The sequence below is a fragment of the Scyliorhinus torazame genome, chromosome 9, assembly GCF_047496885.1.
Source record: "Scyliorhinus torazame isolate Kashiwa2021f chromosome 9, sScyTor2.1, whole genome shotgun sequence".
Lineage (NCBI taxonomy): Eukaryota > Metazoa > Chordata > Chondrichthyes > Carcharhiniformes > Scyliorhinidae > Scyliorhinus > Scyliorhinus torazame.
In genome coordinates this window covers 145,382,505-145,881,877 of record NC_092715.1, presented here as the reverse complement: position 1 = coordinate 145,881,877, position 499,373 = coordinate 145,382,505, and the positions used below count along the sequence as shown (strand labels likewise).

Below are 499,373 nucleotides of genomic sequence, written 5' to 3'. Positions count from 1 at the left end.
AGGGGTCAAGGACTGAATCTATTTGGCTGGAGCTAAGGAACAAAAAAGGTTCAGTTACATTGCTTGATGTAACCCATGGACCACCAATCAGTAGGAAAGATGTAGAGGAACAAATTTACAAGGAAAGTGAAGGCTTAGTTTGCATAGTTTGCATTGTAGTTATAATGCAAAAGTTTAATAATCCAAATCTATACTGGGAGTGTAAAGGGCAGAGAGGGAGAAGAGTTCCTAGAATGTATTCAAGAGAATTTTCTACAGCAGTTATTTCCACTCAAATGTGAAAGAAAACATTGCTGGACCTGATCAGTGATCATTGTACAGTAAGGTTTAGGTTGGCTATTGAAAAGGACAAAGAGCAATCCAGAAAAGAGTAATTAATTGGAAAAGTCAACTTCAGTGGGGTAAGAATGGGTCTGACCCAGGTTATTTGAAATCAAAGATTAGCAAGAAAATCTGTAACAATGGACTGCCTTTAAAAGGGAGATAGCTCAAGTATAGTCAAGGTATATTTCGACAAAGGGGAAAGGTGGAACAAATAAATCCAGCCCTCCCTTGATGACGAAAGAGACAGAGATTAAGATGAAGCAGAAAAACTGTGCTTATGACAGATGTCAAATGGAAAATATAGTTGAGAACCAGATTGAATATAGAAGATGCAGTGGAAAATTGAAAAAGCAAATAAGGCAATCAAAGAGGGAGTGTGAAAAGAGACTGGCATTTAACATAACATGGAGTAGGGCTGAGTATTAAATTAATACTTTGCATCTGACTTTACTAAGGAAGAAAATGCTATCCATGCCATGCTGAAAGAGGAGGTAATTTAGACAATTTAAAGGCTTAAAATCGATAAGGTGGAGGTATTGGACAGGCTACTTAAAGTTGATAAGGCTTCAGGACCAGATAGGATGCAGCGAAGGTGCTGTAGGTAATTGCACAGCACTGGCTATAATTTTCCAACCTCCCTCAGACTCAGGGATGCTGTCAGAGGGCTGGAGAATTTTAAATGTTCCAGCCTTGTTCAAAAAGGCTGTAAATATATGGCCAACAATTATACGCCAATCAGTTTAACCTCAATGGCAGGGAAGCTTTTAGAAATAATTTGGGACAAAATGAAGTTACTTGGGTAAATGTGGCTTAATTAAGGAAAACCTGCATGAATTTGTTAAAAGCAAATCATGGTCCATTAACTTGTTTGAAAGTTTTGATGAAGTTCCAGAGAGCCTTTCTGAGGGTAATGCTGTTGATGTGGTGTATATAGACTTCCAGAAGGCAATTGATCAAGTTCCACATAACAGACTTGTGAGCAAAGTTAGCATTCTTGGAATAAAAGGGACAGTGGCAACATGGTTGTGAAATCGGCTGATTGGCAAAAAATAAAATTATGGTGAACAGTTGTCTTTTGGGCTAGAGGAATGTTTGAAATGGAGTTCACTGGGGATCAGTGTTAGGAACCTTGGGCGTCATTCTCCGACCCCCCGCCGGGTCGGAGAATGGCCGTTGGCCGCCGTGAATCCCGCCCCCGCCGAAGTCTCCGGTACCGGAGATTGGGCGGGGGCGGGAATTGGGCCGCGCCAGTTGGCGGGACCCCCCGCTGGATTCTCCGGCCCGGATGGGCCGAAGTCCCCCCCAGGAATTGCCTGTCCCGCCGACGTAAATCAAACCTGGTATTTACCGGCGGGACCAGGCGGCGTGGGCGGGCTCCGGGGTCCTGGGGGGGGGCGCGGGGTGATCTGACCCCGGGGGGTGCCCCCACGGTGGCCTGGCCCGCGATCCGCGGGCAGGCCTGTGCCGTGGGGGCACTCTTTCCCTTCCGCCTCCGCTACGGCCTCCACCATGGCGGAGGCAGAAGAGACTCTCCCCACTGCACATGCGCGGGAAACTGACAGCGGCCGCTGACGCTCCCGCACATGCGCCGGGAAACTGACAGCGGCCGCTGACGCTCCCGCGCATGCGCCGCATTTCCGCGCCAGCTGGGGGGGCAACAAACGCCATTTCCGCCAGCTGGCGGGGCGGAAATCCTTCCGGCGTCGGCCTAGCCCCTCAATGTTGGGGCTAGGCCGCCAAAGATGCGGAGCATTCCGCACCTTTGGGCCGGCGCGATGCCCGTCTGATTGGCGCCGTCTTTGGCGCCAGTCGGCGGACATCCCGCCGTTGGGGGAGAATTTCGCCCCCTGTTCTTCCTTGTTAATGGCCTAGGGCTTGGTGTACAGAGCACAATTTCAAAATTTATGGATGATACTAAATGTGGAATTATTGTGAACCATGAGGATAGAATAGAACTTCAGCCGGAATTAGATAGACTAGTGGAGTGGGCAGACAAGTGACAGATGAAATTTAATGCAGAGAACTGGAATGATTGAATCAATGACCATGATTCTCCCGAATAAAAACAAAGTGCTGCCGTCAGTGGGAAAACCGGAGTGTTTCCCACTGGTGCTGGCAGTGCTGCTGAAGTGAGATTCAATTCCACGTTGAAAGATTTTGGAGAGGGGCGTGTTTTGCCCTGGCCTTGAAAGGAGTGGGGCCTAAACTTGCTGACAGGTCTCGCTCCTCAGATATCAGGGTGCCATGTTTAAAGATCTCAGAATAATATTGCAGCCCCTCCAATCGCTGGCAAGGCTCTCACCCCATAATCACTAATAAGGCCCCCCACCAAATAAGTGACACCCTGTTATGGGCTTGCCAAATGCCCACCCCTTCAGGTCCCACCCTCAGCCCTCCCATTCAGCCCTCCCTCATTCCCCCATTCAGGTCCCCTCTCAGTCCCCACACCTTGGCGGGCCAACCTGGCGCTGTGGACTCCAAGGGAGGGCAAGGAGGTGAGTACTCTCTTTATACTTACCTCCAGGGTGCAGAAGGGCATCCTTCATGGGAGGTGGGGGTCAGGGGGGAATCAGGCTGGGTTCATAGGGTTCATAGAATTTACACAGAAGGAGGCTATTCGGCCCATCGAGTCTGCACTGAAATTGATTGTGAAAAAAACACTTCAAAGGTCTCTAACACATCGAAGGGAGGACTTGTACCCTCATCTGACAGATCTTTGAACTTGACATGCTGAGAGAGACATCAAAGAAATTCAAAACATCAGAGGGAAGCCTTTTAACTACAACTTGACATGCTGAAAGACACCTTTGGCACCTTGGAGGTAAGCGCAGAGAGGATACTCAGCCCCTTTCCCCCTCCCCCTCGGAATCCATGGCACCAGGTCCCCCGCTTGTCAGGATCTGCACTAATTTATGCTTGCGGACTCCCAGCTGGGTGTGCGGATGTGGTAACAGTAGGGTGGGAGCATTCCAGGAGGTGGGTGAATCGAGTTTCCTGAGCGATAATTACATTCAAATGAATGTATATTAGGAGTTAGCATGTTCTCTCCGGCTCGGAGTGAGAACTTGATCGAGGCCGGTAGGACAGGGACGGCAGAGCAGGTCGAAAGACGTCCAAAAGACTAGGGGGGGCACGGTAGCACAGTGGTTAGCACAGTTGCTTCACAGCTCCAGGGTCCCAGGTTTGATTCCTGGCTTGGGTCACTGGCTGTGCGGAGTTTGCACATTCTCCCCGTGTCTGCGTGGGTTTCCTCCGGGTGCTCCGGTTTCCTCACACAGTCCAAAGATGTGCAGGTTAGGTGGATTGACCACGCTAAATTGCCCTTAGTGTCCAAAAAGGTTGGGTGGGGTTACTGGGTTAGGGGGGTAGGGTGGAGGTGTGGGCTTGGGTAGGGTGCTCTTTCAAGGGCCGGTGCAGACCCGATAGTCCGAATGGCCTCCTTCTGCACTGTAAATTCGATGACTTGCAATGGGTTTGACTCCCAGTGAGCTTCCTGTTTTGGCCCTCGCTCCTGATTCAGTGTACCATAGTGGTTCCCGCCTGGGGCTAGCAGCCTGGAGAATCACCCCAATATAAAATAAAGGATATAATTTTAAAGAGAGTGTGTGAGCAGAGGGACCCAGGTATATAAGTGCACAAACCAATGAAGATGGTTGGGCAGGTTTTGAAAGTGGCAGAATTAAAACAGAAAATAAAGGAAGTTACGTTGAACTTGTATAAAACAATGGTTTTACCTCAACTGAAGTATTCCGTCCAGTTCTGGTCACCACACTTTAGGAAGGATGTGAATGTATTAGAAAAGCTTCAGAAAAGACTCATGAGAATGGTTCCAGTAATGAGTAATTTCAGTTACAAAGATAGATTGGAGCAGTTTGGGACTTTTTCTTGGAGAAGATTGGATTTGGAGTGGATTTGTTTATTGTCACCTGTACCGAGGTACATTGAAAAGTATTTTTCTGCGAGCAGCTCAAACAGATCATTAAGTACATGAAAAGAAAATAAAGTAAAAAGAAAATACATAATAGGGCAACACAAGGTACACAATGTAAATACACGGACACCGGCATCTGGCGAAGCATACAGGAGTGTAGTATTAATCAAGTCAGTGCATAAGACAGTCATTTATTTGATGGAGATAGTCAAATCATTGAGGGGTTTGGATAGAGTAGATGGAGAAACAGTTCCCATGATGCTAAAAAGCCAGAGGACACCGAATTAAGGTAATTGGTATGAGAAGCAAGATTGGCGAGGAAAAGTCTTTCCATGCAGCTGGTGGTTAAGATCTGGAATGCACTGTTCGGGAGTATGCTGGAGGTTGGATCTAAGGGTGCCAACTAGCCCAATTTCTCAACCATGTAATCAAGGCAGGTGAATGGGAGTTAGGATAAAGATCAGCCATGATCTCATTGAATAGTGGAATAGCCTTAGGGTGCTGAATAGTATACTCCTATTCCTATGTTCTTGAATGACAGGCAGTCTGGATTGAATAAGTCAAATTGGGATGTTCGATGATACCAGCAGGTTTTGGTCGATTACCTCAGAGACATTGGGCGGGATTCTGCCGTAATCGGCGGGATGGGCAACTCCGGCGGGAAGGAGTGGCATGAACCACTCCGGCACCGGGCTGCTCGAAAGGTGCAGAATCCTCCGCACCTTCAAGGACTAGGCCGGCCCCAGAGTGGTTTGCGCCCCACCGGCCGGCGGGGAAGGGGCTTGGCGCCACGCCAACCGCCGCCGAAGGGCCTCCGCCGGCCGGTGAGAGTTGCCGAAGGCGCGGGAGCGCCAGCGTGTGCTGGCATCATCCCCGTGCAAGCGCAGAGGGCTTTGTTTCTGCACCGGCCATGGCGGACCACTACAGCCACTGGTGCGGAAGAATAGAGTGCCCCCACGGCACAGGCCCGCCCGTGGATCGCTGGGCCCCGATCGTGGGCCAGGCCACCATGGGGGCACCTCCCGGGGCCAGAACCCCCGCGTCCCCCCGAGAATCCCGGAGGCCGCACGTGCCGCCAGGTCCCACCGGTAAGGACCTATTCTAATTCACAGCGGTGGGACCGACAAAAAACGGGCGGCCACTCGGCCCATCGCGGGCTGGAGAATCGCCGGGGGGGCTGGTGCCAGCGGCCGCCGACCGGCTTGGCGTGATTCCCGCCCCCGCCAAATCTCCAGCTCCAGAGAATTCGGCAGCTGGCGGGGGCGGGATTCACGCCGACCCCCGGCGATTCTACAACCCGGCGGGTGTCGGAGAATCCCGCCCATTTTGTCGATCTGCTCTTCAAGTTACGAGGTGCCATCGAACCTACTAAATATCAGTTTTAATGCTGTGGAAAGCTGTGGTCTTTTTGTACTAAATCATCAATTTCCTCATATTCATAGAATCACAGAATTCCTACAGTGCAGAAGGAGGCCATTCAGCTGATTGAGTCTGCACCCCCCCTGAAAGAGCAGCTCACCTAAGCCCACTTCCCCCACCCTATCTCCGTAACCCCATCTGACCTCCATATCTTTGGACACTAAAGGGACAATATAGCATAGGCAATGCACCTAACCTTCCCATTTTTGGACTGAGAGGAAACCGGAGCACCCAGAAGAAACCCACGTAGATACAGACAGAAGGTGGAAACGCCACACAGTTACAATTCCCATTTTAAAAAAGACACTCAAACAGTTTTAGAATGATTTATTATACATTTTATTGTTTTACTCTCCATTCTTCATTAAAGGAACATAAACATAGATTGTCATTTACAGTAAACATTCAGAAATATTTAATGTGCATTAAAAAGACTTCTACTTTCGTTAAACTATTCTGTTTACAGAATTCAAAATGTCAATGTTTTCAAATACAAGGTAACTTAAAACTTTTAAGTATTCGCAGTTTACTTAACAGAACAAACAGAAGAATTTTGTTATATACAACAAAACAGAAGACTGAACTCTTACAGTGCCTTACCCGATGCATTAGGAATTCTCTGAAGCCTCTGTAACAAAGGCTTTGAATACAATCCCTTTAATTCTTGCCAACTCATTCTCAATAACCTTTAAGGGCTATGGCAAGGATAAGTTAAATGAACTTTCCTGATTTGGAGACAGTCATTGTTTTTATGGGTATTAAAATGTCAATATCCTTTTCTCTTTATTCTTTATTGAGAAACTTAGATGAAGTTCAAAGGCCCATAGTGCAAAGTCACTAGCATAGCTGAAAAGAGTAGGAAAATATAACATTACTTTTGTTAAACTAGCAAACATTTCAGATTGTCTCAATTTCCTTTAACAAATCCCACATCGAGATTCACATTGTTAAATATTAAAGTAGTTCAGTTACCATAAGAAACCCCAAGTATCTATTGATTGTAATATTGTAAATGATTTTAGAAGATTGACAATTTAGGTATTTCCAAAATGGAGTATAAATTCTGATCAACTTTACTAATATAATAATCTTTTTTCTAATCTTTATTAGTGTCACAAGTAGGCTTGCATTTATACTGCAATGAAATTACTGAGAAAATCCCCTAGTCGCCACAGTCTGGCGCCTGTTCGGGTACACTGAGGGAGAATTCAGAATGTCCAATTCATCTAATAAGCACATCTTTTCGGGACTCGTGGGAGGAAACCGGAGCGCCCGGAGGCAGACACGGGGAGAATGTGCAGACTCAGCACAGACAGTGACCCAAGTCCGAATCGAACCCGGGTCCGTGGCGCTGTGAAGCAACAGTGCTAACCATTGTGCTACCGTGCTGTCCATGTTTGTGTTCCTACCTATCCTGTAATAATTAGTGTAGAATTTTACTATTACAATCTGTGTCCTGTTTAGCTAAACACCACATTTATTAATAATTACAAATATTTTTGTTTAGATGGTTATTTTTCTGTTAGCAGTTACAATAATGGAAACAAGAAAAAAAATGCTAATAGTTGAATGGAAATAATAATTCAGGGAAATGGAAAATCTGCAGTCTGGTTTTAATCATGGAATAGTATTAATGTGCTATCATTGTCCTGTGGAAATTAATGTGTATTAAGCCAAAGCAAATAATCGTCATTGAAATCAGAGGAGATTCTAAAACATATGAAGGGAGAATTTTAATTAAACAGAACTTGAAATTTCTGCAACAATCTCATTTTATTTGTTTGGTCTAAGTGGAACCATCTCACAGCTATACTGAGCATACTCATTTAGCACAGTGCATCAATGAAATGCCTTCTCCAGTACAACAATGAACTGGACAGGTAAGTGAATTGCTGTGATTCACTGTTACTTTTTGGACATGCACAGTATAAACACAATGAAAGTTTCACTTTGTAAAGATAACAGCATCCTGAGACCGCCTGTCCCTTTTAGGTAGAACATATATACAGGCTGAACCTCAAAGGACTGAGAAACAACTGCCAGCTTACTCATAATTTTTTGTGATTTCCCAAATCCTTTGCATATTTATTAATAACATTCATTTTCAAACTCTTTGGGAGCTATAAGTTAAGATGGACAGTCCTGTCAGTGGATTCGTTTGTCATTTATTGAAATAAATCCCAACAATAGAAAAGCCCACAAGATTCTAATTACAATCAGTTCTCCGATACAAAAAAGTTGATCAGACTCAGTTGAGGCAATTGCATCAATATATCTTGCTCTGTCTCTTAATTATTCCGAAAAAGCGTTTCTTCTTTATAAGAAAATTACAAAGCAGAATGACAATCTGGATTACTGGCCTGTATTATTTACAGAGTCTATTAGCAGTATGGATAGAGAACAGCAGCAGCAACTTGATGCCACTGTCTTTTTTTATCAAATACAAGTTGAACAAATATACAGAAAACAAGGGCCAGAGTTTTAGTATATTGTAAAGGCGACAGCATGCAAAGCAAACCTCGTGTTTTCTGCAATTACACAGCAGATATTTTTTAAAAACAAATGCCTTGGATTATCGCTACTGTATCTAGTGTATGTTTAGAATTCTAAACCTCAAAAGGAGCCTTTTTGTCCGTGACACACAAAACAATGGAACATACAACAAACGATTTCCTAAATTTCAGTTTGCGCATAAGAAATCCTTCTTTGAGGCCACAAGAAGATTTGGGATTGGATTATTTCAGCTGGATCTTGCCAAAATCAATAAGGTTACTGAAAATAAGAACGGGTTTAATCCAGATTCTGATATGGGCATGAACAAAATACAATGAATTAATAATCTCAATCCCAGTTTTTTGTGACGTGTGTTGCACTGTGTGAAAAGATTGAGAATGCTGTGCGGTAGTGGAGTTTCCCCTTCATCGGATTTTGGTCTGCCCGTTTGATTGGATGGGCAAATCTAAACAGTTCACACAGATAACCAGATTTTCATGACACTTACTGCCAGGATAAATAGTTGTGGGGTATAAACATTTCCATTTACAGAGCACAGCACAGGTTTGAACGGAGTATCATTTTGGCAATTATCTCTTTTGTACTACACAGCATTAGGATTGAGAGGCTGAAGTTGTTTCTGAATTTCTCAATTTGGAAATTTTGGAAGACTCTTCATCAGGTCTATTCATATCTTGCAATAACACAGCAACCATTCTGCCACATCAGCCTGAAAAGTTGATTCTGTCCCTCTCTTCATCTGCCCTGCTGAGAATTTCCAGCATTATTTAAATTGTGTGAAATTAGTAAATTAGTAAACGTTTAATTTAGTGGCTGACATCAATTCCTGGAAGAGGCTGATGGGTTTCTGACTTGTAACATGGGATTTCTGAATATGAATACTGACCTCATCAAGCTGAAACCTAATTAATAGATAACTTTCGATTGCTAAACCTGTCATCGTAAGCCTTCTATTGTTTGTGACCGAGGTGACATCAATTCCTGGAAGATACTGATGGGTTTCTGACTTGTAACATGGGATTTCTGAATATGAATTCTATTGTTTGTGACCGAGGGTTAGCATTGAGCAAGTAACATCTTGTGTGTTTTCTGAATGTAATGAAACAAGTGTATGGACATCACTGGGACAAAAAGGTAAGGAAAATCAACCCTAATAACTCTTCTGTAACGTTCCATTATTTGAGGTCTCTAAAAGAAAGATAGATTGACTAAAGTCTGGTATTACATCATATACACCATAGGGCAGTGAGGATCTAAAAGGGAAGATCAATTGATACTGCTGAAGAATACGTCCACCTGAATCATTCGCCTATCTTTCACATTGTCTATTGTTTTCCTCTCTCTTATTTTGGGCTTCAAATAATCATTGATATCATGTATCTCTAAAATTACATTCAGATGTTTTGAAGGATTTCCATTGCGCAAAATACAACGTAACTGAAAATACATCAATATTCCTAATGTCTCACAGAACTGAAAGCCTTGTCCAGGGAATTTGTACTCCAAACCTTCCCTCTGACATTTCTATTGACCAAGATCCCTGAGTGGCAAACAGTGCAATAACTGCATACAGCAATGATTGTCATTAACAGGATGATTAACGTCAAGTCCAGAGCAGATGCATTATTTTATTTACATACTTAGAATCAAACCACAAAAACAATTTTTACCTTAACATCTTCAAAAGATTTTGTACACCTGCGATGATAGCTGGTCTGATTGTGTTGTCTGTTCTGTTTACTAGCATTTGCTCAGGTGAGATACTTTTGTGAGTACATTGCTTTGTTCACAATCTTATGGAGTCAATGATGTGTGTGATGGAGGAGTTACATTGCCGCCTCCTATGTCGCTTCTGCCCAGTGGCACATGAATGCTTTGCTCATCACTCTCTTAATGCTAATCAAATCTCTGATCTTAGAAGAGAACCAAAAGCAGGTGCCTCAGCACTAAATTGAAAAGATTTAAAATCTTACTTCTGAGATGGACCAAAACTTGGCTACGAAGCCAAGGTTGTGTCAGTGTTCATTCTGGAATGGCTCTCAAACCTCCTCCTACCTAATGCATTTCCCAGGTGGATCTGACTTCCAGGTAATACTGCCAGTTTTAATTACTCCTACTGATGCAAAACTGGCAAGTAATTCATCACACTTTTCAAGCACTGATCCAAGGCTGCATTTTTACAGTTGTGCTAAGTGACAATGTTATTTAGGGAACAGCAATAATTTGTTTTTTGCTTCTAACATTCAACACATTTTATATAAGTTTTTAAAAAAATGTAATGATCCTGGTGACACAAGAATATTGCAAGAAAAAAATAGCATTCTGTGCTGATTCACTCCCATTTCACTTTAAAGGAATTGGGGGCAACTTTCAAAAATAAAATGCCTGTGGCATTGCCGCCCTACCTTTGGTGCCAAGGAAGAATTCATTTAACAAGACCTTCAGTAGCAAGCAAAGTCTTAAACACTGTGCAATTTACAAATTCATCTCTGTTCTTTAAGTCATGAATTCCAATCCCATGTCTTCACTATAACTGTAAGCACAACAACTTTAGGAACTTCTCAGTATGAATTGACTGGTTTGAACGACTGGGACACATGGGGCGAAGTTCTCCGGTATCGGCGCGATGTCCGCCGACTGGCACCCAAAACGGCACAAATCAGTCGGGCATCGGGCCGCCCCAAAGGTGCGGAATGCTCCGCGTCTAGGGGTGCCGAGCCCCAACCTTAAGGGGCTAGGCCCGCGCCGGGAAAATTTCCGCCCCGCCAGCTGGCGGAATAGGCCTTTGGTGCCGGACAAATTTCCGCCCCGCCAGCTGGCGCGGAAATGACATTGCTGGGCGGCGCATGCGCGGGAGCGTCAGCGGCCGCTGATGGCATTCCCGCGCATGCGCAGTGGAGGGGGTCTCTTCCGCCTCCGCCATGGTGGAGACCGTGGCGAAGGCGGAAGGGAAAGAGTGCCCCCACGGCACAGACCCGCCCGCGGATCGGTGGGCCCCGATCGCGGGCCAGGCCACCGTGGGGGCACCCCCCGGGGCCAGATCACCCCGTGCCCCCCCCCAGGATCCCGGAGCCCGCCCGTGCCGCCTTGTCCCGCCGGTAAGGTAGGTGGTTTAATCTACGCCGGCGGGACAGGCAATTTAGCGGCGGGACTTCGGCCCATCCGGGCCGGAGAATCGCGGGGGGGGGGGGGGGGGGGTGCCAACCGGCACAACGCGATTCCCGCCCCCGCCGAATATCCAGTGCCGGAGAATTCGGCAACCGCCGGGGGCGGGATTCACGCCAGCCCCCAGCGATTCTCTGACCCGGCGGGGGGTTCGGAGTATCTCGCCCATGGTGTAAATTAAACATGAAAGATTGCGGCTTCTTGGATCAGTACCTTAAAACATGACATACAAAGCTCAATTCCAGAATAAAACTGCCACCAGGCTAAAATGTTCAAATTTTCAGTTGAACAAGCTTTTTTATGTGATAAATCCTGTGATCTGCAAGCTGTAGATTGCAATGTATAGGGAGGGCAGAATTGAATACCTACCCCTTCGGAAAATTTGGTGGCCAGGGGTGGGGCATTTAAACAGATAGGAGGATAGCAGGTAGGGACACTGTAGCGTTCCTGCCTCCACCCCGATTAAGTCCATAGCAGGAAGAGAATGAATGCCTACTTAAGGACTTCATCCCATTACTGCTGGCGGGACATACTGGGGTTGTTTATGGGTTTGGGAGAGGTTGGGGGAGGGTGGGGGGACCTACCTTTGTCAAAGGCACTCAGTGGCAGAGTGAGGGTCCAGCATTGGGAAGGGAGCACCTGCTGAGAACCACCCCACTGCCCTCGCTGCCAACCACTCTGAACCCCCTCCTGCCATCACTGAGCTGTGGCCTGGCATACAGCAATGATTCAGACCTTGGGTGCATGTCCTACCAGCAGCAGCCACTGCCTCACCCATGGCTCTGCTGTTCAGAAGAGCTGCTAGCCTCTGACTGGTTGGCAGCTCCAGGTGGGTGGGACTTCTGCCCCAGTAGTCCTAATCTCAGGGAAGGCCCACCACTGTCCAGTTCAGTGTCTGAGTGACACTTAATGTGGTGGGCCCTTCCTAAGAAAGCTGACAGAGATCTCACCAGCCAGCCCATGAGACCATCATCGCATCCTTTAACTACCACTCATCATCTCTATGGAATTCTGCATGTAATCGGCAGGTTGTCTTGTATGTAGATTTACCAAAGATAGGCAATATTTCAGATTGCTCACCTCTATCCAGTGTCGTCTTATAGCCCACTTCATTAGCAAAACTCACATGACTAAATCACAAAAAGAACAATTGAGGGCTTAAAAGTGCATCTATTTTTCAAGTGCTAATAATCATGTGTGCTAAACATAGGGTACACTTAAATAATTCAGTTTAAAACTATGCGTAGCTTAAACATCAACCACTCAGAATTTCTGGGTGGGAAAAAAAGCCAATCTTTATTTCCGTTTTAACTCAAAACTGTGGCAAAGTTATTAATGCTCTTCAAGTTCATATATAATTTTAATAATATATAATAAATAAAATTATTAATATTCTTGCACTACATGCTCTCCCAATGGTCAGATAGCAATTTTTGTCAGATACAAACTATATTCTGAAGTAAATGTGTACAATGGGTGTGATTTAACGGGGAAAAACAGGGTCCCATTTTGGATGCCTTTAGCGGGGTGTTTCTTGCCACCTGCAGTACCGCATATTACCTCGCTATCAAATGGGATACTTTTTTTCTAGCTTCAGTGAGGAACGCCCCGCACTTACCATCATTTCCTGCACTGATAAGCTCATCAGTACAGGAAGAGATTGAGGCGGCATTTCTAAATGCCACCACGATCTCTCAACATCCCTCCAGCAGCATCTGTACCCCCCAAAACTTCAACTTACTTGTTCGGGGATCCTCAAGCCTCATTCACAAGGGGAGGGCACCCCAGGGGCCCAATCACCGGCACGGGCAACCTGCTACCCGGGCACCTTGGCACTGCCAGCCTGGCAGTGCCAGCCAGGAACTCTGGCAGTGCCAGAGTGGCGCTGACAGGGTTACAGGGCCGGCTACCACCCTTCCCAGAGCCCGACCACCCGGGAACCGCTGATGACCTGGGAGATCCCCCCCCCCCAGGTGCCATTACGCCTGGTCCACGTTTGTGTGGACCAGTATTAAACGCCATCATGATGAGGTCTCCCAGGCGCAGGCATTCGATACTGGGCCTTGGGAGACTCTGACACGCACATATTTAAGTGAGGCTAACTGCTCGCTTAAATTTGCAAATCTAGAGGGTCCCGAGTGTTGCAAATTTAGCGAGCTCGTCGCATCACCAAATCGCACGATTGTGCTCAATGTGTAGATTAAGAAACAAAGCTACCTGGAATTTATTAATGTGGTGTTAATTATTTTTAAAAATAAATTTAGAATATCCAATTAATTTTTTTCCAATTAAGGGACAATTTAGCGTGGCCAAGCCACCTACCCTGCACATCTTTGGGTTGTGGGGGTGAGATCCATGCAGACATGGGGAGAATGTGCAAACACCACATGGACAGTGACCCAGAGCTGGTATTGAACCTGGGACCTCGGCGCCGTGAGGCCGCAGTGCTAGCCACTGTGCCACCGTGCTGCCCTTATGTGGTCTTCATTCTTGAGGCTAGGTTGAATAATAATGATAAAAAGAAATGAAATATTTCTTTAACTTTACCCAATGACAGCATCGAGCACTTCTCATGATTATGCCATCCAAAAGCAGACAGGGCGAGACTTGTACAAACTAAGCTTCAGTACAGCTACAGATGATGTCACCATAATAAGAGGTCAAATCAATTTAACCTTTTTACATTATTGTCCAAAGGCACAATTGCCCTCAGTGATGTACATCTCTTACCATTTTCAACTTCATCTTACTTCAATGAAACTGAAAGGTGGAGATATGTATAACAGTGGTTGAATCAATATTGCCCATTTTACACTGAAACCCAAAGTCACAATCACCCTCACTGCTTTTGTGCATCTGCCAAAAGACTTAGACAGTCACCGTGGGGGTGACTGTTCACTATGTCTAAAGAACTTGTAAACCAGTTCATTCTATACAGTTTCAAGATTTTCTTATACGTAGCACACCAAAATAACCCCCAACCCCACCCTCTTCCTCCTCTCCCCCACCAACATGGGACACACTGTCCGCACATGTCAACTGCCAATGTGTACCAGTAACCCGAATATTGCCAACATTAATTTGGAAAGGTTAATTTTAGAATCTGCCTTGAGTGTGAGACTGATTTATTTGCATCCTCTATGTACTCACAACCCAGATTTTCAAATAACAAACCAAAATTATTGCCATAAACTATTCCAAGAATAAAGAGGTTGATGCTCAAAATAAGTGCCAATAGAGATTCTTCACCCCCTCACATCTCAAATGCTTAAAAGATATACCTTGAGGTTTGCAAATCAAAGTTGATAAAAACACACACATCTGCTTGCCATTTCTATCACTCTTTATCAGTATCAAAAAGAATGGTGGTGATATTTGATGAAGTACTCACAATTGATATGAACCGGTTTTAGAGCACTGTGACTTATTCCATGTAAGCTCCTCACAGTCACCTGTGTGAAGAGATTTCCATCTCATTTGTTTGAAGTGAAGGAAAATGCACTGAGCCACCCAGCCCTTTGAAGTTTACAACTTGTACAAAAACAATTGGATCTGTATTCACAAAAATGGCTGCAAGTCTCTATAAAATTCAATATAAGATGTATTGAAAAGAGAGAACTTCAGGTTGTACAAAACAATAACCTATAAAATGTCGCCGTGCTTCCATGTAGTCATATACAAAACACTGAGAGCAAGAGAAAAATCACATTGCATGCACCTACCCCCGATAAATATATGTACAATTTTACCCCACAGTATCACAACTATACAATTGAGTGCTAAAAGCTTTGCAAGGGGAACAAAGAATACTACCTCACTTTTATGTTAAATGATCCGAAAACAAAATATATTTTCCCTTTAACATAGTTCAGCAATTTACAAATTTCCTACTGTCTCAGTAAGAAGTTAAACTATTTTTACAAAAATATTTTCCTCCCAAAAAGATGCCAAGTATTAACTTGTGTCAAATATATCAAAACGTTATCCAATGTGTTTCCAAAAATTGTAAAAATTTCAGCACAGGTTTTGACAAATTTATGTACAAATCATGTTTGAATGCTCTCTTTTTCATTACGACTTTGCATCACTACCTTGATTGGTGTATTTTGGTCCTGCAGATAAGAAAGGTAAAACAATCAGTTTTTTGCTGGTTAATTTTGTTGATAGAGATCTGCCACCCCCCGGTGGCCAAAATAGCAAGATCAATTTTTTAAAAAAGTTGTACTCTTGAGTTCGGGGGAGATTTCGTTAGAAGAACATTTACAGGTTTCAATGCTCTAAAACTTACTGATCATCAAAAATGGTCACTCTGTGGTAGATTCTTATGGTTGTTCTGACTTTGTGCATTAATGTAAAATTGTCAGCAGTGAACCAGCATTCCATTTTACGCCTCGATTTTTAATTCCATTGATGGGATGGAAAAATAATTGGCCTGCCACTTGCGATCGGCAGTTTCAATCTCTCGCTCAAAGTCAGAATCATATATCACTGTTTCTATTGCAGTAACTTTGTTGGTAAGAAACTGACTGAAGTTGACGGTCAGTGGTTGCATAGCTTAAAAGAAATGTATCAGAGAGAAATTTTCTGACCTCAAGCTTTCTGCAGGGAGCCTATGTGTGAGGCTCTTGGCTGGAATCTTATGTACTTTGAAAGTTTTTGAGCTTTGAAACCATTTTCAGGACCTGACCACTGCTCGTTGCAGCAGTATGCCAGCTTACAATATCTTATGGGAGGTAGAGGTGGCCTAGTAGCAGACTGCCTCTGAATTTGTTGTTTAATTAGAAACAACAGGCAGGTTCTCGAGGTGGGGATTTGTCACCTTATAGACCAGTGCTAGGGTGTGCCAGCAGCCTCCACTGTCTTACTGGTGAGCGCAATGCTGAGGCCCAAGCAGCAGGAGTGGCAGGAACTCAATAGAGTGCCAACTTTACCAGGGGAGTAGCTGTCACTGAAGCAGTCCCAGCACTGTCGGAAACATCAATCTTTATGAGATCCTGGTCAATGGCAAGCCTCTGATCCAGGAAGATAGGATCCTTGTCATTTTTAGCATGGCGCACTTTCAAATCCTTCAAATTAATTGAATGTCCAATATCCCGCTGTCTAGCCACCTTCCCACGAGTTGCCAAAGTTCTGACACCATGAAGTGGGGGTGGAAGAACTTATGAGACACTCGGAAGTTCGCACTACTGTTGTAAAAGTGACACTAACTGGCTCATTAAAATGCATTAATTGGACTACTGCCGTTGCTGGGCGGTTTGCTGATTCTGCTATGACCCTGCCTCTGGCGAAAGTGTGAAGAAGCAGGAACATGTCAGAGTGCTGGCCCAATGCATTTTTTCCTGAGCTGATTTTCTCTGTACCCCCTAACAACCCCCATACCAGCCTCCAAAGCAGTCTCTCAGGGGCAGGGAAAATTCTGCTTCACATTAGTTTCTCGTTGACAACCTTGGACAGGATTTTCTGGCCCGTGCTGCCGGCGAGATCTACCAGTCCTGCCGAAGTCGACCCCTGGCATTTGGTTCCCTGGTGGCAGGATGGGAAAGCCATGCAAATTGCACATTGACTTCGGTTGAATGAAAGATCCCGCTGGCAGCCAATGGTGAGCCATCTCAGCCACAGGAAAACTCCCTGCGGAATTCTGGCTCTTGTTTTATCTGCTCCCTCTATCCTCAGACATTCCTGAATGGCACTCTGCATTTCTACCCCATAGAAAGAAAAAAAAGACTTGCATTTTTATAGCACTTTTCAAAAAAACTGACCATCTCAAATTCCTTCACGGTTAATGAAATGCAATGAAATATGGTCACTGTTGTAATGTAGGAGAAGTGACACCCAACTGGTGCACAGCAAGCTCCCACAAACAGCAATGTGACAACAATGAGGTAATTTGTTTTTGTCTTGTTGATTGAGGCATAAATATTGGCCAGGGGATGAGGGATCACATCCCTGCTCTTCTTCAAAATAGTGCCTTGGGATCTTTTACATCTATCTAAACAGGCAGATGGGGTCTCAGTTTAACTGTCTCATTCAAAAGATGGCACCTCTGATCGTGCAGCATTTCCCCCAGTACTGGAGTGAAAGCCTTTGAAATTTCTGCTCGAGCCCTGGAGTGGGAATAAATGTGGAATATTATGACTCAGACTGTTGCACCTGATAGGGATCATTTTTAGATGCATCAATTTGTGTTTTGGGTTTTTGATTTGTCCAGTTTGCTTCCTTTCCTTGCTCCATGTTACAATCAAATATAGCCTTTGCAGATTTCTTCATTTATCCTGCCGGTTGTGATCTTGGTTACTTATTTAGATTTTTCTTTGTGGTTAAAAAAAAAAGAGATTTCAGGTTAAATGGATGTTGCTTCTGAGGCATAAAGTTGTTAACTACACCGATATAGTAAAGTAAAGATTCTGCATTAAACTGCTCCAACAATCAAACTTAGCTCCAGGACAACGCAACGGTTCCACTGAGTGAAGAATTGCTTCGAACGCTATGTGTAGCAGCACTGTAAATACATCCAGAAAGAATTCATTCATCATGTTGCTATCAGAAAAATTCTTCCCTCCTCCAAAATATCTCACAAGAAAATGTTTTACAGTAACCGAGCTGCACTAAAATGTTAGAAAATCAAATGTCCTAATGCTCAGTTCGTGGAATTCAGTAGAATTTATATTTAAAAGGCTCCTCGTTGTTTTTCTTATTCCTATTTAAGGAATCATAGCCACAGCGCTGATGGATTAGCGTCCAGTAGGGGAAGGTAGTGTGCGGGGGAATAGTCTGGAGGGGATGTGGGTAGTCTGGATGTCTAGAGGGTCAGGAAGGTAGTTGGTGGGGGTGGGGGGAGGCGGTCAGTCGCAGGAATTAGATGTGGTTTTAATCCTTTTGACTTTTCCTGGGTACCTATTCTGCCAAGAGAGTTGGAACCCCATTCAAAATCTCAGATTTAAATTGGAATTTTGGATGCTTCCCGGTGCATGGGAAATTTTGAACTTTCCAGGCAATTCCCATGCATTCTTTGCTTTGGAACTACTGCGGTGTCCCCAGAGCATCTTTTAGGGTGCCGCCAAGATATGACAATCCGGAAAATGGAAGTACTAGGCCATTTTGAAAGCAAGTCTGGAACTTTTGAAATCACTGGTTGTAACTTTCTCATCTTCCTACTTGTGAAAATTGGGATTTAAAAACACAGCCCTCAGAGCCAAGTTGTTATTCCTTGTCCGAGTCAAATTCTAATCAAATCTTTCTGAAATATTCTACAGCATTAACTTGGAATTGCAGAAGTCTCGTGAATTTTATGTAGAATTTCAAAAGTGACAAAGAATGGAAACAGAAACTGCTAGACAGGACTGATATAGAGATTTGTTGTAAAACAATGAAGGGAACAAATTCTTGATTGTATTAAATTGAATTACCCAGATACAATAGATAGAGGATGTCCGCATTACTGAAAAAGATTCCAACCTATTTTCTATCCATTTAAACAAATTCACAGAAAAGTGGGCAATTCCCTTCTGGACATTTTATTTATAGTGTGCTCAGATGCTGAGACAGGAAAGTCTGTCCAATCATGTTTTGTATTTTTAATTTCTCACAGGTTAGATGGTCTTTATGTTGGTCTTATTTATAGTATCCAGAATCAGCAATGAGAACTTCCATAGCTGACAGTGGATAGGAGGAGGAAAAATCTCCAATCTGCCAGAGTTGCGTGCTTAAACCCAACTTCAAAAGTGCACCCTATTCTATACTTGATATTCAAATCTTCCAATTGGCTTTCCCCATAGCTTGCATGAATGAGATTGTTAAATTACTGCTAATTCATGAACAATTGTTTGCCATTGAACACAGTCTACAAATCTTATCTGGGCTTTAGTCTCTCCCAGGAGTTACAGGTAAACAGAAGAATCCCCACTGAAAGTCACTTCCCTATCCCTATTAATCTCAAGACTTTAATTGCTACACTAGGTGCGATAAGAAGTCTAGAACATCCATCATCAGAGCTTTCCAAAACAGTACTTGTAATTCTAATTTCGAAATCAGACTGATTTCCTGTAATAAAAAGGTTGGTCTGACTACAAAATAGACATATGCAAATGACAGTAAAGTGGGTCAGTAGAATGGCTGACATCCAGCTGTAAGGAGATAGTTATACAATGAGCAAAAGACTGATGTTATAATTAAAACACAATAAAATAGCTTGGAAAGGTGCCTTGAAATTCAGGTAAAACTGCCAAGCTTGTCAATTCCATACAAACTGTGTAGCAATAAACATCTAATTTGCTCTTAACTCATTTTATGTGGGGAACATGTTAAATGAGTTGCATTTAGACAGTTCATCCCAGGAGAGAGGAACAAGCAAATAGAAAGGGCTATGTTGAGAAAACAAGGAACATCTGCAAATATGAATGGATTTTCTGGTCAGATTGAGAGGACACGATATTAAGAACAAGGGGCAGTCATCTTCAAATGCCATGGGACAACACTGGATGTGCGTGCACCTCTGCATCATGCAAATGGCATTATTCCAGCAATAGGAGACTATTTGATTCAAAATGTTTTAGTTCTTCAATTTTCTTGCCATCTCTCTTTGTGCTGAGGTTGCTTTCTGGCATTTTACCGAAGTGGCCATTCCCTATGTTCACTGCCGACATAATGAGCTATTGGCAGATTACATATAGGAAGGTGCTGCAATCAAGCTGGACCCTTTCCTCACTCAACAGCTGCACATGTGCTTTTCAGCTGGCTTATCCCTGGATAGGCATCAGGAATGTGAGGCAATTCAGAAGATTTTTAAAAATCAGTTTAGCCTAAGAATGCTGGAGCAAATGCAGCAACCCTACTGCTGCTCTAGCTGTGATCAACTAATACAGCACAGAGCCCTGGGATTGAATCAAAGACATTCACAGTCTGTCAGGCTCAATAGCGCACTGCATAGTGCATTTACAACACTGAACCACCAGGGCCGCTGGAGTAAAAGTTTTATTTACTAAACTGTAATCACTTTCACTCCGTCTCATTTTTAGTTTTGCTATCAATCTGATTATTTGTGTTTAACACTTAAAGCAATTTGATTTCAAGTCACCCTGCAGCTGCTCTGGAAAGTGTCATACAGACAGCTATTCTCCCTCCTGTATGTGTTTATTGAAAAAGGGTGCAATGTCTAGACATATTCCTTTTGCGTGAAGAAAAGTCCCTGTATTTCAATATATGTAGCTTTTAGCAAGTGTCGGTGCGCTACATTGTGAGCCCAATTGATAATTTAATGTTGGTTGTTAGTGTCATTCTTTAGCATTTCTGCAGGCAAAAGACATATGTCCAGACATTGCAGCTTTTTTGAATAAACAAAAGCATGGGGATAATGGCTCCCTGGCGCATTTGTCATAACAGCATCTCGACCAATCAGAGCTAATTTGCTGACCAATCTCATGCAGTATAAATTGTTAACTTTGAAATTTGACATTCTAGCATCTGTCCAGATGAGAGCAAAACAAAAATCTTCAACAGCATGGGTGGGATTTTCCAGTCCTGTCAGTGACTTTTGGCTGCTCTCAAATTTTCAGGTCCCACCCATGCCAATTCCTGCCATAGGCAGGACTGGAAAATCTCAGCCCTTTTTTTTAAGCAATGCTCAAATTCTGTACCACCAAGCAAAAATCCTTCAAAATATTTTTCTATATTTTATAGATATCATAAACATAAGGGACGGCAAATAAGTCATTATGTTATGCATAAGCCTTCTTACAGATGAATTACAAAGTTTAACATTAAAGTTCACAGCCATGAACGTAGCAGTATCACCTAAATAGTTTTGAACCTGTTAGTGTTTAAGGTTACTAGATTTTCCACCATTGGTAGAGCAAATATCAGAATTAAAATTGCACTCTCTTTTTCATGTTATGGATTTGGTAAAGGACAAAGAGCAGTACAATTTAGTGGGCCCATTTGCTATGGGCGCAAATTGTGTTATGGCAGCAAATACTGTGTGAGGACCATAACGGGATTTGTGCTGGCGGGATTTCAGAACGCGATCTTCCCCGTCCTTCCTCACCGATGACATGATGAGCCCTTTTGACTTTAAATACATTTTATTATAATTAAATAGCTTAATGCTGTAGCGCCCTGCCACGTTCAATGATGCCCTCCTCCACCCGCTGGCAATCATTCCCCCCCCCCCCCCGCCGGTGTGAGATCACATTGGTGCGTATCACTACTGGGGCGGAGGGGAGTGTAGCCCTTGGGTGGTGAGGGACATGGCCAGGTGATGCCCTGGCACTGACCCACTGTAATACCCTGGCACTGCCCTGTGGTACCCCAGCAGTGCCTACCCAGCAATTCCAGGGGCAGGCCTTCTTGAGAGCCCCATTGGGTGTTCCTCTTATGTGTCGTGGTGCCTGATGGTTGATGGGGGGAGTGTTTTGCATGCATTAGGGTGGGGGGAACCGGAGAATGTCAAGGGGGTGGGGATGGTGCCAGTGAAGAGAGGGGGGTGCCCGGTGTGGCAGAAGGCAGGGGGTTGTCGTGTCACCCTGATGCTGGCGTGGTGTTGGGGTGGGGGGGGGGGGTGCACCCAGATATTTGAGTGGTGATGGGGTTTGTCCTTCCATGTGTGAGGGTTGGGGGTGCTCTCTTTGACTGCCATTGGACAAGATGTCCACGGAGGTGTGTCCCGATGCCCGTGGAGAGGGCAGGGGAGCTTTAATTTAACTCTGAGATTGGAGACCCTTTAAAAAGGGCACCCCAATCTCACAATCCCAGCTTTGTTGGCGTGTTTTGCCCCCCCCCCTTTGTTGGCGTGTTTTGCCCCCCCCCCCCCCCCCCCCTCCCCCCCCACCGGCTGTGTGATCCTTGCCAGCACGTTGAAATTGCAAAGTGCTGTTTAGTCAGGCAAGATATGAAGCCAATGAGTTTCACACAGTTTTTCTCACCTAATCCAGCACTCCATGCAATTTTGGAACAAACCTGCCTTTATTCAGTAATGCCTATGACTATTTTTACAGGACAAGTAGATAGGCTTGTTTTTTGGTGGCTTCAGTGCATTTAAAAAGAGAAAGGGCTACTATTTGCTGAGCAATAAGAAAATCTCAATGCTGGAGTCACAATAATAAACACCCATTTCCAACAGAAACAATATTGTAATAAAGGACTATTTCTTCTTCTAAAACAAGAACCATTTAGTGATCAAAATTGGAATTGGGTTAAGAGCATTGGCACACCTATGAAGCAAGCTGAAAGAAATTGCAATATTTAGAAGAGAATATTAAAATGCAAGGTTCAGCCTAAGTCGGCCAACAAATCAATGCTTCTCGATATTTTAAAATAGCATAATGTTGAGGACAACAGGAGGGGCTTGTATGCAAAACAGTGAGCAAGAGGGAGCTGTAATACCAAAAAAATGAATGGGATGGTAATGTTCACTGCCCTGACTGACTGACAGCTCTATCCTGGAATGATAAAAATATGTGTTAAAAACCTTTCCTTGTAGAACAACATCACTTTAATACCAGCTTCTGTCTGAAACACACTGAGACACAAAACATTACTTTAAATAAAGATCATTGGATTTTCCAACAAAGGGTTTGGGAACAGAAATTACTTGGTAGCCGTCACTGCAGCTAAAAGGTCAATCTTTTTTGTTTTGCGTTTATGTCATTCTGTGCAACTTTGTACATAAAAATATAGAATAATGTGGAAAACTAGTGCTTTTTAAAATCTAGAATTTACATTTACAACCAACAAATCCCTAAACCTTCTTTAAATATAATATACCAGAATCCACACTCAATTTCTCAGCAATCCAGACAAGGCTTTTGTTTATATCCTTTCCGCCCACATCTTTTCCCAGTTTTATATTTTCATCCATATATATTGGAAACGTCAAATCCTCAAAAACATCAAAAATAAAATGACCAGACCCAACAAAAGAAATGGAAAAAAATACACATAGAAACAGTTAAGCCTAGTAGGCCAAATTCTCTTAAATTATATCCAAGCCACAAATAGAAAGAATAATACTGTGAAATCACGGTTCTAATTATAAAACAGCATTAACCAGCATCTGATTGTTAAAACTTACTCCCAAAACAGATAAAATTAGAATGACTTAACTTTATACATTTTCTGACCGGTTCCACAAAGCCCCAGGTCAGGTGCAATATTTACATTCTTTAATCGGTAGCAGTGAAAAAGAATCTATTTAAGTGCAGGACATTCCTAGTGTTGCAGTAGTGAATTTTTTTCATTTAGAAGTCTCAAATTTACACCTCTTTTGTCTTTGTCTGAAGGGAGCTTCGTTACAAGCGCGGTGGCACGTGCCAGCCACCACCGTCACTTGGGGATGGCTGAAGAGTCTGGGTTAAAGAGCTCCTTGTAGAGAGGCGGAAACAGGCTGTTGGCCGTCTCTGGGTGCAACAGCTTGAATGCCTGGAGCTTGTCAGTGTGCAGGTTGCAAAGTGCAGTTAAAGTTGGTAACCTGGAGATCAACTGAAAGGAGAAACAAAAAGAAAACACAGTTTTAAACTCTATCACAATTACCCCATTTACCCCATTCGAGGGCGATAGCATAAATCTTGACTGTAAACCTGGACGAGCAATCCTGGCCACTTTTATTAAATTGAGATTCCTATAAGGAAGGTGAAGGCCTGTAATGCAGGATGCTTTTTCTTCACTCTTCCAGATAGAATCCTCGATTACCTGAGGGTCACCGAATCATGGCTTTATGCTGTGATTTTGCTGTGGGGCAGAACAAGGAAGCAAGTATACCTCAGCCAGAATGGAGGTGAACTGTTGGTGTTATTCTGAGTCACACACTAGCCATCTTACCACCTGAACTAATCGGCTGCTTGGCGGATGTGACCGGAGGTGAAAAAAGCAGGACAGAATACAAAATAAATTTAGAAATGGGTAGATTCCAAATGCAATGCTCAGCTTGCTGCCATGAAGCCCATTTCCTGTTACACATGTCTGCTAACTTAATTGGTGAAATTATTGACAGGAGAAGTTTCACCCATACCGATTCATAATATTCCCAGTGTGCAGCAATACACACTGACAGACTCAACTCCCTGGCATGTCCATAAAACTCATCTAGTTTTCAACAATGAAGACAAATGTGTTTTGTACTCCTTTGGTGTTATTGAACAACTTCAAACATTATTTCTCATCCATAACGCTCATGCTCCCATTTGACCACTTAGTCAGCTCAAAGAATACCTTTGCTAATGTGTCGTCATCCAGGTGATTTTTATGAATCACATGCTGTAGTGCAAAATAAACCTTTTCCTGGAGTTTTTGAACTTTTCTTGGTTCCATTAACCATGGTCGATCTGGAGGAAGTAGAGAGAATATAGACATACAGTTACACAACAAATTTTCTTCTCTCTTACAAAGGAAGATCCTTTAAATAATGAAGGGCCATGGAATCAGAAATTGTCCTTTAATTCCAAAAACACCAATTTGAATAGTAACTGCACACGAAGACACTAACCTGGTGATATCAGGACAGCAGCTGAAAACAAAGCTATTTCTTCCTCAGTCAGCTGAAGGGAGCACAAACTCTTTGCAAAGTCAAATACAGCACTGACTAGATCATCACACCCTGCATCAGAAATAAATAGCAACTTTAAGATCAACAGCTCAGAGTTAGAAGACATTACCATATTAACTTAAATATATGAGATTGACATTTATTTCAATTATATCTCTATCCACTTGGAGAAATCAATCTTATTTCTGTATGGAAATATAACAGCATACTTCCAGAAATAATGGGGGAAGGTTTTTGCATATCAAAGTGGTTGAGGCATGCTTCATTTGCCCATAACTACTGTTGTTGCAATTAACTCAAGTGGAATCGGTTGGCAGCCAGCATTTGTTACACTTCCTATGGGATTTCTGATGGAAGGAATAGAATTCCAGTCGGTCAACAGCTACTTAAAGGCAGTCTTCAGACCTTGAAAGGGGTGATGCATTTTTCATAGGGGATAATAAGTATACCGGAGCAGGAAGCAGAGTGACTTCAACTGGGGCCCCAGATTCTCAGGTGCAGCAGTGAAGACGCTCACAGGCCGTCAACAACAAGAAGGAGATTGTCTTCCCTTCTTTCATTTAATCATTCTTTAACTTAATTTAACCAAACCTTCCATCTTATCATACTCTCCAAATGATTCAGCAGGAATGAGCAGTGGTGACAGAGCATGTGGATTTAAGAAAAATTGTCCCCAGGACCTGGCTGCAATGCAAGCAAAAATAATAAGGAATAGTAGGTGATGTGTGCCTAAGCTCGGGAGCAAGGTTGCCCCTTCAGCAGCAACATGGACTCATCAAATTAACTCTTGAATTACTCCCTGAAACATTTGTTTGCAATTCAGTGATTTGGCACAATTCCTGTGACCAAAGATTACGAAAACAATTGTAGTTAGTTCTTGTGATCAGCTCTCCACCTTCTAAGTTGCATTTCTGGTGGGACTGTTTTACGTTCATCCCATGAACCTTTCTTAACAGAGCCCTTTTGAATACTTAACTCATGTTGTTTGATGATATAGTGTGTCAGTGTAACTCACCAATTGGAATGGTTCAAAACCATTGAGTCAACTTTGCGCACGGTGAAGTCAAGACATCCTGGGCGGGATTCTCTGAGCCCAGGACCGGGTCGGAGAATCGCTGCGACCGGCACGAATCGTGCCACGCTGCCCCGACACTGGAACGAGATTCAATCGTCGCCATTGCCGCAGGCGCGGTCAGCGTAGGCACGGTCGGCGCCGGCCGGGGGCTGCCCTATGGGGCCCCCCCAGTGATTCTCCGCCTGGGATGGGCCGAGCATCCATAGCGAAAAACCTGAGTCCCGCCAGCGCCGTTCTAACCTGGTCTTACCCTGCGGCACCTCGGCGTGGTAGGATCCGGGGGATGCCTGTGGGGAGGGGGGGGGGGGGGAGGGAGGGCCCGACCCTGAGGGGGGCCTCCGGTGTAGCCTGGCCCGCGATTGGGGCCCACCAATCGGCGGGCCAGCCTCTCAGGATGGGGGCCTCCTTTGTTGCGCGCCGGCCCCTGTGGCCCTATGTCATGTTGTGTCAGGGCCGGCGCGGAGAAGGGAGACACCGCGCATGCACGGAAATCGCGCTGGTCCCACCGCGCATGCGCGGACCGGTGGCGCCTATCTGATGCCCGGATCGGCAGCTGGAGCAGCATGGGTCATTCCAGTGCCGTGCTGGCCCCCTGTAGGGGCCAGAATTGCTGATCTTGAGGCCATGTTGACGCCGTCGAGAAACGCAACGGCGCTTACGACGGCACCAACACTAAGCCTCAGGATCAGAGGATCCCCCCCCCCCCCCCCTGAGTGAGTGAGAGAATCAAAGTGGGACTTGGTAATTTGGGGCAATGTGGTAATTCGGTGCAGAGTGGAAAAAGGTGCTTCTTTCCTTTCGCCCTTTTTGTTTGTTTTCTTCTTCTGGCTTTGCGACTGTTAGTCTGCAGGGAGATATCCAGAGTGCACCCTGGGAAGCAGGGAGAAAACCAGGGAGCATTGTGGGAAGGTAGGTGATATAAAAGCCTGCCTTGGCATTTGTGGTGAAAGTGAAGGTAAGTGGTACGTGAAGGAAAGAATGTAAAGTTTAGAAATTAAAGTTTAAAAACCAAATCGGTATAATATGGAGCGATATAAAAACAAGTTTAAAAAAAAATAACAATAATACATGAGTGAATTTAAGGGTTAAGACATGTCAGGAGAACTCAGACCCGTGCCATGCTCCGCGTGTGCGATATGGGAGTTCAGGGACCCTTCCCGTGTCCCTGACTCCTTCACATGCAGGAAGTGTTAGATTGCTTGATGGCTCTGGAGCTGTAGGTGGACTCACTTTGGAGTATCTGCGATGCTGAGGACGTCGTGGATAGCACGTTTAGCGAGTTGGTCACACCGCAGGTGAAAATTACTGAGGGAGATAGAAAATGGGTGACCAAAAGACAGAGCAAACGCAGGAAGGCAGTGCAGGTGACCCCTGCGGTCATCACCTTACAAAACAGCTTTGGATACTGTTGAGGGAGATGGCTCACCAGGGGAAGACAGCAGCAGCCAGGTTCATGGCACCGTGGCTGGCTCTGCGGCGCAGCTGGGCAGGAAGAAGAATGGCAGGGCTATAATGATAGGGGACTCAATCATAACGGGAATAGACAGGCTGTTCTGCGGACGCAATCGAAACTCCAGGATGGTATGTTGCTTCCCTGATGCAAGGGTCAAGGATGTCTCGGAACGGCTGCAGGACATTCTGGGGGAGGGAGAGTGAACAGCCAGCTGTTGGGGGGTGGGGGGGGGGGGAGAAGGCACTAACGATATAGTAAAAAATGGGATGAGGTCCTACAGGGAGTTAGTAGTTAAACTAAAAAGTAGGACCTCAAAGGTAATAATCTCAGGATTGCTACCAGTGCCATGAGCTAGTCAGAGTAAGAATGTCAGGATAGAGAGAATGAATGCATAACTCGAGAGATGGTGCAAGAGGGAGGGATTCAAATTCCTGGGACAATGGAACCGGTTCTGGGGGAGGTGGGGCCAGTACAAACCAGACGTTCCGCACCTGGGCAGGACTGGAATCAATGTCCGAGGGGTGGGGGGGGGGGGGAGTTTGCTAGTGCTGTTGGGGAGGGTTTAAACTAATGTGGCAGGGGGATGGGAACCGATGCAGGAAGTCGGAGGGAAGTAAAACGGGGATAGAAACAAAAGGCAGTAAGGGAGAAAAATGTAAGGGAGAGAAGCCATAGTTAAAAATCAAAAAGGGCCACAGTACAGGGTACAGTGACTGAGGGGAGCTCAGTGAATAGGCCCAGTAATACTAAAAGGAATAAAACGGGAAGTAAAAACGTAAATGGAAAGCGAAGCAGCAGGTTATTACATGAAGATTTGGTTTCAACGATAAGGAAAATTAGGAGAAAGGTTAAAAGGAAAAATAACTTAGGAGAGGTTACTGATAGAGATGTTCAGATTCAAAACGGAGGTATAAAAGCCAACAGAAGGGCACTTTACCTGAATGCTCGTAGTATTCTGAATAAAGTAAATGAGTTGATGGTGCAAATCATCGTGAATGACTATGATTTAGTGGCCATTACTGAAACATGGTTAAAGGATGGTCAAGACTGGGAGTTAAATATCCAAGGGTATCAAACTATTCCGAAGGACAGAGTGGATGGCAAGGAAGGTGGTGTAGCTCTGTTATTTAAGGATGACATCCACAGTAGCGAGGGATGACATCGGTGCTCTGGAGGATAAGGTTGAATCCATTTGGGTGGAAATCAGGAATAGTAAGGCAAAAAGGCGATAGAAGTAGTCTATAGGCCACCAAATAGTAACATTATGGTGGGGCAGGCAATAAACAAAGAAATAACTGATGCATGTAGAAATGGTACAGCAGTTATCATGGGGGATTTTAATCTACATGTCGATTGGTTTCACCAGGTCAGTCAAGGCAGTCTTGAGGAGGCGTTTATAGAATGTATCCGCGATAGTTTCTTAGAATAGTATGTAATGGAACCTAGGAGGGATCAAGCGATCCTAGATCTGGTCCTGTGTGATGAGACAGGATTGATTAGTGATCTCATAATTAGGGATGCTCTCGGGAGGAGCGACCACAATAGGGTGGAATTTAAAATACAGATGGAGGGTGAGAAAGTAAAATCAAACACCAGTGTTTTGTGTTTAAACAAAGGAGATTACAATGGGATGAGAGAAGAGCTGGTTAAGGTAGACTGGGAGCAAAGACTTTATGGTGAAACAGTTGAGGAACACTGAGAACCTACCAAGTGATTTTTCACAGTGCTCAGCAAAGGTTTATACCAACAAAAAGGAAGGAATGTAGAAAGGGAAAATCGACCGTGGATAGCTAAGGAAATAAGGGAAGAGTATCAAATTGAAGGAAAAAACATACAAAGTGGCAAAGATTAGTGGAAGACTAGAGGATTAGGAAATCTTTAGGGGGCAACAGAAAGCTACTAAAAAAGCTAGAAAGATGAGTAAGATAAATTATGAGAGTAAACTTGCTCAGAATATAAAAACAGATAGTAAACGTTTCTACAAATATATAAAACAAAAAAGAGTTGCTAAGGTAAATATTAGTCCTTTAGAGGATGAGAAGGGAGATTTAATAATGGGGGGTGAGGAAATGGCTGTGGATCTGAACAGGCTTTTTGTGTCGGTCTTCACCGTGGAAGACACAAATAACATGCCAGTGACTGATGGAAATGAGGCTATGACAGGTGAGGACCTTGAGACGATTGTTATCACGAAGGAGGTAGTGATGGGCAAGCTAATGGGGCTAAAGGTAGACACGTCTCCTGGCCCTGATGGAATGCATCCCAGGATACTGAAAGAGATGGCTAGGGAAATTGCAAATACACTCGTGAAAATTTACCCAAATTCACTAGACTCTGGGGTGGTCCTGGCAATTTGAAAATTAGCAAATGTGACACCACTGTTTTAAAAAGGAGGTAAGCAAAAAGCGGGTAATTATAGACCAGTTAGCTTAACTTCAGTAGTAGGGAAGATGCTGGAATCTATCACCAAGTAAGAAATAACGAGGCATCTGGATGGAAATTGTCCCATTGGACAGACACAGCATGTGTTCATAAAGGGCAGAATTTACGGGGAGCCAAAGGGTGTGATATATCTGGATTTCCAGAAAGCTTTTGACAAGGTGCCACGCAAAAGGTTGCTGCATAAGATAATGATGCATGGCGTTAAGGGTAAAGTAGTAGCATGGATAGAGGATTGGTTCATTAATAGAAAGCAAAGATTGGGGATTAATGGGTGTTTCTCTGGTTGGCAATCAGTAGCTAGTGGTGTCCCTCAGGGATCACTGTTGGGCCCACAATTGTTCACAATTTATATAGATGATTTGGAGTTGGGGATCAAGTGCAATGTGTCCAGGTTTGTAGATGACACTCAGATGAGTGGCGAAGCACATATTGCAGAGGATACTGGAAGTCTGCAGAGGGATATGGATAGTTTAAGTGAATGGCTCGGGTCTGGCAGATGGAGTACAATGCTGACAAATGTGAGGTTATCCATTTTGGTAGGAATAACAGCAAAAAGGGATTATTTAAATGATAAAGTATTAAAACATGCTGCTGTGCAGAGGGACCTGGGTGTCTTAGTGCATGAGTCACAAAACTTTAGTTTATAGGTGCAACAGGTGATTAAGAATGCAAGTGGAGTTTTGTCCTTCATTGCTAGAGGGATGGAGTTTAAGACTAGGGAGGTTATGCTGCAACTGTATACGGTTGTAGTGAGGCCACACCTGCAGTATTGTGTTCAGTTTTGGTCTCCTTACCTGAGAAAGGACGTACTGGCACTGGAGGGTGTGCAGAGGAGATTCACTAAGTTTATCCCAGAGTTGAGGGGTTGGATTATGAGGAGAGGTTGAGTAGACTGGGACTGTACTCATTGGAGTTTAGAAGGATGCGGCGGGATCTTATAGAAATATATAAAATAATGAAGGGAAAGATAGGATAGATGCGGGCTGGTTGGGTGGGATTCTCCGACCCCCACCGGGTCGGAGAATCGCCGGAAGGCGGCGTGAATCCCGCCCCCGCCGGCTGCCGAATTCTCCAGCGCCGGAGATTTGGCAGAGGCGGGAATCGCGCCGCGCTGGTCGGTGGTTGCTGGCAGCGCCCCCCCCCACCCAGTGATTCTCCAGCCCGCGATAGGCCGAGTGGCCGCCTGTTTTTTGCCGGTCCTGCCGGCGTAAATTAGATTAGGTCCTTACCGGCGAGACCAGGCGGCGCAGGCGGCCTCCGGAGTTCTCGGGGGGGGGGGGGGGAGGCGCGGGGGGGATCTGGCCCCGGGAGTTGCCCGCACAATGGCCTGGCCCGCGATCGAGGCCCACCGATCCGAGGGCGAGCTTGTGCCGTTGGGGAACTCTATTCTTCCGCACCGGCGGCTGTAGCGGTCCGCCATGGCCGGTGCGGAAACAAAGCCCTCTGTGCATGCACGGGGATGACGGCAGCACACGCTGGCGTTCCCGCGCATGCGCCAACTCAGCCGGCCAGCGGAGGCCCTTCGGCGCGGCACCAAGCCCCTTCCCCGCCGGCCGGCGCGGCGCAAACCACTACGGGGCCGGCCTAGCCCCTGAAGGTGCGGAGGATTCCGCACCTTTGGGGCGGCCCGACGCCGGAGTGGTTCACGCCACTCCTTCCCGCCGGAGTTGCCCGCGTCGCTGATTACGGCAGAATCCCGCCCGTTGGTTCCACTGTCGGGTGAAAGCAGAACTCAGGGGCATGGCCTCAAAATAAGGGGAAGTAGATTTAGGACTGAGCTTAGAAGGAACTTCTTCACCCAAAGGGTTGTGAATCTATGGAATTCCCTGCACAGTGAAGCAGTTGAAGTTCCTTCATTAAATGTTTCCAAGATAAAGATAGACAGTTTTTTGAAGAATAAAGGGCTCTGGTGTTCGGGCGGGAAAGTGGAGCTGAGTCCACAAAAGATCATCAAGGATCTCATTGAATGGCGGAGCAGGCTCGAAGGGCCAGATGGCCTACTCCTGCTCCTAGTTCTTCTTATAAAACGGTCATCTTAGCACTTCGCTTTACCGCAAGCCCACAGATAACGTCACGATGCTCCACTTCTTCAGCTTCCACCCTAAACACATTAAAGAAGCCATCCCCTATAGACAAGCCCTCCGTACACACAGGATCTGCTCAGACGAGGAGGAGCATAACAGACATCTACAGATGCTGAAAGATGCCCTTGTACGAACGGGATAGGGAGCTCGACTCATCGATCAACAGTTCCAACACGCCACAGCAAAAAACTACCTCCCCAGATGACAAACACGGGACACAACCAATAGAGTACCCTTAGTCGTCCAGTACTTCCCCGGAGCGGAGAAACTATGACATCTTCTTCTCAGCCTTCAACACGTCATCGATGAAGACAAACATCTTGCCAAGGTCATCCCCACACCCCCACTACTTGCCTTCAAACAACCACGCAACCTCAAACAGACCACTGTTTGCAGCAAACTACCCAGCCTTCAGAACAGCGACCACGACACCACACAATCGTGCCATGGCAATCTCTGCAAGGCGTGCCAGATCATCGACATGGGTACCACCATTACACGTGAGAACACTACCCATCGGGTACGAGGTACATACTCGTGCAACTCGGCCAACGTTGTCTACCTCATACGCTGCAGGAAAGGATGTCCCGAAGCGTGGTACATTGGTGAGATCATGTAGACGCTGCGACAATGGATGAACGGACATCGTGTGACAATCACCATCAGGAATGTACCCTTCCAGTTGGGGAACACTTCAGCACTCAAGGGCATTCAGCCTCTGATCTTCGGGTAAGCGTTCTCCAAGGCGACCTTCAGGACGCGCGACAACACAGAATCACCGAGCAGAAACATATAGCCAAGTTCCGCACACGAGTACGGCCTCAACCCCGACCTTGGACTCATGTCGCATTACATTCACCGCTCACCATCTGGCCTGGGCTTGCGAAATCTCACCAACTGTCCCGGCTGAGACAATTCACACCTCTTAAAGTTGTGATTATCCCTCTCTCCGGTTGCTCTGTCTGGACCTGTAAAGACTTAATTACCTACGAATACTCACATCAAAGTATCATCTTGCATCTTTGTCTTTGTCTATATATAAGTTTCTGGAACCCACCTCTTCATTCACCTAAGGAAGGAGCTGTGCTCCGGAAGCTAGTGATTCAAAACAAACCTGTTGGACTTTAACCTGGCGTTGTAAGACTTCTTACTGAGCTCACCCCAGTCCAAAGCCGGCACCTCCACATCATTATTATAAAACATTATGGGCGGGACTCTCCGTTCCTGAGCATTGGCGCCGGGGCAGAATTTGTGGACTTTCACGACAGCAAAATTGGCACCGCACCTGGACTGATTCAATGACTGTTGGGTAGCTGGCACCAGCACCACATGGAACACAATCGATTCCAATGAAAAACAGTGCTGGATTCGCCGGGTCTGTGATTGACACTGGGAGGCTGACAGGCTGCCGCTGTATATACATTACAATCCCCACACACTCTCATCCCAGCTAACAAGATGGCAGTGATTGTGCTGGAGCACGCCCATACAGCTGATGGGTCAGCTGGGCCCAGTGGGCACCTGGTGGGGGTGGGGGGGGTGGCCTGTGGGGATACCTATAAAACCCGTGGCCCCACGTTCACCGTGGGCTGTCAGCAGCATGCAGGGCTGCATGGCTTCCCTGTCGGCTGTGACAATAGTGTTCCGTGTCCGTCTACCCCAACCCCACAGCACACCTTTCCTGGCCACCCCCTACTATTCCCCCTGTCCCTGGAAGAAGCCCCCGGCCAGCGGCACAACTGTCAGCAAACTATGGCACTGTTGGACACTTTCCGTAATCCCCTCTCTCCCTCACCAGCCACAATGCTGGTTTCATGATTTTTAAAGCACACGTGAACCACACCATCGGGAACCCGGCCCATCGGAGGCAGAGCATCACGGAGAATACCGGTTCAGGCCCGCTAATATATACAAACGTGTTTACTGTACGTGCGTTCTGGACTGCATTGTCGAGGTGATGGAGTATTGTGATTTGGCATCAAATCAGCATCAGCCGCGATTTTGGAGTCAGAACCTATTTCCCGCTCAATCGCATTTCGGGATTTCGGTATCAGCCAATGGAGAATCCCACCCAATTAGTACAAACGCCTTTTCTTACCAAGAGCTTTGAATGTTTGCATGCCTCCATATTTTCCTTCAAAAAGTACCGTGTTGTTCAGTGGATTAAAGGCACGGCACATTCTGACCAACACCACCTCCAAACAACCTAAAACACAGAGACAGACCAGTTTATCAAATGATTCAGTGATGTGACAGCACTATTGACCTGAAAGTAAAACAGGTATTAATCTGTTTAAATTACTGAGGACTAGAACTCAGGTTTAAATCTACTACATTCCTAACAATTTGCTAATTTTAGGTTAATTTCTAAATCGAAAACGAAACTACTTAATGCTCTGCGCTGTGAAAACCATTTCAAGTGGAACTGCCATATTGCAGTATTATAAAATGTGGATTGTTTAGGAAAGAGGTATTGCTTAAATTAGCATTGAAAATTGAAATAAGGACTGCTGCTCAAAGCTGAGAGGAGATATGCAGCAATAAGGCGATCTTTACCTATCTCGTGAGTAGATCTCACAGTTGGGTTCCTATGGAGAAGTATATAAATCTTTCAAGACCTGTCAAACTCTTGCTTAGCCTTGATGAATTCAATGCACAGTTTGTACAAAGAGACAAATAGCATGCTGGTAATTTCACAAGCCGTGGGTCACAAGTGGAGAGTTGTTACTTTTGAACATTATGAAAATATGATATGAAAGGTTTATCATTTTACTGAACATTGGATTAATAGGACATTTAGGCCGGGCTTCTCTGTTTTGGAACCTAAGTGCTCCCGCCAGAGGAGAATCACTACTGCACTCTCCTATCACTAGGAGTGGGGCCCAGTATGCGAGTCTCCCCCCTTTTCTATGCCATATGAGAAAGCGCCGGATTATGTTAAAATACAGGTATCGGGCTGCCATTTTGAGCGGGTAGCCCAATACCATGGTCCAGCGGCGGGCCCTCCTCCACCCCTGCCAACAAATAGCGTCATCCCCCCCCCCCCACCACCACCCCCCCCCCCCCCCACCACAGGAATAATGAGCCACCCCTCCAGAATGCACGCATGAGGGTAACCGGACCCCCTACTAGACCCTCCAGCCTCCTCCCCCAATTAGATCTCCCCATCACTCACCCTTGTCTGAAAGCTGAAGAGCAGTCTAAGAAGTAGAGTGAAACATCATTGCATTTTCACTTACACTGCCCTAAAATCTGCTGCCTCAGCCAGAAGTGTTTAAAGCAGCAGCTGTTACAAGTGTCAAAGGCATCTGCGAAAGCAAAGCACACTTCAAGGGGCTTCAAATCCCTTGAAAGCCTTTGAAATGCAAATCTTCCATTCAATTTCACAGAGCAATACATGTCACTAGGAGTTTTACTGATCCAGATACAACTGCTGGGGGGATTTGTTTATTTATCTTTGCCTTCACGCTGAAATGCATTTCAAGTACCTTCCATTGATGCTAACCACAATGTTTATAAACACTCTAGTTATGATTGAAAGCTATGTGCTTTCTCAGGAAAAAAAGAGGAAGTGAAAATGCGTACGAGTGATCTGATGGGGGGAATAGGTGGGGGGGTGGGGGAGGGGAGAGTCGGTTCACCCTCATGCATGCGTGCTGTGAGGGGGTGTGACCTGTTATTCTCATAGTGGGGTGGAGAATGCCCCTACTTGCCAGCGGGGGAGGGGGACATGATATGCATCATGGGGAGGAGGGGACCTTCTGATGGACTTCTGGGGGCACTTCAGTTTTCCTCTGACCCCTTTACCCACCTCAGGATCCACCATGCAAGCTTGCACCAATGTCCACCCACATAACAGGGGGATGGAAACTTGGGCTTTGAGTTTGTTAATGTCATTAACATTTACTGAAATGCTTGCTTTGCATCCTCCCTGTTCGTGGCGTGGGGCGTGTAGCACGATGAAGCCTGCGGCGGAGGATAGGATCATCGCAACGGCGCCAAACCCGTTTTTCCCTCATTCTCCATCTGATCGGGAATGCTGATTGGAGCGACATAGAATGGAGAATCCCACCTCAATTTCTAGTGTGAAGACTAAATTTTAAATGTTGTTCACTACCCTGTACATCTATATAATTTTAATAAATTTGTTGAATATTCTATGTGCATCTATATAATTTTAATAAATTTGTTGAATATTCTAGTTTCCAGGGTGATGGTGAGTTGGACCTTTTTTTCTTCGAACTTATTTCTCCTTTCTCTCTTGCTGTGACCCTATGCTAACTAATCCGATTCTTCAAATGTGAAGACGATGAAGGTGCCAACGTTGAGATAGATAGTTTCCTCACCGAGTGTACACACTTTAGACCAGGTAACGCACTCGAGACAGATTAGGAGCAGAAAGATTTGCCCTTTTTGTAGACGAGGTATCATAGTTCATTAGTACACAGTTCATTACAGAACAAAAGGAGGACATTTGACCAATCATGCCTGTGCCAGCTCTTTGAAAGAGCAATCCAAGTAGTTGCACTCCCTTGCTCTTTTCACACAGCACTACAATGGTCAGTTTTCTTCTAACAAGTTACTATTGAATGTGCTTTTATCAATCTTTAAGACAGTGCATTCCAGATCTTAACTGAAAATAACTGTTGTACCTCTATTGCTGACACTTTGGAGGTCAGCTAATACAGCACGGACTGGGCAAATAAACCTGGAATCTTCCACGATTATACAGCTCAAGGTCACACCAGTCAGCATATTTATTCGCTAAACAACCAGAAAAACCTGACTGAACCTTTTCTGGCACAATTTAGAATCACATGCAATTAAATACATAGCCTGAAAGAGTGCTGGAAGCAGATTGAATTGTACACTTCATCAAAGGGAATTGTACGTATACTTGAAAAGGAAAAGGCTGTAAGACTGCAGGGTGGTCAGAACTGGAAAAGACATCAGGTTATAAGAGCTGATTTCTCCTTTCCCGCCGGCAGTGCACCCCCGCCCGCGGGTGTGAGGTGGCTTCTATGGAAAATCTAATTGGCAAGCAAAGGCAAGAAAGAATCCCACCACCAGCGAATGACACACTGCCATTCTACAGTGGAAGAAAGGGAAGAAAAGCAGTTGGGGTTCTCCATTCCGGAACCTAGGTACGCCTGTCAGTGAAGAATTGGGACTATGCCCCGCTGGCACTGGAGCTTTGCCAGGGTGTGATTCTCATAACTTGATTATGCAAAAATATGCAGAGCGCTGAACACGCTGGTTTCCCTGCACTTATTGGATTTGGGCCGCCGTTTTGAATGGACGCCCCGATCCCAGCGCCCAGAGAGAAACCCCCTTACAACGCAAGTGTTGACCCCCCGCCCCCCACTGACAAGGGGAACACCCTCAACCCCCCATCAAGGAGGGACATCTTCCCCCTCCCCCCCCACCCCCGACCATGGGAATGGCAGGTTACACCACGCACCCATGTGGATGATCCGAACCCAAAGCCACTCAACCCCCTTCTCTCAGCCACACACCCTTCTGCCACACCCCCTTCTGCCACACCCCCTTATGCCACACCCCCTTCCGCCACACCCCCTTCCGCCACACCCCCTTCCCTCAGCCACACCCGCCACAGCCCCTTCCGCCACAGCCCCTTCCGCCACAGCCCCTTCCGCCACAGCCCCTTCCGCCACAGCCCCTTCCGCCACAGCCCCTTCAGCCACAGACCCCCAGACCCCTTCTGTTCGAACCCCGTGGCATTGCCAACGATGAACAGGGAATGTTGAGTGTAGGCTTCCTTGTGGCTGCTGAAGGGTGGAATATTTGTTGCACAGATTAAACAATCAGGGAGTAGTAACTGAATCATAGAATTTACAGTGCAGAAGGAGACCCATTCGGCCCATCGAGTCTGCACTGGCCCTTGGAACGACCACCCTACATAAGCCCACCTCCACCCTAACCCCATAACCCAGTAACTCCACCGAACCTTTTTTACACTAAGGGGCAATTTAGCATGGCCAATCCACCTTAGCTGCACATCTTTGGACTATGGGAGGAAACCGGGGCACCCGGAGGAAACCCACACAGACACGAGGAGAAAGTGCAAACTCCACACAGCACCGAGGCTGGAATTGAACCCGGGACCCTGGAGCTCTGAGGCAGCAGTGCTAACCACTGTGCCTCCGTGCCACCCTCAACGGTATGGTGGCACAGGTTTTAATGGGGGATTTCCAACAAGATTCTGATAAACAGCTCATCTCAGAAAGGTAGCAAATTTCTACAAATGTGTACTGAACTGAAGTTTCCTGGCACCGTGATGGCGAGCTTGCAGGCTGGGGTCCTGCAAAACAAGGGACAGCTGCATTGGGACGATGCAAGAATACATTCCCGAGTTCTGAGAAATCGATTGGCTGACTACTCCACTGAGCTGGGCAGCCTAATTGTACTGTTAAAGCCCTAATTAGGGCTGATATTGTGGCCCCTCCACCATTTTGCTTGCAACGCAGCAGCCTTTCGCCGAGCGTGGAGGTTGCCAGCTCAGTTGAAGTTGCCTCCCAGCAACAGGCCAGGGCGGGTGCCAGAGGCTTTATGGCTCAGTGACACAATGGTGCAGCTGCAAGTAGCTACAAGCAGCAAAGGCTACACTTGCAGCCCAAACAATTCCACTGGGGGTGTTTCCCCTCTGCACCAAGAGGCCACCCACTTCAGCCCTCAGACTTGTTTATTTGTTTTTTATTTGAAGTCTCACAGCCTCCGACTTGTCTCAGCACTGTCCATTCCTCCTGGTGGGGTTGCTGAGGTTCTAGAGCTGAAGGCCCTCTGATTGGCCTGCAGCAGCATTGAAAGTCTGCCTGCTGGCCTTAATAGGATGGTGAGCATGACGGGGGCCAATTAGGAGGCTACCTCCAGGAGGATTGCTGATCTGGAGTGAAATTCTCCCCAAACGGCGCGATGTCTGCTGACTGGCACCCAAAACGGTGCCAATCAGACGGGCATCGCACCGCCCCAAAGGGGCTAGGCTGGCGCCGGAGGGATTTCCGCCCCGCCAGCTGGCGGAAACGGCCTTTGTTGCCCCGCCAGCTGGCGCGGAAATGACATGTCGGGGCGGCGCATGCGCGGGAGCGTCAGCGGCCGCTGACAGTTTCCCGCGCATGCGCAGTGGGGAGAGTCTCTTCCGCCTCCGCCATGGTGGAGACCGTTGCGGAGGCAGAAGGGAAAGAGTGCCCCCATGGCACAGGCCCGCCCGCGGATCGGTGGGCCCCGATCGCGGGCCAGGCCACCGTGGGGGCACCCCCCGGGGTCAGATCGCCCCGCGCCCCCCCCAGGACCCCGGAGCCCGCCCACGCCGCCTTGTCCCGCCGGTAAATAGGTACTCTAATTTACGCCGGCGGGACAGGCAATTTATTGGCGGGACTTCGGCCCATCCGGGCCGGAGAATTGAGCGGGGGGGCCCGCCAACCGGCGCGGCCCGATTCCCGCCCCCGCCCAATCTCCGGTACCGGAGACTTCGGCAACCGGCAGGGGCAGGATTCATGCCGTCAAGTGAAATATCGGAATCCAGATATGGTCCCGATATCAGGCTCTTGAAGCCCGTGGTAAAATTCCACCCATTATATACTGGAACCAACAAAGAGACAGGCCATACTAGGCTTAATAATTAATAATGGGGTGCTCTCGTGGCAAAGTGGGTAGCTCCTTGCCTCTGAGCTAAAAGCTCAGGGTTTGAGCTCCATTCTTGCACAGAAGGCCTGTTCATGATCTGGCCAAACAGGTTCATTATCAACTTTAAATCCTTCTCATATGCCTATGGCAGCTGGTAAGAGCTTGAGACACTCCTGACCATCCATGCTTGCTGTGGAGTAACACCCTCAAGATATATTAGCCTCTGGCGACAGGTTAGCAAACTGTTCCAAGGAAAAAGTAGCTATGGCATCATGTGCTTCATCTGGCCCATGTATCACTGGGTGTGGGAAGAGAAGCAAGAAGGCAAAGAAAGAAAGAAAGAAAGAAAGAGTCGGATTTTGTTAACAGTCTAATGTTGCGTGAATATTTACCTAATAACAATCAAAATATGATTGTGTTCAAGGTTGGGTTTGGGAAGCAGAAGGGTAGAATTTATTGCCCTCCACCTTGATGTGCATGATGTCAGGGGGCCTATAATCAAACTGGAGGGTGACACATGGGGACCCTGCCACCTTCCCGTCTCTACCCTGATTAAGCCCATGACGAGAACAACTGTGAACAGCCATCCCATCCCATCGCCAACTGAGATGCTCAAGTGGAAAATGAATGCCAACTTAAGGGTCTCAAGCCCATTGCTGAGGTTATGAACAGCGCAGTGAGTGTGGTGGCCTGCCGTGAGGGGTTTCTTGAAGGCCCCGGGGGAGGGCTCCCTTGTTCAAAGGCACAGTGCCTGATCAAGAGATGAAGGGACGGCATCAAGGGCAGGGTTGCCTCTCAGCAGGACCCCTTTACCCTTGCTGCTGTTTTCTTCCCTCCCACCTTGCTACGACCTCCCATCCGCCATCACCCATCTGTGGTCCGTGATTCAATGACAATACTCAACCTCGGGTGTGTGCAGTAACCGCAGCAGCTGCCATGTCCCTAGTGGTGCTGTCACTCAATATAGCTGCCAGCCTGTGATTGGCCAGCAGTTATCGTGGAGGGGCTTCTACCCTGGGGTCCTTGATCCTGGGGAAGACCATCTGCCTGAGTGGCAGTTAATTCTACGAGCCTTCTCTAAAAGATGTGGCGCAGGGTCCTTGCCAGCCTTCCAGCCAGTGGGTGAGGTCCCGTCACCTCCATTAAATGCTGCCTAAGATTCTAGATTTAATTAAGGCTGACCTCAACAGGATGAAGCAGAGACTGTTCATTGTAAACTTGGGAAACCTTCTAATGGGTAAAATGACTGAAGTGGGAGACGCTCAATATAGAATTTATCATTCAGGTCCAGTTTATACCCTGAAAGAGCAAACGTTCTACTTGCCAATTTAAAAAAAAGCCTTGGACAACTGAAGCAATAACTGATAACAAAAAAGTAAAAGAAAAAAGCACAATAAAAATGCCAATACTGGGGTAGATCCTGGCAACTGGGAGAGGTACAAATGATAACAGAGGGTGATAAAAGAGACAACAAGAGCTACAAAGAAAAGTTGAAAATAAACTTGCAAAGGCTAAAGATCAATTCAATAGGTTTTACCCTGAGGAACTCCTGCAGTGATGTCCAGGAACTGAGATGATTGACCTCTGACTACCACAACCATCTTCCTTTGTGCCGGGTATGACTCCAACCAGTGGAGAGCGTTCCCCTGATTCCCACTGACTGCAGTTTAGCAAGGGCTCCTAGATGCCATACTCGCTCAAATGCTGCCTTGATGTCAGGGCAGTCAGTGTCACCTCACCTCTGGCATTCAGCTCTTTTGGCCATGTTTGAACCAAGGCTGCAATGAGGTCAGGAGCTGAGTGAACCTGGCGGAAACCAAATGGAGCAACCCAAACTGAGCACCGTGAGCAGGTCATTGCTGAGTTCTAGAGGCGATCGAGTTGACCGAGTTGGATCATCCACTTGACATTTCTGGCTCAGGATTGTTGCGAATGCCTCAGCCTTGTCCTTTGCACTGATGTGCTGGGCTCCGCCATTATTGATGATGGGGATATTTGTGGAGCCTCCTCCTCCAGTGAGTTGTTTAATTGTCCACCACCATTCACGGCTGGATGTGGCAGGACTGCAGTGCTTAGATCTGATTTGTTGGTTGTGGGATCGCTTAGCTCTGTCTATCACATGCTGCTTATGCTGTTTGGTACACAAATAGTCCTGTGTTGTAGCTTCATCAGGTTGACACCGAGGGCTGGATTCTCTGTCCCACTGCGCCAGATTTCTGGTTCAGCACGCTGTCAGGATTCTCCGTTTTGCCGGCTGGTCAATGGGATTTCCCATTGTGGGACAGCCCCTCGCCGTCGGGAAACTCCTGGGCTGCCGGCAAAACGGAGCATCCTGACGGCGGAGAATCACGCCCTCATTTTTGGTATGCCTGGTGTTGCTCCTGGCATGCCCTCCTGCACTCTACATTGAACCAGGGTTGATTCACTGGCTTGCTGGTAATGGTAGAGTGGGGGATATGCAAGGCCATGAGGTTAAAGATTGTGGTTGAGTACATTCTGCTGCAGGTGATGGTCCACAGCGCCTCATGGATATCCAGTCTTGAGATCTGTTCGAAGTCTATGTGATTGAGCAAGGTAGTATGATGGACTGTATCCTCAATATGGTGACGAGACTTTGTCTCCACAATGATTGTACGGTAATCACGCCTGCCAGTACCGTATGGACAGATGCATCTGTGGTAGACAAGTTGGTGAATATGATGTCAAGTATGTTTTCCCTCTTGTTGGTTACCTATATAATAGAAAGTGTTTTATTTTCTGCCTTATCTAAATTACTAAAATACAAATGATTAGGGGCAGGTTTCTCCGTTGTGAGTCCGCCTCGCACTGCTGCCAGGGAGGCGGGTGAATTTGGCGCTCAGCCAAATCTCTATTCACTGCAGGGGGAACGGAGAACCCCGCCGGTGTGAAGGAACGGAGAATTAAACTATTTAAGTTATGTTGCAGCTATATAAAGTCCCAGCTAGACTACACAAGTTGTGCTGTGACCAACTCTCGGCACCACATCTTAGTACAGTGTAGATTTGCTAGTTTTGATACCTGAACTTCAAGGGTTAAATTTTGAGGAGAGATTACACAACCTAGGGCTGTATTTCCCAGATTTTAGAAGATTAAGGGGTGATTTGATCAAAAGTTCCATGGTATTATAGCAAACTGATATGGCAGAGAAAAATAAATTATTTTTGCTTGTTGGGGAATCTGGAACTAGAGCATATTAGGCGTGATCTTCCCCGATCGAGCGTGTTTAGCCGCATGTTCCCGGGACTCGCAGTTTCGAGGAACACATAGCTATTCAACATGACTCACATTGAATAAGGGGCCTAAATGAGGAACGCATGGCCAAAGCCACGCACAGTCCCATTTTTTACAGCAGGGAGCTCTGCTCACTGGAACTCCCAATTGTAGCGAGAAATTGGGGCAGAATTTTTAAATGGCGTTCCAATCTCCGAAGACCACACAAAAAATTCCCGGCCTCCCCCCAGCCCGAACGGTGTTTGTGGGGACCAGTATCAAACAGCGCGCGCCCAAAGTTTCCAAGGTGAAGTGATTGAATTCCAAAGGCTCAGTTACATTGGGAATCTACACATTAGATGCAGATATGCAGATTTTCCAAAAGCTGGTTCCGCCCATTGTGGGCAGGATTCCCCTTGCAACGTCTCGCGAGATTACGTTGAATCTCACGTGGCGTCGCAACCCTGGTGGATCCCGGGAGCGGGGTCTCCCGGCTTTCACTGGCCACGCTGCACCGCGGTGAGCTGCTTTTCAGGTGCAGCGTGGCCGACGATCGTGCTCTTAGTCTAAAAATTACAGATAAACTAACAGTATTAAGGGATACAGGGCAAAGGCATTAGTTCACAGATCAGTGAAGATTGCCTTGAATGGTAGAACAGGCTTGAGGCACTAAATGGCCTACTCCTGCTCCTATGTTACGACTCGGTAAAAGAGTTGCTAGTTATTGCTCAATAGCTGGAGGAGTTTGCTCTAACATTTTCACTGCCGATGACAATATAGATCACAGGAGAAAATTCATACCAAAGCAGCCACCTGACCTTAACCAGCATGGATCTGTACAATTGGACTTCCAGTGACAGGGATGTGCTGAGCGGATGCGGGAAAGGTGGCTCTCCGCCAAGAAACATGAAATTGGGCACATTTAGCCCAAAAAGACCACTGAACACGGGAAAAAGCCCCATCCTCCTCCAACACCACCACGATAAACGAGACAAGCCAGACAACAATTTAAGGAGCCGAATCAGTAAAAGCCTGGAGAGGAAGATTGAGGCGACAATGAACGCGCGGGACAACGAGGAATTGGCCTTACCCGACCGTGATGGGCCATCTGAACATATGCCAGGCTACCCCCGATAAACAAATGGATGAACCTCCTAACCCAGGAGCTCCAATTGCACAGAGACGCCATTAAATTAGTAATGACGGTAACGGTGAAGGCGGCAGTAGCAGAGCCACTGGATCCCTTTCGAGTGGTGCTGGAAATGGCAGAGTGGCTACTGGAGACACAGGAGGCGACGATCAGAGACCTGGAGAAGGCGGCAACTGACCAGAGTGACCAGATCACCTCACTGGAGACAGTTGGCAAGGCTGGTGGTGAAACAAGAGACCCTGAAGGGGAAGATTGTGGACCAGGAGAACCGGTCGTGCTGTAAAAGCCTCTCCATTGTGGGCCTACTGGATGGTATCGAGGGCAGGAACCCCATGAAGTACATGGTCCAGATGCGGGGCAAGCTGGTTGGAGGGGAAAGCTTCCCCAAGCCCCCAGAAGTGGACAGAGTCCACACGTCACTCTGGCCAAAGCCCAAAGCCGGGGAGAAGCCACAGGCCATCATCGCAAAACTCTACTGGTACTAACACCGGGAAAAGATCCTGAATTGGACAAGGCATACTTGGTCCTGTAAGTGGGAGGGCCACTTGATCCATGTGTACCAGGACATTGGGACAGACCTTAGTCAAGGGCCAGGCAGAATTCTACGCAGCCAAGGCAACCCTTTACTAGAGCGACATGCGGTTTGAGATGCTGTACGCTGCCAAACTCTGAGCAACGTTCCAGGGTAAAGAGTTCTACTTCACCGCACCGACAGAAGCAGACAATTTCATGTGTAGACACCAGCAGTGAACCCAAACTCTTGTTTCCTCTGTTTAAAAATAAGAGACTAATTGTGCGGGAGAGATCTGCCTCATCTTCGGTCTGACTATGAATCTCAGGAAGGAGGGGTGAGAGCGGTACGGTACAAATGGGGTGAAGAGAGAGAAAGAGGGTGGAGAGAAATGCAATGGGTAGGGGATTGCCCCTGGGGTAGGGGCATCACACTAGCGGGTGAGCTAGCACACGGAAGCACAGGTGAGGGGGGGTGCGTGGCACAACTCCTGATGGGAAGAGAGTGTCTGGCATAACTGGGGGGGGGGGGGGGGGGGGGGGGATAAAACTCTAGATGGTGGAAAGTAGGGGAAAAACAAAGGGTGCGAGAGGCTGATGGGGGCGGGGGGTGAAGCCCGCAGGGGCATGGGGGTGGAGAAGGGTGGGGCCGGACAGAGCCAGGGGAGATATCAAGGGTGGGGGGGTGGATGCTGGTTACGTCAGATCACACATGGTGACAATGGAAACAATGGAACCGGAAACAGCCATTTTGGAGGGCCCCCAAACAAAGGGGAACCCCAGAGTGCAGGGCCGCTTCCACATGGTGTACACAACGATGGTGGCCATCTTGGTTGGCCCCTGGACAAAAAGGAAATCCCGGAGCGCAGGGGCACAGCCAGATGGTGGGTATGGCAACACCAGCCATCTTGGATGCCCCCCAAACAAAGGGAAGCCCCGGAGTGCAGGGTTGCATCCACAAGGTAAGTATGATTGACCCCGCAGGGGGGAGGGGACAGAAACCTCCCATAAGAATAGTCACATGGAACATCAGGGGTCTTAATGGCCAGGTGAAAAGATCATGGGCTGGATTCTCCATTTCAGCGACTTAGTGTTGATGCCAACGGAGCATGTGTGGTCTTTTACGACCAAAATCTCTAGGCGAAACCCTCACCGATTCAGGGACCAGTGAGGGGCTCGCAAAGGTGCCGGGCGAAACTCCCAGCTCCCTAACCGAAAACAGCTGGAGAATGACTGGGTCCATGGCCGCGTATGCGCACGGCTGCCGACCAGCAGTGGTGGCGCCATACAATATGGTGCCAGCCGTGCGTGGGGCCGACTCGCCATGGCGAAGGAATTGAACGCCTTCATGGAGCAGATGGGGGCAATGGACCCATGGAGGTTCACACACCCGGGGGAGAAGGAGTTCTCCTTCTTCTCCCAGGTACACATGGTATATACCAGGATCGACTTCTTCATAGTTGGGAAAGCAGTGCTTCCAGGGATAGTGGGAGTGGAGCACCCGCAATCGTAGTCTCTAAGCACGCTGCACATTACGTGAATGTGCGGTTGGATGGGCTGGGCAAGCACCCCCCATGGAGGCTGGACACGGCCCTCCTGGCCAATAAGGCATTCTGCAAACAGATATCACTAACCACACATGGGTGCGTTACCAACAACCAAAGTAGGGAGGTCTCACCCTCCCCGTTCTGGGAGGCACGGAAGGCGGTGGTAAGGATGGAAATTATTGCGTGCAAGGCATGCAAAGATAGGAAGGAGAGGGACTATGGACGGCGTGGATCGGCGTTAGTCCTCGACCCCGACTGTGGAATTACTGGCAGAGGAAAAAGCTACAGATGGACCTTGAGCGGCTCTCCACTGGGAAAACAGTGCAACAGCTCCGCCAGATGTAGGGGACCATCTACAAACACAGAGACGAGGCCAGCACCTGCAAGCTCAGCAGCTGAGAAAGCAGGCAGCCATGAGACAAATAGCTCAGGTTAAAGACAGAAGCGGCAGGCTAATCACTGCGCCAAAAAGATCAACAAAGCCTTCACAACTTTCTACCGAGAGTTGTATACCTCCAAATCCCCGGAGGGAAACTCAGAGATGAAGCAATTCTCGATGGACTGGACATGACAATTATGGGGAAGATAAGACACAGGGCTGGAAGCACCACTAGAACTGGGGAAGTAAAGGAGAGTATCAACTCCATGCAGGTGGGGAAGGCACCAGGGCCAGATGGATTTCCGGTGAACTTCTGCAAAGGAATTGTGCCAGAATTGGGCCCGTACTTGTGGGAGATGTTCGCAGACTTGCTAGTAAGAGGCACCTTGGATGAGATGACTCTGACGGTTAAGAACATGTATATGGATGATAGAGTAGCGACCCTGGGGGGACTCACGGAGAAGTTCCAGTTACCAAGAGGAAACAACCCGAGATATATTCAGGGCAAAATGTTGCTCTGCAAGGAAACAATGATGTACCCCCAGATACCAGGACACTCGTTAGTAGAAGAACTGCTGGATGCGGGCAACCGAAGGAAGGGAAACTGTGCGGAAATGTACGGGTGACGTTTGGAGGAGGCATGCTCCCTCCTGGATGTGACAAGGGAAAAATGGGAGGAGGAACTAGGCATAGAGATAGGGGGAGGACTCTGGATCAAAGCACTACACAGGGCGAACTGCATCTCCAAGTGCACAGGGCTGAGCCTAATGCAGCTAAAGGCGATGCACAGTTGGAATCAGTCAGAATCCCGACAGTGCAGAAGGAGACCATTCGGTCCATCATGTCTGCACTGACCCTCCAAAAGAGCACCCCACTTAGGCCCAATCCCCCACTCTATCCCCGTAGCTCCACCTAACCTTTGGACACATAGGGGCAAAACTTAGCATGGCCAATCCACCTAACCTGCATATCTTTGATTTTTGGAGCGCACCTAACCAGAACTCGGATAAATGGGTTCTTTCTGGAGGTGGAGGACAAATGCAAACGTTGCCACGGAAGGTCAGCCAACCACACCCACATGTTCTGGGTGTGCCCCAGAGTTGGGTTCTGGACGACCTTTTTTGAGACCATGTCCAGTGTTATGAGAGTGAGGGTGGAGCAATGCCCACAAGTGGCAGTCTTTAGGGTATCAGATCAGCCAGAACTGTTCATGAGGAGCAGTGCCGATGCCCTAGCCTTTGTCGCTCCGATTGCTTGCTGGAGAATCCCGCTCAGCTGGCAATCAGCAGCACCACCCAAGGCTGCAGACTAGCTGGCCAACCTGGCAGAATTTCTCCGGCTGGACCTGGAAGCCGTTCACCAACTTGTTTCAAGACATGTTCGTAGCCAGCAACCAGTAGAGTAAGGCGGGGGGGAGGGACACAGGCGAGCCACAGGACAGAGAGGAAAAGAAAAGGGGGGGGGGGCGGAGGCGAAGGCAGGCAAAAAGAACACGAGGGATAAGAAGAAAGGACAAAGCCGCACGGGACTGGTCTGAGGGCAAGCTAAAGCCCAAACCAAACTGTGAATAGACGCTTGTAGATATATGTGTTTTGCCCATATTGAGGAATATAAAATATGTATGCTACCTAAAGTGGGGGTCACGGCCACAGTTGTAGTCAAGACACTTGCCTGTAAATATATGATGTGTTGGTTTTTTTGGCATGGTTTTGTCATTTGTAATTTTGGAATTGTTGGGACATAAAATATGAAATCTCTATAAAAATATTTTAAAAATGAATGAATTCAGTCTTACACTTCTAGCTTAACATTTATTAAATTAAGTTAAAAGAAAATAATTTCTGACAGTGCAAGACATGTACATAGTTGAAATAATAGTATTGTGTCACTGAGTCCATAATCGTGCTTGGCTAATTGTGCTTGACTACGAATGTAAACATAGAAAATGTTCTTTCAGCAACTACTATCATGATAACATTGCCCCTCAAATAGCGGCCGAATTAATATTTATGCCATAACCCAGCAGTTAAATGACAGCCATCTTATTCATTACTGAAGTATATTTGTAACCCATACCTGATTTGAGAAGGAGAATTTGATCGTTCTGACACAAGTCCATGAACCCTGTAATGCGTTTGGCAAACTCGACTACATACTGAATTGCATGCGTGACCTGAATTGCACACTGCTGCCATATGACTTCCCTCACCTTTTAAAAAGAAAAAAAATACAGTAATGGGAAGAAAAGAGAAACAAACTGCACAGAATATTTTGGGCTTGTTAGAAACAAATGCCAGAAAGAAGAGCAAAAGCACTTTGAGGAGGATACCAAGGAGAAATATATGTGGTATTGTCCCTGGAGACCAATTGTGGGAATAGGAATGGGTGGAGGACTTGAACTGCATTTATCCTTCTCCTTGTATTCTTTACTGCTCTGATCTGAATACTGTCATTAGTAATTCTGAGCCTTAGCTGTCTCCTTAATTTTTCTCTTCATTTCACCCATCTACTTCACACTTCATCAATCTGAAGCTATTTATATCTTTTTATTTAAAAAATAAATAAATTTGTAACCTAGCCAAAATTACCTAAAAACTCTTTACTACTCGTTTCTTATCCAAACAATTGCTTCTCTGTGACATAAGCTACCATAAGTAAGTCTGTACCCTCCTTGGTTTCTTCATTTTCAATTCTATATTAACTGTGCTTTGTCCTCATGAACACAGCTTCTGTGTAGTTCAAGCATTTTCAGTTTTTATTTCCGATTCAAATATTTTATCTACACTTTTGCAGTGAATAATATATAAAATGCAATAATTTCTGTCCAGTTATTTTAATTTCAGTTAAAACTGTACTAGGCTTTTAACAGTCAATCACGGATCACCGAATCATTGCTTCCCAATTCATCTTTTCTCTGGCTCCTTTCAATAATGATGCAGTCCTGCGCAATAGGTATTGGCCCTTTGCCTCAGCTCCCTGAACACGAATGATTTAAACTAAATCTGGCTCATTGGTGGCACAAATCACCAGGAAACTTCTGAACTGTACTTGCATGATGTTTTTGTTTGCGGGTAAGGGCAGAATTGGTGATTCCATGATCTGGCACGAGCTTCACTGGCAGAAAACATGGGCTGGATTCTCCGCTCCCCGACGCCGAAATCGCGTTCGGCGACGGGGCGTAAAATCCGTTTTGGCGCTGAAATTGGGAGCGGCACCGGTTTTTCAATTCTCCACCCCCTGATGCTCCACTGCCGACTGGCCGAATTCCCGACGTCGTGGCTTCTTACGTGTGCTTACATGGGGGCTGGTTTTGCATAGTGGGCTAAATAGCTGGCTTGCAATGCAGATCAATGCCAGCAGCGCGGGTTCAATTGCCGTACCGGCCTCCCCGAACAGGCACCGGAATGTGGCGACTAGGGGCTTTTCACAGTAACTCCGTTGAAGCCTACTTGTGACAATAAGCATTTATTATTATTATTATTATTATTATTATAATAATACACTGTCTGGGATCTTCGGGTGGCGGCTATGGAATCAGTCCGGGGCTGCCACAGTCGGGGCAGGACCGATCTGCAGGCAGGGGCGGCTTCATTCGGGGCTGGGGGCAATGTGTGCGGGTAATCCGGGGCGCGCGAGTGGCCGATGCGGGGCACTACTTTGGCAGTCAGGTCCGTGGGCTGAGGTCGCAATGGAGCACGGTGAGGCCGTTGCAGGCTGCCACCGTGCGCACGCGTGGCCTCTGAACTGCAAGTGCTGTGGGCTCTACGCTGGCTCCCTGCTAGCCCCCAGCAAAACGGGGAATCGGTGGCCTTTTGACACCAGTTTTCCTGGTGTAAAAGACCACAGTTTTCCTGACGGCATGGGGACTTCTCCAAAACAGAGAATCCAGCCCCGTATCTCAGGGAATTTCAGGCACTCAAAGATTTTCTATCCATAGATAAAAATATCATGGTCTGTGCACTAAAATGTTCCCATGGTGCAATCCCTGTCTCCTCTCATGCCAAGCACAATTAGCCCAGCAATTAATATTGCCAAGGACGATTAGAAATTACATTGTGGTCGTGAGGCTTTCTTCAGAAGGAACTTTTTGAAAAAGGAAACAAAGGAACAGACTGTACATGGGGATACAGTGGTTAGCACAGTTGCTTCACAGCTCCAGAGTCCCAGGTTTGATTCCCAGCTTGGGTCACTGTCTGTGAGGCGTCTGCACGTTCTCCCCGTGTCTGCGTGGGTTTCCTCCGGGTGCTCCGGCTTCCTCCCATAGTCCAAAGATGTGCAGGTTAGGTGGACTGGCCATGCTAAATTGTCCTTAAGTGTCCAAAAAAGGTTGGGTAGAGTTATTGAGTTACGGGGATAGGGTGGAGGTGTGGGCTTGGATAGGTGCTCTTTCCAAGGGCTGGTGCAGATTCGATGGGCCGAATGACCTCCTTTTGCACTGTAAATTCTATCATTCTATGGTCTGTGGAAGGAAAGAACTGGAAAACCATTTTTTCCCCCTCATTCCACCCATTCTTATGCTCTTATAATTGACCTCACTTTTCTTCTTCTCTACTGATCGAAGTGTCACCACTAGAAAGCCTCTCCTTTCAGCACACTTTACCACCTCTGTTGTCATTGGCTGCCCTCACACAAAAGCAATCATTGTGTTCACCCCTCCATATCTTCTTATGATATTTTTTATTTGAACAGAAATGCAAATAACCTCTGGAGACCATGGTTACCTTGTTTTGGTAAACTTTTATTTCTTCATATGTGTGCGTCTGCCATGCCAACTGTTGAAGTTCCTCCATTGTATACTGACATGTCTCCAAGTGGGACTTTATAATATTTTGTGCGATGCGATCTGAGGATTACAATACATAAAATTAAGAAAAAAATTAATTGATAAGACTCATACATTTAAGTTCTAGTACCTTGATGGTTTGAAGATGTGTACTCTTGACACAGTAAAATCTTCTACTGACAATTTATGTATTTGCTTTTTAACACTAAGGAGATGACTGTACTGAAAAAGCTACACCCTATTACCAGATCCTGCAGTGCTTCTGTATTTGAGTCGAGGAGGTCTTCCACATAACATAAATTTACAAACAGGAATGGGCCTCAAGGCCAATCAACATGGTGAACATCAACAGATAGTGACCCCATCCATCTGCCAAACAAAATACTTCTCAAAATGTTTCTCCTCCAGTAGCACTTCTATTAGACTATATACATTATTGGTTCACCCTCAGAATTTATTTCATAAATTTTCTTTACCTTTTGTAAACAGGTTCTACCTGACCTCCCTCCTTCCCTCTACTTCCTAATTATTAAATTGTGCTCCCGCAGCTATTTGAAAAATTTATCTGGACACAGTTTTGGTAGCACTCCCATTACTGACTCAGGGTTCAAGCTTCACTTAAGAGATTGTACACAAAAAGGTGGCTGACCCTCCAGTGCTGCAGTAAGGGAGTGTTGCACTGTTGGAGGTGGCATCTTTCAAATGAGACATTAAACTGAAGTCCGTAAGACCATAAGTCATAGAAGCAGAATTAGGCCATTCTGCTCTGCTCTGCCATTCGATCATGGCTGATATGTTTCTCATCCCCATTCTCCCGCCTTCTCTCCATAACCCCCGATCCTCTTCTTATTCAAGGACCTACCCAACTCTGTGGGGTAATGCCCATGTGTGTGGGGTGGGGGGAGGCATTGTTCATGCGTGGGGGGCACAGGCCCACTTAAAGATCGGGCACACTTTCAAAAAGGTGACCTGATCTCGGAGGAGCCAGCCTGGCCAGCGAGTTCAGCTCCCCAGTGATGAAAGCTAGTTTTGGGCTTGACCGAGGAGGAACTCCCCAGTGAACAAAAAAGTGATTAAGTGTGGTTAGATAGTGTTGGGGAACTTGCCGACAGAACATGGGAGAATCTCCCAGAAAAATCCGCCACAAATGACACTTAGAGCATTGTCTACCTGTGTCTACCTGAATGGAGATAAAGTCCACTGGCGTGCGAGATTAGCCAGGTGTTTCCCAGCGCTCAGAGTGCCGATAAATAGCCCGGTATCTAACACTCACCTGGGTAGATTCGCGGCCTCAGCGTGGAACTCCCCGATGTGGCTGCATTTAACCCCATTTTCTGCACTGAGGAGCTCCATTCGTCGGAACTCAGTGCAGCGAGAGATCGGGACGCCATTTTAAAATGCCGTCTTGATCTCTCGAGCCCCGCGTGCAAACCCCAAACCTCTTCCCAAGCTCAACTCACTATAAGGAGGTCCCCTGGTTCCCCCTGCACCCCCCCCCCCCCCGCCCCGGCCACAGCCGTGCAGGGGGACATAGGGGACTTCCTTGCCCAATTATCGCTGCACATAAAATGCCAGCATGGCACCTTGGCAGTTCCAGCCTGGCACCATGGCAGTGCCACTACCAATTGACAGTGCCACCCGGGTACATTGAGGGCCCCCAGGTGGCACCAGCAGTGCCAGGGTGCCACTCTGCCCAGAATGCGTGCATCTGTGGGCGTCCAATCTCCTGTGAGACATCCACGAGTGCCGTTCTGTCTGGTCCCTGTTTGCGGAGACCAGCACTGAACGGTGCACACCTGAGGTCTCCAAGGCAAAGGGGTTGGATCCCACACCTTGGTTAGATCTCAGGACTGCATATTAGAGTGAGAATAGCTGTTTCACTCTAATATGCAGATTTGCAAGAAAGTGATCTCATTAGATCTCGCATGGCGTGGTGAACCCGGTAGATCCCGGCTGTGAGATCTACCGTTCGCGTTGCACACGCATGATACTTTTCGGGTGCAACGCGACCGGTAGATCCCGTCCATAGAAACATTTCAATTAGTTTGTGCCCAGTAAGTGTAGTTTTGGTCTTCTTAATTAAGGAAGGATACAAATGCATTGGAAACGGTTCAAAGGAACTTTATTAGATTGATACCTAGATTGAGCGGGTTGTCTTATGAGGATAAGTTGGAAAATCTAGGCTTGTTTCCGCAAGAATTTAGAAGAGGGGATGACTTGATTGAAGTATATAAGATCCTGAATGGTCTTGTGGGTGATTCCAGAACTAGGGGGCGCTGTTTTAAAACTGGGGGCCACACTTTTAGGGCAGACATGGGGCGAAAGTTTTTCTTTCTGAGGGTTGTGCGACTTTGGAACTCTCTGACTCAGAAACCGGTGGAAACGAGATCATTGAATATTTTTAAGGCAGAGGTAGATAGATGTTTGTTGGGCAAGGGAACCAAAGGTTATCGAGGTGAACGAGGAAAGTGGAACTCAACACAAACAGACCAGCCATGATATTATTGAACGGCAAATCAAGCTTGAGAGGCCGAATGGTCTACTTCCACTCTATTTTGTATGTTCTTAACAGGTGGATCATCTGCCAAGACAAAGGCTCCATAACCATCCTTTCAATTCCTAGGTACAGACATTTAAGTCTCGGGAAGACAGAAGATGGATACATGTCCTTTGTCAAAGATGGTGGAGAGGTGGGGGTCATGTGACATGGACCTTTGGCTTGTAGAACAAGTAATATTGCCCTTCCTGAACTGAAAAGCTTTGTCTGCTGTTTAACACATGGAAACCTGGCTCCATCTAACTAATTTCTGCTGGAAGTTCTGTATCATTGCCTACAAGGTTGATTCATCTCAGCATCCTTATCTCATTGTGTAAAGTCAACACCACTGAAAAAGTGAAATATACAACATCAGTTTTCAGACCACTGACTTCCGTGAAGGAATACCTCAGTGGGCTTTGATTATGGACTTTGGAAGTCACATGCACAAATATTTATTTTCCCAGTGGTCTCTGTACTGTCAATCCTTCTTTTCTCTACCCCCTTCTTTACTGCCTGCGTGTGGAGGCCAACGTTGTGAACTCTGTTCCCGCATTTTAAGTGTCCTCAAATAAACTAAAACTTTGAGTTCGTCCAATCTCGAGTTTGCTGTGAAGTTTTTAATTGAAAATTGGACCACACAAAACTGAGGGGTTGGGAAATATACCACTGCTTATAAAGACAGACACAAATCAAAACGTGCAGGTTCAGTCGGCAGTTAGGAAGGCAAATGTAATGTTAGCATTCATATCGAGAGGGCTAGAATAAAAGAGCAGGGTTGTACTTCTGAGGCTACAAAAGGCTCTGGTCAATGCTCATCCTGGAGGTGAGGGGGTGTATCATAAGGCGGGAAGATGAAGGGTGGATTCTCCGTCACCTTACTGACTCATTTCAATTAATTCTCAGCTGGGAAGCATCAGGGATGATCGTCCTGCCTGGTGGCCACTTAAGAGCCTCATCCCACCAGCGATGGCCATGCCATGTGAGAAACCTATGCCTGTGGCTTACATACATAGAAGCATACACAGAAAATAGAAGCAGCCCTTCGAGCCTGCTCCACCCTTCATTATGATCATCAAGTTCAATACCCCGATCCTGCCATCCCCCAATATCCCTTGATCCCTTTAGCCCCCAAAGTTATATCTAATTTCTTCTTGAAATTACACATTTTCACCTCAACTACTTTTGTGGTAGTGAATTCCACAGATTCATCACTCTCTGGGTGAAGACATTTCTCCTCACCTCAGTCCTAAAAGGTTTAAGCCTTATCCTCAAACTATGACCCCTAGTTCTGAACTCCCCCACCATCGGGAACATTCTTTCTGAATCTACCCTGTCTAATCTTGTTAGAATTTTGAAAGTTTCTATGAGATCCCCTCTCATTCTTCTAAACTGCAATGAATATAATCCTAACCAATTTAGTTTCTCCTCATATGACAATTCCGCAATCCCAGAAAACAGCCTGGTAAACCTTTGCTGCACTCCCTCCATAGCAAGAACATTCTTCCTCAGATAAGGACACCAAAACTGCACACGATACTCCAGGTGTGGCCTCACCAATGTCCCAAAAAATTGCAGTCAACCATCCCTATTTCGATATTCAAATCCTCTCATTATAATAATAATCCTCTTTATTAGTGTCACAAGTAGGCTTACATTAACACTGTAATGAAGTCACTGTGAAAATACCCTAGGAGCCACACTCCGGCACCTGTTTGGATACACTGAGGGAGAACTTTGTATGTCCAATTCACCTAACAGCATGGGCGAGATTCTCCGACCCCCCCGCCGGGTCGGAGAATGGCCGTTGGCCGCCGTGAATCCCGCCCCCGCCGAAGTCTCCGAAGGGAGAAAAGTCGGCGGGGCGTTAATGGCGCCGCTGCCGCGGAGAATGTCACGGGTCTGCGCAAGGCAGCCAATTTTCGGCCTGCCGATATTCTCCCTTCCGGATGGGCCGAAGTCCCGTCGACGTGATGACCGTTCACGTCGACGTCAATCAAACCTCCTTTTCATCGGCGTGACCCGGTGCTCCAGGCTCACGCCGACCAGCGAGGAGGTGAGTGACGGCCTGGGGGGTTGGCTCTGGGCAGGAAATGGCGTGGCCGCAGACTGATTGCGTGAGGAGAGGTGTGTCTCGGTTTGTGTGTGTGTGCGGCGGGGGGGGGGTGGTTAGAGTAGGCTGGGCTCCGGGGGAGTGCCGGGAGGGGGTCCGTGCCGGGGTGGAGGTTGGGGGTTGGGGGGGTCCGTGCTGGGGTGGAGGTTGGGGGTTGGGGGGTGTCCGTGCTGGGGTGGAGGTTGGGGGGGGGGGGTCCGTGCTGGGGTGGAGGTTGGGGGGGGGGTCCGTGCTGGGGTGGAGGTTGGGAGGGGGGGTCCGTGCTGGGGTGCAGGTTGGGGGTTGGGGGGGTCCGTGCTGGGGTGGAGGTTGGGGAGGGGGTCCGTGCCGGGGTGGAGTTTGGGGGGGGGGGTCCGTGCTGGGGTGGAGGTTGGGGCGGGGGTCCGTGCTGGGGTGGAGGTTGGGAGGGGGGGTCCGTGCTGGGGTGGAGGTTGGGGGTTGGGGGGGGGGGTCCGTGCTGGGGTGGAGGTTGGGGGGGGGGTCCGTGCCGGGGTGGAGTTTGGGGGGGGGTCCGTGCTGGGGTGGAGGTTGGGAGGGGGGGTCCGTGCTGGGGTGGAGTTTGGGGGGGGGTCCGTGCTGGGGTGGAGGTTGGGAGGGGGGGTCCGTGCTGGGGTGGAGGTGGGGGGGGGGTCCGTGCTGGGGTGGAGGTTGGGGGGGGGTCCGTGCTGGGATGGAGGTTGGGAGGGGGGGTCCGTGCTGGGGTGGAGGTTGGGGGTTGGGGGGGTCCGTGCTGGGGTGGAGGTTGGGGAGGGGGTCCGTGCCGGGGTGGAGTTTGGGGGGGGGGGTCCGTGCGGGGGTGGAGGTTGGGGGGGGGGATCCGTGCTGGGGTGGAGGTTGGGGGGGGGGGGGTCCGTGCTGGGGTGGAGGTTGGGAGGGGGGGTCCGTGCTGGGGTGGAGGTTGGGGGTTGGGGGGGTCCGTGCTGGGGTGGAGGTTGGGGAGGGGGTCCGTGCCGGGGTGGAGTTTGGGGGGGGGGGTCCGTGCCGGGATGGAGGTTGGGGGGGGGGGTCCGTGCTGGGGTGGAGGTTGGGGGGGGTCCGTGCTGGGGTGGAGGTTGGGGGGGGTCCGTGCTGGGGTGGAGGTTGGGGGTTTGGGAGGGGGTCCGTGCTGGGGTGGGTGATGGGAGGGCAAATGAGTTGGTCCACCTGGCCAGGTGCCAGCCTCCAACAAGTGGACCCATGCGGTCCATGCCACCTGGCTGGGGGGAGGAGGGGATATGGGCAATGATGACATGTCGTCGTTCCCCTCCCCCCCACCAGGCCGTCATGTTTTCAGACCATCCAGCGATGTTGGCCGCCGTGGTGGCAGCCGCTCATGTCTATGTTGCCCTGGATGAGGAGGAGGAGGAGGAGCGTGCCAGAGAGGCGGCGCAGGCTGCCGCAGAGGGGCAGGCGGCAGCCGCCCAGGCTGGAGGGAGACCTGACCGACAGGACGAGGAGGGGGAGGAGGACGTCGCGGCCCCACGGCAACGGAGGCACCCGAGGGCGCCCCGTGTATACCAGGACCTCACGGACCGGGAATGCAGGAGGAGACTCCGGATGAGCCGGGAAACCGTGGCACACATCTGCCACCTGCTGGCACACCTGTCACCGCGTGGCACTGGCGGGGGACACCCTCTCCCCGTGTCCGTCAAGGTTACGGTGGCCCTGAACTTTTATGCAACGGGGTCATTCCAGGCACCGAGTGGGGACCTGTCCGGCATATCGCAGACATCGGTGCATCCGGGCAGTGACAGATGCCCTTTATGCCATGACGCACCGCTACATCCGCTTCCCCGTGGACCGGGCCAGCCAAGATGCCCGGGCCGTGGGCTTCTCTGCCGTTGCCGGGTTCCCCATGGTCCAGGGCGCGATCGATGGGATGCACGTCGCCGTGCGGCCACCTGCAGATAACAGGGCCGTGTTCACTAATAGGAAGGGGACCTATTCAATGAACGTACAGGTGGTCTGCGACCACCGCATGATGATCCTGCACGTCTGCGCCCGTCACCCAGGCAGTGTACACGACTCATTCATGTTGTCGCGGTCATCCATCCCCGGCATGTACGAGGGACGCCATCCCCGGCTGAGGAGCTGGTTGCTGGGCGACAGGGGCTACCCATTGCGATCGTGGCTGATGACGCCTATACGGAGGCCACGCAATGAGGCGGAGAACCGCTACAATGATGCCCATGTAGCGACAAGGGGAGTGATCGAGAGGTGCTTTGGCGTGCTGAAGATGCGTTTCAGGTGCCTGGACCTCTCTGGGGGCGCCCTCCAGTATCGGTCAGATAGGGTCGGCCGCATCATTGTGGTGTGCTGCGTCCTGCACAACATAGCCCAGCAGAGGGGCGATGTGCCGCAGGCAGAGGAGGGCGGAGTGGAGGAGCAGCAGGAAGAGGCCCAGTCCTCCCCAGATGAGGAGGATGGGGGCAATGGTCAGGGCAGACGGGGTAGACACAGGCGGGTGGCTGTCCACCGTTACCGGCTGGCCCAGTGGGCACGGGACAGACTGATAGACGCCCGCTTCACTGACTAGATGGGCGTGGGAATCGGGTAGTATGGCCACAGACCGCACACCATGACAACAGCCGACCACCCACACCCCCCACCCATCCACCCACCCAGCACCCTCACCCCCCTCCCCAACCCCACACATCCCACCCGCATGCACACCACCCCCCCACCCCCAATTGCCGATCCATCGGCGGCACAACGGGCCGGGCTCACCCAGTTGCGGGTGGACGCGTGTCTATCGCAGGCCATGGAGGATGATGACAACCCGCCTCCGATGAGCTCCTGGCTCTACATCGTTGGACTATGTCTGACCCATGGCCACAGTACCACCATCCACCCGGACCATCCCTGCATGCGGCTGTGACACTGCAGCGCACGGTCCCGTCCTCTGCCCGGGGGATGTTGATGGCGGCCCAGGGGGAAGGGGGCAGACTCACCTGGGGCTGAGGTAAGACCACCCGTCACACACACACTTGCGCTCAATGTACATGACACGCCCGCACACTTTGGACAGAGCACAAAGGCAGCTTCGGTAGGTGTAACATTGACTTTAATAACCAAAGGAGTTCATGCACGTGCCCTAGCCCCTAAAACTCATCTGTGCCCTGCACCCGTGCCAACTTACTCAGTGTCTAATTGTTTGGCCTTACGGGCCCTTTGACTACGTCTACGTGGTTCCCCAGACGGTACAGCAGAACTGGAGGTGGACTCCTGTGATTCCTGCCCTCTGACACTGGATCCCTTTGGCGGCCGTTTCCTGGGGCGTCCTGGCCTAGATGGGCCAGGCTGCGGCCCGGGCGACTGGGATGGCGAGCTGCCAGCCTGTCCTGCCCGTTGCCCACCCGATGCACCTGGGACGGAAGGGGGGGGGAGTCCGAGGTGTCGCGGTGTACCGGGACCTCCCCTACAGAGGGAGCCGGGACGGACCACACCACCTCCTCCTCCCTCGGGGTGCCCGATGGCCCCCAGGCCTCTACATGGGTGGGGATGCGAACGGACTGGCCATCCGACGCGCCCCCGACATCTGGCGCTGCCAGTCCTGGAGGCCCGTGCTGGTATCGACAGGGGTCTGCAGGTTTGCAGCCATGGAGCCCAGGGTGTTGTCGAACCCTGTCTGTGACAGTGCGACGCCGGCTCGCACATGGCCACTGGCGCCGATGCCCTCAGCGATGGCCTGCTGAGACTGGGCCATGGCCTGCAGAGACTGGGCCATGGCCTGCAGAGACTGGGCTATGGCCTGCTGAGACTGGGCCATGGCCTGCTGAGACTGGGCTATGGTGTTGAGCGCCTCTGCCATCTGGCGCTGGCACTGGCTCATGGCCTCCTGTGAGAGGGCAGCCATTTCCTGGGCCACAGACGCCGCCTGCACGGAAGGCCCCAGGCCTCGCAAACCGTTCCCCATGTCTGACACCGTCGCACCCATTGCCTCCACCGCGGACGCCACCCGTGCGGTGTCAGCCTGGGTGGCACGCATGACCGGGACCACTCCCAGCTCCTGGACGCGGGTGGACTCCTCCACCTGCGACCGCAGCCGCCGCAAGCCACCCGTCACCCTATTCGCTCGTCTCCGTGTCGGTGGTTGCATCGGATCTATGTGTGGGTGTAGTAACTGCAGGAACCCGGGATCCATCTGGGCGGCAGATGTTCGCTTGGCCTGGGCTGCCCTCCGACCGCCCGGTCCCTCTACTGCTCCTACCTGCACCTGCTGTACCGGGACGGCTGTGTTGTGCGCACCAGTGAGTGTACCAGACGCCTCATCACTAAAGTGCCCAACCGTGGTGAGTGTTTCTGCGATGGTGGAGGGTGTTGGTGACAGCAGTGGCGTTGTGTCGTGCTCTTCGTCCCACTCTGAGTCCATGGCACTTTGGGGTGGGGGTTCGTCTCCACCCATCCACTCTGAGTCACTGTCCGGTATTTCGTCTTCCCGGGTAGGGGTGTCCTGGGTAGTGCTGTCCCGGGTAGTGCTGTCCCGGGTAGTGCTGTCCCGGGTAGTGCTGTCCCGGGTAGGGGTGTCCTGGGTAGTGGTGTCCTGGGTAGTGGTGTCCTGGCTCGGATGTGACGGGGGCCTGTGGCTGCCCCCCTCATCGCTGGGTGGTCGCTCCCGCACGTGACGGGGGTGTCGTCTCCCTGTTGCTCCAGGTCTCTCAGTCTCCCGTGGTGTGCGAGGGGCATCCTGCGGGCGTCGCATGCTGGAGGGTCCGGGTCTCTCCGTCTCCCGTGGTCTCCGAGGGGCATCCTGCGGGCGTCGGGGGGGATATTGGGGGATATGGGGGAGGGGGGGATATGTGGGAGGGGGGGATATGGGGGAGGGGGGGTATGGGGGATATGGGGGAGGGGGGGATATGGGGGATATGGGGGAGGGGGGTATATGGGGGAGGGGGGGATATGGGGGAGGGGGGATATGGGGGAGGGGGGATATGGGGGAGGGGGGATATGGGGGAGGGGGGATATGGGGGAGGGGGGATATGGGGGATATGGGGGAGGGGGGATATGGGGAGGGGGGGATATGGGGGAGGCTCACCATGCCTGCTCTGACGAGGTCGTTCACCTTCTTGTGGCACTGGGTGCCTGTCCGTGGTGTTAGGGCCACAGCGGTGACGGCCTCTGCCACTTCCCTCCACAGACGCCGGCTGTGGCGTGGGGCAACTCTGCGGCCGTGCCCGGGATACAGGGCGTCCCTCCTCTGCTCCACCGCGTCCAGGAGCGCCTCCACATCGCGTGACTCGAACCTCGGGGCTGAGCGACGGCTAGCCATCCAGCCGGGTGTTGCGGTCGGGTGTTCCAGTCGGGTGGTCCGGTCGGGTGGGGGGGAGCTGTGCGGCCTTATGAGCCGTCACGCCGTGCAGCGCGTATGACGCTGCACGGCGTGAACCATTGCGCAAGCGCGGATCCCGTCACGTTGCTGCTAGCCCATTTCGGGCCGGAGACTATCGGCCTATTTTTATGACGTGACGCAAGTGGGATTTGCGCCGTTTTTTGCGCCGATCGGCGGACTTTCCGCCGATAACGGAGAATTTCGCCCCATGTCTTTCAGGACTTGTGGGAGGAAACCGGAGCACCCAGAGGAAACCCACGCAGACACGGGGAGAACATGCAGATTCCGCACAGACAGTGATCCAGGCCGGTAATTGTACCCGGGGCCCTGGTGCTGTGAAGCAACTGTGCTAACCACTGTGCAGCCATGGCACGCTATATTATGAAGGCCAAATACCATTTGCCCTCTTTACTGCCTCCTGTACCTGCGCGCTTACTTTCAGTGATGGATGCACGAGGCCATCAAGGTCTCGCTGAGTATCCACCTTTCAACATGCACCCATTCAAATGATTAACAGCCTTCCTATTTTTGCCACAAAAGTGGATAACCTCACATTTACCCACAATATACTGCATCTGCCGTGCATATGTCCACTCACTCAGCCTGACAAATCCCGCTGAAGTAACTCTACATCCTCCTCACAGCTCACCCTCTCATCCAACTTTGCATCATCTGCAAGTCTGGAGGTAATGGGCTCGATGCAATCAAATGGGAATAAAGTCCCATAGTGACTGCGTTTAGCCACATGTTTCACAGTGCTGAGAAACACATGGCTATTCAACGCGACTCGTGTTGTATAAGGGGCCTCAATGGGAAATGCGTGCTGAGGCCGCACATTTGGGCACCTTGGCAGGGTCATGCCGGCACCCAGGTGGCACTGGCAGGATGCCCAGGTATACCAGCAGTGCCTGGGCATCACCGTGCCCAAAGAAGCTGAGGGCCTCCAATACCTTGGGAGACCCCCACAAGTCCGTCTGGTCCGCTTTAGTGGGGACCAGTGATGAATGACGCTCACCCAAGGTCTCCGAGGCGAAGAGGAAGAATTCCAAAGCCTCAGGTACCTCGGGAATCTTCACATTAGAGTGAGGCATACTGTCTCACTCTAATATACGTCACCTACTTCATCATCTTATTATAAAAAAGTCACAACCTAAAATGTCAACTCTGGCCAAATTTGTACCCGCCCCCTCAGGCACATTCCGAAGTTTGGGGAGTGTGTAAAATTGCATGGATGAAATTCCCTTTGGGATAATGCCCACGCGATCCATACACAATTTAATGGTGGGGCTGATAGGGCCTTGGACGGGAAGCCTGTCCCTGTCCCAATTTAGGCCCTTAAGTGGCCACTCAACCACCTGCCCTTCCTAAGTTATCGACCCATTCAGATTTGGGCACCTTCCCCTCAGGGACCTAGAAGCTCTGGCCCTCCCCTCCCCTGCTGCCGACCTACACCTGACACTGAGATTGCCCCCCATAATGACCCTCCTGTAATGCTCATAAACTATGATAATAAATAAATCAGTGTACGACAGAACATCCAGTTCAAGACTATTTATTTATTTTATTTTATTTTTTAAAAATAAATTTAGTGTACCCAATTAATTTTTTCCAATTAAGGGGCAATTTAACATGGCCAATCCACCTATCCTGCATTTCTTTTGGGTTGTGGGATTGTGGGGGCGAAACCCACGCAAACATGGGAAGAATGTGCAAACTCCACACAGACTGTGTCCCAGAGCTGGGATCAAGCCTGGGACCTCGACGCCGTGAGGCTGCAGGGCTAACCCACTATGCCACCATGCTGCCCCTCAAAACTATTTATTTAATGTTCAATAAACTGTGGGTAAATTAAATCATTGCTAACCAAACTGTGGATTTTTTAACCATGCTTCTAACAGCTTCTGTAACTCTGATCAAGACTGCTTCTGTCTGGTTCCAGTGTCCTGTTCCTCTTGCATGACACCTAGTGGTTGGAGGCTATATGCACTTGTTATGCACACTGATACAGCATATCATTACACCCCCGTAGACACCCTCTACCCTCACTCCCCGGGGACCCCTGATACTTACCTGTCGGGGGCTTAAGCTCAGGGAAAGCACTGCCGCACCTCTTATGGCCACTGCAGCACTGTATCTGGGGGGGCTCGAGAGCTGTCAGCTAATCTGATTGATGCATTCCCCGCTGGCTGTCAGGATGGCGGCGTTAAGCACTCATCATCCTGAACATTCACTCCCTTGTTTCTCTTAACATAGATGCTGCCAGACCTGCTGAGTATTTGAAGCATTCCTGTTTTTATTTCAGATTTCCAGCATCTTTAGTATTTTGCTTTTGTAAATATATGCTGTGGGATTCTCCGCTTCGCCAGCAGCGCACCCATGCCTGCGGGTTTCTCTATGGTGTGGGGTGGCCATAATGGGAAAACCCATTGGTTGGCTGAAGGATAGGGATGAACAGAGAGTGGTCTCTGTTATAAAGGCATTTCTCCCCTTCTCCCTTGAGCTGCTGCGCGGAATTTATCATCTGTTGAAGCCAGTGGTATATTCTGGTTCCACTGACGGCGCACGGGTTTCCTGGTGACGCGATATGCAGTCAATGGAAAATCCTGTTAACAACGGTGGGACCAGAAAATCCCACGCGGGCCAGCTCCACTGCTGAAAAATGCGTGGCGGATGGCTCGGTAAATCCCGCCTGGCGTGCTTTCCAAGCTGAGGAAACTCCGGCCTGGCATGTTTCAACCTATAAGGGAAGTTAAATGTGAGACTCAGCCTCATTATATTTAAATCGGATGAAATGTGTTTTTTAAAATTGGTTGCAAAGTTTTTGCTCCACTGATTCGCCTGTAAGTTTATTCTACCCATTGATAACTCTTTGTATGAAGAATATTCCAAAATGCATTCAAAAATTAACATTTGCTGGTTTGAACCTCTCTCTCATACTGCCACAGTCTAACTTAAAGTCGGACTTTGTATTCCCTTAACAATCTTGCATGTTTCTCTGACATCTCCTCCCAAAGAGGGAAGTCTTAGCCTATCCTTTCTATCCTCATAACGGAGGGTCAGCCTCGTGGTCCTTCTCTTCACGCCCTCCATCACTTGTGCACCTCTGTGACTTGCTGCCCAGAATTGGTCAGGCTGATGTCACCAGGCACCTATTCAGATCTTGCCGCCCATTGTGTACAGGAGAACTTCTTTCCATTATTTGTTTTCAGCTCATTTAACTTGGAACAAAAGACAGCACTGCAGAAATCAGTGAACATCAGCCATTTGAGATCAGAATGAAACTGGCAGCCTGAACCCAAGCGAAGGTGAACTATAGACGGTCGGGGTTATTCTCAGAGATTTGATTTTTCTAATTCAAATAAAAATTGTATGTTCAGGCTGTCAGATGAAATGTAAATCACATCCCAGCAGCATGCACGGAATGACATAAAAGAGCCCATTCGAAGAAGAACAGGAAATTCTCTGAAGGATGGATTCTTCTTTGCACCTGACAAGGAAGGCGCAAGAAAATCTGATATTTGATCCCAGGCCTAATTTAAATGGCATCTGAGAGCTGTGACACCTACTAGACATCTCCAGGCAACTTGTCAGCAAAGAGACTGCTCATTTTTAAAAAAATCAATAATGGGATGTGGCCAGATTTATTGCCCATCCCTGGTTGCACTTCAGAAGGAGGTGTACGTACATCCATGGTGCTGTTAGGGTGGGAGTTCCAGGATGTTGCCCCAGCGACAGTGAGAGAACGGTGATATATTTCAAAGTCAGGGTGGTGAGTGACTTGGAGCGGAACTTTCAGGTGATGGGGTTCCCATATCTGCTGCGCTTGTCCTTCTCAATGGTAGTGGTCGTGGGTTTGGAAGGTGCTGTTGAAGGAACGTTGGTGAGTTACTGCAGTGCGTCTTGTAGATGGTTCACATGGCGGTGTTTGTCGGTGGTGGAGAGTTTGAATGTTTGTGGAAGGGGTAGCAATCAAGCTTTGTCCTGGATGGTGTCGAGCTTCGAGTGCTGTTGGAGCTGCACACATCCAGGTAAGTGGAGAATGTTCCATTACACTCCTGGCTTGTGCCTTGTAGATTGTCGTCCTGCTTGAGGCTATGCCCTTGCTGAGCAGGAACTGGCGCAGCTCGTCACTCATGAAAGAGGACCCCCTGTCGCTGTGGACGTATGCGGGGTAACCGAACAGTGTGAAGATGCTGTTCAGGGCTTTAATGACTGTGGCCACGGTCATGTCAGAACAGGGAATGGCAAAAGGGAAGCGGGAGTACTCGTCCACTACATTAAGAAAATATGCGTTGCGGTTGGTGGAGGGGAGGGGCCCTTTGAAATCGAGACTGAGGCGTTCAAAGGGGCGGGAAGCCTTAATCAGGTGCGCTCCATCTGGCCTGAAAAAATGCGGCTTGCATTCCGCGCAGATGTGGCAGTCCCTTGTGACTGTACGGACCTCCTCTAAAGGGTATGGGAGATTGCGGGACTTGATGAAGTGGTAAAACCGAGTGACCCCCGGGTGGCAGAGGTCCTCGTGGAGGGTTTGGAGGCGGTTAATTTGTGCGTTGGCACGTGTGCCGCGGGATAGGGCATCGGACGGCTCGTTCAGCTTTCCGGGACGATACAAAATCTCATAGTTGAAGGTGGAGAGCTCGATCCTCCACCTTAAGATTTTGTCGTTTTTGATTTTGCCCCGCTGTGCACTATCGAACATGAAGGCTACCGACCGTTGGTCCGTGAGGAGAGTGAATCTCCTGCCGGCCAGGTAATGCCTCCAATGTCGCACAGCTTCCACTATGGCTTGGGCTTCCTTTTCTACTGAAGAGTGGCGGATTTCTGAGGCGTGGAGGGTCCGGGAGAAAAAGGCCACGGGTCTGCCCGCTTGGTTAATGGTGGCCGCTAGAGCTACGTCGGAGGCGTCGCTCTCGACCTGGAAGGGGAGGGACTCGTCGATGGCGCGCATCGTGGCCTTTGCGATATCCGCTTTGATGCGTCTGAAGGCCTGGCAAGCCTCTGTCGACAGAGGGAAGGCCGTGGTCTGTATTAGGGGGCGGGCCTTGTCTGCGTACTGGGGGACCCACTGGGCGTAGTATGAAAAGAACCCCAAGCAGCGTTTCAGGGCTTTTGGGCAGTGCGGGAGGGGAAATTCCATGAGTGCGCGCATACGTTCGGGGTCGGGGCCTATTATCCCATTGCGCACTACATAGCCCAGAATGGCTAGCCGGTCGATGCTAAAAACGCACTTGTCCTCGTTGTACATGAGGTTCAAGGCTTTGGCTGTCTGGAGGAATTTTTGGAGGATGGCGTTGTGGACCTGCTGATCGTGGCCGCAGATGGTTACATTGTCGAGATACGGGAACGTGGCCCGCAACCCATGTTGATCAACCATTCGGTCCATCTCCCGTTGGAAGACCGAGACCCCGTTTGTGACGCCAAAAGGGACCCGTAGGAAATGGTATAATCGCCCGTCTGCCTCGAAGGCTGTGTACTTGCGGTCACTTGGGTGGATGGGGAGCTGATGGTAGGCGGACTTGAGGTCCACGGTGGAGAAGACTTTATATTGGGCAATCCGATTGACCATGTCGGATATGCGGGGGAGAGGGTACGCGTCTAGTTGTGTGTACCTGTTGATGGTCTGGCTAAGGTCAATGACCATCCTTTGTTTCTCCCCTGTCTTCACTACTACCACCTGCGCTCTCCAGGGACTATTGCTGGCCTGGATTATGCCCTCCTTTAGTAGCCGCTGAACTTCGGACCGAATGAAGGTCCGGTCCTGGGCGCTGTACCGTCTGCTCCTAGTGGCGACAGGTTTGCAATCCGGGGTGAGGTTCGCAAACAAGGACGGGGGTTGCACCTTGAGGGTTGTGAGGCCGCAGATAGTGAGTGGGGGTATGGGGCCGCCGAATTTGAACGTAAGGCTCTGTAGATTGCATTGGAAATCTAATCCCAGCAAGGTGGGGGCACAGACTTGGGGAAGGACGTTTAGTTTGTAGTTTTTGAACTCCCTCCCCTGCACCGTTAGGGTAACTATGCAGAATCCCTGGATCTGTACGGAGTGGGATCCTGCAGCTAGGCAAATCTTTTGTGCGCTGGGATAGGTGGTCAAGGAACAGCGTCTTACCGTGTCGGGGTGTATAAAGCTTTCCGTGCTCCCGGAATGGCATGGCATCTCGTGGCCGTTTATTAGTACCGTTGTCGTCGTCGTCTGGAGTGTCCGGGGCCGAGCTTGATCGAGCGTAATCGAAGCGAGCCGTGGTTGTAGTAGTGGAGTGGGGTCCGTTGTTGCCGTCCAAGATGGCGTCGGGGATGAACAAAATGGCCGCCCCCATACATCGCACGTGGCTGGGGGGTCACAAGATGGAGGCGGGGGTGGACAAAATGGCCGCCCCCATGCATCGTACAGGTCTGGGGTGGTCCAAGATGGCGGCGCCCCTCCTCCCCTCGTGGTGGCCGGGACCCAAAATGGCGGCGTCTGCGGGTCGCACATCGGCGCCCCTCCTCCCCTCGTGGTGGCCGGGACCCAAAATGGCGGCGTCTGCGGGTCGCACATGGTGTGCTGGGGGGGCTGGGGAGCGCTAGGACCGCGAGCGCTAGGACCGCGAGCGCTAGGACCGCGCGGAGCTCCCTCACCGGGGACAGCGGTGGTCGGGGCCCAAGTCGGCGGCGCCGGCGGGTCAGGCGTGGGGCCGCGAGCGCTAGGACTGCGCGGAGCTCCCTCACCGGGGACAGCGGTGGTCGGGGCCCAAGTAGGTGGCGCCGGCGGGTCAGGCGTGGGGTGCGGGGTGGGGGTTAGGGTGGCGTTAGGGACGCGGAAAACTCCCTCCTCTCCGTGGAGAGTGTTGGCCGGGACCCAAAGCGGTAGCGCCGGCGGCGGGTCATACATGGGCTGCGGGGAGGGGGGTTGGGGAGCGTAGGCGGCGTGCAGGGCTCCCAGTTCTCCCGGGACCGCGGTGGTCGGGACCCAGAGCGGCTGCGCCTGCGGGTCGTACATGGCGTGCTGGGGGGGTTTGGGCGCGTAAACTGCTTGCAGGGCTCCATGTGCTCCCGGGACGGCGGCGACCTCGCGGGACCCGCACACAACCGCATAATGGCCCTTTTTCCCGCAGCTTTTGCAGATAGCTGCGCGGGCCGGGCAGCGCTGTCGGGGGTGTTTCGCCTGGCCGCAGAAATAACAGCGGGCGCCCCCGGTGCGACTCGGCGTTTGGACCGCGCTAGCCTGTGGGGTGTCCGGGGGGGGGGGGGGGGGCTTAGGGGGTTTGCCGCGACGGGTACGTACGGGGCCCAATGGGTTGCCGCGCGGTCGGGGCCGTAGGCGCGGGTATTACGCGCGGCCATGTCTAGGGAGGCTGCTAAAGCCCGTGCCTCTGAGAGTCCTAGCAACTCTTTTTCTGGAAGTCTTTGGCGGATTTGGGAGGATTGCATACCTGCCACAAAAGCATCGCGCATTAACATGTCCGTGTGTTCGTTTGCGTTCACCGACGGGCAGCTGCAGGCTCGTCCCAAAATCAGCAGCGCGGCGTAGAACTCGTCCATCGATTCTCCGGGAGCTTGCCGTCTCGTCGCGAGCTGGTAGCGAGCGTAGATTTGGTTAACTGGGCCAACGTAGAGACTTTTCAGTGCTGCGAACGCCGTCTGGAAATCGTCCGAGTCTTCGATGAGGGAGAAAATCTCCGTGCTCACCCTCGAGTGCAGGACCTGCAGTTTTTGGTCTTCTGAGACTCGGCCGGTGGTCGTTCTGAGGTAGGCCTCGGAGCAAGTCTGCCAGTGCTTGAAGGCTGCTGCCGCGTTCACTGCGTGGGGGCTGATCCTCAGGCATTCCGGAATGATCCTGAGCTCCATAGTCCTTTTTTTTTTTAGGCACGCTTAATAAATTGTAGCGCACAAAGACTCCGTGAGACGAATAGAGTGAAGTCGATGAGGCTTTATTAAGCGTGTCTGTTCCCCCGCAGCTCGATAGTAAACTGGCCTGCGGGGGAAGACTCCGGCTTCTTATACTCCGCCTTCAGGGCGGAGCTTGAGGTCAACGGCCAACCAGGACCCGGGATCTGTCAGCCAATGACATTAGGGCTTCCAGTCCCACATGACCCCCAATACATACTACCACACAAATGTAACTTGCAACTTGTCAGCCCAAGCCAGGATATTGTCCAGGACTTGCTACATTTGGACATGGACTGCTTCATTATCTGAGGAGTTGCGAATCGTGCTGAACATTGTGCAGCCATCCGCAAACATCCCCACTTCTGACCTTATGATAGAATGGAGGTCATTGATGAAGCAGCTGAAGATGGTTGGGCCTAGGACACTACCTTGAGGAACAAATAATGGGCCATAGTATTGTTGATAGCAGCCTTCAAATAATTCTGAAAGAGGCAGGGCAGCAGGGTTGTGCTCCATTCTACTGCATTGCAATGATTGAGTCAGTGCACCAGAGAAAGTCTAGGTCATGACAAGTTAAAAATTTATCAAATTACAATAACATGGGAAGGAAAACAATACTTCTTTTTAATAAACATTTTATTGAGGTATTTCTTGGTATTATAACAACAACACAATAAACAATGTACATGAAACTATAAACATAGTGCAAAAGCCGTCTCCGTCCCTTACAGATCCCACCTTTATTAACCCCCTACTCTAAGCTAAACTAACCCCATCCTCCCCCCCCCCCCTTCTGCTGACGATTAATTTTCCGCGAAGAAGTCGATGAACGGCTGCCATCTTCGGGCGAACCCCAACAGTGACCCTCTCAAGGCGAACTTCATTTTCTCCAAACAGAGAAAGCTTGCCATGTCCGATAGCCAGGTCTCCGACTTCGGGGGCTTTGAGTCCCTCCAAGCTAATAGTATCCGTCTCCGGGCTACCAGGGAAGCAAAAGCCAGAACGTCTGCCTCTTTCTCCTCCTGGATTCCCGGGTCTTCCGACACCCCAAAATTCGCCACATCTGGACTCAGCACCACCCTTGTTTTTAAACACTGTGGACATGACATCTGCAAACACCTGCCAAAATCCCCTAAGCTTCGGACATACTCAGAACATGTGGACATGGCTCGCTCGTCCTCCCGCACATTTTGCACACCTATCTTCCACCCCAAAGAATCTGCTCATCCGGGCCACTGTCATGTGAGCCCGGTGAACGACCTTAAATTGTATCAGGCTGAGCCTGGCACATGTTGCAGACGCGTTGACTCTGCTCAACGCGTCCGCCCAAAGGCTCTCCTCTAGCTCTCCTCCCAGCTCCTCCTCCCACTTGTGCTTCAGCTCCTCGGTCTGCGTCTCCTCTGACCCCATAAGTTCCTTGTAAATGTCCGAGACGCTCCCTTCTCCTACCCACCCTCTGGAAACTACCCTATCCTGAATCCCCCTTAGCGTTAGGAGCGGGAAGGTTGACACCTGTTTACGTAGGAAGTCCCGCACCTGCAGATACCTGAATTAGTTTCCCCTCGCCAATCCAAACTTCACCTGCAGCACCCTCAAACTCGGAAAGCTCCCCTCTGTAAACATATCCCCCATCCTCTCAATTCCCGCTCTCCGCCATAACCGGAACCCCCCATCCATACTTCCCGGGGCAAACCAGTGATTATTACAGATTGGGGACCAGACCGATGCTCCCTCTGCTCCCACATGTCTCCTCCATTGCTCCCAGCTCTCAGGGCCGCCACCATGGTGGAGTACCGTGCCGGCGGGAACGGCAGAGGCGCAGTTACCAACGCCCCCAAACTGGTGCCCTTGCATGAAGCCCCTGCATACGCTCCCATGCCGACCCCTCCCCCACCACCCACTTTCTGATCATGGCTATATTCGCTGCCCAGTAATAGTTACTAAAATTTGGCAGCGCCAGCCCGCCCTCTCCCCGACTCCGCTCAAGCATTACCTTCCTTACCCGCGGGGTCTTGCCCGCTCGAAACAAAGTCAGAGATCACTTTGTTGACTCGTTTATAAAAAGACCGCGGAATAAAGATGGGGAGACATTGAAACACAAACAGGAATCTCGGGAGGACCGTCACCTTCACCGTCTGCACCCTCCCAGCAAATGACAACGGGAGCGTGTCACATCTCCGAAAATCGTCCTTCATTTGGTCTACAAGCCGGGCCTGATTTAATTTATGCAGCCGGTCCCAATCCCGCGCCACTTGCATGCCTAGGTACCTAAAGCCTCCCCCTACTAATCTAAATGGCACCTCCCCCAATCGCCTCTCCTGTCCCCTCGCCTGGATCGCAAACATCTCACTTTTCCCCATGTTTAGCTTATACCCTGAAAATCGGCCAAATTCCCCTAGAATCGTCATGATTTCTTGCATCCCCTCTAATGGGTCCGATACATACAGAAGCAGGTCATCTGCAAATAGCGAGACTCTGTGCTCCAACTCGCCCCCCGGACCAGCCCCTCCCAGCCCCTTGAGGCTCTCAGAGCAATTGCCGACGGCTCTATAGCTAGCGTGAACAACAGTGGGGAGAGGGGGCATCCCTGTCTCGTCCTCCGGTGCAGTCTAAAATAGTCCAATGTTGTCCTATTCGTCCGTACACTTGCCACAGGAGCCTGATCCAGCAACCTGACCCAGTCAATATAGTCCCGCCCAAATCCAAACATCGCAGTACCTCCCACAGATAGTCCCATTCTACCCGATCAAAAGCCTTTTCTGCATCCATTGCAATCACCACCTCCACCTCCCTACCTTCCGGGGCATCATGATCACATTTAGCAGCCTTCTTACATTGGTCACCAACTGCCTACCCTTAACAAACCCCGTCTGGTCCTCCCCAATAACGTCCGGAACCCAATCCTCAATCCTGGAGGACAAAATTTTGGCCACCAGTTTGGCGTCCACATTCAACAGGGATATCGGCCTGTAGGACCCACACAGCTCCGGGTTCTTGTCCCGCTTCAGAATCAGCAAAATCATGGCCTGTGACATCGTCGGGGGCAACACCCCTCTTTCCCTTGCCTCATTGAACATCCTCATCAACACCGGCCCCAATATCTCAGATAACATTTTATAAAACTCCACTAGGTATCCGTCCGGCCCCGGGGCTTTACCCGCCTGAATGGTTTTCAGATCCTCCACTATCTCTTCCAACCCAATCGGGGCCTCCAGCCCTTTTACCAGCTCCCCGTCCACCTTTGGGAAAGTCAGCCCTCCCCCAAGCAGTGCCTCATCCCCTCCGGCCCCATAGGGGGTTCCGACTATACAACGTACTGTAGAAATCCCTAAATGCCTTATTCACCCCTGCTGAATCTCCAACTAGGCTCCCATCTCCATCATTTACTTTCCCTATCTCCCTGGCTGCCTCCATCTTTCTAAGCTGCTGTGCAAGCATTCTGCTGGCCTTCTCTCCATGTTCATAGATCGTCCCCCTCGCCTTTCTCAGCTGCTCCACCGCCCACCCTGTGGTTAACAAGTCGAACTCCGCCTGTAGCCTCCGCCATTCTCTTAAAAGCCCTGCCTCTGGGGTCTCCGCATACCTCCGATCGATCTGTAGCATCTCCTTTACCAGTCGGTCCATTTCTGCCCTGAGCACCTTCTCCCTATGGGCCCGTATTGAGATCAGCTCCCCTCTGACCACCGACTTCAGTGCTTCCCAGACCATCGCTGCTGAAATTTCCCCCGTGTCGTTGACCTGCAGGTAGTTCTGAATATATTTCCTCAGCCGCTCGCACACCCCTTCACCCACCAAAAGTCCCACATCTAACCTCCAGTGTGGGCGCTGGTTACTGTCTTTACTAACCTGCAGGTCAACCCAGTGCGGAGCATGGTCTGAGATTGTGATCACCGAGTACCCCGTGTCCACCACCCCTGCCAGTAAGGCCCTGCTCAAAATGAAGAAATCGATCCGGGAGTACACTTTATGCAGGTGTGAGTAGAAGGAGAACACCTTCAGCCTCGGCTGCCCAAATCTCCATGGATCCACCCCCCCCCCCCCCATCAGCTCCATGAACCTTCTTAGTTCCTTTGCCATTGCTGGCACCCTGCCCGTTTTCGAGCTTGACCGGTCCAAGCCAGGGTCAATAACTGTGTTGAAGTCCCCTCCCATGACCAACCTGCGCGAGTCCAAGTCCAGTATCTTCGCCTGCATCATAGAACATAGAGCATAGAACATTACAGAGCAGTACAGGCCCTTCGGCCCTCGATGTTGCGCCGACCTGTGAAACCACTCTAAAGCTCCTCTACACTATTCCCTGATCATCCATATGTCTATCCAAAGACCATTTAAATGCCCTTAGTGTGGGCGAGTCCATTACTGTTGCAGGCAGGGCATTCCACACCCTTACTACTCTCTGAGTAAAGAACCTACCTCTGACATCTGTCCTATATCTATCTCCCCTCAATTTAAAGCTATGTCTTCTCGTGCTAGACATCACCATCCGAGGAAAAAGACTCTCACTGTCCACCCTATCCAATCCTCTGATCATCTTGTATGCCTCAATTAAGTCACCTCTTAACCTTCTTCTCTTAACGAAAACAGCCTCAAGTCCCTCAGCCTTTCCTCATAAGATCTTCCCTCCATACCAGGCAACATTCTGGTAAATCTCCTCTGCACCCTTTCCAATGCTTCCACATCCTTCCTATAATGCGGCGACCAGAATTGCATGCAATACTCCAAATGCAGCTGCACCAGAGTTTTGTACAGCTGCAACATGACCTCATGGCTCCGAAACTCAATCCCTCTACCAATAAAAGCTAACACACCATACGCCTTCTTAACAACCCTCTCAACCTGGGTGGCAACTTTCAGGGATCTATGCACATGGACACCGAGGTCTCTCTGCTCATCCACACTGCCAAGAATCTTACCATTAGCCCAATACTCTGTCTTCCTGTTATTCCTTCCAAAATGAATCACCTCACACTTTTCTGCATTAAATTCCATTTGCCACCTCTCAGCCCAGCGCTGCAGCTTATCTATGTCCCTCTGTAACTTGTAACATCCTTTCGCACTGTCCACAACTCCACCGACTTTAGTGTCATCTGCAAATTTACTCACCCATCCTTCTACGCCCTCCTCCAGGTCATTTATAAAAATGACAAACAGCAGTGGCCCCAAAACAGATCCTTGTGGTACACCACTAGTAACTGGACTCCAGTCTGAACATTTCCCATCAACCACCACCCTTTGTCTTCTTCCAGCTAGCCAATTTCTGATCCAAACTGCTAAATCACCCTGAATCCCATGCCTCCGTATTTTCCGCAGTAGCCTACCGTGGGGAACCTTATCAAACGCTTTACTGAAATCCATATACACCACATCAACTGCTTTACCCTCATCCACCTGTTTGATCACCTTCTCAAAGAACTCTAAGGTTTGTGAGGCACGACCTACCCTTCACAAAATGGTGTTGACTATCTCTAATCAAATTATCCCTTTCCAGATGATTATACATCCTATCTCTCATGAACCTTTCCAAGATTTTGCCCACAACAGAAGTAAGGCTCACTGGTCTATAGTTACTGGGGTTGTCTCTACTTCCCTACTTGAACAAGGGGACAACATTTGCTATCCTCCAGTCTTCTGGCACTATTCCTGTAGACAAAGATGACTTAAATATCAAAGCCAAAGCTCCTCCCTAGCTTCCCAGAGAATCCTAGGATAAATCCCATCCGGCCCAGGGGACTTATCTATTTTCACACTTTCCAGAATTGCTAACACCTCCTCATGAACCTCAAGCCCTTCTAGTCTAGTAGTCTGAATCTCAGTATTCTCCTCGACAACACTACCTTTTTCCTGTGTGAATACTGACGAAAAATATTCATTTAGCACCTCTCCTATCTCCTCGGACTCCACGCACAACTTCCCGCTACTGTCCTTGACTGGCCCTACTCTTACCCTAGTCATTCTTTTATTCCTGACATATCTATAGAAACCTTTAGGGTTATCCTTGATCCTACCTGCCAAAGACTTCTCATGTCTCCTCCTGGCTCTTTTTAGCTCTCTCTTTAGGTCCTTCCTAGCTAACTTGTAGCCCTTCTAGTCTAGTAGTCTGAATCTCAGTATTCTCCTCGACAACACTACCTTTTTCCTGTGTGAATACTGACGAAAAATATTCATTTAGCACCTCTCCTATCTCCTCGGACTCCACGCACAACTTCCCGCTACTGTCCTTGACTGGCCCTACTCTTACCCTAGTCATTCTTTTATTCCTGACATATCTATAGAAAGCTTTAGGGTTATCCTTGATCCTACCTGCCAAAGACTTCTCATGTCTCCTCCTGGCTCTTTTTAGCTCTCTCTTTAGGTCCTTCCTAGCTAACTTGTAACTCTCGAGCGCCCTCACTGAACCTTCATGTCTCATCTTTACATAAGCCTCCTTCTTCCTCTTGACAAGTGTTTCGACAGCTTTAGTAAACCACAGTTCCCTTGCTCGACCACTTTCTCCCTGCCTGACAGGTACATACTTATCAAGGACACGCAGTAGCTGTTCCTTGAACAAGCTCCACATTTCCATTGTGCCCATCCCCTGCAGTTTTCCTCTCCATCCGATGCATCCTAAGTCTTGCCTCATCGCATCATAATTGCCTTTCCCCCAGCGGTATATACCTATCCCTTTCCATCACTAAAGTAAACGTAATCGAATTGTGGTCACTATCACCAAAGTGCTCACCTACCTCCAAATCTAACACCTGTCCTGATTCATTACCCAGTACCAAATCCAAAATGGCCCCGCCTCTCGTTGGCCTACCTACATACTGTGTCAGGAAACCCTCCTGCACACATTGGACAAAAACGGACCCATCTAAAGTACTTGAACTATAGCGTTTCCAGTCAACATTTGGAAAGTTAAAGTCCCCTATAACAACTACCCTGTTGCTTTCGCTCCTATCCAGAAGCATCTTTGCAATCCTTTCCTCTACATCTCTGGGACTTTCCGGAGGCCTATAGAAAACCTCTAACAGGGTGACCTTTCCTTTCCTATTTCTAATCTCAGCCCATACTACCTCAGTAGACGAGTCCCCATCAAACGTCCTTTCTGCCACCGTAATACTACCCTTGACTAACAATGCCACCCCTTCCCCTCTTTTACCACCTTCCCTGAGCTTACTGAAATATCTAAACCCCGGCACCAGCAACAACCATTCCTGTCCCTGCTCTATCCATGTCTCCGAAATGGCCACAACATCGAAGTCCCATGTATCAACCCATGCCGCAAGTTCACCCACCTTATTCCGGATGCTCCTGACATTGAAGAAGACACACTTTAAACCACCTTCCTGCCTGCCGGTACACTCCTGCAACTGTGAAACCTTACTCATGACCTCACTGCTCTCAACCTCCTGTATACTGGAGCTACAATTCAGGTTCCCAAGCCCCTGCTGAACTAGTTTAAACCCTCCCGAAGAGCATTAGCAAATTTCCCCCCCAGGATATTGGTACCCCTCTGGTCCAGGTGTAGACCATCCCGTTTGTAGAGATCCCACCGACCCCAGAATGAGCCCTAATTATCCAGAAATCTGAAACCCTCCCTCCTGCACCATCCCTGTAGCCACGTGTTCAACTCCTCTCTCTCCCTATTCCTTGTCTCGCTATCACGTGGCACGGGTAACAACCCAGAGATAATAACTCTGTCCTAGATCTAAGTTTCCACCCTAGCTCCCTGAATTCCTGCCTTACATCCCTATCCCTTTTCCTACCTATGTCGTTGGTACCTATGTGGACCACGACTTGGGGCTGCTCCCCCTCAAGGATCCCCAAAACACGATCCGAGAAATCACGGACCCTGGCACCTGGAAGGCAACACACCAACCGCGAGTCTCTCTCACTCCCACAGAATCTCCTATCTATCCCCCCAACTATGGAGTCTCCAATGACTAATGCTCTGCTCCTCTCCCTGCTGCCCTTCTGAGCAACAGGGACAGACTCTGTGTCACAGGTACACCTTCAAGTTAGAGTGACCGCACCGGACTTATGCAAATTTCCCCCACAACAACCAATCAGCAGCTCCGCTCTACTGCCCTCTGCTGGATCCTCTTGATAAACTTCACATCATCCCAATTTGGCGCATACACATTTACTAATATCACCTGCACCCCCTCCAGTTTCCCACTGACCATAATGTACCAACCTCCCACATCTAAAACTATTCTACCCGCCTCAAACACCACCCGCTCATTGATCAGATCGCGACCCCTCTGGTCTTTGAATCCAGTCCCGTGTGAGAGACTTGTCTGACCCAGCCTTTCCTCAAACGAATCTGGTCAGTTACCCTAAGGTGCGTCTACCTGCAACATTAAGATGCGCGAAAACACGTGCCCTCTTGACCGTCCCATTTAACCCTCGAACATTCCAGGTGATCAGCCTAGTTGGGGGGCTCATTGCGCCCCACCCCCCTTCGCCGATCAGCCATCCCTTTTTTGGGGCCCGCCTCCAACCTATGCTCCACGGCCTCACCGGCCCACCCCCAGGCAGCCTCCGCCCCCAACCTCCTCTCTATCGCTTGGCCCAAGTCCTTCCCTCGTCAGCAGAACATTTCCCCCCCTCCCCCCCCGTAACAACACTCTGTAACCCAACCCCTTTGATAAACCGAACATATGCACACACCCCACTACGCTTCCGTGAGCTAGCCCGCCCAGCTAGCTTGGTGGCCCCCATCCCTGGCACTGGATAGCCTCCCACCTATAATTCCCTCCCCACCCTCCCCCCCGCTCATACAAAGATACTCCAACATCAAACAATCCCCACACAATTGCCCGACAGAAAAACACCAACATCTAGACAAGCACACCTCCATCCCCTAACAGTGCAAATGAAAACTTTAACTCACTCAGCTCTGCCACTGGTCCCAAGTCAATACAGAAGGCATTACAAACAGTTTCCACAAAATGAAAAACGAGAAACTTTTTTTTAAAGAACAGAGAAACAAAAAGAAAAAAAAAACATGAGCGCTGCAGCAAAGTTCAAAAGTTCTCAGTCCACCACCAGTCCTTTCCTTTTCACGACGTCCAGCGCGCCCTCAGGCGACTCAAAATAAAAGTGCTGTTCCTCGTGCGTGACCCAGAGACGGACCGAATACAACAGTCCGAACTTCACCTTTTTCTTAAAAAGGGTCGACCTAATGTGGTTGAAGCCTGCTCTTCTCCTGGCCACCTCCACACTCAGGTCCTGGTAGACCCACAGGATACTATTGTCCCACTTACAGCTCCGTGTCTGCTTGGCCCACTGTAGAATGCGCTCCTTATCCAAGTATCTGTGGAATCTCACCACCATTGCCCTCGGGGGGGTCTCCCGTTCGCGGCTTCCTCGCGAGTGCTCTGTAAGCTTGTCCACCTCCAAGGGTCGGGAGAATTCCCCATCCCCCAGCAGCTTCTCAAACATATCTGCGATGTATGCCTCAGCGTCCGCTCCTTCGGACCCCTCCGGGAGCCCAACGATTCTTAAGTTCTGCCGGCGGGACCTACTCTCTAGGTCCTCCACCTTCTCCAGGAGCTTCGTCTGCTGGTCTCTCAGCATCCCCACCTCCAAATCCACCGCAGTTTGATGTTTCTCCTGCTCAGCAGCACCTCCTCCACCTTCTGGACCGCCTGATCTTGGGTGTCCAATCTAAGCTCCAGCCGCTCAATCAACTCTTTTATCGGGTCCAAGCAGTCCCGTTTCTGCTTAGCAAAGCTTTCCTGAATAACGTGCATCAGCTGCTCCGTTGACCGCTGGGTCGATAAACCAGAGTTCCGGTCCCCCGCCATGCTGTCTCCCGCTGCAGCTTCAGCACAAGCCTTCTTTCTGTTTCTGCCTTTACGAGCACTTCTAGTCCTCCTCTCCATGCACCGATGTGGGAATTCAGTACACAATTGCCTCTGTCTTCAGTTTTACAGTTCACGTCCGGTAGAAAATCGGGGGAAAAGGTCCAAAAGTCCGACCCGAGCGGGAGCCACCAAATGTGCGACTTACTCCTTCATAGCCACCACCGGACGTCAAGGAAAACAATACTAATACTACTAAACTATGAACTGTAAATAACTAGAATATGAGAGTTAACACTAAACACGACTATCCACGATGACTTCTACACCCAGACTGGCTGCAGTATCACGTGGTACATCTCTCCTGCTACCTGCTGGTTGGAGATCTGACATGTTAACAGTTAACAAATAGAATTGCTTATGCATATCATTACAGGGTGGGGGGGTTGGGAAGACATGTGCGAGTGTTTGACTATCAGAGGAGGGTAATCGGGGTAAAGTGAAAGCAGGAATTAATGAGGTGGGTGTGGAGGGCGATGGGGTGATAGTTGTGTTGATAGGTGGGAGAAGGGTAAAAACTGGCCATTGGCAGACAGTGATCTCAACAAGGAGCTAGGAGAGGCACACATGCAGCTCCTAGCTCAACATTCAGGTAAGTATATTTTAAAATCATACCTTTTTATGACAGACCCCAGGGGGTAGGTCACATGTAGTCCTAGTTTTCATGAATGCAGATGGGTCACTATCGTTTATGTTCAACTCAATCTTGAACACAGGAAATCCATCTGGGGTGTTAAGCCGCTTATCTACAAAGTGCTTAATGCCCGTTTCAGATGTGTACCCCTGACATCCTGTTTCCATACCTAAGCTGACAGGGCATTTGTGCATTTTCAATTTGCAATGAATATGCGCTTCCCGCAAATGTATTCTTCAACTAACAGTATTAAACACAATTCATCCACTAACAGAGACAGAGCAAAAAGCACAGGAGCTGTCAGGGTAGCACAGCCGTCTGTTCATATTTGACACTGAGTTTGGAATGGTGGCATGCAGAGTGAGGACGAATTGTACTTACCCAACTTCACTGGCTATTGTGGCATCCTCCTATGATACAGACATGAGCAGTAAGCGGCTGATGTAGATTCCTTTCTGTGACACTCTACCTCCCCGTTCTCCTCGTCAGATAAAGTTTCTGGATCCTCTTCTTTCTCCGTGTTAGTGTTGTCACTCCTCTGGATTGAAATGTTATGCAATACATAGCACACATTCTTTGACAATGTTGCTGGGTCAGATTGGAAGGAACTCCAGAAAGATCGAGCCTGTGGAAGGGCAGCTTCAGTTGACAAATGGTTTGCTCTATGATGTTCCTTGTTGTGTTGCGACTGGCATTGGATCTCTTTTCTTCCCCTCTGCAAGGTTTTTTGATGTCAGCAGCCATTTGTAAAGAGATAGCTCTAGTCTCGGAGGATCCATTTCTTGACAGGTGGTTTGGCACAAATTGGTGCAGCACCTGTGAGTGTTGAAGCATATAGGCACCGTGGCTGCTGCCAGGAGCACACCTGCATACTTTGCGTTTTGTGGGCACAGATTAACTGCAGGTTGAGGGAATAGAATCCCTTTACGTTAATGCCTTGATGGCAACATGGGGCACGATTTAACGCAAACATTTCTAAGGGCAAGATCTATCGACAGTGTTGCACCCAAAAAGCAGCACATTGAGGCCAGTAGGTGCCAAGACGTCCTTATTTCAGGATCTACCTGGCTCGCCACGCATCTAACACGACATCGCAAGACATTGTGCTGAGAATCTCGCTCATTGTGAGCTTGCGGGTCTCCCGCACCCCCACCCATGGGCAATGTCACCCTCCACACACATGGACATTACCCCACACTCCGCCAAGTGATGGTACCCCGCTATGGGGTCGCTGAGGGTCCCCCTTCCAGGCCTTCCCACCCCCCTTTTGGCTCTCCTCTTCAAGGATCCCCCAACTTCACACCCCCAACCTTCCAGAGGCAGCTTCAAATCCGCCCTGCATGGTTCCAACCTTCATACCTGCTTCCGCCCTCCTTTCATGGGCATGGCCCTCCTCAGGCCCTGACCCTTGCCAGTGCCACCCTGGCATCTGGGCACCCTGGCACTGCCACCCTGACACCTTGGCAGTGCTCCAGCTGGCTTTGCTATGCCTTACATACATAGATACATAGAACATAGTGTAGAAGGAGGCCATTCGGCCCATCGAGTCTGCACAAAATCTGCATGTGGGCACCTTGGCAGTGCCAGGGTAACGGTGCAAAGGTGCCTGCATTCCAGGGGCCGCCCTGCCCTTTCCCTGATCACACAGAGGGCTCTAATGGCCCGGGAAAGCTCCCGGGTGCCGTTGCACATGGTCCAGGTTTGCGTGGACAAGTACTAAATGGTGTCGGGCTGGGGACTCCCTGGGGTGGCCAGTAGATCCCGGGTGTATATGCCGAAATAGGTTTAAAATGTAGTTCGGCACTCGTGGCTTGGTCACGCCCATTTTGGTGGGATCCTGATCACGTCGCCTCACGAGATCTTAGGAGATCTCGCGAGGTATACTGGCTGCCGAGAAGCCCGCAGGGGACTTCTCCCGGCATCTATAGGCCGTGTTCGGGCGCGGCGTGTCCGGTAGACCACACCCCCAGTCATTTTTCTGAGCCTTGGGAGTTTTTCTCAGGTTTAGCCCACACTTGGATATTTTCTCAGCAGTGGGAGCTGAACTCACTCGCGAGACCAGCTCGGGCCGCCATTTTGAAATGGCGCCCCAATCTCTAAGCGAGCTTGAGGGTCCCCCACAATCCACACCCACGGGCAATTTCAGCCCCCACACACATGCGCATTAAATCCCTCCCCCCTCCCCCCCCCCCCCAAGTGAGGACACCTTCCTGTGGGGTCACTGAGGGTCCCCCCTTTTTAGGCCTCCCCAAGCCACTGTTTGGGCCCCCCCCCTTCATGGGGATAGCTCCCCTCAATCCTGGCCCTTGGCAGTGCCAACCTGGCACCTGGGCATCCTAGCACTGCCACTCTGGCACTTTGACAGTGCCAGTCTGGCAAAAGCACCTTGCAGTGCCAGCCTGGAAGTGCTACCTGGGCACCTGGTCAGTGTCACGGTGGCAGTGCAAAGATGCCAACCTGGTAGTACGGAGGGAGAGCCAGTGTGCCACCCTGCTCTCTCCCTGACCACCCAGCAGTCTCCAATGGCCTGGGAGACCCCTCGAGTGCCATTATGCACATGGTCCATGATTGTGGGGACCAGTGCTAGACGGTGCCTTGGCAGAGATCTCCCAGGTGCGAACGTTAGTTCCCGGGTGCTGGGATAATCCTAAACCCAGGTTTATCTGGGTCTCACCCACTCGGATGTGACAGGCTGTTCGATCGCGCTCATGGATGTAACTAATTGGACCTTGAACACACCGAAACCGGCAATGGCTGCCACTCCTATTGCCCTCTCTTCCTAACTAACCCCATCCATCCGGAATCTTATGATACTCCAACTCTCTTGTACAGTGCATTTGTCAGCTCCTTTATCAACGGTGAGTGGCTGCTTGGCAGATGTCATCTGTAGAGCCCCGGAAGGAATTGTCCACATAGAATAACTGCAGTAACCTTCAATGCCACTGGAATAGGGTGCCTACCCTATCCTCATGGACACAGATCATCCTGAATTAGGGTGCTGGTTCTTTTACGGTCTCCCTGAAGAGGTGTATTCTCTTCTGGTACCATCTCTCTGAAGTTTGTAGGAAGGTCATGCTGCTCCTGTAAACTCTCGGATGCACCGAGGACCTGTGTCTGCTTCTGCCTTGTTGCTTGGACTCCTGTTGTTGTGCTCTCTGCTGTTGCTACAACTGAGCTGCCTTCACTGGTGCCTGTGCAGTACTGATCCCCTCCAGGACTTGAGGAACAAGGAGTACAGAGTGAATGATTCCCATTGTACAATGCCCTCTCCATTTCAAGACAGCCTCTGAAATGTCCTCCCCTGAGGGACTCAGATATGTAATGCCACTTTATTGAGTCGGTCCCTAGACAATACACTGTTCCTTTAATATTTAGAACCAAAACTTCTTCCCTCAAACTCTGCATCTCAAGAGTGTCAGATTATCAAGTTTGAACAGGAAAAGAGGCGTAATTCTTCGGCCTCATTGAGCTCTCGCTTGAGCGAAATGAGGACGGCGAATAATGGGCGAGGTGGAATACAAGAACCGTGCCAAATGCCAAACAGTTTGTGATGCAACCGGCCCACTCCCGTCGGCGAAATCAGGATCTTGCCATAACGTGGCGATAAACTAATTATCACCACTTAAATCCTATTTCCTTAAAATTAACAGGAGCCACCCCTTATCCCAAAGGCCTCCCGTGATTCATTGGCCTCTCCAGCAAGTGATCACGCTGGTGCCGATTAGTACTCCTTTTTAAAAACGTGAACCTGTCAGAAGTACTTCTGTGCACAGCCAAGGAGAGGAGTAGTCATCTTTGCTCACAGGAAATGAGCGCGGGGGCGTTGGGTTTGCCATCCCAGTTCTCGGTGGGGGACCCTTGGCTGTCGAGGGGGAGCCCTCCGCAGGGATGGGCTGCCTTTGGAAGGTGGGGGATGAGGCGCTGGGCGGGGCAACTGGGGGGCAACCATATGCGGCACCACCATGCCAATCCCTGGATCGTGTGTATCTGCTCTGGGCACAACCCTTATCCCTGCCCATCTGCCCCACCGACCACTCATAATCCTCACCGGCTGCTAAGGCCTCTGGCCAGGCTGCTGAAGGCTATTCCTAATAGGGAATTGCCAGTCGTGATTATATGAGTACTTCACACAACCCAAGTGGATTCCTGTATGTGGATGGGCCATGTAGCATGGGGGGGGAGGGGGGGTCATTGCCTAGCATCCCAATCAGACCGTGATGCCTGGGCACTGTGCGAGGCAACACCACACACGCAGCAGCCAACATCCGAACACCTACGGGATGGACACAGTTCCGGGGACATGTCCATGGCTGGAGGGTGAGTGACTGCCATCGGGAGGGGACAGCGCTCGGTTCGGTGACGTCAGTTAAAAAAAATATATATTAATTAAGGCATTTATACATAAACATCAAACAAAACCACAACCAGGATGAAAAAGATAGCCAACAAATATACAAGAGAACACAGCATAACTTAATAAATAGCCATCAACAACTACGCCCAGCCCTCCCTACCATAATCCTCCCACCCTCTCTGCCTCCACTTTTTATAAATAAATTTAGAGTACCCAATTCATTTTTTCCAAGGGGCAATTTAGCATGGCCAATCCACCTAGCCTGCACATCTTTGGGTTGTGGGGGCAAAACCCACGCAAACACGGGGAGAATTTGCAAACTTCACACGTACAGTGACCCAGAGCCGGGATCAAACCTGGGACCTCGGCGCCGTGAGGCAACCGTGCTAACCACTGCGCCGCCCTGCCTTCACTTTTTCTAGGTACGCGTAATCCAACCCCCTCCCCCTGCTGTCTCAACTGTCCTGGAAGAAGTCAATGAACGGTTTCCATCTCCGGGCGAACCCTTCCATTGACCTCCTTAAGGCAAATTTAATTTTCTCCAATCCAAGGAAATCCGCGAGGTCGCTCACCCATACCCCTGGCTTCGGAGGCTCCGAGTCCCTCCACCCGAACAAGACACAGCAGAACTTGTCCTAGTGATGTTGCTGCTAGGCCGGGTAGCCATATGTCGGAGATGGCGGCAGCAGCTGTGTAAGCAGATGCTCGAGGCAGTGGACTATGTGCCGGGCCCTGCCCCACACCCTGAGGACCCGGCTGCCCAGCAGGCCAGGGAGGGACCCACAGGCATTGCTCATTTGAACAGATGACGGACAGCATGTGCCACAGGAGGCTTCGCCTCAACAAAGAGATGGTGCGGCATCTGTGCCATGTCATCGCGGACTTGGCACCACATGGAGGAGGACACTCATTTCCAGTGGCCGTCAAGGACATCACAGCCTTGATCTTTTATGTCTCAGAATTATTTCAGGGCTCGAGTGGGGACCTATGCGGCGTCTTGCAGGTCAGAGCCCACAGGTCCATACGACAGGTCATGGATGCCCTGTTTGCTGGGATGGGAAACTACATCAACTTTGGCATGGACCAAGCCCAACAGGATCTCTGGGAAGCAGGTGCCTCCACCATCACCAGGATCTCCCAGGTCCAGAGGGTAATAGATGCCAGGCATGTCACTCAGCGCTGACCAGGCCATCTGGGAGTACCCTATGTTAACAGAAAGGGGTTCCACTCCCTGAACATACAGCTCGAGTGCGATCACCACATGAAGATCACGCCCCTATGTTCATGCTTCCCGGGGAGTGTCCATATCTGCTACATCCTGGGGCAGTCGGTCAGCCCCGGTCTCTTCGACGCCCCTGGCGGGCGTCCTCTTGGAGCTCTGGGGCCAGAGGACCCGGCGCACTTGTCGGCAGCACATAAACACTAATATACAACCTGACAAGATTATAAATCTCTTCGTGAGGCCTACTGAACAGAGCAAGCCCTTACAACAGCCATCTCCTAATGTCAGTCCAGTCAATTGAAAAAGAAAATAGTGTGAGGGAGAAGATTAAACCACAAAGTTCTTTGGCATGTTTACTTCCTCAGCGGAGGAATGAATATGAGCATATTAATTTTCACAATTTGTGACAGTAATTGTTAAAATAGAGGTGTGAAACGAAATGAGTGGTGCGTTGGGTTGGTACACTGGCCTTTCACCACTGGCTCCTGGGTTCAATCCAGGTTGTCTGATCAAATAAATATTGTTTAAATCTACAGACTGGAAAGATCACATAGAAAAGGACAGTACGAAGTCTTACAACACCAGGTTAAAGTCCAACAGGTTTGTTTCGATGTCACTAGCTTTCGGAGCGCTGCTCCTTCCTCAGGTGAATGAAGAGGTCTGATCCAGAAACACATATATAGACAAATTCAAAGATGCCAAACAATGCTTGGAATGCGAGCATTAGCAGGTGATTAAATCTTTACAGATCCAGAGATGGGGTAACCCCAGGTTAAAGAGGTGTGAATTGTACCAAGCCAGGACAGTTGGTAGGATTTCGCAGGCCAGATGGTGGGGGATGAATGTAATGCGACATGAATCCCAGGTCCCGGTTGAGGCCGCACTCATGTGTGCGGAACTTGGCTATAAGTTTCTGCTCGCCGATTCTGCGTTGTCGCGGGTCCTGAAGGCCGCCTTGGAGAACGCTTACCCGGAGATCAGAGGCTGAATGCTCTTGACTGCTGAAGTGTTCCCCGACTGGAAGGAAACATTCCTGCCTGGTGATTGTTGCGCGATGTCCGTTCATTCGTTGTCGCAGCGTCTGCATGGTCTCGCCAATGTACCCCGCTTCGGGACATCCTTTCCTGCAGCGTATGAGGCGAAGAATCACTGAAACGACTACACAATGACATTAATAAGTTCCATCCAACCATCAGACTCACCATGGACTACTCTCCAAAATCAGTTGCATTCTTGGACACACTCGTCTCCATCAAGGACGGTCACCTCAGCACTTCGCTTTATCGCAAACCTACGGATAGCCTCATGATGCTCCACTTCTCCAGCTTCCACCCTAAACACATTAAAGAAGCCATCCCCTATGGACAAGCGGTCCGTATACACAGGATCTGCTCAGACGAGGAGGAGCGTAACAGACATCTACAGACGTTGAAAGATGCCCTCGTACGAACGGGATATGGCACTCGACTCATCGATCGACAGTTCCAACGCGCCACAGCGAAAAACCGGACCGACCTCCTCAGAAGACAAACATGGGACACAACCGACAGAATACCCTTCGTCGTCCAGTACTTCCCCGGAGCGGAGAAACTACGTCATCTTCTTCACAGCCTTCAACACGGCATTGATGACGATGAACATCTTGCCAAGGTCATCCCCACACCCCCACTACTTGCCTTCAAACAACCGCGCAACCTCAAACGAACCATTGTTTGCAGCAAACTACCCAGTCTTCAGAACAGTGACCACGACACCACACAACCCTGTCATGGCAATCTCTGCAAGACGTGCCAGATCATCGACATGGATACCACTATTACACGTGAGAACACCACCCACCAGGTACGCGGTACATACTCGTGCGACTCGGCCAACGTTGTCTACCTCATACGCTGCAGGAAAGGATGTCCCGAAGCGTGGTACATTGGCGAGACCATGCAGACGCTGCGACAACGAATGAACGGACATCGCGCAACAATCAACAGGCAGGAATGTTCCCTTCCAGTCAGGGAACACTTCAGCAGTCAAGGGCATTCAGCCTCTGATCTCCGGGTAAGCGTTCTCCAAGGCGGCCTTCAGGACCCGCGACAACGCAGAATCGGCGAGCAGAAACTTATAGCCAAGTTCCGCACACATGAGTGCGGCCTCAACCGGGACCTGGGATTCATGTCGCATTACATTCATCCCCCACCATCTGGCCTGCGAAATCCTACCAACTGTCCTGGCTTGGTACAATTCACACCTCTTTAACCTGGGGTTACCCCATCTCTGGATCTGTAAAGATTTAATCACCTGCTAATGCTCGCATTCCAAGCATTGTTTGGCATCTTTGAATTTGTCTATATATGTGTTTCTGGAACAGACCTCTTCATTCACCTGAGGAAGGAGCAGCGCTCCGAAAGCTAGTGATTTGAAACAAACCTGTTGGACTTTAACCTGGTGTTGTAAGACTTCGTACTGTGCTCACCCTAGTCCAACGACGGCATCTCCACATCATAGAAAAGGAGTTTGATGCGTTTCAACCAGATTCCTCGTGGTTATGATAATAATCTTTGTTAGTGTCACAAGTAGGCTTGCATTAACACTGCAATGAAGTTACTGTGAAAATCCCCTCATCACCACATTCCAGCACCTGTTCGGGTATACCGAGGGACAATTCGGAATGTCCAAATTACTTAACAGCACGTCTTTCTGGACTTGTGGGAGGAAACCGGAGCACCTTGAGGAAACCACGCAGACACTGGGAGAACTTGCAGACTCCGCACAGACAGTATAGACCAACAGCTCTTGCAGAAGGAATGATGCCAACTGATGCACAATCAATTACTCTTGAGACAAGGAGAGTCATACTAATCGGCTTTAATCAGCTAGAACTGTACCCAGCAGCTTCGATACAGAAAGTGAAGGCTGCTGGGACGGCATTGGTTCTTATACCCCGACTCTCAGGGCGGAGCTATGTACGTTAGCCAATGGTAGACTCCTAGGTCTAGCCAATTGGCATCCACCTCTCAGGTACTGCAATACCTGGTATTACCACATTCACCCCCTGTTAAAAAAGAACCCAGCGGGGTGATGGCCAGCGTTACTGTCGCCTTTTGCATGGTAGGACCAGGTATTGAGGTATCGTGATGTCGAAGGCAACAGAGAAAGGTTTTATTGTTTTATGGTGCAGCAATCAGACGATCGGGTGGCCTGGTCGTCCTTCTGGAGCGTCTGGGCTTCGGCGATGATCCTGGTGGGGGGCCCGGCGGTTGTGGCTCCAGGAACGTGGTGTCTTCCTCCCTGGCAGCTTTGTCACCCCGAGGCGGCGCTGTTGGGGCGAAAAACAGGGGAGGGACGCCTGTAGGTGGCATCAGTGCCTGTTCGGCGCTGGGTAGGGGTGGCGGCAGTACTGACCCTCCGGTCAGGTGCTGCGGGGAGGGTGGGGGTGGGGGCAATGGTTCGGGTGTGTGTGGGGCTCCGGCGGGCGCCAGATCCCGAAGGGAGACCGTGTCTTGGCGGCCGTCGGGGAACGCTACGTAGGCATACTGGGGGTTGGCATGCAGCAGGTGGACCCTCTCGACCAACAGGTCCGACTTGTGCGCCCTCACATGTTTCCGCATTAGGACGGGTCCGGGTGTCGCTAGCCAGGTTGGGAGCAAGGTCCCGGAGGAGGACTTCCTGGGGAAAACAAGGAGACGTTCGTGAGGTGTCTGGTTTGTGGTAGTACATAGCAGCGACCAAATGGAGTGAAGGGCCACTGGGAGGACTTCTTGCCAGCGGAAGACTGGGAGATTCCTGGACTGTAGGGCCAGCAGGACGGTCTTCCAGACCCTTCCGTTCTCCCTCTCTACCTGCCCGTTTCCCCGGGGGTTGTAACTGGTCGTCCTGCTGGAGGCAATGCCCTTGCTGAGCAGGTATTGACGCAGTTCGTCGCTCATAAAGGAGGACCCCCTATCACTGTGTATGCATGCGGGGAAACCGAACAGTGTAAAAATACCCTGGAGGGCCTTGATGACGGTGGTCGTGGTCATGTCTGGGCAGGGGATGGCGAATGGGAACCGGGAGTACTCGTCAATCACGTTCAGGAAATACGTGTTGCGGTCGGTGGAGGGGAGGGGGCCCTTGAAATCCATGCTGAGGCGTTCAAAGGGACAGGAAGCCTTGATCAGATGCGCTCTCTCTGGCCGGTAGAAGTGCGGTTTGCACTCCGCGCAGATTCGGCAGTCCCTGGTGACTGTCCTGACCTCTTCGATGGAGGAGGGCAGGTTGCGGGCCTTAATGAAATGAAAGAAATGAGTGACCCTTGGGTGGCAGAGGTCCTCGTGGAGGGCTTGGAGGCGGTCCACTTGTGCGGTGGCACAAGTGCCGCGGGACAGGGCATCAGGAGTCTCGTTCAGCTTCCCCGGGCGGTACAAGATCTCGTAATTGTAGGTGGAGAGTTCTATCCTCCACCGCAAGATCTTGTCGTTCTTAATCTTGCCCCGCTGCACATTATCGAACATGAAGGCAACCGACCGTTGGTCCGTGAGGAGAGTGAATCTCCTGCCGGCCTGGTAATGCCTCCAGTGTTGCACAGCTTCTACTATGGCCTGGGCCTTCCTTTCGACCGAGGAGTGGCGAATTTTGGAAGCATGGAGCGTGCGGGAGAAGAAAGCCACTGGCCTGCCCGCTTGGTTGAGGGTGGCCGCCAGAGCTACGTCGGACGCGTTGCTCTCGACCTGGAAGGGGAGGGACTCGTCGATGGTGCGCATCGTGGCTTTTGCGATGTCTGCTTTGATGCGGCAGAAGGCCTGGCGGGCCTCCGTCGACAGGGGGAAGGTTGTGGACTGGATCAGGGGTCGAGCCTGCGTAATTAGGGACCCATTGTGCATAATAGCTATAGAAGCCGAGGCAGCGCTTTAGGGCCTTGGGGCAGTGAGGGAGGGGGAACTCCATGAGGGGGCGCATGCGTTCAGGGTCGGGGCCTATGACTCCATTTCGCACTACGTAGCCTAGGATGGCTAGACGGTCGGTGCTAAACACGCATTTATCCTTATTGTAGGTCAGATTAAGGAGATTCGCGGTCTGGAGAAATTTTCAGAGGTTGGTGTCGAGGTCCTGCTGGTCATGGACGCAGATGGTGATGTTATCAAGATACGAGAACGTTGCGCGTAAGCCGTACCGGTCAACCATTCGGTCCATCTCACGCTGGAAGACCGAGATCCCGTTCGTGGCACCTTAAAAAGTGATAAGAGCCGCCCATCTGCTTCGAAGGCAGTGTACTGGCGGTCCCCATGACGGAGGGGCAGTTGGTGGTAGGCAGACTTGAGATCCACCGTGGAGAAAACCTTGTATTGCGCAATCCTGTTGACCAGGTCGGCTATACGGGGGAGAGGGTACCCGTCCAGCTGCGTAAACCAGTTGATGGTCTGGCTATAGTCGATGATCATCCTATGTTTCTCCCCGGTCTTTACCACCACGACTTGAGCCCTCCAGGGGCTGTTGCTTGCTTCAATGACCCCTTCCTTCAGCAGCCTTTGGACTTCGGACCTGATGAAGGTCCGGTCCTGGGCACTGTACCGTCTGCTCCTGGTGGCGACGGGTTTGCAATCCGGGGTGAGGTTCGCAAACAGGGAAGGCGGGTCGACCTTAAGGGTCGCGAGGCCGCAGACAGTAAGGGGGGGTATAGGGCCGCCAAATTTAAAGGTCAGGCTTTGTAGGTGGCACTGGAAATCCAGCCCAAGAAGGGTGGCTGCGCAGAGGTGCGGCAGAACGTACAGGTGGAAATTGTGGAATTCCCTGCCTTGGACAGTGAGGTTCGCTAGGCAGAACCCCTTTATCTCCACTGCGTGTGACCCGGAGGCCAGGGAGATCCGTTGGTTTACGGGATAGGTGACAAGAGAACAGCGCCTTACCGTGTCGGGGTGGACAAAGCTTTCCGTGCTCCCGGAGTCGATCAGGCACGACATCACGTGGCCGTTGATGGCGATCGTTGTGGTGGCTTTCGCTAGCGTCCGGGGCCGACTCTGGTCCAGGGTAAGGGAGGCCAGCTGCAGCAAGGGGGAGTTCTGGTCAGGCAGCGTGGAGTCGGCAGTGCTGGGGTCTTGAGGCCCCATCCAAGATGGCGTCAGCCATGGGTCGCACATGTAGTCCGGGGATGCAGAAGATGGCGTCGGCGAGGGACAAAATGGCGGCGCCCACCCATCCAGCGTGGTGACCGGGGGGCAAAATTGCCGTGCCCGTGGGTCGCACGTTGCCTGGGGATAGAAGTGCGGTGGTGGGCCTTGGACAGCCGGGACCTGAAACAAAGGCTGCTGATAGTCGCTGGCGACCGCTGCCACGGCAAGGCCCTGGCAGACCGCGACATAGTGGCCTTTCTTGCCGCACCCTTTGCAGGTGACGGTGCGGGCCGGGCAGCGCACGGGGACGATTTGCTTGGCCGCAGAAGAAGCAGCGTTGGCCGGCAGTGAAAACGGGCCATCTAGCGGCGCAGGCCTGCGGGGTTAGCAGGAAAGTCTGGGGGGCTGCCGTGACGGGGTGCCACGCATCCCAGGGGGGCGCCATGCGTCCGGGAACAAAAGCCAGTGCGTTTTTGTACGCAACGTCCATGGACCCTGCCAGGACCCCTGCCTCAGTGAGGCCCAATGTGTCCATTTCAAGGAGCCTTCTGTGGATGTCGGGGGAAGTCATACCTGCCACAAAAGCATTCCGAATTAAAAGTTGTGTGTGCTCGTTCCCCGTGACTGCTGGGCAGCCACAGTTCCGGCCCAGCACTAGTAGAGCCCAATTTTGTAGGTGGCACTGGAAATCCAGCCCAAGAAGGGTGGCTGCGCAGAGGTGCGGCAGAACGTACAGGTGGAAATTGTGGAATTCCCTGCCTTGGACAGTGAGGTTCGCTAGGCAGAACCCCTTTATCTCCACTGCGTGTGCCAAACAAATACGTCTTCCAGTGTTTCTTCAGGGCTCTGCCTTCTAGTTGCCAGTAGGTGACGGGCATAGACCTGATTCCGAGGATGGATGTAATGTCCTTCTAGCAGCTCGATAGCTGCAGCATAATTCTCCACCTCCTCAATCAGAGGGTAGATTGCAGGGCTGGTTCGGGAGCGGAGAAGGTGCATTTTCTGCCTTTCCGTGGGGGTGTCGGCAGCCGTGTGGACGAAGCTTTTAAAACACGCCAGCCAGTGCTTGAAGATAGCAGCTGAGTTGTCTGCATGGGGACTGAGCTGAAGGCACTCCGGCTTGATGCGGAGGTCCATCCTTTCAGAAGTAATAACTGATTAAATTGATGCACAATCAATTACTCTTGAGACAAGGAGCGTCAAACTAATCGGCTTTAATCAGCTAGAACTGTACCCAGCAGCTTCGATACAGAAAGTGAAGGCTGCTGGGATGGCATTGGTTCTTATACCCCGCCTCTCAGGGTGGAGCTATCTACGTTAGCCAATGGCAGACTCCTAGGTCTAGCCAATGGGCATCCACCTCTCAGGTACTGCAATACCTGGTATTACCACACCAACCAACAGCACATAATACACATTGGAGGATCAGATGGATTGAATTCACAGAGGGAATCATACCCAGAGTTATTGGAACTCAGAAATGTCTTCATTTCTCAGAGCTACAAAAGCATTAAAATAAATTTGGGGGGGGGGGGGTGGTATTTGTGTGTGTGTGATGATGAATTGCCGATTGAAAATCGTTGCACTGTGTAAGTCACAAATAATGTTCATTTGTTCTGATTGTCTGTTTACTATTGATGCTCATAGTGCTTGATTGGTTAAGCCTGGGTGTGGACTCAGAAAAAAAGTAAACACAACGGTGGATGTTGCCAGAAGCAAAGAACTGTAAGCATGCAGCAGACATTTAAAAGCACTGTAATAAGATGCCAACACAAAGAAACTTCTGTGTTAACACTGCAAAGCTCCAAGATATAAAATATACACTACTATGTGCACTTTATTCTGAGAGTTATAAAAACAAATATGACTTTTCTTATTTATTTTAAATTGATCTATAGCAGTAAAATCGTTTCCTTAGATTTTCCACATAGTTTCTTCCAATCTTCTGCCATTAATTTAGCCCATGATTATAACAAGCTTCCAATCTCACTTATTTTTCCATACGAATCACATGGTACAAATTGTGTACATATATTAGCTCTTACTAACCACATAGTAACACCATCTGATAGTTGAAAAATACTTCAGTCTATTTTTCCTACCATGGCAGTTCTGAATCCATCTGAATTTTCTCGAGGATTTTGTTTTAGAAACAATAATTGATGACCTCTCGCAACCCCCCCCTTCCCCAAACCACCGCACCCTTCCCAGCCACCCCCGCCCTGCACCGCACCCTTCCCAGCCACCCCCGCCCCGCACCCTTCCCAGCCACCCCCGCCCCGCACCCTTCCCAGCCACCCCCGCCCCGCACCCTTCCCAGCCACCCCCGCCCCGCACCCTTCCCAGCCACCCCCGCCCCGCACCCTTCCCAGCCACCCCCGCCCCGCACCCTTCCCAGCCACCCCCGCCCCGCACCCTTCCCAGCCACCCCCGCCCCGCACCCTTCCCAGCCACCCCCGCCCCGCACCCTTCCCAGCCACCCCCGCCCCGCACCCTTCCCAGCCACCCCCGCCCCGCACCCTTCCCAGCCACCCCCGCCCCGCACCCTTCCCAGCCACCCCCGCCCCGCACCCTTCCCAGCCACCCCCGCCCCGCACCCTTCCCAGCCACCCCCGCCCCGCACCCTTCCCAGCCACCCCCGCCCCGCACCCTTCCCAGCCACCCCCGCCCCGCACCCTTCCCAGCCACCCCCGCCCCGCACCCTTCCCAGCCACCCCCGCCCCGCACCCTTCCCAGCCACCCCCGCCCCGCACCCTTCCCAGCCACCCCTGCCCCGCACCCTTCCCAGCCACCCCCGCCCCGCACCCTTCCCAGCCACCCCCGCCCCGCACCGTTTCCAACCACACTGCACCTTCCCCCACCACCCCTGCCCTACATCCTTCCTAACCTCACTTGCCCCGCACCCTTCCCAACCACCCCCGCCCCGCACCCTTCCCAGCCACCCCCGCCCCGCACCCTTCCCAGCCACCCCCGCCCCGCACCCTTCCCAGCCACCCCCGCCCCGCACCGTTTCCAACCACACTGCACCTTCCCCCACCACCCCTGCCCTACATCCTTCCTAACCTCACTTGCCCCGCACCCTTCCCAACCACCCCCTCCCCACACCCTTCCCAACCAACCCCCGCCCCCTTCCCAGCTAACCCCCGCCCCCTTCCCAGCCACCCCTGCCCTGCATCCTTCTTAACCACCCCCGCCCCGCACCCTTCCCAGCCACCCCTGCCCTGCATCCTTCTTAACCACCCCCGCCCCGCACCCTTTCCAGCCACCCCTGCCCTGCATCCTTCTTAACCACCCCCGCCCCGCACCCTTTCCAGCCACCCCTGCCCTGCATCCTTCTTAACCACCCCTGCCCCGCACCCTTCCCAGCCACCCCTGCCCTGCATTCTTATCAACCACCCCAACCTTGCATCCTACCCAACCACCCCTGCCCCACACCCTTCCCAGCTACCCCTGCCCCGCACCCTTCCCAATCACCCCGCATCCTTCCCAACCACATGCCTCCCAGCAGAGATTGGAGATTACATTTTGATAAACCTCAGGCGCTTGATTTCCTATTCATTACAGATGGAAAATCACAGGCAGCATTCCTAGCATTTCCCAAATCCTGACAAGTGCAGCTTCCCGCTGGGAGTGCATGATCACAGAATTATCCTACATTTACAGTGATTAGCAATAACTTTGGCCAGGAAATTCTCTGAAGGCGGTCCTACTCTGGTGCTGTAAGTGTTGCAGAAACCCAATTCATATATATATATATATATATATATATATATAAGGGTTTTTACTCCATTGGTGCAGACGTTACAGCAAGTGGAGCAGAAGCAGCTCCAAGGGATTTCTGGGCATATTTTAAAATAAATACAAATGCTATCTCTTGCTAATAAACTTTCCATGGTTGAATCACTGAGACATCCCTTCCCTCTGTCACTCATACCTGTTCATATTGACTTAGCTCCTCCCTGCCATCCAGTGCACTTTCCTGCCATTCTTTATTCTCCTGCTCAGTCCCTCCAAAGCTCTTTTCTTTAAAGCAATTATTTTATTCTTGTACTTGCTATGGCTCCACTCGCAACGCCAGCACTTGTTGCTGACCCTTAATTGCCCTTTCAGAGTATAGTTAAAGAGTCAGCCACATTGCTGCAGGCCTGGAGTCACATGTAAGCCAGATCGGGAAAGGACGACAGATTTCCTTCTCTAAATGGACATTACTGAACAAGATAGGTTCTAACAACAATCGATGATAGCTGTCAGCTAAGACGTCACATTCCAGATTTTCTTTTATTAATTGAATTGAAATTCCACCAGCTGCCATGCTGGTATTTGAACATGTGTCCCCAGGGCAATGACATGGGCCTCTGGTTTACTGGTCCAGAAATATTACTATTACACCTCTGCCTTACCCGCTCTCCTGCTTATTCCCTTCAATGGATCTCCACAATGATGCAGCTCTGGCCACACTGGGATAAATCACTGAAGGAAAAGCGAGCAGATGGCAAAAATATTTGAATAACAAAGGAAGTACCAGGATAGAAAGCAAGAGATCAATGCAGAAAAAAACAGAACAATAAGAGATCCAGAGGAAGAAAGCAACAGAGAGAGAGAGAGAGAGAGAGAGAAAGTAACTGAAGAAGAGTACACAAGAGAGAAAACCACAGAGCGAAAAGGAAACATGAATACAATTACCAAATAGTAGTGATAGAGGAAGGAGTGTAAGTTGGACATGGAAAGTGTAAGAGACTAATTTTAATGGAATAAATCAAGACAATTATTTTCTTTGGTTAGGAAGTCTTTGACAGGGAGTTCATCAATTTCAAATTGTTAAGAAAGAAAAATGAGGAGAAATGTTACATAGGGTTTCTTGGATCTTGGAATGCTTTGATTATAGGAAGTCCATGAAAAAGACACTATAACATTTTTAAGAGAAAAATGAATACAGGTTTGAAGCAGAGAAAGATACATAACTATTGGGAGACAGCAGGACAGCATGATTAGTTTTATATTACTAACAGGAAGCAGAGATACGTCAGATTGAATGGTGTCCTCATGAAATGCCAATTTCTATGGTTCCTTGAAGCCTGGCAGAACCAAGCAGGCCACTTGGATGAGGTGGCTGAAGGCAGTAAGAAAAAGATAAATTGGAAGATAGCACTGGAGAACTAATAAATCAGATACTACTGTAATAAAATGTAGTTCAGCCATAATTTGAATAATAACAATACATATTTTTAAGATCGGTTTATGGGATATGGCTGGTCACTTTCATTTTTTATTATTATAAGCATATTTTCCGTTGGCTGCAGAACACTAGTCTAGTAGGCAAAAAGTCACTTTGAACGTATCATTCCTGTGCAAGAAAGTTGTGATCGCTAAACTAGTTGAAACCACTTAACACAGACTGCTTTGCTCTGATATGTGTATGTGGCTGATTCTCCTATATCTCAAGAAAGCTCAGGAAACTAACTTTTAAGTTAGGTGCTTTCCACGATGGAAAGTATCTTTTGTTCCTCCTATAATATTCCAGTTTTAAAATTAATTGTAGTTGGAAAGCATCATGTGTGTTTAAAAAATATGCATACCTGATAGCTTGAGATGAATATATATGTTTGGACCCGTTATTTAGTCTTTTTTTTCTTCAGTTCTCTACCGAAAGCTGGTCCTTGGTGATTTTTCACTGAATTGTGGCAAAGTGCCATGATATTTTTACTATGGGTAGGGCAACAAGGCAGGCTCAACCTCAGTTGGAGCAGGGATCAAAATCCCTTGTAATTGGCATTAATTTGATCCAGATGCTAACTATCGAGCCAGCTAAGTGGCCCCCAAGTCAGTAGAGCAGCAACTGTATTTTGGTTCTATAAGTATCAATCTATAATCATAGAAACCCTACAGTGCATGAGGTGGCCATTTGGCATATCGGGTCTGCACCGACCTCTGAATGAGCATCTATCTAGGCCCACTCCCCCGTCCCATTCCCATAACCCCGGAACCCCACCTATCCTTTTGGACACTAAGGGGCAATTTAGCATGGCCAATAATGGATTCTACAGAACCCCTATAGTGCAGAAAGAGGCCATTTAGTTCATTGAGTCTGCACAGACCCTCCAAAATAACACTCTGCCTAGACTCACTCCCCTGCCTTATTCCCCTAAACTCGCGCAATGATCAATCCACCTAACCTGCACACCTTTGGACTGTGGGAGCACCTGGAGAAAACCCACGCAGACATGGGGAGAATGTGAAAACTCCACACAAAGTCAGGCAGGAATCAAACGCAGATCATTGGCACTGTGAGGCAGCAGTGCAAACCACTGTGCCAGTTGTCCTCCATGTCCATACTTCTGCCATTTTTACAAAGGTGTTTGCCTGGGCACAGGGAGTGTGCAAGGAAGAACACAGAGTATGCAGATTGTGACATCAGTCGGTATGCAATGGGGATTTCAAAACTCATTCAAAGACACTCAGTACCTGATTGAGGGATCCAGCATTGGCCCTGTTAAAAGCCATCCCCTGCACTAACTGCTGGCTCCCCTCACCCCCTTTCCCACAGTCTCCACACTGCGATCCCCACTCCTACCATCACTTATCTCTGGCATAGGATCCAGCATCAATCTTAAACCTCGGATGGGTTATACTGACAGGAATGGCTGCCTCCCTGATGGTGCTGCAGGCATTGGAGCTGCAGGCGTTTAGTTGGCAGGCTGTGTTCGGTGGGCAGGACTTTAGCCCCTGGGAGACTTGATCCTGGGGAAGCCTCTCTGCTGACAAGTTAAGTGCCTGATTGACACTTAATGCAGTGGGCCTTTCCTAAGTGATGATGTGGGGCCCTTACTGGCTCACCAGCCAACCTGTGAGAAACACATCACCCCATTAAATACTGCCCATCATGCTAAATGTATCGGCAAGTCTTCAGTGAAACCAGGTGCAGCCAGGACTGCATCACAGAGCAGGGCATGGATGGGAGCTGGTTTAGCACAGCGGGCTAAAAGCTGGCTTGTAATGTAGAACAAGGCCAGCAGCTTGGGTTCAATTCCCGTACCGGCCTCCCCGAACAGGTGCCGGAATGTGCCGACTAGGGGCTTTTCACAGTAACTTCATTGAAGCCTACTTGTGACAATAAGCGATTGTTATTATTATTATTATTATTATGACCTCACCATTGGCTGTGGCCTTTTATGCATGGTACTCATTCCAGCCTGGAACAGACTATTTTCAACATATCCCAGTTTTCTGTCCACTGTTGCCAAAGGGAGGCTTTGTTTGCAAAGACAGCTGAATACATAACATTGTCCTTTTCCAGAGAGAAATAAGTGGAGTGAGTTCACAGCTTCAATGGGAGTTCACAAGCTTCCCAATGATGCTGGGTGCCATTGACTTTACACATGTCACTTTTTAGTGTTGCATGAAAACTCGGAAATGGTCTGCAAATGTAAGATTCAACTCCCTCAGAGTCTTGCTGGGGCGTGCCCATAATTAACACATCATACAGGTCAATGCTTGGAGTATCATGGCAGCAGTTATGTGCTGATCCTGTGGCAGTCTGCAGAGTCGTCTGTATTTAAGCCACCAGAGGGTAACAAAGGTTATCAGCTGAAAATGAACATAGTCTTGCCTGAGATGAGAGGAAAGCTTTCTGAGAATTGACTGACAGCAGTAAGCCTGGGAGATGATAGAAGATAGAGCCAATTTGGTCTGCATGACCCAAGGGACTCAGACTGATCGGAGAGCAGATGATTGTCCTGAAGAAAGAGTAGTTTGCTGCTCGTACTCATGCTACAGAACATTCCAGCTCAGCCTGTAACTCATTTACTGCTGCCCCACCCTCGTCTGCCCCACCAACTGCTCAAAGAATGACCATATTGACACGTCACAACTACCAACAGCAATTTAAAACTGAAAATATTATCACAGGGGCTGGTATAGCACAGGGCTAAATTGCTGGCTTTGAAAGCAGACCAAGGTAGGCCAGCAGCATGGTTCAATTCCCGTATCAGCTTCCCCGAACAGGCGCTGGAATGTGGCGACTAGGGGCTTTTCACAGTAACTTCATTTGAAGCCTACTTGTGACAATAAGCGATTTTCATTTCATTTCATTGAATTCAGGATCTCGTACATTAAATCCTTGAGAGATAAGAAGTACATATATATTTATATATGGACGGATTTTTATAGTTAGATCCATATTTATTTACTGTTGGACAAGCTGGCCTATGGATGGGTTGATATTTCGCATTGTGCTTTTCACACTCACAATATCGTCAGATGACCTATCTGCTTGCAGGATAAAATGACTAACAGAACAAAAATAAAGATGTACAATTACAATACAAAGTAGGGGAATGAACTCATCCAACTGTATTTGAACTTTGTTCAGTATTTGTTTCTAAATTTGTGAAAAATAAGGAGCATCAGATAGTGATGACCAATCACTTTTAAAAATTCATTAATGGGATGTGGCCATCGCTGGTTAGGCCAGCATTTAGGTGGTGGTGAGCTGCCTGCTTGAACCGCTGCAGTCCCTGAGGTATGATGTGAGCTGAGGAGATATGGAGCAGAGTACTGCTTTTGTGCAGCAGGAGGATTCCTTAAAATGACTTCCCAGGCAGTAAACTAAATGTATCTTCGACGATTGCCTGCTGGAGTCATCCTGATAGTACCGGCACTTGTACAGTAAGATCCTTAGTCAGTGTTTGCCTTGGTTCCAAATTGTCAAGACTTTCTGTATACTTATACAAGACCCTGAGAGAAAGGATGGGCTGTACTGTAAGACATCCCAATCTGTCCAGATATCAGAGGCACTACTTCAAAATGTCAGTAGCATTATTGTATGGAACACATTATGGTTGCACTTTACCTTTAACTATAGCTGTTGCAAAGCCTGACAGGCAACTTTGATCTTTGTGGAGTCACACTTTCAAACTCCCATTATCATCAATAGAACAGATTATTGCTGTATTTTAAAGCTGCCTGGGAAGTGGACAATGATTTTCATGACATTGTAATGATGGCCACCGACCAAATCCCCATTAATAGAGAACCCTTTTCATTTGTTGTAAACTGTAGCCAGATGACATCACATTTGTCATCCAGCACAATCGTTAGTGTCCAAGGCCCAGCCATCTTCAGCTGCTTCATCAATGACCTTCCCTCCATACCAAAGTCAGAACTGAGGATGTTTGCTGATGATTTCATTATTCTCACCATCATTTACGACTCCTCAGCTACTGAAGCAATCTGTGTCCATATGCAGCAAGATCTGGACAATATTCAGGCTTGGGTTGATAAGTGGCAAGTAACATACGTGCCACACAAAGGCCATGACATTCCAAAAAGAGAAAATTCAACCATCATTCCTTGACATGAAATGGCATTACTATCACTGAATCTCCCAGTATGAACATCTTGAGAGTTAACATTGATCAGAAACTGATTCGACACCATATAAATATTGTGGCTACAAGAGTAGGCCAGAGGCTGGGAATTATGTTGCATGTAACTCACCTCTTGACTCCTCAAAGCCTGTCCACCATCTGCAAGGCACAAGTCAGGATTGTGATGGAAGCGCCAACAACACTTAAGAAACTCAACTCCATCAAGGACAAAGCATTTTCTTAACTGACACCCTTGCACCAGCCTAAACGTTCACTCCCTCTACCACCTATGCACAATGGCAACAGGATGCACTGCCGGAACTCACCAGGGCTCCTTCAACAGCACCTTCCAAACCCACAACCTCTACCATGTAGAAGGACAAGGGCAGCATATGCATGGTAACCACTACCTGCAAGTTTCTCTCCATGTCATACACCACCCTGACTTGGAACTATATCATTGTTTTTTCACTGGGTCAAATTCTTGGAACTCCTGTCCTAACAGCAGTGTGGGTGTACCTTCACTACATGGTCATCAGTGATTGAAGAAGGTGACTCACCACCATCTTCTAAATGGCAATTAGGGATGGGCAATAAATGCTGGCCTAATCAGCGATGCCCACATCCTGTGAAAATTCATTTTAATTAAGGAGCGTCAGCAAGCTGGTAGAGTTGCTGCTCCTGTGCAGTGAGGAATATGTTTTCCTGCTAAATTCAGTCAACCAGTTGATATATCTATGGTCAGAGAACTGGCTGATATTGCTGGCCTGGATGGAGCTGGGGGAATACTCCTTATGGCTGCCATTACCAATGCCATCACTGTACTTAAAGTTCACTGTCCGTCTCCCTGAAACAAATGGCACAGCTCTGAACGCTGCCAAACTTGAACATCTGGAAGCTGTGTTTGTCAATCATTGGTGGGTAACTGTGCCCGAGGCTATAAGCAAGTGGCATATTGATGAAAGCATCTCTGGTGGTGTGGCATCTTTAACAGTCTCTCCACTCCTGCTCAGCTTCCTCCACTGAAAGCAATTCTTACAGCTGATTGACACTCATTTCCTTTAGTTCCTTATTCCCCACTTGCGACAACGTAGCCTGGTTCTAATGCCCCCTTCACGTGGATGAGATCAGCACAAAAGTTATAGTGCATGGTGCATGAAGGCAAAAATGTTGTGGTTTCCTTCTTCAGCAGCAATAATGACTGGGAGTGGTTGCCAACCAACCCCATCACCCACTGAAATTTATGTCAGGCCCTTAGCGATGCAAAACACACGGCCAATAAAATTGCTGCTTCCTTGTTATACAATTGTGACTGCAGTAATGCTTTGTGCCAACAGCAATTTTCAGGGCTACTGTCTTGCCCCTTGTCTCTTTCTTTGACGTCTGAAATACTGAGTATTCACAATGTTCAAACAACCTGTCTACAATACAGACAAAATAATTACTTATTTCAGGGACTGCTGTTCAATGGCAAGTCAATTATTCTGTTCAAAAAGAAAAAAAAAAATGAACATTACCATGATTACAGTATACTCTGCAATAGGTTAATCATTTGATCCCACTGTGATGGTAAATTACTATTTTTCTATCATCCATTATTTATTCCATTATTAGTAAGGACTGTGTCAGGAATGGACAAGGTTTAAAATAATGTAACAATGTAAAAAGAATGAAGCAGCTGCTGTATTATCTCTATTATCTAATTTACTAACCCACTGGCAGCTGCAAATTTCCTCCACTCCCACACAAAATCTTTTTCTATTTACTTCTCCTTCAGGTTTATTGCCTGCGTCTTTAGTCACAAGAAGTCTGATTGCGCATCATGGACCTCTCACACAGAAAACGCCGAGAAAATAGAAGAAGTTAGGTGCCAGAAAAAAAAAAATCAGCCATCACTTCTCGTACACCTCATTATTTTGAGTTGGATGCATCCAGATTAAATCCACTTCCCTTTGACTTTGTCATTGCGCACATATCTCCCTTTTCTCTATTGAGTCAGCAGTCTGTCTATTTTTCTTTTTAATATTTTTATTGAGTTGGCAGTGGAAGTCCTAGTGGTGGGCAATTTGACAAGTGTAAAGGCAAATTAGGCACTCCTTGTGTTATACTGAGTTTAAGATTTACCTAGTATTTTAATATTCCATCTGCTATCGCCTTCTTTGTCAACATGAAATATTTCTCCCAACTTAGCACACACACTTCGTTCCAGATTTTAATTTGAATCATTTTTGTGATTCTTTTTTCCAATGGGAAGGTATTTTGTACTCTTAGCTTCCATGTCTTTTTCCCTTTTTCTAATATTCTCTCCTTAATCCATCTTTCTTGAAGGCTCATGGGTCTACAGGCACCAACAGGTTCACCCAAGTAGGGGTTTAGACAGAATACTGGAAGCCTATTCAGCTACTAGGACCATCACAGCTCAGAATGACATCATCCAGACAGGTCCCACCAACTCCTGAGTTACCGGAGCTTTTCTAATCTGTGTAGGCAAGAACCCGACAGCACTCAGAGTTCAGCAATTGAGCTAACAGAAATGTTTGATTTAGCAACTATTAATGAATTTAAAGAACAGCAGATGCGAGTTATTGGTGGATCCCCTCTGAAAACAGTTTTTCTTTCCACCAGTCTAGAATTTAAACTCAAGTCTCTATAATGACTGCTCGCAGCCGGCGGGAACTCTGCGTGCAAGAGTCGGGTGGCGGCCTGTGGGGGGGGCGGCCTGGCCCGCAATCAGGGCCCACCGATCGGCGGGCCGGCCTCTCTGTCCCCCGGCCTCTTTTCCTACCCGCCGGCCCCTGTACTCCTGCGCCATGTTGCATCGGGGCCGGCGCGTTGAAGGAGGCCACCACGCATGCGCGTGTTGGTGCCGGCACCACTGCACATGCGTGTATCCCATGGCGCCCAGTTCACACCAGGATCGGCAGCTGGAGTGGCGCGAACCGCTCCAGCACTGTGCTGGCCCCCTGTAGGGGCCAGAATTACTCCTAGCAGTGGCCCGTTCACGCAGTCGAAAAACACGACGGCATTTACGACTGCGTGGACACTCTGCTGCGGGATGGGAGAATCCGGCCCGCGATTTGCACCATTTTGCCATTCATCCAGCCCACTCCCGAATGGCGAGAAGCTCATTAAACCTAATTTGTATATATTTAATTCTCGTTAGTGAGATCGAAATCAAATGCAGTGGCATTCCAGAGTCACCCGCACCCTGCAGCAAGAAGTCACATGGGCATCATTTAGTACTCCTCTACAAAACTGAGGACCCTGCCCAATGGTTACTGAGGGGAAGTGAGGAGCTGAGTCTCCTTCTCCATTTACCGGCTTGCATCTCAAGGGTGCCTCACGGGAGACTGCTGAGTAAAATAAGGGCCCGTGGTGTTTGAGGCAAGGTATTAACATGGATTGACGATTGGCTGTCAGGCAGAAGGCAGAGAGTTGGGATAAAAGGTTCTTTTTCGGATTGGCAACCGGTGACGAGTGGTGTCCCGCAGGGTTCAGTGTTGGGGCCACAGCTGTTCTCTTTATATATTAACGATCTAGATGACGGGACTGGGGGCATTCTGGCTAAGTTTGCCGATGATACAAAGATAGGTGGAGGGGCAGGTAGTATGGAGGAGGTGGGGAGGCTGCAGAAAGATTTAGACAGTTTAGGAGAGTAGTCCAAGAAATGGCTGATGAAATTCAACGTGGGCAAGTGCGAGGTCTTGCACTTTGGAAAAAAGAATAGAGGCATGGACTATTTTCTAAACGGTGACAAAATTCATAATGCTGAAGTGCAAAGGGACTTGGGAGTCCTAGTCCAGGATTCTTTCAAGGTAAACTTGCAGGTTGAGTCCGTAATTAAGCAAATGCAATGTTGTTATTTATCTCAAGAGGCTTGGAATATAAAAGCAGGGATGTACTTCTGAAGCTTTATAAAGCATTAGTTAGGCCCCATTTAGAATACTGTGAGCAATTTTGGGCCCCACACCTCAGGAAGGACATACTGGCACTGGAGCGGGTCCAGCGGAGATTCAAACGGATGATCCCTGGAATGGTAGGCCTAACATACGATGAACGTCTGAGGATCCTGGGATTATATTCATTGGAGTTTAGGAGGTTGAGGGGAGATCTAATAGAAACTTACAAGATAATGAATGGCTTAGATAGGGTGGACGTAGGGAAGTTGTTTCCATTAGCAAGGGAGACTAGGACCCGGGGGCACAGCCTTAGAATAAAAGGGAGTCACTTTAGAACAGAGATGAGGAGAAATTTCTTCAGCCAGAGAGTGGTGGGTCTGTGGAATTCATTGCCTCAGAGGGCGGTGGAGGCCGGGACGTTGAGTGTCTTTCAGACAGAAGTTGATAAATTCTTGATTTCTCGAGGAATTAAGGGCTATGGAGAGAGAGTGGGTACATGGGGCTGTTTAGCACAGGGCTAAATCGCTGGCTTTGAAAGCAGACCAAGGCAGGCCAGCAGCACGGTTCGATTCCCGTAACAGCCTCCCCGAACAGGTGCCGGAATGTGGTGACTAGGGGCTTTTCACAGTAACTTCATTTGAAGCCTACTTGTGACAATAAGCAATTTTCATTTCATTTCAAATGGAGTTGAATGGTGGAGTTGACTCGATGGGTCGAATGGCCTTACTTACGCTCCTAGGTTGAGGGGAGGTGTCCTTCAGAGGGATTGGGGTTGTTCAGGGGGCTGGAGGGGACCAGGTTGGGGTTGGTCCCTGGGCCAGTGATGGCATTTGCGTAAGTGAGGCCTTCAACCATCTTTAAATATTGTGGAACCCATAACAGGGGCAAACACTGTTTCAGCCTATCTGCCCTACAAACTTTCCCAGGACAAAGCCCTGCTGCAGCTTCTCTCATGAAAGTCAATTTCACTCCCTTTGACTGTGAGCAACTTCTAGCTTCACAGCTGAACGCTATCTCAAAGGGGGGAATTAGCCTTGTTAGGTGTCATAGCATTTTGCGCTCCTGAACTTTCAAGTGCCTCCTCAAAGTAACAGGTGCTCTGTCTGAGAGGATGATTAGTGAACAGGATGTCCTGCAACCATTGATGCCTTTACAGTGTTTCTGTACTCTAGAAAATACATCAATTTCTTCCAGATACTAAAATTAATGCTGGTGTTGATCCCTATGGAGGTTGTCCTTGTTCTGCTTGTCGCTGCTGAGGTGGGCAGACACCGAAGAAGACAGCAAGGTCAGTGCAGACTGGAGACGGCGCTACGTGGGCAGAGGGTGGCCGCAACCCTCAAAACCTCACCGCCCATCAGGCTGAGGAGGAGGCCAGAAGGCGAGGCCAATGACTTGCCAGGGTGCAATGGAGTCGATGGTCTTTCAATAAGCTAACGGACAGAAAATGTCTCAGAAGACAGCGTCTGAACAGAAAGACAGTGCAGCACCTGTGCCATGTCCTCATGGACATGGCGCCCTGTGGAAGACACTCACTCCCAATGGCTGTGAAGGTCACTGCAGCCCATAATTTCCAAGCCACAAGGTAATTCGAGGGCTCAAGTGTGGATTTGTGTCACAGTTCGCAGTCATCAACCCACAGGTGCTTCTGTGAGGTGACGGATGCTCAGAATGACCAGGGATTCGACAAAATCACCTTCAACCTGGACCAGGCCTGCCAAGAGGTCAGAGCTGCATGATTTGCTTCCATTTCCAGGATTCCCCAGGTCCAGGAGGCCACAGGGAGCATGCATGCCACCTTGTGAGCACTGGGTCGTCAGGGAGTGCCCTATATTAACAGGAAGGAGTTCCATTCCCTGAATGTCAGATCCTGCACGACCACCATCTCAGGGTCATGCACATGTGTGCCTGCTGTCCTGGGAGGGTGCATGGCAGCTACACCCTGGGGCACTCGAAGCATACCAAGCTGTGATACAACCAGAAAGAATGCTTTCTATGGTGCATCTGTAAAAGTTGGTGAGGGTCGTAGGTGACATGTCAAATTGCCTTAGTCTTCCGAGAAAGTAGAGTCGTTGGTAGGCTTTCTTAACTATAGGGGGTGATTCCCCCAAATGGAGCATGGGGACGACTGATTCTGGCCCCCACAGAGGGCCAGCATTGTGCTGGAGTGGTTCACGCCACTCCAGCCTCCCTTCCCAACGCCAAATGGGTGTCGCGCCAACCTGCGCATGCGTGGGGGACTTCTTTAGTGCATTGGCCCAGACTGAACATGGCGTCGGTTGTGCAGGAAAGTAGGCCGCGGGGGGGGGGGTGGGGGTGGGGGGGGGGGGGGGGTGGAAGAGGCCGGCCCGCCGATTGGTGGGCCCCGATCGCGGGCCAGACCCCATTGGAGGCTCCTCCCGGGGACGGAGCCCCCCTCCCCCCCCCCGACAAGCCGCCCCCCGACTGTTCACGCAGAGTTCCCGCTGGCAGCGACCAGGGGTGAATGCCGCACCTCGGAGAATCGCGCGCCGGCGTCGAGGCGTCGTGGCGCGGTTGCGGCGATTCTCCGGCCCGGTGCGGGGCTCGGAATATTACCCCACCAGGATGCATATCAGAAGTGGGGGAAGCCTTCCGTTGTCTTTGATGCCCTTGGTAGTCATCCTCTGGAGGGCTTGGAACCAGGGTGCCGTGGCTGACTCCCCAGTGTCACACCATTGCCGTGCCATCCTTTTCTGTCTGCTGCCCGTCAGATGTACCGGTGTTAGGAGGGGGATTCAGAAGAACTGACGATCACCTTAGTCTCCTTGGTGGAAGGCCTCGGAATGGGCTCCAGTACTCCCTCCTCCGAGGATACCCATAGAGCCATGGGTGACTCCATGGGATAGTGGGACAGATGGAGGGAGCTCATGAAGCCTCGGAGTCATCTGGCACTGCCAGTCCTCGAGACTCCCCATTGTCTGCACCATGGTGCTAACGCCCTCAGCAATGGTCCTCAGTGACAGGGCCACACACTTGAATGCCTCAGCAATGTCCACCTGTATCTGGGGCATTTTCCTCATCAACTGGGACATGACATCTAGGCCCTCAGCGTTGGCCATCACAGACAGAAAAACGCTTGGACATCACCTCAACGTTGTTCTCCAGGTTTTTCACTGCGGTCGCCATCCTGCACTGTTGGCCTCACTCTACATCCTGAACCAGCTGCCCAGCCAACTGAGCAAAACTGTCCCCAATAGTATTACCAACTGGACTATGACATGTGGTTCCTTGTTTATAGATTACATTTTAATACTTCACTAAACTCGAGCAGAAACATTGCAATGGCTATTTAAAATATGAGATGAGAAAGGAGACATTTTCATTTCTCTGGTCAATTGTGAATGAGTTTTTCTTCTCTTTCTGTGGGCAAGTACCTCCTCTAGGTTTCATACTTCTTGGTTAATATATTCAAGATGAATAATTACACAGACATTCAGTGAGGGAAGAAAATATATGTGCTGCTACAGCAAGTGTGTGTCAGAGGCAAAATAAGTGACAGAAAATGGTCTGCACAATTTTACTTATTGATATGCAAATTAAATTAATTATAGAATATACAGGAGATATGCAGACAGAAATACCAAATATTGTTACAAGCTGGAGTGTAATTGAAGGGTTCGGTTGGCATTATAAACTAAGAGAAAAGTGAGCGCTATTTATTAATGCCATCTGTGTTAAAGCTATTAACAATCTCTGGAATCCAATATTACAGAGCATTTTTTGAATCTTATAAATACTAAAAAGGAGAATCATTGGCCTCCCCAATGTTTGTGTTTGAAAGCATCATGTGGTACGGAGAGCAAGGTAGACTAGAGAGGTTTTAGGACCAACCTCTGGTCTCTAATGAAAGAACTGGGGCGGGATTTTTGGTTGGCCGATTCCGGAATCGGGAAGGCGATTGGTTGGAGAATCGGTCATGAAGCCAGAATTATAGACGGCGCCGGGCCCCTGCCCGAATGCCATGCTCCAGTGACAGTGGCGTCAATGTGTTCTACTCCACACACAGTAAATGCTGTCCACATATTAGTGGACCTGACCCGGTATTCTCCGGGGCATCTGCGATGCTCTACCTCCACCAGGAGGAATTACCAACGGCTTGTTTCACATGTTGTTTCGAAAATCAGAAAACAGGTGCTGTGGGTGGCGAAGGAGAGAGAGGAGGCAGGACATGCAGAGGCACGACTGTGGGCTGCCAGACCTTCCACTGGCTCTGCCAGTCCTGGGCGGTGCAGTGGGGAGTGACCAGGGGATGGGTTGTGGGACCAGGATGTCCAGGCACATACCATCAATTCTATAGTAAGAAGTCTTACAACACCAGGTTAAAGTCCAACAGGTTTGTTTCGATGTCACTAGCTTTCGGAGCGCTGCTCCTTCCTCAGGTGAATGAAGAGGTATGTTCCAGAAACATATGTAGACAGATTCAAAGATGCCAGACAATGCTTGGAATGCGAGCATTAGCAGGTGATTAAATCTTTACAGATCCAGAGATGGGGTAACCCCAGGTTAAAGAGGTGTGAATTGTGTCAAGCCAGGACAGTTGGTAGGATTTTGCAGGCCAGATGGTGGGGGATGAATGTAATGCGACATGAATCCCAGGTCCCGGTTGAGGCCGGCGACCTGGGATTCATGGGCCTCATCAGGCGAATGAGGCTCCGGGAATTCTTCCACAGACCCGAAGAGGCCAACAGCGAACCCAAGCAGACTACCAATGAACCGGAACAGCAGACCGAGAGATCTGTGGTGCGGCAACCGAAGAGGAAATAGTCGAATTGGACCCCTCCGGAAGGCCGCTGCCCTAGACTCGACATGTATGCTCAAGCCGTCAGGAGTCGCATCAATGCCAGATCCATCAGTCGCATTCACAAGACAGCCCCGAACGTCACCCAAGCACAACGCAATGCCATCCGCACTCTCAAGACCAACCGCAGCATCGTCATCAAACCAGCAGACAAAGGAGGGGCCACTGTCATACTGAACAGAACGGATTACTGCAAAGAAATATACCGACAACTGAACAACGAAGAACACTACAGACAGTTACCCGCAGATCCGACCAAGGAACACATCTGCCAACTTAACAGACTGATCAAGACCTTGGATCCAGATCTGCAGAGCACCCTACGTGCTCTCATCCCACGTACTCCCCGCATTGGAAATCTCTACTGCCTCCCGAAAATACATAAGGCCAACGCACCAGGCCGTCCTATCGTTTCAGGCAATGGGACCCTGTGTGAGAACCTCTCTGGCTACATCGAGGGCATCTTGAAACCCATCGTACAAGGTACGCCCAGCTTCTGTCGTGACACGACGGACTTCCTACAGAAACTCAGCACCCATGGACCAGTTGAACCAGGAACACTCCTCGTCACAATGGATGTCTCGGAACTCTATACCAGCATCCCCCATGACGACGGCATTGCTGCAACAGCCTCAGTACTCAACACCGACAACTGCCAATCTCCAGACGCAATTCTGCAACTCATCCGCTTCATTCTGGATCACAACGTCTTCACCTTCGACAACAAGTTCTTCATCCAGACGCACGGAACAGCCATGGGGACGAAATTCGCACCCTAATACGCCAACATCTTCATGCACAAGTTTGACCAAGACCAACTCACCGCACAGAACCTTCAACCAATGTTATACACCAGATACATCGCTGACATTTCTTTCCTTTGGACCCACGGCGAAGAATCATTGAAACAACTACACAATGACATCAATAAGTTCCATCCAACCATCAGAGTCACCATGGACTACTCGCCAAAATCAGTTGCATTCTTGGACACACTCGTCTCCATCAAGGACGGTCACCTCAGCATTTCGCTTTACCGCAAACCCACGCATAACCTCACGATGCTTCACTTCTCCAGCTTCCACCCTAAACACATTAAAGAAGCCATCCCCTATGGACAAGCTCTCCGTATACACAGGATCTGCTCAGACGAGGAGGAGCGAAACAGACATTGAAAGATGCCCTCGTACGGGATATGGCGCTCGACTCATCGATCGACAGTTCCAACGCGTCACAGTAAAAAACCGCACTGACCTCCTCAGAAGACAAACATGGGACACAACCGCCAGAATACCCTTCGTCGTCCAGTACTTTCCCGGAGCGGAGAAACTACAACATCATCTTCACAGCCTTCAACAAGTCATCGATGAAGATGAACATATAGCCAAGGTCATCTCCATACCCCCACTACTTGCCTTCAAACAACCGCGCAACCTCAAACAAATCATTGTTTGCAGCAAACTACCCAGCCTTCAGAACAGTGACCACGACACCACACAACCCTGCCACGGCAATCTCTGCAAGACGTGCCAGATCATCGACATGGATACCACCATTACACGTGAGAACACCACCCACCAGGTACGCGGTACATACTCGTGCGACTCGGCCAACGTTGTCTACCTCATACGCTGCAGGAAAGGATGTCCCGAAGCGTGGTACATTGGCGAGACCATGCAGACGCTGCGACAACGAATGAATGGACATCGCGCGACAATCACAAGGCAGGAATGTTCCCTTCCAGTCGGGGAACACTTCAGCAGTCAAGGGCATTCAGCCTCTGATCTCCGGGTAAGCGTTCTCCAAGGCGGCCTTCAGGACGCGCGACAACGCAGAATCGCCGAGCAGAAGCTTATAGCCAAGTTCCGCACACGAGTGCGGCCTCAACCGGGGGACCTGGGATTCATGTCGCATTACATTCATCCCCCACCATCTGGCCTGCAAAATCCTACCAACTGTCCTGGCTTGACACAATTCACACCTCTTTAACCTGGGGTTACCCCATCTCTGGATCTGTAAAGATTTAATCACCTGCTAATGCTCGCATTCCAAGCATTGTCTGGCATCTTTGAATCTGTCTTTATATATGTTTCTGGAACATACCTCTTCATTTACCTGGCAGCACGGTAGCATTGTGGATATCACAATTGCTTCACAGCTCCAGGGTCCAAGGTTCGATTCCGGCTTGGGTCACTGTCTGTGCGGAGTCTGCACATCCTCCCCGTGTGTGTGTGGGTTTCCTCCGGGTGCTCCGGTTTCCTCCCACAGTCCAAAGATGTGCGGGTTAGGTGGATTGGTCATGATAAATTGCCCTTAGTGTCCAAAATTGCCCTTAGTGTTGGGTGGAGTTACTGGGTTATGGGGATAGGGTGAATGTGTTGATCTTGGGTAGGGTGCTCTTTCCAAGAGCCGGTGCAGACTTGATGGGCTGAATGGCCTCCTTCTGCACTGTAAATTCTATGGTAAAAAGGAAGGAGCAGCGCTCCGAAAGCTAGTGACATCGAAACAAACCTGTTGGACTTTAACCTGGTGTTGTAAGACTTCGTACTGTGCTCAACCCAGTCCAACGCCGGCATCTCCACATCATCAATTCTATGGCATACAAGGAAGGAGTCGGACGTGGTCAAACGGTGCATTGCACCAGAGCTCATCGTAGAGCGGGTTATCATCATCCTCCATCCCATGGACGGGGCCTGCTGTTACCTGCCCGTACCCCTGGTGAGGCCTCCACCGTGGATGGAATCCGTACGTTGTTAGCCTGGATGGCACGCATGGTCGGCACTACATCTTGCCCCTGCAGGCGGCTGGGCTCCTCCATCTGCACCTGCAGGCGCTGGATGGTTGCTGACACCCCCTCATGCAGTCCCTGGCTCTGTGACAGCATCTCCACAATAAGTGGGTCCGCCCTTTCCAGAAGCCCGAAACACATCTGGACAGCATCTAGTCCCTGGGGTCTGGCCGCCCTCCGACCGTTCGCCCCATCGTGGGTTACTATCTACACCTGATGCACTGCAGAACATGTGTGGTGCGCACCAGATATTGCCCACAGAGCCTCGTCAGTAACACGTCCAACTGAGGTGCATGTCTCTGGGATGGCGTTGGAGACAGCTGTGTCGGGAAGTCAGTGTCGTACCTGGACTGGTGCTCTGGTGTATCATGGGTTGCTGTTCAAGGGCTTTCATTGCTGTCCTTGTCCTATTCCTCGCTGCTATCTGCTTGTGGTTGGGGTTGGCATTGGGGGTGAGGGACAACAGAAGGGCCTGCCTCATCGCCAGAGGATCCTGCAAGACACAAGCCCTGGTGCATAATTGGACTATGGGTTGGGGTGGTGGATGGTGATGGAGAGGGGGTGTGGGTGATGCAATGGGGAACTTCAACTCAGAGGGGTCTCACTTGCTCGCCCAATGCTGACCTCTGCCTCAGTGAGTTCCCTCTCTCCGGGCCCACCAACGTGTCTGCTGTTCTGCTGTGGTGAGGGGCCGCAGGTCCGACGAACCTCCTCCAGTCTTTTCCCTCTCCCGACGTTCGCTGGCCGCCTTCTCCTGGGGTTTGTGGACATAAAATACACAGACATTCAGATGCATGCAGCACAGGGGGTGGATAACTGTTGGCCTTCGTGGCCAGGGCACCGACCATGGCGGCTGGTAAGGGTTCTGGTGCAGTTCAGCCACCCTCCGGGTCGGAGGGAGGGGGGGTTACGGGTGTGTGGGACGGGGGTTAGCTGCCTACTCACCCTGGCTGCCCTGAGGAGGTTGTGCAGTTTTTCCTTCACTGTTGTCCAGTCCTGGTGCTAGAGCCCATGGCGCTCACGGCTTCTGCTACCTGCGCCCAGTCCCGGTGTACAGCGGCAGATGACAACCGGAGGGTACAGGGTAGCCTGCCTCTCCTCCACGGCGCCTAGAAGGGTCTCCAGCTCCGTGCCTGTAACCGAGGTGCCACTCTCCTTGCTGCCACGTTGTTGGCTAGGAGGAGTGTGTATAGGCAGTGGAATGCCAATATGTGGCTGCAGCATGTCAGCCCCTCGAGTGACAATCTCGACTCCGGCGTATCTGACATTGTTTCTCATTGGAATAGCTCTGGTTCCACTTGTCATTAGTGCTAGTCCAATACTGGTTGTGGAATTGCTCCAGGATCAGCGTCAATTTTGTTGTCTTAGAGTTCCACTGATTCTGTGCTGGCATCAGCACTTATTACCTGAAACAGAGAATCCTGCCCATGATCTTAACAGATGTGGCGGCACAGGAGTGACAATTTGTCTCAGTGCCCTGGAACTAGTGAAGGCAAAATCACCAAGGATTCCGATTATAATTCACTGCCTGTCAGTTATTCTTTTGATCAACTTTAATGCATTCTCAATCATGTCACCATGTAGAGACTCTATGCTTGGGGCCATTACAAGATGAAACTCAAGTCAAAAGGAACAGACAAGTTCATATATTGAGAGAGAAAAAATTAGCCAAGCATTCATAATGAATAACATCTGGAAAAACAGGGCTGGGACTTTCCGTCCCACCTGCTGGGTTTTCTGGCATGGCGCGCCCCCACCGGCAGCGGGATCCTCTGTTCCCGCAGCCGGCCAATGGGGTTTTCCATTGTGGCCATCCCACGCCTTCACACGTGGGTGCATTGCCGGTGAAGCGGAGGATCTCGCCGATGGAGAATCCCGCAGCAGATGTTTGGTATTTGTTTGGCCTATTTCTGTTTTGACACAATTGCCAGATGGCCTCCTTATAAATGCTTAGCTGAGCTCTATGAAAGGGTTATGGACTCTGTTCAATAGCGGTCTGTTTACTCCGTTGCAAAGGGAACTGCTAGGTTTGTATGATCAACATCTTTATTATCTTGTAATATCCTGATCTTTCTTTGAAGAGGTTTTCAATGTTTGTGTGTTTATTTGGACAAGATTAAGAGATGTGATGTGAATTGAAGGTTTCCTCAATGGAACATATGGAAGGTTTCCTCAATGGAACGTTCACTGCCTGAGTTTGAACGACAGGTAAGAGGGACAATTTTTTCAAAAGGAATGTTGAATGGCTGTTTGTTTTCTTATGAGCATTTCAAAGACTTGTCAGTGATTATATGACTCATTTATGGTGTACCTTGTGCAACTGGATGAGTGGATATGTGGGAGCTTGAGGCACATGAGGCTTGGGAGATATGAAGGGGTATGGGGGATATGAGGGCTATATAGTGCGGGCTAGAAGACTCAAAAATCATTGATAGAACTAGGCTGATGTCCCAGTAAACTGAGGTGGCCTTCCAACCTGTTGGCCTCATTATCCGCCTACATCAGCTACCACCCCATTCCTGCGTCCAAGTCTGCCTCCCCAAATTGAAAGTAGGGTGATCTGGCTCCTCCAGGATGGAGGTGGGATTACAGAATCAGAAAATTCTTGCCTCCTGATATCTGTTTCCTTGACGAGAAAAACAGCCCCTTAATTCCAGAAGATAAATGATTGAGCTAGTTTTTACTTTGAAATAAGGGATAATACTCAAAATTACTTAGTCAGAAGTAATGTCAGCCACAAAACAGTAGAGAGCTCCCCTTTCATAAAGCAATAATATTTCACAATTCTGATTGTACATTTAATGAGGTTTGAGCTCTGGAAGCTCGACATTACAAGTTCAGATGAAATTCCAACTCTCTTCCCAGACTTAATCTATTTCCATAGCTGATATTTCCTTGAGCAGGTTACTAGTCTGTTGCAGGGGATTATATCTTCAGGAGTGCGCACTCCACATCAGGCATGGCTGACCAGGGGCCTCCACCACTCTTACCTCCAACCATTGGTGTGTTTGGAAGGGTTTACAGGTTGACACTCAACCTGTTTGACCCCATTATGAATGTACCTTCCTTGGCCATCAGGTCCTGGGGTGGGGCTCGAACCTGCAGCTTCTGGCTCAGGAGGCAGGGAAGCTCCCACTGTGCCACAAGATCGCCTCAGGCAAAATAAAATGCTTTTAATACAAACCTCAAATCCAATTTTTAAAATAATCAGATTTTTCAACCTGAACCTTGATTTTGGATCAACTGAACTCAATTATATTTAAATGTTTAATTTTATACTGCACCACAGAGAGACAATCCTGATTTCAATGAACTTAGGGCTGGAGCTTGTCAAATTAGTATAAACTTAGTACTTTTAATTGTATTCATTACTCTCCCTCCATATCTTTCTTGATTCACCCAGAGCCAAAATTTCTTCCAGGAAGAGCAAGATGATGAGGAATCTGGAGCAAAATTCTCCATCCCGCCCCGCCACATTTCTGCCCCGACCCGCCGGCGGGATGCTCTGTTACACCGGCCGGTCAATGGGGTTTCCCATTGTGGGGCAGCCCCACGCCGTCGGGAAACCCCCGGGCGCCGGCAAAACAGAGACTCCCGCCGGCGGAGAATGACGCCCAAGGTTTGTGGGCGATCCCTTGATAAACTCACAATAGTTACCAGGATATGTGTGGCTCTATAGCTAGTTTGGTTCTATTAGTTCAACCAATATCATGCAACAAGGCTCAGAACCCTTTATTTAGTAGCCAGATATGATGGCATTCGCTCATCAAAGGAAGTTAAATTCAAATATCTGTCAATTCATAGATTTGGATGCTCTAAGATAAGATCATAAGGAACAGGAACAGGAGTACGCCATTCACCTCCTGGAATCTGCTTTACCATTCAGTAAGATCATGGCTGATCTGATTGTGGCCAAAAACATCACTTTCCTGTCTATATTCATGCTGGGCTGGTGGGGGCAGGCTGGAGGTAGTGCCTCTGCCTCCAGAAGCAGGTCCAAGCCATCAGCAGAGGTGACTGAATGCCAAGGCTGGCACGTTAGAAGACCTGCCTCAGTTAACTGAGACTTTCACCTAGTTCTATCAATGGTTGTTAGGCACCGCTCTCATCCTTCTCACCTCCCTCCAACCCTCATGCCTCTCAATGCTCACTCACACAGTATCTAGCATGAATAGAACTCATGAGTCTTTAAAAGTATTTAAGATGCGCATGAAACTATCAAAATAAATAACCGACCTTTTGAAAAGCTTTTTTAAAAACTTTAATCCTCTTAGGTGCTCATAAAACTGTCAGTCAAAGGCACTCAGTCCCCTTCACAGCTGTATCAACAACCCCTGACTGATCCAAATGCAATAGTGGGTTTGGAGCGCAGCCAAACGTCCATAGTAGGACTCCATTGTACTGATGTTTCAACAAAACTTCCAAAGCTGAATACACCAAAATCTTTCAAGTTTGTTAAGGATCTTAGCCTTCTACCTTTGAAGCAGGGGAACAGATGTCTGAGCTTATTACATGAAAGCTTTTTGTAGTAGTAAAATAGATGGTTATATGCTCCAATGCTTCAAAGAGAAAACAGATGATTGGACTATCAAGCAAAGAGAATATTAAATCGCAGGGAAATAATGCATTAAATGGTTAATCTTAATAGCATTGAATGCAGGGAAGAACTTTATTCACAGGAAAAAATACTCTAATGCATCTGAACTTTCACAATGTTGATCAATGTGGTGGTCACTTACTTTTTCTACACAAAGCCCTTTCATTAAACTCGGTGTTAAAAACGTATTTAGGTTGTCATACACCATTACATTATGACATGTGAAATTGTCAACTTACCTGTCAACAGATTCCTGACTCTAGCTCATGCTTCCGCCATGTTAATGATTCTCCTGAGGTGCCATGAACCACAGTTCCTACCAAAATGATTCCATGAAAATAGCAGGAAGTCTAAAATGCTAAACCCGCAATGCTAAACCAAAACTGAGATTGCTGCATGTGGGTTAGCTACCTGCGGCTTTAACCCAGCCATAAAAATCCCACACAATAGGAATGGGGGCAGGAATCATGGAATTGGGTCCGACCATTTTTAAAATCCCTCTGTTCCTACATGGAGAGAGGCATGGAAATCTGGTTGTAAGACGCTTTAACCAACGAAGAAGAAAGAATAAATTGATATAGCAGCAGGATTCTTATTTGGTCAACCCTTTTGTTGATGTTTAAAAAAAAAGCACTGAAAACTTTAATAAGCACATCATAAACCCAGGAAGAACTGGACCAATGGACTGATGGATAGGTTGTCTCTTTTGCACTCAAATCATTACTGGGTACACATGGGTGAAAGTTGGGTCAGGAGAATGGTCTGCCAGTAACAGAAAGTAACAGAATCTGTTCAAACGATTTTACACCCACATGCTCCAAATATTGGGAAAACAAACCTCCCTGCTCAGTATTCCTCTGTGACATCCACCCAGGAGATTATTTGTTGATAAAGAATCAAAGAGGATATTATCTACACCCAATTATTGTCGTCGTTTGCATTTCAGGAATTTAGAGACAGTGCACTCAAAAAACAGACCTGTTCCAAATCAAATCAGTTACTCACCGCAGTACCACCAGTTTTGAGACTGTGAACCAAAAGCTTCTGCCACATGCATTTTACATGTAAATTTCTAAAATAATCACCTCTTTTGATCACTAAATGAATATCAAGCTTCAGAGCATTAACAATTTCTACTAGTTCACCATCATTGACATACAACAGGTGCTAATAAGAAAACATATTCCAGAAGGGATTGCACCATCAACAATTGGGATTTTTAATAAATGGATATCTTATTCCTTGCCAGACCTACCTATTTCAGTCATTGTTACTCCAGGAGCCAGTTGACCATTTGTAAAAGAGCTATACGTAAACAAGTTTGGTACAGGTGTGAGTTCATAAATAGGCTCTTGTTTTATTTGCTTGATTCCAGCCATATCTATCCCAGACTGATCTGGTGACGGTTGAGCAGAATCTACACTGTAATATCCATTAGCTCCCTCAGATTGTACTTTTGGCAGATCAATTACATGTCCATTTGAGTAAGTGCCACCAATTTCGTTGTTCAGGTCTGTCAAGCCATTGCTGATGCTGTTTGTATAGACACGGGCAAGGGCTTCTGCCTCGCCACTTTGCTGCTGCCGTTGTTCTTGCAGCCTCTGTTGGTGCTTCTGGACCTCAGCATATAAACTGTCACGTTGCTTCTTGGACATTCTCCCAAATTTTACAGCTGTGAAGAGAAAGAGAGAGAGAGAAAAAAAGTTTTTAAAAAAAGTAAATTGAAAGAATCTTTCCAGCCAACATAATCTCATCAGAACTTTATATAAAATATTAAGATCACTGACCTTTAGCTCAAAGGGATGGGTAATGTGGCCCAGCGAAGTGTTACATCAAATTACTTACAATGTACAGCATAGAAACAGACCATTCAAACTAACTGGTTTGTGACTTTATTCAAATTTACAGCATGTGAAGAGTTAATGTTATGTTAAGCCTAGCCACTAGAGGGAGCTAAGGGACAGTACTATAAATTGGCTCTTAAGTGAAGGGGAGGAGATGAGACTGGAGCTGAAGAAGATAAGATTCACAGTGTATTGCAGAGTTAGTTAAGATATAATGGTGATAATTAGTAGATAGAGATAGTGTTAGTGAGTGTAGTTTAATTCTTACATGTATGTTTGCTATTCAGAATAAGTGTCAAACTCAAATTTAGTAGTGTTAATAAAATTAGTTTAGTTCTTCAAAAGAGCTTTGTGTATCTTTGTGATCACTATGCCTTCCATCCTGGAAACCCCCTCACAAAGATCACCACATGGTTCATGCCAGTGTTTATGCTCCACACCAGCCTCATCCCACTCTAATGTTTCTAACCTATCAGCCAAATCTTCTATTCCTTTCTCCGTCATGTACTCATCTAGCTTCATCCAAAATACATCTATGTCATTTGCCTCAATTACTTCATGTGGTAGCAAGTCCCACATTCTAGCCACTGGAGCTCTCTGGCACTACCTGATAATCCAAGGTTAATTCTACGTGCTTGGTGCTTATGTTGGCAGTGAAATCAGGGGAGGGCTGATTAGTAGATGTCATGTCATTATCGAAGTTCATTTTTTGGGTTACATCACTTTGGGCACAAAGATTCCTTTCAATCATTGGCCACTGGAGGCTGGAGAGATCAAGCTACCTAAACATTATTTTGCCCTTTACAAGGAGAGGGCTTTAAAGGAGAAAAGAGTTTAGTTATAAAATTGGGTCTCCTTCAGTGTTTTGTTCTTAGGATGTGGTCAATACTGGGCAAGGTCACATTTATCACTCATCTGTAGTTGAAGCAGTTGAACACATCAGAGAGCATTAATATTCAACCAGAGGAGTTTGTTTAGGCTGAACTGGAAGATATTCTTAACAAATTGACATTGGTAAACCAGTTGTGACTTTTATGACAATCAAACAGCATTTCTGGTCCTTTCTGTCCTGCTAGGTGTCAGTCCATAAATTACCAAATTTAAGAAATACAATTTGCTATTGTGGGGTGTAGATTGATGGCTCAATATCGTACCCACTAAATAATAATAATAATCTTTATTAGTGTCACAATGAAGTTACTGTGAAAATCCCCTCATCGCCTGTTCGGGTACACAGAGGGAGAATTCAGAATGTCCAATTCACCTAACAAGCATGTCTTTCGGGACATTGTGGGAGGAAACCGGAGCACCCGGAGGAAATCCACTCAGAGGGAGAACGTACAGACGCTGCACAGACAATGACCCAAGCAGGAATCAAACCTGGGACCCTGGTGCTATGAAGCAATAGTGCTAACCACTGTGCTACTATGCCGCCTGGATCTGATGTTGCCAACAGGCACTCAGCATATGAAGCATCATAATGACCTTCACATACAGTTGGTACACAATGTATTAATACACAGTGCTTCCTAGCCTCATTGCCCTCCATTATCACCGGATGTAATGAAGGCTTCAGACCTCCATGCTAGATACTGTAGGATCCTGGCACAAGAAGCATTGTGGCCACCTTTCATCGCATCATTTGCCCTTCAGATTGCGTTTAGGGCAACATCTGTCTCTTAGTGCACATCAATTTTCTTCATTTTCAGCTCAAGTTGAATACAGAAGTGCTGTTATGCTGAAGTAAACTCATCAGTTGTATCTGCATTCAAATGTCATCAAGAAGAGTAGACTTATTTTTATTTAGATGATGGAAAGTTAGAATAATCAATAACCATGTATTGTGTCTTCAAATACTAAAATAAATACTTTGGGAGTTTGGGTAAAGATTCTCATTGGATTGGTTCTTCCTTCCTTGTTCTATTTGTATTATTTAAATACACTGGAGGCAGTTCAGAGGAGGTTTACCAGATTGATCCCTGAAATGAGTGGGTTGTCTTATGAGGAAAGGCAAGGCACAGGTTCAGAAGAGTGAGGGGTGACTTGATTGAAGTATATACGATTCTGAATGGTCTTGGATAAGGTGGACATGGAAAGGATGTTTCCTCTTGTGGGTGAGCCCAGAATTGGAGGGCACAGTTTTAAAATTAGGTGCTGCCCTTTGAGGACAGAGATGAGGAGAATTTTTTTCTCTCAAGAGGGTTGTGCAACTTTGGAATTCTCTGCCTCAGAAGGTGGTGGAAGCAGGGTCATTGAATAATTTTAATGTGGATGTCGATCGATTTCCTTGCCTAAGTATCTACGGTTATTAGAGGTAAATGAGATTGTGGCGTTTGAAACAAACTGAACCGTGATCTTATTGAATGACGGATCAGGCCTGAGGGACAACATGACCCTATGTTGCTCTTATTTCATAGGTTCGTCTGTCAGGGCTTTATGTCAGCTCTGCAGTATGTTTCCTGATAACATATGGAGGAAGTGTATCAAAATCATGTTCATCAACACTTTCTCTCAATTCCTGAAAAAGCATGCTACAGGCATGTTTTGCTTGGGAAATATTTCCTTAATAGGATTACAGGTGACATGTGTAATGCTTAATGCTTGAATGCTGAAGAGATTACTGTACTGGAGACATAGTTTCTTTCCCTATTTTGACCTCATCATCATCAGTAAGCACCCTCAGGTTGGAAGACACAAAAGTGAAACTCAAAACAGTGTACCCTTTCCTTTCTGCATTGCACCAACAATGAAATTTAAATATTAGCCACAGAGAACCATTTTCCCATTGGTCTCGCACGTCTGTTCAATTCATTACACAATCATTTTAATCCTCTCCCAGATAGGCTGAGTCCAGTGCCATCTTGTGCATATAGAAACATAGGAAATGTATGGCAGAAAAGGAGGCCATGTATTCCAGCAAGGTTGTGACAATTCTAGCGAAACTCTGGAGAGAGGAATTTCTATGTTCTCTAACTAGTTTGAAATAGGATCTTACAATATTTTCTATTCTTACCATCTCGAGACATTCCAAGGGCAAGACACTTCTGCAGACGACAATGTTGACAACGATTCCGATTTGTTCGATCAATTAAACAGTTCCTCTGTCGAGGACAGGAGTAAGAGGCATTGTTCTGTTGACTCCTCCTAAAGAATCCCTAAAATAATAAGAGGGTTGAAGGTTATATTGCTTTTTTATGCCAATGTAACTTTTCTTCCTCGAGTGTCAGCTTTGTTGCATGAATGATTTGTTAAGGCAATCATGCAAACCTGCTTTGGGGTTGAATTTTCTTTGAGTTAAAGTAAATGCTTTAACTAGTAGGCATTCATTATAGCAAGTACTTAGAAATAACTTTTTGTTCCCCTGTTACTGATTTATACAAATATTGGGGTGAGATTGAGGCCTCCAGCCATTGGAACAGGATAACACTGATCCGCAGATGGTCCAGTCGGAGTTTTTCCCCGTTCCCAGTGAAAGAGTGGCTGAAGCTATGTTTACCTCTGGATAGAAGGAGAGTCTGCTTCATTCTGGCAGGTTTAATATACAAACTGGTATCCTACAATGTATATAGGATACCAACTACCATTCTCAGACAACCAGAGTTGAGAGCGCTATGCACCTTTAAGAGTTTCAGCTTCAAAGAGGAAGCAAGAAGGTAAGTTTTAAATTATTCTGGGGCAGACAGCAAGCTAGACAACCAAATAACGCAGTAACCTGGAGCTGGCAGTTTTCTCGGGTGCTCTCATCTGTCACTTGCAGCTTACCAGCAATATGTTAATGAAAGAAACCTTCTAATGGACTAATCCCCTGTTGGAAATATCAGGTGACTGGCTGGAACACTCTGCTTACCTGTTGCCCGAACACGACCCAATGGAAAATCTACCCCAGTGTATCATTTATAAGCACAGCATTCCCATTTACTTAATCCTATGAGGGAGTTCTATGGATTTCAGTGTATAAGTCAACTGGTGTATCAGACGACCCTATTATTTCAGCATCAAAAATCATGCTTTTGCACGTGCTTGTCATAAAAGCTGAACCCCTTTTACTCGTGTTAGTAGTTGTTGGAAATGTTGTGTTTCAGTCTCACAAAGAGGATCGGAGTCTTGTACAGTTTAACAGTTAAGTGTATTTTAAACACGGTACTCATAACTATGTACATATTTATATTATGAAGTCCAAACTGTCTCCATGCTTGTTTCTACTTATGTCTGTGTAGTCCAAGACTGCTCTCTTGCCTTTGATCACATGTTCCTTTCCATCACAGTGTGGGTGGTACTGTACCCAGTCCCACAGTACTGTACAAAAGGAGGATTTCTGCACCAAGGTTTTATACTACAATTGTTGGCCTCAATTTTGTACCCCAGAAATACACGTTTGAACTATAAATCGATGCATGTGGATCAAGCAAGCGATACGCGCTTTGTTGCAAAAGAAGCTGCATGATGTATGGGAGTGTAAGAACATACCCACAGAGCAGACCACACATGGTATGGAGTGATGGACAGAAATGGGTCCTCCAGCAAAATGACTAAAGTCCGAAAAATTGTCAAATAACTGCAACGAGGGAATTCTGTGTTAGTGAAAAACTGGTTTTAAAATGGAAGGAGGGAGGGCAGCACGGTGGCACAGTGGTTAGCATTGCTGCCTATGGCGCTGAGGACCCGGGTTCGAATCCCGGCCCTGGGTCACTGTCCGTGTGGAGTTTGCACATTCTCCCAGTGTCTGCGTGGGTTTCACCCCCACAACCCAAAGATGTGCAGGATAGGTGGATTGGCCACGATTTCCCCTCCTTCCATTCTTTTTTTTTTAAATTTAGAGTACCCAATTATTTTTTCCAATTAAGGGCCAATTTATGCCCTTAATTGGAAAAAATAATTGGGTACTCTAAATTTAAAAAAAAAAGAATGGAAGGAGGGGAAATCTGCTTTGAGGATGATGCCTAGGATTAAATGTTCCATGAGATGGGGACCAACGTCTGGCCTGATCTTTTGTTTTTATCATTCGTTCACGGGATATGGGTGTCGCTGGCTGGGCCAGCATTTATTGTCCATCCCTGAGGGCATTTAAGAGTCAACCACAGTGCTGTGGATCTGGAGTCACATGTAGGCCAGACCAGGTAAGGATGATAGATTTCTTTCCCGAAAGAACACCTGTGAACCAGATGGGTTTTTACGATAATCGACAATGGTTTCATGGCCATCATTAGACTTTTAATTCCAGATTTCTTCATTGAATTTAAATCTCACCATCTGCCATGGCGGGATTCGAACCTGCGAACCCAGAGCATGACTCTGGGTTATTAGACCAGCGATAATACCACTTCACTCCTTTTGAGGAGCATGTATCGAAATGAGTCCTCAAAAGTCACCAGAATGGTTACATCGTAACCAGAAATGCAACACGTATAGATGCAATTAAGTTTATTATTTATTCATTCTTGGGATGTGGGTGTCACTGGCTAGGCCAACATTTATTGCCCATCCCTAATTTCCCTTGTTCATAGGGCATTTAAGAGTCAACCACATTGCTGTGGGTTTGGGGTCGCATGTAGGCCTGACCAGGTACGGACAGCAGATTACATTCCCTGAAGGACATTAGTTGGCCTAGTCGGCCAAGTCAAACTCGGAGTCCAGTAAAGATTTTGAAACACAGCTAGTTTATGCGCAGTCTGTTTATGAAACAGCCTAATGTTGTGGCAGAAGACGAAGATTGCTCAGAGACTACCAAAAGACCGCAATAGTAGTTTCCAGTGATTCATTGTCAGATAGCAGCAAAAACACGAATGGCAACATGGATGAAAAGCCCATGAATTTCAATATGCCCAGCAGACAAACTGTGGAATGAAAAAGTTTTGAAAACAGTTCTAATGAAAACAACAGCATATGAGACGACACGATTCACAGTCTGATACTAGCCTGTATGGTCAATTGAACAAAGTTAAAGTCAATGGTAATTTTCAAACCGAAAACCAGACCAAACATGAGATTCCCTGTCTGGGTTTTTGTGTACATTCATGACATTGATTTGGTGAATAAGGATGGAGGAGAGTTATGCATCGATAACGTGCGGAATAGGTGTCCTGTGGGCTATGTAAATAATGCAGCTTATTGGTGTGGAACATGTTCAGATCCCATATAACATGCCCTTTTGCCCATTTTGGCGCTTTTGAGTGGGTCCGACTTCTGTCCAACTAACCAACTCATCCAAAACCTCGCCTTTTCCATTAATTATGGCCCAATTTTGCGCCATTTGTTCGGCCTGTCTAGTATATAAAACGGCTTGAGAGATAATTAGGTTGTCTTTTGTCTGTAAATAAATCTGACAGCTTTTCATCAGGGACTCTTAACAACAATGTCGTCACAAATAAGTTCATCTTTCAATGTGCCACATTTGCAACAACTGACTAGCCTAAACAAGTCTGTAACAAACTATTCACCAGATACAGTGGGCTTTTGGATCTCTGATTGAATTATGCTTGCTTGAATACAAGGTTTTGTTTTGATTGAAGTATGCGTCGCATGCATTCAAAGTCTGCAAAGATCTCATCTACCCCAACTCAGGAGGGCATGGTCAGAAACAAGTCCTATTGTGTAGAGGAATAACAAACCTGGTGCCTTTGCTCTTTTGCATGCAAACCCAATGCTGTTCGATACCTCAGGAATCTTTTTTACTACAAATCCCAATGCTGGCCCCTGAGGACCTTTGAGGTTTGCAAATGGCCATGGAATGTGTTGTGTTATGTACTCTGGGATAACACAGGCTGCAACTGGATGCAGCTTTAACCAAAAGATACTCCAGGCCTTGAAGTTAGTTCAATCTGATTTATTGAACCAGTAGCACAGTTAGCACAGTTCTCTCTGAGTTTGACTCTCTGCCAACCTAAGTGTGGTTACTCTGTCTGATTGAACCAGACTAGCTCTTAGCCACGTGATGGAGGTGTGAAACTGTACCTACACCCGGACTCCTCTGTAGCCCTGACTCACTCTGTAGATGTTCATCAGTGGAAATAGGCGGAGTGCCCCGTGCCTTTTATAGTGAGATACCACCCCTGAGTGTCCTGCCTGCTCATTGGTCATGCCCTGTTCTGTGTTCATTAGCTGTCTGTTTATATCATTATCTGCATATCATAACATCTCCTCTTTTTTTAAATGTTTTGTTGGCATATGGGAACGTACTTACATGTGGTGGCATAAATTCACCTATTTACAAGCGGTGGCATATGTGAACGTATTTACATGTGAAGACAGCTGTCTAATGTGAGAAAACAGAACATAGCAAACAAAACAAATGTTCATAAGTCCAGTCTCTGGGGCTTGCATCTGATCCTTGTCGACCGCCGGAGAGGTGGTGGTAGGGACAACGGCGCCTTGACAGGCGGGTGGAAGCCTGACTGGTGGCCTCATAGTTCGAAGTATCAGGAGGTGGCTAAACATCGGACGGAAACTGAGGAAAAAGCAGTTGCGGGCAGGCAACTTTGCGCAGTGCCGGCTGTTTCGTCGCACAACAGAACCATCAATCATACGTACAACATACGAGTGGGACGCAGCCTGTGGAACAATGACAGCTGGAGCAGACCAGCCACCATCCGGTATCTTGATCCTGACAGTGTCTGCCGGGGATAACATGGACAAATCGGTGGCAGGAGCATCATAGCCCTGCTTTTGCTGGTTTCAGAGCTGCTGCACCTTCTGCAGCACCGGGAGGTGATCCAGGTTGGGCAGGTGTATGGCTGGAAGTGTCGTCCGCAGGTCCCTGTTCATCAGGAGTTGAGCCGGCGACATGCCAGTGGACAGTGGGGTCGCCCTGTACGCAAGCAGCGCGAGGTAGATGTCAGAAGCAGATTCCGCGGCCTTGCAGATGAGCTGTTTCACAATGTGCACCCCTTTTTCAACCTTCCCATTGGACTGTGGATAGTGTGGGTTGGAAGTGACATGTTTGAAATGGTATGACTTGGCAAACATAGACCACTCGTGGCTGTTGAAGCACGGGCCATGGTCACTCATGACAGTGAGTGGGGTACCATGCCTGGAGAACGTCTCCTTACAGGCCTTGATGACGGTCCGAGATGGGAGGTCTGAGAGCTTCATGACTTCAGGGTAATTGGAGAAATAGTCAATAATCAACACGTAGTCACGACCATTCACATGAATGAGGTCAATGCCAACCTTGGACCACGGGGAGGTCTCGATTTCATGCTGATGGAGCATCTCCTTGCTCTGCGCTGGCTGGAAGCATTGACAGGTCGCACAGTTGAGGACCATGTTCGAGATGTCCTGGCTAATACCAGGCCAGTAGACAGCCTGCCTGGCTCTGCATCTGCACTTCTCGACGCCCAGGTGTCCCTCATGGATTTGGCTGAGCACCAGGCTCTGGAGACTGAGTAGAATAACAATCTGGTCCAACTTGAGGAGGATACCACCAATCACCGTCAGGTCATCCTTTACATTGTAAAATTGAGGGCACTGCCCTTTCTGCCAACCATTGGAGAGGTGACGCATGAAACGCTGCAAGAGGGGTCTTTGGCTCTCTCCTCGCGGATATGAACCACCTTCTCATCAGACGCCGGAGGGTGCTAGCACACAGCTGCACCTGTGATTCAATCTGCCGGATGATTTCCAGCGGTTCACTGGGCAATGTGATGGAGCGGGACAATGCATCAGCGATGATGAGCTCCTTGCCAGGCGTGTACACTAAGTCAAAGTCGTACCTTCTGAGTTTGAGGAGGATGCGCTGCAACCGAGGCATCATGTCGTTCAGGTCCTTGTGGATAATGTGGACCAGCGGCCTGTGATCCGTCTCGACAGTGAATGTCGGCAGACCGTAGACATAGTCGTGAACTTGAGAATGCCAATGAGAAGACCCAGGCATTGCTTCTCTATTTGCGCAAACCTTGTTTTGGTGGGCGTCATGGCACTCGATGCGTAGGCTGCCATTGCCCAGGATGAAGTGTCATCGTGTTGAAGCAGCACCGCACCGATGCCATCCTGGCTCACATCTGTTGAGATCTTCGTCTTCCTGTCTGGGTCGAAAAATGCCAAGACGGGTGTAGTGGTGAGCTTGGCTTTCAGCTCCAACCACTTTGCCTGATGTGCTGCCTTCCACTCAAAGGCAGTGGACTTTTTCACCAGGTTTCGTAGGGCCGTGGTGTGTGAGGCCAGGTTTGGGATGAACTTGCCCAGAAAATTGACCATGGCCAGGAAGCGCAACACCGCCTTCTTGTCTTCAGGGACCTTTATGGCTGCGATGGCCTTGACCTTGTCTGTGTCCGGGCGCACGCCCTGCTGAGAGATCCGGTCACCTAGGAACTGGAGTGTCGACATGCCAAAGCAATATTTGGACCTGTTCAGCTTCAGGCCATTGGCGTGGACACGGCGGAATACCTGCTGGAGATGGGAAACATGCTCTTCAGGGGTCGTGGACCATATGATGATGTCATCCACCTACACACAAACCCCTTCAATGCCCTCCATCATGTGCTCCATGATGCAATGGAAGATCTCCGATGCCGAGACAATGCCAAACGGCATGCGATTGTAGCAGTATCTGCCAAACGGTGTGTTGACGGTGCAGAGCCATCTGCTGGACTCATCCAGCTGGATTTGCCAAAATCCATGTGACGCATCCAACTTGGTGAAAAAACATGCATTGCCATCTCACTAATGAGTTCCTCCCACTTCGGGATGGGGTAGTGTTCACGCATTATATTCTTAATGAGATCCTTGGGATCAATGCAGATGCGCAGGTCTATCGAAGGCTTTCTAACACATACCATCGAGCTGACCCAGTCAGTCGGTTCGGTTACCTTGGAAATGATGCCTTGTTGCTGAGGTTCCTTGAGCTGTGCCTTCAGGCGCTCCCTCAGCGGAGCCGGGACCCGGCGTGGTGCGTGGACCACTGGCTTGGCATCAGGTTGTAGCAGAATCTTGTATCGATATGGCAGCGTGCCCATCCCGTCGAACACATCCGGATACTGAGCGAGGATGTCGTCAATGCCGGCCTGAAGAGCCACATTGGAGGATGTCGTTGTGTAAACCCGCTGCACGAGGTTTAGCTGCTTGCAGGCATGCGCGCCAAGTAGGGATGCCCTGTCTGGCTTGACAATTTCAAAACGTAACCGTGCATGGGTGCTCCGGTTGGAGAAGAGTAGATGGCAGGATCCCAGTGCCGTGATGGCATTTCTGTTGTAGTCCAGGAGCCTGCAGGCTGCTGGAAGGACCTTGGGGGGGCTTCTGGATGTGTTTGAAATCTGCCTGTGAGAGGAGGTTGGCAGAAGCACCTGTGTCCAGCTTAAATGGGATGCAGCAGTGGTTGACCTGCATCACCGCACGCCATTCGTCCGTAGATTCCACAGCGAGGATGGATTGAATTTGTGATGAGTTGGATGTGGCATATTCACATTTGGTAATGATGCCCACACAGTAGGCGGAGTCCAGGCATTCGTCCTCTGGATCCGTTGTGCTGCCAGGATCAGAATCCTGTAATCATTGTTGTGCACTCTGTACGCGCTGTCGTCAGAATTGGGAGCGCTGGCCCGACTGGTGGTGCAGACATGTACAAGGCTGCATAGTGTCCACGCTTCCCGCAGTTTAAACATCGCCTGCCTCTTGCAGGGCAGTGTTTCTTTAAGTGGGTGTTGCCACAGTTCGAGCACGACATGACATCGGCGTCCTGACGTTCCGCACGTCATCGCACATGCGCAGTGCGGGTGTCGGCCGCTTCGTTATCCCGTTCGCATCGCGCATGCGTGGTGCCCTGGGAAAAGCGTGCAAAATGGCCGCTTTCATCAATGCTGAGGCGCTGCATTCGGGAGATGGCCTGCACACACACTGCCTCGTGGGAGGCAAGTTCCTCATTTTCAGCCGATTTGTACTGGGCATAGTGATTTTTGGCGTGCTCGTGCCCTGTGCATGTTTCGATCATGACTGGCAGGGTCATATGCTTGATTTTCAGTAGCTGCTCTCTGAGGATCAAAGTGAACTCCAAAAACGATTTGGTCTCTGATCATGGAGTCAGCAATATCACCAAAGTTGCTGGACAGCGCTAGCAGGCGGAGGCTAGTTAAGAAGGAGTTGAAAGATTCATCTTTACCTTGTAGACGCTGTTTGAATATGTAGCGCTTGAAGATTTCATTGGTGTCCACTTCACAGTGACTGTCAAACTTGTCCAGGATGGTCTGTAACTTTGTCTTGTCCTGGCCTTCGGTGAAGTGAAAAGAGTTGAAGAGTTTGGTGGCTTGATCACCCACTGTTGAGAGGAGAAGCGCGATCTTCCTTGCATCAGACGCACCCACGAGGTCTGAAGCTTCGATGTACAGCAGAAACATTTGCTTGAATGTCCGCCAGTTGGCACTGAGATTGCCGGAGGTCCTGAGCTGGTGAGGAGCCTGAATCTTCTCCATGGTGCCGGGATACATTCGCTGGTCGTCACGGAACGGACTGAGGCAAACCACCTAGATGAAGCAGTCTCCTGGTAGCATGTTGTGTTCTGTACTCTGGGATAACACAGGCTGCAACTGGATGCAGCTTTAACCAAAAGATATTCCAGACCTTGAAGTTAGTTCAATCTGATTTATTGAACCAGTAGCACAGTTCTCTATGAGTTCGACTCTCTGCTAACCTAAGTGTGGTTACTCTGACTGAACCAGATTAGCTCTTAGCCAATGCTGGAGGTGTGATAATGTACATACACCCTGACTCACTCTGTAGATGTTCATCAGTGGAAATAGGAGGAATGCAAGTGCCTCGTGCCTTTTATAGTGAGTTACCACCCCGGAGTGTCCTGGCTGCTCATTGGTCATGTCCTGTTCTCTGTGTTCATTAGCTGCCTGTCTGTATATCATTATCTGCATGTCTGCATATCATGACAGAAGGGACACTGACTGCTCAACTGGTGCCGACATTGCTACAGATTCTCAGTGTATCTCTCAACAAGGTAGGTCTTCTGATTCTTCCTTTCAAAAAGTCTTCTTCCCATTTTTCTCCATCGATGATCAGTTGATGGCACCAAATCATCATTTGGGGCAGCATGGTAGCACAGTGGTTAACACAGTTGCTTCACAGCTCCAGGGTCCCAGGTTCGATTCCGGCTTGGGTCACTGTCTGTGCGGATCTGCACATTCTCCCGTGTGTGCGTGGGTTTCCTCCGGGTTCTCCGGTTTCCTCCCACAGTCCAAAGATGTGCAGGTTAGGTGGATTGGCCATGATAAATTGCCCTTAGTGTTCAAAAAGGTTAGGTGGGGTTACTGGGTAACAGGGATTGGTTCGAAGTGTTGGTTTAAGTGGGGTGCTCTTTCCAAGGGCCGGTGCAGATTTGATGGGCCAAATGGTCTCCTTCTGCAGTGTAACTTCTATGATTCTATGATCATTAGATGAGGGTCATCATCGCTGCTACCATGGTTTGTGGTTTGGTTCCCACTTGGAATAGTAATGGGATGTCTCTTTGGGTAATTTATGTGCTAATTTGTATTAGGAAGGTTTCCCTCTACACATGAATGACCAAGGTCTGATTCAGGTAAGTTTCTTCCAAAACTATTTTATTACTAAGATATACATAATTGACTTCTAGGTAAGTACATCTCTCTCTCGTGTGTACAGACTATTCCATCTTTCATAGTCGTCTGCAGATGACTGCTGATGTCACCATTATATCATGATACACATCATTATCTCATTACCATCAATACGAACCGATTATTCCACAGAATTCTTGCTTGGTGATAGCTTTTATTTTTGTATTGGGGCCAAACAGACACTGTGATGCCAGTGAAAAGGGGAAGGGAAAGTGTTTGACTGTTAGTGAACGGGGAAGTGGGTTGTGGTTACTGGTATCAAACCCAAATTAGTATTTCATGGCAGTTCGACTGTTAGGATGCCATGTCTCTTCCTTTTCCTCTCCTTGTGCTCCTCCTCAGCATCTCACCAGTTAGCTAGTGGCAAGTGCTGTGTACTTAAGACAGCAAGGTTCTGCAGCATGCAGCAGACCACCTTGAATCTTCACACTTGCTCTGTTGAGTATAGCAGGGCTCTTCCTACAGCAGTTCAGGCAGCAGAACCATTGGCTGAATTTTTGTTCTGCTTCCCCGACCATGCCATTTGCAGGAACTTCATAGAAAACAGAAGCAGGAGGAGGCCATTTGACCCTTCGAGCCTGCTCCGCCATTCATTATGATCATGATTGATCATCAAGTTCAATACCCTTATCCCGCCTTCCCTCATTCCCCTTGATCCCTTTAGCCCTAAGCGCTGTATCTAATTCCTCCTTGAAATTACACAACGTCTTGGCCTCAACTACTTTCTGTGGTAGTGAATTCCGCAGATTCGCCACTCCCTGGGTGAAGACCTTTCTCCTCACCTCAGTCCTAAAACGTTTACCACTTATCCTCAAACTATGACCCCTAGTTCTGGACTCCCGAACCATCTGGAACATTCTTTCTGAATCTACTCTGTCTAATCATGTTAGAATTTTGTAAGTTTCTGTGAGATCCCCTCGCACTCTTCTAAACTCCAATGAATATAATCCTAACCGATTTAGTCTCTCCTCATGTGACAGTCCTGCCAACCCAGGAATCAGCCTGGTAAACCTTCACTGCGCTCCCTCCATAGCAAGAACATCCTTACTCAGATAAGGACATCAAAACAGTACACAATACTCCAGGTGTGACCTCACCAATGCCCTATTCAATTCCGATACTCAAATCCTCTCACTGTTAAGGCCAACATACCATTTGTCTTCTTTACTGCCTGCTGTACCTGCGCGCTTACTTTCAGCGACTGATGTACACAGACATCAAGATCTTCATAGAATCATAGAATTTATAGTGCAGAAAGAGGCCATTCGGCCCTTTGAGTCTGCACCGGCCCTTGGAAAGAGCACCCGAGACAAGAACCTGGGACCCTGGAGCTGTGAAACAATTGTGCTAACCACTGTGCTATCATGCTGCCGTCTTGCTGAGTATCCACCTCTCTCAATTTACACCCATTCAAATAATAATCTGCCTTCCTATTTTTGCTACCGAAGTGGATAACCTCACATTTATCCACATTATTCTGTATCTGCCATGTATGTGTCTGTCCAGATCCCGCTGAAGCATCTCCGCATTCTCTTCATGGCTCACCCTCCCACACAACTTTGTATCATCTGCAGATTTGGAGATACTACAAGTTCCTGTCCAAATCATTAATATATAATGTGAACAGTTGGGATTCTAGCACAGATCCCTGGGGAACTCCACTAATATCTGCCTGTCAATCAGAAAAAGACCCATTTATTCCAACTTTTTGCTTCCCGTCTGCTAACTAGCTTTCTATCCATCTCAAGACACTACCCATAATCCCATGCTCTTTAATTTTACACATTAATCTGCTATGTGAGACCTTGTCGAAAGTTTCAGATCAGGGGCGGGATTCTCCAACCCCCCGCCGGGTCAGAGAATCGCCGGGGGGGGGGGGCGGCGTGAATCCCGCCCCGCCGCTCAGACGCCGGCTGCCGAATTCTCCGCCGCCGGTTTTTTGGCGGGGGCGGGGATCACGCCGTGCCAGTCGGGGGCCATTGGCAGTGGACCCCCGGCGATTCTCCGGTCCCCGATGGGCCGAGCGGCCGCCCATTTTCAGCCAGTCCCGCCGTCGTGGATTAGATCAGGTCCGTACCAGTGGGACCTGGCTCTGAAGGCGGCCTGCGGAGTCCTCGGGGGGGGCGGGGGTATCCTGCCCCGGGGTGGGGGGGGGGCGGGGGCGCCATGGGAGCACTCTTTCCCTCCACGCCGGCCTGTGTAAAGCTCTGCCATGGTTGACGCAGAGAAGAAACTCCTGCACATGAGCAGGAATCATGCCAGCGGTTCTGGGAACATGCTGGCGCTCCTGCGCATGTGCCAACTCACACTAGCCGGCAGAGGCCCTTCGGCCCCGGTTGGCACAGCGCCAATCACTCCAGCGCCGGCCTAGTCCCCGAAGGTGCGGAGGATTCCGTACCTTCCGGGCGACCCGACGCCGGAGTGGTTCACGCCACTCTTTGTCGCTGGTACGGCCCGCCCGCCGGACACCGGAGAATCCCGGCCCAGGAATCTATTGTTGTTTGGACTCGGTGATTTTATTGGAGTCCCATCCAAAAGGATTGAGGTAGACTCCTAAGGCTGGAGGGCCAATAGGAAGCCTTCCAGCACTGAAAATCCAAAGCCTCATCGTCATTGGTGAGCACTGCCGATGTAGGTAGGAGAAAGAGAGGGTGCCTCAGGATGGAAGCACCCATGAAGAGCCGTCAAGATGTTAAAATAAAAACGGACAGTCACAAGGGTGTTGGTGCATCATCGGCCGGCCCACCCGCGATGCTCTGCCCCCAATGGGTTGAGTTCCCGACGGCGCGGGCCTCGTGTGGTCAGAGCAGTCGTGATCCCTGCGTGCCGGCTGTGGACTGTGTCCAGCGGCGTTACACTCGCCCGGGATCCATGCTGCTGGCCGTAGGGCTTCTGCTAGGGCTGGGGGGGGTCGGGGTGGGTTAGGGTTCCACCAAGGCCGGCGCCATGATTTCTGGCGTGACCGGTGCAGGCCTTCAGCCCTGCACATGCGCAGCCCGGGACCTGGCGATTCTCTGCCCGTTTTCCACGCGATCCGGTGCTAGCCCCTCACCGGTACCAGAATGGGTGAGGGGTTCATGCTGATTTCCCCGTCGTGAACCACCCGCGGATTCTCCGTTGATGCCGGCACGTAGCCGCTAGAACGGAGCATTCCGCCCATGGTGTGTAAAGTTAGGCTCAAAGAAGAGCTAAGTGTTCATTTCCTTTCTTTTGTGCTTGGCTGAGTATCCGAGAACCTTTAAATAAATGTTCAGTTTTTGGTATTTGGACAAACGTGCGAGCTGTTGAACTGAGTGAAATCTATCCTGCCTATCACAATCCCCAGCCCCTGTGGCATCACACCTGTTTACCCAACAATTTAGGGAAAACTGAAATGTTGCAAAAACTCCAGCTCCAGCCTGGAGCCAGGCACACACAAGCTCATCTAAATAGTTATCATCACAGCTATTACTGATGTGATTCTCGCCATGTTCTGAAGTTGTATTAGTGGCTGCAACAGGTGGTAAAGTTCAGTTAGGAGAGCCTTACTGAAGCGCACACATATCAGTGTTCCTTAGAGGTTCATGTTGATTAATAGCTCCCTAAACGCTTTGGACAGACATGTTCTCCTCTTGAGAGCCCATCCTCTTCCCTCTTACACTAGTTTATCCAGTTCTGCAAGACCCCTGCTCATTGCCCAAGTCACTCCCGTACCAACCTCCCTGAACAGGCGCCGGAATGTGGCGACTAGGGGCTTTTCACAGTAACTTCATTTGAAGCCTACTTGTGACAATAAGCGATTTTCATTTCATTTCATTTCATTACTGCACCCATATCTTTGAGCAATTGATTTGTTCAGAAGACTTGAAGTCAGCAAAAAGTCCTTCATCCTTGCCCCACTTGTAGATTTTTGCATCTTGAAGAAAAACTGTGGAAAGCACTGAAACCCTTGAAGAATTGTTGCAACAGCAACATCATCTAGCAACTAACATGCATGCAGCTGATGATCCCTTGAATTGTGCTGGTAAACAGTCCTTCCTCCTGCTTGACATATTGACATATGCTGATCAATGTGAGGTTATGAGAGAGTATCGGCTGCAGTGCGGTTGTTGTTATGGAATTGCATCGTACTCCCAGTTACTCCTGTTCTATTGTAGAACCAGGAAGGGTATGATTAATTTATTATCATGGTCATTTAACAAAAAGCAAAAATATTCTCATACAGCAACCCTTATGCAACGAGGTAAATGGAGCTTGTGATTTGGTAATAATCCTTCCAAACCAGCTGCTCCAGGTTTGATTTGTGCTGTCTGCTGAGTTAGTTGGCCAAGTTTAGTTGCAAGAGGGTTGCCAAAAGTGGCATTAGCTCTGCTGGGCGAGGGAGGGGATACAATCAGTGAGGATTCTTCTTCTTGATCACAATATTTTTTTTATTGTTCATGGAATGTGGCTGAGGTACCCTCAATAATGATGCTTAGAGATTAAACTGTAAAGAAGGCTTTATTAGGCTAATAACTATGCTACAGATTTGGACGAGAGCTGACTGCTATACAGACCATGAGGCAGGTCTTTATGTATGGCTCCCAGATGGGCGGAGCCATAGGCGGAGTCCCCAGGGTTCCAAACCTGGTCTTAAAGGGGACATCACCTTACATGATGATAAGGCAGTAACCGTTCATCACATTCACCCCCTGTTTAAAAAGGAGTCCGGCGGGGGTGAAGTGCCATCATAGGTCCATCCGCCTCGGCGGCCGGATCGTCCTCCTCGATCTCCTCAGTTCGGCCGGTGGTGCGGCGGGCACTTGCGGGAGCACAGCGGTCGGAGCTTCGGTCCGGGTCGAGGCAGAGGAACTAGGCAGGGCCGGGGGTAGCGGAGCCGGCGCCGGCGGGGTGTGTAAAGGGGGGGCGCAAGGGGGGGCGCACGGTAGGAGCTCACCAACGGGTGGTAGGGCCGGAAGGGGGTGTGTTGTAGGGGGCGACGGGTCCTGCAGGGGAGCGGCGCGGGAAGGGGCGTCTGTGGTGGAGGATCCAGCGGGCGCCAGATCCCAGAGGGAAACCGTATCTTGCCTGCCGTTGGAGTACTCCACGTAGACGTAACTGGGGTTGGCGTGGAGCAGTCGGACCTTTTCAACTAGGGGGTCCGTTTTATGGCTCCTCGCGTGCCTCCAGAGAAGAACAGGTCCCGGAGCCGTCAGCCAAGGTGGAAGCGAGACCCCGGAGGTAGACTTCCTGGGGAAGAGAAACAATCGTTCATGAGGGGTCTCATTTGTGGCCGTGCAGAGGAGTGACCTAATGGAGTGTAGGGCATCGGGTAGGACCTTCTGCCAGCGGGTGGTTGGGAGATTTCTCGACCGCAGGGCCAGAAGGACAGCCTTCCACACGGTCGCGTTCTCCCTCTCCACCTGCCCGTTTCCCCGTGGGTTTTAGCTGGTCGTTCTGCTCGAGGCGATGCCTTTGCTGAGCAGATACTGACGCAGTTCATCGCTCATGAACGATGTACCCCGGTCGCTGTGGATATAAGCAGGGAAACCGAACAGGGTGAAGATGCTGTGCAGTGCCTTAATCACTGTAGCTGAGGTCATGTCGGTGCAGGGAATGGCGAATGGGAAACGGGAGAACTCATCGATCACGGTGAGGAAATAGGCATAACGGTTGGTGGACGGGAGGGGCCCCTTGAAGTCCACGCTCAGTCGCTCAAAGGGGCCCGAGGCCTTCACGAGCCGAACCTTGTCTGGCCGATAGAAGTGCGGTTTGCACTCCGCACAGACCTGGCAGGCCCTGACCATGGCCTTGACCTCCTTGGTTGAGTAAGGTAGGTTGCGGGACTTGATGAAATGGACGAGCCGGGTAACCCCCGGGTGGCAGAGGTCATTGTGGATGGCTTGCAGGCGGTCCTCCTGCACGTTGGCGCATGTGCCGCGGGACAGGGCATCTGGGGGCTCGTTGAGCTCCCCTGGACGATACTTGATATCGTACGAGTAGGTGGAGAGTTCGATCCTCCACCTCAAAATTTTATCGTTTTTTATTTTGCCCCGTTGCGGGTTATCGAACATATAGGCGACCGACCGTTGGTCGGTGACGAGGGTAAACCTCCTACCGGCGAGGTAGTGTCTCCAGCACCGCACAGCCTCCACAATGGCTTGTGCCTCCTTTTCGACTGCAGAGTGTCGAATCTCGGAGGCGGTGAGGGTTCGGGAGAAGAACGCTACTGGTCTGCCTCCTTGATTGAGGGGAGCAGCCAGGGCGATGTCTGATGCATCGCTCTCTACCTGGAAAGGGATGGTTTCGTCCACCGTGTGCATGGCGGCCTTGATGATGTCGGCCTTGATGAGGTTGAAGGCCAATTGAGCATCAGCCGAGAGGGGAAAAGTGGTGGTAGTTAGGAGTGGGCGGGCTTTGTCCGCATACTTGGGGACCCACTGGGCATAATAGGAGAAAAGCCCCAAGCACTGTTTGAGGGCCTTGAGGCTGCGGGGGAGAGGGAGTTCCTTAAGGGGGCGCATGCGGTCGGGGTCGGGACCTAGGACCCCGTCTTCCACGACATAGCCGAGGATGGCCAGCCGGGTGGTGTGGAAAACGCATTTGCCCTCGTTATAGGTCAGGTTAAGGGCTCGGGCGGTCTGGAGGAACTTTTTGAGGTTAGCGTCATGGTCCTGCTGATCATGGCCGCAGATGGTGACATTGTCCAAGTACGGGTTTGTAGCCCGCAAACCGTACTGGTCCACCATTTGGTCCATCGCCCTTTGAAAGAAGGAGACCCCGTTTGTGACACCAAAGGGGACCCTGAGGAAGTGGAAGAGCCGGCCGGCTGCTTCGAAGGCAGTATAGGGGCGGTCTTTTGGTCGGATGGGGAGCTGGTGGTAGGCAGATTTGAGGTCGACCGTGGAAAAGTCTCGGTATTGGGCGATCCGATTTACCATTTCCGCGATGCGAGGAAGGGGGTACGCATCAAGCTGCGTGAATCGGTTTATGGTCTGGCTATAATCCACGACCATCCGTTTCTTCTCCCCGGACCGGACTACCACCACTTGCGCTCTCCAAGGGCTGTTGCTAGCCTCGATGATCCCCTCTCCCAGTAAACGCTGGACCTCTGACTTGATAAAAGCCATATCTTGGGCACTGTAGCGCCGGCTCCTGGTGGCGACGGGCTTACAGTCGGGAGTGAGGTTAGCGAATAGTGAGGGGGGTGCGACTTTCAGTGTCGCAAGGCAGCACACCGTGAGGGGGGGCAAGGGTCCGCCGAACTTCAGTGTCAGGCTTCGGTGGCTGCACTGGAAATCCAGTCCGAGCAGCAGGGGGGCACAGAGGTGAGGGAGGATATAAAATTTGAAACGGGTGTATTTGGCACCCTGGATCGAGAGATCCGCCATACAGTACCCCGTGATTTGTACCGAGTGGGACCCAGATGCGAGGGCTATTGTTTGGGATGTGGGATGGGTGCGTAGGGAGCAGCGCCTTACCGTTTCAGGGTGGATAAAGCTCTCCGTGCTCCCGGAGTCGAAGAGGCATGCAGTGTCGTGCCCGTTGACCTGGACCTGCATCATGGAGCTCTGCAGGTGTTTTGGCCGAGTTTGATCGAGGGTGATCGCACCCAGTCGCGGGTAGTCGGAGTCGTCAGCCAAGTCGGACTCGTAAAATGGCCGCTGCAGTTGGTCGCACGTGTCGGGTCGAGAAGATGGCCGCCGACCAGATGGCCGCTCCCATGATTCGCAAGAGGCTGATGACGCGTCAGAAGAGGACGTGTCGGGTCGGTGCGCAGCAGCATTGCGAGGCCTGCGGGCCTGAGAGCCTGATTTTCGGGCCGGCTGTTCTTTGTTTTTCTGGCCTCAGGGTCTGGCCAGGCAGACCCTCGCAAAGTGTCCTTTCTTCCCGCAGTCGCTGCAGATCGCGGAGCGGGCTGGGCAGCGTGGGCGTGGGTGCTGGCCCTGCCCGCAGAAGTAGCAAGGTGTGCCCCCATGGTGGGCGGGTCGCCGCGTGGCGCAGGCCTGTAATACGGGCGAGTCTGAGGAAGTCCGGGGGGGGCTGGCAGAGTCCGCGGGGTAAGTACCCAAGTTATGTCGGGCCACCTCCAGCAAGGAGGCGAGCGTTAGCGTCTCCTGGAGGTCTTTTGCCCCGTTTTCGAGCAGTCGCTGCCGGATGTAGGTCGAGCGGATGCCGGACACGAAAGAATCTCTGATGTGCAGGTTCATATGGACTTCCCCTGTCACATCCTGATGGTCACAGTCCCTGGCCAGCGCGGTGAGTTTCTCAACAAACTCGTCGAGCGATTCCCCCGAGCGCTGCCGGCAGGTAGAGAGCAGATGCCGGGCGTGCACCTCATTGACGGGTTTGACAAACCGCTTGCGGAGCAACTCAATCGCTTCCTCATAAGTCGTCGCCTTTTCGAGCGTGGTGGAGATTCTGTGACTCACCCGGGCATGGAGTAGACGCAGCTTGCGTGGCCCCAGGATGGAAGTCTCTGCGGAGTCCAGGTAGGCCTCGAAGCACCGCAGCCAGTATTTAAAGATTTCCTTTGCCTCCGGCGTTCGTGCTTCCAGATTGAGCTTCTCTGGTTTTAGGCCTGCGTCCATCCTGAATCTAGTTTAGCCTAATAAATTGAGGTACCCTCAATAATGATGCTTAGAGATTAAACTGTAAAGAAGGCTTTATTAGGCTAATAACTATGCTACAGATTTAGACGAGAGCTGACTGCTATACAGACCAGGAGGCAGGCCTTTATGTATGGCTCCCAGATGGGCGGAGCCAGAGGCGGAGTCCCCAGGGTTTCAAACCTGGTCTTAAAGGGGACATCACCTTACATGATGATAAGGCAGTAACCGTTCATCACAGTGGCCTTTCGCAATTGTGGTTGTCATTGGAAAGTATGTGTATTTGAGAATGCCGGATGAAAAAAAAGTCAAACTTTTGGACCACAATTCATGATCAAGTACTGCAACCCACTGCTTTTAATTATGCTTTTAATTCAACCCACCTGATGGGAAGAGTACAGGCTCGGGTTGGATGTCGATCTTATACCCCGCCTGATAGTCTCCATTGGTGGTAATAGAGCACAGATTTGGACTAGATGTAAAACAGTTGCCTGATCCAGACCTGTCCCAATCCTACTCTGCGGGTTAGGCTAAAATCATGATTACAGAAGCTGAAGGAACATTACTGGCCAAAAGTCAACTCTGGCACTGTGTTACTTCGTTTCAATTTACATTTTCTCTTGTAGAAGCAAAAAAAACTGATCTGATTGAAATAATGACGCTCTCATTGTCATTGATCTCAGAAAATGTCACCTGCATTAAACAGGTAAAGTGCTGAAGCTATTCTGTTTTACCCCGTTCTAATGAAAAAACTAGTCTTAGTTTGTTGACATCAAGCGCAAGATTTGAAGGATAGAATAATACGATCTTCTATAAACGGATGATCTGACTGCATAATACATGAGCTATGGAGTAACAACTGTTTTATGTCTGGTCAGGGCATAGGTTGTAAAATAAATTGCATCAAGCAGTTCAAGACTAAAGCATAAATCCGGCTTTGAAATGCACATTTGACTGCCAGTATCCATCAGCAATTCCATTTAAACATGAATACACTGAGAAATGTCAGCACTTTCACTGAAACGAAAGAGAGCTTTTCTCTAAATCCAGTGTTGACATTCATAATATTACTACAGGTGGCAAAATGATCTGCAGTCTGCAGTATAGGATTGAATAGAGCTGCATAGGAATTAAAGGAGAAGTGATCTGAGGTAAAAAAGGACCAAGCTACTTGTTAAAGGTGTTGGAAGACAATAAAAAAATAATTGAATGTCTAAGCATATCAAATAGGGAGAAGTTAAGCTTCAATCCAACATATTTAATAACAATAATATTAATCTTTATTGTCACAAGTAGGCTTACATTAACACTGCAATAAAGTTACTGTGAAAAGCCCCTGATCGTCCCATTCCGGCGCCTGTTTGGGTACACAGAGGGAGAATTCAGAATATCCAATTCACTTGACAGCACATCTTTTGGGGCGTGTGGGAGGAAACCGGAGCACCCGGAGGAACCCCACGCAGACACAGGGAGAACATGCAGACTCCATACAAACAGTGACCCAAGCCGGGATTCGAATCTGGGACCCTGGAACTGTGAAGCAACAGTGCTACCTACCCACTGTGCTACCGTGCTGCCCCACACACTGTTAAGTTTGTAGGAAAACATGTTCCCTTTCATTAATGCTGTAATATTTATATTCTTTTTTTTTACGGATTTGCATTAAAGCCTGCATCAAAGTAAAAACATTGTATACCATCTGTGCTCCTGGAATGATTCCATAATATTTATTTTGAAAGATTCTTGCAGCTGTGATCATTTGACAACTAATGATTCTGCTTTCATTTTGTTACCTTTCTATACAAATACCATTGGTATCGTCAGATAGTCGGACAGAAGAAAATTGATGAGTAAAACACTGGAGTTAGGATTTGGACAATGCTGTCCAACAGACATTTCTGACCAGTCCCAGCTGTGGCTATGTGACACCTTTTCAGTCATGTGTGAATTTTAGTAATAAATTCCTTGCACACATTCTCACAATACAACAAAAAGTAATCCACCTGTAGATGTTTATTCAACAAACACCCATCATCATTGAGTGACCAAAGAAACACTCAAACAATCGAGAAAACCCTGGCACATGCTGATTCTTGCCTTCAGTATAAAAAGCTTAAAGTATGTATGCATACAGTGTGTGAACACGGGTGTTAAGAACACATCCAAGAACAGTGTCCCCTACTCATTGCTATTTACTATCATCAATGTAATTAGCCACATCCGAATTTCCAATTAACAGCTAGTGGCTAACACATTGCACGACAGCGGACTGAGGGATTGAATGCCAAACTACATTCAACAATAGCAACTTATATTTATATAGCACCTTTATTTTATAAAGTACTTGTGAAGTACAAATTGAACGCTTCCTTATGTTAAAGTATGACACTGAACCACATAAGGAGTTACGAGGTCAGATGACTAAAAGCTTGGTATGGCAGCCAAGCAAGGTAGAAGTTGTGAGGCGTGGGGAGGGAATTACTGAGCAAATGATGCTTAGCCGCTAATGATGGAGCAATTATAATTGGGAATGCCCATTCGGTCAGAATGAGAGGAGGGCAGGCATCCAAGGGTTGCGGGTCTGGAAGATTTACAGAGGTAGGGAGAGGCAAGGCCCCTGAAGGAATATGAAAACTAGGATGAGAACTTTAAAGTCAGGATGTGGCTTGACCAGGAGCCAATGTAGGTCAGGAATCACAGGGCTAATAGGGGGACATGACTTTGTGAATTAAGGCACTGGTAGTTGAGTTCAGAATGACCTCCAGTTTACAGAGGCTAGAATGTGAGAGACCAGCCAGGATTGCACTGGAATAGTCAAGTCCAGAGATAAAGGCTTGAATGAGGGCCAGATGGCAGGATATCCCACCCCATGACTGAAAGCGGGCAGGAAAATGCATTTCTGGTGATCATAGCAGCCCTGCCGCTGTTTAATATTCCATGGATCATTGGCTGCTGATAGGACCTCAACAACCTAATTCTGGAGGAGCTCCCGCCTCAGAATGCAGCTGGCCAATCTGATTGGCTGCAGCTCTGGAATTTCAGTGGTGCCACCAGGAGTAGCTACCACTGCTGGGATTACAATTACTTCCACCAGTCAATGTTCTGGAGCCCACAGGATCAGGTACATCCATGGTCTTGTGGCAGGGATGGGAGGGGAGGCCCGAGGGGAAGGAGTGTTGGGGTGGGGGATTGTGATTGCAAGATGAGGTGGGGAGTGTGGTGTTGGGTGCTCTGGTGCACAGATGAGCCAACACAGTTGTATGTGGTACAACTCTATTTTATTTTAACTCTTTTATACAGTTCGTTCTGGATACTCTGCACGTGCTGTCTCCCTGAGTGTGTCGTGTAACAGGTCTGTCCTTGTCCTTGTCTCCAGCTAATACTGTCCTCCAGGTGTCGTGTTTGTGCTTTTATATGTTTCCTGTCTTTGTCTGTGATTGGTTGTGGTGTTGTGTGTTCTGATTTGTCTGTTGGTGTGTCTATCATGATGTGTGTGTTTGAATATCATGACATCCCCCCTTTTTACAAAGATATGTGCCTACGTGGTTATAAATATAATCGTGTCGTGAGTGCATCTAAGAGTGTGTGTGTGTGTTGTGTACAGCGTGTGTATATGACGTAACTATTTACATGGGGCGATGTCGGGTGCGTCACACTAACAAGGTTGTACCATAACAAAACATGAATGCGAGGAAAAAAAAAAAAAACTTGAACAGTGGTCCGGTCAGACGATATCTGGAACGATAAACAACAACAGGTTATAATACAGAAGTGTTTGACTTTTTGAACGTATGAACAGCGTTATAAGTCCAGTCTAATGGGTGACCGCCTCAAGAATAGGCTGGTCCTCAAGCCGGTTCAGCTGTGGAGATTTGGGTTCACACTGGACTGTTGGAGGTGATGCTGTTGCCGAAGTCTCTACTTTTCCATTTGTTGTACTTCGTGCAGTGCTTGGTTTTTCATTCGTGCAAATATAACATTCAACATCTTTGTTAGTGTTGCCTTGGCTGTCGTTTGGTTTCCTAAGTTTTTTGCTGGCCAGGTGTATATTGTAGCGCATTCTAACAGCCTGTAACACAGTTCCTTTGTGTATTTCTATGTGCTGAGATGTTACTGTAGTTAGTAAGGCCTTAATTATCTGCAACTGAACACCTTGGTCGGTTTGTGGTGCTTGAGAACAACCACATATTGTCTCTATAATTCTATCAATTAATTTCTGTAAACAGTCAGATGACGTGCTGACTATGCGGGGACATTTCGACTGGCATGCCAACTCAAAAGGGAGAAAATACTTATCTGCTTCAATAAAGTTTGCCCTGGATTTGACAGGTGGCAAGGTCCCAGAAACAGCCTTAGCTTCTGCATGGGGAGGATTTTAGCTGCTGTGGCCTGGTCACGGGTGGCGATGGAAGGGGCATGATCCGTGGCATCTCCACGAAGTCATCCTTGGGAACCAGTGGAGGATCCGGCGTGTGCGTACGGTTCAGTTGCGAGCGTGGAATGCGGTGCAAAGCTTGCTGATTGCGCCTATGCCCCAATCCATCCGCCCTGCATGCCAGAAACAAGGTGGAGTCTTTTTTCTTTTTATGTTTGTGGTGGACGGCATCTTGTAGCCGATGGGTCGTTGCCATCGAAGAAGCACCGCCACTAATGTCATGCAAGGCGATGACTGTGCCAGATGTGGAAGTTGGCAGAGACCGTGCACACTGGTTCCGGCCACCTGCTGTGCCGGAAGGGCGACTCCGCAGAGAAACGTCGAAGCATGTCGCCTTGGAGAGAGAATTGTTCCTCGCATCAACGTCTGGTGATGGCGCGAATTGGTGTGTCCGTCTTGGACCGCCGGTGCTGGCACTGCCACTGCCACTGCCAACCCAGTGGGACTGCCACGCGATCCATTCACTGTCGCCGTGGCATCCGCCGTCACCCTGAGCGTGCCATCACCGAGGCCGCGACACCGCCCGTCCGGAGCAAGGTCTGGCGTGCGCGAATCAGAGTCGGCGCTTGGTTGCTCCCCATCTGGAGTCCGGTCTGCTTTCCGTCGATGCTCCCCGTCCGGAGTCCCAACAGGTTCACTGGAGGCAGCCGAGATTCCCTGAAGCTGCACTTCTGGAGTCGGAACATGCAGGAATGCACCGTACCAGTGGAGAGGCTCGAGCCATCGAGGGTGGAAGCGGTGCGCCGCCACCGCAGTCGTCAGTGGTCCCACCGTGCTCGTCGAGTGCCTCGGTACGCACTAGGCGAGGTCTGTCACCTTGCACCTTTTGCATGGGAAGTGGGATGCTGTCGTCACTCGTCTCACATCCCGTAGATAGATCCCCATTAGCAGCTTGCTGTTCACTAGGGTTGGGCAAATTGTCAGAATTTTCATCTGGTGGTGCACACCATGTCGGTGGACTGTCATTGTCTTGCCGTTGTCCTTCATTTGGGCTTTTCTTCTTTGGAATTTTAAATCTTCCCCCAGACATTGCAGAACCTTGTTTATTACCCCCAAATTCTCCCATATGTATGGTCTCGAATATAGGATCCAATGTTTCTATCGACATTGTACTATTTTCCAAAGAACATTCAGTTTCACTTTTCTTCTCAGGTACCTCATATGTATCTTTGTCTAATGTACATGCCTTCATGGTCTCTGGGTTTGATTTTGCTGGGACTGGCATGGTCACAGTCTCTCTTTTACTGTTCTCAATTGCCAACATTATACTCCCCATACATAACTGCTTAATCACTGGGGTTAGTGTGGTACAATGGATAATCGGGTCGACCTTATCTGCATCTTCACCATTAGTGGAAAGCACACTTGGTTCACTTGAAACTGCTGCGGGTTTTAAATTTGTTATCTGGCTACTCGATGTCGGTGTCCTCAGGATTCTTGCTCCAATGTTCTGCTCATTTATCAGTGGAGTGTGTTTAGATTCAATGCAGTTAATGTTCCCCTCAAGGTTTGAAGAGTCATTACTGACTAACTGCTGGTCTCCGAAGTTGGGACTCTGCGGTGTTGAGTTGAAGGGAGACATTTGTCCCTGCTGTAGGTATGATTCAGGTTGTGTTATTTCCATTAACTGAGGATCAATGTCTTGTCCATTTTTTTTTGTACTAAAACACTGGCAATTCTCAGTCTGCTCCTTTTGTGACCGTGCAGCATTATTAATCTCTGTTCGGCTACAATGATTCTGAAGGTCAGCGCATGAACCTTTTTCCTTCGGGCTTGGAAGAGGAGATTCCTTTGGCTTGTCTTCAGTTGGGCTTGAACAGTCATCAGCGCTGTGCCCTTCATTGTAGCATGAGAGACCGTCATGGTCATGCTGCTGTGCAGTGGGGCGTGGTAGGCTGTCATAGCCTTCTTGCTGTTTACGTGAGCATGGCAGACTTGCATTGTCTGCCGCTAGTTGGTCAGAGGAGGTTGCTAGACCCTCATGGTCTTGTTCCTGCAAGGACTGCACATAGGAGTCTTGCGTTGCTTCTATCGTGGAGGCTGTCCACGTGCGCTCTGTGGAGGCTTGTGACACTGGAGTCACTTCTTGTTCGTGCAAGGACTGCGCTCTGGAGTCTTGCGTTTCTGCAATTGTGGAGTCTGTCCACGAGCTTGCTGTGGAGGCTTGTGACTCTGGAGTCACTTCTTGTTCGTGCAAGGACTGCGCTCTGGAGTCTTGCGTTTCTGCAATTGTGGAGTCTGTCCACGAGCTTGCTGTGGAGTCTTGCATGTCTTCTTTCATTGAGTCGGGAACGCTGAGCGGGACGTGGACCACGCTCTGTGTGGCAGCAGGGCGCTCTCCGTGGGCTTGCACCGCTCCCTGTCTGTTAATGTCAGGCTGCTTCATCATCCGGCACTGATAAGTTGGGACGTCATATCTGCTGGATTGAAGATCTACAAATCCGAAAAATGAATCCGCATCTGCGTCGGATTCAATGTGGGGGCCGCCAATGTGCAACACGAAAGGTTCGTCCGAGTTATAGTCGTATAGGACCACGGAGCTATCATTAGGCTCGCGAGGTCCCGAAACACTGTAAAGATCGTCATCGAAGTATTCAAGGTCGGAATCATCGGCTTGTGCGTAGGTAACTGCTTGTCGGAGGGTTCTTCGGAGGTCAAATTCATCTCCTGGGTCAATTTGCGGCAATGTGCTGTCATTCCAGGTGAGGGAAGGTTGTTTTACAGCTTTAACAGATTTTTGGTTTTTTGATTTGGGACGTTTCCCTTTTAAATTGGATTTGGGACGTTTCCCCTTTAAATTGGTGCGGTCTGGGGCCTCTGACATCCTGACGCTCGGTATGTAGCACGTAGGAAGCAACTGCGCATGCTCAGATCGCTGTTCCTGTACCGATGGCCGTTTTCTTGACTGCGCATGCGCAGCATCTCGCGCATGCGCAAACGAAACATCCGGTTCTGCGCACTGCTCGCGCAACTGTGCTAGCGTGATACCTTTACCAAGATGGCCACCGACCTCGACCCAGCCCTCTCTCAGGCCCGGGATTTCGGCCTCTGGGAATTCGGGCTCCGGGATCCCGGCCACGAGGTGAGTACTGCCGCTTTTCTTACCTTTAGTTGCCGATTGGAGTGCGTTTTCTTCACAGTACTTGGAGAATTTGTCCAGGACTGACTGGTAATCGTACCTTTGCTGCTTCGTGAAGAACCTGAACCTTGTGAATATTTCTCTTGCCCTTGCACCGGCGATGGTGAAGAGAAATTCAATTTTTTCACTATCATCCAGGCCTTGGAGTTCAGCTGCCACCAGGAACAATTCGAACACTTGCCGGAATCGCCGCCAGTTTTCGCTGAGATCGCCGTGGCACTGGAGCGGCTGCGGAACCGGGAGCTGTAACATTTTGCCTGGGCACTGCTGGTTGTCTCTGTACACTGAGGTATGCTGGCAGGTATCGATCCACTCCTGTACCATGTGGTGTTGGGTGGTCTGGTGCACAGATGAGCCAACACAGTTGTATGTGGTACAACTCTATTTTATTTTAACTCTTTTATACAGTTCGTTCTGGATACTCTGCACGTGCTGTCTCCCTGAGTGTGTCGTGTAACAGGTCTGTCCTTGTCCTCAGCTAATACTGTCCACCAGGTGTCGTGTTTGTGCTTTTATATGTTTCCTGTCTTTGTCTGTGATTGGTTGTGGTGTTGTATGTTCTGATTTGTCTGTTGGTGTGTCTATCATGATGTGTGTGTTTGAATATCATGACAGGGAGGGATGCCCTGGAGTAGATTCCAGATCTAGAAAGGCTCCATGATAGAAATGCCCCCTAGTCTCACCCACCACACGCAAAATCGTAGACTAGTCAGGAGCAAATGTAAAAGCATGATGCAGTTGTCCCCACTTCCCTTCAATGACGTAGCAGGATTCCTGAAGTTCCAGAACATTATAGTATATTTACATCTCATTACCAGGCCTCTACACCTGAACCCCTGCTGTAAGAAAATCCATTCACCAAATGGGCAGTGTAAGAGAGCAGTGCATGGGATGGGGGAGGTTTGTGGTAGCAGGGGTTCCACATGACCTTTTGCACTGGGTCGCCTTTAAAAACAGCACCTTAATCTGTTAAAAAACTACGTTGCTGGCGGGGTGGGCCAAATCAGAGCCTACCCCACCAGGTACCTTGCTATTTTTCCCCCCAATATTCCGGTTATAACCCTGCGAGACCCACGGGGCCAACATGATTAACCTCCCTGTGAGCCTCCTGGGGTACAAGCTCCCTGCTGAGGGACGGAGGCCTATCATTGGCGTAGTTCATTCAGTGCCATAAAAACCTGCCCAGGTAGGAGCCGAGCTGCAGAATATTCTCGACTGGGACTTGTAAACATTTTCCTTTTGGAAATAAACCATTTTTTGACTCTCCTGTCTGAACTCCTCCATGACCACTAAATTGGCAATAAGGATAAAGCAGAACCATAGTCGGCGGTGCTAACCATTTGGAGCACGACCACCTCTCTTCACGAAGGAATAAGTTTTGCCACAATTTGAAAATTCTGCTCTTTGGCAGACTTGATGCTGCTGATACAGATGTAGAGGACTGGACTTGGTATGTGGAGTGTATGCACGTTAAAAAAAAAAAAGGTGAACACGATCGTTGGGGATGATTGCCTGATGGTGATTCTTCTGACCACCTGTGGAGCCCTCACTTTCAGCATCATAAAGAGCCTAATACACCCCGCGGCCCTAGACTCAAGACATTCGAAGAGTTCATGGCACTTGTGGCAAACCACTACAACCTGAAGACGTCGATTATCGTAGCGAGGTACCGATCTAATATGGCCAAGAAGACCCAAGGTGAGTCTGTTACCAAGTTCTTCGCAAGGTTGCGCAAACTGGCGGAGTTCTGCGACTATGGACCATCTCGACCCGAGATGCTATGGGACCGCCTTGTATGTGGAGTAAATAATATGGTGACACAGGAGAATTGCTGGCTGAGCCATTGCTGGACCTAAAAAGGGCCATTGAGAGCTCCCTCAAACGGGAAAGCACAAGGTAAGGAGTCCAGGAACTTCAGGGGATGTCAGGGATAGAGGGAAATAGCATAGCATGCAACCCATTCTGGCAAACTGCACCCCCTAAGACTGAAACCCCTGGAATCCCACCCTGGCCTGAACACAATGGGGACCAGGCCCATTGGCCAACGGCTGCTGCAGCCAGGTGGGACACCTCCCTGGAATCGATGAAGAATGCAGCACTTGCGGCCAGTGAATGCGCATAGGTAGGAAACCATAGGTCATCCAACAAACTTGTCGCCCTACCTAAGGGAGATGCCAGCTCAGAGCTGGGATCCTCCACTGAACAACCAGATGATGAGTAGGGAATGCTAGTGCATTGTATTGCCGTGCCACGAGCTGCTCCCATCAGGATGACTGTCCAGTTGAAAGGTCACCCGTTCGAGATGGAATTGGATATGGGAGCCACAGCTCTGTCATGGGGAGACAGACCTTCGAGAGTCAGGATTGGAGCTTGACAGTTGGGCTTGCGGGACACTGGCGCATGGCTAGCGACCGATACGAGGGAATCCCTAACCATAGCAGGCACGATAATGACCCCAGTTATTTATAGGCAGCAGTCAGTTAGGCTGCTGTTAATAATAGTGCGGGGCCCCAGACGGAGTCTGCTGGGCTATGACTGACAATAACACCTCTGGCTGGACTGGCAATAGATCTTCCGGGTGGGCACCGGAGGACTTTCTGAAGTCAAGATACCCCACTTATGACGTACCCAGAAGTCTTCCAGGAGGGCCTGTGCAAGATTAAGGGGGCCATGGCAAAGATATATGTGGACCCTGAGGTCCAGCCAAAGTACTTCCCGGCCTGCCTGGTTCCCTATGTGCTGCTGCCGATTGGAAGAACTCTGTATCATCTGATCGGTGCGGTTTGCTGTTTGGGCGGTGCCAGTAATCCAGGTACAAAACCATACACCTGTGCGGACATTATAACTTGACAGTAAACAAGGCCTCCAATCTTGACTGGTACCCAATGCTGCGGATAGAAGAGCAAACTGAAGTATCATTCCTTTTCCAAGATTGACAGAAGCCACGCCTATCTCCAATTGGAGCTGGATGGCGATTCCAGGAGTTACATAACTATTAATATCCACAAGGGCCCAATGCGTACACAAGATTGCTGTTTGGAGTGTCGTCGGCTTACGCAATTTTTCAACGGGTTATGGAGAACATCCCGAGAGGGCTACTTGGTGTGGCGGTCTATGTGGGTGACGTCCTAGTTGCTGGAACCATGGAAAGGGAATACCTGAGCAACCTGGAGGAAGTCCTCTGCTGGTTTTCCAAGACAGGCGTCTGCCACAAGAGGGGAAAGTGTGTTTTCTATGCTAAGAAAGTCACATACTTGGGGTAGCGCGTGGATCGGGACAGGCTACACCCAGTTGAAGAGAAGGTGCAGGTGATAAAGCAAGCCCGCACTCTGGAAAACGCAACAGAGGTACGGTCGTTCTTGGGTCTCTTAAACAACTGCGGGAAATTTATACCGAGAAATTTATTCTTGGCTTAACAACTATCCTCGGCCCACTACTCACATTGTTGAAGAAGCACCAAGAATGGGTGTGGAGAGCGTCTCAGGGGGAGGTCAAGGTGAAGCAGCAACTATCATGGTTGGGATAATTGACACATTACGACCCCTCAAAACCCCTTTTGGTAACATGCGATGTCTCGCCTTACAGAATCGGTGCACTGCTGTTCCACCACATGGCTGCCGGTAGGGAAAGGCCGATAGACCGTAAAGGACTTTGGCTGTTGCGGAGCTCAATTACACCTACATCAATAAAGAAAGTTTGGCCGTCGTATTTGGGGAGAAGAAATTTAATCAATACATGTATGGGTGTCGATTCACCATTGTAATGGACCGTAAGCCATTGCTCGGGCTTTTTAAAGAGAACAAGGCAATCCTTGTTATTGGCGAAAGTACACCACATCATCGTACACAGGGGCCAGCAAGATAAGCTGCTCGAGGACCTACGAGCCTTTGATGCCAAGATGCAGGAGCTCAGTGTGGAAGACAGCATCCTCCTGTGGGGGCTCGCATCTGGCCCCAAGACAGGTGTTATGGGCCAGGGTTCAGAGAACCCCAAAGTGTATCATGGAGTTTACCTGACCCACAACTTTTAATAGATTATGGTTCTGGGGAGCACGCGGACTTGCCTTACAGGTGTGATGCACCAGAAACTATAGTACTTTTAAATTTTAAAAATGTTTATTTATGAACCCAGTTAACACCTTATAAACCCACAATAAACATCTTAACAACTACCAACACCAATAAATCCCCCAAAGACTCCAGTACGCTACAAGTAATTCTTACTCTTTCCTTGCAGCATCCATAAGACAAAAATAACCCTTTGTACAGAAAGCCATCAGGTTTAACTTCACTACTGAGAACAGTTACCACGTTAAAATCACCAAATGGACATTCATAAGCTTGCAGAGATTCATACACATCTTGCTGTGGCTGCAGCGTCTCCAAAACTAAAACAAAACTAAACACACCCTGTAGCTGCAAGCCCAAAGTGAAAGTAAAAGCTGACAGACAGCCCAGCTCCACCCACACTCTGACATCACTGCAGTAATAAACACCCATTTCTGAAAGGTACACTCACATGACACAGGGCAGACAGGCAGGATCCAGGATCTGCACAACGGACACCCAGAAGTGTTGAGATGCTAATAATAGTATTATTGTCTAAGTAGGCTTACATTAACACTGCAATGAAGTTACTGTGAAAATCCTCTAGTCACTACACTCTGGTGCCTGTTTGGGTACACTGAGGGAGAATTCAGAATGTCCAATCCACCCATCAAGCACTTTTGGGAGGAAACTGGAGCACCCGGAGGAAACCCATGCAGACACTGGGAGAACGTGAAGACTCCACACAGACAGTGACCCAAGCCAGGAATCGAACCCCGGTCCCTGGCGCTGTGAAGCAACAGTGCTAACCAATGTGCTAACACGGTGGTGACCAGGCCTGGATGGTGCGATCGAATGACTGACCCAACAATGCAGCAGATGCCAGGAGCAGCAGGAGCTCCCATCAGCCGCCCCACTACATGCATGGAAATGACTAGTCGGTTCTTGGGTGCGCCTGCATTCCGATTTTTGCCGGACCTTTCAAGGGTCAATATTTTTATTCATGGTAGACGTCCACTCCAATTGGATGGAAGTCCATCGGATATTATCCACCACGTCGAAGGCCACGGATGAGAAGCTACTGTGCTCAGTATCCACGGAATCCTGGAGGTGCTGGTCACAGACAATGGCACTCTGTTCACCAGTGACAAGTTTGAACGCATTATGAAGATAAACAGGGTGCGGCACATCCGCATGGCTTGGTATCACCCTTCCTTGAACGGGCTGGCCGAGTGAGTGGAGCAGACCTTCGAGAGGGCCAAAGAAACCAACCATGGGTGCTTGGAGATGCTATTGGCATGGTTTTTCTTTAGCTACTGGACCACGCCACATGCACAACCTACATAGGACCGGCGGAACTGTTGCTTGGCTAGAGACCCAGGGCTGCCTCAGCCTCTTGTTCCTCAATTTTGGTGGAGAGTGCAATGTGGTCAGGACTTGCAGAGGCGAAGCCAAGGCAGGCAGACGTGGACCAGGAGTTCAAACTAGGTGATGCGGTGTACAGCCAAAACGTTGGGGACAGTGTCCGTTGGATTGCAGGGACAGTGGTACAACAGACCTGACTGATTTCATACCAGATGAAGAAGTGCGAATGGAGGGTGTGGAGGCACCTTGATCACCTCAGGAGCAGCGGGCCAGTGCTAAGCCAATTACCACCAGAACAGTCTTCCTGTCACATCATCCCAGCACATGAGGGTCTGGGGGCATCGCCCCTAGGGGCCCCGACACCGAGATGCGAGAGGTGGTGGACTCTGACTCTGAGATGGAGACCCAAGCAGCCAAGGCGTCCGATGGAAACCTTGCCAGGGATCAGTCGCCAGCGGTACCTCCCAGATGGTGATCGTGGAAGCCATGTTTCCCGACAGGTTATACACCCCCAGACCCAGCCCGGCATCCACTGGAAATGCAGCCGTAGGCAAAGGGGAGAAGGTGTCCTACTGCTCTACCTTCTTCAGATGGACTTACAGACTTCGGGGGGGGGGGGGGGTGGTGGCGGGGGGGGAGGAATGTCATAATCCCCACGAGACCCATGGGGACAATCCAAATCATCTCCCATGAGCCTCGTTAAGTATGAGCTCCTCCGCTGAGGGGCGGAGGCGCATCAGAGGGCTAGTTAATTCAGTACCATAAAAGCCGGCCCAGGTAGGAGCTGAGCTGCAGAGTAATCCCGACTGGGACTGTTACTTGTAAATACTTTCCTTTTGGAAATAAACCATTTTTGGATTCTCCTTTCCGGACTACTCCATGACTATGCAAGGTCCCAATGAAATGATGGAGAAAGCTGCTATTGGTGCCAGTGGCTGAACACTGCTTTTCCCACTTGCAGCAGCACTTTGCCAAATACAGAGAAAACTCCACCCCAGAGTTCTAAAGCTTAAGTAACCTACTGTGACCATTATCTGAATGTGTCCCCATCTGGACCAGAGTGGTGTCCATGTGTAGTGAGACAGAAGAATGAACAAGTTAATTTACTTGGTATTTATAACAAATATATACTTTGAAAATTTGGTCTTGTCGGTAAGCAATATTTTGGTGGCAACATGCCCAGTTAGTCTGCATGAAAGGTTATCATGAACTATCATAAGCAAATTGTGAAAATTCCTCCATCCAAATGAAGGTAAACCCAATAAGAGTGTTAGTTAATTATGTCAGTTACTGCACGTACAACGGAACATTTTAGATTATGCATTCAATCCACCTTTCACAGATTAGTTCCAAAACTGCACGTGGCCTGTCGGGAGGAACCCGACTTGCATGTCGTCTGGATTGAGCCTACAATGTTGCACTCCCCTGTGAGACCGGAGTTCCCTACGAATGCAGCCCACCCCCATCACCCCCATCGGGTGAACGGATAACAGGCTTACTCCCCTAGTAACAATGCAGTTCTAAGACTTTGAGATTTTAAAATATCCCTTTCTATTTTACCGCTGCTCCTAAACTTCTGGAAAAATTATCCAAGTTTGTTCTCAAAATGTTCAGCTGACACCCAGAAATGTGACATTTTCCAAACGGTTGCAATGACATTCCACCAGCTTTTAATCCTCAAGGACAGAATGCTGGTGTAAAGTTCTTAGCATGATCTGCTTCTGAAGAATAATATTTTCTATGTCCTTGTTGCACTAGGTGTTCTCAAATATTGTTCAGAGATCACTGCAGGTTGAAAGAAGATGTTAACACACTTGCAGTGGTTGTTAAGCACCAATTTTTATATTTTCTTTAGATCTTATTGAGTAAAAGAATACTTGTTTGTGATGCTATAGAATCTTCCCCATTTACATTTTGTTACATTCATTAGCAGTAACACCAACCAATAAACGATTTTGAACTTCACTTTTGCCCAAGCATATTTCCCAGTGACTGGCTAAAACCGTACAGTGCACTACCTCATTTACTTTCCAGCAACTGCTCTCCCAGTGAAAGCTGCTTTCACCAACACTGCAATGCTAAGGAGTCAGAATGCATTACCTGGCTGAATTAATTTAGACATTTTATATTCAGGCATGTCAAAATTTCTGACTCTAAGCAGTAAAACAGCCACTGCTATCCTTAAAATGGTATTGGAAATTAAGTTGGCACTTAGCCAGTTTACTATTAATATTTTTAAAACATCTCTTACCTTGCAGCCTTCACAAGTGATGACTCCATAGTGGATCCCAGAGGACTTATCACCGCAGATTTTGCAAGGTATCACTTCAATTTGAGCTACAAAAAAGTATAAATAAATATTAGCTTTGCTGCAAAGCTCAATGGTATATCGAATGGAAAAAAAGAGCAGAAGATCTGTGTGGAAATAGACATTATGGGGTGTTTTTTATCTTTCTAGGCTGTGGGGAGCAGGGAGAGTAGTTAGCAGAGTGTGGGGAACAAGGACAAGGACAACCTGCAAACTGTAGTGTTCTAACTTCACATTGTACGTGTGATGTCATGGACTGGTCCACTGCTTGGAAGCTGGATGGACAGGCTTGGTTTCCAGTCAGACGTGGAGCAGTCCAGAGGAGATCGCAGGAGCAAGTACATGCGTGTCCCAGCTGGAAGGGAAATGGGTTTGATTCTGGGGGAAGACCAATGCCAGGGTCCTGTGCATCTCAGATGCCAGTGGGGTTGGAGATTTAGGGGGAAGTCAGAAGCCTGGGGAAGGTTGAAGATATTGGGTGGCCCAGACCTCAGTTGGTGAAATCAGGGGCTCTCGTGCAGAAAGTTGAAAGAGGAGACTAGAAGGGGCAAGGGTAGGGTGGTCTAATTGCAGGGGGTTGTAGACAGGCACGCTGGATATATCAGGTAGGTACTTCTTGGATCTGATGGCCCTTGACTAAGTTTAACTGTGGGGTTGGGGTGGAGCCAGGGCTGTTCTCAAGTTTCAGGAAACACAGCTATCCATGGTTACATTCAAAATAGTGAATGAAAGTGAGAATCACAGCCTCATTATAACAATTAAAGTGCCAACCACCTTTCAGGAGGGGATTGGTTGCCTGCACCTCCATTACAACTCTGTAAATCCCCCCCTTCATTTTCCCATAAGGTATTTGAAAGTGTAAAGACAGATTTCTAGCAAAGTTCCATTCATTTAGTTCCATATCTTGCTATGTAATAGCAACTGATTGAAGTCCCCTTTAGACAACAAAAAACTGATTATGAAAGTAACTTTGTTACCAATAAGGCGGTGATGCATATGGGGGTGGGGGTTGGGGGGAGGGGGAGATTCAAAAATGCAACGCAACAATTTACAGCAGACATTGATTTTCCACATGTAATTTAAAGATAAGCTAAAGGACACACTAGAGGCTGTGAGCCGACGGGAAAATTCTGGTTGTATTTTCTATGCTATTTCGACAGGGGAGAAATGTGGGATAATTTCTTCCCTTCTCCCACCTCTCAACTGACCGCAACAACGGCAGGGCAGCACTGTAGCACAGTGGTTAGCACAGTTGCTTCAACGCTCCAGGGTCCCAGGTTAGATTCCTGGCTTGGGTCATTGTCTGTGCGGAGGCTGCACGTTCTCCCCGTGACTGCGTGGGTTTCCTCCGGGTGCTCCGGTTTCATCCCACAGTCCAAAGATGTGCAGGTTAGGTGGATTGGCCATGATAAATTGCCCTTAGCGTCCAAAAAGTGGGGTGCACTTTCCAAGGAGCGGTGTAGAATGGCCTCCTTCTGCACTGTAGATTCTATGATTCTATAACAAAAACTATTTTAGAGAAGAAGTATTTAACCCCTTGAGTGCTGTGGCTTATAAGAGCAGACCCAAAATAATCTTTCTATTAAGGTTAAATCAAAAAAAAAGACAAAATATTTATTTCCCATAACATCCAGAAATGCATGTAACAAGCACCCACTCCTCACTCACACAGACACATACACACCTACAAGAAAAGATGATTTCCAAAGGATGTAGATTACTTAAAGTCACAAAAATCAATATTTCTTTTGAGTAGGTTATCAAAAGCATTGCAGTACTAGAAATGAAGGCGAGGGGTTTCTGGTAACGAACCCACAATGATACTCCAGCAAAGCAGGTTTCTGGCTTTTCAGCCAAAGTTATAGTCAAGCCTCTGTAGTGAAGTATAACCTTACAGGTTAAGTTAATTAGCCATGCTTATCTGCCAATGGTGTTTTTTTCAGGAAGGCCCACTCTTGTTCTGCGTGTTATGGCTTCATATGCCAGACTACACCTCTCCGAGCTGTTCTTAGAATAAATAAGATATTTCCTATATCAAGCCAGTTTGTCATGTGACAATAGTGTTGATGCTTCCAACTGTCCACACGATTAGTTGATGGCAGATGTAATTGTCACAATGAGGAATGAATGACGGAATTTACACTGTAATTTGTGATAAAATCATTCCTTCACACCCCTTTTTGTTAGATTTCAAGTTTGCAGACACCAACCATTTCAGTTTCTGTAAGCCTCCAGACAAGAGTGCCTGTAAATTCCAGTGTGATTTTGCATCCTGATATCTCTTCAATTGAAGGTCCTCCACAAGGACATTTACATTTTAATAACTTTCCAGAGGTATGTTCATTCATGAGTTAATCCTGATTTGTATTAAAACTACAAAAGTCACCTGACCCTGAGTTCATTTTGTCCGTTATTTCAGGCTGTCTTTTAAAAGTAATGTCCAGCTTCATAATAAGTCTTGCATGAAGTTAATGTGACTGTGACATCTACCATGGGAAAGGTTAGATCACTTGTATCTGTACTAATCTTTTAAGATTTCAGTTTTATCTTTAGTACTCTGAATTTTCAAAAAAATCCATCAACCTTGCAGATCTTCACATTATTAAGCCAGAGCACATTCATGTTCTGTGCAATAGCAAATCTAAAGTTTTCACTGTCACAAAAATATCTATTACGTTTTAGTTACATGGCATACCCACCTACACAGCCAATGTACCCCAACTGATACAAATTACTTTTACAGTAAAACATATTCTAAATGAAACAGCTACTTATCTATTCCAATTCTCCTCATTGGTATGTTTGTATTTGGTGTATTTGTTACTGTCTCCTCTCTCAACAGTAACGGCCAGCTTCATAAACAGACAATATTCCATCTTACTTTCTGAACTAAACTAAACTATGTCCTTGCAGGATTGTGTACCTGAGGGGATAACTGCCATATTTGTAGGAGTACACTCACTTGATTGAACTTAGCTTTCACTTTTCTTTTAATTGTCAGAAAAATGGCTGATTTTTAATCACCAAACGTCAAAGCCATTATTAATTGCATTTACAAAAAGCAGTATGAAATGTGATAGGTAGCAAATACAAAAGGGACAATAAAATTTAAACAAAAAGAAAATATCAATAATGGATTAATAAATTTTAACAAGATGGCTCCTGTTATGTTTTACTTCACAGTTTTAACCAAGTTACCACACCGTAGGTTATTTAACCAGTTGTCAGACTTTAATTGCAATGGTGTTGCTTGCTCACAGTCTAAATGGAAGAGAGGGAAAATTTCCCAAGTGCCTCTGGTGATGTCACCCCATAATCATGTGATACACTATACATTGGTTACAATACTTAACAGCTTCCAACTTAGTTCAGGTGCCTTTGTCAATGTGCTATGAATACTGCTTATCTTCTCCTCACCATTTTGGATTTGAAATGTTGCTGTAAATTTGATATGTTCCAGCCAACCATTTTGTGATCAACCTGCTTTTAAACCTGTAAGCATGTCTTGAAACGCTTTGGTTTGTTTGGGGGGAAATAGTCATCCAAGAACAACAACTTGCATTTAATAGTGCCTTTAATATTGGAAAATGTCCCAAAGTAGTCACAGAGAAAAATCAAACAAAAAAATGACAATGTGACCAAAAGGTTGGTTAAAGAGTTGCTGCGGGATTCTCAGTCGGCGGGATCCTCCACTTCGCCGGCAGCGCACCCATGCCCGTGGGTTTCCTCACAGTGTGGGATGGCCACAATGGGAAACCCCATTAGCTGATTGCTGTAATGGAGGATTCCACTGCCAGAGGAGGCACGCCATGCCAGAAAACGGGGCTGGCGGGACGGAGAATCCCACCCCTGATCTTTAAGGTGAGTCTTAAAAGAACACACAAATTTGGAGCCACAGTAGGCCCATTTAGCCCCTTGAGCCTGCTCCACCATTTGATAACATCATGACAAATCTGACTGTGCTCTGTGGCCTCTATTTTCCCATCTACCCGCTATACCCTTTGTGGTAGTATGTATTGGGGGTCATGTGGGACTGGAAGCCCTAATATCATTGGCTGACAGATCCCGGGTCATGGTTGGCCGTTGACCTCAAGCTCCGCCCTGAAGGCGGAGTATAAGAAGCCGGAGTCTTCCCCCGCAGGCCAGTTTACTATCGAGCTGCGGGGGAACAGACACGCTTAATAAAGCCTCATCGACTTCACTCTATTCGTCTCACGGAGTCTTTGTGCGCTACAATTTATTAAGCGTGCCTAAAAAGAAAGGACTATGGAGCTCAGCATCATTCCGGAATGCCTGAGGATCAGCCCCCACGCAGTGAACGCGGCAGCAGCCTTCAAGCACTGGCAGACTTGCTTCGAGGCCTACCTCAGAACGACCACCGGCCGAGTCTCAGAAGACCAAAAACTGCAGGTCCTGCACTCAAGGGTGAGCACGGAGATGTTCTCCCTCATCGAAGACTCGGACGATTTCCAGACGGCGTTTGCAGCACTGAAAAGTCTCTATGTCCGCCCTGTTAACCAAATCTACGCTCACTACCAGCTCGCGACGAGACGGCAAGCTCCCGGAGAATCGATGGACGAGTTCTACGCTGCGCTGCTGATTTTGGGATGAGCCTGCAGCTGCCCGTCGGTGAACGCAAACGAACACACGGACATGTTAATGCGCGATGCTTTTGTGGCAGGTATGCAATCCTCCCAAATCCGCCAAAGACTTCTAGAAAAAGAGTTGCTAGGACTCTGAGGCACGGGCCCTAGCAGCCTCCCTAGACGTGGCCGCGCGTAATACCCGCGCTTACGGCCCCGACCGCGCGGCAACCCATTGGGCCCCGTACGTACCCGTCGCGGCAAACGCCCTACCCCCCCCCCCCCCCGGACACCCCACAGGCTTGCGCGGTCCAAACGCCGAGTCGCACCGGGGGCGTCCGCTGTTATTTCTGCGGCCAGGCGAAACACCCCCGACAGCGCTGCCCGGCCCGCGCAGCTATCTGCAAAAGCTGCGGGAAAAAGGGCCATTATGCGGTTGTGTGCCGTTCCCGCGAGGTCGCCGCCGTCCCGGGAGCACAGGGAGCCCTGCAAGCAGTTTACGCGCCCCAACCCCCCCAGCACGCCATGTACGACCCACAGGCGCAGCCGCTCTGGGTCCCGACCACCGCGGTCCCGGGAGAACTGGGAGCCCTGCAAGCCGCCTACGCTCCCCAACCCCCCTCCCCGCAGCCCATGCATGACCCGCCGCCGGCGCTACCGCTTTGGGTCCCGGCCAACACTCTCCACGGAGAGGAGGGAGTTTTCCGCGTCCCTAACACCAACCTAACCCCCACCCCGCGCCCCACGCCTGACCCACCGGCGCCACCTACATGGGCCCCGACCACCGCTGTCCCCGGTGAGGGAGCTCCGCGCGGTCCTAGCGCTCGCGGTCCTAGCGCTCGCGGTCCTAGCGCCCCCCAGCCCCCCCAGCACACCATGTGTGACCCGCAGACGCCGCCCTTTTGGGTCCCGGCCACCACGAGGGGAGGAGGGGCGCCGCCATCTTGGACTGCCCCAGACCTGTACGACGCATGGGGGCGGCCATTTTGTCCACCCCCGCCGCCATCTTGTGACCCCCCAGCCACGTGCGATGTATGGGGGCGGCCATTTTGTTCATCTCCGATGCCATCTTGGACAGCAACAACGGACCCCACTCCACTACTACAACCACGGCTCGCTTCGATTACGCTCGATCAAGCTCGGCCCCGGACACTCCAGACGACGACGACAACGGTACTAATAAACGGCCACGAGACGCCATGCCTAGTCGACTCCGGGAGCATGGAAAGCTTTATACACCCCGACACGGTAAGACGCTGTTCCTTGACCACCTATCCCAGCGCACAAAAGATTTGCCTAGCTGCAGGATCCCACTCCGTACAGATCCAGGGATTCTGCATAGTTACCCTAACGGTGCAGGGGAGGGAGTTCAAAAACTACAAACTAAACGTCCTTCCCCAACTCTGTGCCCCCACCTTGCTGGGATTAGATTTCCAATGCAATCTACAGAGCCTTACGTTCAAATTCGGCGGCCCCATACCCCCACTCACTATCTGCGGCCTCGCAACTCTCAAGGTGCAACCCCCGTCCTTGTTTTCGAACCTCACCCCGGATTGCAAACCCGTCGCCACTAGGAGCAGACGGTACAGCGCCCAGGACCGGACTTTCATTCAGTCCGAAGTCCAGCGGCTACTAAAGGAGGGCATAATCCAGGCCAGCAATAGTCCCTGGAGAGCGCAGGTGGTAGTAGTGAAGACAGGGGAGAAACAAAGGATGGTCATTGACTATAGCCAGACCATCAACAGGTAAACACAACTAGACGCGTACCCTCTCCCCCGCATATCCGACATGGTCAATCGGATTGCCCAATATAAAGTCTTCTCCACCGTGGACCTCAGGTCCGCCTACCATCAGCTCCCCATCCGCCCAAGTGACCGCAAGTACACAGCCTTCGAGGCAGACGGGCGATTATACCATTTCCTACGGGTCCCTTTTGGCGTCACAAACAGGGTCTCGGTCTTCCAACGGGAGATGGACCGAATGGTTGATCAACAGGTTGCAGGCCACGTTCCCGTATCTCGACAATGTAACCATCTGCGGCCACGATCAGCAGGACCACGACGCCAACCTCCAAAAATTCCTCCAGACCGTCAAAGCCTTGAACCTCACGTACAACGAGGACAAGTGCGTTTTTAGCACCGACCGACTAGCGATTCTGGGCTACGTAGTGCGCAATGGGATAATAGGCACCGACCCCGAACGTATGCGCGCACTCATGGCATTTCCCCTCCTGCACTGCCCAAAAGCCCTGAAACGCTGCTTGGGGTTCTTTTCGTACTACGCCCAGTGGGTCCCCCAGTACGCAGACAAGGCCCGCCCCCTAATACAGACCACAACCTTCCCTCTGTCGACAGAGGCTTGCCAGGCCTTCAGCCGCATCAAAGCGGATATCGCAAAGGCCACGATGCGCGCCATCGACGAGTCCCTCCCCTTCCAGGTCGAGAGCGACGCCTCCGACGTAGCTCTAGCGGCCACCCTTAACCAAGCGGGCAGACCCGTGGCCTTTTTCTCCCGGACCCTCCACGCCTCAGAAATCCGCCACTCTTCAGTAGAAAAGGAAGCCCAAGCCATAGTGGAAGCTGTGCGACATTGGAGGCATTACCTGGCCGGCAGGAGATTCACTCTCCTCACGGACCAACGGTCAGTAGCCTTCATGTTCGATAGTGCACAGCGGGGCAAAATCAAAAACGACAAAATCTTAAGGTGGAGGATCGAGCTCTCCACCTTCAACTATGAGATTTTGTATCGTCCCGGAAAGCTGAACGAGCCGTCCGATGCCCTATCCCGCGGCACACGTGCCAACGCACAAATTAACCGCCTCCAAACCCTCCACGAGGACCTCTGCCACCCGGGGGTCACTCGGTTTTACCACTTCATCAAGTCCCGCAATCTCCCATACTCCTTAGAGGAGGTCCGTACAGTCACAAGGGACTGCCACATCTGCGCGGAATGCAAGCCGCATTTTTTCAGGCCAGATGGAGCGCACCTGATTAAGGCTTCCCGCCCCTTTGAACGCCTCAGTCTCGATTTCAAAGGGCCCCTCCCCTCCACCGACCGCAACGCATATTTTCTTAATGTAGTGGACGAATACTCCCGCTTCCCATTCGCCATTCCCTGCTCTGACATGACCGCGGCCACAGTCATTAAAGCCCTGAACAGCATCTTCACACTGTTCGGTTACCCCGCATACGTCCACAGCGACAGGGGGTCCTCTTTCATGAGTGACGAGCTGCGCCAGTTCCTGCTCAGCAAGGGCATAGCCTCAAGCAGGACGACCAGCTACAACCCCCGGGGGAACGGGCAAGTAGAAAGGGAGAACGGCACGGTCCGGAAGGCCGTCCTACTGGCCCTACGGTCCAGGGACCTCCCAGTTTCACGGTGGCAGGAGGTCCTCCCGGACGCTCTCCATTCCATCCGGTCGTTATTATGTACGAGCACTAATCAAACACCTCATGAGCGTCTCCTTGTCTTCCCTAGGAGGTCCTCCTCTGGAACGTCGCTGCCAACCTGGCTGGCGGCCCCAGGACCCATCCTGCTCCGAAAGCATGTGCGGGCACATAAGGCGGACCCGTTGGTCGAAAGGGTTCACCTCCTCCACGCGAACCCCCAGTACGCCTACGTGGAGTACCCCGATGGCCGACAGGACACTGTCTCCCTGCGGGATCTGGCGCCCGTCGGCAACACGCACACCCCCCCGACACCATCAACCCAACCCCCCCCCCCCTTCCTGCCACCGCCGCACCCCGCGACCGCCCCCTTCACAGGAGGATCGGTTCCCCTCCCCTCAGCACCGACCAAGAATCAAGCCCGAGCTGAAACCGTACGGCTCCTGGAGGCGACAACACTGGTACAAGCACCACCACCACCGCCGGGGCCGAGGCGATCGACACGGACGACCAGACCGCCCGACCGACTCGTGGCGTCGATGTAAAACAAATATGGACTGTTCACAAGAACATTTTGCTTTTCTTCCTATACCCTCTGTAAATAGTTGCAACAGGACAAAATTGACCAATACTGTATTGCCATGTGAATGTTTTGTCCTCCCAGGACCAGCCCTGTAAACCCTTACCACCATACGAAGCATCACCCCGCCGGGTTCATTTTTGACAAGGGGTGAATGTGGTAGTATGTATTGGGGGTCATGTGGGACTGGAAGCCCTAATGTCATTGGCTGACAGATCCCGGGTCCTGGTTGGCCGTTGACCTCAAGCTCCGCCCTGAAGGCGGAGTATAAGAAGCCGGAGTCTTCCCCCGCAGGCCAGTTTACTATCAAGCTGCTCGGGAACAGACACGCTTAATAAAGCCTCATCGACTTCACTCTATTCGTCTCACGGAGTCTTTGTGCGCTACACTCTTTGACCCCCCCTTGTCAGTCAATCCAACTCGGCCGCAAACATATTTAATGACCCTTCCTCCGCTGCTTTTTGGGGAAGTGAATTCCAATCCTCGGAATGAAAACATTTCTCCACACTTCAATTTTAAAAAAGGAGACGCCTTATATTTAAATTGTGTGCCCTAGTTGTAGTTTTTTCCCACAAGGGGAAGAAGGAGAGGTGATTAGTCTTTCCAATGACAGACTAATGATCAGGAGCTGGAAACTTGGCTGATGTTTTTCCGCCCTCTAAAGCTAAGGATACTGAATCAAGTAACTCAGTATATAGCTGGGGGTGAATCTGGGACCTTCCTATATGCCAAATTGTACTACTAGAGACTTCAACAGTATTATTCATATTTGCTTATTTACACACATTACAGTCAACTCTTAAGATCTCACATCATTGATAGGACAAAGTAAAATTGTGATCATTGTAGATGTGGGTGGCATGATCGGGTTTTCCTTGATATCATCCTATTCCACTACCATAATTAGGGTCATTTACTTGCAATTATAAATATGTTGGTATATAAAGAAGACAGTGCTTAGTATTTTAATCACCTGCTACATTCTACAGGACTGCTGTAATATGCAAACATTAACATCAGTCTTTCCAAAAGGGCACACCAGGTTAATGGACTGTTAGTGAAATTTAAAAAATTGGATTGAAAAATCCTGAATTATTAAGCATTTATTTGTACTTGTATATTAGATGTTGGAGGCAAAAATCTATATTACACAGAAGCACTGGCTTCATAATTAAAGCTTTAGTAAACACTTTCCTGCTTGCAGAAGAGGAGAGAATAAAGATATATCAATTGCATCATAAAATTATATGAAGAGGTATTTCAATCTGATTTAACCTTCACATCAAGTGCTTGTGAAAAAAAGTTTGAACACTTTTTTATGCAGACATCTCCCCTTTAAGACGATGAGCTTTGAAAGGACTTGATGGGTACAATGAGATCCTGTGAATTTTTTATTGTAAAAGAATACCTTTTTCAATACTATTGCTATACCCTGTATGATACAAAATTAACTAATAACTAGCCGAATATTAAAGGGAAACTCTATCTTGTTCTGCTGATAGTGCATACTGTTCTCAAATAGATTAAAATCTAATCCTAAGTACCGTTGTGCAGTATGGGCTCACGTCAAAACACAGCTTAATATGCATGGGCTCACGTCAAAACGCAGCTTAATATGCAATGTTTGTCATGAATTCTATAGCTGTTATCATGTTTAAGTGAGGCTCTGTGCATTGACTCCTTTCATCTAATTTGACTGAAATAAGTTAGAGCTAGGTCACAAGAAAAACTGCAGCAGAAGGGTAGTGGAGCTTTATGAATGTTATCATGTTTTTTATCTCTTGGGTCTATATTCACTTTCAGCAATGAATGGGAAACTAACAAATAGAATAAAAATAAATGGTGACATGGTGAATTCTATTCAGAAGCAACAATTTTTCCAGTTGTACCTTCTACGTACTTAAGCTGTTATTAACAAAGCACACATTCTATGTAAATCTTTGGTGCAAAGTCCTCTACTTACTTATAACTTCAGTTTTCATTTTCTGCTGTGTTTGGCACATACTATCAGTGAGAACAATGGCACAAAATCTTGGTGCTGTCTGCTTAACAGACAAAAATGATCCTCTTGACAACCAGCGCAAAACTGTAATAGTATTAAAAAGGAAGAATTATGGAAGAGATGGGCTGTACCATTCCAACATTAATAAGACAGGGGTGTCTAGAGAACTTTGACATAATTGTTACTTTCATTTCCTTTCCTGCCTCCTGAGCTGTGATTAGCAGGAAAAGCAGCTTTTGAGGAAAAACTCTTGTTTTGTTTGACACAGACATTGCTGTGCTGATAAATTTGTCTTATGAATGTAATGGGTTGCACCGATACCCCTGTGAAGTCTAGTACAATAGCTATGCTACAGAGAGTAAACCTCTTCAACCGGCCACATGAAGCCAAAAAAGAGGAGGCTTTTTACAACACCTGGGCAATTAGGGTACAGGTGCAAATATTGTGTCAATATTTAAAGAGGCACTGGGCTGAATCATTCAGGGGGAAAAAAAAATCACAAGTGTTAATAACAGATGACGTGCAAATTGGCCAAGGAATTAAGCGTTTGTCAGCTGTTGTAAATCTCCAGAACTTGCTAGCTGACTTACATTGCTCTGCATCTTATCCTTCGCCTCCCATTATAAAGAATTTGATGCATATGTGCATTAAATACTCATTGAATTCATTGGTAACCAATATTGTAAAGAAGGATCATCACATGTTTAAAAAGGCAAGAGGGCCAATAACTCTTTCTGGCCCAAATATTTAACATTTGAAATCATGGCGTTTAATTTCTTCAGATGGTAACTTATTCTGTGATATGTTAAAAATGTTAAATTCTAAATGTTTAGGTTTTCAAAATCTCTTTTCCTTTAATCTCGGTTCTCTTCTTCATTCTAGATCATTCTTTATTTTCCTGCACCTGATTTGACTCCAATCCAACCTCCTATTCTGTCATTCCTCTATTTATTTCTCAATCCTTAATTCCCATTAGTTAAGATAAGATATTGGTCCTACTGTTGGCAGAGGTACCAGATGCCCCATTGCCCTCACCATGCTCTTATCAGTCAGTAACAGCACAAATACTTTGAGCCTCAGGGTGTAGATGGAGGTCTAACCAATGGGGTTCACTATGAGATGCTCCACTCCAGAAATATCTGGCCCAAATTGATTTTCTTAAATTCATTCTTGGGAAATGGGCATTATTGGCTAGACCAGCATTTATTGCCCATCCCTTACTACCCATCAGGATGGTGGTGAGGTGCCTTCATGAACCGCTGCACTGCATGTGATGTATGTACACACACACAATGCTGTTAGGGAGTGCCAGGATTTTGACCCAGCAACAGCAAAGAAACGGCAATATTGTTCCAAATCAGGATGGCATGTGACTCGGAGGGGAATTTACAGGCTGTGGTGCATCTGCTGCCCTTGTCTATCAAGTGGTAGAGGTCGTGAGTTTGGAAGGTGCTGTCAAAGTATCCTTGGTGAGTTGTTGCCACTGAGTGTCAGTGATGGAGGTAGTGAAGGTTTATTATGTTGGATGGGGTAGCAATCAAGTGGGCTGCTTTGTTGGATGGTGTTGAGCTTTTGAGTGATGCTGGAGCTACCCTCATCCAGGCAAATGGAGATTATTCCAATACACTCTTGACTTTTATCTTTTAGATGGTGGATAGGCTTTGGGGAGGCAAGAGGAGAGTTACACTCCACAGAATTCCCAGCCTATGACCTGCTCTTGCAGCCACAGTATTTATATGGCTGGTCCAATTCAGTTTCTGGTCAATGGTAACTCCGAGAACGTTGATGGTGGGGGATTGAGAATGGTAATGCCAATGAATGTCAGGGGGAGATGGTTAGATTCTCTCTTGTTGGAGATGGTCATTGTCTGGCACTTGTGTGGTGCGAATGTTACTTATTACTTTGTCAACCCAAGCCCGAATATTGTCCAGGTTTTCCTGCATATGGACATGGACTGCCTCAGCATCTGCTTCAGAATCCTGGCTTAAAAGTGACTGACATGAGACAGCCTCAGTTTTACCAGCAAATTGCACAAAAATGCAGTTGTTGCAATAATTGCTTAAACAAACTAAATTGAAGACCTTAAATCGAACAAGTAAAAATTAAGGCTGTTGATGTTGGGGCAATTGAAGCTTTCTACTGAGGTCAACAGAATTTTGTTAGAGTTCGTTATCAAGAGTTATTGAGCAAAGACTGGTAAATCAAGTTGATGTAACACCAGCCCTGATCTAATTGGATAGTAGAACAGACTTGAGGGACTAAATGACCTACTTCGATTTCTATGCTAAAGCTGCATTGCAATGGTTCATGCTTTGGCAGCTACTGCAATGCCGTTATTCAGAGTAGCTACTGGCTGGAAGGAATTGTTCATGTGAAACTTTGTTTTAAGTGTGGTGGAATCCTGAATGAGATATATAAAAAGGGTTCCATAGCATTTCCAGCGCAGGTACAGTGCCAGAGAGGTAACAACTCGGTGCAAATTTTCCCTCATTGTGATGGTACTAAAGCTACATATTTGATGGAGGCTCTTGGAAAAGCTGATTCCACAAGGGTCACTTGAAAATCATGATGATTCCTTTTAATTAGCAGCTGAATATCAAATCCATCTGTTTGACTGTTATTTTGAGGTATATAAAAATGTTAATGGCTCCACACAAATTGATGAGACATAGGGATAACTGGAATGGCTAATTAGGGAATTGTGGAATCATGGATTTGTCAGAAAGTTTTTGATAGCAGATTGCATTCATCTAGATTTGCATGCATTGATGACAGGTTTCATTCTTGGTATTTAGAGAAAGACTAGCAAATGGACTATTTTGCATTATGGAAGCCAGTGATGTGATGTTGTGATTTAATCGATTTTAGAATCTGCTTTATTTGTCCAAGATAAAATTAAATAAATTATATATCATTGCAATTGGAATCATATTGTAGAATAACACCTCTTTGTTTATCTGCCCATCATGTGACAGATCATTGATTATGCTCCCAACAACTGTTTGTCCACACGTGTCATGTGTCAGTATAACCATTGAACACGAGCTTGCAATGTCTACCATGTCATGGTCCTGACCCTCATTATATCTTCTGCATAAAACCTGAATTGGGACTTGACCAATGGCTTGAGCGAAGGGCCAAAATGCACAAGGAAATTTAAGAACAGTCGCCACCTGATGCTTCTGTCAATATGGCATTTGTTCTGACTATCGACTGAAGAAACACTGAAAACAATATGGAATGTCTAGGCCTGTATGCCATTTCGATTTTATAAGGCCTACAAGAGCAGAAAATTAGGTGGGTGGGATGACTTAATTAGGCAGGAGCTGAAATGTTGCTTCCTGGTGGTGAAGGGAAGTTTGGGGCATGGGGGACAGGAAAAGGAAACCAAGGTAGAAGAGAGACTGGGGTCAGGGACATGGACTGAAGTGGGAAGGGATGGCATGTTTGGTGTTGGGGGAGGAACTTGGTGGGAAGAGTCAGTCAAGATAATAAAATGGGGGGGCCTGTGGAGTGGAATCAGTACTGTCCATATGTGGGTCCATCTCGGGGTGCTAGCTGGCAGAGTCCGTACAGGGTTTTTGTTTACCTACAAACACTTATCTCCACTGAAAACGATATCTGACAATGTCTTCTTTCATGCATAGGAGGGATGTCGACTGAGCCTGCAAGTTCAGCCGTATCCCACAGAGGGAGGACTACAACATTGGGCACTAGCATATGTGATGTTCTGTGTTGATTAATTCAGGATGGTTGGCGTAGTGTTCAGAAAGACCACAAAATAGCTTGAACTTAAATAAAGCTAAATTTATTAACACTAAAAGCTATAAATTTATTAATTTGGATTCAACACTTACTCCTGTACAGTTGATTATTAACATTTAAACTACACTCATCTACAGCTAATCTTAGTACTGATATAAACTTTGGTCTGCTCTCTTTCACACTATTGGTACTTCTGACTTTCTCTCGCTAACTCCTGTATACACTCTTCCCCAAGGCTCAGCACCACTGCCTTATATACTTGTAACTGTAGCTCCCACTAGTGGCTACTCTGGACACTTCATTAACCCTTGCTGTTCTTACAGTTATGATAATACCACAGCATGGACATGGGTACAAAATTGGCTGGGATTGTCTGATCAGAGTTCATCCCCTCAGTGCTGCCAGTGAGAATGGGGAATTTGATGCTCAGCTAAAAGTCCATTCACTGCAGCGGGGCGGTAGAATCTCACTGGCGTGAACAGACAATGAGTTCTTTGTTTCTTCCGCAACAAAGAAATGTTCCTAATATCCCTCACACCATCAATACATGCCAATTATGAGTGTCATTCCATTTAGCTCACTGAGCTAATGACAAAAACAGGATGATACACACATTTATAAAGTGAAACTAATGTAATGTGAAATATTGACAAGTGAAATTTAAATTTGAAAGCTATCTGTTCCACCTTTAACCTCTCATTAGTCTAATGTCATGGCAATGGAGTTGCACAGAATGGTTGTGGCCACAGTGAAGAGCCTACCTGCCCACCAGGAGCCCCTACCTGCTGCATCGTTACTTCTTTGTGGCTTTCACTACGTCCCTGGCCGTGATCGCAAATTTCTCCTGTGCACATCACCAGCACTCTAAATTTGATTGTAATTGAGTGGGAACCAGCAAAAAGCAAGAATTGGGGCTCTTTCTGTTCTGCAATCAGATACAATGAGTCATAGTTAAAATTCTGCCCCATGACATTCCATGGAATACCTAAATCCTTCATTTGCATGCTTGTGTTTCCTGTCCTTCTGGTGGTAATGATATTTCCATTGAAAAATAAACACCCATATCCACACACCTTGGTTTCAAATTCATGCTTCAATGTACAATGATAAATGTAAAATACAGTTAATGGGTGGGATTCTCCATACCATCAGCCCCGTGTCCCTGCATGGCGCACCCCCGCCGGCAGCAGAATCCTCCGTTTTGGCACCGACACGGGGTGTGGGTGCGCTGCCGGTGAAGTAGAAAATCCCGCCGAATGAGAATCCAGCAGCATATCTTTTATTTTAGTTATAACCGTGACAATTCATCATGTTAAATCTATCCAAAAGAACTAACAATTGTATTTGACAAATAATGGGCGGGATTCTGTGATCCTGAGGCTAAGTGTTGACGCCTTCGGAAACGCCGTCGCGTTTTCCGACGGCGTCAACATGGCCTCAGGATCAGCAACTCTGCCCCCTACGGGGGCCAGCACGGCACTGGAGCGACCCACGCCATTCCAGCTGCTGATCCCGGCGTCAACCGGGCGCCACGGGGTCCGCGCATGCACATGCGCAGTGGCTCCCTTCTCCGCGCCCGCCTCGACGCCACATGGCGTAGGGCTACAGGGACCGGCGCAGAAGGAGCCCCTAGTGCGAGAGACTGGCCCGCCGATTGGCAGGCCCTGATCGCGGGCCAGGCCACAGCGGAGGCCCTCCCCGGGGTCGGACCCCCCTCCCCCCAGGTCGCCCCCCGGACCCTTCCTCGCCGAGATCCCGCCAACTGAGAGCAGGTTAGAACGGCGCCGGTGGGACTCGGGGTTTTTTGCTATGGCCATCCCGGGCCGAGAATCGTCGCCCGGCGTCGGGGAGCGATTCGTGCCGGTCACGGCGATTCTTCGGCCTGGCCCCGCGCTGAGAGAATCCCGCCCATTATTTTTGTGTTCTGTTATTTTTAACCCCCCCTTATTCCCTTACACTATTTGCTGAGCCTGCCTGCTTTCAGTTTTCAGATGAGAGGATGATCATTTCTCTGTTCCTTTTATCATGACTTCTTCCACAGACCTTAATTTCTTGGGAGATTTTATGCAAAGTGGGATTTGCACCCCAATTCTGAGGAAGCACAGAACATGAGGAAATGCAGGGCGGATCAGAATTCATCAACATTGCCTCGAGATAAATTGGAGTGGATCAATTAGTGGACCACAATATCTCGTCCATCTTTCACTAACTTGACTGTTCTTTTACGTGACTAAATACAGTGCTCAGCTCAGGACACAACTTTGCAGCATTTTCAATTATAAACAATTTGCTGCCAGGTTGTTTCATTTCTGACCAAAGGTCATCGAGCTCGGTGTTATCTTTGTGTCTCTCTCGCCACAGGGGCTGCCTGACCAGCTGCATACCTCCAGTATTTCCTCTTTTTATTAAATCATTTTCATCAGTACTGGCAGCATTTGCACAAGTGTATATGTAACAGAAACATTAACTTACATTAAGTACATAATCCGCCCATTCAACAGTGAAAAACTGCTATTTGGAAGATACCAAGTACAGGATTTGGATTTCCACAGGTTCCCCTGAATTTCCATCGTTAACTCACGTAGCCACAGAAACCCAGAAAAATTCAACCCTGTGGTATTTTAAAGATAAGTAGGCCAATCAAAAAAACATTTTTTTTTGCAGGTGTACATTCTCTTCTGCTCAGAATTATAGTGGTTGAATCTATAGAATCTTTAACTACATGCCCAACCTCCTTTTTTAACTGTTGAGGGTTGGTGATCCAAACACACAAGTTACCTTCCAGAGACCGACTCCTGGGGCGTCATTCTCCGCCGGCGGGAGTCTCCGTTCTGCCGGCGCCCGGGGGTTTCCCGACGGCGTGGGGGTGCCCCACAATGGGAAACCCCATTGACCGGCCGGTGTTACGGAGACTCCCGCCGGCCGGTCGGGGCAGAAATGTGGCGGGGCGGGTAGGAGAATTTCGCCCCTGGATCTTACCTCAATAAAGTTCAGTTACTAAAGCGAGGCAAGTTTCCCGCCACATCTCTGCTTGTATTACACAAACATTTCAATGTTATTCAATGATTCATGGAGACAAATGGATAAGACAGCTTAGTAATGAGTCTTTCTAGGCTTTGATACACAGGTGAATACTGTAAGGAACATCAAACATGATTTACGAATGCTGACTATAAAAAAAACCATGCATGATACAGGGCATGTTCCATCAGGTTCCATGGTAGTTTGGTACCGTTAGCTTTTGGAGACCCAGGAATTCAGTGCATGTGTCAAAGACAAAAGGGGCAGAATTATTTCAGCCATAAAATGCCATTCAACTGAATTTGATTTTACGTTCAGAGCATTTTCATGAATGCAGAAGTGGAAAATTATGCTCAACATACTTTAAAAATCATATTATGCAATGGATCCCGTGACAGCTTCCAAGATGTCACAGGTTACAAGCGTATCACATTATTTTTGGTCATGCATCATTCTGTAAGTTATGAAGCCCATGGGATATGACTTCTATCCTACACCAAAGTTTTATATTTATATCATTCTCAGTTTTTGGGTTATTTCGCCAGATATTCTCTCGGGTTTCTCATCATTGGTTGTTCCTGTAAGTGAAGGGTTGGGAGTGGGCAAGGGTAACCAAGAGTACAATCAGTGCTGTAAAAGTTTTATCTACATAACATTATTTTACATTGATGCTTGTTTCATTCAGGCTGTGGGAGAGCAGTATGATCTCTAAGTTTATATTGAGATATATAGGGGGCGAGATTCTCCTTTCCCCGACGCGGATTTTGTAATCATCGATCGGGCGGAGAATCCCTTTTTACGTCAAAATCGGGAGCGGCTCCTGTTTGACGCAGGTTTCGAATGCTCTGCTCCCTCCGAAATGGCGTAATCACGACGCATGCTGCACACCGTTGGAACGGCCTCAGCGCGTCACTTGAAAGCCCTCCCCTGATGCTCAACCCCCAATGGGCCGCGTTCACGACAGCGCGGTTCACCTCTGGTCCAAGCCGGCGGAAACCAGCATGGCGGCTGCGGACTGTGTCCAGTGCCGCCACAGTCAGGCGGGAGCCGTGCTGCGGGCCAGGGGGGCTTTCGCGAGGGTTGGGGTGTCCAGGGAGGCACTATCTGGCAGGTCGGATCCGCGCACGGCCGACGTCATGTTTTATGGCATAACCGCTGCCGGCCACAGACCCGGGCATTCTCTCGGCATCTTTTTCATGGAGGTCGGGAGTTTTACACGGTGCGGCTGCTAGTCTCTCACCAGCCGTAGCATCAGTGAGGGGGTGGGGCGTAAAATGCCACGGATCGTCCGCACTTAGCCCAAGAATAGGAGAACCTGGCCCAGGATTCTCAGGGGGCTTGACAGGGCAGATGTTGAGAGATTGTTTCTGCTTGTGGGAGACTTAGGACAGGATTTGCTGATTGGTAGACTGTGGGTGCGATTCTCCAGCCTCGTTGCACTCTCGGTCAAGTCAATCGATGCCGGTGAATAGTGAGAGAGGCCGCAAACTAGATCCGCGCCAGGCGCCAAACAGTTTGCGATGCAACCAGCCTGCTCCCGGAGGCAAAATCAGGATCTCTCCATAGCATAGCGAGAAACCAATTATCACCACTTGAGCCCTATTTCCATACAATTAATGGGAGCCACCCCATATCCAACAGCCTCCCGCCATTCATCGGCCTCCCCAGTAAGTGCTCACACTGGCGCCGATTAGTACTCCTTTTAAAAAAAGTGAACCTGGCGAAAGGGTTTCTGTGGGGAGCCGAGGAAGTGAGCAGCCATCTTTGCTCACAGGCCAAGGGCCTGGTGGCGCTGGGTTAGCTGCCCCAGTGCTTGACGGGGGGTCAGGGACCCTCGGCTGGGAGGGAGCCTCCGTAGCGGTGGGCCGCCATGTGAAGAGGGGGGGGGGGGAGCAGGTGGGAGGCGATGGGTAGGCAACCGCTCGCAGTTCCACCATGCCAATTCCTGGATCATGTTTACCCATTCTGGCGACAACCTTGTCCCTGTCCGTCTGCCCCACTGGCCACCCATAACCCCCACCGACCGCCGAGGCCTCTGGAGGTGCACCTGAAAACTATCGCTAATAGGGAATTGCCAATCGTGGAAACGGGAGCACTTCACACATCCCAAGTGGATTCCCATGGGTGGGCAGGCCATGTGACATATAGGAATCATTGCCTAGCAGTCCAATCACACTATGAGGCTTTGTGACTGTGCCTGAACACTGAGAGGCATTACCACATGTAGCAGCCAACATCCGAACACCCAGGGGATGGGACTCCGCTCCGGTGACATGTCCACTGCCGGAGGGTGGGTGAGTGCCACGGGGAGGGTACCAGTGTGTGGGGCAGCTGACGTTATGTGCGGCTGTCTGGGGTCCGTAGAGGGGGCCCCCTGCGGCCCGGAGTGCGTGTGCAGAGCGTTCCGGGTGTGTGTGTGGATCAATGGGGGAACTGGAGGGTCCCAGGGTGGGAGCTACCGCTGTTTGTCAGTTTAACACTCTCTCCCAATTCCTGACAGCCATTGAACAGTACGGACGGTATATTGGACCCCACAGAACAAACCCTAATGGTGCTGCTGGTAGGCCGGGTAGCCAGATGCCATAGACGGCGGTAGCAGCAGTGTCTGCAGATGCCCGCGGCAGCGGCCCAAATGCAGGGACCCACCCCATACCCTGAGGAACCGGCAGCCCATTAGGCTAGGGAAGGACCCAGTGGGGGAGCCCCGTGATGGCCCAGGGTGTAGAGGCGCCGCTGGTTGTTTGAACAGATGACGGCCAGCACATGACGCAGGAGGCTCCACCTCTACAAGGAGACTCAGTGGCACCTCCTCGCGGACTTGGCACCATGTGGAGGAGGACACCCACTCCTGGTGCCCTCAAGGTCACCGCAGCTCTGAACTTTTATGCCTCGGGATCCTTCCAGTGCTTGAACGGGGACCTGGGGTTGGTTTAGCACACGGGCTAAATCGTTGGCTTTTAAAGCAGACCAAGGCAGGCCAGCAGCACAGTTCAATTCCCGTACCAGCCTCCCCGAACAGGCGACGGAACGTGGCGACTAGGGGCTTTTCACAGTAACTTCATTGAAGCCTACTTGTGACAATAAGTGATTTCATTTCCATTGTGTGGCATCTCGCAGGCCACAGCCCACAGGTGCATCCAACAGGTCACGGATGCCTTGTTTGCCCGAGCGGAAAACTATATCAACTTTGACATGGACCAAGTCCAACAGGATGCGCGGGCAGTAGGATTCTCCGCCATCGCTGGGATGCCCCGGGTCCAGGGTCTGATAGACTGCAAGCATGTCGTGTTGCGCTCACTGGGCCATCTGGATGTGCTCTACATTAACAGGAAGGGGTTCCACTGCCTGAACATTCAGCATTCGTGTGTGACCACCACATGCAGATCATGCATGTGTGTGCAGATCATGCACGTGTGTGCACGCTTCCCAAGGAGTGTGCACGACAGCTACATTCTGGTGCAGTCATACATACCGGCTTCTTTGAGGACTACCCCAGGTTGGGCGGCTGGATAAGGGGCGCCCACTGAGGACCTGGCTAATGACACCAGTACGGAGGCCGAAGGCGAAGCAGAGACCCAGTACAGCGAGGCCCATGTGGCCACCCGGGCTGTCATTGAGCGGTGCATTAGACTGCTCAAAATGAGGTTCCAATGCTTTGACCGCTCCGGTGGTGCTCTGCAGTACACCACCCAGAGGTTTGCTCGCTTTGTGGAGGTCTGCTGTGTGCTTCACAACCTGACACAGCAGCGCGGTGGCATTTTGAAGATTGGGGATGCGGAACATGTGCCCATCTCTGATGAGTCGGATGAGGACGAGGAGGCGCTGGATTAGCAGGGGTTGGAGGACAGGTCTGGAGATGAACTGGAGGACCAGCCAGAGGCTGCAGGACAAGCAGCAGCAGTGAGGGTTGGCAAGCTCGGAGGGCCATGGAGGCCCTTATACCCACCTGCCTCACATAGGACGTGGCCTTGTCCATCATCGCTACCTTTCCCACCTTCCCAGGGTATTGTAGGGGCTGGTTTAGCACAGGGCTAAATCGCTGGCTTTTAAAGCAAACCAAGGCAGGCCAGCAGCACAGTTCAATTCCCGTACCAGCCTCCCCGAACAGGCGCTGGAATGTGGCGACTAGGGGCTTTTCACAGTAACTTCATTTGAAGCCTACTTGTGATAATAAGCAATTTTCATTTTATTTTTCATGTGTCACATTATTCCAGGGTGCTAGGACTGTGTTGGTGCCATCAGCGGGTCACTATAGAGGGCCGGGGGCAGGGGAGGGGGGGCTAGTGATGATAACCCGCAGAGAGCTGAAGCTCCTCAATCTATGCCATAGTCTGACACCTGCCTGTCAGCGGAGTGCTCGCTCACACCCATCACCTGAACGTGGTTTGTCCAGGGAGAGGGAGATACCTGGAGAAATGGGATAACGGTTCGGAGGTCGGCCGCATTGCAGAAGAAAGTGACAGAGGTGTCATACGGTTTGTGGTCACAGGGGTCCAACAATGCCCAGGTGGAGCCACCCCAGTCGCACCCCCCCCCCCACCACCTACCCCACCCCTTTCCACCCTCCTCCCCAGGTACCCTCTGTGATCCTCAACATGCTTAGTTCCTTACTCTGCCACTACGTCGAGGTCTGTCTCTAAGTTGCACATCGAAGATGGAGGCAGCCAGCTGCTTACCACATCCCGTGGCCTTCGATGCCCTGGTGGGGGTCATCTGGGGCTGGAGGACCCTGGGTCACTTGTCGACGACACATGCACAGCCATGCCACCCTGACCCTTGTGCTGACCTCGACAAGAGGCCTCAGCAGAGGGGTGGAACTCGGGGGAGCTGGTGGCCACCATCTCCACTCCATGGGATGGGTCTGGGTTGGCACCCAGCGCCCCCTCCTCCCGCTCAGTGTCCATAGGGCTCCGCGGTTCACCTCAGGATGTGGGGCAGCTGGTTTGAGCCTTGGCTGCCCCTGTGTCACCTGGCTCTGCCAACCTTGGCTGCTCCCCAATGTCTGCACCATGGTGTTGACGCCCTGCCGATCCTCCTCTGACTGGGCCATGTTCGATATGATGTGGAGATGCCGGCGTTGGACTGGGGTGAGCACAGTAAGAAGTCTTACAACACCAGGTTAAAGTCCAACAGGTTTGTTTCAAATCACTAGCTTTCGGAGCACTGCTCCTTCCTCAGGTGAATGGAAGGAGCAGTGCTCCGAAAGCTTGTGATTTGAAACAAACCTGTTGGACTTTAACCTGGTGTTGTAAGACTTCTTACTGGGCCATGCTCAGCAGTGCTCAGCAATGCCCACCTGTGACTGGGACAATTTCTGCAGCGCCTCAGCCATTCCCATCTGTGAGCCCGTCATGTCTCGCAATACCTCATCAAAGTCCGCCTGATACCGGGTCACATCCCCCAGTGTGTTGGACATTCCGGTAAGTCCCTCAGCGATGGCCAAAACCTACTGCACCACGCCTTGGACACCTCTCTCCACTGCGGTCACCATCCTAGCAGTGTTGGCCTCGGTGCCACGCATTACCGGTAACATCCCCTGCATCCGTAGCCTCTGGGACTCCTCCAATTAGCTATGGCCTGCTGGAGTGTCGCTGGCATCAATATCCCAGCAGCTCCCTAATGTCTCCATCAGCTCCATGATAGCATGTTCCATAGGCTCAACATCTGACTGGGACTCAGCTGGGTCCTGGAATCCAGCAGAACTCCGACTGCTATCTCCAGGTACCTGATGCACATCAGCAACTGTGTGGTGCTCATCAGATTGTGTCCCAGAGCCTGTCTACGAACGTTTACCACCGAGATGCATGTATTTGCGATGGTGGAGAGTGGGGATGACAGCTGTGATGCATTGATCATGCCATCCTCCGAGCTCTCCTCCGAGGTGGTCTCATGGTAGGCAGGAGTTGGGAGCACCTGAGATGGGCCGGCGTCATTGGCTGGAGGACCTGTGAGAATGGACATGTGGTCAGCACGGTACCACAGTGCTTAGCACAGTTGTTTCGCAGCTCCAGGGTCCCATGTTCGATTCCTGGCTTTGGTCACTGTCTGTGCAGAGTCTGCACGTTCTCCCCGTGTCTGCGTGGATTTTCTCCGGGTGCTCCGGTTTCCTCCCACTGTCAAAAGATGTGCAGGTTAGGTGGATTGACGATGATAAATTGCCCTTAGTGTCAAAAAACGTTGGGGGGGGTTGCTGGGTTACAGGAATAGGGTGAAGATGTGGGCCTAAGTGGGGTGCTCTTCCCTAGGGCTGGTGCCGACTCGATGGACCAAATGGTCTCCTTCTGCACTGTAAATTCTATGATTCTATGGTCAGTGGAAGGGATGGGTCAGTCAGTATGGCAATAACAACTCACGTGCGACAGGTCCTCCGATTGTGGCCCGGTGAATCCTGTGGCGTGCACCAACCTCCATGCCATAACAGAGGCCCTATGTACCCGGTTGGCATAACATATCAGCTTCAATGTGGACTGAGCCCACCATGATGCCTGGGGAGCGGGGTTCCCTCCCATCACATGGATGCCCCAGGTTCAGGGGGTGATTTGCGAGACGCATGTCCCCCTACCCAGGCAGTGTGCATGCTCGATGGTTCCCGACAACTTTTGTGGTGTACGCCCAGGCGAGGGGTTAGCTCTTGGGTGAAAGGGGTTATCTGCTGCGGTCATGGCTGATGATGCCTAGCCAGAGGCCACAGGTGCTACAATGACGCCCATGCTATGACCAGGGCTATGATCGAGCAATGAAGATGTGGTTCAGGACTGCTCTGGTGGGGTCCTCCAGTATATTGTAGTGAGACTGCTGCATCCTCCACAACATCGCTCAGCTGAGGGGCGACTTGCTGGAGGAGGGGGATGAACGCCAGGCCTCGTCCAATGTAGAGGATGCGGGAAAGGGCCATGATGGGTAGGGCAGGAGGCCCTGTACAGGACGCTCTAAATCACCTCCAGGTTCACCGACAAGGGGGCCTGGCGGGCAGCGGCCCAAACATTCCGTCCCACTCTCACAACACCCCCTAACCTTAGCCGACCACCCCCTCTCATGTCCATCCTCCCTGCACCAACCCCCCTCCTCCCTCCCCACCTCCCGCCCTGCACTAGCAACCCCCTCCATGATTCCTGCCTGCCTCTCATGGGGTGCGGGCCCCAGGTTGGCAGTAACAGTGTGTAGTCCATGGGATGGAGAATGATGACATGTCGCTCTGGTGCTCCACATTGTTTGCCCAAGGTAGCACTTTCCAGTGTCCACCTGGGTGGTCCCTGCATGCGAGCTGGCCATTCCATCACACGGTCCCACCGAACTTTTGGGGTGGTGGAGGTGGGGACGGGGTGCGGGTGGAGGGATGGGGATTGGGGTGGAGTGGGATGGTGGCGGAAATGTATATGTGCCGGTGAGTGGTGTCTGAGCTGGGAGCTCTGGCCTGTGCCCACCTCCAACAGCCGTCTATAACTACCCCCCTCCCCGCGGCGCAGCTCAGCCCATCTATCTGACAGAGCACCGAGGCAGGTCGGAACATTGGCGTCGTCCCCGGACTGTTACTCTGGGGTGTCGCGGGCTGGTGTTGAGGGTTCACGTTGCTGTCCGGTGCCGCCTCATCGCTCGACATGTCCTGGAGTTGTGGCCGGGGGTGGGGGACATCAGGAGGGCCCACCTCGTCGCCAGGTGATCCAGCAAGACACAGACATGATGCATGGTTGGACCGTGGGTTGGGGTGGTGGGATGGTGTGGAGGCGGTGCAGGGGTTGTGCCATCGGGACACCACAATTCACTGGGGGCTCACTTGGTTCCCCAATGCTGATCTCCACATCAGCAGCCCACCGACCAGGTCCAAAGCCCACCACTTTACAATGGGGAGGGGCCGTAGGTTCAGCAGGCCCTGCCAGTCTTCTCCCTGAGGTTGTGCGCCACCTTCTCTTGGGAGGGGCGAGGAAGAAAATGCATAGTGTTAGGCAGTCAGACACAGGCACCACAGGTGGTGGGCAGCGGTGGACTTTATTACCAGGGCACCAGGCCACTGCAGGTGGTATGGGTGCTGGAATGTGGTGCAGGGTGGTGTGCGAGCAGACTCCCGGCATGTGGGGTTCAGTCGCCTTCCGGTTTGAGGGGCTGTTACGGGTGTGTGGGACGGGTGTTGGTGCCAGGGGCATGGTGCTGGCTACTCACTCTGGCCACCCTGAGGAGGTTGTGCAGCTTTTTCTGGCACTGCTGGCCGGTCCTGGCAGTGGGGCCCAAGGCGCTCACAACCTTTCCCACCAGTGCCCAGGCCCAGTATATGGTGATGGTGGCAGGAACACGGTGCCCTGTTCTCCTCCACGGTGTCCAGCAGGGTCTCCAGTTCAGCATTAGTGAACCAGGTGCTGCTCTTTGGGCTGCCATCTTGGCTGGAGTGAGTGTGTTTGGGGAGTGGAGTGCTTATATGCGGCTGCAGCTTGTCAGCCTCTTGAGTACCGATCCCAACTCCAGCGAATTGGACACTGTTTCTCATTGGAATTGTTCTAGTTCCACGTGGTGCTGGTGCTAGCCCATTAACAGATCCCGAATTGCTCCGGGACCAGGGCCACATACATGGGCGTATAACACCACTGATTCAATACCGGTGTCAACACTTAGGGCTGGATTCTCCGATCGGCGAAATTGCATTTGCCGATTGGCCAGAGAAAGCTGGAATTGGGGACGGCGCCTTTTTTCCAATGCCTCGCCCCCTCGAGGAGTACACCGCACGCCGTCGGGACAGTCTCAGGACGTCACCCGAGGCCCTCCCCCTATGCTTCACCCCCGATGGGCCGAGTCCCCGACGGCATGGGGCGAGTGTCCTCAGTTTTCGGGGACCTCACTTGGCGGCTACGGACTGAGTCCGGCACGGCCACAATCGGGTGGTGGGGGAGGAACCATTCCGCTGGCTGGGGGGGTTACAGGTGGGGCTTTTTTTGGCAGGCCGGGTCCTCGAGTGGCCGCCGCCGTGCGCATGCGCAGCCACGGACCCATCCATGCTGCGGCCTTATCCTCAGGTAAAGCCAGGGTTTTAGTGCTGCTGCTAGCCCCCCACCGGGCGGAGGATCGGTGCGGGGGCGGCGCTGACTTTTTGGTCAACCAGACGGATCCTGCGGACATAGCCGCAGAATCGGGGAATCCAGCCCTTAGTCTCTCAAATGGAGAATCCAGCTATGGGCGAGATTCTGGGGGGGGCGCGGGCCGATTTGGCCCCGGGGGGGGTGCCCCCACGGTGGCCTGGCCCGCGATCGGGGCCCACCGATCCGCAGGCGGGCCTGTGCCGTGGGGCACTCTTTTCCTTCCGCCTTCGCCACGGTCTCCACCATGGCGGAGGCGGAAGAGACTCCCTACACTGCGCATGCGCGGGAATGCAGTCAGCGGCTGCTATCGCTCCCGCGCATGCGCCGCCCGGAGATGGCCTTTTTCGCCAGCTGGCGGGGCAGAAATTCGTCCGGCGTGGGCCTAGCCCCTTAAGGTTGGGGCTCGGCCCCCAAAGATGCGGAGGATTCCGCACCTTTGGGGCGGCGCGATGCCCGACTGATTTGCGCCGTTTTGGGCGCCAGACGGCGGGCGTCGCGCCGATACCGGAGAACTCCGCCCAATATGTTCTCCCGCCAGAGCTGAATTGCACCAGTTTTACGATCCCCTTGCGGTCGTAAAGCGGGATGAAATTCAGTGTTCCACGCCATACAAACCTTTGCATGGCATGGAATACGAGGGATTCCCGCTATCAAGCGCCATTTTGAGTGGGCAACCCAATAGTGAGGTCCCGTGGCTGACCACCGTAAATCAGACCCAAACCCCACCCTCCCCCATCACACAGCTGCCCCCTAACCCCAGATTCCCACGGTGCTGTCCGTACCCCGAAGTATGGGGGTGATCCAACCCTGCTCCCTGGGCCCCTATAATAGGGGGACCTCCCGAAGGACCCCTGTAATAGTGCGACCCCCTACCACCCCCCCCCCCCCCCCCCCCCCAGGGACCCCTGTAATACAGGGATCCCCCTATAATAGGGAGAAGCCCCAGTGATCCTTGTAATAGGGGGAGCCCCTACAGGGACCTCTGTAATAGGGGGAAATGCACACAAGGACATTTGTAATAGGGGGAACCCCCCCCCCACACAAGAGTGCTGTAATAGGGGGGCCACCCCCAGGTAACCCTGTAATGGGGAACCCCCAGTGACCCCCTGCCTAAAGGAACCACCTCCAGAGACCCCCTTCCCACACCGATGCACTTCCGTCCAGAAAAAGGATGCTTGTCTGGAAGCCAGAGAGCCGCCACGCAGGGACAGTGGGAGCATTATTGCTGTAATACTTACCTTGCAGCTCCACATGACCATTCCTGGAAGGAAAGCAGCTGTGACCTGTGCCTGGTTCCTATAGATCCATTATCTGCAAGCCAGTCATAGATTTGAGTAGTGTCCTGTGATTGGCAGCTTGTAAAAACCATCTACAGCTTTGATCATTCATTTCCCTTCACACTTCAGTTTCTAGGTGATGAAACCTCAATGTTTGTAAACATTGATCACAGCAAAGAGAGGTAAGTGCAGTGAAATCACACGCTTGAATGACTGGAATGCACTTAGTGCTTGTAATGCACTTGCATCTCTTTGAGCCCCCTTGGCCCACCGCAAGGTCCACCACGTCAGGTTCATGATTGCTGAGACCATAAGTGATCTGCTCCCACGTGAATCCCAGCCGTGGGGACCGGAAAATCACGGGAGTCCAGATCATAGAGCGCTGGGTTCACTAATGAGATGTGAGTACGTCATTAGGACCCATTTGCATGTATTTACATCCCCTCGCCAGCACGCATTGTGGACCTCGTTCATGCCGTTAGTGGGGGGGGGGTCGAAGCATCGCGTCGATCCCAATTTTCACCCAATGTCCCAGTCTCCTTCACCTCGGGGAACGCATCCCAGGCATCCAGGGCTGAGTATTTCACTCATAATCTCAGAATAAGGTGTCGCCCATTTAAGACCAAGATGAGTAGGAATTTCTTCTGAGGGTAGTGAATCTTTGGAATTTTTTACCGCAGAGGTTTGTGGAGATTGAGTAGGTAAGAATGTTCAAGGCTAAAATAGACAGATTTTTCAATCATTAAAGGAATCAATAGTTATGGAAATAAAGTGGGAAGGTAGAGTTGAAGATGATCATACTAGATATCCTTTATTGCTTTAGGGCAGCACGGTAGCATTGTGGATAGCACAATTGCTTCACAGCTCCAGGGTCCAAGGTTCGATTCCGGCTTGGGTCACTGTCTGTGCGGAGTCTGCACATCCTCCCCGTGTGTGCGTGGGTTTCCTCCGGGTGCTCCGGTTTCCTCCCACTGTCCAAAGATGTGCGGGTTAGGTGGATTGGTCATGATAAATTGCCCTTAGTGTCCAAAATTGCCCTTAGTGTTGGGTGGGGTTACTGGGTTATGGGGATAGGGTGGAGGTGCTGAACGTGGGTAGGGTGCTCTTTCCAAGAGCCGGTGCAGACTCGATGGGCTGAATGGCCTCCTTCTGCACTGTAAATTCTATGATAATCTATGATATCATTGAATGCCAGAGCAGATGCGATGGGCCGAATGGTCTACTTCTGCTCCAATATGTTATGATTTTATATTGCTAAAACTGGCTTCCTTATAGCAATAGCAGAATATCTGGTTGCTGTGATTCAAGCCTACTACATGCCAGTGGAAAAAGACTCATAATATACAGACTACTATGCTTGTAGAAAGGAAATTCAGTGCAGAGTTTAAAAACAGCATTGAAAGACCACTCCCTCCCCACTGCCAATCGAAAAATCAAGATGGTTTGCACTGAAAGCTGAAAGAAAGCAGCAGCAATAAAGGATCAAGAAAGAAGAACAAGAATCTGCAACGTTATTCAAAAAGCTGAAACAGAAACATTGGGCGCGATTCCCTTCAAACAATTTCAAAGTTAATTTGTGGCGTGTTTTTCAGGGAGTTTCCGGCTGGCTCTACCGGCAAGTTCCCCATCGTAATTCAATGACACTGAGTCACTTTTTTGGGGCCCTGGGGAGTTCCTCACCAGTTTCGCCCACACCTCGGACGGGATTCTCCGACCGTGTCTGCCCAGCAATCGAAGAATCCCGCCCAAGGTCAAAGGACATCTCCATTGCCCACGTCTCGCGCGAGGCATTCTTGCGGCATGCGGGGCAGAAGAATCCAGCCCTTAGAATTTTGTGGCACTAGGGATGGATACAGAACTGGCTAGGTCATAGAAGACAGAGCAGCAATGGAAGGGTGCTTTTCTGATTGGAGGGCTGGGACTAGTGATGTTCCGCAGGGATCAGTGCTGGGGCCGTTGCTGTTCGTAGTATATATAAGTGATTTGGAGGAAAATATAACTGGTCTGATTAGTAAGTCTGCGGACACCACAAAGGTTGGTGGAATTGCGGATAGCGAGGAGGACTGTCTGAGGATACAGCAGGATTTAGATCGTTTGGAGACTTGGGCGGAGAGATGGCAGATGTAGTTTAATTCGGACAAATGTGAGGTGATGCATTTTGGAAGGTCTAATACGGGTGGGGAATATACAGTGAATGGTAGAACCCTCGATTGATAGTCAGAGAGATCTTGGTGTACAGGTCCACAGGTCACTGAAAGGGGCAATACAGGTGAGGAAGGTTGTCAAAAAGGCATACGGCATGTTTGCCTTTATTGGCCAGGGCATTGAGTATAAAAATTGGCAAATCATGTTGCAGCGGTATAGAACCTTAGTTGGGCCACACTTGGAGTATAGTGTTCAATTCTGGTCGCCACACTACCAGAAGGATGTGGAGGCTTTAGAGAGGGTGAAGAAGAGATTTACCAGGATGTTGCCTGGTATGGAGGGCATTAGCTATGAGGAGAGGTTGAGTAAAATTGGTTTGTTCTTACTGGAACAAAGAAGGTTGAGGGGCGACCTGATAGAGATCTACAAAATTATGAGGGGCATAGACAGAGTGGATAGTCAGAGTCATTTGCCCAGGGTAGAGGGGTCAATTACTCGGGGGCATAGGTTTAAGGTACAAGGGGCCAGGTTTAGAGGAAATGTACAAGGCCAGTTTTTTTACACAGAGGGTATTGGGTGCCTGGAACTCGCTGCCGGAGGAGGTGGTGGAAGCAGGGACAATAGTGACGTTTAAGGGGCATCTTGACAAATACATGAATAGGATGGGAATAGAGGGATACCGCCCCCGGAAGTGTAGAAGATTTTAGTTTCAACTGGTAGCATGGTCGGTGCAGGCTTGGAGGGCCGAAGGGCCTGTTCTTGTGCTGTACTTGTCTTTGTTCTTTGTTCTAGGGAGCTGAATTCAGAGATCTGGTCGCCATTTTGAAAGGGTTCACCCCCCCCCCCCCGCCCACGTGCAATCTCACCCCCACACACATGGACACTACCCCACACCCCCCAAGTGAGGTCACCCGCTATGGGGTACCTGGGGGCCCCCTCCTCAGGCCCCCCCCACAAGCTCCCCACATGGCACCATTTCCCTTCTAGGATCGAAGGAGGTCGGTGGATCCCACGCAGGCAAGTCATAAGTAGGTTTACGACCTACTTCCGCAAGCGTAATTCGGTCCCGCCCATTTTGGGCATGGTTCTGACTCCGATGTCTCGTGGCACTCTGGTGACTCCTGCGAGGCACGGAGGCTGTCGGGAGGCTCGCTGCAGGCCTCTCTCCGGATTCAAGTGAGAACACAACGTGGCCGGAGAATCGTGCCCTTAGAATTTGGGCTAAAGCTGGCAGAAGTGAAAATGATATAAATACAAAGCTGGAACAAGATGACATTTCAGGAAAATGGTTTTTGAACCATTTCTGAACACTGTGCGCTGCCCTGTGCTGACGTCGCTGCATAGTCTGACTAACGTGAATTTGGTCCCACAAGGAAATGGAATAAAATGATTAAAAAGCTAATTGACAAACTTACATTAAGTGACAATCAAACACAAAGATGCAACAAAACAACCCTGCAGCCTATTGTGTTTTGAAGTCGCTTTTACTGGTTGATTTACATTTCCCCAGCTCTTTTTGAGCATCTTTAGGAGCTAGCATGGATGGCATTGGAAGTGGCTTCCTTTTATCATTCTGCCAAACAGATGGAATGCTGTTCACACATCAAATGGTTTTTATTTCTTTCTTTTGTTGACTTCAGCCAGCCACTCGTGAAGCAGGAAGCCAATGCACTTTGAACATTTTTTTCTGGATACATCTGCTGGACTGCACAGGAAACAGGACATTATGGTGGAGAAATTGAGAAGCAATTTTAGGCAAGTTCAGGCACCTTGGGTGACTGAATGCATTTAATGAAGGAGGCAAGAAGTGGACCTTTCTACTGCTGGTTTGGGTGTGTTTATTATAATTGATGATTTGCTGTACATTAAAATTCATATCTTCTCAACTGTGTTCATCTATCTGTAGAATTTGGTGCACATCACATACAGAACCCTCATCGTTCATTAAATCTGTTTGAAATGTTTCCTTACAGTGCCTTTCTATTGTTTTGTGTTACCTCACTATGTTCCATTTCTGTGGTCATGTTTTATGCAGCCACAGAGTCACAATGCTCAGACACTCAGTCAGAACTTCAAAGCAGTCCAGTGGGAACAAAACTTACACTGGAGTTGTTTTTAAAGAAGAATTTTATTTTTAGACCTCGATGGAAGTCAAGACATTCATCCACTGCTAGATTTCCGCCGAATTAAATTCATCTCCCCTTCCCCATCCTCTGCATGATCTGCGAATTATTAATAATCTGGTGCGTAGGAAAGCTTGGAATGGGGAATGCCAATGAAGCCAAAATTCTGCAGTGGCCATTATGTGTGTAATCTTCCTCCCACACTTGCCTGTATTTCTTGCTCATGAGGGGAATTTAAATTTGTTGGAAGAGTATGCTTCTGAGGTAGGTGTGGGGGAAGGAATTGGTTAGGATAACTTGCTACTGTGTAAGTGAGCTTGTGCTACAGACTGAGAATGTCCAAAAACCTTAAAAACAAACTTGACTTTAAACATGTCAATTTGGGGAACCAGTGGATGTAATGTAATTGGATTTCCAAAAGACTTTTGACACAGAAGGTTACTCTGCAAGATCGGGCAAGAGACACATTCTCAGACCTATACCCGCCTATAAGCACTGCTGCAGGAGGACTTTTATAAAGTACCTGCATCCACTTAACCCAACCCAAAATTCTGCAGCATGTAAAATAAATAATTCCACTCTACCCAGTCAAAAGCTTTCACTGCATCGAAGGGGAACACTAACCCATCAAATGCCCATTTTTGAAACATCTGAATGACATTCAAAAGTCTCCTAACATTATTGTTGCAGAGGAATACTGCCTGCCTTCAGAATGAAGGAAATATTCACTTCGGAGTGTCTCCAACAGCAGACCTGCTTCAAATTAGTGACAACACATACCAATCCGTGGATCTATTAGAAAGTCTTTAAATTCCTTGTAAAACTCATCAAGCCCTGAGCCTTACCAGATTGAAGCTCCTTCATGGAAGAGCCACTTCCTCTTTAGAAAGAGGAGCATTTTGGAGCAACCTTTGGTCCTTGGAGACCGCTGGGAGCTTAAGAGAAGAGAAGAAGTGCTTCACAAGTGTCATTGCATCCCCAGACTGGTCTGTTTTATATAAAAGCCCTTAAACGCTTTGTTGATATCTGCAATTTTGATCAGTCTACTACACTTGGAATCTAGCACAGAGGGAATAGCCCTGGAGTCAGCCTTCATCCGAGTCAAAAAGGGAAGGGTCTGGATTCACTGTTTTTGAGCCCAAGTGCGGAGAATCTGAAGTGTTTTTCGTCAAAAAAATCGGCGCCAACCCCTCATCGATCCTGCGACCGGTGAGGGGCTAGCAGCCACACCGCGTAAACCTCCCAGCTCCCACGATAAAAATGGCTGGAGAATGGCCGGGTCTGTGCATCCACATGGCGACGACCTGTAGCGGTAAAGCATGGCGCCGGCTGTGCGGGGACCCGACCTATCAGATAGTGACCCCTGGTCACCCCTACCATTCCAACCAGCCCTCGCAGAAGCCCCTCCCGGCCAGAAGCACGGCTCCCACCCGACTATGGCGCCACTGGACACAGTCTGCAGACCACGGACGGGATTCTCTGATCCTGAGGCTAAGTGTTGATGCCGTCGGAAACGTCGTCATGTTTTACGACGGCGTCAACAGGCCCCCAAGAGCAGCGATTCTGAGCCCTAGAGGAGGCCAGCATGGCACTGGAGCGACCCACACTGCTCCAGCTGCCGATACCAGAGTCAAATGGGCGCCGCGGGTCTGTGGATGCGTGCTGCGACCGGCACGATTGCACGCTTGCTTCCTTCTCCGCGCTGGCCCCGATGCAACATGGCGTAGGGCTACAGGGGCCTGCGCAGAACCAAAGAGGCCGCCAGCCCGAGAGGCCAGCCCGCCGATAGGTAGGCCCTGATCACGGGCCAGGCCACAGCGGAGCCCCCCACTGGGGTCAGACCCCCCTCTCCCACACCCACTAGGCCGCCCCCGAAAGGATGCACACCGAGGTCCCGCCGGGTATGACCACAAATGGATGGAGCCAGTGGGACGCGGAATTTTTTTGCGGCCAATTGGCCTATCCTGGATGGGGAAATCGCCGGGCGGGGGGGGGGGGGGGGGGCGGCACGTACAGCAGCCCCTAACCAGCGCCGTGCCGATCGCACTGGCGCCATTGACACCTATACTATTCTCCACTCATCTGGGAATCAGCGGACCGGCGTCAGGGCAGCCCGGCCCAGTGATTCGCGCCCGGCCCAGTGATTCTCCGACCCGGCGTGGGCTGAGAGAATCCCGCCCCACACGTCAACCGTGCGGTCGGGAACTTGGCCCATCAGGGATGGAGCATCAGGGGAGGGCCTTCAGGTGACACGCTAATGCCGTCCCAATGGCGTGCAGCTTGGTGAGGCCATTTCGGAGGTGGCGGAGGAGACAATTACTGCGTTAAACAGGGGCCGACCCTGATTTTGGTGTCAGAAGGGATTCTCCGCCCTATCGGCGATTACGAAATCAGCGTCGGGGAATGGTGAATCCCACCGGGTTTGTTTCTAAATTCATATAACTTTTGCTCTGTAAACATTAAACTCTTCTCAGCCCGCTGAGTCAACAAGGAGTCCAGTGCAGGACGAGTTGCAAAATTTCTTTCAACAAGTGGTTAGGTTTCCTGCCATACTTCCTCTCCACTTCGGCCAATTGTACCTCCAATTGGCGCTGCCGTTCCAGCATTTTACGCCTTTTGTTGGCCATGTATGAAATGACTACCCTGTGGGAAATGTGTAAGATTTATGCTTGGGAGTTGAGGGGCTTACATCAGCAAGAGAATTGACTTAAGTGGAAGAAGTCAAATTCCATCTTAAGTATATGTGGTAAAAGAATTATCCCTGAGCAGAGACACGTCGAATTTCCATGACCTAGCTCGGGGGTTGGGGGGATACTGTCATGTCGGAAATCGCTATACTGCCTTTGGAACAGGAAGCCACCAAGTACAGGATTGCTCTTGGCATTAAAAATTGTCAATTCTACTATGACATTGATGAGGAGCAGAAAAAGTGAATTTTTTGTCCTGAGAATGAAGCGTACTTCACACATCTAAGTACCTGCTCACAAACCAATGCTCGTGCCCTTGCCTGTTCGATGCGGGGGTTTCTGGTTACTGGGAGTTTATCCATCAAGGGGTTAAGGTGAGAATTAAAATTGCCACTTAGAAAGGAATTAGCCGATGGCAGGTCAAAGTCAATGAAGCAGCACGGTAGCACAAGTGGATAGCACGGTGGCTTCACAGCGCCAGGGTCTCAGGTTCGATTCCCCCCTGGGTCACGGTCTGTGCGGAGTCTGTACGTTCTCCCAGTGTCTGCATGGGTTTCCTCCCGGTGCTCCGGTTTCCTCCCACAGTCCAAAGAGGTGCAGGTTAGGTGGATTGGCCATGATAAATTGCCCTTAGTGTACAAAAAGGCTGGGAGGGGTTATTGGGTTACGGGGATAGGGTGGATGTGAGCGCTTAAGTGTGTCAGTGCAGACCCGATGGGCTGAGTGGCCTTCTTCTGCACTGTATGTTCTATGTAAGACTTCAGTAACAAAATCAGGGAATAATTTGGAGAACTACACACATTCCCCATATAAAGATACAAATTCCCCATATAAAAGGTCCTTGACAATTACATATCACCTCCCTTGTCCTTCACACAGTTATTTATTTAAAAAGCACATTACTGTTCGTGAATGAGGCACACCCGGTCTCGCCTCAACTTAAGTATTCCTCGTCATCAAAATGAGTATCCTGCAACAGCGCAATGTCACCTTTCTCTTTTTTATGGAATGCCAAAATCTTTTTTCTCCTAATAGGATGATGCATTCCCCATACATTCCAGGAGCAAATATTTGGGCCGGGATTCTCCGAGCCCACGCCAGCTCGGAGAATCGGAGTTGACGCTGAGACGGCCCGTGACGCTGGTCCGACACTGGGACGCGCTTCCCTGGCGACCGGAGAATCGCCGCCAGCCGTGCGCGATCAACGCGCTGCCATTGGGGGCCGTTGAAAGAGGCCCTTGCAGCGATTCTCCGCAGTCGACCGGTCAAGCTCCTGCCGGCGTGGTTCTAACATGGTTCCACCCGGTGGCAGCTCGGCCCCGCAATCGCGCTGGCCGTCCTGGTGGGGGGGGGGGGGGGGGCGGGGGGGGGGGGGGGGGATCAGCCTTCACGATGGCCAGGCCCGCGATCGGTGGGCCACAATCGGCGGGCGCACGCGATCAGTGGGGGTGGGGGGCCTACCTTCTTCTGCGCCGGCCCGCTGTGTGGCTCTGCCATGTTGCGTGAGCCCAGCACGGAAGCGGCCACCGTGCGCACGCGAGGACCCGCAGTTGGCTGCCGCGCTCATGAGTGGACCCGCGGTCGGCAGTGCAGGGCCGCATATCGGCGCCAGCACTGCTTGGAGCACTCCGACACCGTGCTGGTCCCCTGTGCGCCATGGAATCCCTGGTCCAGGAGGCCCATTGACGCCAGCGTGAAACACTCTGGTGTTTACGCCAGCGTCAACGCTTAGCCGCCGGATTGCAGAATCCTGGCCTTGATGTAGCAACTGCCATTGCTCAATCAGCCAGAGGAAATAAAGGGTACGATTTTCGCGCCACATTCAGGCATACACCAAAACAGACCTCCAACTCCAATCGTATCAGTGGCATCATAAACACAATACAACATATTTTTCTTGTTAGGGGACCTGCTTGTACCATTGCAGGGCCCAGTTAACAATTCTTCAACCCCAAAACAAAAAAGGTACAAAACATTTGCAGCAACACTAATTCTAAAGGGGCATTCCTTAATGCATGGGAGGACCTGTTGGGTTATCCCTATAACCATTCCTTCATTATGTTGCGAAGGCACACTCCTCAGAAAAGAGGAGAAAAGACAAGCCAGAATGAGAATGGGTGCTTCATGCCACTTTCACATTTTGACCCCACCCATGAAAACCTAAACCACTCACCCACCTCCCGGTAGTGGCGACTCATATTTATCTCGATTAAAGTAGAGACCATAAAACATAGATTACCATCATAGAGTACAGATAAGAAGATGAAAAGATGGCTATCTACCACGCAGTCCCACTACCGTACCACCGACACAGCACACCGTTTAGATTGAAGGAGAACACTGAAGGGTGCTTTCCATCCAAAATAAATGGAAGTCCCTGAGATTCCTAAGAACAATACATTCAATGTAGTGCTCAACTGGCAACACATTTCTGCTAGCATGAAAAATAGCAACAGGAAATATAATAGGGATAGAGTCCAGATTTTACAATGAGCTGCAGATTTTTACTCCAAGTTATTGACTTCCATGGCATTCATATGTCAAGGCCGTAGCTGGACTATGAATGTATTTACAGAGTTGTCATATACCACCCTCAGTGTCACTGGGTATAAAAAGGCACAATTCAGCCCAACAATCTTGAGTCACTTTCTAACTTCATTGAAGCCTTTACGCTTCTGCAGTGTCACTGCTGAGAAATCTTGGAAGAAAGAGATTCTAGCTCCCTCCTAGAGCCAGGTCCCACCATTCCTTGTTGCTTCCAAAACTCTTATGGCGATCTCCAAAGTTATGAAAACACATTCAGCTGGGAACGCTGAATGTACCTATGCCTCAAAGACTGCATACAATGTGCCCTTTTTCCCCCCCCTTTTTAAAAAAAATCTAGAGTATTTAATTTTTTTTTCCCAATTAAGGGGCAATTTAGCATGGCCAATTCACCAAACCTGCAGATCTTTGGGATGTGGGGGTCAAACCCACGCAGTCACTGAGAGAATGTGCAAACGCCACACAGACCGTGACCCAGGGCCGGGATCAAACCCGGGTCCTCAGCGCCATGATTAACCACTCCACCACCGTGCACAGTGTGCCCTTTGTAACTTAATATGCCCAACTTTCATTACCAGCTTAAGAAAACGTGGCAGCCAGTTCTGAAAGAATTTAATAGGAAGCTTACCCTCCACTCCTTCTGGCAAACTGATAACCTGGACATTTTTCTTCCTGCTACAGGCCTCCAGATCCTCCAAGATTTCCAAAGCTGGTTTTCCAAGGATTGCAAGCGGGTCTCAGTTGAGGAAGTTGCATTTTCGACAGTCAGGATTCTCTCCTCAATTTCATCAAGCCTATTATTAGCACTCTGCAGCAGCTCAGTTTCATGAGCACTAATATTCTGTGCCAACAAGCTGAGTTTATCATAGAATAGAATCATACAGTACAGAAGAGGCTTGCACCGACAAAGAATGCCTACTAATCTAATCTAAACTAATCCCACTTCCCAACACTTGACCCATAGCCTTGAATGTTATGACATCCAAGTACTTTTAAAGGTTGAAGTTTCCTGCCTCAACTATCCTCCCAAGCAATGCATCCCAGGGGCGCGATTCTCCGACCCCCCACTGGGTCGGAGAATCGCCGGGGGCCGGCGTGAATCCCGCCCCCGCCGTGTCGCGAATTCTCCGCCACCGGAGATTCGGCGGGGGCGGGAATCGCGCCGGTCGGCGGGAATCCCCCTGCGATTTTCCGGTCCGCGATGGGCCGAAGTCCCGCCACTGTCAACCCATGCCAGCCGGCATGGATTGAACCACCTTTGGGACGGCGGGACATGGCGGCGCGGGTGGACTCCGGGGTCCTGGGGGGGGGGGGGGGGGGGGGCGCGGGGCGATCTGGCCCCGGGGGGTGCCCCCACGGTGTCCTGGCCCGCAATCGGGGCCCACCGATCGCGGACGGGCCTGTGCCGTGGGGGCACTCTTTTCCTTCCGCCTTCGCCATAGTCTCCACCATGGCGGAGGCGGAAGAGACCCCCTCCACTGCGCATGCGCAGGGATGGAGTGAGCGGCCGCTGACGCTCCCGTGCATGCGCCGCCTGGCAAAGTCAGTTTCGCGCCAGCTGGCAGGACACGAAAGGCCTTTCCCGCCAGCTGGCGGGGCGGAAATCAGTCCGGTTCGGGCCTAGCCCCTCAAGGTGAGGGCTCGGCCGCTCAAGATGCGGAGACTTCCGCACCTTTGGGGTGGCGTGATGCCGGACTGATTCGCGCCGTTTTTGGCGCCGGTCGGCGTTCATCGCGCCAATATCGGAGAATCCCGCCCCAGATTCCCACCACCCTCTTGGTGAAAATCTTTGTCCTCAAATCCCCTTTAAACCTACAGCTTTTCATTTTAACATTATCCACCCCTGTTATTGACCCTTCAATTAAGGGGAACAGCTGCTTTCTATCCACAAATGCTCCATTCCAGGCAACATCTTGGTAAATCTCTTCTGCACCGCCTCTAGTATAATCACATCCTTTCCATAGTGGGGTGACCAGAACTGGGTACTCCAGCTGTGCCTCCCACATAAGCTCCCTGCTCTTGTAATCTGTGTCATGACTGATTAAGGCAAGTGCCTGTATGCTTTCTTAACTATCCCATTACCCGTCTTGCTGCCTTCAGGGATGTGTGGACAAACACTCCAAGGTCCCTCTGTTCCTCTGAGCTTCCTGGTGTCCTGCCATTCATTGACTAATCCCTTGTCATGTTACTCCTTCCAAAATGCATCACCTCACACTTTTCAGGGTTAAATTCCATCTGCCACTGATCTGCCCATCTGGCAGTATTTCCTGAGCTCTGAAGCTAGCTATGAACTATTTAAATCATAAAACATTACATTTTGGAACAAGGCAAATTTGAATTTGCTGTTTCCAGCAGATTCCCTTGGAGAGCTAGCGCCGTCTATTCTTTGCTGTTAGGAAAGGTGGGATGATGGAAAAACTTACTGATTCAATCACACTCTCATCCTGCCCACATTTGCCCCGCTTCCTTTGTAGAGGGGCCCCAACAACACACTGCCAGATTCTCTGGTCTTTGGACAGTCTAGAGACTGGGCGTGCAACAGAGAATGTGTTGTGGAGGTCCTAACCTCCATGGGAATTGCCATGGAAGTTTCAACTTCCAAAGGATAATTGTTTGCTCCTTGGGAGACTTCAGACAGTCCCACGTTACTTACCTGTCTAGTTACCCAGTAAATGGCAGACAGATACCCTTGTGCTGATTTTCCCGTCCTTCCCACAGTTGGGAGCAACGGGTCCCGCCAGTGGCAACCATCTGAGGCGGTATTCTCGGGCGGCATAACCAGCGAACAACAGAAAATGTCGGAGACGTCGGTGCAGCTGGAAGATCCGGATGTCAGCCAATGGCGAGCTGCCTCCATTGCTGGAAAACATACCACAGGGGTGGTGGGCTGGGGTTCAGAAAATTCTGCCCTTAATCTAATATTTGGGTAACTGTGGAAGTAGGCCTCCCTCATCATCCCCCACCCCCCCCAGTCTACCCCTTAACCACCTGGCTACAACATCCTGGTCCGACCTGACTGTCCCTCTGGCCTGACCCAACTTCTCCCTGACTTCTTCACGAGCAGCCTTGCACTGGAATGAGGAAGTCTGAGACCGATCACATGATGCCATTGGTCGTTAGCGCAGGTAAATGGGTAGTGTCATCTAGCAACCTGTTGTGTTAATATCTTCGAAATAAAACTCTTCATTTGTTTGAACCTCTGACACCTGCAGACTTAATTTTAAAAACAAAAAAAAGCTGGCGATGAGCTAGATGAACAGCATTTGTAGGCACCCGAAAAAAGTAGTAATTAAAATCATCGCTACACGAAAGCTGGCGATGAAGGAGCCAAACAACGGTGGCAGCCACCGGAGGAACTGAAAAAGCAAAAGAATCCGAAGAATATAACTTTGGAAAGAAGCCCGCCACATGTTCTGTCTGACACGACCTGTAAAAGTACTGGAAGCACCGGGAGTAGCAAGTTCCTTGCGATAACAAAATTTAGAGCTGGCTTGTTGGAAAACATGAAAAATAAAACAGGCTCAGAAAGGGTTTGCCTTGTTTTGGGGAGAAATAAAGCAAGGTAGTGCTAAAAATTAACGGTGCAATGTGGCACACTCGGGTCCTTCCACAGTGAAATATGGCAGGAGTTTTTCACACTGTAGAACTGTTTGATGAGAATACAGAGCGATGGACTTCATATACAGAGAGATTCGACCATTTTGTTCAAGCGAACAAGATAGCAGCAGATATAAAATTCCCAACTTTTCTGACCATAATGGGAGGGAAAAAACACAACCGCCAGAGGAATCTGCTATAGCCGGAAAAGCCAGGCACTAAAATCTACAATGAAATAGTGGAAATATTGTAGGGACACTATTCACCAAAACCTTTAGTCATTGCAGAAAGGTTTAGGTTTCATAAGCACAAGAAGAAGGAGAATCGATTGCACAGTTTGTAGCTATCAGAGTGTGTTAAATGATACCATCAAAGATAGATTAGTCTGCGGTTTAAGGAGTGAAGCTATTCAAAAGAGGTTGTTATCCATGGAATTAGCAGCCAAAGAAGCTCAACAGTTGAGTTTGAGCACAAGAATTCACAAGATGTCAGCCAAAACCTGACCACAAACACACTCATGTTTGCCAAAGGTGTGCAAAAATTGAGCATTCAGCAGCAGATTGTTGGTGCAAAGTCATCCTGTACATAAATTGTGCTGGTTGGAAAAAGAAACAAGAATCAGGCAAAAGTTACAAAAAGCAAGAGCGAAATAAATCAAATGAGAAACTGAATAAAAGGAAAAAGTGTCCATGTAGTACAAAAAGGACAGATTCACAGTCCAAAGGCGAACTGTCATTAAATGTACTAACTATTGCTGGTGCAACAAATCTATATTGGGTCACTCCATTACTGGATGGTCAGCAGGTGAAGATGCAGGCCAATACTTAGGCATTCATCTCGCTGGTGCAAGAGACTGTTTATCAAGAAAAGCTCTGACATATTACGCTGAAACACTCAAAAGATAATGCTGAAAACCTATATTGGAGAAGTGGTTATTTTGAGGGGCAGTATTGATGTAACAATGTACTTAAATGCACAGATGACAGATTTGTCCTTGCAAATAGACAAAGGGAATTCTCTGGCACTAATGGGAACAACTTGGCTAAGAAGATCTGGTAAATCTTTTGACAGATTCTGAATAAGGCCTACCTAAAATCTTGAAGAAACATGCCATTGTCTTCAAAGGTGAGCTGGGAAGCATGAGGGAGATCTCAGTAAAGCTGAAGATCGAGGAAGCAAGTCAGATGAGATGCTTAAATGCTATACGCAAACAGATCCAAGGTAGAGGCAGAATTAGAATGGCTGGTCAGAACGGGAGCCCTTGAACCCGTTAGCGTAAGTGATTGGGCCACGTCAGTCATACCAGTGATGATAAAAGATGGATCTGTCCACAATTGTTGAAATTTTAAAATCACTATTAAGCCTGTACTGTGTTCTGCCATTGATTGATGACTTATTTACTTGTTGGCTGGAGGCCAAATTGGCATTGTCAAGCATATCTTCAAATGAAGGTGGATCAATATTCACAACAGTTCTTGATGATTGTGACATGGAAAGAGTTATTTTGATATTAAAGACTATCATTTGACATCCCTTCCACGCCAGTGTTGATCTAATGAGCTTTGGACCACATTTTCAGCAGATTAGATGGAGTGCAGTGTTACTTCGATAACATCTTGGTCACTGGAAAGAATGAGGAAAAACATCCCCCAACCTAGATGCCGCAATCCAAAGATTAGAAAATTATGGATTAAGAATCCGAAAAGATAAATGCAAATTTTTCCAACCTTCAACCAAGTATTGACATGTCATTGACGCCAAGGGACTGCATAAATCGCCTTCGAAAGTCAAAGCCATTAATGAGGCACCCGGACCTGATCCAACTTCGATCTTTCTTAGACTTACTAAATTATTACGGAAAGTTTGTCCCTAATCTGGCTACTATTCTAAAACCCTTACACTATTTATAGTGTCAAAATAAAAGGTGGACATGGGTGGATCAATGTGAGAGAGCATTCATGCAAATCAAAGAGGGGCTACTCAAGTCAGAAGTCATTTTGATCTAAATTTATCCCTGCAACTAACATGTGACACATCACCTGGTGCAGTTTGGGTGGTGGTTTCCCACATAAAGGTGAAGAGAAGCGGATAGCCTTCGCATCCAGGACCTTAAATAAGGCAAAAAGCAATTACATGCAAATAAAGAAGCCCTAGGAATTATTTTTGACATAAAACGGTTCTAACAATTCCAATATGGGAGGAAATTCACTTTATTAATGGGCCATCATCCACGAACAATGATTCTTGGATCTCATACAAGGATTCCATCAATGACAGGACCAGGTTGCAGATGTGTACTTGCTCTCATCCACACACATATACACCATCAAGTATCATCAGTCAAGTCTTCATGGGATTGCAGATGGACTCTCTTGACTACCCTCACCAAATAGTTCGTTGATAAGCAGTTTGTGTGGAAAATTTGGGCACGATCTACCCAAATGGGGACAGAGTCTTGTAGTGTGAGACTAGCTGGGTGTTTCCCGGTGCTCGGGGCACCGAGAGACACCCCGCTATCTAAGACCCATCCGGGTAGATCGGGGGCCTCAGTGGGGAACTCTCCAACGAGGCTGCACTTAGCCCCATTTTGTGCACTGTGGAGCTCCGCTCACTGGAACTCCTTAGAATGCCGACCTGATCACTCAAGCTCCCGAAGCGACCTCCAAACCCACCCCGTGCTCCAACTCACTACAAGGGCTACGCAGCTCCCCCACACATCACAGCTTGGCACGATCACCGCCGTGCAAGAAATGCCAGATTGGCACCTAGGCAGTGCTGGGCTGGCACCCATGTGGCATTGCCAGGGTGCCCCCCCTGCCCAGAGGGCATGCACCTGTGGGCTTCCAATCCCCTTGGAGACCCCCATGAGTGCCGTTCCGTCTGGTCTCTGTTTGTGGAGACCAGTACTGAACGGCGCTCGCCCAAGGTCTCCAAGGTGAGGGACCCGTCTCCTACACTGTAAAAACCCAACACGATATAATATGCAGGAGACATGTGGATCAACATTTGGCAACAAGGACAAATCTGCCAGAGACAGATCCAACAGGAAGTCCAAATCAAGCTGTGCCAAAAGAAAACCAGGACCTTCCCGAAAAGCTGACGAGTTAACCCAGAACATCAACTGCAGTGAAGATGGCAACAGCCGACATTCAAATCCAACCAAAGACAACAGATGTTGCAGCAAGCACTAAAAGGCAGACACCTGAGATTCCCAATGATCACACAGAGAACGGCAACCTCCAAAGCATCTGACATATTGATTGTTAATCTTATATTTTATGGTGTCAAAGAACAAAGAAAAGTACAGCACAGGAACAGGCCCTTTGGCCCTCCAGGCCTGCGCCGACCATGCTGCCCGTCTAAACCAAAATATTCTTCACTTCTGGGGTCCGTATCCCTCTATTCCCATCCTATTCATATATTTGTCAAGATGCCCCTTAAACGTCACTATCGTCCCTGCATCCACCACCTCCTCCGGCAGCAAGTTCCAGGCGCCCACTACCCTCTGTGTAAAAAAACTCACCTCGTACATCTCCTCTAAACCTTGCCCCTCGCAACTTAAACCTATGCCCACTAGTAATTTACCCCTCTACCGTGGGAAAAAGTCTCTGACTATCCACTCTGTCTGTGCCCCTCATAATTTTGTAGACCTCGATCAGGTCGCCACTCAACCTCCTTCATTCCAGTGAGAACAAACCAAGTTAATTCAACCTCTCCTCATAGCTAATGCCCTCCATACCAGGCAACATCCTGGTAAATCTCTTCTGCACCCTTTCTAAAGCCTCCACATCGTTCTGGTAGTGTGGCGACCAGAATTGAACACTATATTCCAAGTGTGGCCTAACTAAGGTTCTATACAGCTGCAACATGACTTGCCAATTTTTATATTCAATGTCACGGCCAATGAAGGCAAGCATGCCGCATGCCTTCTTGACTACCTTCTCCACCTGTGTTGCCCTTTCAGTGACCTGTGGACCTGTACACCAAGATCGCTCTGACTGTCAATACTCTTGAGGGTTCTACCATTCATTGTATATTCCCAACCTGTATTAGAACTTCCAAAATGCATTACCTCACATTGGTCCAGATTAAACTCCATCTGCCATCTCGCCGCCCAAGTCTCCAAACGATCTAAATCCTGCTGATAGTCCTCATCGCTATCCGCAATTCCACCAACCTTTGTGTCGTCCACAAACTTACTAATCAGACCAGTCTGGGAGCATTGGTTTAAAGGGGGGGAAAAATGTTGTGTATTCATGGTATTTCTAGCCATTTCCTCACTAGCAGCCTTGCAGTGGTTCAGGGGCACTTGAAGGGACTGATCACGTGATATCATTGTAGATGTCACCGGCCGTTTGTGGGGGCAAACGGGCAGTGTAACATAGCAGCCTGTAGTGTTAACATCTTTGTAATAAAGCTCTTTGCTTGTTTAAACCTCTGAGGCCTGCAGACTTAATTTTAAAATCACTACACTGACCACATCGTTAAACCAACCTTACCACCCCAACAACCACCTAAGTACAGCTACTCAGAACTGACTACCCACTGACCCATTCATATTAGACCTTTAAATGTACCGTACAGCAACTAGTAATGTAAAGGAGGGAGGGGTGTCCTGTCTTCCCCGACACCAATTTGCTCTAGCGAACTTCCTTGATAAATGCTGTAGCTTTCTATGAAAGCCATGATTGGAAGAGCCCAGTGGAAGTGTACAGTTGCTTAGAGTTGGGGCAATTTTCAAGCACAGTGGCAATCCAATGATCGTTGCCGCTGCTCAGAAGATATAGGCCAATAATTACCTCCGATGAGGATGAAGAAATGCTGGAACACTGTGGATGGTTACCGGACAGGTTGCAATGTTGAGTCAATTTACACTCACGTTTGTCACATCTGTGATTACTTTTGGGCAGGGGTCAGGGATGGGATATGGAATATATAGGTCACTAAAGCTAGACATTTATTGAAAGGCCCCAAGTCTATTGTGGTTCTTGTCAAGTAAGTGTACAGCAATTTATTTGTATTAGGGGCAACGGTGAACATTTTACAATGATGCATTCGCCAGCAGTTTTGACACTCAATTTGAAAGTTAAAATAATGTTTGTCAAGGTGGGGGTAAAGAGTGGGGGTAAGGGGCTTTGATGTTTACCTGCCAGTATTACCTTTTCTCTTTAATTCTGAAGCCTAATGAATGCTTTGTAAACTGAAGATACTTGTTCACAGCTCAAGATATTGTCTTCGCACATAATGTAAAACAGCTGCTTAGCTGCACACATGTTCCTGGGGCCTTTCAAACCACTCTTATTTCCACTCCAGTCTCTAATTAAGAAATATATCACACAATGAGAAAGTAATTCACCACTGAAGGAAATTTCAAAGCTCAATCAGTAATTGTAGGATGATGGTTTGTTTTTTTAGGGGAATAGAACAATATGTTCTTCACTTACAACACCAGTGCCCGCCATCTAATTATTATTTTCTGTGAATAAGAAAGTGAATTTTCCATCACAATCCTTCAATGATTTGTATGTGTTCCAGGTGAATCACCACAGTAGTGAAGGGAAGAGCTGGATTAGATGCTGACTGTGGTGACTGGAGATAAACGCATGTGCTGTCAATGAATATAAAGCATAAAAGTGATAACTAATTATTGTTAACTCTGAAGACAAGTGTTTAAACATTCAGATCCACCCATACTGACATTAATATTAAAGCATCACAGCAGCATCACCCTACCACCACCCACACCCTGCCACCCAAGATCCATCTTTCATCCTCTTCCTAATGGTATCAAAGTCCAGTTGCCGTGATACTAGAATTATGGGCACATAATAGCATTTGCACTTCTCAAAAGATGATCTATGTATGCTAGCTTTGCAGAAGATGCAGAACACTATCTGTAAGCTTTTGAAGTAATAGTAGACAATGGGGCCGAAATTCTCCGTTATCGGCGGAAAGTCCGCCGATTGGCGCAAAAAACGGCGCAAATCCCACTTGCGTCACGTCATAAAAATGGGACGATAGTCTCCGGCCCGAAATGGGCTAGCAGCGACGTAACGGGATCCGCGCTTGCGCAGTGGTCCACGCCGTGCAGCGTCATACGCGCTGCACAGCGTGACGGCTCATAAGGCCGCGCAGCTCCCCCCCACCCGACCGGAACACCCGACCGCAACACCCGACTGGATGGCTGGCCGTCGCTCAGCCCCGAGGTTCGAGTCACGCGATGTGGAGGCGCTCCTGGACGCGATGGAGCAGAGGAGGGACGCCCTGTATCCCGGGCACGGCCGCAGAGTTGCCCCACGCCACAGCCGGCGTCTGTGGAGGGAAGTGGCAGAGGCCGTCACCGCTGTGGCCCTGACACCACGGACAGGCACCGAGTGCCACAAGAAGGTGAACGACCTCGTCAGAGCAGGCAGGGTGAGCCTCCCCCATCTCCCCCCCCATATCTCCCCCTTCCCCCATATCCCCCCCTTCCCCCATATCCCCCCCTTCCCCCATATCCCCCTTCCCCCATATCCCCCTTCCCCCATATCCCCCCCTTCCCCCATATCCCCCCCTTCCCCCATATCCCCCCCTCCCCAAGTGAATCCAGCCCTAACCTTAACCTCTGCAATGCACGCGCAACCGATGGCGTGCATTCATATACCTGCCTAACACTGTTGCCTTTTACCCCTGCCACCACCCCCCCCCCCCGACAGGAGAAGCACGCACACAACAATAGGGAGCATGTGAGGACTGGAGGAGGGCCCGCTGATGAGAGGCCACTGACCGTACACGAGGAAAGGGCCCTGGAACTGGCTGGCGGACCTGAGGACCGGGAGGTTGCTGATGCAGAGGTCGGGGGCCCACGAGCAAGTGAGCCACCAACAGCCCGTCCCCATATCCCCCCTCCCCTATATCCCCCTCCCCCGTATCACCTGATCACTGCCTGATGTCTAACCATGCATGCTTCATTGTGTATCGCAGGACCAAACGTCCAGGCACCCATCCCCGCAGATGCACACCGCCCGCAGGATGCCCCTCGGAGACCACAGGAGACGGAGAGACCCGTACCCTCCAGCATGCGACGCCCGCAGGATGCCCCTCGGAGACCACGGGAGACGGAGAGACCCGCACCCTCCAGCATGCGACGCCCGCAGGATGCCCCTCGGAGACCACAGGAGACGGAGAGACCCGCACCCTCCAGCATGCGACGCCCGCAGGATGCCCCTCGGAGACCACGGGAGACGGAGAGACCCGCACCCTCCAGCATGCGACGCCCGCAGGATGCCCCTCGGAGACCACGGGAGACGGAGAGACCCGGACCCTCCAGCATGCGACGCCCGCAGGATGCCCCTCGGAGACCACGGGAGACGGAGAGACCTGGAGCAACAGGGAGACGACACCCCCGTCACGTGCGGGAGCGACCACCCAGCATTGAGGGGGGCAGCCATAGGCCCCCGTCACATCCGAGCCAGGACACCACTACCCAGGACACCACTATCCAGGACACCCCTACCCGGGACAGCACTACCCGGGACAGCACTACCCGGGACAGCACTACCCGGGACAGCACTACCCGGGACAGCACTACCCGGGAAGACGAAATACCAGACAGTGACTCAGAGTGGATGGGTGGAGACGAACCCCCACCCCAAAGTGCCATGGAGTCAGAGTGGGACGAAGAGCACGACACAACGCCACTGCTGTCACCAACACTCTCCACCATCGCAGAAACACTCACCACGGTTGGGCACTTTAGTGATGTGGCGCCTGGTACACTCACTGGTGCGCTCAACACAGCCGTCCCGGTACAGCAGGTAGGAGCAGCAGAGGGACCGGGCGGTCGGAGGGCAGCCCAGGCCAAGCGAACATCTGCCGCCCAGATGGATCCCGGGTTCCTGCAGTTACCACACTCACACAGAGATTCGATGCAACCACCGACACGGAGACGAGCGAATAGGGTGACGGGTGGCTTGCGGCAGCTGCGGTCGCAGGTGGAGGAGTCCACCCGCGTCCAGGAGCTGGGAGTGGTCCCGGTCATGCGTGCCACCCAGGCTGACACCGCACGGGTGGCATCCGCGGTGGAGGCAATGGGTGCGACGGTGTCAGACATGGGGAACGGTTTGCGAGGCCTGGGGCCTTCCGTGCAGGCGGCGTCTGTGGCCCAGGAAATGGCTGCCCTCTCACAGGAGGCCATGAGCCAGTGCCAGCGCCAGATGGCAGAGGCGCTCAACGCCATAGCCCAGTCTCAGCAGGCCATGGCCCAGTCTCAGCAGGCCATAGCCCAGTCTCTGCAGGCCATGGCTCAGTCTCTGCAGGCCATGGCCCAGTCTCTGCAGGCCATGGCCCAGTCTCAGCAGGCCATCACTGAGGGCACCGGCGCCAGTGGCCACGTGCGAGCCGGCGTCGCACTGTCACAGACAGGGTTTGACAACACCCTGGGCTCCATGGCTGCAAACCTGTAGAACCCTGTCGATACCAGCACGGGCCTCCAGGACTGGCAGCGCCAGATGTCGGGGGGGCGTCGGATGGCCAGTCCGTTCGCATCCCCCACCCATGTAGAGGCCTGGGGGCCATCGGGCACCCCGAGGGAGGAGGAGGTGGTGTGGTCCGTCCCGGCTCCCTCTGTAGGGGAGGTCCCGGCACACCGCGACACCTCGGACTCCCCCCCCCCTTCCGTCCCAGGTGCATCGGGTGGGCAACGGACAGGACAGTCTGGCAGCTCGCCATCCCAGTCGCCCGGGCCGCAGCCTGGCCCATCTAGGCCAGGACGCCCCAGGAAACGGCCGTCAAAGGGATCCAGTGTCAGAGGGCAGGAATCACAGGAGTCCACCTCCAGTTCTGCTGTACCGTCTGGGGAACCACGTAGACGTAGTCAAAGGGCCCGTAAGGCCAAACAATTAGACACTGAGTAAGTTGGCACGGGTGCAGGGCACAGATGAGTTTTAGGGGCTAGGGCACGTGCATGAACTCCTTTGGTTATTAAAGTCAATGTTACACCTACCGAAGCTGCCTTTGTGCTCTGTCCAAAGTGTGCGGGCGTGTCATGTACGTTGAGCGCAAGTGTGTGTGTGAGGGGTGGTCTTACCTCAGCCCCAGGTGAGTCTGCCCCCTTCCCCCTGGGCCGCCATCAACATCCCCCGGGCAGAGGACGGGACCGTGCGCTGTGACACTGCAGCCGCATGCAGGGATGGTCCGGGTGGATGGTGGTACTGTGGCCATGGGTCAGACATAGTCCAACGATGTAGAGCCAGGAGCTCATCGCAGGGCGGGTTGTCATCATCCTCCATGGCCTGCGATAGACACGCGTCCACCCGCAACTGGGTGAGCCCGGCCCGTTGTGCCGCCGGTGGATCGGCAATTGGGGGAGGGGGGGGGTGGTGTGCATGCGGGTGGGGCGTGTGGGGTTGGGGAGGGGGGTGAGGGTGCTGGTTGGGTGGATGGGTGTGGGGTGTGGATGGTCGGCTGTTGCCATGGTGTGCGGTCTGTGGCCATACTACCCGATTCCCACGCCCATCTAGTCAGTGAAGCGGGCGGCTATCAGTCTGTCCCGTGCCCGCTGGGCCAGCCGGTAACGGTGGACAGCCACCCGCCTGTGTCTACCCCGTCTGCCCTGACCATTGCCCCCATCCCCCTCATCTGGGGAGGACTGTGCCTCTTCCTGCTGCTCCTCCACTCCGCCCTCCTCTGCCTGCGGCACATCACCCCTCTGCTGGGCTATGTTGTGCAGGACGCAGCACACCACAATGATGCGGCCGACCCTATCTGACCGATACTGGAGGGCGCCCCCAGAGAGGTCCAGGCACCTGAAACGCATCTTCAGCACGCCAAAGCACCTCTCGATCACTCCCCTTGTCGCTACATGGGCATCATTGTAGCGGTTCTCCGCCTCATTGCATGGCCTCCGTATAGGCGTCATCAGCCACGATCGCAATGGGTAGCCCCTGTCGCCCAGCAACCAGCCCCTCAGCCGGGGATGGCGTCCCTCGTACATGCCGGGGTTGGATGACCGCGACAACACGAATGAGTCGTGTACACTGCCTGGGTGACGGGCGCAGACGTGCAGGATCATGCGGTGGTCGCAGACCACCTGTACGTTCATCGAATAGGTCCCCTTCCTATTAGTGAACACGGCCCTGTTATCTGCAGGTGGCCGCACGGCGACGTGCATCCCATCGATCGCGCCCTGGACCATGGGGAACCCGGCAACGGCAGAGAAGCCCACGGCCCGGGCATTTTGGCTGGCCCGGTCCACGGGGAAGCGGATGTAGCGGTGCGCCTTGGCATAAAGAGCATCTGTCACTGCCCGGATGCACCGGTGCACCGATGTCTGCGATATGCCGGCCAGGTCCCCACTCGGTGCCTGGAATGACCCCGTTGCATAAAAGTTCAGGGCCACCGTAACCTTGACGGACACGGGGAGAGGGTGTCCCCCGCCAGTCCCACGCGGTGACAGGTGCCAGCAGGTGGCAGATGTGTGCCACGGTTTCCCGGCTCATCTGGAGTCTCCTCCTGCATTCCCGGTCCGTGAGGTCCTGGTATGACTGCCGGGGCCGGTACACACGGGGCGCCCTCGGGTGCCTCCGTTGCCGTGGGGCCGCGACGTCCTCCTCCCCCTCCTCGTCCTGTCGGTCAGGTGTCCCTCCAGCCTGGGCGGATGTCGCCTGCCCCTCTGCGGCAGCCTGCGCCGCCTCTCTGGCACGCTCCTCCTCCTCCTCCAGGGCAACATAGACATGAGCGGCTGCCACCACGGCGGCCAACATCGCTGGATGGTCTGAAAACATGACGGCCTGGTGGGGGGGGAGGGGATCGACGACATGTCATCATTACCCATATCCTCTCCTCCCCCCAGCCAGGTGGCATGGACCGCATGGGTCCAACTGTTGGAGGCTGGCACCTGGCCAGGTGGACCAACTCATTTGCCCTCCCATCACCCTCCTCGGCACGGACCCCCCCCCCCCCCCAACCTCCACCCCGGCACGGACCCCCTCCAACCCCCAACCTCCACCCCAGCACGGACCCCCTCCAACCCCCAACCTCCACCCCAGCACGGACCCCCTCCCGGCACTCCCCCGGAGCCCAGCCTACTCTAACCACCGCCCCCCCCCCCCCCCGCCGCACACACACACACACACACAAGCCGAGACACACCTCTCCTCACGCAATCAGTCTGCGGTCACGCCATTTCCTGCCCAGAGCCAACCCCCCAGGCCGTCACTCACCTCCTCGCTGGTCGGCGTGAGCCTGGAGCACCGGGTCACGCCGATGAAAAGGAGGTTTGATTCACGTCGACGGGACTTCGGCCCATCCGGAAGGGAGAATATCGGCAGGCCGAAAATCGGCTGCCTTGCGCAGACCCGTGACATTCTCCACGGCAGCGGCGCCATTAACGCCCCGCCGACTTTTCTCCCTTCGGAGACTTCGGCGGGGGCGGGATTCACGGCGGCCAACGGCCATTCTCCAACCCGGCGGGGGGTCGGAGAATGACGCCCCGGATGTCTTTGTGAGGAGATGGAGGGACATAGTGAAGAGAAACAAAAAGAGGAAAAATGAAAGAGTGAGAGAGCAAAACCGATCTATATAAGAGATCGTGAAAGAAAAGCATACATAGAGAAAAGGGGGGGGACAGAGACCACAGGGAGGGAGAGAGAAATAGAAAATCAGGACCTTCACTTTACAAGTAATGAGCTTGATGTATTTGTGTATTATTCCAATAAGCTTATGAACGAGGTTCCATAATGGAGAACATCGTTCATCATTGAACCTTGATTAGGTTATTTCACTCCAATCCCTAATTAAGGAAAATGTCACACAATGGAAAAAAGGTTCATTGTTGAAAGAAATCTCAAAAGGCTTCATATAGTAAGTGCAACAGTCCTGCACAAAGTCTTACTGACATGAGGCATAGAATGGACTTATGCTGCCAAGTCACGGACATACTCCCTTTAAGCTTGTTTTCCTACTGGGAACGTGTTGTCACTTAAATTACACTAATATTTAAACAGAGTTTACACCCATAATGCATTTATCAATCAGAAACACTGAGCTGTGTGATTTAAAAATAAAGTTGTAAGTTCTTATTTCTCTATAGCCTCTCAGTTGTCCTTCCTTTTCCTCATTATGCATGGACTGAAGTGGCTGAGAGACAATTTATGTCCAGCCCACTTGCAAAATTACCTTGTAATTACCTGCAAGGAGGAATTACAAACGTCCTTCGGATTCCGTGTCTATCTCTGTAGGATAGAGGTTCTGTTCCACTTGGTATCTTTTTAAGATCAGCTATTTAATTCCAGGTCATTGATAATGAGCCTAATGCTGGATTCAGGTGGACATCCTGGATGACATTATCCAACTTGACATTTGGATTTGTTTATTGTCACTCATACCAAGGTACAGTGAAAAGTAATTTTCTGCAAGCAGCTCAAACAGATCATTTAGTATACGAAAAGAAAACAAAATAAAAAGAAAGCACATAATAGGGCAACACAAGGTACACAATGGAAATACATAGACACAGAATCAGGTGAAGCATACAGGCGTGTAGTGTTAATCAGGTCAGTGCATAAGAGGGTCATTTCGGAGTCTGGTAACAGCAGGGAAGCAGCTGTTTTTGAATCTGTTTGTGTGTGTTCTCAGACTTTTGTATCTCCTGCCCGATGGAAGACGTTGGAAGAGTAAGTAATCCGGGTGAGAGGGGTGGTGATTATGCTGCCCGCTTTCCCTGGGTAGCGGGAGGTGTAAATAGAGACAATGGATGGGAGGCAGGTTTGTGAGATGGATTAGGCTGTGTTTACGACTCTGAAGTTTCTTACGATCTTGGTCCGAGCAGTTGCCATACCAGGCTTTGATGCAGCCAGATAGGATGCTTTCTATGGTGCATCTGTAAAAGTTGGTAAGAGTCAGTGTGAACATGCTGAATTTCCTTAGTTTCCTGAGGAAGTATAGGCGCTGTTGTGCTTTCTTGGTGGTAGCATCGATGTGGGTGGACCAGAACAGATTTTGGGTGATGTGCACCGTTAGGAATTTGAAACTGTTAGCCATCTCCACCTTGGCCCAGTTGATGCAGACAGATGTGTGTACAGTACTTTGCTTCCTGAAGTCAATGACCAACTCTTTAGTTTTGCTGGCATTGAGGGGTAGATTCTTGTCGCTGCACCACTCCACGAGGTTCTCTATCTCCCTCAGTATTCGGACTCGTCGTTATTCAAGATCCAACCCAATATGGTCGTGTCATCAGCAAACCTGTAGATGGAGTTGGAACCAAATTTTGCCACGCAGTCGTGAGTGTACAGGGAGTGTAGTAGGGGGCTAAGTACGTAGCCTTGTGGGGCCCCGGTATTGAGGACTATTGTGGAGGTGTTGTTTATTCTTAGATTGTGGTCTGCGGGTCAGAAAGTTGAGGATCCAGTTGCAGAGCGAGGAGCCAAGACCTAGGTTTTGGAGCTTTGATATGAGCTTGGCTGGGAGTATGGTGTTTTAGGCAGAGCTGTAGTCAATAAATAGGAGTCTAATGCAGGAGTCCTTTTTGTCGAGATGCTCTAGGGATGAGTGTAGGGCCAGGGAGTTGGCATCTGCTGTGGATCGGTTGCAGTATGCAAATTGCAGTGGATCTAGGCATTCTGGGAGTATGGAGGTGATGCGCTTCATGACCAACCTCTCATTACGATTGATGTCAGGGCCACCGGACAGTAGGCATTGAGGCATGTTGACTGGTTCTTCTTTGGCACCAGGTATGATGTTGGTCTTCTTGAAGCAGGTGCGGACCTCGGAGCGGAGTAGGGACAGTTAAAGATGTTCGCGAACATATCCGCCAGCTGGTCCGTGCAGGTTCTGAGTGCATGACCAGGGATCCTGTCCGGACCCATCACCTTCCGAGTGTTCACTTTCAGGAAGGCCGATCTGACTTCGGAAGTTGTGATGGTGGGTGTGGGGGAGTTATGGGCTGCTGGGGCACTCGACAGCGGATTGTTGGTTTCCTGCTCGAACCGAGCATAGAATGCATTGAGTTCATCGGGGAGGGGTGCGCTGCTGTCAGAGATACTGCTCAGCTTCACTTTGTAGCCCGTTATGTTGTTTAGGCCTTGCCACAACCGATGAGTCTATAACGCTAGTCTGTGACTCTAGCTTGGTCTGATATTCTCTTGACATCCCGGATGGCTTTGCGAAGGTCCTACCTGGATTTCTTGTATAGGTCAGGGTCATCTGACTTGAACCCCTCAGACCTGTGGTGCTCTTCCAAGTGTTGAGAGCAGACATGTTACATACATGCTGAACTCTTCAGTGTTTGTTTGTGCATTGGAAAAATGGGCTTTGTAAGATTCTATTTAACTTTTTTCAATTATTTTATGGGATGTGAGCATCACTGACAAGGCCAGCATTTAGTATCCATTCCTAATTGTCCTTCAGAAGGCGGTGGTGAACACCATTTGGTGTAACCATTCTCAAAGTGCTGTTGTTATCCATGTTACACTTGTTAATTTTGTGTAAATAAATACAAAGGCATTGAAAAATATCTTCAAAGAAAAATCAGGTTATTACAAGGTACTAAGTATGTCAGTCAAGCAAAGCTATCGCTCTCCTGCAAGCTGTGTAAAGATTGCCTGAAGAGGACGTCCGATGGTGCAATGTGCTGAACAGGTGCTTCTCCCTTGGGAACTTTAATTTAGGCCCTTTTAACCTGTAAATTGGGCACCATAATAATAACCCCCGTCCACCCCCACCCTAAACTAACAACCACCCGAGCAAATGCCCTCACAACCACAGAGCCGGAAAAATCGTAAGAGCAGCAAAAGTCAGGAGAGGAAGATCCAGACCTCAGACACGGGGAGCGAAGCAGAACAGAGTATGGCGGACTGAGTGGGATTGCCATCGTGAACACCGGCCCACCTACTGCCAGAAAAGTGGATGGAGCTATTGACATAAGAGCTCCAAAAAAACAGGGATTATATCAAGGAGGAACTCATGTCAGCCATGAGGTCGGCCACAGAAATCACGTTGGCGCCCTTCAAAGAAAGAACAGAGTGGAGACTGGAGACCCAGGAGGTGACAGTGAAGGAACTGGAGGAAGTGGCCACAGACCAGAGCGATCATATTACCTCGCTTGAAGCAGCGGTTTCAAGGTTTGCAACAACCCAGAGAGCACTCAAGGGGAAAGTGGAAGATCAGGAGGTTAGGTCTCGCCGCTAGAACTGAAGGATTGTTGGGTGACCTGAGGGCACAGAGGGCAGAAACACAACGGAGTATGTCGTGCAGATGCTCAGAAAGCTGGTCGGGGGGGGGGGGGGGGGGGGGGGAAGCTTCAGAGGTAGACCAAGCCCACAGGTCATTCCGGCAAAAGCCCAAAGCATGAGAACCTCTGAGCAATTGAAAAACTCCATAAATACCAAGATAAGGAGTGAATTCTGAACTCGGCGAGAAGCATGCAGTCCTGTAGATGGGAAGGACGTACAATTCGCATCAGTCAGGACATTGGGGACAACCTGGCCAAGTGCCGGGCAAAGCTCAATTGGGCCAAGGCGGTTTTATTCAAAAACAATGTGCGGTTTGGAATGCAGTACCCGGCGAGACTCTGGGTAACATGCTGCAATAAGGAACATTATTTTAACATGCCGGAGGACGTAGACGAGTTCATACAGAAAAATGGGCTGGGAAAACAGCAATAGCGGACATATGGTCCACGAACAATGTTTATTTTTTCTCTGAACTGAACATTTGCATGACCTGGAGTGGGGAAGTGGGGGGTGGGGGTGGGGGTGGGGGGGGGCTGCAGGGAAGGTAGAGTGTTGGTTACAACAGATGGTGGCCAGAACAAAGAAGACGTCTTGAATGGCCCACATAAAAGGAAACCCTGGTGTGCAGGGGCACATCCACATGCTAAGAATGTCTGCCCCCTCAGTGGGGGAGGGGACAGAAATCCCCCACAGGGTAGTCACCTGGAATGTGAGGGGACTTAACAGTCCGGTGAAATGATCGAGAGTCTTCGCCCATCAGAAAAGCCAGAGAGCCGACTGTCTTCTTCCGGGAGTCACACCTGAGGGAGAAGGACCGACTGAGGGTCAGATAGTATACTCCCGCAAGGAGACACAACTGAGGGAGAGGGACCGACTGAGGGTAAGATAGCATACTCCCGCAAGCAGGCACACCTGAGGGAGAGGGAACGACTGAGGATCAGAACGTATACTCCCGCAAGGAGTCACATCTGAGGGAGAGGGACTGACTGAGGGTCACAAAGTATACTCTCGCAATTACTCTTTTGTATTGGGTACGTAGCGCCAATCACTTGCTATCCTCAAAATTCAAAGGGAATGTTAAATGGGCATATTTATTTTTGTTTCCTGACTCAAGGCTGTGGTTCCCCCATAGTTCATGTCTCACCAATAAGCCTTGAATCACATCTATTAACTGAATGAGCCTGGCCCAATCAAAATTGCAATGGGGTTTAAAATGCCCTTCCTTGCAATGGAGCTGGCAAGGGTGGGGGGCATGCATACGACTGGCTATCTCCACCCAAATTCCACACCAGAGTTGCGAATAGCAGCTGGAATCTCTATATTGGCTCCCGCCCACCATTTTTAAAGATCTCCCAACTTGGTCCGACTGTATGGACTGTGGTGGTGTGAACATTAGGAGCAGGAGTAGGTCACTCAGCATCTTGAGCCTGCTCCACCATTCACTAAGATCATGTCTGATCTGATTGTAACCTCCCTCCTACCCCCGATAACTTTTGACCGGTAGACTTTATCTACCTCGGTCTCAAAAGTACTCAGACCTTCTTTAAATAAGGAGACCTATACTGTGTACAACATTCCAGATGTGTTCTCACCAGAGTCCAGTACAACTGAAGCACAGCAACCCGACTACTTTAGCATCCAATTACCTTTGTAAAATCGTAGCATTCTATTAGCTTTCCTAATTACTTGCTGTACTGGCATACTAGCCTTTTGCAATTCATGCTCTAGGATACTCATATCTCTCTCAATCTTAGAGCTCTGCAATCTCTCAATGTTTCGATAACATGCTTGATTTTTATTCTTCTTACCAAAAGGGACATCTTCACATTTTCCTACATTATACTCCATTTGGCAGGTCATTGTCCACTCACTGAACCTAACTATGACCTCTTCACAACTTATTTTTCTACCTATCCTTGTGCCTACCTATCCTGTGTCATCAGCAACTTTAGGAATCTCTTTGATCCCTCCATCCAAGCAATTTGTATCAGAAAAAGACCCTTTTATACCAACTCAGTTGCCTGTTAGCTAGTCAATCTTCTATTTATGACAATCTGTTACCCCCTACACCATAAATGTTTATTTACTACAATAACCTTTGATGTGGCACTTTCATCCATTCTTGCAATCTGAGCATAGTGCATTAACCGCGTCCCCTTTATCCACAGCACATGTGACTCCTTCAAAGAACTCTAATAAATTGGTTGAACAGGATTTCCCTTTCACAAAACCATGTTGACTCTGCCTGTTTGCCTTGAATTTTTATAAATGCCTTCGCATAACTTATTTAACAATAGCTTCTAACATTTTCCCCATGACAGATGTTAAGCTAATTGGCCTGTAGTTTTCTGCTGTCTACCTTTCTCCCTTTTCAAGTATCTCACTCACCACTTATTTTAAGACCCTACAATGAAGTCCATAAGCATCCGGGGATTTTTCAGCCACAGCTCCAACAATTTTCCAAGCAGCACCTCCTTGGTGATTGCAATTTTCCTGAGTTCCTTGCTCTCAATTCCTGATTTACAGCTTTTCTGGGATGTTACTTGTATTCTCTATAGAATGCAAAATATATTTGTTCAACTCATCTGCAATCTCTTTATTTTCCATTATTAATTTCCCAGACTTACTTTCTATCAGGGCAATGCTCATGTTCTCTCAGATCAATGCTCACTTTGTTAATTATTTTCTTATTTAAATATTTATAGAAGCTCTTACTACCCGTTTTTATAATTCTAGCTAACTTTCTCTTTACTCTATTTCCCTGCTTATTAATTTTTAGTCTCTCTTTGTTGTTTTTATATTGTGTTAAGTCTGCTGACCTGGCACCCAACTTTACGCAATTACAGCGTTTCTTCAAGTTTGATAATATCTTTAACTTTTTTTTAGTTCACCACGGATGGTGGATCTGCTCCTTGGAACTTTTCTTTCTCATTGGAATGTATCGATTCTAAAAGATCCCTTTAAATATTTGCCACTGCATCTCAGTTGACCTGTCCCTTAACCTCATTTGCCTGTTCACTTCAGCTGGTTCTGCTTACATGCCCTCACAATCTCTATTTAATTTTAAACTACTAGTCTTGGACCTACTCTTCTCTGCTGCTACATACGCTGCTAGCTACATGTACCTTCACTATGAGATCCTATGGTCAGTCTTACCAATACACTTGTGGATAGATGTGATAGGTATATTGTGGAGGATGAGGTCAAATTGGGTTTTCCCTCTTTCTTAGTTCTGTCACCACCTGACGTAACCCCAATTCAGCAGCTATGTCCTTCAGGTTATTAGTGATGCTATTGAGCAACTCTTGATGATGGACTTTGAAGTTCCTCAACCTGGGTACATTCTGTGCCTTTGTTATTCTCTGGTCTTCTTTCAAATTATTTTTAACTTGAACCTTCTGGACTGTTAAAGCAGAGCACTATCTGAAAAGATCCCAATGCATCATTTGACAAAGTATAGCAAAATTCATCTGGTATCCTGGTTAAATTATTTCTCAAACAGCATCCCAGAGCAGATTAACTGTACATTTAATTCTTGACGTCAAATGAAACCATGGTCTATAAATTACTGTGTTTGCTGACATAAGCACAGTACATTCAATTCAAAAAGATAGTGGCTGTGATTTGCTTTGAGATGTCCTAATTTCATGAAAACTGTTAAAATAATTTCCTTTTTGAAGTGATAATCATTGCAACATTATCTGTTTATACAAATCAAATACATTAGCCTCTTTCAAACCAAAGCTCAGTTTCATTAGATTTGAACATTATTTCCCAAATAAAGGGTAGAGAATTTTAAACTCACTTAGACATTTACACCCAATGCCACATTGGAAAATATTCAAATTGAAGGCTCTATCATCTGTTTCTGAAATCTGCACCATAATTTGCACACACTGCCAGGCACATCAGGAAAAATAGGACTATTCAGTCCAAGCTTGACACAACAAAGGGCAATGCGGGTTAAAATAAACAAAATCCAACTGAACACAGTTTGCACTGACTTTAATCAGTATAACCATTACGCTGACAAAGGTACCCTAATGAGATTTGAATTCCTAAAATGAACGAATTTCAGAAAGATGGGGAGTCTTGGTTTACATTGCCAGGGAAGAGTACCTGTGGATTTGATCCATTTTTCTCAAAACACTTAACAATTTCATGATCTATTTAACAATTATAATTGTTTAATTGGAGCTTAAAATAGAGAAACACTTCATTAATCCCAATTTCTCTGCTGTCTAAATAATCACCTACTAAAACATACAAAATGCTCAAGCTTGCTCATGTGTCTCTATCCATCTGAATCACTGTCTCTAAATACAAAATGTTTTTAACTCTTTTGAAGCCACTGGACTTTCTTTTTGCAGCTGCTTACTCTATATTGCATTTAGAAATTTAATGTTGTGTTTAAAAACTTCAAATTTTCCAATTCCATGAGGTCAGGATGTACAACTGCTATCCATCCCTCCATTATAATTCATCCGATTTGGCTCATTATGTGACTCAGCAGATACACTCCCTTTATTGTTTAGATTTCATGAGTTTAACTTCTCCCCATTGTCCCTCCCTCATGTATGACAAGAGAAACAAATTCCCTTATTAACTCTGTTATGATTATAGTGGCGCTTTAAGATTGTTTGGATGACTGTTTCTAATCTTTGGCCATTTGGTTTATAATAACTTGCTTTAATTCAGTTTCTTTCATGACTTTCTTTTATCTTTTTCAAATAATTGCTGGTTTCACGTAAAATTCTCAGCTGACTTTTCTGACTTTACTACAGGCAATTATTAATTCCTTCGAGCTCTGTATTCCAGTCTCACAATGAAAATAATTCATACCAAATCACAGAATATTCGACCTAGATTCAGTTTATTTTCCTTCCTTGGGATTATTGTTTGACTAACCCTTTGCATTCACCCAGTAATCAGAAGTTATTTTGAAAAACATTTCATGAGCAGTAACTATAGGCGGAGGCTTGAGGTGAGGGAGCAGGGGCACTGAATCATGTGGGAAATTGACAGGTGGAGACTTTGCTGCCTTCCCACATTGGCCCCAATTAGGTCCTTGGCAGTGTGATGAACGGTTACTGTAACACTGTACCCTTGTCATCATATAAGGTGATGTCCCCTTTAAGACCGGGCTTGGAACCCTGGGGAACTCCGCCTCCGCCCATCTGGGAGCCGTATATAAGGGGCCTGCTTGTGGGCAGTGCAGCTGTTAGCACACGTCTCGGCACTAGTCTAGTTCTTAGTTTATTAAAGCCTTCTTTGCTGTTTACACTCTAAGCGTCGTTATTGAGGCTACCACAGGCAGGAAGGCCAGCGGACAGATTTTCTGCCTGTCACCATTTGAGGCCCTTAAATGTATAATTAATGCCCAATTAAGGGCCTCATCCCACCATACCACTAGTGTTAACCCAGCAGTGGCAGGGGGCTTGCCATGCAACGAGCACAGCAGCCAAGCTCACAAATGGTTGCTTGCAGACTCTCGGTGGGGAGGCGGGGGTGAGGGCATTGTGGTGAATCCCTCATTCAAACGTGCCTGATGGAGGGACCTGGCATGACTCCCATTCTGCGAACCGCATCCCGCCGTCATTCACCTCTGGCCTGGGATCCAACAACGGTCCTAGGCCTCAGGTAGGTGCCATACCAGCAGCAGCCACCCCCTCCACATTGTTACTGCTGCTTAATAGAACTGCCATACTTTGGCCGGCTGGCATCTCTCAGCGAGTGGTACTTCCAACGCTGGGATTCTTGATTCCAGGGGAAGGCCCACTGCTGGCCCATCAAGTGCCAAGTGGAACAAGTTATAAGCGTCTTTCCTATAAGCGTCTTTCTCTAAAAGAGGTGATGTGGGGTGCTCATTGGCTCTCCATCTAGCAGTAGAAACCCCCATCACCTCTACAAGATTCTACCCTATATTGTTCCAGTTCTACTGAAAGCTAAAAACAGATGACTCAGAACAGCAGGGGAATGAGCTTTGAGAGGCTGACTGGCCTTATCTTGTCCTTTACTTTTGTGTTCTAACTACAGGCCACTGAGGACAGGTTTCAAACTTTCCTATTAATACAGGTATTTTATTGCAGCTGCTTCTAATAGATTGGTAGCCTGCAGGGGAAGAAAATCCTTATAGTTAGCCACTTAGTGTAGGTTACTTGCATTTGAGAGATGATGAAAGAGATTCCATGAAGTACTGTAGCTTAAAGGACTATGAATGATTGAGTTTCTCACCCCAATTTCTTCAATACATGTTTCAAAAATACAACCCATGCAATGAAACTTTTTTCAACTCTTAATGAAAACCACAGAGCAGTTTTCCTCTCTCTCAAACCAGCAAGCTCAAACAGGACATTGGGAATTTGTTCTGTTGCCATTTCAAAGTGATGTTGGGTGCACAATATCTTCTCCTTGATATGGCAAAAATTGTGTCATGAAACGCAATTGACAGAAATATGCTGTACAACATAATTCTCATCATTTGTACCCTTGCAAATCTGGGCAGTAGGAAACCTGTGGTACTGATGTGCAGAATTCTTATAATATGCAGCAGGGGATGGAAGGGAGTATAATCAACCTTAGGGTGATCAATCACATTTCTCTGTTCCAATTTTTAATACAAAGAGGCCAATTTCCCCACCTGAGTACCCTGATACTGAATAGCAGCAGTAGAGTTGAAGTTACCACCTATCCAAGCCTAGGAATACCAGTATTTTCTGTCCTGATCCATTTACATGCTTGAGAAATGGCCCCACAATAGGACTGACATTTGCAAGATCCTGCATCAGAACATTTAAATGTAACTGCAGTCCTCTTGACATCCAGCTACCTGTTGAACCTCGAAGATCATGCCTTCAAATTGCTGATATAGATCAATTGTCAGCAAGCCCCAGCTATCTTTAAACATCCTGGGGTGGTTATGGAGGGAGGGGGTCAAGAAGACAATTAAAATGTCAACTTACTGGTTTGTCTTACTTGAATGTAGCCTGTACCCAGGATAACCTCAGACTCTCCAGTGTGTAAAGAGCTAGAAGTAGTTCATAATGCCAGAGAAAGTCCTGATTGAGCTGAGCAGTGTGTTGTGTCATGTTGGGTGCTGTGCTACACAGACGAACCAACATGGTTGCGGATGGTACAACTCAGTTTTATTACTAACAATATTTACAATGGTAAACTGGTTACTGTGGTTCGTTCATTACCCTTGAATCTGTGGACCTATCCCTAACACGGTCTTGGAGTGGCACTCAGCACATGGTGGATGTCTGAGTGGCTTGCTGTGAGCTCTGCGCCCTGAGCTGTCTCCTGCTGGAATGAGCGGGAAGTGTTGTGTTCCCCGTTTTATAGTGTGTATGCTCTTGCCTGTGATTGGCTGTGGTGTTGTGTGTGTATTGATTGGTCCGTTGATCTGCCTATCAGTATGCATGTATGTTTGCACCATGATGTTTACCTGAATATCATGACATCCCCCTTTTTTTACAAGAACATGTGCCTATGTGGTTATAAATAGAGATGTGTACTGAGTGCAACTGAATGTGTGTGTGTGCAATATCTACGGCATGTACATGAGGCTAAACTATATACATGGGGCGATGTCAGGTGCGACATAGCAACGAGGTTGTACCATAAACAAAACATGGAAATGTTAAATGTCAAAACGAACTCCTGTAACGACAAGGAAAAAGAGAAACATATTAACACAGTGGTACGATACATCAGTGAGTTCAATGTTCAAACAGGCTCATAAGTCCAGCCTAGTAGGTGGGCGACGAATTTGGGTTGACCGCCTCAAGGGTGGGTCAGGATTCACTGGCTGAGGAATGGGCCTGGTCATGGGTGACGACGGAATGGGCATGGTGGCAGGAAGCTCCACGAAGTTGACATCAGGAACAACAGGAGGGCATGGCACCGGTGTAAGTTGCCGTAGCGAGAGTGGAAGCAGGCGAAGAGCCCGGCGATTGCGCCTGCGAATGGAGCCATCAGGCATGCGAACCAGGAACGAGCGGAGAGCCACGCGTCGGAGAACTTCGGCAGGTGCTGACCAGCCACCTTCTGGTAGGTAGATGCGGACGTCGTCCCCAGGCGCCAGGGCGGGAAGATCAGTTGCCCGTGTGTCATGTGCCACCTTCTGGCGAACGCGCTGCTGTCGCATCCTGTGCAGTACTGGAGCATGGTTGGTTGTGGGGACCAGAATGGACGGCACAGTGGCCCCGAGGGCGCGACCCATCAACAGCTGGGCTGGTGAGAGGCCAGTGGTTAGTGGGGCCGAGCGATAGGTTAGCAGGGCTAAGCAGAAATCCGATCCGGCAGCAGCAGCCTTGCAGAGGAGCCGCTTGACGATGTGAACGCCCTTCTCCGCCTTTCCATTGGACTGGGGATGCAGAGGGCTGGACGTCACGTGTGTGAAGCCATACAAAGCAGCAAAGGAAGACCATTCCTGGCTGGCAAAACAGGGCCCATTGTCCGACATGACAGTAATTGGAATGCCGTGGCGTGTGAAGGTGTCTTTGCAGGCCCTTATGACAGCGGACGATGTCAAATCGTGCAGGCGTTTGACCTCTGGATAGTTTGAAAAGTAATCTATGACGATTACATAGTCCTGGCCGAGCGCGTGGAAAAGGTCCACACCCACCTTTGCCCAGGAGTCACCAGCTCATGGGGCTGAAGCGTCTCAGGAGGTTGTGCCGGCTGAAACCTTTGGCAGGTGGGGCAGTTGAGCACCATATTGGCAATGTCATCACTGATGCCCGGCCAGTATACCACCTCTCGGGCCCTCCTTCTGCACTTCTCGACCCCCAGATGGCCTTTGTGTAGTTGGTCGAGGACCAGCTTGTGCATGCTGTGTGGAATCACAATCCGGTCCAGCTTTAGGAGGACACCATCAATGACGGCCAAGTCGTCCCGGACATTGTGGAACTGCGGGCATGGTCCTTTGAGCCACCCTCCCGTCATGTGGCGCATCACACGTTGTAGAAGGGGGTCAGCCGCAGTCTCCCAGCGAATACGGGCCAGACTGGAGTTGTCAGCTGGCAGATTTGCCGATGTGAAGGCAACCTGCGCTTCGACCTGACAGACGAACCCCTCCGAGTCGGGCGGTGTGCTCACTGCTCTAGATAGGGCATCCGCAATGATAAGGTCCTTTCCCGGGGTGTAGACCAGTTGGAAGTCGTACCTCCTGAGTTTGAGTAGGATATGCTGGAGGCGAGGGGTCATCTCGTTCAGGTCCTTATGTATGATGCTGACCAGGGGGCGATGGTCCGTCTCAACGGTAAACTGGGGGAGACCATACATGTAGTCATGGAACTAGTCTATTCCGGTTAGCAAACCCAGGCACTCCTTTTCGATCTGCGCGTAGCGCTGTTCTGTGGGGGTCATGGCCCACGAGGCATAGGCGACCGGGGCCCATGACGCAGTGTCATCCCGCTGCAGGAGTACCGCCCCAATGCCGGACTGGCTGGCATCAGTCGAAATGTTAGTGTCATGAGACGTGTCGAAAAACACCAATACCGGGGCTGTGGTGAGCTTAATTTTGAGCTCCTCCCATTCCTTCTGGTGTGCGGGCAGCCACTGGAACTCCGTGGACTTCTTGACTAGGTGGCGAAGAGACGTTGTGTGGGAGGCAAGGTTGTGAATGAACTTCCCCAGGAAGTTGACCATCCTAGGAAGCGTAGCACTGCTTTCTTGTCTGCCAGCTGCGGCATGGCTGTAATGGCGCTCACCTTGTCTGCATCCGGACGGACGCCTGACCGGGATATGTGGTCCCCCAGAAACTTCAGCTCGGTTTGGCCGAAAGAACACTTGGCTCGGTTGAGGCGCAGGCCGTTTTCCCGTATCCGTGCAAAGACGCGCTGGAGACGATTGATGTGCTCCTGTGGTGTGGTGGACCAGATGATGACGTTGTCAATGTAGACGCGCACCCCTTCAATGCCCTCCATCATCTGTTCCATGATCCTGTGAAAGACCTCGGATGCCGAGATGATGCCAAATGGCATTCTGTTATAGCAGAACCTGCAGAAAGGAGTGTTGAAGGTGCACAGCTTCCTGCTGGACTGGTCCAGTTGGATCTGCCAAAAACCCTTCGAGGTATCCAGCTTTGTAAAGATTTTAACCTGGGCCATTTCGCTCGTGATCTCTTCCCGCTTGGGTATGGGGTAGTGTTCCCTCATTATGTTGTTGTTCAGGTCATTCGGGTCAATGCAGATCCGGAGTTCGCCAGAGGGCTTCTTAACACACACCATGGAGCTGACCCATGGCGTGGGCTCCGTGACCCGGGATAGCACCCCTTGGTCCTGGAGATCCTGCAGCTGCTGCTTGAGGCGGTCTTTGAGTGGCGCTGGGACCCTGCGAGGTGCGTGAATGACCGGGGTGGCGTCCGGTTTGAGTCGTATTCTGTAGGTATAGGGCAGTGTGCCCATGCCCTCGAATGCCTACTGGTTGTGGGCGAGGAGCGATTGAAGCTGTGCCCTGAATTCTGCATCCGGGAAGTCTGGTGTGCCTTCTGGAGACAGAGCGTGGACCCGCTGCACGAGGTGGAGAACCTTGCATGCCTGTGCGCCTAGCATGGAGTCCTTTGATGATCAGACTATTTCGAAGGACAGTGTGGCCGTGTTTGTGTTGTGTGTTACCTGGAGCTGGCAGGATCCCATGGCCGGGATAACGTTTCCATTGTAGTCGACCATCTTGCAACGGGATGGCTGAATTGGTGGTCTGACCTTCACGGCGTAGAAGGCTGACCATGCTAGGAGGTTGGCGGAGGCACCAGTATCCAGACGGAATGTTATCGGTGATCGGTTGACCATTAGGGTGGCACACCATTCATCACCCGGAATGAAGCTGTTCACTGGCATCGGCTGGTGGGTCCTGCATGGAGACATCCGGTTCCTATCAATGACCGCAACACGGAAGGCGTCCCGGTCGTCTGTGTCACAGGTTTGGATATCGTCTGGGCACGACTCGTAGTACGGAGGCTGAATGGTCCGCACGTCCCTGCGAGGTTGTCGGAATTGGGGAACATTGGCAGGTTGAGCTGTGCGGCATTAGGCAGCGTAGTGGCCCATCCTGCTACAGCGGAGGCATTGTCGTTTTTTTGCCGGACATTGCCACTTTAAATGTGCGGCTCCGCAGTTGCCGCACGTCGTATCATCATGGCGTTCGTTGTGCCACCGCGCATGCGCAGTTCGGTCTTGCGTCGAGCGCGCCTGCGCATCACGTCCCTCTGCGTCGACGTCATTTTTGGCGCGCACAAATCACTCGTCCGGGCCGCGGGCCAGGAGGAACTCGATCGCCTGGACCCGTTCGGCCTCGTAGGACGCCCGCCTTGCCGATTCGGGCGCGTAGGACCCCTGCCGTGCCGATTCGGCCACTTGAAATTGGGCGTAGCGGCTGGTCGTGTTTTCTTGAAGGACACAGGCTTCGATTGCGGAGGCAAGGGCGAGGCCTTTAATTTTGAGGAGCTGCTGGCGTAGGGCACCCGAGGTGACCCCCAAAACAATCTGGTCCCGAATCATTGAATCGGAGGTGGTGTCATAACCGCAGGATTGCACGAGGATACGGAGGTGTGTAAGGAAAGATTGAAAGGGCTCATCCTTACCCTGCAGGCGCTGCTGGAAGAGTTACCTCTCGAAACTCTCATTTACCTCGACGCTGAAGTTTTGCTCGAGTTTGAGAAGGACCGTCTTGTACTTGGTCTTGTCCTCACCTTCCGCGAACACCAGGGAGTTTTAAACATGGATGGCGTGTTGCCCTACCGTGGAGAGGAGGAGGGCGATTTTTCTGGTGTCCGAAGCGCTGTCCCTTTCGGTGCCTTACAGGAAGAACTGGAAGCACTGTTTGAACAGCTTCCAATTGACGCCGAGGTTTCCAGCGATTTGTAACGGCTGTGGCGTGCTGACGGTGTCCATGGCGCAGGATGGCGGATTCCTGAGGATTCGTAGGTAGGTCTCACAGTTACCGGATTCCAATCCTGGTACCGATTGAGCTGAGCAGAGTGTTGTGTCATGTTGGGTGCTGTGCTACACAGACGAACCAACATGGTTGCGGATGGTACAACTCAGTTTTATTACTAACAATATTTACAATGGTAAACTGGTTACTGTGGTTCGTTCATTACCCTTGAATCTGTGGACCTATCCCTAACACTATCTTGGAGTGGCACTGAGCACATGGTGGATGTCTGAGTGGCTTGCTGTGAGCTCTGCGCCCTGAGCTGTCTCCTGCTGGAATGAGCGGGAAGTGTCGTGTTCCCCGTTTTAGTGTGTATGCTCTTGCCTGTGATTGGCTGTGGTGTTGTGTGTGTATTGATTGGTCCGTTGATCTGTCCATCAGGATGTATGTATGTTTGCACCATGATGTTTACTTGAATATCATGACATGTTGGTCAGACCCACTTTAATAACTGTGAGCAGTTCCTGTTGTCAGGAAGCATAGAACAGTTGCATGAGGAAAGGAGGCCAGTGGGCCCCTTGTGTCCATACCAGCTCTCAGCTGGTCCCACTCTGCCTTTTCACATAAACCTGTGACTATTTTCTCTTCACAAATGGATCTGCCTCAACCACACTCTCAGGCAGTGAATTACATATCCTAACCACCTGCTGCATAAAAACAATTTTCCTCACAGGGCCTTTGGTCATTCACCTTAAACTGGTGTCCTCTGGTTCTTGACCCTTCCACCAATGGGAACAGTTTCTCCCTATCTAATCTGTCCAGACATCTCATGATTTTGAGCACTTCTATCAAATCTCCTCTCCACCCCCTCTTCTCTAAGGAGAACAGGTCCAGCTTCTCCAGTCCATCCTCAACTGAAGTTTCTCATTCCTGGCACGATTCTTGTAAATATTTTCTGCACCTTCTCTGATACCTCTACATTCTTTCTAAAGTGCAGTGCCAATTGGCAAAATATTCCAGTTGTGGCTAAAGCAGGGTGTTATAAAAATATCACTATGGCTTCTTTACTCCATGCCTCGATTCATAAAGCTCAGGATTCTGCATGTTCAGTTTAACCTGCCCTTCCACCTTCAACAAGTTGTGCACTTATATCCCGACTGGTAACAGTCACTTTAACACTGGAGGCAGTGCAGAGAGGAAGCAGACGGTCAGCGTTGTGCATGGATTGGAAACATTTGATCTTTTTCCGCCTGTATTGGAGGTTTCTCAGAGGTGATGTTGTAAAAGATATTTAAAATGGTAAATATCAGAGGAATAGTAAATCTGTAAAACTACTTCAAACTAAATTGTGGGAACAAGGGTGCAATAATTTGGTGCAGGAACAACGGGAACTTTAAGTCTCCCACTCATTGCCGTCTGGAATTTTGAACGATTTATAGCAGTGGATCTCAACCAGGTAACCCACAGCTGCCTTAGGGTTGAATGTTTCAAGGTGTCTGTGAACAATGGGCAATACGCATGCCAGGGAGTTGAAGCTGAACGATTTACAATAAGTCCCTGTCTAACGTCAACTCACTTACCGTTGTTTCACAATAACAATTTTAATAAAGTAATGCCAATATATCTGTTTAACATTGCCTACTTCACTTTAACATCTTCTTCAGTAGCCTGTCTGCTCACTTTGCCCTCAGCCCCTCTTCCTCCTACGCCTGCCCTTGCCGACTTCCAGCTTCTGTTCTTCCCTTAACCCTTCGGATCTGTTCTTCAGTGGCTTTAGACGTCTGGTTCCGCTGCTGGCTTTACTCCAGCCTCTGGCTGGGATCCTCTGTTTGGGAGACTATGGATTGCCGACTCCAAAATCGCATTTGGCGCTTGGCCGGAGAATCCTTTTTGACGCCGAAATCAGGGGAGGCACTGTTTTTTGGATGCTCCGCCCCCTCCCTAAAACAGTGTCATCAGTGAGTATGCCGCCGCCGATGGGACGTCCTCAGGATGTCATCTGAAAGCCCTCCCCGATGCTCCGCCCATGGCGTGGATCACTTGTGGTCTGAGGTTTTGTCAACCTCGCGTGGCGGCTACGGACTGTGTCCAGCGCCGCCACAGTCGGGGAAGGGGGGGGTGAGGGAGCCCTTCCGCTGGCCGGGGGTGCTTCGGCGGGGGCTGGTGGAGAGTGGTCCGGAGAGGCGAGGGGGATTACAGGGGGACACTCTGGCAGGCAGGGTCTGCGCGAGGCCGGCGCCATGTTGTACGGCATGCCCACCGCAGGCTGCAGCCGTGCACATGCGCGGCCATGAACCCGGCAATTCTCCGTCCATATCTGCAAGTAAAGCCAGACGTGGTGTGGCTGCTAGCCCCCCACCGGCGGAGTATCGGTGCGGGGGCAGCGGCGACTTTTTGATCTTAAGATTAGACACATGCTCCGGATATTGCTTCAAAATCATAGAATCCAGCCCTATGTTTTTCCGCTGGAGTAGAATCACTCCTGGTCTGTGTTGGAGCTGGGGGCGATTTGCTCTCCCTTGCAATGTAACTTTATGCATGGCGGGAGTTCTCAGGATTCCGTTTTGAATCCCGCTAATGGGCTGGAGTTTTGAATGTGCGGTCCAATAGCAAGGTCCGGTGGCTGGGCCCCCTCCCCCACAACACAAATCATGCATCCCCTGCTGACAAGTAATGTCCTCCTCCTCCTCATTCCCCTCCACCACCACGTGAATTGCTGGGCCACATTCAGTACTATAACCAAACAAACTACAAAAGAGTAACAAAAAAAGCTGCCAATGGGGGACCGGAGCATCATATTTTTTTCCCCCCACACGGGATTTCCCGCTGAATCGGCAACTTCACTACCAGCAGCTGGGAATCCAGCCCATAGTCAGATACGACATGTTACAAATCATAATCAATCTAATGGGGCCTGTAAATGTGTTGCAGATAGAATAAGTAGAAATCCTTTTTAAAAAATAAATTTAGAGTACCTAATTATTTTTTTTTTCCAATTAAGGGGCAATTTAGCGTGGCTAATCCACCTAACTGCACATCTTTTGGGTTGTGGGGGTGAAACCCACGCAGACATGGGGAGAATGTGCAAACTCCACACGGAGTGTGACCCAGGGCCGTGATTCGAACCCAGGTCCTCAGCGCCGCAGTCCCAGTGCTATCCACTGTGCCACATGCACCCTAGAAATCCTTTGTTAACGACTCTTGTACATTACATTTTGTTAAAGAGCTACTACTTCACTAAGTCTGAATGACATAACATTGATCAAGGTAAATTTTCTTTAGTTTTTCTTGCGTATAGGCTACCACATTATACAATACTGTGCTGCATTAGTCCACGGGCTCGTCATTATGCCAGGGAATTGGAGAACTACATTAACAGGACAAGAGGCTCTCTAATAATACTATCAATCAGCCCTCCATAAAGTGATTCACTCCTTCAGGGGGTTTGATTTCCCTAGACTTCCTAGTGCTGTTGATCTTGTCGATCTTCAAAATCAATCTCTTTATCTTTGTCGCTGAAAATGTGGGATATTCAAACTACAATCATGTGTAGTTACCATTCTGTTTATTTAAGATAAATATGCTTCTAAATGTTGCTTTCAGCCACCTGCACTGACAAATGGGGTTTCTGATTATTAACGCAGGCATGAACACTTTACAATACACTATATGAGCTATAAATATTCTTTGTACCAATCAGGAAATTTCCATCTGTCCTCATCATACATTAACGAGCACTTAAAAAGTACATCAATTAAATGTAGATAGGTTGACAGCCAGCAAACAACTTTTGGACCAAACATAGGTAATGAATTGCGTTGAGGGCAGAGGGTCTCATATTGCAGAAATATTTTCATTTCTGTAAATTGAGATAACAGTACCATATCTATAATTGAAATAATGAATTGGAGGATCGTGAATCAAAGGCAAGATCATAACAAACTTGGTGGAAAAAATTAGCATTGAAACAATGACACAAATTCCAAGAAGAAATATGGCCCACATGATGCATTGTTTACTCTATTTGCCGCTTTTATATTTTTAATAGGAGGTACTACATCAGGGGTTTATAAAGTGAACCAAGATCTGTTCTAGACAACCCCTTCTATAGGAACAGCAGCAATCAACACCATAAAATATACATCAATCATCATGGTGAAAAGAATGTTATCTGAGACACTCATTCTTCTGCAAAGAAATTGAATATACATCAGAATGGAACTATTTTTACAATGGATATCTTGGAATTCACAATGTAAAGTTCCCCCATTTATTTATGGAGAGCTGAGTCTTAAAACAGCAGTTTTATGATTCAATCTTGTGTTAGTAGAACCATGTAGATGTGAAATTACAGAGAGCAATTATACAAGAATAAATAATTAAATGAGTTTATGATTATCAATTTGTAAGATGGCAGACTGCCATTGTCTCCCTTCCTTTTACTGGCTCCGACCTTCTCAGTGGATACAAAACAAAAGAAAAAATATCCACAATCTGCATCAACTAATGTGACTGTGGCAAGTGTGAGGAGCCTGTGTAAAAAATGGCTTTGCCTTTATGCAGCCAGTTTAGTGCTGTTCGAGGTAGAATGTGTTAACTATCAAATTCTGATTCTTTATCATTCCCGGGAAGTCGAGAGTGCACTTAGTCTCCCATGTCAAAAAGTCTCTCAAAGCATTTACTAGCACTCAATGTTGCATTAATTATTGAGTTTCTGTGATATGGTGAAAAAAACAGAAGTACAATGTCATCATTGTCCCGGGTAAAACAGCCCGTGAAACTGTGCACTTTGCCTGCACTGTATCAAACTTCTTCCCCTTCTATTGACAAGTGTTAAATAACTAGTCTGTTAAAAGTTCAATAGCTTCTCACTGTATCCCTATCAGCTATCAGAACTGTAGAACAACAGGACTATAGTGCGGCGTAGAATGCAATGGGAAGCACCCAGCCCAGGAACACATCCGCGATATGAGTGAATTATAAAATAAAGAGCTTCTCATTCAATTTGATTTAATCTTCCATACAATGAGATGTCATATTTTTGTGCAACCGGATATGTTTAAATGTTATTAATATAAGGTACAGTTCATTGTTTCTAAAAATATTCAAGTTAGATACTTCCCTGCTATCAATTGCACTAAATCTGTGTGACCATCTTCAGTGAAAGACTGGGGTCATTTTAAAGGACCTACTAAAACATCGAATATAGTCCAGCTGTCATGTGCACAGTCCTCTTTTATAGTAATTTTATGGATAGTCGGAGAGCACTCTGCACAAACATTTCAAACAAGGATTGGAATATGTTGATCTTCATTTTTTTGGATTTCAGAATGGTTTGTGATTCTGGTAGGGTGACATTCAACTGAGATTTTGCAATTAGGACTGAATAATAATTGTCAACTGTGTCAGGGACACCAGCATAGCTCAAGAATGAATAATAAAAGTAAGCAGGGGCTAGCAGGATCAGAAATCCCCACTAAAAGTCAACGGATCATTGGCTGCTCTCCAAATTTTCCAGTCCAGTCCTCAGCAATTTGGGATGGGAAAATCCCGGCCAAAGGGCGGAATTTTCCATTTTCGGCACAGAGTGTTAGCTGAGGGAAGAAACCCGGCGTGCAGCTAGCTGGCTGTACTGCGGTTTTCATCATGCTGTCACGCTGGAAATGTGGGGCCGGAAAAAGCTGGCAATGCCAGGAATCCAGAGATTGGGATACCCTGATTTCCGGGACAGGGCAGATGGCCGGAGAGAGTCTTCTGGAAAGGGCAGTCCCATCAATGCTGGAGATGCAGGTGCAGAGCCGGGGACAGGAGGCATTGTCAGTAATCATTCAGCGCCTGCAGGTGCAGTTGGCGGAGACCAACTGCCTGCAAGTGCAGGAGGCGGTGCCGACCATGCGTGTCACCCTGACCAACACCACACATATGACTTCCATGGTGGAGCCCTTGGATGTAAAGGTATCAGCCAAGGGTAAAAATGTCCAAGGGCTGGGGCACTCTGTGTGGGCAGTGGCCAAGGCACAGGACAGGGCCGCGATGTCACAGGCAACCATGCACCAGGGCCATATGGACATTGCAGCAGCACTCCAGAGCTTGGCCCAGTCACAACGGGTCATGGCTTCAGGCATAGAGGGCATTGGCTTGGTGCTGGCTGACCTGAGCCAGTCAGAGGGACCTGGCATAGTCACTGTGAGGTGGCACAGTCCCAGAGGGACATGGCCCTGTCCACAGTGCCTAAACGCCCCCCCACTTGTCCCTCATGCATCCAATGGGCAGCGGACAGTACAGGCTGACACCACGTCTCCCGTGACACCCAGAAGGCTGCAAGGACTGCTCAGCACCGGTCACTCCCGAGGACAGACGCCAAAGGGGATCCAGGTCTTAGGACGAGATACGCAGCAGGCCACCTCCACTTCTGATGTACCGCCTGGAGGATCACCGGTGGGTGACCCATCACTGCACACTACCCCTATACCCAACTGCATATCCCGTCCCCCCATCAGCGGGACCATGAGATGGAATGACCAGCACGGATGCAGGGAGCACCCACATGGATGGTGGAATGTGCTACCGAGCGCCAAACAATACCAGCGCTCATCATGGAGCGAATTGTCATCATCCTCCATCCCATGGATCTGACCCTCTGATACTTCCATACCAGGACCAGATAGTGAAGCAGATGAGAAGCACAGAGCAGGGTGCAGGTGTGAGCTGAGGGGTGAGGAGTACAGGGGAGGGGGTGGGATGGGACGTTCGAGCTGCCGGTACCCAGGTCGTCTGGTTCGTGAATCTTGAGGTAATTAGATTGTCCCGTGTGCGGCAGCCCTGATGTGCACATTGTGCGGCCTCCTGTGGCTGCCCAGGCCCCATGTCCTGTCACCTTGGCCCTCCTCTTCATCCTCCTTGTCAGACAAGGCCTGCCGTTCTTCCTCCTCCTCCTTCAATGTGTTGCCTCTTTGGAGGATGCAGCAGCAGGCCACCAGAGTGTGGGAGACTTTCCTAGGGTTGTATGGAAATGCCCCTCCCGAGCGGTCAAGGCATCTGAATTGGATCTTCAGAAAGCCAATGCACCACTCGATTACGCTCCTGGTAGCTGCATGGGCATTGTAATAGCGGTTCTCCACATCGGTCTGAGGCCTTTGGATAGGCATCATCGGCCACGATCACAACAAATACCCCCTGACTCCCCTCACCCCTCCCAAGAGCCAGCCCCTCACCCAGGGGAGCGCCTCGAAGGTCTCTTGTACCATCGAGTATGCCCAGATGAAGATGTCGTGCACAATGCCTGAGTATTGGGTTTAAACGTGCATGATGTGCAGCTCGCAGTCACACTCTAACCGCACATTGAGGGAGTGGAATCCCTTCTGGTTTGTGAAGGGCACCCCCTCATGCGGTGGTGCTAGTAGGGGATATACAACCCGTTGATTGCATTCCGGCGATGGTGATGAATCCTGCTGCCTGGGAAACCTGGTGGGCTCGGTCCATATTCAAGTGGATCTATTGTGCCACACTGGTATAGACGGCCTCCGTTGTGATGCAGATGCACATATGCACGGAGATCTGGGAGATCTCAGACCGGTCCGAACTCAGCACATGGAAGCACCTGTGGCGAGGATGGACTGTCACTTTGACGGCCACCGGGAATGGGTGTCCTCTCCCATTCCCCCACAGTTCCAGACACGCCATGATCTGGCAGACATGCCATACGGTCTCCCTGGTCAGCCAGAGTCTTTGGCGATAAGACCGGTCCGGCAGGTCCACGTACGACAGGCGCTGCCGGTATATGCAAGGCCTGATGCAAAGCCTCCTACCCAGCTCCTCCTCGGCCTGTTTGGCAGCCGGCTCACCATCCTCACCAGCTGGCTCCTGCTCTGGGGCAGGCACCGGTTCAGCAGCTCCTGCTCGTGCAGCCTCAGTACGTCCACCAAGGCTGCGACGGCCAGGCAGATGTCAACCATTCCTGGTTCAATCCCGAAATCCACTTTCTGCAGGGAGTGAATGGCAGACATGTTAGCCTAGTGGGAACTCTCGTGCCCAACCAGGTCTAACGGACTGCACAGTGGCCCTGACTTGCACTTCAGCCCCTGCCCCCGCATGTCCCCCTCCCCCACTTGCCCCCCCAACACTTTGACATCCACTCCACACACCTAGCCATGTTGGTGCCTGGCACCAGGAAGCCTCTAACCCAGTGGCTGGTGCTACCCATGCCAGCGGTACACTTTGTGGCTCCTATCTTGTGCCCTCCTGTGGCGGTCCTCTTTGGCTGGGCTATGTGATACCTCATAGCAGGGTGGCACCATTTTGTGGGTGGTGGTCGCAGTGTTCCACTGACAGACGCCGTGCTTGGCAGAGTGCCTGCGAGCAGGGCCCAGGGGTGGGGCTCAGCACCTGTTGGGACCATAGCTGCGGTGTGCTGTCGGTCCTATGTGCGGCGCACCTACTTGTCTGGGGGCAGGGGCGGTGGGCAGGCAGGTCCTGCGTGGTGAGCTAGTTGATGGTGTCACTGACAGGACATCTGGCAGTGTTCCAGGGTTTGTGCTGTTAGCCATGTTACATGTGTCTGCTGGTTGAGGCGCGCTCCGCGGTCCCCCTACTGCCCCTGCAGTAGGGCAATGCCTCGGGTGGGTTCACTGGGATGTGCTGACACCGCAGGATGTGCTGGACTATACCCATCACATTGATGGGTCGGCTGGGGTTTGTGGGCTACTGGGGGCAAATCTCCTGGGAGGGTGGCACCACCCACACGGTTCTGCGCATCTACTGGCCACAGTGGGCAGTCAGTGTGGTGCACAGGCAGATGGCTGCCTTGCAGGCCATGGCACTGGCAGTCAGTACCTAGACACCCCGATCCCAGGGGGGGGCAGGTCCACAACCCAGTGGCCCATCCACTGGTTAACCCCAGCTACTACCCTTGGCCCTGGCAGATGCCCCCCCCAACAAGTATCATGACATTTATCAGCCCACCATTGCACGATTGAAGACACTACATACCTCCCCTCTCTTCCTCAGCAGCCACAGCGCCTGCTTCCAAATTTTTAATACCACAAGTGAAGCACAGCATCATCACATCCACCTGCCGGAGGTGGTATATCGCAGGAGGCCAGATGCTATTGGGTCGGGCCTGTTAATGAGATGATAATGCATGCCCACATGGCGTGGAACACATTCACACCGCGATCGAGACCCCGGGCATGGCATTCCATTGGGTATTCGGAGTCAACTTCGATTTTCGGCAGAGGGAGGCCATTTGGCCCATCGAGTCAGCACCGACCCATCGAAAGCGCACCCTACATAAGCCCACGCCTCCACCCTGTCCCTGTAATGCAGTAACTCAACAACCTTCTGGGCACTAAGGGGCAATTTATCATGGCCAATCCACCTAATCTGTACACCTTTGGGCTGTGGGAGGAAACCGGAGAACACAGAGGAAACCCACGCACACACGAGGAGAAAGTGCAGACTCCGCACAGACAGTGACCCGAGGCTGGAATTGAACCCGGAGCTGTGAGACAGCAATGCTAACCACTGTGCAACCCCAACTAAATGTGCGGTCTCCCTTTATCCACCACATTAGGGAGCGGAGGTCTCTGATAACTGACACTTCATTGTATTGGTGAAAAGGCTGTAAAGTAATCTGTTGCACACAAAATACCTTGAAATACAAAATAGTTTTATTTGTAAACAAAATTGTTTTGCTTACCTCAGTAGTAATTGGTAAATGGATAAAAATGGGCATAATGCTGGTTTCAAAATATCTGAACAGTCCACATTGAATGAATAGAATTATTCTTGTTTGTCAGACTACTTGAAGCAACTTAATTGAATAGGCATTAGTACAGGGCTCCAGTTCACCCTGGACAGATCACATGTCAATGGCTGTATATTTATGCAACAATTGTGTTTAAACTTGTCCATAATTTCTATCCAACTACAGCACTTGACAATATAGGTTTGCTGACTTAAACCCGGATTTTGACATGAAAATGAAATGAAATGAAATGTAGATGCAGTTTAGTTGTAAACACTTAGCCCCAAGACATTTATCATGAGAATCTAGTCTACAGTTACTCAGTGGTACGACAGATGAACATGCTGGTTTGGTTTCCGATTACAGCAGATGATGGCCGAAATTATCCGGTCGTTGGGATTCTTTTTCCCCCACTGGCAGCACATCCCCGCCCGTGGGTTTCCCGGTGTGGGGTGGCTTCAATGGGAAATTCCATTGACAAGCAGCGGGAAGAAAGAATCCTGCCATCAGCGAATGGAGCACCGCCGAAAAACAGGCGGCTGGGGGACTGGAGAATCCCGTCTGATACTTGAACGCCTGCAGTAAAGAGATTCTCTCTTCCTGCTGCTTGTCAATGGAATTTCCCATTGAAGCTATCCCACACCGGGAAACCCACGGGCGGGGATGCGCTGCCAGTGGGGGACAAAGAATCCCAACGACCAGATAATTCCGGTCATCATTTGCTGTAATCGGAAACCAAACCAGCATGTTCATCTGTAGTACCACTGAGTAACTGTAGACTAGATTCTCATGATAAGTGCCATGGGGTCAAGTTGTGCACTTTAGTGATATTAAAATCCCTCATTGTGATTCCCTGTTCAGCGATTCCTGGTCATAATCCAGTCAGTGTGAGTCAATAACAGAACAAAGTGGGGTTGGAGGTGCGTAGCAGGGAGTTGGGGGAGGGGGGAGGGGGGGGGGGGGGAAAGATAGCAGGTGATGAGATGTCATGGTGAGCGATGGAGAGATGGGTCACCGTGGTAACATCACCAGACTAGTAATCCAGAGGCCCAGGCTAATGCTCGGCGGACATGGGTTCAAATCACACCATGGAAGCTGGTGGAATTTAAATTCAATTAATAAATGCAGAATTAAACCCTAGGGCGGGATCCTCCACCCTCCCAGCTGCATGTTTCCCGGCAATGGGAGGCAGCTTGCCATTCGCTGGCAGCAGGATCCTCAGTCCTCACTGATGTCAATGGGAATTCCCATTGAAGCCACCCATGCTGCTGGGAAACACAGGAGCAAGGGAGTGCTGCTGGTGGGAACAGAGAATCCCGCCGCCAGCGAATGGCTGGGGAATTCCAGCCCTCGTCTCGGTAATGGTGACCATGAAACTATCCATCTGGTCCAGTAAAGTCCTTTAGGGAAGGAAATCTGCCATCCTTACCCAGTCAGACCTACATGTGACGCCAGACTCACGGCAATGTGATTGACTCTTAACTGCCCTCTGAAATGTCTTGGCAAGGCACTCAGTTCAAGGACACTTGGGGATGGGCAACAAATGAGGCCTGGTCAGCGATGCTCACATCCCATGAAAGAATTTGAAAAAAAAAAGTGTTTATCCATGCTGCTGGCAAAAGCACCCAACACGAGGCAGATGCCTCAGAACAGGTCACACACACACACCATCGCTGTGATTCAATGGCCTAAAGAATGTAAACCGTTTACAACGGAAGAGAAGAAGTTATGCCTGGAGAACTAGAATGTTTTATAGCAGATCAGATACCCGATCAAATAAATCACCATAAAACAATTGGACTCCATAATTATAATGGTTAATGCATACAGCACATCTTTTTCCTTCCAGCAGACATATTTTAACTATTGACAAGTGCTTTGTAAGTCTAAGAAGATGGCGCCGGAGCGAGGTGACTCTCTGCGAGCTCCCCCCAACAGATCCACTTTTTAATTAACTTATACTCGTTCTAATCTTTTAAAATTTAATTCTAAGACTAACATTATTACTAACCTCTCTCTTTTATATTTTCTTGCAGGCTTGAACATCCCCCGAGGCCCGTGGAGACCTTTTGACCCGACCCGACCTCCACGACCTGGAAGTGGATCGGGCCCAAATTGGAAGTGAAACCTCGACCTCGATTTGGAGCCGACCCAGACCTCGGAGCTCCCAACCCAGTCTAACAACGGACGCCAGTCCCTGGATCGCACGGCCCAGTCCCCGGAGCTCCTGACCCGACCCCCGACGAGGAGCCACAGCATACTCCTGGCAAATGTCCAAGTGATCGAAAACAAGCTGGATGAACTTAACGCTAGACTTACCTCAGAGGGAAGTAAGAGACTGCTGTGTGCTTTGTTTCACAGAGACATGGCTCACCCCCGCCTCACTGGACTGTGCCATACAACCTGAAGGTTTCTCAATTCACCGGGCGGACCGCACCGCGTCATCAGGCAAAGCTAAGGGTGGAGGGGTTTGCCTCCTCATCAACTCTTCCTGGTGCTTGGAAGTGGCGACCTTGGTAACCTACTGCTCCCCGGACCTGGAATACCTGACCGTGAAGGGCTGCCCATACTATGTTCCACGCGAGTTCACTTCAGCCATTATCACAGTGGTCTACATCCCACCCCAGGCAGAAGTGAGGAAGGCGCTGGAATAACTGTACATTGTTATAAACTACAAAACAGAACACCCTGAGGCCTTGTTAATCGTGGCCGGAGACTTCAACAAGACCAACCTCAAGAGTGTACTGCCAAAATTCCACCAGCACATCTCCTGTCCCACCAGGGTCGACAACACTCTTGACCACTGCTACTCAAAAATCAAGGGCGCCTACCGTTCTATCCCCCACCGCACTTTGGGAAATCAGACTATCAGACGGTGCTCCTTCTCCCGGCATACAAGCAGAAACTCAAACGGGAGAATCCAGCTAAGAAGGTCGTGCAGTGCTGGTCCAAGGAAACAGAAGAGTTCCTACGTGACTGCTTAGAGACAGTGGACTGGTCCATATTTAAGAACTCAGCAACCAACTTAAATGAGTATGCCACCACAGTCACAGACTTCATCAGCAAATGTGTGGACGACTGCGTGCTAAAGAAAGCAGTACATACGTTCCGCAACCGGAAACCATGGCTCAATCGTGAGATTGACTCGCTACTGAAGGAAAGATGAGACGTTCAAGTCAGATGACCCTGACCTATACACGTAATCTAGGTACGGCCTATGCAAAGCCATCCGAGATACTAAGAGAGAATATCAAACCAAGCTAGAGTCACAGACAGACTCTCGGCGATTGTGGCAAGGACTAAACAACATAATGGGCTACAAAGTGAAGCCGAGCAGTATCTCCGGCAGCAGCGCACCCCTCCCCGATGAACTCAATGCATTCTATGCTCGGTTCGAGCAGGTAACCAACAATCCGCTGTTGAGTGCCCCAGCAGCCCATAACTCACCCATACCCACCATCACAGCATCCAAAGTCAAATCAGCCTTCCTGAAAGTGAACCCTCAGAAGGCGATGGGCTCGGACGGGATCCCTGGTCGTGCACTCAGAGCCTGCGCGGGCCAGCTGGCAGAGATGTTCGTGGACATCTTTAACCTGTCCCTACTCCACTCCGAGGTCCCCACCTGCTTCAAGACCACCATCATACCGGTGCCAAAGAAGAACCAGGCAACGTGCCTCAATGACTACCGTCCGGTGGCCCTGACTTCAGTCGTAATTAAGTGCTTCGAGAGGTTGGTCATGAAGCGCATCACCTCCATACTCCCAGAACGCCTTGATCCACTGCAATTCGCATACCGTCGCAACCGGTCCACAGCCATTTCCCTGGCCCTACATTCATCCCGACTCCTACATCAGACTCCGATTTATTGACTACATCTCCGCCTTCAACACCATAATCCCAGCCAAGGTCATATCAAAGATCCAAAACCTAGGACTTGGCTCCCCACTCTACAACTGGATCCTTGATTTTCTGACCAACAGACCACAATCAGTAAGAATGGACAACAATACCTCCTCCACAATAATCCTCAATACCGGGGCCCCGCAAGGCTGCGTACTTAGCCCCCTACTCTACACCCTGTGCACAAACGACTGCGTGGCAAAATTTGTTTCCAACTCCATCTACAAGTTTGCTGACGATACGACCATAGTGGGCCGGATCTCGAATAACGACGAGTTAGAATACAAGAGCGAGGTTGAGAACCTAGTGGAGTGGTGCAGTGACAATCTATCCCTCAATGCCAGCAAAACTAAAGAGCTGGTCATTGACTTCAGGAAGCAAAGTACTGTACACACCCCTGTCAGCATCAATGGGGACGAAGTGGAGATGGTTTGTGCGCTACAGTTAGCAGTTTGAAATTCCTAGGAGTGCACATCTCCAAAAATCTGTCCTGGTCCACCCATGTCGACGCTACCACCAAGAAAGCACAACAGCGCCTATACTTCCTCAGGAAACTAAGGAAATTTGGCATGTCCACATTAACCCTTACCAAATTTTACAGACGCACCGTAGAAAGCCTGTACCCGTACCAGCCTCCCCGAACAGGCGCTGGAATGTGGTGACTAGGGGCTTTTCACAATAACTTCATTTGAAGCCTACTTGTGACAATAAGTAATTTTCATTTTCATTTTTTCATTTCATTTCATTTCATTTCATTTTTCAAAGCATCCTATCTGGCTGCATCACAGCCTGGTATGACAACTGCTCGGCCCAGGACCGCAAGAAACTTCAGAGAGTCGTGAACACCGCCCAGTCCATCACATGAACCTGCCTCCTATCCATTGACTCCATCTATACCTCCTGCTGCCTGGGGAAAGCAGGCAGCATAATCAATGACCCCTCCCACCCAGCTTACTCACTCTTCCAACTTCTTCCATCGGGTAGGAGATACAGAAGTCTGAGAACACGCACGAACAGACTCAAAAACAGCTTCTTCCCCGCTGTTACCAGATTCCTAAATGACCCGCTTATAGGCTGACCTCATTAACACTACACCCTGTATGCTTCATCCGATGCCAATGCTTATGTAGTTACATTTTATACCTTGTGTTGCCCTATTATGTATTTTCTTTTATTCCCATTTCTTCCCATGTACTTAATGATCTGTTGATCTGCTCGCAGAAAAATACTTTTTATTGTACCTCGGTACACGTGACAATAAACAAATCCAATCAAATCTGTTGACTTCTGCAAGTGGCATAAATTACAAAAAAATTCTAATAGCATGCAACTTGCATCATCTTACACCAGGCACTTTAATGCACATCTATCCCAAACTATTTCCTGTATCACTCTCAATACATTTTAATGTTGAAAATTGTACACTGGAACTGGCTGTTTTTGGCATTTAAAGATTTTATCCGAATACATTTTTGAACCAAAGGCTCCACCCTACTGAGGCTCAATGCGTGAGGAAGATAAGTAAATGCTGTGTTTGAATAAGCCTCTGGACAATGCTAAGCATTGTAGATTGGTTTGGTATAGGATTACCAAACCCCTGTTGAGGGCCCATCATCCAAGGATCACATTTCTGGCTTCAACTGGGCAGCAGTGTCAGAGGACGTTTCAATTATCTGGAGATAACCTTATCAACAATTGGAAAAGGATGAACAAGTGCCTGGAATCTTCATTCTCACTCTGCGGCGTTGCTAATTTTGATGGAAGTAACAGCAATGTTTAGGCTACAGGCTCATTCAAGTTGCTCGGAAAATAATACGTTATTGACAAGCTATCGGTGTTGAGTTTCAATAGTAAATGGCAGCTTATTCAGTTGCTTCTAAATCTGTAGGTCATGGGCTAAAAACTCTATTATAGCTTTAACATTGCAAGTTCAAGGTATTAAACCCCTACCGGGGGGGGGGGGCAAGTGGCTTTGCCCCAGTTCTGACATCAGGCCCATCTTAAATTGCAGTGTTGTGTTGTGACTTGATGATTAAATTGAGGCAGCATGCCATTTTAACTGCGGGTACAACTACAGCAGGCCAGGAAAAACTATTGGCAGCAAGGATACAAGGCCAGGTAAAAGTTTTTAAAATAAAGGTTATTAGGTGGAATTCTCCATTCTGGAGACTAAAGGCATGATCCACTGGCCATGTTGCGCTCTCCCTTGAGCGCTGTGCAGCTGGTGAAAACCGGGAAAATCCTTTCGCAGAAGGGGCGGGACCAAACCGTGCACACCAAAACCGATTTTAAACCAGCTTTGGAAAACTTACCCGGTATCCGCTGGCAACGTAGAATCTACTGGCCTACCCACTGAGGCGCCATTCAGCACTGGTCCAAACAAACATGCACCAGGTGGAACGGCACCCAGGGGGTCTCCCAAGCCATCGGAGATGCCTGGGTGGTCAGGGTAAGTGCAGGGTGGCTCCCTGGCCCTCCCCCTGGAATGTGGGCACCTTGGCACTGCCACCTGGCAAGGCCAAGCTGGCAGGAGCACTGCCCTGTGGGCAGGGTGCCAGTACAAGTTTGCCCGAGTGCCAGGGTGGCACTGCCAAGGGTCAGAGCCTGAGTGGGTCCATGCCCATGAAAGGAGGGCGAAGAGGGGGTTTGAAGGGTGGGTTGTGCATGAAAGGTAAGTTGGGGCCTCTGGGAGGTTGGAGGGGCGAGACTGGATTAGGGGGGCTGTAAGTGGGCATAGGTGGTACTGAAGAGGGGGGACCCCATCGCGGGCATCCTCACTTGGGGGGTGTGACATAGTGCCCATATGTGGAGGGTGATATTGCCCAGTAGAGGACGTCCTCACTTGGGGGGTGTGACGTAGTGCCCATGTGTGGAGGGTTGACATTGCCCAGTGGTGGGGGAGTATGGGGGACTCAAGCTCACTTAGAGATCGGGGCACCCTTTCAAAATGGTAGCCTGATCTCAGAGTTAAGCTCCCCAGTGCTAAAAAAATTCCAAGTGTGGGCTGAGCCAGTGAGGAACTCGCCAGGACTCCAAAAAATTACTAAGTGTCATTGAATAGCGGTGGGGAACTTGCCAGCAGAGCCGACAGGAAACTCAGTGAAATACCGGCCACAAATTAACTCAGAAATTGTTCGGGAGATTTGCGCCCTTAGTGTTGACACCAGGGCAGGATTTGTGGAATTCTACGACAGCAAAACTGGCACTGCACCTGACCGATTCAACGGCTGTTAAGGGGCTAGCACCGGCACCACTTGGAACACAGTCGATTCCGGTGGGAAACGGTGCGGGATTCACCGGGTCCAGGATTGACACTCAGGAGGCTGACAAGCTGCAGCCACATATACACACTGCACTCCCCACACACCATCCCAGCCAACAAGATTGCAGCGAGGAGAGTGGCACCTCACTTTATAAACGCTAAGCTCGAGACCTTGCTAGAAGCTGTGGAGGAGAGGCGGTTGGCCCTGTACACCGGCCCGGGAAGGAGGCTGCCAGCGCCACCATTCGCCATGCCAGGGCGCAGGTGGCAGAGGCTGTCAGCACCATGAGCAATACCACCCGGACCGGCCAGCGAGACCAGTGAATCCCGCACCGTTCCTCATTGGGCTCGATTGTGTTTTACGTGGCGCCAGTGTTAGCCCCTTAAAGGTTTTTGAACTGGTCCAGGTGCGGTGCCACTTTTGCTGTCGGAAGAAACTACACAACCTCCTCAGGGCAGCCAGGATGAGTAGGCAGTACTGTGCCCCTGGCATTAACCCCCATCCCATACACCCGTAACCATCCCCACCCCAAACCAGGGGCAGGCAAACCCTCACCCTGCACCAGATGCCGCTACCCATGATGACCACCATGGTCGGGTTCCCTGACCACTGGAGCCATCAGCTACTCACCCTCTGAGCAGCATGCGTCCGACAGTCTAACACGGTTTTCGGTTTCCCCACCCCCTTCCACAGAAGGCCATCCATAACCTCCGGGAGCGGGAGAAGACTGTCACTGGACCGCAGGATGTGCAGCTCCTCACCACAGCAAAGCATCGGGCCCTGGATGTGGTTGGTCCCACTCCCCGCCGTCATCATTGGGGCGGCACGGTAGCACAGTGGTTAGCACATCGCTTCACAGCTCCAGTGTTCTAGGTTCGATTCCCGGCTTGGGTCACTGGCTGTGTGGTGTCTGCACGTTCTCCTCATGTGTGCGTGGGTTTCCTCCGGGTGCTCCGGTTACCTCCCACAAGTCCTGAAAGACGTGGTTGTTAGGTGAATTTGCCTTGGTGTCCAAAGTGGTTGGGTGTGGTTTCTGGGTTACGGGTATGGGGCGGAGGTGTGAGCTTAGGTGTAAGCTTAAGTGGGGTGGTCTTTCCAAGGGCTGGAGCAGATTCAATGGGCCGAATGGCCTCCTTCTGCACTGCAAATTCTATGTCTATGTCTATCATTCCACAGGGACTGTTCCCTCCAGGATACACTGGTCCTCTCCTCCATCACACCCAAAACCTCCCCATGCAATCGCAGAAGGTGCAACAACTTCCCCCACCTCCCCCTGCTCATCATCCAACGGCATAAATATTCTTTTCAGTTGAGGCAGCGCTTCATCTGCACCTCCTACAATCTGAACCATTGCATTCATAGAATTTACAGTGCAGAAGGAGGCCATTCGGCCCATCGAGTCTGCGCCGACTCTTTGGAAAGAGCACCCTACCCAAGGTCAACACCTCCACCCTATCCCCATAACCCAGTAACCCCACCCAACACGAAGGGCAATTTTGGACACTAATGGCAATTTATCATGGCCAATCCACCTAACCTGCACATCTTTGGACTGTGGGAGGAAACCAGAGCACCCGGAGGAAACCCACGCACACACGGGGAGGATGTGCAGACTCCGCACAGACAGTGACCCAAGCCGGAATCGAACCTGGGATCCTGGAGCTGTGAAGCAATTGCGCTATCCACAATGCTACCATGCTGCTCCAATTCATTGCTCCCAATACGGTCTACCCTACATTGGAGAGACTACACGCTAGATTTTGTGATCACTTTTTAGAACACATTTGGTCAGTCCACAAGCAGGATCCAGAACTTCCTGTCGTTTGCCACTTCAACTCACCGTCCTGCTCTCATGTCCACATGTCCACCCTTGGCCTGCTGCAATATTCCAGTGAAGCCCAGCGCAAACTGAAGGAAAAACTGGAGGACAAACACCTCATCTTCCGATTAGGCTGGATAGGTGCTCAGCGATTGTTGGAGGTGAGGGGGAGATTGGCAAATATATCCTTCTGGACTTAACAGTGAGTTCAACAACTTCAGACTGTGAACTCTATCCTCCACCTTCACCCCATTTTTATTTCTAGCAATTTATTTTCATTTCATAGAATCATAGAATCCCTACAGGGCAGAAGGAGACCATTTGGCCCATCAAATCTGCACCGACCCTCTGAAGGAGTACTCTACCCAGGTCCACTCCCCCACCCATCCCACCCTATCCCGTAACCTAACCTGCACATCTCTGGACACACCAAGGGCAATTTAACATGGTCAATCCACAAAACGGTACATGTTTGGACTGTGGGAGGAAACCGGAGCACAGGAAGCAAACACTGGGAGCATGTGCAAACTCCACACAGCCAGCCACCCAAGGCTGGAATCAAACTTGAATTCCTGGTACTGTGAGGCAGCAGTGTGAACCATTATGCCACCATTTTTCCATCCCCCTTTCCATCTTGTTTTTTCCCTACTACTGTCTCCCTTCCCCCACCACACTCCACTGGCCATATGTTCCTTGTTCCAGGTTGTTCTTTGACACTGCTTCCTTTGTTCTGCTATTAACACATTCTGATCTCTTAATGAACATAAGAATTAGGAGCAGGAGAAGGCCACCTGGCCCTTCGAGCCTGCTCAGCCATTCAATGAGATAATGGCTGATCTTTTGTGGACTCAGCTCCACTTTCCCGCCAAACACTATAACCCTTTATTCTTCAAAAACTATCCATCTTTATCTTGAAAACATTTAATGAAGGAGCCTCAACTGCTTCACTGGGCAGGGAATTCCATAAATTCACAACCCTTTGTGTGAAGAAGTTCCTTCTAAACTCAGTCCTAAATCTACTTCCCCTTATTTTGAGGCTATGCCCCCTAGTTCTGCTTCCACCCGCCAGTGGAAACAACCTGCCCGCATCTATCCTATCTATTCCCTTCATAATTTTATGTTTCTATGAGATCCCCCCCCCCCCCGCATCCTTCTAAATTACGAGTACAGTCCCAGTCTACTCAACCTCTCCTCTTAATCCAACCCCCTGAACTCTGGGATTAACCTAGTGAATCTCCTCTGCACACCCTCCAGCACCAGTACAGGACGAGGTACAGGTAAGGAGACAATGTGCCACTATCAGTATCCTTCTCAGCCACGATCACCACCATTAACATTCCCTTTGTCATTTTGTCCACAACACCTTTATCAATCTCACCCGAGCCTCCACGCATCACTGGCCCTCTATCCAGCCCCTACTGCTCCTCCTCTCACCAACGACAATATAAATCACATCCTATTTCCAGTTCTCTTTCTCTATGAAGAAGAGTCACCCAGAACTAAAGCGTTAGATCTGTTCTCGATCCACAGATGCTTCCAGACCTGCTGAGATTTTGCAGCATTTTCTGTTGTTTGTACCTAATGACATTCCTTGGTTGAACGCAGTGAATTCACACATCATCAGCAACACCATTTCATGTTATATGCAAAATGCTTTCTGCATTTCCCTACAAGACAATGATCACTACAATTCAAGTCATCTATTGTATGTGAAAAGCTTTGGGATGTTTCTCAAATATGATAATGTGGAATATCAATCAAAAAAATTTCCAAAACCTACAATCAGGTAGGCATGGTGGGACAGTGGTTAGCACTGTTGCCTCACAGCTCCAGGGAACAAGGTTCAATTCCGCCCTCGGGTGGCTGTTTGTGTGGAGTTTGCATGTTCTCCCTGTGTCTGCGTGGGTTTCCTCCGGGTGTTCCAGTTTCCTTCCACAGTCCAAAGATGTACAGGTTCGGTGGATTGGCCATGCTAAATTCCCCCTTAGTGTCCTAAAAGGTTAGGTGGGGTTACGGAGATAGCATGGAGGCATAGGCTTAAGTAGGGTGCTCTTTCAAGGGCCGGTGTAGGCTTGATGGGCTGAATGGCCTCCTTCTGCACTGTAAATTCTATGATTCTATGAACCATTCCTCTTATGATATAGACAATTTGCAAAATCATCAAGGGCAGCAGTTTTTACCCACCAGCTACCCGATGACATTATTGCGTTCAGAGTAGTGCATGCTCATGGACAGTTCAATATTCAACCTCAAAAATGGAGTGGGTTCTAAGCAGAGTAATCGGTAGAAACTGTTACCATTGGCAGCAGGGTCACAACTGAGAAGACATTGATTGAACATGATTGTCAACATTAGAAATTGAGACATGAGGAATTGTTTTACACTGTGGTTAAGATCTGGAATACATTGCCTGAAAGTGTGGTGGAGACAGATTAAATTGTGGCTTTCAAAAGAAAATTGATTAAGCACCTAAAGAGAAATAGTTCCTGGACCAAGCGTCGGGGAGTAGGACTAGTAGAGTTACTCTTGCAGAGACACGATGGGCTGCATGGCCCCTTCTGTACTGTAACCATTCTATGATTCTAAACAAATTCGCAATACACAATAAAGGAGTGGCGAGTTAAAGCTAGGAAATTAATCATCACCAGGAGGATAACATGTTTTGTATTAACACAGCCTGAAGGAGTGATTTCCTTTTTGTTTTTGAGGTAGAATATTAAACTGTCCATGATGGAGGAATATTGACATGGGTACTTTCTATTTTGAATTGCGATCTTTACTGGATGGATTTTGAACATTTCCATAAATATCCCCTCACTTCTTATCGAAGCAGAACAATACCAGCTTCCAGCTTCTTCAACCCATGCACATAACTGAAATCACTCCTCCCTGGAACTATTAATGGAAACCTTTCCTGAACCCTTTCCAAAGTGTTCACATCCTTCTTAAAGTGTGATGCCCAGAACTGGACACTTTGCTCCAGTTGAGGCTGAGGCAGTATTTTAATGTATGTCATAGCCTCCCAGCTACTGCACTAAACGATTCCAAGCCCAGGATTGCATTTGCCTTTTCAACTATTTTCTCAATCTGTCACGCCACCTTCAACAATTGGTGCACATATACCCCCAGTTTTCTGTCTGCAGTCCCGTCAGCACTGTACCATTTAGATTACATTGCCTCTCTTCATTCTTATCAAAATTGTATCACTTCAAAGGGCAGCACGGTAGCATTGTGGATAGCACAATTGCTTCACAGCTCCAGGGTCCCAGGTTCGATTCCAGCTTGGGTCACTGTCTGTGCGGAGTCTGCACATCCTCCCCGTGTGTGCGTGGGTTTCCTCCGGGTGCTCCGGTTTCCTCCCACAGCCCAAAGATGTGCAGGTTAGGTGGATTGGCCATGATAAATTGCCCTTAGTGTCCAAAATTGCCCTTAGTGTTGGGTGGGGTTACTGGGTTATGGGAATAGGGTGGAGGTGTTGACCTTGGGTAGGGTGCTCTTTCCAAGAGCCGGTGCAGACTCGATGGGCCGAATGGCCTCCTTCTGCACTGTAAATTCTATGTAAATTCACACTTTTCTGCATTAAATTCAAACTGCCCATAATATGTCCTCCTGAAGTCGATCAAAATCCTTTTCACTATTCACATTGCTTCCAAATTCTGCAATTTTGAAATTGTGCAGCTAAATCATGGTCATTAATATTTAGCAACAAAAGCAGTGGTCCTTGTACTGGCCCCCAGGGAACCCCACTGGTTCCTTCCTCCAGTCTTAAAAACAATCATTCACTACTACTTGCACTCAGCCATCTTCATATCCATGCTGCTAATATTTATGCGTTTATTTCACGGCCTCAACTCTCCTTTGAAATAATGGGATCACGCTAGCAGGTAGGTACAGTCTTGGTTTAATGTCTCAACTGAAAGACAGTGGGCTGGATTCTCCAATTCTGGGGCTATGTCCCCACGCCGGCGTGGGAATGATGGAAAACTGGCACTTAACGGCCATCGATTCCCCATTTTGCTGGGGGCTGGACGGACGACCGCATAGAGCACTCAGATCTAGCTGTTGATACGGCCCAAAGAATTGCAGAGTCCGCGGCCGCACATTCACAGCGGCGGCATGCAGCGGAAGCGCCGTGCTTCATGGCGGAGGCTGCTCGCAGACTCACCCCGCGAAATGGTCCCGCCCCCTTCGACTGGCTCACGCGCCCTGTACCGCCCCACCACAGTGCCCCCAGCCTTGAATAATGTCCCCCCACCCCCACATCGACCCTGCCCGACTGTGGCACCACTGGACTGAGTCCGCAGCAGCCACGCCGAGTTCCCACGGATGAGACCACACATGTCCCACGCTGTCGGGAACTCGGCCGGTCTGGGACGGAGCATCAGGGGGCTGGCCTTAGACAATGGCTTGAGCCCGTCGATAAGGCACGCGCCGTACTCTGCTTGAGGGGGTGGAGCATCACGTAAGCGGCGCCGCCCCCGATTCGGTCGGGAAATGTGACTTTGGCTGTTCACGAAAGCGATTTCGGCGTCGGCGACGGGAGAATTCAGCCCAGTCCCACTGACTGCGCAGCGCTTCCTCAGTACAGCGGAGTGTTAGCCTAGGTTTTTGTGCTCAAGCCCTGCAGTGAGACTTGAATCCAGAAACCTGTTATTCTGAGGCAAGTGTGCTATCAACTGAGACATAGCCAACACTACAGAAGTGAACGCAATGAATGGATGCCTCTGGGTCTGTACTCGGAGTTTAGAAGGATGAGGGGAGATCTTATTGAAACTTACAGGATACTGAGAGGCCTGGATAGAGTGGACGTGGAGAGGATGTTTCCACGAGTAGGAAAAACTAGAACCCGAGGCCACAACCTCAGACTGAAGGGATGTTCCTTTGAAACTGAGATGGAGGAATTTCTTCATGTGGTGAATCTATGGAACTCACTGCTGCATGTGATGAACGGTTACTGTAACACTGTACCCTTGTCATCATGTAAGGTGATGACCCCTTTGAGACCGGGCTTGGAACCCTGGGGAACTCCGCCTCCGGCTCCGCCCATCTGGGAGCCTTATATAAGGGGCTGCCTTGTGGGCAGTGCAGCAGTTAGCTCCCGTCTCGGCACTAGTCTAGTTCTTAGTTTATTAAAGCCTTCTTTACTGTTTACACTCTAAGCGTCGTTATTGAGGGTACCACACTGCAGAAGGCTGTGGAGGACAAATCACTGAGTGTCTTTAAGACAAAGATAGATAGGTTCTTGATTACTAAGGGGATCAGGGGTTATGGGGAGAAGGCAGGAGAATGGAGATGAGAAACATTAGCCATGATTGAATGGCTGGGCAGACTAGATGGCTTAATTCTCCTCCTATGTCTTATGGTTTTAGGAATTGTTACAAATCAAAAACAAGTCTTTTAACATTCCCCCAGAAGATTTAAATACAGGAAGAGCACAGGTAAAGTGAGCTTATTAAAGAAAATAAAAAGAATATTTAATATATGAATCGAAGGTCCACAGTTTAGATTTCTCAGTGGGTTCCCTCAATATTGTCTAACAAATCATTTACAGGGAGTTATATAACCTAGTCATATGGAAGGGTTTACTGTAGATAATCTGGTGCAGAAGGGGAGCTGACAATGTGCTGATGCCTGTGCTTGTACTGTGGATTCCTAGAAGTTACAGTTCGTGCTATTCGTGGAACATGTAATTTCAGTCTCATTGAAATCTGTAATGTCCAGATTAATCTGGGATGGGAGAAAATTTAATGATGAATTAGTTATCTTCTAATATGTGCACTGAATTTATATTTTAACAATTATACGGACTTCTGTTTTTCGAAGTACTGATAAATGATTCAATATTGTTCAATTAATACTGAAACACATTGACATTTACCATAGCATGCAACTATTTCATGCACAGCATTGAAACCAGGCAATATTTCTTTATGGTGCTTGCTATTTAACTGTTGGGTACAACATTTTTGAAAGTTTTTCTTATCATACAACTATCCTGAACATGACGCCAACAGGTTTAGCAACTTTCTGCTGTTTCTTGTATTTTAGTATTGAGGGGTTTTGACGATGGTTCAAATCATGGGCACCTACTCCTCAGCACCTTATCTAGCAAGAGGTAAATGTTTGAACATTTACTGCCAGATGAATTTTCTTATTCACTTTCCCTGGCAAGACAGACATGTAGCGGGATTCTCCGTTTCTGAGGCTAAGTTTTGACGCCAACACAGACTTTCACACGTGGACTTTCACATCAAAACTGGCGCCAAACCTGGATCAATTCCAATGAGAAACGTTGCCGGATTTGTCGGTCCCGCGACTGATACTCAGGAGGCTGACAATCTGCAGCCGCATATACACACTTCACTCCCCACACAGCACCATCCCAGCCAACAAGATGGCAGCAGAGAGCTGCACCTCGTTTCACCGACGCCAAGCTTAAACCCTCCTGGACGTGGAGGAGGAGAGGCGCTTGACCCTGTACCCCGGCCCAGGAAGGAGGTTGCCAGACACCGCCGTTTGTTGTGCCTAGGCGCAGGTGGCAGAGGCTGTGAGCGCCGTTGGCAATGTAGTCCAGATCGGCCAACAGTGCCAGAAGAAACTGCATGACCTCCTCAGGACGGCCAGGTTGAGTAGGCAGCACTGTGCCCCAGAACTAACCCCCGTACCATCCCCAATCTGGAGGGTGGCCAAACCCACACCCTGCATCACATGCCAGCACTTATACCGCTATGGCTGGACGCCCTGACCACTGAGGCCACCAGCTGCCCATCCCCTGGACAGCACGAGTCGAACGGTCTAACATTGTTGTCTTATGTGTGTACCCCCTCCCACCCCCACCCGGAGAATGTTGCGCAAAACAGCCGGAAGCTTGAGAAGACTGGAGGGGGACCTACGGCCCCTCACCATAGCCGAGCAGGGGGCCCTGGGCGTGGTCGGCAGCCCGGAGAAAAGGGAGGTCTCCAAGGTGGAGCTCGGCCACGGGTGAGGAAGTGAGACCCCGTTTAGTTGCGGATCCCCATGACACATGTGTCAACTCCCTCACCCCCTCTCCGTCACTCTCCTCCCCACCCCCCCCCCCCCCCACGGCCCACAGTCTAATCATGCGTCTTGTCTTGTGTCTTGCAGGACCTGCTGGGGATGGGGCAGGTCCATCAGGCATCTCCCGCCCCCAGCCAGTGCCACAACCTGAGCTGGGCATGAACGCTGAGAGCAGCTCAGACACCAGCCCTCCGCCCGAAACTCAGGAGACCCCAGAGCTCGGGTCGGAGGATGGCAGTGATTTTGCGTCACTGCTGTCTCCAACACCCTCCACCATCTCAGGGACACTCACCTCGGTTGGGAACTTTAGTGAAGAGACTCCTGGTACACTATCTGGTACTCACCACACAGCTGCTCCTGTACAGCAGGTAGAGGTAGGAGCTGCCAAGGTGGGGGGGGGGGGGGGGGAAGATAGTCGGAGGGCGGGCCGACCCCAGGGACTAGCTGCCGTCCAGATGAGTCTCGAGCTTCTGGAACGGACAGTCCCATTAATTGTGGAGATACAGTCACAGAGCCAGGGACTACATGAGGTTGGCGGCAAGCATTCAGTATCTGCAGGGGAAATTGGAGGGGTCCAACCGTGTGCAGGAGCAGGAGATGGTGCCGACCATGCGTGCCACCCAGGGTAACAGCACGGGTGGGGTCCGCGGTGGAGAATTGGGGGCAATGGTTATGGATCAGCATGTCCAAGGCCTGGGGAATTCTGTGCAGGCGCTGGCCCAGGCTATCGCTGATGTGTTGGGTGCTCTGGATCCGTGGAACTCGCACAGGCTAGCAACACTTAAAATAGTACAACACTATTTTATTAAATAAAATAGAAACTGTTGAACATACTTTCACTGTGGGTTAGTCTCCGAGGTGGGCGACAAATTCTGGTTGACCGCCTCAAGGGTGGGTCGAGGGCCGCCGGTTCAGGAGCGGGCTGGACTGTGTCAAAGTCAGGGGGAGGCAGAGTGACAGGGAGCTCTGCATAGTCCGTAGCAGGGTCAGCAGGAGGGCGAGGCGACAGTGGAGGATCACGTGGCGAGCGTAGAACGAGACGAAGGGCACGTTGATTGCGGCGCAGAACAGAGCCATCCGGCAGACGAACCAGGAACGAGCGGGGGCCACCTGCCGAAGGACAACAGCGGTTGCAGACCAGCCATCATCCGGAAGATGGATGCAGACGTTGTCATCTGGAGCCAGAGCAGGGAGATCAGCTGCACGGGAGTCATGAGCCGCCTTGTGCTGTGCACGAGACAGCTGCATCCGGCGAAGGACCGGAACGTTGTTGAGGTCTGGGACATGGATGGACGGCACCGTCGTCCTCAGGGTGCGACCCATGAGTAATTGGGCTGGCAACAGGCCAGTGGACAGTGGGGCGGAGCGATAGGCCAGCAAGGCAATGTAGAAATCAGACCCAGCATCGGCAGCCTTGCACAGGAGCCGTTTGACGATATATACTGCCTTCTCCGCTTTGCCGTTGGATTGGGGGTACAGGGGACTGGACGTCACATGGGCAAAATTGTACCGCCTGGCAAAGTTGGACCATTCTTGGCTGGCAAAGCAGGGGCCATTGTCCGACATAACCGGTGAGTGGGATGCCGTGTTGAGCAAAGGTTTCTTTACATGCACGAATGACTGCAGACGAGGTGGGATCGTGCAACCGTATCACCTCCGGGTAATTCGAAAAGTAGTCCACGATTAGGACATAGTCTCTACCCAGCACGTGGAACAGGTCGATGCCCACCTTGGTCCATGGTGATGTGACCAACTCATGGGGCTGCAGGGTCTCACGTGGTTGGGCTGGCTGGAAGCGCTGACAAGTGGGGCAGTTGAGCACTGTGTTGGCTATGTCCTCATTAATGCCGGGCCAGTACACTGCCTCTCGGGCCCGGCGGCGGCACTTTTCCATGCCAAGGTGGCCCTCTTATAGTTGTTCCAGGACAAGCTGGCGCATGCTATGCAGGATGGCAATGCGGTCCAGTTTTAGAAGAATCCTGTCTACTACCGCCAGATCATCTCTGACATTATAGAACTGAGGGCATTGGCCCTTGAGCCACCCGTCCGTTAGGTGGCGCATGACACGTTGTAGCAAGGGGTCAGCCACCATCTCGCGGCAAATTTGGAAGCGGTGTTCATCCGAGACAGGTAGATTGGAGGCCGCGAATGCCACATGGGCGTCAATCTGGCAGCCAAATCCCGCTGGGTCACATTGAGTGTTGACTGCCCTGGGGAGAGCGTCAGCACTGATGAGGTCCTTGCCTGGGGTGTATACCAACCGGAAGTCATATCGCCGGAGCTCGAGAAGAATAAGCTGGAGGCGAGGCGTCATGTCGTTCAAGTCTTTCTGTATTATATTGACCAGCGGGCGATGGTCGGTCTCGACAGTGAATTGAGGAAGTTCGTAGACATAATCGTGAAATTTAACAACACCGGTCAGAAGGCCCAGGCACTCCTTTTCTATCTGCGCGTAGCACTGCTCCGTGGGGGTCATCGCACGTGATGCGTATGCAATGGGGGCCCATGATGAGGCCTCATCACGTTGAAGGAGCACTGCCCCAATGCTGGATTGACTGGCATCGGTCGAAATTTTGGTCTCCTTTGCTGGATCAAAGAAGGCTAAGACCGGGGCCGTGGACTGTTTTGCCTTGAGTTCCCTCCATTCGCGCTCGTGGGCAGGGAGCCATTGGAAGTCTGCCATCTTCCTGACCAGGTTCCTGAGAGCCGTGGTATGAGAGGGGAGGTTAGGGATGGGTTTCCCTAAAAGATTGACTATGCCCAGAAAATCAAAGGACCGCCTTCTTGTCCTCTGGTGTTTTCAGAGCAGTGATGGCAGCTACCTTGTCCGCATCTGGCTGCACACCCAATTGGGAGATGTGGTCCCCGAGGAACTGGAGTTCCGTCTGACCAAAAGAGCATTTGGCCCTGTTGAGGTGGAGGCCATGCTCATGTATACGTCTGAATACGCGCTGGAGGCGACGAACATGCTCCTGCAGGGTGGTGGACCAAATGATTGTCATCGACATAGATGCGAACACCTTCAATGCCTTCCATCATTTGTTCCATAATCCTATGGAACACTTCGGATGCAGAGATGATCCCAAACGGCATCCTGTTGTAACAATATCTGCCAAAGGGGATATTAAACGTGCAGAGTTTCCTGCTGGATTTATCGAACTGGATTTGCCAGAATCCTTTTGAGGCGTCGAGTTTGGTAAAGAGCTTGGCTCGAGCATCTCACATGTGAGCTCTTCGCGCTTGGGAATTGGATAGTGCCCTCTCAATATTGAGATTTAGATCCTTGGGATCAATGCAAATTCTCAATTCGCCGGAAGGCTTTTTTTACACATACCATGGAGCTGATCCAGTCGGTCGGTTCCGTGACTTTGGAAATCACTCCTTGGTTCTGGAGGTCCTGCAGCTGCTGCTTGAGGCGGTCCTTAAGGGGTGCTGGGACCCTGCGAGGTGCGTGCACCACAGGCGAGGCATTTGGTTTTAATAAAATCTTGTAGGTGTACGCGAGCATGCCCATGTCTTCGAAGACGTCGTGGTACTGGTTGATAATGGCGTCGAGCAGCGCCCTGAAGTCGGTGTCCTGAAAGGCAGACGCGTCAGCAGGAGAGAGAGAGTGAACCCTCTGAACTAGGTTCAACAGCTTGCATGCCTGCGCGCCAAGCAGGGAGGCTTTCAAGGAGCCCACGATTTCAAAGGGAAGGATGGCTTTGCGTGACTTGTGCGTCACTTCAAGTTGGCATGAGCCGCTGGCAGCAATGGCATTGCCATTATAATCTAATAGCTGGCAGGCTGATGGCAGGATGGCTGGTTTGACACACAGGCTTTGATTGGCGGAGGCACACAGTTGTCCAGGTGGAATCGTATTTGGGACCGGTTGGCCGTAAGGCTGGCACACCACTCATCGTCCGGATCGATGCTGTATACCGATTAGGCTGGATTCTTTGCTCCGGGGACACGCTGTTTTTTGTAATGATACTGACTCGAAAAGGCGCCTTCGGGTCCATGGTGTCAATCTCGGGTAGCAGGTCCGAAACGGGCTCGGTGACCGTGGGTTGAATGGCCCAGACATTCCTGCGAGCTGGCTGGAGCGACGAGAGTTGGCAGGCTGAGCTGATCTGCATAAAGCAGCATAGTGGCCAAGTTTGCCACATTGCAGGCATCGTCGGGATTTGGCAGGAAATTGCCGCTTTAAGTGGGCGGAGCCACAGTTGCCGCACGTTGTAGCGTCGGTACGTTCGCTGTGCCACCGCTCATGCGCGGTGCGGTCGTACGTGGTGCGCATCTGCGCAGTATGCTCGCCGACGTCGCCGTCCCCTCGTTCGGTGCGCACATGCGCGGGAGTCCGCGAAAAGCGTGCGAAATGGCCGCCCTCATCCAGGCTGAGGCCCTGGAGTTGCTCGATTGCTTGGACTGGTTCTGCCTCGTGGGGACCTTGCCATGCCGTTTCAGCCGCTTGGATGTGGGAATACTGACTAGTGGCGTGTTCGTGTAGCACGCAGGTCTCAATGGCAATCGCTAGGGTGAGCTGCTTTACCTTGAGGAGCTGCTGGCGTAGGGGGTCCGACTGAACACCGAAAACGATCTGGTCACGTATCATGGAGTTGGAGGTGGGCCCATAATTACAGGACTGCGCAAGGATGCAAAGGTGGATGAGAAAGGACTGGAAAGGTTCATCCTTACCCTGCATACGCTGTTGGAATACATAGCGCTCGAAACTTTCATTCACCTCTATGCTGCAGTGACTGTCAAACTTGAAGAGGACCGTCTTGAATTTTGATTTATCTTCACCATCAGCAAAGGTGAGAGCATTGAAAATGGGGATGGCATGTTCCCCGGCCGTGGATAGGAAGAGAGTGATCTTCCTGGTGTCTGAGGCAGCTTCCCGGTCTGTGGCTTCCAGGTAGAGCTGCAAGTGTTGTTTGAATATCTTCCAGTTGGCCCCTAGGTTACCGGTGACGCGGAGCGGCGGCGGCAGGCGGACGCTGTCCATTTTGCAGGATGGCTGTATGCTGGTGGAAGGCAGATCACTTGCAGGTAGGTCTAAGAAGTTCTAACATCCCTCACTACTGGTACCATGATGTGTTGGGTGCTCTGGATCTGTGGAACACACACAGGCTACCAACACTTAAAATAGTACAACACTATTTTATTAAGCTAGAAACTGTTGAACATACTTTCACTGTGGGTTAACACGATGTTAGATTAAACTAAAGACCTATGCCTATCGTAACCAGTCTATGCACTCAGCACATGGTGAAGATCTGTGCTGGGAGCTGTAAGCTCTGTCCTTCTGAGAGGTTGCATCCCGAATGAGCGGGAAAACTGATGCCCTCTGACTTTATAGTGAGTGTGCTCTAACTGGTGATTGGCTGCGGTGTGTGTGTTGATTGGTCTTGCTGTGTGTCCATCAGTGTGTGTGTCTGCACCATGATATACTGCTGTATATTATGACAGTCGCCTCACAGGCGACCATGTCCCAGAGCTACCTGGAAATTGCAGTGGCACTCCGGAGTGTGGCCCAGTCACAGCAGGCCACGGCCGAAAGATCGGCCGCATTGCCCAGGCGCTGGCCGATGTGGTGCAGACACAGAGGGTGGTGGCCCAATCCCAGAGGGAGATGGCGCAGTCACTGGTTCATGTGACACAGATCCAGAAGTTGGTGGCACAGTCAATGGGTGATGTGACACAGTCCCAGACGGCAATGGTCCACTTCTTGTGCTCCATGGCCATGAGCATGTGAACCCTGGTCATGACAACAGCAGACCCCCAGAATTGGCAGTGTCAGGTAGTGGGGGACCCTCAGGGGATAGCTCTGCTCGCACCCCATCCCATGGACTAGCCAGGGGGCCAAATGGCACTCTGAGGGAGGAGGTGTTGGGCCACATCAAACATCTGTTACAACCTGGGTGCTCGGTCTGATGGGTTCCACATCCCCCCCGACCGTCCCCACCACCCCAGTGATTCAATGGGACCATGTAATGGAATGGGCAGCTCGCATGCAGGGATCACCCAGGTGGACGGGGGAAAAGTGCTACCGTGGGCAGGAGTGAGACATTGTCAAACGATGCGGAGCACTAGAGCTAATCACAGAGCGGGTTGTCATCATCCTCCATCCCATGGACCAGACCTGGTGTTACTGCGAACCCAGGTCCCGCACCCCATAGTGCGGCAGGTATGTATCACGGAGGGGGTTGCAGGTGAGGGAATGCCCGGGAATAGATGTGTAGGGGTGGGATGTGGTGTCCATGCCTGTGGCCAGTCCCCCACCCCACCAAATGTCGGTGAACCTGGAGGCGATCAGAGCATCCCATACGCATTGGCCCTGTCACATGTCATGTCGCCTTGCATGTCTGCCAGGCCGGAATGTCCTGTCCACCCTCACCCTCCTCTGCATCCTCCTCATCGGAAGAGGCCTGGCATTCCTCCTCCTCCAGTAGTTGCCCCTCTGCTGCGCGATGTTGTGGAGGACACAGCAGGCCGCTACGATGCGGGTGACCCTCTCAGCATCATACTGGAGGGCCCCTCTAGAGTGGTCCAGGCACCTGAACCACATCTTCAGGAGGCCGAAGCATCGCACGATCACGCTCCTGGTCGCTGTATAGGCTTCCTTGTAGCGGGTATCCACGTCGGTCTGTGGCCTCCGGATAGGTGTCACCAACCACGATATCGCCTGTCGCCCAGGAGCCAACCCCTCAGCCGAGGGAGTCGTCTCGAACATGTCAAGAATCGTCGAGTGTGCCAAAGTTAAGGCGTCATGCACACTGCCCGGATGTTGGGTGTATGATGCGCAGCTGAGGTCACATATCAGCTGCACGTTCATCGGGTGGAACCCTTTCGGTTTGTGTAGGGCAGCCCGATATCTGCAGGTGCCCGCAAGGGGACATGTATCCCGTCGATCACCGCCTGGACCCGGGGCATCCTGGCGGGCGGAGAACCCTGTTTCTCGGGCAACCTGGTTTGCTCAGCCCATTGAAGTGAATGAATTGTGCCGACTGCGCATCCAGGGCATCCCTGACGGCGCAGATGCACCTGTGAACTGGAGTCTGAGAGATCCCGGAGAAGTCTCCTCTTGGCACCTGGAAGGACCCCTTGGTGTAAAGGTTGAGAGCGACCGTCACCTTGACTGCCACCGGGAGCGGGTTTCCTCCCCCATACACCCGCTGTGCCAGTTGTGCCATCATCTGGCAAATAAGTCGCACTGTCGCTCTGCTCAGCCAGAGGCTTTGACGGAATGCCAGGCCTGGCAGGTCCTTGAATGACTAGCGGTGTCGGCCAACACAAGGCCTCATGCGGCAACTCTTTGGAACCTCCTCCTCCTTGGCCTGTTGGGTGGCTCGCTCTCCATTCTGGGTGACTGCCACCTGTCCCTCTGGAGCACATTCCGCTGCTGCACACTCCACGGCTGCCCGCTCCGCTGCTGCAGCTTCCTCCTCTTCCTCAAGCAGCTCCAGCTCGTACAATCACAGGGCATTTCCCAGGGTTGCGGCGACTAGCAGGAAGGCCACCATTGCTGGTTGTATTCCAATATCCATTGACTGCAGGGGCTGAAAGACCGACTTGTTAGCATGGTGCATACCCCCATTCCCAACCAGGTCCACCGGGCTGCATGGTGGCCCCAGTTGGCACCACGGACTCTGCTCCCGCATGTCCCTCCCCCCCACCAATCCCCGCTCTCTTGGCCCCATCGATGGCCCCTGACCTTGGCACTCATCCCTGATGCCAGTGGTACTGTTGGCTGGCACTGCCCTCACCAGGGGTATGCACTGCGGCCCCTGTAGGGGCTACTGTGAGTATTGCCCGAGTAGGCCGCCAGGTGTTGGCCGGGGAGGGGGGGGGGGGGGGGGGGGGGGAGAGTGGGGGCACCCATATGGCAGCAAGATGACCACGGTAATGGCGGTCTGGGCCTGGGCATGGCCCCAGTCTAGTGGGGGGGGGGGGGGTCACCCGGCCAGTTGGCCTGTTCCCCCCGTCACCTCCCTCCCTTGGCCCTGGCAGGGCCCCCTCCACCCAGTGTTCGGCAAGGCAGCCCACGATTGGGCCTCAGTGACGAACCTCCTCTGTCTCCTTCATCAGCCACCATGCCAGTTTCATAATTTTTAAAAGCACAAGTGAACCGCGGCGTCGGGAACTCGGCCCATCAGAGGAGGAGAATCGCAGAGGGCCCAGAGAATACCGGACGGGCCTGCGAATGATATGCAAACGGTGTTTACTGTACTTGATCAGTATGCATTGACACTGCTGTCGAGATGTCAGAATCGCGATTTGGCGTCAAATCTGGTGCCGCTGCGATTTGGGTGTCGGAACTGATTCTCCGCCCAATCACGTTTTGTGATTTCAGGGGAGCAAATAGAGAATCCGCCCATGAGCTATTTGCTGCCAAACCTGTGTCAATATTGCCAAAGTGTCCTTCCTCACCTGAAGCTTGTCGTAATGGGAAAATTCATCATATTTGATCAGCAGCTTTCTTTGGATCCATATATAAACAAGGAGATAGTGAGAAATTTGTGGGACCCGTGCATATCCATTGAAAGAGTGGGGCAGACGTTTTGTGTTCCTAATCATGGGCATACTGGAGCATCTGGATACATTTCACAGAGGAAGACTGGGCAGAGAGGAGTATATTTAAGGAGAGGCACCGCTGTAGTGATATTGTCACTGGACTAATAATCCAGACACCCAGGATAATGATCTGGGGACCTGGGTTCAAATCCCACAACGGCAGGTCTGGAATGAAAAGTCTAATGATGAACATGAAAGCATTGTCGATAGTCGTAAACACACATCTGGTTCACTAACATCATGGGAAAGGAAATCTGCCTTCATCAGATCTGGCCTGCATGTGACCCCAGACCCACAGCAGTCAGGTTGACTCTTAAATGGCCTAGCAAGCCACTCAGCAGTATTCAACCACAATAAAAACACAAAATGAATGAAACTGGTCAGACAACCCAGCATCCAGGCAAGGGAAATGACAAACAGCAAAGCCAGCCCCATCAACCCTGCAAAGTCCTCCTTACTAACATCTGGGAGCTTGTGCCAAAGTTAGGAGAGCTCTCTCACAGACTAGTCGAGCAACAGCCCGACATAGTCATACTCACAGAATCATACCTTACAGATAATGTCCCCGACACCACTATCACCATACCCGGATATGTCCTGACTCACAAGCAAGACAGATCTAACAGAGATGGCGGCACCGTGGTATACAGTCAGGAGGGAGTTGCCCTGGGAGTCCTCAACATTGACTCTGGACCCCATGAAGTTTCATGGCTTCAGGTTAAACTTGGGCAAGGATTCCTCCTGCTGATTATCACGTACCGTTAACCATCAGCTGATGAATCAGTACTCCTCCATGTTGAATGTCACTTGGAGGAAGCTCGGAGGGTGATAAGGGCACAGAATATATTCTGGGTGGGGGACTTCAATGTACATCAACAAGAGTGGCTCAGTAGTACCACCACAGACCAAGCTGGCCCGTTCCGAAAGGACACAACTGCTAGACTGGGACTGCAGCAGGTGGTGAGGGAGCCAACGAGAGGCAAAAACATGCTTGGCCTCATCCTCACCAACCTGCCTGTTGCGGATGCATCTGTCCATGTCAGTATTGGTCGAAGTGACCACCGCACAGTCCTTGTAAAGACAAAGGATCGTCTTCATATTGAGGATACCTTCCATCATGTTGTGTGGCACTACCACCGTGCTAAATGGAATAGACTTCAAACTGATCTAGCAACTCAAGACTAGCATCCATGAGGGGCTGTGGGACAGCAGCAGCAGCAGAATTGCATTCAACCACAATCTGCAACCTCTTGCATATCCCCCCCTCTGCCATTACCACCAAGCCAAGGGATCAACCCTAGTTCAATGAAGAGTGTAGGAGAGCATGCAGCAGCAACATCAGGCATACCGAAAGATGAGGTGTCAACCTGGTGAAGCTACAGCACAGGACTATATGTGTGCCAAACAACATAGGCAGCAAATAATAGACAGAGCAAAGCGATTCCACAACAATCTCATCAGATCTAAGCTCTGCAGTCCTGCCACACCCAGCCATGAATCGTAGTGGACAATTAAACAACTCACATGGAGGAGGAGGCTCCACAAATATACCCATCCTCAATGATGGAGGAGCCCGCCACTTCTGTGCAAAAGGCAAGGCTGAAGAATACGCAACAATCTTCAGCAAGAAGTGCCAATCCATCTCGTTCTCCTCAAAGATCCCCAGTTTCACTGATGTCAGTCCTTCGCCAATACGATTCACTCCACGTGATATCAAGAAATGGCTGAAGGCACTGGATACTGTAAAGGCTATGAACTCTGACATTATTCCGGCAATAGTACTGAAGTCTTGTGCTCCAGGACTTGCCGCACCCCTAGCCAAGCTGTTCCAGGACAGCTACAACACTGGCATCTACCCGGTAATGTGTAAAATTGCCCAGGTGTGTCCTATGCAGAAGAAACAGGATAAATCCAACCCAGACAATTACCGCCCTATCAGACTACTCTTCACCATCAGCAAAGTGATGGAAGTCGTCATCAACAGTGCCATCAAGCGGCACTTACTCAGCAATAACCTTCTCAGAAGCTCAGTTTGAGTTCTGCCAGAATCCCTAAGCTCCTGACCTCAAAACAACCTTGGTTCAAACATGGGCAAAAGAGCTAAATGCCAGAGATGAAGTGAGTGTGACTGCCCTTGACATCAAGGCAGCATTTCACCAAGTATGGCATCAAGGTTGGATAGGATAGCTGTTCATTTGAAAATTTACATTCATCGGAAAGTCTAGTCTCCCTGTAAATGCACGCAAACCAGAAATGTACCATACAGTGTCAAAAACTGTGAAAGTTGCCATTTCAACATAAATACCATATCTACAAAATGGTTACAGGCTCTAAGTTACAATCCCCACGGAGGTCAAGGGGGAATGGATCATCCGGTTCTCTGTGACGTCTACGGAATATGAACGTTCCCGGTAACAGGACGGGGCTTCCCCTTTAACGATGGCAGCCCACATAGTATAAAAACCCCGATGGATGTAGGTCAGGGCGGGTGACCCTTCGGGATGTGGAGTTAGTCTTTTGTATATCTAAAACAAACCTTTATTTTGCATCCTACCATTCATTCTGCATGATCTCTGTTTGGATTCTACAATCTACAAATCAATTCTGATTAAATTCTCCAGGAATTCTGGTTAAATAAAATACGTGTAGACATCAAAACCTAATCAACTGGGCGGCAATGTGGCGTAATGGTTAGCACTGCTGCCTCACGGTGTCGAGGACCCGGGTTCGATCTTGGCCTCGGGTCATTGTCCATGTGGAATTTGCTCATTCTCCCAGTGTCTGTGTGGATCTCACCCCCACAAACCAAAGATGTACGGAGTAAGTGGAGAGAAGAAGGTTAAGAGGTGACTTAATTGAGGCATACAAGATGATCAGAGGATTGGATATGGTGGACAGTGAGAGCCTTTTTCCTCAGATGGTGATGTCTAGCATGAGGGGACATAGCTTTAAATTGAGGGGAGATAGATATAAGACAGATGTCAGAGGTAGGGGGCGAGATTCTCCGACCCCCCGCCGGGTCGGAGAATCGCCGGAGGCTGGAGTGAATCCCACCCCCGGCAGTTGCCGAATCCTCCGGCACCGGATATTCGGCAGGGGCGGGAATCGCGCCACGCCGGTTGGCGGCCCCCCCCCCCCCGCGCGATTCTCCGGCCCGGGTGGACCGAAGTCCCGCCGCTAAAATGCCTGTCCCGCCGGCGTAGATTAAACCACCTACCTTACCGGCGGGACAAGGCGGCGCGGGCAGGCTCCGGGGTCCTGGGGGGGGGGGGGGGGGGGGGGCGATCTGGCCCCTGGGGGGTGCCCCCACGGTGGCCTGGCCCGCGATCGGGGCCCACCGATCCACGGGCGGGCCTGTGCCGTGGGGGCACTCTTTCCCTTCTGCCTTCACCACGGTCTCCACCATGGCGGAGGCGGAAGAGACTCCCTCCACTGCGCATGCGCGGGAATGCCGTGAGCGGCCGCTAACGCTCCTGCGCATGCGCCGCCCGGAGATGTCATTTCCGCGCCAGCTGGTGGGGCATCAAAGGCCTCTTTCACCAGCTGGCGGGGCGGAAATTCGTCCGGCGCGGGCCTAGCCCCGCAAGGTTGGGGCTCGGCCCCCCAAGATGCGGAGCATTCTGCACCTTTGGGGCGGCGCGATGCCTGACTGATTTGCGCCACTTTGGGCGCCAGTCGGCGGACATCGCGCCGATACCGGAGAATTTCGCCCAGGTTCTTTACTCCGAGTAGTAAGGGCGTGGAATGCCCTGCCTGCAACAGTAGTGGACTCGCCAACACTAAGGGCATTCAAATGGTCATTGGATAGACATGTGGATGATAAGGAAATAGTGTAGATGGGCTTTAGAGTGGTTTCACAGGTCGGCGCAACATCGAGATCCGAAGGGCCTGTACTGCGCTGTAATGTTCTATGGCCATGCTAAATTGCCCTTTAATTGGAAAAAAAAAATTGGGTACTCTAAATTTATTTTTTAAAACCCTAATCAAAGTTTTGGCTCCTTAATTTGTTCATTGCTTTCTTTAGAATTAACCGGTGCACAGACTGAGCCCCTTCAATGAAAGTGACGCGAGCGTTGTGAATAATATATGGCACAGCATTGCTTCATGATGCGGCTACAATAGAACACCATTGAAACAGGAAATAAATTGGACACTGGAGAACAGAATCAGAGGCGGTGGGACAGATCCACAGGCATTGACTGTAAGAATGTTTTTTGCGATAATGGTGCTCAAGTTGTTTTAAACTCGGCCAATTGGATGAAGGCAGCACCTTCAAATAAAACCGGTCTTGTTTATATTGGGAGCTCTCCCGGGACATATTACCTCAATCTTGTCAGTGCAGTGCACTCGGAGGAGCTCTATCCTGACTAGTAGGTTGGGCAAGGCAAGAAGAGGACAGTGCTATTTTTATTGCCTTGACTTATGATGACAGAGCGACAGGGTTCTGATGTGAATTGGATCATTGCATTTGGCAAGCAGAGAAAAGAATTGCATCAAACAATTCATTTTCAAGGAACTGACAGCATCATTAAAGAGGGCATTGCACTAAAGTTTGGCAAAGGCGGAAGGAAGAAATATAATATAGGATTTATCTCCTCCTGTCCAGTCTGGATTCAAACCTGGTCATGGAAGTGAAAACAGCTTTCTAAAATATTCTGCCAGCCAGTCTTAGACTGACATGTATTTTGGAAATCACACGGGAGATTTCCATACCCAAGGTTATACATTGCGTATATAGTTTCCCACACACTTCAAGTACAGCATAAAACATTTAAGCCTCTCATTACCAGTAGACACAGTACAAACGTTAGCTCGTATTTCTTGCCTTCGATGTTCGCAAACCTAATTTAAAGTATTGTAAATATTTTAACTTTAATACTTACTTTAAAAATAACTATGGCCAGGAACTTGACATGTCAACTTTACCATTTTTGTAGTGTCACTGCAGGCGACGCTCATCTAATTGAGTACTGCCTATGGTTAAATTGTATTCGTTTTAATATGTCACTGTAAAATAAATTGTTAAAGGTGAACGACTTAAATCAAATTGGAATGCATCATTGCCACATTTGTATATGGTGTCATTGATGGATATGGTGTATGCCTATTCTGGTTCTTCCTTACCCAAAACACAAACACTTTTTAAAAAAAAAAAAGTCATTTTTAAAAAACCTACTTTCAGATACAAATGACTTTTGCAACACATCGACATGAAATTGGAAGAACTGGTTAACCATCTCTCGATTGGAATATGCCAAAATGGTTCAAAGATTGGAAATAATGGAATGTCCCCCTTGTCATTTACACCTTTAAAGCATTTGTGGTCCCAGCATTTCAGAGGTTTTAAGTTAATTTGGAACTCATCAAATTTAATAGAATAGAGAAGTGGTGGAAGACTGGTCTGAACAGAGGAGCAAGGGGTGAAGAATTGTCTGAATGGAAAAGGGATGAGAGGTTAAAAATGGTCTCAATGGTGATTGTCCATACATCAGGAAATGTCCTTTTTGTGCCCTGACAGTTTGAAGCCCTTCTGGAGTTCTGCAGATGCCAATGCAAGCCACAAGGTGGCGGTATCACCTACCCCTTTCCATGAAAATGATTCCTCCCAAATAAATAATCCCCTTTCTTTTTATTTGGTGTTTACAGGAACAAAATACGTGGAACTGTCGAGCCAAGTAGGCTTATGGATTTATTTGAAAATATAATCTGCAAGGTAAAAAATCTTCACGCTAAAATATAATGTTCAGTCTTCCAACAGATCTTGATGCAGCTTGTGAAAAGGATGACACTACTCTAGCAAAAACCTGACATGACGTTTATACTTCAGAAGTATGATTTTACATGGATTACCTTATTGCAATTGTTACCAACATTTCTGAACCAAGCCGCTGAAACCATTCATATTTTAAGCCTTTAAAAGGTCGGACCTACATTTAGTGTTTTGTGTATAACTGTTAATTAAATCACAAATGCACCTGAAGGAAAAACACATTGATGTCTCAAATGTATAGTTAGTTAAACATTCTGAACTAAATCAAAATTAAATTTATACAACACGCAATTCAATGCAAATATAGGACCTTTGAAGTATTTTACAATTTATAAAACACGGTGTGCGATTCACATATTTTGATACAAACATTAGTATGTTTTAGGATGTGTTGTTTTTATTTGTATGTGCAGTATTGTATTCTGGAATGTACTATCGCGATTCAATTTCTCCCCATTGTAATTTCTTTAATCTGTCTGAGAACATCTTGGGCAGTGTTGCCACAAAATTCTCAGTAACGGTGATCATGCTATGGTATCCGTTATAGCCATCTGAAATGGCCACCTGAAAAGGACCATGGGAATTGTGGCCAATCCAGGACTCAGACAGATACAGAGCTTCTGTGTATTTGCAACCCAGATAGCTAGACCTGATCGAAACCCCCGCTCGTTTGCATTCTAATGGCCCATTTCCCCAGAACAATAGGACTGCACTCAAGAAACCGATACAGCCACAGACTTGGTCGACGCCACTCCCTTTACTCAGAGAGCCCAACTGCCAAGGTCAATGGCCTCTAAGGACCCGTCCAGCTACCAAGGCACCCGCCAAAATCGAAGGCAGTGATCGAAGTCTGTAGAATTATTGGGTCCAAGATTAAGGACCGCCCCAAAGAGCGCAAAATCCCAGAGGAATAAAAAAGAGGACACAGCCCTGGCAGGTGTCAGCATTCGTTGAATCCGGCCTGTGCCAGCCCAACTGCAGCATAACGACCAGACAGACAAGTTCAAGACCAATGATTGCTACATGACGGATGAGCCCAGCAGAGACAGAGCCACTTCTTCAAACCAGCCACATGATCAAGATAAAGGCCTTATCCACTTGCACAGTGCCGGTCACCTGAAGTTAAGTATAGGTTATTGTAGTTGATAGGTGTAGTTTAACTTGTAGTATATTGTGCTTGCATGTCGAAGTAACCCTTGTGTGTAAATAAACCATCTTTGAACTTGAACTGACTAACTGGTTGTGTGGTCATTTGACCAATATACGGGAAAGCCTTGTGGTTCAGTAAGAGAACTATAAACACCCACAGTATTGGCGACGCTGTTGGGACATAACATATCATAAAAGAGCCTCAGTATCATATTGGCGACTCTAAAGAGCAACATTATTATAGTATTACATTAAATTGGCAACATTATTGGCGACCTCTGATGGGATTCGATTAGAAGTGATTTTGTCACTCCGAGAGAACCCACAAAACTTTGAATCCAATTGCGAGAGAAAGAAAGAATCACAAGTGCAAGTCCATATCGACCAAATCACCGAATTTCGGAAGGGTGTACTAACCTGCATGCGTACTAACAGGGATATAAGGTAAACTCGTCAGATTGTGTCAAAACTATCGAGGGAATTGTGAACTGGAAAATAGCTTCGGCCATACCCATAGTTCAAATTGCCGCCTTATCCCCCTGTCCCAAATTAACGATAGGAAACAGAGATTAACGGTAGGAAACGAGAGATTAGAGGTAGGAAAAGAGATATTAGAAGCAATGGCCACAAAAGCAATGGAACGTTTAATGAACCCACAGGAACCAGAGGTCGCAGCGACCAACAGAGCAGAGCAGTGCCCCATATGGGAAGAAGAGTTGAGGAAGTATTTAAAGGGGAAAGGATGGCCCCTTTGGTCCAATTTTTGTGCGAATGACGAGTCAGGTCCAGGAAGCATAGGACAAACTTGGTGGGGCAATCTAAGTGAGGTCCATAAGAAAAATGCAGCGCAAGTCCGAAAGCCAATGGCAATAGTGTCCTGTTTGGCACCATTGCGAGGCACAGAGGAGGTCGTGAGGCAGTTAGTTGAGAAAGATGAGACAAATGAGGGAAACAACAGTGAAAGTGAAAAGATAATCGAGCAACTCCGGGATCAGTTGGCAGCTAAAGATAAGGAGATGCCTAATGTGAAACGTACACGCCAATCTGGTTTGGTTCACCTGGGCAGCTTTCAGACCCAGTACGATAAAGCCTACCAAAATACATAGCGCACAGTCCTGGTAAGAGAAGAAACAGAACAGCCGGTAGCACAGTTAAGTAGTCAATGTGCGGATTTAAAAGCAGCTTTGTGAGCGCTCCACAGCTCCATAACAGAACAGAGACAGGACACAGTAGACCACGCGAAATGCAGACAACAAATAGAGAAACTACAGTCACTGCTATCAGTGCAGAATGGCTTTAGATATACCTTTTGATAAAATTTAGATGAGGAAGATGCCCCTGATTGGCAAGAATTAAATGAAAGCACCCAGAGATATGTAGAGGATACAGGAAATCAGAATCGAGCCCCCCATGCTCCAAAAAGAAAAGAGCCTCAGTATCATATTGCCGACGCTAAAGAGCAACATTATTATAGTATTCCATTAAATTGGCAACACCGTCCTCCAGCTTTTGACATGGCTGACCATATCATGCCCCCTCCCAATGTCTCTCCATTGTGAGGAATCCCTGTGACATTGCTCCCAGAAGGCCTGATCCACTCCTGCCCCATTGTGGAGGCTGGATTTTCTGACTCCCCACCAGGTGAGTGGGGTGGGTGGGAGAAAGTGCCCACAATGCCACTCACCCTTAGGCTTATTAAAAGGCCTTATGTTGCCAATTATTGCCCACTTAACACCCTCAATATGCCTAAATATGCTGGGCACTGACAGGCAGGTGAAGGTGAAAAGGCAATATTTTAAACACAACCCTGGTAAAAAGCATGAAGGAAAGGGGTACTCATCCTTCAGAGGACACCTCCCCCATGGAAATGTTACCTCCCCCCCCCCACCTTTGTCCCTCCTCACCTGCTCACCAAAGCCCACCCAACCCCCCACTCTCGAGGGTGCCCAAACCCTTCTCGCCCAAAAAGACCAGGACTTACCTCACTCTGAATGCCATCAATCTCCTTCAGAGGACTGCTTGCAGTTCCAGCAGCTCTCAAAGGCAGGACTTTTTCCCATTGAGGGGTGGAAGTCTGACACTCACCTCATTAAGCTTGCCAGAATGTGTTATAACTGCGGGGGTGGCCTATTGCGATTGACTTTTCTTTCATAGGTGGAGAGCAGTACACCCAATGTAAAATTCAGCCCTGGGTAGCCTAAAATGACTTCCCTTATGACTCACATGGTCACTAGTGGTGTGTGGCAATGTTCCATCTCAACCCTCATCTCTCCCATTCACCATATAGCAGGTGGGATTCGAACCTGCTTGCCCAGAGCATTACCCTGGGTGTCTGGATTACTAATCCAGTGACAATACCACTATACCACTGCCACAAGGTGTAGCAAGATGAAGAAAAGAAAAAATAGAAACGAGAGCCCCAATTGTAACTCCAGGGGAAAATAGAGTATCAGAATAATAATCATCTTTATTATTGTCACAAAAGGCTTACATTAACACTGCAATGAAGTTACTGTGAAAAGCCCCTAGTCACCACATTCCAGCACCTGTTCGGGCACACTGAGGGAGAATTCAGAATGTCCAAATTACCTAACAGCACGTCTTTCGGAGTATGGGGACTGATTCAATAAACCTAAACCTCTGACTACCTCCGCTGACTTTTTGCTAAAAGAAAAAAGAGCTGGAAAAGCAGGTCACAAAGCACATTCTTAGGGCTCAATTCAACCAATTGGGAACAAAGTCCCATAGCGAGTGAGTTTAGCTGCATGTTTCCCCGTGCTCGCAGCAATTGGCGGGGTTTACATTGCAACATCTCGCGAGATCACAAGAGCTGCTTTTCAAGCGCAGCGTGGCTATTCGTTCCCACCCTCAGTCTCCTTCTTGTAGTTGCACATGTATGTGCAACTGAGCATGTGTGGGGGTTAAATAGGGAAAAAATTCGGAGCGCATCAGGAAGCCGACTGCAACTTGTTGTCTTCTGGGTTTGACAGAGGCAAGACAAGGAGTGGGCAGCGAGCCCAGTCCCAGGAGGTAGTTGCTCTTTGAAATACGTTCATGAGGCTGGCTTTGGGGAGTTAGGAGGTGGAGTTGCCACATTCTCAGGCTCTGACCTGCTCTTGTAGCCACAGAATTTATTTGGCTGGTCTAGTTAAGATCCTGGTCACTCCTGGGATTTTGATGGTATAGGATTCAACAATGGTGATGCCATTGAATGGGAAGGAGAGATGATTATATTCTCTCTTGTTGGAGATGACCATTGCCTGCACCTGGTTTGTCAAGAATGTTGTAAGCCACTTGTCAGCTCAAGCCTGAATATTATCCCGATCCTGCTGCATGCAAGCTCAAGCTGCTTCAGTATCTGAGGAGCTTCAAATGTTACTACACACTGTGCATTCATCAGCGAACATTCCAACTTCTGAATTTATGGTGGAAGGAAGATCATTGAAGCAGCTGCAAATGATTGCGCCTAGGATACTACCCTGAGGAACTCCTGTAGCAATGCCTTGGGCCCTCCAATAACTACAACCAGCCTCCTTTGTGCTCAGTATGACTTCAAAGCTCAGTCAGTAGTTCTATTCAGCCACTATTGATGATGGGCATTGGTCTCGTACATAGAATACATTCTATAGCCTTGTTACCCTTTGTGCCTCTTCCAAGTGATGTTCAACATGGAAGAGTACTGATTTATTAGTTCAGTAAGAAGTCTTACAACACCAGGTTAAAGTCCAACAGGTTTGTTTCAAATCACTAGCTTTCGGAGCACTGCTCCTTCCTCAGGTGAATGGAGAGGTATGTTCCAGAAACATATATATAGACAAAGTCAAAGGTGCAAGACAATGCTTTGAATGCGAGCATTTGCAGGTAATTAAGTCTTTACATATCCAGAGATAGGGGTAACCCCAGGTTAAAGAGGTGTGAATTGTCTCAGGCCAGAACAGGTATAGGCCTTGAGGAAAATCCAAGTGTCAAGAGTCCCAAGGCGGGGAGTGGGGGGGGGGGGGGGGGGGGGGCTGGGGGAGAGAGTGAGGTCCAGAATTCACCATGGCTTCAGGGGTGGTGGGGAGTGCACCCCAATCAGAAGGGGGCTTCTGATGAAGGCATCCCCCAACCTTCACCCTAGCCTTCCTGCCCAAGATCTAACGTGGATTAATTTTGGGCTTTCCCCATGGGGCTTCACTCTGACCACCAGCCAAACATTGAGCATGGATGGGTCACACCCATAAGTGGCCAATAATGACCATTCCATTTAATACACTTGCATAGTCTGTTGATTAAGCAGAGCTATTACAGATGAATTTGACTCTAAATTTTACACCTCTCCTCCCCACCATTTGACAGATTTTTAGGCTGGTGGTGGGTGGGGGATTGGTGGTGTTATATTGCAGGGATAAGGAGAAAATGGAGCTAACATTTCAACTCTGGATGACTCTTTGTCAGAGCTTTGACAAAGAGTCATTAAGACTCGAAATGTTAGCTCCCTTCTCTCTCCACAGATGCTGTCAGACCTGCTGAGATTGTCCAGTATTTTCTGTTTTTGGTTCAGATTCCAGCATCCGCAGTAATTTGCTTTTATATTATTGCAGGGATGGGATTCCCTCCGTGTTCTCGCCTGCCCCGATCTCACAGCGATTTTATGCTGAGGTGGGCAAGGCCTCAGGTGGAAGCCAACAGGCTATTTCCTTCTACTTGTGCACCATTAGCCTGGAGATAAATGTTTAAGGCTTGTTAATTATGGAGCACCTGACAATGTCTTTCATAAAGCAGTCCAACTCCAGAGAGGAACCTTTCCAATCTTGCCTTTGATTATCAGACCAGTACAGTATGAACAAGTAGATCTTCCAACATTCCCAAATTGTTTGCAATGTCAGCAAAGCCCAGTTTTTAGTAATATGAAGGAAAACAAAGCGTAAGCATTTCAGATGTATAGCAGGCCCGTCATTACCTAATTTGGATAGAAATTCCCCAGCAGAAATGCTGCAGAGTGCCACTAAAACACTGGGTCGACTTTCACTGTTTGGCTTTTAATCAGGTGGAGTGGATCACATTACATAACCTGCCTGATTTTCATCCAGGCTATATAATCCACTTCTCTAGATTATCGCACCCCATTAATCTTTATCTTTTTCAAATTCTAATACACCTGCAGCATCTTTGGTTTTTATTACATTGTTTTATTTCTCAGATTGACGCACTATCTATATACTTTATTTAGTTGGTATGTTAAGAATCCGAGATTCATACAATGGGCTGGGGGAACTGTATTCATCCACATTATGATCCACTGGCAGTGAACATCTCACTTCCTGGTGGAGTGAAGGAAGTCGGGGATGCTCAAGAGGCCAGAATTGGAGGAATGCAGAGTCCTTGGAAGGTTAAAGTTGGGAAGAGGTCACAGAAATAGGGAAAGGGGGAATGTGAAAAGATTTCAACATAAGCACGATAATTTCAAAATCAAGGAATTAATGGATTTGGAAGAGGCAGTGACTTCACCCATTGGAGAATATTGCAGATTACATCATGTAAAGTTATTGGTTTGTTGATGTGATCTAATAATATTCTGGAGGTTAGTTTCAAACCCTACAGCACTGAATGTTCTATTTTGCTGGATTTGTGTAATAAGGTTCAGCCTCTGAGTTTCAATGCAAGCCTAATGGGAAATTAAAGATTAATTTGCTGTGCACTAAATTAGACTTAGCAAAGAGACATTGCTGGCTCTGGCTTTAACCACAGTAGAATTCAAACTTTGCTTTTTGTGGGCTTCTTGAAAAATGTCCTAGTTTAAGAAAAATTGGGAATGTTTAACGTTAACTAGTAAAATTAGAACATAGAACAACAAAGAACAAAGAACAAAGAAATGTACAGCACAGGAACAGGCCCTTCGGCCCTCCAAGCCCGTGCCGACCATACTGCCCGACTAAACTACAATCTTCTACACTTCCTGGGTCCGTATCCTTCTATTCCCATCCTATTCATATATTTGTCAAGATGCCCCTTAAATGTCCCTATCGTCCCTGCCTCCACTACCTCCTCCGGTAGTGAGTTCCAGGCACCCACTACCCTCTGCGTAAAAAACTTGCCTCGTACATCTACTCTAAACTTTGCCCCTCTCACCTTAAACCTATGCCCCCTAGTAATTGACCCCTCTACCCTGGGGAAAAGCCTCTGACTATCCTCTGTCTATGCCCCTCATAATTTTGTATACCTCTATCAGGTCTCCCCTCAACCTCCTTCGTTCCAGTGAGAACAAACCGAGTTTATTCAATCGCTCCTCATAGCTTATGCCCTCCATACCAGGCAACATTCTGGTAAATCTCTTCTGCACCCTCTCTAAAGCCTCCACATCCTTCTGGTAGTGTGGCGACCAGAATTGAACACTATACTCCAAGTGTGGCCTAACTAAGGTTCTATACAGCTGCAACATGACTTGCCAATTCTTATACTCAATGCCCCGGCCAATGAAGGCAAGCATGCCGTATGCCTTCTTGACTACCTTCTCCACCTGTGTAGCCCCTTTCAGTGATCTGTGGACCTGTACTCCTAGATCTCTTTGACTTTCAATACTCTTGAGGGTTCTACCATTCACTGTATATTCCCTACCTGCATTAGCCCTTCCAAAATGCATTACCTCACATTTGTCCAGGTTAAACTCCATCTGCCATCTCTCCGCCCAAGTCTCCAGACAATCTAAATCCTGCTGTATCCTCAGACAGTCCTCATCGCTATCCGCAATTCCACCAACCTTTGTGTCGTCTGCAAACTTACTAATCAGACCAGTTACATTTTCCTCCAAATCATTTATATATACTACAAAGAGCAAAGGTCCCAGCACTGATCCCTGTGGAACACCACTGGTCACAGCCCTCCAATTAGAAAAGCATCCCTCCATTGCTACCCTCTGCCTTCTATGGCCTAGCCAGTTCTGTATCCACCTTGCCAGTTCACCCCTGATCCCGTGTGACTTCACCTTTTGTACTAGTCTACCATGAGGGACCTTGTCAAAGGCCTTACTGAAGTCCATATAGACAACATCTACTGCCCTACCTGCATCAATCATCTTAGTGACCTCCTCGAAAAACTCTATCAAGTTAGTGAGACACGACCTCCCCTTCACAAAACCGTGCTGCCTCTCACTAATACGTCCATTTGCTTCCAAATGGGAGTAGATCCTGTCTCGAAGAATTCTCTCCAGTAATTTCCCTACCACTGAAGTAAGGCTCACCGGCCTGTAGTTCCCGGGATTATCCCTGCCACCCTTCTTAAACAGAGGAACAACATTGGCTATTCTCCAGTCCTCCGGGACATCCCCTGAAGACAGCGAGGATCCAAAGATTTCTGTCAAGGCCTCAGCAATTTCCTCTCCAGCCTCCTTCAGTATTCTGGGGTAGATCCCATCCGGCCCTGGGGACTTATCTACTTTAATATTTTTTAAGACACCCAACACCTCGTCTTTTTGGATCACAATGTGACCCAGGCTATCTACACCCCCTTCTCCAGACTCAACATCTACCAATTCCTTCTCTTTGGTGAACTTGAAAATATTTCAGTAATGTGGATTGAGGAGTGATAAAGACGATAAGAATCCAGTTGTTTATTGAATACAGAGTAGTGTATTGTATCGGGGCTGCAGGTCAATCGAAGGTGGAATTGGGAGGGTCATTAATAGGCAGCCAACCAAAAACATCCATTAATGCTGCCATTGGAGCGGACTTTTATCCCCTCTGTTTCTGGAGTTACGGAGACCCCGAAGAAGCCAGGACAAGAGAGATAGCTGCTCCTGTTTGAACAATATATGTTATTGTGTTTTATCCAATTGCACAGTTGGAATGCTGAAAACTGGAGCTGCACATTATGCCCCATTGTTCAAATGTCAGTAGAGGAGCCCTCAAGGTCTTGAGTCACAATCCCACTTGAGGACTTTTAGGGGACAGCGGTGGACAGGCATAATGATAAAGGTAACAACATTCCTTTAGGAAGCTCACCGTCTCCATGTCCCAATGCCAGGCCTTCAAACTCACTGCAATAACTCTACCCAAAGGAAATAGAATCATGACCTCAAGGAGATGAGGAGAGATGCTGAAGTATATCCATGTAAGCCATCAAGGAATTGAACTGTCTTAGAAAGCAAGAGAAGAGCTCCACTGGCCAAACACGAGCAAACAAAATTAAAGATCGCATTGTCCAGGGCAGTGTTTAGAAGAGCTAAAACATCTATTGATGACGCACAATATCCCAGGCAGACCATGGATGAAACTGGGAGTAGACCTCTTCACAAAAGCAGGAATTGATCATCTTGTCACAGTCAACTACTATGCTGACTACTGGGACTTGACCAACTGACTTCCATGACTACACATTGGCCGTGATTTAACAGGGTAAAAAACAGTCCCATTTTGGTGCCTGTAGTGCAGAGAATGACCCCTCTATCAATAGGACTTTTTTTGTTCGCCTCAGTGGGGAATGCCTTGCCAAGGCCACACTTACCTTGCTTCTTGCACTTACGAGCTCAGCTCGAGCACTCTTCTCACCCCACCTTATGGGGGCAGGGCACTGCCAGACCTGATCCCTTACACGGGCAGATTGGCACCCAGACACTGCCAGCCTGGAAGCGCCCCTGCCAGCCTGGCACAGTCAGGGTACCCAGGTGGCAGTGTCAAGGTGCCTGGGTGGCAGCAAGAGTGTCAGGGTGCCACCCTGCCCAGAGCCTGACCACCCGGGGGAATCTGATGGCCTGGGAGAACCCACCCTCACCCCTCCAGGTGCCATTACGCCCAGTCCATTTTTGTGCGGACCAGTGCTGAACAGTGCCATGGCGAGGTCTCCCAGGCGCGGGCCTGGGAACATCGGGTGGCAATATATGTAAGTGAGCCCAACTGCTCACTTAAATATGTAAATCTGGATCTCGCCCAGTGAGGGTGAGATGCAGATCACGACATCTCTCAAAGTCTCGTTAGGTCTTGCGAGGCATTTTGAGCATTGCAAATCCTGAGAAGCTTCGAGAAATTTAACGGCCTCATCGTGTCACTGAGTAGGTGCGACAAGGCCATTCGATCATGCCCATCTCCACGTGAGTTGGGTTTAAAATCCAATTAGTTCTACAAGTCCTATTTGGCTTTCTGTAAGTCAGTCGAATGGAAAGGTTGAGGGAGCAATACAAATCCAGCAAATCTAACCCAAACAGTAATGTAACACTGATTGCAAACTACTCTTCCAATAGCAAAAAAGCTACTAAAATCAGAAGTAGTAATAGGCCCGCGTGAAAGAAAACCAAGATAGAAAAACAAATTTCAATTTGACAAGACTGTCAAAACATTGCCTGAGTTGAGCATGGGAGGGCCAGTCAGGTGCAAACCCTCAACACTCAACAGGAGGTAGTGCATGTGAACACCGCGGACATGCATGGGGGATTTGTCATTTTGATCGTACATGGTGGAATTGAACAACCTCGGGCTGAACTTTCGGCCACGCCTACCCGACGACCGGAGGTTCCCGCCCGAGGTCAATGGATCTTTACATGGTCCCCATCCAGTCTGTGGACAGCGGGCGCAGCGGAAAAATCCAGCCCCTGATCCTTAGCAGTGCCACTCTGGCACCTGGGCACCTTTGCAGTGCCACCCGGGCACCTTGGCAGTGCCAGGGTGGCATGCCAAGGTGCCCATGGTCGGGGGGCCAACCAACGACCTCCGATGGCTTGGGATACCCCCGGGTTCCATTCTTGCTGGTCCATGTTTGCGTGGATCAGAACTGAATGGTGCCTGGCTGCAGCCTCTGGGGGAGGTGCTAGATCCCGGGAGGCTGGTAGATCCTGGGTAAACTTGCCTGCATAGGTTTAAAACCTACTTAAGTGAGCGCCATTTGGTCATACCCCTTTTGGGCAGGATCCTGATTTTGACACCTTGTGGAACTTGGGCGTATCCCGTGAAGGCTGTTGGGTAGCTCGCGGAAGGCCTTGCCCAGCATCTACTGGTCGCGTTGCTGTCTCCCTCGAGTGCAACCCAGGCACAAAATCCTGCCCAACTAGTGAAGCTGTTCCTTCACAGCATTTAGCTGGTCAGGAAGAAGGAACCTCACCAGCTGTACTGCGTACGGAGCAACCAGCAATCCAAAGGTCCACATGTACCCTGGGACAACCAGACAAAATGGCTCCCGATCTTCGAGGAGCCTTTCTTGCTAGGCTCATCAATGCCATTGAATAGCAGGGTGCGGCTCTATAGCTGCTGAGTTACATCCCCTAAAAGCACCTAAAACCGGACAAAAGCTTTTTTTTTTTCTCCATTAAATCGCACCCTACATATGCAATGCAGATGTAGAGACTGACTTGTCAAGCAAACAGTTGTTAATGCATGAGAATGGTGGGCAACTCAGATACATGATTGTTCATTCAAACTTATCCTTTTTACGATAGGGAAAGGGGGTTGTTTGTATATTTGTTTGATATGAAAAGAGTTGGGTTTGAAATCCAATCAGTTCTACATGTCCTATCTGGCTTTCTGTAAGTCATGTGATCTCTATCACGAGGCAGTTGTCTGGAGGGAGTCATCTTAAAATCAGTTCAATGAAGACTTACAATGAGAAAGCACTGAAGAAATTCTACTGCCTTTAAAACATGAACTATATTATTCCACTCAGACACTTGACAGGCCTGCAATTGACATTTCTCTGGGAATAAGGATCCTGGGAGTAGAAGTCCCACCCAGCAAGGCAGGATGAACCCGTTCAATGAACATTAATTTCCCACTCAAGGGCCTAGACTGGAGGTAGGAAAGGAAGGACAGCACCGGTCATTGAAACAATGAATGACTGTGTGATTGAAGCATTGTCAGAAGGTAAGAGGGGCAATATATTGTAAAGGAAACATTAAATAGTAATTCATTTCATTTCCAGATTTGCGAACTAGGGTTCCACCCTGGTCCATGACTCCTAGATATCATGAACCAGAACTATGGCCTGGCTCCATCAACATTATGGGCTCAATTTAATGGCTTAAGCGAGAGCGCGATGAGGCCGTTAAATCGTGGGACGGGCCAGAATAGAGAACTGCGCCGAGCACTGATCCGTTTGCGATTGAACTGGCCCGGTCCCGTTGGCGAAATCAGGTACTCGCCTGTGTGTGACGAGAAACCAATAATCACCACTTAAGCCCAATCTCCTTACAATTAACAGGAGCGGCCCCTTATCTAATGGCCTCCCGTTATCTTACTGCATCCCCAGCAAGTGGTCATGCGGGTGCAGAGCAGTGCTCCTTTTTAAAAACGTGAAGCTGATGGAAGGGCTGCTGTGGGGCCCCAGGAGGTGGGAGTAGCCATCGATACTCACAGGTAAAGAGCCATGGGGCACTGGTGTTGCTGCCCCGGTGTTCGGCGGGAACTGGGGGGCAGCCCCCGGGGGCCCAGACTTGGCTGTTGTGGACCACCATGGGTGGGTGGGGATTGCAGGATAGATGATATCTTGGCCTCCTTGGAAGCTGCCCTCATCATGCTGCTGGCAGGACAGGCAGCTTGAGGTGGTGTCCCATATGCTGAGGCCCACTCCACACCCAGAGGTTATGGCCGTCCCTGCCACGGCCCAAAGTGTACAGGAAGGGAGGGTGTGGCATCTCACAAGCTACAGCCCACAAATACATCCGGAAAGTCATGGATGCCCCATTTGCCTGGCAGAGAACTAGATAAAGCTGGACATGGACCAGGCCCAACCAGAATCCTTCTCCATCATCGCTGGAATGGCGCAGGTCCAGAGGGTAGTGCCTGGCACACATGTCGCCTTACACTCAGCCGTCTGGGAGTGCCTTACATCAATAGGAAGGGGTTCCACTCCCTGAACTATCAGCTTGTGTGCGACCGCCACATGAAGATCATTCATGTGTGTGCACACTTTCCAGGCAGTGTGCACGACAGCTGCATCCTGGGGCAGTAGGGCATCCCAAGCCTTTGAGGACTACGCCAGGATGGCCGGTTGACTCTTGGGGATATGGGGTACCCGCTGAGCATCTGGCTAATGAAACCATTACAGAGGCCGGTGACCGATGTGGAGATCAGGTACAACGAGGCCTCGACTGTTCTGAGATGCACTGCAGTACACCTCCCAGAGAGTCGCCCGCTTTGTGGTGGTTTGCCGTGTCCTCTGCAAGCTGGCATAGCAGGTGACGTACTAGAAATGGAGGGGGAGCAACATGTGGCCAACTCCGAGGAGGAGGAGGAGGATGAGGGTGAGGAGGTACCGGACCAGGAGAGGTTGGAGGACAAGCCTAGGGAGGACCCGCAGGAAAGCTGGCCAATGGATGACAGGTGGCAATGGCAAGGGTCCGGTAAGCTCGGAGGGCCAGGCACATCCTCATTCTCGCCCGCTTCACACCTCGTCCACCATACCATTTATTCACAGCCTCGCCCTATCCCTTTACAACCCCTCCCCTCAACATCCTCCTCTCAGGGTCTGTGTAACATCACTCCAGGGTGATGGGACTGTGTCAGCACTGTCAGCAGATCACGATCGGGGGCAGGGGGTTGATGATAACTCGGTGAGCACTGTAGCTTCTCGTTCAATGTCATAGACTGACTCCTGCCCGTCTGCTGAGTGCTCGTTCACATCTGTCACCTGCACGAGGAGCCCAGGACCTCCATGAGATGGGGGATGGGATTGATGCTCGGCCCACATTGCTGAACAAAGTGCTAGAGGCGTCATACTGATCGAGGCCAGACTTAATGGGGTACAACAGTGTCCCAAACTGCCCTACTCTACCGATGGTGCCGGCCCACCTACCCCACCCCTCCCAGACCCCCACACCCCTTACCTCAACTCCATTTCCCCTGCCCCCCATACCCCTGCCTCCCAGTGTCCTCTAAGTAATCCTCGATGTGCTTTGCCTTCCTTGCTCTACTGCTGCGTCTAGGTTTGTCCCCAGATATACATTTGAGTTGGAGGCAGCCTGCTGCCTACCACATCCCGTGGCCTTTGATGCCCCTGCCGGGCATCCTCTGGGGCCGGAGGGCCCCAGTGCACTTGCCTGCGGCACGTGCCCCGCTGTGCCACACTGCACCATCGCTAACTGCAAGACGCGCTGTTGTCAGGGAGGAGGGGGAGGGGGGGTGTGGAACGTGGGGGAATGTGGGGGAACTGGGAGCTGCCACCCAGTGACAGTTGACACCCAGTGCCCCTTCCTCCTGATAGGTGCCCATAGGGCCTTTGCGTACACCTCGGGATGGAGGGACAGCTGGGTCGAGGCCCGGCTGCCCTTTCGCCATTTGGCTCTGCCTGCCCCAGTGGCTCCCCAATGGCCGCAAGCATGGAGTCAGTGCCCAGCAACCGGGACATGTGCCGCAGTGTCTCGGCTAGAACCCTGTCAGATTGTGACATGCTCCTCAATGGCTCATCATGGTCCACCGGGACTGGGACACTCATGCTACTGACGTCATGAACCAGGCTGCACTGCGGTCGCCACTAGCAGTATTGGCCTCGGTGCCACGACTTGCCAGCACCATCTCCGGCGCCTATAGCTCCTGGCACTCCTCCAATCAGCTGTGGACCTGCTGGAGTGTTGCTGGCCACCCTTGTGACCTCCAGGACCTGTTCCTCATAGAGGATGAGGACTCTAATGTCTGGCACCCTGCCACTGTCTGGGCCTCCTCCCGCCAGTTGTGGGCCAACTTCTGCGGGGACACAGGGGGCCATGGAGAGGGAGTGGTGGTTGGAATGTCCACCTCCGCAATGGAACTGGCTAGGGCGTCAGTGCTGTACATGTGCTCATTACATCCTTATCCCACGCTGGCAAAAATTGATGGCAATGGGAATGAGGCGGAAATCCTGGAATCGGATTAAACCTGCCATTTTTAAAGGTCTCCAGCCTGCATCTGCCTTCTCAACACAGAAGTGGGGTTGGTTGGTCCTCCCAACGACTGATAATCCTTGGATTATCCTGCCCATATTTTATCTCTGATCTCTTTAAAAAGATCTATTACTCTGCCAACCTCTGAAGTTATTCTTGATAAATTCAGAAAAGTAAACATTCATCAGCCCAACACCTAATTTTAGCACCAGGAGGAAACAGGATTTATTTTTGAATAGCACTGAAAGGCCTTTCTTTTCAAAGTCTCCTTTTTGGTTTCTTAGTCAGTAGCATTTCAAAGTTCTCTTAAACTGTCAATTGTTAGACCACACAAAGTGGTTGAAGCGACACTGCCAAAAACAAATCTGAGCTCCAAAGCATTTCAGTCCTCAGGGTCCAAGACTGTGCAATTTAAATATCAGGAATGGGGGGGGAACGGGACGACGACATGCAGAGCCACAGAAAAGCGAGGAAGATATTCACACAATAAATTCCAAAAGTCCTTCTAAGTTGATTGACAGGTGTATGTAAAACTACATTTTAATGCTTAATAAGGCCAGATGTCCTCAATTTCACCATCGCAAGTGTCATCGCCTTTGCTAGCTCATTAGGCTTTCTGTATAAAGACGGAGTTATCATGTTGCAATTTGCACTATGCTATGGGGCAATCTCTTGTACGTGTGTGTGTGCATTAAGCATACATACTTCATGAAATGAAACAGAACAATTTTGACCATTGCCAGAAGGCAATGTTTTTATCAACAAAATGTTAACATTAAATTTTAAAAATCGTAAGACCAAGATTTTAACCTTGCTGGCCCAGCAAGAACAAGGCAGATATTTAACATGGCAATTGGGCACAGAGACGTATCTGTCACCATTTTAAATGCCAGGTTTTCAGGGCCTGACAGGAGGAGTTGGAGTTATCTGTTCCAGGCACGGTAGCACAGTGGTTAGCACAGTAACTTCACAGCTCCTGAGTCCTGTCATAATATGCACTCATGCACATGAGGTAAAGATAGGCAATGACACCCAGGTTAGCCAATCAACACACAGAACAGAACACAACCAATCACCAGACAGAACACAAGAGGCATCATCCTACTATAAAACACACGAGGCATCAGCACTCCGCCTCTTTCCACTGGTGACAACTGTAGTGACAGTCAGGGTGTAAATATCATTTAGCACCTTCTACACATGGCTCAGAGCTAGTCTGGTCTAGTTAGTTATAGTTAGCACACTTAGATTAGTAGAGTGTCAACCCACAGTAAGCTGTGTGCATTATTACAGAAGTTCAATAAATCATATCGAACCAACGTCTAAGTTTGTGTCTGCTTTCCAGTACAACTGCATCCAGTTGCAGTCCGTGTTACCCCAGGGTGAATAAACTACATGATACAAGGTGTCTACTTCATCCAGGGTGAATAACACATGATACCAGGAGTCTACTTCATCTAAGTAATTTACCTTGAATAATACAGTGACGACCAGCGAGTGCCTTCCAGCGGCATGGAGAAGATCCAGGCCCCTCCACAGCTACGGATTTCCGACAATCTCAGCGCCAACCGGCGGGTCTTCAAACAGAAGTTCAGTCTCCACATTGAGGCCTCGGGCCTCGAGGATGCATCCGATGCCAGAAAAATCACACTGCTCCGATCGACTGCGGGGGACCAAGCCATCCAAATCTGCAACTCGCTCACTTTTGCCGACGGCGAGGACAAGACCAAATTCAACACAGTTTTAGCCAAATTCGACAGTCACTGTGAAGCCAAAATGAACGAGAGCTTTGAGCGCCATGTCTTCCAGCAACGCCTTCAGGGTGAGGATGAACCTTTCCAATCCTTTCTAACTCATCTCCGTATATTAGCGCAGTCCTGCAACTATGGTGACACCACTGATTCCCTCATCAGGGATCAGATCGTGTTTGGGGTCCACTCCGACGCCCTGCGGCAGCAGCTCCTAAAAATTAAAAACATGACCCTGCCAGTCGCAATCGAGACGTGTAAAGTGCATGAACAGGCGAAAAGTCGCTACTCCAGTTTTAAAATCGGCAGAACAGGACAGGCAGAGAGTGTACAGGCCATCGCCCGAATGCGTGCCTTAGTATTGATGAAGGTGGCCATTTTGCGCGCTTTTCCCGGGGTCCCACGCATGCGCATTACGGACGGGAGAACGAAGCGGCCGAAGACCACACTGCGCAGGTGCGAACGGCAGCTGACTGCACTGCGCATGTGCAACGATGCACGGAGCATAAAGACGTCAACGTCATGTGCCCGAGCTGTGGCATCGCCCACTTAAAGCGGCAATGCCCTGCCAGAGGCAGACGATGTTTAAATTGTGTGAAGCCTGGACATTATCCAGCCTTGTGCAGGTCTGCACCACTGGTCGTGGGCCAGCGATCCCATTTCATACGCAAACGGTTTCGATGTGTGCAGCAAGGGCTGCTGGATTCTGATCCCGGTAGCACCACGGATCCAGAGGACGACTGCCTGGAGTCCCCATATCATGTGCGCATCATTACTACGTGTGACAAGGCCTCCTCAAATTCAGCAACATGCCTATCTATCCTCAATGTGGATTCTGCGGACGAATGGCGTGCTGTCATACACGTTAACCAATGCAGCATCCGGTTCAAGCTGGACACTGGTGCTTCAGCCAATCTCATCTCTCAAGCAGATCTTGATCGCATCAAAAGGCAGCCAAAAAGTCTTCCGCCGGCCTGCCAGCTTTGAGATTATAATGGCAATGCCATCACTGCGTTAGGGTCTTGTCATCTGCATGCCTCCAACAAGGCCATCACGGCAGCATTATGGATAGCATGGTAGCATTGTGGATAGCACAATTGCTTCACAGCTCCAGGGTCCCAGGTTCGATTCCTGGCTTGGGTCACTGTCTGTGCGGAGTCTGCACATTCTCCCAGTGTGTGCATGGGTTTCCTCCGGGTGCTCCGGTTTCCTCCCACAGTCCAAAGATGTGCAGGTTAGGTGGATTGGCCATGCTAAATTGTCCTTACTGTCCAAAATTGCCCTTAGTGTTGGGTGGGGTTGCTGGGTTGTGGGGATGGGGTGGAGGTGTGGACCTTGGGTAGGGTGCTCATTCCAGGAGCCGGTGTGGACTTGATGGGCCGAGTGGCCTCCTTCTGCACTGTAGATGCTATGATAATGAAAGCCACACTGCGATTCGAAATAGTCAAGCCTGACAAGGCTTCCCTGTTTGGTGCCCAGGCATGCAAGCTACTCAATCTTATGCAGCGAGTACATGCCATGTCCTCTGCCAATGTGAATCTTCAGGCTGAAATTGACGAAATCCTGTCACAATACCCGGATGTGTTCAGTGGGATGGGTACGCTGCCATACCACTACAAAATCTTACTCAGGCCTGATGTCACACCTGTGATCCATGCACCACGCCGGGTGCCGGCTCCTCTGAAGGAACGTTCGAAGGCACAGCTGCAGGAGCTCCAAGACCAGGGCATAATCTCTAAAGCGATGGAACCGGCTGACTGGGTCAGCTCGATGGTCTGTGTGAAGAAGCCCTCTGGAGAACTGCGCATATGTAGAGATCCCAATGATCTTAACCTGAACATAATGTGGGAACACTACCCGATCCCAAAGCGTGAGGAGCTAACCAGTGAGATGGCACACGCCAAATTCTTCACAAAGCTAGATGCATCGCTTGGTTTCTGGCAGATTCAACTGGACGAGTCCAGCAGGAAGCTCTGCACGTTTAATACACCTTTCGGAAGATACTGTTACAACCGCATGCCGTTCGGCATTGTTTCAGCCTCTGAAATCTTTCACAGGATCATGGAACAGATGCTGGAGGGCATTGAGGGTGTGTGTCTCTACGTAGATGATGTAATCATATGGTCCAGGACCCCAGAGCAACACAACTCGTCTCAAACAATGATATTGACACATCCATGCAAACGGCCTCAAGTTGAACAAGGCCAAGTGCTCCTTTGGCATGTCATCCATCAAGTTTCTGGGCGATAAAATATCCCAGCAGGGCGTGCAAATAGACTCGGACAAAGTCAAAGCCATCAACACCATGAAGACCCCAGAAGACAAAAAGGCGGTACTAAGTTTCCTCGGTATGGTTAACTTCTTGGGAAAGTTCATTCCCAACCTTGCATCACACACCACGACTCTCAGGCATCTGGTGAAGAAGTCCACTGCCTTCCAGTGACTACCCGCACATCAAGCAGAGTGGCTCGAGTTAAAGGCAAATTTCACCACTGCTCCAGTACGAGCATTTTTTGACCCAGAGAGGGAGACAAAAATCTCCATGGACGCCAGCCGGGAAGGCATAGGTGCGGTGCTCCTCCAGAAGGATGACTCCTCGTCCAGGGCTCCAGTGGCCTATCCGTCAAGGGCCATGACTCCCACTGAGCAGAGGTATGCTCAGATAGAAAAAAAAAGTGCCTCGGACTCCTAACCGGCATTGTAAAGTTCCATGACTACCTCTACGGTCTACCAACCTTCACAGTAGAGACTGACCACAGACCCTTAGTCCATGTCATTCAAGTCCTTATGAATGATATGACGCCCAGGCTTCAGCGCATTCTCCTTCCACTCCACAGCTATGATTTCGAGCTGGTATACACACCGGGCAAGGAGCTAATCATTGCAGATGCCCTGTCTTGCGCCATCACCTTGCCCTGTGAACAGGTCGACTTCATCCGCCAAATTGAGGCACAGGTGCAACTGTGTGCCAGCAACCTCCCCGCCTCAGATGAAAGAGTAGTCAACATTCGAGAAGAGACTGCCAAGGAACCTCTTCTGCAGCAGGTCATGTATCACCTTGTAAATGGTTGGCAGAAAGGGCAATGCCCTCAGTTCTTTAATGTTTAGGACGACCTGACAGTCGTCGAGGGGATCCTCCTCAAGCTAGATCGTATCGTTATTCCTCGCAGCCTCCAGAGCTTAGTGCTCAAACAGATCCACGAGGGACACCTCGGTGTCGAAAAATACAGGCGCAGGGCCCAGCAGGCTGTCTATCCATAGATCATAGAATTTACAGTGCAGAAGGAGGCCATTCGGCCCATCGAGTCTGCACCGGCTCTTGGAAAGAGCACCCCACCCAAGGTCAACACCGCCACCCTACCCCCATAACCCAGTAACCCCACCCAACACTAAGGGCAATTTTGGTCACTAAGGGCAATTTATCATGGCCAATCCACCTAACCTGCACATCTTTGGATTGTGGGAGGAAACCGGAGCACCCAGAGGAAACCCACGCACACACGGGGAGGATGTGCAGACTCCGCACAGACCATGACCCAAGCCGGAATCGAACCTGGGACCCTGGAGCTGTGAAGCAATTGTGTTATCCACAGTGCTACCGTGCTGCCCTCCTATTGGCCTGGAATCAACCAGGACATATCCAACATGGTCCTCAATTGTGCGACCTGCCAGCGCTTCCAGCCTGCTCAGCCCAAAGAAACACTCCAGCAACACGAGATCGTGACCTCTCCGTGGTCCAAGGTGGGAATTGACCTTTTTCACACCAATGGGCGTGACTATTGTAGCCACCTGGGTTAGCCAACTCCCGACGTAAAATGGAGAACAGCAAAGGCTGCAGGGAAATTCACCCAACAGAGGCAGAAACTAGCAGGTACAAGTTACTCTGTATTAAACTCTGCAAAAGCCCAGACAGCATTGATACAAGCAGCCATCTGCATAATAATGTAGCAGCCATCTACATACTAATGAGCGATCCCCGGGAACAATCAAAACATTGGGGACAAACAAAGCTAAGCCAGACTCCGGCGCCAACAGGAGCCAACACAAAAAAGAGGTTAACAGACACCTCAAGACCACCCATTGATCAGGGAACCGTTCCAGTATTGGAGAAATCGAACCAAGCGATTGGAACGAAGTCCAATCACTTGGAACCAGGTACAGGGTCCGCCCCGAAAGGCGGGAAGCCCCTGGGGACTATAAAGTTAAGCCCCCAAGTTCAAATCATTCTTCTTGACCGGGTCACTCAGCAAGGCGAACCAACCCTTGACAGTGACCAATTCAGCTGCCGCCAAGATTCAGTAAGTCTCAAGTCAACGCTCGCTACGAGATAGGCGCTCCTAGCTACCAATCCGTACCAACTTCGAATCCCGCAGACTCAGAACCCGAACGAAAGGCCATTTGTTTCCCTGACCTGGTGGGCCAGTCCGAAGCTAAGTATAGGCCTGTTGGTCATAGAAGTAGCTTAGACGTAGAATTTGTGCATGAGTAGCGATTACTGTGTATAATAAATGTGCTTTTATTTGAATCTTACTAATTGGTGTATTGAGTTATTGATCATTACTTGAACCTCGTGGCGGTATCAGGAAGATACCTGGCGACTCGAGAGCAAAGGTTATAAAACAGAGCCAATCGAACCAATCAAAAGTTAGCAACACTATGTCCTCATCATCGATTACTTTGAGTTACCCGGAAGTGGTGAAACTGTCCGACCTCACATCAAGGACAGTCATCAACGCCTGCAAGGAAACGTTTGCCAGGCATGGTATTCCGTTCACTGTCATGAGTGCCAACAGTCTCTGCTTCCACAGCCAAGAGTGGTCCAACTTTGCCAGGCTGTATCAATTCAAACACATTACCTCAAGCCCGCAATCTAACGCCAAGGTCGAAAAAGGGGTCCATATCGTGAAGCAACTGCTCTGCAAGGCTGCGGACTCAGCTTCTGACTTTAACTTTGCGTTCCTGGCATACAAGGCAACCCCTCTGTCCACCGGTATGTCTCCAGCACAACGCCTTATGAATCGAGACCTGCGGACAACTGTTCCGGCCATTCATTTACCAGACCTGGATCACCTCCCAAAGCTGCAAAAGGTGCAGCAACTCAGAAACTGGCAAAAGCTGACATACAATGCTCATGCTACTGATTTGCCTGCGCTCTCTCTGGAAGATGCTGTTCGCATCAAGCTACCTGATAGAGGCTGGTCAGCTCCAGCTGTTGTTGTTCGACAGGCTGCTCCCAGGTCGTTCGTGGTTCGCTTGGCTGATGGATCAATTGTCAGGCACAACAGAAGGACACTATGCAAACTTGCCTGCCCACCACCGAATCTCACTTTTCCAGCTGTCGTTATGCTTTCTCCGGACACCTCGCTCCACGAGGCCACCAATCCCGCCTGTCAAGGCGCCGTCGTCTCCACCTCCACGTCTCAGGCGATCGACAAGGATCCGATGCCAGCCCCAGAGATTGGACTTGTAGATATTTCTTTGGTACATATTGTTCTGTATCTGCACGCTAGAAATCAACACAGGACAGAACACTAGAGGGGGGCTTCCTACTATAAAACACACGAGGCATCAGCACTCCGCCTCTTTCCACTGGTGACAACTGTAGTGACAGTCAGGGTGTATATATCATTTAGCACCTTCTACACGTGGCTCAGAGCTAGTCTGGTCTAGTTAGTTAGAATTAGCACACTTAAGAGTAGTAGAGTGTCAACCCACAGCAAGCTGTGTGCATTATTACATAAGTTCAATCAATCATATTGAACCAATGTCTAAGTTTGGTGTCTGCTTTCCAGTACAAATGCATCCAGTTGCAGTCCGTGTTACCCCAAGATGAATAACACAACAGGTCCCAGGTTCGTATCCCGGCTTGGGTCACTGGTTGTGCAAAGTCTGCATATTCTCCCAGTGTCTGCGTGGGTTTCCACCGGGTGCTCCGGTTTCCTCCCACAGACCAAAAATGTGCAGGTTAGTTGGATTGGCCATGCTAAATTGCCCTGTGTCCAAAAAGGTTAGGTGGGGTTACTGGGATGGGGTGGAGGTGTGGGCTTGGTTAGGGTGCTCTTTCCAGGGACCAGTGTAGACTCGATGGGCCAAATGGCCTCCTTCTGCCCTGTAAATTCTATGATTCTATGAGGCAGTTGGGAATTTAAATTAATATTTAAAAGTTGGGGTCAAATGGGGCTATTAGATCCTGATGCACTTGTAACTCCCAATGACAACAGTGAAATTCAGTGCCTGCCAATGTAAGATGTCAGGATTATGGCCACAAAAACCCAACTCTTTTTCATATTTTTTTCACTAAAATAAAGAGTGCACCTCCAAGTCCCATAAGAAAACTTTGGACCTCGATCACTTCTTCCAGGCGCCCCTTCCATTCTCACAGCTGAGATTGCCTCCAGATCCACTATTCATTCACCACGGACTGCTGCAGACTCTTCCCGCTGGTCCCAGGCTATGGCCTCTTGCCATGCAAGATTCCACTTGGACCTATTGGCCATGTGCCGATTGCCACCAGGTTCAGAAACATACAAATGAAGGCCAAGATTTGCAATCTACTAGGCCCGTTAAGATGGGGGATGGAAGAATACACAGGAGGGATTGAGGTATATGTTCTGCTGCTCCCCCCGACACCTGCACATACGGAGTTAAAATCCAGGCTCATTGTTTGAATAATCCTGTGTATCGAAAATTTTAAATATTTTATACCTCCACAATACTCAACAGGACGCGCAGAAACTTCATCTCCTTTTAGCAAAAAAAATCCACTGGCAACTGGAACTGCAAAATTGCTTTTTTATTGCACAATCAAAACCTTGGGCCGTGGTGGATACTGTACAAAGGTCCCCTGCATGCTCCTGGAATGCGAAACAGGAGATTTTCCCAGTCATATGCTATGCAAACTAATGTCTGCCAAAAAAATGACTGGAACTGACACAGGCCAGAGTAAACAATCCAGTATATCCGATTTCAGGGTTATGCAAGAAGCAGAGACTAGTCGCACTGCACCCTTCAGCTCGTAAAGACAACCGGGCCTCTCAGTTGTGTATTACTGAACAGCAGCTTTGTTAACACTTCAAATTCTGGCTTGTGCCACAAAACCTGGATTCATAATGACTATCGATAATGGTGCCCATAAAAAAAACATCTTGTTCACTAATGACCTTCAGAGAACTAGATCTACTCGCCTTAATTTGTTTTGTATGTGTTTGACTTCAGACCACAACAGTCTGCCTGATTAACTGCCCTCTGAAGTAGCTCAGAAAGCTACTCATCTCTATTAAACCACTACAAAAATGTCTAAGAATAATAAAATTAGACAGGCCATCAACTTTCTTGATCCATCTCTCTTGATCCTGAGTTTTTCTCACTAACATCTGGGGACGTGCGCCAACATTGGGTGAGCTATCCTACAGACTAGTCAAGCAACAGCCTGACGGTTATATTCACAGGAACCTAGCTTTCAACCATCAAGGAACCCCCATTAGCTTTCCTGAATGTGTCCTATCCCACCAGCAGGACAGACCAATGATGTAGTTAGGTGCGACATTGTTTTTGATCCCATGAAGACTCAAGGCATCGGATCAAACATGAGTTATGAAACCCTTTGCTAAATGCCACCTACATCTCCTCCTCCTTGTCCTCACTGCCCCCCCCCCCCCCCTTCCCCACCCCACCCTCCTTAGTTGATGGATCTGTACTCCTCAAATGGTGAAAATGACTTGAGGATAGGAAAGGCACAAAATGTATTCTGGTTGGGAGACTTCAATGCCCTTCACCAAGAGTGGCTCAATAACACCACTACTGATCAAACAGGCTGAATCATGAAGTACACTTAATAATAATAATCACTTATTGAGGCTGATATGGGAATTGAACCCGCGTTGCTGGCCTTGTTCTGCATTACAAGCCAGTTGCTTACCCCACTGTGCTAAACCAGCCCCTTATTTTCTGCCAGGGGAGGGGGAGAAAATCTATTTGACCTCATACTCATTAATCTATCAGCCACAGCTGCATTAGCCGAAGACAGTCCTGGTAAGAATGATTGGCACACTGTCCCTGTGGCGACAAAGTTCATCTTCACACCAAGAAAACCCTCCATAGTGTGATGTGACACTACCAACACCCTAAATAAAATAGATATGCAGAACAGATCAGTCGTTCAAAACGGTGTACCCAAGCGGTGCTGTGGAACACAGGCAGCAGAATTGTATTCAACCACAATTTGTAACTTTATGGCATGCAATATTCCTCACTTTTCCATTGTCAGTAAAAGAGGGGACCAACGTTAGCTCAATGAGGAGTGTAGGAGTACATGTCAGGAGCAGCCCCAAGTATATGTAAAAATGAGATGTCAACTTGGTGAAGCTACAACACAGGGCTACAATCATGCTAAATAACATGTTATAGACAGAACCAAGTGCAATAAGAGCTGGACAATAGCGAGGCTTGGGCTGATAAGTGGCAAGTAGTGTCAGGCATGCAACACAAGTGCCAAGTAGTGACAATGTCCAACAAAAGAGAAGCAAACCAGCTCCTCTTGACATTCAATAGTCGGCGGGGCTCTGGTACCACAGCCACATGTTTCTCAGCAGCACGCCATTTGCTGGTGACGGGAGTCTGTCTTCCCACCACTTGTCAACGGGATTTCCCATTGTAGCCAACCCATGCCGCCAGGAAACCCACGCGTGGGGATGGGCTGCCGGCGGGAAAAGTGAATCGCAACTGCCAGAGAATTCCAACCAGTAATACTGCCACCAATTGCCCACCAGCAAATGGGGCTTCACGGTGGCACAGTGGTTAGCATTGCTGCCTCAGTGCCTGAGACCCGGGTTCAATTCCGGCCTCAGCTGACAGTGTGGAGTTTGTACTTTCTCCCCATGTCTGCATGGGTTTCCTCCGGGTGCTCTGGTTTCCTCCCACAGTCCAAAGAAGTGCAGATTGGGTGGAGTGGACAATCAAAATTGCCCCCTGTTCAAAAGGTTAGGCGGGGTTACTGGTTGTGCGGATAGTGTGGGGGTGGGAATGGCATAGATAGGGTACTCTTTCCAATGGTTGGTGCAGACTCGATGGGCTGAATTGCCTCCTTCTACAGTATAGTGATTCTGTGGGCGCGATTTAACTGAAAGGGAACAAAGTCCCATAGCGAACATGTTTAGCTGCGAGTATCGCGGCCGAGAAACACATGGCTATACAACGCCACTCGCATTAAATAAGGGGCCTGAGTGGGGAATGTGCAGCATTAACTAAGGGGCCCGAGTGGGGAATGTGCCGCATTAACTAAGGGGCCTGAGTGGGGAATGTGCAGCTGAGGCCCCAGATAACCATGTTTTGTACACCAAGGAGTCCGCTCGCCAGAACTCCTCAGTGCAGTGAGAGAGCAGGACGCCATTTTTAAAATAGTGCCTGATCTCCAAAGTGCCCGACATGACTCCTGACCACCCCAGCCCCAGCGCACTATGGGAGAATCCCTGCATCCCCTAAACCCACGTAGGGCAGCCCTGGCCCAATCACCAGCACACAGAAAATGCCAGCTTTGCACCTTAGGAGTCCCAACCGGGCAGTGCCACCTGAGCACCTTGGCAGTGCCAGTCTAGCAGTGCCAGGGTAACACCATGTCCAAAGGGCATGCACCTGGGGATCTCAGATCCCCAGGGAGCATCCCACAAGTGCCATTCCAAACGGGGACCAGCTGAACGGCACTCGCCCAAGATCTCCAAGGCGAAGGGGATAGATCCCAACAGCTTGGGTAATTCAGGAATCTACATATTAAAGAGAGACTAGCTGTCTCTATTCACCAATTCATTTTTGACAGAACCTTCCAAAACTGAAACCTCTACCAGATAGAAGACTAAGGCAGCCATGCACCATCCTGGACTTGGAACTGTCATTATTCCTTTCGTGTTGCTGGGCCAAAATCCTGGCCCAGCAACTAACTAACAGCATTATGGCCATATCTACATCACAATGGCTGTACTAATTCAAGAAAGCAGCTCACTGTCAACTTAAAGGATAATTGGAGATGGGCAGCAAATAATGGTATTGCCATTGACGCTCACATCTAATAAATAAATAAAATAAAAAAGAAGTTTCTGCTCAGATGCATCATTGTTTCTAGAGTTTCTAATCAGTGTCATCAGAAGAAAGTACATGGAAATGAGGAACAATGATCAAGGAGCATGGAGATAGAAGTCAGAGAAATGAAAATTAACAAGATGTCTAATGGGGGCAGTCTGTTATTGCCCTTTGTATGCTCTTGTCTAAAATTAAAATTACCCCCATATCTTGCATAAGTTCATTATAAAGATTCTACAATCTTTCTGGCACAATATTGACAACTGTATGAATAAATTGCAGATTCCTACTAATTATTTCTCTGACAGACAAGTTTCCTGAATGGATAAAAGAAATTGGATTTATGCCGCGCCATATTACATGTCACAGTGCTATCGTTCATTTGGCAGGACAATTGATTGGTGATGCAGACAGAGGCCAACAGCTCAAGTTCAATTCCCGTAGCGGCTGAAGTTATTCACGAAAGGCCCAAAATCTCAACCTTCCCCCTCACCCGAGATGTGGTGATTCTCGGGTTAAATCATCACCAGTCAGATCTCCTCCTCAAAGGGCAAAGCAGCCTATGGTCACCTGGGACTATAGCAACTTTACTTTTGCTACCTTAGAAGAATTTCACATACAGAAGGGCAGCACGGTAGCACACGTGGCTAGGGTCACAGCGCCAGGGTCCCAGATTTGATTCCCCACTGGGTCATTGTCGGTGTGGAGTCTGCACGTTCTCCCAGTGTCTGCGTGGGTTTCCCCCGGGTGCAAAAGTCCAAAGACGTGCAGGTTAGGTGGATTGGCCATGCTAAATTGCCCTAGTGTCCAAAAAAGGTTAGATGGCATTATTGGGTTATGGGATAGGGTAGAAGTGAGGGCTTAAGTGGGTCGGTGCAGACTCGATGGGCCGAATGGCCTCCTTCTGCACTGTATGTTCTATGTATATGTATCTATGTACAGCAAACATGGGACGGGATTCTCCGAGCGTCCGCGCCGAAGTCGCGCTTGGCGTGGGGGTGGAGAATGGGCGTCAGACCAGAGATCGGATCCGACGGCGCTCACGTGATTCTCCAGTCCCTGGAGAATCGGCGCCAATCGGCCGTGCACGGTCGATATTAGATGTTACATATTATTGTAGGAAGGTGCTTGCTGAGTGGAGGCCAGACATTTCCCCACAGGGAGAGAGGAGATGTATTCTGGGCAGCTCCTCTGCGTTTTAATGATTGGGCACACCACACCTAGATGTCGATGTATTACTCCCCCGTTTAGTCTAGGAGTGTGCATGCCATGGGCAGGCTTTCAAGGAAGTGGATGGAAATGTAAAGATATACAAAGTGCAGCTTTAATATCATTTCAGTGTTTCTGACAGTTCTATTTTTTTCTGAAGCCAGTCTATGGGTTTGCCATAGGGTGGAAATATCTCCACAAATTAATATTCTACAGGGGTCATAAGATCCATCTGGAAACCAGGCATGCTTTTTTTGTTCACCATGAAAAGCTACTTTTCATTGCCCTGTTTCTAAATGTCCTGTCCTCTATCTTCCTTTAAAATTAAAAAAAAAAAATTTAGTGTACCCAATTCATTTTTTCCAATTAAGGGGCAATTTTGTGTGGCCAATCCACCTACCCTGCACATCTTTGGGTTGTGGGGGCGAAACCTATGCAAACACGGGGAAAATGTGCAAACTCCACACGGACAGCGATCAAGAGCCGGGATCGAAGCTGGGACCTCGGTGCAGTGAGGTGTTTTGCTGACTTTTGATGGCATTTTAAAGTTTCATCACTGGGGCATTTGAAACTTTTAACTTGCTGAATATAACAATGGGTATTATGCAATAAAATAAATAAATAAGCACAATTATTAATTAAGAGTGTTTTTTGGTATTCCAGAATCAGTGTCCATTTTTGGTTATTAGAAGTGGCAATCATTTCTGGCTATTCGTTTTTGTATAACATATAACATGCCCGTGAATTCTGGTTATGCCTGGATTCTCTTCGGTTTGGATACATTTCATACCGACATAAGGAGAAATTTAAGCCGATTATTTGCTTAATTAGTCTGTAGATTCCAAAGAAAAAAAAACTGCAAAAAGGAACAAAATGTGTTTCTCATAAGAGTCAAAGTGGTGAACCCTTTGTTCGAAGCTGTAGTTGATTGTCAAAACAGCCCGTCATGAGAACTGCAAACAAGCATCTGTCAGCTGCTCTGTGTATGAGGTAAGATTTTTTTTGATAAAAATGTTGCTGTGATCAGTATTGAGAAGAGGACATCACTGAGAAATGGAACATATATTTGTACCTAGAATCAGCAGTAAGCACATGCGGATCAGGAATAACTTGTGTTTGATTCAGGATACACCTTAAACCTATATTGCTCACAAAATGAGGCAGAATCTTAGTAACAAAAGTTGCAACACCACCACTGAGCCGTGTTGACATTCCCATTGTCACATCGTAAGCTAAAGTAAGGACAACAAAACACGACCCACCTGAATGCAACTTACAACCTGTAATTTCCTGTTCAGCAGTGGTGTAAGATTTTGATCCTTGCACTGACTCCTAATCTGAACAGGCATTAATTCATGTCCCAAATTTAATGGCACAGCAAAACCTGAAGGTGCTTTTTCCGATGTTTGAGATTTTTCTCAGTGATTTCTTCGTGTTTGTACTTAATGTGACCAGCATTGTATTTTCTATATCTTCTCATTTGTTTTATGACATCTGTTAAGTTAAAAAGACAAAAGCTTCCACAATTGCAATTCTTAAACATGTGGTGTTGACAGTACAGAGATAATTGGGCAGTTTCAAATTTTAATTTTCATAACACTAATAAGGTGGGGGCAGCACAGTAGCACAAGTGGCTAGCACCATGGCTTCACAGCGCAAGAGTCCCAGGTTCGATTCCCTGCTGGGTCACTGTCTGTGTGGAGTCTGCACGTTCTCCCAGTGTCTGCGTGGGTTTCCTCCGGGTGCTCCGGTTTCCTCCCACAGTCCAAAGACGTGCAGGTTAGGTGGATTGGCCATGATAAATTGCCCTTAGTGACCAAAAAGTTTAGGAGGGGTTATTGGGTGACGGGGATAGAGTGGAAGTGAGGACTTAAGTGGGTCGATGAGGACTCGATGGGCTGAATGGCCTCCTTCTGCACTGTATGTTCTATGGTAATGAATGAAGGTTGCATTTGTTCAGCACTTTCCTTTGCCCCAGTTGTTTACACGGATTTCCAGTGGTTTTATGTAGTTTTTTGGTTTACACTCTGAAATGTGCAAGAAGAACCTCAAATTTTTAGTGTAAGTTGCTGGTGACAGATTGATGTTGACTTTGACACAATGTTGGCTTCAATCAGTTTGAGCAGATTCTAAGCCTAAAATTACTGCTCATAGCACCCATTTAGCACTGTTTCACCTTCTTCTGAATAGGCAACACATGGGTGCAAAGGCAATGGTGAATATTTGTCAAATCCCCCTAACTGTTTCAATTATAAGGACAGCATATTACTGGGGTGCTGGAATTAAAGATGGTTCACTCCCACGGAAGCAAAGTCGGCGTGGAACTAACTGGCTCCATGACAGACATCCCCACAACCATGCTGCGCTGCAGGCGGGGTAAACATTTCAGAATGGGACTTCCACCTTGCATTGGGGAAATAGGGGTACCATATCATGGGTTTACCTTCTAGGGGCAGCATGGTGGCACAGTGGTTAGCACTGCTGCCTGACAGCACCGAGGTCCCAGGTTCGATCCCGGCTCTGGGGCACTGTCCATGTGGAGTTTGCACATTCTCCCAGGGTCTGTGTGGGTATCACCCCCACAACCCAAAGATGTGCAGGCTAGGTGGATTGGCCACACTAAATTGGCCCTTAATTGAAAAATAAAACATGAATAGAGTACAATAATTTTTTTTTATTTTTTAAAGGGTTTACCTTCTAACGTTCAAAATGCACCCCCCCCCCCTCCCAAGATAGTATTCCCCACTTCCTGCTCTTTTAAAAAGAAAACGCCTGTCCACTCCCACCTAAACAAATCATATTATGGTGTGGTTGACATATTAAAAGGGTCAAGTAGCTTGTTTACCATATGGCAGCTGGGCTGCTGAGTTTGGGGTTTACCCACCCATCTTGTATTATGGTGAGCAGGAAGGTGTTGGGTTGCACATCTGTTCTATTTTATGTGCCTTTCCCTGGCAGGGACAGGTAAAATCCAGTTCAAGATTATGCTTTGTCTCCTTAGCGGTCGTTTCATAGATTATCATAGAATTTACAGTGCAGAAGGAGGCCATTCGGCCCATCGGGTCTGCACCAGCTCTTGGAAAGAGCACCCTACCCAAGGTCAACACCGCCACCCTATCCCCATAACCCCATAACCCAGTAACCCCACCCAACACTAAGGGTTTAATTCAAGAAGATTTGGTTCTCTTTGTACGAGATGTATTTAATACCCTGTACCATCTTTGTTGCCCTTTTTTGAACTGTTCTGTGCTTCTGTGTCTTGTCACATCTAGAACTGGAAACAATACTTCAAATGTAGCTTCATCAAGCCTTCATGGTGAGTGTTATCCACTTTGATTTAAATGCTAGGGATCCATTACACATTCTGTTTGCTTTGGGAATTGCTGCCAAGTAGAGTAATACTTCCAATGGTTGGCCCAATAGCAAATTCAATCTTTTTCTTATTGCTCCCTATTTAATGATATATTTTGAAATGAAAAATGATATTTTAATAATGTACACATTCTTAAATATTTCAGTTTTAATAGCAATTTGCTATTTTTCTTTTCGTCACGTCTGCAATCTCTCAAACTATCAAGCTTCACACAAGCCCAGCTTTTCCTTCCAATTTTATGTCATTGACAAACTTGGACACAATTGCAATACACCAAAGTCATTAATATTATAAACCGTGTGGGGCCTTGCTTGACAGGAGCTACCAGTCTGGATTTTCCACAGCATTCCACCAATAATGGGCAGTAATTAGCTGGTAATTATAGTAAAGGAGGCACAAATTCATTGCACAGAATCCCCATTTACTTTTGCACCGACCCAACTCCCTGCTGCCATTTCTGGCAGTCAGCAGAAGTGCGCAAACGCCATAATCACATGTTGATGTCCCAAGTCACTTTTCCATCATTTTCATCTAATTTTGTGCTCAGTCATAAACACATTACTATGAAACGTGCCCAAGTTTGGGAAACACTACATTCAAGACAGCAGTCATTTAAAGGTGACAAACCAGTGCTCTGTCAGTTTTTATAGGCTGGATTTAATGAGGCTAGCTCCTGACGGCAAAAAGCGAATTGTGCAGCCTGTATGCTCCCATCCAATGCTCAGTTTCCAGCCCAATTAAGTGTCAGTTCGGCAATTACAGGTCGCGTGGTGCGACTGACGAGCAATTGCCGAGGGTGAGACAGTGATCCCGACGAACTGTATCCCAAGGGCATGATGTCCAGTGGCAGTAGGCTTGAGCCATGGCCAGAAAGGGAGGGTCTGACCATAAATTTACAGAGCCAGCAGCGAAGAAAAGAGGAGATCTTGAAGGAGAGTGTTTACAGGGTCTGACCATCAGAAAATCTTTTTGAAAGACTGAAGCCAAGAGCTGACCATGTGACTGAGAACTCAAGAATTTTGGTGTCACAAATCTGTGGAAGTTGAACTCAGTCAATAGTTAGCAGTGCAGGGAAAGAGGTATCGTTCCTACAGGGCACTCCGCCACCCGGACACTTACTGCCAATCTCGCTGCAAAAGCACCCAGAAACAAAGGTGGAGAGAAGTCAGATAACTTCATGGTTCTATGATGAATTCCTTTGTGCCCTCCTCCAGACAGTCACCAAGCTGTGTGCTCTCAAATGCTAATCCTTCAACAGACCAAGCAAGCCTGGGTGGAGGTGGCAGAGGAAGTCGTCAGCTGCAGGGTCATCCAGGCGAGGTAGCTGAAACACCGCCGAGAGCCAAAATGACCTTCATTCCACAAGAATGAGTAGTTAGCATTGTTCACATGCGTACATCTGGAAGGTCGTGGAGTTGAAGGGCATGGTGAGTGGGAAATGGGTCAATGCGAATCTGTCACAGTGTAATCAAAGCGCTTCCGCTCACAGCATGATGGACTCTTCTGGAGAAGAATCAGAAGGACTCAAAATGCTAATTGTTTCTCTCTCCACAGGTGCTGCCAGATCTGCTGACTCTTTCCAGCATTTTTTGATTGGCATTCCCATGGACACTTTCACCTCAAATTGATCAGTTTAAACCTAACTTTACAAAGGCTCATCCCTGGTTAAAAGGTTAAGGGATTCCACCTTTTTAATAGCAACCCTTCAATTGGTGGCAGATCTATGAAAATTTGAGCAAAGAGCTAAGCTCCACTATCTCAAACTTTTGTTGCAGTGTCAACTACTGCCTCCAACATATGTTTATGAAATTTCGGCATATATTAAAAATGGCCATCTAAAAATTTGGGTGGTATTTGTTTTTAATTTCTTCAACCAGTTCATTAATTGATTAAATTCCAATTGCAGGTACGATCCTCACTTCGGGACCGTTCACCATTCGTAAAATGGCAAAATGCCATGAGGACATCAGGATTATGATCAGGCATCACAACGCCTCATAACAGATGGGCTGGGGTGGGACACATCTATATTCAACACTATAGGTTTTGTTTCCTATTGTTACCTGCTCGATCTTCATGTCACTATCTGAAAAGCTACTATTTGCCTATCCTCTTTTTAGATCAAGAAACATTGTTGCCATATTGGAATTGCCCTCGAAATCTGCTTCTTGGAAAAAGCAAGAAAGTAATTGACGGTGCACCAGAGTATCCAGAAATAGACACTTCTACCTACGGCAATGGCTATTAGAACCACAACCATCCTCAATTTATTTTGCCATGGAGTCATTCCGGATCTCACTGGAGTCGGCATTGTGACAAAGCAAACAGCTGTGCACAGCTTTAGCAATCAGCTCATGAATGCACTGCTCTTCCGAGCTATAAAATTAATTAGGTTCCCCACAAACAATCAGCAGCAATATGACAGGGCATGGCAATTTCACCGAGCAACAAGATTCCACAAGGTGCAAAGATTGCAACCACACAGTCACATGTGCCTTGTGATCAACACCCATACATGTGTGAACATGAAAGATCATCACTTGTTCAGTATACAGCTTAAGATCAATAGCACTTCACCATAAAAGTGAATATTTTCTTCCTAGGAGTTGTCACAATGTCACTGTGCGAGGAAATGGTGTCCCCATGGAAAAGTTGTGGGAACCTGGTCCAAATCCCACCATAGTAGAAGATGAAATTTTAATTCAATAAAAAGTCTGATGACCAAATCTGCTACCGCATCTGACAAATGCACTGATAGCCCAATCTACATCTTCATCCTTCTCACCACAAGGATGCTACCATCTGCACTACCTTCCTTGCGTTAATTCACAAAGCTGCAATTTATGCCCTCTCCTCAAACCTTGCTAAGAACAATGTTTGCATACACAGCACAAAGCACACACTTTTATTTACAATCCTTACTATGTGAATCCGCCTACTTCCCAGTCTTGTTTCTCTTTGGTGCCAGGTATGTGGGGTGGGATTCTCCGATCCTGGGGCTAAGTGTTCACGTCGTCGTAAACGCCGGAGCGTTTTACGATGGCGTCAACAGGCCCCTAGGATCAGCGATCCTGCGCCGCACAGGGGCCAGCAGTGCTGGAGAGCCTCACCCTTCTCCAGCTCCCGAAACGGGCGTCAGGACGGGTGCCGCGGGTCCGCGCACCACAGCCAGCGCGAGTTTGTGCATGCGCATGGGTTGCCGTCTGCGCGCCGGTCCCGACGCAACATGGCAGAGAGCTACAGGGGCCCGGCGCGGAGGAGCATAGGCTTCCACCGGGATAAGTCCACCCGCCGATTGGTAGGTCCCGATCGCAGGCCAGGCAATCCCCCTTCTCCCCCCCCTCCCCACCAGGCCGCCACCCGCAATATGAACGCCGAGTTCCCACCGGGTAGGACCATACGAGAACGGTGCCGGCGGGACTCGGCCTAACTCGGTGGGCACTCAGCCCATCGCGTGCAGAGAATCGCCGGGCGGGCCGCTTCTGGCGCTATGCCGACAGCGCTGGCGCCAATGGCACCGATTCTCCGGTCGCCTCAGAATCTGCGTTGGAGCGGCGTCGCGTGATCTGCGCCCAACCCGGTGCAGGGTCAGAGAATCTCACCAGTGGTTTATGAACTCAAACCAAATCTAGTAATTCTCCCAAGATCAAGTAGCAAAAATGGATAAGGTTGTTGTATACATAGGAGTTTCTTGAGATAGATCTGCTGCAGGTTGCTTCTCTTGTGCTGCTCGATGGGCAACTTGGCTGCATCCCTTTGGGCAGATGTACAGAATTAGAGCTGAACATGCTGCCACAAGTGAGAATAGTACCTGGGGTGTCTATTTATGTAATGCTTTTAATATTTGTATTGTTGGCCTGTGATCTGCTGGATAATAATGAGATCCTTTCCCTAGAGGTATGTATCAGAAACCCTGGCTGAACATTGAATGATACATCTCTCTCCTATCTGGTAACGCAGGCCTCTGTGCCATACATTGCAGGAGACTACCGTCAGAATGTACCACAAGATGCTCTGCTGCAAATCTGCCTGGAGTATGTAGTAGACTCCTGCAATCATCCTGCACAATCTCTGGTGTCACCACATTAACTTTATGCTCTTTAGGAGTCCTGGCTTTAGAAACAGAATCCAAAGATCGGGATCCTTTGATTTTTCAGTAGAAGCGCATTTCTCTGAACCTTTCAGTCAGGCATGTCTACCTCCTTACGGCAATGGTCACTCCAAATTCTTTGCTCAAATATGTGCATCATCCAATGCACTCCCTATTGAAATAAAGCCTAATTTTACTTGGACCAATACGTCTATGTTGGGGTTTGTGAGCCAGTGCTGATTACATGTTAGAGCCCCGATTGTTTCCCTTCCTTTGATCACATCTAGAACATAGATGAAATAGGAGAAGTTAAAATTAGCTGCCGAGGAGAAGAGTCCATATGTGAAAGAGTAACATAAGGGCTATGAATCAATTTTTAAAAATTTGTTTGTGGGTTGTGGGCATCGCTGGCTGGGCCAGCATTTGTTGCCCATCCCTAATTGCCCCTTGAACAGAGTGGCTTGCTCAACCATTTCTGTGGGGGGCAGTTAAAAGTCAACCACATCGCTGTGTGGGTCTACAGTCACATGTAGGCCAGACCAGGTAAGTGACGGCAGATTTCCTGACATTCGTGAACCAGATGAGTTTTTATGATAAACTGCAATGGTTTTATGGTCATCATTAAACTTCTAATTCCAGATTTTTATTGAACTCTAGTTTCACCATCAGTGGGATTCAAACCTGGGATCCCAGAGCATTACCCTGTGTGCCTGGATTACTAGTCCAGTGACAATACCACAATGCCATTGACATAGAGTGTAGTAAGATGAAGAAAACTAAAGAGAAACAAGAGCCCCGATTGTAACTCAAGAAAATGGAGCATGGGGACTGAAGTGAGCCTGGAAGTGTAATGCTCAAGAATGTTTAACTCCCAGGTCCTATTAGCATATGCTGACAAATCTCCTACTCAAAGACAACATCGCCCAGTGGCATGCAACCCTAAATGGAAGGGATGGGTGCTGGGTGCAAGTATCATGAAATTAGATTCCATGTGAGATTTTAGCGGCTGAACAAATGCAAAGATATTTTCAGGTGAAGTTTGAAGATAAAAAAATAGTATGGGTGTTGATCGCAAGCAATTTAAGCATTTTAACTGAACACAAGGGAGTGTTAAAGTGCTATCTTCAACGGACTTACTGGCTTATCTTGCCTTGTTTGACCCTTTAAAGGCATTAATCTTGTTCCAGCACTGAGTTGCAAAGCATGGGGTGGCTGAGTTGGCACTGACTACATCGCTTGCCACTGCTCCTTGAGCCATTATTGCTTTGTACAAAACAATGCCTCCTTCCTCTGCCTGACTTTATGCCAAATAAATTCTAAGCCTTCATCTGTGAGACTTGGCTTGGGGCCTTTCTTCCAACCTTGCAGACCCCAGATATTCTTCAAGTGAGCAAACTTTATTCTGCATCAGAAATGATTTTGGCCTGTTTAAACAACTTCATGTTTTCCAAACCTACAAACGCATGCGAGCTCTCACACCACCAAAATTCAAACAGCCAATGGCAGGAGTTCCTAAAGCTGGAAGCTCACAGATATTACATTAATTAGGTTGATCCCAAAAAATATAGTACGTGTCAGCATTCTTATTGTGGGTGGGTGTAATTGACATTTTCTAGGGATTTCATACAAACAAAAAATAAATCTTTCTATTTACTTACATACCCAAATAGTAATCTGCCTTAACTTCTGTGCCGTGACAATCACAATTAATTGCCACTCCGCTCCCATTTACTGATAATACAGCCGTACCTTTGTTCTTTCTTGTCCACCCTTTCGACTTGGGCCAGGTGAAAATGGTGCAGTGCAGTGGGTCCCTGCGGCTTTGTCGAGTCTACTAGAGTCGGTGGAAAGAAATGCCTCCTTTGTGGCACTAAATGTACCTGTTTTATGGCAGCTAAAAGTCCCAGCCACTTGGGAGAAACCAGGGAGAAGGTTAACTATGTAAGTAAGTAGGTAAGATGGCAGCCAGGAAGGTAATCAGAGGGATGGAGGAGTAGTACTATAGTTAACCAGAAGTTACAAATGGTTTTAGTTCTAAATTTTCCTCAGTAACTATCAGAAGTCTGGTGATTTAATAATCAGAGTAACAGATGGTTTCCTGTGCATGGTAATTGCTAATGGAAGAATAAGCTACATGGGAATTGCTCTGTAAATCTTTTCCTCGTGACCTCTGGGGGATTGGGGGCACATCTTTGGGGTATGACGCCACAGAGATTGGACATTATGGGCTTGCAATTTTGCATGGAGTCCTTGAAACTTCAATGGGAGTCTTGCTGAAAATGAAGTTGAATAATGTTTACTTCCAAAATCTCATCTATGAATTTTGTTTCAGTCCCAAAGCATAAGTTTGTAATGCATGACTTTCCCTCAGACCTACATTGGTCTCAATTTATTCCCTTTGCTTTCACAGATGCTTGAGTCACTCCCTTTTGAAAAAGACTCAAAATATGTTCTACTTTTGAGTCATTAATGAAGACTGCCAATTAGGTTTTTACACTAAGAATTTGGGGTAGTGCACTCACATTCAATACAGATTGGATGGAGACCAGCCAAATTCGTTTTGGTTAAGACCATTGCAACTTGGTGTACGGAAAAGGAACATTTAACTCAAATGAATCCAGGAACCAGAATTCAAATACATTATTCTATTTAACTTTGCTACAAAGTTGTCAATTTTTCCAACCATTTTTATTTGATTTCTGTATCTGATACAAGGGGTTGGACTTTCGCTACCAAGGCAGGTCACTATGTCAGGAATTTTCCTAACTTGGCAGACCTGCCTTGGTTTAAGGGCCCTCCTTAGACACAAGTTTCACTCCCAGGTTGGAGGGGAGGGATGGAATCAGGCCTGCTGACCCTGAAAGCAGGTCAAAGGGCCATGGAGTGGAGGCAAGCTGGTTAGAAGGATGTTTCAGAAGCTGTTAGATCTTCTAGCCCTCAGCCATCGCATCCCCGCCATCCACCCTCCTTCGCCCATCCATGCCTCTTAATACGCTTATCCAACTCCATATCCACCCACCACTGGCAGACCTCAGGAGTCATGTGGGGAAGAAATAGAGTGGACAAGATAAAATTGTTTTCCCTGGTGGAGAATTCTAGAACCAGTGGACATAGATTCAAGATAAGTGGTAGAAGGTGTAAGGGGGACACGAGGAAGAACTTTGTTCACAGAGGGTAGTGGATGTCTGAAATTCTCTGCCTGAGTTGGTGGTGGAAGCAGAGACCGTAAACCCTTTTACAAAGTATCTGGGTCTACACCTCAAGTGCTGTAAGCTACAGGACTATGGGCCGGTGAAGGTGGGATTAGAAAGGGCCCCTGGGTGTCCTCACACTGGCATAGTCAAGATGGGCCGAATGGCCTCCTTCTGTGCTATAACCTTTCTACGGGCGATGAAAATACATTTGTAAAATATCTAATAAAGTTCTCACTCATACTCTTGATAATCAAAAAACTTCCATTCATGATGTCCATTCATATATCTTTTAAATCTCAAAATGTTCAATCTCTTATAAAAGCAAAAAAAAACACAACAACTTTATATTCAGACCCCACATCAAACACAGCTAATCCTCCTTTAATAGTCTCTGTCAATCTGTCCATTGAACTGAACTCAGAACCTGGCTTAAGATAATTATAACTTTTAAAACTCAGTCAAGCATTCACAATGGTATAATAATTACAACTGCAAAACATAAACAGACCTTCAATGAAACTGCATGATCAGATTGCAATTATTTTTCTAATCTACACCATATGGCCTCTCAATCAAGCTGTCCAGCAGTTTTTTTTATTTTAATTGACCAATTGTTGATGCCTGTTTTAAGCTCAAAGGGCAGGAGATTTAAAAAAACTTTGGGCGCGGTTCTCAGGCATCGTTGCGCTCTCGCTCAAGCAAAACAAGGCAGTTGAATAACGGAGGGGCCAAAAATGAGAACCGTGGCAAGCAGTTTGCAATGCAACCGGCCTGCTCTGCAGGCAGAACCCCACAGCATCTTGGACTCTGCTCCCTCCACCACCCCCCCCCCCCCTCCTGTTGCACCTGGTGGACAATGGGCAACTTCTCACCCACCAAACCCCCAGGATCTTTGGAGTACTCCCTCCTCTGCAGCCTGGTAGGGTTGGGGGAGGGAATGAAGAGAATCAGGTTTCCAGCCCGTAGCTTGCATGCTTATCATTAATTTGCATGTTCTTGCCTTTGCAGGGTGGGAAACGTGCTACGGACAGTGGAAGGGGCGTGGAGAATGGCAATGCATTTGGCGCCCAGCTCCAAACCGGTCTTTCAGGAGAATCCTGGCCTAAGACTCCAAAAGACAAATGTGAACTCTTCAGTCAGGTATTTGGTGTATATCATCGACACCAAGGGACTGCAACTGTCACCTTTGAAAGCCAAAGCCATTATTGAAGTACCTGCACCTCAGAATGTAAACCAACTTCGATGTTTTTCAGGTTTACTAAATTATGATGGAAGGTTTGGCCCTAATCTGGCTACTATTCGAAAACCATTACACAATTTGTTCCTCAGGGCACTGTCGACTCTGGTTAAGACGATCATGGACAACGTGGTCAAAGATACCAGAAGTTGCGCTTAAAGACAGGTGCCTGGGGTTTGCCGACAACCAGACAGAACAACAGCTTCTGAAGTGCCTGACGTATTGAAACATAGTGCAGAAGGAGGCCATTTGGCCCATTGAGTCTGCACCGATCCACTTAAGCCCTCACTTCCACCCTATCCCCGTAACCCAATAACCCCATCTAACCTTTTGTGGTCACCCAAGGGCAATTTATCATGGCCAATCCACTTAACCTGCACATCTTTGGACAGTGGGGGGAACCCAGAGTAGCCGGAGGAAACCCACGCAGACACTGGGAGAACGTGCAGACTCCGCACAGACAGTGACCCAGCAGGGAATCGAACCTGGGATCCTGGCGCTGTGAAGCCACAGTGCTATCCACTTGTGCTACCATGCTGCCCATGTTGTTGGTTGATTGTGTATGTTATACTGTTAATTCTGTCAGGGACATTTGATTTAGAGGGGGAGGAAAATGTTATGTATTCATGGTATTTCTGTTTCCTCGCTAGCAGCCTTGTAGTGGAACAGGGGCACTTTAGTGGGCCAATCACGTGGTGCCATCAGGGTCGTCGTCATCGGCCGTTTGCGCGGGCATACAGGTAATATAGCAGCCTGTAGTGTTAACACCTCCTGAATAAAACTCCTTTGAAAGAGAAAATGCTGGAAAATCTCAGCAGGTCTGGCAACATCTGTAGGGAGAGAAAAGAACTAACGTTTCGAGTCTGATGACTTTGTCAAAGCACATATTAACAACTTTGACAAAGTCATCGGACTCGAAACGTTAGCTCTTTTCTCTCCCTACAGATGCTGCCAGACCTGCTAAGATTTTCTCCTTTGTTTCAGATTCAAGCATCCGCAGTCATTTGCTTTTATCCAGTGAATAAAACTCCATTTGTTTGAACCTCTGAGGCCTGTAGACTTAATTTTAATGCCACGGCATGACTCATTTTAGTTTGGCAATCATAGCTCATTTAATAGTACTCCAGTCTGTGTCAGAAGGTTGTTTGTTTAAGTCCCACTCTAGGGCACAAGCACAAAAATCTAGGCTGGCCATCAATTGTGGTACTGAAGCAACATTGTACATCAGAAGTATTGTTTCTCAGGTGATGAATTTACCCAAGATACTGTGCTAGATTCACCGGTTCCCCTGAGTGGCGCATCGTTCATTGGAGGCAGAATTCTATCCGTCGCTTGTCGATGGGATTTCCCATTGAAGCCACCCCACGGTCCTGAGAACCAACAGCTGGAGGTGTGCTGCAAGCAGGAATAGTGAATCTCAGTGGCCATAGAATACTGGCTCTTGACTGGTCATTTTCACATCATTGTTTCTGGCAGCTTGTTGTGTGCTTATTTAGTGTCATGGTTCCTACATTACAACAATTGCTGTAACTGATCTTGAGATGTTTTGAGATAGGGCGGCATGGTGGCACAGTGGATAACACTGCTGCTTCACAGCTCCAGGGGCTCAGGTACAATTCCGGCCTCGGGTGACTGTGTGGAGTTTGCACTTTCTCTCAGTGTTTGTGCGGGTTTCCCCCGGGTGCACCTATTTCTGCCCACAGTCCAAAGATGTGCAGGTTAGGTAGGGTTGCGGCGATGCGGCAGGAGAGTGGGCCAAGGTGGTGTGCTCTTTCGGAGAGTCGGTGCAGACTTGATGGGCCGAATGACCCCCTTCTGCACTGAAGGGAAATTAAATTAATCATAGAATTTACAGTGCAGAAGGAGGCCATTCAGCGCATCAAATCTACACCGGCCCCTGAAAGAGTACCCTACCCAATCTCACACCTCCATCCCATCCCCGTAACCCAGCAACCCCCACCTAATCTTTGGACACGGAGGGAAATTTAGCGTGAATAATACACCTAACCCACACATCTTTGGATTGTGGAAGGAAACCGGAGCACCCGGAGGAAATCCAAGCAGACACGGGAAGAATGTGTAGACTCCTCACAGACAGTGACCCAATCGAACCCGGGTCCCGGTCACTGTGAAGCAACAGTGCTAACCATTGTGCTACCGTGCCGCCCCCTATGGTTTTATGTCATGAAGTCATAAAAGAACAATAAAAATGCAGTATTTTTCTCCAATTTCATTTGGGAATAGCATAATCAAATTAGGAATTGTGGAATTAGTGCATCCTGCAGCTTCGAAAATATAATTTTGATTCTATGGTTCATGTTCTTTTTTACAAAACACTAACACCCTACTTAATTCCTTGTTCTTTGTAACTCTCATTCTTTATTTCCTCAGTTTATCTTACATTAATCTCAACATAGTCTTCTGTGAAATGTCAGGAATCCGGCCATCTAAAGCAGCATTCTACTGGAAACCCTGGCTGTGCTGCATTTTGAATCACTCCAATATTATACAACTTCTGGTGAGCATCCATGTCCTGTGATCTCCTTTTAAAAACACTGATTTTCTTTCATTTTCTGCTTCAGGGGAAGCAAAGGGTCACTTCCCTGACAGTTCAGCTACAGCAGAAAATTAACACAATTAACAGCACATGGTATTTTGTTCCAAGTTACTGTATGTGCAGAGAATTCAAATCTTTGCTTTAATGTGATTTTTTGACCTCCTGGAGGTTTGTTTGCAGTCAAATACATCCTGAGCTGAAAATTCTGAAAAAACAGTCCCAAGTATTGTCCCACAAATTGAACCAAACAATTCCTTCATTGATAAGTAGCAAAATTTCAGAGAAATTTTAAATTCAACAGATATTCCTACTTTTGCAGGTCTATCATATGCCACACAGGATGACAGTTTGACCGCACGCTTATCATCAGTAAGTAGAGCATAAGTCTATTATACCAAACTTCTAGAAGTCATCTACAGCAGTTCTAGTGCTCAGCGTAATTATTTATGTCAAGCTGCTGAAAAAGTCTGTGGTGCTGACAGTGGCATCTGCTGCTTCCTCGCGAACCTGTTGATGCTAACTAGTTACTGGTTTCAGATGCGGAAAGCAGACACATTTGTATTACATGGAGTATTAGATTTACGAATAAGTATTAACTCTACACATCTTCCAAACCTATATTTTGAAGATATGGCAGGTGAAATTCTATATCAGGATAGTTTTATTGGAAGCAGAAGTTGCATGTTTCTTAAATCAGTTTCTTATAACATTAGACCGTATCGCATCCTGCCAAGCCCAGTTCCACATCCTATATTAACTGCTGGCTTTCCAAAGTCCCAAATTTTCAATGTGCCCCCTTGGCTTTAAATCCGTAGCCTAGTCTCTAATCTCTGTAACCCCCAAATCCTTTCATTCCTCGAGCCAACCTCTTGTGTATCCCCCTCTTACTCTGCCTCAGCATTGGAGACTCTTCAGCCCTCTAGGTTCCACAATGTGGAATATGCTTCCTAAAGCCCAAACTCTGCTTCTCTATCACTTTGCTCCCTTCAGGCTCTCCTTAAAACCTCACCTTCCCAGTCGGGCTCACATTCAATTTTTCCTCAAGCCTTTATGAAACAAATTTCCCCTCATGCTAAAGACACTATATAAATGCAAGTTGTTTTTCAATGAATTGACAAACTTGTTGGCCACAAGTCCAGCTAAGAGATGAATTCTGCATCAAATCTAGCAGCAGCACTGCACCACTTGGTGGAGGGGTGTGCGCATAGATTTTATGGGACCTGCAAACTGGGTAACTCAATTAGATGGGAGCGGAAAAGGGGAAATTCCCACTTTCACGCCCACCGCCCATTCGACTTTTGGGTCGGGGGCCGGCGAGGGGATAAGATTCCAGGCAGCCATATGTCTGAAGAAACAAGTGCTGGTCAGTTGAACTTGAGTCCGAGATGTCACACAAGATAAAGAAATATCTTAGATTAATTCTTGTATTGACATATCCTCTGAAGTTATTAATTCAGGCAACTGAATTCAGCAGCAAAGCTCTAAAATACAGATCAGGTTAGGTGTAAAAATCACGGAGATAGATGGTAAAGAGAAATTGGGCAGAAATGAAATATGTAGTTGATTCCTCGGACTTCATTTGAATTGACACCAGCTTTTAGTGATCAGGCCTTTAGTTTTAGCCTCAAGTCTCTGGACTCGATTTTAACTTGCCTGAAAAGCAGGGAATGGGTGCACTCAATAACCTGTGGCTGGAAATTGTTCCCCTGCATACTGCAAAATGTTAGCTCCACTGTGCACATGTAATATCCACAAAGTTTTCTGTCCAAACGCCAGCCAGATTGACAGCCTTGGCTTCCAGTTAGCCAGAAAATTTCAGTGGAGGTTGCAGGATAAGGGGCAAGGATGCAAGGGCAACTTTTGGTAGATTTGGGGCATTGCCATATCCTAGGGCCTGTGGGTTTGGGGTGGGGGGGTATACTGGAGGCCTCGGAGGGTCATTCGTAGGCGAGGTTGGAGGCCTTGTTTGGAGATTGGAAAAATAATAGGGGTTTTCCTGGCAGGTATGTTGGATTCACCAAGTAAATTAATATGACGGTCCTAGCCCTGTATTTATCCAAGAATTTCTGCCAATCAACATTAAAATTTCAAATGTAGAAGAATAAGGCTTGCAACCTCACTCCAAGTGCCAAATTGTCACTTCGGAGTGGGTTGGGCACTATAGTATCCCACAATCAGTAAAACCGAAAGTGGGCATAGGTCAGGATTTAGGGTTTTAATACTTCAACTTCCCACACAACTCAAATTCCTCAACAGCCCCATTTGGGGGGGGGGGGGGGGGGTAGAATATCCCATTCGTGTCTGCAACTGCTCACTCACATCTCAAAACCATGTGGGTCATCTGGTTTTAGCTCTTTCATGTTCTATGTGCTATTTGTGTCTTGGGTCTCAATTAGCTAGCTGTGGAGATGTAGGTGCCTCTGTTTTTAGAGTGAGGGTGATTGTGAAGGGTTCTTACACTTGGTTTGTGATCCAGCTGGACTCTGGAAATTGAACAATCTAGTTTGCTTGGTGGAGATAATATAAGGTTAGCTAATATTTACTTATTGAACAAGTAGGAGGTTCCAAAGTGTTGACTGTCTATGCCTACTGTGAGGTAGAGAACATTACGCATCGAGTGGGTCAGCACTCGATCATAGAATACAATTTTAGCGAGTAACAAAAATAGTATCATGTATGAAGCAAGATACACCATTTCAACTCCCAAACAAACAATTTCAGTAGAGCATTTTTGGATAGCAGTCTTGTAATCCACTTCTAGCCCTGCAAGTCTGATGATTAATCTTCTGACCTCTTTTTACCCCAGGTAAATGTGTCTTGGATCTCACATGTAATCTTCCGAAGCTAACTTTCTTGTTTTGGGTATGCAGAGTGTGCAATCCTTCAGGCCAGAACCTCTTGCAAAATTCAACTCATGACTGTGCAAGTGAAACAATGATATCGGATTGACATTTCCATCCTTGCTGCTGTCTTTCTAATCTATTTCTTGCCTGGTGAGATTCTAAAGATATGATATTAACTGCATTCCTGTGTTCGGTTCATTCTACAAGCAAGGTTTTGGAAAGAAAATTGTTGCACCTTCAGATTGCTATATTAGAGAGTCCTTTTTCTGACATGGCAAATTTCAACCCCCACGTTTCGGGGATGCTGACCTGGGGAGGCACTTGGACACGGTGGAGACCAGGAGGCATGTCCTGTTCCCCCAGAGGTCCTGGAGGGTGAGCCACAAGGTAGCCGTTACTTCCAAGAGTATGACCAAGAGGAATGGACTGAAGTGCAGGAAGAAGGTCAACAACCTACACCGGGCAGCATGAGCGAGTAGTCACCAACATCTCTTTCTTCCCCCCCCCCACCCCCCCTCCCGCATCCCCAACTCTACAAGTGACCCCAAGCTCCACTGAACCATGAGTGTGGCTAACATTACTGTCTCCTCAGGAGAAACTCTCCCACAATGCCAAGAGTAGCAGTATCTCCTTCCATAAGATAATACAACTCTCAAGATATTATAATAAGAATTACTGTGTTTCATACAAAAGTTATAAAAAGCAGTGGGCTTATGTCAGTAGGCTTCAGATTGGTCTTATGACCTTGCAAAAATATATTTAATTGTTAAAAAAAATGATTGAATGTATTTCACCCCCTCTATTTTATATTTTCCTACTATGTTGGCACTGGTGCTGGTCTCAGCCATTTGTCTTTCTTAGAAAGCACCGGACCTCTGTTTCAATCTGCAAACAGCCCAGTTCTCTCTACAGAAAATTATCAGTGTGAACTCTTCTCCTTGCACCCTGTGGTACTACATAACAAAATGTTGCTAAGTTTGAATTTATAAGCATTGTAACATGCCTTTGAGGTACAGCAGTACTCACATCACTAAAGGGAAGTTTTAGTTTCACTTTTGCATCTGAGCAGAATATAGCACAGACAGCTCTGCTGCTGATGACTTCAAGATTTATATCCATGTCTGTTTGTTTTCATGTGCCAAGTCTTAATAAATTAACTCACTACAAACAGACAGAGTGATTGGTGCTTTTATATCTGTTATTATATTAGTAACATGCCAATAACCTTTGGACGCTTAATAAGCAACAGTTAAAGGATATTTGTTTGGAGGTATGGATTGCACAGACATTGGGCGCGATTCGCCAATGCCGCGCTGGTTGGGAGAATCGCCTGGCGCGTCATTTTTCCACACGACGCTGGTCCAACACCCTCCCACGATTCACCCAAGTGGCGAGATTGGCCCCGTCGAGTTCTGCGCGGCGCAGGCCGGAGAATTGCCTGAGACACCCAAAGTGGTCATTCTCCGCTACCCCCGCTATTCTCCGGCCCGGACGGGCCGAAGTCCCGACGGCGTGACCCCAGTTCACGCCGTCGCCGTCCACACCTGGTAAATAAATTTGTCAGCCAGTCGTGCTGGCTGACGCTGAGCAGTGAGGTGGTGAGCGGACTGTTCCGGAGCTCCTGCAGACCGGGTCGGCTGCCCCGAGAACGCTGCGGTCAACATGGGTGGGGGGGGGGGTGAGGGAGGGAGTGGAGGTGGGAGGGGAGGGAGTGGAGGGTGTCATCCATCCACAGATGCCACATGTCAGCCACCCTGATATGGCAGGACGGTGATGAGGACACGGCCGCAGGTTGTCGTGTGGCTGATGGGCATAGGCGACTGGCACACTGGTGAGGAGGACGGTGTGAACTGACTGTTGGACGCAGACAGTGACCAGGTGTTAGGCTGGCTGCGTATCTGCAGCGTGACCAGGCCACCGGGGCACACAGGTATCCCATGCAACCCGGCTGGAGAGGTGTGGAAGAACCTCCGTGTAACATGTAGTTTCTCTGCCCCCCCCCCACCACCCTCCTGCAGGTCACCATGTATGCCAACCAGACAGTGATGTTCACTGCCGTGGTTGGAGCCGTAGCTCTGCAGGTGGCCATCCGGCAGCGTAGACTGCGACGGCCCACAGTGGCTGCAGATGCAGCGGTCGCCGGTGCAGCAGAGGGGATGGCCGCGGAGTGGCCCGTCGTTGCCGCGCAGGCCGCAGGCGCTCAGGCCCGGAATGTCCAGGGGGATGCAAAGGGGAACATTGACCCCCCAACGGCGAGGAATGCACAGGAAGCGGGCATGGATAGCAAAGTGCTTCTTGGGGGGGGGGGGGGTGGAAAGAGGGGGGAGGGGGGCGGGGGGAGGAGGAGGAGCCACTGATGGTGGTGCCAGGGCGCCACAGGCGTCCAGCAAGGTCTAGGGTGTACCGTGACAGAATGTCGTTCGAGGCCCTACCGGACATCACATGCAGGAAGAGACAACGGTTCAGCAGGGAGACGGTCGCACATATAAGCCATCTCGTAGCGCACCTCGCACCACTTGGAATGGGTGGAGGACACGCTATACCAGTCTCCGTCAAGGTGACGGTGGCCCTAAAAGTTTACACTACCGGTTCCTTCCAGGTGCTGAGCGGGAACCTATCCGGGATCTCACAGGCATCGGTCCACAGGTGCATCAGGGCCGTGACCGACGCCTTGTATGCCATCGCGGACAGGTACATTAAATTCCCCGAGGACTGAGCACAGCAGGAAGCACGGGCACGTGGATTCGCCAAGGTGGTCGGGATACCGATGGTCCAGGGTGTCATCGATGGTGTGCACGTCCCCATGTGCCCACCTGCAGACAACAGGGAAGTGTTCATGAACAGGAAGGGCGCATACTCCATGAACATTCAGGTGGTGTGCGACCCCCCACATGAAGATTATGCACGTGTGTGCAAGGTACCCCGGGAGTGTGCATGACGCCTACATTCTGGCACAGTCGTTCATCCCCGCAATGTTCGACAGATGCCGCCCCCCCCCCCCCACCCCCCCCCCCCCGGGCTGAGGGGCTGGTTGCTGGGCGACAGGGGCTCTCTGTTCAGGTCATGGCTGATGACGCCAATACGGAGGCCTCAGACCAACACGGAGTGCCTATACAACGAGGCCCATGCAGAAACCAGGGGTGTGGTGGAGCGGTGCTTCAGCCTGCTGAAGATGCGATTCAGATGCCTGGACCGCCTCAGAGGGGCCCTGCAGTACCGGCCCGACAGGGTCAGTCGCATAGTTGTGGTCTGCTGTGCGCTGCACAACATTGCCATGCAGAGGGGAGATGCACAGGTGGAGGAGTCGGAGGGAGGACCCGACGGCACCGGAGCTAACGCAAGCAAAGGGGAGGAGGAAGAGGAGGAGGATGGTGTGCATCAGGGTGGGGGAGGGGCGCAGGACACAGACACTGCCCGGGTGCTGGTTACGTCCAAGACTGCACCGTCGAGGACAGCAGGCACGCGACGTGTTGGTGGCCGCACGGTTCATGTACCGTGGGGGGAGGGATTTGCTGAATACTGCCACTTGCACCGCTAGTCCTGCACACGGGCACCACACTGCACCCCCCCGCACCACGTACACGGCACCAATTCCACATCACCTTACCACTGCGGCACTATGGGATTGCACAACATTGATGATTGTGTAAGCGGTTGTGATCAGTGCCACGTTGAATGATGACATTCAACGAGCCCCCTGGCACCGGACATAGCACAGAGTCTTATAAGATAAGTGCAACAGTGAGTTTATTTGTGACATTCATATACAGATGCCCTACCCCCTACAACTAAACTGTGCCCTGCACCCGTGCCAACTTATTATGTGCCTAACTTCTTTGCCTTACCGGCCCTACCACTACGTCTAGGTGTCTCCCCAGATGGTACAACAGGAGTGGAGGCGGACTGCTGAGAATCACGCCCTGCGACATGGCTCCCCGTCGGCACGCATTTCCTGTGGCGGCCCGGCTTAGATGGACCAAGCTGTTCGGCGGGCGTGCTGGATGGAGTGGTGTCACCCTGTCCTGCCCGCTGCCCACCAGATGCGCCAGGGATGGAACAGGGAGCGGCTGAGTGTACTGGGACGTCCCTTGCTGGAGGTACTGGGACGGGACCCAGAACCTCCTCCTCCCTCGGGGAGCCCGGTGGCCCCCGGGCCTCACTGTGGGATGGAGGTGCGTTCGGAGACATGCCCCGTCGTACCACCGACACCCGGTGCTGCCAGTCCTGGAGGCCTGCAGCGGTATCGACCACGGTCCGAATGCTCGCAGAGATGGAGCCCAGGGAGGGAGACATTCCTGCCATGGACGGTGCTCTCTCTACCTGTGAGTGCGCTACGCCATCCATCACGTGCGACAGGCGGTCTATGCTCTCCGCGATTGAATGCTGGGACTGTGCCATCGCCTGCTGGGACTGGGCCATGGCATGGTGAGACTCGGCCATGTCCTGTTGGCTCTGTGAGATGGCTGCCTGTGGGAGGGCTGCCCTCTCCTGGGCAGTGGATGACGCGTGCACGTGAAGCCCAACGCCTTGCAGAACCTGACCAATGGCTGAAACTGTTTCACCCATTGCCTCAACCGCGGACGCCACCCGTGCGGTGGAGGCCTGGGTGGCTGTGATGAGCGGCACCACTCCCTGCTCCTGGATGTGAATGGAATCCTCCAACTGCGTGTGCAGGTCCTGGATGATGGCCCTCATCCTGTTATTCAGTCCCTCGGTGTCCACATGCACCAGTTATCCGGGTGGGTTAAGTACATTCAGGAACCCGGGGACCGTCTGGGCGGCAGCTGTTTGCTGGGCCTGGGCTGCCCTCCGACCATCCAACCCCTCGACTGCTCCAAACTCCACCTGCTGTGCCTGCCGGCTGTGTGGTGCTCACCAGACCACACCATCACTTATCTGCCCAACTGAGGTGAGTGTCTCTGCGATGGTGGATGGTGTGGGAGACAGCAGTGCCGCTAGCTCAAGGTCATCATCCGTTAGGAAGTCTGGTATGTACTGGTCCCCCTCATGGCCCGGCGCAAGGTGCATGTGGCCCATGTCATGTTGCCCTCCAGGTGAATCCATGGACTGTGTGGCCGTTCTGTGCGTCATCGTCACTGTCCATCCTGTGCCCCTCAGTATTGTCTCTGTCCGTCGTATGTGCTTCCCCGTCCAGCGTCCCAGACTGAGAGGATGGGCCTCCTGTCCGACCGACTGCCACCCTCTGGTGTGCGTCCCTGGGTGCACTTGAGGTTGGAGATGGTCGGCTTCGTCTTGGCCAAGACTACCCTGGACGTTCGGCAGGTGGCCCTGGGGAACAACGATACGGGGTTCATTAGACACGCTGGGTTGGGTGTATGGTGGTGGTGGGGGGGGGGTGGGATTGGGGAACGAGGGGGCAGTGGCCTGTGTGAGGGGGATCGAGGGTGCAGTGGCCAGAGTGTGAGGGGGTGGGGGGGGGGGGGTGAGGACATGCAGGGTTGTCCCACTTGCTTCTGCGCCTCCGACCTGGCATGTCGTGACCTCCCGGGTGGCGGATCCACCAGCGAGGTCCAGGGCCCTCTGCTCATGAACATTTAGGGGATGCAGCACAGGAGAACCCCCTCCGGTTCTCATACGCTCACGTTGGTTGTGAGCTGTCTTGTCGGGGGGGGGGGGGGGGGGGGGGTGCAAATACAAGCTATATTAATGCTGGGTGAGGAGGCAGTTGGAGCCACGCCCTGGCATCTATCCAGGGGGGGTCCCGGTGCTCATGTGGGTAGAGTACAACGTTATGCTCCCTGAACCCCACCCTCGTGCACGGGGGGGGGGTGTTGGTTGTGACACGGGGGCACCCTCATGGCACTTACCCTGCACGGGGGGAGGGGGTGTTGGTTGTGACACGGGGGCACCCTCATGGCACTTACCCTGGCAGCACGAATGAGGTCGTGCAGCTTCTTCCGACACTGCTCCCCGGACCGGGAGGTGTGCCCCACAGCAGTGCCAACTTCACGCCAACCGCGCCTCACCGTGCTGGACGCCTGGTGATGCCCACGTCTTGGGCAGAGGGTGGCACTTCGGCTTTCAACCTCATCGAGGAGGGTGTCGAGGTCAGTGTCCTGGAATCTCGGGCGGCTCGTCGGGGCTCAGCCATCTCTCCTCCTCCTGGGTCCTTCCGTGCGCGGATCGCGCCATTTATGGCGCAGCGCTACATCATTCGGGCGTCGCGCGCTTACGACGCTGCTTTTACGCGCCCCCCCCCCCCCCCCAGAGTTCCTCGCGGCCCCGCTACAATCCCATTTTTCGGGCCCTGAATCGATCGCGATTGGGGCCGTTTCGCGTCGTGAAACTCGACGGCGTGGGCACTTAGTCGCGGGAGCGGAGAATCGCGCCCATTATACAGTGTTCCTTGAAATAGGAACAATTATATTAGAGAAGCATTTTCTCCAAGAGGCTGCTAATTTGACTGAATGACAGTCTTGCGTATAAATAAGTTGACCATGAAGTGGGTAGTGGGTGCCTGGAACTCACTACCGGAGGAGGTAGTGGAGGCAGGGACGATAGGGACATTTAAGGGGCATCTTGACAAATATATGAATAGGATGGGAATAGAAGGATACGGACCCAGGAAGTGTAGAAGATTGTAGTTTAGTCGGGCAGTATGGTCGGCACGGGCTTGGAGGGCCGAAGGGCCTGTTCCTGTGCTGTACATTTCTTTGTTCTTTGTTCTTTGTTTTGAAAACATAGGTCATGAGTTTGCACCAAAGCAGGTACGAACTCAACAATGTTCAATACAGAGATGGATTGTACTGAGAAGTCTCTTCAAGTTTTCAAAAGGTAGCTTCTTGTACCATGACTCTTATGAGCAAGCTCCATAGATTTCTCAGTGCAGTCAGATGGAGAAGCTCAAATGGTAAATTAATACAGTCACCTCCTAGCTGCGTATTATAGATCCACATTAGAGGTCACAGGAGCAGACAATCAGTTTCTCATCTGGGCTGTGAGTGGACAGAAAGTGATCAAATTAAAATGGGGGAAGTGGGTGGGCGAGATATTACATCATTTGCATGACATTAAGTGACTCTTGATTAATTAAATTTGTTGCTCATCTAAGTAAATGATAAATAACTGCACTAATTTAATTCAAAATTTGAATCACCCAGCAGAAGTCCATGGTTATGAACGGCACCCTAATTAGTGCACTTGAAGATGCAATGCAAGGAATACACTTTTCCCAATGTAAATTGCTATATCTCAACTTTAAAAGTGCCAAATTTTAAAAATGATACACAGATCTTGATGCCAGCTAGTCCCACCTCCCACAATGATTGGGGTGGGGTTTGAGGCAGATGGGATTAGCAAAGGGAGGCAAGTTGTTATCCTAAATAGAAAAATAAATTAAAGAGAATTTCCTTCATTAAAAAATAGTGGACTGGAGAGATGTATCCAAAATAAGTCAACATATAGCAAGGAATAATATTTCACAACATGAAAATTTGAATAACTGTGCACTAAAAAGACATAACTAAAACAATGGCTGGATTTTGATATTTATCTGAAGAGATCTCTTTAGGATTGACTTCAGATGGTCTTGGAGGGGTCTCCAATGAGTATATATTTATAATTAGTATGGACAATAAGCAGCTATTTCACATAACTTTAAACCTATACCAAATAACATAAAATGAATGGGCTTACTTGTCAGTTCAACAAGCTAAAAATGGTAACGCTTGCTTGCATTAATTTTCCCAATTCTATATGTTCTACGATGCTTTTGAAATGCTGTAAAATCTGAGTGACTGGTATAACTAGTGTAATAGGTGACATCTCAGCGAAATTTTAATGAAACTGTTAAAATTGCTGAATGACACTGTTGCATCCTGGAAGAACTTACTCATTGAACTTTTACAGTAAATATTTCAATTTGATATAAAACCTATCAAATTTCTAAATGTTTGACAACTCACACAGAACTAGTATATCGACTGTGGAGTCATTGGTCATATTCTTCTTCTTTGAACAGTATTCTTCACTTCGGTGCAGAAAACTTTCTGCTGCCAAAGGTTAGACTAATGAGATCTTGCAAAACGGACTCTAAAGTTGCAGACTCATTGAACCGCTTTCTCTGCACTTTTCTTCTTGTGCACCCCACTCTTCATTCAACCACTGGTGACTGGTTAAAGCCCTACGGTCTGGAATTCCTTCCCAAAACTACTCCAACTCTCACTGTGAAGGCCCACCTTAAAACCTACCTCATGTAGAAACTTTCAATCACCTTTCATAATATTCTTTATCTTGGTGTCCATTTCAGTCACCTGTTCAGGTACTGGCGCTGCAGTACTTTCGAGGCTAATCTAGAGTTGGGATCAGCACGTGTCACCGAGCATGAATTAGATGCAGCCAGGCCAGAAGAAAAGAATAATGTGTGTCAGTTCAATGAGTGGTGAGGTGAAAGAACCTGAGGACTCAGATGAGGTTTTGTAGGCAGCATTAAGAAAACACTAATGAGGGTGTACACCGAGATGCTTGGTGCATTGGCAGAAGTACCAGACAGCCTCTGGTCACAGTCAAGAAGCATTGAGGAATCCACCTCCATATTTGGCAGAGCACATTGCACTCAGCTTGCAGCCTATCTTTTCCAGAGTGGTAGCCAATGCCATGGCAACAGGAACTGGCCTATCCATGATGGGGCATCTGGTGGCTGCTGTCTCAGTATCCATTGCTGCAGAGGTGGAAGCCACTCAACATCTCCTGCAGTAGAAGCCAAGATGGATGTCATGAGATCCATGCTTGCTGATATGCAGGTTCAGACTGTTGTCATCATGATTGTGGCACAGTAAGAAGTCTTACAACACCAGGTTAAAGTCTAACAGGTTTGTTTCGAATCACTAGCTTTCGGAGCACTGTTCCTTCCTCAGGTCATGATTGTGGACCATATTGCCCAATCGGTACTCTTGCAGCAGTCCAGCAATCTGTCCTCCAACCCATGGATGTGGCATGGTGCAGCACTCTTAGGCTGTACTGTATTTGCCTTTCTGCAAGTACCCATCAACCAAATACCAATTGATTATCATAGAATTTACAGTGCAGAAGGAGGCCATTCGGCCCATCGAGTCTGCACCGGCTCTTGGAAAGAGCACCCTACCCAAGGCCAACACCTCCACCCTATCCCCATAACCCAGTAGCCCCACCCAACACTAAGGGCAATTTATCATGGCCAATCCACCTAACCTGCACATCTTTGGACTGTGGGAGGAAACCGGAGCACCCGGAGGAAACCCACGCACACACTGGGAGGATGTGCAGACTCCACACAGACAGTGACCCAAGCCGGAATCGAACCTGGGACCCTGGAGCTGTGAAGCAATTGTGCTATCCACAAGGCTACCATGCTGCCCATACTGATGTGGCAGTCTGTAGCTGGACCCTCAATGCACAGAGCTGCTTGGGGTCATCCTGCAAGACCATCTGCAGTTTGCTCCACTGGAGGACAGCAGCCTTCTATCAGGAATGCTGCAACCTCGGAGGCCGGTTTAGTGGAGTTGGCTGGACAGCTGGTATGTGATCCAGAGAAATGCCAACAGCACGGTTCAATTTCCGTATTCGCAGAGGGTATTCATGAAGGCCTCACCTTCTCAACCTTGCCACTCACAAGTGTGGTGATCCTCAGGTTAAACCACCAGTCAGCTCTCCTCCTCAAAAGGGGAAAGCAGTTTATGGTCATCTGGGACTATGGTGACTTTACCTTTACTCTGCACTCCAATTTCACGGTTAAGATATCAGATCAGCCACCATTACATTTTCCACTTGATTGCCCTTTCAATGCAGGCGAACATTGAGCATAGATTATTTTGCACTTTGCCAAAGCTAAAGTTGTCAGAGTGGTTTAATTGATAACATTCTTGCCTTGGGGGTCTAACGTTGTGGGCTTAGTTTTCCCTCCGGGAGTGGAGTACATAATCAAGGTGGCAATTCAATGCAGTAGTGAAGAGGCAATACATGGGATCGAATGTTGTGGTCGGCAGCAAAGCAAGGGCCCTTGCTGCTGATTATAAATTAAACCTTGGTGAGAGACAGGGGTCTTTCTGTTGAGAACTTTATCATGCAGGAATATTGCAGCTTTTTAAAAAACTGTGCAGACACAGCACAAAGCTGGAATGATGTCATCAGACTATTCAAGCAGCCAATTATATTAAAGATTTTCAGTGACATAGAGGAAAAATGAAGCAGTAAAATAAAATCGCTCAATGTTTTTACTTAAAGCAAAGTAAACATTGGGTAAACACATGGATGAAGGTAGAAATTAAATTATTCTGAAAGTTATAAATTGAAAAAATTCACTTAAAAATCTACAAATCATAACAGCATTATGAATATAAAATACTTGTCAATTCGGTTGTTCATGGTCATTAAAAACAATTAAAGCCAATAAAACAAGGTTCAAATGTTTTAATTAGTTCTTTTTAAACAGCAACATGAGTGGAACAGTGCACCTAGGAACAGGAATGGGCCAGTTAGCCCTTTCGGCCTGTTCCATCATTCAGTGAGCTCATGGCTGGTCTGCAACGGAACACCACAGACTCACCTTTGTCCCATATTCCTTCAAAGCTTTCACCAACAAAGAATTAACTGGTTTTAAAACGAACAATCCTGCAAATACCAAATGATGCTGGATTAAAAGTGTTGCAAACTTCTACAACCCTTTGTGTGAAAAAGCATTTCTTAATTTCACTCCCGATAGGTCTGGCTCTAATTTAAAACCATGCCCACAATCCTAGACTCTTTCCTCCTTTCCTCCTCTCCTCCCCCCCCTCCCCCCCCCCCCCCCCTCCCTCCCTCCCCAACTAGAGGAAACAGATGGATAGAACAGGTCTATCTGTTCCCCTTGATCAAATCATCCCTTAGCTTCTAAATTTCAGGGAATACAATCCTAGTTATTTAATTTCTGCCCAGAGCTTTACCCTTGGCATGCAGGTATAAATTTTAATAAAGTAATGCGGTTTTCCCTCCTCGGCCAGTATATCCTTCCTTAGGCGAGGTGCCCAAAACAGGTCACAGTACTCCATCTGTGGCCTAACCAGTGCTTTTTAGGACTTATCACCAGCATTCCATTTAGTACTTTCATTAACATGTCATAGTGATGGGAGTGCCTCCCTGAAGAGAGAGAGTCTGTCAGGCACTGGTGCTGTGACATTGAGGTATGTCATCCTTTGCAGGTAGACTGTGGCAGAGTAGTTTCTTTGCAAGCTCATGATCTCCAGCAGTTCACAATACAAGTAGCTGAATGACTCCCTACCCCACCAAGTCCCTTCAGCCCTCACTATCTCCAAGTACTCTCTTCTACCTGTCACACCATCCGAAGTGTTTGTCAAGATTCAAATAGTCTGCCCTAAGGAAGTTGGCAACCAAGTGTTATTGGCCAAGATTAACACGGTGTAAGGGCCAATGTGAAACCTCTATGGATTTTAAAAGACGTGTCCACAGACATGGATGACCATGGTGAACCCTCCTCCTCCGCAACTTTCATAAAACAGTTCACTAATTTCAGGTGCAAGACCCACAGTCCTGAAGTTCATGTACAATCAATCCTCCTGCGTATCACAGATGTTCTACATCATGAAAATAAAACGCCCAGTAATTGTGGAGCACTGGCATGCATGTCCTCACATTAGTGACAATCCATGGAATCAGTCAGACCTCAAATGTCAGATTAACTTCAGAAATATAATCCTATTGTTTCAGTTCATGACATACCAAAATATCGGGACAAAGTTGGTAGTTTCAAGGGAGCTGCAACCTTACAATTGCATGAGAATGCAAAACTATCAATTGATCTGGTATATTTTGTGCAACATAAATGCCAGCAGCTACAAGAATTGGTGAAAAGTTCTAAACTCCAGAAACAGTGGAAAACTAGCATTGAAGAATTGCCCGATACAACGAAACATGTACATTAATGCCCAAGACCATTTGATCATACCCGGACGAACTAGGTATCTCCTGGGGAATCACTTTTAATGACAGGCGGGTCATTGTATTGGAATCATCAGCAACTTTATTCATACATGGGAATAGATTGGATGAGAAGACTCGTAAGAGATGGTCTTTGGTCAGGTATGAGCAACATTGTAGTTATCATGAAGTTTGAGGCATGTCAAGAGCATATGCCAAATCGGCACAAAAAACAGTGAAGATCCTACTTATCCTTCGTGCAAAATTGCATCAGACCTCTTTCATGTCCATGGCATTGACTTCATCGTCTATTACTTTACCATGTACCCCTATAATTCAACAACTGCATGATATGTCAAGCACAACTGTCGTGCAGAACAAAGTGCTATTTTTGGTTCATTTGATATGCGTTATGGTTAACAGTTCACAATTTATTGATAAGCCAATTCAGGATGAGAGAGAAGTGGAATATGGATCACACTACTTCTCATTTTTCTAGATTTAACAGCTTAGCTGAAGCAATGATTTGCAGGGTGAAGTCCCTTTCTCAAATGTAAATAGACCAAGCATGATCTACACATTGCAATGTCACATCTGAGAGCAACACCTTTAAGTGCAACTATTCAATTACCGGTGGATCTCTTGGTTGGACTGGTGTATACAGATTTACCTACTCTTATCCATTCTATTCTTACAAACTAGAGCACTTTCTTCCCACTAGCTTATGCAGCTGGTTGGTGTGGCTCATCTTCATCAGACTTATTCTCAGACTCCTCATCAGGTGACAGGACTCACTGTTAGACCTCCTCTGCCAAGGCTTCCCCTCTGGATCACCAGCTTGTGCAGGCACAGCTTACCATGGCCATAAGTGAGACTTGAGCAGGAGTGTATTAAAGAGCACCAGCTGACTGGTCCAAACATTAACATCCCGTTTTGATGGTTCGCTCGATGCTGACGCTGGTGGAAGCATGGCTCTTGTATTATGTCCTCTCCAGCTCAAGAGCACAGATTGTGGACTAGAGTCATTATGCAGCTCTTCAGGGGGTATCTTTTATCACCCAGAAGCCAGACATCGAAGGGTTCTGGTCCACCCTGGCACCTGGGGATCTCTATGCCTCATGACTGCTGCCAGGATAACATGCACACACCTGCATTATGCTGAGCTATGGTCACACACAAGCTACATATTGATGGAATGGCAACCTCTTCTATCAATGAATGTTCCTGGCTATCTCAAATGTGCTTGAATTGCTACATGTGAAATCTACTACTCCTTGCACCATTGGAAATCCTGCAATGCTTGTAAAACATCTGGCTCTATTCACCTGATTTAGTGTTGCCATCACTAAATTAAATTAACTCATGGGATTGCCCGAGCACAGCATTTCTAAAAGCCTTTATTCAGTGATGGGCCACTGGCTGCGAGATCTTAAAAGATCTCCAGATAACTCATGGAAGGACCTGGAAGCAAAATAAATTCAGAACATTGGGTGTCAACCAACACAATTTGATGTCTCCCCAGCTAACATGTCATGCAGTGATGTGATTGTCTCCCTGAAGAGAGAATCTTTCAGGCACTGGTGCTGTGACATTTGGAGGTATGCCAATCTTTGTTGATATAGTCTGTGGCAGGATAGTTTATTTGCAAGCTCATGATCTACAGGGCTACAGTACTACTTTCCCTTCTGTATGTATCAGTGACATGGACAACATACACAGCAGATACCTCAAGTCCCTGGAAAAATATCAACAGCGATGCCTCTGCAAAATTCAATGGCAGGATAGGCACCCCAATATCAACCTCCTCTCTCAGGCTAACATCTCCAGTATAGAGGCATAGTTATGGCTAATCAGCTTTGTTGGGCAGACTATATCTGCATATCTGCCAAGACTACCAAAATATGCATTTTACTCTGCTCTCAGTCACTGCAAGCTGCTACCAGGAGGGCAGTGGGAACATATTCAGGCATTTGACGTCTGACTGATTCCATGGATTGTCACTAGTTATGGCTGACTTTTGAAGAAGAGTCTGCTGGAGAAGGTGGAGCAGTTTGCTAGTGTTGCAAGTTAGTTGTGGGTCCTGAGGAGAGTAAAAAGTCCAATGCTGGATCTATGCACTTTGCCACAGGTAGTATTTGATGGCACAGATGGGTAGGATGCTCAGATTTTGGTACACACTACATCATACTTGGCCTCCAACAAGGCCTGTCGGAGTCATTCAAAATAGTTGGCATCTTCACCGATGCTTCTCCTTCAGTTTGGGCAGTCTTAAGCAGATTGCAGCCTTTTATCTGCCTTTTGCAATGTAAAATAGCACTCATTTGACTTGTTAACAAGCTCAATTTCCCTTAAATTAATTTTCTTTAAAAGGCAGGCTGGCTTCCGATTTGGCTCCTGCCCAACTTCCCGATTATCAGAGATTGGGTGTGATGTTGGGTGAGCAACCTAGAATCATCTTGCTGGAGTTTACACATGCACAGAATGGCAGTCGGCCCGATTTCTCACTGTAAAAAGCACCCCGCTATCTCTGCAACATGCCCTACAGCCCCAGGGCAAAATCTCTCTCCACAGTCTCCTATAATTTTAACCTTCTTGCAGGAGCTGGTTGCCTGGCTGAGTGTGCAGGCCTATTCCCAACAATCAGACTGCCTTTCCTGTGTCTGTGTCTTTTCTCCTCCAGCAGTCCCTGCTGACTTCCAATGAACAGGATTGTCATAACAGCAGTGACTGATGTGAATGACAAATCATCTTTCTTTGTCCCTAGCATTTCCAGTTTCAACTGCTCCATTCGGAAAGCTAATAGATGCCTGATAACTCTGCTATCCAGCAAGTTTATCACCTTCAAAACACAATTTAGAATAACTCACATTGATCTTGTGTGGAAGGAGTGACCTGAAACATTGTATTTTTATTTGTGCCTTTGAAAACACTGCCTCAATTCAGTAAAGACCCGAGAGAGAGGGTAGAGAAGAGATTTATTGGAATGATAAAGGATTGAGGAGACTCAATTGGGTGGAGAGGCTGAAGCTGGGGGTCGTTCTCCCTGGGACAGAGAAGGCTAAAAGAGGATTTGATTGAAGCGTTCAAAATAATCGATGGTTTTGATAGAGTAAATATGATATGGAGAAATCATTTCTAGCAGTAGAAGGGACAGTTTTTATTGTACTTGTATGGCTGGTGAAGCAGTTACCGTTTGATGTCAAGAATCACAATCCATTCAACGACTGCAGTGGACTCGGGTGTGAATGGTTGTGCTCTCACGAAGAATAGATCTTTCAGGGCAAAGGTTCAGCATATGGCCAAGCTGTGGTAAACCACGGTGTATTATATGTATTGTAGTAAATTGTTACTGTACTACATGTATTGTGGTAAACCACTGCCTGATGGCTCTGCCCCCCCCTCGGGCTCAGTATAAAGGTGGCTGACCTCCGGCCCTGCCCCAGTTCGGGATCAATGGCCAGGAGGCTCTCTGTTTAGCTTAAAGCCGCAGTTTTGTTCACTACTCGTCTTGTGTTAATTGATGGCACATCAATTTAATAAGCTAAACTCAAGATGAATTCTTCACAAGCCTGATCACCTGGGGCTGGACCCACAGCAGCTGATGCCACTGTGACATTCAAGCACTGGCTAAGCTGCTTTGAAGCTTACCTCGGATCCTCCACCAACGACGTCGCGGACCTCCAAAAGCTTCAAATACTCAACGCATGGGTGAGCCCGCAAGTTTTCCTTCTCATCAAAGACGCCCCCTCGTATACGGAGGTGATAATGCTGCTGAAGGGACAGGACGTAAAGGCAGTAAATGAGGTGTATGCCAGGCACCTCCTTGCCACGAGGCGACAACGCCCCCGGAGAATCACAAGCCAAATTCCTGCGTGCCTTGCAGGTACTCGGCTGGAACTGTGCTTGCCAGGTGGTATCGGCTGTCCAACACTGCTGATCAGGGATGCCTATGTCGCTGGCATTAAATCCAATTACATCCACCAGCGCTTGCTAGAAGGGGGTACACTCGGCCTCCCAAAGACAGTGCAGCTCTCAAACTCGCTGGAAGTGGCTTTCCAGAACATGGGAGGTCTATACCTCCGACCAGGTGGCACCCTCGTGGGCGCCGCCATCACCCGACTAGAGTGCGGCGCAAGCCTGTGCCGCGCAGCAGCCCGCCAATGCCGGAAGCCCGAAATGCTACTTTTGCTGTCAGGGTAAGCACCCCAGACAACGCTGCCCTGCACGGAATGCGATGTGCAATGGGTGTGGGAGGAAGGGCCATTTCGCCAAAGTCCGCCAGGCCCGACCGGTCCCTCAAGTTCCTAGGCCCAGCAGCGCTGCCTGTTGCCTGTCGGGACCGCCCCCACCTGCCGCGCCACCCGCCATGTGCGACCCGCGGGGGCCACCATCTTCGCTGCCATCTTGGATTCCACCCGCGACCCACGGAGGCCGCCATCTTTGACGCGACCTTCAATGCCACCCGCCACGTGCGACCCACGGAGGCCGCCATTTTGGAACCACTCCGCCTCCTCCCGGGGCCCCTGCTCACCCGGTCGTACGATGGCCCGCGCTACCTCCGACCTGCCCACGCACCAACTTCCGAAGCTCGCCCCAGAAAATCTCCCTGGCTTCCAGATCACATTCCGTAGAAATCCGGGGGTACTGTGTCACGACCCTTTCGGTACAAGGCGTTGAGTACACGAACTTTAAGCTCTATGTCCTCCCCCATCTCTGCACTGCCCTATTACTGGGGCTCGCCTTTCAGTGCCACCTCCAAAGACTTACCTTAAAGTTCGGTGGACCCCTGCCCCCCCCCCCCCCCCCTCCTCCTCGTCTGTAGGCTCGCGACCCTTAAGGTCGCCCCACCCTCTCGCTTCGCTAACCTCACCCCGGACTGCAAGCCCGTCGCCACTAGGAGCAGACGATAGTGCCTGGGACAGAGCTTTTATCAGGTCGGAGGTCCAGCGACTCCTACGAGAGGGGATCAGTGAGGCTAGTACCAGCCCCTGGAGAGCCCAAATGGTGGTCATCAAGACTGGGGAGAAGCACCAGATGATCATCGACTACAGTCAGACGATCAACCGGTACACAGCTCGATGCGTACCCCCTCCCCCGCATATCTGACATGGTCAATCAGATTGCGCAGTATCGAGTCTTCTCCAGTCGACGTGAAGTTTGCGTACCACCAGCTCCCTACCCACCCGGAGGACTGCCAATACTCTGCCTTCGAGGCAGATGGCCACCTCTACCATTTCCTCAGGGTCCCCTTTGGAGTCACCAATGGGCTCTCTGTCTTCCAACAGGAAATGGACCGAATGGTTGCCCAGTACAGGCTGCAGGCCACGTCCCTGTACCTAGATAATGTCACCATCTGCGGCCATGACCAGCAGGACCATTATACAAACCTCCGGCATTTCCTCCACACCGCTAAGCTCCTTAACCTCACATACAATAAGGAGAAATGCGTTTTCCGCACAAACCGCCTAGCCATCCTTGGCTGCGTTGTGGAAAACGGATTCCTAGGGCCCGGCCGCATGCGCCCCCTGAACTTCCCCTCCCCCAATGCCCCAAGGCCCTGAAGAGATGCCTGGGGTTCTTCTCTTATTATGCCCAGTGGGTCCCCAATTATGCAGACAAGGCCCGTCCACTCATTAAATCCACCATTTTTCCCCTGACGGCTGAGGCCCGCCTGGCCTTCAACTGCATCAAGGCAGATATTGCCAAAGCCGCGGTGCACGCTGTGGACGAGTCCATTCCGTTCCAGGTGGAGAGCGATGCCTCGGACTTTGCCCTGGCTGCTATCTTCAACCAGGCAGGCAGGCCCGTGGCTCTCTTCTCCCGTACCCTCTGCCTCCGAAATGCGACACTCCTCCGTCGAAAAGGAAGCCCAAGCCATTGTAGAAGCTGTGCGACATTGGAGGCATTACCTGGCCTGCAGGCGATTCACTCCCCTCACTGACCAACGGTCGGTTGCCTTCATGTTTAATAATACACAGCGGGGCAAAATCAAGAACGACAAGATTCTGAGGTGGAGGATCGAACTCTCCACCTACAACTACGATCTCTTGTATCTACCTGGGAAGCTCAATGAGCCCCCAGATGCCCTATCCCGCAGTGCATGTGCCAGCGCACAAGTAGACTGACTTTGGGCCCTCCACAATGACCTCTGAGTCACCCGGGGGTCACCTGTTTTTTTCATTTTATCAAGGCTCGCAAACTGCCTTACTCCATCAAGGAGGTCAGGACCATGACCAGGGACTGCCAGGTCTGCGCGGAGTGCAAACTGCACTTCTATTGGCCCGATAGAGCACACCTGGTAAAGGCCTCCCGCCCCTTTGAGCGCCTCAGCCTCGACTTCAAAGGGCCCCTCCCCTCCACTGACCGTAACGTGTACTTCCTCAACATTGAAGAGTACTCACGATTCCCCTTTGCCATCCCATGCCCTGACATGACCTCTGCCACCATCATCAAGGCCCTGCACAGTCTCTTCACCTTGTTCGGTTCCTTGTTCGGTTTCCCCACCTACATCCATAATGAGCGGGGTTCCTCCTTCATGAGCGATGAGTTGCGTCAGTTCCTGCTTAGCAAGGGCATCGCCTCAAGCAGGACGACCAGCTGCAACCCCCGGGAAACGGACAGGTGGAGAGGGAGAGCGCGACGGTCTAGAAGGCCGTCCTTCTGGCCATAACGGTCTAGAAGTCTCCCAGTCTCCCGCTGGCAGGAGGTCCTTCCCAATGCACGCCACTCCATCTGGTCGCTCCTGTGCACTGCCACCAATGAGACCCCTCACGAACACATGTTTGCCTTCCCTAGGAAGTTCACCTCAGGGGTCTCGCTCCCATCCTGGCTGACCTTCCCAGGGCCCGTCCTCCTCCGGAAGCATGCGAGGAGTCATAAATCGGATCACCTCGTGTTGAAGGTCCTGCTCCTCCAGGCCAACCCACAATATGCCTACGTGGCACATCATGACGGGCGGCAGGACACTCTCCCTCCGGGATTTGGCACCTGCAGGTTCCCCAGCGACCATCACCACCAGCCCCGACCCTACACCATCTCCCTCCACCACTACCCAGCTACTTCGAGATTTGGCACCCGCAGGCCCACCGGTGACCATCACCACCACCCCCACCCCTACCCCTACACCGCCCCACCCTCCACCGACTCAACTACTGGGCGAAGACGACAACACGCTCCCAGACGCGCAGGTCTCGACACTTGTGCACACACCACAGCCAGGATTGAGGCGAAAACGGCAGAAGGCCAAAGCCCCCGACAGACTTAACCTTTAAGTCCACTTCACCCCTGCTGGACTTTAAAAGGGGGTGAATGTGATAAACCACTATTAGTGTATTATATGTATTGTGTAAACTGTTACTGTACTACATGTATTGTGGTAAACCACTGCCTGATGGCTCCGCCTCCCCTCAGGCTCGGTATAAAGGTGGCTGACCTCTGGCCCTGCCCCAGTTCGGGATCAGTGGCCAGGAGGCTTTCTGTTTAGCTTATTAAACCCACAGTTTCGTTAACTACTTGTATTGTGAGAATTGATGGCACATCACAAGCCATTTTCACGTCAGTAGCCGAAGGACACGGATTTCATGGATTCCATTTGCAAAAGAACCAGAGGTGACATGAGAAAATATTTTTTGTTGCTAAACACAGCCATGTTATTGTGGTCCAGAATGCACTTCCTGAAGTATGGTGGAAACAGATTCATCAGTAAAAAGATTAGACCTGGTGGAATTTTTGCACCTGGAGAAGGTTAAGTACACCATCCGAGCGTCGGACGAGGGCTTCCACAAAGCATGAACCATTCATCACCCTGTTCAAGGCAAACAGGGACTAGGAAGAAGGGGGGGGGGGGCAGGGAGCGAGAAAGACAAGGGAGGGCACACACAAGAGACAGGGGCAGAGCGGTGGGTGGGTGGAGGGGAGGGAAGTGTTGCTAACCTTTGGTTGGTTCAATTGGCTCGGTTTTAGAACCTTTGCTCTCGAGTCGCCAGGTATCTTTATGATACCGCCACGAGGTTCAAGTAATGATCAATAACTTAATACACCAATTAGTAAGATTCAAATAAAAGCACATTTATTATACACAGTAATCGCTACTCATGCACAAATTCTACGTCTAAGCTACTTCTATGACCAACAGGCCTATACTTAGCTTCGGACTGGCCCACCAGGTCAGGGAAACAAATGGCCTTTCGTTCGGGTTCTGAGTCTGCGGGATTCGAAGTTGGTACGGATTGGTAGCTAGGAGCGCCTATCTCGTAGCGAGCGTTGACTTAAGACTTACTGGATATCGGCAGCAGTTGAACCGGTCATGGTCAAGGTTGGTTCGCGTTGCTGAGTGACCCGGTCAAGAAGAACAATTTGAACTTGGGGGCTTATAGTCCCCAGGGGCTTCCCGCCTTTCGGGGCGGACCCTGTACCTGGTTCCAAGTGATTGGACTTTGTTCCAATCGCTTGGTTCGATTTCTCCAATACTGGAGCGGTTCCCTGATCGATGGGCTGTCTGGAGGTGTCCGTTAACCTCTTTTGTGTTGGCTCCTGCTGGCGCCAGGGAGTCTGGCTTAGCTTTGTTTGTCCCAAATGTTGCGATTGTTCCCGGGGATCGCTTATTAGTAATTAGATGGCTGCTACATTATTATGCAGATGGCTGCTTGTATCGATGCTGTCTGGGCTTTTGCAGAGTTTAATACACAGTAGCTTGCACCTGCTGGTTTCTGCCTGTGTTGGCTGAATTTCCCTGCAGCCTTTGCTGTTCTCCATTTTAAATCGGGACTTGGCCAACCCAGGTGGCTACAGAAGGCATCCCAAATAAGGCACAAAACGAAGCATAGGGGGCAAGGGGGAAGGGCCATGCAGGCCCGCCAGGGCGTGGGGTGTGGAGAAAGGGGGAAAAAAAAAAAACATGCCTTCAACAGGGGAAGGCGGGGGGGGGAGATCGCTTGTAAAAACTGTTGTACATAAAACACAAACTGGCTTGTAAGTATCAGGAACACTTGAGCTGCTACTTTATAAATACCATGTGCACTGCTACTTTGTAAATACCATGTGCCTTACACGTCAAATTGGTATACTGTTAAAGTGAAAATGCCAATAAAAATATTTAATTTTTTTTTAAAAAATGGGGGCTGGTTTAGCTCAGTTTGCCCGACAGCTAGTTTGCGATGCAGAGCAAGGCTAACAGCACAAGTTAAATTTCTGTACCGGCTGAGGTTATTCATGAAGGCCTCAACTTCTCAACCTTGCCCCTCGCCTGAGGTGTGATGATCCTCAGGTTAAATCACCACCAGTCAGCACTCCCTTCAAAGGGGAAAGCAGTCTTATGCACACCTGGGACAATGGCTACTTTACTTTAAATATTAATAAGGAAAAAAAAAAATTGCCGTGCTATTTGGCGATAAAATAGAGGCATGGAAATCTTTGGATGGCTGTACCCAAGAGTTGGTGCACGCACAATGGTCCGAGTGGCCTCCTTTTATGTTATATCATTCGATGATCATATGCATTACTCGTTCTGCACCAAAAATCAAACAGTCTTACAACAATTCACAATTTCCTTTGGAGTACAACGACAGCATATCATGCTTTAAAGGGATCACGGAGTCATAAAAGAAGCACTTGCAGTTCATATGTTCACAGACCCATGCAGATCTGAATGTTTCTGGGCAGTCAGTCACAAGCAAGCATTATTATCCAAAGGACCAACTTAGAAATCTTTATTTTGAATTGAATTGATAATAACAAGGAAACACAAAATGCAGCATTGGGATGCAAAATAAAAATGAATGGAGTGCAGTCCTTGGATCTTAGTTTCCCTTCAAGCCATATTTCTTATATTCCTTTCAGAAGGTGACAGTATTTTACAGAGTTTTACAGTATTTTACTGCCATTTCATACAGAGTTACTTCAAATTGTATAAGTGTGACTCCATTCCCATATAGATAGATCATTGGCAAGAACAGAATGCTCTCTTGTTAAAGTTTTCACATATTTTGAAAATTGAATTGAGAAAAGGGGTGGCTTTATTTTTGTGGTCTGCTTAATGGAAATGGAATTACTGCTGCTGCTCACGGTGTCACTATAGATACTGATAATTGGAATGATGGAAAGAAGATTAGCGATGAGTTAGTCCTGTGCGTAATCTTGTACTGCTGGACGAGATTTGTGCTGTAGGGAATAGGTTCTCATTTTAGTTTTAATTTTCACCAATGGCGATGCCAAGTGCAGGTGGTGAGATGTAATGGCTAGATTTGGTGTCCCACCGGGAAGAAAATCAGCAGAGTCTAGGTCGGGGAAAGGAAGAGCGAACGAGCCAGAGAGACAAGGGAATGCAGCCATGTAAGGATGGCTCACGAGTAGGTGCCATGATAAAAAAAAACAGCGGGTTGAAGACAATTAGTGAGTAAAATAGAACAGTGAACATCAGATAGAAAGGAACAAATGAACAAGTCAGGTAACTGTGAAATAGGCCTTAGGAAGTGCAGCTGGAATGTTATTTAGGGTTGAATAGGAATTGTATTTTTCTAGGATAGAAATTCCAGCTGGTGTACAATTCTAGCCAGAAATTCACAATTTAAGTATTTTCTTTTATTCTTGATGCCCTCCAGTGTAGTGACCCATCGGAAGGCCTGTGCTCCACACTGAACTGGAATTTTAAAAAGGCTGTTGTAACTATTTACAAGGCTGTAACACCCATTTAAAGGTCAGAGATAAAATAAACAGAATGGAACGGGTTTTCTGCAAGGGAGACCTGCACACAACCTGCACCACAGCAGAAGACAAGGGGCGCGATTCTCCGCTCCCGCGCCAGTTGGGAGAAATCGCCTGGGTCGCCAAATTTTCCCGCGACACCGGTCCGACGCCCTCCCGCGATTCTCCTAAGCGATGGGAACGGCACAGTCGAGTTCCGCGCGGCGCAGGCCGGAGAATCGCCCGAGACACCCAAAATGGCGATTCTCCGGCACCCCTGCTATTCTCAGGCCTGGATGGGCCGAACGGCCAGCCCAAAACGGCGGGTTTCCCCCCCGCGCCGTCCACACCTGGTCGCTGCCGGCGGGAACAGCGCAGGAACGCTGGGGGCCGGCCTGCAGAAGGGGAGGGCATCAAATGGGTTCTGGCCCACAATAGGTGCCCACCAATCGTCGGGCCGTCCTCTCTGAAGGAGGACCTCCTTTCTTCTGCAGCCCCGCGAGATCCGTCTGACATAGTCTTGCGGGACGGACTCGGAGAGGACGGCAACCACGCATGCGTGGGTTGGCGCCTGCCAACCCGCACATGCGTGGGTGACGCCAGTTATGCGGCGCCGGCCGCGTCATGTATGCGGTGCCAAGGCCTGGCACATGTAAATGACACGGCGCCGCTCCTAGCCCATTATCGGGCCCTGAATCGGTTGGGATAGGGGCCGTTTCACGCCGTCGTGAACCTCAACGGCGTTCACGCCTCCATTTCGGAGAATCCCGCCCAAGGTCTCCTCTAACCTCAATTATAATATCTCTGCCGCTTTCCAGGTTAACACATGTAGGGCTGGCGTGTGTAAGACGTTCCCCACGCATGCGCAGGATGGCACGGACCAACTGCGCATGCGTGGGTTGGCGTGGCAGAGGTCACTGGAGCGGCGTGAACCGCTCCAGCGCGTGCTGGCCCTCTGTGGGGGCCAGAATAGGTAGTGTCCGGGCTCCGTGTGCGCAGTCATGAAACGCGACAGCGTTCACGACGGCGCGAACATTTGGCCTCAATATCGGAGAATCGCCCCCGTAATATTTCCAATACAAGCTAATTTGCTGTTCACATGTATTTACATTGCGAATTTCTGGGTTTCTAGCCACAAGCACGTGCACCAGTTGAAAGTTTTACCCTGAAATAATCTAACAATAATTCAACCCTGAATAACATTCCAACTGCACTTCCCAGGAATACATTTCATGGTTACCTTACTGCTCTACTGGAATAGTCTTCAATCCATTGTACACTATCACTATACTGTGAAAGATTGAAACCATCACCCCATCATCATATTTATGGAATGGGCCTTTACAGTTGCTGCATGAGGACTGTTTTCTGGTCAGCCCAGAAGTATCCTTTCCAGAGATGCCTTTGGGATGCCTCAGTGCTTTAGAAATGCCATTACGGTTGTAGTGTAGACAAATATGGAAGCCAATTTTCACACAGCAAGGTTCCACAAACAGTAAAGAGATAATGATCAATGAATCCATTTTGATGGGGACGGTTGAGGAATAAATAAAATCAATGCTCCTAGTTCTTGTTTTGGCAAGTATTAATTTTACCTGTACCTGGTTCAAAGCAAGTCCTCAGTACTTGTTACGCGTAAATTTTTCATGCAGTCGTGCAATCCTTTGAATGCTCAGCTTCCCTGACCTAACAACAAGGCACACAATCAAGAGGCAAGTCACCCATGAAATGATTATCATTATTGTACCATTCTGCAAAATAACCAAAACAATTAGACTCAGTATATTGCATTCCTGGTCTGCTTAAAGGTGCATGAAGCCAGGACTTCCAACATGCTCTTAATTCAAGGTTTTCCAAGAGTATTCTACCAGCAGTGCCCTGAGCAAGCCAATATTTCTCAGCAACATGAATCAAATCTTTAAAGTTTGCAATCAGTGGCACAGCTATACATACCCAGGAGGGTGCATTTAGTGAGCTTGGGGAAATAGCACCAGTTGAAGAGGAGAAAGTGGTACCAGAAAAATATCATGAACCTGCTGCCTCTTGGGGTTCCAACATGTACTTCTGAAAATGGGTAATCCACCATGCTGTTGTCCCTCTGCAGCAGAAAGGAATACAATGTGCTGGCCCTGCTGCACCAGACATCAATCTTCCATCAGTTACAGGCTGGATTCTCTGTTTGGAAGACTAATGTTCTCCCGCTGGAGGTGACTTGCAACCGATTTACGATGCCCGTGGGAGAACGAACCGGCAAGCAAATTTATGTAAGGCATGGAATAAGACGGATTCCTGATATTGGGCAGTCATTGAGCATTCCAAACACAAAGTGCATTTCAATCACTGAAGCGTGAGATTGCACTGCACTTGCCACCTTCATGTGGTCAATGTTTGTAAACATTGGGGTTTCATCACTTTTTCATTCACCTCCCTTCAGGGTTCAATGGTCTCAAAGTTGGAGATGGTTTGTAGAAGATGTCAATCACAGATCACTATTAGAAAGCTATGAACGGTTGCAGCTAATGGACATGGGAACCAAATGCAGGTCACAGCTGATCTCCTTCAAGGAATGGACACATGGAGCTTCATGGTAAGTGTGACTGCTGTAATTCTTCCCATTGCCCCCGTCTGGACTGATCTCCAGCTTCCAGACAGAGGTCTCTTTTCGGGGGGGGGGGGGGGGGGCAGGGGCTCCCTTTAGACAGCAGGTCACTGTGGGGGAATCCCCTAATACAGGGCCCTCAGTTGGGTTTGGGTGGTATCTACCAGTGCAGCCCTGGCATGGTCAACCTCATGGTGGGCCAAGGTAGTAACTCCTTGCGGGGGTTATCCTCTTGGCCCACCACACCAGGACCACCCTGGTGATCAGTGCCTGCATGCCTCCCGGCTGTAGGGACCGGAGAATCAGAGCGCTGGAGCACATTGCGCTGGGCCAGCCAAATGGGTCATTAAGACAATTCGCATTCATTTACATGTTCCCGCGGGGTGGCATGGTGGTGCACTGTTTCGCACAATAATTGTTTATTAGGTATAAAAATATTTGATGCATGATAAAAGGCTGATTGGCAGTCAGACATCACGTGATGAGACCGCCAACAATATGTTCAATCAGAGTTGGCAATCTTAATACCCAATTTATTAGAGCGAACGGTGTTGATTGTGTCAGTGTGCCACTCTGGTAGGTAGATCACAATTATTGATCTTTCTGCATAAATGGGTAGCATGGTGGCACAGTGGTTAGCATTGTTGCCTCATGATGCTGAGGACCCGAGTTCGGTCCTGGCCCCGGGCTACTGTCTGTGGAGTTTACACATTCTCGGTGTCTGCGTGGCACCCCTACAACCAAAGGATGTGCAGGGTAGGTGGATGGGCCACGCTAGATTGGCAATTGGAAATGTTTTTTTTTTATATAAACGTAGATGCTCCCGCTAGCACGTGGTGGAGACCTCGATTCCGCTGCCAGAGGGAGGTTGGAGCATCGCATTCGGTTTGCGTTGATCAAATTTTGCCTTGAGGCCCAATTCTCTGCCCCATCGGGGAATGCAATCCAGGCTTCCCGGGATGGAGAATCCCGTCCTAGGGCGGGATTCTCCCCTACTTGGTGGGGCGGGGGGGGTCCCGGCGGGATGGAGTGGCGTGAACCACTCCGGCGTCAGGCTGCCCCTAAAGGTGTAGAGAACCCGCACCTTTAGGAGCCAAGCCCTCACCTTGAGGGACTAGCCCCGCGCCAAAGTGGTTTGCACGCCGCCGACTGGTGGGAAAGGCCTTTGGCGCCACGCCAGCCGGGGCCGAAAGGACTTCGCCGGAAGTCGGCGCATGCGTGGGAGCGTCAGCCGCCGCTGACGTCATCCCCGCGCATGCGCAGGGTAGGGGGAGGACGCTGACTGGCATGGCGCGATTCCCACCCCCGGCGAATATCCGGTGCCGGAGAATTCGGCAACCGGCGGGGTCGGGATTCACGCCAGCCCCCAGCGATTCTCCGACCCGGCCGGGGGGGGGGGGGGGGGGGGGGGGGGGGGGGGGGTCGGAGAATCCCGTCCCAGATCAGTCCATAAGAGGGTCATTTAGGAGTCAGGTAACAGCAGGGAAGAAGCTGTTTTTGAACCGGTTAGAGAGTGTTCAGATTTTTGTATCTCCTGCCCGATGGAAGAAGTTGGAAGAGTGAGGAAGGCAGGTGGGTGGAGTCTTTGATTATGCTGCCCGCTTTCCCCAGGCAGCGGGAGGTATAGACAGAGTCAATGGATGGGAAGCGGGTTCGTGAGATGGACTGGGCAGCGTTCATGACTCTGTAGTTTGTTACGGTCTTGGGCCGAGCAGTTGCCATATCAGGCTGTGATGCAGCCAGATAGGATGCTTACTATGATGCACCTGTAAAAGTTGGTAAGAGTCAATGTGGACATGCAAAATTTCCTGAGGAAATATAGGTGCTGTTGGGCTTTCTTGGTCATATCTTTGACGTGGGTGGACAGGACAGAATTTTGGTGATGTGCACACCAAGGAATTTGAAGCTGTCAACTATCTCCACCTCAGCTCCATTGATGCAGATAGCGGTGTGCACAATACTTTGCTTTCTGAAGTCAATGACGAGCTCTTTAGTTTTGCTGACATTGAGAGATTGTTATCGTTACACCACTCGACTAGGTTCTCTATCTTCCTCCTGTATTCTGACTCATTGTTCTTCAAGATCTGACCCACCATGGTCATGTAGTCAGCAAACTTGTAGATGGATTTGGAGCCAAATTTTCACAGTTGTGTGTGGAGGGGGAGTATATTTGGGGGGCTGAGCATGCAGCCTTGTAGGCCCCAGTCCTAATTGGCCTTCCCCTTATTCGGTGATTGTGTCTGCTCTGCAAACCCCCATCCCACAGCCAAAGGAACCATTGTAGAAGTTGTGCATGTTTGAATAAGACCACCTCTCATTCTCCTAAACTCCAGAGAATAAAGGCCCAGTTTATTTAATTTTTCCTCATGGGATAATCTCTCCACCATAGGAATTAATTTAGTGAACCTTCATTGCACTCCCCCTATGGCAAGAAAGACTAAAACTGCACAATGCTCCAGGTGCACTCTCACCAAGGCTCTGTATAATTACAGTAAGATATCTTGACTCAAATCTTGTAATAAATGGCCAACATACTATTTGCCTTCTGAATTTCTCGAGATACCTACATGTTACAGTATAAAACCATTTGAAAGCTAAGGTTCACTGATTGGTCCAGACATATACTGCACTGAGATATCAATGCTATGCTCGCAATTCTGCTTGTAACACAAGCTCTTTTGCAGGCTAGTACCTAGGTGATGTGACCCAGGGCTGCAAACAGTTACCTGATGACATCTTTGTTATACATATTATATTAAATAAAGACGGCACACGATAATTGCCTTAAAGGGAAGGCAAGAACTTTGGGAGAGCAGGAATTGCCCTGCATGATTCAATTATAATAGTTGCAGAAAATGTACAGAAAAATCCTTTTTGGATCAAGGACACAGCATCATGCACAGGAATTTGAATGGCAACATGGGTACCGATGATTATCCTAGGGATTCTGTAAAGGCTGGTAGTTCTGTAGACTGCATGTTCTCTCATGTTGCTGCTTGGGTAAGTGAAGAACTTGTCAGGCCTACTGAATAATGCATCTGGAAACTCCTTGATATATCTCTGGCAGTCTGTAAGCAACCAGATGCATAAAAATTGAAAGTCATGCTGACTTTGATGGTCTCTGGCAGTGATATGGATGTTGGAAAGTACAGAAATCTTCCTGAAAGATGGTACAGCTTTGGCATTGCCCACATTTCTAGCCTTCTCAGGCTCATTTTCACTGACATTAACTGGTAGATATGCTTGGCTCTGTACAGTGAACATATGATCAGGACATCAACATGTGCCATCCAACATTTTCATAGATTATCATAGAATTTACAGTGCAGAAGGAGGCCACCCGGCCCATCGAGTCTACACCGGCTCTTGGAAAGAGCACCCTACCCAAGGTCAACACCTCCACCCTATTCCCACAACCCAACCCAACACTAAGGGCAATTTTGGACACTAAGGGCAATTTATCATGGCCAATCCACCTAACCTGCACATCTTTGGACTGTGGAAGGAAACCGGAGCACCCGGAGGAAACCCATGCACACACGGGGAGAATGTGCAGACTCCGCACAGACAGTGACCCAAGCCGGATTCGAACCTGGGACCCTGGAGCTGTGAAGCAATTGTGCTATCCACAATGCTACCATGCTGCCCATGGCAGAAGAGGTTTAAAATGTCCAAGTGCAGCACTGAATGAAGTTTCTATAAAGTGGCCAACTATCTAAAGTCAGAGTAGGATCAAACCCTACTCCAGGACATAAGCATATAAGTGAATACTACAGTGCAGTACTGCATTGTCAAGGGTGCTATTGTTCTAATGAGATATTACTATGAAGGAGAGCAGTTAAGTTCTCTTTGAGTTCTGTCCAACTGTTATCTCACAAGCAACTCTTTCAAAACGGGTTTACAGCAGCTGTTACCTCATTTGCTGTCTGTGGGACCTTAATACTTTAAAGCTACTTCTTTGCTTACAAAGCACTCAGGGCCACCGTTGAAGGTGAAAATGGAAAGAGATTTTACTTTACCCACTATTATGAAGAAGCCTTTTGTCATTTAATCTCTTTTGATCCACACTCAGATCTTCCCTCGAACTCTTCCTGCCATCCCACCCCACTTATTTGCTCAAAACCTATTACGTTTCTATCTTTCCTCAGTTCTGATAAAGGGTCATCTTCCCCAAATGTTAACTCCATTTCTTTCCAGGTGCTAACTGGCCAGCTGAGTATCCCCTGCATTACCCTTTAAATACACAAGTTGGCCTCTTAATTGATGTTTCACGTGAATGGATGCGTTAGGAGTCTATTTTTACTTTCCAGTAATTTTGTTAGGTCAGGAAACATGGCAAGTGTGCTGTAGTCAACTCCTGACATTGCGGTCCTCTGTATGGGGTGGTGTGAGCAGTAATATAAGGCATTAGGAGGGAGAGAATTAAAGAAAAGGAATTTAGTATGTGTCCTTTCCAAGTTGGCTTAAAGAAACCTTCCATCCTCTACCCTGATAAATACGGAGGAAACCCGTTGTTAATTTGTGACAGACTCACTGCTAAATGGAGAAAAAGGATGTTAATGTTTAAACAGTATCTAATTAAGAAGTTAGAAAGATCAACAGCACTTATTTTCCTGATAAATTAAGCTTCCATGTGAGCACTTCTCACTTAAGAGGCCCCAAAGAATTCAAGAATAGATAAATGTACTCAATTTGAACTTCAAAAACTTTAGCCTCTTTATAGTTGGAGCTGGTTTAGCACAGGGCTAAATCGCTGGCTTTGAAAGCAGACCAAGACAAGCCAGCAGCATGGTTCAATTCCCGTACCAGCCACCCTGAACAGGTGCTGGAATGTGGCGACTAGGGGCTTTTCACAGTAACTTCATTTGAAGCCTACTTGTGACAATAAGCAATTTTAATTTCATAAGCATTTGGCTGATTGAAAGGCTAAAGTACAGTCACATTGTTGAAATTAAAAAATAATCTTTGAAAGAAAATATGCATTTTCCATTTGAACACATCAAAAAAGTAGTTAGAAATCAAACTCTTGAAGCACCAAATGTTAACATCACCTGAAGAAAGGCTTTGCTTTATCCATTAAACCGATTGTCAAGGAAAAATGTTACTTGAACAGTTTAAAACATATTTTTTAATAATCTGCAATGTGAATAGAATTGTTTCTCTCATCTGAATGAACTGCAGAACTTCATTCCTAAATTACATGATTACTCTCATCAGTACAAAATATAAAATACTCATTCACTGATTTGAAAAAACATATACTTAAGTAATACATTGTCATGTCAATAGTTCATGCAATAAGTGCATTTGGAATTCAGCATATTTTGTTATAGATCATAGAATTTACAGTGCAGAAGGAGGCCATTCGGCCCATCGAGTCTGCACCGGCTCTTGGAAAGAGCACCCTACCAAGGTCCACACCTCCACCCTATCCCCATAACCCAGTAACCCCACCCCACACGAAGGGCAATTTTGGACACTAAGGGCAATTTATCATGGCCAATCCACCTAACCTACACATCTTTGGACTGTGGGAGGAAACCGGATCACCCGGAGGAAACCCACGCACACGCGGGGAGGATGTGCAGACTCCGCACATATTTGGGAAAGCATAGCCAGCAGAAACCTTGTAAAACAGCAATAAAATGAGTGATCAACTGTGCTTTTTCATGCAATATTAGTTGAGGGAGCACTATTTGACCAGCCCATGCTGCCAAGCAAGCACATTAGTATTTTCTGTAAAGCAGCACCTCTGGAAATCATCAATAAGAACATGTCCTGTCCAAGGACTTGTACCCATGACCGAGAGGAAACCTCTGCCAAAATGAGCCAGGCTGACACATAGGGATAAGACCTAGAGTTGAAAATTCTCAGGACACGGTGTTTATTCATTTAACAGCTATAAATTACTATGTGTTGGTTTGGCTCGGTTAGTAACAATTCTAAGACACCTTAGAAAAAAGACTGCATGTGCCAGAGTTTCTGATTTGTGCTGCACCATGTCAGCTGTGCCTCCTCCCATCAGCTGTGCCTCCTCCCGAAATTATCCTCATGGAGTGTAAATGCAAATTAGATCATTACCTCAATATTTAGACCGCTACTGAAAATAAAATGCCATCAGCAAGTGGACTTTTGACATAATTACTGGATTACAGAGCTGGTATATTGCAGTTTTATTTTGCAGTATTTCCAGGTTTATTTATATCTAACATGTGGCGATGTGCAATGTAGTTGCAGCAGCAAATACTTGGTTCACTGTCAAAACATGCAGCCGCTCATTAGAATTAATAAACTTCACATCTGAAATAAGCCAGGGGAGATTCAGACAAATAAATGCCAGTGTGATGTGAACCAACAGTAAAGAGATAGACGTATTGTAATATTTCTTAATTCTAGAAATTTGTGGAACATTGTGCGATGTCTCTTCTTATCAGTTGAAATGGGAACAAACCTGTCTTAAGAGCCTCTCGGGGGTCTTTTACCCCTTGATCAGAGTGGATCTCCCAGTTTGACAGAAGTACATATACAAAGACCACCTATTCTAATTATACTATAGGCCCTTCTTGGGGGCTATAAACAATTAGAGTTCTGAATTTCTGCAATTTGTTGTTCTAGACGAAAATTAATTTGAAACGGTGCCATGGGATGTGGTAATCTGTAGCTACAATTGAATATTGCATATGTTGAAGTCGATCTTATTAAAAGTAAATTTGATTGACTTTAGCAGAACCTCAGCTGAGATCATAGCAGTGGAGCATATTACTTGCATGGCTAGACATTTTTATTGTTGAAATAGCTGCATTTACAGCAATAACCAACTTTATAAAAGAGGGAGTTATAATCAAAATACAGAAAATACTGGACAAAGCATTGACAAAGTAATCCAGACTCAAAACATTAGCTCCCTTTTCGCTCCACAGATGCTGTCAGACCTGCTGAGATTATCCAGTTTTTTCCATTTTTGTTTCAGATTCCAGCATCTGCAGTAATTCACTTTTGTCTTGGGGAGTTGTACTACTTGAATGGCTATTTATTCACCCAAAATTCCTGTGATCTCTACATTAGCTGGGTGGGAAGAATTCCATGGACAGAAAATTTAAGTAAGTGTACTTTATGCACAATTTTCTTTTTGTTTTCCAATTTAGCATGGCCAATCCACATACCCTGCACATCTTTGAGTTGTGGGGGTGAGACCCACGCAAACACCGGGAGAATGTGCAAACTCCATTTTGACAGTGAGCTGGGGCCACGATTGAACCTGGTTCCGCTGCGTCGTGAGGCAATAGTGCTAAAAACTGCGCCACGGTGCTGTCCCTTTATGCATATGATGTGTAATTGTGATCTACCTACTAGTGTGGCACACTGCCACCAATGTAAAACCCTCAGCTCCAATAAATTAGGTATTAGGATTGCCAACTCTGAACGAACATATTGCTAGAGTTCTCATCACATGACATGAGACCGCCAATCAGCCTTTTGTCATATATCAAATATTTTTAATACCCAATGAACAGAATTATTCAAAGTAAAATGGACAGATAAAAAATACAATTATGTTGAGTGCAATGATTTTTCTCCTGCGTTGCTAGTAACAGTATTTAACAGATTAATTGTTAATTCCCGGAGACTCAAGGTCAATCTTGGAGAGTTGGCAACTCTACTACTTTACTGTGCTACATTTGCTTTATCAAACCAGTTCATTCAGCTTTAGTTTTCACATCACCCAACCAGTTCATTCACCTTTAGTTTTCACATCACCCAACACCTACAGTAACTAAGTTGATAAATCAGGGGCAAAATTCTCCGGTATTGGCACGATGTCCGCCGACTGGCGCCCAAAATGGCGCAAATCAGTTGGGCATCGCGCCGCCCCAAAGGTGCGGAATGCTCCGCATCTTGGGGGGGGCCGTGCCCCAACCTTAAGGGGCTAGGCCTGCACCAGATGAATTTCCGCCCCACCAGCTGGCGGAAAAGACCTTTGGTGCCCTGCCAGCTGGCGCGGAAATGACATCTCCGGGCGGCGCATGCACGGGAGCATTAGCAGCCGCTGACGGCATTCCCGTGCATTCGCAGTGGAGGGAGTCTCTTCCGCCTCCACCATGGTGGAGACTGTGGCGAAGGCGGAAGGAAGAGAGTGCCCCCACGGCATAGGCCTGCCCACGGATCGGTGGGCCCCGATCGCGGGCCAGGCCACCGTGGGGGCACCCCCCAGGGCCAGATCCCCCCCGCGCCCCCCCACCCCAGGACCATGGAGCCCACCCGCGCCGCCTTTTCCCGCCGGTAAGGTAGGTGGTTTAATCTACGCCGGCGGGACAGGCATTTTAGCAGCGGGACTTCGGCCCATCCAGGCCGGAGAATCGCGGGAGGGGGGGGGGGGCGCCAACCGCGTGGCGCGATTCCCGCCCCCGCCGAATATCCGGTGCCAGAGAATTCGGCAACCGGCGGGGGCGGGATTCATGCCAGCCCCGGCGATTCTCCAACCCGGCCGGGGGGGGGGGGGGCGGAGCATCTCGCCCCAGGTTCTCAGTTGTGGAGACCAGTGACTGGATTCTCCGTAGCCAGACGGCAAAATCGTGATCGGTGATTGAGCGGAGAATGGATTTTGATGACGGAATCGGGATCGACGCCGGTCCGCACCCTCCAAACCGGTGTCATCGTGACGCGTGCTTATCAACAGCGTTGGCACAGCATTGGCCGGCCCACCCGTGATGCTCCGCCCATGATGGGCTGAATTCCCAATGGCACAGGCCACTTGTGGTCCCGAGCCTGCTACAGTGTCCAGCACCACCACGCTCGGGCGGGATCCGTGCCACTGGCTGGGGGGGGGGGGGGGGGGTCCTGTGGTTGACGGATTGCGTTTACACATGGCCTGCACCATGTTTTATGCTGCAAACGGTGCTAGTTGTCAGCTGTGTGCATGTGGCCCGGGACCCGGCAACTCACCAGCTGTTTCTGGCGCAATCCACAGGGGTTTCACTCCACGCCAGTGCTAGTCCCTCACTGGTACCGGAATCGGAGAGAGTTTTGAGCCAATGTTTCGGTCATAAAAGTCCACACATGCTCTGCTTGTGTCAACACGTCTCCCAAATGGAGAATCCAGCCCCAGATACAAATCCAATTCTTCCAATGAGTGTTAAAGTTGAGGGCGGGCATAACATAAAGGAGTCAGCAGTATAATGTTGTATTTCAAATCTACATAGCAACAACCAGGTGTGAAATGGAAATATCATATTTGTACTCTTCCAACACAGAGGTTCAGACACAGGAGGCTGAATTGTCACCGAGTAGGAATGCCTTGGGAGCCCTTTAAAAATGGCAGGTGCATCCCAATTCCGGGATTCTTGAACCCATATCTGGGCTGACTTTCAGGAGTGCCTTTAAAAAAGTGTATCTGGTTCCTGCCCAAATGTCTGCATCCAACACTCCTAACCTGAGCAGCTTCACTGTGGAGATAGGCATGTCCTACTCTACCACAATGTCCATGAGACCGGCCAGGTTTTTAAAGAGTCATGGTTAATGGCCACTCAAGAGTCGTGAACCCAAGTGTGAGGGGATCTTTAATAAGGTCAGTTATAAAGGGCCTTCTTATGCCCTCAATGCCAAGCTATGGTATTATCACACCCATTGACCCACTATACATTATATAGGAACCTTCTAGAGAACCAATGAACCCTGTTGTGACAGTTGGATCTGCAAAAAAAAAAAACATTAATTCACTCCTTTCCACTAGGATTTAAAAGAGTAATTTCATTCAAGGGCAACTAAAGGATCTGGATGGTTGGCACTAAGTATCATTAACAGAAACTTTGAAAAAAAACACTTGTGAAATTGACAGTAGAGATCAGAGAGCTAGAGCAATGTTTTTCCTTGGGTGCAGCTGCTTCAACAAGAGTAATGGATGTCTGGGCTCTCAGCCAAGCTCATGTGTGCTGTGCATCCATTACTTACACAAGGTTAAAAATTTTCAAGGGATTGTAGTTTCTGTAATTGATGGTACCAGGGGTCTTTAGGCCCTGGAGGAGTGGGGGGGGGGGGAAGGATAGAGGGCCATAGAATTGCATTGGGAGGGGTGGAAAATAAAGATCCATGTGGGTGGGTGGGATGCCATAGCTTGGCAATGGGAGTATGAGAAGTTTGTGGAGGGGAGGCTGTGTGGTTTTAGTTTAACTGGGAAGAAGCACCAGACCTTTTAAATAGCCTGCCTTCACACCAAGCAGCCCTGTAGCTGCCTCCAAACATCTTCCCAGGTTGGCTGAGAAAGAGATTATTTTTATTATACATGAAAGCATGAGACAGTCTGTTTTGGTGTATACATTGTTGTAAACATTATTAAAAATGTTCTGAAGAGTCATATTAGACTCAAAACATTAACTCTGCTTCTCCTTCCACAGATGGTGCCAGACCGGCTGTGTTTTACCAGCCCTTTTATTTTTTTTAAACTAATGCCTTGTTAACCACCAATAAAATAACAGTTGTCACTCACCATCATTTTACCTGAATGCAATAAAAGTAACATAGTAAATATTTTACAATTTTTGTTAACTAGGGTAACAAAGGATTATAAATATATTCTCTGGAGACTGTAATGAATATTTATAAAGACAATTAAGTTCCAAGACAATCAATACTTAAATGAAATGCCTGCGGTAATGTTGAAACTCACTGCTGTGCAGACATCACTTCAATTAGATAAACGGGGAATATCCCCAGAGCAGACTGAGCTGTAAAAGATTATCTCACAGACTGACCAGTGAACAAATAATTTACAAAGTCATGGCCTTAAAGGAGGGTCAATATTTAGTGTCAATCTCAGACTACCAAATATTGATAGTTTCTCTATTCCAAAATAGTATGTTGGTCAGTTGATAAAGTTTGCAACATGACAATTGCTAAACCCTTCTAAAAAGCAGGAAGATTGAGAGTGTAAAAATGTGCATTTACCTCACAGCCAAATTATTAATTATTGCTAGGATTTCTAATTTCCTCTCTAAATTGATATTCAAAATTAAGAATTCTCTTTCTAATGGATACAAATTATTCTTTTGTCAACTTGATTTCTCTTTTTCCATAATCTCCAGGCAATGTTGTAAATGAGAGTTCTGGCAGATGAGCTGATTCCAGTCTTTTCCCAGTGCTTTGACAAGGACAATGATGCTGCTATAAATGCAGTGATCCTGTCAGAGCACTCCCCTTATTTTCCTCACCTTGTGGAGTAAGTGTTAGCCCTGCCTAGTGCTAGCTCCAACAGCAACCCACCCGAGATTGAGAAATCAAGGTATAGTTGATCACCAGTGCAAATTCACATCACTCCACTCTGTGGCGCTACACATTGAAGCACCAGTGTGCTGCACCGCTGAACTTTGTAACTTTTCTGTTGTAGCGATCCAGAATTTAGTTGAAGAAATTACTCATTTGTTTGGTATTTGGGAGTTTGTAATGGATGCTACAAAAATGTAAGTGTAGTAGGCTCTCATAGAAAACTGGTTAAAACGGATTGAAAATGCAAGAGGCAGGGAAGACTTCGGTCCACCAAATGTTCAATTTTAATTCTTACTGTGTCAGTGACTATCCATGTTGCAAATCCATTTATAAACACGTAGAATAGAATGCACGTTTATTCTCTCTCCGGGAGCAAACATCCTCTTAATTTCATAGAATATTCTGTGAAAACACTGGAAGGTGTCTGCTGTAGATAGGTTTTGCATATCGGATGGCAAGGCTGAAACGTGTTAGAAGCCTGTAACACAGAGGGACTTAATATCTGCTGCTATTTTGTCATTTAAAACAGCTTTTGTCGTAGTGCTTTCATGCAGTATATACATTAAATGCATTTTGTCATCTAATTTAAAACAAATTTCCAACTTCCAAGTAGCTTCTGATCGGAACAAGTGCCAGCACTTTGTTATTAACTGTTTCTTTTCCTGGGTGATTACATTCAAAACTACAATGTTAATCATGTTCCAGAGGGCAATTGTTTGAGCTATCTTAATCATTTTATATAATATTTTCTACCATTTGATGAGAGGTGATAACAATCCTTTGAAGACAATGGAAGTTCTCCTATTGCATGACAAGAAGAGGCAGTGCAGTGATCATGCTCATGATACTAGTGTGAGATTTATTTTTAATTGTATGTATGAGGATGTTCATGTTCTATGTTACTCAGACACATTGATTTGTGCCTACATCATTTAGTGGAAGCTATGTTGCAGGTAAATTAGGCATTAATACAGAGGATGGTGTGCACATTCAGGATTTATTTGACACATGCGTATCTTCCAAATCAAGAACTGAGAACACAATTCTAATAGCAATGCAGCAGTGATGAGCCTGCATTTAACTTTTTTCATACTTTGTTATAAAGGATTTCAAATGAAAGCCAGATAATAATAATAGCTTATTGTCACAAGTATGCTTCAATGAAGTTACTATGAAAAGATCAATGCAAAGTTTTATTCCTGTAAGAAAAAAAACTTTATAATCTTGAAATGAATAAATACTGCTTAAACTTCACAAATCCACCCTTTGATTAAGACATAAAAACAAGCCTACATTAATCTGGATTTAACAAGTGCAGATGCAATTTAATTATGGAGGGGGCAAAGAAATGAAAAATAATGTATAGATTATGACTGGGATTTTCAGGCCCTGCCCGCCACCAGGATCTTCCTATCCCACCTAAAGTCAATGGACTTTGGCTGGTCTTCCACATCCACTGCAGTGGGGCCTGTCAAGGCAGGCTGGAAAATCCCAGCCCATGTTATGTTTTATATGGAAATATTCCTACATTACAACCATGTCAAAACCTCAGAAAAGTACGTCATTGTTCGTAAAGGGATATCTGGTAGTTATGGAAGGAGCTGTATAAATGCAAGACTTTATGTTTTTTAAATATGCATTCAGAATATATTTTTAATGCAATGGCTATTTATTCAATGGGTAATTAGCGGTCTTTTCAGGCTTTCCTTCGGAGTAATTCCTAAAAAGGCCAGAGGCCTCTCCAAGGTACTCCAAACCATGTAACGCCTATAATAGATTTATTGATTTTCGCATAACGAGACATGTTTCAGCGAATTTAAGATGCAAAAGGTGGACACTGAATATAAAACAAAAATAATTTAAGAGGCGGGGCAAGCACACAAAGTGATGTTCGGTCACCCCCAAAAGCAGAGACAGATTTAATAAGGTGAAGCGATTTGGAGAGAATTCCAGAGAACACTGAATAATTGTTTCCAATTGTGGAGCAGGAAGAGGAATGAACAATAATCTTCAGATGAGCTGAGTTTGTGTGTGTGGGATGGACGACCAGTGTGGAGTGAAACCATGGGAGAGAGACTCCAGAACTGAAAAATGGATAAGTCTGCAAAAAGCTAGGGGTTTGGCAATGATGTCCATTATTTCGCTTCATGAAGCTGATGTTCCATTTAGATGTCAAATCTACTTTCATGCACTATTTTAACATTTGTTCCCACTTTGCATCCCAAATTATTGTCGTCATGAAAAGGAAAACTGAATGCAGTCTTGTGAAGCAGTTATTTCCTTAATAATCAGAGAAGTATGAAAAAATATTAAATTTCTTAATTTGTCTGAAATATCTCACAACAGGGCCCATTCAATATCACACTATTTTCTGTCAGCCACAGCTAACCTGGATTTAATAAGCAAACAGTGCTGGCTTGAAGCAATTTGCTCAATCATTAGAACATATTCATTAGGATGTATTAACATGTGAATAGCCCAACAATGAACTATTTCTGCAACCTTTTCACACCTGTTTTTTGATATCTTGCCCTCACTCTCTCACTGCGTTATCTCCTCATAGCACATTTTGGGTCTGGACATCCTTTCATTACAATTGAGTTTGTCTTATTTAACAAGCCTGCTTGAATGTCACGTTGTTAATACCGTTCATTAAACTGGCAAAATGGTCTAATAATGAAAGGACTCCACTTTGTTAATGATTACTTTCTCACAGCAATTATCAAATGTTACTCCTGCATTATCTCCCACGACTCCTTGAGCGTAGGAAAAAAATGACAGTAGATTACCTATAATACCTTCTATTGAGCTCTCTAGTGCAAGTCTATTAGTGAACTCGTAACCTTTATTCTGCCGCCTTATCATTGGGGTTATTGGCTTCTCAATTTTGCCCCTTTTCAGGTCATTCTCTTCCGACTTTCCATTAGACTGGTGAATACCCTTTCCCTCATTTCCTATTGACTGGGAATATGGCCCCTTTCCTTTTCATTACTGAAACTGTCCTCTCAGTCCTGTGTTATTGGGTTCAGAACCTTCTTTCAGCAGATTATAATTGGGATCTGATTTTTCTCTTTTATTGTGGAGGACACTGGCCTTCACTTCACTTTCACTTCTTATTGTAAGCTTATCACATCTTCTAAAATCAGTTCGATCATTGCCACTTTTTTTTTTTTTTAAAACCACTTTCATAGTGATGTTATCACCTTTGTCACTGCACCCACCCTACCACCATTATAATAGTCTTTGACACCCATGCATGTTATAATGGGGGCACATTATGTTATAGGGCTGTCAGTCACAAAATGAAATATGAAATATTGAGTTATGACCCTGCCGCTTTTTAACTGTTAGTGCAACAAACCGGAGCCAAAAGCCATGTAATGAAGGTTGGGTGTAATTGAAGTGATCATTATTTCACATTTTGCTGTCATCGCGATTCCGCTGGTCATATCACCCCAACCGCCCCCCCCCCCCCCCCCTCTATGCAACCCCCCCAAATACACTCATTATGCGCTTGTTCATTTCATTATTGCCTCTGGTGCAAGTTGATATATAGCACATCTGGCTTCTACTCCACATTTTCTGCTAATTATCCGATCTGTTCAGGGGGAAAAAAAGCTACTGCCAAATGCTGTTAAAAAGGATCAACTTCGAGGCTGGCCTGTCCCTTTGCTTTAGCGGGCAAATAATCTGTTGTGATCAAATGGCACAATCAGGGCGTAAACATCCCAACGCCACAACATGGAGAACAGCACAATTACTGCATTAAAATCCGATACAAAATTGTTGACCAAATTCACTTTATAGAGTCACAACTACCATCTGAAAGTTGAATATAATTTTCCGCGCTTTGTTGCACTTCTCTATTGTAGTCTACATAAAAGCCGGGCAAATTTAATTTGCCACTATTAGTTTTCAATTTCATTTACAAATAAACTAAAAAAAAGGACACTTCCCATAGTCCAAATTAAATATTTGGCTAAACGCATTGGTTAACTGCTTTTGTTGTTTGCCGAATTTGCTGTTGAAGCATTGAAGATAAAAAAAAGTTAACTCATTCATCAGCAATATTTCCCCTATTGTAAGAAACTTTTAAAATATCACCAGTAGCACTTTTAGGTAACACCCAAAGATATCAGTTTTCTTGACTTGCAGTGGGTAGTAAATATAGAAAAACAGAGGAAGATTGATTCTAATCGCCAGCATAGTCTGTTGACAATAGCACAGATAAACAGGACGGAAACCTCAAACACCTGAAAAAATGAAAGAAAAACCTTCACCTTTTCCAGACAGGTAGTTTTGCAGGCGTGTTGTGCATTTTAATCAAGCAGCAAATCAACAACTTGAAAAGGAATAAGCTTTATACGGATAGAGAGAAGCGCAGTAGATAAGGCTGTGAGATAGACAGCTTTATCTCGCCACACAGACCAGAGCCAAGTTGCTACTTTTAATCATTTTTAAAAAGAAAAGGACTGCAAGTTACAAGAGTCTTCTTGCAATGCAGCTCCAATTTAAAAGCAGTTGGCGTGCACTGGACTACCACTTCCATGTCCCCCCACCCTTTCCGAACCTCGCCACTTAACTCGGATGCAATTTCCAAAACTGTAGTTAACACTGGAGATACTCGGACCTCTAGCACTTAGTAAGGTCACAACAGCCCCGTATGGGCGAAAGAAGCAAACCGACCTAGTGATGTTGGCGTCTCTTCCTGTAACCACGATACCCTTGTTCAAATAACAGTTTGCTGAAATTATTTTAAATACTGCTAATGTACAGTTGGCGATAAAGCTCTGACCTAATCCACATGACAGGACACACACGACTGCAGGCGGGGGGGGGGGGGGGGTAAGCAGAGTGCGATGCGTGTGTGTATATATATATATGTGCGGAGGTTGGATTGCTATTTTGTTTGTATTGGGGGCACCCGTTTACAGCATCTTGACGGATAGAAGTAGGTCAGTGGAACACATGACACTGACTGATGGTGTCCACCACCCAGCCAGCACCTTTAACACAGTTACAGAGGGCCCAACAGTATCTCCTGCACTTGCCCATCCACTGAAGCACAAGGTGCTACAATTCAATATGGGGGCAGAGTCCTGGGGTTTATCCAAAAGTTCGCCGACTGTCTTACACAAAAGTAAATAGTAGCACACCGACAGGCACCAACAAACCTCAATATACATCGCTATATGTTTACCATCTTCTCCTTGGATGCATCCGCCCTATACTATTCAGCTGCGATTACAATTGGACGCAAGCTGCCAAAATGTGTCGGCTGACATATTTTCATTATAAAAGTGAATTTTGTCTCATCTGGCAGTAATTGAAACAATTCTCAAAGCTGAGATTACATAAAGTTCATTGCTCAGAGAGATAATACAGCCAAGGCTGCTTTAACGGGCTAAAAGAGTGGAAAAAAACACAGTAAAGATATCTGGAAGCCCTGCACTATATTTTGTTCAAAAGTAACGGACTGTGGTAAACAAAAACAAAACCCTGATGTGACAGCTTGTCCAGCTCTCTCCCGCCTGCTGGACTGGGCAGATCTCATACCATTGAATGTGCTATCAGCGAGCATCAAAGTTTCTGTTTGCAGAAAAACACGCATTATCCAAAGCGTAGCCACTCAGACCAAGGTGCCGAAAATCCAGGAAATAAAAGTTTGAAGTAGCCGTCTATGCAAGAGACATTTTTTAAAAACGTAGATTCACCTCCCCCTTCCCTAAAGTCGGTGTATATTGCGTGGCCGCACTCCTCCTCCCCCCCCCCCCCCAACACCCCCACCAATCTCTCAGCTGTCACAAACATTTGACCAGCAGCTTCCAGGCGATCCCTTACCTCGCATGGTGGCGACTTCAAATGCAAAACGATCATGAATATATATCAAAACACAATCCTCCGCGAGAAATGAAGCGACGGCTAGAAGGGGACAAGCAGATTGTCAGTAGGTTGCTCTCCCACCATTGCTGATTCTTCCCTTCAGTCTGTTATTACTGTTCCGTTAGCGCTCCGAGTCTGAATGGAGCATGTGGCCTTTCACATGACATCTGCGCCGCTCATCCGTATGTGAATTTCACTGGCACCCGGCGAGTGAGGCTTCTTATAGCAGCCAGGACTGCTCAGTCACTTGCAGCTCCTCCTACTGACCATCGTCCTCCAATCATTACCAAGAGGCACACGGGGAAAATCGACAGTAAATAAATAACATTCAATTTCAAAGACCCATAATTTGCAACAGAATTATTTTCATCAGGGCAACCCTAAACTACAGGAATAATTCAGCACATCATTTCGTCATGCCCACACTGAGACATTCATCTTATAACTATTATTTATTTTGAACACATTTTAAATGCGTTTTGTTTCTAACTAATGTAGACCTTGTTCAGTCCTTGCACTAGTTGTGCAATATGAAGGATCGACCCCCCCCCCCCCCCCCCCGCAAAAGCAGGTTATGCGAATACAAGATAGGACGCTAGCTGTTCAAACTATTAGTTTACTTAATCCTTCGGTTTGCACAACTGAGAAATCATTTCATGGGTTTGCAGTTAGCGTGTGAGGTTCCTTGGGACTTGGTTTACATCGTTGCACTGGCAGGTGTTTTTAGTGCACCTGTGTCCTCACAACATGATAAAATATGAAACACACGAAGTAGGAAGTAAACTTAATTCTTCATGTAGGGCGGATAAACCGGAGAGAACAAGATGGCTCGGAAGTGAAAAGATCGGAATTAAATTATCTTTAAGTAGTGGAGATTTGGATGCGGGCACGAATCCAAATTTGCAGCTCACCAAACGAGGTAGCATTAGATGAAACTGCAAATGAGGAAAGAAAAATACTATAAAACGCTGAATGTTAAAATGGTCCATCGATAGTAATTATACTTCTTTATCATTACGTTATATTTAAAACGTATATTGGGAATACTGCACTTTTATTACATTTCAGATCAGGTTGCATTCCCAACCTTAATGTTAGAACTTATTGAAAACATCCAACTTGCACAAACAAATAAGTCTTCTTCACTGATTGGAAAATAAATAACTTGCATATAAATAGTGTCTTTCACAATTTCCACTGTTCCTAAGTACTGTGCAGCTAATGAAGTATTTTGAAGTGTAGGCAACTGTTCTATTGTAGAAAATATGACACAGATTTTCTAGGTTCCACTAACAGTGATGTGAGTGTGACCAGACAATGCGCATCACCGTGGGTGTTGGGTGAGGGATAAATATTGGGCACTGGGGAGAACTGCCCAGGATCTTCTCCAAAACAGCCATGGAATCTTTTATATCCATCTGAGAGGGCATGTGGACCTTGATTGAACATCTCATCCAATTATATAGCAATAGTCAAGCTTCTTCATACATCCGATCTGTATAAAGATTAACATCAAAGTCTAGTAGTATTGCGAACTATGAATAAGTGGTACACATTTTAGTTTCCAAAGATGTAGAATGTAAGGAAACTTGAGATTGCACTTGGATTGTTCAAGCTACTACAAGTAGCACAAACTCTGTTCCTCTCTCCATAGATGCTGCCAGACCTGCTGAGTTTATCCAGCATTTTCTGCTTTTTATTTCAGATTACCATTATCCGCAGTATTTTGCTTGTATTTAAGTGTTTTGTCCTGTTTTGTTTCAGCATATAGCATAGAGAAGTAAAGTGTTAAAGTATTGTACTTTTATTATGGTTCAAAATACTGAATAAAAATAAGGTTCATTATGGGATCGATTGTTCATCCCTCCTATCTGACTGATGGGAAGCAACCATTAATACTGAGTGGAAGCTGCACTTGTAACATTCGGAATATCTAATCAACTGTCACAATTCTTCAATTGTGATGTAATCACAGTCACGAGTATAGAAAATTGTGGTTTTTTAAAGTTAACTGCTTACAAAGCATGATTGGAAATTGCAGTCTAGAAAAAGTGTATGTAATGAACCTTCCATCAGGAATCTAAAGAAGAGGCAGAGGTTTCCTCGAGGTCGTGCCATTTTTTCCAGTGCAATTTGCCCAAAATCAGCCAAAGTGCATAGAGTTGCAGAGATTTAAGCACAAATTACTTTTCGTGCAAAACTGAGTTTCTTTGATCTTTTATCTTAGTTTAAAGCCAATTGAGCTAGAACTGCCCATAAACTGGCCACACTGCTGTATCAAATGAATTATCAACTTGAGTTTCTGTGAATTGCGCCAGCTTGCAGGCCTTCAAGGAGGCTCTTAAAATTAAGCTTTTATTTTAGGTGGCAGAGCACTAATAGGCTTCTTTAAAAGATTTTAAATATTAACTCTGTTAAGAACCCTGTTGATGTTACCTGTGAGAGTGTCTCAAAACCCCAAAGGATAACTTGAAACACTGGTTCGGAGTGGGTGTATATTTGTTTGGAATAATGTGGGAAACAATATACAACCCAGTGAAGAACCAGCCCAGTTGTTGTGTGAACAATTAATAAAGAATATTTATGAAAGTAAAAGAAAAGAAAAAAAAACACATGACAAAAGGCTAAAAAACACTATGACACAAATATTTTGATAACTAAACACATCGCTTTATCTGATGTTACCTCCTGTTCCCAAAATATACCCACATTCCCAGAATTCGACTGAGATACCCATTTTCCCAAACAACATCCAATTTTTTAACTCTAGAGGTTAAACCTAGTGAATAGTTACTGCACGATATTCTTAGGTGACCAAACCTGATAAAACATCTGTTCCTGGTTCAGCAAAGGTAGGGAAGCTGCATCTTCTAGAGCAGGGTTTTTCAAAGTGCGGGTCATGACCCACGGGTGGGTTGCAGGTGGGTGTCGGGAGGGCAGCAGAGCGATCAGTTACGCATTCCCGTGGTGGTCCTGATCGTGGGAGATGTGCCCAATAGCCACTACTGGAATTTTTATTGAGAATGGAGCCACTGCCACCTTTTCAATGAGAAGAAATTAGGATCTGTGCAGTCCAGCCAGAAGCAGCAGCAGTGAACAGGTCACGTGCCCTGCACGTACACTTAACATTAAGTGCCCTCTATGTACGTGCTTTTGGTGCCAAATCACGGAGGAGAGCTTGTTCCATTTTCTAGCTGCTGGCAAGCAAGGCAGAGGGACTAGGAAGACAAATCATTTTCTTACAAGTAAGAGACTGCCAGACACACAAGTAGGCATTGTACCTAACAGACAGGATCTCACAACTGAATCTGATGGGGTGTGCTGCTTATGAGATTCCAGGACAGGCCAGGGCAGTGTTAGCTCTGTACAGAGCTCCATGTCCTCTGGTTAACAGCCTAAAAGAAGAAACTTAGCTTGGGAACAAAGCAGATAAAAAATGATTTATTGAGTGATGATTTTGTCAATTGTGCCACTGAAAATAAGGATGCAAAACCCATGTGTGCTATATGCACTGAAGTACTGGCAAATAAGAGAAGTTTCAGATTTTGAAAGAGAAGTGGTGGGTAAAAATGTTCTTTTGAGGTTGAAATGTCAGAGTCAGTTACTAACTTACAGCTGACTCCAAATGAAAAGACTATGCTGCTGTACCTGATCTGTGACAGCACATCAAAAACACACCAAAATCCCATGAGGCTGTCAGCATTCTGGAGTAGCATCTCCCAGGAGTATCCAGTGCTGCGTAAAACAAGCGTTTTGTTGCCAATGCCCTTCACGATGCCCTACATGAGGTTGGATGTTCTCACAAAGCTGAAGACAGCATAAAGGAACTGGTTGAAGTCTGCACCTGATAAGTGCATTTCCCTCTCTTCCTATGAGCCTGATTAGAGTAAGATTGTGAGGACCAAGCAGGCTTCCCTTTCGCATTAAAGATAAGCGAATGTGGCCTGTTGCGCAGGTTGGCCAGTACAGGTCGCAAAGGGCGGCCAGTATGGGTTGCAAAGGTCGGCCTGCATGGGTCGCAAATGTTAGCCAGCGTTGGTCCTAAAGGTTGGCCGATTGGTATAAATGGGTCTGGGAAAAAAATTTGACAAACATTGCTCTGGAGGACAGTCTCTGCAATCTGCCGTGGCTTTTAAATGATAGATGGAATAGGCATCCACAGCTCAGATCACAGATAGAACTGGCCTCTCAGGCTGTTGGATGGAACTTAGCCTGCTTATTCAATGAGGGGCCCACAGTTATACTGATCCGTCTCTTTGATATACCCTCTGCAGATTCAGCTATCTACCTCATTCCATTTCCTTTCCTTTAGAGGTTTCCATTTGTATAGCTTCACTGATCTCTGGCAATCAATGAGCAGGATTCTTGGTTCATGAGACAAAGTTCTTTATCATAGTAGAACCACGCCTGGTCTTCAATGGAGCGGCATCCAGGTAAAATTCTCTCTCTTGCCATGAAAATTTATATGGGGAGGTCACGGGATTCCATCGAACTCTCGGTATCGGGCCACCATTTTGAGTGGGAAGCCTGACACCAAGGTCCGGTGCCATGCCCTCCTCCCTTTCATAATGGAAATTCTACCTCCCTGCTGACAAGTAGGGGCATCCTCTCCTCCAACGTCATGGAAATTATGGGTCATCTCCCCCACAGCATGCATGCATGAGGGTGACATGCATGGGGCCATATGGGAGACCTCCCATATGATCCCCATCAGACCCACACATCAAAGACCCCCATCAGACCATCCTATTAAAACCTCCAACAGAGACCCGCAACAGAGACCACATCAGAGACCCAGATATCTGAGATCCCCCCATCAGAGTCCCCCATATCAGAGACCACCATTAGAGAACCTCATATCAGAGACCCACATATCTGAGACCCCCATGAGAGACCCCCTTATCAGCGACCCCCATATCAGATACCTCCAAAACTGAGACCCCCCATCAGAGACTTCCATATTAGGTACACCACCATATCAGAGATCTTCCCAATAGAGATCCCCCCCTGATCAACGATCCCCCATCAGTTACCCCAACCTGGAAGCTAAAGAACAGTCAAGACTGTTTTCACTTACTAGTGCCTATACAGAAGTGTTGAAAGCAGCAGATGTCTGAGGATTTCTAAAGTACCAAAACACACCACAATGCTCTAAACCCCCTCAGGTCCTTTGATCTGCGAGGCTTCTATTCACCGTAGGCAGTAATTAACAGGATAATAGCTTCCAGGCAGCCAAGTAACTGGATTGTTTATTTTAATTTCCTTTCGTGCCTGAATACAGCTCTAGTACCTGGCTTTGAAACTAACCATAGAGTTCATAAACATCTAGGAGATAAGTGCTTTCACTTCCTCTTTTTCTCACCAAAAAGCACTGAATGTTTGATGTGATCAGGAGCTATCAATCATAGCTATATGTTTATAAACATTTTAATTAATTTCTCTTTATTTCTCTTAATTTGAAAGACACTTTCATTTCTCAATAATTTCCTTGTCTACCATTCTTCAAATATTACAAACATTTAAGAGCATACACACAGTGTTCCCCGAAGTCTCTTTTATTCTTGTAATAAAGCATTCTTATTGACATTCTCAGTCCCAAACACATGAATGATTTTTAAGTGAAATTGTTGTAGCAAGAGGCTCCATTGGAATAACCTGTACCAAGCTTAAAGTCTCTTTTTCATTGCTGGAATACTTCTGTTGGTGTTGGTTTAATTTCCTTGCGAAATGGTCCACAGGTTTTTCAATGCCAAGTTAATCTTTCTGCAGCAACATGGCTCCCACAATAATGTCACTAGCATCCACAGCCAGATTAAACTGCCTGTTGTAGTTTGTTCTGGCTAACATTGATTTTGTTGTTAAAACAGTTAGAATGCCCCACAAGAGGAAGCATCAGCTCCATGTCTACTTTATCAATAGCTTTTAGAATCGTGTATACCTCAATTAGATCTCCCCTCATTCTTCTAAACTCTAGAGAGTATAGGCATAAATTGTTCAATCTCTCCTCAAACGACAGACCACTAGAATCAATCTCGCGAACCTCCTCTGAACCTTCCTCAAATAAGGGGACAAAAACTGTGCACAATACTCCAGGTGCGGTCTCACCAATGCCTTGTATAGTTGCAACAACATTTCCTTACCTTTATACTCAATTCCTTTTGCTATGAATGCCAACATTCCATTTGCTTTCCTTATTTATTTTTTTTGAAAATCTTTTATTGGCTTTTCTCTTATTTATAAATAGTTATGTGTATACATTATATTTTTCTTGCCCGCGCTAATTTATTTCATTGTACAGAGAGGTTTATTTTGTCCTTCATTTAACTAACTCTATGTACATTTTGTTGCCCTCTGGATTGGTCTATAATTCCACCCTTCCCTCCCCCACTCCCTTCAACCTCCCCCACCCCTTTGGATTCAGCACCCTTCCTCTTCTCTTGTGGTTTCCCCACCTTCCTTCCGCCTCCCCCCCACCCTGCCCCAGGTTGCACAGACCTTTGGTTCCTCATTATCTTGTTTATTTTTTTGTTCTTAGCTTATTCCTCGTTGCTGGCCTCAAACAGGTTTTGGAACAGGTCGACAAACTTCCCCCAAGTATCCAGGAAGCCTCCCCGACCCTCAGATGGCATACTTAATCTTCTCCAGGTGGAGAAATTCCGAAAGTTCAGCGAGTCAGTCTGCAGCTGTGGGTGGTGCTGCCGATCGCCAGCTGAGCAGGATTCTCCGGCATGCGATTAGGGAAGCGAAAGCGAGGGTGTTGGCCCCCTTCCCCATGTGTAACTCTGACTGCTCCGATACCCCGAAAATTGCCACTATTGGGCATGGCTTCACCCTCACCCCCACAACCTTGCCTCGGAGAAGGCTGTCCAGAACCCAGCAAGCTTGGGGCAAGCCCAAAACATGTGGGTCTGGTTGGCCGTGTCCCTCTGGCACCATTCACATTTGTCCTCCACCTCCGGGAAGAACCTGCTCATTCCAGTTCTGGTCAGGTGCGCTCTGTGCACCAGTTTGAGCTGCATTAGGCTGAGCCTTGCGCAGGAGGAGGTGGAGTTCGCCCTGTTCAGTGCTTCGCTCCAGAGTCCCCATTGTACCTCTTTCCCCAGTTCGTCCTCCCATTTTTCTCTGGTTTCGTCCAGTGGTGTTCGAGCTCTGTCCAGTAGCTGTCCGTATATTTTCCCACATAGCTCCCCCTTCTCGCTTCTTGTGCCTATCAGGTCCTCTAGTAGTGTGGTTTCTGGGGCCCGGGGTACCCTGCTGTCTCTTTGCGGAGGAAATGTTTTATTTGGAGGTGTCTCAATTGCTGTCCTTTTGCTCGTTTCCACTTCCTCGTCAGTTCGTCCAGTGTTGCCAGTCTGCGTCCTACGTAGAAGTCCCCGACCGTCAGTGTGACCAATCCCGCCTCCATTCCTTGAAGGCGGTATCTAGCATGGCTGGGGGAATCTGTGATTGCCGCAGATGGGGCCATGGGGAACATTTTAGTTATCCCAAAGTGCTGTCTCAACTGGGTCCATGTTCTCAGCGTGGCCGCTACCACTGGGCTCGTTGTGTATCTTGCTGAGGAGGATGGGAGTGCTGCTGTGGCCAGGGCCCGGAGGGTTGTTCCTTTACAGGATGCCTCCTCCATTTGTACCCAATCTGTGTCGGGTTCTTGTACCCATCCCCTCACTTTTTCTGCCGTTGCTGCCCAGTGGTAGTATAGTACGTTTGTTAAGGCCAAGCCCCCTTTGACTTTTCCTCTTTGCAGTGTCGGTTTGGGAATTCTCGGGTTCTTACATCCCCACACAAACGGCATGATTAGAATGTCTACGTTTTGGAAAAAGGCCTTGGGGATGAAGATCGGAATGGATCTAAACCGGAAGAGGAACCTTGGCAGTACGTGCATCTTGATCGTCTGCACTCTCCAGGGAGAGTGGTAGTGAGCCCCACCGTTGAAGGTCTTTTCTTACTTCCTCCATCAGGCTGGTCAGGTTCCACTTGTGGATCTGAGTCCAGTCTCTGGCTATTTGGATCCCCAGGTAGCAGAATCTGTTCTGGGCTGTTTTGAACGGGAGTCCCGAAGCCCTGTCCCTCCCCTTTTTGGGTTCACTGGGAATGTCTCACTTTTACCCAGGTTAGATTTGTAGCCTGAGAAGGTTCCAAACTCTTTCATTATTTGCAGTATTGCCTTCAGTGCCTCCTGTGGCTTCGAGACATAGAGGAGCAGGTCACCTGCATAAAGTGAGACTCTATGCTCCCTGTCTCCTCTCCAGATTCCCTTCCAGATTTTCGCGTCCTGTAGGCTATCGGCAGGGGTTCGATCGCTGGCACGAACAAGAGTGGGGACAGGGGGCAGCCCTCTCTTGTTCCTCTCTGCAGCTGGAAGTATTCAGAGCTGGTGGTGTTAGTTCGGACACTCACCTTGGGAGCGTTGTACAGGAACCTCACCCAGGCGGTGAACACCGCTCCTAGCCCAAACCGTTCCAGTACCTTGAGGAGGTAATTCCATTCGACTCTGTCGAAGGCCTTTTCTGCGTCCAGGGAGACGATCACCTCTGGTGTTCTCTCTCCGGGAGGGGGTCATTATTACATTCAGCAGCCACCTAATGTTCGCTGTGAGCTGCCTACCCTTGACAAAGCCCGGTTGGTCCTCTGCGACCACCTCTGGTTCGCAGCCCTCCAGCCTTTTGGTCAGGACCTTTGCGAATATTTTCGCATCCACATTCAACAGTGAAATGGGTCTGCATGATTCACATTCCGTCAGGTCTTTATCTTTTTTCAGCATCAGTGAGATTGTGGCCTGCGCTAGCATGGGGGGCAGGGTGCCCTTTGTCAGTGAGTCCGCGAACATGTCCCTTCGGTGTGCGGCCAGGACTGGTGCAAATTGTTTGTAGAAGTCCGCCGGTAACCCATCGGGTCCCGGTGCCTTCCCTGCCTGCATGGAGACGATGCTCTCCATGATTTCTCCCAGGTCTATTGGTGCTTCCAGCTCCCCACTTCTGCCTTCCCCCACAACTGATAGTTCCAGTCTGTCCAGGAACTGTTTCATTCCCGCGTCTCCGTCAGGGGTCTCGGAGGTGTGCAGTCCCCAGCAGAAGGTCTCAAATGCCCGATTGACCTCCTTTGGTTCTGTTACCAGTCTGCCTTTGCTGTCCTTAACCTGCACTATTTCCCTTGTGGCTGCCTGCTTTCTCAGCTGGTGAGCCAATAGGCAGCCAGCCTTGTTTCCGTGTTCGTAGAAGGTCCCCTGTGTCTGGCGGAGTTGGTACACTGCTTTCCTAGTGGATAGCAGGTTAAAGTCCATTTTCCTCTCCGTCGGCAGCCCTACGGTTGGGGCCACAGAGAATTTTCTATCGACTTCCAGAATGGAGTCCACTAGCTGTTGCCTGACCACCCTCTCTTCCCTATCTCTGCTTGCCTTGTAGGCTATGATCGCTCCTCCAATCACGGCCTTCAGTGTCTCCCAAAACGTGGAGGGTGAGAACTCCCCGTTTTGGTTGTTACTAACGTGGTCGCCTATGGCCTGCAAAATCTTTTGGCAGAAGGCCTTGTCGGCCAGGAGGTCCGTGTCCAGCCTCCACGTGGGGTGCTGGGCCCGGCCTGTCTCCAACCTCACATCCATAAAGTGTGGAGCGTGGTCGGAGATAACGATCGCGGAGTATTCCATTCGCGTGATCCCTGGAAGCATCGATTTCCCCACTACGCCACGTGGATGCGCCCCTGCCCTCCAAAGTCTCCCTTCGCCCTGAAGCCCTCCCGAGTGGCTGATTGCGGCGCCATTTTGATTCCTCGCCCTGTTCCATGCCCGCCGAGGCCTGTATCTGTACTGCTTCTATATCTCACCTTTCTCTTTGCTTGTCTTTTGTTCTGCGCTCTCCCCCCACCCCCCCCCCCCCGACTCTCCTCACCCCCCCAGACCCAGTCCCTCTGTTCCCCCCCCCCGGTGTTCTGCCCCCCTTCTGCCCCCCCCCTCCCCTCCATGTGCCAGGCACTCCCTCTCCCCTGAGAGGCGCGCCACGGTCCTTCTTCCTTCTTGCCCTCCCATGCTGGCTCTACTCGCTAGTACAGGCCCTCCTCCCAGTATTCGCCCAGCTCTGGCTTTGTTTAACCTTCCTCCTACTGGCCCTTGTCTCGCCCTTCTGTCCGCTTTTCTCACCCTCATTTCCCTCGTTCCACTCCCCCTCCCATCGCATTGAGTGATGCCCGGAAACGAGGCAGCACAGTCCTGCGCAAAACATAAAACACATGTGCACAGTTCATGAACTTATTGTCCTTGTTTGCGGTCTTGATAGACATCAATTCAGATGAGACACTGAGAAGCGATGAACCAATGCTTTAATAAACTAAATATGTGCCGACCTGTAGCTCCTCCCGCACTGCAGGACTGCCCCAGATCAACAGGCTTTATGCCTGCACAGCTGGGCGGAGCCAACAGCAGCACCAATAATAACATTCCAACAGTACAACAGCAACAACCAATAACAGAACAGCAATAACAATAAGTATATACAACAGTGGAGATAATGATACTAATAGAACAGTAGAACAATAGTCAACATATAAATAACGGCCTTACGCAGCCATACGTGGCTCACCACATTCACCCCCTTAAAAATAAAAGTCCGGCGGGGGTGAAAGGGACTCACAAGTTCAGTCTCACAGGAGGAAGAATTGTTCGCTGCGAACACCTCAGCTCCGGCTGCGGCGTGGACACTGGCGTCAAAACCTTTCGCTCCGGGAGCACATCGTCCGCACAATAGGGTCCCGGATAGGGTGACGACGCAGAGGCAGGGCTAAAGGACCCTGTGGGAGATGCTGGTGAAGGTGTAGGTGGGGAAGTGGGTGGGGAGGTGGCTGGGAGGGTAGCGGTGATAATGGGCACGGGGGTACCTGCGGGAGCCAGGTCCCGGAGGGAGACTGTGTCCTGTCGTCCATCGTGGTGTGCCACATACGCTTACTGAGGGTTCGCATGGAGAAGCTGAACCCGCTCGACCAGGGGATTGGCCTTATGGCTCCTCGCACGTTTCCGTAGGAGGACTGGCCCAGGTTTCGTTAACCAGGCCGGGAGCGAGACCTCGGAGATCAACGTCCTGGGAAAGACAAATAGACGGTTGTGAGGGGTCTCGTATGTAGCAGTACACAGAAGCGAACGGATGGAGTGGAGTGCGTCAGGGAGGACCTCTTGCCAGTGGGAGACTGGGAGAATTCTAGACTGTAGGGCCAGAAGGACGGCCTTCCAGACCGTAGCATTCTCCCTCTCCACCTGCCCGTTCCCCCGGGGGTTGTAGCTGGTAGTCCTGCTCGAGGCGACGCCCTTACTGAGCAGGTACTGACACAGCTCCTCACTCATAAAAGAGGAGCCCCGATGGCTATGCATATTGGCGGGGAAACCAAATGGAGAAAATGCTGTGCAGGGTCTTGATGACAATGGCAAAGGACATATCAGGACAAGGGATTGCAAACGGGAAGCAGGAGTACTCATCAACAAAGTTGAGAAAGTACACATTGCGGTCAGTGGAGGGAAGTGGTCCTTTGAAGTCCATGCTGAGGCGTTCAAAAGGGCAGGATGCCTTCACCAGGTGAGCCTTGTCCGGCCGATAGAAGTGCGGCTTGCACTCTGCACAGATTTGACAATCCCTGGTCACAGCCCTGACATCGTCAGTGGAGTAGGGCAGGTTGCGGGCCTTGACGAAGTGAAGAAGCCGGGTGACCCCCAGCTGACAGAGGTCATTGTGGATGGTCCGTAACCGGTCTGTTTGCGCGCTGGTGCATATACCGCGGGACAGGGCATCTGGGGGCTCGTTGAGCTTCCCAGGGCGATACAAGATGTCGTAGTTATAGGTGGAGAGTTCGATTCTCCACCGCAAAATCTTGTCGTTCTTAATCTTGGCCCGCTGCGTGTTATTAAACATGAAGGCAACTGACCATTGGTCTGTGAGGAGAGTGAATCTCCTGCCGGCCAGGTAATGCCTCTCGTGTCGCACAGCTTCCACAATGGCTTGTGCCTCCTTCTCGATGGAGGCGCTGCCGGACATTGCTGGACCGGACTCCAGCCACATATGTGTCCTGAATCATTAGCTCCGAATGCTCCGATGCAGAGACCGCCCGGCAGTTACAACTGCGGGCGAGTACCCTCAACTCACGAAGATATTCCGCGAGTGACTCACTCTGGCGCTGACGCTGCGTGGTGAGTAGGTGTCGGGTGAGGACCTCGTTGACCGGCCTCACAAACTGTTCCTTGAGTACATTTACAGCCTCCTTATACGAGCCCGCATCTCGGATTAACTGGAAGATCTGGCGGCTCACCTGGGCATTGAGGAGACGTCCTCAGTCGAGGATTCGAGGTAGGCCTCGAAGCAGCTGAGCCAATGCTCAAAAGATAGACGGATCTTCAGCGGCCTGCGGGTCCAGTTCGAGACGTTCAGGTTTGAGGGCAGCATCCATGATCAAAATTTTAGTTTATTAAATTGATAGACATCAATTCAGATGAGACACTGAGAAGCGGTGAACCAATGCTTTAATAAACTAAATATGTGCTGACCTGCAGCTCCTCCCGCACTGCCAGACTGCCCCAGATCAACAGGCTTTATACCTCCACAGTTGGGCGGAGCCACAGGCAGAGCCAACAGCAGCACCAATAATAACATTCCAACAGTACAACAGCAGCAACCATTAACAGAACAGCACTAACAGTAAGTATATACAACAGCGGAGATAACAATACTAATAGAACAATAGAATAGTCAACATATATACAACAGCCTAACGCAGCCATACGTGGCTCACCACAGGTCTGTCCTCCGCTCATTGTTCCAATTTTCCCTTTCTTCTCCATCCCTGTGGCTTTCATAGTGGTTACGGCTGCTCCTCCCCCAGTTTGTTCGATCTAACAAACTCATCAGCCACCGCTGGGGTGTTAAAAAATAGCTCTTTCCCCTTAAATGTTACCCAGAGTTTGGCCGGGAATAACATCACAAATTTCACCTTGCTTTTGTAGACTGCTAATTTTGCTTTGTTGAACTCAGCCCTGCTTTTGGCCAGGTCTGCCCCAATGTCCTGATACACCCTTGTGTTTTTCCCTTCCCTTCTCGTTTGCCAGGCCCACTTTAGGATTTTCTCCCGGTCTTGGCACCGGTGCAGTTTTGCGATAATCGCTCTGGGCTGCTCCCCGGCTTTGGGCCTGGGTCGGAGCGACCTGTGCGCCCTGTCGATTTCTGGGGGGGGTTCGGAAATTCCTCGCTTCCCACTAGCTTGCCCAGCATTTGGGTGATGTAGCCAGTTGGGTCTTTGCCCTCTATCCCCTCTGGCCGACCCACTATTCTAATGTTCTGCCATCTGGACCTATTTTCCTGGTCCTCCACTTTCCCTCTTAGGCGCCGCTGGGATGTTACCAACCATTTACCTCGGCTTCCAGGGCTATCACCCTGTCGCTCTGGTCCAGAATCGTTTTCTCCTGCGCCTCCACTTTCCTGCCCAGGCCTTCGATGGTCTGCTGCATTTTGTGCATTGTCTCCGCCAACACCTCCTTCATCATTGCGTGGAGCTCCGACCTGAACGCCTAGTTTATGATGCTTAGCTCCTTTTTAATCACATTTCTCCACTCTTGCCCCTGTGCAGGAGGGATGCTGGTCGCTGCGTCCTGCTCCCGCTCCACTGTTTTGTCCGCCATCCTTTTCCCCTCCAGGCTCGCCCGAACCTCCGTCTCATCTCGTAGGGCCTGTCTGCACGTCCGCTGCTCCTGCACTTTTCCCTCACTGCTGCTGCTGCTGCTCCTCGCTGTCCCGTCACTTTGGTATATTTCTTTCCTCCAGCCACCTGTCTCTCTCTCTCTCTTCAGGCTGCTGTTCCTTACTGTGAGGTTGCTCTCCTGCTTTCCTTATTACCTGCTGCACCTGCATGCTCGCTTTCTGTGACTCATGCACGAAGACACCCATATCCCTCTGCATTGGAGCAACCCAAAATCTCTCCCCATTTAGATAATAAGTTGTCTTTCCATTTGTTGACCAAGATTGATGACTTCACACTTATCCACGTTAAACTCCATCTGCCTCATTTTGGCCCACTCCCCTAATCTATCCATATCCATTTGTAAGGTTCCTATTTCCTCACTGCAACTCGCTGTCACTATTTTTGTGTCATCTGCAAATTTGGCTATAGAACCTTCTATCCCCTGTATCCAAGTTATTTATATAGATTGTAAGTAACTGGGGCCCAAGGACTGAACCCTGTGGCACTCCACTAGTTACATTGTGCCATCCAGAAAAAGACCCATTTATCCCGACTCTGTCGCCTGTCCGTCAGCCAGTCTTCTATCCACGCTAATAAGCTACCCTAATCGCATGTGATCTCACCTTCTGAATTAACCTCCTGTGCGGCACCTTATCAAATGGCTTCCGGTAGTCCAGATATACTATATAGACAGGATCCCCATTATCCACTTTGCTTATGACATCTTCGAAGAACTAGTCAAACATGATTTGCCGTTCATAAAACCATGCTGACTCTGATGGATAGCGCTTTGGCTTCCCCAATGTCCTGATATTATGTCCTTGATAATTGATTCTAACAATTTTCCAACAAAATAAAGTTGCAGGCGCATTCTTCATCCCGAATGGCATAACTTTGAATTGATAGAGTCTATTTGGCGTTACGAATGCGGAGATCTCCTTTGTTTCGGGCAAAGGTACTCGTGAATAGTTCTTTAGCAAGTCTATTTTCATGATGAATTTGGACTGTCCAACTCTTTTGATGCAATCCTCCAAACATAAAATAGGAAGCTAATCCTGCAACAATATGTGTATTGTAAGGAATACAAAGGAATACAATAAGATGTTAATACTTCTCACCACCAGATGGAGATAAGGAGCAGTTGAACAAATATCATGTGACTCCTGCGATTCTGGGAGAAGGTGGTTAGGCATGAGATAGATTAGTTGTATAGCATAGAGTTCTGTTGTAAGAGATATCATGTAGTTTTATTCAATTACTTACAGTGTTGACTGGTTAGAATCTATAATTTAGTAGTGTAAATAAATCAGCTTTGTTCAATAACTCAGCTTGATGTTCTTTGTTAACACTACATTCTCAAGACACTCTGATAGACCCAACAGAGAAGATAACATGGTACCAGGTGTGTCACTAGGGTAGTTTAGTTAAAGAGAAAAATAAAAAATCTTGATGTAGAAAAAAAAACTTGCGAAAAAAAATCTCATCCAGACTCCGATCGCTACAACATCGTGGAAGTATTCGCATCAAACAGCAAAGCTCAGTCAAAGCTGTCATGATATGCAAACATGCAGCTAATGAACACGACCAATGAGCAGTCAGGACACTCAGGGGTGGTATCTCACTATAAAACGGATGAGGCACTCTCTTTCCACAGACCAACATCTACAGAGTGAGACAGGGTGTATCCTCAGCATCACACCCCAGCACATGGCTTAGAGCAAGGCTGGTTTAGTTACACTGAGTTACTACATTTAGATTAGCAGAGAGTCGAACTCATTGAGAACTGTGCTAATAGTTCAATAAAACACATTGAACTCACTTCAAAGTCTGGAGCATCTTTTACTCAAAACTGCATCAAGTGGCAGCTTGTGTTATTCCAAATTACATAACACAACAAAAGCTAAATGGAAGGTCCACATAACCGAAGCACTTCAGGACAATGGGTAAAGTAAATGTGAACTGGAGGCAGTTCAAACAAAAATTTGAATTCTATCTCTCAGTTCAGACCTTGAAGCGGCCAGTGATCAGTGAAAGATTACGCCATTTTTAACCATGGCCGGTTCACAAGCATTAAAATTGTATAACTCATTCCATTTTGAGAATGATAGTGACAAGAAGAAATATGATATTATCTTAGCAAAATTAGACAGATTCTGTGAATCGTAGATTAATGAAAGTTTTGAGCGTTATATTTTCTGAAAATGCGTCCAAAAGGCAGGTGAAACGATTGACTGTTTTATAACTGATCTCAGGCTCAAAGCATAAAGGTGACATTTTTCGCTATTAACAGACTCTCTTTTGCATGATCAGATTGTATTCGGTACAAAAAATATGAAGCTGCCTGAAAGATTGCTCAGGTAACAGAAATTAACGCTAGAAGAAGCTATCAGTTTGTGTCATGTGAATGAACTTGCTAAGAGTCAGTACTCGAGAAAGTGTCGTGAAAAGAAACAATGTGGCTGCGCAATTAAAGCTGTGGTGCATTCGAAAAAGCAATGTGCTTCAGATGATGTCCATTTTGTGAATGACGCAACCAGCATCGTGATGTGCAAACGTTGTGGCCACGCCCACCCAGTGAAAAAATGCCCCAGCCTTCAGGATACTGTGCGCGAAGTGTCGCAGACAGAATCATTTTGCTGCGCAGTGTCGCACAGTAACAAAATTACCTCCGTTTATTAAAAAGTTCAGTTAATGAAAAGAAAACTGTACAGAGTGTTCGTTAGGATAAAAATGCACTACAAGTGATTAAACCTAACACTGTTCCAGACATGTATGACCTGGGAGATACATTCTTTGTAGGAATAGTGGAAAATATTGATACTACTTCAAATTATTTTTCACCAAGAAAAAACTTGAAAACAATCTCCAAAGTCCACAACGTGGGTGACTAGACAATTCCATTGACAATTAATGGAATGGACATTTTCTTTAAATTAGACACAGGTGCTCATGCAAATCTTATAAACAAATTGGGCTTAGCCAAATTAAATCAACAGCCTAAAATACATGACACTGAGTGTTAATTATGTGATTATAATGGCAATGAAATCAATACATGGGGAGCATGTAATCTATCAGTGCAGCATAAAGACACAAGGATGCCTTTGAAATTTGAGATAATAGGTCCAAAAAGATCTTCACTATTAGGCGTGCAGGCACGTGAGTCATTGCAATTAGTAAAAAGAATTCAGAGCGCTGACCAGATCTCAGTCCATGCACACGGTAGGGCGGCACAGTAGCGCAGTGGTTAGCACCGTTGCTTCACAGCGCCATGGACCCGTTTTGATTCCCGGCTTGGGTCACTGTCAGTGCACAGTCTGCACATTCTGCCCGTGTCTGCGTGGGTTTCCTCTGGGTGCTCTAGTTTCCTCCCACAGTCCAAAGATGTACGGGTTAGGTCGATCGGTCACGCTAAATTGTCCCATAGTGTCCAAAAGTTAGGTGGGGTTGATGTGTTACGGAGATAGGATGGTGGTGTGGGCTTAGGAAGGGTGCTCTTTCAGGGGCTGATGTAGACTCGATGGGCCAAATAGCCTCCTTCTGCACTGTAAATTCTATTACTAGACTAATCTATGACTATGACAAGGTGGAATAGATGCTATTATTAGAAGATTTCCGAATGTCTTTCAAGGAATGGATACACTTCAATTCCAGTATAAGATTTAGTTGAAAGAGAATGCCAAGCCAGTGATTCACTCACCGAGGAGGATTCTAGCTCCATTAAGAGACCGAACTCAACAGAATGCAGCAGTTGGGAATCATCACAAAAGTAATGGAGCCCATTGACTGGGTCAGTTCAATGTGTAAAGAAACCAAATGGAGATCTTCGAATCTGTATAAGTCCAAAACACCTAAATCAAAACATTAAAAGGGAACATTATCCCATCCCAAAGCGTGAAGAAATTACCAGTGAGATGACGAATGCGAACATTTTTTCCAAATTAGATGCCTCAAAAGGTTTCTGGCAGTTAAAATTGGATAACTCTAGTGGTAAGTTATGCACATTTAGTACTCCCTATGGTCGATATTGCTTCAATAGAATGAATGCCCTTTGGCATTAAATCCGCCTCTGAGATATTCCATCGTGAAATGGAGCAGATGACTGAAGGAATTGAAGGTGTGCGAGTTAACGTAGATGATATAATCATGTAGTCATCAACCCGTGACGAGCATAATGCAAGACTTCTGCAGGCACTACAGCGAGTAGACAAACTTAGTTTGAAGTTCAACTGGACCAAATGTCAATTTGGGATATCCAAGCTGACATTAGAACATAGAACATAGAACAATACAGCGCAGTACAGGCCCTTCGGCCCACAATGTTGCACCGAAACAAAAGCCATCTAACCTACACTATGCCATTATCATCCATATGTTTATCCAATAAACTTTTAAATGCCCTCAATGTTGGCGAGTTCACTACTGTAGCAGGTAGGGCATTCCACGGCCTCACTACTCTTTGCGTAAAGAACCTACCTCTGACCTCTGTCCTATATCTATTACCCCTCAGTTTAAAGTTATGTCCCCTCGTGCCAGCCATATCCATCCGCGGGAGAAGGCTCTCACTGTCCACCCTATCCAACCCCCTGATCATTTTGTATGCCTCTATTAAGTCTCCTCTTAACCTTCTTCTCTCCAACGAAAACAACCTCAAGTCCATCAGCCTTTCCTCATAAGATTTTCCCTCCATACCAGGCAACATCCTGGTAAATCTCCTCTGCACCCGCTCCAAAGCCTCCACGTCCTTCCTATAATGCGGTGACCAGAACTGTACGCAATACTCCAAATGCGGCCGTACCAGAGTTCTGTACAGCTGCAACATGACCTCTCGACTCCGGAACTCAATCCCTCTACCAATAAAGGTCAACACTCCATAGGCCTTCTTCACAACCCTATCAACCTGGGTGGCAACTTTCAGGGATCTATGTACATGGACACCTAGATCCCTCTGCTCATCCACACTTTCAAGAACTTTACCATTAGCCAAATATTCCGCATTCCTGTTATTCCTTCCAAAGTGAATTACCTCACACTTCTCTACATTAAACTCCATTTGCCACCTCTCAGCCCAGCTCTGCAGCTTATCTATATCCCTCTGTAACCTGCTACATCCTTCCACACTATCGACAACACCACCGACTTTAGTATCGTCTGCAAATTTACTCACCCACCCTTCTGCGCCTTCCTCTAGGTCATTGATAAAAATGACAAACAGCAACGGCCCCAGAACAGATCCTTGTGGTACTCCACTTGTGACTGTACTCCATTCTGAACATTTCCCATCAACCACCACCCTCTGTCTTCTTTCAGCTAGCCAATTTCTGATCCACATCTCTAAATCACCCTCAATCCCCAGCCTCCGTATTTTTTGCAATAGCCTACCGTGGGGAACCTTGTCAAACGCTTTGCTGAAATCCATATACACCACATCAACTGCTCTACCCTCGTCTACCTGTTCAGTCACCTTCTCAAAGAACTCAATAAGGTTTGTGAGGCATGACCTACCCTTCACAAAGCCATGCTGACTATCCCTGATCATATTATTCCTATCTAGATGATTATAAATCTTGTCTCTTATAATCCCCTCCAAGACTTTACCCACTACAGACGTGAGGCTCACCGGTCTATAGTTGCCGGGGTTGTCTCTGCTCCCCTTTTTGAACAAAGGGACCACATTTGCTGTCCTCCAGTCCTCTGGCACTATTCCTGTAGCCAATGATGACATAAAAATCAAAGCCAAAGGTCCAGCAATCTCTTCCCTGGCCTCCCAGAGAATCCTAGGATAAATCCCATCAGGTCCCGGGGACTTATCTATTTTCAGCCTGTCCAGAATTGCCAACACCTCTTCCCTACGTACCTCAATGCCATCTATTCTATTAGCCTGGGGCTCAGCATTCTCCTCCACAACATTCTTGGGTGACCAAATCTTTGCTAAAGGTGTACAATCTGGTGAAGAAAAAATTTATATATATAAACAGGATTTCCAAGCCCAAGGATAAGAAAGCAGTTCTCAGATTTCTAGGTGTTAAGAATGTCCTGTTCCCATGGACAGATGAACATGCAAATGAGTGGTCTGATTTGAAAACAGCACAACTGCACCAGTACTATAATTCTTCGACCCAATGGTGGATACGAAAATCTCTACCAATGCAAGCAAGAATGGCATAGGAGCTGTGCTACTTCAGAGAACTTCTGATGAGCATTGGCGACCCATAGCTTACGCTTCCAAAGTGATGACGCTGACTGGACAGAGATATGCCCAGATAGAGAAGGAATGTCTAGGTCTTTTGACAGGCATTGAAAAGTTCCATGACTATGTGTACAGATTACCAACATTCACAGTAGAGACTGATCAGCATCCATTAGTACATATCATAAAAAGAATCTGAATGATATGTCACCACGATTACAGTGGATCATAATGAAACTTCATTGTTATGATTTCCAGCTTGTATACACACCCTCATAGTAGCAGATGCACTATCCAGAGCTATTGAAGAAGATACACAGATGTATGATATAGCACAGGTAGTAGCAACTCAAGCAAATTTTTTTGAAGAGAATCTACCTGTATCAGATGAAAAACTCAAGTTGATCAAAGATGAAACCCAAAAAGATGAAACATTGTAATGTGTAATGAGGTATCTGAGAGATGGTGGGCCTAAAGGAACTTGTTCTAATTATAGGAAAATTTGTGCTGATCTAAGCACGATCAATGGATTCCCGCTTTGGCAAGATCGCATTGTTATTCCAACTACAGTAAGGCAGATGATCCTAAACAAGGTTCACGAGGGTCACTTAGGTATCAAAAAGTGTAAAAGGCGAGCGCGACAGTCAGTCTACTGGCCAGGCATTAATGTAGATATCACTAACCTGGAGTTAGAATGTGACACATGTCAAAGCAACCAATCACTCCAACAGAAAGAGAAATTGACGATGCATGATCTTGAAAAGACTCTATGGTGTAAAGTAGACATCGACATATTTTATTTTCATGGCAAAGATTACTTATTAATCATTGATTATTACTCGAATTACCCAGAGGTGATACGTTTACTGAACTCCGGTTTGTCCGCAGTAATCAAAGCCACAAAGGAAGTGTTTGCTCAACATGGTATTCCGCTCACAGTTATGACTGACAACAGTCCATGCTTCAACAGCTGCAAGTGGATGGACTTTTCAAAGCAGTATGATTTTGAACACACAATGTCCAGCCCTTTATATCCACAATCAAACGGAAAAGCAGAAAAAGTTGTTCACATTGTAAAGAAACACCTGAAGAAATCAATGGATTCAGGCAATGATCCATTTCTAGCCCTATTAAGTTATTGATTTATTCCGCTAGTTACAAGTTTATCGCCAGCTCAATTGCTGATGAATCGACAGCTACGCACAATATTACCATACTTAGAATTAGCAGATCCTGACACTGAAGGTGTTCTAAACAAATGAAGAAGAACAAGCAAATGCAACAACAGCATTATGACAGGACAGCTAAAGACTAGCAAAGCTGGAACCAGGTGATCACGTCAGAGTACAAATTCCCACTGGTGGATGGTCCTGTATGGCACGTGTGATACGCCAGGCAGTTCCACACTTATATGTCCGATGACTGATGAAGGTTCTATTCTCAGAAGAAACAGGAGAGCCCTTTTGAAAGTGAAGTCAACTCAGCCGATATTTCCAAATATTGAGTTCAACACAGAACTACTCAAAGCTACAACTTTGAGAACACAAAATCGAGATGTGGTTACTACAGAAAAGTCAAATTCTGAAGCATCAAGATTGAGAAGGTCAACTCGAACCAGAAGAAAGCCAGACTCAATCTATGAACTGTAAAAAGTTAATAACTTATTGTTAACACGTAACAGTATGCATTTACATGTACAGAGCATCCATTATCTACCATGTATAAATGTTTATGATGATGTACAAACATCTTCAAAGAAAGGGGGATGTAACAATATATGTAGTGTAAGGAATACAAAGGGTTAACAATAAGATGTTAATACTTCTCATCACCAGATGGAGATAAGGAGCAGTCGTATAAATATCAAGTGACTCCTGGGATTCTGGGAAAAGGTGGTTAGGCGTGAGATAGATTAGTTGCATACCATAAAGTTCTGTTGCAAGAGATATCATATAGTTTTATTTAATAACTTATTCCTTGTTGACTGGTTAGAATCTATAATTTAGTAGTGTAAATAAATCAGCTTTGTTCAGTAACTCAACTTGATGTACTTTGTTAAAACTACGTTCTCAAGCCATTCTGATAGACCCAATAGAGACCATCACAAATCCCTCTTGGTGTGGTTTTCATTCTCCTATAGTCCACATAAAGTCTTTGTGTTCCAACCAGCTTCTGCACATGTACAATAGGAGAGCTCCAATCACAAGAACTCAATTCAATAATGTCATTTTGGAGTATATATTCAATTTCCTTCTGAACCTGTGATAAACTAATTGGATGTTGCTTTATCTCAACTGTGCCCCCACATTTATATCACGTATTTCTACCTCCACTCTGCCTTATATTTCTCCCCATAAATACCTTTATAGGACTGCAGTAACTCTTTCAATTTGTTCCGGCTCTTATCTGGAAGATAACTTAACCAGTGGTTTAAATTTTTTAGAACTACCTCATTAACCAACTGAATTTAAGGAACGTCACTGTCCAAATGTAACCTTTCTTCTTCTCCCTGTTTCATTATTATCAAGACCTCCTGCTGGTTTGGTTCACCAGCCACAAACTACAAGTCTGTGCTTTTGTATCAGCCGTAGATTTCATAGATTAATGTGGTGTTGATAGATTTGCTTTAAATTGGAATTACCCTGTTGTAATTCTAACAGACAATTTGAAGTAATCATATCTGTCTCTCTTTCCCTTTATTTCATCTTCATTCAGCTTGCTAAAGATCTCATCAGATAACCTGATCTCATTTGTTTCACCCTATGTTTGCAACTCCTCCCCTCTTTTGTCTTACCTGATAGGCCTGTGATCTCATCTCAGAACAATCAGGAAAAAACCCCAGAGGGACTGTGCAATTTCCTTGTGGCTGGGTTTTCTACCAGACATTCAATTACAGAAGGCATCACTACTACCCATGATCCTACCATATCACATGGAATAAAGTGAATCTCTGCAATGCAAAATGTTGCTACCATTCCTGCAACCACTTTGCCTGTTTACAGGCTACTCCTTAAGTTTATTTTTACCAAAGGAATTATTTTTTTTACCATGAATGCTGCTGATTAGAACATCTTCCTTCAACATTCCTTCTGGACAACAAATATCTTTATCCCACAACATTAGGGATTGACTCACACCTGTATCTCTTTAAGATTTTGATATCTTTCCCCATTCTAGTTGTCCACATGGAAATACTTGACCGTTTCATACAATATCCTTAAACATATCAGCCGCCTGAAGGTCACTCTACCCCTGTACTATTTGTGCACACGTTTTCTTTCCTATTATTTGCACTTTTACTTGTGTATAAAACCTACCTGCTTCTCCTGTTCTCTAGCCGATTTCCCATTTTAAGACTTGTAACCCCAACCAGCTTTCTGTATAAATCCCAGCACATTGACTTGGTGTGGCTTGTCTTGTTGATTGTTTGTTATTTTATTTTTCATCTCAAGTTCACTGTTAGTCTTGTTAACTTCCCACATTCCTGACAGCTCTTTTTAAAATTACTGAGAAACTGGTTACTATGTACAATGTAGCTAGTAACTGGCACTGTTTCATTTTTAAAGTCATTTTCAGTTTTTTAAATTGAGTCACTCTCAGACAGTTAAAATGCTTATTTTGTTTGTCCTGAGGAAGGAGCAGTGCTCTGAAAGCTAGTGTTTGAAACAAACATGTTGGACTTTAACCTGGTGTTGTAAGACTTCTTACTATTTGGTTTGTGATAGACCCATTTTCAGCGGGAGTAATAAAATTGTGTAATGATACCACGCTTAAATACATCAAGGAATATTACTTAATGTAAGCACAAATAAAACATTTATGTCTAAAATGCTGATCAGCTCTGCTGGTTCATGACAGAATTCTCATTCGGCAATATATAAATGTGTTTGAGTGGAAGGTTGAAAATAAAACTTTTGAAAGCGTGCACAATTTTGAGCCCCATTTGCACCTGGATTACCAATTGTACCAAAATGTAAAATTTTGGTCTTTGATCTTTAACCTATTTCCATGCAACTTCATAAATCACATCTCAATGCCTTTTAACAGTTCACAGACAATAAAAAGATTTAGATGGAGGAATTGTGATGTAAGCAATGACCCAGCATATTTTGGATATCTTTTACCCGCCTTTTAACCTCTAGATATTTTGTGCTTTTCTCTAGTTGAGACCGAGTTCCCTCACTCCCAGACTGTTTTCTTTTGCCTAAGTATCTGGATAAAACCATCGTGCACTCAGGAAATGAACGGGGAACCCTCCTCAGATTATTTCAGTTATTACTTCCATCCCACACAGTTATGTACAAATGATCTTTGCCTTTGTAGAACAGACTACATAGACATTGACAGCCAAATACATTTGCGAAACCGTAAACTATAATGTGAAACAGTAAAGAGACATATGATAAATACAGCTGGGGTATAACATACATTTTAAGATAGCTGTTACCCTTATCTAGTTCCTCTAATAATAAATAAAATGCAATGGCTGCGCTAAACTAGAATCTAAATAATTTCCTTATGTGGTGGCTCCTTTCTTATTCTCTGTATCTACGGAAGCTAACTAGATGCAAAAACTCTTTTCAAAAGTTCCAGACCGGCTCGCTATTTGGAAGAGGCAGGCTACAGTACCTTCAAACAGTGGTCAAGATTAATAAATTTAAATAATTGTGCAACACAAATAGTCATAAATAAATCACATGTGGGGCTAGAAGTTATTTTTGATCTATTTTTAGGAGTAGGAAGTTGTTGTGTTCCCATCATTCCTCAGAAGGCTGAAGCTTGAGGCCCAATTGAAACTGGGCCCCAGGCCTTATCTTCATTATTGTGGTGAGCTGTGCATGTCTGTCACGCTGCCCAAAAACAGTTTCCCTGTTTATAACTGTCCAATTTTGGCTAGTTACCTTACTGACAACAGCTTCAAGTAAGTCCTGGGAGGGAGGAGGAGAATGGGAGGTGATTACCATGAACCAGAAGTTACCTACAGTAGTGCTATGGAGCCAGAGGAAGCACCCTGCACTACCATTAGTTCCACTTGGAGGTAGCTTTATAGAAAAAAAACTTCTCTTTTTGGTTTACTTCCATATACTTGGGTTCATCCAAAACTCTGCTACTTTATTTGTCATAAATTATATTGTTCACTCTATCCCCTGTGCTTACTGACCTACATTGGCTCCTGGTGAAGCAATGTCTTCATTTAAAAATTTTCATCCTCGTTTTCAAATGCACCCATGGCCTTGTTCCTCCCTAGCTCTGTAGTCTTCTTTGGCCCTACAGCCCTCTGAGATAACAATGTTCCTCCAATTCTGGTCTCTTAAACATTCCTTACTTTGATTGCTTCACAATTGTGCAGCTCGTGCGTTGAGCTGCCAATGTTCTAAGCTGGATATTCCCTCCCTAAACTTCTCAGGCATTCTACATCTAATTTTTCCTTTCAGACTGTACTTAAAATCTGCCTCTTTGACTAAGCTTTTAGTCATCAGCCCTGATATCACCTCATGTGGTATGGTGTTTAAGTATTTGATATTTAATGCACTTTTAGATGTTTGACTACATTAAAGGTGCTATATAAATAAGACCATACGAAATAGGACCAGGAGTAGGCCATTTGGCCCCTTGAGCCTGCTCTGTTATTCAATAGAATTATGGCTATCCAGCATTCTTCATTCCACTTTCCTGCCCTTTCCCTGTAACCTTTGATTCCCTCACTGACCAAGAATCTATCTATCTCAGCTTTAAGTATATGGAAGGACTCTACACCCACAGGTCTCTGTGGCACCGAGTTCCAAAGGCTCACAATCCTCTGACAGAAGGAATTCCTCCTTATCTCAGTCTTAAATAGTCACCCCTTTATTCTGAGACTGTGCCCTCTGGTCCGTGACTCCCACATGAGGGGAAACATCTCTCAGTATTTACCCTGTCAAGCCCTTTAAGAATCCTATGGGCACGATTGACCAGCTGTACACGCCGGTGGGACATTCCGGTTCAACACGGTTGCATGGGTTTCCCGTTGACAACGGCGGGGTTGGTAAATCCACTAGTGGGCTGTCTCCACCGCCGAGAAACACGCGGTGGGTTGGTCGGTAAATCCCGCCCTATATTTTTAATGAGATGCAAGTTGTTATGTGGGAACTGTTCTATTCAGTGCTAATCACCACCTAAAAGGACCCATACAGGCTAAGCAATGGCAAACTGGAGAAAGTTTTTCACTCATTATCAAAATCCTTCTGATTTTATAAGACTAACAAGGACTAGGTTAGTGCCTTGTTATATACCATCGGTAACATCGCAGACAATGTGCTAGCCAGGCAGGGGGTGAACAAGGAGACAGCTGCCTATGAGGAGGTCTTCGGAGCCTTAGATTCATATTTTAGTCTGTCGAAAGATCAACATAAAGTGGGCGAAATTCAACAGTTGAAATAAAAGACCAGGTGAAGGAATTGATTCATTTAAAAATGATTTCAATCATTTGGCTGACAATTGTGAGTATGGAGTGGTAAAATATTGCTAAGAGTCAGAATAGTATTTTGTGTGTGAGAAGAAAGTCGGGCCGGAATTCTCCGGCCGCTCCCTGGCAGCGGGATTCTCTGCAGGCTGAGGGCTGTGCTGGGGAAGGGGGACCTGGCCACAGGCAGGAGAAGAGGCTGAAGGGCTAAGCCTGTACCGGGGGTGATGAGTGGGCAAGTTTGCACTTCGACACATGACTGGGGGCAGGGTGCTGGGGGAGCAGTGTGTGTATATGTTGAATGGTGTAAGTGGCCTAATGATGAGGATGGGTGAGGTTCACATGGGTCATTGACACATCAACTTCAAAACTTTCAGGGGCTAACAGATGGACATGCACCAGAAGAACGGCGGAATTAAGGAATACAGAGGGTGGATGGAAAGGTCTGTGGGGGAGGGAAACCTGAAAATGAAGCTTCTCTGGGAGGATGGGAGAGGGTTCCATACTCACACAGGGAGGGTCTAAGCTGGCCTGGCAGTACTGGATTTGCACCAGCATCTTCCTACCTGCAGTACAAAATTAAAATAAGGAGACGTTCTGCTGGTGAATGATGTGTGGGTAGATATGGGGGCAGTTTTATGCACTGGGGAGGCGTCAATGAAAAGGGCTCCGAACTGAACTGCTCATTCCAAAATGAGGAGAGAGGCACAGCTGACTGGTCATGTTGTTTGGGGACTGGTGGTGATGGGGTCGAGTGGGAGGGCGGTGGACATTGATATGCACTTCGCACTGGCCATCAGTTCAAGGGCTAGTACTCTCTTACACAGGAGCTTACCACCTTGAACCCACATTCGCTAATGAGTAATTGATTGAAGGAGGAACTTTGGAGACTAATGCTGACACTTCTCATTGATACTGTAGCGAGGAGACCATCAGGAAGATGAATCTCGGATTTATTGCTGCCTGTGTTATCGCATAGAGGCAGAAGAGAAGAAGATTGTGCCAGAGGAACCTGGGTCACAAATGGAGGAGCAATACCATCAAGACAAAGGGTTGGCAGAGCCTGATCCTAATGCAGGGGATGAGACTTGGAGAGATGTCATGCATAGGTGGCCCGCAAAACTGAGGGTCAACAGAACTTGCATCTCTTATCTGTAGATGAGTGCGAACCAGTGTCACCAATGACTGCAAATGTCCAGAGATCTGGTTACACATGTTTGCCACATTCTCCAGGAAGTGGCGCCATGGGACTGGGAGGGCATCCATTGGCGGTGGCCGTGAAAGTAACGGCTGCTCTGAACTTCTATGCCAGTGGCTCCTTCCTGGACTCCAGTGGGGAATTCTGCAAAATCTCTCAAGTATCCGAGCACAATGCATACATGAGATCACAGATGTCCTTTTTTTGCCAAGGCCCACAATGATGTCAACATTAACAGAGACCAAGCAAGCCAGGATTCGAGAGCACTGGGCTTTGTTGAGATTTCCAGATTCCCACAGGTGCAGGGTGTCATCAACTGTACTCACATGGAAAATCTCCATGGCAACAGGCACTGCAATACATAAACCGGAAAGGCTACAACTCACTCAGGTGGTCTGCGACTGCAAGAAAATGATCATGCAGGTTTGCGCCGGATATTCAGGGATGGTCCACCACTCAAACCTATTGAATAGATCGCAGATCCCAGACATCTTCGAGCGACCAAACAGGAACCAGGACTGGCTTCTTGATGGCTGTTGGTGCCTACGCAGCACCTTCAGACTCCTGAAGAGAGAAGATACAATGAGGCTCATATCGCCAGACGAGCATTGGTGGAGCACACGATAGGAATCCTAATGATGTGATTCCAATGCCAAGATAGATTTGACAGGGCACACCAGTACAGACCCGAGGATCTCACGTATCATCGTGGCTTGCTGCACGCCGCACAACCTTGCACTGTAAAGGAGGGAGGATCCTGCACATCTCCTCTGATGAGGCAGACCTTGAAGGGTATAAAGATCAGTTTGAGGAAGCCGAGGCTGCAGGGGAAGAGGCTATAGCACGGGCCAGACGAGGTAGGTGTTTGTGAGGCACTCATTGCCACTTGATTCCACCAAGAAAATGACAAGTTGTACTGAATACCCTCTTGGACAAGTACCTTCCATCAGGGGCCAGCATTAACACCAACATTGCTATTCCTCCCAGTTCGCCCAAGCAGTACAATGCGACAGTGAATAATTTCACATCAGGCTCTCATAGTCCGGATCCTTTGAAGGATGAAGAACGGACGGCAGCCTGGATCCTTGGTGAGAAGAGGTGCTAACTGGAGAAGGGTGTCTGGCATCAGACATCAGAAGGTTCTGCCTCGTCAAGCGTCTCTATAGCATTCCTGTTGCAAAGGCCCCGACAAGAGCTAGGATCCTCAGGGGTCTTAGTGCTGAATGCCTTCAATCTGACAAGACTCCTCAAGGAGATCCATCTCAACCAATGGAACTACGCACACTGTGTAACATAGATGGTGAATCAGATACTTCATACTTGGGACAAGATAGCCAATGGTGTAAGCCAGCATTTATAGATGAGTCAGTTGTCTGTGATGCATTCTTCCACATCATACTGACATCTGGCACTCTTGGTTAGGGATTCTGGCTACTTTTATCGTCAGCCTAACGGGCCACCTGAGCATGACTTCAAATACCTGCCTGTCAGACAGTAAAATGCCTCCTCTTTAGCATAAACACTGTGCCCTCATGGCCAGTGCTGATACTTGCAAAGTCCCAAATGCGCACTCAACATGAAGCCCTCAAGTGCACACATCATTGGTAAGAAAGAGCAGGCATCAGCTTCAGTAAATCCTTACTCCTATCTCATTGATCCCCATCACAATTCAAAAGCAATGATGTGCATTTCCAGATCATGGTCAAAGTCTTTCTTTTCCACCTGAAATCGCCAGTTTGAATTAGCATCAGTGACCTTGGTGCTTGCTGAGGTGAAGCAATGCACAGGGTCGCTACCCGAGTTTGTGGCAAGAGCCTTGTCTCTGTAAGACAAGAAAAGTTGGAGGTTTCAGCGCCACAACAATAACGTGGCTGAGCTTCATCGCCCTGCGGTGGCAAGGTTCTCGCATCTATTGATAAGCTTAGCAGATGGAAACACTGAAAGTTGAAAATGCAGCGGCGCACATGAGCTCTGAGAATGGGCTCAGAGCATGAAAACCCTGCTGAGAGACGGAGCACATGGAGTTGCATGATTTATGACTCTTCTCCATGCATTCACTCATCCTTTCATGTACATGGCAACCTGCATATTTGAAGAATGCAGACGAGATAGGAGAACACCTCTACCTCAATCTTACACAGCCAAAAATAAACATGACATAACCCTGCAAGGCATGTGAATGAGGTTCCTTCCACAAAGCACATTAACATTAAGGCTGAGGCATCACTGATGTTGAGAATGGTCAGGAAAAGGACCACACACTGTGGTAAAATGGAAACACACTAAATACACCAGAGACCCCTGATAGTGGCATCTGTGATAAGTGGGGGGAGGGACGACGGTATTACACTTGATCTATCGCAATACAGTTTATCATAAAAAGGGAGGCATTCACAAGAGGGAATGTGAAATGAGTGTGATTCTATTTAGATTTCTGTACATGATATACATGTTATGAACACCGTGGTATGTTGTTCTCCTAAATACTTTTAACTTTCTTAACCCTGCTGCTACATCTTCCACAACATCTACAGCAGAGGTGGAGACAGCCTGCTGACTGCTATGCCCTATTGGCTGTAATGAACTTGATAGGCATCCTCTTGAGGGCCAAGACCTGGAGGGCCCAGGCCTAATTTGGGTGTCCTGCTGTGGGGCTGGTGCATCCTCCTCGGCCTATGGATCTTGAGGTGATGCGGTCACAGGAAGAGGCGATTTGGATCAGTCAAGGAGTCCAAGAGTCGTCTGACTTGATGGCCCCACGGTGCCAGCTGTTGGTCCTCCTCCCTTTGGATGCCTAAGTGCCCCCAGCTGACTCCTTGAGCAGTAGGAGCAGGTAGAGTCAAATCGAAATGCCCCGCCCTCCCCTCTCGCATGGCCACTAATGCATGCCACCAAAGGATACAGTGATGGAGTTCTTCTCCTGCAGCAGTGCAGGACTGACATCCTGGACAAAGGTCGCCATGACGACCACCGACCTGCCAGTCCTGACCTCAGTGTGTTGGTAGGCCAGCACTATTAACTCAGATTGAACGCAAGTGGATGCCTCCATCGTGCAATCTGGGGAATGCAGTTGACATCCCTTCTTGATAATCTCTCGACCGATTTAGAACAGAGTAGGGAAGTTCGTTACCTTACTTGGGCTCAGCAGAATCGTGGCCTCCAGCAGTCCTCTAAGTGCCAGTGACCTCTGATGTCCCTGCCTCTGCCTGCTGTAGACCAGATTGTGCACTCTGCTCACCAGATCATAACCACGAAGGTGATCTAGATTTAGGCTCTAGTGAGGTAATAACAATATTAATAATCGCTTATTGTCACAAGTAGGCTTCAATGAAGTTACTGTGAAAAGCCCATAGTCGCCACATTCCGGCGCCTGTTCGGGGAGGCCAGTAATGGAATTGAACCCGCGCTGCTGCCTTGTTCTGCATTACAAGCCAACTGTTTAGCCCACTGTGCTAAACCAGCCCATAAGCTGACACATTCAGAGGTGTGTGGCCCTGTGCTGGTGGAGGGTATGGGTGAGGCAGTAGTTCCAATGAAGGAGAGTAGTGCATGGTAACTGAATAAGTAATGTTTGCTGAGGGATGAACTGGTGTAGGATTCTCATGTGGGCATTTGCTGCCGACCTCATCATCACCACAGGCATGGTCAATGTTCTCTCTGGCCAGTTCAATGGTTCTGTTCTCAAACTCAGTGAGAACCAATGAGTTTGGGCACTCCAGTATTGGACCTCTCTCTGTGATTGTGTGTGATCTTGGCCTGCATAAAGACAGATGGAAATAGTACGAGTAAGGCACATGCAAGGACTGATGATAAGGATGCCTGGCATATGTGGGTGGTGAATGGAGCCATGAACAGGAAGAAGATGTGGGGCGAAATTCTCCGGAAACGGCGCGATGTCCGCCGACTGGCGTCCAAAACGGCGCAAATCAGACGGGCATCGTGCCGCCCCAAAGGTGCGGAATGCTCCGCATCTTTGGGGGCCGAGCCCCAACCTTGAGGGGCTAGGTCGGCGCCGGACGAATTTCTGCCCCGCCAGCTGGCGGAAAAGGCCTTTGGTGCCCCGCCAGCTGGCGCGGAAATGACATCTCCGGGCGGCGCATGCGCGGGAGCGTCAGCTGCCGCTAACGGCATGAGCAGTGGAGGGAGTCTCTTCCGCCTCCGCCATGGTGGAGACCGTGGCGGAGGCGGAAGGGAAAGAGTGCCCCCACGGCACAGGCCCGCCCGTGGATCGGTGGGCCCTGATCGCGGGCCAGGCCACCGTGGGGGCACCCCCCGGGGCCAGTTCGCCCCGCGCCCCCCCCCAGGACCCCGGAGCCCGCCTGCGCCGCCTTGTCCCGCCGGTAAGGTAGGTGGTTTAATTTACGCCGGCGGGACAGGCATTTTAGCGGCGGGACTTCGGCCCATCCGGGCCAGAGAATTGAGCGGGGGGGCCCGCCAACTGGCGCGGCGCGATTCCCACCCCCGCCGAATATCCGGTGCCGGAGACTTCGGCAACCAGCGGGGGCGGGATTCACGCCGGCCCGCGGCGATTCTCCGACCCGGCGGGGAGTCGGAGAATCTCGCCCGTGATCTCCAGATGAGTTTGGGCCAGATGCAGATGTGAAGATGTGTGTGAGCATGAGTGGTGATATCCCTTAAGCTGGCAGTGAGTGAGATCAGTGTGAATGTGTAATGGGCTTATGAGAGTGTGTGAATTGAGAGTGATGAGGTGGTTGATTTACCCTGGCAGTTCAGATAAGATCATTCATCCTCTTTCTGCACTGAGTGGCTGACCTCTTGTGGGCGGCATTAGTTCCGAACGCTGCTGTCACCGCCTCCCAAACCAGAGTGGGTGATGTTGGTGGACCTCTTGTGGCCATCACCCGGGTACAGGACATTGCAGCGGGCCTCCTCCTTTCCTTGGATTGCCACCTTGCTGTGGTGGAGAGGCTTGAAAGTTTTGTTGGTTCTGAGAGCAATGCCGTCAGAAGTCTTAAGCGCCTGACAGGATCACCCATGATGGTAACATTGGAGGGGAGGAACCAAACAAAGTGCAATCCAAAACAAGTACTCAAGGGCACATCATGCTGAAGATACTGCTGAAGGCGGATGCAAAATGATATAACCAGCAAGGCAAAGAGGAAAGCTCATCAATCAGCCAAGTTTGAGGTACAAGGAAGAACTGGGGAAATCAGAACCAATGGTGGACTGAAAAAGCAAAGGAGCTTCAACTAATTGCTGACAAGCATGATATCCAGGCTTCTTCATTGCCATAGGCAATATCCCAAAACCCTAGGCCTCAAACTGGTGTGGAGTAAGGACGGAACTTTCTTGAGGGACACAGAAAATAGCAACCTTTGATGGAGAAGACGTTTCATAGAATTCCTAAATGTGACACAACCACAGATGAGGATGTCCCCCAGCTTCCCATCAAAGATGATCTTGCACTCCCACCAAGCGTGGACAAAGTCAAAGCTGCAGGAGTGGATAGGATCTCAGTAGAGATGATCAAACTTGGAGAAGAAGAGATCACCTGTCATCTTCATCGGCTGTTGTTGAAAATCTGGGACAGAGAAGAAATTCCTGCCGCCCTCAGTGATGCTGTTTTTGTACCCATCTTCAAGAAAGGAGACAAAGCAGACTGTGGGAACTAACAAGGAATCTCCTTACTCTCCATCGTCGGGAAGACCATCGCCCAAATCTGCGCCAGCCATCTTCTTCCAGTCTCTGAAGGAATTCTCCCAGAAAGCCAGTGTGGCTTCTGACCAAACTGTGGAATGGTGGACATGATTTTCACTGCTCGGCAACTTCAAGAGAAATGCCAGGAACAGCAACAACCACTCTACATGACTTTCATCGATCTGACCAAGGCTTTTAACCCCGTCAATCATAATTTGCTACGGAAGGCCCTGTCAAAGGATGGCTGTCCAGAGAAATTCATCAACATCCTCCGAATTCTCCATTACAAAATATCGGCGACAGTCCTCAGTGACGGAAATATGATAGAAACCTTTGAACTCAAGACTGGAATCAAGAAGGGTGTGTCATTGACCCCACCATTTTAGAGTCTAGAGTCATAGCATGGTAGCATAATGGTTAGCACTATGGCTTCACAGTGCCAGGGTCCCAGGTTCAATTCCCAGCTTGGGCCACTGTCTATGCGGAGTCTGCACGTTCTCCTCGTGTCTGCATGGCTTTCCTCCAGGTGCTCCGGTTTCCTCCCACAAGTCCTGAAAGACGTGCTGTTCGGTGATTTAGACATTCAAAATTCTCCCTCAGCATACCCGAACAGGCGTTGGAATGTGGAGACAAGGGCCTTTCACTGTAACTTCATTGCAGTGTTAATGTGTGACAATAAAGATTATTAGTATTATTAGAATCATACAGCACAGATAAGGCCCTACAGCCCATTGGGTGTGCGGCAGTCCAAAAACAACCACCAAACTATTCTAATCCCTTTTTCCAGCATTTAGCTCATAGCCTTGTATGCCTGGGGATCGCAAGTGCACATCTACATACTTCTTAAATGTTATGAGGGTCTCTGCCTTCGCCACTCTTTCAGGCAGCGAATTCCAAACACCCACCACCTTCTGAGTTTAAAAAAAATTCCTCACTTCCCCTCTAATTCAACCAATTTTGGATCCAATTTGCCAAATTCCCTTGGATCCCATGGGCTATTACCTTTGCTGTCAGTCTCCCATGTGGGATGTTATCAAAAGCCTTGCTGAAGTCCAAGTAGTTTGCATCAAATGCATTGCCCTCATCTGCACACCTGGTCACGCCTTCGAAAAATTCAGTCAAGTTGGTCAGACATGGCCTCCACTCAACAAAACCATGCAGACTGTTCTTAATGAATCCCTGCCTCTCCAAATGCAGATTAATTCTGGCCCTCAGAATTGCTTCCAATTGTTTCCCCATTGCTGAGGATAGACTGACTGGCCTGTAGTTTCCTGGTGTACCCCTTCCTCCTTTCTTGAATAATGGTACCACATTTACTATCCTCCAGTCCTCTGATACCTCCCCTGTGGCCAGAGAGAATTGAAAATTATTTCCAGTGCCATCATCCTTCACCTTGTCAAGAGAAAGCTTCCCAGAGGAGTGGACATTGTTTACAGGATGGATGGAAAATGTTTCAACCTCAACCAGTTGAAATCCAAGAAGAAAACAACACTGATATTGTTCGTGCAACTTCAGTATGTGGATGACATCACCATCTCCACTCTCTCAGAAGAGAATTTCCAAACCATCATAGACACATTCGCAGAAGCAGCCTCAAACTCAAGAAGGCTCAAGTCCTTTACCAACCTGCCCTAGGGCAAGATCCGGTCTCTCCCTCCATCAAAATCAACGAAGAAACCCTACCCAAGCCTGGGGAGCCACCTCTCCTCTAAGGCTGACATTGTTGCAGAGCTCCAACATCGGGCGCGATTCTCCGACCCCCCCACCAGGTCGTAGAATCGCTGGGAGCTGGCGTGAATCCCACCCCCGCCGTGTCCCGAATTCCACCACCAGAGATTCGGCGGGGGCAGGAATCATGCCGCGCTGGTCGGCGGGAATCGCGCCGGTCGGCGGGCCCACCCCCGGCGATTCACCGAATGAGCTCTTTCTCAAAGAATAATTCTGTAAAGTAAGTATTCCTCTGTGCCAGTGATTTTTAAGGGGAATTGAGAGTTGAGATGGTTGTTTTCTTGTGGCATGATAGGGAGATATTAGGAAATTGGGTCCAGAAATCTGTCCAAAATGTATCAGGCAATTTAGGGGTTAAACAGACTGAAAGAAAAGACTGCTAGCAGCAGACTGGGAGGGAAATGCTCGCAACCTCAGTTTACCTTGTCCCATTCAGATGGAACCTCATTAACAAGATACCCCGGTTCAGCCAGAATGATATACTCAAGAGCCATTTTCATTCAGGACATCCTTGTTTGACAAGCTGTTATGCCATTACAGAGTCTGATGACCCATTTGTCCGTCAATGGAAAGTTAGTTGCATGTGAATGGCATAGCTCTGGTCAAGCAGTCCAAATTATAATTGATAAGTTCCAGTTTGGACATCCCATAGGATGATTTTTGTTTGAAGGGCTGGGTAGAGCTTAGAGAGGGTGAATCGATTTGGAATAGGCGAAGGGAGAAAGGATGTAAATAGCCATCAAAGAGATCACGGAAAACGCCACATAGAGGAGACATTGGAAAAAGATTCTTTGCCTGTATCTGTAAGTGGAATGAGAATCGCATTTTCATACAAGGTATTGTTTAATGGGAACTAGTGTTAAGGTTCAGAAACTGCACGTAATCTGTTAGCATTTGAACTGTGAAGTAAAAGTTTAAATATTGTTTTCTTTTATTTTATTTTAAGAAAGCTTGTTTATAAAATACCCAAGCCCTATTTCTTATATTATTCCTGGAATGAATCGATCTTTCTGCACTATCTTAAAATGTAAAAATGTTACACATTTTCCCGTAACAGCCTCCCCGGACAGGCGCCGGAATGTGGCGACTAGGGGCTTTTCACAGTAACTTCATTTCAAGCTTACTTGTGACATTAAGCGATTTTCATTTCATTCACATGTGGTTCAATTTCTTAACCATTGTTGAGGGCTGACCAGGCATCTGTAACACCTGTTGCTTAAGTGAGAAGAAAGATAGCAATTAAGGGTGATATTCACTGTATTGAGTAGCATTGTTTAAGGGGTAGTTATAAGCTAATTTCAGTTTTGATGTTAAAAATTTTAATACTGTGTTCGTAATAAAGTTTGTTTTAATATACCATATCCTTATTTCTTTGTGCGATCACTTCTGGAGTGAAGCATCCTTTCCTCACAGTCTTACAAAGTTAAAATAAAATATTGGGTTTCTGTCCAGTATCCTAGCCATTGTTTGGATCTGGCCTTGGTATGTAATAGAGGGAGGAAGCGAACACTACGATGTGAAAAACCACCAATGCGCCCAGAATTATAAACGTCAATTTTCCCACCTATTCCCACATTTAATGAAATGCAGGGAAAATCCCACCCCAAGTGTTGTCAGGGGTGAGTGAGAAATCCCATGAAAAAAGCCATTTGAAGACATTGTTTATTTGGTGCAAAACTGAAAGAGCATTAGGACAGCAACCAGGAAAGCATTCTGAAAGAGCGCCAACCACCATTTAAAAATATCCCCATTGTGCCTGGAAGAAGGTCCACAGGTGCAAAATATGTCCCACTGATCCGCAGAATGCCATAAGTAAGAACATAAGAACATAAGAACTAGGAACAGGAGTAGGCCATCTGGCCCCTCGAGCCTGCTCCGCCATTTAATGAGATCATGGCTGATCTTTGTGGACTCAGCTCCACTCTCCGGCCCGTACACCATATCCCCGAATCCCTTTATTCTTTAGAAAGGCATCTATCTTTTTCTTAAAAACGTTTAAAGAAGGAGCCTCAACTGCTTCACTGGGCAAGGAGTTCCAGAGATTCACAACCCTTTGGGTGAAGAAGTTCCTCCTACACTCCGTCCTAAATCTACCTCCCCTTAATTTGAGGCTATGCCCCCTAGTTCTGCTTTCCCCGACAAGTGGAAACAACCTGCCCGCATCTATACTATCTATTCCCTTCATAATTTTATATGTCTCAATAAGATCCCCTCCTCATTCTTCTAAACTCCAATGAGTACAGTCCCAGTCTACTCAACCTCTCGTCATAATCTAATCCCCTCAACTCTGGGATCAACCTAGTGAATCTCCTCTGCACTCCCTCCAGTGCCAATATGTCCTTTCTCAGGTAAGGAGACCAAAACTGAACACAATACTCCAGATGCGGCCTCACCAACACCCTATACAATTGCAGCATAACCTCACTAGTCTTGAACTCCATCCCTCTAGCAATGAAAGACAAAACTCGATTAGCCTTCTTAATCACCTGTTGCAACTGCACACCAACCTTTTGCGACTCGTGCACCAGCACACCCAGGTCCCTCTGCACAGCAGCATGTTTTAACAGCTTACTGTTTAAATAATAATCCATTCTGCTATTATTCCTCCCAAAATGGATAGAATCACACTTGGCAACATTGAATTCCATCTGCCAGACCCTAGCCCATTCACCTAACCTATCCAAATCCTTCTGCAGACTTCCGGTATCCTCTGCCCTTTTTGCTTTACCACTCATCTTAGTGTCGTCTGCAAACTTTGACACATTGCACTTGGTCCCCAACTCCAAATCGTCTATGTAAATTGTGAACAACTGCGGGCCCAACACTGATCCTTGAGGGGCCCCACTAGTTACAGGTTGCCAACCAGAGAAACACCCATTTATCCCCACTCTCTGCTTTCTGTTAGTTAACCAATCCTCGACCCATGCTACCACTTTACCCTCAATGCCATGCATCTTTAGTTTATGCAGCAACCTTTTGTGTGGCACCTTGTCAAAAGCTTTCTGGAAATCCAGATATACCACATCCATTGGCTCCCCGTTATCTACTGCACTGGTAACGTCCTCAAAAAATTCTACCAAATTAGTCAGACACGATCTACCCTTTGTGAACCCATGCTGCGTCTGCCCAATGGGACAATTTCCCTCCAGGTGCCCCGCTATTTCCTCCTTAATGATAGATTCCAGCATTTTCCCTACAACCGAAGTTAAGCTTACCGGCCTTTAATTACCCGCATTCTGCCGACCTCCTTTTTTAAACAGTGGTGTCACGTTTGCTACTTTCCAATCCTCTGGGACCACCCCAGAGTCTAGTGAATTTTGATAAATTATCACTAGTGCGTTTACAATTTCCCTAGCCATCTCTTTTAACACTCTGGGATGCATCCCATCAGGGCCAGGAGACTTGTCTACCTTTAGCCCCATTAGCCTGCCCAATACTTCCTCCTTAGTGATTACAATCATCTCAAGGTCCTCACCTATCATATCCTTATTTCCATCAGTCACTGGCATGTTATTTGTGTCCTCCACTGTGAAGACTGACCCAAAAAACCTGTTCAGCTCCTCAGCCATTTCCCCGTCCCCTATTATTAAATCTCCCTTCTCATCTTCCAAAGGACCAATATTTACCTTAGCCACTCTTTTTTGTCTTATATATTTGTAGAAGCTTTTACTATCTGCTTTTATGTTCTGAGCCAGTTTAATTTCATAGTCTACCTTACTCTTCGTTATGGCTTTTTTTACTAGCTTTCTGTTGTCCCCTAAAGACTTCCCAGTCCTCTAGTCTCCCACTAATTTTTGCCACTTTGTATGTTTTTTCCTTCAATTTGATACTCTCCCTCACCTCCTTAGATATCCACGGTCGATTTTTCCCCTTTCTACCGTCTTTCTTTTTTGTCGGTATGAACCTTTTCTGAACACAGTTAAAGATCGCTCGGAAGGTTCTCCACTGTTCCTCAACTGCTTCACCATGAAGTCTTTGCTCCCAGTCTACCTTAGCTAGTTCTTCTCTCATCCCATGGTAATCACCTTTGTTTAAGCACAAAACACTAGTGGTTGATTTTACCTTGTCATCCTCCAACTGTATTTTAAATTCCACCATATTGTGGTCGCTCCTTCCAAGAGGATCCCGAACTATGAGATCATTAATCAATCCTGCCTCATTACACAGGACCAGATCTAGGACCGCTTGTTCCCTTGTAGGTTCCATTACATACTGTTCCAGGAAATTATCCCGGGCACATTCTATAAACTCCTCCTCAAGGCTGCCTTTACCAACCTGGTTAAACCAATCGATATGCAGATTAAAATCTCCCATGATAACCGCTGTACCATTTCTACATGCATCCGTTATTTCTTTGCTTATTGCCTGCCCTACCATCCTGTTACTATTTGGTGGCCTATAGACTACTCCTATCAGTGACCTTTTCGCCTTACTATTCCTGATTTCCACCCAAATTGATTCAACGTTGTCCTCCATAGCACCAATATCGTCCCTTACTATTGCCCGGATGCCATCCTTAAATAACAAAGCTACACCACCGCCCTTACCGTCCATTCTATCCTTTCGTATAGTCTGATACCCTTGGATATTTAACTCCCAGTCGTGACCATCTTTTAACCATGTTTCAGTAATGGCCACTAAATCATAGTCATTCACGATGATTTGCGCCATCAACTCATTTACCTTATTTCATATACTACGAGCATTCAGGTAAAGTACACTTATGCTGTTTTTTATGTCTTTGTTATGAATCCTAACACCTTGATCAGTAACTTTTCGCAAATTATTTTTCCTCTTACCTTTTCTCCTAATTTTCCTTGTCTTTGAACCCATATCTCTACATAATAACCTGTCACGTAACCTGCTGCCTTGATCTCCATTAACCATTATACTGTCCATAGCTTTACACTTCCCTTCCCCCCAACTTGCTAGTTTAAAGTCCTTGTGACCAACCTATTTATCCTATTCGCTAGAACACTGGTCCCAGAATGGTTCAGGTGAAGACCGTCCCAATGGTACAGGTCCCTCCTGCCCCAGTACTGATGCCAATGCCCCATGAAATGGAATCCCTCTTTCCCGCACCACTCCTTTAGCCACGTGTTAACTTCTCTAATTTTCTCAACCCTATGCCAATTGGCACGTGGCTCGGGTAGTAATCCAGAGATTATAACCCTTGAGGACCTGGTCTTTAATTTCGTCCCGAGTGTTTGATAATCCCCAAACAGGTCCTCTTTCCTAGTCTTACCTATGTTGTTAGTCCCAACGTGGACCACAACAACTGGATCCTCCCCCTCCCTCTCCAAAATCCTTTCAAGCCGATCAGAGATGTCCCTCACCCTGGCACCGGGCAGGCAACATACCATGCGGGACTCTCGATCTGGCTTACAAGGGATGCCATCAATCCCCCTAATTATAGAATCCCCTACAACTACCACTTGTCTTTTTGCTCCCCCCTCTTGAATGGCTTCCTGTACCACAGTGCAGTGGTCAGTCAACGCATCCTCCCTACAGCCCTCTTCCTCATCCACGCAGGGAGCAAGTACCTCATACCTGTTGGACAAGGTCAAGGGCTGAGGCTCCTCAACTCCTAAACTCAGGATCCCCCTACCTGCCTCCCTTGCAGTCACACCACTCTGTCCCTGACCACTGTCCGAATTAACATAACTTATTCTACCGGGTGTGACTGCCTCCTGAAACAAAGCGTCCAGGTAATGTTCCCCCTCCCTGATGTGCCGCAGTGTGTGCAGCTCGGTCTCCAGCTCATCAATTCTGAGCCGAAGTTCCTCGAGCAGCCAACACTTGCTGCAGATGTGGTCACTGACGGTCTCAATGGGATCCACCAGTTCCATCATCATACAGCAACAGCACATCACCTGTCCAGCCATATTCAACTAGTTAATTAATTTAAATATTTAAAAAAAAAATTCTTTATAGAACCTCAAGGATAAACCCGAACACCAACAAAAACACAGCCACTCACTCGAACTCAGTCACTCACCTAAACTCAGATGCACTCTGTTCCAATCAGCACTCAGTCACTCACCTAAACTCAGATGCACTCTGTTCCAATCAGCACTCAGTCACTCACCTAAACTCAGATGCACTCTGTTCCAATCAGCACTCAGGCAATCACCTAAACTCAGATGCACTCTGTTCCAATCAGCACTCCGTGACTAAAGGCACTCCTGCCACACCTTTTGTGCATTCACCTCTCCCAGCACTGTCCCAGCTCTCTCCTCCCGCGCTTTTTAAATCTCCCGGCTGTCTCCTCCTGCGCTGTTTCGTTGTCCCGGCTCTCTCTGCTCCCACGCTGTTTTCGCTGTCCCGGCTCTCTCCGGGATGCATTGTTGATCATTTTAAAACAGCCTGTCATTCGAAAAAACCTGTGTGTGCAATGCAATGCGATCAATATTTTAAAGAAAGCTCTATACAAGCAATCCGGGAACTAGAAGATCAGGGAATCAAAGGACAAAAGCCAATACTTGAGGGCTAACATTGAACTCAATGGGTATCGCACAGAATTTAAATTGGATACAGGAGCTGGAGACTCAGTTCAGTCTGATGGAGTTAAATGGCTGCTAAAAATGACTCTGCAACCTTCATCAATCCAACTTCAAGGTCCAGGAGAAATCAAGCTCAATGTCAAAGGTGCAACATTAAGGCACAAAGACAAAAAAGCTCTGAGACACTGTGTATCATTTAGAACCAGGAATACTCCTTGTTAAGCATGAAAGCCTGTATACTCTGAATCTATCTTAAAGCTGAAGAAGTCAATAACCATGAACAAGATTAAAATTTACTCAAGGAAGGTGAAGCCTTCACTACCTTAATCACTCAATATTTGCTTGAATTTTGGAGACTAAAATGTGATACAAAGAAGGTACGCAGATCTCACATACTATCTTGATGGATAGCCAAACTATGCCCCAGTAACTCTATCCTGAGGCAGCAAATTGAACAACATCGTCACATCTATATCATTGATGATTTCCTGGTCTATGATGCGTGATTGCTGGTCCCATGAGCTCTCAGCCTGAAGGCCCTCCAGAAGATTCACCAAAGACATCTTGGTATTACCAAGTGTCAAGCCAGGGCACATAAATCTGTATGGTGGGCAGCAATCTCATGTTCTCTCAAACACATGGGCCAGAATGTGGGTTAGGACATCTGGCCAATCCAAATGAGCACAAAATTGCACGAGGTAACATTGGGACGTCATTACAATGTCATTGCGACATCAGCTGATCGGTCTGCGGGGAAATGCGGTAGTCGGAAGTGCACACGCCAAAAGTTAAAGGGGCAATTAAGACAATTTCAAATCCAATAGATCGCAATTTTACATTGCCTGGATGATATAGCGGTCGGTACTCAGTCAGCATGGGCAGGCGGCCATCCCGCTTTTAATGATTTTGCAATGTAAGTTGTGATAAAAGTGGACCAGAGCATTGGCAGTGTCAGTGGTTAGGAGTTTAGGTGAGAGTTTGTTGTTGGTTTATTCCTGATGGGTCATAATGATTTCTGCCTGATTCCTTGCGTTGCAAGCTTTTTTTGGGAGGACTGTTTGTCTTACAAACTTTCTTGAAGGCATTCTGCTGAGCGCATCCATCAATCTATAAGACAGTCCCATCCGCAATTCTGAAAATGCAGATTGTATACCCACTGATGGATCCTCCTTGGAGAGGCTGAGAGAGGGGTACATACCATCGAAGGCCTCCTCAAATTGTTACAACACCCTGGGCGAGTGTGCAGTCAATTCCAGCCCCACAGTCCCCGGAGTTCCAACACAATTGAATTAATCAATAATCCGTATGAAGTTTTCAGAATCTTTGACCCCCTGACTGCTCAATAAGTTGTAGCCAGCAGGTTTGAAAGTTGAACACGATAACTGTTTATTTATAATAGAAACAAAGGTGAAACATGCGATAATTATAATGGAATAACTGTCAACTAATCTACTATTCCCCATTTTACCATCCCACCCTCTACCCAAACATACAGAGCGAGGTAAGGGGTACAATAATAGGGATTAAGATGAAAAGAGAGAGATGAGTGTCTTTGCTTCTGGTGTTGAAGGCGCTGCAGCAAGCTGCCTTCCCATGATGCGGAGTGATTGAAACCACTGCTTGGATTGCTAATGAGGGTCTTCTAGCAGGAACATTCAATCAGTATTTCGAGGCAGTAGGGTTTCCCCTGGGGGAGTCACTTTAACATTTATTACCCTGGGATTTAATTCAAAAGAACAGCCTCAGGCCAGTTCGATTCTTAAAATTCTCAGTCTCACTTTCTCCCCTGCTTCAGCCTGAGTTTTAAACTTAACTGGTTTCTAGACTCACCAGAATGTCCCCTAGCTTTACTGAGGAAAACAGAGTATTAGAGAAGCAGCTTCCACGAGATTTTAGAAAGGTCTGTTAACATTTCAGGGAGAGAAACCCAAAACGTTCCCTCAAGCTCTACCTTCAGGAATTAAACACTCAAATGCTGGGTAGAGGAAAAGACAAGTATATAGAGGCTTTGACAAAGAGTCATATAGACTCAAAGCGTTAGCTCCCTTTTCTCTCCACCAGATGCTGTCAGACCTGCTGAGATTGTTCAGTATTTTCTGTTTATGTTGTTGTAGAGGAAAAGTTGGCTGGATCCATTTACCTGGAGAGAGCTTCAACCAAGATGTTGATCTTCTGCTGGATTTTTATAACTGAAACTAAGATCAAACCTTCCTAGCTCTGCAGAACATTCCAGAACGGTCAGCCCCAATCAGCATTGAGTATCAGCTAAGGCCCAGCAATTTAAAACAACTCATTGGCCACCAGCCAAGTCCATCAAGAGGTTTCATTACTGATGTCAGACCAAACAGCAAATCCCAATGGAGCTTCCAGTTTTTGTAAATTAAAGGTAAGCTGCTTGGTTTCAAGGTCACCCATGGACAAAAAATGTCAATAACAAACAGGTAACGGAAATTAAAAGGAGGAAGGGGAACAGACAGTGTTTAAACAGAAGAATCCTTACAAGATGAAACAAAGATTTTGAGTTAGCCGTTCTCAGCTAACACACCGTATCATCGTATAACTGCTCAGCTACCCTTCTAAAACTTTCCTGAACAGTTTTTCCCCATGTGAGCTTTTGGTGGGGCATTGGCTAAGAACTCAATTTCCTTCCCTTCCTATCAAAGAAAAGCACTGCAGAAGCTGAAAATCTGGGGCGAGATTCTCCGACCCCCCGCCGGATCGGAGAATCGCCGGAGGCTGGCGTGAATCCCGCCCCTGCCGGTTGCTGAATTCTCCGGCACCGGAGATTCGGCGGGGGCGGGAATCGCGCCGTGCCGGTTGGCGGGCCACCTCCCCCCCCCGCGATTCTCCGGCTTGGATGGGCCGAAGTCCCGCTGTTAGAATGCCTGTCCCGCCGGCGTGGATTAAACCACCTCTCTTACCGGCGGGACAAGGTGGCGCGGGCAGGCTCCGTGGTCCTGGGGGGTGCCCCCACGGTGGCCTGGCCCGCGATTGGGGCCCACCGATCCGCGGGCGGGCCTGTGCCGTGGGGGCACTCTTTTCCTTCCGCCTTCGTCACGGTCTCCACCATGGCGGAGGCGGAAGAGACTCCCTCCACAGCGCATGCGCGGGGATGCCGTGTGCGGCCGCTAACGCTCCCGCACATGCACTGCCCGGAGATGTCATTTCCACGCCAGCTGGCGGGGCACCAAAGGCCTTTTCCGCCAGCTGGCGGGGCGGAAATCAGACTGGCGCGGGCCTAGCCCCTCAAGGTTAGGTCTCGGCCCCCCAAGATGCGGAGGATTCCGCACCTTTGGGGCGGCGCGATGCCGGACTGATTAGCGCCGTTTTTGGCGCCGGTGGCGGACATTGCGCCGATACTGGAGAATTTCGCCCCTGAAATCTAAACAGAAAATGCAGGATAAACTTTGGCAGCATCTGTGGAGAGAAAAAATAACCAATGTTTCCGATCTAAATGATCCTTCTACAGTTCTGTTTTTTTTCCTTCCTTTCCTCACACATTAACGCCAAGCATCACAGTAATAATAATAATCTTTATTGTTGTCAAAAGTAGGCTTACATTAACAGTGCAATGAAGTTACTGTGAAAATCCCCTGGTCACTATACTCTGGCGCCTGTTCAGATTGTCCAATTCACCTAACAAGCACGTCTTTCGGGACTTGTGGGAGGAAACCAGAGCACCCGGAGGAAACCCACGCAGACACGGGGAGAACGTGCAGACTCCGCGCAGTTAGTGACCCAAGCTGGAAATTGAACCTGGGACCCTGGCGCTGTAAAGCAACAGTGCTAACCACTGTGCTACCGTGCCACCCATATAGGACCATAATCGTGCCCGACAAAAGGAAATAGGTTATAGAGCAGCCATGCATGTACTTTCAGCCAATTGGACAGGGCTCATGAACTACCCACACTCAAAAGGGGAGAAATGATGTGGAAAAGGGATCAACAGTGAGAAGATACCTTAATGGCAATCATATCTTGTCCAGAAATAAACTGGTATCATCTGAAGAAAACTGGATGATTTGGTTTTGATGAACAAGAGGCTGTTAGCTGAATGGGCTGAATACCTGATCCTCAGGAGGAAACTGTGACTACAGAACCAATAGTGATGGAAACAAGATATGATGACCCTCAGAAAATGAGTTCAGAGGAAACAAATCCTCAACAGCCTCAAAAAGAATCATTACACATTCAGGGAGATTGGTGGAATGATAACAAAAGTTACCCCTTTAAAAGCAGATACTTTTGAGGAGAGTATAAGTGGATGTATCTATAGCATGCAGAGATAAAAACTTGTGGGGAGACCTAGAGTAAAAGGTTAATTCTAATCCACATTAACAATAGCTAATGTGTGTAAGGAGCTATATGATGAAGATGTCACATAGGAGAGGCTGAGGAGAATCTGAGAGACAAACAGTGGCTGTGCCCTAGTGCTTTGGAATCCCGTACAAAGTGTTTTTTAAATGTTTTTATTGAGTTTTTGGTATACAAACAGTGGGAGTTAAAAAAAGAGAAAATAAGAAATTAAATAAAACTATTTACACATAGATCGGCTTCAACAATTTACATAGGCAGCACGGTAGTACAGTGGCTAGCACCGTGGCTTCACAGCGCCAGAGTCCCAGTTCAATTTCCCCGCTGGGTCACTGTCTGTGCGGAGTTTGCGCGGTCTCCCCGTGTCTATGTGGGTTTCCTCCGGGTACTCCGGTTTCCTCCCACAGTCCAAAGACGTGCAGGTTAGGTGGATTGGCCATGCTAAATTGCCCTTAGTGTTCAAAAAGGTTAGATGGGGTTATTGGGTGACAGAGGTAGGGTGGAAATGGGGGCTTAAGTGGCTTGGTGCAGACTCGATGGGCCGAATGGCCTCCTTCTGCACTGTATGTTCTATGTTCATAGATACACCACAGTTTCCCCTTTTTAAAAATTCCCTCCTTACAGTGTTTGCCGTGGTGATTGTTGTTACCTGCATTTCACTTCCCACCGGTTTTCCCTTTGCTTTTCTTCACATTGGTTCAGGTCGTTGTTGCACCTGCCCCCACCCCCCTTCCCCTTGTGTATCCTGCTTCTCTTGTTGGGCTTGGTTGAGTTCCATGTTCTCCCGACCCCTCCTTTCCTTACTGTGTCATGGGCATGATGTGGAGATGCTGTCGTTGGACTGGAGTGAGCACAGTAAGAAGTCTTACAACACCAGGTTAAAGTCCAACAGGTTTGTTTCGAATCACTAGCTTTCGGAGCACTGCTCCTTCCTCAGGTGAATGAAGAGGTAGGTTCCAGAAACATATATATAGACAAAGTCAAAGATGCCAGACAATGCTTTGAATGCAAGCATTTGCAGGTAATTAAGTCTTTACAGATCCAGAGAGAGGGATAATCCAAGGTTAAAGAGGTGTGAATTGTCTCAAATCAGGACAGTTGGTAGGGTTTCACAAGCCCAGGCCAGATGGTGGGGGGTGAATGTAATGCGACATGAAATGAAATGAAATGAAAATCGCTTATTGTCACAAGTAGGCTTCTAGGAAGTTACTGTGAAAAGCCCCTAGTCGCCACATTCCGGGCGCCTGTTCGGGGAGGCTGGTACGGGAATTGAACCTTGCTGCTGGCCTGCCTTGGTCTGCTTTAAAACCCAGCGATTTAGCCCTGTGCTAAACCAGGACATGAATCCAAGGTCCCGGTTGAGGCCGTACTCATGTGTGCGGAACTTGGCTATAGGTTTCTGTTCGCCGATTCTGCGTTGTCACGCGTCCTGAAGGCTGCCTTGGAAAACGCTCACCCGGCGATCAGAGGCTAAATGCCCTTGACTGCTGAAGTGTCGTGGGCAGCACGGTAGCATAGTGGTTAGCACTGTTGCTTCACAGCGCCAGAGCCCCAGGTCCGATTCTCAGCTTGGGTCACTGTCTGTGCGAAGTCTGCGCGTTCTCCCCGTTTCCTCAGGGTGCTCTGGTTTCCTCCTTCAAGTCCCGAAAGACGTGCTATTAGGTAATTTGAACATTCTGAATTCTCCCTTTGTGTACAAGAACTGGTGCCAACTAGGGCACAGTCTGGCAACTAGGGACTTTTCGCAGTAACTTCATTGCAGTGTTAATGTAAGCCTACTTGTGACAATAAAGATTATTATTATGGTCCCTCCTAATCTTTGGCTTCCTAGTTGTTGGCTACAAACAGGTCTTGGAATAACCGCGTGAATGGCTCCCACATTTTGTGAAAGTCTTCTTCCAACCCTCGGATGGCAAATTTAATTTTCTCCATTTGGAGAAATTCCGACAGGCCAGGCAGCCAACCTGCAGGTTTGGGTGGTGCTGCTGACTGCCAGCCGAGCAGGATTCTCCCACCAACTTGGACATTGCCTCGAAGAAGGCCGTCGAGAACCCAGTGAGCCTGGAACAAGGACAGAACATGTGGGCGTGGTTGGATAGGCCTCCTTGGCACCGTTCGCATCTATCCTCCACCTGCAGAAAGAACCTGCTCATTCAGGTTCTGGATAAGTGGGCTCTGTTTACCACTTTTAACTGCATTAGGCTTAGCCTTGCGCATGTAGAGATGGAGTTGACCCTGTGCAGTGCTTCGCTCCAGAGTTCCCATCCTATTATAAACCCCAAGTCCTCCTCCCACTTCTCCCTCATCTCGTCCACTTGTGTGTTGGCCCCCTTAGCAGTTGCCCGTACAACTCACCACAGATCCATTTCCCTAAGCTGTCTGTGTCCAACAGGTCCTCTAGCAGTGATTATCATAGATAATCATAGAATTTACAGTGCAGAAGGAGGCCATTCGGCCCATCGAGTCTGCACCATCTCTTGGAAAGAGCACCCTACCCAAGGTCAACACCTCCACCCTATCCCCATAACCCAGTAACCCCACCCAACACTAAGGGCAATTTTGGACACTAAGGGCAATTTATCATGGCCAATCCACCTAACCTGCACATCTTTGGACTGTGGGAGGAAACCGGAGCACCCGGAGGAAACCCACGCACACACATAGAACATAGAATATAGAAAAATACAGCACAGAACAGGCCCTTCGGCCCACGATGTTGTGCCGAACCTTTATCGTAGATTAATCATAGATTATCATTGAATTTACAGTGCAGAAGGAGGCCATTCGGCCCATTGAGTCTGCACCGGCTCTTAGAAAGAGCACCCTACCCAAGGTCAACACCTCCACCCAACACTAAGGGCAATTTTGGACACTAAGGGCAATTTATCATGGCCAATCCACCTAACCTGCACATCTTTGGACTGTGGGAGGAAACCGGAGCACCCGGAGGAAACCCACGCACACACGGGGAGGATGTGCAGACTCTGCACAGACAGTGACCCAAGCCGGAATCGAACCTGGGACCCTGGAGCTGTGAAACAATTGTGCTATCCACAATGCTACCGTGCTGCCCTTAAGAACAAATTAATCTGCATTATATCATTCTACCGTAATCCATGTACCTATCCAATAGCTGCTTGAAGGTCCCTAATGTTTCCAACTCAACTACTTCCACAGGCAGTGCATTCCATGCCCCCATTACTCTCTGGGTAAAGAACCTACCTCTGACATCCCCCCTATATCTTCCACCATTCACCTGAAATTTATGTCCCCTTGTAATGCTTTGTTCCACCTGGGGAAAAAGTCTCTGACTGTCTATTCTATCTATTCCCCTGATCATCTTATAAACCTCTATCAAGTCGCCCCTCATCCTTCTCCGTTCTAATGAGAAAAGGGCTAGCACCCTCAACCTTTCCTCGTAAGACCCACTCTCCATTTCAGGTAACATCCTGGTAAATCTCCTTTGCACCTTTTCCAAAGCTTCCACATCCTTCCTAAAATGAGGCGACCAGAACTGTACACAGTACTCCAAATGTGGCCTGACCAAAGTTTTGTACAGCTGCATCATCACCTCACGGCTCTTAAATTCAATCCCTCTGTTAATGAACGCGAGCACACCATAGGCCTTCTTCACAGATCTATCCACTTGAGTGGCAACTTTCAAAGATGTATGAACATAGACCCCAAGATCTCTCTGCTCCTCCACATTGCCAAGAACTCTACCTTTAACCCTGTATTCCGCATTCATATTTATCCTTCCAAAGTGGACAACCTCACACTTTTCAGAGTTAAACTCCATCTGCCACTTCTCAGCCTAGCTCTGCATCCTATCTATGTCTCTTTGCAGCCGACAACAGCCCTCCTCACTATCCATAACTCCACCAATCTTCGTATCGTCTGCAAATTTACTGACCCACCCTTCAACTCCATCATCCAAGTCATTAATGAAAATCACAAACAGCAGAGGACCCAGAACTGATCCCTGCGGTATGCCACTGGTAACTGGGATCCAGGCTGAATATTTGCCATCCACCACCACTCTCTGACTTCTATCGGTTTGCCAGTTCGTTATCCAACTGGCTAAATATCCCACTATCCCATGCCTCCTTACTTTCTGCATAAGCCTACCATGGGGAACCTTATCAAATGCCTTACTAAAATCCATGTACACTACATCCACTGCTTTACCTTCATCCACATGCTTGGTCACCTCCTCAAAGAATTCAATAAGACTTGTAAGGCAAGACCTACCCACCACAAATCCGTGCTGACTATCCCTGATCAAGCAGTGTCTTTCCAGATGCTCAGAAATCCTATCCTTCAGTACCCTTTCCATTACTTTGCCTACCACCGAAGTAAGACTAACTGGCCTGTAATTCCCAGGGTTATCCCTAGTCCCTTTTTTGAACAGGGGCATGACATTCACCACTCTCCAATCCCCTGGTACCACCCCTGTTGACAGTGAGGACGAATAAATCATTGCCAACAGCTCTGCAATTTCATCTCTTGCTTCCCATAGAATCCTTGGATATATCCCGTCAGGCCCGGGGGACTTGTCTATCCTCAAGTTTTTCAAAATTCCCAACACATCTTCCTTCCTAACAAGTATTTCCTCGAGCTTACCAATCTGTTTCACACTGTCCTCTCCAACAATATGGTCCCTCTCATTTGTAAATACAGAAGAAAAGTACTCGTTCAAGACCTTTCCTATCTTTTCAGACACAATACACAATTTCCCGCTACTGTCCTTGATCAGACCTACCCTCGCACTAGTCATTCTCATAAAAGGCCTTGGGCTTTTCCTTGATCCTACCCACCAAAGATTGTTCATGCCCTCTCTTAGCTCTCCTAATCCCTTTCTTCAGTTCCCTCCTGGCTATCATGTATCCCTCCAGCGCCTGTCTGAACCTTGTTTCCTCAGCCTGACATAAGTCTCCTTTTTCCTCTTAACAAGACATTCAACCTCTCTTGTCAACCATGGTTCCCTCACTCGACCATCTTTTCCCTGCCTGACAGGGACATACATATCAAGGACACGTAATACCTGTTCCTTGAACAAGTTCCACATTTCACTTGTGTCCTTCCCTGACAGCCTATGTTCCCAACTTATGCACTTCAATTCTTGTCTGACAACATCGTATTTACCCTTCCCCCAATTGTAAGCATTTCCCTGTTGCACGCACCTATCCCTCTCCATTACTAAAGTGAAAGTCACAGAATTGTGGTCACTATCTCCAAAATGCTCCCCAACTAATAAATCTATCACTTGCCCTGGTTCATTACCAAGTACCAAATCCAATATTGCCTCCCCTCTGGTCGGACAACTTACATACTATGTTGGAAAAGATTCCTGGACACACTGCACAAACATCACCCCATCCAAACTATTTGATCTAAAGAGTTTCCACTCAATGTTTGGGAAGTTGAAGTCACCCATGACTACTACCCTGTGACTTTTGCACCTTTCCAAAATCTGTTTCCCAATCTGTTCCTCCACATCTCTGCTACTATTGGGGGGCCTATAGAAAATTCCTAACAAGGTGACTGCTCCTTTCCTATTTCTGACTTCAACCCACACTACCTCAGTAGGCAGATACTCCTCGAACTGCCTTTCTGCAGCTGTTATTCTATCTCTAATTAACAATGCCACCCCCCCCCACCTCTTTTACCACCCTCCCTAATCTTATTGAAACATCTATAACGAGGGACCTCCAACAACCATTTCTGCCCCTCTTCTATCCAAGTTTCCGTGATGGCCACCACATCGTAGTCCCAAGTACCGATCCATGCCTTAAGTTCACCCACCTTATTCCTGATGCTTCTTGCGTTGAAGTATACACACTTCAACCCATCTCCGTGCCTGCAAGTACTCTCCTTTGTCAGTGTTCCCTTCCTCACTGCCTCACTACACGCTTTGATGTCCTGAACATCGGCTACCTTAGTTGCTGGACTACAAATCCGGTTCCCATTCCCCTGCCAAATCAGTTTAAATCCTCCTGAAGAGTACTAGAAAACCTCCCTCCCAGGATATTGATGCCCCTCTGGTTCAGCTGCAACCCGTCCTGCTTGTACAGGTCCCACCTTCCCCAGAATGAGCTCCAATTATCCAAATACCTGATGCCCACCCTCCTACACCATTCCTGCAGCCACCTGTTCAGCTGCACTCTCTCCATATTCCTAGCCTCGCTATCACGTGGCACCGGCAACAAACCAGAGATGACAACTCTGTCTGTCCTGCTTTTAACTTCCAGCCTAACTCCCTAAACTTGTTTATTACCTCCACACCCCTTTTCCTACCTACGTCATTGGTACCAATGTGCACCACGACTTCTGGCTGCTCCCCCTCCCCCTTAAGGATCCTGAAGACACGATCCGAGACATCCCTGGCCCTGGCACCTGGGAGGCAACATACCTTCCGGGAGTCTCGCTCGCGACCACAGAATCTCCTATCTATTCCCCTAACCATTGAATCTCCTACTACTATTGCTTTTCTATTTTCCCCACTTCCCTTCTGAGCCCCAGAGCTAGACTCAGTGCCAGAGACCTGGCCGCTAGGGCCTTCCCCCGGTAGGTCATCCCCCCCAACAGCATCCAAAACGGTATACTTGTTTTGAAGGGGAACAGCCACGAGGGATCCCTGTACTGTCTGCCTGTTTGTTTTCTTTCCCCTGACTGTAACACAGCTACTCTTGTCCTGTACCTTGGGTGTGGTTACCTCCCTGTAACTCTTCTCTATCAACCCCTCTGCCTCCCGGATGATCCGAAGTTCATCCAGCTCCAGCTCTAGTTCCCTAACACGGTTGTTGAGGAGCTGGAGTTGGGTGCACTTCCCGCAGGTATAGTCAGCGGGGACACCGGTGGTATCCCTCACCACCCACATCCTACAGGAGGAGCATGCAACTGGCCTAGCCTCCATCCCCTCTTACCTTACAGAATGCAGCAGCTGCCCTGTGGACCAACTGAACCTCCGCCCTCCGACTCTGCTTCCAGTCAGCTGCACTCTCTGCAAACTCCCGGCTCCCTTCATGCTCTTTGAGGAAATGTAGGAAATGGAAATGAAAGGAGCACCTTGCTCCCTCCACACCTAACTCCCTCAGTCACCAAACTCTCACTTTAGCACTCACATGCATCAAATTCAGCACTCAGTGCAAACAAAGTCTGCACTGTACAGGATCACTTTTATACTGTGAATCTAGCCTCTGAAAAACTGGCCTAATCCAATTAACTAATTAACAAGCCCAAGCTGCAAGTACCTACAAGTAGAACCTTTGTTTAAAGCTGATTGAAAATTCACCTTCTTCTAAACCAAACAGCAACTTTTAAGTTAATTAACTAAATAAAAGAAAGACTAGACTTTAGATAAAAATGAAGCCTTATACTCCCTCAGTCACCAAACTCTCACGGGGAGGATGTGCAGACTCCGCACAAACAGTGACCCAAGCCGGGAATCGAACCTTGGACCCTGGAGCTGTGAAGCAATTGTGCTAACCACCATGCTACCATGCTGCCCTCAGTGATTGGCGTGGTGGTTGTGGGTACATCCTTGTTTCCCTTCATAGGATGATTTTGATTTGTAGGTACCTAAGTTCGTTTCCCCCCGTCAGCTGGAGTCTTTCTATCAGCTCCTCAAGCGTTGTTAACCTGTTGTTGATGTAGAAATCCTTAACTGTCAACGTCCCCCTGTCCTGCCTTCATCTTTTGAACATGGCGGCCATAGTTGCCGGCGTGAACCTGTGGTTATTGCAGATGGGGGCTTTATTGGACATTTCAGTTAACCCAAAATGCTGTCCACGACCGATGTGTTGCTACCAAGACTAGGCTCAATACCTTACATAAAGGTTGCTTTGAGAAAGAATCCATGCCTCCATGCAATGGGTATGATGAAACTAAATGGGAACAAAGTCCCATAGCATGCGCATTAAGCCATGTGTATCTGGGCGCTTGCAGCGCCGAGAAACACACTATCTAATTTCGCTCGGGTTAGATAGGGAGCCTCAGTGGGGAATGTGCAGCTGAGGCCGAACATAGCCCCGTTTTGTGCACTGAGGAACTCCGCCTGCCAGAACTCCTCATTGTAGCGAGACATCGGGATGCCATTTAAAAATGGCGCCCCAATCTCTGGAGCCGCTGACGTGGCCGCCAACGTGACCGCCAACCCCCCAAGCCCAAACTCACTATGAGGGGTCCCCACGCAGGGCATCCCCGGCCTGATCACCACCGTGCAGAAAATGCTAGCTTGGCACCTTGGCAGTGCTAACCTTGTACTCTGGCAGCACCCTTGCCAGCTGTGCCACCTGGACGCCTTGGCAGTCCCAAGCTGGCACCCAGTTCGCACTTCCAGCGTGCCACAGGGCATGCGCCTGGAGGCCTCTGATGCTCTGGGAGACCCCCACGAGTGCCATTCCATCTGGTCCCCCTTGACGCTCACCCAAGGTCTCTGAAGCGAAGGGATAGATCCCAATGTCTCGGGTACCTCGGGAAACGGCATATTAGAGTGAGACTAGCTAGCAGATTTTACAAAAAGTATTCCTGCCCACAATTGCCGGGATTCTCATCGCAAGATCATACTAGATCTCACAAGGCATACCAAGCCGGGGAGATGCTGGGACCAGGGTCGCCTAGCTTCTATTGGCCATGTTGCAGAGTGGCATGCTGCTTTTCAGCATAGCATGGCTGTTCAATCGTGCCCATTGTCTTGCTAAGAGTAAGACACCTAACACCTTCCAAGATGACCCAACAATGGCAGATAAATCACATGTCCCCAACTATATTGGTTTATTTGGGCTATATTTGGGCTGGTTTAGCACAGTGGGTTAAACAGCTGGCTTGTAATGCAGAACAATGCCATCAGCGCGGGTTCAATTCCCATATCAGCCTCCCCAAACAGGCGCCGGAATGTGGCGACTAAGGGATTTTCACAGTAACTTCATTGAATCCTACATGTGACAATAAGCAATTATTATTATTATTACAGAAGAAATGGAACAAGCAAGTATAGAGGCTGAAGAGAAAAAATAGAATTGAATTTTGGTACAGCAAGAAAACTAAAAGAAACACATAGGATTGTTGTAAAATGTCATTTAGGGATCGCAGCGAACCATCAATGGATGGGAAGTGTGTCATGTAATCCAGTCTCAGTTTCACTTTGGCCTGTGAGCAGAACACAGCACACACAGCCTTGCTGCTGATGTCTTCAAGCATTCTATTCATATATATATATTCTCATGTGCCTCGTCTTAATAAATGACCCCACAGTGTTTTTTTCACCATCCCTTATGAGTACTTTTCAATCATTATAAAAGCACAACAAGAATGAATCATGGCACCCTGATGAAGAAGTATTACAGACATATCAAATGAGCTGTGAGGAGCTGTCACAGAAAAGCAGAGGAGGGCTCTCCACTGGCCAACATCTATTCCACAACCAACATCACTAAAAACACATTATCTGACCATTATCACATTGTTTTTTATGGGACTTAGCTGTTTGAAAATGAGCTGCCTCTGTCTCCTATATTACAATAGCATCTACACTTTGACATTACTTCATTGACCATTAGGTGCTTTAGAACACTTTGGTGGTGTGAAAGGTATCATATAAGTGCAAGTCATTATTTCTTTCATCTGTTCCAGTCATCACCAAACCCATTCAGTATGGTTTTTGTGATATTACAAATCTTCACATGAGAATGCAGAGCTGAAGAGGAATATAGCACATACGTATACAATGCTCTGAATGATTATGTACATAAGTTACTAGCAGAACTGCTGAAATATGCTAAAACTGTTGCCATTCAGTATGCTATAATCTGGCACAGTATTACTTACATTTTCACAAAAAACAGGCATTCAAAGTCAGAACTCAACAAAGTCTGAGAATTAAATGTGATGTGCATTGGACACTCATTGTGATGCATCAAAATTATCTTTTCTAAAATAAACCAGGAACTGGCTGTTGTAGGCATAATTAGCCATAAACCAGTTACTGTAGCAATGAAAGGTGGCTTGGCACTACCATGGTATGCAACATACTGGCAGCGTTCTGCAGCAACAACAGTTGTTTAAGCGCTTGATGAAATCTTACATTGATTCTCAATCAAAAAATGTATCAATTAAAGAGTTAAGTTCCATGTCTTGAATAAGAACATTCTTCACTTCATAATAGCTATTATTCTTCACATAATAGCTATGATACTGAAGCTCAGTTCAATGATAGCTCATATAGAATAATGATGGTATTTTATTCTCTTTCATATTCTGTTCTAAATGGTTCCAAATGTCTGCCTATGATTTTTGGAAAAAAGGCAAAAATGTGTGATTATTCCTCTTACACTACATTTTCCATTCAAGCACAGAAATACTTGAAAGCTTTATCTTTTTTTAATACTCCCAGTGCAAGATGAATAATTTTGAGATATCATGGACCCTAGATTTTAAGTCATCACAAACTCAGAGGCACAACTGAAACTACATTTACTCCTGAATTATAGGACAACCTGCACTGCTGACACTAGAAGCCTCTTGAGGCATGTGATGTGAATTTCTCCTCATACCTTTACAAAAACATACTAAACTGTTTCACAAAATGGGAATATACATATATTTCTAACTATAAAAAGGATGGAATACAATTAAATTGAACTGAATGAATTTGATTAGACATAACAAACATGAGAATTATCATAGGAATGGTTATAATGATGTTGATTACCTCCTAGTAACAAATTGGAGTATCATCCCAATTTGTTACTAGGATGTATATGTTTATTAAAACAATGTATACATTAATTCCATACTTCTCTACTTAAGAATGAATTATATACACATAGAGTCTTGTCTGAATTTAACTTATAAATGGAAATAGATGATTTCTTTTTAATATTACAATATTCATTCTTGTTACTTGTTTTGCTTTAATGTGCATTGACATCCTTGTGCAGTTTTGTCCTGTATTATTTACTATTAATCGGCCTCTGTTGATTTATAATCAGGCAAAGCCTCAGAACATGTTGGAAACATATTTTGAAAAGATAAAAATACTGTGCTAGTCTATTTCAGATTTGCTCAATGTACCCAGAATTCATCTCATCATCAGCTGCTTTATTTTTTCAATGAACTGTACTGGGGACTAAGTAATGCAGTGGGTCAAGGACCCAGGTTCAGATCCAGCCCAGGCAGATGTAATGTAATATTCTTCTTGCTGTCAGCTATAAAATTCCTAATGAACTGAGATTGACCGAATTCTGGGCAGGCATAAGTCTGCAAGTCCAAATTTGACAGTAAATTGTCAACCTGACTCAGAAAGGCAATAAACATGGTTAGTATGGGAAATGGAAATGTCATACTGATGAAGCATGGAGCGCTCGTCTGATGTTCAATATAAGATGGAGCAGTTTTGAGGCAGTTTGAACCTATATCTGAACGTGGTGTCAATTATGACTTAGTGGCAGTCAACGTGCATTTATTTAGGTCATATCTTGCAGCTTCAAATCCGACTCTAGAGCTTGAATCTGACCCTCAAGTGCTACACGGTTGAAGGTGCAGCCTTTCAGATGTAATGTTGAACTGAGGTCCTGCCTGCTCTCCCAGATGGACATAAAAGATACCATGGCAGGCAGTTGGCTTAGTTATTTATTGCTGGTGCGCTTAAAGCATTATTGAGCCTTGATCGCCTCATCCAAAAACTGATCACTGTTCCAGGATAACCCAGAATTAAAGATAGCGGTCGACTCAGTGATCAGGAAACGATTCCATTACACTCTTGACTTGTGCCTTGTGGATGATGTGCTTTGGGAGTCAGGAGATGAGTTACCCACTGCAGAATTCCCAGTGTCAGATCTGCTCTTGTAGCCACATTATTTGCATGTTTGGTTCAGTTCAGTTTCTGGTTAATGGTAATACCCAGCATATTGACAGTGGGAAGATTCAGCGATGGTAATGCCATAGATTGTCAAGTGGTGATGGTTAGCTGTTCTCTTGTTGGAGATGGTTATTGCCTGGCACTTGTGAGGCGCAAATGTTACTTGTCATTTATCAGCCCAAGGCTGAGTGTTGTCCAGGTCGTGCTGCACATGGACACAGGCTGCTTCAGTATCTGAGGAGTTGTGAATTGTACTGAATATGCTGCAATCATTCGCGAGCATTCCTACTTCTAATCTTATAGGATTATATAATTCCCATTTCTAATCTTAAAGGATTATTCTAAGGATTTAGTTGCAGGAATAGGTCATTTGGCCCTTTGAACCTGCTCCACCATTCGTTATGATCATGGTTGATCTGACTGGGGACTAAGCACCAAGGCCTGGAACCTCTGCTCCACAACGCCAGAAACATGAATTGCAATCAGGCAGAGAATTGCGAATAATCAAAAATCAAGGTTTGCACCTGGCACCGATTCCGATGCCACGTTCCAGTGCCATGCTGGCGGCGATATTGATGTTTGCACCCTGCGCTGGTGGACCCATGCAAAATGGTGAAATCGCGTTCAGCAATCAGCCAGAGAATCAAAGTTCCCAAACAAATCAGGGGCGGTGTCGCTTTTGCGATGTTCCGCCCCTTCCAAAGCAGCATTTTCTCCGAGTATGCCGCGCAACGTATCGATGGCCTCAGGACATTGTCTGATGCTCCATCGCCCGACCGGCTGAGTTCCCCATGGCGTGGATCTCTCATGGTCTCATCCGTCAGGAAGCCTGTGTGGTGGTTGCGGACTCAGTCCAGCGCCACCGCAGTCGGTGGAGGGCCAATCCACGGGCAGGGGGGACTTTGCCAGGGGCTGAGGACACTGTGGGAGGGTGGTCCGGGGCGCCCGGCCTAACTAAAGGGGCGGCAGTATTTCACAGGCTGGGTCCGCGGGTGGCCGACGCCATGTTGCACGGTGCGGCCGCTGCAGGCCACCGCCGTGCGAATGTGCGGCCACGGACCCAGCAAGACTCCGGGCCGTATCGGCTGCTAGAGCTGGGTGCTCTACGCTGCCTTGATGCTAACCCCCAGACAAACGGAGGATTAGTAGCCGTTTTACGTCATTTATTCTGTCATAAAACGCCACTGTTGCTGATGCACGAGCAATTATTGCAAGGACGAGGTTAAAGCATAACTGAAGGCTCTAATAGACTAGAACTGTTCCCCAGCAGCTCAGGTACAGAATGTGGACTGCTGGGATGGCACCGACTCTTATACCCCGCCTATCTGGGTGGAGCTACATACTATACAGCCAATGGTAAACCCCCAGGTTTGACCAATGGAACTTCAGCCTCTCAGGTGCTGCAATACCTGATAACACCACATTCACCCCCTGTTAAAAAAGAGTCCGGCGGGGGTGGTGGCCAGCGGCTACAACTGTATTCAACATGGTATGATCAGATATGGAGGTACCGTGATACCTCCTTACGGTGTTTAGAGGATATTTACAGTCATGGCAGATATACACAGTCAGTGTTTATTATTTACAGTTACAGATCGGTTTAAGATGAAGCAATCAGTCGGTCGGGTGCCCTGGTCATCCTCTGGGATCGTCTGGGCCTCGGCGGTGATTCTGGTGGGGGTCCAGGCATCTGCAACTCCGGGAGCGTGGCTTTGGCCTCTATGGCAGCTTCTTCACCCCTAGATGGCGTTGGTGGGGAGAGCAGTTGACCTGGAAGGGAGGCGCCTTTAGGGGGCATCGGTGGGTGGGAGGGCCCAGGTAGGAGCGGCGGGAGGACTGACCCTCCTGTGAGGTGCTGCGGACGGGGGGGAGGGGTAGGGGTGGTGGTTGGGTGCGCGTGGGGTTCCGGCAGGCGCCAGGTCCTGTAGGGAGACCGTATCTTGTCAGCCGTCAGGGAACGCCACGTAGGCGTACTGGGGGTTAGCGTGCAGCAGATGGACCCTTTCGACCAACGGGTCAGACTTGTGCGCCCGCACGTGTTTTCGGAGCAGGATGGGTCCAGGTGTCGCTAGCCAGGTCGGGAGCGCGGTCCCGGAGGAGGACATCCTGGGGAAGACAAGGAGATGTTTATGAGGTGTCTGATTGGTGGTCGTACAGAGCAGTGACCGGATGGAGTGGAGGGCTTCCTGGAGGACTTCTTGCCAGCGGGAGACTGGGAGGTTACTGGACCATAGGGCCAGTAGGACGGTCTTCCAGACCGTTCCGTTCTCCCTCTCTACCTGCCCGTTTCCCCGGGGGTTGTAACTGGTCGTCCTGCTTGAAGCAATGCCCTTGCTGAGCAGGAATTAACGCAGTTCGTCGCTCATAAAGGAGGACCCCCTATCATTGTGTATGTATGCGGGGAAACTGAATAGTGCAAAGATACCATGGAGGGCCTTGATTACGGTGGTGGCGGTCATGTCGGGCAGGGGATGGCGAAGGGGAACCGGGAGTACTCGTCAATCACAATCAGGAAATACGTGTTGCGGTGGGTGGAGGGGAGGGGGCCTTTGAAGTCCATGCTGAGGCGTTCAAAGGGACGGGAAGCCTTTATCAGGTGCGCCCTCTCTGGCTGGTAGAAGTGCGGTTTGCACTCCATGCAGATTTGGCAGTCCCTGGTGGCTGTCCTGACCTCCTCGATGGAGTAGGGCAGGTTGCGGGTCTTAACAAAGTGGAAAAAGCGAGTGACCCCCGGGTGGCAGAGGTCCTCTTGGAGGGCTCGGAGGCGGTCCACTTGTGCGGTGGCACATGTGTCGTGGGACAGGGTATCAGGAGGCTCGTTTAGCTTCCCGGAACGATACAAGATCTCGTAGTTGTAGGTGGAGAGTTCTATCCTCCACCGCAAGGTCTTGTCGTTTTTTATCTTGCCCCGCTGTGCATTATCAAACATGAACGCTACCGACCGTTGGTCAGTGAGGAGAGTGAATCTCCTGCCGGCCAGGTAATGTCTCCAGTGTCGCACAGCTTCTACTATGGCTTGGGCCTCCTTTTCGACTGAGGAGTGGCGGATTTCGGAAGCATGGAAGGTACGGGAGAAGAAGGCCACGGATCTGCCCGCTTGGTTGAGGGTGGCCGCCAGAGCTACGTCGGACGTATTGCTCTCGACCTGGAAGGGGAGGGACTCGTCGATGGCGTGCATCGTGGCCTTTGCAATGTCTGCTTTGATGCGGGCCTCCATCGACAGGGGGAAGGTTGTGGACTGGATCAGGGGATGGGCTTTGTCTGCATAGTTAGGGACTCACTGGGCGTAGTAACTAAAAAACCCGAAGCAGCGCTTCAGGACCTTCGGGCAGTGAGGGAGGGGGAACCCACAAGCACCCACAAAATGGCCCTCCTTGCCGCATCCTTTGCAGATGGATGTGCAGGCCGGGCAGCGTTTGCGGGGGTGCTTTTCTTGCCCGCAGAAGAAACAGCGAGGCCCATCGGAGTAGGCGGGCCGCCTTGCAGCGCAGGCCTGCGGGGACAGGGGGAAGGTCTGTGGGGCTGCCGCTGCGGGATTCCACGCTGCTCAGGGGGCCGCCGTGCTGTCGGGCATGTAGGATTGTGCGTTCCTGGAGGCAACGTCCATGGATCCTGCCAGGGCCCGTGCCTCCCTAAGTCCCAGGGTGTCTTTCTCTAAAAGACGCTTGCGGATCTCTGAGGAGCTCATACCTGCTACGAAGGCATCCCGGATTACGAGTTCTGTGTGGTCGCTCGCCAAAACTTGCAGGCAGCCACAGCTTCTGCCCAGCACCAGTAGCGCGCGGTAGAACTCCTCCAACGATTCCCCGGGGCTTTGACGTCTCGTTGCAAGCAGGTGACGTGCGTAGACCTGATTTACTGGGCGGATATAATGTCCTTTTAAAAGTTTGAATGCTGCATCAAAGTCTTCTGCCTCCTCGATGAGGGTGTAGATCCCAGGGTTTACCCTTGAGTGCAGGAGATGCAGTTTCTGCTCCCCCGTGGGTGTGCCTCCAGCCGTCTCAAGGTAGCCTTTGAAACACGCCAGCCAGTGTTTGAAAATCGCCGCTGAGTTCGCCGCGTGGGGACTGAGTTGCAGACACTCCAGTTTGATTCGGAGATCCATCTTCTCTGCTTAAGTGTAGTCTATTAAATTGATGCACGATCAATTACTGCAAAGACGAGGTTAAAGCATAACTGAAGGCTTTAATAGACTAGAACTGACTAGAATGAGGGCTGCTGGGAAGGCGCCGACTCTTATACTCCGCCTATCTGGGCGGAACTATATACTATACAGCCAATGGTAAACCCCCAGGTTTTACCAATGGTACCTCAGCCTCTCGGGTGCTGCAATACCTGATAATACCACAGTTGCCATGCTGGTGTGGGGACATAGCCTCAAAGTTGGAGAATCCAGCCCGGGGTGTCCCTGTCAGGAGCAGAGTGACTTGGCTCAGACTGCCATTGCTGAAGTTTGTCTTTTAAAAGGACCCATTTGGTGCGACATACATTCCTTTTCTGTTCACATTGCTGAGTGCTGCCTGTGTTCTTTCAACGCTCAGAAGGCCTCTGGTCATCTGGGAGCCCACCCAGGCTAATGCTCTATACACCCTCATACTCTAGTTGTTTGAGTGGATGGGCATGGCCAAGCTCAATTAGTGGCCCACCATATGTTTGCACCCCTCAGAAATGCTGCCCCATTGCAGAGGAAACAGGGGAACAGCAGAGCTCACCCAACCAGAGGACACCTGCACAGTGGCCTTTGGAGCCCTCATTAGTTCTTTTCCCATTTTAGGGCAGAAGTTTTACCAGTGACCCCCTCCCTTCCAGATCACCAGCTGTCTCCTCCTGAGGCTGGCAGCGCTGACTACTTCTGCCACCAGCTCCCAGGCGATGTTCAGGAGGGCAGGTTTGAGTCTGCAGCCTATCCTGGGGAACAAGGTGTCGTTCTGCTGCTCACTGGCTGGAGCAGTGGGTCTAACTCACCCAAACTCGGGGGCCATGTCTTCTGTGAGCCATCTTCGTGCAGTGAGTGTGTGGTAAGTGTAATCCTTAAAAACAGCTCCAGCTGTCAGGCTCTTTAGCACTAACTCCAGCCCCAGTGGCTACAATGCCCGTTTGGCCAGAATTGCTCTGAACTTGGGTCGGCAGAGTCTGGTCGATTTGCATGTCCCAACTCGCTTACCAAATAGCGCCCCAACGGAAGTGAGAATTGCATGCTATTCAGTTCCGATGGCAAAACTTAGGGTTGGATTCTCTGCTTTGCGACGTTGGAATCGTGAATTGTTTCCGGATATAGAATCGGGTGACCGCTGGAAATCGAGGTTGTGCCGGGCGCCAAACCGATCGCCATACTCCACTGCCCCGCTGGTGGCGCAAAGCACTCCACGCCCCACGCCGATGTCGGCATGCAAATCCAGCATTTGCATGTGTTAGCATATCATTACCGGGTTTGGTCCAGGATTCTCCCTGCCTCTACGATGATCCGCCCCCGCCAGGCGAAAGTGTCACTGGCACTGTTCACTCATGTAGTTTAAAAACAGGGACCGGGCGCCATGGCTGCTAAGGGAAAGAGAGGAGGTATGAAAAGTTTCCAAGCTTGCAATAGTGGGCTGACAGTTGTGCCGCTGGCTGGGGGGTGTCTGCCAAAGTCGGGGGGAGTAGCAGGGACCATCTTTGTGTCCGCCCTGGCATCGGGGTGGCCGGGCATGGACCGCCATTGCAGCAGCCTGCAAAACAGCCACCTGGCTGCGTATTCCACCGACTTTCCACTGTGTCCTGTAACTGTGCAGAGCACCAACAGTCATAGGGGTGCCCCCACAGACCACCCCCCCCCACCGTGAACCTTCCCACCCTAGCTGACCCACCAACGGGATGGGCATGGCCATGTGCACCTAGTGGCACACCAGCTGCTGCCACTCCTCAGTGCACTCATCAGAAGAGCAGCCCTACTGCAGGGGAAGAGCAGAGCTCACCCCGGACAGCTGACATATGCACTGTGGTATTTGTCACCCTCCCTGGCACACTGCCCCTCACAGATCCACACACAGGATCCATAGCGCACTGCCCACACGCGTACCACGAAGCATGGAGGTGGTCAGTGCCACAAGGTGACACCCCCACCCCACAACCCGATGCCACCCAGCTAGTGGGGTATCACACGGCCCCCAAGGAGGCACCCACAGTTGACCCCTCTGAAGGGCACAGGACAGGGTCCACAGAGCTTATCTCTGACATAGCTAGCATCAGCCACCGGTACCCATGCTGGCAGGAGTGGGTGACGGCGTTAGAGGCTCCCCTGTGCCAGGCACCGATGGGGCCAGGGGTGCAGTGTGGAAGGCAAGGTGTCGGCGGGAATGGCCGGGGGATGGGGCGTGCTTTTGGGAGGGGGTGACATGCGGAGGCTGGAGCTGCAGTGCAGCCCAGGGCTGCTGTGTAGCCTTTGGATTTGGATGGGCATGGGAGTACTCATTATACTAACATTTCTGCCACTGCAGAGAATGGACTCATTGTTCAGCCAGGAATGGTTGCCTTCTGCCTGGCCACAGCAACCCTTGTGGAAGCACTGAGGCCCTGTGCACAGGTGCTGCTTGGGGAGGACACTGCAGAACGGGAGTCTGCCCCTGAGGAGCAGGGCCCAGCCGATGAAGCTGGGGAGCCAACCGTACAATGGGCTGGGAGGGAGGAGCAATGGAGGAGATGCATCAAGCCATGCGTATGCCATCGATGCCTGCCCTTTGAGGACTTGCAGGACCGGGCGTGTCGCCGAAGACTCTGGCTGACCAGAGAGACCATGAGCATCTATGTCAAATTATGGCACAACTGGAACCTCGGGATATGAAGGAGGACAACTGCTCCTGGTGGCCGTCGAGATGGCGATAATCCTGAATGTCTTTGCCACGGGGTCCTTGCAGATGCAAAGTGGGGTCCTATACGGGATATCGTAGAGATCCGTACACAGGTGTATCCGTGCCGTTATGGTTACCCTATGTTACTGGGTAGTGGACTATATTAATTTCAATGTGGACCAAGCCCACCAGGTTGCCCGGGCAAGGGGATTAGCCGTCACCGCTGGTATGCCCCAGTTCAAGGTGTGATCGATGGGACACATGTCCCGCTATGGGCACTAGCGTATGAAAGGGTGCCCATCGGCTGCACATCTTGCATGTCTGCACCTGATACCCAGGCAGCGTTCATGACCTATTTGTCCTGGTGCACTCAACGGTATCCGACAGCTTTGAGGCCCTCCTTCAGGTGAGGGCTTGGCTCCTGGACAACATGGATTACCTGCTACGGTCATGGCTAATGACACTTGTCCGGAGGTCCCAGACCAACATGGAGCAGCATTACAACGACAGCCTTGCAGCAACCAGGAGCATCATTGAGTGGTGCAATGGCATCCTAAAGATTCCACTGTCCGCTCGAGCGCTCCCTGCATGCGTACAGGCCATTCCATTTCCTGGGCCCATGGACCTTCTAGGAGGTGAGGGTGGGGACAGGGTTGGTGGGGAGGTTGGGTATAGGGGTGGTGAACAGTGATGTATCACTTACTGGGTAGGCCTTACCACATCTCTGGCCCCTACCACCTCCGAGGCCGACCTCAGGGGGAATGTCGGGCTGTCCTGGGGGCCCTGCCCCATGTCTTTTTCCAACACCCACATCCCACTGGCCTCTCAGCCCCCCTCCCCCGCTCCAACTTACCCCACCGCACACCCTTTTCCTACCTGCCATCTCTCTCACTCTTCAGATAGAGGACCAAGGCAGTACAGAGCATCAGTGAACTCGTGTTTATTGTGCTATCTACAAGTTTTGTGCCCCAGCTCCTAACACTAACTTGTGCGCTGCACCCATGCCAACTTAACTGGTGTTTAACTTTCTAATCTTACGTGATCTAATGCTCCTGCTAAGTGGGCCCCCAACGGTACATCAGATGTGGAGATGGCCTGCTGCGTATCCCTTCCTATGATTCAGGTCCTATTGGCGGGCATTCTGTTCTGCCCTCTGCCCATCGGTTGCAGCAGTGTCAGGTGGGTGGGGGGGTGGGGTATTCAAAGGCGCTGCGATGTTCCAGCATCTCCCCTGTGGACGTCACTAGCATGGGCCCCATCATCTCCTCCACTCTCGTCTTGCCCGATGGCCCCCGTGCTACCCCTTAGGACAGGCGTACAGACGGAGTGAGCTCCGGGGATTCCACTGATACCTGGAAGTACCAGTCCTGGAGGCCCGCTCTCATCTCAACCAGGGTCTCAATATTACCTCTGTGACTGGCTCAGTTCAGCCAGCGCCTGGCTAATGCTCTCGGCACCCACAGCCGTGGCCTGTTGTGACTGGGCCACGCTCTGGAGTGCCGCTGCAATGTCCATGTGGTCCTAATACATGGCTGCCTGTATCAGGGCTGCCCTGTCCTGCACCTCAGCCACTGCCCGCCCAGTGTGCCCCAGGCCTTGGACATCCTCAACCATGGCTGTGACCCTCGCACCCAAGACTTCTATCGCGGATGCCACCCATTCGGTTTTGGCCTGAGTAGTATGCATTGTCGGCACCGCCTCCTGCTCCTGCAGACAATTGAACTCCTCCAGATGCACCTTGAGGCGCTGGAAGGTTGCTGACACCCCCTCCTGTAGACCCCGGCCCTGCGCCTGCATCTCCAGAATGGATGAGACCACCCTTACCAGAAGTGCGAGACCCGTCTGGACTGCAGCCAGTCCCTGGGGTCAGGTCACACTCCGACTGTTCGCCACCTCAGGGGTTCCTACCTCCACCGATGTCCTGCTCCTTTTGTGACGTGCGCACCAGAGCATGGCCCAGGAGCCTCTTCACTAAAATGACCCACAGAGGTGAGTGTCTCTGGAATAGTGGAGGATGCGGTGACAGCAGTGACGAAAAGTCAGTATCGTCGCTGGACTGGTGCCCCGGGGTGTTGCGGGGTTGCAGCTGGGGGCGAGGGATAGCTGATGGCCTGGTCTCGTTGGAGGGGATCCTGCAAAACAAAAGACAAGACACGTGGTGAGATCTTGGGTAGACGTGGTGTGGGGTAGAAGGCTGATTCACGTGCCATTGGGACAGTGCCGACCTCTGCCCGGGCAACTGGCTGCTCTCCAACCCCACTGATTAGCTCCATCATCCTCTGCTCCCACGATGGTCAGGTTGCTGGCCTCTGTGTGCAGGCCACCCGGCCATGACGGGCGGTACAGGTGTTGCCGTTTGGTGCAGGGTGGGGTGCAAGGGGGCTGCCGGAGGCTGGAGTTTGATCGCCCCTTAGGGGTGGGGGGGTTACGGGGGGGGAGTTACAGGACAGGGATTGTGCCAGGGGCACAAAGGTGGACTCACCCGGCTGGCCTGAGGAGGTTGCCCATCCTCACGTAGCACTGTCCACCCGTCCGCCTGGTAAAGACCTCATGGGTGTTGGAGCACAGAGGTGGTGACTCACCCTTGCTGACCTGGAGTGTTGCCCATTCTCATACAGCACTGTCTACCCTTCCGGCTGGTGGGGGCCACATGGGGCGGGGGGGGGAGGGCGCTTGAGGAGTGAGGGGTGGGGGTGTGCGTGGCGGGAGTGGTGCCAGGGGCACACAGCTGATGATTCACCCGGCCCACCCTGAGGCAATCATGCAGCTTCTTGAGGCATTGCAGGCTGGCCCTTGCGGTGGGGCCCATGGCGCTCACTGCCTGTGCCATCACCGCATAGGCCCAGTTGACATCGGCGGTTGGCAGTTTCTTTTCCACAATGGGAAACAGGGTGTCTGGCCTCTCATCCACGGCGTTCAACAATGTCTCAAGCATTGCGTCTGTGAAGCATGGTGCTTGTCTTCGGGGCGCCATCTTCTTGGCTGGAATGAGAGTGTGTGGGGAGTGGTGTACTTATGTGCAGCTCTAGCCTGTCAAGCTCTCTAGTGCCAATCCCATCCCCAGCAAATATTCAGTTGGAATTGCACTAGTTTCACGTGGGGAGTGTGCAGGTCTATTAGCATGTCCTGAATGGCTCCGGCACTGGCGCCCCCTTTGGGACCGGGGAACAATCCCGATTCAGTTTCGGCATCAACACTTAGCCTCCCAAATGGAGAATCCCAGCTTTTCTGTCTGCCCTCAGAACCCTTGATTCTCTTGTCTGTCAAAAATATGTTCAAATCAGCCTTGAGTAAATTCAATGAATCAGCCTCCACTGCGTTCTGGGGAGGAAAAGTCTACAGAAACAAAAAAGCACTCTATCTATATCTTAAAAGGGAGACCATTTATTCTTAAACTGTGTCCCCAATTTTTACTTTCCCCCAAGAGGAAACATCCTTCCCATATCTATCCAATCATAATTTTATATGTTTCAATAGATCACCTCCCATTCCTCTGAACTCCAATGGGTAAAGTCCCAAACTGTTCAATCTTTCTTCATAAGATACGTCCCTCATCCCAGGAATGAGTCGAGTGAACCTTCTCTGAACTGTTTCTAACACAGTTATATAATTCATCAAATATGGAGATGGAAATTGTACACAGTACTCCAGATGTGGTCTCACCAAAGCCCTGTACAGCTGCAGTTAAAGTGTTTCATTTTATTGTAGAACATTGTTTAACTGGTAATTGTAAGCTAGTTCTTGTAAGACGTTGAAGTTAAATACTGTGTTGGTAAAAAACATTTGTTTTAATATTTCAAATCCCTATTTGTGCATGGAGTCACTCTCCCTGGGGCGAAGTATCCTTTCCTCACAGTGTTACAGATTAAATAAAATATTGGGGTTTCTGTCCGCTATCCTAGCAACTGTAGGGGTCTGGTCTGGATAGTAATATTGGTCAATAGTGATGGTATCAAGGCACACTTGATAATGGAGACTGATGTCCCCATCCCGTGGGAGGCACGGGTGGCATAGTGGTTAGCACTGCTGCCTTACAGCACCATGGACCTGGGTTCAATTCCAGCCTTGGGTGAATGCCTGTGTGGAATTTACACATCCTCCCCATGTCTGCAAGGGTTTCCCCTGGATGCTCTGGTTTCTTCCCACAGTCCACAGATGTGCAGATTAGGTGGATTGGCCATGCTAAATTGCCCCTTAGTATCCAAAAGGTTAGGTGGGATTTCTGGGTTTTGGGGGTAGGGAGAGGGTGCTCTTTCAGTGGCCCACTGCAAGCTTGATGGGCCAAATTGCCTTCCTCTGCACTGTATGTTTTCTGTGATTTCTATCACTGTCATGTGAGAGTACCTTTAAGAAATGGGTGTTTACGAAATGTACCTTTAAGAAATGGGTGTTTATCAATGATGTCAGAGAGTGGGTGCAGCTGGGCTGTCTGTCAGCTTTTTACTTTCATTTTAGGCTGTTTGCTGCAGGGTATGTTTTAGTTTCGTTTTCAGTGTTGGAGCTGAAGCCAGACCAAGCAGGTGTACTGCTGGTCTCTCTGCCATCAAAAGACTATCTCTTGATCATTTGGTGAATTCAGAATTATAAATGTTTTCAGCAGTGACTTTAACCTGATGTGCTTCTGTTCAAGGTTTTGTTTTTAAATCGTATGGATGTTAAAAGGAAAGCTTAAAGGATTACTTAGTGTTGTAGTCTTTGGGGGTTGTATTTGATTAATGGTTAAGTTGTTCACTGTATGTTTTAAAAAGGTTAACTTGAGTTCATAGAATAAACATTGTTTCGCTTTAAAAATACTTTTCCATTTCTGCTGTACCACAACTGTAGAGTGGGCCGTGTGCTCCCCATACCACAATCTGTGAAAAGTTGTGGGTCAGGTGAACTCCATGATACACTTTAGGGTTCTCTAAACCCTGGCCCATAACAATGACTTCTAACCCAGTGTTCATTCTGTCCCCATGCCAACCTCAGTGCTTCTTTCAATTAATTTTCAACATGGGAGTATACCGATTTATCATCTGAAGTGGTGCAGTAGGTGGTAATTAGCGGGGGGTTTCCTTGTCATGTTTGACCTGATTCTATGAGAATTCATCCGTTCCGGAGTCAATGTTGAGGACTTCCAGGGCAATTTCCTCCTGAATGTATACCACTGTGCCGTCCACCACCTCTGTTGTGTCTGTCCTGTTGGGACAGGATACATTCAGGGATGGTGATAGAGGTGCCTCCGACATTGGGCAGAATTCTCCGTTTGGGAGAATATGTTCTCCCACCGGAGCTGATTTGCACCTAATTTGCACGCATGTTGGTAGCGTAAATCAGGAAGCGATTCCCAATCTTAGCTATGCACATTTTTGCATGAAAACGATTATGAGTGATTTCCGAGGGAATTCTGCTATCAGGCCACCATTTTAAGCTGCCAGCATTGTTCCATTCATCTCCTTTCACACTTGAGTGACTGAAGAAAGCACTTAACTCTCTTCAATGTGGCCCAGGAGCTGTCATTCAAAGCTTGATGTTTAGAAATATTACGGTTAGTTTCACAGCTGACTATTTCAAAGTAACTCAAATGTTAAGTGAGATGAATGGAACAATGCTGACTGCTGAGTGTGTGTGTGGAAGCTGCCAATCACAGCCTAGAAAATTCAATATCAAAGTGAAATGAATGACTGGCTTGCAGATGACTGGTTTTCTCTTTCCAGGAATTGACAGGTGCTGCTTCCTGTGTCTGAGACAGCAGGTGCATTGTCCAGGTGAGTTTTAAAGCGGTGATTTTTTTTCACTGCCTCTGTCTGGACTGCTGTTTAGCTTGCAGTCAGGGGTCTCTTTCCTGGGGGCTTCCAGACAGCGGTCTCTTCTGGCGGGCTGCCAGACAGGGCTCTCACTTCTGGGTGTCTCTTTATTTAGGGGGTCTCTGGGATGTATATTTACGTTGGGGGTCGTTGGAGGTTTCTTTAGTTATTGGATCTCTGGGGGGTAGGGGGGGGTGGGGGGGGGGGTCTGGTGAGGGTGGGGTGAGCAGATTTTGCACTGTGGGGAAAATTGGTCCTCCGATGGACTTTGGGGGAAACTCAATTAAAGAATAACCACATTGGTCAACAGTGAGGTCCACCACATCAGGTACACACTTATCAAGAGTTGCACCAATTCGTGGCCACATGATTCCCAGCCCAGAGGACAGGAGAATGGAGTGCTAACCTTCATCCTGATGCCAGCGAGGGACCAGGGCATCGGAAACGGATTGGCGCTGGCCGCCAATCCTGTTTCCCCCCCCACTGGATTGTCGGCCACATTGGGAACTCAACTACTGGTGTCAGGTGGCGGAGAATCCAGCCCTTTGTCTGTAATAATAATAATCTTTATTGTCACAAGTAGGCATTCATTAACACTGCAATGAAGTTACCGTGTAAAGCTCCTAGTCACCACAATCCGGCTTCTGTGCGGGTACATGGAGGGAGAATTCAGAATGTCCAAATTACCTATTAGCATGTCTTTCGGGACTTGTGGGAGGAAATCGGAGGACCCGGAGGAAACCCACGCAGACACAGGGCGAACATGCAGACTCCGCAAAGACAGTGACCCAAGTCGGGAATGGAGCCTGGGACCCTGGCTCTGTGAAGCAACAGTGCTAACCACTGTGCTACCGTCCCACCCACAAGGTATGAATTGGTGAGTATAATTATGTCACGTTTGACTAGGCAATGAGACAGCTCTCCCAAGTTTGTGACAAGTCCCCAGATGTTAGTAAGAATGGCTTTGCAGGGTCAACAGGGCTGGGTGCATCATTGTTGTTTCCGATGCCTAGGTCAATTCCAGGTACTTTGTCTTGCTTCATATTTATTTGACATTTCTGTTGCATTTTTTGGTACAACTGAGCAGGTTACTTGGCCATTTCAGAGGGTAGTTAAGAGTGAACCACACTGCTGTGGGTCTGGATTAAGGATGGCAGGCTTCGCTAAAAAATATCACTGAACAAGATGGCTTTTTACAACAATCAAAGATCACTTCAGTTGTTGGGATGAGCTTAATTCTGATTATTTATTGATTCATCAAATGGAAATCCCAGCAGCTGTCATTGTGATATTTAAACCCATTCCACCAGGGGCTGGTTTAGCACAGTGGGCTAACAGCTGGCTTGTAATGCAGAATAAGGCCAGCAGCATGGGTTCAATTCCTATATCGGCCTCCCTGAACAGATGCCGGAATGTGGCTTTTCACAGTAACTTCATTGAAGCCGACTTGTGACAATAAACAATTATTATAATTAGATCATTCACTTGGGCCCCTGGGTTACCACTATACCATACCTTGACTTTAGGCCCCAGCTCTGGAATTCCTTCTCCAAATCTCTCCACTTCTCTATTTCTCTTTCCTCCTTGAAGATGATCCTGAATAGCTACCTTGATCACCTGTCCTAATAACTCGTTATGTGAATTGGTGTCAAATATTTTCTTTGACAATGTTACTTCTCTTTTATTCATTTACGGGATGTGGGGGTGGCTGATGGGCCAGCATTTATTGCCTACCCTGAATTGCTCTCTATTTCAGAGGGCCTTTGTGACATACCCTTTGATGTTTTATCACATTAAAGGCAAGTTGCTGCTGTATAAATGCAGCTTTATTACACACCTGATCTAGAAAAAATTAATGCTGCAAAAGAGTAAAATGAATGTCCTGTGCTTCAGTATTGTCACCTATCATCCAGTGAGTGCAGAAATGCATCTATTAAAAATTAAATTTGATATGTACCAATTTCATAGAATATCAACATTGTTAAATTTGCCTCTATTAAACCAATTCTAATAGCTGCAGTATCTGTTCTGTCCATTGATGGAAATGTATTAGGTGTTGTACCTTGTTTGCCATAAATTCCAGCCTAATGACAACACAGGTGGTTTTATTTTGTGTTCAGATTACATGGGAAAATACTTCAGCTGTTTTATTTTAGTTTTTATTAACCCTTTTTAGATAACCTTGAGGACTGTTTAAAATTGTAATTACCTTTTTCTCCTTTTGTTCTGTTTTTGGTCACCTCACTGCCTTTCTCCCTGCTTCTGGCCATGTTTAGGATGAGTAATTAGGCACAGAGCAACAATCCAATGCGTATTGCCACTCCAAGGAAGTTGCGTCAAAAAATATTGTCACTTACATTCTCGTAAAATGCCAACATTCACTAACAAGGGGCTGGTTTAGCACAATGTGCTAAACAGCTGACTTATAATGCAGAACAAGACCAGCAGCGCCGGTTCAATTCCCGTATCGGCCTCCCCGAACAGGTGCCGGAATGTGGTGACTAGGGGCTTTTCACAGTAACTTCATTGAAGCCTGCTTGTGACAATATGCGATTTTCATTTAATCATAACTGGTCTTTTTACAATGTGTTACCATAAGAATGCTTTGGCATTTTCTTAGAATAGTTCCTGTCTAAATTGGCACAATGTTCACTGGCAATTTGAATGCGTACAACAAATTGGTGTGAATAACGACTTCATCCATTGTGTGTTATGAACTCCGGGCATAAAGGTTAACATTGAGTTTTTCTCCTTCATTACAAAGAAGAGATTTGATCATAATCTCTGACACAATTAATAAATCTATAAATGTTGAAGCCCGTAATTGTACCTTTGGGCTGAAAATGCATTCTGGTTGATAAATGATGAAACTATTTTAGCAAGTAGTTTACTAAATTTTCATATTCTTAAAATCTGTATTACTGTATTAAATACCATTGATTAATTGTTTCTGCATGTAGATTAGAGTGTTCATTCTTCACCCAAAACTAAATAACTTCAGAAATGTGATACTGGAGCTAAAAGCTATTTTGTTTATGTTGACATTCATAAACTGTATTGTTTTATAAATACTAATTTTAATTGAAAGATATGAACAAAAGGTCTTGTCTCATTTATATATGACCTTGTATGCCAACAAGATTGCAATGGCATATTGGAACACCGATGGGACATAACTAGCCTAAATAGCTTGCTGTGGTAGCCTGGCCCCTTTAAAGGGTGAGCCCTCCCAGCCCACATGAGTGACTGAAGGCCTATCATATTAAAGTGCATGAACTCCGACCAATGGGGGAAAAGTGCGGGACGCTGGGAGCAGCATCCTGGGCAGAGCGGACCCTGGAGCCAGAGGGTGAAGATCTGTCCCTTTGTACAGTTTACCTTGACTTGCCTATAACTCCTTGTTCCGTTATACTGGGAGTCTCCCTCGTATTGTCTTGGGCCACCACATTGATGACTAGTGTAAACCAGATCAATCGCATGTCCGCAGTAGTTCCAAATTCGAGTGGGAAGGGCGAAACCTTCAAAACGAACAGAGAAATCGAAAAGCATTAATAGCATCATAAAACAGTGAATGAAAAATCTATGATTGTGAAGCTCGACCCATTTGACTGGGGGCCGAAGACTGGAGCCAGTATATTGAGCGGCTCCGTTACTTCTTTACATGAAACAAAAAAATGGGGGAGGATAAAAAGAAGGTTATCCTATTGATGGTTTGTGGGCCACCAACCTACAACCTTATAAGGAACTTGATATCTCCGGAGGCTACTAACACACAGTTCATGAAGCTGGTGAGGGAGCATTTCAACCCCAGACTTCGATGATACTACCGTAATACAAGTTCAATTCAGCTGTCAGGGATCCAGGAGAGATGATCTCCGCCTTTGTTGCCAGACTCCGCCAAATGTGTGAGCATTCTGAGTTTGGCACAGTGCGTGGTGATATGCTACGAGATCGTTTAGTATGCGTTATTTACAACATAAGTATACAAAAGAAGCTTCTGGCTGAAACGAAGATTACCCGAGACAGGAGGATCGAGATTGCTCAGGAAACTTAGTGTGCCGAGAGGGTCGTGTCAGAACCTCAATGTGTGCAAATGGATGAGGGAAACCAGCTATGGGATGATGTGGCTGCCAGAACGACAGGAATTGAGAAAGTTCAGACACAATCCTAGGAGGAGGATCGTAGTTGGTGGCCAGGAAAGAAAATGGGTCATAAGCCCAGAAGGCAATATGACTGCTATCATTGTGCGTGCCACTGCAAATAGTTTATTTGTTTTCAATGCAATAGGAAGGGCCATATCTTGGCACATTACCATGCCAGGCAGAGCGTGCCAGCTCTGAAAAAAAAAGTCATGACTCCAGTGAATAAAATGGAGAGGAATTCCGATGAAGAACTTGAAAAATACCAATTAAACTTGTGCAAACTCCACACAGACAGTGACCCGGGGCCAGGATCGAACCTGGGTCCTCAGCGCCGCGAGGCAGCAGTGCTAACCACTGCACGACCGTGCAGCCCTGAAGCTAAACTTAAATGCCTCCAAGTCACTCACCATCCTGACATAGAAATATATTGGTGCTCCTTCACTGTCGCTGGGTAACATCCCTTCATAACAGCATAGTGGGTGTACTGACCTCTCAAGGACTGCAGTGGTATAGAGAGCAACTCAACATCACCTTCTGAAGGGCAAATAGGGATGGGCAATAAATGCTGACCTAACCAGTGATGTCCACATCCCGTAAATTAATTTTTTAAAAATGGGAGTTATCAGACTTTGCAGGTTCCTGAATGGGCGGCCCCCATTGTCCCTGTGCTAAATCTAGACCGCTCAGTTAGAATATGTGGGGATTACAAGCTTATGATAAACCAGAAAGATCAAATGGACAAATACCTAATTCCGACTGAAGCAAGAGAAATGTACTTTTCAAGCTAGTGAGCTCACTTACCTAGGGTTCGAAGTGGACTCATAAGGCCTTCAATTACTCATAGACAAGGCGAGAGCCATAAGAGAAGACCCGGCATCTAAGAACATAACAGAATTTAAGTCCTTCCTGGGGATGGCAAACTACTATGCTCATTTTATCCCTAAACTAGCAACGATGTTGACACCACTATACTAGCTCTTAAGAAAACACCAGCAGAGGAATTCTCCGTCTGCAGATCCTTTGGTCCGCCGGCAGTGCACACATACACGCGGGTTTCCCAACGGCGTGGAATGGCCACAATGGAAAACCCGATTGGTTGGCTGCGGGAACGGAGAATCCTATTGCCAGTGGGGACGCCGCGCAGGAAAACACAGCTGGTGGACTGGAGAATCCCACCCCAGCTGTTGGAAGGAACAACAGGAGCTGGCCTTCCAACAGGTGAAGCAGGCCTTACAGTCATGGAGTCTATTGGTTCACTTTGACTCAGGTAAGCCAATCATCTTATCTTGCAATGCATTGCCATACAAGAATGGGCGGTCCTATCCCATAAAATGGAAGATGGCCCAGAGAGGCCAATTGCCCTCACCTCCAGAACACTTTCCGATGCTGAGCGAAAAGGTGCACAGATTGAGAAAAAAGGCTTTGCTGTAATCTATGGCGTCAAGAAATTTCACCAGTATGTCTATGGGCGATACTTCATAATAATAACTGACCACCAGACCCTGTTGGGGATCCTCCCTGAGGCCAAGCGATACTTCCAATCACTTCTGCCAATGTACAGCAATGGACTTTGTAGCTGGTAGCCTACGATTATATCTTTCAAACGCTGATGCGCTGAGTCAGCTTCCACTTCCAAGAAACCTGGCACCACCACTGGAGATCATCCCGGCATTAGACGTTCTTAACACTTTGCCAGCATGGTCAGGGCATACAAAGAACTGGACACAACATGTTCCAGTCCTGTCCAAAGTGAAGCGCGTGATCTTAATCGGATGGCACCATGATATACCTGACCAGTTAAGGCCTTACCTTACTCGTAAAAATGAACTCCGTTGCAAGGATGGAGTCATACGCTGGGGTTCCCGAATGATGGTATCACCTCCAGCACTGTTGCAAGAATTGCACGGTGCCCATCAGGGCCAAACCAAAATGAAAATGCCATCTTGAAGCTACATTTGGTGGCCTGGTATAGATAAGGATATGGAACACATTGTGCACCGGTGTGACGCCTGCCAGGGACAGTAGACATTGTCACCCAACCTCCACCATTGGGAATGGCCTGGTCATCCATAGACGAGGGTATATGTGGGCTTTATAGACCCTTTCTTAGGCGGAATGTTCCTCTTTTTGGTTGCGCCCACCAAAGTGATTGGATGTCCAAGAAATGGGGATGAAATGAAAATGAAATGAAAATCGCTTATTGTATGATAACCTCGGCAGCCACATAGAGGCCTGCAGAACATATTTAATGCCCATGGCATCCCTGAAGTAATAGTGTCTGACAACGGCACTGCGTTTACTGGAGACGATTTTCTGCATTTTGTCCGATAAAATGGCATTCGCCATACTAGAACAGCCCCTACCACTCTGCCTCAAACAGTTTAGCGGAGAGAGCTGTGCAGATGTTCAAGACAGCCATGAAGAAGCAGTCCAGCAGATCACAGTGCCTTAGGTTTGGCATCTTTCTTCTACGTTTGAACACAACTCCCCATGCCACCACAAGCGTCACACCGGCGGAATTACTGATGGGCTGTTGCTTCCAGACACGATTGGACTTAGTTTTCCTGAATTTGGTGGGGAGAGTGGGGCACAGCAGGCCTCCCAGGGGAAGCAGCACATTTCACACAAAGGGTACAAGTAATTTCAAGTGAACAAACCTCGTCCTCGTCAGGAACTTTGCTTCAGGCTCATTTTGGCTACCAGGCAGAATTGTATCAAAGTCAGGCCCAGTGTCATACGTGGTGGATTTGAATGGCAGGACAGTGTGGAAAGCTATTGACCATTGGAGAAGCTGGGGGACAACAGCCCCAATCTCAAAACAGTTGGATCCAGTAGGCAGCACCAGGGCTCCCGTGGTGGAGCCAGAACAGAGGGAATATAGGAGTTCTGAGGAGGCTCCGTCGATGACCCAGGAGAGGGGTGGAGAAGGGACTGCCCCTGCTGTACTGGTCGAATCTGAGAGATAACCATCCACGGATGACAATGTTGCTACCTCTGAGTTGGAGGAGCCAGTTGGGGGATTAAGGCGGTCTTTCAGACCTGGAAAATCCCACAACAGATTGACATTGGGACAAATTGTTATGGGCTCTCTCCCCTTATGTTTCACAGTAACTTGTATATTGTTACTGTACATAACCTGTTTTGCAAATATGGTATTGAGGGTCTTAAGGGAGGGATGTGATCCCTTAAAGGGGCGAGCCCTCAAGATCCATGTGACTGGCTTGGGACCTATCGTATGGGACTGCAGAAACCCTGATCAATGAGGGTAAAGTGCAGTGCCTTAGGAGCATAGTGGACCCTAGAACCAGAGAGTGAAGACCTGGGGCTGGATTCCCCGGAGAACTTAGATTCTCCGACTGGCCGGACTGTTTACGACAGAATCGGGGGCGGTGCCGATTTTGCGATGCTCCACCCCCTCCAAAGCGGCGTACTCAGAGAATAGGCCACGCCACGTATCGGCAGCCTCAGGACATTGTTGTTGGAGCTTAACTGAAGATGAGAGTAGCCCTGAGTATCCCTTATGGGATGGTAGATCTGTGATCTGGAGGGGTGTCCCCTCCCCAGGTGGTTTTATTCTCTTCCTTTCTCCCAGCTAGGGAGGGGGTGTGGTGTTGGTTCTAGTACTGGCTTGACGTGGTGGGGTGGTGGTGGTCCCCGGGATGGCCCTCCCTCCCAGGGCATCCATGATGTGGGTGTCTTGTCGATGCTGAGGTTCCCCATTGGCTAGCGCCAATTTATATGTCCTTTCTTGTTGGATGTGGGGTGGGGGAAGAGCACCTTGTCCTGACTAGGACTGAGTTGGTCTTAACCTTGGCAGGGTATAAGGTCCTGGGGTGAGATTCTCCTGAGTCTTTTGCAATGGCACTGGGCTAGGCCAGGCATAGAACATAGACCAATGAACAGCACAGCACAGTACAGGCCCTTCAGCCCACAATGTTGTGCCAACCATTTATCCTAATCTAAGGTCAACCTAACCTGCACCCCTTCAATTTATTGCTGTCCATGTGCCTATCTAAGAGTCGCTTAAATGTCCCTGATGACTCTGACTCCATCACCTCTGCTGGCAGTGCATTCCACACACCCACCACTCTGTTTAAAGAACCTACCTCTGACATCTCCCCTATACCTTTCTCCAATCACCTTAAAATTATATCCCCTCATGACAGCCATTTCCACCCTGGGGAAAAGTCTCTGGCTATCCACTCTATCCATGTCTCTCATCACCTTGTACACCTCTAAAAAGTCACCTCTCTGCCTTTTTTGCTCCAGAGAGAAAAGCCCTAGCTCCCTCAACCTTTCTTCATGAGACATGCCCTCCAGTCCAGGCAGCATCCTGGTAAAAATGGCATCATGGTCTGTATGCTGTTGCCACCAAGGAATGGGGGTGTTTTTTTTTCAAGGCACCCGCAAGCGGAGCCTGGTGTGGCTTGGTCTGGTATTTGAGTGAACAAAAATGGACAGAGCAAACATTGTACCTAAGATTTATCCTTTTTCCCTTTTTCCCTGGGGTTCGAGAGAGGTCCCTCTGTGGATCAGTTGGCAGCTCTCATCCATTTTTGAGTACCTTGGTGGTAGCCCAGGCCAATCTGTTATCCAAACGATTAGTTCTGATAATTCTTGCTCTTTCTCTTTATCCTTTTTGTTATGTATCTGGGAATGTATTCCTGTGGGTTACGCCTCAGTGATGTGTAGTGATGTCAACAGAGTTCTTGCCCAGGCTTTGAGGATATCACCATCTTGACTGTATGAGCAACACACTTATTAAATCTCTCATCATGTTTGACAAGAATCCAGACTGTGGGCACCTCCATACATTTTCTCTTTGCGGCAACAAAGAAATATAACACGTTTCTTCTGTATGAGAGGCCCTGGAGATGTGGCTTCTGCTGAGTCCACCATTTTGTTCTTGTTCTTGGTTTTCACCTGACCTATTTGTAGTGATGTCAAGATGGTGGATCTTGGTGCCAGGGGAAATGAGCTGGTCTTTTTGGTGCATGGTCTTGTGGTGGACGCTGCACTTTTTTCCTGAGAAGTCCTGGTTGTCAAGGTGGGTTCCCTGGTGTAGGGGGTTGGGGGCAGGCTGGCCCTAAAGTGGGTAGGGGGGGGCACTTATGGCCCCCTCCTCTCTGAGGCACGATTCTCCTTTCTGGTTGGGACCTAATGATATCCTTCTTGGCCTCGAGCCTCATGGCTATTCTGATGTCTGCTGAGGGTGTGTGTCACTGCTTGATGGTCCGTAGGCCTGGGTTTGAGGTTTAAGGTCTGAGGACTGAAATTTCTTTGGACTTGTCCTTGTGGTCTGGTAGTTATGTGATGGTTGTCTGCCCTGGACCTAGAAGGGAGTTTGATTGCATTGTGGGTGTCATTCCCCCTTAACACTGGGGTTCTCAGAGTTTTTTATTCCTTTGTTATTTTGTTTTGAAATATGATGTAACTCTATGTCGTTGACTATAAGACTGTATCCTGCTTTAATGCAGATCGATTTTGCAGCCGTGGAGGGATTTTGTCCTTGACTCATTCGGTCTTATTTCTCCCTATGTTAACAATGACTTTTGTTATGTGCTGTATCTGTTTTGCATTGATATCTTTGGCTTTTTTTCTCTTTTCTTTTCCTTTGATGCAACCACTGCAAATCTCAATAAAAATACATTAAAAAAAACCAAATTTAATTTACAGGTATGGAGAAAACAGCACACTAAGTGTATTTAAAAGAACATGGAATCACAAGAGTTTTGTTTCTCTGTTTAGATTATGTGGTCCTTTCAATTAACAGCATAATCCATGGCATGCAGAAGTTAAACATTTACAAAGCTCTGGAAACTTCCAAGTAAAACTATTGAATAATAATAGATAACCATGTTTTATATTCCAAATAAGATTGTCAATCAACAATGAGCACCACCACAACAACAATACTTTCCATAAAATTAAATCATTGGAGGCGGTTGAGAGAAGGTTCATTAGGATGATGCGCGGTACGGAAGGGTTCATAGAATCCATAGAATCTCTACAGTGCATAAGGAGTCCATTTGCCCATCGAGTCTGCACTAACCCTCTGAAAGAGCACCCTACCTACCCCCACTCCCCTGCCTTATTCCCATTGTTATGTTCGGCAGGTAGGTTTGATGTGGACTGCACTCGATGCAGGGAAGCTAGAAACAGACGTCTAACACTGGAGAAGATCCAACACTGTTTTATTCAACGATAGAACTAATATACATATTCAGCTGTGGGTCGACACGATACTGAACTGACTGGAGACCTTGTAGTAGCCTGACCAGACTTACTAGCTACCGAATGGTGTTTGCACTGTGCTAGCTCGTGGACTCTGACTGTCTCAGTGGCTGGGTCCCGAGAGAGCGGGAAACCTAGTGCCCTCTGGCTTTATAGTGGTAGTGTCCTGTCTAGTGATTGGCTGCACTGTGTTGTGTGCTTACTGGTCATCCTGTGGTCATCACTGCCTGTCTGCATCTCATTATATACATGAGTGGATATTATGATACCCATAACCCCATAACCCCACCTAACTTGCACATCTTTGGACACTAAGGGGCAATTTAGAATGGCCAATCCACCTAACCTGCACATCTTTGTCTGTGGGAGGAAACCGGTGCACCCTAAGGAAACCCACACAGATGCGGGGCGAATGTGCAAACTCCACATTAACAGTCACCCAAGGCTGGAATCGAACCCGGGTCCCTGGAGTTGTTGTTGTCTTATGAGCACAGGTTAAACAGGTTGCTCTACTAATTGGAATTTAGAAGAATGCAAGGTGATTTCATTGAAACATACATGATTCTTAAGGGGCTTGACAGGGTAATTGCTGAGAAGATGTTTTCCCTCATGGGGGAGCCAGGGACCAGAGGGCAGAATAAAGGGGTGCCTATTTAAGACTGAGATGAGGAGGAATTTCTTCTCTCAAAGGGTTATGAGTCTTTGGAACTCCTTGTCACAGAGAGCTGTGGGGACAGAGTCCTTGTGTATATTTAAAGTTGAGATAGAAATATTCTTGATCAGTAAGGGAATCAAGGGTTACAGGGAAAGGGCAGGAAAGTGATCATGAGGAATGTCGGATGAGGCACGATCCTATTGAATGGTGAAGCAGGTTTGAGGGAAGGAACAGCTGATTCCTGTTCTTATGGTCTTATAATATTGTGAAAATGACCATCTGGAATGAAAAAGAATAAAATTACTTGCATTTCTGTTGCATGTTTCACAATGAGAGGATGTTCCTTAGTACGTTATAGCCTGTAAGTGTGGCTACTGTTGTAATGCAGGACATGCAGTAGCTGTGTGTTAATGACCTGAAACTCATTATCACTTGTTGAGATCACCTGCACTTCTTAGGTAAGTACTGTAAGATCTTCAACATCCACCCATGAATACAGGCAGGGCCTGAATTTAAAATTGCACCTGAAAAATGACACATTTTGTCAGTGCAGCACTCCCTCAGCCCTGGAGTGTCAGAGTAGATTTTGTGCTCAGGTCACTGAAATGGGGTGTGAATCCACAGCCTTCTGACTCAGAGCCACAGTTGACAGCTGCTAAAATACAGACGAAAATATATCGGATCATTGATTTCAAAAACACTGGGCAGCAGTTATTGTCACAAAGCATCAACAAAGATGCATTTATGTCAGATTAATCCATTAACAAACTCGATAAACAGTCCCTTATTCTGCATTGAAAGGCAGGGTAATATGCTGAGTGGCGGAGAAACACTTTCTCACCTGAAGGCTGGGAAAATCAATAGTTAGTCACTTCAAACCTCTTGTACATTTACTAATATTCAGTTACAGGATAAATACTGGAAGAAACCTAGAAACGATGGAAGGTTTTACGGAGAAACATAAAGCATGAGAAAATTATCCATAAATGAAGTGAAAAAAAGGATGGATTCAGAAATGAGTATTTGAGTAGTAGCGACTGTAGTGATCTCTATATGGGCATGTACACAAGAAGTCAATGTGTCATCAGTAGCACCACATGATCACTGGAGGGCCGGACCAACAGGGGTATAAAAGGCAGCCACATTGGGGCTCTCTCTCTCTCTTGGGTGCACGGAGATCAAAGCAACAGCAGACTAATTTAGATAGTCAGTGGAGTTATGTATAGTTACCATAGTTAGATCTTGTTAACCTTATCATTAGTGTCAAAGTTAAAGTAAAGAACTCATGTAAATATTGTTGTAGTTACTCAATAAACATTTTGTTACTACTGGAAGAGTTTGAATCTACTTCATCGGGATTCAGAATACCTCAACACTAACCAAGGTTTGAGCAGCACATGTTACCTAACAGACAGGTAACAAAACAGTGACCACAGACAAAATGTTTTCCCTCTGTCCGGAGGAGATTCAAACAATACACAGTACAGATTGCAAGCTGCAATTAAGGAAAAGTGCTTGAGAAAAATAACTTTACTTTGCTTTAACAGGGAACTGTTTGTCTGTAACCTTTCTTCTTTTCCACTTGAATATTGTAACTTCTAGCATCTGAAAGAAAAGGAAAGATGAATATATTTGGCGTGACTTTGCCACAGACCTGAAGAAAGTTCAGACCTAAAATATTAACCTTTTTTACTACTTCAGGTGCTACTGGCTGCTGTGTATTTCTTGCACTTCCTGCTCTTATATGAGTTCCATTAATCACCATTTTTGCCTCCAGTTTCCAGTATGTAACAGTTAATGTCTAACAGCTCACAGGCCAAATAAAAACACATTGGAAACAGATATTATTTTTCTGGGTATTAGTCTGAAGACCATATTACATGGATTGAAATCAATACCATTTACCATCATTTTAATAATGTCAATCATTGTTAGATAGCCTTTGACAGGATATATGTTCCTGTCCCAATGCTGGGATGAAAGCTTTTCACTTACATAAACCCGGCAGCACAAAACCCACTGGATCTTGTGGAGCCAGCCCTTATTTCATATTTCAGGTAAGGTCCATCTGCTCCACATGATGTGGTCACCTGTGAGGAACAAAAGAGTACATTTGCATCCATAGTACTCCTGGTCTGCAGTTTCCTCGCTCAGACGCAGTACAACATACTATTTACAGCACCATGTTACTCTCTCAACAATGTTTTCAAGCAACATCTGCAGCCACTTATATCCTGGAGATTCTGCTCGTGAAGTTCAGGAAATAGCAACATGTGAATTGGGGTAGACAGATGCCGCCAAGCGAATGGAGATGGCAAATCATATCTAGGAACCTGTTGACCAGGTGACCACATGGTTACCATCAAGGACCCTTCTCAGCAAACTTCAGCAGGGCAGTCATAGTTGTAAATTGAATCATGTTCCTTGTGTTAATCATTAGTGAATGAGGTGAAATTGTCAGTGATGTTGCCTAATATGTGGCTCAAAGCATACGTGGGGAGCAAATTGGAACCAGGCAAAGATTTAAAAGTGAGCACAGTATTAAATTTGACTGTCATTCACAGTGCTGTCCCTGCAGACTTACATGTAAGCATACATGCGAATTGTGTGCAAGAGTTGGCTGTTTAGTCCCTCAAACCTACTCCGCCATTGAATATGATCATGGCTGATCTGATTGTGGTCAAAACCCCACATCCCTGAACTCCACAGGTAAGATGTAAGTGACTGTCCTCGACCTTAAATCAACATTTGACCAAATGTCACATCAAGGAGCCCTTGCCAAACTGGAGTCAATGGGAATTGGGGGAAATCTCGCCACTGTTTGGAATCAGTTGGGGGTCAATCGTCTCAGTTCCAGGTGTAATGAATGTAAGAAATTGGCATATACCTTGTATTCTATGTATCTGATGTGGTAATAGTTAAAAGCTTTGGTTAGGGTATGTATGTGATTGCTGCAGTAATCAGGGTCTCAATGCTCATGGCCATGGAGCCCAGGGAGTGGATCACCTTCCTATGGTACGGTGCCACATCAGATTGCAACTGTGCCACCACCTTTTTGGCCTGTGCCATATCAGCCAGTGACTGCGCTACTTTTCTCTGGGTCTGTGCCCTGTTGGCCAGTGTCTGGGTAATTCTGCTGATGCCCTTATCCATGACCCGCTGTGACTGGGTCACGCTTAGGAGCACCGCTGCAATGGCCAGGTGGCCCTGATGAGAGGGCTGCCGTGTCCTAGGCCTCATCCAAGGCCCACACAGAGTGTCCCAGACATTGGACAGCCTGATCCACGGCCGAAAGCTTTGCTCCCAGGACCTCCAGTGTGGATGCCAACTGTGCGGTGTTGGCCTGGGTGGCATGCATGGTCGGCACCACTTCTTGATCCATGTAGGTGGTTGGACTCCTCCAACTGCACCTGCAGGTGCTGGATGGTTGCCGATACCCACCTTTGTAACCTCCGGGCTCTGAGACTGCATCTCAATAATAGATGGGACCGCCCTTTCCAGAAGCTTGAAACCCACCTGGACGGCAGCTCGTCCCAGGGGTCAGGCTGTCCTCGACCGTCTACTCCCTTGGGAGTTCCTACCACTACCTGCTGTATCACAACATGTGTGGTATGCACCAGATAGTGCTCCAGGAGCCTCTTCATCAATGTGCCGAACTGAGGTGAGTGTCTCTGGGATGGTGGAGGGTGTTGGAGACAGCTGTGACAGAAATTCTGTCTTGTCCGCAGACTGGTGCTCTGGGGGTCCCTGGCCACGGGTCAAGGGCTCCCGTCCATATCCGCGTCCTCCTCCATCTATCTTCCTGGAGTTGTGGTTGGGGCTGGGGAACAACGGAAGGGCCTGCGTCATCGGCAGGTGAGCCTGCAAGACACAGGCATGACACATGATTGGACCGTGGGTTGGAGTGGCGGGTAGTGGTGAATGGTTCAGTGTGCGGGGGGGGGTGGGGCGTGGAGGGGCAGTGTGGAATGTTTGGGGGTGGTGGAGAGGGCAGTGTGGGGGGGGTGGGGGGGTGGGGACGGAGGGTGCACTGTGGGGTTTGTGGGGGTGGTGGAGGGGACAGTGTGGGATGGTGGAGGGGACAATGTGGGGGTGGGGATAGAGGGGGCAGTGTGGGGGATGTGGAGTGGTGGTGGTAGAGGGGGCAGTGTGGGGGTGGAGGGGGCAGAGTGGGGGTGGAGGGTGTAGTACCATCAATATGATGCAAGGCAGGTTGAGGTAATGTCAATTGAAGGCTTTATTAAGCAGAACTTTATCCCCAGCAGCGTGGTTACAGAATGCAACTGCTGAGGGAAATGGAGGGAAAGGCTGGGTTCTTATACCGGCATTTCTGGGTGGAGTCCAGTAGGTGGCAGATCCTATCAGGACATGGCATCCCTCCACCAATAGCCTGTCGACACGTGGTGTACCGTATTACCCCTAATACATACCACCACATTCACACTTGTTGAAAAAGAACCCGGTGGGATGGTGATTCGCATGGTGGTAGGGGTTTACAGAGTCGGTACTGTGCCGTAACTTTGAACAAAACACAAAATTATCGCTTCAACTGGGCCAACGGGCCAAACAGGGTTGGCATGATGCCATAACTATAACAAGACACAATAACTGAAAACCTTGAGAGTTAAAGTGATTCGATGAGCCGTTTGGGCGCCCTGGTCATCCTTTCCAATCGTATCGGGCGTGGTGGTGATGGCGCTGGCTCGAGTCCCGTCGACTCTGGGAACATAGCGCTGTCCCCTGAGTCCTTACTCCTGGGCGGGTATGGGAGGAGAACCGAACCCCCCGGGAAGTGGGTGGCTGCGGGATGAACCGGCGGGAGTTAGGAGGTGGTGATTGGCGTTGGGTGGGTGTGGGTAGCTCCGGAGGGCACCAGGTCTCGCAGGGAGACCGTGTCCTGTCGGCCATCGGGGTACTCCACATAGGCGTATTGCGGGTTGGCGTGAAGGAGATGCACCCATTCCACCAACGGATCTGACTTGTGCGCCCGCACATGTTTCTGGAGCAGAATGGGTCCCGGAGCTGCTAGCCAGGTCGGAAGTGGTATTCCAGAGGAGGACTTCCTAGGAAAGAGCTGGAGGCGCTCGTGAGGCGTTTGATTCGTGGTGGTGCACAGCAGGGACCGGATAGAGTGAAAGGCATCCGGGAGGACTTCCTGCCAGCAGGAAATTGGGAGACTCCTAGACCGGAGGGCCAGTAGGACGGCCTTCCAGACCGTTCCATTCTCCCTTTCTACCTGCCCGTTCCCCCGGGGGTTGTAACTGGTCGTCCTGCTCGAGGCTATGCCCTTGCTGAGCAGGAATTGATGCAGTTCGTCACTTATAAAGGAGGACCCCCTGTCGCTATGGATATAGTCGGGGAAACTGAACAGTGTAAAAATGGTACCGAGGGCTTTAATGACCGTGGACGCTGTCATGTCGGGGCAGGGGATGGCGAAAGGGAAACGGGAGTATTCGTCAACGACGTTCAGGAAGTACGCATTGCGATCGGTGGAGGGGAGGGGGCCTTTGAAATCCAAACTGAGGCGTTCAAAGGGTCGAGAGGCCTTAACCAGGTGCGCTCTATCTGGCCTGAAAAAGTGTGGTTTGCACTCAGCGCAGATCTGGAAGTTTCTGGTGACAGTTTGGACATCCTCGACGGAGTAAGCGAGGTTGCGGGCCTTAAGGAAGTGGTAGAAATGAGTGACCCCCGGGTGGCAGAGGTCCTCATGGAGGGCTTGTAGACGTCCACTTGTACATTGGCACATGTGCCGTGAGATAGGGCATCGGATGGCTCGTTCAGCTTTCCGGGACGGTACAAGATCTCATAATTGAAGGTGGAGAGTTCGATCCTCCACCGCAAGATCTTGTCGTTCTTGATCTTGCCCCGCTGTGCATTATCGAGCATGAAGGCAACCGACCGTTGGTCAGTGAGGAGAGTGAATCTCCTACCGACCAGGTAATGCCTCCAGTGTCGCACAGCTTCCACTATTGCTTGTGCCTCCTTTTCCACTGAGGAGTGGCGGATTTCTGAAGCGTGGAGGGTTCGGGAGAAGAAGGCCACGGGTCTGCCTGTTTGGTTGAGGGTGGCCGCCAGAGCTACATCCAATGCGTCGCTCTCGACCTGGAAGGGGAGGGACTCGTCGATGGCGCGCATCATGGCCTTTGCGATATCCGCTTTGATGCGGCTAAAGGCCTGGCACGCCTCTGTCGACAGAGGAAAAGTAGTGGACTGGATTAGCGCACGGGCCTTGTCGGCGTATTGTGGAACCCACTGGGCGTAATAAGAAAAGAAGCCCAGGCAACGTTTCAGGGCTTTGGCACAGTGGGGGAGAGGGAACTCCATGAGGGGGTGCATGTGTTCGGGGTCGGGGCCTATCACTCCATTACGCACTACGTAGCCCAGAATGGCTTGACGATCGGTGCGGAACACGCATTTTTCTTTGTTGTAAGTGAGGTTCAGGGCGTGAGCGGTCTGGAGGAATTTATGGAGGTTGGCGTCGTGGTCCTGCTGGTCGTGGCCACAGATGGTGACGTTGTTGAGATACGGGAACATGGCCCGTAAACCGTGCTGGTCAACCATTCGGTCCATCTCTCGTTGGAAGACCGAGACTCTGTTCGTGACGCCGAATGGAACCCTTATAAATGTGGTATAACCGCCCGTCTGCTTCGAAGGCAGTATAGTTGCGGTCACCGGGACGGATGGGGAGCTGGTGGTAGGCAGACTTGAGGTCCACGGTGGAAAAGACCTTGTACTGTGCAGTCCGATTGACCGTGTCGGATATGCGGGGGAGAGGGTACGCATCTAGCTGAGTGTACCTGTTGATGGCCTGACTATAGTCGATGACCATCCTCTGTTTCTCCCCGGTTTTAACGACTACCACCTGAGCTCTCCAGGGACTGTTGCTAGCCTGGATGATGCCTTCCTTCAGCAGTCTCTGGACTTCGGACCGGATAAATGCTCGGTCCTGGGCGCTGTACCGTCTGCTCCTTGTGGCGACGGGTTTGCAATCCGGGATGAGGATCGCAAACAAGGAAGGCAGTTCAACCTTGAGGGTCGCGAGGCCGCAGACAGTCAGTGGGGGTATAGGGCCACCAAATTTAAATGTTAAGCTCTGGAGTTTGCATTGGAAGTCCAACCCCAGGAGTGTGGGTGCACAGAGATGGGGGAGGACATACAGCCGGTAATTTCGGAACTCCCTCCCCTGCACCGTTAGGTTAGCGATGCAGAACCCCGTGGTCTGAACGAAGTGGGATCCCGCCACCAGGAAGATTTTCTGGGTGCTTGGCCGAATTACGAGGGAACAGCGCCTTACCGTGTCCGAATGGATGAAGCTCTCCGTGCTCCCAGAGTCGATGAGACACGGTGTCTCATAGCCATTCACTAGGACTGTCGTGGTTGCAGTCTGGAGCGTCCGGGGTCGCGACTGGTCGAGGGTCGTCGAAGCCAGACGTGGTTGATGAAGTTGAGCATTGTAATCAGGCAGTATGTGGCCGTCTGTGTCGGGGTCCTTCAGCCAAGATGGCGGCGTCCACGGATCGAGCGCGGTCGGGGGTGGACAAAATGGCGGCGCCCATCTCTCCCTCGTGACGTCCGAGGTCCAAAATGGCGGCGTCCATTGGTCACACGTGGATCGCTGGGGGGGGGGCTGGGTCTGTGGTCCCGTTTCTTCCCCGGAGATAGCGGCGACCCCACGGGACTTGCACACCGTCACGTAGTGGCCCTTCTTCCCACAACTAATGCAGCAGGGGCATGGGAACCTGGATTGTAGTTTTAGGGTAAGGGAGAATGAGAGTATAGAGGTCAGGAGCTCAGATTTGACGTCGCAGGAGGGGGCCAGTGTTCAGGTAGGTGGTTTGAAGTGTGTCTACTTCAATGCCAGGAGTATACGAAATAAGGTAGGGGAACTGGCAGCATGGGTTGGTACCTGGGACTTCGATGTTGTGGCCATTTCGGAGACATGGATAGAGCAGGGACAGGAATGGATGTTGCAGGTTCCGGGGTTTAGGTGTTTTAGTAAGCTCAGAGAAGGAGGCAAAAGAGGGGGAGGTGTGGCGCTGCTAGTCAAGAGCAGTATTACGGTGGCGGAGAGGATGCTAGATGGGGACTCATCTTCCGAGGTAGTGTGGGCTGAGGTTAGAAACATGAAAGGAGAGGTCACACTGTTGGGAGTCTTCTATAGGCCTCCAAATAGTTCTAGGGATGTAGAGGAAAGGATGGCGAGGATGATCCTGGATAAGAGCGAAAGTAACAGGGTAGTTATTATGGGAGACTTTAACTTTCCAAATATTGACTGGAAAAGATATAGTTCGAGTACATTAGATGGGTCGTTTTTTGTACAGTGTGTGCAGGAGGGTTTCCTGACACAGTTTGTTGACAGGCCAACAAGAGGCGAGGCCACATTGGATTTGGTTTTGGGTAATGAACCAGGCCAGGTGTTGGATTTGGAGGTAGGTGAGCACTTTGGGGGCAGTGACCACAATTCGGTGACGTTTACGTTAAGGGTGGAAAGGGATAAGTATACACCGCAGGGCAAGAGTTATAGCTGGGGGAAGGGAAATTATGATGCCATTAGACGTGACTTGGGGGGGGATAAGGTGGAGAAGTAGGCTGCAAGTGTTGGGCACACTGGATAAGTGGAGCTTGTTCAAGGAACAGCTACTGCGTGTTCTTGATAAGTATGTACCGGTCAGGCAGGGAGGAAGGCGTCGAGCGAGGGAACCGTGGTTTACCAAAGAAGTGGAATCTCTTGTTAAGAGGAAGAAGGAGGCCTATGTGAAGATGAGGTGTGAAGTTTCAGTTGGGGCGATGGATAGTTACAAGGTAGCGAGGAAGGATCTAAAGAGAGAGCTAAGACGAGCAAGGAGGGGACATGAGAAGCATTTGGCAGGAAGGATCAAGGAAAACCCAAAAGCTTTCTATAGGTATGTCAGGAATAAGCGAATGACTAGGGAAAGAGTAGGACCAGTCAAAGACAGGGATGGGAAGTTGTGTGTAGAGTCTGAAGAGATAGGCGAGATACTAAATGAATATTTTTCGTCAGTATTCACTCAGGAAAAAGATAATGTTGTGGAGGAGAATGCTGAGCTCCAGGTAAATAGATTAGATGGCATTGAGGTACGTAGGGAAGAAGTGTTGGCAATTCTGGACAGGCTGAAAATAGATAAGTCCCCGGGACCTGATGGGATTTATCCTAGGATTCTCTGGGAGGCCAGGGAAGAGATTGCTGGACCATTGGCTTTGATTTTCATGTCATCATTGGCTACAGGAATAGTGCCAGAGGACTGGAGGATAGCAAATGTGGTCCCTTTGTTCAAAAAGGGAAGCAGAGACAACCCCGGCAACTATAGACCGGTGAGCCTCACGTCTGTAGTGGGTAAAGTCTTGGAGGGGATTATAAGAGACAAGATTTATAATCATCCAGATAGGAATAATATGATCAGGGATAGTCAGCATGGCTTTGTGAAGGGTAGGTCATGCCTCACAAACCTTATCGAGTTCTTTGAGAAGGTGACTGAACAGGTAGACGAGGGTAGAGCAGTTGATGTGGTGTATATGGATTTCAGCAAAGCGTTTGATAAGGTTCCCCCCGGTAGGCTATTGCAGAAAATACGGAGGCTGGGGATTGAGGGTGATTTAGAGATGAGGATCAGAAATTGGCTAGCTGAAAGAAGACAGAGGGTGGTGGTTGATGGGAAATGTTCAGAATGGAGTTCAGTCACAAGTGGAGTACCACAAGGATCTGTTCTGGGGCCGTTGCTGTTTGTCATTTTTATCAATGACCTAGAGGAAGGCGCAGAAGGGTGGGTGAGTAAATTTGCAGACGATACTAAAGTCGGTGGTGTTGTCGATAGTGTGGAAGGATGTAGCAGGTTACAGAGGGATATAGATAAGCTGCAGAGCTGGGCTGAGAGGTGGCAAATGCAGTTTAATGTAGAGAAGTGTGAGGTGATTCACTTTGGAAGGAATAACAGGAATGTGGAATATTTGGCTAATGGTAAAGTTCTTGAAAGTGTGGATGAGCAGAGGGATCTAGGTGTCCATGTACATAGATCCCTGAAAGTTGCCACCCAGGTTGATAGGGTTGTGAAGAAGGCCTATGGAGTGTTGGCCTTTATTGGTAGAGGGATTGAGTTCCAGAGTCAGGAACTGTACAGAACTCTGGTACGGCCGCATTTGGAGTATTGCGTACAGTTCTGGTCACCGCATTATAGGAAGGACGTGGAGGCTTTGGAGCGGGTGCAGAGGAGATTTACCAGGATGTTGCCTGGTATGGAGGGAAAATCTTATGCGGAAAGGCTGATGGACTTGAGGTTGTTTTCGTTGGAGAGAAGAAGGTTAAGAGGAGACTTAATAGAGGCATACAAAATAATCAGGGGGTTGAATAGGGTGTACAGTGAGAGCTTTCTCCCGCGGATGGAAATGGCTGGCACGAGGGGACATAGCTTTAAACTGAGGGGTAATAGATATAGGACAGAGGTCAGAGGTAGGTTCTTTACGCAAAGAGTAGTGAGGCCGTGGAATGCCCTACCTGCTACAGTAGTGAACTCGCCAACATTGAGGGCATTTAAAAGTTTATTGGATAAACATATGGATGATAATGGTATAGTGTAGGTTAGATGGCTTTTGTTTCGGTGCAACATCGTGGGCCGAAGGGCATGTACTGTGCTGTATTGTTCTATGTTCTATTTTTCAGGTAGCCACGCGGGCCGGGCAGCGATGCCGAGGGTGTTTCAGGCTGGCCGCAAAAATAGCAGCGGGGCCCCCCCAGTTGGTCTGGTGTTTTGGCCGCGCAGGTTTGCGGGGGTGGGGGGGTGTCGGAGAGTCAACCGCAGCGGGGGTCCACGGAGCCCAAGGGGCTGTAGTGCGGTCGGGGGCATAGGCGCGGGCGTTACGCGAGGCCACATCAAGGGATGCCGCCAGGGCCCGAGATTCTGTAAGTCCCAGAGATTCTTTCTCCAGAAGCCTCTGGCGGATTTGGGAAGAGGCCAAACCTGCCACATATGCATCGCGGACCAGGAGCTCTGTGTTCATTCGCTGTTACCGCCGGGCAGTTGCAGTTTCGACCCAGGATCTGCAGGGCGTTATAAAACCCGTCCAGCGATTCCCCAGGAAATTGCCGTCGTGTAGCGAGCTGGTAGCGAGCAAAAACCTGGTTGGCGGGCCGGATGTAAATATGCTTCAGCGCGCGATGGCACCGGTGAAACCATCCTCGTCCTCGATAAGGGAGTAGACGTCAGGACTCACCCTGGAATAGAGGACCTGCATCTTTTGTTCGTCAGTCGGTGTGCCGAGGGCCATTCGGAGGTAGTCCTCAAAGCATGCCAGCCAGTGCTTGAAGATAGAGGTCGAGTTAGCTGCTTGGGGGGGCGATGCGCAGGCACTCCGGGGTGATTCAGAGCTCCATGTTCCCACGTCGTTTTCTTCAATTTAAATTCAGCTTAATAAATTGTAGTACCATCAATATGACGCAAGGCAGGTTGATGTAATGTCAGTTGAAGGCTTTATTAAGCAGAACTTTATCCCCAGCAGCGTGGTTACAGAATGCAGCTGCTGAGGGAAATGGAGGGAAAGGCTGGGTTCTTATACCGGCATTTCTGGGTGGAGCCAGTAGGTGGCAGATCCTATCAGGACCTGGCATCCCTCCACCAATAGCCTGTCGACACGTGGTGTACCATATTACCCCTAATACATACCACCACAGAGGGGCAGTGTGGGGGATGGAGGGGCAGTGTGGGGGATGGAGGGGGTAGTGTGGGGTTGGTGGAGGGGGCAGTGTGGGGGGTGGGGATGGAGGGGGCAATGTGGGGGTGGAGGGGCAGTGTGGGGGTGGAGGGGGCAGTGTGGGGGTGGAGGGGGCAGTGTGGGGGTGAAGGGGCAGTGTGGGGGTGGAGGGAGCAATGTGGGGGTGGAGGGGCAGTGTGGGGGTGGAAGGGCAGTGTGGGGGTGGAGGGGCAGTGTGGGGGTGGAGGGGGCAGTGTGGGGGTGGAGGGGCAGTGTGGGGGTGGAGGGGGCAGTGTGGGGGTGGAGGGGGCAGTGTGTGTGTCTGTGTGAGGGGGTGTGTGTGGTGGTGGTGGGGGTAATGGGGGTGGGGGTGGAGGGGCCAGTGTGGGGGATGTTTGGGGTGCTGACGATGGGGAGGGCAGTGTGGGGGATGGAGGGGGCAGAGTGGGGGTGGAGGGGGCAGAGTGAGTGTGTGTGTGTGGGGGTGTGTGTGGGGGTGGTGGTGGCGATGGAGGGGCAGTGTGAGGTGGTTGTGGGGGTGGGTGGGGTGGTGGCGATGGAGGCGGCAGTGTGGGTGTGTGTGTGGGGGGGGTGGTGGAGGTGGAGGGGACAGTGTAAGGTGGTTGTGGTGGGTGGAAGGGCAATGTGGGTGTTTGTGTATGGGTGTGTCTGTGGGTGTGGTGGGGGTTGTGGGGGTGGAGGGGGCAGTGTGAGGTGGTTGTGGGGGTGGAGGGGACAGGGTGGGTGTGTGTGTGTGGATGGTGGGGGCGTGTAGCCACCTGAGTTGGCCACTTCCCGACTTAAAATGGAGAACCGCAAAGGCTGAAGGGAAATTCAGCCAACACAGGCAAAGACTAGCAAATACAGAAATCATGTGTATTGGAACCTGTAAGAAACCAGACAGCACTAAAACCAGCAGCCATCTCCATAGTAATGCAGCAGCCATCTGCATAGTGATGAGCGATTCCAGGGCACAATGGCAACAGTTAAGGTGAATAAAGCCAAGCCAGACTCCTCGGCGCCAGCAGGAGCCAAGACAAAGGAAGGCCAACGGACACTTAGGGACCGCCCAGAGATCAGGGAACAACTCCAGTATTGGAGAAATCGATCCAAGTGATCACTTGGAACCAGGTACGGGGTCCGCCCCGAAGGGCGGGAAGCCCCTGGGGACTATAAAGCAAAGCCCCCAAGTTCAAATTGTCCTTCTTTGGCAGGGTCACTCAGCAACTTGAACCAACCCTTGACAGTGACCTGTCCAGCTGCCTCCAACCAAGTAAGTCTCAAGTCAACGCTCGCTACGAGATAGGCGCTCCTAGCTACCAGCTTTTGAATCCCGCAGACTCAGGACCTGAACGAAAGGCCCTGACATTCCCCTGACCTGGTGGGCTGGTCCGAAGCTAAGTATAGGCCTTTTAGTGATAGGAATAGCCTAGAAAGTAGGGTTTATGCATGAGTAGTGATTTACTGTGTATAATAAATGTGCTTTGATTTGAATTTTACTAATTGCTGTGTTGAGTTATTGATCATTACTTGAACTTGAACCTCATGGCGGTATCATAAAGATACTTGGAGACTCTAGAGCAAAGGTTAAACAAACAGAGAAAATTACGAAACAAACAGAGCAAATTACGATTTAAGGGCCAACCAAAAGTTAGCAACAGGTGGTGGCGACGGAGGGGGCAGTGTGAGATGGTTGTGGGGGTGGGGATTGAGGGGCAGTGTGAGGTGGTTGTGGGGGTGGGGATGGAGGGGCAGTGTGAGGTGGTTGTGAGGGTGGGGGTTGTCATAATATACATTAGTACATTATGTTGCAATCACATGCACACACTGATGGACATGCAGTAGGACCAACCAGCATACATAACACCGCAGCCAATCACCAGTGAGAGCACACACACTATGAAGACAGGGGACAGGAGAGTTCCCGCTCATTCTAGCAGCAGCCAGCTCAGAGCACAGAGCTCACAGCCTGCATCACAGACATTCACCATGTGCTGAGTGGCTCACCCTAGCTAGTGATAGGAAAGGGTCCACAGTTAAGCTGGTATTGCTTATACCCACGTTTACAGTATGTTAGCATAGTTGAACAGTTAATAAAATAGCATTACACCATTCCAGCATTGTTGGCTTGTTTCTGAACCAGAACACCCAACACGACATGGTACCAGGTCTTGCCGCAATCTAGCACTTGTGAGACCTACTTGCAACTTCTCAGCATTTTGGCATCCTACAGCATGGAGAACATCAACCCACCACCGCCGCTCTGCATCGCTGGCAATCTCGGGATAAATTGGAGGATATTTAACAGCGCTTCCAGCTCTTCCTCGAGGCGACGGACAGGGAGAATGTATCGGACACCAGGAAGGTAGCCCTTCTTCTCTCCACGGCTGGGCAACATGCCATCCACATCTTTAACTCCCTGACATTCGCGGACGACGAGGACAAGACCAAGTACAAGACGGTGCTCCTCAAATTCGACACACACTTCAGTGTTGAAGTCAACGAAAGCTTCGAAAGGTACCTGTTCCAGCAGCGCTTGCAGGGTAAGGACGAGCCTTTCCAATCCTATTTAACACACCTCCACATCCTCGCGCAATCCTGCGACTACGAGCCCACCTCCGACTCCATGATACGCGACCAAATTGTTTTGGGATCATGTCGGACACCTTGCGTCACCAGCTCCTTAAAGTTAAGCAACTAACCCTAGCGACTGCCATAGAGACCTGTGTCCTGGATGAGAATGCCACCAGCTGGTACTCCTACATACAGGCAGCTGAAACGGCACAGCAAGGGCCCCATGAGGCGGAACGAGTCCAAACGTTCAAACACCTCCCGGGTCGCAGTCTGGAGGAGGGCGGCCATTTTGCGCGCTTTCCGAGGCCTCCCGTGCTTGTACGCGCCAAACGAGGGGGCGGTGACGTGGAGGAACGTGATGCACAGGCCCGCACCACGCAAGACCGTACCGCGCATGCGCGGTGGTGCAACGAACGCACTGATGTCACGACGTGCGCCAACTGTGGCTCCGCCCACTTAAAGCGGTTTATAAAACAGTTAATAAAATAGCGTTACACCACTTTCAACATTGTTGGCTTGTTTGTGAACCAGAACACCCAACACGACAGGGGTGTTGACACACATGCCATGGGGAACCACAATTCAGCGGGGTCTCACTTGCTTGCCCACTTCCACCTTGGTGACTGCCGCTTCCTGGGCCCACCCATCTAGCCATGGGCCAGCTGCTTTGCTGTGATAAGGGGCCATAGGTATGGCAGTCTCCCTCTGATTTTCACCCGCTCTCAGTGGTTGGGTGCCCCTTCTCCAGGGGTGGGGTGGGAGACAGGAAACGCAGAGTGTTAGACAGTCGGAGGCATACAGCATAGGGGTAGGCAGCTGGTGGCCTTTGTGGCCAGGGCACCCGGCCATGGCGGCTGGTATGGATGTTGGCAGGTGGTGCAGGGTGGGAGTTCGGTCGTTCCTCGGGTGGGGTTACAGGTGTGTGGGTCGGTGGTTAGTGCCAGGGGCACAGTGCTGCCAACTCACTCTGGCCGCCATGAGGTGGTCGTGCAGTTTCTTGCGGCACTGCTGGCTGGTCGTAGCGGCATTGTTGATGGCGCTCATGACCTCTCCCACCTGCGCCCATGCCCGGCACGGCATCGGGTGGCAACTGCCTCCCCATCCCGGGGCACAGGGTGGCCTGCCTGTTCTCCACTGTGTCTAGTAGGGTCTCCAGTTCAGCATCAGTGTACCGAGGTGCTGCTCTCCGTGCTGCCATCATGTTGACTGGGATGAGTGTGTGTGGGAACGGAGTGCTTTTGTGCAGCTGTAGCCTCTCGTCCTCTCGAGTGTCAATCCCAATCCCGGCGAATCAGACACATCAGAACTGTGCATAGTATTTAAGGCATGGTCCCACCAATGCCTGTACTTGCGTAGCAAAACTTTCCTACTCTTATATTCCATTCCCCTTGTAATAAATGACAACGTTCCATTTGTCTTCCTAATCGCTTGTTGTACATGCACACTAATGTTCCCTGATTCATGTACCAGGACACCTAGATTCCTCTATACTTCCGAGTTCTGCAATATCTCACTGTTTAAGTGGACAAGTTTACATTTTGTCCATTCACTTAACCTATCTGTGTCCCTTTGCAGGATTATGGGGCGGGATTCTCCTTTACCCAGCGGGGCGGGCCGTACCGGTGCCGAGGAGTGGTGTGAACCACTCTGGCGTCGGGCCGCCTGGAAGGTGCGGAATCCTCCGCACCTTCAGGGGCTGGGCCGGCGCCGGTGGGGTTGGCGCCTCGCCAGCCAGCAGGGAAGGGCATGGCGCCACGCCAACCGGCACCGAAGGGCCTCTGCCGGCCGGCACGATTTGGCGCATGCTTAGGAGTGCCAGCGTGTGCTGGCGTCACCCCAGCGCATGCGCACGGGGGTTGTTCTCCGCACCGGCCATGGTGGCGGTTGACAGCAGTCGGCGTGGAGGGAAAGATTGCCCCCACGGCACAGGCCCGCCCGTGGATCGGTGGGCCCCGATCGCGGGCCAGGCCCCCGTGGGGGCACCCCCTGGGGCCAGATCCTCCCGCGCCTCCCTGAGGACTCTGCAGGCCGTCCGCAGAGCCAGGTACCGCTGGTACGGACCTGGTTTGATTTACCCCGGCAGGACTGGCCAAAAACAGGCGGCCGCTCGGCCCCTCGCGGGGCAGAGAATCGCCAGGGGGGCCGCTGCCAACGGCCCCCAACTAACGCGGCGCGTTTCCCGCCCCCGCCGCCTCGACGCCGGCTGCCGAATTCTCGGGCACCGGGGTTTTGGCGGGGGCGGGAATCGCGCCGCGCTAGTTGGGGGCGGGATTCAGTCCGCCCCCCAACGATTCTCCGACCCTGCGGGGGGTTGGAGAATCCCGCCCATGATCTCTTCACAACTTTATTTTCTACCTATCTTGTGTCATCATCAAATTTAACGAACATGCATTTTCTCCCTTCATCCAAATGATTGATATAAATGGTAAATAGTTGTGGCTCCAGCATTGATCCCTGTGACACTCCACTTGTCACATCTTGCCAACCTGAAAACCTAGATTTGTTCTCAGTCATAGTGGGGTGTAGGTGTGCCTGCATGTGGAGATGGTTGGTGCCATAATAGCCCACTGTAGCTGAGCCCTGAGCTCCCTGACATGCCTTCATTTATCTTTTGCTGCTCCGATAATGAAATTCTTTCTGAACTGCTGTAAGAAGGCCATTGTTGATAGTAAATTGATTTGATGACCACCTAACAATTTTGCAACCTGCACTTCAATGTCGTATTGCTTTCAGAGTTCTTCTGTAATGTTATGTTGCAAAACCTCCTTATATGTCAGCTATTTTTTAAAAAATCATCCTCTACCCCTCATGTTTTGTGTTTAATTACATTCAGTTGCTTTTCTTTTTTCCTAATGAACATAAATTACATGGTTTAAAGGGAAAAAAATCAAAAATGAATTAAAAAAAAATAAAATGCAAAGGAATACATTTCTGTGAATCAAATAACCACTCTGGAAAAATAAAAATAAAAGAAACATAAAAGGATTGTTCTGTTTAGAAAACCATGGGCGAATATTTTGAGCTTTGGCTTGTAACATCAAATGTAAAACAATGAAGGAGTTGGATTTATATAACATCTTATCATTTTCTCAGCACCTCCTAAGTATTTAATATTTTATACAATGTATAAATTCAACATGACTTTATAGGAAAGACTCAATGAAACAGTTGTCTGGAATTTTCATTTTGTGATTTGAATACATAGTTTGAAAGAAGTCTGATTTATTTCTCAGTGTGTTTAATGACTGATCCTCGTGTATGACCTATCAATATAGCTGAATGTGAAACACTGTATGAAGAGTAACTAATTCATGTTGAAGATCAATCTGAAACACCTTGGCGATATTGAGTGATAATTTATCATAGGTGAATGAAACATAAAATAATAACATACTATGCAAGATACAATGGCTTCTGTAGCTGTGACTGTGGGATAAGCAAAGTTGAGCAGTAACTGGTACAGTTGAATAATAGATATGTGAGAAGCTTTGCTCAATTTGCAAATCAGAATGACAGAACATTATGACAAAAGATGAAATGGATGAGGAAGAGTACATGAGATGGCAGATTGTGCTTGGTCTGTGCAAAGAATAGCTTCGGTGAACTGTTACAATTCTTTCTTACATGCTTATGTTGCGGAGACAGTTCAGTCAACCACTAGGTCTATAGCCCAAGGGCATGTGAAGCCCAGCGACCATTGATCTCTGGAATGTTTTTTAAAAGTGCCGTAAGTAACTTCCGATCAATAAGGAGCAATCTTTATCCACATGAGTGGGTGTGTAGGGCAGGCAATTTGAAACCTCTGCCTCACAAAACAGAGAACCAACAGAGCACAAAAGTTTACAAATGTAGTTGTGCGATTGTTAATAATCTCTTACAGCCTGTTCTTTGCAAATTTCAAGGGGAGACAACTGCTGTGAATAATTCTATCTCTTGTAGTAGAAGTGGTTTCTGAGTGAATGAAGTCCAGGGCAAAATTGGCATGGAGAACAGCTTGATTCAAAATAAAAACAGAAAATGCTGGAAAATCCCAGCAGGTCTGAGAGCATCTGTGGAGAGAGAACAGAGCTAACGTTTCGAGTCTGGATAACTCTTCGTCAACGCAGGTCTAGCAGAGACGCTGCAAGACCTGCTGAGGATTTCCAGCATTTTCTGTTTCTGCTTCAGATTCTAGCATCAGTATGATTCATAGTGCTATTAAACTGTGCCTCACAGAACTGCATTCCTGTGTTGATTTAATTAAAACAATAATAATTTTCCTGAACTCAAAATGCTTGTGGTATTATCAGGTATTACAGTACCCGAGAGACTGAAGACCATTGGTTAAACCTAAGAGTTTACCATTGGCTGTTTGGTATGTAGCTCCGCCCTGACAGGCGGGATATAAGAACCGGTGCCGCCCCAGCAGCCCTCATTTCTGTACCGAAGCTGCTGGGGAACAATTCTAGTCTATTAAAAGCCTTCAGTTATGTTACTACCTTGTCTTTGATTGTAATTGATCGTGCATCAATTTAATAGACTAGACTTAAGCTGAAAGGATGGATCTCCGAATCAAGCCGGAGTGTCTACAACTCAGCCCCCACGGGGAGAAGTCGGCAGCGATATTTAAGCACTGGCTGGCATGCTGAAAAAGGCTACCTCGAGACGGCCAGAGGCACCCCCTCAGGAGAACAGAAACTGCATCTCCTGCACTCACGGGTAAGCCCTGGGATCTACACCCTCATCGAGGAGGCGGAGGCCTTCGATGCTGTGATCGAACTGTTAAAAGGACATTATATCCGCCCTGTAAACCAGATCTACGCACGTCACTGCTTGTGAATAGACGGCAAAGCCCCGGGGAATTGTTGGAGGAGTTCTACCGTGCGCTACTGGTGCTGGGCAGAAACTGTGGCTGCCTGCAAGTTTCAGGGAGCGAGCACACGGAACTCCTAATCCGGGATGCCTTCGTAGCAGGTATGAGCTCCTCAGAGATCTGCCAAAGACTCTTAGAAAAAGACACCCTGGGACTTAGAGAGGCACGGGCCCTGGCAGGGTCCATGGATGTTGCCTCCAGAAACGCGCAGTCCTATGCGCCTGACCGCCCGGTGGCCCCCTGGGCTGCGTGGCATCCCGCAGCGGCAGCCCCACAGACCTTCCCCGTGTCCCCGCAGGCCTGCGCTGTAAGACGGCCCGCTAACTCCGTCGGGCCCTGCTGTTTCTTCTGCGGGAAGGCAAAGCACCCCCGCCAGCGCTGCCCGGCCTGCAAAGGGTGCAGCAAGAAGGGCCATTTTGTAGGGGTCTGCCAGGCACGAGCCATGGCTGCGGTCTCCAGCGACTCCAGACTGGCACGGCAACCTTCCCTTCGGGCCCCAGGCGGCCAGCACTCACCGCCACCCCCCTATCCTAGGACCACGTGCGACCCACGGGCATAGCATCTTGCCCCTCGGACACGACGCTGGACGGATGGGCGCCGCCGTTTTGTGCATCCCCACCGCCATTTTGCCCACCCCCACCACCATGTTCGACCCATGGGCGACGCCATCTTTGATGGGGCCCCAGGCCCCCAGCACGGCCGACTAGACGTTGCCCGATCAAAACCCGCAACTGCTTCATCTGGCCTCGGTGACTCTGGAGCAAAATCTACCTCGGACACTCGCAACAGCAACGCCGACGGTCTTCATCAACGGCCACGAGACGTCATGCCTGATCGACTCTGGGAGCACGGAAAGCTTTATACACCCCAACACGGTAAGGCGCTGTTCACTTGTTACCCACCCTGTAAGCCAAAGAATGTCCCTGGCCTCCGGGTCACACTCGGTGGAGATAAAGGGGTTCTGCCTAGCAAACCTCACCGTCCAAGGAAGGAAATTCAACATGTTGCGCCTTTATGTCCTGCCGCATCTCTGCGCAGCTACACTCCTGGGGTTGGACTTCCAATGTAACTTGCAAAGCCTGACCTTCAAATTCGGCGGCCCTATACCTCCCCTTACTGTCTGCGGCCTCGCGACCCTTAAGGTTGACCTGCCTTCCCTGTTTGCGAACCTCACCCCGGATTGCAAACCCGTCGCCACCAGGAGCAGACGGTACAGTGCCCAGGACCGGACCTTCATCAGGTCAGAGGTCCAGAGGCTGCTGAGGGAAGGGGTCATTGAAGCAAGCAACAGTCCCCAGAGTGCTCAAGTAGTGGTGGTAAAGGCCAGGGAGAAACATAGGATAGTCATTGACTACAGTCAGACCATCAACAAGTTTATGCAGCTGAATGCGTACCCTCTCGCCCGCATATCCGACCTGGTAAACAGGATCGCGCAATACAAGGTCTTCTCCACGGTGGATCTCAAGTCTGCCTACCACCAGCAGCCCCTCCGTCATGGGGATGGCCAGTACACTGCCATCGAAGCAGATGGGCGGCTCTATCAATTTTTAAGGGTTCCCTTTGGTGTCACTAATGGGGTCTCGGTCTTCCAACGCGAGATGGACCGAATGGTTGACCGGTACGGCTTACGCTCAATGTTCCCGTATCTTGATAACGTCACCATCTGCGGCCATGACCAGCAGGACCACGACACCAACCTCCGAAAATTTCTCCAGACCACGAAAATCCTTAACTTAACGTATAATAAGGATAAATGCGTATTTAGCACTGACCGCCTAGTCATCCTCGGCTACGTGGTGCGAAATGGAGTTATAGGCCCCGACCCTGAACGCATGCGCCCCCTTTTGGAATTCCCCCTCCCTCACTGCCCCAAGGCCCTGAAGCGCTGCCTAGGGTTTTTCAGTTATTACGCCCAGTGGGTCCCTAACTACGCAGACAAAGCCTGACCCCTAATCCAGTCCACAACCTTCCCCTTGTCGACAGAGGCCCGCCAGGCCTTCAGCCGCATCAAAGCAGACATTGCAAAGGCCACCATGCGCGCCATCGACGAGTCCCTCCCCTTCCAGGTCGAGAGCGATGCGTCCGACGTAGCTCTGGCCGCCACACTCAACCAAGCGGGCAGACCCGTGGCCTTCTTCTCCCATACCCTCCATGCTTCTGAAATTCGCCATTCCTCGGTCGAAAAAGAGGCACAAGCCATAGTAGAAGCTGTGCGACATTGGAGGCATTACCTGGCCGGCAGGAGATTCACTCTCCTCACTGACCAACGGTCGGTGGCATTCATGTTCGATAATGCACAGCGGGGCAAGATAAAAAACGACAAGATCTTGCGGTGGAAGATAGAACTCTCCACCTCCAACTACGAGATCTTGTACCGTCCTGGGAAGCTAAACGAGCCTCCTGATGCCCTGTCCTGTGGCACATGTGCCACTGCACAAGTGGACCGCCTCCGAGCCCTCCACGAGGACCTCTGCCACCTGGGGGTCACTCTTTCTTTCCACTTCATTAAGACCCGCAACCTGCCTTACTCCATCGAGGAGGTCAGGACAGTCACCAGGGACTGCCAAATCTGTGCGGAGTGCAAACCGCACTTCTACTGGCCAGGAAGGGCGCACCTGGTAAAAGCTTCCCGTCCTTTTGAACGCCTCAGCATGGATTTCAAAGGCCCCCTCCCCTCCACCGACCGCAACACGTATTTCCTGAACGTGATTGACGAGTACTCCCGGTTCCCCTTCGCCATCCCCTGCCCAGACATGACCTCAACCACCATCATCAAGGCCCTCCAGGGTATCTTTACACTGTTCGGTTTCCCAGCGTACATACACAGTGAAAGGGGGTCCTCCTTTATGAGCGACGAACTGCGTCAATTCCTGCTCAGCAGGGGCATTGCCTCAAGCAGGACGACCAGTTACAACCCCCGGGGAAGTGGGCAGGTAAAGACGGAGAACGGAACGGTCTGGAAGACCGTTCTACTGGCCCTACGATCCAGGAATCTCCCATTCTCCCGCTGGCAAGAAGTCCTCCCGGAGTACCTCCACGCCATCCGGTCTCTGCTCTGTACAACTACCAACCAATCACCTCATGAACGTCTCCTTGTCTTCCCCAGGAAGTCCTCCTCCGGGACCTCGCTCCCAACCTGGCTAGCAACACCCGGACCCATCCTGCTTCGGAAGCACGTGCGGGCGCACAAGTCGGACCCGTTGGTCGAGAGAGTCCACCTGCTGCACGCTAACCCCCAGTACGCCTACGTGCCGTTCCCTGATGGCCGGCAAGATACAGTCTCCCTTCGGGACCTGGCGCCCGCCGGACCCCACGCGCACCCGAACCATTACCCCCACCACCCCCCCCCCCCCCACAGCACCTCACTGGAGGGTCAGTCCTCCCGCCGCTCCTGCCTAGGCCCTCCCACCCACCGATGCCCCCACAAGGGCCCCCCTCTCGTGTCAACCGTTTGCCCCACCAGCGCCGTCTAGGGGTGACGAAGCTGCCATGGTGGCCGAAGCCACGCTCCTGGAGTCGCAGAAGCCCGGACCCCCACCAGAATCACCACCGAAGCCCAGACGATCCAGGAGGACGACCAGGCCACCCGACCGACTGATTGTTTCACTGTAAACGAACACTAAATGTATATATCTTCCATGCTTGTAAATATTCTCGACAATTCTGTATTGAGGTATCACGGTTCCTCCATATCTGATCATACCATGTTACATGTAATTGTAACCACTGGCCACCACCCCCGCCGGACTCTTTTTTTAACAGGGGGTGAATGTGGAATTATCAGATATTACAGTACCCGAGAGGCTGAAGACCATTGGTTAAACCTGGGCGTTTACCATTGGCTGTTTGGTATGTAGCTCCGCCCTGACAGGCAGGGTATAAGAACCGGTGCCGTCCCAGCAGCCCTCATTTCTGTACCGAAGCTGCTGGGGAACAGTTCTAGTCTAGTAAAGCCTTCAGTTATGTTACTACCTCGTCTTTGATTGTAATTGATTGTGCATCAATGCTAAAAGCAGCAAGACAAACCAAAGTGAAATGGATATTAAGGGGAATCAAGGGAAGTCCGAATACAACAGTAAGGATCTGATTGTAAGAATGTAGATTTCAGTTCAGTTTGCTGGCAATGTAAATCGAGGAAATAACAAGGATTCTATTGGCACCCTACAGAATCTCTATCAGCTAGGTGGCCCCTCGGGATTGGGGTGGCCAGGCTCAGGCCACAATTGCTGCTGAGGTGCCACGGTCGCACAATGGTTAGTACTGTTGCTTCACAGCGGAGGGGACCCGGGTTCGATTCCCGGCGTGGGTCACTGTCCGTGCGGAATCTGCATGTTCTCCCCGTGTCTGCGTGGGTTTCCTCCAGGTGCTCCAGTTTCCTCCCACAAATCCCGAAAGATGTGCTTATGAGGTGAATTGGACATTCTGAATTGTCCCTCTGTGTATCCGAACAGGTGCTGGAATGTGATGACTCGGGGATTTTCACAATAACTTCATTGCAGTGTTAATGTAAGCCTACTTGTGACACCTATAATAATATTATTAGTATGCATTTTAAATGCACCCTTTGGTGCTACTTATAGGCTCCTGGCTGCTCACACTGGTGAGTGCTGTCTGTTTCCTGTGAATGCTCAGAGAGCCTCTGGTCATCTGGGAGCCCACTCAGGCCACCTCTTTGGAAACCCTCATACCCCAGCCTATCAGCAAGGGGATAGGCATGGCCAAGTGCCATCAGTGACTCACTAGGTGTTGGCACTCCTCAGAAGCACTACCCCATTGCAGAGGAATCAGGTAAACAGCAGAGCTCACTCCAACCAGAGGACACCTGTACCATGGCTTTTGGAACCCTCCATGGTTCTCTACTCCTTCCAGGGCAGGGGCCTCACCAGTGACCCCCATCCATCAGGATCACCAGCTATCTCCTCTTGGCAAGGCTATCAGCCCTGAGTGCCACTGTCGCCATCTTCCAGGCATTGTTCAGGATGGCAGACTTGAGTCTGCAGCCCGCCCTGGGGATGAGCATGGAGTTGTGGATCCACCTTGGACTCCTGAACTTGAGGGGCAGGTCTTCTGTGAGCCATCCTCATAGCTGAAGTGAGTGTGTGGTAAATGGAGCACCTAAAAACAGCTCCAGCTGCCAGGCTCTTTTGCACTAATTCTGGCCCCAGTGGTTACAATGCCCACTGGCTGGGAATTGCTCTCAATTTGCACTGGCTGAGTGCTGCCCATTTACATGTCCTGACTTGCTTACCAAATAGGGTCCCCAACGGAAGTGCGAATAATACGCTATTCAGTCCCAGCGGCAACACTGAGAGAGCGGGATTCTCTGGCCATGCCTGCCTGATGACCGGGAATTCACGCCAGATGTCAATGGGCCTTTATATGGTCCGCGTCCCACCCATGGCGATCTTGTGGCAGGCGGGGCAGAAGAGCTGCGCACGTGAATTGGGAGACAGCCTAAGTAAGGCAACCAGAGTGGGATTGAAAGTAGGTCATTTGGAGCAGTGTGATAATTTGGTGCAGAGTGGGAGGAGCTGCTTTTCCCCATTTTGTTTTGTTTTCTTTCTTCTTGCGTTGTAACTGTTAATCTGCAGGGAGAGATCCAGAGAGTATCCTGGGAAGGTAAGTGATATAAAGAACTGCCTTGGGTATCTGCAGCGATAAGTGATGGTAAGAGTTTAATAAATTTTCTTAAATAATTTAATTGGTGATAGAAATGTCGGTTGGTGAGGTTAATAATAATAATCTTTATTGTCACAAGGCGGCATACATTAACACTGCAATGATGTTACTGTGAAAAGCCCCTGGGTGCCACATTCCGGCGCCTGTTCGGGTACACAGAGAGAGAATTCAGAATGTCTAATTCACCTAACAGCACGTCTTTCGGGACTTGTGGGAGGAAACTGGAGCACCCGGAGGAAACCCACGCAGACACAGGGAGAACGTGCAGATTCCACACGGGCAGTAACCCAAGCCGGGAATGGAACCTGGGACCCTGGAGCAGTGAAGCAACAGTGCTAACCACTGTGCTACAATGCCGCCCACAAGCTGCATTTGTGAGATGTGGAAGATCCATGATGCTTCCAGCGTCTTGGACAACTACATTTGCAGGAAGTGCACCCAATTGCAGCTCCTCACAGGCCACATGGATAGGTTGGAGCAGCAGTTTGATTCACTTAGGAGCATGAAGGTGGTGGAAAACATCATAAACAGAGAGTTTTAGTGATGTGCTGACACCCAAGGTGTAGGCAGACAGATGGGTGACCGCTAGAAGGGGCAGGCAGTCAGTGCATGAGTCCTCTGTGGTCATCCCCCTCTCTAACAAGTATACTGTTTTGGATACTGTTGGGGGATGGCCTTTCAGGGGATAACAGCAGCATCAGCCAGAGCAGTGGCACCATAGATGGCTCTGATGTTAAGCAGGGAGGGACAAAGAGCATTGGAGCAATAGTTATAGCGGACTCTATAGTTAGGGGTTGAGATATGCACTTCTGTGGATGTGAAAGAGACTCCAGGATGGTATGTTGCCTCCCGGGTGCCAGGGTCCAGGATGTCTCTGAATGGGCAGAAAGCATTCTAAAGGGAGAGGGTGAACAGCCAGAGATCGTAGAACATATTGGTATTGTCGACATAGGTCGGAAGAGTGATGAGGTCCGGCAGCATCAGTTTGGGGAGTTAGGTAGAAAGTTAAAAAGCAGGACCTCTTGGGTTGTAATCTCAGGATTACTCCCTGTGCCACGTGCCAGTGAGGCTAGAAATAGGAAGATAATACAGCTCAACACATGGCTAAACAGCTGGTGTAGAAGGGAGGATTTAAGTTATCTAGACCATTGGGGTCTCTTCCGGGGCAGGTGGGACCTGTACAAGGAGGACGGGTTGCATCTAAACTGGAGAGGCATAAATATTCTGGCCGGAAGGTTTGCTAGCGTCACACGTGTATATTTAAACTAGTTTGGCAGCGGGGAGGTAACCAAAGCAAAGGTGAATGCCTGAAGGGGAACTAGAGTGTAGGGCCAGTAAGACTCAGAGGAAGAGCAGGCGGGGTGTGGTTGCTCATCAAAGAGGGTCTGGTGGACTGAAGTGCATTTGTTTCAATGCGAGAAGTTTAACAGGGAAGGCAGATGATCCGAACGGGTAGAGGGAATCCTGAAGGGGGAGGGCAAACAGGCAGAGGTCGTTGTACATATTGGTACTAACGACATAGGCAGGAAGGGGCATGAGGTCCTGCAGCAGGAGTTCAGGGAGCTAGGCAGAAAGTTAAAAGACAGGACCTCGAGGGTTGTAATCTCGGGATTACTCCCTGTGCCACGTGCCAGTGAGGCTAGAAATAGGAAGATAGAGCAGACAAACACGTGGCTAAACAGCTGGTGTAGGAGGGAGGGTTTCTGTTATCTGGACCACTGGGAGCTCTTCCGGGGCAGGTGTGACCTGTATAAGATGGACGGGTTGCATCTAAACCGGAGAGGCATAAATATCCTGGCCGCGAGGTTTACTAGTGTCACACGGGAGGGTTTAAACTAGTATGGCAGGGGGGTGGGCACGGGAGCAATAGGTCAGAAGGTGAGAGCATTGAGGGAGAACTAGGGAATAGGGACAGTGTGGCTCTGAGGCAGCGCAGACGGGGAGAAGTTGCTGAACACAGCGGGTCTGGTGGCCTGAAGTGCATATGTTTTAATGCAAGGAGCATTACGGGTAAGGCAGATGAACTTAGAGCTTGGATTACTACTTGGAACTATGATGTTGTTGCCATTACAGAGACCTGGTTGAGGGAAGGGCAGGATTGGCAGCTAAACGTTCCAGGATTTAGATGTTTCAGGCGGGATAGAGGGGGATGTAAAAGGGGAGGCGGAGTTGCGCTACTTGTTCAGGAGAGTATCACAGCTATACAGCGAGAGGACACCTCAGAGGGCAGTGAGGCTATATGGGTAGAGATCAGGAATAAGAAGGGTGCAGTCACAATGTTGGGGGTATACTACAGGCCTCCCAACAGCCAGCGGGAGATAGAGGAGCAGATAGGTAGACAGATTTTGGAAAAGAGTAAAAACAACAGGGTTGTGGTGATGGGAGACTTCAACTTCCCCAATATTGACTGGGACTCACTTAGTGCCAGGGGCTTAGACGGGGCAGAGTTTGTAAGGAGCATCCAGGAGGGCTTCTTAAAACAATATGTAAACAGTCCAACTAGGGAAGGGGCGGTACTGGACCTGGTATTGGGGAATGAGCCCGGCCAGGTGGTAGATGTTTCAGTAGGGGAGCATTTCGGTAACAGTGACCACAATTCAGTAAGTTTTAAAGTACTGGTGGACAAGGATAAGAGTGGTCCGAGGATGAATGTGCTAAATTGGGGGAAGGCTAATTATAACAATATTAGGCGGGAACTGAAGAACATAGATTGGGGGCGGATGTTTGAGGGCAAATCAACATCTGACATGTGGGAGGCTTTCAAGTGTCAGTTGAAAGGAATACAGGACAGGCATGTTCCTGTGAGGAAGAAAGATAAATACGGCAATTTTCGGGAACCTTGGATGACGAGTGATATTGTAGGCCTCGTCAAAAAGAAAAAGGAGGCATTTGTCAGGGCTAAAAGGCTGGGAACAGACGAAGCCTGTGTGGCATATAAGGAAAGTAGGACGGAACTTAAGCAAGGAGTCAGGAGGGCTAGAAGGGGTCATGAAAAGGCATTGGCAAATAGGGTTAAGGAAAATCCCAAGGCTTTTTACACTTACATAAAAAGTAAGAGGGTAGCCAGGGAAAGGGTTGGCCCACTGAAGGATAGGCAAGGGAATCTATGTGTGGAGCCAGAGGAAATGGGCGAGGTACTAAATGAATACTTTGCATCAGTATTCACCAAAGAGAAGGAATTGGTAGATGTTGAGTCTGGAGAAGGGGGTGTAGATAGCCTGGGTCACATTGTGATCCAAAAAGACGAGGTGTTGGGTGTCTTAAAAAATATTAAGGTAGATAAGTCCCCAGGGCCGGATGGGATCTACCCCAGAATACTGAAGGAGGCTGGAGAGGAAATTGCTGAGGCCTTGACAGAAATCTTTGGATCCTCGCTGTCTTCAGGGGATGTCCCGGAGAACTGGAGAATAGCCAATGTTGTTCCTCTGTTTAAGAAGGGTGGCAGGGATAATCCCGGGAACTACAGGCCGGTGAGCCTTACTTCAGTGGTAGGGAAATTACTGGAGAGAATTCTTCGAGACAGGATCTACTCCCATTTGGAAGCAAATGGACGTATTAGTGAGAGGCAGCACGGTTTTGTGAAGGGGAGGTCGTGTCTCACTAACTTGATAGAGTTTTTCGAGGAGGTCACTAAGATGATTGATGCAGGTAGGGCAGTAGATGTTGTCTATATGGACTTCAGTAAGGCCTTTGACAAGGTCCCTCATGGTAGACTAGTACAAAAGGTGAAGTCACACGGGATCAGGGGTGAACTGGCAAGGTGGATACAGAACTGGCTAGGCCATAGAAGGCAGAGGGTAGCAATGGAGGGATGCTTTTCTAATTGGAGGGCTGTGACCAGTGGTGTTCCACAGGGATCAGTGCTGGGACCTTTGCTCTTTGTAGTATATATAAATGATTTGGAGGAAAATGTAACTGGTCTGATTAGTAAGTTTGCAGATGACACAAAGGTTGGTGGAATTGCGGATAGCGATGAGGACTGTCTGAGGATACAGCAGGATTTAGATTGTCTGGAGACTTGGGCGGAGAGATGGCAGATGGAGTTTAACCTGGACAAATGTGAGGTAATGCATTTTGGAAGGGCTAATGCAGGTAGGGAATATACAGTGAATGGTAGAACCCTCAAGAGTATTGAAAGTCAAAGAGATCTAGGAGTACAGGTCCACAGATCACTGAAAGGGGCTACACAGGTGGAGAAGGTAGTCAAGAAGGCATACGGCATGCTTGCCTTCATTGGCCGGGGCATTGAGTATAAGAATTGGCAAGTCATGTTGCAGCTGTATAGAACCTTAGTTAGGCCACACTTGGAGTATAGTGTTCAATTCTGGTCGCCACACTACCAGAAGGATGTGGAGGCTTTAGAGAGGGTGCAGAAGAGATTTACCAGAATGTTGCCTGGTATGGAGGGCATAAGCTATGAGGAGCGATTGAATAAACTCGGTTTGTTCTCACTGGAACGAAGGAGGTTGAGGGGCGACCTGATAGAGGTATACAAAATTATGAGGGGCATAGACAGAGTGGATAGTCAGAGGCTTTTCCCCAGGGTAGAGGGGTCAATTACTAGGGGGCATAGGTTTAAGGTGAGAGGGGCAAAGTTTAGAGTAGATGTACGAGGCAAGTTTTTTACGCAGAGGGTAGTGGGTGCCTGGAACTCACTACCGGAGGAGGTAGTGGAGGCAGGGACGATAGGGACATTTAAGGGGCATCTTGACAAATATATGAATAGGATGGGAATAGAAGGATACGGACCCAGGAAGTGTAGAAGATTGTAGTTTAGTCGGGCAGTATGGTCGGCACGGGCTTGGAGGGCCGAAGGGCCTGTTCCTGTGCTGTACATTTCTTTGTTCTTTGTTCTTTGATTAGTACTTGGAATTATGATGTTGTTGCCATTACAGAGATTTGGTTAAGGGAAGGACAGGATTGGCAGCTTAACGTTCCAGGGTACAGATGTTTCAGGCAGGATAGAGGGGGTTATAAAAGGAGTGGGGGGGGGGTTGCACTACTGGTTATGGAGAATATCACAGCTATACTGTGGGAGGACACCTCGGAGGGTTCATACTGCGTGGCAATATGGGTAGAGCTGAGGAATAGGGAGGGTGTAGTCACAATGTTGGGGGTTACTAGGCCTCCCAACAGCCAGCGGGATATAGAGGAACAGATATTTAGGCAGATTTTAGGGCAGCAAGGTGTCACAGTGGTTAGCACTTCTGCCTCACGGTGCTGAGGTCCCAGGTTCGATCCCAGCTATGGGTCACTTTTGTAAGGGCCACGAAGAATCCAGCACGAGTTTTAAGGATACAAAGTAATAACATTTATTTACTATAACATATATACATAACAGTAGCAGTAACTTCCCTTGCTACATACTCCTTCCTGCTGGTTCCTGAACTGGCCAGCTTTATTTATACTAGGAGTTTACTTGTGGTTTCTCCGCCCCCCTCATTGGGGAAGCTCATACTCCCACAGGATTGTGGGATAGTCATTAGTCCCCAGCCAATGGTAAGTAGGCAGATTATAACAGTCACTGTCCGTGTGGAGTTTGCACATTTTCCCTGTGTTTGTGTGGGTTTCGCCCCCCTCCCCCACAACCCAAGATGTGCAGGGTAGGTGGTTTGGCCATGTTAAATTGACCTTTAATTGGAAAAAATGAATTGGGTATTCTAAATTTTATTTTTTTAATGTAGGCAGATTTTGGCAAGGTGTAAAAGTAATAGGGTTGTTGTGGTGGGTGAGTTTAACTTCCCCTATATCGACTGGGACTCATTTAGTGCTTGGGGTGTTGATGAAGCAGAGTTTGTAAGGAGCATCCAGTAGGGGTTCTTGAAACAGTATGTAGATAGTCCAACTAGGGAAGAGGCCATACTGGACCTGGCATTGGGGAATAAGTCCAGCCAGGTGGTCGACGTTTCAGTAGGGGAGCAGTTCGGGAACAGTGACCACAATTCAGTAAGCTTTAAGGCACTGATGGTTAAAGATAAGTGTTGTCCTCAGGTAAAGGTGATAAATTGGGGGAAGGCTAATTACAACAATATTAAGCAGGAACTGAAGAATGTAGATTGGGGGCAGATGGTTGAGAGCAAATCAACATCTGGCATTTGGGAGAGTTTCAAGTGTAAGTTGGTAGGAATGTCCCTGTAAGGATGAAGGATACGTATGGCAAGTTTCGGGAATGTTGGATAATGAGAGATATTGTGAGCCTCGTCAAAAATAAAAAAGGAAGCATTTGTCAAGGCTAGGATGCTGGGAACACACGAAGCAAGTATGGAATACAAGGAAAGTAGAAAGAAACTTAAGCAAGGAGCCAGGAGGGCGAAAAGGGATCACAAAAAGTCATGGGCCAGCAGGATTAAGGAAAACCCCAAGGCTTTTTATGCATATATAAAGAGGAAGAGGTTAGCTAGGGAAAGGTTTGGCCCACTCAAGGACAGGGGATGGAATCTATGCATGGAGCAAGATGAAATGGGTGAGGTATTAAATGAGAACTTTGCATCAGTATTTACCAAAGAGAAAGGACTTGGTGCATGATGAGTCTGGGGAAGGGGGGTGTAGATAGTTTGAGTCATGTTGAAATCAAAAAGGAGGAGGTATTGGGGGTCTTGAAAAACATTAAGGTAGACAGGTCCCCAGGACCTGATGAGATATACCCCAGTATATTGAGAGAGGCAAGGGAGGAAATTGCTGAGGCCTTGAGAGAAATCTTTGTGTCCTCACTGGCTACAGGGGAGGTCCCAGACGATTGGAGAATAGTCAATGTTGTTCCTTTGTTTAAGAAGGGTAGCAAGGATAATCCAGGAAATTGCAAGCCAGTAAACCTGAAATGAAATGAAAATCGCTTATTGTCACAAGTAGGCTTCAAATGAAGTTACAGTGAAAAGCCCCTAGCCGCCACATTCCAGCGCCTGTTCGGGGAGGCTGGTACGGGAATTGAACCGTGCTGCTGGCCTGCCTTGGTCATCCTAGCCTTGACAAAATCTTCGAGACAGGATTTACTCCCATTTGGAAATAAGTGGATGTATTAGCGAGAGGCAACGGGCTGGATTCACCGTTTTTGAGTCATGTTGAAATCAAAAAGGAGAAGGTATTGGGGGTCTTGAAAAACATTAAGGTAGACAGGTCCCCAGGACCTGATGAGATATACCCCAGTATATTGAGAGAGGCAAGGGAGGAAATTGCTGAGGCCTTGAGAGAAATCTTTGTGTCCTCACTGGCTACAGGGGAGGTCCCAGACGATTGGAGAATAGTCAATGTTGTTCCTTTGTTTAAGAAGGGTAGCAAGGATAATCCAGGAAATTACAAGCCAGTAAACCTGAAATGAAATGAAAATCGCTTATTGTCACAAGTAGGCTTCAAATGAAGTTACAGTGAAAAGCCCCTAGCCGCCACATTCCAGCGCCTGTTCGGGGAGGCTGGTATGGGAATTGAACCGTGCTGCTGGCCTGCCTTGGTCTGCTTTAAAAGTCAACTCTTTAGCCCTGTGCTAAATCAGCCCCTGATGTCAGTGGTAGGGAATTATTGGAGAGCATTCTTCGAGACAGGATTTACTCCCATTTGGAAATAAGTGGATGTATTAGCGAGAGGCAACGGGCTGGATTCACCGTTTTTGAGACTAAGTGCGGAGGAACTGTGGCGTTATACGTCAAACAAAATGGGCGTAGGTCCCCCACCGATCCTACGACCGGTGAGGGGCTAGCAGCCGTGCCGTGTAAAAGACCCGGCTCCCACGATAAAAACCATTGGAGAATGGCCAGGTCCATGGCCACGAATGCACACGGCGATTACCTGCAGCGGTCATGCCGTAAAACAAAAACATAGCGCCGGACGTGCGCGGATCCGACTGCCACATAGTGCCCCCCTGGCCACCCTCAGCCACCCCCCACCAGTCCCTCCAGCCCTCGCGAAAGCCCCCCCATGCAACAGCATGGCTCCCGCCTGACTGTGGCAGCGCTGGGCACAGTCCGCAGCTGCCACGTCGGGTTCCCGACCGCTGAGACCACGCATCAACTGCGCGGTTGGGAACGCAGACCATCGGGGGCGGAGCATCGGGCGAGGGCTTTCTGGTGATGCGCTAACACTGTCCCAATGGCCTGCAACATGCAACACGATGCCACCATTTTGGAAGGGGTGGAGGGTAAAAACCTGCGTCAAACAGGCGGCGCCGCCGATTTTGGCATCAGAAAGGATTCTGCGCCCGATCGACGATTACGAAAGTGACACTGGGGAACAGTGGATCCTGCCCAACTTGGCTTTGTGAAGGAAAGGTCATGTCTCACCGACTTGATCGAGTTTTTCGAGGAAGTGACAAAGATGATTGATGAGGGTAGAGCAGTGGATGTTGTCTACATGGACTTCAGTAAGACCGTTGACAAGGTCCCTCATGGTAGACTGGTACAGAAGGTGAAGTCGCAAGGGATCAGAGGTGAGCTGGCATGATGGATACAGAACTGTCTCGGTCATAGAAGACAGAGGGTAGCAGTGGATGAGTGCGTTTCTGAATGGAGAACTGTGACTAGTGGTGTCCCTCAGGGATCAGTGCTGGGAACCTTGCTGTTTGTAATATATATAAATAATTTGGAGGAAAATGTAACTGGTTTACATAGAACATAGAACATAGAACAATACAGCGCAGTACAGGCCCTTCGGCCCACGATGTTGCACCGAAACAAAAGCCATCTAACCTACACTATGCCATTATCATCCATATGTTTATCCAATAAACTTTTAAATGCCCTCAATGTTGGCGAGTTCACTACTGTAGCAGGTAGGGCATTCCATGGCCTCACTACTCTTTGCGTAAAGAACCTACCTCTGACCTCTGTCCTATATCTATTACCCCTCAGTTTAAAGTTATGTCCCCTCGTGCCAGCCATATCCATCCGCGGGAGAAGGCTCTCACTGTCCACCCTATCCAACCCCCTGATCATTTTGTATGCCTCTATTAAGTCTCCTCTTAACCTTCTTCTCTCCAACGAAAACAACCTCAAGTCCGTCAGCCTTTCCTCATAAGATTTTCCCTCCATACCAGGCAACATCCTGGTAAATCTCCTCTGCACCCGCTCCAAAGCCTCCACGTCCTTCCTATAATGCGGTGACCAGAACTGTACGCAATACTCCAAATGCGGCCGTACCAGAGTTCTGTACAGCTGCAACATGACCTCCCGACTCCGGAACTCAATCCCTCTACCAATAAAGGCCAACACTCCATAGGCCTTCTTCACAACCCTATCAACCTGGGTGGCAACTTTCAGGGATCTATGTACATGGACACCTAGATCCCTCTTCTCATCCACACTTTCAAGAACTTTACCATTAGCCAAATATTCCGCATTCCTGTTATTCCTTCCAAAGTGAATCACCTCACACTTCTCTACATTAAACTCCATTTGCCACCTCTCAGCCCAGCTCTGCAGCTTATCTATATCCCTCTGTAACCTGCTACATCCTTCCACACTATCGACAACACCACCCACTTTAGTATCGTCTGCAAATTTACTCACCCACCCTTCTGCGCCTTCCTCTAGGTCATTGATAAAAATGACAAACAGCAACGGCCCCAGAACAGATCCTTGTGGTACTCCACTTGTGACTGTACTCCATTCTGAACATTTCCCATCAACCACCACCCTCTGTCTTCTTTCAGCTAGCCAATTTCTGATCCACATCTCTAAATCACCCTCAATCCCCAGCCTCCGTATTTTTTGCAATAGCCTACCGTGGGGAACCTTATCAAACGCTTTGCTGAAATCCATATACACCACATCAACTGCTCTACCCTCGTCTACCTGTTCAGTCACCTTCTCAAAGAACTCAATAAGGTTTGTGAGGCATGACCTACCCTTCACAAAGCCATGCTGACTATCCCTGATCATATTATTCCTATCTAGATGATTATAAATCTTGTCCCTTATAATCCCCTCCAAGACTTTACCCACTACAGACGTGAGGCTCACCGGTCTATAGTTGCCGGGGTTGTCTCTGCTCCCCTTTTTGAACAAAGGGACCACATTTGCTGTCCTCCAGTCCTCTGGCACTCTTCCTGTAGCCAATGATGACATAAAAATCAAAGCCAAAGGTCCAGCAATCTCTTCCCTGGTCTCCCATAGAATCCTAGGATAAATCCCATCAGGTCCCGGGGACTTATCTATTTTCAGCCTGTCCAGAATTGCCAACACCTCTTCCCTACGTACCTCAATGCCATCTATTCTATTAGCCTGGGGCTCAGCATTCTCCTCCACAACATTATCTTTTTCCTGAGTGAATACTGACGAAAAATATTCATTTAGTATCTCGCCTATCTCTTCAGACTCCACACACAATTTCCCATCCCTGTCCTTGACTGGTCCTACTCTTTCCCTAGTCATTCGCTTATTCCTGACATACCTATAGAAAGCTTTTGGGTTTTCCTTGATCCTTCCTGCCAAATACTTCTCATGCCCCCTCCTTGCTCGTCTTAGCTCTCTCTTTAGATCCTTCCTCGCTACCTTGTAACTATCCATCGCCCCAACCGAAACTTCACACTTCATCTTCACATAGGCCTTCTTCTTCCTCTTAACAAGAGATTCCACTTCCTTGGTAAACCACAGTTCCCTTCGCTCGACGCCTTCCTCCCTGTCTGACCGGTACATACTTATCAAGAACACGCAGTAGCTGATCCTTGAACAAGCCCCACTTATCCAGTGTGCCCAACACTTGCAGCCTACTTCTCCACCTTATCCCCCCCAAGTCACGTCTAATGGCATCATAATTGCCCTTCCCCCAGCTATAACTCTTGCCCTGCGGTGTATACTTATCCCTTTCCATCATTAACGTAAACGTCACCGAATTGTGGTCACTGTCCCCAAAGTGCTCTCCTACCTCCAAATCCAACACCTGGCCTGGTTCATTACCCAAAACCAAATCCAACGTGGCCTCGCCTCTTGTTGGCCTGTCAACATATTGTTTCAGGAAACCCTCCTGCACACACTGTACAAAAAACGACCCATCTATTGTACTCGAACTATATATTTTCCAGTCAATATTTGGAAAGTTAAAGTCTCCCATAATAACTACCCTGTTACTTTCGCTCATATCCAGAATCATCTTCGCCATCCTTTCCTCTACATCCCTAGAACTATTAGGAGGCCTATAAAAAACTCCCAACAGGGTGACCTCTCCTTTCCTGTTTCTAACTTCAGCCAATACTACCTCGGAAGAGTCCCCATCTAGCATCCTCTCCGCCACCGTAATACTGCTCTTGACTAGCAGCGCCACACCTCCCCCTCTTTTGCCTCCTTCTCTGAGCTTACTAAAACACCTAAACCCCGGAACCTGCAACATCCATTCCTGTCCCTGCTCTATCCATGTCTCCGAAATGGCCACAACATCGAAGTCCCAGGTACCAACCCACGCTGCCAGTTCCCCTACCTTGTTTCGTATACTCCTGGCATTGAAGTAGACACACTTCAAACCACCTACCTGAACGCTGGCCCCCTCCTGCGACGTCAAATCTGTGCTCCGGACCTCTATACTCTCATTCTCCCTTACCCTAAAACTACAATCCAGGTTCCCATGCCCCTGCTGCATTAGTTTAAACCCCCCCAAAGAGCACTAACAAATCTCCCCCCCAGGATATTTGTGCCCCTCAGGTTCAGATGTAGACCATCCTGTCTGTAGAGGTCCCACCTTCCCCAGAAAGAGCCCCAGTTATCCAAAAATCTGAAACCCTCCCGCCTGCACCATCCCTGTAGCCACGTGTTTAAATGCTCTCTCTCCCTATTCCTCATCTCACTATCACGTGGCACGGGCAACAACCCAGAGATAACAACTCTGTTTGTTCTAGTTCTGAGCTTCCATCCTAGCTCCCTGAAAGCCTGCCTGACATCCTTGTCCCCTTTCCTACCTATGTCGTTGGTGCCAATGTGGACCACGACTTGGGGCTGCTCCCCCTCCCCCCTAAGGACCCGGAAAACACGATCCGAGACATCACGTACCCTTGCACCTGGGAGGCAACATACCAAACGTGAGTCCCTCACGCTCCCACAAAATCTCCTATCTGTGCCCCTGACTATAGAGTCCCCAATTACTAATGCTCTGCTCCTCTCCCCCCTTCCCTTCTGAGCAACAGGGACAGACTCCGTGCCAGAGGCCCGTACCCCATGGCTTACCCCTGGTAAGTCGTCCCCCCCACAAGTATCCAAAGCGGTATACTTGTTTCTCAGGGGAACGACCACAGGGGATCCCTGCACTGACTGTTTTTTCCCAGTCCCTCTTACAGTTACCCACCTATCTCCAATCTTTGGTGTAACTAATTCCCTGAAGCTGCTATCTATGACCCCTTCTGCCTCCCGAATGATCCGAAGTTCTTCCAACTCCAGCTCCAGTTCCCTAACTCGGTCTTGGAGGAGCTGGAGATGGCAGCACTTCCTGCAGGTAAAATCAGCAGGGACACTAACTGCATCCCTCACCTCAAACATCCTGCAGGAGGAACATTGCACTCCCTTCCCTGCCATTCCTCTAACTTTCTACCAAGATCTGGCTAACAACTAAATTAAATTTTTATAAAAAATAATAATAATATAATAAAAATATGGTACTTACCTCAGACCAAAGGGTTTTATTATTAGGTTAGAGGAGGAGGGCGGGTGGGAGACACTACACGTGTAGTGTCTCGGGTTTCCTCTCCACCAGAATTTATTGGTGAGGGTCTTCCCAGACGTCCGCGGGTCGACCTCCTGTTCCCGCCTAAAAAACTAATTTAAAAAAAAAGAAAAATTCTCAGCTCCTGCTGAAATTGACTAACCAGCCAGCTGTTCTCACGCCGCCGAAATCGACTGGCCTGCCCCTGCAAAGAGAAGTGCTTTTAAAGGTTGACTTACCTCCCAGCAACCTCCTTCCGCAATGCTCCCGCTGAAACTGACTAACCAGCTGCTCTCACGCCGCCGAAATCGACTGGCCTGCCCCTGCAAAGAGAAGTGCTTTTAAAGGTTGACTTACCTCCCAGCAATCTCCTTCCGCAATGCTCCCGCTGAAACTGACTAACCAGCTGCTCTCACGCCGCCGAAATCGACTGGCCTGCCCCTGCAAAGAGAAGTGCTTTTAAAGGTTGACTTACCTCCCAGCAACCTCCTTCCGCAATGCTCCCGCTGAAACTGACTAACCAGCTGCTCTCACGCCGCCGAAATCGACTGGCCTGCCCCTGCAAAGGGAAGTGCTTTTAAAGGTTGACTTACCTCCCAGCAACCTCCTTCCGCAATGCTCCCGCTGAAACTGACTAACCAGCTGCTCTCACGCCGCCGAAATCGACTGGCCTGCCCCTGCAAAGAGAAGTGCTTTTAAAGGTTGACTTACCTCCCAGCAACCTCCTTCCGCAATGCTCCCGCTGAAACTGACTAACCAGCTGCTCTCACGCTGCCGAAATCGACTGGCCTGCCCCTGCAAAGAGAAGTGCTTTTAAAGGTTGACTTACCTCCCAGCAACCTCCTTCCGCAATGCTCCCGCTGAAACTGACTAACCAGCTGCTCTCACGCCGCCGAAATCGACTGGCCTGCCCCTGCAAAGAGAAGTGCTTTTAAAGGTTGACTTACCTCCCAGCAACCTCCTTCCGCAATGCTCCCGCTGAAACTGACTAACCAGCTGCTCTCACGCTGCCGAAATCGACTGGCCTGCCCCTGCAAAGAGAAGTGCTTTTAAAGGTTGACTTACCTCCCAGCAACCTCCTTCCGCAATGCTCCCGCTGAAACTGACTAACCAGCTGCTCTCACGCCGCCGAAATCGACTGGCCTGCCCCTGCAAAGAGAAGTGCTTTTAAAGGTTGACTTACCTCCCAGCAACCTCCTTCCGCAATGCTCCCGCTGAAACTGACTAACCAGCTGCTCTCACGCCGCCGAAATCGACTGATTTGGTTTGATTAGTAAGTTTGCGGACGACACAAAGATTGGTGGAATTGTGGATAGCAATGAGGACCGTCAGAGGATGCAGCAGGATATAGGTCGGTTGGACACTTGGGCGTAGAGATGGCAGATGAACAAAGGCGATTACAATGGGATGAGAGAAGAACTAGCTAAGGTAGACTGGGAGCAAAGACTTCATGGTGAAGCAGTTCAGGAACAGTGGAGAACCTTCCGAGCGATCTTTAACAGTGTTCAGAAAAGGTTCATACCGACAAAAAAGAAAGATGGTAGAAAGGGGAAAAATCGACAGTGGATATCTAAGGAGGTGAGGGAGAGTATCAAATTGAAGGAAAAAACATACAAAGTGGCAAAAATTAGTGGGAGACTAGAGGACTGGGATGTCTTTAGGGGGCAACAGAAAGCTACTAAAAAAGCCATAAAGAAGAGTAAGGTAGACTATGAAAGTAAACTGGCTCAGAACATAAAAGCAGATAGTAAAAGCTTCTACAAATATATAAGACAAAAAAGAGTGGCTAAGGTAAATATTGGTCCTTTGGAAGATGAGAAGGGAGATTTAATAGTAGGAGACGGGGAAATGGCTGAGGAGCTGAACAGGTTTTTTGGGTCAGTCTTCACAGTGGAGGACACAAATAACATGCCAGTGACTGATGGAAATAAGGATATGATAGGTGAGGACCTTGAGATGATTGTAATCACTAAGGAGGCAGTATTGGGCAAGCTAATGGGGCTAAAGGTAGACAAGTCTCCTGGCCCTGATGGGATGCATCCCAGAGTGTTAAAAGAGATGGCTAGGGAAATTGTGAACGCACTAGTGATAATTTATCAAAATTCACTAGACTCTGGGATGGTCCCAGAGGATTGGAAAGTAGCAAACGTGACACCACTATTTAAAAAAGGAGGTCGGCAGAAAGCGGGTAATTATAGGCCGGTAAGCTTAACTTCGGTTGTACGGAAAATGCTGGAATCTATCATTAAGGAGGAAATAGCGGGGCACCTGGAGGGACGTGTAGTGTCTCGGGTTTCCTCTCCACCAGAATTTATTGGTGAGGGTCTTCCCAGACGTCCGCGGGTCGACCTCCTGTTCCCGCCTAAAAAACTAATTTAAAAAAAAAGAAAAATTCTCAGCTCCTGCTGAAATTGACTAACCAGCCAGCTGTTCTCACGCCGCCGAAATCGACTGGCCTGCCCCTGCAAAGAGAAGTGCTTTTAAAGGTTGACTTACCTCCCAGCAACCTCCTTCCGCAATGCTCCCGCTGAAACTGACTAACCAGCTGCTCTCACGCCGCCGAAATCGACTGGCCTGCCCCTGCAAAGAGAAGTGCTTTTAAAGGTTGACTTACCTCCCAGCAATCTCCTTCCGCAATGCTCCCGCTGAAACTGACTAACCAGCTGCTCTCACGCCGCCGAAATCGACTGGCCTGCCCCTGCAAAGAGAAGTGCTTTTAAAGGTTGACTTACCTCCCAGCAACCTCCTTCCGCAATGCTCCCGCTGAAACTGACTAACCAGCTGCTCTCACGCCGCCGAAATCGACTGGCCTGCCCCTGCAAAGGGAAGTGCTTTTAAAGGTTGACTTACCTCCCAGCAACCTCCTTCCGCAATGCTCCCGCTGAAACTGACTAACCAGCTGCTCTCACGCCGCCGAAATCGACTGGCCTGCCCCTGCAAAGAGAAGTGCTTTTAAAGGTTGACTTACCTCCCAGCAACCTCCTTCCGCAATGCTCCCGCTGAAACTGACTAACCAGCTGCTCTCACGCTGCCGAAATCGACTGGCCTGCCCCTGCAAAGAGAAGTGCTTTTAAAGGTTGACTTACCTCCCAGCAACCTCCTTCCGCAATGCTCCCGCTGAAACTGACTAACCAGCTGCTCTCACGCCGCCGAAATCGACTGGCCTGCCCCTGCAAAGAGAAGTGCTTTTAAAGGTTGACTTACCTCCCAGCAACCTCCTTCCGCAATGCTCCCGCTGAAACTGACTAACCAGCTGCTCTCACGCTGCCGAAATCGACTGGCCTGCCCCTGCAAAGAGAAGTGCTTTTAAAGGTTGACTTACCTCCCAGCAACCTCCTTCCGCAATGCTTCCGCTGAAACTGACTAACCAGCTGCTCTCACGCCGCCGAAATCGACTGGCCTGCCCCTGCAAAGAGAAGTGCTTTTAAAGGTTGACTTACCTCCCAGCAACCTCCTTCCGCAATGCTCCCGCTGAAACTGACTAACCAGCTGCTCTCACGCCGCCGAAATCGACTGATTTGGTTTGATTAGTAAGTTTGCGGACGACACAAAGATTGGTGGAATTGTGGATAGCAATGAGGACCGTCAGAGGATGCAGCAGGATATAGGTCGGTTGGACACTTGGGCGTAGAGATGGCAGATGAACAAAGGCGATTACAATGGGATGAGAGAAGAACTAGCTAAGGTAGACTGGGAGCAAAGACTTCATGGTGAAGCAGTTCAGGAACAGTGGAGAACCTTCCGAGCGATCTTTAACAGTGTTCAGAAAAGGTTCATACCGACAAAAAAGAAAGATGGTAGAAAGGGGAAAAATCGACAGTGGATATCTAAGGAGGTGAGGGAGAGTATCAAATTGAAGGAAAAAACATACAAAGTGGCAAAAATTAGTGGGAGACTAGAGGACTGGGATGTCTTTAGGGGGCAACAGAAAGCTACTAAAAAAGCCATAAAGAAGAGTAAGGTAGACTATGAAAGTAAACTGGCTCAGAACATAAAAGCAGATAGTAAAAGCTTCTACAAATATATAAGACAAAAAAGAGTGGCTAAGGTAAATATTGGTCCTTTGGAAGATGAGAAGGGAGATTTAATAGTAGGAGACGGGGAAATGGCTGAGGAGCTGAACAGGTTTTTTGGGTCAGTCTTCACAGTGGAGGACACAAATAACATGCCAGTGACTGATGGAAATAAGGATATGATAGGTGAGGACCTTGAGATGATTGTAATCACTAAGGAGGCAGTATTGGGCAAGCTAATGGGGCTAAAGGTAGACAAGTCTCCTGGCCCTGATGGGATGCATCCCAGAGTGTTAAAAGAGATGGCTAGGGAAATTGTGAACGCACTAGTGATAATTTATCAAAATTCACTAGACTCTGGGATGGTCCCAGAGGATTGGAAAGTAGCAAACGTGACACCACTATTTAAAAAAGGAGGTCGGCAGAAAGCGGGTAATTATAGGCCGGTAAGCTTAACTTCGGTTGTACGGAAAATGCTGGAATCTATCATTAAGGAGGAAATAGCAGGGCACCTGGAGGGAAATTGTCCCATTGGGCAGACGCAGCATGGGTTCACAAAGGGTAGGTCGTGTCTGACTAATTTGGTAGAATATTTTGAGGACGTTACCAGTGCAGTAGATAACGGGGAGCCATTGGATGTGGTATATCTGGATTTCCAGAAAGCTTTTGACAAGGTGCCACACAAAAGGTTGCTGCATAAACTAAAGATGCATGGCATTGAGGGTAAAGTGGTAGCATGGGTAGAGGATTGGTTAACTAACAGAAAGCAGAGAGTGGGGATAAATGGGTGTTTCTCTGGTTGGCAACCTGTAACTAGTGGGGCCCCTCAAGGATCAGTGTTGGGCCCGCAGTTGTTCACAATTTACATAGACGATTTGGAGTTGGGGACCAAGTGCAATGTGTCAAAGTTTGCAGACGACACTAAGATGAGTGGTAAAGCAAAAAGGGCAGAGGATACCGGAAGTCTGCAGAAGGATTTGGATAGGTTAGGTGAATGGGCTAGGGTCTGGCAGATGGAATTCAATGTTGCCAAGTGTGAGGCTATCCATTTTGGGAGGAATAACAGAATGGATTATTATTTAAACGGTAAGATGTTAAAACATGCTGCTGTGCAGAGGGACCTGGGTGTGCTGGTGCACGAGTCGCAAAAAGTTGGTGTGCAGGTGCAACAGGTGATTAAGAAGGCTAATCGAGTTTTGTCTTTCATTGCTAGAGGGATGGAGTTCAAGACTAGTGAGGTTATGCTGCAATTGTATAGGGTTTTGGTGAGGCCGCATCTGGAGTATTGTGTTCAGTTTTGGTCTCCTTACCTGAGAAAGGACATATTGGCACTGGAGGGAGTGCAGAGGAGATTCATTCGCTTGATCCCAGAGTTGAGGGGATTCGATTATGACGAGAGGTTGAGTAGACTGGGACTGTACTCATTGGAGTTTAGAAGGATCCGGGGAGGATCTTATTGAGACATATAAAATTATGAAGGGAGTAGATAGGACAGATGCGGGCAGGTTGTTTCCACTGGTCGGGGAAAGCAGAACTAGGGGGCATAGCCTCAAAATAAGGGGAGGTAGATTTAGGACGGAGTGTAGGAGGAACTTCTTCACCCAAAGGGTTGTGAATCTCTGGAATTCCTTGCCCAGTGAAGCAGTTGAGGCTCCTTCTTTAAACTTTTTTAAGAAAAAGATAGATGCCTTTCTAAAGAATAAAGGGATTCGGGGATATGGTGTAAGGGCCGGAGAGTGGAGCTGAGTCCACAAAGATCAGCCATGATCTCATTGATTGGCGGAGCAGGCTCGAGGGGCCAGATGGCCTACTCCTGTTCCTAGTTCTTATGGAGTTTAATCCGGACAAATTGGAGGTAATGCATTTTGGAAGGTCTAATACAGATGGGAAATATACAGTAAGTGGCAGTACCCTTAAGAGCATGGCAGAGGGATCTGGGTGTACAGGTTCACAGGTCACTGAAAGTGGCAATGCAGGTGGAGAAGGTAGTCAAGAAGGCACAGTGCAAGCTTGCCTTCATCGGCCGGGGCATTGAGTATAAAAATTGGCAAGTAATGTTGCATTTATAGAACTTTAGTTCAGCCGCACATGGAATATAGTGTTCAATTCTGGTCGCCACACTAACAACAGGATGTGGAGGCTTTGGAGAGGGTACAGAAAAGATTTACCAGGATATTGCTTGAGATGGAGGACATTAGCTATCAGGAGAGGTTGGAGAAACTTGGTTTGTTTTCACTGCCACGATGGAGGTTGCTGGGCGACCTGATAGAAGTCTACAAGGTAATGAGGGGCATCATGGACAGAGTGGACAGTCAGAAGCTTTTTCCCAGCGTGGAAGAGTCAATTACTAGGGGGCATAGGTTTAAGGTGCGAGGGGCATGGTTTAAAGGAAGCACGTTTTTTACACAGAGGGTGGTGGGAGCCTGGAACTCGCTGCCTGGAGAGGTAGTGGAAGCAGATACGACAGTGACTTTTATGGGACATCTTGACAAATGCATGAATAGGATGGGAATACAGGGATATGGTCCCCGGAAGGGTAGGGGTTTCAGTTCAGACGGGCAGCATGATCGGTGCAGGCTTGGAGGGGCAAGGGGTCTGTTCCTGTGCTGTAATTTTCATTGTCCTTTGTTCTAATCCAGAGAGTTCTGACCCTAATACTTTTAGTTTTCCAAAAGTTTAATGTCCAACAAGGAACGCGATTCTCTTGCCGAATTGCGCTGAAGTGAGAGCACAGCACAGCCGGAGAATCCCGAGAGAGGCCTCCAGCAGGCCTCCTGACAGCCTCTGCACCTCATGCTGTTTACCCAAGTCCCTCGAGGATTAAAAATCGGAACCCCGCCACAAAGGGGCAGGCCTAAAACATCGCCCACGGAAGTAGGTCTTAAACCTACTTATGACCTACCTGCTGGGATACACCGGCCTACCTCGATTCTCCGGTCTCCCTAGGGAGGCTGCAGCCAGGCGCTGTTCTGCACTGGTCCACACAAAAGTGGCCATCAGACCCCGGGGTAGTCAGGGTCAGTGCAGGGCCCTGGAACATGGGCACCTTGGCACTGCTCATGGTGCCAGGGTGGCACTTCCAAACTGGCAGGAGCACTGCCTTAGTGCCAGGGTGGCAGTGCAAGGGTTCCCAGGTTTCAGGGTGATACTGCCAAGGATCAGGGGGTGAGGGAGGCCATGCGCATGAAATGAGGGTGGAAGTGGAGTTTGAAGTGTGGCGGTGTGCAGGGCAGGTAAATCAGGGCCTCCGGGAGGTTGAGGTTGGGGTGGGGGGGGGGGGGGGGGTAATGGGTGAGGGTTCTGGAAGGGAGTGGGTTCTGTACTACCTGAAAAACCCACCACAAATGATCTTAGAAATGTTTCCAGAGAATCGCACCCAAGATCTGTTTTTTGGTGAACCTGCTGCATTCCTTCGAACAACACCCTTTGCTTAATGTAATTATGACTTGCTTCACTAAATAGTGAAACAAATATCTACATGAATGTTTACATTTTTTGAAAAAGATGCGTCATCAATTCTACAATGATAAATGACTGCACAGAGAAGAAAATTGGGAGGAGTGTAAGTAGGGCGGCTAATTTACTATTGCCACTTTGCATGACTGCCCAAGATGAGTTTCAAACCCCTTGGCCAGGATGTTTCGGATTTGCTTGAGCTTAAAGGTGCACCCATCCAAAATCTGTATTCTCAAATGAGGACAAATGCACAGCTGAGACATGTAGCAGCATTAATGTTACAGCAGAGGCAATAATGAACTGTCAATGGAAAAGCACATTCATGCAAGATTAATTTTGAATACTTCCAGTTATCGATTTCTGAGCAGTAACCCTTTACCACAATGGTTATTCCCCTCTGCGAAATTACTCCAAAAACAAGTGGGAACCTGGACAACACTACCTCAGAGCCTCATTGCTGCCAGGTTCAGAGATGGGAATCCCAGCGTGCTTTCCCTGACCACACTCAAAAGAACCTCACATGCTCATAGAGCAGTTGCCCTCACATGTATTGCAAAGAATGTAGCCGTTCAGTCCATTGAATGAGTAATGTGTAAACTGTAATAAATGCAGGCCATTCAAGAGCTGGCGAAGTCCACCGAATAGCAGTAAGTCAGTTGAGATGGGGCAAGGGGGTGGGGGGCGGATATTGTGACACTGAGAGGGTCCATGGCCATGGCCATAATTGCATTGTCTAATAGGTGCCTATGCTGTAAGCATGCCCTTCAAGTCACACACTCACTCGTCAGTGATGGAAGAAGAACCTTTGGAGACTGCTGCTAACTCATGTTGTTATTTAATGGTCCAACAAAGAAGAGAACATGAAGAAAATTAAGTCTGCATTTAATGTTGCCTGCATCATTGCGAGGCAGGTAGCAGTGCACATGATCTCTGAGTATGGCCTTTTAGATTGCAGACCCTCAGTCATAAGAGAGAGTACATGGAGGTAAAGAGGTTACCCTTTTCCCTGTGCATCTACATCTCTCCTTGCACACAGCACCTTGACCTTTCCGCAATGCAGATGAGATGGACGAACAAAATGTGCCTCCATTTTACATAGCCAAGAATGAACATCACTTGTACCTGCAAAACTTGTCAATAAGATGTCATGCACAAGTACTTTTTACATAGAGAGTGATGCATCACCTGACGTCAAAGAAGAACTGAGAAGGGACACACTGTGATGAGATGACTTCACACAACCAATCCCCACCCCCCACTCCCCCAATGCCATCCCAAGCTGCAGTGTTAAAATGAGCCCATGATCCCAGCATGGGACTAAGCTCTGGGGTGGGAATCTCCGTTACCCAACATGGAAATCGGGAAATTCGATTGTGCGGAGAATCGGTTCTGGTGCCGAAATCGTGGCGGGTGCCCATTTGACGGCACATCGCAATTCTCCATCACCTCACGAGCAGCGTCCATGCATTCTGGAACACGTACAATAAACACCATTTGCAAATCATTAGGGGGCCCGGCCTGGTATTCTCCTCTGCGATTCTCCGCCTCCGATGGGCCGAGTTCCCGATGGCGCCATTCACTTGTATTTTAAAAATCATGAAACCGGATTTGTGGCTGGGGTACGGAAAGTGTCCAACATAGCCATAGTTTGCTGACAGTTGTGCTTCTGGCCGTTGGGCTTCTACCAGGGCCGGGGCAGTAGTGGGGGTGGTCAGGTGGTGGGTTGTGGGGTCTGTGTGTGGATGGGCACGAAACACCATCACCGCAGCTGGCAAGGCAGCCATGTAGCTGCACACGGTGCAAACAACCCACTGTGAACTTAGGGCAATGGGTCGTATAGGTTTCCTCCCAGCAACCCCACTAGCCGCCCTCTGGTCCCAGTCGACCATCAGCCGTATGGGCAAGCTCCAGCACAACCACTGCCATCTTGTTGGCTGGGATAAGTGTGTGTGCAGCTTGTCAGTCTCCCGAGTGTCAATCATGGACCCGGCGAATCCCGCACCATTTTTCTATGGAATCAATTGTGTTCCACGTGGCGCCAGTGCGAGCCCCTCCACAGTTGATGAATCGATCCAGGTTCGGCATTAGTTTTGTTGTCGCGAAATTCTACGAGTTCTGTGTTGGGGTCAACACTTAGTCTCAGAAACTGAGTTTAGAAGCGTAAGAAAACACTTGATTGAAAATAAGATCCTGAGGGGTCTTGACAGGGTGGATGTCGAGAGGATGTTCTCTCTTATGGGAGAATCTAGAACTAGGGGTCACTGATTAAACTAAAGGTCATAAATTTAAGAAGAAAAATGTTTTCTCCTTGAGGGATCTGAGGCTTTGGAATTCTCTACTTCAAATGGTGATTGAGGAAGAGCCTTTATACATTTTTAAAGAAGAAGTAAATAAATTCTTTCCTAGCAAGGGGTGAAAGGTTATCAGGCATAGGCAGGAATGTGAAGTTGAGGTTAAAATGAAATCAGCCATTATCTTATGCAATGCCTGAGCAGGCTTGAGGGGCCGAATGGCCTTCTCCTGCTCCTAATTCATGTTTTTATATTCATGGTGGGGAATTCAGCAATATCAAAGGAAATGGATGGATTTGTTCTTGTTGGAGATGTCCATTGTCTGGCATTTATGTGGCACGAATATTACTTTCAACTTAATCTTGTCCAGGTGTTCTTGCAAGTGGGCATGGACTGTTTCAGTATCGGAGGGGTCTCGTACTAACCACTGTGCAATCACCAACAAACCTCTCCACTTCTGTCCTTATGATGGAGGGAAGGTCATTGATGAAGCAACTGAGGATGGTTGGCCCTAGAAAAACTACACTGAGGAGCTCCTGTTGTGATGTCCTGCAGCTGGGATGACTGACCTCCAAAATCGACAACCATCTTCCTTTGTGCTAGCTTTGACTCCAACTAATTGAGAGCTTTCTCCTTGATTGCTATTGAATTCAACTTTATTTGGTCTCCTTGATGCTACACTCAGTCTTGATGTCAAGGGCAGTTACTCTCAGCTCACTTCTTGAGTTCACCTATTTTGTCCATGTTTAGACCAGGCTGTATGAGGTCAGGAGCTGAGTGGCTCTGAGAACCCAAACCGAGCATCAGTATCAGGTTATTGCAGAGCATGTGCCACTTGACAGCACCATCAAAGACACTTTCACATTTTGCTCATGACTGAGAATAGACTGACAGGAACTGGAGTATAAGTCTTCAATACTACCACCAGGATGTTATCAGGGACCATAGCTTTTGCTGAGTTCAGTTAGTTCAGATTATTTTAATGTAACGTTAGATAATGAGCTTAGTGCTTTTGTTTTGTTTGGGAATAGGGGCAGTGGCGGAAGGAGCTAGGGGGCTTTGTTTGCCTTTTGTTGTTCAATTGTTTATTTGGGTGTGGTATTGTAGGGAGGCGGGGAGATGGGGGATAGGGGTAGTTTTCTGATGGTGACTACAGTTTTTTCTTTGTTCTGTCTGGATGGAGGGTCTGGCGGTCATCTTGGTTTGACCCGGGCCTGTGCTCTTTAAATAGTTGCTGGATTACCCTGTTTGGTGGAAATAGCTGACTCTGGGTCGGGGGGTGGGGTGGTGGAAGGCCCCCAATTCGGCTGATCACTTGGAATATACGAACCAGTAAAAATATCAAGGATATTTGCTCACCTGAAAAGTTTGAATGTTGATGTGGTGTTTCTGCAGGAGAGGAGACCCATTTATGGATCAGGGACCAGACAAGATTACGGAAGGGGTGGGTACGACAGATTTTCAACTCAGGTATCAATTGTGGGGCCCGGGGGGGGTGGGCAGCAGTTTTGATGAACAAAAGGACTCCTTTTTCGGCGGCTAAGATCTTGGCGGACCCGAACGGGAGACATGTGATTGTCAGTGGGTCTTTGGCAGGCACCTGGGTGGTTCTAGTAAATGTGTATGCTCCAAATTGGGATGATATGACTTTTATTAACAAGCTACTGGCTTCTATTCCTGAATTGGACTCACACAACTAATTTTTGTGGGGACTTAAATTGTGTTTAAGGCCCTTAGTTGGACCGACCTAGACCTAAGTCTCTGATCCCATCTGGAGTGGCAAAAGCATTATTGTTTTTTATGGAGCAGGTGGGGGTGAGGGAGGTGGGGGCAGATCCATAGCAGTTTTTGCATCTGAATGATGAGGGTTTTTCTTTTTCCGCCCGTGTCCATCAGGTTTATTCTCGGATTGACTTTTTTGTCATGGGTAAGACTATCCTTCCTTGGATGTAGAGGGTGGGGTATTCGGCAATTGTGATCTCAGACCAGGCCCCACATTTGGTGGATTTGGTATTGGAGCCGAGTCCCTCTCAATGTTCGCTGTGGAGATTGGACATGGCGTTGTTGACAGAAAAAGGATTTTGTGAGCGTGTATACTCCGCCATTGGGGAGTACGGTATGTTTAATAAGAGTGAGTTTATCTCAGCTTCTATATTGTGGGAGGCCCTTAAGGTGGTCATTACGGGGGAAATTATTTTCTACAAGCACACTAGGAAAGGATTGGGAGTGTCGAGCGACAAAGGCTGGTGGATTCCATCCTTGAGGTGAATCATCAGTGTGTCTCTACACTGGAGTTTCTGGTAAGTAGGAAATAATTGCAGACCAAGTTTGAGTTGCACTCACAGTTAAGGTGGTGAGCCAGCTGTGACGCATGAGGGGGACATTCTATGAACCTGGGGAGAAAACCAATTGTCTTTGAGCGCATTAGCTGAGGCGGCAGGCTGCCTCCCAGGAGATTGCGCAGTAAGGGACTCGGGTGGCAGCTTGGTCGCTGCCCCACTGAAGGTTAATGCTGCGTTTGAAGCCTTTGATTTAAGTCTTTATAGATCGGAACCCCCAGAGGAGAGTTCGGCCATCATGCTGTTTTTGGATAGGTTATCCTTTCTGGTGGTGAGAGGGAGAGAGAAGGGAAGAGTTGGAATCCCCGTTGGGTCCTGAGGAGATTATGAAATGTATTGGTTTAATGCAATCGGGGAAAGCTCCAGGCCCAGATGGCTTTCCCATTAAGTTCTATAAGAAATTTGCGGGGCAGTAGATCCTACTGGTATTGCACATTTAATGATTCCTTGTCCTGGGGGGTATTGCCTGTTACATTGGCACAGGCCTCTATTACCCTGATTCTGAAGAAGGACAAGGACCCTATGGGCAACAGCATCTGCAGTTATCCTCTATGTCAAAAACCCTTCCACCCCCAAAATCTGTTTCCTTCGGTTGGCTGGCTCAGTGACCTGCAATCGCCTCCCGATCTGCAGGCGACCATTTGGTTTCCGGATCGTTTGTATGCCAGTGGTATTCATAAAATGGAAAATTATACCTCATGTGCTCACCTGATTTTTGAACCAGACCTCTCAAATTACCCCTTTACTCAACTGGGGTTTATTCCTAAAATCCATTTCTTACGCTGTCTTCAATTTTTCTCCAACCTTTCAGAATGGATAGATGCCTCTCACCCTCCTATTTCAGCCTGCCATCTTTTGAGGCCTCTAAATCACCTACTCTTCATCATCCAGAAAGTAATTCAGAAATAGGTAAATCTTCAAATCTCCTTTATTTTCTGGAAGGACTGCTGCTCCTGAGATGTCTCATCCACTCTTCCATCATTCCCACTGTAGCAACTGAGTTGGCCAAGTCCCGATTTAAAATGGCGAACGGCAAAGGCTGAAGGGAAATTCAGCCAACACAGGCAGAAACCAGTAGTTGCAGGTTTGCTGTGTATTTAACTCTGCAAAAGCCCAGACAGCATCGATAACAGCGACCATCAGCATAATAATGGACCAGCCATCTACATACTAATGAGCAATCCCCAGGAACAATAGCAACATTTGGGACACACAAAACTAAGCCAGACTCCCCGGCGCCAGCAGGAGCCAACACAAAAGAGGTTAACGAACACCTCAAGACCACCCATCGATCAGGGAACCGCTCCAGTATTGGAGAAATCGAACCAAGCGATTGGAACAAAGTCCAATCACCTAGAACCAGGTACAGGGTCTGCCCCGAAAGGCGGGAAGCCCCTGGGGACTATAAAAGTTAAGCCCCAAGTTCAAATCGTTCTCCTTGACCGGGTCACTCAGCAACACGAAGCAACCCCTGAGAGTGAACGGTCCAAGCTGCCGCATCCCTGAAGTAAGTCTCAAGTCAACGCTCGCTACGAGATAGGCGCTCCTAGCTACCAGTCCATATCGGCTTTGAATCCCGCAGTTGCAGATTCCGAACGAAAAGCCATTTGTTCCCCTGACCTGGTGGGCCAGTCCGAAGTTAAGTACAGGCCTGTTAGTTGTAGAAGTAGCTGAGATATAGAATTTGTGCATGTGTCGCGATTACTGTGTATAATAAATGTGCTTTGATTTGAATCTTACTAATCGGTGTGTTGAGTTATTGATCATTACTTGGGCTTGAATCTCGTGGCGGTATCATAAAGATACCTGGCGACTCGAGAGCAAAGGTTATAAAACAGAGCCAAGTGAACCAACCAAAAGTTAGCAACACCGCTGCTGACTGCTCTTCTGAAGATACCTTCCTCTGTCACTATAGTGTACGCACAACTAATCAATCCAGACCCTTTCTTCCCACATTGCAACCTGGGATATTCACTACTCTTTCCATATGAAACAGACATTTCATAAGTGGTTCCTGCAATCTCATACCCTCATTCTCAATGTCATTTTTTTCTATTTTGAGGAGACGAAATGCAAATTTGACCATCAATCTGATGAAAACTTTCTTTCTTTGTGCAAGTGTGATCCTGGTTCTTCAACTCCTCCTTCTATTCTTACTTTGATCCATTTTCTGCACTGATCTAGCAAGAAGAGTACGTCATCTCCTTAGGGAACTCTGTAGTCCTCTGGTCTGAGTGTTGACTGTAGAAACACAGCTGCATTCTCTTATTTTTGACTGTTCCTCCTAATCCCCCATTTACATAATTTTTTTTAACAGTTTGGAGTTGTTTTACTTGACTTTTTTTCCCTTTAATTGTTTTCTACACCAAGATTGACTTTATACTGAAACCACCACTTTGTATATCTACAATATTTAAAGGAAAGGCTTTTTTTCGGGGGCTTAAATGCTTTAGCAGGACAGTTGTCATTTCTGTATGCTCAGCCTTTGCCTATTGTTCTCTCCTAGAATCATCGAATCCCTGAAGTGCAAAAGGAGGCCATTCAGACCATCGAGGCCCTTTGAATGAGAAATCTATCCATGCCCACTCCCCCCTATCGACGTAACCTCACAGCCTAGCCTGCAGCTCTCTGGACACTAAGGGGCGATTTACCACGTCCAGTTCACCTAACCTGCACATCTTTGGACTGTGGGAGGAAACCAGAGCACTCGGAGGAAACCCACGCAGATAATATACAAACTGCAGACAGACAGTCACCTACGGCTGGAATTGAACCTGGGTCCCTGGTGCCGTGAGGCAGCTGTGCTAACCACTGTGTCAACATGCCTCCTTGTTTTGATCTGTTCCTATAAGACTGTCTTCCTCCATTTCAGTTCTGATGAAGGATATCAACATAAACTTGACTTTTCTCTTTTCAGTTCCAGACAAATTGGCTTTGTCATAATATACACCAGTATATTATGATGCAGACACACACACACACACTGATGGACATGCAGTGGGACCAATCAGCATACACAACACCGCAGCCAATCACCAGTGAGAGCACACGCACTATAAAGACAGGGGACAGGAGAGTCCCCGCTCATTCTAGTAGCAGCCAGCTCAGAGCACAGAGCTCACAGCCTGCAACACAGACATTCACCATGTGCTGAGTGCATCACCTGGTTAGGACTAGGCAAGGGTCAGCAGTTAAAGCTGGTATTGCATTTACCCACAGTTCAAGTATGTTAATATAGTTAACCTTATAATAAAATAGAGTTGCACCACTTCCAGTGTTGGTGACCTCTTTGTTATCCAGAACACCCAACACATCATGGTACAAGGAGTGGTTGCACTCTAGCACTTCTGAGACCCACCTGCAACTAATCAGCATTCCGGCATTCTGAAGTATGGAGAACATCAACCCACCGCCGCCGCTCCGCATCACCGGCAATCTCGGGGTCAATTGGAAGATTTTTAAACAGCGCTTCCAGCTCTTCCTCGAAGCCACGGACAGGGAGAACACCTCGGACACCAGGAAGATTGCTCTGCTCCTCTCCACGGCCGGGCAACACGCCACCCACATCTTCAACTCCCTCACATTCGCAGACGACGAGGACAAGACAAAGTACAAGACGGTTCTCCGCAAATTCGATACCCACTTCAGCATAGAGGTCAATGAAAGCTTCAAAAGATACCTGTTCCAGCAGCGCTTGCAGGGTAAGGACGAGCCGTTCCAATCCTTTTTAACACACGTCTGCATCCTTGCGCAGTCCTGCGGCTACGGGCCCACCTCCGACTCCATGATACGCGACCAGATCGTGTTTGGTGTTCTGTCCGACCCCCTGCATCAGCAGCTCCTCAAAATTATGCAACTCACCCTAGCGACTGCCATCGAGACCTGTGTCCTGCATGAAAATGCCACCAGCCGGTACTCCAACATACAGGCGGCTGAAACGGCACGGCAAGGTCCCCAAGAGGCGGAAAGGGTCCAAACAATTGAACACCTCCAAGGCTGCAGCCTGGATGAGGGCGGCCATTTCGTGCGCTTTACGTGGCCTCCCGTGCTTGTACGCACCAAGCGAGGGGACGGTGACGTGGAGGAACGTGATGCGCAGGCGCGCACCACGCAGGACCGCTCCGCGCATGCGCGGTGACGCAATGAGCGTACTGACATCACGACGTGCGGCAACTGTGGCTCCGCCCATTTAAAGCGGCAATGCCCTGCAAAATCGCAACAATGCCTATGATGTGGCAGACATGGCCACTATGCTGCCTGCTGTCGAGCAGCTCAGCTTGCCTATTCGCATCGCTTCAGCCAGCCTCGCAGGAATGTTCGGGCAATTCAACCCACGTTCACCGAGTCCGATTCCGACATCCCGCAGATCAGTGACACCAAGGACCCGAGAGAGCCTTTTCGAGTCGCTGTTATAACAAAGAACAGGCTGTCCCCGAATCAAAACCACCAGCCGCTGTCGGTGCACAGCATTGATCCAGACGACGAATGGTGTGCCACCCTGACGGTCAACCGATCCCAGATACGAATCCGCCTGGACACTGGTGCTTCCGCTAATCTCCTAGCGTGGTCAGACTTTCAGACCCTTGGGGTTAAACCAACAATTCTTCCGTCGACCTGCCAACTAGTGGACTACAATGGCAACGTCATTCCTGCTACCGGTTCATGCCAACTCGAAGTGATGCACAGCTCGCGAAAAGCCATCCTTCCCTTTGAGATCGTGGGCTCCTCGAAGGACTCTCTGCTGGGCGCACAGGCGTGCAAACTCCTAAACCTCGTTCAACGAGTACACTCTCTCTCTCCAGAGGACAAGTCTGCCTTCTAGGATGCGGAATTCAGGGAGCAACTCAATGCCATTATCGACCAGCACCGCAACATTTTCGAAGGCATGGGCACGCTTCCATACACATACAAAATCCTGCTCAAACAAGACCGTGGTTCATGCACCTCGCAGAGCCCGAGCACCCCTCAAGAACCGCCTCAAGCTGCAGCTGCAGGACCTCCAGGACCAAGGAGTGCTCGCCAGAATGACGGAACCCACCGACTGGGTCAGTTCCATGGTGTGCGTAAAGAAGCCTTCCGGCGAGCTCCGGATCTGCATTGACCCAAAGGATCTGAATCGCAACATAATGAGGGAGAATTACCCTATCCCCAAGCGCGAGGAAATCACGTGCGAGATGACTCGGGCCAACATCGTCACCAAACTTGACGCCTCGAAAGGATTCTGGCAAATTCAACTAGACAGGTCCAGCAGAAAGCTGTGTACCTTTAATACCCCGTTTGACAGCTACTGCTACAACAGGATTTCGTTTGGGATTATATCGGCATCAGAAGTATTCCACCGGATCTTGGAGCAAATGATGGAGGGCATTGAGGGTGTGCGCGTCTATGTTGACGACATCATCATTTGGTCAACCGTCCCGCAGGAGCATATCAGTCGCCTCCAGCGCGTTTTCAAACGAATACGGGACCAAGGCCTTCGCCTCAACAGAGCCAAATGTTCCTTCGGCCAGACGGAACTCAAGTTCCTCGGGGACCACATCTCCCGGTTGGGTGTGCGGCCGGATGCGGACAAGGTGGCAGCCATCACGGCCATGCAGAAGCCAGCGGATAAGAAGGCGGTCCTCCGATTTTTGGGCATGGTCAACTTCCTGGGGACGTTCATCCCCAACCTCACCTCCCATACCACAGCTCTCCGGAACCTGGTCAGGAAGACGACAGACTTCCAATGGCTTCCTGCCCACAAGCGCAAATGGGAGAAGCTTAAGACCAAGCTTACCACGGCCCCGGTATTGGCATTTTTTGATCCCACGAAGGAAACAAAAATTTCAACGGATGCCAGCCAATCCGGCATTGGGGCGGTGCTCCTGCAACGCGATGAGGCCTCATCATGGGCCCCCGTTGCATATGCGTCACGTGCCATGACCCCCACGGAACAGCGCTACGCGCAGATTGAATAGGAATGCCTGGGCCTGTTGACTGGGGTCGACAAATTTCATGATCACGTGTACGGCCTCCACCAATTCACTGTCGAGACCGATCATCGCCCGCTGGTCAACATTATACAAAAAGACCTGAATGATATGACCCTTCGCCTCTAGCGCATTCTGCTTAAACTCCGGCGGTACGATTTCCAGCTCCTATACACCCCGGGCAAGGCCTGATCATAGCTGACGCTCTGTCCAGGGCAGTCAACACCCCGTGTGACCCAGAGGGGTTTGTCTGCCAGGTTGACGCCCATGTGGCCTTCACGGCCTCCAATCTGTCAGCCACGGATGAACGCCTTATCCACATTCGCCGCGAGACTGCGGCTGACCCCCTACTACAGCGTGTCATGCGCCACATGACGGACGGGTGGCTCAAAGGCCAATGCCCGCAGTTCTACAATATCTGGGACGATCTGGCAGTTGTCGATGGTATCCTCCTGAAGCTGGACCGCATCGTGATCCCGCACAGCATGCACCAGCTCGTTTTGGAACAGCTACACGAGGGCCATCTTGGCGTGGAGAAGTGCCGATGGAGGGCCCGAGAGGCTGTGTACTGGCCCGGCATCAATGAGGACATCGCCAACACAGTGCTCAACTGCCCCACCTGTCAGCAGTTCCAGCCGGCCCAACCACGTGAGACCCTACAGCCCCATGAGTTGGTCATGTCCCCTTGGTCTAAGGTAGGCGTTGACCTTTTCCATGCGCTCGGCAGGGACTATGTTCTGATTGTAGACTATTTTTCGAACAACCCGGAGGTCGTACGTCTGCACAACATCACATCATCGGCGGTCATCCGTGCCTGCAAGGAGACCTTTACTCGCCATGGCATCCCACTCACTGTGATGTTGGACAATGGCCCCTGCTTCGTGAGCCAGGAATGGTCCAACTTTGCCAGCAGGTACAACGTTGTGCATGTGACATCCAATCCCCTGCATCCCCAATCCAATGGCAAAGCGGAAAAGGGCGTCCACATCGTCAACCGGCTCCTCTGCAAGGCTGCCGATGCAGGGTCCGACTTCTACCTCACCTTGCTGGCCTATCGTTCGGCCCCACTCTCCATGGGCCTGTCGCCAGCCCAGCTGCTCATGGGTCGCACCCTCAGGACCACGGTGCCGTCCATTCACGTCCCAGACCACGACCACGTTCCGGTCCTTCAGCGGAGGCAACAGTCTCGTGCACAACACAAGGCGGGGCATGACGCTTGGGCGACTGATCTCCCTGCTCTGGAGCCGGATGACAATGCCCGCATCCATCTTCCGGAGGGTGGCTGGTCTGCAACTGCTGTGGTTCTTCGGCAGGTGTCTCCCCGCTCGTTCCTGGTTCGTCTGCCAGATGGTTCCATTCGCCGCCCCAATCGGCGTGCCCTTCGTCTCGTTCCACGCTCGCTACGTGATCCTCCACCAGTGCCATGCCCTGCTGTTGTCCCCAACCTGGACTATGTGGAGATTCCGAATGCTCTGCATCCTCTTCACTCTGCCGTGGCCCAGCCCGTTCCTCAGCCGGTGGCTCCTGACCCACCCTTGAGGCGGTCAACCAGAATTCGGCGCCCACCTCAGAGACTTGATTTATGAGTTTTACAATGTTGGACTCTTTGATCTGTTCTGTTTCCCTGTTTCATCGTTCCAGTAGTTTGTATATAATGTTCATTTCGTTGTGACACCCTATTTCTCTGCACCAGGCACCTTCCCGTGTAAATAGATTAGCCTCATGTACATAATCATGTAAATAACAGGCACACACATAGTCAGGTACATTCACTCCACGATATTTATTGTCACACAGGCACATGTTCTTTATATAAATGGGGGGATGTCATAATATACACCAGTATATTATGATGCAGACACACACACACACACACACTGATGGACATGCAGTGGGACCAATGAGCATACACAACACCGCAGCCAATCACCAGTGAGAGCACAAGCACTATAAAGACAGGGGACAGGAGAGTTCCCGCTCATCCTGGTAGCAGCCAGCTCAGAGCACGGAGCTCACAGCCTGCAACACAGACATTCACCATGTGCTGAGTGCATCACCTGGTTAGGACTAGGCAAGGGTCATCAGTTAAAGCTGGTATTGCATTTACCCACAGTTCAAGTATGTTAATATAGTTAACCTTATAATAAAATAGAGTTGCACCACTTCCAGTGTTGGTGACCTGTTTGTGATCCAGAACACCCAACACATCATTCTTTCCTGCATTTTCTGCTTTATTTCAGAGTTCCGTCATTTCAAATTACTCCTGGAAATCTTTCCACAAAGTTGAATCTTTTCATTGTGTCAAACTGGTTTCTAAGCCAAGGAAGGCTACTCTCCATGAATGCCACAAACATTTCAGAAAATATTAGCTTTTATCAGAAAACGGATGACACTTAGTAACCACTTTCTGATCAGATCCAGTTGGTGATTTTCTCGAATCAGGGAATTCAGTTCCAATTTCCATGCAGAACATTCGAGAAGCCAATGTCAATTAGTGAGTTGGACCTAGAGCTAATATTTAATGAGGATTCCTCCCTCTGTTTGAGGGGACAAATATGATTATGCATCCAACATTTTCTGACATTAATGTTTCAGAGTGGCTTCTTGAAGGGGGAAATTTAGATTTCAATGCTTGCGCAAGCTCCTAGATCTAACTGCAAGCCTTTGAAAGCACAAGCTTTCTGCAAAGAAAACAATTGGTTGCTCTCTGCACTTCCATGTTGCTGGGTTTATCTTAAGTCCTACTTTTGGTTTCGAGAGATCTTAAGTTACGTCGAGGGATTTGAAAATAACTTTCAGCTGAGTCTTTTCCTGTGAATTCCCAAGGATTTAACTTGTTGTAAAGTCATTAAAGCTATTGATTATCTCAAGGTGAACTTTTGTTATTTTTGCATTGGGGAAACACGCTCAGGAATATGAAACATTACTTGGGTTCTTCTTGCTCAAAATATTTCCCTTTGAACTAAGAAAGGGTAAATTCACGCTTTGACTTACAATGGATTACCCAGCACCTTTTCAATTTGAGATGGAAACTGAGCAAACTGAAATAATAATGACCTAATAGGATATTAACTTCTACACTCCTTGGATCTTTTTTTATGGTCAAAGTTCCATGAATGCCTGGGTCCTGGTCTGTTTGTTTCTTCCCCGGGTTCAAGGTAGACTACGTGTTTCTGCACGAGGTAGAAAAGTTACCTAATAAAAATAGGAAATGCTGAAATACTCAACCTGTCACATATCCGATGTGGAGAGAGAAAACAAACTCAACTGCTGGAAATTTCCAGCAATTCATGCTGGCGGAATCTTCCGGTCCCACTGGACAGAGCACCGCCGCTGCCGGTTTCCCGGGAAATTTAACGGGAAATCCCATTGACAACGGTGGGACCAGACAATCCCATTGCTGGGCAATGGCAGACTGCCTCTGTGAAACACGCAGCGGGTCACACGGAAAATCCCACCCAACGTTTGAGGTTGACAACCTTCCATCAGAACTGGAAAAAATGATCAACGTAACAGGCTTCAAGCAAGTGAAAGGAGGGAGGTGCAATCAAATACAAGGGGGAGACTGAAGGTGGAAGGCAGTGGAGATTAAATTTTAAAAAAGGATGGTGGTAAAAAGCCAAAAGGAATGGCAATAGACACGCTGCAAAAGATGTGACTCGAGGAGGTTTGAATGCCAGAATCCTGAACAGCTGACATCCAAACACTAAAATGAGGGGAAAATGAGCAGAAAAGAAGGAAAAGGTTAAAATAGGTGAACTCAAACTTGAGTTTGGGAGACAAAAGATAGGGCGGGATTCTCCAATTCTGAGACTTGGGTTGGGATTCTCGATTTTTGGTTGTAAGACGAGACACATGTTCGAGATATGACCTCAAAATCGGAGAATCCAACCCTAAGTGTTGCCGCCAGGGCAGGATTTAAGGAGTTAGACGACAGCAAAACTGGCACCACACCTAGACTGATTCTGCTACTGTTGAGAGGCTAGCACGGCGCCACATGGAACACAATCGATTCCAATGAGAAACTGTGCCGGATTCAGCGGTTTCGTGATTGACACTCAGGAGGCTGACAAGCTGCAGCCACATATACACACTGCACTCCCCACACACACCATCCCAGCCAACAAGATGGCAGAAAGGAGAACAGCTCCACGCCTCACTGACGTCGAGGTGGAGACCCTCCTGGATGCAGTGGAGGAGTGGCAAATGATCCTGTACCACGGCCAGGAAGGAGGCACCAGCTGTCATGATATTCAAACATACATCATAACACATACATAATGATAGACAGACCAACGGACCAATTAGCACACATAACACGACAGCCAATCACAGACAAGAGCAGACACAGTATATACAAGAAACACAACACTTCCTGGGTAGTCCATCTGGAGACGGCACAGGGCCAGGACCTCATAGCAAGACACTCACACAGTCACAACGTGCTGAGTACCAAGTCTGATGTACAAATAGTTTAATGGAATAAAACTGCGTTGTACCAATCGCAACCGTGTTGGTTCGTCTGTACCTCAGAGCACCCAACACTTCATGATACCAGGAGTGAATCGATACCTACCGGCAAATCTGCCATCCTGAGCCATGGACATCCGCAACAAACCGCAGCCGTTGCAAGTCGCTGGGAACCTGGGCACAAATTGGAAGCTCTTCAAGCAGTGCTTCGAACTCAATAAAAAACAGGGCGCCTCGGACAAAACAAAGATTGCCATGCTCCTCACTACTGCAGGTCAGCACGCCATCGATGTATACAACTCCTTGGTGTTCGCGGAAGGGGAGAACAAAGCTAAGTATGACACGGTCCTCCTCAAGCTCGACAAGCACTTCAACGTTGAGGTCAACGAAAGCTTTGAGAGGTATGTCTTTCAGCAGCGCCTGCAAGGTAAGGATGAGCTCTTTCAGTCCTTCCTGACGCACCTCCACATACTCGCGCAGTCCTGCGGTTACGACACCACCTCAGAGTCCATGATCCGGGACCAGATCGTTTTTGGCGTTGCCTCCAGTGGCCATCTGCCAGCAGCTTCTAAAAATTAAAGGCCTGACCTTAGCATCTGCAGTTGAAGCCTGTGTCCGGCATGAGAATGAGACTAGCCGCTATGCCCAATTTCAGGCGACCGAATCGGCACGGAGGGGGTCCCACGCGATCGAATCGGCAAGCCAGGCCGCCCACGAGGCCTGGGTCCAGGCAATCGAGTTTCTCCCGGCCCGCGGCCCGGACGAGGGCGGCCGTTTTGTGCGCTTTTTAAGGCCTCCCGCGTTTGTGCGCGCCAAAACCTACGGCAACACTGAGGGACGTGCTGCGCAGGCGCGCCCGATGCAAGACCGAACTGCGCATGCGCAGTGGCGTAACGAACGCCATGACGTCATGACGTGCGGCAACTGTGGAGCTGCACATTTAAAAGGGCAATGTCCTGCAAAAACCCGACAATGCCTACGCTGTGGCAAGATGGGCCACTACGCTGCCTACTGTCGAGCGGCTCAACCTGTTGATCTTCCACATCTCCGACAACCTCGCAGGAACGTGCGGACCATTCAGCATCCACATCACAACATCCAAACCGACGACACAGATGACCAAGACGCCTTCCGGGTTGCGGTCATTGATGTGAACCGGGTAAACACCATCAATCCAGGCGATGAATGGAGTGCCACCCTAACGGTCAACCGATCGCCGATCACTTTCCGCCTGGACACTGGCGCCTCTGCCAACCTAATAGCATGGTCAGCCTTCTACGCCATGAAGGTCAGACCACCAATTTGGCCATCCCAGTGCAAGATGGTCGACTACAACGAGAACGTTATCCCGGCTATGGGATCCTGCCAGCTCCAGGTGACACACAACACACACACGGCCACGCTCTCGTTCGAGATAGTCGGCTCATCGAAGGACTCCCTGCTGGACACACAGGCATGCAAGGCTCTCCACCTTGTGCAACGAATCCTCTCTCTCTCTCCAGACGGCACGTCTGACTTCCCGGATGCAGAGTTCAACGCACAGCTCCAATCGCTCCTCGCCCACAACCAGGAGGCATTCGAAGGCATGGGAACACTGCCATACACATACCGAATTCGCCTCAAACCGGACGCCATCCCGGTCGTTCACGCACCTCGCAGGATTCCTGCGCCACTTAAAGACCGCCTCAAGCAGCAGCTGCAGGATCTCCAGGACCAAGGGGTCCTATCCAGGGTCACGGAGCCCACGCCATGGGTCAGCTCCATGGTGTGTGTCAAGAAGCCCTCTGGCGAGCTCCGGATCTGTATTGACCCCAAAGACCTCAATAATAATATTATGAGGGAACATTATCCCATACCCAAACGGGAGGAGATCACCAGTGAAATGGCCCAGGCGAATATATTCGCGAAACTGGATGCTTCCAAAGGATTTTGGCAGATCCAACTGGACCCGTCCAGCCGAAAGCTATGTACCTTCAACACTCCTTTTGGCAGCTTCTGCTACAACCGGATGCCATTTGGCATCATCTCGGCATCCGAGGTCTTCCATAGAATCATGGAACAGATGATGGAAGGCATCGAAGGGGTGCGCGTATATGTGGACGATGTCATCATCTGGTCCACCACACCGCAGGAGCACATATATCGTCTCCAACATGCTTTTGCCCGCATACGGGGAAACGGCCTGCGCCTCAACCGAGCCAAGTGCTCCTTTGGCCAGACCGAATTGAAGTTCCTGGGGGACCATATCTCCCGGTCAGGGGTCCGTCTGGATGCAGACAAGGTGAGCGCCATCACAGCCATGCTGCAGCCGGCCGACAAGAAGGCTGTCCTACGCTTCCTTGGCCTCGTCAACTTCCTGGGGAAGTTCATTCCCAACCTTGCCTCCCACACGACGACTCTGCGCCACCTCGTCAGAAAATCCACAGAGTTCCAGTGGCAACACACACACCAGCTGGAATGGGACGAGTTCAAACGCAAACTCACCACGGCACCAGTGTTGACGTTTTTTGACATGTCTCGTGCCACCAAAATCTCAACTGATGCCAGCCAATCCGGCATTGGAGCAGTGCTCCTGCAGAGGGATGACACGGCATCATGGGCCCCAGTGGCCTATGCATCGCGGGCCATGACCCCCACAGAGCAGCGCTACCCACAAATCGAAAAAGAATGCCTGGGCTTGCTAACCGGTTTAGACAAGTTCCACGATTACGTATATGGTCTTCCACGGTTCACGGTCGAAACTGACCACCGCCCCCTGGTCAGCATAACAAACAAGGACCTGAACGAGATGACCCCTCGCCTCCAGCGCATCCTACTTAAACTCAGGAGGTACGACTTCCAACTGGTCTACACTCCAGGGAAGGACCTCATCGTGGCGGATGCCCTATCCAGAGCAGTGAGCACGCCGCCAGATGCGGAGGGGTTCGTATGTCAGGTCGAGGCACAGGTGGCTTTCACAGCGGCAAATCTGCCGGCTGACGACTCCAGTCTGGCCCATATCCGCCGAGAGACTGCGGCCGACCCCCTTCTGCAGCGAGTGATGTGCCACATGACGGGAGGATGGCTCAAAAGGCAGTGCCCGCAGTTCTATAATGTACGAGACGACCTAGCCATCATTGATGGGATCCTTCTGAAGCTGGACCGGATTGTGATTCCGCACAGCATGCGCCAGCTGGTTCTCGACCAACTACACGAAGGCCACTTGGGGGTTGAGAAGTGCAGACGGAGGGCCCGAGGGGCGGTATACTGGCCGGGCATCAGTGACGATATTGCCAACATGGTGCTCAACTGTACAACCTGCCAAAGGTTTCAGCCGGCGCAACCTCCTGAGACGCTTCTGCCCCATGAGCTGGTGACGTCCCCCTGGGCGAAGGTGGGTGTCGACCTATTTCACGCGCTCGGCATGGACTATGTCATCACAATTGACTACTTCTCAAACTACCCTGAAGTCATACGCCTGCACGATTTAACGTCGTCTGCTGTCATCAGGGCCTGCAAAGACACCTTTGATCGCCACGGCATTCCGATGACTGTCATGTCGGACAATGGGCCCTGTTTTGCCAGCCAGGAATGGTCGTCCTTTGCTGCTTCATATGGCTTCACACATGTGATGTCCAGCCCTCTGCATCCCCAGTCAAATGGAAAGGCGGAGAAGGGCGTTCACATTGCCAAGCGGCTCCTCTGAAAGGCTGCTGCTGCCGGGTCGGACTTCTACCTCGCCCTGCTGGCCTATCGCTCGGCCCCACTAGCCACTGGTCTCTCACCAGCACAGCTGCTGATGGGTCGCGCCCTCAGAACCACTGTGCCTTCCATCCTGGCACCAACAATAGACCATGCTCCGGTACTGCATAGGATGCAACTGCAGCGCGGTCGCCAGAAGAGATCGTACGACATACGGGCAACTGATCTTCCCTCCCTGGCCCCTGGAGACAACGTCCGCATCCACCTACCAGACGGTGGCTGGTCAGCACCTGCCGAAGTTCTCCGACGCGTGGCTCCCCGCTCGTTCCTGGTACGCATGCCGGATGGATCTGTGCGTAGGCGCAATCGCCGAGCCCTTCGCTTACTTCCACGCTCACAATGGGACCCGACACAGACACCGTGACCTCCACTGGTTCCTGATAGCGACTTCGTGGAGCTGCCATATACCATGCCCCTTCTGTCGCCGCCCGTGGCCAGGCTCGCACCTCAGCCGGTGGTTCTCGACCCACCCTTGAGGCGGTCAACCCAAATTCGGCGCCCACCTACTAGACTGGACTTATGAGACTGTTCACACGTCAAACTTTTGCAACCACTGTTTTATAACATGTCCCTGTTTTATCGTTACAGGCTTGGTTTGATCGTTCCAAATTTCAACGTTGTTCTTCTTTTGTTATGGTACATCCTCGTTAGCATGTCACACCTGACATCGCCCCTTGTATATAGTTAAGCCCCATGTACATGATGTAAATGTTACGCACACACACACACCTTTAGCTGCACTCAGGACACATTTATATTTATAACCACGTAGGCCATAATCTTGTAAAAAAAGGGGGGATGTCATGATATTCAAACATACATCATAACACATACATAATGATAGACAGACCAACGGACCAATTAGCACACATAACATGACAGCCACTCACAGACAAGAGCAGACACAGTATAAAACAAGAAACACGACACTTCCTGGGCAGTCCATCTGGAGACGGCACAGGGCCAGGACCTCATAGCAAGACACTCACACAGTCACAATGTGCTGAGTACCAAGACTGATGTACAAATAGTTTAATGGAATAAAACTGCGTTGTACCAATCGCAACCGTGTTGGTTCGTCTGTACCTCAGAGCACCCAACACTTCACCAGCCACCGGCATTTGCGATGCCTCGGCGCAGGTGGCAGAGGCGGTCAGTGGATAACACTATCCGGACTGGTCAGTAGTGCCAGAAAAAACTGCACAACCTCCTTAGGGCGGACAGGGTGAGTAGGCCTCACTGTGCCCCTGGCACCAACTCCCGTCCCCCCACACTCGGAACCCGACCCCCCCCAACCCGGAGTGCAGCATAACCCCCACTCTGCATCACATGCCAGCACCCATACCGGCCACCATGGCCACTGAGGCCACCAGCTACTCACCCCCTGGGCTGCATGTGTTGGATTGCCTAGCACTATCATTTTCCATTTGCCCCCCCCCCCCCCCACAGAGAAGGCCACCAATAACCGCCGGAAGCAGGAGAAGACTGGAGGGGGACCGCCCGACCTGTGGTTCCTGACCATGGCAGAGCAGAGGGCAGAGACATGGTTGGCGGCCCAGAGGAAAGGGAGAGCATCGGGCTGGAGTTTTGCTGTGGGCAAGGAAGTGAGGCTCTTCTGATTTGCGGTTCCCCGTGACAGGTGTGTCAACCCTCACCCTCAACCCCACATCACCATCACCCTCACCCACCCCACCCCTGTACCACCTTCACCATCACTCCCACCCTCATCCCTACACCACATTCACCATCACCCCCACCCTCACCCCTATACCACCCTTATCCCCACCCTCACCACCCCGTCACCCCCACCCTCACCTGCACACCCCCCTGGCCCGCGGTCTAATCATGCGTCTCGTCTTGCAGGACCTGCTGGAGATGAGGCGGGTCCATCTGGCGTCCCCCATCCCTAGCTAGTGCCACAGCTGGAGCCCCCCGTGGGCCGAGCACCAACAATGAGAGCAGCTCGGATGACAGCTCTTAACCTGAGACACCCCAGAGCTCAGGTCGGAGGATGACACTGACTTCCCATCACTGCTGTCTCCAACACCCTCCACCATCCCAGAGACACTCATCTCGGATGCGCACTTTAGTGAAGAGGCTCCTTGGGCACCATCTGGTGCGGACCACACAGCAGATTCAGTCCAGCAGGTGGAGGTAGGAGCACCCGAGGGGGCGGACGGTTGGACCCCAGGATCTAGCTGCCGTCCAGACGGGTTTCGGGCTTCTAGAAAGGACAGTCCCATCGATTGTGAAGGTGTAGTCGCAGAGCCAGGGACGGCATGAGGGGTTGTCGGTGAGCATCCAGCACCTGCAAGTGCAGTAGGAGAGTCCAACTGTGTGCAGGAGCAGGAGGTGGTGCCAACCATGTGTGCCGCCCAGGACAACACCACATGGGTGGGGTCCACGGTGGAGGCATTGGGGGCAACGGTTTCAGCTATGGATCAGCATGTCCAAGGCCTGGGGCATTCTGTGTAGGTGCTGGCCGAGGCCCAGGGCAGGGAAGCTGCCTCACAGGCAACCATGTGCCAGAGCCACCTGGACATCGCAGCGGCATTTCTGAGCGTGGCCCAGTCACAGAAAGCCATGGCTGGGAGTGTCGGCGGTATAGCCGAGGCGTTGGCCAACTTGGTGCAGACACAGAGGGAGGTGGCTCAGCCCCAGAGGGTGATGGACCACTCCCTGTTTTCCATGGTCATGAGTATGCAGACCCCAGTCGAGGCCAGAGCAGGACTTCAAGACTGGCAGTGCAAGTTGGTGGGGGAGCCTCAAGGGATAGCTCCGCTTGCACCCCATCTATGGAGTAGCACGGGGGCCATTGGGCACCGCAAGGGACAAGGAGGTGATGTGCCGGTGACTCCTGCAGGGGAGGTGCCGGAACGCCGCAGCACCTCGGACTACCACCCCCTCCTGTCCCTGGTGCACCTTGTAAAAAGTGGGCAGAACAGGGCGGCACCACCTCACCTGGGACACCCGAGCAGCAGAAGGTGGCCACCAACCTGGATCCAGGTCACAGGGCAGTAATCAGAGCATGCCGCCTCCACTCCTGCTGTTCTGTCTGGGGATCCACCAAGACATAGCGTGAGAGTCCATAAGGAAGCAAAGTTAGACACCAGTTACGTTGGCACGGGTGCATGGCATATTTTAGTTAGAGGGAGTAAGGCATAAATCTGTATATACGTTGTCACATTGAACACCTTTTAATACTATTACAACCTGCCTCGGTGCTCTGTCAGATGGGTGTGAGGGGTGCGTTGGTCTGGTCTGGCCAGAGAGGGAGTGCGCAATCCCTCCCCCCCCCCCCCCCCCCCCCCCCCCCCCCCCCCCCCCACCGCCGATACACCGGAGATCCGATGGAACCATGTGATAGAATAGCCCGATCGCATGAAGGGATCACCCAGGTGGATGGTGGAAAGTGCTACCGTGGACAGGAGCCAGATATTGTCAAATGATGCGGAGCACCAGGGCTCATCGCGGAGCGGGTTGTCATGAACCTCCATCCCATGGACCAGACCCGCTGTTACTGCCAAACCAGGGACCGGCCCTGTAGGGCAGTGGGTATGTATCACGGAGGGGGTGCAGGTATGTGGATTGCCAGGAGGGAGGGGATGTGCGGGGGTGGGATGTGGTGTCTGTGGACAGTGTCCCCCCCACTGCCTCCATTCGGTAAACCTGGAGTTGATCACAACGTTCCATGTTCGTTGGCCAAGGCGCACACATCGTGCAGCCTCCCGTGCCTGCCTGGGTCCCATGTACTGCCCACCCTTCCCCTCCCCCACATCCTCCTTGTCAGACGAGGCCTGGTATTATAGAATTATAGAATCATGGAATCTAGAGTGTAGAAGGAGGCCATTCGGCCCATCGAGTCTGCTCTGGCCCTTGGAAAGCACCCTACTTAAGGCCACCCCATCCCCGTAATCCAGTAACTCCACCCAACCTTTTTGGACACTAATGGGCAACTTAGCATGGCCAATCC

At 48.7% G+C, this 499,373-nt stretch overlaps 1 protein-coding gene across 2 annotated transcripts; it reads right to left on the bottom strand.

The window, feature by feature from the left end:
* Window positions 1-22,178: 22,178 nt before the first annotated feature.
* Window positions 22,179-350,635, bottom strand: rorb (RAR-related orphan receptor B). Of its 2 annotated transcripts, none has more exons than XM_072516593.1 (10): window positions 350,419-350,635; window positions 154,831-154,916; window positions 121,472-121,613; window positions 117,870-118,286; window positions 51,124-51,245; window positions 48,479-48,611; window positions 34,040-34,147; window positions 24,828-24,938; window positions 24,554-24,666; window positions 22,179-23,824 (listed from the first exon to the last, which is right to left on the bottom strand). In XM_072516593.1, the coding sequence occupies exons 1-10, from the start codon at window positions 350,423-350,425 to the stop codon at window positions 23,669-23,671; spliced, it is 1,395 nt and encodes a 464-aa protein (XP_072372694.1). In that variant the 5' UTR covers window positions 350,426-350,635; the 3' UTR covers window positions 22,179-23,668. The 2 variants fall into 2 exon arrangements, with proteins under 2 accessions (XP_072372694.1, XP_072372693.1); XM_072516592.1 differs by lacking the exon at window positions 350,419-350,635 and adding an exon at window positions 165,400-165,516.
* Window positions 350,636-499,373: the final 148,738 nt, after the last annotated feature.

Bases quoted from the DNA above. Each gene is read 5' to 3' on its own strand.
- rorb (XM_072516592.1), bottom strand. From the start codon at position 165,439: ATGTGCCAAACACAGCAGAAAATGAAAACTGAAGTTATAA. The intron at 118,287-121,471 runs GTAAGAATAGAA...TTCTCTTCACAG, and splicing joins CCTTGGAATGTCTCGAGATG to CTGTAAAATTTGGGAGAATG. The intron at 48,612-51,123 runs GTAACCATGGTC...TCTTTTTAAAAG, and splicing joins TAAAAGTTTACCAAAACAAG to GTGAGGGAAGTCATATGGCA.